Source organism: Lepisosteus oculatus, chromosome 2, assembly GCF_040954835.1.
Source record: "Lepisosteus oculatus isolate fLepOcu1 chromosome 2, fLepOcu1.hap2, whole genome shotgun sequence".
In the NCBI taxonomy this organism is placed as follows: Eukaryota; Metazoa; Chordata; class Actinopteri; order Semionotiformes; family Lepisosteidae; genus Lepisosteus; species Lepisosteus oculatus.
This window is the reverse complement of record NC_090697.1, coordinates 48380788-48957503: the sequence shown is the minus strand read 5'-3', so window position 1 is coordinate 48957503 and position 576716 is coordinate 48380788. Positions and strand designations below refer to the sequence as shown.

Genomic DNA, 576716 nt, shown 5'->3' with positions numbered 1-576716 from the left:
GAGAGCAGAGTAATGAAGCCAATTTAAAGATGGGAATTATTAGGATGCCATGATTAGTAAAGGCCAATGGGAATTTTGGCCAGGACACCGGGGTTACACCCCTACTCTTTTTGAGAAATGCCCTGGGATTTTTAATGACCACAGAGAGTTAGGACCTCAGTTTTACGTCTCATCCGAAGGACGGCACCCGTTTACAGTATAGTGTCCCTGTCACTATACTGGGGCATTAGGACCTACATGGACCGCAGGGTGAGCGCCCCCTGCTGGCTCCACTAGCACCTCTTCCAGCAGCAACCTTAGTTTTTCCCAGGAGGTCTACTATCCAGGTATTGACCAGGCTCACACCTGCTTAGCTTCAGTGGGCTGCCAGTTGTGAGTTGCAGGTTATATAGAAGAACATGCTTCCATATTTACAGGCTGCACTTCACCATTCAGCGTGACAATGATCCGGTCATATTGTGTCACAGTCCGCGGTAATCAAAACAAACGCCAGCGTCAGATTGACACACCTCCCGGTAATCTCAATCAAGCACCTTCTAATTCCCGCAAACAACGGCGCTTAAATTAATTATCCTATTACAATCCTCAGTCACCACCACACCTCCCGGTTCCCATAATAGTTAAGAGCTCTTTTCCTTCATCACAATGCTCAGTATTGTGTTTCCCACTGGAGCACCATTCTTTGAAATTCCTCGCTTGCGGTCTATTTACTGTTCTCCGAATCTCTGGCTTCCCGACCCTCTCTTTGTTTTGACTAAGAATTTGGATTCAGCATAATGGGTAAGTACAATTGGATTTTTCTATGACTTGTGTCATACTCCTGATCGAATAACACATGGGGTCCTACTTAAATCTTGGCCGCCGATCGTTACATATGGCCAGTGCACCTATGGACACATTGGAAGTCCTTAAGAAAATAGATAGGCCAAGTCAAGGTCCAGATTACGAGAAATACGAGTGAAAATGCAATTTTACTCAATGAAGAAAGAAAATGAATCCAGAACACCTTAAGGATAGGCAAAAGCAAGTGGCTGGTGCGAAGTGCCTCTGTTGATGACATTTAAACGCAATGTAATCAATGAATGTACATTTCACTCAATGGACTGTGTGCAGGTACTTATGATCATTGGGTTGAACACAAAGTATTTTTGTTCTAATATGATCAAATATATGTATGGAGGTACCCCAAAATAAAATCTATAATATGCCATATTCTCACAGATATAAATACAAATTGCTTGAGTGTAAAGAAAAATAATTTGCTGTCCCAATATTTAAAGGGCACTGTAAATCATTGTTTGCATTGTGAATACCAGATATTGCTGAAAATTAAATAGAAAATCCACAGGTGAATAGCAAGGATTTATGAATTTTTAAATCTATATGTGGTTTAAAAAATGTAAGTGAAACTAGAGGTGTTTCCCAGAATTAATACAGGATAAGCCTTCTTTTAAAATCTTATATTAAAAGTCTTAGTGTTCTGATTTTGCTTATGTTAATTATCATAGAAACTAGAGCAGAGTGACTGCAACCTCCCTAAGAAGACTGGTTGGATTGAGTTTGGAGAAAAGGCAAACACAGGAAAGAAGATCCACCCAAAGGTACAGTCCCAATACATTTATCTATCTATCCACTTTTACTGCTTAGTGTGATATGAGGCTATGACAGCGTGCGTATATGGACCAGTCCTCCCAGGCCCTGCTGGGATTCAATCCCAGTTGCTCATGGGCTGTAAGCACAGCACCACTCCCTATCCCTAGATAGTAGCAGAGTTTCACAGTATCTACATTTCAGAGGGGTGATGTCACTTCTGTACCTCGTTCACTGCATTGAGTCCTGTTCCACATGCAGGACAATTTACAAATGCCCCTTATCCAAGAACACCCAGTGAAAACCCACGCTTTCACGATCAGCACAACAGGCACTGGAAGGAAACCCAGGACCCAAGAGCTGTGATTCCATAATGTTAACCACCAAGCTACAGTGCCACGCTCAACACCTTCATATTTAATCAAACTTCACTTAATTTAGTTACGCACAACAAATCTTAAACACCTGGCAGAATGTTTCCATTTTGTCTGTATGTGAAGGCAGATGCTGTTAATCAACCAGGTAACTCAGGTCCCAGTGCAACAGCAGCTCCTTTCCAAGCAAACGAAGGCTTTCAGAGGTGTCAGAGACAGACACACCACTCCTTCAATAGGCACTAATGCTTGTGTACGGCAGTGTGGAGATTCCAGCACGTCAATAACATGAAGTGCTCTGATAGGTTGGTGAGTCGGGGGCATATATCTACAGTCTCTTTGAGTCATTATCAGAACCCTGAATCTGAAAACAATTGGTAATTCCCAACTTTGAGTGTGTACATATAAAAAATAAAGTATTTTTGTCTTGTTTTTTTCAGAAGGAGACAGCTGTAGAGAAGAACAGAAAGGAATCCAGTAAACCACTCTGGAACCCATTTCACCAAACAGAGTCACTAAGCAATAGAAAAAAGACTGAGGACATACCAAGAGAAAACCTTAAGAGCATTGACAAAACAGACCCATCATCTTCCCTGGCATCTGCATCGGTTGATGTCATAGCAGAGGATGAAATTGCTGTTACACTGGAGAATAAGGATGAATACTTTGCTGAAGGTAATGTCTTTTTGTGAGTCATCGGTTTTCTACAGGTTCCCCAGCTTACATTAGTACCGTGAGGAATATTCTGAGCCATATTTCACACCAGGACTAGCTCAATGGTACTACAGAGCAATACTCAGAGTCAGGGCCCAAACCTTTGCACCATGCCTGCAGCTGTGTGAAAAATAGACAATCTGTGCTACAGAAATGTTTCTGTTTCATTTGTTCATTTTAATTTGTGGTGAAAATGAAACATTCTCTTTGTTGCCACATTTCGGAAACAAATGTCACTAACCATTAAAGCACACCAATATTTGTTTAGATATTTGTTTGGAGGACTGTTGCTGTAGTGTTTACTCTTTTGCATGACTGGCCAGAGGTAAAAATGCAAGAACATCAATGTTCTTTGAATGGCATGTTCCTCACATGATGTTCATATTCAATAAAGTAAAGTTCAAAGTTCAAAGTTCAAAGTTCATATTCTGTTTAGATGTACATCTTGACCCAATGATGCAATGGTAAAAGGTTATTAAAGCAGGAGGCTCATGTGACTACCTGTATCTGCTCTTTGATCAATTTACTGTCTTCTGGTTTCGCGAAGAGCATATCGTTTCTAATTTTTCACAAGCATTCTCTGTTTCTGTTGCAGTTTCTAACTTTGCTAATAGAGAACTCATTCACCTAGTGCCCCCAGAGTGTACTAGTAAAGAGGAACCCAGTCACAATCCATGCCAATCAGACTCTTCTGAGACACAAGGTCATGCTATCCTATGCAAGGAAACCAGTGTGGCTACAAAACCGCAAAGGTTTCAAGAACAAAGAGCGAGTCATTCAGACAACACCCCATTTGAACCAATCAACTGTCATGCAGAAATCAAGATGGAAAAGCTCCATCCACTCAATTTGGATAAAGGAGTTTCTCCAAGACTGCTGGTAGAGAACAAAGGACACAATAAGAGTCCGGCACTTCATCAGGATACAAGGTTTAAAGACTTGCTGCAGGCAATGGATCCAAAAGTCCCAGCTCTTGCCTGGCGTTGTCCGGAGAAAGAAGGCCGTCATTTTACAGCACTTGAGTCAGCACAGTTGTCCCCTTTGCCAAAGCTGCGCCATACTGCACTAAAAGACAACATCTCTAGGAGGATCACATGGGTCGGCACAACAAAGAACGGGACCGGCGGTTCTCCCCCATTTCTGGTAAACGGATCAAGGCCTCCTTCTTTTCCCTCCTCCCGTCAGCAAACCCTCATTGTTAAAAGCTTACGCCACTCGAAGGAGAGGGGCCGAAACGCAGTAAGCAACAGCGCGGCCAAGCGGAACTCCATTCAGATCAGACACACACATCGAGTAGCCGACTGGAATTTACCCGCGCTCTCGCCTGCTTTTCACTCCAAGTCGGACAAGAAATCGGAACTTCTGCGAATGGATTTTGGATGAAAGAGATGTTGAGGAGAGAACAATGCCTACATCTCTACTGAAGGATGTGTGGACTGATGGGGCCATTAAAGAAGATTGTGCATAGGTTCTTCCTGAGTTTCATGGGAAGGCACCTTAAGTAACAGCCTTGTTCTGGAGAATGCCACTTAGAATTAGGAAAGTTAGAATCCACAGATGAGCAGCTTTCAAGAACATTCCCTTTAATTTCTCAGACAAGACCACTTCCGGGTTGATTTGTTAGATGGGAAGCCCACTGGCTCTATAGTCTGTTTTACCATCAATGTGTGACAAGAGTATGTCAGTGGACATCTTAGGAAAATGGGACAAGGGTCAAACAACATTTGAGACCCAAAAAAACATTTTTTAAAAGTTAATTTAGCCTCATTTCCTCCTAAAATAATTATATTTTTTAAAAAACAAAATTAATGTTTTATGCTACTTCAGAGGCCTAGAACACTTCTCCTAGAGGACTCGGGGATCCTGGATTTCATTCTAACCCTGTATTTAGTTATTTAATTGAATCAATTATTGGCCTAGCAAAGTCTGACTAATGTGATCTATAGATATGGTTTGAAGACATGAAGGATCAGGGCTTCTCAGGACTATGACAAGATATCATTATTTTTTGCAGGTCTTTACCTGCAAATATATATCATTATAATGTACTTTAAAATAATTAAATCAATGCCAACATATTGATTCTATTGAGGATAAGTAAAACATAAAATCCCAGCATATAGGATGACAAGTTTGAAAATGAAACAGATTGTATTAAATCTTTTGGGTTATTTTATTGTGAAAAATACAGTATATTTGCACTTTTAATTAATTGAAACCTTTTTAACTATAATTTACAGTAACTCTAGTTATACTGTAACTGTATGGAATTTAACTATATACAGAAGGAGTGTGCCAAAGAGTACTTGTCCTAATGCTAAAAATCCTAGTCCTAAAAATAAATTAGGATTAAAATGTTGTCTATTCTAAAACAAATCTTAAAAAAACTATTACATCTGTGCTTTGCATTTATTTGTTACAAATATTGTTTGAAAACGGCATTCTTAAGGTCCTTTTTATATTATAATAGATGCTTTCTGTTTTGCATTTGAAATGATTAATGTATTTACCAGTAAAGATTGTGACATTTTTGTTCTTGTGGTATTCTTTTTAATAGTCTACCATTAATAGTCTAATAGTCTTGGCCATTAAAAACGTTACCTGTCCCTGTACTACCTCCTTACCACCACACCCCTCACCTGAATCAGAAGACAAAAATGTGACAGGGTTTCATTCCATTTTTTTAAATGTAATCTTTCAATTGTTGGAGACTAGAGACAGATTACTGCTAATTAACTACTACAGGAAGAGTAGTATGGACTTTTGTGTGTTATTCTTTATCACACTCATAATACCTTTGTCTAAAATGACAGAACACATATTGTACCCACTAATATATTGTTAAAGTAATCTTAATTTACTTTTTATTTTAATACTTTAAATGTATTTTCACTAATCACCAATATTCACACTCTTTCAATTTATTCACTATAATTATATTTATTCACCCTATTTTTAGTGAATGTATAGTGAATCAGTACAGCAACCTCTGACATACTGTAGTAAAGTTTTTAAACAAGCAGAATACCCTTTTACCAAAGAATCCCTGGTCAGATTCTCCTTTAATAGAGGCTTATTTTCATTAAACAGAAAAAAAACACATCCGTTAATAATTAATCTGAAAAGGAATCTTTGGTTAGGTTCTGAAATGCTCTTTAATAATTCATAGGCTGTTGTGATATTAGATATCCTATTCTATAGAGCTATCTCAGCTGTGTGAAATGGTGAAGAGAGATTGAAAGGATTGAACCTTCTCTGCCACTCTCATGTTGCTTTTTTACAGGGAAACGAATTTTAAAAACCAAGTCCTCAATCATCGTCTCAGGCCTTTCAGTAGCTCAGTATTTTTCTACTTCTGCTTTGTTCTTTATCACTGATAAAAGGACTTTCAAAAGACCACTGACACACACTAATGATTTTCCTATTTTAATGCGTTCCTGTGGCCCTGTTTTCAATTCCTGGGGTGCTATCTGAGAGGAGTTTGTATGTTGTCCCCATGTTCATGTGGGTTTCCTCTGGGAGCTCTGGTTCCCAAAGACATAGTTAGGTTAATTGGCTTCTGGAAAAACTGGCCCTGGTGTGAGTGTGTGCATGTTTGTGTCTCCCTTTTGATAGGCAGGTGTCCCATCCAGGGTGTATCCTGCTTTGCACCCATTGCTTGCAAGATAGGCATTGGCTCCTTGAATGACCCTGAACTAGATTAAGAAAATGGATGGATGACAACTAAAAATGATTATGGAGCCTTAATGCATCAAAACAGGATCTTCCTAAAATTATTTTAAAAATCTTTCACTTTGAGTACAAAACAATAGAAAGAGATTCTTTAATGAAACAGTACAACATCACTTTAAGTCAGCTTAACCCCAAAACAAGTTATTATGAGCTTGCTGTTGGTCTGTCTATATATTAAAGGAAAATTGATGTGAGTTAATAGTCCCTTGGCTTTGTTCTTCAGAGATTTAAAACTGTATTTTTTTACCACGCTTTCAAGCCAGTATAGCAATAAATCTATCAACTGCAAAGGTGATGAACTGTTACTCTAATGAAGTACATTCTACATTGTGTTATTGTCAGAGATAAATGTTCACCATATTTAATTGCAATTCCTTTATTGAAAAATGTCCATAGAGAACAATATCTTTGATCCTTTTATTGTGCTTCAAAATTAGATACCAATGGTTACAGGAAGGAAAGCCACAATGAACATTGTTTTGATTTACAATTTCATAACTGCTTTTTTAAACTGATATTCTTTTCCCCATTATCACCTGACAAAAATAAAGTATTTTACAATATATTTGTATATATTAATACAAATTAAAAAAACACCATCAAAATGCGATTTTGTTTCAAAATGTATCTTTCTCCTTTAATTACTTGAATAATTCCTTTAATTGTTCATTCTTTTATATATTTAAATGTATTGCAATAGTGATTGTGATTCACCCTGGAATTAAAGGACTAACATTCTACATTATTTTGTTTGGTCATAAAAACCCCTTTTTCTAGCTATGTACACAGATAGCACAGTTCCCAGTTGACAAAAGGTTTAGCCATTTTAATATACCTAGAAAAATAATTCCAAAGTAAAATAAAAAAAAACATTGTACGTGTTAGTTTAGATCAAGAAATGTCAGTTTGGATATCAGCATGATCTGGACATTATGTGGTGATGGGTATGACTTTCACCTTTGTAAGATAAAACACCATCATTAATAAAGGAGTTTTATAAGCCCTAACATGATAAAAGTAAATACATGACAGCATGGTTAGTTATTAGGCTTCCTATGTAGATAAATGTGGTATTCAACTTTTGCTGCTTTGTCTAATTGAGTCATAAACCATTACAAACACCATTTAAAGTACCACTGGCATTTCCTTGTGAATGTTTAACTGCAGTCCATTCAAGGGGGTTTGTTCTTACAATTTCCACAAGAAAAGCATAGAGACAGCTCGCCATGAGATTCCATATCAGGGACATTAAGCACTAGATGGATAGAAGGGTCAAACTAAGGCCTGTCTCAATTCCTTTGCTATTGTATGCATTGTAATTTAAAAAAAACCATTGAACTCCTAATGCAACAGGAAAGCATTCCAATGCAGTCTTCAAGTTAAGATTAAACATTTGTTCACTATAATACACTAGCTATTATATTAAATATATTCTGCAACTTGCAAAACTGATATACTGTAGTTCATTCATGTGAGTAGTGCTATTTGGAAAACGGTGTGCATGTTAAACAGCAATACACAAAGTAAGCATCACAAAGTAGACAGAACTCATCCTATGCAAAGTATAATTAAGTGCATTCACTGTGAACATGTCTTTTTGTTGGTTTTCCATATTAAATTTCTTAAAGTTGCTTAAGAACTGTTCTGCGGGACTAGAGAATTTTCTAGACAACAGGTTTTCTATCTAAAATCTTCTAACAAAAGTTTGTAAAGTTTGTAATCACATTGATTTCAAATCCTGCTTCATTCCTTCATTCCAAGGGATTGATTGTGGTACAAGAACAAATGTGCTAATTCAGCCTTATTCACAAGGACCATATATTCTAGTATTGACTGCGTACAGATAGGGAGTACCCTCATGACTTTTTCATTTCTGAAATGGCAGGAGGCATCATATAATGTAGCATAATGTCTGCTGAACAGGCTCCAAATGATCCAAAAACTCCCTTGTCTGAATTAATTTATAAGGGGTCCACTACCCTGGTAGAACTACCTGATTAGGTTCCTTAAGTTCACTCATTAATCTTCTGCCTCATCAGTGGGGTTCCAACAGTCAGGTGACTCAGAATCTGACATTTCAGGCTGCCTTAAAAGCAGGAATAGACAGTCCAAAGCAATAAAGTAAAGTGTGCTATCTTACAAATTGTAACTATAGCGTTTCAAAGTTATAACTAGATTCTAAAACTTGCCTTTACTTGCCTGAAGACTGAAAAAAACGTAGGAAACACAGGTACATTTTGGTGCCGATATGTTTTTGAAGGCACAATTCCAGAATTCCAAAATATTTTTTTTTTACCATAGACACTCACATTGTTTCCAAACACAAACAGATATCATCGATATTATAGTTGTTAAATATAGTTGCATAATTGCAATATATTTCCTTCATAAAGTTCTGCATTATTTATTTTGGAAACTATTAATTCTTAAAGCTCTTAATATTAAACCTAAAAATGTTAAAGACAACTACATTTACTTGAAAAGACTTGAAGCTGCCTGAAGTAGTCAGTGAGTTCTTCTGTAGTGAAATGTGAAAGTTTCCATTTTTAAACAGGAACAGGAACATTTTCAAGAACACCTGTGTGATACCCCCCAAATAAAAGTTTTAGTTCTGTCTTGTTTTAATAGTTATCTTCTATTGCTTTTCTTTAAAGCTCCACATGTTAAAATTGAGATTAGAGGTAAACCAGAACAAAAAATGAACCCCTTTGTTCCACTGGTGGAAAAATGAGGTGTTTATTGATTTGACAGGTGTGGTATACACAAAAACATGTTTGGAATTATGGTAAAAATTAACAATGAAACACTTTAAATTCAGTCCCAAGTAATGAAAGGAGAATGAAAAGGTATTTAACTAGACTAATACTTATTTTTATTTGGTGTCAATGAAATGTCATTTCCACATACCGTGAAGCAGATATGCTTAAAGAACTGATTTTTAATGGCATGACAACTTTGCTGGGCTCATTCACACACTGTAGTGTGGTCGGATCTGCTTTCACAGTTCTAGTTTAAACACAAGGGCTATAAATGTGTTTCAGACGTTTTTATGATCGTTTTAACCTGCTTTTAGAAAAAGTCACAAACTTTCATTTAAGATTAAAACAAACCATTACAGCAGATTAAGTTAACTTTGTGCTTGTACTTTAGGTGCATTTATTCTTTAAAAATTCAATGTAATACATATGTTTGTGTATCAATTAAAATATCTGCAGTGATTTACTGTATAGCTACAGTAAGTAAGAAGCAACGTTTTTCTAGCTAGAATATTTCACAAAAAATAATCTTTAAAACACAAACATGAGGAGACTCTTCTGCATTTGAATCTTTATTTTTGACAGGTAATAGACATCTTACACTTCTTGTTTTGGTCCTTCCAAACCCAAGTTTGGAAACCTTTTTCTCTCAATTTTCTGAACTCATGTCTACGCTGTGTTCTGTATAACAGGATTTTGCTGCTGAAGACTTTGAAAACTGTGCATTAATAATGAATCAGATAGACTGTTCATAGATTTTTAAGGTTAATTGTTAATTATTTAATTATTGTTAATTGTATTATTAAGGTTATTTTTTGTTTTATCAAGCATGTTAAAGGTCCTAGTCACAATCAAGTTCAAGTTCAAATTCAAGTTTATTGTCATTACACTCATATACATGGTATATGGTATAACGAAATGCTATTTAGCTAGCTCTCAGACATAAGTAGTACAAAGAGAAAAAGAAACACAGCAACAACAACAACAATACAATTGTGTAGCAAAAGAAAGACGGAGACAAAAGGCAGTGTGCAAAAAACAACAACAGACGATGTGCAAAAAAAAACAACAACAGGCAATGTGCAAAAAACAACAAAAGGCAATGTGCAAAACAACAAAAAGGTAACAGGTTATGCGCAAAAATATGCAGCAAAAGAATAAAATAAAGGGATAGAAATTATGGGGAGTGAGCTTTTGACATGTATGGTAGAGGTAGATTTTCAATGTGTGTTTGGGTTTTTGGTAAGAAAGAAAGGAAGAAGGCACTGTGAGGTTCAGATCGTAGGTGAGAGGTGAGGTGAGAGTGAGAGTGAGAGAGGCTGGGAATTTAACAGTTTGTGGCCATTCATTAGATATATTTTTTTCTCAGGGGCTCAATGTTCATACAGTATTTCTTCTGTTACATATTCTGCTATAGCAGTTCATTTGTTATTCTGTTGCAGTTTCCTTTAACTAGAAAGACTCATTTGTACTGTTAAAACTCAAATTTTTACTTCTTCAACTTTTACTGAGGTAGTGGCCTTAGCCCAGCTTGCCTCAGATAACTCTGAAAGTCTGCTATTTTTTATATGTTAGAGTTAGGAGTAGAACGGCAAAGCCATTTCTCAATGATAAGCAAAGCAAAATATAAAGTAGTATATAAACTGGCAGTTGCCAAATTGCTGATAACAATTATGTTATTTTACGTCATTATTTTTGATGTAATATCACTTACTGGAGTACCATGAAGTGTTAAGTTAAAAAACATCTGTCAGTTCTTATTAGCTCTATATTAACCTAAGGTTCTTCTAAACAACAGTTGACATGATTGTTAATCCCTTATCCTACACTATTTTACACAATAAAATAGTGTTTCAGGGATTAAGTATAAAACTGGATTTAAATTTATATATGCCTGTTACATAGAGAATCTACTGTATGATGGATTTATTTTCTCTGATCAGTGTTCAAGACCTAAATATAACAGTAACGCAAATTAACTCTGCTACCCTTTTCACTATAATCAATAATCCTATAATTAATACGGTTAGGAATTAAGGAGCAGGGGTGGCCATTTCCTCTTTATAGACAAATAGAGGACCTAGTCTCTACAGTTCCGACAGACGGTGAGAACAAGAGGTGTGCAGTTTCCTGTGACAGGGTAGTTTATACTGCCGCTATGCTGGAGTCTGGGTTGTTAACTGACCTGAGAGTGCTTCTATGATCATAGCATGACAAGGTGTCAGCTAGAGCTTGGTTGGGAGAGTCACAGCTGCTATTAGTTAGTGCCTTGACAGGAGACAGCTGGGATTCTCCCTACATAAGCACCCCAGTTCTGCTCAGAAGGGTGTTGTGCAAGCTGAGCAGGAGGAAATATGCCCACCAGGGCTCTGTGAGAGAGCCAGGAGAAGCAGCCTGCTTGCTGACAGCAGAGAAAGACCAAGCTGATGGAGGAATTCTGACTAGCCACTAGGAAGGCAGTTCATACACCTTGTGAAAAGTTGCCAGAATGAAGAAGAGCAGTTTCAGGTTTATTTATTGAGGTTTGTTTCAGGAGATATTTGTTGTTTTGTAGTGCCTCTTTTCTCAACTTCATATGCTTTCATGATGTGGAACGTATTAAAGAAGACCCCTACAATATACATTATCAATATGCTATGACTAGGAATGGGTGTTCACAGATACTGTTAAATCTGTAATTGTCAAGAACTTACCTAAAACATCAAATTAACATAATTCTAAGCGCAGTAACTAAAGGCCTCATTCCAACCTGCCTTTTTAGCCAAGAACTTGAAAACATGATTGATTGGAATAATAATATTTTGAAGAAGTCCTCATTGTTTTTTCACTGTACTTATAGCACAGATTACACAGAGTATGTTCTAGTGAAAGTGGCAAATTATGTCTTTATGACTGCATTTTCAATATATACTGTATGTATATATTATGTTGTAGGACTTGACCTGAGTTTATGCTTGACCTGGCCTGTTTACAGTATGTGGTATTTTGGAAATAACTAATGACAGAGATAACCTTAACATAAACAGCCATTGTGCCATGTGTGGAAATATTTTGTATTCTTGAAAGCCACCTGGTTCTCTTAAAAGTAGCCTTTTTCATAACAAATTAAAACTTGTCTCAAACCTTTGCTGGACTGGGCTGTGACTTCTTGCATCCTTTACAAGACCTAAGTGCTGTATCCGATGCTGTGGCTGTACTTAGAACTGTTCCGAACTGTATTACACCACATCTAATCAACAGACAATACATTGTTCTAAGAGGAAGGCTCTACTGTATATCAAAACCATAAAACTAAAAACTAAAGGTACCTTAATTCACTAACCCATAAGTACAGAACATGCAAATTCAGAAATAGGTCACTTGTAACCTATAATATGATAAGAACATTAATACAATGTCAGCAACCTGATAGTAAGTGTCCTTACTAATGATTCACTGAAGCCATTTAGTAATTTAGAGATACATCACTGCTAACAATAGTGTTTGTTATGCACTTATACTGTAATTCATCATTTGCACTTCCTAAAATAATTTTTAAATGGAATGCATATTTGCTGTGTCTTGTTTATATTACATTACATAATGGTTAGTAGTACTGCCTTACTGCTCTTTGGTACCAGGTCTGATTCTAGCTTGGTGAACCTTGTGTGGAGTTTGCATGTTCTCTCCTCATCTGTGTAAGTTTTCTCTGGGAATTCAGGTGTCTTTCTCAGAGACACAGTAGCTAGTAAGGCTGTGTTTGTACTATGCAATGCCTTGCTGTCCTATCCAGGGTGTAGTTTGGCTTTGTTCATTGGTAGTGTCAACACTATATTCAAGTATTTTAGCTAGGGTGGTGTTGTTTGACTGGTTGACAGCTTTTAGTCTAATGTTGAATAAATAATAAGAGCTCTTTGGCCTAGGTCAAACATAAATGTTGATCAATCACCTAATTAGGCATATATTTAAAGTGTGACTGAGGATAATTTAGACACTTGTCAATACTGATCTATTAGTTAATTTTCAAAAGAAAGTTCAAGCTACCTTCTTTTTTTTAGATAGATTTATCCAATACAGCTATACAGACAATCCGTAAGTATTGTCATTAGATGGCATGCTATGAAATCTGAGGTGCTTTGACGCAGCTCCAGTCACAACGGCATAAACAACCCTGACTCATGTTTCCCAGGGAAATAATAACTGTGGACTAATGCCTCTCATCAGGTTTCTAATGATATTCATTTATAATTAAGTGCTCCACTCTGGGAGAGCACAACAGGACAGCACAAAGGTTTCAGACCAGGCATGGGGTCACTTGCACACAAAACGCAGAGTGACAGGAGGAACAGTACACTGACACTGTTTAATTCATGTAGCCCCCGATTCACTGCCAGTTCAGAATCGACACCAGCTGATTTTGGAAAACCTTCCCAGATAACTTGCGCTTTTCAAAGCAGGAAGGTATCTACAAAAATCACAGTAAAATATCACAAAGTATAGCAATATTGCCTAATCTGGTTAAATCAATCACAATAACAATGGTGGCATAGTCTGGAACAGTATGTTTCTTTGTTCAATAGTTCTGTATTTCATACTGTGAATACTACTTGCCGTTGTGTATAATTTTATCAGAAATTATTAATTCAATACATCACAAGGAAAACATGAATGTTAAAATGAACCATGACATGGAACATTTATATCGTGCAGTGTTAATTATATTCGTTTTCATTTATTATTTCCAAATTGATAAATTTCAGTTTTTTTAGGGCTTCTGGGCCTCATCACCACAGTTATTATTTTGCACAACAGCATGGATATTTCTAATAGGAAATAAGCAAAACATATCCAGTACATGTTCTTGTTATTTTAGTTCCTTTGCAATGTAGGTGCACTTCTGTTTTCACTTCTGTTTTCCTGAAAAAAATGTTCTATAATTTTCAAAATTCTACTAAACATCCAAGTAAAGATGTAAGAAGGGAGATATATATTAGGCTACAAAATTATGAAGCTGTTTGAAAGTTAAACAAATGAATTTTTCCTTAAATTAATATGGGCACAAACTCTACACTTTACTGTTTAACTAAGCTATTGTAATCTGGTATGTAATATAAAGAAAAGTTTAAACATTCAGAATTTTCAGAATTAGAAAAGTCTATTATTTGCACTTAAAAATAACTTTAATAGGTATAAAGGTTTTATCCATCCATTTTTCAATAACTCGTTAGTCCAATACAGTGTTGCAATGAGCCAAAGACTAAACAGCAGGCAATGGGCAAAACACAAAGCACAGTATGCCTAGGGCGCCAATCTACCACAGGGTACACAATGAGTGTGGACAATTTAGAAATGCCACATAACTTAGACTGTAGATCTTTGTATTTTGGGAGGAAGCTAGAGGAAGCACCTGGAGAAAACCCATGGGGGCATAGGGAGAACATGCAAACTCCAGAAAGAAGGTTCCCTGGAAACATGGACTCAAGATCATTGAGGCAGAAGTGCTATCCTTTCCACAACACCACACCTGGAATATTACTGTCTATTTATTCAAAACCCAAATGAAATGTTGAAGCAGAAATATAAAAAAGTTTTGGGGGGCATATTTGCATAATTTGCTTCTTTCATGTTTCACATATTGTTATACTCAAGAGATTTATTTAGGATTTTAATATCTGTTATGCCAGGTGGATAGTGCACATTGGTGATGGTGGAGGGGAGTCCCTATTACCTGTAAAGCGCTTTGAGTGGAGTGTCAAGAAAAGCGCTATATAAGTGTAAGCAATTATTATGATTATAAATTATATTCTGCTATTTCATTCTTGGCTCACTTATGGGTGGCACATCTTCAGTCTACAAAGCTCTTGGCCAGTGATTTCTTAGTAACAAAATCTTCAGGATCCTAGGCTCTACATGTCATTAGTGTGAATTTGGTGGAATGCTGTAGTTAAGGTAAAATATATAATACTGTTTTCCATCCAATCTATTTTTACCATCAAAAGGCAAGACTGGCTGATTGACTGAAAACGTGCAGCTACAGTACAGCATATATATATAACAAGTTCTCCATTGTTATACGTTAACAAAGAGCGCCCTCTTCTGGAAGTGAGACGTTTAAACCGTTTATCCTAATGTTCCAATTTTTAAAGGAATAATGACTTGCTAACACCTAATCTTAAAATTATTAGGAGCACCTGTAGCTTTTATTTCTGCTAGGAACTAATAATACACAATTTGAATAAAGAAGTTACATTTAAAAATCTTACAAATAATTTTCGAGGCAATTAAAATGTCAATGCAATGCTGGTCTTAAGGAGCCCCGAGTAATTCACATATCTAAAGTGGTCGTCCCATCAAAGCAATATGGGTGAAAATAGTTTGCAATAAAAAGAAGCACATACAATTTTGATATAGGACATTCAGTAGGTGTCCTGAATTGCTGATGAATTCAGTCTCCTGGCTGGTTGTCTGCTTGTGATTACGGTAAGAGTTCGATGAGAGTTGGTTGATCAGCTGATGCACTGGAGGTATTGCAAAAATGCCAGTGATTAGACCATAGAGAATCTTCCACATACAGTATCTGCTCACCCAGATCACTTCTGAAGGCTGAGTAAAGGAAAAGGTCCCATTTGAGCAGCAGAAATATCAGGCCAACAACTCAAGGTGTGAAAGGTTTGTTAAAAAAAAAAAGTTTATGTTGATGTCTAAAGAAGCCTTTTTGTCTCTCAGAACACAGGAGAAAAAAAAAGTTTTTATATAGGTAGATGACAGCATACAATATACACTAAAAAGCAAAAATACCTAATATGGCATAAATCTATACCCAATTTTAAATCTTCTTGTCAGTTGCTAAGCAACAACCCCAAGAGGACCTTGAGGTGCCCTTTGATAGTTGTTTAGTTCAGATTCGCCTTACAGAGACAGCTCACGAGACAAACTGCTTGACACTTAATCTTAATTTAGCATATGTGCGAAGAAAGCAAGACAAACGTCTGCAAAAACAACCTATGTTTACTTCTGCTACTGCATAGATGATTTTATAAAAGCAATCTAATATTACTTTACTAACGCATAGATACATTTCCAATCCTTTAACTCCAAGAGGGGAAAGTCAGTCACCCACCCAGACTAGTCTTCACCAGTGACATGTCTGCTACCCTAACTGTGAGCCTCTGTACATCTTTAAGGCTGGAGGGCAAGTAACCACTGCAGCAGCCTTCTAGATAGGAATAATACCACCTCTTCCTTAGACAGCACCATGTCCACTCCAGTCTCTATGGTGTCTGTATGGAGGACAAATTACTTATCAAAGTCCAATACATCTAGCAATGGATCCCAACACAATGCCTTTTTTTGATTTGGCAATTTTTCATGCTTTATAGGACGTAGATTTCCAAGTTATATTGGTCAATGTTACTGCCCGCTACCTCCAAAATAAGAAATAAGCAGAGGTAGTATCCAATCAGCCTGAAAAAAAGATGCTCTTTATCTGCTTCTTCACCTAAGACAACTCTCTAATAGTAGTGACTAGACCAGACACCTCCAGATATACATCCTGTGTCCTTGGACCTATTATTACAGGATTCAACACTAACACTGCAGTCTTAAAACGGACTGATACAGGGTTCCACTAAGATATGTCTTGCATTCCATACTGAATATTATCTGAAACACTGAATCTAAGACAGTTTATCCATCATATGACAGAAGGTGGCAGGTACCCCATGTATCACAAATGGAATGCCATATGAAGCCATTACAAAGTCATATGTAGTCTGAAACTGGAGGTTTGTGATTTAACACTACAGGGCTGGATGCTTAATGACGCTGACGTTTAGTGCCTTTTTTACCACTGTTTGAATTTCCTCCCATGTAGCTTTTAGCATACAGAAGGCAGTGACATGAATCATCACACCAGAAGGGGCATTGATACATGGTTCCACTATGTGGGGTCTCAATAATTTGGTTAGGTAGTAAATAATTCCACAGTTTTATTCAACAGTAATTTTATATTAGTCAGTTGCTCCTCGTTTGTCTCTGGTCACCTTTTGCTTTGTTTCAGTGGCTGCAATATAACTCACTATTGTGCTGAAGGAGCAGTCTAGATACTCTAGATTGAGTTGTCCAGTCTGACCTGTTTTAGAAACTTCAAAACCCCTTAAGCAAACAGTCTGATTTCTATGATGGAGATCAGGAGCATCACCTGATCATCAAGTGTCAACTCTCATACCCAAGTATGCTGATGATATGAAATTTCTGGGCTTGCCGCTCCTCTTTGAGTGTTTGTTTTTAGCAATTCTACATTTTATATGGATAAAATACTCAGTGATATTATCTTCCTAACCATAAGTTTAGTCCCATAGCTCATGAGCTATACAGTATGTACAGGAGTAGGCTTAAGGATTTCTCCTGTACATACTCAGAGAAAATCCCATCAACCACCATGGACATTCCTGGACGTTTGATAGCCCCAGTCTCTGTCCCTTTTGTTGCACTTTCTTTTTGAGCTTTTAATACTTTAAAATCCCTTTAATCCATTCAACAAGGCCATCAATTTGGGTAAATGCAACAAAGTGCACATCGTTGTAAAGCACAAGAGTAGTGACCTCACTCATCAGATGGGACGTAATCAGTAATAATTTCTCCCAATATTTCCACCTGAGAGAAAATCATAGCAAAGAATGTATTGCACTGACATCTCCTCAGAGTACTTCATTGTGTCATCTGCTACACCTTGCATAAATTCATTTCCTTGCTGTGTCTTACCAATCCATTCCTCAAAGACCCTTGCCAATTCTCTCTAATGTGGTGCCAATAAGAGACCATAAAGGCATTGAGTTTGATAACTGTCAGTCCACACTGTTTAACAACATTGGTCTAGCTCTTTCCATATGCCTTGATAAAAGATCAATTGGAGTTGTCTCTGCTTAGACTTTTGAAAATGAAAATGGATGAACTGCATGACAGTACCACTTGTAACCTCTTCCCCCCGTGTTCCCCTTTTAACAAATCTGGGACAATAAATCATTTCTTACACAATATAGGATTATTGGGACCTTTAATCTGGTTCTCTACCAGTGTTACATTCATCTCCACTATGGTCTTCCTGATGTGCTGCTGACTTACTAGCTTAGTCTCTTCTGAAATCTGCCCCAGTGACCACTCTTTCCTAACAGCTGGGGAAAATCTACCACATCAGGGATGTCACTGTCAGTCTCAGTGGCATAACCCAAACCCACACAAAACCACACGGAGCAACTCAGCTTCAACCTACTTACCAGGCACCAGAAAGAAATCACCAGTTAATGGGGAAGGGGGCACAGTCCCAGGAAAGATGAAGGATTTAGGGAGTTAATCTGATGAGCACTCATGCAGTGGGATATGGTCCAGTACTGTATCTCCATACACAGATGTGATTCTTCAAGCCTCTGTATCAGGGGGTCAGATTGAAACAATGGGGCTACAATTACACTGGAGTCCACCACAGATGTCGTGACGAGATTCTCCTCTTTCCCTGCTTACCATATAAACCACACTCCATGGGTTTATTGACAATCACGCACCACTGCCTGGGTTAGAATAGTGAAGAATCAATCACATTTTCTACAGAAAAGTGTATTATACCCTTGTTTCAACAAGGAGTGAGGACAGTCTGGGAAGTTCAAGTTCAAGTTCAAGTTTATTGTCATTACACTCATATACATGGTATATGGTATAATGAAATGCTATTTAGCTAGCTCTCGGACATAAGTAGTACAAAGAGAAAAAAACAACAACAACAACAACAATACAATTGTGTAGCAAAAGAAAGACAGAGACAACAGGCAGTGTGCAAAAAACAACAACAGACGATGTGCAAAAAAAACAACAACAGGCAATGTGCAAAAAACAACAACAGGCAATGTGCAAAACAACAAAAGGGTAACAAGTTATGTGCAAAAATATGCATCAACAGAATAAAATAAAGGGATAGAAATTATGGGGAGTGAGCTTTTGACATGTATGGTAGAGGTAGATTTTCAATGTGTGTTTGGGTTTTTGGTAAGAAAGAAATGAAGAAGGCACTGTGAGGTTCAGATCATAGGTGAGAGGTGAGGTGAGAGTGAGAGTGAGAGAGGCTGGGAATTTAACAGTTTGATAGTGCGGGGTTAAAAACTGTCTCTGAGTCTGGTAGTCCGGGCCCGAATGCTCCGGTACCTTTTTCCAGATGGTAGCAGATCATAAAGTCTGTAGCTGGGGTGTGTGAGGTCTTTGATTATGCTTAGAGCTTTCCTCAAGCACCATCTGTCATAAATGTCCTGGATAGATGGGAGGGTAACCCCACTGATGGACTGGGCAGTTTTCACCGCCCGCTGTAGGGCTTTGCGGTCAGCAAATACTTACAAAGATTCCCATCTTTGTTCCAGTGTCTTCCAGTTCTTATGAATATTGTTTTTTCTTATGGGGTATCACTAGGTCTGAAAGTCAGACCATTTTTTCATGGCATGTAATCACAGATTCTTTGTATAAATTGCTTCCATTAACTTAGTACCAGCCATTTGATATTTGGCATGCACAGTCTTGTTGCACTTATCGAGATTTTGAGTTTAGTTAAATCTCCTAAATTGATTACACTGCTAAAGCAGTATTTTTTTTTTTACTATTTGCGTGATCTGGTTTTCTGATGAGTTTACTGACTGCACCACCATCTAAATTATTCATATAAATAAGGAACCGTCGAGGCCAAATAAAATTGACGAGGCGAATTTAAGGAGAGCTCTGTGACCCTTAAACTGTACTGAGCAGTAAGCCTTTGAGCTTTCGAAGCCTTCGCACATGCCTGGTTTCTTTATATTTTAATGCTATTTCGTAACTTTTGCATTGAATGGGACATGTCGCTTTAGTTGATGTTGTTATGTAACGGGATATGTTCCTTAGAGATAGTTTAGAAATAGCCTGCAGGTGTTAGCAGACTTCAAAACAATAACAGAAAAAGGACTAGATTTAAGAATGCATTAATAATGTTCAGAAAAATTCATTGGAATATGTAGGGCACATTTTCACAACACATTTTATATTTGAATTGTACAGCACCAAAAGATGACCTATTCCAAATCGTGACCTAGACGGAATCACATCCCCTCCGCTTTATTGTGCGATTTTACTCCAAGCCCCTTAATCCGCCGTCCTTTGTTCAGCCGGGATCAGGATCTACGCATGCGCTCTAAGGCGAGGCGAGGAGTGTCTGCTGGGAGGCAACATGGATGAGTTTCAGGCTGGAGAGGAGGTACAGCGCTTTTCAGACATGAAATGTGATCAGTGTTAAAAATAAGCTACAGTCATACTCGAAACAAGTAGACATTAGTATTAAGAACAGAAGTCCTTTGGTTGTTTTGAGTGCGGAGATTAAAGAAGGTTAACGGTTGCGTAGTAAACATCACCGTATATAATACGAGAAGCTGGCGAATAGAAGTCAACTTCAGCCTCGTATCTATTATTCTGGTTCAGGTATTATTAATAGTCATCTGAAGCCAGCTGAATGACTTTTGTTGGGGGGAGGGAAGCGTGATGATTTTATCAGATTTGGAGGTGGGTGGTCCCTTTATCCGGGGGAAATTATGTATTTTTGACATCCTCGCTTTTCTTTGGACCGATGAAGTTAAGATGAGACGTTAGTCTCCTCTGTAATATTTTTGAATGTCGGGAGATTCTTTTGACGTTCTTGATGGATTTCAACTGCAAAATCCGTGCTGTGTACAGTAGGCTGCGTATGTCATCGGTTTGACTGTTTTCGTTTATGAGCTATTAGAAAAGAGTGTTTTATTGGAAATTTAAAATGTGTTACAATTTTAAACGTTTTATTGATGTGATTTTTTCGAATTCGATTTTCCCCATGACGTATTTGTAGCCTTGCTTTTAACAAGATCTGCATTACAAATTTAATTTAATAAACTGAGACGTTTTTATACAGTTGTTTTAACGTGGTTAATGATTGTTGTTACTATATGGGCTGTTCAATGACAAAATCGATAAAAAACGCAGGTTTAGCAAAACACCAGGGAAGTGATTTTGATGTTGATGTTTAATAAAGTGAAAGTTTTCCCCAGAAATCGCACATTTAACCCCTAATTTACCATCAGTCACATGTGTTGTCTGCAGACATTGTTTTCTAGTTTCAGCTAGCTCTTAAGACCTTCATGCATTGATATTTATTATTTATTTACATTTATTTACATTTCTCTCAGTTATGCTAGGTCTTTGTGATTTGTTAAATGTTTGTTAAAAACGTAAATACCAGTTTGTGTTTTTGTTTCAAAGGGTGTCTGGTTAGTGTTCTTTCCACTTCAGATCTAAGTTACAGATTACACGAGTGTTATAAAAAATGTCAGCATCGTATTGTAGACCAAGCCCTACATTGACTGTATAAGCAACAACAATAATTATTTTTCCATCCATCCATCTTCTACTGACTCCTTCCATATTATGGTCATGGGGGAGCTGGAGCCTATCCCAGCAACCAATGGGCTCAAGGGAGGATACACCAGACATTTATACCTAGGGCCAGTTCTCCAGGAAATAACTAAACTATCACAATGTCTTTGGATTGTAAAACCTGGAGGAAACCAATATGAACATGAGGAGAACATACAAACTCCACCCAGATAGCAGTTCAGCTCTTGAATTGAACCCAGGTCCCCAGTGCTGTGAGGCAGCATTGTTTACAACTGTACCACCATGCTACCCAATGTCTACTTTTTTCCCATAAAAATAAAGTTGCCATATCACTGTTAAGTGACGTACCCTAACTGTATAAATGGGTTACTTAAGGTACTTATTGATTTATGTGAGGCTTATGTTCTAAAAGTATCACGGAGGGTGAAATTAAAGTTTTAAAATGTTTTTAAAAAGCCACAAATGCTGTGTGGCTTAGGTGTTGTTTAGGTCCACACTGCAGTGATGCTGCTTTACAGTATTTGTAATGTTATTGTTACCAGTGTATATCCTTAATGGAATTTTATATTATGATCATAGTTTGACTTCCTTTGTTTGTTTTTATAGATTGTCTTTGTCGTTGATGAAGTCAGCTCCATTATCAAGGAGGTGAGGGCTCTCCTTTCGAACATCCCATATTCTGTCGTGGTCCCTTCTCAGCTTTGCCTTGCAGTAAATGGTCAGGGGATGTTTTCTTTGCTAAATTAAACCTTACATAAAATGCATGTTGTGTGAATGCTGTACTTTCTCCTTCATTTCAAACTTCCCCTCTCTTAATCAGTTGTGATTTTCTAAAGATGCTAAAGCTGGAACTTCAAATTATTTGTGCCCCAGTCTGTCGAAGGCGTAATAGGAGGAAATGCCTATCAGCACAGCAGGGTCAACCAGTGGACGACGAATGTCGTGGAGCAGTGCCTGAGTCAGCTGACAAAGCTGGGCAAGCCTTTCAAGTATATTGGTAGGTCTGAGCAAAGGATCTTGTCTGCTCCTTGGTAACTGTGGATAACTCAGAACGTCTGATCTGATAAGCACTGGAAGGATTTATCCCTCCAGAAAGGGAAAGGTGATTAAGCAAACTAAGAATGATCAAGATCTGTCATGTCAGAATTTAGATTTTTATCTTTTTCTAAGAATTGATCATTTTTGTATCTATTTTTGCTTAAGGCTAGTATAGGAAACTGAATAGCTTGAATATTTCCCCTTTGATTAAAACCTTTATTAAATAATTGTCCTTAACTTTGACCAGCCATGATTTACAAAGCTATGGATCCCCATTTACTACTTACAATGTGTCTGTTTTGCTCAAGCAGTACACTTTATCTTATTGTGCTTTCAATTCCAAAGTCCTTTTATGAGCATTACTCTAAAGCATTTCATAATGGTCATTTAATCTTTTTGAGTTCTTTATCACTAGTTCCAAGAAAACCTCTAGTTTTTGTGTTTAGTGATAGTTGTGCCAGTGTTTGTTTGATATTTAGATATCCATTTATTTTCAGCACAAATGTAAAACCTAAAAAAGTTTTGAATACTCTTATCTACATCCGGGTGGAAAAAATGATAAGGATCACCCTGCTTCTTCCCATAGTGACTTGTATCATCATGCAGAAGAATGGGGCAGGCCTTCAGACTGCTAGTTCCTGCTTCTGGGATAACACCACTGATGGTATGTAGAGGACAGAGAGGCAGACACAGAGGGGACACTTTGATTTCCCTTTTTGTTTTGATCCTCTAGCAGAAAAGATTCTTGAACACCAAAAACAGACCAGGAAAATAGTGTCTTGACGTAAGAGGCCATTACTCAGGGAGAAGTAATGGGATTACTGTGATTTGTGAGAGGACTTTTATTCTTGACCACATACCTACTGTTTCAACCCAGCCTTATTTTTATATAGAAAAAATGAGAGCACTGAGTTTAATAATTTTGTGGGGGGGAGGATGGCTGTCATTGTTTAAATTTATAGTGTACATACAAAGGAAACGTGTTAATATGAGAAACGCCAAGTATATTGAAAGCAAGGACTTTCACACGGGTGTGTCTCAGGTGTAAATTAGGCAAGTAACATCCCAGGATGCTTAGGGTCTGGTATAAAAAGCTGGGCAGGTCTGGTCATCTACAAGAGACCAGGCTGCAAGAGACCTCAGTAACTGTGAAAGAGGGGCGATTGTTGAAGCTCATTTGGCAGGAGGTTCAGTAACCAACAAAGCTCTGCTTGTTGTTTCCTGTGTGGTGGTATTTAAGATAAAGGTAAGATGGAACTCGAAGGGAAACCAGCAGAGGAGATACTCCAGGCTTGTGAAATCCATGTTTTAATTCAAAGTGCAATTCTGACAGGCAAGCAGCTGCAGATCAGTTGAATACAAATTTAAAACTGGGAACAAACAGCCCGTTATATCAAAAAGAGTCTGTCCAGAACTCCACAGAGCAAGATACCATAGTGGGGTTGCAGTGCACAATCTGCACATCACACCTGGCAGTGTACGTCTGTGAGTCTAGTGGAGTAAAGAGCAAAGGCAGTGGACTGTTGAGCAGAGTGGAAATGGGCTACGTTCACATGAATTATGCTTTGCATTCTTGATAAACAGACAAGTGCAGGTGAGGCACCAACCTAAAATCCTCTACAGTCCTGAGTGCTTGATTCCAACACTGAGGGGTTCGAGCGGTTCTGTAATGGTGTGAGATGCATTTTCCTGGCATGCTTTGGGTGCACTCATTCCCTTAGAAGGCAGGGTAAATGTTAACCGCTACTTAATGGTATTGAGTGGTCATTGTCACTCCATGTCATTGCATTTCTCTCCTGCTGGGAGGGGTGTCTTCCAGAATGACACTGCCCCCATCCACAGAGCATGTGTGATCACCCAGTGGTTTGATGAGCTTGACTCTGATGTTACCCATGTGTCATAGCCTTTTCAGTCAGTTGATCTGACATATTGTGAAATGACAGCATTTTCCACTTCCATTAATCAGGTGCGAGTACACGCAATGCATAGTCTATAAGGGCTATACTGGCTTCAAGTGATGGCCTAACATCTTATTAAGTGATTTTGAAATTGGGTGTATTAAGCACTACAACTTTTAAAATCACTCCTAAACATATCTGCATTGTGGGGCATTACTGATGGGAGGGGTGAAGGAGATGAAAGGTGGGATTCAGATTACATATAAGCATCAAAATAAACTTGTCCTTCTATACATGGTTTAGAGAAATAAAGTATATGGACATTGGATATTAGGGAGGCACACTGGTTAGCATTGCTGTTATACAGCTCTGGGCCTCTGAGTTCAGTGTGCCCTGGTTATCAAGAGAGCTGTGCCTTTGTGTTGTTTGTATGCTGGAGGCTGGGCTAAATCAGTGCTCTGTAGTTAGCTTTCTGGGATGCCAGCACATTCTAATCTTAGAAGATGTAGTCGAACAGTCCATCAATAACAGGCAACAACCTGGGAGACCCAAAGTAGTGAGTGTTTTCCAAGGTTCCAAGGTTAACACGTCATAACCTCAGTATGATGGTCTGGACAAATGGGTCAAGTTACTACAGAACCCTTGATGATGACAATCTGCACATGAATCAGGTAGGACCTCGCTTGCTGCAGATTCCCTGGGTTCATCCTGACATGACATTCTTCCAGCAGGATAATGAATGTCCTCATGCTGCTCTTGGGCCAACGTTCCCATCACTGTACATCTACAGTATGGGAAGAGCTGGGGTGATGTGTGGCATAGGGAGATTAGTTAACACGCATATGCTTGTGCAGATTCTGTGAGAGAAATAGTACAGAATCCCCCAGGCTCAGAGCTATTTGAGTTTCAAAGTCAGCATGATGAATTTACCTGTGCCGGTTCTATAAAATGCCAGTGCAACTACTGCTACATCAAACAAGTAATTTACCTGATTACACTGTGAATTTGTTGCAGTTACAAATAATGTTTCTATGCTCATTGTATATTTGAAATAAAGGACAAAAAATACAAACGATATACAGAAGTCTCAATTTTAACACTCTTTGTTGAAGCATAGAGAATCCTAAGTGGGTAACAAATAAATAGCTGTGGTAGACTTTTACAGTTATGTTAAGATTTATAGTTGCAGATAGCTTACTCCTCTTTTGAGATATACAGTACATAGGTCTTATTTTAGAGGAAGAGGAAAAAACATTTACGATTATACCTTTTTCTTTTTACAGGGAGCTGTACCGTGAGATGGGAGAATAAAACCATGTATTGTATTGTCAGTGTCTTTGGGCTTGCTATATAAAATTCAACAGTACACACCAAATTACTGAAACAGTAAATACTAGTTTACTAGTTTTATAGATACTTTAACACTATTTGTACATTATTTCCATAGAAAATAACTTTTCATAGGTGTTTTAATCTAAATGTATGTCACTGTCTAAACTGTCCCATGTTTTGTGTGAACTGAATTTCTGAGCTGAAATGTTGTTTTGTGTATTAAATGGAATAGTATTCAGAAACCCCTGACGAAATGTGGTGGTAATTTTCTTTAAAGCATGGTTTGGTTTTCAATTCCCTATCTAGAAAAAATGTGTAGACCCTATTTGGGCAGAATTTAACACAAATTATTTTTGTTGCACTTATAAACGATATTTCAGTAGCATGAAAGAAGTCGCTTGTACTGTATGTTCATTTTAAAAAATGATTTAAAACCTCTACCATTTACTGCATATGGGTGAACACATATAGTATGCCTCTATATGATATTTTTGTCAGAACAAACATACTTCAAGTAAAGAAATTAATTCAGTATTCCTTTTATATTTTAGTTTAAATTATGTTCTGAATTGTTTTCATTTTTAATGTACTGTGTAAGTTTGGCAGATCTGCACTCTGATTTTTGTTTCCTAAACCAGTTTGTGTATACTTTAAGACTCTTTCCATGATATTTAGGTAACAAAGGTATTCATAGTTTTGTAGCATGCATACAATGTACTTACTGAAGTGAAGACAACTGACCTATCTCATGAAGTTTTCAAAGTAGTAAAGATACAATCTAAAAATTGCTTAATTTAACCCTTTTTTCTTCTATATTGTTATACTGTGACGTCAGATCTTTGGCAGATCCTGTTATCAAAATAGAGCTATATAAAATAGACTAAATGTGGAGGAATGGTGTTTTTAAAAAGTTTTTTTTAATGGATTTGTATCTTGAACAGAAGCATGGTTTATACTGTATTTACAGTGATTTGTTCCAAAGCTATCAATGGATTACAGACAGCTGTTCAAAACAATTCTACACTTGTCAGTGCCAATGAGGGCATCTTCCTTATTTGAATGTCCCCCCCCCCAAGAACAAAACATTTCCCAAAAAGAACACCTTTACCTACTTCTTAGAGGTATAATGCAGGTACACATTGAGTTAGCCTCCAGTCTTTTGTCTAAAATATATTACAGTGTTGCTACATTCAAACCACCAATATCTAACAAACGGCATACATTTTCAAAACAAAAGATTTTCATTAGCGTTTGTAGTTTTAAACATCAAGCGTTTGGCACCATCTTATTAGGAATTTATGGTAAAATATGATTACTTTATATTGTGTGGTAAGTTGAATGCAAGGCACAAATTAACATTTTAAGGAAGCAACCAATATATAACCTCCTCCATTTTTGTTGATTACAGTTAAGATCTGCTTCAAAGCCTAACAGATTAGATCCATGACATACATGGATGATACTCTCCTTTTTTATGTAGTGTAGAGTACCTGTTACAGATGCATATTGAGTAGAGATTAACAGTTTAAATAAAGATTTTAGGATTCATCTATATTATACAGTGCACAATTCAGACGTTTTTTGGAAATTAGTTGTACATTAAAGTAGCATCCTGTAATAAGTCACCATATTAGATCAAAGTAGACTTTATAGTAAAGTGTAATTTATCTTTTAAAGCATTTATGTCTTGTGGTGTTTGGAAGTTCCTGTATTTTACCCACAAAGGTTTACTCATTTTTACTTAATTAAATATGAAAAAAAAAACACAGAAAAATTAATTGAGGTCAAAGGTTACTAATGTGTAACATTGCAATTAATGTTCTTTTTAGATTTCCATTTTACCAGATTCCAATACACCACTTAAAGAGCTAACGCTACGTTTATAAAGTGCCTTAAAATATTTTTTAAATGGATGCAAGACACTGATGATCATTTTAAAAAAGCACTTAGCTTTTATTAAACCATATTAAATTTCGAGGTAAAGCTTTCATATTAATTTCTCCTTCTTATCCAAATTTGAAGTTATAAAGCGTCTTTAGTCTTTCTGAAAACTTCAGAATGCAAACTTAATGCATTTCATTTGACAATGGAAATAGGGGCCAATAGAAGGTAAACTAAAATTCCTTTTATTTTTATTAATACTGATTCTTCTATTTTAAAGACTCATTTCTTTGCATGAATGTGTCAGTGAGTCAAACTCATCTTGATCTCTCTACCGTTTCAGCATCAACTCCTCAACTGTATTTATACAGTAGCGCTGGGTTTTCTATATTAAAAAACAAATAACAGTAACAATCAAAGAATATGATGTAAGACAACAGAGTCAAAACCTCATTTACCATGTACAAAAAAAGTCATTATCATTAAAGAAAATACATTCTCTTATGAAGCAGAACAGTTGCACACCTTATTTTAATAGGTCACCTTGTAAAACTTTTATATACCTTGTAGACTTTAAACATTTAACTCAAAAACAAAGTGCAATACTAAAGCTGGATGGAATGATGATGCAAAAAAACATTGTAAACAGTTTCATGTATTGTACAAGAGCTCTCACCAACAGAACCCCTCTTAGAGCTGTGAAGGGACTGGCAGGCTGAAGCAAGCAGAAGTGGCACATTTCAAGAGACCACTAACCATTACAACAGGTTTCACAGACTAAATAAAATATCTCTCCACCCATTTACATACACATTTAAGCCAAAGCTGATTTTGTATTTTACATCTAAAACCATTTCATTCACTGTTCCGTTGGATTCTCACACATTCTGTCCTACTTTGTCAAACTATTCCTGCAACACAAGTAAAAGGTTTTCTATACAGAAAATAACTTGGGGGGTTGTTAAGTAGTGGAAAACACACATTACACCACTGGTGCTGGTTTCTTTTTGCCGTTCAAGTCAATGTTTGGTAGCAAAATCTTTTGACCAACGGTCTTCAGTGTGTGGCTGCGTAGTAAATTACATTCAATGGCACTTGACTCCTCAATTTAAATATGTCTATATACATTAGATTCAGTGAAACGTGCGGTATTTACACACTGAGGTGTTATTAGATCGCTACCAAAGTTTAACCCTTATTTAATTAAACGTCCTCGCTTCATGTCAGAGAAGGATGTAGCTCAGTCGCTGTCGGTGTCGTCTTGGTACTTGGCGCTGGCTTTAATGGCTCGCCCATTTTGGAGAGGCATTTCTTCATAGTCACTCCTTCCCAAAACAAAATGCAAGTGAATTACTTTTTTGGTCAGCTGCATTCTAATTAAAGTAGTATACCTCATTTCTTGATGCTGAGGCTACTAACTTGAGAAATTTGTAAACGTAAAAATATAAATAACTGCTGTATTTACCCATATATGACTTCATCATCAGAGTCATTCAGCATCGAAAAAGCAGGGTTATCCTTCAGCTGGGAATCTGCACAGAAGGGCATTCATTTTAAAATTGAGCACACCTTGTGTCTAACGTTTTAAATGCCTCTATTGTCTTTGACTTGTAAACAGTGTAAAACGAAGTTATCACAACTGAGTCAAAGAAATTCTAAAATGGTACATTTGTCATTTGCTACTAGGCCAGACACTGTAAAAGATACATTTGCATAAGGGTTGTAATAAAAGTATTGCAGAACTGTATAAAAAGGAACTAACTGGAATAAAAAACACTTGTTCTGATGCCCAAGCAGGCTGTCACTTACCGTACAGTGCATTTTTCGAAGGGGAGTAGACAAACGCTAACGTGTAAAGGTAGAAGTTGAGTAAGCCATAGAAGGATAAAAATTCAGCTGGTATTCATTATGTTAAGGAATGTTTTAACGCAATTAAAATATAATAAATTATGTCTTTGGGGATTGTGTGACTTCTGTTGTCAAGAATTGTGGATTTTATTTGCAAAGCAATATGTCTGTTTCTGCTTAGATAAGTCATCCTAATGTGAAATGTACTCCAGGTATCCATGTAGCCACACGGAAGTCTGAATATGTGTCAATACAAAAAGTAGTTTCTAGATCTAGATTGGCATTGTCAACCACACATGACATCTCTCACAAGTACAGGATGAGCAAAGAAGCAGGGAAGCACAAGCTGCTACTGCCGTTTCATGCCAAAGGATATAGTTTTGATAGTGTGTTGACAGCTCAGCAACAAAGTTATCTTGGAGAACCTTTGACCCAAACCTCAGGTAGAGTATCACGATGCTGAAAAAAAAAGAGAGAGCTTCCACAACTGAACATGTTCAGAAAAATACAGACCACTTATCCAGAAAAGCATCACACTCTAGAGATAAACACAACAGTTCTTTACACATATAAATACTGTTTTTACACTGTGATGATCATTAGCAGACCATAATAACTGGAGTTTGACTTACAGTAGTTAAATTATAATTCTGCCAGATGAATGTCTTTCGTACGAATGCACAAAATACAAAAAAAATGTGCTTTACTTCTTGTAGAACATGGACAAACAATAGGAGAAGCTGCCAGTGAAGGTAAGCAAATCATGTCTTCAAAAATCATAGCAAAATCAATGACAAAGACAACTTGAATTGCTCTTGATATAACTACAGTAAGTGAACAACCCCTTAATTTTAAAGGCTTTGGATAGGTAATATTTAGGAAAGGGCAATATCTGTACTTGTGTGTACAAGACTTACCTTATTATCAAAATGACAAATGTCAGTGCTGTCAAAAACTTCAGTCGAAGATCTAGACAAACATTAAGCACATGTTTCACTCAGAAATGCACACTGGGTTCTGTTAAACAGTTTAGGAAGTACATAAATGATGAAGAGTCATACCTACGTATGGCATGTTTTTCAATTCGGAACAGGCTCTCACAATCAAAAAGACCAGATACAAAATGTATAAGGCAGCCACAACCACAAAGAAAATCTTCATTCCCTACAATGAGAAAAAAAAAACATTTTTGTAAGTGTATTGTACATTAAATTATTTGTTATCCCATACTTTACTAAAATGAAACTGTGTAAATAGATTTTTAATTTGTAGTAGTGAAACTGAATTGATTTTCATTTCTACAATTTAAGGCAATTACAGTATACTTTAAAAAACACCCTGAAAGGTGTTCCTGGTAAGATACCATATAGATGATAAATATAATGCACAGGGATGTAGATACTGGCTTTGAACTGTACTGGTCTTGTAATCTATACCCATTCTTTTCAATTGGAAATAATTTAATTATACTCGATGTTTGATTAATCATCATCATCACTAAAACATTAAGGGGGAAGATACCTGCCTATTAATTCTATTCAGCAAATGACAGATATAATAATCTCCCATTTGATCACATCACAGATCACATCAAAAAGACTGCAAAGATTCATCTCTTCCAATATGCCTGAACTGCAAGACCACAACTGACAAATATCTGAAAACGATCAAATTACAAATAAGATTAATATAAATAATAAATAAGACCAACATTATCAGAGTTGACTGTAACAAAGTTCTAGAACATGGGAGCGTTTAACTCCAATAATTCATGAGCTTCTTGAAATATGAACATTAAGCCTGTATGTATATGGCTTTACAGCTAGACAAAATATAATTATTTATAATATATAAGACCTGTCTGAGTCCAACTCTACAGTAGCACAGCACACATTTTAATACTTAAGTATTAAATAGTTGTTTTCTATTTAAATTAGACAGGCTGCTTATTAAAAGTACTTCTTACTTACCTGGAAATTGCCTGTGTCTACTTTGTATTGGTAAGTTGGATCATGCAATTCATTTACTCTGTAAAACAAGTAAGAAGGGACATTATAGCTTTTGTATATTTCAGTTTTTAGTTGGATCTGGCACTGCAGCAAATAAATGTTTTTCAATCCTAAGTTATACGCTTTATTTTTATACATTACATAGCTAGTGATGTAAAAACAAGCAAATGTCCCAAATCTTCAATGATTTTATTAGGATGCAGGTTTTGTGTGACCTTTATGTTTATACATAAGCTGCATCCTAATATTTACTCCAGGCGACCTCAATAAAAGCCACTCCTGTTGAACACATTAAAAAGGGCAATTTACCACATTCCGGAGGGAAAACACAGTACAGGTGTAGTGCATTTGGCAGAAACAAATAACAAAGGCCCCTCTCTGGCTTATTAGGTTTTCTGGGTCTCAAAGCTGTAGTAAGGGGATTTCCCAAAAGGCTCACCCATGTGGAAATCTCTCCCTCAGAGCCCTTTAGTCCTATAATCCACACATTCCCAGTTCCTGCTTCAGCTAAAACACTAGGCAACTATGTGCAGGATTCCCCAGGCGATGGCACACAGGAGGCAGAATGCCGCTATCTTGGGTGGGCTTAAGTAGGCTGGAGCTCCTCAGCTTTCTGGACTTGCGGGGGAAACAATGAGAGATGTGCTGCTACTCCAGTCAGTTATTGCTCTTCTATAAGGCATGGTGGAAAAATTGAAAATTCCAGAGGCCTGCAGGTGGAAATGTCTGAGGAGTAAACTTCCAGCTCTGTGGTTCTGTGATATTAGCGTCTGAGTGTCGAGCTGATCAGGAATCAGCATTTCCATATGGGTCAAATGTGGGAGAATTTTTAAATAAGATCAGTAAGGAGCAACCATTACAAAAAATTCTCTCCAGAGACTTTGAGATGCTCTTTAATCCGTCTAGAGTCTTAAACCCTGAGAGCATGAGAAGTACAGTCAAATACACAGCTCTCAGACAAGTCTCAGGAAGGCAGTGCCGCACACTGATACATTGCTCTAAACCATTATAGGTTAAGATGCAGAATGTTAATAAAAGCAGAAACAATGTCCATAATTTACTGCAATCCACTATGTATAAACGTACATGAAACTGCACAGAAAATTTAGACTGCTTTTAAATACTGCTTTGCGAATACTACATAGTTTAAAACACAACCATTAAGTTAGCACCAACTTGTCACACTTAGAAAACTCTTGCAGATAACGTAGCATCCAGAAACAAGAGTAAGTTTAGGTGTGACTCACGTTTGCCATATTCCCAGTGTCACTGCAGACAACCACAGGAGGCCCACGATAAACAGCTTGGGCATATAGAATGTTAAACATTTTCTCTCTCCCTACAATAAAAAAAACACACAGAGATATAAGTATTACTACAAGATTTAGTTTTTTAAAGAAAGCTGTATTAAAGAAGTGTTCATTTCAACAGGAAATTAATTTTACAGCACATGTTCTCAATAAAAAAAACACAGGTCTCAGAAAAGACCATTGCTAGGTTTCAGCTAAAATATATTTTTAATCACATAGCAACAGTGCTCAGCAGTAGAATCCCTTAATATTATCACCAGCTTAACACCTGGAAAAATGTTTAACCAGTTTAGTTAGGCAAATATTTAAACATGCTGATCCAGCCCTACAGTCCTGGAGGGCTGGTGTTCCTGCAGATTTTCTATGTCTCTTTACAGGCACAGTACCCGAAGAGCTGATAGACACAAGTGGTACACTGGTCCGGTTAAGACACTAATGTGATTTAGTTAACTGAAGGGCTGCGTTGGAATGAGAATGTGCAGAGACACCAGCCCTGCAGCACCAGAGTTACATATTTGGATATATGATCAAATTTATATGGATTACTAGATACTGCAGAAGCTACAAAGGAAATTCAAGAAGACAGACAAAAATCAAGCCTGAGCAAAGCTGGCAGATGGCATCTAATGTGCACAGACTAAAGCAGAAATCAATGGGATACACTGAGTTTGAAGAAGCTGTTTATTAAGATGTTATGCTTGGAAGCAAGTGAGAAGATAAACAGAATGTTAGGATACATACATATAAGCTATGAATTGAAATCAACGGATGTTATGTTAAAATTGTACAATGCACTGATAAGGCCTCATTGACAATATTAAGAATATAATGTACACTTTTGTTCACTGTATTGAAGAAAAAAATCTTATTACTCAGGTATCAGTCCAGAAAAGAACAACCAGATATCCAGGAACCTGGTAGACGTATTCAAACTACTCAAAGGTATTGACAAAGTACACGGACCTCTTACAAAATTAACAGATTAACACCAAACATAGGAAACAAGTGTAAACTGTAGGGAATCGGTTTAAAACTGAGATTACGAGGCATTTTTTACATAATGGGTTGTGGGGGTCTGGAACAAGCTATTCAGCCATATTGTTGAAATTGGTAAACCTGGCTCTTTCAAGAAATAACTGGATCTTCACATCAATAAGCTGCAAACTAACAAAGCAGATAAGTTAAATACAATAGTTGCTAATTTGAAAACTGTCTTATGTTCTGAAAACAACACATGAACCCACAAGTAATAGAATTCAAAACTAGCGTAAGAACGTCTGTTTCAGGGAGAATATTCCACAGTCTTGAGGCTGTAGAACAGAAATCATGGAGCCTAGTTTTGAGTACTACTGGAAGTACAAACAACATATAGGTGTAAAGGTTTTTTTGGGGTCAATAGTCAAACAAGTTATAGAAACATTAACATTAAAAATTTTATTTTAAATTTGAAACTAATTAATTTACAGTGAGTGCTTGCAATAAAGTGTAAACAGAAGATACATGTTCTTGCATTTCAGTTTCATATCTGAATTCTTAAAAAGGAAGACAAAACATCTTGAAATACCAGCAAGCACTTACAATAATCAAGTCTGGGGAAGATACATATACAGTATGCATTAGATTCTCAACATCAGATTGAGAGAGATAAAACGGAAAGAGAAACAAAGTTTTAAAGTAGAAAAAAACACCCTTTCACAATACTGCAAAGATGAGCTTCAAATAATAGACTGGGATCAAATAAGACATCAAGACTCCTGACCTAAACATCAGACAGATTCCAGGACTTTCAAGAGTCTAGCTAAAGGTAATACAGTTGTGGTGCTGATAAGAAAAACCAAACAGCATAACTTTATTCTTATCCAAGATAAAATGAAAGAATAGAAGTCTTTGATGACTTAGAGTGAAATAGAGTGCTTGATTTTTCACAGTTGAAGTGGAAACAAACTTGTGCTATCAGCATGAAAGTGAATACTGCATAAATGCAGTACTGATGAAGAATCTGATCCAAAAGTAACATATTGACATGAAAAAGAAATGGACCAAGAACAAAGCCCTTTCAGATACTAGAAGAGACCAATTTGTCAACAAGGAACACCAACCAAGCACAGTAGTACCACCAGTCCCAACAACACTCTCCAATCTGTTCAGCAACATGTTATGATCAACAGTATTAAAGGCAGCACTGACATCCATCAAATATGAATAAAAAAAATCAGTGTTCAGAAAAATATTACTGACCTTAACAGGAGCTGTTTAAATGCAGTGTATTGATTTGGACCAGGATACTTTTTACTGACAGATAAATGATCTTGTAACTGAAAAGTAATATTCCGTTCAAAACCTAGGCCAAAAATGGTTAGGATTTTGTCCAATAATTATGGAGGGAGCTAAATTCTGCTTTTTTAACAACTAATTGCAGGTTTAGGGGCAGAGGATCTTAGTGATCCATTGGCAAAGTGTGTGAAAAATGGACAGAGAACTGCTAAATTTAAATAGGTTAGTGAGGTGATCATGCAGTGGGTTTCTTCTCAGCGACCATAACCTGCATATACAATGGGGAGTATGCATGGAAACTTGAAAATATACAGTACAATATCACAAGTATTCACACCCCATGGACAATATGGAATCATAATGTTTTTAATCGGGATTTTTTGCCATTGATTGGTGCGCTATAATGTCAAAGTGAAAACAAATATCTACAGATCCTCCTAAATTAATAATAAATATAAAACAGAAAATAACCCACATAAGTATTCACCACCTTTGCTATGACGCACCTAAATAGACTCTGGTGCAACCAATCGTCATTATAAGTCACATAATAAGTTGAATTATGCCGTTTTTAGTATGCTGTTTTGTTTAATGAAAAAGTTTCACATAGCATATCTCTGACACAGACACTGAAAGCATTTATGAAAATTATTTTAGCAAAATCCTCTTTAAAAGTTTATAAATAAAAATACAGCTTCGCAGTTACTATTTAGAAAAACAATTACACATGACTCTTATCTCCTAGATGGAAAATGAAAGACCGCATCAAAAGAGCTATGAATATGGATCTGTGCTCTCTGTTGTTATTTGGAAAAAATTACATTACAAGTAATTGGTGGTAGTGGAGGGGAGTCCCTATTACCTGTAAAGCGCTTTGAGTGGAGTGTCCAGAAAAGCGCTATGTAAGTGTGGGCAATTATTATTATTATTATTATTAAGTATGTTAATTCTTTAGTGCTCTTTTTTCAAAATGGACATGAAATGGGAATTCCCAACATAAATGATGATACTCTGGCTCAATCAACACCACACTTATACAGAAGGCCTTATGCAGCTAGAAAGGTTACATATTTAATGATTCTGTATGACTGGATTGGAATGGCATCAAACCACTGAAGTTCTTACTAAACTACAGTGTTTGAAAGAATAATATTTTTACATATATATACCAAAAAGGCATGAAAAGGCAACAAATGCTTATAGAACCAACAGTAATTGTTGCTTTTGAACTCCACTCAGTATATATACTGTACAATAATAGACAATACTATGAAACTACTTTACTATGCCACATCCAAAGTACTTGATTCGACTGAATCAATACTCTGGGCTAAGAGAGCTGACTTGAAACTTACAGTCACACATGAAGGAGTCAAGAAGCACCTTTAGCATAATCAAGCTATAAATGCTAATGTATTGTAACTAAAAATCAATGGGAATGCACCCATTGACAGCTATGTCCAAAGTAAAACGATATTCTGATATCCAAAAAAAAAACATCAGGCATTTCAAACATCACTTAATAGAGTGAAGACATGGAATTTTTTCCGAGCTTTACCTGAACCCGGATCCCATGGTAGACACACAGCCAGAAGAGCAGCAAGGCGCAGAGGAACAGGGACTGGAAAAGGTCATCCAGCATTCCTGGGAACCAGCTGTTAACCAGGAACGAGAGGGGGAAGAACGGATCTACAACAAAATGATCAGTCAAACACTGTTAAAAGGTTTAACATTTTCATTCAAGGGCTTGAGAATGTACACATTCTTTGCAGAACCAATTTTATTGTAGTCGACTTTATTAGTGGTTAAAAATATTCTGGAAGAACTTCACAACTCTGTGGAAATGCAATACGGTCACTTTAAACAAATACTGTTTACAAAACCCCAAAGATATACTGTGTTATAGTTAACTGAATAAAGAACGACTTCTGACCTTTTAAACAAAACACCCCCAAAATAAAACAATAATGAGCTGTGGCACAAGACGACCGTGGCTCACCGTTATAGAGCAGCAGCAGAGGCAGCAGGATGGACATCCACTTCTGCTCTATCCCCCAGTCTCTCATGGAGAACTTCCGCAAGGAGTGCGCAAACAAGCACTGAAACAGACAAGGATCCCACTAACCATGCAGCAGCACATCACTTTCAATAGCTGCCTAAGCAATTCAGTGTCACCCTGACCTGGAGTCTATTCAAGGAAATACTGGGCACAAGACAGGATACACCCTGGATGGGATGCGAGCCCATCACACAAACACGCACACACTCACGAGGGCCAAGTTTCCAGGAGCCAATCAGCATACCAGTACGTCTTTGCTGAACTGTGAAAGGAAATCAGAGCACCCAGAGGAAACCCACAAACATACAAACTCCACATAGGTAGCACCCCAGGTCCAGAATTGAACCAGGGACCAGCTATGCAAGGCACCAATGCTAATCACTGTTCCACTGTTGCGCCATTACAAATACATTTTTTAAACAACACATTTTAAACCTTATGTTGTCTCCTTTGTGACCACACATTACATACACAAAGCAATTAACACACTTAATAAATATTCAAGATCAAAGCTTGATTGAAAGACATGAATATACCCTGAAAGCTCTAGCTTTTAATCTTGTATAAATGTACTGAAGATGTACTCCACAAAAGCTGACCACAAACAATTTAACCTTGTTAAAGCCTTACAATAGATGAAAAATAGCACAATTCAAGCTAAGAAAGCAAAGTTTGAGTAGTGCACTTACTGTGACCATGAATGTCAAAACCACAAACACAAACCGAAACCAGATCTCAACCTGTGAAAATGATGAGTTGTACATCTTCCACTGTAAAAAAAAGCAGCTCAGATAAAGGTACGCACCAAATGTGTCAAACAATGAAACAGGTCCTGAGCAGTTACTGTGCTCAGGATAGATTAAATAGATAATCACTTAATTGAATGGGCCTGCATACCACGATAAAACAACAGCTGGCATACTTAAGTACATTTAACTAAAACATTTCTAGACGGCTCAAAACAATTCAGTATATAAACTTGAAACCAAATCCAATATAAAATTTATCCGTATAGAAAATGTCATGTTCCTGCACTGCAGAACATAATAAAGGGATAATAGATGATAAATACAATGTCACAATTAACAATAACAATTAACAATAATTGATCTAAATTGATTTATTATTTTTTCTTATAATAAACAGTTCCAATCATAGATGCAACCTCAACAAAGTTATTTATTCATTTACCCTTACAGTTGTCCACACTTCCAGTTCTAAGTATTAATATTTGTATCTTAAACTATTTAATTCACTAGAAGCCTTTACTACTTGCTAGAAGGAAACTAGGTTTTCTTGCAATAGAACACCTTAATGTTATTTAAAAAGAAGCATGCAACAGAAGTGCCTATTACTTGAACAATTTTAGTTCTTACCGTGAAGTTCACCTCCTTAATTTTGTATTTTAGGTCAGAGAGATTATGGAAACTGATGTTTATCTGGTACTGTGTGTAATTCAGATATCCAAGGTGTAGTACAATTATCTCATCGCATTTCTGTTGGGATTGAAGAAGACAACAACCGTTTGAAAAATACAGATCATAACATAAGACATCTCCTCAGTGAGAACTGATTCCTCTGAAATAAAAATACAATTTGATCTGTTTGTTTAAAAGCTTCAGTTCTCCATGACATTCTTTCAAGGTTCCATTCCTGGTCCTTGCAGGTTGATGTGTCTGCAGATTTGCATTCCAATGAGACTATTAACTACCTTTCTCAACACATCACTGCTTTAATTAGCCCAACTTAACTACATCCAGGTGTTGGTATAAAGTCTTCTCACACCAGTTGTCCAGTACCAGAACAGCAGACCCCTGGTCCCCCGGAGGTTTATTTATAAATATTATATATAATTAAAGACCATCTTAGGAAAAGTACCCCACTTACTTCCTGAATTTATTCAAATAAGAAAAGCGATAGGGCTTCCCCAACACTTCCCTACACCTTGAACACATCATCTCATACATATGCATGTATATAAAACAAAAACAATTATTTCCAATGCAACACTCTGACATTATTAACTGAAATAACAACCGTTCAAATCAGATAAATGTAATACTTACAGACCCACAACTGAGTAACCTGGAGCGGTGATGGACATTATTGGTAACGTTCCTCACGCTAGCATCATGCATGACGCCCTTGATTTCCACGTTCATATCAAACTTCTTAATAATGGTCTCATCTGTGAGAGAGCAAGCAAACGGCATTAACTTTCGAGGTCAAAGACACATCTGTGCAATGAAATCTTTTCAGCATTATTCAAGATCTTCGAGACTCTACCATTAAAAAAAACTTCATGTGGTAAAGTACATATGCTCAAAAAAAACAATCAGGATCAGATTTCTATGGGCTGAGATAAACATACCCAGAACAGTTAAAAACAATCTTTAGTATTTAGTTTAATAAAGTGTATTTCTGGCAATATAACAGCATATAATTATTGGCTAATTTAATTGCACAGCTTAAAAAAAAGGCAAATAAATTATAGGAGCTAAATAAAATCAATAGAACTTTAGCATAATGTTTGAAATATTCATAGACATAGTCATTATTTTAAATGTCTAATGATTCCATTATTAGAGGAGGTAATTCTAGTAACAAGTCTATTCCAGGGTAAATGACAACACATACAGGTGAAAACAAAAGGTGATGAAGTTTCAAGAGGCTGTAACAGGCATTTCTTTTAGCTTAATTTAAAAGAAACAAGCAGGCACTTGAAGTTTGGGACTGCTGCATGAAATGTCAGTAACCACTGCTTTATCGTGCTGTGCCTTCCGAGAGGTTGCAGTAAGCCTGTGTCCGCTAAGAGTGGCAAAGGCCTCTCACCATTAGTTTTGTCCAGCTGGAAGAGACATGTGAGCCACAGCTGCTGGTTATATGTGGACAAGGGGGGAGAACTCAAATGGAAAGGACTCGTCTGAAAGACAAAATTATTCACACTGTTTAAAACACCTGCGTACACATGAACACCTGGTGTAATTTTGCTGTCTTACAGATACACGATTTTGTTCAATTTGAAAAGGTCAAAGCATTAAAAAGCACTCTAAACATGAAGCTTTAAGAAATAAAAAAAGGTTCTACTGACAACTAAGAAACACTACACTTTTTTAGTTGTGAAAAATTATCCTATAACCTTCAAGTAAGTTGTGTGCAATCTTTCATATATACCTATTAAAACATTTTAAGAATTCTGCTTCATGTCAATAGTCATATTCATATAGAAGATGACAGATGGTACAGATGGTAGTTTATTACGTGTAGACAAACAGAAATGTCTGTATAGACCACAGGAAAAACCTATCAGGCATTATAGTGGAAGTGGTTATTGAAGTGCCTTATGAATCTAGAGAAAACAATTAACACCTGGCTAGTGTCAACATTTACAGTTATCAGGAGCTAAAGGAAATTAGGTGTCTGTTCTGATCAAAGGAATCGTGAGGTCTACCTTGGCTACTTAGATTCTGGGTAAATGATTAAGAGTCATCAACAGCTGGGGAACAGAGGATAAAAATTGGTTTATTTGGAGAAAGGACAGAAAAAGGAGAGGACACAGAGAGAGAAGACCAGACATAACAGAAGATAAGGGGCAGAGAGAGGGAAGGACAAGAGAGAAGAAAAGAGACAGTAGAAGCAGGAGATCCTTGTTTTGATAAGCCTTTAAGAACAGATTCAAGTATTTGAACCTTGTTAAGTGAGCCATTTTGTCGTTTTTAGGAAACTGATCGCCATTATAAAGAATACATAGGTTAAAAACTGCTTCTCCTGGTTTGTGAAGGAAATTAGGTTTCCCATTTACTCTGTAGCATCACCATTTATATATAGAGAGATTTAATTCTGTTTGGTGCAGAAGGCAGGTTCATCTCTATTTTTGGGCCTGTTAGGCACTATACAGGATTTGAATACTTGGCTACAGTCTGAGCCTTTTCTGGTTGGCTGGGACGTAGGCCTTTGAGACACCTTGTTTGTAAAAAGAGTAACTTGTATGTCATATGTTTATATTGTGTGTTGTTTAGTTTGTATTTTGTCATTATTAATAATAAACAAATTTGTTTAACCCAGTGTGTCTGAATTATTATTATTTTAACTAAACTGTGCCAGGGAACAAATACCTCAGGTACCTCTAATTATACCAACCACTCAAGTATATTCTTGACAAAATCTTTATCATTTTGGGGGTTATGAATATTTAATGTACTTATTGATTATTTGGCTCTGCCTTACTTTGATATTCACTATTTTCGTGACTACTATTTATAACATGTATAACTTTACCTGTAAAGAGCTGTTAGCTAACAACATCTTGGTACCACTATATGTTGATTCCTCAATGATCTTAGGTCCTGAAAAAAAAAGTCATTGAAGCAAAATTAAAAATTGTTTACATGATCAACACTACAGGAAATTTATTTTTTTGCCAGATTCTACCTCGGACTGGAATGAAAATCTGTTCTAGTACTGAAGACTAACCTTCTTTCTTGCAGCACTGTACAACAGTAAAGTCATATGAAACTAATGAATAATTTCATTATCCCACATAGACAACAACCAGCTCACCATCACCAGAGCTCCTGTAATAATAATATTGCTTTTATAATCACTTTCTGAAGCACCTCCAAGCTCTTTGCACAATGAAGGACATTCAATTTAGCCACAGTTAGTCACTGCAGCATCTGTCAGGACGATGCACAGCAGTTGTTATGCAGATCAGGTAGCAAAGTGAGAAACTGAATTAAGGGAGATGTTGTGCAAACCCAAAGAGGAAATTGGCCAGGACAATGGGTATAGTATAACCAAGTAGTCAGGACCTTGGATTAACGACTCCGAAGTACATGATCTAAAGGACAGCACATTGTCTCAGATCACCAAGGCAGTGGTGTGGTCCACCAATACCATTTAGTATCAATCTGGTTTTCCCTGTGTGGTCCACCAATACCATTTAGCATTAATTTTGGTTTTCCCTGCGGGGTCTCCCATCTCCTCATCACTCTTGCTGATCTTTTCAGATCAGAACCAACTGTCTGATGCTTAGCATGGCTGAAACACACACTGCTCCATCAATGATGATGCATGTGTATGTACACTGTATACGCATTGGCCTGACGGTGGATTTCAACTTGTTCCCAGTGTCAGGAAGAAATAAAGCATGCATTACAGTACTTGATACGAAGAAATGTCTATCTATATGTACTGTTATTCTAAAACAGTTCAATGGATTAACATTATAGAAGTTTATTTGGTCATAAAACTACATGTATATTAAGATCATTTTACAAAAAGGTTTGTTCCACTCCTGCACTACTCATTAATAGCACAAATCTCAGACTGTGAATAATATGTTCCTCCCAAGTATTGAGTCAGCAGTATAATTTAGATAAGGTGCTTGCTTTATCACATGGGTTTGATCCAACATCACAGTTTACCCCTGCCTTAGACTAACAAAGGTCAACAAGCACTGCCACACACAGCCTGCCTACCGCATACCTGAAAAAGCCCTTCACTTTGCTTTGCTTTAAATGACTCTTTCCATAACAGTGAGTCAGGAAAATGGTGCATCTTCATAGAAAGGGTACATAAATTATGAACACAATGTGATCTGGCAGCACTGCATAGTCAGTTGTGTTCCAAAGTGACCTTATTCTACCATAAATCTGCCACCTTTTCAAGCTTGTCTCCTGTGGGACAATTGGAAAAGCATTTTGCATGATCTAATTAGTGAGTCATTACACGCACGCAATGCAATCAGGACGTCCTCTAGTGAAGTTCTCCAAGACACACAATGGGGAGTGAAATCAGCTCTGCAGAAACTGAAACACATAACATCTAGGCTGCAAAAATACGGAGAGCAGTCCATTAATGATTCGTTCAATTTTGGAATCATTTCAGGAATATTTCTGTGGTGTGACTATTGTTTACAAGGGCGAACACACCAAATTCTGCTTTGGGCGCCCTGTGGTGAATTGTTTTAATTATCTCCAAAAGTAAAAACATTTTCTTAGCAACCAGACTTCGACTACCCTTGAGGTGTAACAGGATGAAATGTTATACAATTTCAGAGATACAAAGTGGAGTTTTGTTTCCATGACAAATTACACAGAGCTTTGTTTCTGCATATTTAAATGTACTTTTTTGAATACTTGTAAGACCTGTAGTTATGAGGCTAGATAGGTAGATGAGTAATTCAGGTGGCTGGCTGTGTCAGCATGCGTAGGCTGCAAAGGAACAAGTAATAGGTTTATTCCATGCTGAATCGAGAAGAAAGAAAACATAACGTTTAAGCCGTGGAGCTATGAGGCCAACATGAGCCACTGCACAGCAATTAATATACAGTAAAACGGACAAAGAATACATCTTAATTATTTGGTTAAACTTAAGAAAGATGGTCCTTTAAACTGTAAAACAAAAATCAGATCTGATGGGCAAAAAAGGTGTCCCACTTAGCTGTAAACATGTAACTGTAATCAAAACATCTCATGCAAGACACCTAATCGCCCAATCAGTGACATATGAAACTGACTGTAGTTATCGGCATTGAGAAATCCAAACAAGAGGAAAACTCGGACAACGTGGTTTTATTAAATCAACAACAGGTATAGTCTGACATCTGTCACCACATTTCAATTAGCTTCTCTTAGCAAATATCAAGTTACTTAATGTTGCCAGATCCTCTCATTTCCACATTCCCAGCAGAATTACACCTTGCTTACAATTTGTCAGAAAGAAATACGGTCTCCTTAACCTCAAGTCTTTGGATTTTCCTTTTGCGATTATTTTCAAACAAAAAGTGCAGACTCTCCCAAACAAGGCAAATGAATACCAGTTCTCATACAACACCTTTGCCAATGATTTGCGGTACATGGGTCACTCTCTAGCACTTGGAACGAATAGTTTTGACCACTGTAGCATATGATGTTTTCAATTAAGTAGCTTGCTGTCATATGAAATCAAAATAAAGCCATCTACTGGTAGTATTTTGTCTGAAGGACTAAATAGTCAGGTAGCCATTTCTGACTCTTTGAACCAATTAATGTACTGAAATAATCAAAACTCACTTGTGTTCAAAGTCACTACAAATAGATGATTTAAGGATAATTTATAAATCCTGCTGGGCTATGGACTGATATATAAAATTACAATCACTGTCACACTGAAAAGCAGGTGCAAGGGAAACAAAAATGTAAAAATCCTTTTAGTAATGAACTGCATTACTGTGTATTTTTATTGCCAAAAAGATAACTCTACATGCTTAGCACACGGGATGCAGATGTGACATGCTGCTTTGGTAAAGAGAAATACGTCTCAAACAGATTTAAGAGTAGCATGCATCATTTCTAAGTCAATAATAATAATAATAATAATAATAATAATAATAATAATAATAATAATAATAATAATCATAGTTGCTTACACTTATATAGTGCTTTTCTGGACACTCCACTCAAAGCGCTTTACAGGTAATGGGGACTCCCCTCCACCACCACCAATGTGCAGCATCCACCTGGATGATGCAACGCTAGTCATAGTGCGCCAGAACGCTTACCGCTCAATGAAACAAGTAAAGGTTAAAAGCTTGTGCTCACAGTCGAAGAAGGCTCCAAATGTGGCATTGTTTTTTCTTCCTTCTTCTCAGGGTGGAGTCAACTTTTACTTATTCCTTCACAGCCAGCACACACTGACACAGCTCCACCCTCAAATGTCTAAGTCAGTGGCTACCAGGTGTTTGTTTTGCTCGAGTTCTGATAAAGGATTTTTCCCTTCAAGGCCCAGCAGAGCAGGGAGGTTAAAGCACACCAGTCAAGCCCACTGAGTAACATTGGCAAAGAACAAGCGGACAGCAGCGCTCACTCATGGCCTACCTGCAATGCCGATGAAGACCGTGAGGCCGAAGCACAGGAAGAAAACGACGAACACCAGAACAAAGTGACGCTTGGAGAGCGTGTACAGCCGCATGGGAGCCAACCTGAAAAATAAAGAAGCAGGGGAACATGGACAGTTTGTTTGGGCTAAGACATACCACCAGACCGCCGCAGCTTAAGTTCAGAAAACAAAGACCTTTGGTGGTCTGAATTCACAGTGCAAACTAAACCAAGCAACAAAAGCAGCAAATATTGCTTGTCTTGTTTGAGGGAACACAAGCTTTCTGTATTCATTGCTATGTGGTGTAGCACAGTTATTTATCTTTTAATGATCCATTTTATAAATTATTTATTTAAATTAAAAATGACATTTTCAAGCTCAGGCTACTAGTACTTAGACATCTTTGGTTTATGTTTCGCAGTCGCAGACTCAAACGTTTGCTGTCACACTAGGGCTAGGTCCTGCCTACCCAGAATACACAACTTTCACTAAAATGAGAGAAAATGTAAGATATCCAAATTAATCATTCTTTAACAACACATTACCTTAGGAAACGTCTAAGCTTACAGACCCTCTGAAAATCGACAATCAAAATCTATCATTCTATCCATCTATCATCTATCATTTTTATGAAAACTGAAAAACAAAGCCAACAAACGAGGCCAGCTGGTCATTTCCGTGCTGTAAAATTAATTTTTCATTTCCTTACAATTTCTTTAGGTGTTTTTCTGCTGTTTTTTCCCCAGCTGCCTTTAAAGCAGCATGGTCTGTCCAAACTCTAATGAGCCACGATACTGTAAAGGCACAGTACCTTAATTAATGTATATTAAGTAGATTAATGGGCAGCACATGCTTAAAAACGATTACCACAAATGAAACTACAAATCTGTTTTTGCTTTTGGAAGTAGAAAACTGCTATGTGATGCTTTAGACAAATACCTGCATTAAAAAGCACCAAAACATTAGAAAGTCATACAATTACAGTCACTTCTGTGGGAAAGGCGAATCCTATAACCATAATACACAAGTGATCACCGAATAGTGGTCCGACTGCAGCGAGTCCACAAACTGAAATATTTTAGACATATGCGTTTGACAGATCACGTAGACAAAACACAGATTTTTCAAAGATTTAATTCTTTCGATTTAAATTATGTGGCTTGAGTACTCCAGATGTCATCACGTTAAGTAACTTCAAAAGTTGTTTATCATTTTCCAGAGGGCTAATAAAGAAAACTACTTCGACTCGTCCAAAAAACAAAACAAAAAACAAAACAAAACAAAACAAAACAAAAACGACGGACGGGTACTATAGTGAAAAAATAACCACGGGTTACTCACATTCTATTAAGTACATTTCCTTGCCGTTCCAGAGGACTCCTAATCGAAGATACCGATTAATCGATGACTGCCCGTGTTATTAGAAAACATTAAGTTCATACAGTTACACAAGCTGGCCTGCACACACAGAACTAAGAAGAGTGTTGTTTCTTAAACACAAATTCAGGTGCGTGTGGCACTCGGTCAAATAACACAACCCTTCTTTGTGTGAACTACTGCATAGCTGATATACCTGCCTGACGCACATCTTCTATTGCTTATAGTTCTGTTACAGTGTGTCAACGCACTCAAACGAAAACAAAGCAGAGCCAGACGGTACAAGCAAAAGCGCAGCAAAGCTCAAAACACACTTTCGCAGTTCTGATTCTCAAAATTCTCAAAGAAAAAGATCAACTTACAGGTCCATGTTTTCTTAGTGAAGCCAGGCTTGAAACCTGATTACTTACAACTCGCCCACAACACCGCCAGCTCACATCCGCATATCTCAGGCGGTGCATCAGAGCCCGACACTACGTCATTGCGCGGAGCGTGCACTCCCGTCACGTGAAGAGGGACGGGAAGAGAAGGAGGAGTAATGCAGGACCCATAGCATAGGGAACTTAAGGGGAACAGCGCTGCACTGCTAGTTACAGAGGTATTAGCAATGTAATGCAATGTAAAGTAGTTTTCTTTTGTCCCCTGGCAGTGAATAGCATTAAAACAAAAATCCGAAAAACTGCCTAATCTTAATACATAAATAAGGCCTGTACTGAGAATTTACATGTCTCAAACTTGCACGGATATTAAATAATTATTTATAGCATTTTACGAGCACTTAATTCTCTTTCACATCATTGCAGTTGTATTTTTAATTTTAGCTTAGCCACGGGATTTTTTTCGAGCACAACGCTCCCTCTAAATCGGGAATATTGTATTTCTAACAAAAATCCAAGGAACTGGAATGAAAAAAAAATATGGTTGGTGGCTGCATGAATAGATGTATAATGTTTCTTTTTTAACGTCTGTATTACTCTGTTCCTTCGATTTTGCATTGTTCTTTTTCACTTGGAAGAACTGTTGTTAAATGTTATAAATATGCAACCAACACATTATTATTATTTATTATGCCAACGCGTCAGCAGTCTTTTTTTAACCTTGTTTAAATGAAATTATAGTTCATTGGTTCCGTTGAGGAACAAATGAATTTGCCAAAACGAATGGATTGCCAAAAATATTTTGTTTTGCTATATATATATATTTCTGTATATAGGATACTGAAATCCACTGTAATTGTGTATGACTACAAAACATACAGCAGGCCCAGTGTGTAGCAAAATGGCTGCTTTGATGCTAGTGAAGATTAATCTATAATTATCTTTCCCCCTCTAGTCACCTAAAGGAGGTCTGTAATAATGGACGAATGTACTTAAATGTATTACCACATACTGTACATTCTATTTATATTTACCTGCACTGGACTTAAAATCACCATTTTCATAGACTCTAACCTGTATTGCTTATGATTACATACAGCATTTTAAATTATTGTAACGAATTGTGTCTTACTCAAGTCCACTTGTTTCATTCATTTTTCGAATTCTATTAATTTCTTGACCTTAAACAGACCTTATATATCTCTATAACCGAGTGGAGAAATCACAGCAAGGCGATAAAGGTTGACAGATAATCGCTATTAATGCACTGATTAATGTATATAGACTGCATAATGTCATTTCAATTAATACTTACATTAGATTTAATGAATTTGTTCGTATACTGATGAAAAAACTAACGCAATGTTGATTTGCAAAAACACTGAGAAAAACGTCAAAGTGCCCCACATTTAAGGGAGTAATAGCATCAGCTTACCTATAATATCGATCATCTCTGTATGGCGTGAGGTCTTCTTTTAATTCTTTATATGTCTCTTGTATCTTTTTGCAGAAATATTTTAGCTCGCTGTATAGAGGGTTTTCAAAGCTTGGGTAGTCGGAGTCCATCCTGTTCATATCCTGGTATTTGCTGAAAATGGCGATTTAAAACGTCCCTGTGTATTATAACACAAACCTTAAAACACTCGGTGTCAAATTTGTGTGATCTGTAATAAAATAAATGCTGCAGTACGCCTCCTCCCGTTTGTTTTCTTCTTAGAGCAAAGACCCGAATAAAACTGGGGGAGGCGTGGAAATTCTCCCCTCCACTTCCGCAGATGACACATGCTACCTCTTTCAGGACCACGGATAGTGGCAAGGCGAGTCAGTAACGTGCACAGCTCTGTTTGTAGGGCTTGCAGAGAGGAACGTTAATTTACAGATACATATTATGAGCATACAGAACGTCCAAAAAAATTCAAATTTTCAATAAACCGAAAAAAAACCATAATGAAGGAACATAACCTGAGCCTGTTCCAGAAACATACTGTATGATCATTTTTTTTAAAAAGGGAATATGTCCAACTCCGAGGTTGTATAAAATCATATTTGTAATGGAGCATTATTAATCTAAAACACATCCGAAGAAAACCCCACCCATCACCTTGTTATAGTAAATCCAGAGCTTTATGATAACGTACCTTCGAAAATGTATTCAATGAAATAGACCTTTATACAAGATGTAGAATTCATCCGTTTTTAACAAATTAAATTAATAATCTGATTAATATGGGGTCCCAGCTTTATAAGGAGGGAGGATAATAATAGTAATATAGTTTAATCTCTTTGTATAAAGGTGATTATCAGTGCAATATATACATTTTATTTTCATATATACATAATTCTTTGACAATTCATGTTTTTCTGCAAAATAAACGAGTAATCAGGCCGGATATGCTTTTACGGTATGCATTTTATTATGTGAAACACAATGTATTCTCCATTAACTTTTATGTTCAACCTTGTGTAGTAAATTTGTTTAGTACCTTAGGTAAAATGGCCTAGATTATTGATTAGCAAATAATCTATGATAACTAGTGTTATTTTCCTGTGTTGATGTACTGTTTAATTGTTTATTATTATAAAAATGCATCATATATCTCTCATTACTACATAAATAGTAATGTCTTCAATGTGTTACCATTATAGCACAGTCTTTTTAAAAACCAGTGTTTGAAGTCTGAACACAGTGAACATTGTTTCTTAAATCCTTAATAAAAATAGTCTTCTGTAAAACCTGAAGTGACTCAACCCATATAAATACAGTATGTATTTTTAATTTAAAGATGATGCAGATGTAGGATTTTTCAGTAGACTGGTGAAACTACCAGATGGTCAACATTGGATTCTTGACCTCTGTGGAGTTATTTTTTATACGTCTCCAAATTTTTACAAAATTATGATATTCACTAATTGCCCAAGCATGCGGTCATGCACAAAAGCAATGTCCTCAATAGAAGCGATGTCCAGAGTACCATTTGCCTTCATGAGAAAAGCAGGGGAATTGTCCGAAGGCATTAACGCTACAAGAACATGAGAAATGTTACAAATGAAAGGAAAGTTGCTAGTTACTAGATGCTCACTGAAGTTTCATCCAGTTGTTATTTTTTGAAAGAAGCAAGATTACCGCCTTCAAAATCACAGATGTATAGCTTCCAGATCTCCCACAACCTTTTGTGCAAAAAGGGTTTTCAGTTTTTAATGTACAAAGTGTACACTCATGTCCTCTGGTTCAGTTTTAAATGTTGTGCATTGAAATGTCAGCTGGGTTGACTGTCAATGCCACTGAGGAATTGTAATACTTTGTGCAATGGAGACTGTAATCTTTTCTCTTCAAGACTAAAAAGTTCCAACTCTTTTAGTCGGTCACTGTAGGATATTCCTTAAAGTCTACAAGATTATCTAGTTGCCCTTCTCTAGGCTGAATTCAAAGCAGCAATCCATAATGTGTTTACCAAATTTACACAGAATATTCTCAATGAATCATTATAAATGGTGAAGTTTCTCAAAAACTGCCCAGATCAGGCTATCCCTCCAACTGGGCAAGGGAAAAACTACTGTGTAGGGATGCTACTGCGAAGACTACATTGACAGAGTTCAGTAGTTGAGAACGCAGAAAATGTCCACAGCTCAACCGTATTCACTCTGCAAAAAGAACTTACTTGTAGATTAATGGGCTTCTGGGAAAATTGACCTGGGCGTGAATGTGTGTGTGTCTGTGTCAGTCTGTGTCTGGCAATGGACTGGCATCTCTTCCAGATTGTGTCCTCCCTTGCACCTACTGTTTACTGGGATAGGCATGACTCAACAGTGACCCTGCATTGGATGAAGCAGTTAGAAAATGGATGGATATATAGTTTAAATTATCAGGACTGCCTTTTTATCGTAAGGTGAGCACTAGGAAATGAACAATTTTACTATAATCTACCATTGAATCTCATTATGTAGGAAACCAATTTCACAAAAACTGCTTTTTTTTTCAGTCTGCAAATTTTATTAAGCAACAGCTGGACAACTCACACAACTCCATTTTTTCTTCTAAGAAAAAAAATAATTAAAAATAACATCAGGGCAGTATGTTACTTCCATGTCAATACAGTACTTACAAAACCTGGCAAAAACCAGTTACAATAATTATACTTGTATCATTTAAGGTAACAGCTGTACAACCGGGGGAACAAAAAGAATGCAAAATTAAAGTAAGGAAACAAACCGGGCAGTTTAGTGTCCCAGTTTGTTAGAAATGGTGTTAAAAATTGAAAAACAGATCAAAAAGTCAGCACAAACCTTAACATTGTCGGCCCAATTTCAAACAGTGGCATCTTTCAAGTGCCTTATACAAGAAAAAAAAACATCTGGCTGAAGAAGACTACCATAATTCACCTGTCTGACTGGTTTTGGGAAACAATCCACAAACTAAACTGGATGACTTTTTAAGTCTGTTCAAAACTATGGTATGAAACAATGCATTTATAAAAATAACACAAACTCCTGCCAGTATATACTAAGGTGACTGCTTTCTTTTTGAGCAGAAGCAAACCCATGCTTTTTTTCCTCAGTTAACAAAGATCTTTTTTTTCATTTCTGACAGTGTTAGGAAAATACAAGTATAAAACTGTAAAACTATTTACACTAAGAAAAATAACTAAAAAGCCATGCCTTATCACCACGAACCTTGATTGCAGAAGTTCTGAAACCAAGTCAAACAAGAAAGTCCTCATTTTGGTTCAAGTATTTTTTGACAACCATATATATATAGTACATCAACCAAACCTGCACAAATAAGAAGCAAAATATTGTAATTTTCAATACAAACCACTGAATCAAACTCTAAATGATGGGTGAGCCTTTGTTGCTTGTTTTCAATGGTATTTAAACTATAACTGGTACTAAAGTATGCAAGATGTCATTTTTTCCATAAATATGGAATAATCTAGAACTAACGAAAGTGCTGTTTCTATTATTTTTTATAAACACTCACCTTAATAAGCAAGTATTGCCTCTAACTGGGGTTGTCATTCGTGCTGACAAGGCAAATGTGCATGTATATGTTAATATATACACGCATCTTTACAAATTAATTAAAACACAAAACTTGGAAACACTGATGAAATCTGTTGATTTCACAAATAACACCAACAGAATTTACTCTACAGACAAGTCCTGTGATACCACACAAACTACTATGCTCAATCACATTGTATTTACTAATTTCTTTCTTTTGCATTACAAGTTAGTCTTGCATAACACCCAACATCAACCCCTCACAATAAACTGGTCACATATTTCTTTGACACAGAAGAAACCCCCATCAAATCCAAAATGAATTGATTAAGTTTCAGAAATATTCTTGTATAAATAAACTGTATAGAAACAACCATAAGGATGGATAAAGTGTCTGCCCATTTTTCTTATTACCTGTCTAAAGGTACTGACAAAATGTAAATTGTGTGTGAAAAAAATTCCTTTAAAAATATTGCACAACTAAACTGTCAATGCCAGGCAATGAAAGCATAAATAAAAAGAACAGAATTAAAAACTATCCATATTCTTTTCTAGGAAAGAAAAGGTTACACTCAACCTGCAAGATCACACTGACTGATCCTTAGCCAATGTGACCTGTTATTTATTACAGCAAAGTAATTTAGCTCAGAATTACAGCAAAGTAACACAGCTCAGAGACATGTCTTACCTGAAGCAAAACCCTGAGCCCAGACAAATCAGATAAGATCATTGCTGATTCGACTAATGTCCGTCGATATTGTACGGCTCACCAATCCATCTCTGCACTGTAGGGTGAGCAAATCTGGAGAGCACTCACAAACGGCATTTTGACATCCATGAGCAAACATTGCTGGCAAAGCAGACTGTCCAAGGACAGAATCCTTCCACTGCAATACATTTACACAATGCACACCATGGCAGTAAAATAAATACAAACTCATGTGGGGGCTGTGGAAAGCCTCAGTTTTCATTGCGTTTCCAAACATGTCAACTACAAGGTAAATGATCCGAACGTGTGGGTGATTCTAATCATAAATGGAAGCAAATATTTTATAACCCCCTTCTAAAACAATATTTGTGCAGATGAGTATGTAGTTTATAGGTCTTGGAGGCACTGGAAATCTCTCCCTTATCAGGCTTTTCATTCCAATGCAATCTTTACTTCGACGTGTCATTTCCCCACAGTGTAATGAAGCCTGCAAAGAACTAAATAAAGCAATGTCTCCCGTTTTGTGAACCGGACTGAACAGTAGGAGGAAGCAGCTGACCATTCGTGAATTTATGGGCAGAGTTCAGGGTAAACACACTGTACAGTTCTTACACACATGGCTATACAACTATTTATAGCTCCCAGAGCTCTTTGTGCACATAATACAATTTCTGAAGTACAACTTTTTTTTTTAATGTAGCCAACACGATTCCTGCCTTTGGCAGGCAAAGAGGATTCTTCTCAGCTTCAATATTATACATTAGAAATAAATCTTTCCGCCCTCTTTGAATGACATAACTTAATGCAGCATTAATGACTGCATCTCAGACAATTTTAGCTAAGGTTATTGAATACAAAAGTCAGTTTGACTGATAACCCCTATTTATAAAAAGAAACCTTTGTAAACGTGAGTCTTGTCAACAAGAGTGCATTTCCATTCTTAATTTTGCCTCAAGTAGACAGACCATCTTACTACTATTCAATGTCACAGATTTTTCAGTTTGTGGAGGGAGAAAACAGGCAGCTGCATGTCTGGCACTAGATGTCTGCTCATATACGGAGCTGATCAAGCTTAACGTGCACTCTGGACTGCCAGGATAAATAATTGCAACTTACAACACTGTGCAGTTCATCCGGTTTCCTTCTACAAGTAAAGGATGAAATGCTCATGTGTGATCTAACGTGCACTTCTGAAAAGTGCCATTGCATTCTTCGGTTAAAACATTTATGTACGGTCAATTATGAAAGCATCTCTAGCCCCAAACACTGGTAATCCTTACAATGATTTACTGATATGTAACAAATGCTTACAGAATTAAAAAAAGATACGAAATGTCAAAAGTGAAACATACAAAAATACTTCCTGTACCTTGCTTACAGACCCCCTTGGTAAGAGTATGAGCACTTCACAGAAGTGACAGGAGCTGAAAACTTCACATGTGGAAACTAGTAATACTGTTAATCTCACAATTAAAACCCCCCCACCATAAGTGATGGCTCCTCCCGATCAGCATTTTAAAGGTGAATTGAAACTAACGCAATTGCACAACAAGTTATAACACAAAAGCAAAACAACATCTTAAGAACATAAGAAAGATTGTAAATGAGAGAAGGCCATTCAGGTCAATGTTAAATGTTAGGACAAATACTTTAGCCTCCTGATTCCCAAATGAAATACACTTTTGAAAATCTGTGTAAACAAGGTACTAAGACAGAGTAATGCTACATAAATATAAAGATCAATAATAACAATAAGAATATTAATATTTAAACAATATATACATTTAAATAGTTCGCATAAATTGTACTACAAGAACTTTAATGCACAGAACTATTGGGAGTCAATGAGTAATTTGTTAAAAGTTCCTCCTATCTAAATGCAAAAATTGACTTTAAAAATGCTAACTGCAGGCTATCACATATGTTTAACACTTTGCATCTTTCTTTTCAAGTACTTCTATGAACATCCAAACTAAAAACGTTAATGAATGAAATCCACTTTCATGTTCAAATTCAGAAAGTAAAAATCCTACAAACTGTTCAGTAGCCTTCCTCAATACTTAGCACTAAATTAGGCACTAACAAATTCAAATATTAATAGTGGAGCCAAAATACTTAAAGACTTAATATGACCTTTTTGTTCAAAATGCATAAGATTTATAATAAAGCCAAAAATCTATTCATTTCTTCTAAATACTTCAGATTTCTCTTTAGCTTCTTACAGATATTAATTTCAGTGCTCGGTAGTACCTGTAAGCTCTAGCGGATTAGCTATTACTTTTCCAGATATAGTTTTCAAGTATTTCTGTTGTGTTTAAAAACTGGACTGAAAAAAACCCACGTAACAATTTAAATAGGAAACAAAAACATGGATATAAGGCAGTCTGTAAAGAGGACAGTCTGTTTCTACTAGCTTTAGGAAGCTAGAGCAGTATATTAATTGCAGACCAACCACAGTAAGCTAAGCCCACATCCCCAGAGATGACACCTGGGTTGTTACCACCTTTCTGTGAGCCCTGGACTTGAAATACAGCTTTTGAACATGCCAGCAAATGGCATGGAAATCCTGCCGTCTTGGCTCATTCTGTTATAATGCACAATGAACTTGAACTGTTTCTGTTTGGCTCTTATCAGGACCTCAGAAGAGTGGCAGCGTTGCCTTGGCCGCTGGGTGCCAAGACTCTTCACTTGAGGCGCTGGGTGACGTTGGCCAGGGCCACAGCGAAGGCCTGCACTGCAGAGAACGGGTACTGAAAGTCCAGGATGTAAGCGTTGCCATCAATCCTACCAAACTGCATCACCTGGAAAAACAAAACAGTGACCAACAGTCACCTTCTTCATGAACACCTCTTCTCACTGCCACACGCGGCACAACGTTTAGAGAGAACTAGGCTGTTCCCTCCACTGAAGGATAACCAAAGCAATTCAGATAACACACTGGTTTCTGTAATGTCATGTTGCAGCAATCCATAAATTAAAAAAAAAAGAAATGAGGATAATTTGAGTAATATATGTATGCACGATTTACAAAAGCATTTATTACTAGCCTTTTCATGCTTTAAAAAAGAGGCAGACATATATGTTAAACAGATCAGTTCTTTTCATTTCCAGCTTTCTAAAACAAATGAAAAGGTTTAAAGACAGACCCATACCTGTCTTCCTTCCAGTTCAATCTGAAAGTTCTTTGCAGACTCCTGTGTGACTCGTCCTCCAAAGTCCAACTGATAGACCTGAGTAGCCTCGTTCCATAGAGGCTGCTTATTGGCCATAATATAGACAAAGTCCTCGCTGCCCAGACCACGGTCCTCCTTCTCATTGGCCTTGCGGCATTTGAACTCGTCAAGCTCGCTTGCAGTGCGAAGGTTTCGTTTGCTCTTCCAGCCCTTCTTGCTGCTCTGGCTCTGGTTCATGAGCTCATCCCCACTGATGAAAAGCTCTGGCTCGCTTTCTGAACTGTCTTGGAACTCATTGGTCTTGTTCAGCTTCTTAGCTTTGAGTTGCTCCTTCTGGCTCTTGGGCTTCTTCTTTTCTCGGCCAAGCCGAGGGCTGGAGATCAGAGAATTAAAGTCGCCGAGAGCCCTGCCTTCCTTCTTCACCTTGCCCTCTGTGATAGCTGGAACGTTGGCCTCCTCTGCCCGACTGTCTAACCTCTTGCGGCTCTTTTTGCTAAACTTGTCAGCACGCTGGGGAATGGGGCTTTCGTTCACTTCCTGGAAGGTTTCCCCTGCCTCGTCCATGGCCTCAGGGGAGGTCATGTGATTCTGAAGGTCAGCAGGAGGAGGGGGAGGAGAAAGAACTGGTTTCTCCACAACCAGGTGGGCTTTGGTGGGCAGGGTCCCTGAGGGGTTCTGCATAGGTGGACAAGGGCTGTAAGTGTTCCAAGGATGCAAGCCTATGGGGGGCAGCTGAAGGCCAGCACAGGAGCTAGTGCCTGGGTACATGGGTGGCAGTGGACAGCAGGCCAAGTTGGCCAGGTTAGCTGGATAACCAGGTGGAAGGACCATAGCAGACTCTTGCTGTGGGAAGGGGACAGGTGCCACAACTTCTTTAGGTGAACAGGGCTGTGGAGGAGGCGGCATGGCCTGAAGCTGGGGTCCACTGTAACCAGCTCCTGGAGGAAAGGGTAAGGCAATCTGGTAACCCGCCTGGAAAGTGGCATTTGGGCTGGTGGGAGATTTAGATGAGAGGACAAATGGCAGCCGAGACACATCTAAGTGCTGGGCTGGGTTAAGGATAAGAGGAGGAGGCTTGTGAGTCCCAGGAGGGGCTCCCAGTGGAGTCCGTTCCTGAGGGACCCAGATCTCTTCAGTGGCTGCAGGATCCCACTGATAGGGAGGCGGCCGCTTTACAGCCAGACCCACCTCACCAAGAGTCAGGTGCCGGAGAGATTTTTCCAGCTGGCACTGCTGGTTAAGGGCCTCATCCTCAGTGAAGGCAGAATTGATGTACTCTGTCCTGTCCCTGCAGTTGTCCGGAGGACTCAGCAAGTTGTAGGACGACTGGGAAGCCAGAGGTGAGGTGCTATTGGAGTGGACAATGACCGTGCTGTGTTGAGCAGCGCTGCCTGCTGCAAAATCTTGACGGACAATGCTCCCGCCCGTAATGCCATTGCTGTTACTGCTGCCGCTGCCCCCAGCGCCTGTAGTTCCAGCAGTGCTGTTGCTGTTATTACTGCACTGGCTGCAGGTGTACAGCGCGGTCGACACTCTCTGTTGGTAAGATGCAGCTAATGCGCTGTTAACTTTCGACTTGGTTGGGAGAGTCCTGTGGGAATCCATCATCTGGGAGACCTTGAGGACCGCCTCCCTGCTGTTGCGCCGCAGAGTGGCGTGAATGAGGCTGCTGTCTATGCGTTGGCCAGGATTCCTCCCCAAACTTGTCTGGTTGGCAGGGTCAGGGTAAGGGGGTGGGTCACCGCTAGGTATGGAGTAACGTGGAACCGTGAGCCGGTTGAGCGTGGCTGACGCACAGGGAAGCTGTACCTTTTTGCTCTCGGAGGAAGTGACTCTTAGGGTGGCAGAGCTGCCTGGGCCTTGCAGAGCATACATGTTCTGGTTGCAGACAATCCGGGTGCGCGGTCGACAGACCTCCTCGACGTTTCCACTACTGTCGAAGGTAGTAATTCGCTCATAGCCCAGTGGGGTCTGGTACTGAGGGGCTGGAGGGTAAAGCGAGAACTCGTTCTTCTTCAGGCAGAGGTCCACAGGGGGAGCAGCGGGGTTGTTGCTGTTGGCTGCAGAGGCTGCTGCCGCCGCCGCCGCCGCCGCCACTGCTGCGGCGGCCGCCGCCACTGTTCCTGGATATGGTGGAGGGGGGTTCATCTTACTGATCTGGATCTCCAGCGGGGCACTGAAGACCACCGCATCCCCATCCGCAAGCTGAGGGATTGACCGCAGCGGCTTGCCCTTCTGCAGGTGCTCGTGATCTCGGCTGATCTCTGACCCGTGTTCGCTCACTGTAGGGGGCAGCTGGTGCACTGGAATCTGGGGCGGATTGGAAGGTATGGGAGGCTGTGGCATCTGCATCTGTGGTGGCTGCTGCTGCTGATGATGGGAGGGAGGGGGTCCAACAAGGAGGCGTCCCATTTCCAACCCTCCAAAGATCACCTGGCCTGGATTAGTATACCTGCTGGACACTGGATACTGGCTAGTCATCATGCTTTCTTGGCCGTGATCTGAGACTCCCGCAACCGCCGCTGCCGCCGCTACATTTACTGCTGCTGCGGTGGGATTGGTCAGGACGTCAAGCTGCACGTTCTGATTGGCCAGCAAGGACTGAACCAGTCCAATGCTCTGAGTTGGGGACATGGCCTGAGCAGAGCTGTGAATTGGAGCAATGGGAATGTTGACCGTGCAAGGGGGGTTGTCATCGGGCACACCAGAAGGTCCAGTTACTGCAAAAGACAAGCAAAATAACAGGTTTTCAGAACACATTGTTTGATTTCACATAGGTCCTGGACAGATGCATCTGCATTCACACTGATGTAGGATGACAAGATGGACATGTTTGACTGCTACAAAATGTATGGGATGATGATACAACACAGGAATGCAAAATTCATGTCAATGAGCAGTTATGGCAGAATTAATTAACTGAAGAATACAGAATGTGCAAGAAAATGTGATTCAATATTAATAGCAAGCAGGGCTCCAAAGGAACTTTTCAGTTATAAATATCTCTACCCCAACACTACAGTTCAGTAACAAATGCAAACCTACACTGTGCCATCTGCTCAGTGCAGCAAGGATTCTCCTGGCACTGAGAGCAGGATGTTCTTTCAAATGTCTCTATCAGAAACTAAAAATATGTCTCTGCTTTTTTAGTGGGAGTGAATTATGATGTTACCACTTTTTAGTTTTTTAGCATTCAAGTTTAGACTGCTTTTTAATTTTATTGCTCTCAGCTCCCAATTTACAATACCACAGAGCTTTTGATATTTATTTAAATTTATTCAACAACACTTTTATTCTTATTAATACTTATTAAAAAATCGATTTAGCTGCAATTTCGAACCTCCCAACTGCATAAAATTGTTTTGTATTTCTCGAATACTATGATAATGGTGAAGCTAAGTGTATAACTGATAGACATTCATGATGGCTTAACATGATATATTGGAGGTGTGTACATGCGTTATGATATTTACACGTACAACGCTACATAATTGCCTTCTAATTAACCATGAACTCACTCTGTCACACGTTGCTAACGGTTTGCATATATATTCAGTCATTTTTTCACTCATAAGGTGTCTATAAAATGCATACCACAGACTGCAGCAAGACAAAATAAAGGGAAAATATTTATTTTGTACTGACGCAAGGTAATATACAAATACAACATCTACAGTAAAAACAAGCTGCAAATGTTGCACAGAAGTACCAGGTCTTCATCGGCTCATTACCACAATACAAAAGACTGAAAAGAAAAACTGTTGATTCTCTAAAGATGCTAACAGCAACGGATCCCGAGCATCAAGATTAGGGAACCGACACTTTGGCACATGAACAATGCTGTATCTGCCACTTATTATGCCACATATTTTTTTTCAACTATTTTTTTAATCATTTGTTTTCAGTTGGTTTCAAGAAACAGCTGGATGAAGCCCTGGTATCAATGATGTCTAGAAGAGCCAAATAGCTTCGTCTCACTTGTAATGATTCTTCCATTCTGCATCTGATTTCAAGTTATAAACAGTTCAGTGCCGCACCGATAGGCTTTTTCATGAAGTTACTGATCAAACATGCATTTCCGCCATGGTCTTAGAGTTTAACTTTAAAAGCAGCTAAAGCATGTATCATTTTATCAATAATGATGGTATAGTGTTTATATCTTGGGCCTACTGCACATTGGCTCCTTGTTATTTGAAATAATATATAAATAGCACCTACCTTCAGTTATTTGTTAAATAATATTCAAATGTTTTTTTCATGCATTCTAATTGATAATTATTAGTGTATTTTTGTGTACCTGGCAGATCATCTTCATCTTCACTGAACACATTGGGGTTGAATACAGGAAGGTTGATGTAGTCCATGGAAACTTTAACCACTTCTGGCAGGAAAACGGTCATCTGTCTGGGCTGGAGATGCAGCAAACTTGTCTTGTAAACAACTGGAAAGGTAATAAAAAAAATGTGTTGCTTTCACAGTATGCAAACATTTTACCCTCATGAAGATCCGCAATAAAAAAGTGACTGAAAGTAAAGTCAAGCAAGCAAACTGTTCTGAAGATCAGTAAGTAAAAGGCATACTTCTTCTGTTATACATTATTCCCTATGTAATGTATTCGCACACCTAAGACTATCACTATCTTGCCTCCTTGATATCCCTTACCTAGCCTGAAATTTAGAATTTTAAAAAATGTTTTCTGGACCTGTGACGGTTGCCTTCTACAATATTTTATTTTTCCTCACATTCTACAGAAGGGTTAATTTTTATAATTAAGTTGTTTTACAAAGTACCAAAAGAAGAGCAAAGCACTGTAAGAGCTGAAATGAAATTTTACCTGACCCAAGACTAGTTGGCAAAAAGGACGTGAGTCCTACGATTTTAAACTTCGTTCCCCAAATGTTCGAAGTGACCTGAGCAAGATAATTATGCTGTAAAAGCAAAGGGAAAAATCAGACTTGGAAGCAAATCATACTAAAAAAAATGCTTAGCAAACTGAAATTGTGTTTTTAATTGAAATTGAACTTTATTTATATAAATATATGAATTTTTAGATGCATATTAAGTCAAAAGATCAATATGAACTTGAATATAGGGTTCCACTCTATATTTAAAGCAGTTTCACACCTTCTGTTTAACAATTACAATGTTAATAACAATTCACAACTGGTAATGATAAATTAAAAATGTTCTTTTACAGGATTGTGTAAAATTATAAAAAAAGTGAAAGCATCAACAATTAATATAGTGGAGCATACCGAACCTAAATGAAACCTGCATAAAGGAATTATTAGTTCACAATTATGACACAGGTTCAGTCTGGAACACAGTTGTATAGAAAAAAAAAACATTCAACCTAAATACTTTTTACATATTTTTTAAAATAACCTCTAAGAGCTGAAGATATTATAACATTATTAAATGTTATTTTAACAATATTAAAAAAGAAGCATCTGAAGCAATAATGGTGCTAGCCCGGGAGCAGGCTGAGCCCTGAGGTCACAGGTTCGAGTGTGGATTGTGTTAATAGCCGACTGTGACTGTGATTCCCAAACAACTGGCTGAGTGCAGGCAATGGTGGGGTGGGATCAGCTGACCATGGCTCTCTGTGCTCTTAGTGATACAGAGTCCCCTGTGGCCTCCCAGGCACTGTAGGTGAGAGACGCATGTATTCTGCAGTCAGTGCTGGACCTGTGGGTCGAGGCTGCTCTGCTTTTGATGTGTCAAAAGACAGGCAGCTCTGAGGATGGCTGGATGGAGGAATCTGCCTGCAGCCCCTTATTCTCCCGTGTGCGTTCACAAGGTTTGTTGCTGACAGCTGAGATGTGAAAAACACACAGTTCTCTTTTCCAAAGATATCGTGGGTCTAACAAAAATAAGGGGCAATTCTACATTCCAAAAATGCCAAGAGCATTTAAAAATTAATCTCGAAATGGACTAGAAGAACTCATCACAAAGTAGGAATCTGAAGCTTCAGTAGTACTTGTGCTTTTTAAATGAAAACGCATAGAGAACAACCAATCATTTGGTCATACAAAATGACACAATACCTGAGTGATGTCTTCTAAAGGAAACTCTCTACGAGCCAGGCTGGGAGATCCAACAGAAGGTTTTCTGATTGGTAACCGTGGTGACCGGGATATCTCCTGTGCAGCCCGGGATAGTTTAGGAGATTTTCTAGCTTCAATATTAATCCTGTTGGTACAAAGCAAAGCTGAAGGCATTCTTCCAAGCAATAAACAATATTCAGTTTGTGTTTCCAAAGCATACTTGGGCACGTACTGAGTGTGCTACAATATTTACAGCTGGAAGACCAATAAACATTCAATTTAAGCAGGATCAGGATCTCCAAATTTCAGAATTGTCTATAATATATCTGAGAATACCTCATTTGAATGTAAGGCAAAGAACCACCCAAAATTGTTGTTATAATAATACTGTGCTAATATTTTAAGTTCACTTTTTAGGTAGAATATTGTTAGGAAATACAATAAATGAAAAAGAAATTCTGCACGCAGTGACTGGCTGAATGAGCTGCGTTTCTGTTGCTTTCTGCTCCCCGTTTTTGTTCACCAAAATGTCTTAACACCCAGCAGATCTACCCATGGGTAAGAGCAGTAAGAGGAAAAACAAAACAGTCTATATTGAGAAGAACTTTCAAAAACCAGAAAACTCAGCAGCAAATATGAGGTTAGCACTAAGACATCAAGAACTGACAGAAACACAGCTTTAAATTTTGTGCAGATGGTGACATGCAATATTGAAGTGTATTTATGTTATTCATATTATTTAATATGTATAATTGACATCTGAATACATGAGATGAATACATCTCTGGTATTTTATTGTCCCTAAGAAATCCAGACTTGAAAACCTGTTTATGTCAAGGTATCAGTTTTAGTTTTGTCTGCTTTTATTATGTTCTTGCTCTACTGTTTCTTGGTTTCATCACAGCTGATGAAATAAGCTGAATCTTTTTTTAGCCCAAGATTTCCTTACTGGAGGACGATTCAATCATTACACAACTCTTGTTCAATAAACTCAAGTCACTGTGTGAGGAAACTAGCTAAACTTATCAAACAAATGCATAACACAGGAAGAAAGATAACATTAAGAGGGACACCGCACCCCAAATATACAACAGATATACAAAATGAATAACTGAGGCATTTCTCTGTATTGTTCTCTGTGGGAAAGGAAGACAAACTTAACTGTTAATTTTTAAAGACAACACTCTCGCACAAGAGAGATTTTTTGGAAAAAAATATTAGTTGCGATGAGTCTAAAATAGGCAATTTTACAGTACCCACTCCATCTTATAATCTCTTTATCCAAAACAGGGTTTGGGGGGAGATGGAGCCCATACCGGTAAGGCAAATATATAGACCCCATATAAAGACCCCAGACACTGATCCCAGGGCCCCAGTACTGAAAGACAGCACTGCTAACCAGAGTGCCACCATGCCACCCACTCCAGTTCTTCATTCTGATGAACAGAATCGCATACCTTGGGAGTTTAGGTGATTTGCTGCCTCTCGAGATCTTTGGAGATTTCTTTCCCACCCAGTCATCACTCAGCTCAATGTCGCTCGAGTCAGAGCAGTTACAGCTGTCGATCACAGAGGAAATCAAGCTGTTTCCATAAACCTCATCTGAAAAGAAGCAGAGCGAAAATGTGGAGTGAACGTGGAGAATCCTGCAAGCTCAAGAAACATACAATCAGCATACACAGAAGGAACCCTAACATCATAACTGCAAGAACTTCACAAAGTTATTATAAGGGAAATTTTCAACCGTATTTTATTTTTTACTTGTGCTGAGTTTGCTGGGATTTCTCCCGTGAAAGCACAGGGTTTGCACTTTCAGGTTTTGATTATATACTGGATTTTAAAAATGTTTACATTTGAAATGCAACAAAATGTGACATTGCTGGAAGGGACTGAACCTATTTGCAAGACATTGTACAAACTGAGCATTGAGAGCAATACTACTTTCCAACTGAAATACATTTCCAAAGGTCAATGGAAGAAAAACCTCTTAGCAGGAACACTGTCATTTTATTGAACATACATATATAAATTCATTATGCTGAGTAGCACTTGACATCAACCAAGTTGATTAACAGGGGCTGTACTGTGAAAGGCAAAGGGCAACAAATAACTTGATAAATGCAAGACCATACAAGCTAATTACTGCAATTTCTGTTTGATTAAAACACTTTTTTACCACTAAAATAACTACGCCAGATCGCTGCGACTTGAAAGCAGTGTCAATAGTTAAAAGAAAATAACAGCTTTCAACCGCTGCCTTGCAAAGGGTTGCGGACTGCTACTGAGACCATTATGAGAAGAATGTGAGATTAGTAACTACCAGGCATTTCCAGCTACTGTGTTAGTATTCAATAATGTGGATTCATTAAACATCATGTATCTCTATATTGTTGACTATTGTTCCTCATGGCTGAATTCTTAGATGCTTTTCCATTTTGTCAGATTTCTGAAACTGATGAAAATGTTTCTGCTAACACTTCTGTTGGAAGAAACATCCGAGCCCACAATTTATCTGTGGTATACAGTTTCAACAGGTCAAATAAGTAGAATACAATAGTTCCAAGATGTTTTTTCAGGGTGAATGCTCAATGCAATTTGCCTTATAAAGGTATTTAAAATGAATCAAGGTATGTTCTTAATATTCTATACACTGTGCCTAAATTTGTGAACAATAATGCTCTGAGAGAAGTATTCCGCTGTAACAATTACATTTTAATGTTGTGCACACTACATTATTTAACAGAAACTACTTTTAACCTAATAAATTAATGATCATAAGTACTATGGATCACATATTAGTTAAAACATGTTACTGTTTTTACAATAACTGTATTCTTCACATTTAAGCTTGTGTTATGTAACTCTTTCCTCCCACTGGATTGTGGATAACCTGGTTTGAATCACAAAGAAGCTGAGCACTGGGGAACAGTAATAAAAACAGCAGCATGGATATGGACTTCACAATATCCAGTCAGTCCAATGATTGAAACAAAAAATATTGGACTATTCAAGTACAAAACCAGACTGAGCTTTCCACATTATGACAAAAACAAAAGGTAACCACATATTGTACAGCTATCAGATGTAGGTCATGTTCCTCACACAGGTACAGTACCTCCACCCTCTTCCAGTAAAGACCCATGCTATGGAATTACAAATGATGCATATATTCTCAGTAATTTTACTCACGACTTGAATACACACACTTTATGTTTTTAGGGGTGAAAAAGCTAAATGTCATCAAAACTGTGACGACAAATCAAGAGCCCCTGAGAAAATACTTGATAGAGGCACCTTTGGCAGCAATTACAGCTGCAAAAACTTCTGCAGGCCTTCTCACACACAGCTATTCCTGAGGGAGAGAGGGAGACTTGACTAGTCTACTGTAAAAAACAGAGGTAAAGGGAACAAACAGAAGTGGAAATGGATTTTCATTGACATTTCCACAAAAACACCAAGGTCTTTTACACCTCAATGCTGCTAGTTAGACATCTGACATTTTGCACTTTTTAAAGGTCCTGTATGTCATTTAAGATGAAGAAGTTACTACTGGAACAGAGAGGCTGAACATAAAGGCATAAATGTGCTAGACTGATGACAATAAAATCAGCCTCACTCACAGACAGGAAGCACATGTGCAAATGGCAAACAATTACTGCCCCGAGGTGCTGTTTTATACCCCCAAAAAATAACTTTTTCCATAACATATGCACACTTAGACAAAGACCAACAAGCTATTAGCCCACAACTCATATACCGAATTTGTATTCAGAAACTGGATTACAAAGAAGTAGGCTGGGGGCTGAGGATGGCAGGATATTAACAAAAAATATCACTAATTCGCTCATCATCAGCCCACTCAAGCAATTCCAGCAATACATTACTCATTATATCATGACATAAAACATATCTTGGATATTCTCCCCCTCATTTGTTCTAGATAAGCAAAACTTTTTAAACCCCCAAAGACAGCTTCTAGGAAAATAATCAAGTATGGCTTTTGGCGTTTTCATTTTAATGTAATTCGATAATGAATCACCCCTGTTATTTTCCATACATCATATTCTCAAACAAATATTTTACTCATCCAGAGCTCCTTAAAACTTCTCATGAACAGTCAAGTGGAAGCAAAGAACACCTCTGTTTGAAGTACAATGGTTTACATACCATTTAGCTCCAGAAAAAGAACTGTAACAGAAATGTAATTTACTCCTGCTAAAAAAAAAGAAAGCCGATTTATTCAGCTGCAAGGGAACTGCAGTATTGTATTACCTGCTTTGCCATCAGTTTTGGGATCCATGATGACAAACTCAGGCCGCAGCTTGCTGATGCGCCGTCCTTTCAGGATGGGTACTAGACCGCCGAGATACTCCAAGTACAGGGTGTAGCAGGGCCCACCGACTTCAGGATTGTCTTCAGTGCGCTTCATGGTGCAGTGGAGCCTCTCATTGCCAGGGGTTGGGTAGCTCACAAAATGGCGCATATTGTTGGGATCAGGGATGGGAGGCTGGAAAACACGAGAGAAAATGAGAGACCTTGTGGCCCGGTGTGGAACACTCAGCACAAAGAAATGTGATACAAGAAGACATGTATGCCAGTGACCATATCATCCTGCAACTCACAACTGGCAACCCACTGAAGCTCAGCAGGTGTGAGCCTGGCCAGTACCTGGATGGGAGACCTCCTGGGAAAAACTAAGGTTGCTGCTGGAAGAGGTGTTAGTGGGGCCAGCAGGGGGCACTCACCCTGTGGTCTGTGTGGGTCCTAATGCCCAGTGACGGGGACACTGTACTGTAAAAAGGCGCTGTCCTTTTCATGTCCAGAGACATGAAACTGAGGTCCTGACTCTCTGTGGTCACTAAAAATCCCAGAGCATTTCTCAAAAAGAGTAGGGGTGTAACCCCGGCGTCCTGGCCAAATTTTCCATTGGGCCTTACCAATCATGGCCTCCTAATAATCTCCATCTATGAATTGGCTTCATTACTCTGTTCTCCTCTCCATTGATAGCTGGTGTGTGGTGAGCGTTCTGGCGCACTATGGCTGCCGTCGCATCATCCAGGTGGATGCTGCACATTGGTGGTACCTTTTACCTGTAAAGCGCTTTGAGTGGAGTGTCCAGAAAAGCGCTATATAAGTGTAGGTAATTATTATTAATTAAGACAGGCTAGGCATACAATGCAATGTATGCAGGAGTAAATTCACACACTCCTTTTCAAAGGACAGATGCTTTCCTATGTGTGATTCTCACTTTGTTACAGACTGTGGGTTGGATGACGTGCTTTTTCTCTTTGACTAACAATACTGGAGTGCAGATGCATGTTAATCAGACTAACATTTCCTTCTGTTCTATTCAGCTTGTCAGTAGACACTTTCCTGGCCAATGCTAGTTGCCAATATAGTGAACTATACTGGACGATGGCCATTTCATTGGTATGTTGCAGTGGAGCACATTATAGTAGTGCAACAAAGCCAAAATTCAGATAAAAAAATTAAAACATAACTTTTTGCACTTGAAAACCTTAAAAAACATGAATAGAGAAGCCTTAAACTGTCAGTAACTTCCTCAATATAAACGTATTTTTGATGGTTGTCAAACGCACAAAAACAAGTACTTGGCATTAGAGCTTGTGGAAACATTGAATCCCCAATGAATAAACTGCCTTCTGTAATTATACATTTCTAAGTAAATTTTCCCCAAATAAAAACAGACTATAGTATTCTTTCAATCTCACATATCACATTTCCATTGATCAAAGCATTGCCTCTGTTGATTCCAGCATACCCCGTCTTACTTTTCCCTATTTATCTGGCTTGGAAACACCCCCCCCCACCCCCAGCCAAATCTATCTTTGCACAATGAGAGATACACAAGAACTAGAAACCTCTGATCACAGCACACAAAGACAGCACTCCTGAGAGCCAGTTATTTTTTTTAACCACTAACATTCACTTCGACCATGAAAAGCTGGATATCCCCCCTTGCACCACAGCATAGAAGAGGCCTGCAGCCGCAGAACCAAGCTGCTACCTTGATGGTTGGTATGAAGGCCGTGGTGAGGTAAGAGCAGAGGCGGGATGGCATAGTCAGCTTGCTGATGTCCTTCTCTTCCCGCAGCGCACTGGCAACGGCCTGCTGGCACATGAGCTGCAGGCTGGCGACCCGGTGCTCCACCCTGACCACGTATAGGGCCGGCCCGCAAGCCAGAAAGAGCCGCGAGTCCCGGTGCCCCCAGCATATAGTAGTGATCGGCCGCTGCAAAGAAATGACAAAGACGGCCGACGTTTATTCTCTGGCAAAATCGCCAACTTTTAAACTAAAAATCTAAAAGTCGACAATGTTTCCGACGCACATTCACTGCCATACTGATTTTTTTTCATTATCGAAGCTTGCTCAGGCAGGCCGTCAAGTCAGATTGTCAAGTGAAGTACAGATTCTGTTACAAGATGTATTTTTACAAAAATTGGTGAAAACTGCTATTTTAGGAATTAGTGCAACTGTGTGTATTAATTAACCTCCTGTTTCTTAAATTACGTCACCACAACACCTCTATCGTAGTCCCAATTTCTTCTTATTTAAACCTAGTAACAAAATAAATGCACTGACACTATAGAAACTTTTTACAAATTTCAAATTAAACACAAAATCGTGAACTTTGTGAAAGTACTGTAAGTCACCATGCTGCTGCAAACTCACATTCAAATTCCCACAAATTGCCATGTGATGTCACCCGTTCCTGCTCACTAGTCACTGTAATGCCTAATGTGATGGACAAGCGAATAAGTACAGGTTGTGCAGCAGATTTCACTGCAGAAATGTTCCAAGGTGACCTGCTTGCAGAGTTAACAAGTGAGTAGTATTTGTTGGCAGAACAGTCTTGAACTCGAGAGCAATATTTCTATTGGATCGAAAAAGGTGTATTCACAAGCCTGCTTGTTTACAATGTAATAAAACTGGATCACGTCACCGTCAGCGTTGCGTGTACCTGGAACTTTTGTCATGTAAATTGGAGGTTTACAAGTTGCTGTGTTCATTTTACTTTTATTGTGGTTTGAAATGCACTCATCAATGTTGATTCTTTCTACACCTGAAGTCTAAAAATAGCGTTGCAGTCCCCCTTTAATACAATCTTCTAGAATGAACAAAAGTTCGATAAACATTATCCAATATACCTCAAAGAATTATGAAAGATGAATTGGTACAGCTTAAGAAAACACTTAAATGTTATATATATATATCCATGTATTCATATAAATCAGTACAGAATAACAGTAATTATGTTGTGATTGTTAATGAATCCATAAGTATAGGAGCATTCTACACAACCGCACACAAAAAAAAAACTCACCCCTGTGTTTGGAAAATACGCAGTTGAACAGACTGGTCATTAACACTGTAAATTAACTCAAAATAAAACACTGTTCATTAGTGTTGCACTGTAGTAAACATGAAATAGATCAAGTGACAAATACCAGGAGTTTTTTTTAGTGTACAGATGAAAATATTCTGAATATAAGCTCCAGTACTATGACTCCAGTAATACATGTAATTGTTCACAAAAATTAAGACTCCCTGGTCATCTTGATATTGAAAGATCCAATGATTGATGTCAGTCTGTTAAGAGAATTGGGAACTAAAGTAATATCTGAGGTGGAAAGCTCACACAACTTACACTGTCACAACTGTGCATAGAGAGCTTTATGACGTTCATATGTAGGTGACACAGTAACATGACTGTGAGCTCTTGCCTCACAACCTTTGTGTCCTGGTCTGGTTCTGGAATTCTGGACTGGAGCGCTTCTTGTGAAGGGTTTTCCTGGGCTTTCATTGAGTGTGCTGGTTTCCTTACAATTTTCAAAAATATGTTGGACAAGCATTTTGGGGTTTCTAAACTGTCCCTCTGTGTGTGCATATAGGTGTGGATACAAATGCAGTAGACTGCCATCCTTACCAGGATGGACTGGTCTCACTGTGTGTGTCCTGTACTTCAGGACAGGCTCCAGGTTGCTGCAGTCCTTACCAGAAAAAAGGGACTTCTGATAATGGGTGCATTCAAATACACAAACAAACAACCCATGAGACCTTCCTCATTTTCAAAGTTCTATTCAGGTCTTATTACGTGACTAACACAATCCATTCTTCAATGGCAAACTACATGAAGAAAGAAAAACATTGTTCTGACTGGACTTCAATGACAACCAAACTCTTTTTCCGAATAATGTATTTCTTTATTATTCTATTGTCTGAACTGTCATTCCTTATCGTTGTCTATGTCTATTGTCATTATATCCCTGCCTGTGAAGGACTTTGTAAAGACAGCTTGAGCTCCTCAAATAAGAGTTCCTGTAATCTGGATGAGTACTGCCATAAGTGACAATGTACAGTCAGATCATGATGAATAAATTCACTCACGATAATTGTAGGAGGGCTTGACATATCACTACTTCTATTATTAGCATCTGCCTTGATGGTTGATGTTGGAAAGACACGAGACTCAGAATGAATGCAAACATTTACAGTATGATTGAATTGTGAACTGCCAAGTTTAGACTCGGCAAGCACTGGGATTCTAAATGTTTGAAGACTTTAGTTTTTTTAAGCAGCAAGTATTCACTTAAATTATTAATGCATTTCTTGCAGTAAATTTAAGGATATTTCTGGCTTTTATTTCTGCTTTTATATATATTCAATCAAAATCAGATGCTGAGTATTTCCAGGTTATTTTATAAAAATCTGTAAAGACAGCTGTGGAGTTAAAATAATACTGAGTACATATATTGTTTTTCATATCAAACCTGAAACTGATTACATTTCTGTGCTACATTGCTATTTTATGACCATTAAGGAATTTCAGGTTATGTGTTGGACTGACATGATTGGCTAAGCAGTGTTCCCCAGCAAACGTGTGAGTGTGTGTTGGTACATGAAAGGAACAAGCATATCATCTTCCCACATTACCTCAGATGGGATCACCAGAAATGTTACAATAGATTACAAGGTGCAGTGTGCACTAGATTTATTGGCCTTTTACACCTTTATGTGGCTTTTAGACATTTCATTTGACATAGCCTGCTCTGTATTTCCTTCTCTCTCACAAATTCATCTTAAGAATTAAAACTGAAAATTAAAAGTTTCAAAACACACCCACTAACTAAAATAGAGGTTAAAATCTAGCTTCTTCTTAATCTAATTAACATACAGTATTCCATACATAAAACATTGTGGCAAGCAACCCGAGTAGCCTTTGACTACACCGAGACTGCCACTAGAGGCCACCCTAGAGGGAGACTCAGAGGATTACATGTAATTAGCTCACCTGGTTTGTATCATTGTATAAGATAAGATCATTTTATTGGCCATATACAATTTCTTGTATTAGGAGTTGGTCTTTTTTGCATACCCAAACTTACTCTCAATGAGACACACAGACAGGGAGAGAAGCTTGGGGTCAGATCGCAGGGTCAGCCATTTATACGGCGCCCCTGGAGCAGTTGGGGTTAAGGGCCTTGCTCAGGGGCCCAACGGAATAGGATTCCTCTGCCGGCCGCGGGATTCGAACCGGCAACCTTCCAGCCACTGGTGTAGATCCTTAGCCATAGAGCCACCGCACCGCCCCTTTTATTGTGTTAGGAGCTCTTACATGGGTTTATTCAAGTTTTCTGTGTAAGGATATGCCTGGGTTGCAAAGGGAAGAAGAGAGATCTTGGTGGCATTAGAGTGGTGTAAGTGTAGCGGAGCTAGTGTGGCGACGTCGGCGCCCTCGCTGCACGTAGCACGGTCCTCCGCTGCCTGGGCTGGGGGAGGTCTCCATTAGCTCATGCGGTTGGTGCCCTGTTGCGTTAGACCGGAGACCCGGGTTCGCGCCCCATGTGTGGGAGACGAAACGGGCGGCAGGGGGGCATGACCCCGTGTGGAACCGTGACTATCACATAAGCTCATAGAACAGTAATTGACAGATTGTAGAAAGAGAACACAACGTTTCGGCCGTGGAGCCTTCTTCAGGTGTGAGAAGGCTCCACACACTCACACGTTTGCTGGGGAACACTGCTTAGCCAATCATGTCAGTCCAACACATAACCTGAAATTCCTTAATGGTCATAAAATAGCAATGTAGCACAGAAATGTAATCAGTTTCAGGTTTGATATGAAAAACAATATATGTACTCAGTATTATTTTAATATACACCTGAAGAAGGCTCCACGGCCGAAACGTTGTGTTCTCTTTCTTCTTTTTTTCAGCATGGAATAAACCTATTACTTGTTCCTTTGCAGCCTACGCATGCTGACGCAGCTACCCACCTGAACTATTGACAGATTGTGTTAAAATAGTTCTGAACAATAAGTGGCTTCTGTTAAGCTTGCAACTGACAACAGGAGACACAGAAAACAATTTTAGGGCCTCACACTTTTCCTGTTTCTTAAGAAAAAAAGAGACATCTCTCCCTGCTGCCAGTCAGAGTCTCAAGGCTGCGCTTGACCTGTATACTTGTCCTCCTGGGCAATCAGTGCCAGTGACTTCTCTCCCTGAAACCTCTCAGTGGGCAGTGAAGTGCAGTGACAATATCTCCCCTGCAGTACCACAGCTCTGACAGCCGTGTCGACAGGTTCAGGGAACATGTACCCTTTCTCTTGCCAGTGTTCGCTTCTGTCAGCCAGCCCGCAGAGCATGTATATCACCAATCAATTCTGTCTTATCAAAAATAGGACTAGGGCTCCAGACAGAAAATTATAAAAGTACAGAATCTGAACACAACTCAAGACAAGGCCATAAGTTACTAATTACTAGATCACAATATGTATTAACATTGATGCTTCTGTAACTCAAAAGTGAGACTGCAACTTTGAACTGAGTCCTCCTCCATACATTTTTCATAAGGGAAAATGCATCTGTAGTACTGCATTATTTACAGTACTTACAACGACGGCTGCCAAATCGTCTTCAGAGTGATGCTATGTGGCCAGTCAGGAAGATGAGCTTGTGCGTGTGAGACTTACCATGCAGTGTAGGGAAACACTGTAGTGAAAGCTCATGGTTTTATGGATTTGTGCCACTGGTCTAAAGGTACATTAACACTGCTATCAAAACTAATTAAAAGCACATTAGGTTTGTGTTTAATAGACTTTTTGTATTTACAACTATTTCAACCCAATCGTTTTTAGCCTTGCTCTTGAATATTTACGGAGAAGAAACTATCTGCCTTGTGTTGTTTCTCTCAGAATAATGTGAAGTCCAGCCTCTCTGATTACTACAGGCAGAGGGAGACTTAAGGATGTAAACTGATTTGCCGGGGTGATTACAAGAAAACAGACTCACCACCCCACTCACCTGGGCGGGGGTCTCCAGGGTGTAGATATGCTCTCCAGAGACATTGTAGAACTTGACCAGTGCGTTCCTCATGCTGGGCATACATCCTGGATCTGCAGGCATACCGTGCCTCTCAACCCCAGCCACAGCCAGGAGGTCACCCTGCGAGCACCACTGCACAACCACGTCTGAGAACACAGTACCAGTCTCAATAACCCAAGCAGTCAAGAAAGGACAAGACAAGTTTATACTATACAGTACTGTTACAGTTCTTGAGAGTGGCTACTGACGTGTCTTTAAGACTCTAGATACAATGGTTAACACCAGGATAAACATTTGAAGTTCTCGGAGCTTCAGAGCAAGAATAAGTAAACAGTGTTTACTTAGTTGTGCTGGGTGTGAGACCCACTTATCAAATGAATTGTCTGGTTTACCTTGGTTAATCAAGTATTGGGTAAATGATGAATGTCATCAACAGTCCAGAAACAGACAGAAGAAAGAAAAAGACAAGAGAACACGGAAAGAAGAGAGAGGAAAGCACCCAGTGGGAGAAGTGAGCCTGTGGGAAGTCACTGTCCAGCTCATCCATAAACACTAGATTCTAGTTAAGTATTTGAACTTTGTTAAGAGAGCTTGCCATTCTGTTGATTTTAGGAGACTTTGATTTCCTGTATAAAAAAACCCGAAGTTACAAACGGCCTCTTCGGGTCAGTGGGTTCATTTGTTGAAATGGGGAGATAAAATTCTCCTTAATTTTGTATTATCCAAGTGCACAGAGAGAAATTTAACTGTGGATCACATTCTGTTTGGTTTAGAAGGCAGATTTATCTCTCTTGTTGGCCTGTGTAGGTGTTGTATAGGATTTAAATATTTGGTAGCAGTCTAGGGTTTGTCTGATTGGTAAAGACATAGTTTGTAAACAGCTTTACTTGTATGTTATATGTTTAAGCTTTGTGTTGTTTAGTGTGTGTATTGTCATTCTAATTAATAGAATTAGAATATATAAAAAAGTAACAAAGAAAAAAGAAATAAAAAAACTAAAGCTTACTGCATACCGTGTTGCATTGATGGTTAGACCCTTAAAAATAAAATATAACAGAGGGATAAAGACCCACAGTACAGTAAGAGGCGTAAGGCAATTTGTAAACTCATCAAAGACCTATAGAAGAATTTTCTATATAGACAATAGTGTTCATACTCTAAAAACACCAAGACAATACCAAATGAAAATGATCACTATAGTCCTTCTGAGGTGCACATACCCTTCAGTCCTGAGTGGATCACAGCAGGTGAGAGGTCATCATAGTTATTCATTAAACTGATGTCCCCAGATGTGAAGCTGACGGTTAGCAAAGGTTTGATGTTCTGTACTGGAATTGGATAGACAGTTGGACCATCTAGGAAAATGAATGACCATTTAAAGATTTCAATAATTTGTCTTAAAGATATTCTGAAAGTTGAAAACTGTGTCACATCCTTCCCTAAGTTTTTCTCACAATGCTACACTACAACATTTACTCGAAAAGTCACAGTGACTTGTTTCAGTTCAACAAAATTCAGCAATTCATAAAGGCCATTCAGTGCTCAAGGATTTCAAAGCTATTTACGCATGTTCACCATATGTCACCAGAACGTCTTACCATCAAACACACCACATTTAATGATGCACCCAAAACAGATTTCTAAATTATCTTTAAGCAAAGAATTTGGACAACTACATACCCTTATCTTTGGCAGCTGTCTTTAGTGAATATTTTTTATGAGTGCACAGATCATACAGAATCTCTATAGTAGGTCCACTACACATTTCAAGTTACTCTTCATTCAAAGCACAGAACCCAAGTTTTCATATGTAGTCTTTGAAGAATATTCTTTAACACTAGTTTTACTTTAGAGAAAGCATGCACCTCTCTATGATTTATCAAAAATAATCACTTGGGAGTAGTATACATGCTTCATATATATACAGTATACACATACTTGAGCGCTACACTGAAATGATTCATCACTGATGAAACACCAAAAAGAGGTATAAGTTAATGTCTTAGTTCTGGAATGAAACAGTAATTACTATTATCAGGAGTGCAATTAAAAAAAAACATTTATGTTAAGCTACAGGCAAAGCAAGACAAAAAACTGTTATGTATATTAATGAAACCAAAGTATCACTATCATCGTTGTATGAAAAAAGCAGGAAATATAGAGAGATATCTGGATCACATATACAATGACAGAGTGCTTTCTTTAGGGAAAGGAAGAATACTGTGATGAATATTGTTTTTCTAAATTTGTATATGTATATATTTATATGACATCTTAGCCCATCAGCTAAACCTAGTTTTGTGTTACTGGAACAAGTATGGTCAATTTAACTTTACTGCACAATTCTTTGGTTCTGGAAAGTAAACATGCCAGTATACCCATCCACTTAATTACTTGTATGTGGCTGGACCTGTTCTGCTGAGGTAAAGAACAACTCCCCTGAGGAGTCAACAATACACTAATACCAATACTGATTAATCTGCATTCCAATAATATCAAAGAATAATATTTTACAATGGATTTCCTGCCTTAAAAAAATAAATTGACCAGATTGTGCCAGCTCAAAGTCAAATTTAGCCAGGATACCGCAGTTAATACCTCTGTTCTTACGAATGATAGGACCTATAATAATCAAGTAGTCATATTCTTTGCTTAACATTGTAAGAACATGAATTCCTAGAGCACTTCCTAGTCTACAAAAAACAATTACAGTTACACATCCCAGTACTAACCCAGCCCTGAACACAGAAAAACTACTCCTAATTGACCACCTGTACTAAAAAATAAAAACACACCGCTGGCTGTTCCAAACGGAGGAATATAATTAACACCATATTTTTTTAATCAAAGAGGGACCCTGATCACCTTAGTGACTTGGTGATGTTCCTACTTGCCACAATCCCATGAGCACTCTGTGACTACCCTCAGCCCACAGACCTCAGCTTTGTATGTAGAAATTCAGAAGAGCACATTTGACCCCAGATACACTGTCATAGCCTTTGTCCTTCCATACTCCATAGGTAATGAGGTGCACAAATATAGATAAAAGCATTAATACTGTACATATACAGTACATATCAAAACTTCTCGTCATACTCAAACAAGTAAATTGCAGACAAAAAGGCAGCTGCTTTAAATGAGCTTCATATAATAAAGTGAATATTAAGCAAATATCACAGATTTTGTTGTAAAGAATACTTACCAACTTCTTAATTGCTGTGTGTGTAATTTTAAGTAGCAGAATAGATCTAAGAAAAGAAAACCAAAATGTGTTCTATTTCCAGGTCTTTTGTGTGGGGAAATCAGTTGGCAATGAAAATCAAACGGCACAATAATATCCTGGTCTGCACTGCTGGAATACAGCATTAAATATCCAGCACAGTACACAACTGTGGGTTGTGACCACAAAACCAGTTGGAAAGGTTTCCTGAAGTTTCGGAAACTGGTTCTCTTGGCAAGACGCGTCCCAGTTAATGGGATTACCTTGTGGCGGGGCATAGTCGTCCGAGTCCGTGTCGCTCTCGCTGCTGTCCTCCACCAGGAAGCTGGGGTAGTTCCAGGACATGCTCACAATGCCCTCGGACTCATGGAGCAGCACGTGGGCCAGCATGCGCCCGTGGCAATCCATCACAATCACCTGTCCGTCCGCGGTGCCGAACAGCACCTGCAGGGGTCCACACGAGCCAGTGAGAACACAGTGTTTCCGGACCCTTCCGAGATGCTGGAATTGCTATTAAAACTCTAAGGGTGACTTACAGTGCGCGCTGGCCCAAATCCCAAATGGTTGTTTAACAGAGTATTTGCTCAGCTGGCCCTAATTATCTCTTCAATTCAATTAATTGAACTAGGAAGGTGTTAACTTGTTACACAGAGACATAGGACATTGGATGACAACGTTCATGAAATCAATTCAAGAAATACCAACTTGGTCAAATACAAATCTCAGTTAACATTCAAAAAAATAAAAAATTAAGAACATCTGAAAGGGGGCAAATACTTTCTCAAGAACAGTAAATTACCTCAAAAATATTTTGTAGCATACATTCGGATGTCAGAGAGTTCTGTGTAATGCTGGGCCTTGAGGCACAATCCAAAATGAAATAAATATTAAAATGCAGCAGCCACCACAAAAAAAGCTAATAATATAGAAATGACCCACAATTCTGAACATGTACACTATATATGGAAATTACATCAATGCAGGAATTTGAGAAAGCTCAAAATATCCCATTTACAATGACAGGCAGTTCAGACATTATATAAAATGCCACAGCATTTCCGCGATTGAACTGGAAAGAAAATAACTTGATATGTTTAGGAGGATCAGGTCACTTGTAGTTTAAATCTGCTTTAGTCACATCAAATCTGCCGCAATCTATCCCACTAACAATAAAGCAACAGTCTACAATGTGTTTTCACAAAATAAAAACAGAAAATATGGTGTGATACACAATACAAATGAATAGGGGAATCGTTAGCAATTTTTGCATTTATAATGTCTCCTTCAGCATTTTATAAAACAACAATACTTAATTTTAAGAACAATCTCACTATTTTGTATAACAGAGGTGATCACATAGACAGATTTTAAGAACTGGTATAAAGATCAGGAGGAAAATTAACATTCAGTATATTTTGTAGAGTAAAACATCTTTAAATTGACTCAGATGTTTGTTGTGCTCTCTGTGAGCAAATAGCAATACTTTTAAACATTCTGTGAGCAAATGCCAAAATAGTAGTTTCTGAAGCATAAAACAATGCCTTCAGCAATCCTGACATTCATGTTATGTTAGCCTGGACCACGCAAACTGACAAGATGTGACAGTCTTCTTTTGCATGACTCACTATAGACTTGCACCTCAAAGAGAGAAGAACTATTCAGAAATTAAGCTAGACCGACTTCAAATTCTTCCAGTAATAATGAGAGAAATAAAACTGTATTCTGATGCCCTTTGTGTCATGTGCTTTAAAGTGAAGTATAAGATAAGATCTTATCTTAATACACAATTCCTTGTATTAGGAATTTGTCTTTTCACACACCCCAACTTTCTCTCCATGAGACACACAGATACACAGACAGGGAGAGAGAAGCTTGGGGTTTAGAACGCAGGGTCAGCCATTTATACAGTGCCCCTGGAGCAGCTGGGGTTAAGGGCCTTGCTCAGGGGCCCAACGGAATAGGATTACTCTGCCGACCGTGGGATTCGAACCGGCAACCTTCCACCCACAGTGCCACCGCTCCGCCACATTTTTCAGAATTTTTTTCAGGATTTTTCAGAATTTTTCTTTTAATAATTTCTTTAGACGGTCTGCTGCAATTTCACTCCCCATTCCACGTACTTCATGGGTTTTCACTTTTTCCAAGATTTCAAAATTGATTTGAATAAGTAGATTAGAGTAATAATACATAATAAGTGAAGAGAAATGAGCAATTCTCACAGTGAGAATAGGTTTCAATATTTAAGTTCTTTAATAAGTCTACAGTGTAATATTAATTCTACCATAGAACCAACTGCTCAAGTGAGCAGTAATGAAGCTGGCTATCATAAAATAAACCAATACAGCACACAACCAATTTATTGAGGAGCTGTGGGTACAATTGCTCTGGATTATGTTCTTCGAAGACAAACATAATAATAAAATATGTCCGCTTATCATAATGCTAGATATATCATTCTTCCCATTGATTCTTTGTTTCCAGCTCTATTTCAGCGTTATACATGTGTCTTTAAAGCAGAATGTAATCAATATAAAACAAACAGAAACTAATTAAATTCATTAGAATGTTGTCTGCGTATTTCAGGGTGACAATTTATTCAGTCCTCCAGCATTAGTATTCAGACTAAGAGCTCCATAATGTCGTCGCTTTAATAAAGATAAAACTGAATTTCTCATTACAGGGTTAAATGAGCTGTAAACTAATTAACATAATATTTCTCACCAACACTAAACACCTGCTAAAACCTGTACTGTTAATGTATGAATGAACATCTCAATAAAAGGCTGTCAACAATCATGCTGGTGTAAATCTGATTATTAAAATAATCAAGACTTCTTTAAATGTTACACATTTAAGTTAAAGAGATGTAATTTCAGTATTCTTATGTAAGATCCATTTTGTTCATAAACATGTATGTAGCCTTTAAAGACATCTTGATTTAAAATCGCCCCTTATTTCCAATTTTGAAATAAATAAATATTTCAAATCTTTTTTAAGAAACTAGCTTCTAAGGTACTAAAGCAGCTGTTAACCTATGTATACGCCACTTTGTGTTTTAGCATAAAAATGTTACTCAGCATTTGGTCAAGTCCAAGTTCATGCCTTAGGAACGAACACTTCAAATTTTTTCTCCTCTTTTCTATTTGTGTGCTGGAATAATTAAAGTAAGGATAAGTAATAATTCATGTTTAGCTTTATTTTCTCTATAAGAATGGTTTTACACAGCACTTTAACCATCAGCGTTTAAACTAAAAAACTCCTTACTAACACAAACTGATCTGTTATGCCACTGCAATTTCATTCTTTCTTGAAAACTGAGACTCAAAACAGAGAACAACTCTACCTGTTGGTCATCTGGTGTCCATATGCCACAGGTTATCTGGCTCTCAAGATTAATCTCTGAGGACCAATGTCTTTGTCCGCTGACTGAGCCAACCAGCACAAAGCCATCCCTGTAGGAGATGAGGGCCTGGGTCCCATCATGGCTCCAGGTGAAGTCACTGACCTTTGAAGAAGAAAGAACATATCGCTCTTTAATTAAATAATTTTTAATTTAAAAAATCATTTCTTGTTTAAAATTCCAAGCAACCCACTCAGGTATATTAAGTCTGATACACAAAAAAATATATATTACAGGCATACTGTACATCCTATTCCTGGTTCTCTTTCAAGTACCAAGAGCAAAAAGCTAATTATTTAACTTACAAATTAAGTATTTAGTATTTAACTGCCATGCATGCTCACTCACAACTGAATGCCACATCATGTCCTATACCAAGATTATCATGCAGTCTTTATATGTTTTTACTTCATATCCAAATGAAATGAAAACACAAACATCATGTAAACTTAAATAATTTCTTAAAGAAAAAATATCTACTGTAAATCTACTGCAGGTACTATCCTGATGTTATGGCTTTCGAGCACATTTTTAGATCTTGCTTAAATGCTTATTTAATTCAGAGGTTTGTGGTAAATTCATAACTTTGACACAAAAATGCCTAGATGGTGGAAATTATCCACCAATTCTTTTCCACTGTTTAAATAAAAGCAGAAAAACAACAACAACAACCAAAAAACACATTTCAAATAGCCTATACAATACCTCAAACCTGGCCTGGACCTAAATAGGAAACATCTACCTTCCTATTCCCAACCTTTTCTTGTACAAATTCTGAAGTGTGCAGAGGCAGTTTCCACTGCAATTTCATTCTGCATCTTGTCACCTACAGTATGTGAACCTTTTCATTTGAGGTTTAGATACAGGAATGAAAAAGCCCTGAAATTGGCTGAGATAATGACTTGTTGATGTCTTTTGACTCTGGACCACTTAATATTCTTCTTTTTGTGTATTTAAGTGCTGCTTTTGACACAAGGCATCCTGCTGTGAAAATTGAGGATCACTGCGATATCCGTTCATTGATCTGGCTGTCAGGGTGTTCCACAGGGTACTGTGCTGGGATCCTTGCTCTTCGGTGTATACATGTAGCCGCTTGGTCAAGTTATTTGCCATTATACTCTTTGGGAATCACTGGTATTCTGATTTGGTACTCAAGCAAACTTGACTGCGATACTATCACTGAGGTTTCTGCCCTTTTTTTTGTGTCTTCCAAGGAAGACAGGAATGTAGAACAACATTTTTAAGATTAATTACTGTGAAAGATTCTTTTTCATATTCTTCTAACATCCACTTTTCACAGCTGGTTACTTCAGTGTTTTTGTTGTACTGCTGAAATAAAATCATCGATAGAAACCTGCTGTCATTTTTTACTTTTTTTTTTAACGTTAAGAACCCCACAAGAGTTCTGCACAGTTCAAACATGCTCCATACATTTGATCCTGAAATATTCATACATTATATAGTACTTTGCTTCATAAAGATTAAATTACTAGGACATTTTAATGTTTCCCTGTCTTCCAAATACTAAATAGCATACTGTAAATGTCCACAATTGTGTGGTTTGTATACTAAATGTACTCTGCATCATCACATAACTTCTGTCCCATTTAAATTGCACTGGCTCCCTGTGCAGTAGGTCTAGTTACACTTTGCCTGTTCAAGTATTAAGTAACAATGCTCTAGCTACAGATTATTTTAGAGATTTATTCATAAAACCTGTGGATTCAGGCCTTCCTTGTCTGCTGAAGACAAGCTATAATAGGCCACAGACTTATCACATGTGGTAGCACCTCTCAGGAGATTACAATTTCATTAGAGCCACTGCGACCTGCTACGATTTCTACAACCCTGTCCAAGTCCTATACTTTCAATACAGCTTGTAAAGTAAAATTAAATCTGGCTCTTACATATTACAGAGGAAACAAAAGAAAAAAGAAGCAGTAAATGCATGTACTGAAGGCAAATTACAGAAATATTGCTTTTTTTACCCGCTGTGCTTCTACAGTGCTCTAGTTACAAAGGACTTGATTTGTTGTGTTTGTCAGAATACAAGATGTAGGTCTAGACGTTCTAAAAAAACAACTTTCCATCCTGTCATCCAATATCTATTTTCAGAGGGCACATTAGAGAGAGCCTCCACACTACAACTCTCTGACTTTGACAAACAGTTTCATTACATTCAGAGCAACTTGACTCTGGTGTGCTACCTAAAGAAAACCAGTTAAAACTGAAAACATATTAAAGCAGAATTAATTTGGTCCACTTACAATATGAATTATATTCCTTTCTGAAAACATTTGAACAGCGGTGCAGTTATAAAAAAGCACATATTATGAGTACACAAACATTAGCATTCATATATTTAGATAGTGTACTGCAGCATGAAACATTTTTAATTGTTACTATTTTTGCATTACAGCACAGGGGGACTGAGATCGCGGTTACTGTGCATTTTGAAATACACTGGAGGCATTTAACTGACATTCTTGACTATAAAAAGAGAAGTACAGCTCTCCCACATTATTACCCTGCCATGTCTTCTAGGTATGTCTCTCGCCTTGTGACTTCTCTCAGAAAATATTCCAGTAGCGACTACGTGGAAAACAGCATTTTGGATTCTATTCTTAGCCTTTCCTGAAGATCACAGGCACAGAATTTCCAGGCCCCCAACTCCATTTTTAAAGATTCAAATTATTTTTTAATAGCTTATTCAAAAAAGTTAGATACATTAAAGGTTGCATTAACATATAATTATAAATTACCCGTTGTTTTCACAATTTCCTTAGCCTTTGTGGTATAGAAAATTTAAGCACCATCTAACCCTTAGAAGGGAGTTCTTTCAAACTTTTTTATACAGAATTTAGCACTGGTGTTTACGTAGATGCTATGGATTATTTCTTTCTTAAATCATCTAGCCATGTTGTAAAAATCTAGCAGGGAAATGAGGTTCTCTGCAAGCACAAGAAAGTTCCAGAAAAATGGAAACTACCCCATGGCCTCCACTACCTCCACCAGTGAGGAGAAGCCTGAATTAGAACTCTCTGACAAGAGTTTTTTTAAAGAATAAATGTCAATTCGCCACCAGTATAGGATTTTCAGTATGAAAACATCATCTAGTCACCATACTAGACACTAGCAGCTACTGGTTTTGGAATCTTTACTTGGCTGATGGACTAACTTTCCAATTTAAACCATTTTCCCTTCAAACATTTCTACATGGTGCCTCCACATAGCGGGGAAAAATCAAGGAACCAGCCCTGCCTCCTCACCTGGGCACCCCGATCGTTCACGAGCTCCACAGACCACCTGCCTTCGTACTGGATCCAGACGAATATTCCTCCATCCGCGTCGCATGTAGCCAGTTTCTGAAAGGGCTCGTTCCATCGCACCAGTACCACCTGAAAAGTGAGGGACATCACAGCTAAGCGAAGCCATTCAAGCATGGCAGCATCAGACTGAAACAAGATTGGACATACAAAACCATTCTGATTCAAAACTCAGCGACGTGCTCTGCCATAAAATTACAACGCACAGAAAATAACTGAAGCTAGGAAAACAATGTAAAACTTCAAACGGTGAAATGAAAACCTGTGGAAGTCTACCTACTGGAAAGAGCTGAACATTTGGCAAAACCCAAACCTGAAGGAGAACAAATCATGTCGAGTGTTTCTGTAATTACAAGACTCAAGTACTACACAGGTTCTTAAATGCGAGAGACTGCAGATTTATTTTTCATAAATCAAGGTGAAAGGATAATTTGCCACTTCCAATTTGACATTGTGCCTCAAGGGCGTATCCATGCGAGAGGCAGAACAGGGCCCATGTATTAGTTTCTCTGACAGTCCTATATATCCCAGCTCATGCAAGAGTTCGCGGCAAAATGAAACCTAGTAAAATTATCATAAATGTGTTTTCTTTAATCCTGTTAAAACTGCCAAGGAACAAATTGTTCTCTTTCGCTAGCATTGCCTACTACCTTGTAATAATGTGAACACGGCATTTAAGTGTTCTAAGTGCATGCTTCAGAAACTGAATATTCAGTAGCACTTTCCTGAAAGAGACATTAAGAGTTTCCACTCGAAGCATTCCTTAGTGGCTCATGCGTGACTGTGTGGAGCACAGAGTGATTCACTCAATTGGTAGCTTGGTGGGCCGAATTTCAATTTTACAAGCAAAATTGTGAATATGTTACCCAGAACAACCAATATGAAAAAAAAAATGCCATGTCAGGCATATTTGGAATTGTGTTTAACACATACGAGCTACGTAATCTGTATTTTTTACGGTCTAAACCAGACACGAACTCCAATGAAAGAACTCAGTCAATTAACTATGACAGCCTGGATGACAAGCTTGGTAAATGGGATGTGTAACTTGTTTGCAAATCTTTTGTGTGTAGAAGCACCACACAGAAAAACCTTTCAGAATTTAACAGGATTTTTTTTTCATAGAAATGAGAAACACTCATTCCACACTTTTTGACAACCCTGAAAGAATTAAATTCAACTACCTAATGATACTTTGAGGCCATCACATCATGTAAATTTGAAGCATTTCAATACAGCTGGTTAGAGAGGTATTTGTTAGTGTGAACTAAAGGAGCAATCAATCCTGGAAGGATTAATGGGGCCAATGAACCTTAGCAAGTCACTGGAAAAGTTTGTTTCTACAACCACAACCTTCTTTTGCCTTTCCCCAACACTGATACACAATTGCTCTCCTATAGTTTGACACCAATGGCAAGGAGTCATGATCAAACCTTAATGGCTACATTATAATGGCATCTTGAGAGCAGTGCTCATGAACTAAAAATTAAAGCTTCCGAGTGTGTAAAGAAACGTGAATAAGGTTACCTTGTAAGGTAAGTGTAATTTAGTTTTGGGAGGCAAACCCAGTTATAGTGAGGTACGGGTTCAGGGTTCCCACTCATTTTTACCAACAAAATTCCAAAACTTTTCCATGACTTTTCCATAACTTCTTTTCCTGCATAATTTACATCTCGAACGTCCTTGGTCTTCATTTTTCTGGAGCCATAGCTTATATTTTTCATGTGCTAACCAGAGGTTACTGAAAACACATTTACCCGGCATTTTACATGGGCGCCAGGCTAGCCTACAGCTCACTATAAAATTCCCCGAGATGGTCTGACGCGACACTATAATGTGTCATGTAGGCAACAGCAACACCGTAGCCTGTTTTTAAAAGTTTGCTAACTTATGAACAAAATGACATGATACAGCCATGATAATTTGGGGTCAATTAAAAAAAATGTCCATGACTTTTCCAAAACTTAATGGATTTTTTATCATTTTTGCTTTCAAAACTTTTCCAGCTCTGGAAAATGAAATTTCATTTTCCATAACTTTTCCAGGACTGCCATGAGCGTGGGAACCCTGTAGGTTCCACAATGCTCAAGTCTTCGCTCCCATTTTCCACATTAACAGAATTTGACTCAATTAAACCCAGTGTGGTGGACAGAGTGTAAAAAAGAATTTTCAGAAGATAAACACTGCAGAGCAATAATCGTGAGGATGGCTTAAAGAGGAGACATTTTCAGGACTGATGACGGGGAGGGCTGATAAGACTGTGCTCGGTTTCTGCAGGAAAGAGTCACCAAATGGGACAACATTTTGAGTACAGAGAAATTGAAAAAGAACTTTAGAAGACTGACTGAATATTGAACCACTTATGGCCTGGTATGATGCTTTAGGGAAAGACATTAAGTGTGTTACTGTGAAGAAACAGAATACGACATCAAAAAGCTCCAGAATTGTTGGTACAGCATTTTGTTAGGCATCCCGCAAGTTTCTTGCTCATGGAAAAACATCAATCATTTGTGGGTGCATTTACTGTACTTTAAAACACTATAAAACAAGCTAGTATTTTAAGAAATTGTATCATGAATAATGTTGTATGTAAGTTTGTTTCCTTTGGACATGTCCAGAAAAGCGCTATATAAGTGTAAGCAATTATTATTATTATATCAGCTCACAAAACACTGTAGCAGCTATATACATAAAGAAGGTTTGTGTTAAAATGCTTAATTTATCCAATACATAAGCAATTAGAAATTTTAAATGACTAAAAACAGCTGTTATGCATTATGACATTATTTTCATAAAATGTTATTGTTCAATCACCTGAGGTCCCTCTCCCCCCCACCAAATATGCATGTATACCACTGCAACTAAATTACATGATTGGAGACAACTGAAAATTTTTAGATTAAAACTGCCACAAATAGGGTCTGAGGCAGGTCTGAGAAAAAAAAAGAGTGAGAAAACAAAATAATACACTTAACCACAATAGGTCAAAGATATAGCTGAACTGTAGGTCTAATTTGAGGCATGCAACTTCTTTATCCGCTGTCACGGCTCTGGTGAAAGTGTAATAAATCAGAGGCAAACTAGGACAAACAAATATTTATTAACAATAACACAAACTAAAGGACATGAAATGTTACATCCATACAACATGAAACAAAGCTATTTACAGAGCACCGTTTCTTGGAGGCCTAGGTTCTTAAGACCCAGAAAGCTGAGAATGCTAACCCAGTACCTGAAACCCTACATTATGCCTCAACCGGCCAAGAAAATAAATATAGAAATAAATAAGATAAGATAAATACCTTGTCTCCTAAAAAATAAAGAATATATTCCAGTGCAAAATATCCCTAAAACCTGGATGCCCATAAATGAAAGGAAATCTACCTCCCTCTCTTCTACTCTGTCGTATCCTCTCATTTAATCTGCGCTGCCTGCGATGTGTTAAAAGACAAATGGCTTGAAGGAGAGCATATCGGAGGAGTCACACTCTTGTGTGAGGTTACAGAGTTCATAGTCATGAGGCGAGACGTGAAAAACACAACTGGCGATTCTTAAATCGTATAACAGAAAAAAATGCTGTTAAAAAAAAGCAAACGATTAAAATGAAACAGTGGAGTAAGCAGAATTTTTAAGTGGTGGAATGGTGGATTATATCACATGCAGGATATTAATTCTACTGTGGGCATCGGAAACCATTTTGGAAACAATTGTATCGTGAAGCAAAGTGGTCTGCCACTCCCTTGCATTATAATGGTATAACACTTTAATTCACTGCAACGGTCTCAAAACCACAATCTAAAAAATATAGGCTGTACATTTTGCTTTATAGGCAAAGGAAAACTGGCTTTATTATTCACGCTGCAGCCCACCATCAAATTGATGAAAAGGTCAGAAGATGATGATGTGGCCAGGATTTATAATAATGCCAAAAGACAACAGGAAAACACTACCTAAGACTGTTAGGCCAAACCAGTCTTTATGGATTTCATAAGCTTATGTTACATGCTCTTGCATTTAAAGAGTTCAGCTATGAATGGATGAATGTTTCTATCTTGTTGCTTAAACTTAGAAGGCATCCAGTTCAGAACAGGATTATGCATCATTTACAGAATGATTTAATTGGCTTTATTTTGCCCTCACAGATGAAGTCACCATAAATTGTGAAACATGTTGAGGTTGCAGTTATATAGTAAGTAATGAAATCTCTTTTAATATTTTTTAACTTGAGTTCTACCCTGCATTTTTTTTTTGCTATAGTGAATATAATGGATTACATAGCGCACTCTTCAGCCCTGTTCTGCCGCAGCCTTGATATGCTGCTGACAGAATAAGAAGATACCGTTTTAAACTAAAATGCGCAGCATTAGGTCTATATACAGTCCGTAGAATGAAAACGGCAAAGTGGTATGATGTCTTGCAAGCCCTGAAGAAGCTGACAGAGGTCCTTTCCACAGGTCTGTCTTGTGTTAATTTGCTTTAGGTAAAAGTCACCATCATGCTCATTAAGGTCCAGGCTGCTGCCATTGCAAATAAACCTGATGAAGTACTTGGATGTTCAACTAGCTCTGTGGGAGACAGCTCACAGATGAGTGGGCCACAGCACATGGGCCTGTCTTGTATTACTCATTTCTGCAGTCACAACCTTGAACAAATGGACTTCACCACACAAGCTGAGTAAGCATTTTATTTCCCACCCTTGCATATCAAAACGTCAACAAAATCCTCAATATTAATTTTGCTTTCACAAGGGAACAATGACATTCAATCTTCAAACCACTTTCCTTGTGATATGGGGTCCTATGGAGTGAGCAGCCAGAAAAGCACTTTTGTTACTCTTCATTCATTTATGTTTCCTGATTGTTCTTACTGCCTGCAGTTAGTCACGGGGTGATGTATTACATTATTAATGGGATTGTTGATAAGCATTTAAAATGCGTCAAACACAATACTTTTCTCTGTCTTCTTGTGACAATCTGGCAGTGCAGGTTGCAACAATGCTGCCAGGTCAGTGGATTGAATGAGAGGCATGCTGACGGAACAGAGAATTGTAACAAATAAGGTTTAGAAAATATTGCAGCACTGCCATTCACACTAGACAGACATCAAAAACTTGAGCCCAATAGCATCATCCACCTGGTGTCCCACAGGACAGAGGGGATGCTTTTCTCTCCAAATCCGCATTATCCTCCGGCCTTCTGCCTAATCCTGGAAAATTTAACGGAGGCAGGTCTGAGGACACTAGATTATTTTTAGACAGGGACAGGACTGATCGCAACAAACTTTACAGACCATGGATGGAAAACATGCTTTGATCCTGCCACATGCAATGTTGTATTAAGGAATAAAAAAAAATATCAGGCTGATGCTTTTATACAAACATTTTTTATACATTTCAACAGAGCTGTAAAAAGCTGGACATTATACTGGAGCAGTTTGAGTTGTTCAAAGATAAACCAGCAATGTTTCCACCCTGGATTTGCATACACATTTTTCTAATTATGTCTCCAAAACCGTAACAACTACAAATGTATCTTAAATATTGATCCTACCAGCAAGAGCATTTTAAAATCAGCTTGACCAGATATACAACATATTGACACAAAAGCACTGAAAACCACTGAAAATTGCAGCAGTCAAAACAGGTTTACATATAAAAAAACACTGTCTTAATGGCGACAGCTTGAACTACATAATCTACATAACTTGAACTACATAATCAAGTCTGAATTATTCCAGCTTCTAAAGTGGACGTACATCAAAGAGAGGCAACCAGCCAACAAATCAGCACTGCTAATCAAAGGACAAAATACCAAAAACTTTTTTTTTTTAAATGTACCTAAAGACAACCATCCTAAGGAAGATAAGAATAAAAAAATCATTAATATGACTACAATCAGGCTCTAACACGATACAGGAGGAAAGACGACTTGGACCATTCGGCACTACTTCATATCCAAATACTTCAGTTTTTGCTTTCCATTTTTTCCATTAGTAAAGAACTAGATTGCAGTGTGATCGATCTCTCTTGTTGCTTCTGGGGGGGTGTGAACAGAACTCAGACACTTTCTCGCCGTGAGTTCTTTCAGTTGCCAATGTGATGCCTATTGCAGACACCCCCGAGACCCCAACTGTGGATTACCTGACTGTCGGCTCCCTGTGGCGACAATCCCATCAACGGTGATCTTTAGTAGTATTAACTTAAGGACTCAAAAAATTGGGACAGAAAAAATCTGGAGGATTTGAAGAAAGCTAGGGCTGTATACCTTTACATTTCAATTGCTGCAGTAGAAAACAGGCCTGCAAGTTTATTCTGCACAACTTGGACATTTCTAAACCCCAAACCCGTTAAGTATAAATTGAACGTGACACTAGAACACAGTCTTAAATTTCTTTTTGATAAAACTGAGCCAGTTTTTAAGTGTAAGTTACAATCAGTATTTAAGTATTCTAATAACAGGTTGTTTTTCTTCCACTAAGCCTTATGTTTTCATTTTTAAATATCTTGAACAGTCATTACGATACCCCAGTGCAGGAAAGGGCTGCTTCTGACTTGTGGAAAATTCTGGTTACGTAAAGGCTTGTGGAAAAGGAACCTTTACGTACATTGAGGAACAAGTGTTTTAACAATTTTGGGTGCCGAGTTCAGCTTCAGGTGGTTCAGATACTTTCAGGTCCAGGTGCTGTTTATGTGAACTTGACAAATACCTTTGCTGACTCCAGCTGTAGCTTACAGTGCTGGGAAGGTGATTTACTTATCCCTCAATGAGATAACGTTGACAGCCCTGTCACGAGAATGCCGCAATAATTTCCACACCTTTCCAGGACCGTCACCATCACCATTTTTATCCCATTATCACCACGGCTCGGGAGGGGAATATTTTGTTTTGCTTTTCAAGGTTGGTAAAAACTTGTCAATAAAACATCAAGTCGTTATATATCATATATATCAATATCAAGGCATATATCAAGTCGTTATAGATGTTCAACACCCAGCTTTACACATTCAGGTAATTAACTAAGCATAAGGTAGCAATGGTAGCAGCACTATCACTCTTACTGATGCCATTAGTTTCTCTCCGATTAAATCTTCATTTCATGCAGACTGCTGGGAGCAGTAAATAAGATGACCCACAATAACTAACAGCGCTCATCTGTTTTAAGTCCAGCACAGCACAAGGTCACAGAGTTATGCAATGGTCAACATAACAAAAAAGCTTAATTAATTCAGTGAATTTGATAAAGAAGAATGTCATACAAATGGAAAAGTACACCACGTACTGTTACACAACATTAATATATGAAGCCTTGATAAATGTAACCTGTTTTGGTAACACTTTACTTGAACAAGGCTAAAATCACTGTCATAACTCCTTCATTAACAGCACACATGATAAAACAACATACAGGAAAACACAATTTAACACAAGCACCAGGGCCAGTGTTAGGGAGCTGTATCTGGATTCATTCTGAGCTTTCAATGCCTTAATGGGATCTTCCATCATTTTTACTTCTCTGTACCTGGAATTTGCTCTTAGCTTTAAGTTGAATGTAAGTCTCATTATGAAACCTTTATAAACAATTGCATGTCTGTAATGTAATTTGCAAAAAATGGTTCTAGAAAATTACATATGTGGTGTTGTATAGTGTTTCTGAAGGACTTTTACAGCCTCATTCAACTAAAGCATTACTTGTGTTTTTATACAATTTACCATCTGAAAACACCCTTTCTAAGAGGAGGGGACCTTCACTTTTTCCAGAGGGTAACAATTATTTAGACTTCTAAATCCAGACTTATACAATTATATGAAATTTCTTTTCTACTTTTTTTATATTCATGACACCTTACAACCTGGAAATTACCGATACTGAAAGGTGCCGGCATCAAGAACAGTCTTACTTTTTTGAATAATTGACATGGTATTGAACCTGGCTGGTCTGACAAATTTCAGTTTTCACAGGTGAGGGTTGCACTGTGTCAAATGTCATGACAGTAGCAGTATGTTTAAAGGGTAAGAGTCACTCAATTCTATCCAAACAGTGAAATTCACCTTTCTGCAGGACAGTAACCCAAGCTCACAGTCAAAGCTACAATGCATTGACTTAAGACCAGGAAGCTGAGTTTGACTGAGTAGCCAAAGCCAATTTGAATCCCATTGAAAATCTCTGGAGAGACTTGTAAACTGTTATCCATAAGTGAGCCACACACAACTTGAGAGAACTTAATCAAGTCTACCAAGAATAATAGGAAAAACTGCAGCAAGCTGTTGTGTAAACTTGGTAGAGACTAACCCAAAAAGACTTTGCTGCCAAAGGTGCTTCCACCAAATATTGAGTTCATGGGTCTGAATACTACCGAATACTGGAATTAACATATTTCTGTTTTTGTCTATTTATTTTTTTCTGATGTTTAGAGTAAATTCTTACCCTGAGGAGTCTTCAATTTAAGCACCCAGGTTTTGAATTAAAAACAAATGGGACACCATAGGCATGGTTTGAATGCATCTCCAAGATGCTGTCTTTGCAGACAGCAAAAATAAAACAAAAATAAAACAAATAAAAACTACATGCTAAAAAAGATACAACAGAATGAACACAATAAGGATACTGTAGAAAAACCCAGAATAAAGCACATTGAGTTGCTCATTGAGTACTCGCTTTAATAAAACTATTCTTCCGATAACAACCCTAAAGAAAGAATTAGATATCCTACAAACCGCAGCTCATAGCCCTTCACTTTGAGGTAAATAGCACAGGCCACATCAGCTTCTTTAAATTAATTGTTGTGCTTTTATTGCCAGCTTTATCTTCTGTCAAGAGAAACCTTCCCAAAATGAAATGGGAATAAAAAACTGCACTCCAGAAACACAAAAGCTCATTTCTGGTCTAAAGAATGTTCGGTTCACTGAACTTTTACTTATTAAGGACACTGTAAATGCTGGCTGCACCTATTCTGCCTCTGAGCCATAAAGCAAGAGACCACTGACAGCATTTATGGAGCAGTCTAAGAACTGATGTTTAAGAGGTAGTTTCATTTTGGCATGGCATCCATCAGCTCCTGAACTCAATTAGAGAAAATGGCTGAGCTGGACAGTCCAGCAGGCTCAAGATTTGCAGCCAGACACAGGGCAGCAGTTTTCATGGGACGGTAGGAACATGACTCTGGCCAAAGCGATTAAAAACATGATCTGGACAGTATACAGCTCTTCCCCAGAATGTCTGAACTGATCAAAGATCAGTGCAGTATACACTGGTATATTGGTATACAGACCAATCAAATCAAAGTGAAAGGTTTTATTTACAGCCATCTTAAATTGAAAAGCCATGCATGGTGCCTAGCAAAAAGTATTCACCCCCTTTCAAAGATGAACCATTTTGTTGAATTACAAATGATGCAGATACTTGCAAAGATGTGAATACTGCAACATTTTTAAAACATTTTCTTTGTAGTTTTTGAGGCCACTGCAATTCTTGCACCCCTAAATGAGTTAGATTTTGATTAAAAATGTTAACTTTAAAAAAGATGTGTAGACTTTAATTTTAATTCAACAAAATGGGGTGTCACTGAAAGAGGAGAATACTTATATAATTATTACTTATAATACTGTATATGACTCAGCTTTCATGCTAACAAATACAATTACAAGCTTTTGCAAGTCACCATAGTTTATCATTTCATTTCCTAACCTTTTGACTTTTTTTGAAGAAGCAGCACTACTTTGCATAAATGCATGACTGAAACTGTTCTCCATTTCAAACATGAGAGATGCCTAAGGCTTTGCACTGCTCAATGTTTCTCAATTCCTCACGGCTGCGGTCAAAACACACAGTGGGATCTTAAAGAGCACAGGCACTTAAGTCTGTGCCAGATAGTACTTGCCTCTTCCCAAATTCCGAACTCTTCAGTTCTGAACCCCTAGTTCCAAGCCAAGATTGACTCTGCTGAACTTCTGATTTTTGGAAAAAAAAACTCACAACTCACATTCACACAACTTTCACCCGGGCTCTTCCTTCTATCTTCTATCACGTCCGTGTCTCCCTCCCCCCCACTTCAGTGAAAATCCCAAAAAAACAAGTTCTCGGGAGCACCTTCATCACTGGCCCTACATTCTTCTGTACAGTCCTGTTGCTCTACAGAGGCTTTTCCAACACAGCTGCTAGCCAACCTGTATTACAGAACCTACCACTGCGGACCACATAAATCCCATGCACTATATACCCCCTCCCCCCCCCCACAAATTGTAAAAGATTAGCCATTCTTACCCTGGGACAACCTCCCAAACCACTCTTCTGACTGTACATTTGCATAAAACGTTCTTACATCGTTATCCTAGTGGTAACAGCCACTGCATTAGCCTTGAACTTCCTGAAGATGAACACCGCAGTTGAAACTGCTGGACCTCTGCTGGATTTATGAGACTTGTTGAGATCCTTTACCTCACATCTTTAGCTAGTGCTGTGATTTTGCCAATGAGGTTTTCTAGTCTTTCACTCTTGAGTTAGCATGAACAACACTGAACAGGTCAAGAAAACTTTCTCCCAGTGTTCACTTGTGTGGTAGCCTTACAAAAGCACTTCCAAAGTATCTGGGCTTTAAAGCACATTTATAAAGTTTTTTTGGTACCAAAACGAGAGACTGCAACATGAAAACTCTAAACAACAAACATTACAGTAGAAAAAGCTGATATGCAAACATTACAGCAAAAAAAGCATTAGTCAGCTGTAGTGGGGTCATCGGCCTTGACTGCAGAACCAGCAGATGTGCACAGTAAGTCAGCAGCGAACCCAGAGAGTACTGTACTAAGATAGCTAATTACTGCTTCAAAGCCCCAGGTGTACAGTATGAACATTTACAGTGGCGTAGTTAGAAAGTGTGCAGCATTCTGAAGCCCATGAATAAAGATCTGACTTTTCATCCCATGTTTTTCAGAGGGAAAAGTGCATGAAATCAATTTGTTAGGCCTATCAGACTGTTGGAAACGTTCCTTGTTTTCAGACTAAGTTGTTTTGTCTCATGTAATCCCTCCCTTCGTCATAACCCAGAGAACAGATGTAAACAGCCCTGCGCCCAGGGAATTGAAAAAGGGTACTGTGCTGTAGAAATGGGACTTCCATGTCCCCTGCTGTTAACAGAGGCATTCGGTCATATCTTGCTTTTTCTTTTTCATTGGTTTTTTTGTTAACTCGTTTTACAAATCTGCAGAAAACTATCTGCTCACTCGCAATACATTCCAAATAAAACGTAGCTCCGAGAATTCTGTTTATCAGAACATTTTGCAGCAACACTTTGACACATGGGGATAAATATCAAGCACATGAAATGTGTTAATTATCCAACTGACCTAAGCATTGAGAATAATAGATAATTATTGATATATATACTGTAGACACAACCACTCAAAAAGCAGAGAAAAAGAATGGGGATTTGCTGAGAGAAAATAATACAAGCCAGTGAAATTCTCAAGATTTCCTCACTGTTTTGACTGCAGCCGTGAGGAATGTTAGACTTTTAGAGTAATCATAATCAAAATGCCAAATGTATCCAATGTAATCGGGTCCAGCCCACCTGTCTATTTGTCCCTTGGGAGATTCTCTCCTAAATGTGCTAAATGTGCTAACGAATGGTTCATAATTGTTTCTATTCACAGGTGAAACTTACAATGAATATACTTATAGTGATTTTCAGGAACAAAAAACATTTTACATGGTTAACCAAAAAAAACACTTAAATCCATAAGATGAGATCAAATTTTGCAACTGCTGTAAAATTCTAACTGCTTTTCAGAAATTACAATTACTCTAATCAAGTATGACTAAACATAGTGGTAATGCACAACGTTAAAAGTAATTAATCAGAAATGGCGATTTATTTGTGCCACTCTGACAGGCAGATGTTTCACACCGTCGCATTTGCACTCCTAAAATGCAAATATTTCAGGACAGTGCAGATGTAAATGTCTGATCTGCTGTAAAGACCTTTAGAAAACTCGATTTTCATCAGGTAATGCTTTTACCACAGATCAGCATCACTCAAACAATTTCCTCTCCCTTGCTGCAGCCAGTCAGGAGATGCACTGGGAGAGCCAATGTGCAGCCAGTAATGCCTCAGAAAGACATGTCTGGAACACTCTGTCTCAGCTGTGATAGAGGCTTCTTTAGTTTTAATGTTTTCCCCATGTCCCAAGTATACCCAGGGGAAAGCTGCACTGTGTAGTCTGTATAACCAGAGATTTGTACTAACAGATTGTTTCTAATGGCGTTTACATAAACTCCATGTTCCTTTTTTATATCAAAACAGGATTTAAAAGGACTTCTCTGAACACCTCAATGTACCGTGTACATTCTCCGGCAAAAAGAAGTGTACATGTGGCTTTAAGTTCAAAGACACGTTGTGTGTTGATAAACTGGCTACAAAGCTTGTAAATAACAAGGGCAGAGGCATGTTTAGAAATCACGGATGAGTCAGTCAATCTCAATGAGCAGTGGGTACAATTATGTGCTCGTCAGCTGAGGCTGTATACAACTTTTACATAATTGCAGACTCTATAAGTAGAGATTCCTGAGTAGTGGATACACGACAACAGATTAAGGCTCTGTCATTTTGATGAGAAGAGTCCAATCCACAATGAAGAATCAAATCCCAAAGCACATTTGATTCCATTTAAGTAACATGTGCTTTAGATCAACAAATTTAAAATGTGAATTTATGGCACTGCAAGTGGACAGGTAAGTCGTGTGTATTTAATCTATTTAAACAACACACTGGAAGGTAAGTTGAAGGACTTCTCTTTTCAACATTTTAGCTCCTTCTAAAGTCCAATTCTGAAAATCCCTCAGGGAGCCAAGTAGCAAAATGTCTAAGTAGCTTTCCTTTGTAACAACCAACTGTACAGATACTGTACAACTATTTTAGTTAATCTCTTAAGGCACAAAAATAATGGTATCCTTGTAAGACAGTATAATGACATCCCTTGCTAATAAAATAATGAGTAAAAAGAGACTATCAGAGGTTTATAGAAAACCTCTGAAAGATACCTTAGATTCTAAGCAGACTACAAATGCGTCTCAAGTCTCAGAAAACCTTACTTTCCAGACTCCATAGGAATAAAGGAGAAAAAAATATATAAATATAAATAAGGTTTGGTGTTTCTGGGATCACTTCCTAGTCAGATACTCCAGCTGAAAAATTAAAGTTCACAGCCTCCTACACTTTAATTACCTTCTTTAGAAAAAGACAGTGATGGAATAATTGACTGTGCAGTTTTTCATGCACGAGTATGTGCTGCATACTGACATTCACATTAGAAGATGGCATTTATGCAGCAGCTGTATCAACAAATCTTCTTTCCCGGGCAGAAAAGCAATTCAGCTGTGTGAGCCCCGAACTGAAGCTGAATAGCTGCAGAAGCTATTAAATACACCAAGTACGAGCTTGAGCTTTGAGCATTAGAAAGAAGACACTCTTTTCACTTTTTATGAAGTGCCTAAAGCAACATGAGGTGAACGCGAGCACTGTCATTAATGTGAAAAAGCCCTCAACATTAGTAAAAGTGAAAGGTAATTTGCAATTTGTATAAGAAAAGCATGGGTGGAATGGTGTCGCAGTGGTTAGAATTGCTGTCTCATAGCCCTGGGGCCCTGGGTTTAATTCTGGACCTGAGATGCTATTTGTGTGGAGTTTGAAAGTTCTCTCCAGGTTAATGTGGGTTTCCTCCCACAGTCCAAAGACTTACTGGTAGGTTAATAGACTTCAGGGAAAAATGGCCCTAGTGTGTGTGTGTGTGCGCCCTGTGATGGAATAGCATCCCATCCAAAGTTTTCCCACCTCGTGCCTGTTGCCAAGGCAGGCTCTGGCTTCTTTGTAACCCTGAATTTGGAATTTTGGGAGGCCGCTAGAAAATGGATGGATAAGAAAAGCAGGATTGTGTTATTTTAAAGCTATCTATTTGATAGGGAGAGAGGAAGAAGGCAAAAAGTACGGGTCTTTCTCACAGGGCATTACTGACACCATCTGTTTTTCACTTCTCTGAAAAGCAAAATTTAAGAACATGATATATAGGCTTTCCAGTTTTAGTCTCCTCTTTAACATCAGCTCATCTTTACAAGTGATCGAAAGGGGAAAATAATAGGTATGTACTGGTATCATTTTCTCAAAAATCTTTATAAACCAAATATTTGTTCTAGGCTTACATTTTGATCTACCCTAGATCACACTCTAAAAATATATTAGACAGGTGAGAAAAACTCATCTTTTTACCATCACTTCTAAATACATTTCTATAGGGGCAAAGAAAGGTGTAGATCAACGCAGTATTAACTGTACTATGAAATTTAATGAAGTGTCGACTGCAAATCAATGTAATACACACAACATTGAGCATCTGTTATCTATTCGCATTTTATTAAAAGATGTTTCACAATTCTGTGTTTGCAAAGATAGCCAATCCATTTTGAACAAATCACAACAGATAGGTCTGTACAACTAAACCACATTGAAAGCTAACGTGGGATTAAAATGAAAACTTTAGGTTTCCTTAAATTATCTTTAATATCATTTGACGTGTTGTCATTTTATAGAAGTAGAAGGATTGAAGTAGTTACAACTTTCCTTGGGGATTCCAGTCTTAGTGGAACAAAAAATAAATTATGAGTATCGTTTTTTGGATGTGGGGCAGAGGAGTGGCACAGCAGCTACCAGGGTTACAGGTTTAATACCAGAATGGAGTGCCATCACTTTGGCATTTATCATGGGTTTTTTCTAAGTGCCCCTGTTTGCTCTCCCTCCCAACTGTCACTTATTGCTGCAATAAGCAGGTCTCCTGTGCAACTTTAAGAAACAAGATGAATAAATAAAGACTGTGCTTTCAGACTCGTATGTGGCTGAAGGGAAAACCGTGTTTAGTTACCTTCAGTACAAGGGATCACGAGAGCAGTGTACTAGAACGATAGCTCAAGACTAGAGCCCCCGCTATCTGCCTGTATCTTTACTCCCTGGGGCTGATCTTTGATTTTAGTTCATCCCTGACGGTGACCTGATAAGAGCCAGACTCATCTGCTCCTTCCATACAAAGTGAAAAAAAAAAAGAAAAAGCTAAAATCTAAGTTTCAGTTTACCCCTGTGATGTCTGAATTAGGCTAACTTATTAGGACTGAAAGTCCTCTTTGACATTAGTTTAGGCTCAGATATAAATGTCACGAATGATGATGTCATGAATACTATAACTGATAATTTGACAGAGATGGAGACACATGTATGTCTGATTGGGGTGTAGTAGTTGTATGGCGATTATTCAAAACGTCTGCATAGATGCATTGTTTTTTGGACAGGTAATTTTTTCCCCCACATTACTACAGATTTGGTGTAACTGATACATCCTTGTAAGCACTCCACAAGCATATCTATACCACACTATCACAAAATGAGATGTGCCAAAGTCGGCTTCAAGTTAAATTGGGGGAGTTTTCTTGATCTCAACTGTTGCTCTGTCTCCTTCTGTAGAATGCATTCAATAGCATCCAATTTTATCAGAGAAAGTGAATGATGTTTTGCTTTCTCCTGAAGAGCAATGAATAGAACTGTAACGGGAATAGAAGTGCCTATATCCCTTTCTGAGCTGAAGGAGGCCCCAATTCTAGTCCTCTTTTGCTTGACATGACACATAAGGTCACAGAGAAGAAGGCTCTTTTGGAGGGTGGACTGCATCCTAGAATTTTGAAATTCATATGGAAGGGAAGGTGACTGCACGATATATTCTCCAATCTAGTGTGAAGGTTTTGTAAGAAGCTTGGGCTTGCCAAATTTTCCATTTTATTTCAATGCCTCTAATCTCTCATCCATTGTCTGCCTTAACTGTTATACACCCATATCTCGGCGTGCACTTTTAAGAATCTCAAGATTTGTCTGTCATAGAGACTTCAAGATCAGATTTATACTGGCGCACCTCTCAGATACTGTATATTGCATTTTAGCACCATAATTACATAATGACCTAAGGTCTGACATTCAATGGCAACTCACAAATTCACAGATGGTACAGCTTGTCCATTCTCAATTTTAACCGAAACTTTCCACGTGTCTTTCATTCCGTTTCGGTAAAATGGAAAAATGGCTTGCAAAAAAGGAGTTTCACATTAGTTTAAAAAAAATCTATATTCAAAGGTCACCAAGAAATCAGTTTAACAGTGCTCCTGCAGCTACAGCTGACTATTTTTAAAACAAGTCCCTTCCAGCACTGCTTGAAAGCCTTGAATTATCGCTCTCCATTTCAGCTCAACCCTTCTCTTTCAGTATGAGAGCAATGCTACAATCTTTATCTCCTTCGCCTGTTTTTATTGATAAATTGATTCAGCACAGTACTCTTTAAGAGAAACATCGCCTTTTATATGAGAATAGCAAAAAGAGGTTTCCAAGATAAATCCCCCGCTATTTTAACTGGCACAGGGAACAGAGTTACATGTATATCCACTGCACATACATTTTGCTACTATTATATTATGTAATTGCATAATGCCATGCTTCAGTCTAAAGAAACGGAAAGAGTAAATGAAAAAAAAACAGAAAAGAAGAGAAAGCAGTTTCAAACTCATCCAAACAATCTTATTTATTTAATCCTGCCATGTGTATCATTTTAGTTTTGAACAGACCTGTTATGAAGGGACCTCATTAAAGTATTCAAAATCCTCAGTGGACTTCTTCAGAAAAACAGTAAAACACAACCCACAGGACCCAAGTGGGGAAAGCTCTCTGAACACCGAGACAAGGAGGCACGTCTTCACATGAAGGATTGTGGGAGTCTGGAACAAGCTGCTTAACCATGTTGCGGAGACTAAAATGTCATGGCCCGCTTTCACTGATGAACACTGATTTTTGTCAAACCCTTGAGTGAAGCTTTTCTGATTAACAATTACACTACAGTACATTTTTAATCATTATAACAGAAAATTGGACTAATGGACATTAGCAAGACTTCTGTTTGCTACCAATAAAATATCCTAGTTGGCAAATGATCATAAAAATAAAAGATTCAGAGAGTGAAAGCTTCCTCTATAACAGAGCCTCCATTATGTACAACAGTTTCATTTAACATGGTGATAATAATCCCACAACGGGATTTATCAAAACTGCACAGGAGCACAGTGCTCCTCCCCAGTGAATTAAGAACATAAGACAGTACAAATGAGAGGATGCCGCTCGGCCTATCTAGCTTGTTTCTGTACTTCTGCTACGCCACAAGGCTGGGCTTCCTGCTGCTGGGAATCCATCTCCCTCCATGCTCCAAGGCGATAATGTTCCCTTCTCTCACAGGCTGGCTGCCAAACAAACAGCATATTCCTTCCTCAAGCACCGTGGCACAAAAAAGATCAACAGAGCCACAAGACTTCCATTCAAACATTCCTCAGATCCGAATGAAAACTAAATAAAAACCCATCAGCCAGTAGTAGTTTCAAAATATTGCCCAAGTCAGCAAATGTTAAAAAACATGCCTTTCTGGCAAGACAGATTTGTCTAGTGTATTCTCTTTCTGAAAATAAGTCACAGTGAGCTTGAAAATTCTTTTGTGTCCCCCCCCAAAACCTAGTGTATAGTCTACAAGCTACACGATACCAAAAGACCTGAGGACATGTGCTGAGCCACACTGCAAAAGCAAAGTTGTTTTTATTTTTCTGTGCATTTACATACCCTTGTTAGTTTAAGACCACTGGGATTTTTTTAACTTTACAGAAGCAGATGTGTAGCAATATTACACATTTTGTTTTTTTTATTGGACTTTCAACAAAGTACAGTTATTTAATATAGACTACTATATGACATGGAAACAGTTAACAGGTTTATTCCATGCTGAAAAAAAGGGAGAAAGAAAACAACGTTTTGGCCGTGAAGCCTTCTTCAGGTGTGAGGGTTCACGGCCGAAACATTGTGTTGCTCACGCCTGAAGAAGGCTTCACGGCCAAAACGTTGTTTTCTTTCTCCCTTTTTTTCGGCATAGAATAAACCTATTACTTGTTCCTTTGCAGCCTACACATGCTGACGCAGCTACCCACCTGAACTACTATATGACATGTATTGATGCAACTCTAAAGATGACGTTCACAGCCTGGATTAATAAATGTTCTTACTTTAAGTCCACTTAAATGGTTACTACCCCACTAAGTGAAATTTGGTATACATATGCATTTTTAATAGTTCTGGTGGGTAGCTGCGTCAGCATGCATAGGTTGCAAAGGAACAAGTAATACGTTTATTCCATGCTGAAAAGTGAAGAAAGAAAACACAACGTTTCAGCTGTGGAGCCTTCTTCAGGTGTGGAAGAAGGCACCTGAAGAAGGCTCCATGGCCGAAATGTTGTGTTGTCTTTCTTCTCTTTTCAGAATGGAATAAACCTATTACTTGTTCCTTTACATTTGCAAGTGCTCCTCCACATAGTTAATCACTATGCTGTGTGATGGGGGCTATTCTTTCATTGGCCTGCCGATTGGATAAAAGGACATAAAGCCTCATCAGGGAGGCCTGAAAACTGGAGTGTCCCAGTTTTTGTCTTATTTTAATACCCATGGAAACACAAAAGCATATTGCCAAGTTGGTTTCTTTGCACCACAAGATTAATTTAAAATATGTGAAGACATAGCCCTTTCCAGAAAAGTGTTTCAGGATAAGCAAAACAAAAGCAGAACCAGCTATACAAGAGCTGGAAGTACATGGGTGCAAGCCACTATGTTTGTTTCCAGCAGCAGACTAATTTTCCTGTACAATGAAGGTAGTGATCGGTGAAAATAGTGACATGACTGATGCTTAAGGAAAAAGTATTTATAATGAGAGCAAACAAAACTTGACTATTAAACACACTCAATAAGAAGCAATCTGGCATTCTCTTATGCCTGGGGGAGCATACTGTATATAGCCCCACTGGGAAAAGATATCACTGAGGTATTATTACAGTAAGAGTCCAGGCTACATTTTTTAATATGATAAGCCAAGATATGTGGCATGCACCATTGTAGACTAAAGGCACCTCCTTAGAAGCTTTAATGTGAATAGGAGGATTAAGGATTTCACTCAGATTTAGGCATTCAATAAATAAAAATAAAATTCCCACTTCAACGGCTCAAATAAATACCTCAATCAGAATTTCCATCACAAATAAAGGTCCTGATTTTCCTCCTATGGAAATGAAGGAGGACATACTGTATTTTGTATTCTACATATATCAGGACTGTACAAATGAGTTATCTGTAATAGCCTGACAGAATTCATTAAGTTGCACACTTTTCAAACTGTCAAGATGTAAAATATGTGCCTACCTAAAAATTGATTTTGTATATCCTTGAGTAAAAGAAACATACATTTATTCTCATTTATTCAGTTGCATCCTTTGTTTGTATTGAAATAACTGATATGTCCCCGTTAACATGAAATGTTCAATTTCCACTATCACAAATATACTACCCTTTAGATCTTTTATGCTAAATTACAATTGTCAGTTTTAAACAAATGAAGGACAAAATGACTCTAATCAGAGAGCTCCACTGTAATGCCTAGCAAGTAAGGCCTAGCAATTGCGAACCTGCTAACAGAAAGGTGACACTGCAAACATGGAGACCATCTAAAATTAACTATCATACTGACACTCGAACAAAGTCAGAGGTCTAAAATGAGTAAATCAAGAGTCACAGGTCTTTTCTATTCCTTAAAGCCCAAGGGAAATACTTAACATTTACTTAACAGGCATTATCTAGTGTAGCTTACATACCATAAAAGAGTACAAGCAAAGCATCATCCAAAAGACAGTAAAAATGCAAGTAACAGGAAAACAGGAAACATGAAAGTGGGGCAGACATATGCTGGAAGTGCCATAGAGTGAAAACATCCCTTCAGTGGTGAGCAATGTGGAAGGAATCAAGGATCCAAGCTGGGAAAGAAAGCCACTGAACAGAGCGCAGCACCAATTGGCAGTCAACGTTCTTGAAAAAGTGAGAGAGCTCGGGGGCCGTCTAAAGCAAGAGTCTTGAAGGGAAGCAGAAAGTAGAAGATCATTTTAACACCGGAGAACCAGGAATTAGCATGAAAGTGCCCTAAAGATTAGGGACAGTCTGGTGGAGGAGCAGGGATGTCAGGAGGGGGTGCCGGGCAAGTTAGAACAATCTAGAAATGGTTGCATGCCAAAGGTGGGACAGGAGTAAGAGCGTGTCGTGAGACAAAGAGACTGGGAAAAGCAGGCAAGCAGTAGTATTCTGAAAAAACAGCGGCAGAAATGTCCAGAAAGAAATGGCAGGTCCAGCGGCCCAGAGTAGAAATGTGATGAAAATAACAGAGAGAGAGGTCTGAAATGAGACCAAGATTCTTGAAAGAGCAGAGGACGAAGGTAGTGGAGTCAAGAGGAACACAGACGCAGAGAGTGACAAATCCCACATAGTAACCAGTCGCCCAGCACTGGAAGACATGTATTCTTGACTTCAGAAGGGCCAGAGCAGTAACTGCACAAGAGAGCCCTGTTACATATAGCATAAACAGACACACTGCTGGTCCTCTTAAAGACAAAGTGGAATGCACAGTACAATAATCCAAGGTTTGTATGGCCACTTCACAAAAAAACATGTAGCACAGGAAGGAAACCGTTGGAACCTTATTGCCTATTTCCCAGTATACTCAAGTATTTGATCAGGGTTTTGGAGGGACATGGTTGGAGAGAGAAACCTGTACAGCTAGGAGTTGAAGATGTTAGTTCTTACGATAGTCGTGTTTCATAAGCAATTAAATGAACTGAACTATTTCACTCATTAGGCAAAAAGCATCGGTCTGAACTGTCCATTTATGTACCGCTCGGTGAAAATATTTGGATAAGAACATTGCCTTCACTCATGTTAAGATAGTGTTTTTAATTTTAGTTTGTCATTTTAATGCAACAAAATTGTAATTCAGGTATTCCAAACTTTTTCTCAGAATCCCTAGTTTTAGCACTGAAATATTTCTTTATTGAAGTACTTCCATTTCTGAAACTGAATATTTAGGTAACACTTAAGAATCCACATTACAACCCAAGTGATGTAATTAGTGGAGTTCCACTGGGGTCTGTAAAAGGACATTTGCTCTTCCTAATTTATATAAATTATATGGCACAGTTAGTAAAGTAGTCAGGTTTGCAGATGACCCCAGATTAGGAGGTAAGTAAAAAAAATGAAATTCAAAACCAATCCAAAAAAAATTCCAGACTAGGCAAACACCTAGAAAAACACAGTTATAGTAGACAGTAGGTTTTGCATGGATGTAGTAAAATGCTAGATATCGGAAAAACACCCTTTGCAAACAGTAAGATAAAAATATTAAACATTATAATAAACTTAAAACAGCTGTTAAATTTTGCACAATAATTTAAGCAAGTTTCCTAGCCAGGACCTCTTGCCAGAAGAATAACGGATTGGTCAGGTCACGCTATGACTTAAATAAGCAAGTTTCAGTGTCATTTTAGTGCACTGATTTGGTGCAGAGTATTCTACCATTTCTTTCCGCTCAGTTAATTTAATGTTCCAAAGCTCTGTTCAGCGTACTGCAAGATAAAAAAGCAGATAGACATGAAGGGGAAAAAAAAAGTTTCTGACGCAAGAAGTCTATCCATCTAATTACATTAAAGCTAATTAAAACAGACTAAAATAAAAGCATTGCACAGTAAAATGAATAGAAATGAGTGGGTATTTTAAATAACTCATTTGGCTTTCCTGACTGACAGTACAGCACTGCAGATTAGTAAAGTCCACTTGACCAAATTAGATATCTTTTAATTATCTTAAGTTGGCAAATTAAAATAGACAGGCAAGGCCTTTTGAGCATATGTACTGTTTTTGCTTTGCAAATGTCAGTTTTGAACACTTTAATCAAGCAGATTAGTCAATTACTTAGAGTGCTGACTAATTAATTACTTAAAATGCTAATAGCCAGAATTAATAGGCACAAAATCCATAATGGTGGTGTCAAAGGAAATTCAGAGATTGGAAAAGAAAATGAGCAGGTAACAAACTACAAAACCAGCAAACAAAAAACAGAGGAAATACTTGGACTACACAACTGATATCTAAAGGTACACAGCGTTTTTACAATACACAAACTGCATATTCTCTCAATATATTAAAGAAATGAATTCTTTCAAGTTAATAATCATTGGGTGGCAAGTAAATATTTTGATGAACTGCCTTTCCCTACAGGGTGACGTATACGTTACTCATTTGTTTTCAAATCCCTCTCAGGCTGAATCCTCTCAGAACACAGACACCGTGCCTGCGACAGACAGTTCCACAGGAGGACTGAGCACACGAACAGCAGGGCTTACTCTGATCCACGGGGGGTTTGGAAACAACGCGCCGAGAAGCAGGCATCACCCTGCCAGGCCCGAGCCCTCCTCCATCGTGAAAATAACGGCTTCATTATGAAGATTTCTACAGCACTTTCTTGAATTCTTTCTACGTTATACTGTAAAGGGTGGCTCTGGCTGAACTATTTAAGATGTAGAAAAGAAACGGAGGGCACAACAGACCTGTTAGAAGTACTCTGTTCTTACAGGTAGCTTATGCTGTTGTCTCACCATGAAAAACAGTGAAAATGATGCTAATTTGTGGCCAAATAAGTAGTTAAAACTGACGTTATGCTGATAATTCAAAGAAAGGAATAGAGGATAAAGAAACATGGTGGCAAACTGGCTAGCATTGCTGCCTCACAGCACTGGGGCCCTGGGTTCGATTCTGAACCTGGAGTTCTGTGGGTGTGGAGACTGTATGTTCTCCCCATGTTTGCATGGGTTTCCTCCAGGCTGCTCTGGTTTCCTTCCCTGGTCAAAAGAAGTAATGGCAGATTGACTGGCTTCTCAGACAGTTGGGTGAAGCAGTTAGGAAATGGATGGATTCAAGAAGCTCTTAAAAACACTATCCAAAAGTGTGGAAAGGGATAAAAAGTTAAGATTTATATAGTGCTATCTGGTTTTATTCAATTCTTCACCTCTGAGGAGCCCCACACTTCAACCCTGTTAAAGGTCTCTTTGGACTCTTTTTCTGTTAGAGTCCATTTCTTCTTGGATGATGGCAGGAACCCTGTCACCATTATACGACAGCTATGCATAAAAGCTGGTTAGTGACAACCCATCACGGGGAAACAAACCTGCTAAATTATCTCTCCAAACCGTTTCACTTTGCTGTGACCCCCAAAGCTTTCAGAAGCAAGGCCTTTCACATTACAATATGCAGAGCTGTAAGAGAGGGAATGCTAGCAGAACAACTCCAAGCCCAGCACTGAGCAGATGGAAACCCAGTGATCTCTGGCGGCCTGGCACGCCGAATCTCAGAGCAGAGCCGTGACAACTGCCTGGAGGCGCTCGTTTCGTGACTGCGGCTGAAAGTCAAAGAGGCCTCCCGAATAGGTCAGCAATGAGTCTCCTTTCGGCAGGTTTAAGCAGATACTCAAATTCAGTGGACCTGCAAGACACACTTGGAATGCCCCAGTAGCCTGACACTATGAGAAAGAGGGTTGAGGGGAGGAGTTTCCATATTATAGCTTTTGGATAACTTAGCCATTTAATATATTACACTACAAAAGGTCTTCTAGGATCTATTTACTCCCATGACAAAACACATCTTGGATAAAAATGTATACAATGAATACAAGCTACAAGACAGCAGACAATGGAACACAGTGCCACGGTATTTGGGCAGAATAATCCCCACAGAAAAGAAGCACCACTAAATATATATATGTGCCTCAAATCCAGGTCATTTGTCTGCTGTGCTTCCTTTCCTTAGAACCTCTATTTAACCATCTCACAACTTATTCTTTTGGGATATGAAGCAAATTTCTGATGTGACCCATTTGAAGTCACTGGATTGCAATTCAATGATACCAGACCAGATTTAGAAATATACAGAAATTCAATCTGTAACTCAAGCGGAAATAGTAAATCAATAGCTATATCCCCATTTTAAAAATAAGACAACTAAAAATATGATCTATGCTAAACAGAGTAGGATGTGCTGAATAAAGTTCTAAAAAGGCGATCTCATACATCTCTTCATCCAAAACAAAATGTAAAATTAAATATTTTTCTTGCTCTACAGCGTGAAATTGCAGAAATGCAGAAACTTCTGCTTTCTAGCTAGGAGGGCAAATGGAATTAAACTATATTTAATTTCGAGGACACAAATGAAATCTATATAGAAGAGCATTTAAAAGTGAGAACAGGATGCACTTCTTTAAACAAAGAGTTGTGGGAGTCTGGCACAAGAAACTCAGTCGTGGAGCAGAAGCCACGTCCTTCTTTCAAGAAATGGCCGGATGAGACACTTGAATTAGCTACTAACTACCAAACAACACAGATATGTCCAATAACTGCCCGTTTCTAACCTCATGCTATGTCTTCCAATGTTAAAATTCAGGTAATTTCCCATTACAAACTTTTCAGTTTGCATATATTACATTAATACTATTATATGTGAGATTATATTGTAGCGCCACACGGGGTGCTTTAGCATGGTCACGCAAAGCGGGCTGAGAACAGTGGGACTACGGTACTGTATATAGTAGGGCAGAGGCTGGGAGACAGCCTCTTCCCTTCGTGTGTGTGTGTGTTAGTGAAAGTGCAGCACTATAACCCCTGTCCTTGTGTGTGTACTTTTCCTGTTTCAAGTTCAAGTTAATGAATGTGTTCAAACCTATTCCCTGAGTCCCATGCCTGCTCCATTCCGCACTGAAACCCAAATTCATTACAATATTTTGCTATGAATCAAGGCCAAATATTTACACTAAATGCAGAAGAGATGTGCTTTCACCTTCTCATGTCTCCTTCACAATCACTGCAAAATATCCCTTTACATCTGAGTTGGCATTCCTGCACTGGCTGCCTGTGAATTTCAGAAGATTTTGTTGTTGATTTTTAAATGTATTTGTGGAACTGCCCCTTCCTATCTCAAAGGACTGTTCCAACTCCAGACTTCATCCCAGAGTTCCAGGTCAACCTCCCATGACTCTGCATTCCAAAGACTAATCTGTCTTCTGTGGGAGACTGTGCTTTTTGTTCTAATAATAACAGTGATAATTAACTATTATCCACCTGGATGATGCAACAGTAACCATAGTAGCCAATACGCTCACTTTACATCAGCTATCAGTGGGGAGGAGAACAAAGTGAAGAAGCCATTTCATAAATGGGGATTATAAGGAGGCCATGACTGGTAAAGGCTGATGGGAAATTTGGCCAGGAAATGTAATGACCAAAGAAAGTCAGGACCTTGGTCTCATCTGAAGGACGGCAACATTTTACAGTATAGTGTCTCAGTCACTGGGACATTAGGACCCACAAAGAGGACCCATTAGGACCCACAGTAGGGTGAGTGCTCCCTACTGACCCCTCTAAGACCTCTTCCAGCAGCAACCTTAGTTTTTCCCAGGAGGTCTCCCATCCAGGTACTGGCAAGGCTCACACCTGCTGAGCTTCACTGGGCTGCCAGTTGTGAGTTGTAAGGTGATATAGTTCTCTGTCTCTGCAATAACTTGCCCCATGAAATTAAGTTCTTGGGATGCATTTAAATCAAGAGTAAAAACAAATCTGTACAAGAAAGCCATTGGTGAAACCTGGTTATATCCTGCTGTAGTATTGACTTTGATTTTTTATTTCTTGTATTGTTCTGTATTTTATGTTGTCTGATTTTATCCTGTTCATGTTGTTACATATATTCAATTTTATTGTACTGCACTTTGTGATTAACCTATGAAAAGTGCACTACTGTATAATTAAAATTAATTGTATAATATATATATATACACATTTCCAATGTCAGTAGCTTCAGTACAGGTAGCAAGGGAGATATTCTGTCAAATTCAGGTAGAAGAAGTACCACTACTTTAAGACTGCAGTGTGTTTGGGGTGTGGGGAGGGTCCAATTGTCAATTCCCAAGTGATCTTTAAGTGCTTGTACTCCTTTTTTAAACTGCTTAGGTGTGACCAGAATTTATGCAACGTTCAGGTTGCAGCTGAGCTACTATCTACCCACTTTACCATCTAATTTAATAAGCCCACAAAAAGGCTTCATAATGAAAGTACTGAAAAATGAACGAAATAATTGCACGGCTAAAAGCTCTTGCAAAAGACAAATAAACCTGTGGGCCTTCAGATGAGTAAAATTGGTTTTGTAAGATGTCTCCTTTGCATTTTGACAAATGGCCAAATGCAAATATGCATTTATGTTGTTTTGGGTAGCATTGAAAAACAGTTGTTTCAGACTCAAGACTGTCAGCAAACAAAATATATGAATAAATAAGAAATATATAAATTGTTATAATCCCCATATGCAGGTAATTTGCCCTAGGGCTAAAACAGTACTATTGGCTGCTCACTTTTTTATTTATTTCTGGCTACAAAAGAGAATCCATGCAAAGAACAGAAACCAGTATTCTATCGTCCAATCAAACCAACAAGACCCCCTTTGGAACAACACACAGAATAGGTTTGCAATGCAAACAGCTCTCATCTTTCTACATGATCTGGCCAGTCCAACTGTTCCTGAAGTTGATAAGCAGATCTACAATTTTGTCTCAACCATAGTACTTGGAAAACCAGACTTCATCGTACCTCTTACCAAATCAAAGTATCTGGATTAATGTATTTTCCAAATGTGACTCTGCTGCATCAAACCAGGTGCTAACATTCAGTCATGGGCTATATCCCTATAATGTTTAGAGACCTAAAGAGCTTTCTGCCCTCCACTGAAAGCTCCGGATTCAAACATCTGGCTTCGTTTCATACCTGATCTTCCATTTCACAAACTATAACTTGGGGTAAGCATTTTTGTGGATTTTGCTTGACACTGCAATTTACCAGGGGAAATAAGCAGGCTTCACAATGATCAACGCCTATAGCCAGTAAGATCAGCTACATCAATGAAGTCTTTTTAACATGCTCTAGGGGAAGTCAGAACTGATCCCTTCCTACTGGTCATTGCTGTGTAATTTTACTTTTTATTTCCAATATATCTGGGTTACACACCAGTTTCACAATAAAAGTAAGAAAACGAGACACACTTAGCAGGTAAACTATTAAGTTTTTAAAGCTTGGCAACCATTTCTGATCTACTTTGGGTCACACTTCTACACCCTAGATAGACCTCAATCTCTCACTAATTGGCTAATCAGATGATAGTGAGGACTGGCCTTCTGTTTGTTTTTGCTTCCTAGAGATTGTTTAGTACAATTAATATGTTGCTATTGGTACTTTTGGTGTCTTCTGTGTCTCTTTCCTGGAGATGTCCTTCTTTTTGAGGGATGTTTTGGGAGGGCCATGAGAAGGGGATTATAAATTCTCTATTTTCTTTTGTTTAATACATTCCCCATCTACAGCGAAACAACCTACCAACAATTTACATATGAAGGTAATGTTACAGAACATGTAAACTATACAGCATGTACTTTTGTTGATGTAAAATGCAATAAAAATCATTGTAAAAAAATTTTTTTAAAAGGGTATTGCCACACCTTTGCCATTTTTGGCTACTTTTATTGTTGGATCTTGTCAACTAAGTAGCTTGTAAAAAGGGGGTTATTCCTATTCTATGATCTTTCTTGAATGCATTTTTTTTAATTAATGAGGCAGAGTTAATGACCTCTCACAAGAAACACACTTAAACAACACAGCAGCCTTTTTTATCAAGATCCCCATACTTTCCGTAGACACGCACAAAATAGGAAAGTGTTATTTTCACTTTTTAGCATCTTACAATATGGTTCTTTTAACAGATGACTAAACCAATCTGCATGCAGCATTTCAGAGTTCTGTTTTGGTTTTGAAACGGTTACGTGGCGATTCAGATGTCAGATGAGCAGCTAACCTCATAGATTTAATATCCTCAAAACTGGGATCAGTGGAGTGTTAGCTGTACAGCTACCATTTTCACACGTCTCAATGAACATTTTAAAACTTTAATTCCAATGAATCTGAGTATTTTCCACATGAACTCAGGTACACAGCTTAATTCTGTAGTTAAATAATTAGACCAGCTATTAGTTTCCAACCAGACTCTGGTGTGTTTTGTAGATACCTGTACATTTAAGGATGTAAATGTTTTGTAACCAATTTTTAAAAAAGCTTAAGAAAATAATCTACATTGTTTGACTACTAGGGTTGAAACAAAAACCAGAACACAATGGGCCTTTGAAAAATTAATTAAGTCCAGATTAAATTATTCATTATACATTTCTTTACATTAGTACGTTTAAGTGCCTTGGGGCAACCTTGTTTTGAAAGGCGCTATATGAAATCAAAACTGAGTTAAATAAATTGAATTGAGTTTACTAATGTGCACTAGTGTGATACAAATATAAAAGTAAAACCTGACATTTAAACTATCAACTTCAAAATTGGCCATTTCTATTATTAGGGCATATTGACAGGTGAAAACTTTTGTCAACTTTTCAAAACAAAAGTATAAGATACTGAATGCAATGAGAGACGTTTTCAGCAATTCGCCTAAAGGCAAGTGTTAGTTTTTTTTTATTCCCCTCCAGAAAAACAGGCAATGCACTACTGAACTGTAATCATCTGAAAATAACTGTACTTATTTCAAGGAGAAGGCAAAGCGTAGCACAATGCAACTGCCGAGTCTTACTGTAACTACACTCGGTAAATATCGGGTTGACTCACCTCGCTGTTGTGGCCTCTTAAATTGAAGTTAATTCTCTGCGGGGTGCTCCTGTCCCGCCTGCAGTGACTGGAGGTGAAGGTCACTCCAACCACACCTCTGCCGTTGCCTGTTGCGAGCCACCCTTCCTCGTAGTATCGCCTCCGGCACACCGGCTTCTCCTTCTCGCTCTTGGGCACCCGGCCCTTCCAGGACAGGCACAAGACGTTGGAGTCGCTGCAGAGGACGGGACCATGTTCCACTGCCGCAAACATCGCTCCTGGCGGGCAGCACCTCGGACAGGGATCGTGCTGGCGGGCGGCTTTTCGCTTCGGATGCCTCCTTCAGAGGAGCAGCGCTTGGACGACTGGCGACGATTCTTTAAGTGCTCTTGAAGAGGGGAGCTGCATCAATACTAAGCGAAGGGAGCCAATGCATAGTAAAAAGGTTAAATTCTTCCGAGAACGAAGGACAGAATTATCTGACAGGATTTGGATTTCAGCGAGGAAACCTAACTTTTTCGCAAAAGCACAGGTTTGTCTAAAGTAAGACCAACCTCGTGCCTTTTGCAACACGCACCCTTTTAAAAGTTCAAAAGCGCCTGAGTATCCTTTGAAGATTAAAACACAAAAAAATGCTTTATCTTAAAGGACATTCGACTACTAAAATTGCATAAATAAAAAGGCACGCAAACTATGGAGCTCCTTGTAGTGGATACTTGCAATTCCCGTATAGTTAATTTTTAACCACGGATCACAGACGTCCCCGTTTCAAGGAAATTCAACACTCAACAATTCTGCAGAGTCAAATATCTAGTATAAGACTAAACCAATGTTTTTAATTTAAATGAGCGAGCAAGTGTTCCGATTGTTTAAATCCCTCGTTTATAAGAAGTTTACAGCTGGTCTCCCTTGGCCACGCTAGATCCAGACAGCCCGCATCCACACTGCAGGTCGGGATGTGAGCGACTCGGGTCCAGCTTCACCTCTGCGGCGGCGCCGTTCCGGGATCTCAGCTTCAAGTTCGCTCGAAAACGTCAATGTGACACGGTCGATAAATTAAGCCAGCCAGATGTCAGCTCTGTACATCCTATACAGGAGAAGCTGGAAGGATCTTCACTTTCTCGACCTGACGTGTGCCATCATCCTGCTCTTCAAACTGTCCCCCAGATTTCCTTTCTCGCATCACAGGAAACAGCATCTCAACACTTCCAGCGCGCTATATAACCAAGTGCCGTTTAGTCTTCGCGAAAGCCAGGATAAGCTTCCAAAAAAAAAACAAGTTCGTTTAAACTTAAGCGATTTGGCGAGGTAAGAACAGCCTTCGGGTTCCACAATGATTTCGGCGTTTAAAGGAAACCGTATGTGGCCGAATTTGGGACAGGCATGTCACCTCTCCAGATAGCACGATTGCACCCCTGTGGAGCTGCGTGATCTACGCGTCTCCAATTCTCTATCAACTGGCCATCCGCAGGAGCGTCTCTTCTCCCGGCAACGTCATTGCGTCACCGCGCCAGCCGCCAATCAGAGTCGGGAATCCCCGGGAACAGCCAAGGGTCTCTATGACAAGAGAGGAGCGTAAGTTAAGGTCTCCGTGGACTGGAGCCAGAACAGCTTATGCCCAGCTGTTTTAAGCTTAATGAAGATACACTGACAAACGTCGACGTTGGAACAAATCTTCATACCATGCAATGCAATAATTTTAAGCATGTTTACATCTAGTCATATATTTTGTTTTGCATAGTGATATATCATATTTAAAACCTAAAACATAAACCACATCTGTCCAGCAATTTAGGTTTTTGTTTTGTTTCAGGTTTAACGATTTACATTTTCATATATTTCTTTTTTAACGCACCAAATTATTGGCAGCTCACAATGACAAAGTAAACACCCAATTTCAACATCTTGCCCATAAAGAATGCGAGTGGTTAAACACAATAATCAAAAGTAAAATAACACTGCACCCTTGAGAAAGAGCTATCAGGTAAGTCACGCTGTGCACTGGATCGTGTTTAACAAAACATAACACAAATTGAATACCACGCGTTCTGAGATAAATGCGGTTATGAAGTCTTTTCTCGTCCCCGAAAATAAATCCGCAACGAATGCTAGAGAAGACAGCAACAAAACCCCTTAAATTCAGAAAGTTCAAAAGGCTATAACATTGCAGTGCTCACGTGAAATAAAAAACACTAGTATCTTCTAGCAAACCATAAAGGTTTTCTGAGAGCAAAAGCAGGCAGACAGCACTCCTAAAAGACATATCCTGTAAATCTGATACATAACCTGTTATACACGGACATGTCGAATTTCACGCTAGACTCACAAACAGCAAAACTTAATTAATTTTCTTAATTTCATGAACCCATTGTATAACATTAAACCACAACGATTCAGTAATACAGAAACCCAGAACACACCTGTAATAAAGCCTGATTCGATAGCCCGCACAGCTCGTGTTCCAATTCATTCTACACCTTCGAAAAATGAAATCGACACTAATACTAACAATAAACATGCTAACAAAAAGTCGATTGAATTACATACATCAATAGTAGCTGCCACAGTCCATCATTTCGCACACAATGGGTATGTGAATTACAGACAGCCCCGATTTTCTATTTTCGCGTCATTACACGATATTTTGTAAATCATCAGAAAAGTCACGCTCATGTAAAATCTAAAATGACATAAATAATACTGCAGGCCAAATAAAATCGTGCAAACCTCACTTTTTTTGCAAATATTTCTGGGGATTTCTGTATGTAACAATCAACCTATCTTACCTCCTGTGTGTTGGTGCCACTCTGCTGGGCCCCACTCCAGTGTCACGTGATTGTCACATGACTCGGGTTGCCATCCCATCCCCCCCCAAGTCCTGTCTGCACCATCGAGGCTTCGAGCACACCGAAGCGCGGAGAGTGCATCTCAATTTGATCGAAGGCTCCCATCTTCTTTCAATGAAGTGTTTTAGAATTTTCTTCAGTTATTGTGATTCTTTTTTCATGTTGGCTTTTTTGCAAGTGATGTCGAAATTTTGTCGTACATACTACTGTTATGTAATATCTAAAATATTCGTTTGTTTAAATCAAAACTAAGAAGCAGGATTCTGTAGTTTATGACTATAAATACGCTAGTACTGTGTCTCTAAACTGTCCTAGAAGTGACATTTTGCACACCTACTGCTATTTCACAGTCTCGGCATTCCAAGTTGTTATATTAATTATTCTCATTATTTGTTATGGGAATCAATATTCAGATTTTTTTGCCTTTTATTGTAGTATCACCCATCCATTGTCTAACCACTTTATCCAATACATACAGTAGCAGTTGGGGAGCCTGAACCTGTCCTGGCAAGCAACAGGTGCAAGGCAGGATACATACTGGACAGGACCCCAGTCCATTGCAGGGAACACATGGACACAAACATACAACAGGGCCAATTTTCACATTCACTAATTAATAATAATTCCTTATACATATATAGTGCTTTTCTGAACACTCCACTCAAAGCGCTTTACAGGTAATGGGGACTCCCCTCCACCACCCCAAGTGTGCAGCCATAGTGCACCATAATGCTCACCACACACCAGCTATCAGTGGGGAGGAGAGCAGAGTGATGAAGCCAATTCATAGATGGGGATAATTGAGAGGCTGTGATTGGTAAAGGCCAATAGGAAATTTGGCAGGGACACCAGGGTACCACCCCTACTCTTTTCAAGAACAGCTCTGGGATTTCCACAGTTAGGACCGCAGTTTTACATAATCTGAAAGACAGCACCTTTTCACAGTATAGTGTCCCTGTCACTATACTGGGGCATTAGGACCCAAACAGACCACAGGGTGAGCACCCCCTGCTGGTCCCTCTAACACCTCTTCCTCTTCAACCTTAGTTTTTCCCAGGAGGTCTCCCATCCAGGTACTGGACAGGCTCACACCTAATTAGCTTCAGTGGGCTGCCAGCTGTGAGTTGCAGGGTGATATGGCTGCTGGTAAATTGACCTATCAGTATGTCTTTGGACTGTGGGGAGGAAACCAATGGAAACACAGTGAGAACATACAAACTCCATGTAGATAGCACCCCAGGAATTGAACCTAGGGCCCCAGCACTGTGAGATAGCAATGCTGACCACTACATCACAATAACAGTTAATGCAGAAAAGTCAGCATACAGCACATTTTCAAATATGCAAGATGTTCAACAACTTTCATAGATTTAGTGTAACTGTGGCCTTCTCAACTTTTCAATGTAAATTTTACTTTAAAATAAAAATGCAATTCTAGTTTTGTAATTCTATATTATTTGTAATACTTAATAGTCAGGGACACATTTTATCATGCAGTGAATAAGTATCAAAATCTAAGATTAAATGAGAGGTTAAAGTACTTTGTAATATCTTTTAAGGATATATATTATGACTACCAAACACCATTAAGAGATAATCAATTAAAAATTAAAGTGTTTCAGTTTTACTGCTCTGATATTAAGGTATGCTAGTGGTTCTATATTGTTCTAGAAAACCTCTTTTATATAGTACAACTATAACAAATGCCTTCAGCTTGCACATGCTGTGTATGCTCTGATAGGAGTTGTATGCAGGAAACCACATCAGATCCATCAAAATTGTTCATGGGAAAACATCTCCTGGTTCCATATGACACACAGTGCACCAGAGCACATGCACATGAGTTACAGCCCAACACAGCTACGGAAATAAAATAATGTCTAGCAAAAAAAAATCCCGAACTACAGGAGATGAATGTGTAGGTTTTATCCTATTTATGGAATCTAGTGAAGTATTTGTAAATATTTTCATATTAAAACGTAAACTACCTGAAAAAATATAACCTTTTCTAGAATGTTTAAATGTTTGTGGACCTAGTCAACATTTCTCCAGTTAATATAAAATAAACTTTTTTTTTTCACAAGAGCATCAAGTTTTCTTTTATCAGAACAGCAGATTACAATGATTCCCCAGCCATCCAGCTACTATAATGGTGGATGTTCATGATCAACTACTATAATCAGTATTTGTTAAATATAGTACCTAGGATATTTTCACCACAAGTGACAAAAGAAGAAATAAATATTATTCATGTTTTAGATATTGATTTCAAATGCATTTTCATGATCTCTCATACCATAATTTAAGCAACCCCACATCTGATTGCAGTAAATTCATTTTGAATCAACTACATAACACAAGAGTTGTCTTTAATGCACTGTTAAGAAAACAATTAACCACTGCCCCACAATATGTAGAAAAGTCAATACACTATTTCAAGCATGCAACATGTTGAATAACATTTGTAGATTCAGTGTAACTGGTTGTGGTCTTCTCAATTTTTCAATATATGAACTTTTTACTTTAAATTAAAAACTATAAATTCTAATCCCACAATTCTTTTTAGTTGGGCACACATTTTGGTATGTAGTAAATAAGAATGTGAATTCATTAAGAACCAACTAAATAATGCACAGTTGTCCTTTAATGCATTGCCAAGAAAACTGAAAGCCCTTGAACATCTAAATATTAACTGAACCCCAAAATATGTGGGACAATGCTTCCTCCATTACAGCAATCAAGGATTTTTCTTTATTCCTGAAACAAAATTTTACCATCCCCAAATATTTACAATTTCACTTTTACAATATCTGAGGTATACCTTTATAATTTGTATGAGTTGTACAATGAAAAAAAATACAAAAGTTCATATTATAATGTGGACACATTGTATACTGTAGAGCACACTTAATAAAACAAGGGTGTAAGTTGTTTGTGCTGAACATGGTCTTCCATTTACATCTCCATGTTGCTTTATTTCTGAGTAATAGGAAACGAGTTCTGGTCCATTAACTCTCCCACTCTCTCCTGTAGGATTTGAACTACTTCTGCTAAAATGAAGACGTGCGTGTCATCCAGGTCTTGAATGATGAATTTCTTCCCCAGAGCAGAAGTTTCATCCAAATACAGAAGAAACTGCTTCATGGCAGGATCACTACATTAAAACAAATACAAATACAAATACACATTTTAGAAAATGCAGGAATCTGACAACATACAGAGTGACTCTGTAAAAGTACTTGCTTTCTTTGAAGATTTTAGGTTACCTGTGTTTAGTTTTCTTCTCCTAAAATATTATAGATCAATAGTTGAAAACATTAGTAATATGATTTTACAATCTTGGACATTTTCTTATTATTGTACTGTATGTTTAAATTGTCACTACACACAAACAGCTTTTTAGCAGCTGCAGTTCACATGGAGCTCAGAATAGGAATGAGAAATGCCTGGATTTCATGAGTAAATTTCAAACAGTAAAAGTTGCCCAATGCACATTTAATGACAATTAGCCTATATCATTATTACACAATACTACAATTTGAAGCAAAATTATTGGAGACCCATTAACTGCAAATGCATCACCTCACTTAACCTCATTTCTTTTAAAAAATGGTTTTACTAAAAGCATTACAAATATTTATCCTACTACCTCATTAAATATCCTGAGCATAGCATCCTTAAGTTGAACACTAAAGTATCTTGAGAATGACTACAATCGATAAAATCCAAATTTTAGCCACAGAAATAAGATAAAAAGCAAAGTGTTTTAAACTCTTTAAAATTTATTTTACAAATAAGGAAGTAAAGGCACAGGGATATTTTTGAAATACAGGTAAGTTCTTTTGATGTACATACCATTCAACAAGAACTCCTTTCATAACATTCACCATTTTTCTACTTGTAGCTGTCCCACCTCAGAGACTCGTGATATGCACCTAGAGAAAGGTAAGTTGAAAACCAGGATAACTCTACAGTATCAATGATATGAAATAATGACCTCGTGTTCATTGTTCTGTACTGCCGTTATATATTACTGTGCTTTGTTGTACTGTCATGTTATCATTTACTATACTGTGAAGTACTGTGCACACTATGTGAAAATGTTGTCTTTTGTACTGTACTCGTCCCGAGAAAACCGAGCGAAAACGAATCCTAATGTACATATGGCGAATAAACTCCTCTCTCACACACACTTATGCATTTTAATGGTTATGCATGCATTCTTTTCGAAATTTATAACACATACAAACATGGTAATTGTTGTATCAGAGGAATTAATTATAAACAGCATTTAGATTAACTAACGCCATTAAAAACACCATCATTACTATTGAACAACCTATTTGTGTGGGTTTTACTACCAATACTAATGCACAGTATTAGACTGAAATACTTCTAGACATGCCAAAGAGCACAATGAGCTGCTGTATAGCTACGTGTAAAGGTTGTTAGTCAAGTTTCGTAAAAGCTTCACTGGAGCTGGATTATTTCTTTAATTATAATACAAAAATACACAGTCCTAAAGGCGTGCTAAGCAGAAATGCTAAACGATTTAGCTGTACTAAAGTTCCGTAAATAGTTTTTTTTTTTAATATCGAGAGGGTGAATAAGTGAAAACTCACCTCTGTAAAGCTACAAATCTCTAAATTTCAAAGCAGTGTACCCGTGCGTTTGCTAATATAACAGCAGCCGGTTACTTAAAAACAACCATGCGAAAAGCATTGTGGTACAGGATTTGTGGACGGAAAGCTAAACAGGACAAGATAGACTGCATTTAAAGGCGCAGTACACAACCCATTGAAATTGTCATGACCGTTTTGCCTGGTTTCGCGTAAGAAAAGGAACTTTGTTAAATTCTTCTGTTTCAAGAAGTAGTCTCAAGCTTTTATCTTCGAAAGGAATACTTAACGTTTCTCTTTTTAAAATTGTCTTTATCTCTCCACATTAACAATGCCATATGACATTGACATTCTCCGGATAAACCTCAGGTTCTTTAAGTACACCGTCGAGCCTTAAAAGACCTTAAAATTGGATTGCATCTTCTTTATTTACTATTTGAACTATGCTGCGATCTCTGAAAGTATTTTAACAACAAAGTTAAACCTTTGATTATTTGTTTCTATTTGTGATCGTGAGATTAATATGAATAAATAAAATGTTATTTTGGGTGCATGCATAACATGATATTCATTATATCAAAACATATCTAAAACATATTTTGTGTTCATCCAAGTGATCATAAGTATTGTCATATACACAATAAGCACTTTTTAGAATGTGAAAGTCAGTAGTTTTTTTTACATCTTAGAATGTGCCATCATTTGAGATGCGTACCTGCGGCCAAAGTAAATTCCTGGCTAACATTATCAAGTAATCTTTAACAACCAAGTAGTCAGGAAATTAGTTCAGTGTCTTATCTGGAGGGCAACATTACATACAGCTGTTTCCCTGGTCACCATGTTGGGGTGCGGCAGGTTTGGAAACTTTGGTACAGAGGATTGACATCTTATCCATTAACACCACTTACAGCAGCAAACTGTTTTCCTTGGAGACTGGCCATCCACTACAGATCATACCGTGGTGTGTAATCAATGGATCCACAGCATCCTAGTAGATTACTAGAGAGGATCTTTGGTGTGTTTTTGGTACACTGTAGAAGAGCAGTGTCCTTACAGATCTATACAAGTATACCAGTTTTCACAACACATGCTAACGAAGTCACAGTGGGTATTATTATTATTATTAATTATAATTCAAATCCTTACTTTAAGCATTAATATTATACACATTGATAATCTCACCCACAAAGTGTGTGGGGAGGGGTTGTTGGCCTTCTCTTGTTAAACAGCCTATATCTTTGTGTAAGGGGCTTGTTGTCTCATTTATTGGTGGATTTTCATAAAACAAAGTTTCAATTATATTATAAAATAACAGAGAGACATAGTCAATAGATCATTCAAAATTAATCTTATCTGCAAATACAGACAGGAAATGTTTACGGATGATGTTCACATAGTATATACTGTAATTGGAACGGCTTTCACAGGATTCCATGTAAGTAGGTACAAGGCAGACATTTAAAGAATAAGAATATTCTAAAGGAGAAAGCAACATTAAGAGACAAAGTATTAATAACCACACAGTTAATGTTAAAAGTTAATAACCACACAACTCCCAAAATGTAAATACAAATGCAAAAAATGTTTTAATAATATGGCATTCAAATATCATGTGATATTCTTTGAATATAAAGTGCAATGGAATTATACTTCTGAATATTTATTTGAGATCTGGTACCAGGGTTTGTAAACATGGGTTAAATATATTTCTTATCATTTATAATAATAATTTATTTAGTTTTTCCGCAATGCAAATTAATTTGCATTTCTGTGCAATGACATTTTAAGATTATTCATGAATAATCTATTTTACAACAGAAACAGTAAACTTAGTATCTTTTACAAATATTTAGTTCATGTAAAAGTAAAGACCTTCTATAATAAAAAATATACAGTATATATCACCTGAAGATTATAACTTTTATGTTCTTGTACACAGACCACTGCTCTATTTTTCCTGCTCAATGAAACAGTAAACTCTTGGTAATTTATGTATCCATGTCTGAGGCTTAATTAACACTGACATATACAGTATGCTATTAAAAATGCAAACACTACAAAACTCTTAGTTTCTTTTCCTTTGTTATCAAACTTTCATAACATGCAGTATGTTCTGTTGAATACTAATGTTATAGATCTGCTTTCAGTAACAAAATATTACGAAATCTTTATACATATGCAATATGGCAAAATAATGTCAGGTTTTTAAAAGCTGGATTTGAGTTTTAATTTTAGGATATGAACACTTGGGGAAGGTGCTTTCAATATATTGTCCGTATTGACAGTAATACGTTTTTATTAATTGTTAATGTGGCTTTCCAGTGCATCTCTGATGAACTGTAAACTGCGCTTGTAAAGGAAAGAATCCTTTTTCTGGGGTTTGCAGATATTTAGATGATCGACATCCACTTGAATGAGGTCGCCAATCCCCAGATCTGAAAAATTAATGGTAAACATGATTAAACGTTACATCAAAAATAATCAAGTGCTACGGTTTCCTGAACAAATGAAAAGAAATTCACAATATACAATCCCATGTGTTTTGGCTTGTGCTGCTTAATTTAAGTTATTATTAATTTCCCTTAATATACTGTATCTATTTTACCTCCCCGCAGGAGCCTAAGCACATACCTGCAGACTGCACTGGCACGACATGCATCTTCACCATAGGACCGATGCTGGTGGGTAGTGTTTCTGCAAAGCTTAGTATCTTGAACTTCCTTTCCTTGGCCATGCACAGAAAGCGTTCATTTAGTTCATTAAGTGCAGGGGAATCTGAAAAATGTGAAAAGATGTATTATGGATAGAAAAATGGTCATGTTTACTTAGAATTAAAATGGAATTGAAATTCCATTATCTTAGAATTAAAATATGCCACTGAGATGCTGTAAACATGGCTTTGACATATTAAAAGGTAATTTCCGTGTTTCTAACAACAGAAAGGTGTTCCCCTTTTAAAACATCAAACGTTTTCAACAGCTAGCAGTTGAGAGAATAACACATAAATCGTTACTATTAGTCTTAGGAAAAAAAACAACCAGGGCAGTGTTTGCATACATCATAACAAGAGGCATGCAGTATGTTTTATACTTCTTGGCACTGTGAAAATATTAAACCTAAAAAACTAACTTGACTAAATCCAATCATAAAACAAAGTGAATAAAAACTTTACCGAAAACTTTAAGTGATCTTACCTTTGGAGAGCTCCTTGACTTCTACCGAAGGAAACAGCAAATATTTGACAGTGACTGAATACTCAGCAATAGAGGTTCCATGATGAGGAACACTATAGAACATGATTCCTTGTGTATTTTTAATTAAGGACTGCATGTCAGGGTCCTTTAAGGCATCAAGGAGCATCTGTTTGACCAGCAAACCTGTGAATATAAGGAAAAACATCTAAGGTTGAAAGAGAAACTTCTAAATTCAAACTTGTAAAATCAAACAGATTCAGTTTGAACATGCCATCCATACAGTAAAGGGTAGGAGATGCCCAGTTCAAAATAAATGATTCTTTTTACTTTACTTCCTTATGTTCTATTCTTTGGAGGAGAGGTTAAGTGCAAGGCCTATCATAAGTGTCATTGCAGGAGTAGCATAATTCATCCTGTAGTCTCTGTAAGTTGCCTTGCACCTTGTCATGGAAGAGAAAAAGTCCCCAGAAACTGGAAATTCTTTGATTAAAAGCATACTGTATAAGATATAAAAACTGTAAAACAGACCTTAAGCTAAATTACATCTAGTGATGCACTTATCATAAGCTAAGAGGAAATAAATCCTAAGAAGTCCTATGACACCAGCAGGAAGGATTCTCAATACCACATGTTGCATGACTTATCAGTACTGTATGTGTGGGGTGATTGTTCATGATCTTAGGAGATGCTGGCCAGCCCAGTTGGACCCCTACACGACCTTGCATGAAGCAGACACCTAAGAGTTATGACACCTTTCCCTAGGATTCTTTCACACGACCTACGCGTGTTTGTAGCACTCACTACTTTTCAACTGAGAAGATAATTCTAACATGTCATGTTAGATGGTGTCTGGATGCAGATCTTATACAGTATAAAATTAAAAAATTGTGCCACATAGGCTTTGGATGCTACATATGTAGGTGAAAATTGGAGAACCTTTTTCTGGATTATATACTCAAGAAGGTGAGGATCTGGGGTAAAATTTGGAGAAATATAGTTGACATAATATCTTGTAGATATGCTGTAAAAGGAGAGATTTATCTGTTTGGTTGTATTTCTATGGAAAGCAAAGTGTTACCATTTGTTACCTAACTGATTTGACACAAAAACACAAAATTCTTGACCAGTCTTGACATTTTACTGGTCTCACATTTATTCTGATAGATGATAGCACTTGCCCCCATCATTCCAGCTGTTAAGCAGCACTTGCTGGCAAGGTCTCCAGCCTAAACTCTAACTGATCATGTCCAGGTCATATGAAATCATGCAATTGCCATTTATGTTGTTCAATTATGGATTCCAGATGAGCTCCAATTTGTTTTAGTATAGGAATGCAAATATCTTCTTAAGCAAATATTCTGACATATGATCAACTACATGGTACTGCAGAATTTTACTGATGCTACAGGTTACCAGACATGATGTTGTCAATTAACTGATTCACATATGAGGTGTTTAGTATATTTTGGTGAATTGACTGCAGCTGTTATGGATTTAGTAATCCACTATTAGCAGGAGTAAATATACATACATTCTACTGAATAAAAATGTATATTCCAATGAAAATAATGTTCATTAATTAAAACTTTATAAATTGTCTTGAGCACAAGAGATAAGCAGCTTTAAATCTCTTTAGTACAAAATCTAAAGTACAACTTATAAAATTACAGAGTGTCCGTGTCCTGCATTTTAGGAACCTCAGGGGCTTAACTTCCACAGACTTTCTGAATGTGTTGTAATGATGCAAAGATTAATTGGATTGTCTGACATCACTGATTCTCATCTTAAGACCCCCTGCTTCCTTCAGCTGAAAGCAGCAAAAGGCTCAAGACCACAGTCACTGAGTTTCCTCCATAAATACGACTATTTTAATTTTCATGAACTACTTGAACACAACCTGTTTACAATTCTAGATTGTAAAAATAATACACACACAAATCACAAAATCTTTCAAAAAAACTGAGGAGATTGATAGGTTTACAATTATGCTAGTGATTTTACAATCCCAATACTGATCAAGATAGCACTCTGTGCTTTTTGACAAGAAAACAGGTGAAAACTTAAATCACAGGGCTTTTACAATTCAATAACACAAAACAGTGCTAGATTATGAAAAGGATTCCACTTCTGAACTTTTCCAAACAATTTAAATCTTACCTCCCATACTATGTGCCACCCAGACAATAGGTCTATCCCCAACACCAGCAGCCTTTAACTTTCTGAGAAGTTCAAGACTTCTGTAAGCCAGAGACTTTCTGCAAAAAGTAAAATAATGCACTGATCAGTTAATTTAGTATTAGTTCCTTATAAGATAAGATCATGGAATAAACTTTTACTTGTTCCTTATACGATCACTTTATTGGCCATATACAATTTCTTGTATTAGGAATTTGTCTTTTCGCATACCCCAACTTGCTCTCCATGAGACACACAGATACACAGACAGGGAGAGAGAAGCTTGGGGTCAGAGCGCAGGGTCAGATATTTATATGGAACCTCTGGAGCAGTTGGGGTTAAGGGCCTTGCTCAGGGGCCCAGCGGAGTAGGAATCCTTTTGCCAGCCACGGGATACGAACCAGCAACCTTCCAGCCACAGGCGCAGATCCTTAGCCACAGAGCCACTGCAAAGCCTGTAGAATTACTGTACAGTAGTATTACTGTAATTCAAAGTTATGTTAATTATAACAACCTGGCTACCTACAATTACTGTAAGTCCAAATCAACATATTGGGTCAAGCACTAATCAAACTGGTCTGCAGAATAATTAATCAGCACAACAAGAGTTTGCTAATTATAAGACTTTATTCTCATAATGATAAACTGTTACAGCTTTGTATACTCTGAAACAGATATAAGAAGATGGTAAATCTTCTTGACAGACAATCCAAACAAGCATGAAAAGATATATATGTAAATTGTCAATGGGGCAGAAACTTCTAACGAAGGGACGTATGAATCAACTTTCTATTATATTGGAAACACTGAAGTGGATACAAAAATGAAGTGAAGATTTCTTGAAACATGGTTATGAAAAATGAAAGTGCTAAATTTGCACGATTATGCTGTGTGAGGATAATGTGTATGTGAATGTTTTATATAACTGATGGAAATATAAAGTATAATGAATTAAGAAAAGCATAGATAAAAACAGAGCTGTTGAATTTCATAAGAATTTGATGAAGTTTCATAATGGTGTTTGCATTGGGTGACCAATTAATTCCCCATCTAAGGGATTTCTCTTTATAGGGCAATGAGAAGGTTTCAGATTTTGAATTTGTACGTCTTCAATTACTGTAAATGTCTGCTGTAACCCCTATACTATTAGTACTGTAAGAGAGTTTAAATCTGAGATTGTCTTAGTTGCTCACTGTTTTTCTTCTGATTAAATTGTGCTACCATGTACAATTTTTATAATGAAAATTGTAATTCCTTCAAATAATCTGCGCACCTTTCTTTTTCAGCAGGACATGTTGCTCTCCAGTCACTTAGATGAGAGTCGTATTCCACTGACAGGACCCTGAGGTTTGGACAGTCAGCAGCCAGCCACGTCTAACATTTGAGGAAGAGACGGGGAACAGTAAGTCACCACTTACTTACTGTAATGGATGGCATGCTTCAGGGAAATGCCAGACAGGTGAAGCAAGAGTGCTTCATTAACAGCAATGAAGAAATGTACTGGAGAGGCAAGTGACAGACTAAAATGATCAAGTCTGTTCTTCTCAACCATCAGTTTGAATTAAGTATCTTAAATGTGTTTACTTGGCGTTTATATTCCAACTAAACAGCTGGAGGAGAATCCCTTTCTGAGAATGCTTTTGCCTTCAGCTGATTTATTTTAATAGAAAGCAATTATATAAACCTTCTAAATTGCTTTTTCTAGGTTTCCTTCAAGCCTTCAAACAATACACACCTCACTAAAAGGATGATTTGAGTGACTGACTTTTGAGAAGAAAATAAAAACAGTTCTGATTTAATAAATTCATATTGTTTCCTTTGATGGTGAAGAAAAAATGATCAAATTTAAGCACAACTAAATTAAATATTAGAGTGTTCACTGACATGAATGAGAATATAAAACCAGGGCTCTGTTTGCTTACCAGCAAGAATGGTTCTCATACAGTATAGTCTTAGCAGCTATGTTCTTATATAAGCTAAAGGGAAGAAGCACTTCAGCTCTAATCTAATTTCAGACTTCCTCCAGAGGGTCTAAAAGCACATGGATGGGACACTACTGAACATGCGCTGCTGATTCTCTAGAGCTGTGAAATCTTTTGTGGCACATTTCCATTCTTATAGTTTTAGACTTTTTTCTCATTTATTTCCCCCACAATTATTCTATTCTAGTCTGGTCTGGTATTGTTATGATCCAGAGACCAGAGTCTCTAGTTAATTCGTTACTGCATTTTGCTTTGATTTATTGGAAACTTTGCCTTGATGCAACTGATAGATCTTATATAAATAGACTAATATAATGATGATAATGATTTATGATTTTAAGTGGGTGTCCCCATGGTGAGCACTGCTGCCTCACCACTCTTGGGTCCCAAGGTCATTTCTGTACCTGGGACACATTCTGAGTGGAGTCTCAGGTTTTCTCTATGAGCTCCAGTCTTTGCCCCACAGTCCTAAAGACATGGTGCCCAAGTAAAACAGCATCTCTAAACAGCTCCCCTTATGTGTGAGTGTATGAGTGAATACGTACTGTATGCATGTGTCCCCTGCTATTAACTAGTTTCCTGTCCAGAGTGAAGTCTGACCAGTGGGACTGGGAAAGGCTATGGCTCACTGCAATCCGTAAAAGATATAGAGTCACTGAAAACAGATAATTAAGTCTAAGTTGTAGATGGATTACCCTCTTTTCATTTCAAATCACTGGTAGTAGCTTATAAGCAAACTCAAATTTAATTGTGATTTTGCAGGGGTTTGTTTTGCTAAATATTACCACCTTCCTCAGACTTCTCCCTAAAAAAAGCCTTTAAATCGCCGAGGAAGGTTACCTTTGGCCAGCATTCCGTGTAATCATCTTTCAAGCTCTCTGCTGCCACATCTCGTACAGGGACGTAGTCCTGCTGCCGCCACGTCTTAAAAGCTGCCCCCAACAGACCATGAATGAAGAGGACATCTGCTTTCATTGCCTGGCTGGAATGGGCAAGACACTTTGAGTGTGAAGCTCAGAAAGAGAAGCGGTGTCTTTCAGCACTGACGGACATTGAACCTCTAATGGTTGAAAGAGAGAGAGAACATTAATATCTGCAATATATCACAAAGGTTAAAGATGCATATTTTTTATATGTAGTTTATATTGGACTCTTTTATATGTAGTTACATATACAGTGGTGTGAAAAAGTGTTCCTGATTTCTTATTTTTTTGCATGTTTGTCACACTGAAATGTTTCAGATCATCAAACAAATTTAAATATTAGACAAAGATAACACAAGTAAACACAAAATGCAGTTTTTTAATGAAGGTTTTTATTATCGAGGGAAAACAAAATCCAAACCTACATGGCCCTGTGTGAAAAAGTGAAAAGGGGCAAACACTTTTTCACACCACAGTAAATGTTACTTTGATCAGTTTTTAAGTATAGTTTTCATGTTGCAAACTTCACTTTTTATGATCAAGATTATAACTATGTATTATGTTCCACTTATAAAAGCAAATTACTTGAAAAATTACTTAACGTAAGCCTGAAGAGCAACAAAGAGTACAGCTGTGAGCACCAAAATAAAGGAACTGAAATTCTCACTAAGACCCCAACAGGTGTGTACAAAGTTATTACAATCTCACCATGTAAATAGATTCAGACTAAGAAGAAAAGTTCAAGTAATCTCACCCTGTGCGACACTGTGGGTGTAAAATATACACACCATCCTTATACTTCTCCTGTACCACGTCCCTGTCCAGGTTAGCTAAGGCTCTGGCTGCATGAGAGGACTGCATGATATGTGAAGACTTCATTAATTCTGCCAGGACAGAAATCCAACCTGCATCACAGCATTAAAAAATAAAGAATGTTGGGTATTGATTTAGAATATCACAAAGTACTTTAGTAATCCTGTGAAGACTTTAAAAGAGCTTCTGTCATCTGTATTAGAGAATGCACTAAACATCTCATCCACCCAAATGAAACAAGTAAAAAAAAATCTTATCACAGGATGCCACCTTGTGTTCTCATAATAGTGGGTCAACTCATGACTACCGTGTGTAAAGCACCAAGGCTCCAGAGGAAAAGGACAGAAAACAAAGCATAACTTAATTTCTGTTGCTTCAATGCCATTCAAGAAGTCAATAATCAAAGTAACCATCTATAATCTCGGTAACAAATACTGAAGCCCAAGCAGTTGAATACAGGTAAAATACAGGTCTAAAGTCTTTCATTAAGACCTTGCAGACAGCTGTTACTCACCTGACTGAACTATATCTGAGTGCACATTTGTACATAGAGCTAAGTTGCCTATGATGCGGACGATGTTCCTCTGGATTTTCTGCGAATTTCTGCGGAACTGGTACACCCTCTGTAAGAGCTGGAGACCTCCATTTGCGACAATTTTTTCACAATGACTAGGAACCTGTGAACAGAAACAGCTTCTGTCACCATGAATGCATGAAGATTCCACATACCACCCCAACTACAGTACAATCATGAACTACAATCATAAAAAGGACCATCAGTGCACTTAACAATTTAGCCTTCTTCAAAATCAAAGGATGTTGAAACCGTAAATAATGCAGAACAACAAATAATATTACAAATCCATTTAGGTAGAAATGGTAATTTTCTTGCAAATATTCCAAGTGAATAATGTTTTGTTACACAATATTTTCTATTTTTAAAATGGTCTTACCACTTAATAAGCCATATACAAAAACTATTACTGTGAAATTGATGCACTGTTTTGTTATCTGCTTATTGAATACACACAAAACTGTCTTCATTGTCAGAGCCTTTTTATTTAATTTTTTAGATCATACTATACATGTAAAATGAGCTGAGAAAATGATCCTGATTCAACACAATCAGGTTGAGGCAACCTTTCTGATTTAAGTGCAGAACCAAGAACATAAATGGTAATAACAGACATGCAGGAGCTGTAAATAATTCATGCAACACTGAATTTTATAAAAGCCTGTAAAGTATTAGGTTTGAGTGCGGAGCTGCGTCACTATGCTGGCTTGAAAGGAACAAGTAGATTTTAATTCCAGGTTAAAGAGTAGAAAGAACAAAATGGTTTTGGCTATTGAAAGCTCAATGTGTTTTTTATTGCAATCTACTTTTCTGCCTGGGAAATACTTTTTAACTGTTTTGATAAGTATCCTCTGTGTCAGATCATAATATATAATATATATATATAATATTCTATCAATTGCTGGGACTTAATTTAGGTAACCTTTAAAAGTAAAAATGTTTCACTATTTTACAAAGTTTCTTAAATTTGATACAGCAACAAAAATGTACAGCTTTATTCTCTCATCACAGTAATGTCATTACAATGATGAAATGCAGGAGCTTTCCAAGGTTCTCTCATTATTATTTCTCATCTCATTATTTTTGCAACATTTGTTTTTCAGAGCATTAAGGGAACAACAGATGCTGACTGCCAGCAGCTGTCTCAGTTTGTCTTCAATGGAGTAACTCTAAAAGGGTCCAAATCTAAATAATCTTCATTTCACTATCACTTCATTTCACTATTCACTTCATTCTACTATCTACGCCCCAAAAGCGGGTTATCAGGATTAAGTCGTTCGGCAAAAAGTGCACATTTAGAGAACAGCTATAATAGAGACTTTCATGTAAGCCCTTCTTTCATTTCCCATTCTCTCTGAAATTGACAAATGTATTTATTTAGCATTAAAACACTATAGTAACAAAGACTTTAATTTATCCCTCTTTCTCTCTGGCCACTACCTCAACAGAATCTGTTACCTTAGAGTGCTGCACCAAAGCTTCCACGCAGCAAGATTCCACTTTCTCTGAAGGCACCGACGTTAAGCTCTGAGCGTAAGGTAGCCCGTTGCCTCCGAAGCACCAAAGCCCCCCCTTAAGACACAAAAGAACATGCTGCAACCTGTGATTTTAAATGTGCTGCCACACTAGGCAATGAAATTACACAGCCGAGCAGATGTGAACGAAATCTAATCAAAGAGGAACATTTCTTTCTACTAGGTTCTGATCTAGGCAAAACCAGAAAGAGAAGCTTCCATTTGAATATGTGATTATTGTTGATAACTTCTGTGGACAAATGTTCAATTAATAAGGCAACAATAAATTCATTTTTTTTAAATACTGTTGGCCTACTGTAATTACACATGAATGCAGTAAGATTACATATTACAGAATTATATTAATAAATAAGTATATGTGCACAGATTTGAAAATAATATTATAAACAACTGCTTGAATTAATTTTCTTGTGATATAAAGATATAAAGAATAAATAGATAAAACAAAATACATGATCAGTTAATAAGCATTACAACATTAGCAAAGCATGAAGCGAAGCAGCAAGGCAGGAAAATTAAGCCAAGCACACTAGTGGAACAAATACATGCACAGCTAGAGAGATGATGAAGATAACGTCATAGGAGTATGCAAGAAACCACAACAAACACAAAAATCAAAATCAATTCACTGTGAACTGTGAAAATAAAAGATGCCGACGGTGTTGTCACCTACTCTCTGGGCTGCCAGTGACTGACTGCTTTCCCTCAGTGCCAGAGAAGTGAGGTACTGCACGCACTGATCCACCTCAGACTGAGGTAGAGATGCCAGGAGCTGTCTTAGCTTGTCTTCTATGGAGTAACTCTAAAAGGATCCAAATCAAAACCAAGAAGTAATCTTCGTTTCATTACCTACAGCCCAAAAGCCAACTTCAGAACAGCTTGAGACACAAAAAACCACACACAAAACACCTGCAATAAAATAAAAAGTTATTCCTTTTAATATTTAAGATATCTGAAAGTTCTCCTTATTCTGCCATTCCACTTGCCTTCGGTTTTAAAGTGAGACTTGCACCATATTTAATTTCACTTTCAGTGAATTTTTCAATAAAGTTGTGCAAAAAATGGTCAAGATCAACTGCTAATATGGTGTAGGAGCAGCCAGGGCTCTCAACGTGTGGAATATCGTTTAAATCCCCTGGGGACTATTGTTGTACCCAGCGTGTTTTCCCCAGCTTGCTCCAGTAAAATGCCCCGCTTCTTCTTCTTCTTCTTTTTCACAGCCTTAGTCCCAGACTGTCCTGGGGTCAGCTGCTTTGGTTGCTCTTCTCCATTTGTCTCTGTCGAGCACATCTTCCTCACTCACTTCACATACCTCCATATCTTTTCTCACACAATCTATCCATCTCTTTCTAGGCCTGCCTCTTCCTCTGTTACCTTCCACCTCAAATTCCATTACCCTCTTTGTTACTTCCTCAACGTCCCTCCTCATGATATGTCCATACCACCGTAACCTCGCCTCTCGCATCTTCTCAACCACATCCACCACCCTACATCGTCTATTGATTTCTTCATTTCTGATCTTATCCTTCATTGAAATCTGCAGAATCCATCTCAACATCCTCATTTCAGTTCTTCTCATCAAGCTCTCTTCCCTCTTTCCAACTGCCAAGCATTCAGCTCCATATAGTAGTACAGGTCTAATCACAGTCTTGTACATTTTGCACTTTAACTTTCTGGGAATTTTCCTGTCACAGATTATTCCAGTTATTTCTCTCCACTTGTTCCATCCAGCTTTCACTCTTTGTTTTACTGCCTCCAGTGTTTCTCCTCCCTTTACCAGTTTTGATCCAAGGTATTTAAAGTCATCAACTTGTTTCAGTTTTCCTCCATTTGTCTCATTTGGTCATAGTATCTCTTCTTCTCTCCATTACCATTATTTCAGATTTTTCTGCATTCATTTTCAGTCCACCCTTTTCCAGACTCGTCTGCCATTTGAACACTTTCTCCTCTAGTTCTACTTCTGAGTCTGCCATCAGTGCCACATCATCAGCAAAGATGAGTTCCCAAGGCACTTCTGTTCTTACCTCCTCTGTCAGTGTGTCAATAATGTTTATGAAAAGGAAAGGACTTAGTGCTGATCCCGCTATGGGAACAATTTGAAAAAATGCAAGTTGCTTTGGATAAAAGTGTTAGCCAAACAAACAGGCCTGCCTAATTTCACTGCCCGTCAGACTTTGTTTTTAACCTAACATAAAAAAAGATGTCTGAAGTCACAAACCAAAAATATGATTGAGCTGCTCTTGCGCTCTTATTGTTACTTCAAACTCAAATAAGAAATCATTTGTGACAAAGATTTCAGTCTGCAAAACTGGGTCTGGATCCAGGCACACCTGTGAATACAGCCCGGAAGAGAAGCTACTGCATCTTATTCACTGTATAAGACATTTTTACCCTGTAGTGTTTTCATTCTATTCATTCCCAAAATTCACATTTTTTCTGTTACACTGGGGATAAGTTTGTTAGCCTTCTCTTCTATGTAACTGCAACCTGTAATTTATTTTCTTAAATTTAATCAATGCTGTTAAAGGTCCCTTTTTCCTACTACTTACACATAATTTAGTGTCTGCACTTGCCTGTCTTTTGTTCTACTGGTCTTTCTTCCTTTGCATCACTTTAAGGGTTATCTAATAATTTTAGGACTTAAATGTTTTAGGATAAATTTTGTTTTCCTACCATTTCATATTCTTTCTCTGTAATATTTACTTTAGTTTGGTTTCTTCAAATTAGATTCCTGCATTGCGTGCAGTTATCCAGGAAATTACCCTAGTTTTTACAGTACATTAGTTTTCACTGTATACAATGTATTAGCCCACACAACACGTTGACTATGGTGACAGCCAGATTCCATAAAGAAATCAAGATCTGATCCTGCTATTTTACTTTCTCTAGCTTTGCTACTTGGTACTCAGATTAAATGTAACGTTAGTCTCCACATGTGTGATAAATTTGTCATTTTTCCAACATATAAATGAAACATTCTCAATGATGCTCCTGAACCTGGACTCTCCTACCAGCTCAACATCCATATATAACACTGGGTCTGAAGCCATGGAAAAAAGTACTTTCAACTGCAAAGGAACAGAGCCAATGACACCAAAAAGGGACAGTATAATGCACCTAGTTTTTCCTTTAAAGCTTCTTAGTGAGTCCTCAAAACAAATGGGGTAATAATCTTTTAGAACATAGTATTAATGTTCTCTATAGTATTGCAAAAGACTTCTGATGTGGCATTAAAATTGAATACATTTTGCAATCGTACCATTAAAAATAAGCCTGTTCTGTCCATTTATTTTTTAGAACAACATGTACATACGGTGCATTGGAAAAGTACTCTGACCCTTGCAGAGTTTTTGCACATTGGTGGTTTAAAGCTTGCAGTCATGACACTTTAAAGTAGCAATTAATGTTTGTTATGTACAGTACTCAACCTATTTCACAGAGCATGTAAATACAGCAGATGTTTAATCCATCCATACATTTTCCAATCGCTTTATCCAACACAAGGCTGCAGGTCAGCCAGAGCCTATCCTGGTAAGCAACAGGAGCATGACAGGATACATCCTGGACAGAATGCCAGCTTGGATGTTAAATATGAAAGATCAATGGAAAAGCCACAATTGCTTAAATACTCAAACCACTTACTGTGAAAGTCCTAAATAAATGTAGGTAGACACAATTACCCCAATGAGACACAATTAGTTGAGTGCCTCATGTCTGTGTGCAATAATAATGGTTCTTATTATTTCACAATACAAATACCTGCTTCTGTGAGGATGTTTGGTCAAGTAGGAAATTCCAAGCAGAGACTCATGCACAACGGCTCATAGCTTTCACAGCAAGTAAAGGATAAAGTTATTGAAACTTACAGATCAGGAGAAAAATATCTGCGTCTCTGAATATCCCCGTGAGCACAGGAAGCAAGTGGGAGATGCATCTATCTTCCAAATTGACTACTGTGAGGCTACGGCTACAGTGTCTAATGGCCGAGATGGAAGAAAACGTACGACAGTCTGCAATATGCAGAACACTTAATAAAATTTTCCTGTATGGCAGGATGAAAAGAAAAAAATATTGTTAGAAATAAGCCATCTCAAAGCCTGTCTCGCAAACCAGTGGCAAAACGTCATACGGTCAGATGAGGTCAAACTGTAAACAACTGATCTGAATGACAACTAGTCAGGTTTATCGCAGACCCAGCACATCTCCCAGCCACTTAGCACTAATCTACAGTCGGCACTGAGATGGCAGCATCATGCTTTGGGCAGCCTTCCAGGGGATTAATGATCCAAAGCACTGGAGTGGTTTATGTCCTGAACTGAATCCTATTGGGTACCTCTGGAAAGACTTGAAAACTGCTGTCCGTAAGCAATCCCAAGCAGCTTGAAAGAGCGTCAGCAAACCTGCCAAGAGGAAAAGGCAAAATTGCACCAGACTAGTGTGCAAATTTATTTTTGATCATGAAAGAAGTTAAAATTTTGAACCAGGGTTAACATCTGGGATTGCAACAAAATGTTTAATGCATGTTCATGAACATAAAAAAGAAATTGGTTCTGATAAGGATATTACTGTCCAGTTGCAACTGAGGGAAATTTCCCTCCTGACCCGATCATGCCGGACATTATGTACAAATTATTTGAGATCATGGACAAGTCTTTCTATGACCAAAACTGAATCCTACCTCCACCTTCATACCCCAAACAAAACAGTGATGCAGAGAACAGAAACAGCCACTCCTGTTGTTATCCTTGTCTCACAACCTTGTCTCAGAGAAAGGTTCCCTCTGAGAACTGAGAGCTTTAAAACTTTGCTATCTTAGCACAATTTTTGGAAAAACATTTCCTTCTTGGGCACAGTGGCGCAGTGGATAGCACTACTGCCAAACAGCACTGGGGTCCCGCTTTCAATTCCCGGGCTGCTATCTGTGTGGAGCTTGTATGTTCTCCCTGTGTTGAAGAGGGTTTCCTAGAGGTGCTCTGGTTTCCTCCCACAGTCCATATACATACAGTACTGGTAGGTCCATTGGTCTCTGAGAAAAAACATCCCAGTTGTGAATGTGTGCATGTCTGTGTTTGTGTCTATGTACAGGATCTATCCTGAGATGGACTGGTGTCTCGTCCAGAGTCTACCCCGCCTTGTGCCTATTGCTTGCCATGTTAGACTCTAGCTCCCCTATGACTTGTACTGGATGATGTTATTAGAAAAGGAATGGATGGATTTCTTTCTTGTTAAATCAAATAAGTGTTGTATAAGATACAAAGGAGACAGGGTTTAGAAGAATGTTTTACACAATGACATCAGGGCCACTAACCTAAAAAAAATATCACAGTGTTTTAGTTGAATATTCAAAATCCAATTTCTAACGTCTACACGTGGATCTTCGTTCATTCAACCTTTCTAATTTTCTTATACTTTCTAATTTTCTTATTCTATTTCCAAGTTGATCCTCGTCATGTTTTCAAATAAAAAAAAACTATGTATACCCACATCATCAACAGCAGGAAGGAGAGGTGGGGGGAGAAAGAAGCGCAGGTCCACATCTTTTGTGCGAGCTAAACCGATTGCTGTTCGGTGATCACTGGCCTGGGCAACGGTTCTGTACTGGTAATCTGAAAGATACACAATATATATAAAATGACAATAGAGTTAAATAAGTCTAATGTTTGCCATGCTTGGGGAAGAACCCAGATGCAACTTACTAAAAGCACATTTAATCTATTGATAAGGTATTTTCAGAAATCAGGGAAACCGAAAATGTTTTTTTTTCCAAATGTTACCAATGGGATTATCATTTTGCTCTTTCAAATGAAATAACCCACCTGGCTGGCATAACCGGGGCTGCAGGAAAGTGTGTAAGAAAATCCAAAGCACCCTCATCTCAGGATTTAGAAGGCTCAGTACAGGCCCAGTCTGTTCAATGAGGAATCAACATTCTGAGCTTTAGAGCTCTTCTGACACTCTTTGAATATGGGTGTTTCCCCTTCCATTCCTGTTTAGTTCTTTTTCCCAAGGCCAGGCTGATGTTTAATGTGCTGACAAAGGCTGATTGTTCTGGTCCACCCTGGGGTTGCCTGTCATTCTGTGAGTGAATGAAAGTTCAGCTGGGACATTAATCAGAACCCCCCTGGAATTTTTTTGTATTGTTTCACCCTCCTGTGATTGCACACCCTTTTAAGAAAAGTTTAACGGGGTCTTAATGTTTGCAAAGATTTGGTGCAGAGAAGTGTCCCAAATAGCCATATTCGCATACAGTATGTAATGAGTCCATCCTTATACCATTGCATAGTGGACTAAAGTATAGTATATACAGTAGTATGGATGGTGAAAAGACATACATAATCTTCCCTTATATGATAAAATGTACATAAGTAGGTAATATATTTAATTAAAACACTGATCAACTAAAACAACAGGAATCACAAACTTATCATCATAAACTAACGGATCTTCCCCTGCATCCAGCAGATGTCTGTACTTCATCTCTCTTTAATGAGAAGGCAATAAAGCTGTCGGCAAGCCTGTAAAGCCTGTAACTCGACTCCAGCCTGCCATTCCCCAAGCTACTGCAGCAGAACTGGGAGTTTTCATTACAGAGATGTGGATTCTGGGTAGTAGGTACTCGGGCAGGGAGAAGCTCATTCGCTAGCTAGATTCGTCTCACAATCCTAGTCAGTTGCGCAGTTCATTTCAAAGCAAGCTGCCCGTAACCTGAGGCTCAGTTTCATCAACGCTCCGCTCAAGAGCCCGTCAGCCAGACAGAAGCACAGAAGAACTTTATATGCCAATGACACATTTGCAGACGTCGGGACACGGCTGTGCAATCCAAGGTAAAAAAACAGGAATACGACTGAGCGCATAGTGGGCTTCAAGTTATCCTGCAGCCCTTCCTGCGTACCATGCCAGTGCGAGTTCTCCGCCAGCTGCTGGACAGCCTGCAGGCGCTCGTCTCGATCAGCTGAGCGGGTTCTCTTCAGCAGCAGCCAGAGGGAGCACTCATGGGGGTCCACATCCAGCTTGCTCAGTTGTTCTTCCAATGCAAATAAGTCATTAAAAGACAGTGTTCAGTGCATTGATGCTTTCCCAAAAACCATATAGTATTTACATAACTGAATGCGAAAGAAAGAAAAGAGAAGGCCAGCTATTTTCACCAAAGTCTTTCAAGGGTTTTCAGCTAGCCTGGGTATTGAGTGGTTTGGCGCTTGAGATACAGATCTGGCTATAACCTGCTCAGCTGAGTAAAAGGCAGCTGCTGCATAACAAAGCCACTGAAGCAAAGGGGCTGCTTTTTATACAAAGTTGGTGAAGGAAGCAAAGTAAAACAAATGGGAGAGAGAGTTCATTTATACTTTACAGGGTGTGAGTCATTCTGGTATTCCTGTAAGAAACTCCATTAAAAATAGAATACTGCTATCAGCATATGTTTTGGAAAAGGGAAAATATTGAATAACTACTGTGTCACAGTAATGAAATTACAAATACTGTACCTTTGCACCTGTGTAGGCACAATATAAAATGTAATATGTATGGAGGGATAAATCTCCTCTGTAAAAATCACGCTATTTTAATAATGAATAAATTGGAGCACAACAGCAAGAGTTATAAAAAATGGTCAGAATGGCACAGGAAGAGTGGAGCAGGTGTTTCCTGACATTAATCTGATCCATTAATAGCAGGGTTGGACCTTTAAGAAACCTGTACAATAGCAGACCCTCAGAGCGGAAAATTGCATAGCCTAATTTTGTTAACTGTTCTGGTGCGTCTATGACAGACCAAAACTTCCTGACGACAGGAGCACTATGGGTAAGGCTATCGTAGTTTATTCAGATTCATAAGCACCGTAATATTGCTACTGTGAGGAAGTGCTGTGTTCCAATAGGAGGTTCCAGGTGCATTTTGTTTTCATTAAAAACAAACTTTTTAAAGAGTTATGACTTCCTGTAAAAAAACATGAGCACAAAACCCAGATATGAATAGTATTAAGCCAGCAATACCAATTTGTCTCTTCCCCAACAAAGTATGTTTCTATGACATACCTATGCACTTGTCTGACTTTTTTTACAAGATTAAAAGAGAGAGCTCTTGCTTTGTTCATAGTATTCAAGATAGGCACCTTTTGTCAGTTTCTGATTCAAGGTAAAATCTCAGATGAGAATTTTCAATGAGCTTTCCTATAGGAATAAGTGAAGAACAGCAATGTGCAATCTGAATACCTTCTGTTCAGTAATGTTGGAGAAGATTTCAAGCTTCCTAAAAACTCTATTTTATCAACATTTACAAGTAGGAATATGAGCATCTGCTCTTTTAAGACTTCTAAAAGAATGTCAAGACATTTAAATTTGTGACACTTTCACTCCTCACATGAAAGACCCTTTTCACAGTTTTAAGCTGTTTTGCACTTTTCAGGGAACATCTCAATTGTAACATCAGGGAAACTTTCTTACCATCCAAAGGCCTCTGAAGGATCTTTGTAGATGTTTCTAGCAATCTTCTTGCTGCTCTGTGCAGCTCCTTCCTCACCTTGTACGTGATGCCTGGGGACAAGGTCATGAATATGTGAACATACAATGACAAACAATGATTAAATTATTCAATATCCTATTCTGCTACATACAATATAAAAATAATTACCATATTTTTTATTTTGATTTTTTCAGAGTGTTTTTTACACATTAAACACTAAATGAAACCAAGACAAACACTCAAGCACTGAATAACATCACACTGCTTTAAAAAGAAACTGCTTACTCAGTACATCCTTGCCAACACTAAAGTGCACCATTTATAAGACAGCTCTTGTAATGTACATTGCATTACTGTACTGAATACTGTGGAAAAATAATGTTATATAAGACTTTTCCAAAGAGACTGGAAAAAGCTCTATTAAATAATGCAGAAACACAATGGGTAATGCATTAGATCCCTAGAAAGGTCTATAACTATACTGATACATCCAGAAATGTAATACTAAACTAAAAGATTAATTATTGCCTAAATAATTAGTGTATTTTTAATTCAGTGTACCAGAGTACAATGCATTTTCTGGTGTGTTGCCTCTTGTGTGGGCCAGAAAAACAGATTGTTACTTAGAGTCTAAGTCAGCTACTAAACAAGCAGTACTGAGGTAATGTTAAAGATAATGAAACATATTTTGTTCCTTTCAAGATTGTAGATTTTGATCTGAACGTGACACAAGCTGTCACTAGCTGGTTTCAACAGATACACCACTACTTGCATTATTCGTTTTTGCTTCCTTTTAGCCCTGTTCACAACAGAGCCATACTGAAAAGATAGAAACCTACCTATGTATCTATCAATATATACAGAAAGTATTATCCCTCCTGAGCAATTACAAATCTTGTAACAGCCACAATGTTTCAAACTCAAAGTAGCAAATATATTTTTATTAACAAAATATATGAAAAATGCAAAACAGGAATAACTTGTTTACTGAAATTCTCCACCCAACTGAGACAAATGAATCTCTAAAGGATTTTATTTTTTTATAATGCGTTTGAGGTTTGCCGATTTTGAGCACTAATGCACGTGGCTTTGTGCATCAGCGTATACATGGGTGTCACTAGTTTGCAAAAATGTTTTGTTTTTGCTTTCCTTCATAATATGGTTACAAGGAGATCTAAACATAATACAAGTACTGTAGCTTAAGGCTGTACTATTATACTCATGCAAGCCATGCAATCCTAAACAATAGGGTCTAATCTCTTTGCTATCCTCTACATTCATATACATCACACATCAGATATAACACACTTTTCCCAAACACAGGAAAAGATAGATACAGATATGAACATAAACTAAGACTTGTTTCCTATGGGAAGCCTGTGAAAAAATACTGGATGTCAAATTAAAAAAACCTAAGCTAGAAGGAACTTTTAGAAGCAGAGAAGAATTAAAATATACTTAACCAAACAGAAGAAAAGCACAGACAATAAAAAATATATCAGAACCCTCAGCCTTGCAGCAGAGAGTCAATCTTTTCACACTGCCTTTGCTTATCCTCACCAGTTAACATTCACATCTATGTTCTTGGGTTATATTCATATCCTTTCAGTGTCCATGCCTGCTTCAAATTAGTTCATATGATTTAAACTTTGGCTTGCAAGAAGATTTTGTTTTCCTATGGATTTTCTCATGGTTCACATAATACAATAAAATGGACCTGAATCTGGACCTGATATTTACCTATGACTTCTGGAGCTATCAGTCCTGGAAAGATTTTCAAGGAAATTACACTCATACTGCAACAATTTCTAAGTTTCCCTTTTGGTTTCATTAAGCTTTCTTTACGTTTTCTCTAACTTTTCTACTTTTCAAGTTCATATTCTAAAATAAACAGTCTATTAGCATGAAGAAGTAAGACTACAGATACATTTAAATAAATAGACTTTCTAGAAGAAGGACTGAAGATTGAAAGTAATGTCTGCTTTTTAAAATTTCCTGAAAAAGTAGCTCTCTGCCTGAACAGGTGCGTTCTACAGTGGCATGTGTTGATTAACTTCAACAACAAGAATAATGTCTCTGTGTGCCTCAATCATACTTTTTACCTTGAAAAACAACAGAAGTCAAATTGCATTCATTTAAGTTATCCACATGAATCATGTGTGGGTGGTTGTGTCTCAAGGGAAGGAAAGCTCCCTCTAATTTTCCTACCCTATGCTATCAGTCAGTCAAGGCCACAGTCGCAGTCTCCCCGCCAGGTCCGTCCTTCAGTGCAGATTTAGACCCAATCTTCTATTCATGCAGTCTTACTTACTAAGCAGTCTAACTACCAAAGGGGACACTTCAAGACAGCATGCCCGAGGGAACAGCTTAACTCAAAAAAGCAGACATATCCAGGACAGGAAAAGAAAACATACCAAAGGTCTCCTGCTCCTTGAAGGGGGCGGCGTTCAGATAGATATATGACTTAAGCTTCTCTTGAAGGACAGCTTGAGTATCGACAGTCACTGCTTTGTTCAAAGCTACAACCTCATATGTGATAAAAACACAGCCACTGGAAAGGAAGACGCAGCAGCTGTTAGCAGCACACACGGACATTTGGTAACGGCAACCAAAAATCGACCACACCCATTATATTCAAATCAATTCTGTTCCAAATTTCCTGGAGTTGGATTTTGAATAATGCCTGAGCCTGATTAAGCTTTGCTTGAGAAGTCATGCTATTGATGCTGGTGAATGGAAAATCACTTGCTTCCTCTCCTCCCATGTGCAAGGTGCAAGCCCAGTAAGAAACAGACCTTACCCTAAAATAACAGCCCCGGACAACTTCATCATTTTCCCTAAGATCAAAAAGAGAGATGCATTATTCACCTCCTCAGTATTAAAGTGTAAAACTAAATTTATCAATGTCTAAAACAGGTTTAAATGTTTTTTTCTTCAGATAAACCATGATCCGTCAAGCATCACACGCTTTATATTCTTTACTTGAATGCATACTGTAACTAAAATGTGCAGTAAAAAGATCGATTGGCCCAATCGAATTGCACTTGGAAAAAAGACACTGAAAATCAAGCTAAGAAGCACACAGTAAATATACTATGTAATGTAATTGCTGAATGATGGTGAAATAATATCATGCCAATGTCACTCAAAGGTATTTACTGTAGGTTTTAACTGTTTTATCAGTGTGTTCAATCTTCACTTATGTCAAAATAATAAAAGGATATACAGTAAATATATAATTATGTGTAAGTCATCACTTTCTTATCTACATAGTGTAATTTTCATCTTTATCCAAACTGTTGAATGAACTATTAAGTCTTAAACACTTAATCACAGCATTAGGTTCATGTACATGGTGTGGCTGAGAAGCAAGCAACACTGGATTCCACTTCAAAAAAAGAAATTCCACACCAAATGAATGCCAGCAGAGATGAGAAAATGGACAACCAAAAATGTAGACAAATTGAGAATGTGCATGTCTAGGTGTCGTTTAGTTCCGTTTCATCTTCTTCAGGGAATCATATTCTGTGTTACTTGCTCAGACAGTAAATTCATTTCCCAGGAGGGGGCCCTAGTAGTTTGGCCAGTGATTTTATTTGTTTCATTGGCAAAACCCATACGGTCCTGTAACAACATTTTTCCTCAATTAACATTGCTTATTTTGGGGAGGGAGATTCAAATCTATTTTTTTAAAACAATAAAGTACTTATATAAAACTATGTTTTCTATAAAACTACTGTTGCCAAACAATATAGAAAGGAGTTTTAACTGTGGTACGTCTAAACACAGTTACCTGCAATATAAGTAAGGGGTGAAATATAAAGCTTTATGGCACACCAAAAAAGACAACATAGCATTGGAGCCCTTTGATTCATAAGCTAGTACATACAGTAGTAGTATATTTTTCAGTCCCTAACAGTTCCCATGATTAGTCTTGACCAAGTGTATTTGCTTCACTACGCAAGCACGTCTCTTCGGACTGAGTGTGACAGACCTGTGAGTGAGAATAGAGGGTTGTTGTCTGCATACAGTATCAATCAATACAATCAATAGTAAACTCATTAATGGATACTTCTTTTGAAAATGTCATTCTTGCCTTTAAGACTATTGAATCCTTAGACACCAGTAAGGCATTCATGGGCAGTACAGGCAATGAGGGCTAGGATCTGATAATCTTGGGGCCTCCTGAGATACAAAAAATACCTTTTGGAATTCTTGATGCTAGACTGTATAAAGATGAATAAATAATATTAAAGGTTAGACAAGCTATTCATCAATAAGCACCTTATTCAGGAAGTAACCCTGCAGTAAGGCCTTTTCTTCATCTGAGGTCATGTGGCGTGGTAAGTATTTCACTGCCTTGCAGAAATAAAGGACACTGAGTGCAGGCAAAGGGTTGATTCTTGTACAGAAAAGAGTATATGGTACAAGTGTATATGGTATAAGTGGAATGAATACTCATGAAACATGTTAAGTAAGTGTAATTCATATTAGAAAGGGGAGATATAATAGACTACTTACAGATATCCTTCCACAGCCAAAGTCTCTTCACTCTGGGTGTAGAAGTGCTCATTTTCCGAGAACAAATCATACAGTAGGCTGAGACAGACATCCTCTGAATACACAATATGTATAAGTAACAAGTAACCTGAAATAAAACATTTAATACATTACTTAACATATTAGCATTTGAAAGAATTACAGTGTTCAGTGGCTGAAATGGGATAAAATAGCTAATATGCCATCTCTTCACAATGGGTACTTGTACTGAACTAATCTCAAATCAACATGGGATACTGCAAACATGTGACAAAAGGTACTGTAGTCAAACAAGACAAAACTGGAATTTTTTTGGTCTATCAGACAGAAACTCAACACAATGCAACTGCTGCCAAACATAATGGTTGCAGTATTATGTGATACAGGGATGTAAAAAAGAAAGTACACAGATTCTATGGTTTAAAGTAGTAAGACATATCTGACCTTCACCTACTGTAGTCATCACCAGGTCCTAAAAGTTGATAAATCTAACCTAATGAGACAAATGACACACTCACTTTTTACTTTGTCATCAATTATTTAACAAAAAAAATCAGCCAACATTCAGAAGCTTTGTGTGAAAACATAAGTGCACCCTCTCTGCTGCATTATCAGTTAAGAAGGCAATTAGAATCAGGTGCTGCTAAACAAGTGCACATGATTAGTTGATCAGCAGGAAGTGCTTCCAACCTGTATATGAAATCAGAAACTGCCAGTTTGGTCTGAAGCATTCAAAATTGTGGTAACACATCACACCTAGGTCAAAAGATATCTGTGACAGTCTCAGAGAAAGAATTGTTTTGCTGCTCAACAGTCAGGGAAGGGTTATAAAGCCATTTCCAAACAATGTGAAGTCCATCATTCCACACTGAGAAAGATAATTTATAAATGGAGAAAGTTCAAAATAGTTGCCAATCTACCCAAGAGTTCAAATTCACCCCAAAATCAGACTGTATGAAGCTCCTACTGTATGATGCGTCAAAGATCTCCGAGGCTACGTGCAGGGATATACAGGCCTCTGTCGATATGGTAAATAATAGAGTTCACAATTCTATCATTAGGAAAAGACTGGCTTTAGTGGAAGGATAGCCAGGAGAAAACCTTTCTTCAAAAAGAACACTGTTCCAAGACTTAGGTTAGCAAAACAGCACCTGAGTGAACCACAAGACGTCAGGAAAAACCAAAGTGGAGTTGTTTAGCTTGTTTAGTTGTGTCTCGTAAAATGACACATATGGCAAAACCCCAAAACTGCACATCACCACAAGAACCTCATACCAAATGTCAAGCATGGAGGTGGAGGGGTAATAATTTGGGCTGCTTTGCAGCTCAGGACATGGATGCCTCACAACCATTGAGTCCACCATAAATTCCTCTTTATACCAGTGCATTCAAGAGAAAAATTTGAGATCATCTGTTCAACAGCTAAGGTTTAGCCGAAAATGGATCATACAACAGGTCAATAATCCAAAACACACAAGTAAACCTATAACCTAATGTCTGAAAAAGAAAAGAATTAGGATTTTGGAATGGCCAAATCAATGTCCAGACCTCAACCGCATTGAGTTACTGTGGTGGGGCCTAAACAGAGCTGTGCATAAACAAATGGCCTCAAACATCGCCGAGCTGAAGCAGTTTTGTAAGGAGAAGTGGGCCAGAATTCCTCCCAGGTGAGGTTAGAGACTGGAAATGTTTACTTCAGGTTATTGCTGCTAAAGGGGATTCCACATATTACTGAATCACAGGGTGCACCACTGATTTTTGTGTAAAATTATTGTGCATTATCTGTCACTTGAGGTTAGATTTCTCTACTGGTAGGACTTGGTGAGGACTAGGGGAAGGTCAGATAAGTCTTAATATATAAACCCATAGAATCGTTAGAGGGCGTACTTTCGTTTTCACATCACTGTAGTTCTTCTTCTCATTAGAAGTGACTGGGAAGCTTGTTAAGACTGAGTGGAACAAACCGGCTTCGTACCTAAAACTGGGATGTAAATTCCCTCTTTAGCAGGATGGCCACATCTACAGTATACTGTAGTGGCTTAGAAATAAAAGTGAATGTCCCTGAGTGGCTCAGTCTAAGTCCTAACTTGGGTCCTGTTGAGAATCAGAGGAAAGGACTTGAAAACTGCTGTTGATAAGTGATGCCCACAGAGCTTTAAAGAGCTTAAGCAAATATAACAAGGAATAATTACACCAAATCTGTGTAAAATGCTGGAGAGATTTACCCAAAAAGATATGCACCTGTAACTGTTGCCACAGGTGCTTCTAACCAATATTGAGTTCACTAGTCTGAATACTTATGTAAAGAACAAAATTCATTTTTTTCCTCTATAGTTTTCATTGACATGTACTCTTGATTTGCCCTTAGAAGACTTCAGTTTGAGCATTCAGGTTTAAGCTTTAAAAAAGTCAGGATTAAGTCTAAAATTTGTGCATGCATAATTTTGTAATTTCACAAAAGGGGACCCCATAGAAAAGGTTTGAAAACATTTGCATGTTGCTGTTTTTATCACAAAAATGAAAAGCAAATAAGAACTATCAAGGCTGTATCTATGCTTGATGTGTTATATTACATGCTACACAGCTGTTGATACATTTCGCTACAGCAAACACAGTAGCTTATGAAAAATCAGATACCTAAAATTACTGGTGTGGTGAGGGGGGGAAGGCATGGCGCAGGGACAGAAAAAAAGCAGAAAAGTAAAAATAATGAGATCAGCTACGTGCAATACTTAATGTATGTTTGTGAATAAATGCCTACATTTAACTGGAATTCATTCAGTGAAAAACGAGACCAAAGGCAACGATAATGTATATAAACTGGGAACAGGTTGCTACAGTACTTGCTTAAAAAACGTTTTCGAGAGGCGTACCTCTACATCCAGTAGACTCAAATTCAAACAACTTCTGCATCTAGTGGTTTTTTTCACCGCGATTCTATTCTTATGCGAAAAGGGGAACTGAAAAAATAAAGCTCATAGCTCTCACATTGTGAATATGTACATTCTTTCTTTCTTGACCAATTTGGATTCCGGGATGTTACACAAAGTTTACATTTACAAAACCTGACAAATCTGTGTTTACACGCAGTACAGCTGCTGGATTAATGACACTTCTGGCGAGCCAAATACTCTGTGCAAACTTATGAAAAACTAATAATTGGAATTATCTTTGAATACTACTGATAACATTTTACACGTTTGCCCGTGCAAAAAAGAAGGCTAGCTATTTTAAAACGTCTTTACTGTATTTCATAACAGCTCAAATGCCCTGAAAGCAACGCCAGTTAACTTGTAACATTTGTAGCTTAAAGATAAATACGTGTCGTAACATAACTACTGGCAAACATCAAAGCTTACAACTGCAGCATTAATCATCTCAATAATCACTCCTCTAATTATTCGAGTTTGAATGTTCAGAAGCCTTTTTAATTTTTTTTGCAGCCAGCTTTAGCATTTCCACATCGCTTACCTCCTACTGCCTGTAATGTCCACTCTTCGCCAACGTTGGCGTCACGTGTCGCAGAAAATCTACGTCATCGCCTACCGTAAACCTTTATATTTTGAATTAATTTACCGTAAGTTTAGAAATATCAGCACAACTTTTGAGCAGTTGGTAGTTTTTTGTTTTAATTCCATGATGTGCTCAAGTAAATCCGACGTATGAGTGTTTATCACCTAAAATCTTTTTTTTTCCTTTTCTTTTTTTTTAATTAGTTGAAAATACGAATTATGTAATTTTTGGAAAAGAAAACCATGACACCAAACCTGCCTGTACCTAACTCTTAAAATAATAACCTGAAGCAGTGGTTCCCAGATGTGGGGTTGTGGAGTATTGGAGTGAAAGGTAGACCAATAGGTTGCTACTGGTCTACCAAAATCCTCTGGTCCTCAATTTCCAAACTAGTGCAGCAGTACAGTATGTTGATCATTATTACTGTGTTGAAAGAGGTTCTATTCTTTCAACGAAGCATTAAAAAGGAACCCTGATTACTCTGTCATTAAAGATCCCATGGCAGATTTTAAAAGAGTAGGTGTCCCTGTGTCCTGTCTGAGCTCAACTCTGGACTTACACAAGTTGACTTTCCAAAACTTCTCTTAAGTCAATTGGTAAATCCATCACTGCACAGCTACACTCCAGAAGGGAGTCCCAATCTGTGTGTAGTGCTCTGGGAATCTTTTGGATGAAAAGTGCAAAAAACACGTAAAAAATATATTTTTTAAATTGAACACCTATTAAGAACTGTTTAGTCAAAAATAAAGGAGCAAACTCTTAATAAATGTTGACAAGAAAATGTTTAAAACTATATCAGATGAAGTTATTGTAATAATATACTTATAGTAGAGGCTTTTTGAAACAAATGTCAGAACAAGCAAGTAGATCAAGTACATAGTGGTGGCTCTGTGGCTAAGGATCTGTGCCTGTGACTGGAAGGTTACTGGTTCACATCCTGCAGCTGGCAGAGGAATCCTACTCTGTTGGGCCCCTGAGCAAGGCCCTTAACCCCAACTGCTCCAGGGGTGCTGTACAATGACCCTGTGCTCTGACCCCAAGCTTCTCTCTGTGTCTGTGTCTCATGGAGAACAAGCTGGGGTATGTGAAAAGATGAATTCCTAATGTAAGGAATTGTATAGGGCTATAAAGCAACATTATTATTATTATTATTATTAGCAAATAAAGAGCAGCATTATCTTAATCCACTTTAGGCACCTACTGTATGTTTCTATAGAGAATTGAAACCTATGGATAGAAATGTAAAGATAATTTTTAGGTTAAAGGAGGCATGAAATCTCATCCCTTAAAGCAGTCTTGTTCTTCAAATTTCCCATTGGCATAGGCAATTGTATTCATAAATACAGATGGTATCTGGGATGTATAATTCATCCTTTTGATTTATAAGTAGCACATAACTATCATCCATCCACCCATTTTCTAACCACTACATCTTTAGAGTCGCAGAAGACCTGTTTGATTCCTAAGATGGTTCTGAATCAGTCATTGAGCGAGATACTGTAGGTTGCTTTGTTGCTGCTTTGTTGCTGTTTGAAAAAAGGGCTAATCTTGTTCAAACACCTGGATAAAACCTTGAAAGTTAGAATAGAAAAATATTAAATCAGTGCTCCCAACCATTATAACTTGTTAAAATCATAAAACTAAATTTGACTAAATATAGATGCTTTAGCAATGCTGTTGTGGTTTATCTAAGAGGCAGTCTGACAAAGAAAAGAAAATCTAGTGTAGGCTATGTTGGTGTAGATTCTGTAAAATAGTACATAATAACATGACATTGTAGTAAAATTTGTGTCAAAACTAGTTTACTGTACTGTATATAATAAAGTACTTTGGTGTTACTTATTACCTTTTATTATTTTGAGATTAATTTTTCCTGGCCAAATTTCCCATTGGACTTTACCAATCATGGCCTCCTAATAATCCCCGTCTATGAATTGGCTACATTACTCTGTTCTCCTCCCCATTAATAGCTGATGTGTGATGAGCGTTCTGCCGCACTATGGCTTCCATCGCATCATCCAGGTGGGGCTGCACATTGGTGGTGGTGGAGGGGATTCCCATTACCTGTAAAGTGCTTTGAGTGGAGTGTGCAGAAAAGCGCTATATAAGTGTAAGCAATTATTATTAATAATTATTAAAACAAAAATAGTGAAAGTGCACCAGCATTTCAAATGTGTGAATTTAAACTAAGAGGACAGAGTCTGATGTGGTTATTTAACATACATTTGGACCTTTTCATGGGCATGTTTATGCAATAGAGAAAGCACTGGGAATAACACTTGAACGTCACTCCAATATATCTAAAATATGAATCCATCCACAAATATCAAATTCCAGACACATCCCTTGTTAGAAACGTTCTTTTTTCCAAAGGCTTCTTGTGTGTATCTATTTAATCAGCTTGAAGCTTGGAGTGGGCTTTAATTTAATCTCGGCTTTATTCTTGGATCTCTTGCTTTTGAAACATCTCTACTTGGAACAATTAAGTTTTACTCCTTATCTTATTTTTAAAATAACCAATCTGAAAATGCAATCTCTTTACTGTAAAGCCAAATCAAATTCTACCCAAATTACACAGTGAGCAGATAATGGTTAGAATAATTTGTTAATTCATAAACTTCAATCTATCTAGAGTCATGTTACGGTAGTACAACTGCACCGTTTTGGAAAAGGTTGTTATGAAGTGAATCTACAACATTTCCATCTTCAAAGCAAGGGAATTTGCTGAGATGTAGGTGTCCCAGATTCAGTGAGCAAAGCAGTTGCAAAATTTACCTTTGTACACCTTAGTTAAATAGATTCTGGGTAAATGTCAATCAACAGTCCAGGAACAGGGAACAACAGGGAATAGAGATACAGATAGAGAGAGTGAAGAAGACAGGGTAAAGGAAGGAGAAAAACAAAGATATTGAAGGCAAGAGCTCCTTGTTCAGATCATCCTGAAAGACCAGATTGGAGCTAAGTATTTATTTTTAAGTGTCCCTGTTAAGAGAGCTTGTTATTTTGTTGTTGTTAGGAACTTTGTTTTCATGTGTAAAGAATCCCTTGGTTAAAAACAGCCTCCCCTGGTTATTGGGTGTATTTTTAGAATAGGGACATAGTTTCCCATTCATTTTGTGATATCTGAGTTTACAAAGAGAGATTGAACCGCAGATCATATTCTGTTTAGTTTAGAAGGCAGCTTATCTCTTTTTTGGACCTCTGTAGGTATTATTGAAGAGTCAAGTACTTGGTAGCAGTCTGGGGTTTTTCTGGGTGGTTAGGATGTTAGACCTCTGGGATGCCTCATTGGGAAGTTTATACATAGTGTAAAGTCTGTGTTTTACACAGAATATGCTTATAAACTTGTATATACGCCAGTGTGTAGTTTATCGATTGTATTATCATTATTAATAGACATGTGTTTTACCCAGTGGAACAAATAACTCATGCGCCTCTAACCATACCAAATGCTCGGGTATATTATTGGCAAAAAAATCATATATATACAATTTGGGGATTGAGATAATTTAATTTAAGTATTGATTAATCCACCTTTTCACTTCTTGATATTACTCTACTTTCATAGCCCACTATGTGTAACAATATACTGTTTTGAAGCCCAGTACCCAGTCTTTCTTTAATTCATTATGTGTGCAAAGTGAGGCAACATACAGTATAGCCCTTTGGTATACAAATCATTACAGAAAGTGTATTATTATGTATTCTTGAGAAAGAAGTAAAGTTCCATGCTAAATCACTGAAGCTGAGCAGTTGGATTGATTGCATTTTTGGAGCAATAAGATACAAGTAATGAAAAGAAAGGCAAAAATTGTCTCAGCTTATTGATACTTTACTGTGACTGGAAAAAATAAAAAATAGCAAATATACTGTACTTAATCTATAATTCACTCAAATTTGGGATTCACACTGCACTTTCATTGTGTTATCCAGGACTAATAAAGAATGTATGGATCCAGTGGCCTGCAAAGAGTTGCAAAGAGCTGCAAAGAGTCATCAGCTTTTTATTACAAAAATATTACAAAGACCTAAATACTTTCAATAATAAACCCACATATTTATCTCCTCCAAAAGACACACCCCAAGTACATAGCACTTGACCTTTAACAATGTGTTCCTGTACAATAAGATCTAGGACATACTTTCCGATGTAATTGAATACTTTCAGTCAATGTGACAGGTTGAATTAAGTTAAATAAAGTCTGCACTTCTGTTGGATGGAAACCAATCAAAACACTTTAATTCTAGAGATAACCTGTTTTTCTTTCATCACTGATATCCCATACATTTAAAATAAAAATAAAATATTAATATATTGAAACAGCTGAACACTGCCATTTTTTTCCCTTTAAGCTCAGATGCACACTTTCTGTGTTTTTCCACTGGAAATGGAACATTCTGAAATTTCTACAGATTATGAACTAATTCTTAGCTTTCTCAAAGAGTGCTGATTTTAAAGTTATTAATGGTCTGGCTGGAATCCAGATATGTTATGTGTGTTATGTCTAGGTTAAAAGGGTTTTTCAGATGTAGGGCCAACATTGATTGGCAGTAGGACCTTTGTTTTTGTGAAACGTGACATTACCTATTGAAACCTAGCAATATTGGGAAAGTGGTGTTCCAGAGTTGTTTTTTTTTGTCAGATTGATATTTCTGAACCCACAAAAAACCAAACAGCATTGTGCTGCCTGTTATAGTATCTCAATTCGGGGATGTTGAGCACATTCTGACTCTGAAGGGCATTAACAGAAGGAAGTGGACCAGAGTCAGGTCTGTTACAGCTTGTCGAAGAAAATAAGATGTCGTCACGAGACTAGAACCACCTCAGACAAAACATGCACACACAATACTCAAATCATATCCCGTAATCAAAACAAAAACCCTTGAACCAATCAAAGTGTCCAGCAGTTATTGACTTTTTCCTTACAAGCCCCAATTTTTAGACTGATGGATTGCTGTTTTTAAGCAGCTGTATCCAAGTGGAAAACCATAGTCACGGCTCTGTTTGCCACAGCGTCTCAAGTGCAAGTCTCTTGGAAGGCCCGTATCACACTCTCGTAAGCCGGCGGGGGGGTCTGAGTGGCGTGAAACCCGCGCAGACTGCTGCTGCACCAGAAGGAGTCTGGCCGGGCCGGGGTAGCAACATTTGAGCCGGAGCCAGAGCCCGCCGTGCTTCGCGGTAGCGTGGTCTGACTGCCCTCTTCGGCCTCACGCGCGATTTGGCTGCACTGCAACAGCGGGTGGAAAGTGGAGGCCCGGAAGCTGGGTTTGCGCCCCAGGGGGTCGGGCTGCTCCAGTGAGGCCTGCCGGTGAAAGGTGAAGGCCGCGCTGGCGAGGCTGTTGTTGCTGCGCCGGTCGTAGCTGCTGTTGCGGTAGAAGCCGGAGCGGCTGTGCGAGGGAGCGCGGGACTGCCGTGGGTTTCGTGTGGAGATGCTGGCTGAGGCCCTGCGCCTGGACATCCATGTCAGGAGGACCCACACCAAAGAGCCGATCAGCAGGCCCACCACCATCGACAGGCAGAAAGCCAATATCAAATTATCTGTGGACAGAAAAGCAGGAAACATCATTACTGGCAGAAACAGAGTCTCACTAGTATGGGTCTCATAAAACATAACATAACATGTAAAATACCACAAAATCTAATCTAATATTTTATCGGTATTGTCCCGCTTTTTTATTGCTTACCGCTTTCGTTCTTGCAACCCATTTTTTCCAGACCAAACTACTATTTATCTGAGAAGGTGCCTTGGAGCAAAGAAGTTGGAAGCTGAGTTGAAGATTCAAAACAATGTACAGTGTATTTTCTGAAGTACCCCTCTGTTTTGATTACACTGTGGATTTAACGTTTTTTACATTGATTCACTACCACCAATACAACATATTTTGCGATATAACAGTGGGAATGGTGCAGGTATGTACTACAGTTTAAGTATAACTGCCCAGGTGGTTAAAAAAGTGGTTACATTTTCTTGTTGAGAAGTTCCTGGACCATGTTAGGAGTAAAGACCTCTGACTCTGACCTGAGGTTATTACTCCTGACCTGACTTGTGGGAATTTTAAACAGGCACCTGCTGTTGTCTGAGACACCTCAGGAATAGCTGCGAGACCAGGATGACATTATGAGAAACCACCATTATCAGACCACAAGTAGAATGGTCACTCATAAAACCCCATTCAAAGTATTAAAGTAAGGTGAACATTGCTGGACTCAGACTATAAAACCCTCTGTAACACTGTTGCAATTTGGGGCACTGTGGGTAATACACCTTGTGTGTCTCCTTGGTGTTCTCTGGAACAAGCCATTTTTGTCACAAACTCATCTCAAACCTTGAATGCACTGCACTGAATGCCCCCGTCCTGATTTCTTATTTTTTTGCATGTTTGTCACACTGAAATGTTTCAGATCATCAAACAAATTGAAATATTAGACAAAGATAACACAAGTAAACACAAAATGCAGTTTTTAAATGAAGGTTTTTACTAAGGGAAAAAAAATCCAAACCTACATGGCCCTGTGTGAAAAAGTGATTGCCCCCCCTGTTAAAACATAAATCAACTGTGGTTTATCACATCTTTGGAAAGCTGAGTTCACATAAGGTCAGTGTTCATGACTCCACCATAAGAAAGAGACTGGGCAAAAATGGCCTGCATGGCAGAGTTCCAAGACGAAAACCACTGCTGAACAAAAAGAACATAAAGGTTTGTCTCAGTTTTGCCAGAAAACATCTTGATGATCCCCAAGACTTTTGGGAAAATACTCTGTGGACTGACGAGACAAAAGTTGAACTTTTTGGAAGGTGTGTGTCTCATTACATCTGGCATAAAAGTAACACAGCATTTCAGAAAAAGAACATCATACCAACAGTAAAATATGGTGCTGGTAGTGTGATGGTCTGGGGCTGTTTTGCTGCTTCAGGACCTGGAAGACTTGCTGTGGTAAATGGAACCATGAATTCTGCTGTCTACCAAAAAATCCTGAAGGAGAATGTCTGGCCATCTGTTCGTGACGTCAAGCTGAAGCGCACTTGGGTTCTGCAGCAGGACAATGATCCAAAACACACCAGCAAGTCCACCTCTGAAAGGCTTAAGAAAAACAAAATGAAGACTTTGGAGTGGCCTAGTCAAAGTCCTGACCTGAATCCGATTGAGATGTTGTGGCATGACCTTAAAAAAGCGGTTAAGGCTCGAATACCCTCCAATGTGGCTGAATTACAACAATTCTGCAAAGATGAGTGGGCCAAAATTCCTCCACAGCACTGTAAAAGACTCATTGCCAGTTATTCCTTAATAATAAAAACCTTCATTTAAAAACTGCATTTTGTGTTAACTTGTGTTATCTTTGTCTAATATTTCAATTTGTTTGATGATCTGAAACATTTCAGTGTGAAAAACATGCAAAAAAATAAGAAATCAGGAAGGGGGCAAACACTTTTTCACACCACTGTATAAAAGTCAAAGAAGTATCCTCAAAAAACTGTCTGTATATTACAAATAATTGTGAATGGGATATTTTTTATAAGTATTTTTCATTAAAAAAATTAGTAATGATGATTAAGCCACAAAATATGACTCTGGTCATGAGCATACTGGGAAATAGACTTATTGCTGTTTATAAGGCAACAAATCTTTATGGCTTCGACTCACACAATACAGGAAGGAACATAAAACTCTTCAACTGGACCGCAGCCCCACACCCAGGAGCACAGGACGTAAACAGGAGGTGCAGACAGACAAGAAAGACATGAGCTGGCACATACAGGTGGTGGACAAAAAATGGAATCCCTTGAGTAAATGAGGGACACCAAGTATATTGAAAGGCCTTCCACAAAGGTGTGACCTATGCTTTAACTTGTCAAAGAAACAAGCATAGAGTCATGTAATAAAATGGTGGACAGGCCTGGGTACCTACCATTATGGGCAGCATGATTGCAAGAGGAGACCTCAGTGACTCTGAAAGAGGGGTGATTATTGGGGCAGTTTGTAAAGAGCTTCAGCAACATAACACAGATTGTTGATTTTTCACAAGATCTAAACAAAACACAGGGGATGTCAGCATGGAAGGGGATAGGAGGGATAGGAGGGAGGTGCGCATTAAAGAATCATGATAAATGTGCATACATCTGAAGTTCAAGGAAAACAGGTGAGCACCTTCGGATTAACTGATTACACATTTTAAACTGGGGCACAAGCACCCAGTTCAATCAAAAAGGCTCCACCAAGTACTCTACATAGTCAGATACTATAGCTAGGCAGCAGTGCAAAAAGCAGTTGCGTAACGTGATAGGATCAGGTGAATCATTCTTCACCATGTACTTTCATGTACTTCATGTGATTTTATGTGACCTTTATGTTTTGCTTGTGTATTTTGTTCTTTTATGGGAGAATCCAAAGACAAATGTACACAGTAGTGGACAATAAAGTAACTATGTTCTCAACAAATGGGTAGATCCACATGTGATGAAAACCTAAAAAACTCTAAAGACCTGAACTCTCAACAGTCAAGGGTCCCGGTGGTTCTTTAATGTTATGGGGTACATTTTCCTGGCATGATTTGCATGCACTCATTTCCTTAGAAGGCAGCACCAATGCAAATGACTACTAAGTGGTGATGAACGACCATCTGCACTCCATATTGCAGCATTTCTTTCCTGTTGGGAGGGATGTCCTCCAAGATGACACTACCCCCATGCAAAGAGTATGTCATCACAACCATGTGACACTAATGTTATCAATATATCAAGGCCTTCTCAGTCACCAGGTCTGAACCCAAGTGAGCATTTATGTAGGCATTTATGGAATATTCTGGAATGATGACTGAGACATTTTGCATCTCCATCAGGCATCACCTCATCTTGCAGAATTCCAGGCTGGCTCTATTCCCCAGTACCTAGAGACTTCCCAAAGCCTTGCTAACTGACTTTAGATAGGTGTTTCCATTTATTTGTCCACTACCTTTACTTCAGTCACAATAATCGGAATTAAAGCAATAAGCTCCTTACGTAGTGGTTACCAGTCCCACAGGTTTTACATCACACCAGTTTACATGTTACAAGTAATAGGTTTATTCCATGCTGAAAAAAAGGGAGAAAGAAAACACAATGTTTTGGCCATGAAGCCTTCTTCAGATGTGGGAAAGACAAGGCAGTAAGCAAAGGTAATGTAGTGGGAGAACAAAAGCTGGGAGAGAGGAGGAGCGAGAGGCAGGAGCAGGGGACAGAAAGAAAGACCAATCAAGAGGTGTGAAGTCAGAATAGGTGTAGAGAGGTGTGAAATGAAACCTTCAATGAATAGAGAGAATTTAGAAGAAAATTAGTCTGTAGTTAAGCGAAAGGGGAAGGTGTGATCCTAGCTGCAGGATCATTTTGGTTTTTGTAGTCTTTCAGTTTACATGATGCTGACTTCATCCACTGCACTGAGTGCCCACAGGACATGCAGGCTCAGGCTGAGCTGCACCAAGTGGCATTAGCTATTGCACCACTGGCGATACAATACTGTAACAAGATTGGTCTGGGGCTGTGCAGGGCAACCTCCCAGAATCAGTCACCTACACGTAACAGCATAGAAGCAGCTCATTGCTGTCTGTTGGTAAGGTACAGTAGATAGTTTGTATGGGAGAAGTGCAGCACCATCATCTGTTTCACTGCACTCAGAATTGTCATGATGTGAAAAATCAAAAAGGCCTGTTGCTTAGCACACTGGGACTGAGGATTGTTCATAGTTGTTGTACATTGCTGCTCATTTGTAGGTACAGTAGTACATGATGTCCCTGTTCTATGTACAGCGACATCTACATGCAGTGTCTTTTGGATTATTGTGTTCTTGCATTTGACACCTGCTGAGGGGGTTCGGGACGCCAATGGAGTACTAATTCCCCTTTCATATGAGACTGACTAACTAGTAGTTCAGTGAAAGTCTATAGCTAAATGTGGTTGTATTTGTAGATTTTTCCATTGCTGGTGTGGTTGCCTGAGTTAAAGAGCTATTTTCTCATCTATTTTTTGGGAACTCCAGCCTTTAGGAACATGTGGTCTGATTGACTGATTTTTATGCAGATTTTGTCTGAAGATTCTAAATCGGAGAACAATTTACCTACTCAAAAGCTTAGTGCTTCAGGTATTCATACAATTAATTCTCACCAGATACAGCATGACTGGTAAAATTAATCCCCTCACATGTTCCTTGTAGGCGCACTGTCTTTCCATTGTCTTGTTTCAAACTTTATAATTATCAACCCCAATATCATAAATAATAATCATCAGTGAATTATTTATGATGTAGTTATTATCCATTTGTTAAAAATAGAACTTTGGCGCCAGCCTGCTCAGTACTTATTGGCCAATATTTAACTTACTCTTTTGGGCAAAGGTTCTAAAGTAGGTTGTTGCAGCTTAGTTACAAGCTTAGTTATTTTCCAATAAGAACTCTGAGCCATTTCATTCTGAGTTCAGATCAATGTAAGGTACAGAAACAGACTTTGATACTGTTAGTTAGTGATCTTTTTACCTTTTCTTCATTAGTAAGACCTCAGTTTTGCCTTTGCCTTTGATACTGTGGATCATACACCATCTTAATGAATAGAGTAAAGTGGGGCCACAAAAAATGCTTTCTTGTGATTTAAATCTTATTTAACTGATGAAAAAACGCTGGTCATTGTTTATTCTTAACAAAGCGGGTCACATCTAGCAGCCAGCAGGACTCTATTCGTAGTTTGAGATTCGTTTTAGTTTCTGTTTGTTATCATGTGTTCATCTTCATAGTTATAGCCTTTCTTTGTTGACAACATTTGCATGAGACTTGATTTACATATTTACATGCAACTTTCAATCAAAGACTATGCTTTGCTGTACTGCTTAGATGATGTTAAAAATGGATGCAATAAAATGCTAAAAGCTAAGTTTAAGTAGCTTAAACTAAACTTCCAGTCCAGAACAGAATTAATCAATGATATCTGTCATATATATATAACATATTTTATGCTATTTTACAAATGTCTCATTGGGTAATAAGCAAAATGCCAAATGAACCTAATGATTAGATAACTAATTCTTGTTTGTAACCTTTCTTATGATTTTATGTCAATGACAATTATCAGTTCAAAAGAAGACATTTAATTTGACAGTATGTAATAATATTAAGATTCACATATACAGTACAGTACAATAAACGGAAAAGAAGACAGGGCCCAAAGCAAATTAAGGTGCAAGATTCAGTCTGAAAAATAGGGAAACAGTGTCACACAAAGCATTCACTATTGCAGTGGAATAAATTCAGAATAGTCTACGACCTTTGACGACACGGTAAATAGAAACAGTAGAAATCCATGTAATAAAACATTGAATGTGTTGTTTCCTTCCCGTCTTTTTTCACTTTCCTGCTGAGGGTTTGTAGGCGTTTCCATTTGGCATCTTTTTTGATTGTCTGGGAGGAGGCCCTTTCGCTTTTCTGAAATATGGGATTTTGCAAAAATGATGGAACCCATGAGACAAACCATAAAATATGGAACTGTCCCAGGACAAATAGGATATAAGGTACATTTGATTCCAAATGCTCTCCGCAATTTGTTTTATTGCTCTTATTATCAGCTACGCCATCCTGTAATATCTAGATTATAAATATTCTTTCTCTCAATGGTTTTGTAAAATCTTTTATTAATGCCTAAATGTCTACATAAAAGACATTTCTCTCAGGCTTATTACTATAAAAAATAGCATTTTCACAGATTTTGTGTCCCCATACAAAAAACACCTTCAGAACTGTCTGAAACATTTTCCATGCACTGTATATAACTTCACTTTTTACTGCACATAGCACAGTACTATATACTATATTTTTCCATTTATCCTGCGACAAGAGCACACTGCTTGAAAAAATGCCTACAGTACTTAGACTTAGCATACACCCACAGATGTATTTAAGTGTATTATTATAACAGGAGTGCGACAGGAAGATTACATTCAATTTCTTTAAGTAAAAGAAACTTGCTCAGCATTGGCAAAGTAAATATTCTCATGATAAAAATTGAATTCTTTCTTAGTGGTAACTTCAACTACAGTATCTGAGGCAGGGTGTGTTATCAACATAGACAAGATGGCACTGTGTGGTACAACAGATCTAGTGGAAGATTTTGTCGAATACAAAGCACTGCATTGTACCTATTTATTCTCGAGATTGAGATTAACAAGACTTTTTTAAAAACATACATGAATAAATAAATATGAGTTGTTGGACAAAAATGAATGTTGTTAATTTTTACTTCTGCCAAACAGACTCTTAAGGAACCCAATTTACAAAAAAACAAAATGTAAGTAAACCTTCTTAGTTTTTGCTGAGAAATTCACAAACGCAAGGCTGAACAATTCAAAGGAACAAATAATTTAAAACATAACATGTTACAATTTTCAAAATCCTTATGATGAATTTTAGAACAATCCAATCTAAATTTTTATTAAATGTAATTGATTTTTTAATGAAAGTCTGTTATAACTAGTTATGTTGAATTCATTAATAGATTTTATATATTACTTATATTATAAAATGGGTTACTAAGGTTTCACAAATATTCTATATACTCTAAAATTTACAGTTTTAATGGAGTTTTTTATTGTCTCAGATCACAAAGGTTTTGCTCATAAAGAACACCGAAGAAACCGTACACTAACGAAGTTCTACGAAGATAACCAACAAGAACAATGATAATGATAATTCAAATAAAAATCTTACCTATGAAACGGGAATCTGTGTTTGCAAAGAGATTGAATTCAGTGTCATTTCCAGCCATAACACCCAGAAAAGTAAAAGGACAAAGAGAGGTGCAATTCACATGTAGACTAGCCTATTGCCTATTCATGTATTACTGAGCTCGACAACACAAAACCTTTCCACAAGACAGTCTGGTGTGTTTTTTGTTTGTGAAAAAGGAAGCCTCACTGTCACATTTCCTGCTTTTCTACTTAAAATTAGCAACCGCGGCCTTATCTGTGAGCAGCAGAATTCCTGACAAATGCAATAGTTTCCTTTCCCATCATTTCCTCAGGTTTAATGAACGTAGAACAATGCTGCCAGACTTTCGTCATTGGCAATGGCAAGGAGTCTCAATTTTCATCTGTGAAAAGATGACTGTTTCATGTCACTATCTTGATGACAGAATCCACACACTCCTTACAGAATGATGACTGAACTGCCAAATTAGTGCTGTGAAATGGGAAAGTTAGTTTCTCCAGTTATATTTATTTATAATATAATTAATTATATATATTTCACCAATAAAGACTGTATCTTAATGAACCTGCATTCCATGGCGTAGGACTTGCATGTGCGTAGAGAACACACAAATTGGTGGTGTGCAGTATATAGATACATACTGTATACTGTATCTATTTTAAGGAGGAACTTATTTAAAATGTTTTTATTTATGTTCTCTGTAAAGCTGAATACTGACTGACTTAAAGGAGCTGCTTTCATATTTTTTAATTTGACAACAAAATATGAACTTTTCTGTTCTTTATAGAATTCTTTATAGACTTGTGGGTGACAGGACTATAAAATAATCTCTACAGATCCTTAATTACTTTCTCAGAAATGAATGAATTCTTACTCTCTTTTCTGTCTTAGGTCTTAGATATAGACCATGTGTCTGTCAACACACTCTGACTAGAAGATAGCCTGATAAGGTGATTGATTGAACGCATATTTGCTCTAAATGATCAATCAGCCAATCAATCAATTCTAGGACCTGCTCTCCAGCTATAAAAACTTTATAACAGTCTGTTTTCAAGGAAACAAGGTGGATCATGAAGACATAGCATCAACAGTACAAAAATTACAATATTTCTGGTGTTCATTCCTTCTGTGAGTGTTTATTCCTTTAAACAAATTGCTATTGACTTCACCCCTGTGTGACAATTATGAGATGTAAGCCCACTTCAGTCTTATTTCAAGCACTTATGATGTTTTAGTCTTTAAACAAAATTATTATCTCATTTTCTTTTGCTTTGGCCAGTCCATTTGGGATACTCCTTTTGTGCCACTATTATCAATGTTGGTCTTAATGCATGTGAAAAATGAACTATTCAGCACTCAGATGAGATCATCTTTAAACATTGGACCTTTCATACATAATGGTAATAAAAAATAACAATACAACCCTCGATGCAGAATAATATGTAGGGTATAATTGTAACTAATATTCAGGGCAGATCATAGGTTGGAAAATAATTATGTTTTTACGTTATGAGCTGCTAAAGGAATTTCTGTTTAGTTTTCTCCCCTGTACTGGTGTGTGAGTATTCTAGTAATAATAAAAGCTTTGATAAGGCACGAAGTAGAAACTGTGACTCCCTTTCAGTACAGAAAATCAGGCACATTCTTTCCACTTGGAGGTGATGGGACTCCTAGGCTGGAACTTCCTTTGATTGTTGCTCCATAAAATCGCTCGCAAGAAAATCCCACCCAATCTGTCCATTTTGCATCGCAAAAGCAGGATTTCTGAAGTGCGCACGCCTGCTGCTGTGCCTGTTTTTCTTTTTTTTAAGGGTGTGCCACTTTTTGGAATTTATATTGTTGAGATGTGTAATTGCCAAAGGCCAAAGGTCTGGGACCCCACCTTGCCATTCACAATTGCAAATGAGCAGAGCATTTAAATGTTGCATTTTTATGATGCTTGTTTTTAATAACGAGGGTTTCATTTGGTTAATTAAAGATAGTTTTTTTCTTCAAAAGTTTGGATGTTAATGGAATTACAAAATGGCAAATGGATTCTGGTTTATTGTCATCCATTTTTTGCTCAAATCATTGAAGTCCCTTAGCAGACGTGATGCCAGAAATAACGTCTTATATATATTTTTTTCACTCTACCCACCATTAGACCAAGTCTAAACATAACTAATTAGTAAATCATCCCCTCAGTAAGACTGAAGATTTGTATTAAGATCGTATAAGAATTAAAATATTTTTTTTCAAAATCTTGAAAAATGTCTTTATGGGAGGTACTGTATAGTCAGGGACTACTAAATACAGGAAAGTTCCTCTAATTTCCAAGACAAATGCACATGAAAAGGAATATTAAGACAAAATAAACATAATATAAAGAGTGCATGTAAAGATGACTTCTGCAGTGTCAACATTCATTTGGCTTCCAGAAGACATTAAATAATTACCCCACATCCAACAGAGACAATTTCTCTTGACATTGTTACAACTAATCCTTGGTACTTGGATGAATCTACCTTCATTTCTTACCTTAACTTAATAACCTTAACTTTTTCCTGACTTCCATAAAGGATAAGAATCATGTTCCCACTGAATAATAATCCATCCATTTTCTAATCTCTTCATCCAATTCAGGGTGGAGAGGAAGCAGGAGCCCATCCCAGCAAGTGTTAGGAATATGCCCCTGTGCATAACAGGGATCTTGGCCGCCCGGGCTGAGGAAGGTGTTCTTTAGCTCAGCTGGCAAGACCCCTGTTGAGCAATACCAGAGACCTAGGTTTGTACCCATGTGGTGGAGGGACGAACTGAGGTAGGAGCAGCGAGGGCACAAGCCTGAGAACCTGAATCTGTTACACAAGCAGTAGACACGAGATGGAATACAAACTGGACTGGATTCCAGTTCATCACATGGCACTCACTTACCCAAACACACTCTCACAGCAGGCCCAGTTTTCCCAGAAGCCAATTAACCTACCAGTTTGTCTTTGGACTGTGGGAGGAAATGGAAGCACCCAGAGGAAACCCACATGAACATAATAATAATAATAATAATAATAATAATAACAACAAGAAGAAGGAGACGAATTTATAGGAAACCAGTACTTCATTTTTCTATCATTCTAAAACGGTAGAACAAGATGCAGCAGAATGTTTTGCTACAATTGAGCACTAGGTGGCAGTAACAACCCAAGATCGTACAAATTCAAAATAGAATGTCACGGGGAAATTGAGGAAAAGACACATTTTTACAGAGAGATTAATAAAAGGTAAAGGAGTTGACCAAAAACGCACTTCTCCATTCTTTTATGAAAACTGAAAAAAATGAATATGTTGAGCAATTCTTGGATAGAAGTGGAAGATTGCTTAATAAGTTGCTGGGGTGAATATTAATCAAGTAAGTTATATAAGCTTATGTTAAGTTTTTTAATTTATTTTTTCTCGTATTGTTTCATTAAATTTAATATGTTACGATTTGCCTTCTAGTCACTTAGCATGAAATACTCATAAAAGATCCTTTTAAATGTGTCACATATGCTTTTAAAAAGAAGTTCACAAGTATATTAAATACCTTTTAAGAATTTTAATTTTAATATAAAAAGACTTTGACGCCATCCAGGTTGGATGGTACAGAAATCCAGGCAGGTAAATGTATGTAAGAACAAAGCAAGAATATAATTACCATAAGTATTTAAACTTTCTTTGAGTCTGACGTGAGTTATGATGAAGATTTAGGTATGTGTCTAATCCCTCATCCAGACAAAGTGATGAAACAATAACAAGGTCAACAAAATGCTAGGATACACTGTGTAAAGTGTAAAATTGCAAAGTGTAAATTGTGTTATAATTCCACCGTGTAGAATACCATGTTCAGGATTTATTAGAATTAGTTCAAAATATGGCAAAATTACCTCAAAGCAATAATTTTAAAATAAGACATTTTAAAGAAATTGACAGTCATTAATTTTTAAATATGGTAGAAACTCCAGGGTTGTTACAAATATTTCAAGGCCAAAAATATATTGACAAAGTGAATCCAGGGGATTACTTTAGGACCAACAGTGAAATTGGGATCTGTGGATGTGAAAACTAAGGGTTTGGTCAAACTGCTTAGCTTTGTTGTTAAGTCAGGTGCCCTGGGATTTCCTTAAGGAACAATTAGACAAAAATTTTGAATTAATAAGCAGCTTGCAAGCAAGAAACTCAATGTACAGTACTAAGTGACTTCCTCAAGTGTGTAGCCTTTCTAATGTGATTATATCTGAGGGCAAGCAGAAAGAACATCATCAAGCCTTTTCAGCATTTCTGCACATGCTAAGTCACTGCCCACAACTTTTACAAATAATCCTACAGTATTGACAATGATATCTCCTACAAGTCAGTCACTCAAACAGATGACAACAAAGGCTGACTGGGAAGAGAACATCACTAAATGTTCAGAATGAGCTCATCTACTCTGCCAAGGTAAAGGTGGACTTGAAATATGCTGTATGGTAGTATACATTCTCTATGCTTACCACAGCCTTGTGAGAGAGGTACAGAAAAGTCTTGTGAGATAGGTGCAGAAATGCCCTTTCTATAGCAAGAGATTTTAATTTTGGCAATAATTCTGGATACCAGTCGCAGTGCAGGCATTTTCATTAGGGGCACATTCCATGCATTTCCATTGCAAGGCACATTGCATCACAAAGCACTGCAAGCCACAAGCCTGATCTTTCATAATGTGCCGCCAGTCACTCTAGCCAAGACACACAACTGCATTGCCTGCAAGCACAATGGAACTGATTATGCAGGGTAAGGGCAAGGCTAGACTTTGAGCGTTGTTTGTCTGAGTGGACAATGCCTGATCATTAGTAAAACCTCTGGAGGCCATTCAGAGCATTACAGCTGACCTAGAGGGCAGCTCTTACTGCAGTGTATAGCAGCACTGCAACCATAACATCACAAATATAGCTTATCCAAAGCATTTGAAAAGGGCCCCGACTAGCTCTTTTGGTAGAGCTTGAGACTCATAATCTCAGGGTAGTGGATTCATGTTCCATGTTGGGCGCCAGGTCCTCCATGTTGGAGGTTGGGCACGAGGCTACAGTAACAACCCTGTCCCATAAAAAAAACGAATGTTATGGAAACAGCAACAGGATGCTGCTGCCCTACGTGCCAGAAAGCATAACAAGCGAATATCCATACATCCCACAAAGTGTATTCATTTGATTTTTTTTAACGTGAAGTCCTCAGCACATTTATTTATTGAAACATCCTTCCAATGCAAAACACTGTGCTACCGTGTCGCCCGATTATCGTGCACCAAAACCAAATAACCATTTAATTAAAAAATGGTTGGATATATAAAGAACTGCTTCTGTCAGGGAAGCTCAAGGTCATGGTGAATTATTATTATTTTTATTGATGCAACTTCAAATACCAAATGAGTAACTATTAGTTACACAGTAACTAATCTTTTCAGTGGCTCTTAATTGAACATCACATTAACACATGAAAGGGCAGTTTAAATCAGCAGTTGATTCCAGGCACTAATTAATGTCTTTGGGCACAGAAAGCCAGTTCCCATATCACTCAATACACTCAGTTAGAAGATGGCATCAGTCATGGAAATAGAAGATTTGAGATGTAATTCCTACAGTCTCAATGATGGAAAACCCTAAGCTTCCTTTAAGCACCGACATTTGTCAGCGAAGGTTCACCTCAAGGACCAAGTTCATTAACTCTAAACCAGTATGACTAAAATTAATGTTTCATGTCTAGGAAAGAAGACCAACCTATGCATGCACTGTATTTGTACTGTATACAGTTTAAGATTAATATAATTGTGTGCTTTTTAACCAACAGAAAGTGCTGTACAATAGCACATTTATAAGTCACCTCTGTACAGTCCACCATATACATTCAGAGCTCAATGATTTACAATATGTTTTCTGAAAGTTATGGTGGCAAAGGTACACTTTAAAAAAAAACAGAGGAGAACATAAAGTAGTAGCCTACAGTGGGTACTGCGCGATGTGACATATTAAAAGTTAAAATGAAAATAAAAACATTACGAAAACTGGAATTGAAGTGCGAACAACAAAGCAAATCACAAGTAATCTGTAAGACACCCAAAGATTGTATATATTAAATAAACAAAGAAAATCTAATAAAGTAGCGTGACACATTTCCAATGGGACTCAAAAGGACAGAGTATTTTTTGCATTTAAATATATTAATAATTTATTATATACTGAGATAAGTTAAAGGCTGTATCCTTGCGAACACTGACAAGACACAAAGTGTGTCATGAAAAACTGAGCCAACCACATCCATCACACCAACATTATACGCAACACTTTTTTGGGGGGTGTGGGAGAGAGGGTGAGAAAGCTGTTTTAATTTTGGCTTCTTCCTAACAGCTTCTGCAACGTTAACAACATCCTTTCATTCTCTCACGCTGAATGGATGCAATGGCCAGTTCTTATCTTTAAAATGTATTATATTTAATAAATTTTACGGTATACGGCAAGTTCTTTTTTGTTAACTACTCCTCCCACTCATTAACAGTGTTAACTGACAATTTACAAGGTCGAGCTGCAAAAGTTAACTTTTAAACATTCGTAAATGATTTGCACTAACTATGAACATACTGTTATATTATTTTTTTTTCTTCACCATGCTGCACAATGTTTAATTCTGTTGATTGGCGTGAAGGTGCATTAAGAATTCAGCCTTCTGATTTACGCAGAATTGCTTTGAAGCATTCTCTCCCTAATTTACTACAGACTCGAAAAATCTACTCTTCTTCTTAAGAGTGACTTTTTACATATCCGCCCTTTCTAGTCGTCGTAGGAGGAGGGGGCCAGCGAAAGGGACGAATCCCGGCTCTACTCCCTCAGAAAAGCGAATCAAGACAGCAACGCATCACGCTGCGAGAGGTTTTCAGCGAATTTATAATAAAGCGACCCAAAGGAGAAATATTGATACAAAACAAAGCTTAGCTAAAAGAAAAACCGAAAACATATTATCCTTGATGTATCCAGTCTCCGATATCAGAGCAAAACACGCTAGGAGGTTTGATACAATTGACTGGCAACTGGATACATAGCAGTTTGGTTGTGTTTCTATTGGCAACTGTAGTAACCAAAGAAGCCTCCTCCAAGTTTACACGCTTCTCAGACTATAACCAAGAGGTTTGCACATTGGTAAGGCTTTCGAATCCTTCAATCTTTTATATCATAAACGCTTTTCTGTTTAGATTTATTACTTTATTACTCTTTCCAATAACCGTTGCGTTTAGTTAAAAAAACATTTTAATATACAAAACATTTTTTCACTTTGATACTGTACGTAAAGTACAAATTAATTTGCACATTAGTTTGGAATGTATTACGAAGGCTAAATGCTGTATTGTTGCAATTTAATTTGATAGTGCTTATTGGCATATGAAAGATTTCCCTGTAATGCACAATGAAGCCTATAAATCAAAACATATACATGTATTGATTACTCATTGGTTTTCATTTGGGTCTAAATTATGATTTAATTTGTCTTTGAGGCTGCTATACGAAAGTGGTTCAATTTTTAAATTGCATTTTTTGCATTGCATTATTTTTAGTTTGAAGGAGTAAGATAAAAAAAACTGCTTCCTGAATTAATTTAACACTTACAGTATTTGGTGATTTCGCAACATAGTAACATAGTAAGAACGATTTAATTCAAGTGAACTGTGGTACTTCTTGAAAATGTAATATTCGTGCACTAAACATAATCCTTTTTAATTTAGCTGATTTTGGTTATATTCCCTAGAAGAAAATTGAAATTGAAATGTGCTTCATTGAATGAAATGCTCACTATTTGTTCAATGAGAAAATGTTTTATTCATTATATAACATTCCTAAACATTTTTTTCAAATAATTACTGAATCGTTCCCATTACACTGCTTTTGATTTTTTTTTGTCCCTCTTTTCTCATGATGATATTATTCATAACCAAGTTTTTCTTGGTTATTTTCTGTTTTATTAGGGATGCGGTGTAGCTTTATCTCCAGTGCAACATATACTGTAATACAGTGCACAGATATTAATTCAGCTTTTACTGGGGGATGTTGTAGAGCAATAATCCCACTGAAAGTACAGCTACAGTATTTAGAAGAACAGTTATTTTGTAGTCAATGCATCCAATGAATTCATACATTCAATGCAGGTCAGATTCTGGTTAGCTGTACTGCTGTGGCTGGCCTGTCTTCCTTCCTGAGTTTTAAAAGCATGTGCATTGCCAATCATGGGGGATGAATGGATCCACCCCCTTTAGGTATTGCGCTAATTTCTGCAATGTTGCAGCATCCTCTTATATTTTAAACAGCAGAAATCCAAGAATTTAGAAAATGGCACTTCTACAGTAGTTTGTAATAATAAAATGTATGGGGTGGGAATGTTAAGCATCAATTTTCTGGTACAGCTACTGAAACAAAGTTATTCTCATTTTAAATGCTTGAACACAGGTTAATATAAAATGTATCTATATTAGTACCTGTCTTTCTGTTTGTTCCTCTCCTGTCTGGCACTCTTCTTTGTCTGTTTTATGTATCTATTCATTTATTATAATTGTAAATTGGAGAATACAAATGCTGTCCTAATGTTTGTGTCTTCGTGTGACACTGGTGCTGACAATGTCGCTGCTGCAGCAGAAGAATAGCTAATGAGATGATGAGCTTTGAGTTCCTTGTGTTAGGGCACCTTGCTGACTTACACTAACAGAAGACTCTGCCTCTTTCCTTTTCAGGCGGTAGCTGAAGTCAGTGGGAGGAAAAAAGGACATCTGCCATTGGCAGGGAAGCTCGAGCAGTATTGTCAAACCTGCCTTCCCATTGGCTGCTGCCTGACGGAGAATCAAGCCTTGCATTCTCGGAGCTAGAGAGACTCAGTGCGTGAGTGTGGTTCAGAGAGGCAGCTACAGGAAGGATGCCTTCTTCAGGGAAGTAGTGCAACCTCTTCATCCTGTCTGCATTAGCCTTTGGTATGGCATAGAACGTACACAGAGTCAAAGTCTTACGGTTCTGGAGAAGCACCATGGCCTCACCAAGACACTTTGGAAGGTCCCCAAAGGATATTGCAAATGTGATGCAAAAATTGCAAGGTAGGGCTTGAAGATAACCTAAATGTTCTTATTGGTTTCATTCATTCGAACGCTCGTTCTATTGCAGGCGACACATTACTTTTTGTGAGCGTGATAAATCGAAAATTTAATTTAAATGTATGTATCAGAATTAAAGGGGATAAGCATTTCAAAAAATAATTCTGCAGTGCAGTATCTAAGTTCACTTACTTTCTACACTTTTTGGAACTTTTTGTATTTCAGTGTACAGTGGTACCAACATATTGATTGTGGCAGCTGTAATAGCTGTTGTGAAGTGATTAGCTGATGGGTTTCAATATTCATCATATTTATTTTTCATATATGTAATGTAAATGAATCCTGTATTGCTGGAATTGTGTTTAAAGACACAAAAACTGAAGGTCAGCTGTTGGGTTAATTAATTAAACTCAATCAATTATTGTCATGTGGTGGATGTGACTTGGTATAATAATGGGCACTTCAGAATAATCTGTTGGAGGGAGTTTGAGCTGTTCATGAATGAAGTATCAATCATAATTAATCTTTATTCACATTCAGTATTTATTTTGAATTTTATACACCACTTCCCACTGTTCCAGCTCCCTGTATCGATGTGGTGCTGAAGCTTGTCAGGGGCTGTGTGAACAAGGTGCATTCTGTTCTTCTGCTCATTAGAAGCCCAGACAGGTATACAGAGGGTGGGTCCTAAAAATCACATAAAATTATCTAAAGCATTTCATTTCAGATTTCCTTTCATCATTTCATTCCAGAAGTTTATCCCAAACTGAGGTATGATCCCAGTATTAATGTACTGTAGTAATAAGTAACAGAATTATCATGGGTGGTATTGTACATCTTTTATAAGTAACATGACAAGCGTGTTCCTGTCATCACTCTTCTGGACAGAAAAAAGAGCAGTAATGTTTCAGAATTAGAATCGTTTGTTAAATTATCTATTGTATTCACAGTTAGCTAACCATTACAGAAATCATTTTTGATAAGAGTTTGAAGCTTGGTACAGTATAGTTTAACAATTTAGCATTTCTTTAAATTGTATACTTTAATTATTGCAGGGCCCTGTGCTTATATTGTCTTCTGAAGTTCAATTATTCAGATTTTCCTCTAAATAAGGCTTTTGCTTTCAACAATAAAAAGCCATCTAACGCTTTTAAATATTGGCTGCAGGCCTGCAGCTTTCATGTAATTAGAAAGTACTGTAGGTAATGTACTGTATGTTCCTGATGTTTTGCTGGAAGCACTGACGTAAAGTGAATGCACCTTTCAGTAATATATTAACATGCAGCAGGTTTTAATGATGTCTATGTTAACTGGGTGGCATAAGAAACAAAGACAGCTTTAAAGTCTTTGTAATATCCAAAATAGAATGACCTACACAGATTATCTCCTGTATTTCCTGCAAAGATTCTGCTGTTTTGCAAGTGTTGAAAATGACTTTAGTCATCCACACAAAAACAGTCTCAATGTTTGTTTCTGTCTTTTTAGGTGCAGTCTCAGGTTAATAGCAGTCTTCCTTTTATAAGGACAGCTCACAATGTGTTTGCAGGTTACAGACATTGTGAGGGACTGATAGGGCTGGAGCAGACAGTGGTATTGCTAATCCACTAAAAAGCTGAGCAAGGGCAGACTTGCATTCTGCCTAATCATTGCCAGTGTCTCTCTCACCTGGGTAATGAGATATGAGCTGTGTTTGCTCGGCTCTTCATGTTGCTATATTTGGAAAATACTAAAACAAAAAAATAGTTTTTTGCTTTCATTTAGATAGTCCTTAGGAATAGATGCATTTTGCTCAATTGCAATTCTCTTACAAAACCTTTTCGTTCTGTATATTTGTACCAACTGACTATACAAATGCATATACAGTAAGATGCAAGATGTACAAATGCATATACAGTATATATAAAAAAGATCTGAGTGCAATTTTTGTTGACGGAAACAAGACTTCCCTGAATGATTGGATTTTTTATTTTGTTGTTCCAAAACTGGATGAAATCCACTGTTCTGTGGTGGTGCAGTGGTTAGTATTTCTCCCTCACAGTGCCCCACCCTGGGTAAAATTCCTGCAGGTGCAACCTGCGTGGACATTTTCTGTCTCCTCATGTTTGAATGCGGTTCCTTTAGGGTGCTCCTGTTTCCTCCCACAGTCCAAAGACATGCTGGTAAGTGAATTGGCTTGTAGGAAAACTGGTCCTGGTATGAGGGTGTGTGTGTGTATGTGTGTGTGTGTGTGTGTGTTGTGTCTGTGTTTAGTCTGTGATGCCGTGGTGTCCTGTCCAGGGTGTATCTCGCCTTGTGCCCATTGCTTGCCAGGTTAGGTTCTATTGTCCCCTTCAACCTTGAATTGAATAAAACATTAAGAAAATGGAGGATGAATGAAAATGGCCAAATATGAATATCAGAAAAAGTATTTTAGCAATGTGTTGTGTGTTCTCTTAACTACTAAAGATTAGCAAAAAGTAGAAAATGTACCACAAATGCCCATGCCTTCTTACAAGTCCACATATTATTTTGCTGCTGTCCTGTCAAAGAAGGATGAATTTATGTGCCTTGCCAGAGTAACACTATTTGTAACAAATGTTTTCTTTTGCAGTCTGGGCCTTACCCGCTACTGCAGCAAAAAACTTTGGTTGGCAGTACAGTACAGGGTGTCACTGCAGATTGATAGTTTAGAGAGAGGCGCCGCCTGCTACTTGAGCTGAATACTTGATGCCAATGCTTTCCGCTGCTGTGCAGTGCCTGCTGAGGCACATGCCAGATTTGATTCAGAAGCGGAAGCCAAATTTGTTATTCAGAAGCATCAAAAATTTAAACATCCACTGGCTCAATAACGGGTCTCTGCTTTGAATGCATTCATGCAGCTTTTTTTATTCCCAATGACACTTCCTTTCAGTTCAGCGTGTGAAATGACAAAATAGCACTTATTGTAGTGAACCTTAGTGTGTCGGAAACATGACTCATTTTGGATGTTTGGGGTAGCAAGATTGCTTCCATGCTCTGGAAAAATTTGATTAGGAAAAAAAAAGTTAAATCAACTGATAATTTGTTTTTGTGTTACTGATTTGTTAAATTGACATTTTAAATATTTTTGTGCCATGAAAATTACAGACAGGAACCTCATTGAAAGAGTTCCTTTGACTGTTTATGCATGGTTTTTAATATTGCAGTATGTAGTTTTGTGTAGCCATGTTGTAGTGGTGTGCTTTGATAAGCTAGGCTTCAGTCCTTGCATGGTTACTAAGGAAGCCAAAAGCATTGCCTGCTGTGAGAGCTGTTTCTGCACATCTAAGGTTTAAAAGCTTCTCTTATTATTGACATTCTGTTTCTAAGAGACTGGCTTTAGCCTTTAGCCAATTGTTACTTAGAGTTAACCAATACAGCTGAATGCTGGTGGTTGGGCAATGTCTTTATTTATTTTGTTGATTATTAAATGTGGGTATAGATTATGTTATACACTGGCTATATTGCTGAATGTGTATTAAGCTATGTTTATTATCAGTACAACATGGTGTTTCAAATATTGCCAAGAACATTTACAAATGTAGGAAAGTAGTGTAGTTTTGGCAGTATCTTTGTTTAATAAACTCTGATCTTTTCCCTTTCTTCTAGAATATCACTAGGCCAAACAAGGTGGTTCAATGGTCTTGTAGTATTTGTTCTTAGTTTTCTTAAGTAATTACATACCCTTTAAGTTTCAGTGTTCAGATATCTTAAAATGACATAAGTCTGATTGAGATGTGGTTGTTGAGTAAAGCAAAAGAGTATTTTAAGAAAGAAGAGAGGGGCATTACAGCTTTTTGAGGTTGCAAAACCTTAAGTAACTCTTTACTGATCTTGGAAATGTTCCAAGTTCCCTTTTTTGCTGGAGACATGCTTCTGGTGCAATAAAAGTTATTAGTGATTTAGCTTCTGTGCGACAATGTGACCCAAACCAATGACACCTCTTCCTTTTCTCTTGAATTCCACTTCAAAAGAGCAGGTAGGCTATATTGCCTTTTACTGCCTTCTTTTGGTTCACGTTTGGTGGACTTCCTCAGAAAAAAACAAAACAATTTCATTAAGAAACATGAAGTGCAGTTCTCTGCTCATTGATCTTTTAAATTTCTGTGCCATTGTGCAGTCATAAAATATATGGTTTCTCAATAAAAATCGCATTAATATACTTTCTTCAGACAAACCAATAATTGGATTCTCTGTAGTAAAAAAGCAAAGGGGTGTTATAAATATATTAGTGCCCGTCCTTAGACGTTAGAAGTCTGCTCATCAAAATATAATCTATTTAACGTTAGTATCCATTTTTAAAAAGGAATCACGCTGATGAAATAACATTTGGTCTTTGCTTGTGAGATGTAAAGATGAGATTTCACTCTTTTAATAATCACATCAGCTCAACAAATATATAATATGTTGTACATCAGCTCAATAAATATATAATATATATGAAGTAGTGAGACCAAAAGAAAAAAAAGTAGACTGTGTAAAAAGTGCATAGTGTAGGTGTGTATTGAGGCCCTGCAGTTAGCTGTTGAGGATGTGTACTGCAGTGGGATAGAAGCTGTTCTTGGGTCTAGTGGTCCTTGCTGTAAGAGTGCAGTACCGCCTGCCAGAGGGTGGGGGGGAGAACAGTTTGTGGCTGGGGTGGCTGGAAACCTGAATGATGGATTGGGCTTTACTGCGACAGCGGATGGTGTGGATCACAACCTGTAATCCTCTGTGCCATTGCCACAACCTTTTGTAGTGCATCTCTGTCGTGCGTGGTAGTATTGCTGTGCCACACAGTGATGCCACTAGTGAGAACACTTGCTAACTCATTTATAACTTCAATAAACAATCAGATAACACTTTGGATGTAGCTTCTGAGACAGTATTTATCATTTTCTTTTATAATATTCCTCTTATATTCAGCTCCATCACTAATATTAACTTCTATACTCTAGTATCTGATCACAGCAAGCTTGAATCAGACATGGATTGTTGTTTATCTGTTCTAAAGTCTAAATTGTTTACCATGCTGTAAATTTGTTTTCTTGTTTCTCTTAGTGTAACCTCATTTCCATGGCAACTGGTGTATCTAAATATAGACCAAGGAAAGGAGACACCTTGAGCTTGAGTCGAAAGCTCACCCTCTGTTTCCTGGTGACTGAGGTTGTCGTGCTGTACTGGCCATGTTTACTCCAGCCAGAAAGCTTTGCTGCTTTAAATGATTTTAAATGGTTGTTAATATTTTAGTGGTAAACACAGCCTCAAAAATTAATTTACAATTAATTTAAATTAATTAAATACAATAAGATGTGGAATTGTATATGTAATGTAGTAATTGTAAATTGTGTATGTAAATGTGCGATTGTATATGTAAATGTTAATCATTCATTTCTGGATTTCCACTGATTTAAAAAATCCCCATCCGAATGTCATTGTAGTCTAAAGTATGTTACCATAGTTACCCATTTAAAAACAGAAACTTCCCCTTGTGGTGGTACAACAAGAACACAGTTCCTGTTTGCTGCATATTAAAAGCAAATGGGCTTATAGTGTTTTAAGGCTTTCTTTAAGGCTTTTGAGTCCTTTTCAGAAAGAAGAGTAGTCTCTGTTTTTCTTGGTTGAGCAGTAGCTCCTGTGTAAAGTATCTTGGGATTTCTTCAAGACATTCATGAGCATTCAACCAGTTCCTACTTTCAATCTAAACCCTGCATTTATTTGAAAGATGCTTTGTTCCAGTTTATTATTGATATTTCTAAATGTTTGTCTTGTAGAAAGAAGAAAATACACAATGAGGAGTGAAATCCTTTGAGATAAGTTTGCATCTGTGACTTGTTATTGTGGAAGACCAGGAGATGATGAAGTAATATGCTTGTTTAGTGGGGTGTGGTGGTGGAACATGATGGAACATAGGATTATTAAAAGAACTTTTGGTTGGTTTGGATATTTTTTGAAAACCCATCAATTTGACTGGAGTTGTATCTAATTTGTCAGTACCTGCTACTGCTTTTAGTTCTTAGTGCTTGGCAGTTTTTTTTTCTGTGATGTGTTACCATACAAAGTTAAAATTATTCCATGCTGGAAAAGAAGAAAGAAAACAGGTTTCGGCTGTGGAACCATCTCCGGGTGTCATACTACCAACTACCAACGCAACTACCCAGCTGAACTACTTCAAAGTTAAAATTGACATGTTTGTCTTTGAACTGTCTAATTGTCACATTTGAACTGTGGCATCTGGATACCATTGTTGTACTAAAAAGAATAGGAAAGAAGCTCTCTTTGTTTGTAAACAATGTAGTTGTATATCCCTAAGTGGGGCATTGCCAAGGAACTTTTGCATTCAGGTTTCCCCAACTAATTCTTTACCTTTGGCTAGAACTACAGAATGTTGAACTGTTATTGTAAACATCTGGCCTTCTTAAGTATACCAGAATTACAGTACATTGCAATATTGGTTTTTCTAAAGTAATATGTTGCACTATACATTGTTCTGAATATACTGTAACGCTTACGGCCGACAGGCACTGTGTAAGAGCCGGCGTACCAGAGCAGGTGACGTCACCGCCCTTCCCTGTGATAGCAGGACCACAGCTACTGGGCTGTAGAGAGATCTCTCTTTAGCTCACGGGGCTAGGTCGCTGCAGAGAGACGCGGAAGTCCCAGGTTCGAGCCTCAGTCGGGATGGGGCCGACCAGATGCGGCAAGGGCGCCCGCCTGAGCTCCCGTTGCGTTACAATACTTAAATAGAGATGTATATTTAAACATATATCTTCATAAGCTCTGAAAATCCTATCAGTTATATTTTTCCAAGCATAAAGCTGGTGGACAGAACACCAGTCCATTGCAGGGCAGATACACAGACACACACATTCATACCTGAGGCCAATGTTCCCAGAAGGTAAGTAATCCTGCAGTATGTTTTTGCACTGTGGGAGGAAACTCCCAGGAACACAGGGAAAACATATAAACTCCACACAGATAGCAACCCATGAGCAGAATTGATACCAGAGCCTCAGTGAGGCAGCAATACTAACCACTGCACCACTGTGCCACTACTTGGTACTTCAGACTACAGTAGGTTACATGTATGCCATTTGTTTTTGGAAATCTATAAACAACTTGTAAAAGAAATAAAAATCATCAAATAATGGCATAAAAAGTCCACCATTCAACAAAGTCCAGAAATTAAAATAGATCTGAATAAAGGTAAGTGGTAGTTAAAAAGGTTTAAGTTTTACCATTATTATTTACCATTACCCTTACCTTTCCTCAAAGGATTCAACCCAAACAGTAGCAAAACAGATTGCATACTTGAAATGTAACAATCGAAAAGGTTGTAACTTTGGTTCAGGAGATCATTTGGTTCAGCTGGTTGCTAGTAGTAATTACTGCTGCTACCCATAGTAGCATACCCATACTACTAGGTTAACATTATGTAGTCTTGCATGTTTATTTACATACGTAGTTGAGCAAACTAGTACTATAAGTAAGTAATAATGCCAAAATACACAGAAGTACTCAGGTTTCCTGTGATGTCGGGCTTCCTTTTTTCATAATTTGACATAGTGTACAGTGGCATATTACAAAAGGCTACTAGTGTGTAGCCAGTTGTGATGTCTTACTTCCTCTATTCCTTCCTCCATTTTAGAACGAGCAAAATGCTGCAAAGCACAGCTCCACCCCGTTTCTGCCTAGAAAGTTGAAATGTTATAATATCGTTGTCTTTATATTAGTAATGACAGCAGTGTGATCGTTGTATTCCTTGAACTCATCAGGTCTCAGAAGCTCCAAGAAAACCAGGTTACCGCTAAGGGCGATGTGGGTAGAACAATAGGTGGCATTCTTCCTTCCTGATCAGGTTTCCAACCCAATGTCCTAGTAGGCTGATTGGAGACACTGGCCAGGGATGAGATGTTAAACAGAGGTCCTGAGGTACATGGTCACTTGGACACTTTCGTAAGAATCCTGCTGTTCCAGCTAAATTCCATCTTGGGCTCCCACCTTCCAATCTAATTTCCCCATTACTTCAGTTGGTAAAGAATTTCTCAGCCTTATTCTTCTGTGTAGTGGGGCTGTGGTAGATATTGGTATGCTTTATGTAAAGCTCTTTTGGATAAAAAAACAAACAAATGCAATTAAATATTAAAATCATTATGTATTTAGATGTTTAATTATGTAATAATCTCATATTTAATGTAACTATACTGTATATTCATGAAAGGCTGAAAGAAGGTAGTAAAAGCAACACAAATGTTTACATGTGGTTGCTATTGCCTTGGCAACAAAATTAGGAAATGAGAAATATTAGAATCTTCTGAAGAACAGTTTTTCTGATATCATCAGCTGTAGTAGGCAGTACAGGGTTGCACATGTTTTTAGGGTGAGTGTACTTATTCCCAATGTTTTATGTCTAATAATGAATCTGCAGCCATTTTGCAAAATGAACAAATGTTTGGAAAAGCAAAGGAAGTTTTAATTACCCTATTAACCTGGCTTTACATCTACTGTACTTTAAATCTTAACCCTGAATATAATCTTAATCCTAAACTTTGGTTGTCTTGTCCTTAACCTTGGTTGTAACCTTAAGCAAAGTTCTTGCCAACCTAAATTTTAGACATTTACTCTAAATTTCCACCTACAATAATGTTTTTACTCTGCTTCCTGATGAATTGCTGTGGGTTACTTTTTAGCCTTTGAATGACAAAAAATTTGATTATAAAAGAAATGAGTGAAGATTAATGGAGCTGGCAAAGGTGTCTTAAATTCCAGATCTGATTCAATTGTTCCCTATACCACATAATTACTGTCTCATGTACAGTAATTGCTATATAGCCTATTATGAGAAATTGTTTGAAAAGGGATTGAAGAATGCAGAAGGTCCAGTTTAAGTAGCCTATAATCCTACAAACTACACTAGCTATTAGTTTCTTGCAACTTCACCTGACATTGTTCTCTCTTAGCGAAATATGTCACATAATCTTTTGTAGTTTTTAGTAATTTGGCCTCACATTATTATTACATGACATTTGGATCCAGTTTGGGATCCAACTGTAGATCTCACAATGGCCCACTTCTGAGTGAAAGACTGAGCGGGCTCCTTCCTCTTCACAACTTGCCCAGGTTCTTCTCTTGCACGTAGAATGGTTCCCACAATGCACACCACAGAATATGAATTTCAACATACTCTTAGGCGCACAGGCATTTTTCTCTTCATTAACCAAACACTGTCTTGTCCACACCATTTATGAGGTCTTCCAAATGCCTCTCAGGCCACTGCTGCTGTCAGGACAGAAAGCTCTTATGTCTCGATCTGTGGTGTTTAGACTGTTATTCTGTTCTGTGATGAGAAGCTGTGCTACCTTGCCATCCAGCCCATCAGTGCTCTACTTGCTAATATCACCTGTCAGCCCTGGCCTAGAATGCCACTACTGTTTCTCATTAACCAAACTCTGGTTTGGTTACCAAACTTACATTCTTGTTTTTGATGTCTTGCACATTAAAAACAAGACTTGTTGCACTGTGTCCATGCAGCCTGCCTGTCCAGAACCTGTGACACACTTCAGTACAACATTTGCTACATCTTCTAGACACCTCAAACTTTTCTGAATCCAATAAGCCTGTTAGCCAGCTCAATTCAGCTCTAGAAAGGCCCCTTGTCTGCAGAGACCTCACTTTATGTCCTTCCCAGCGGGAGCATAGATGTAGACAGAAGCTCTCTCAGCCAGCTTCTCTGTTATAATCCTCCGAATTACACTCACTCGGCCCAGCTGTGTCTAATTCTGCAGCTCTTATGCACTGCTCCTCCTTCTTTGCTCAAGACCACTCCAATAGTCCTGGTTTGAGCTGAGATGGTGGCTTTTTAAGGGAGCCCATCTCTAATTCCATCACCCCCGCATTACAGAATAAGGTAAATAAATAGCACTACTGTAAATCACAATAGTCCTGTATCATGGTGATTTTACATCCCACTGCATTTATAGGTCCTTTAATGAGCCATGGCTTGCGCTATCTAATTTAATGACTATTCTCTGTGGAAGAGTGCCATGACAGAACACTCTTTTGTTTCTTAAGCTGATGATATTAGAGCCATGTGAGTGGAACCAGTGGCGAGAATTCTGGGAATCGTGGAAGAGAATAAGAAAGCTTAAAAATGAGAGAAGGCCAGTCGATTGATTTTGCCTGTTAGGTAGTTAACAATTAATTGATTCAAGGCTCTCACCCAGACATTTCTTGAAAGAATCCTGAGTTTAAGCTTCAGCGATATGGCCAAGTAGCTTGCTCCGTACTCTCCACAAATGACCTCTGGCTTCAGTTTAACTGAGCATTCTGAAGAAGTCCACTAGGTTGAGAATTTTGAGTACAAGAAGCAGATCCCTTTGTCACCTTTTTGGTTCAAGACTAAAAGGTTCAGTTCTTCAGCATAGGATATTCCTTTAAGCCTGGGAATGTATCTGACTAATTCCAGAGCTGCAGTATCTGGTTTTATAATGTGATGACCAAAACTGATGCACAATAGTCTAAATGAGGTCTTACTAGTGCATTAGACAATTTTAATAAATCATGATAAAAACAATCAAAGCTTTTATTTTTGCCCTTCTAGAACTTATTTTCTTTATTATTGAGGTGCACCGCCCCATGTAGTAACACCATCCCTATATACAAGCATTTCAAATTCTAGCATGCAGTGGTACTCCATTTGCTTTTAATTTTTGTGTCTAACATTCTTTGAAGACTTTTGTTAGGTTTTGAGAGCCAGGGAAGATGTAAGATCCTCTGACCATTTGAAACACAGCAACATGTGTCCTCATATCATCATTTAGACAGCTTGGTATTGCACGTTTTTTCTCATTAAATTTTCCCTGAGGAAGTCAGTTTGCAATTAGATGTCTGCAGTACTAGTAATTAATCTTAACAAAACTCCAGGGTTTCTTAAGGCCTCCTTTCCTTTCTCCCTTTTCTTGTTCTTTCATTCTTTGTATTTCTAACCTCTCCATAAAAAGTATAAAAGCAATTATGAATGCCATACTCTATGTTCATGGGCATGTAGGAACATTGTTACATGCATTTGTATATTTGTAAATTCTTCTTCAAACAATTGGCCCAAATGTATTTTTGTTTTAAAGCAATAAAAAGCATAAAAAAATATTTAATTATAATCTTGCTCACAGCTTGATTGCCTTCACATGCCCAGACATGTTAGGGGGGGATTAGTGAGCTTGGTCGGGCAGATTAAAACCCAGCTTGGCCAATGACAACAGCATTTGTAGCCTTAAGAAGAAACCAAACAAAAAATCAGCTCAGTCAGAGATCAGACTTCAGTTATTTCAATGCTCTCGACTAAAGGCAACTTCTGCATTTCATGCTTCTCATGTATCCAGTACGTGTACATTACTAGCACATCTGCGCACCACTCATTTGCCTTACTGTTTGTGTGAACAAGAAACCACCAACCCCAGTATTCTGTTATAAAACTCATAAAACAATGATCAAGCGAAATAAAACTAGAAGAGCCTTACCACCAGGTGTCTGGCATTTGCAGTTAATTATGTGTGTCACTCCTGACCATGTCAGGCATGTGTTGGTATGTGTCCAGATCATTAAGTTCTTAAGATAAGTGACATTTTTGATAATCAATCACACAATTACTGCTAAACCAGAAGTTGAAATGCAACACTTACATTGTGTGGTAGTTTGACACATGAAATGTTTCATGACCTGCAGGTTTTTGTACATCTTGTGCAGACTGTATATAACAAATACATGCAGTTTAAAGAATATTTGAATTCCACAGGCACTTTCATACAGATGTACTCAATATAATGTCATACTACTTCAAATTCCTGCACCTGTACAGGCTTTTATATAAAAACCTTGAGCTCATAAAACAAAAAAATGCTTAGATTTGTGAGCCCCCCGAGTCTTTTTCCTCTCTCCTGAGGGATTAATGCAGATGAACAGTTTTTTTTCAGAGATTGTTGTCTTTCCCTCTGCACATGCCATGTTTAACTGCTCTTTCCTACAAGCAAAGAAAGAAGCAAGCATTGGAATGTGGGAGAAATGACCTCTGAATGGATTGTCTCTATTGCATCTGGATTAGGTTTTCTAAGCCTGAAACAGCTGGAAATCGCCTGCATAGTTGGCTTCTTGAAACAAAACCACCCAACTTGTAGTAACTTTGAATATAATAGCTACAGAAGTAGTCACAGGTATAATTAGGGCTCAGATAGCAATTCTGCTGTAGCTTAGACCTTGGCAAGCTGAGAATGTATTTTGCACATGCAGAGTGTTGTATAAACTGTCCAGAACTGTCATCTAAAAGACATCTGAGGCCCTACCCATGTTGTAATAGTGTCTCACAGCCTTTTAAGCACCTGAGACTAGAGCCTGGTATGCCAAAAATGATGAAGGAGTTTGGTCACTCTAACACTGTTATAAATGTGATAAGGTCCAAACACCTTTTTCTAGATAGCTTACTTGAGACACAAAAAATAAGAGCAAACGTGGGCAATAATTATATTATAGGAAGGATCAGCTGTGATGTTTTATTCCAGTGAATTCTGCTTCCTAATGTAAGAGAGAAAACAAAGAAAGAACATCACTAAAAGTCCGCGTCACCTCACAAAGAACAAAGTGTGCCATCTAGACTTCGGAGAACCTTGCTTATCTTGATCTGTGTATTTTTATGTCATTAAAATAAGACAGGAAGGTACATTTGTCTGGTGATTGCACTGTGAAAAAATAAACCAAACAAGCAGCTTTGGAGCACAGTTTGTTAAGTGTAATGTCTTCTGTTTAATTAAAACACTTTAAGTTGTTATTTGTTGATTATTTCATTTATTCATGATAGAAAAAAAACAAATGTGATATTTAGTAATTTTGCCTTGATGTTTAATACATTTTCTCCTTTGGAATAGTGAGTAATAATTCAGAATAATTATTTTCATTTCATTGAGTTTGAGTTAGTTATTTTGTGGAAATATCATTGCAAGGCTAGAGTGTAGGTACCTGGCCCATATTTGCACACTATGGTGACTGTAAGAGATACTTGTTTATGTCTGGTTGTCATGGCCGGTGTTGCATTACAAAGCTGCTCTCAGTTTCTTATTTCCTGATTGAGTCTTGTAGTCTTGGTTTCAATATGATTTTGTCACCTAGTGGCTTCCTCCGTGATCCAGCAGCATGGCTCTTCAGTGATCAAGGGTGTGAAGCCCGCTGGAGGCTGCAGTACACAGGGGTTCTTCTCTCAGGAAGTGGCAACAAACCACCAGACTCATCGCACACCAGTGTTTAGTCAGTTAGCTTTTAAATCTGATGGCGGTCTTTATTTTGTTGACTGCCACTAATGTCAAGATAAAATAAAAATATCATTGGCACACAGAGGTTAATGAGTACGTAAACTGAGGGGAATCATACATTATGTGACCTGTTAAAAGTGTAAATACATAAAAAGTCACTTTTGCACTAAATTGTTATCTGCCCCATCAGGAGATGGAATTAACATGTTCCGCTGTACGTTCAAATTCTTCAGACTTTTAAGAAAATTAGAGCAGAATTGCTGTGGCAAATCTAGTTGTAGAAACACGATGATGTACAACAGAAAGAATCCACCATGATGTGGAAATTCAAGAGGTTTTGTGCAGTTTTATTTCTATCTCTATTACACGCTTTTCTAGGACTATGAAATAGAATTATGTATGCAAACTGAAATCCCACAGATACTGTATGAGCTTTATTAGATCTTCAGCAGTCAATGAAGAACAGGAGAACGGTGCTGTCAGACTCAAGCCTTAGTTTTGCAGTCATCCAGTCATTTCTTTGATTTAATTACTGAGCTATTGGAAACTTTTCTTCTCTCTTTGTTTAGACCCGTGCGTGTTAATTGTGCAGTTTTTGTTTGCTACAATGCTTGCTCTTTCCTTTGTAATAAAACTTCGGCCTGCTGAGTGACTCATAGTGGCTGTAACTTTAAAAGTAACGCTTATCTGGCTCTGTGAATGAGTGGATAATCTTATCCCTGGCTTTAAGCCGATACTTCACAGTTTTCCTTTTGATGCTTAACAAACACTAGTACCACAGCTGCCTGCCTAAGTGGAACTACTAAGGGGTTTTAGATTACTTTTACTTAAAAAAGCCCTTTCCAAATACATATGTCAATTGAGTAAGATAAGTGCTGCTTGGGTAGACTAAATTCACATAAATGATTCTACACTAAAATGACAACATACAGATACGCGTAAGATACAAAAAATACATTGAACCTAATCAAAAGATTTAACTGTAATTTTTAATATGGATGGCATTCTTCTGTGTCCATAGAAGATTAATAATCAGAGTTTTTTTTTTCTACAAAAGGGTTTTCTGTGTAGTTACGTCATTGTGCACTATGTTTAAGCTAAATTGGATTTAACAACCTAGTGGTATGCTGTTGCCTGACAAAATGTTGCTTAGAAAATGTTTTTAAATGTTCTGGTCAGACAAATGCAAAGTTCTGTGTACATGTTTAGTTTTGCAGTGCTTTTTAAGGCAAGCTTGTGGTATGTGAATTATGTGTTCTTAAATGATTGAAATATCTGCTAGTGTCTTTTAAACCCTCATGCTGACAGAAGAATATATTCTTCCTATATCTGTGTGGAGTTTTACTGTGTGTTCTGATTTTCTCCCAAAGACATGCGGTTTATGTCTGAATGGCTACTCACCGCCCCCAAAGTTTTTCTCCACAAAGAAGGTGACTGGACTCCCCACGTCTGGTTATATAGTATAGTCTTGCTATTAGTACATAGTGTAACAGAGAGGCATTTTTGTCAAACAGAGGAGAAACTTTAAAAAATACTGTTGACTGTAGTTTACATAGAAAAGATCAAAGCTTACAGACAAAAATGTTTGTTAAATGAAGGTTGCATTTCATGTTCCATCTAGCGAACACTGCGTGTTACAGGACGTTTATTGATGTCTTTAGAAATATGAACATTTCAATGAGTCATTTACTTTCTCTGAAAAATAAATGTGGGTTTCAGGAAGCAATTTTTATAGCCCTCTACAATATTAATATGCCTGCACCCACATTAGTCTAGAAATCTTAATTTAACATGTACTATATGGATTCCTTAGCCTTAGGCAAACTTCGCACCTCATTTATCAGCAATGGCGAAATTAAGTTAAGATGGAGGTAGATTTTTGATGGATCCTGGTGGTACCATCAGTTTAAATTCACTGAACTATGTCATTGAGCTGAAATAATTAACAGCAGATTATTAAAAGAGTATTAAAAGCAAATATTAAAATATAGTTTATGTGTGGTCAATAGGTTAGAGCTTCATTCTAGTGACAGCTCCCACTATTGTTTTTTACTTGTTTAGGTAGAAAAAAAATGTTGTTTGTTTCTTTTTCATTTCTATCTGGAATTGAATGAAATACATAGCATTTCAGAATATCCATTGTGTATATGAATATCCACACAGTCTTTTTTATGATTATGATTTATTGGCACAAATTCAATTCCAGATGCTGAGTAATATTCTGTTCCTTATAATGACTTCTTGCATTTATACGATGTTTTTCATTTCACGGGATCCAAAAGCACTTTACATATACGAGGGGATACACTTCATCCACCGATGAAATGCAGCCTCCACTTGGTGACACATAGCAGCCATTATTTGTCAACAGCCCCAGTCCACAGTGGCTTAGGTGGAGAAGTGAGATCACAAATTGAATTAAGAAGGAACTTTAGGGGGGTCTCATTGTGCAATCCCACAGTTTGTTGGGGGTTTTGGGGTAACACCTCTACTCTTAAGAACAGAGCTTTGGGATCCTTAGTAACAGATAATAAAGACCTCAGTTTAATGTTCATCCAAGGTTCAACACTTAACACAACAGCGACCTTGGTTACCATACAAGATAATTGTTTAGGACGCTCTGGTCTGGAAGGGGGAGCACCACCTACTAGTCAACAAGCATAGCTTACAGCAGCAGCCAGGTTTTCCTTCGATAGCTCCCACGCAGGCACTGACAGGCCTTTGCTTAGCTTCTGAAGTGCATCCATATGCCGGAATGAATGAAGCTCTTGAAAAGCATAACGACAATGTGCATGTTAACACCATGCTTCACCTCTTTGTAACAGACATGTTTTGTGTTCATACCACATCCATTATCATGTCTGAAATAAGGTAGGCGAAATACTTCACGCTTTTTCCCAATTTAAAAGTAAAAACTCAGGCATGACCTTCCAAACCAATTGCACACGAGAATCATACTACAGTACCTCTGCAGTGCTGAGGAATGTTTTGCACTCCTGTTGTCTGGCTGAAGTAAGCTGGCAGAAGTCTACTAGGTGAGGCTGTCCTCTGCTGATTGTCTTTCACCAGGTCAGTCAAGGGCAAAATGTATTTGCCAGTGAATAAAAGAATGCGACTGAGTTACATTTTCATAAAGATAAAAAGATCAAAAAGCAAGCCAGTGCAGCTCAGAAATAGGTTAATTTCTACAATTCAATGGCCATTTAAAAATGAGCGGCAAGAACACTTCTCCAATCTGAAAACAAGGTTCTTAATTGTACAATGTGGATGAATTTTTAAAGAGTTGTTCAATGACAGCTTTTCAATATGGTCATCCTTGATTCCATTTCTACAGAGAAAATGATTAATTAGTTATTTATTTCTAAAGAAGCCAGTAGGCAGATGTTGTTGTAAAAGGGTGCAATATCACACAAGAAGAAATGGAAAATATGGCTGTTTGCGAACAGATCTATGATAGTGGTTCACAAGCTGTGGTAGAATGCTGTGGAATCAGATTTAAGGCTAAAACTGTCATCTCTAAAGTTATTTTAAATTGAATAAGCTACACAATATATACAGTAGTAAATTCATTTACACACATGCACAGCTATGCCTTGCAAGTATATGTGCTGATATCATGACTACATAATTCACATAATCTAAGGCGTGTACATTACAAATGTTAACTGAATGGAGATATTTTTCTCTGGATGTGGACATCCAGTATAATAACAAAGTCCAAATAACCCAGAGTACCATCTGGTGGGCCTGAAAATTGAAAATGGGTCCACACACTTGAAGAGGATAGCAACCACTGGTCTATGACAATAAGTAAAGCAATAAGTAAATAAATTAAAATTAAGAAGTAAATCTCGATTCAAGTGGCTGGTCACATGAATTGCTAGGGAAGCATGCAGTTCCGGGGAGGCAGTGATATTGGTGGGAAATCCATAATGACCGTGACAGCTTTGCTTCTTTTTTCATTGACCACTAAGGCCAGAAATATATGAGGGCTCACGTTCTGTCGCTGGTCTGTTTTCAGCTGAGTGCCTTTGTCAGTGTGCTTGTCATATGCTCTGGGAATCGATCATGAAAGAGACCATTCAAAACACAAATTCAAATAATTAAGCTGTCTTGCAGAGGAGAAAAAAATAATAAAAACAATAAACATTAAAGTGCTATAAGGGCTAGTGGCACAAACCTGGCAAAACAGCCCAGCAATTGCAAACTAGAAAGTTGTTCAAGTACCGTAAGTAGAAGATGGAGGACTCTGAAGATAAAAAACACACCACCATGTTGTGCAATATGGAGTGTGTTTTGAAGTTTTGATCTAAACTTCATCAGGAAATGCTAAAGTTAGATACAATGAATAATGATATTCATTGTGGCACAGACTATTTCCACTTACAAAAGACCTAAGCAGAACTGGTGTTAATTTACAGTGGTGTTAGCACCCCTGTACAGGACTGTTTCTTCTCTCTGAGAAGCAGGTGATACTTACTAGGCTTTTGTGTGTTAAAAGCAACTGGGTGCTGTTTTTTTGTCAAGGCATTTGACAGATGCGGAGAAGCCTACTTCTACAGATGATCAGAATAACAAAGAGGCAAACGTCTGGTTAGCTTAACATCTCAAACAAGAGCTTCATTTTGTATTTTTTTGGTTACCAGTTCTAAATGTTTGCTAATTTAAAATGGATTCTTTATGTTTTGTTATGTGTTCCACTTGTATTTAGTTAAATAATTATGCTACGCTGCTACTTAATAACAATATAAAAAAACACTCTTTCCAAAGTCATTTAATTGCTTAAGGAAAAGCAAGTATTACCTGAAGGAGCTTTTTCACAGTGTCAGCAGCACATGCTGGAGCTTTCAGAGATGGCTGACAAATCTCAGGCTTTAGTCATCTCACATTGTTATTACTGTCATCCTCCTCTTTCTACTGTTCTCAAGGATAACAATGTGAATGGAACTCACTGCGTGTATTAGACAATTTTACCCTCAGGGATTCCCCTCATGTTCTGTTGATTTAAAAAAAAGTTTTTCAATTTTTTAGAATTTTGAAGTGCCCCAGTAATGTTGCTCCTGATCATATACTGTAGTTGAAGCTGTTATTTTACCATGAAAAGAGAAGGCAACTGTTAAGATACTGTATGCATCTGTCTTAGATGCAGTGACTATACTACACTACAGTCTCAAATGTTATAAAGAATTCACAGATGATCATGATTCTTAATATCTTGGATATTACTTCAGAAGTAAAACTGATGTAGAAGCTGGATCCATAATTCAATGGAAGTGATGTGATCTTTTCCTTGTCACTTCCATTTCATGAATTAATTAAAGATATTTAATCAGTTAAGATGTATGGGACATACAGTACTGTAGATGTAAAAATGTGTAGAACCAGGAGTTGGTGACATCAGGTGTCACACAGTTATGAAAGTCGGTCACTCTACCAACTTTTTTCAGATGTTCTGCAATATTTATAATAGTTGTAATTACACATCAGAAACACAAAATACAGGGTTAAGTATTGTCATGTGCTTCTTCTGGTGCTGCCAAACCTTTTAGTTTTGTTTTTTAAATAGAGAATGTTTGTATTTCCAATTTTAAAAAAAAAGTGTAGTATAGGCATAATTTAACAGACTTTAAGACATTGTCGATGCACCTGCCTGGCTGTTTCAAAGGTTATTGGTGTGGCCATGGATTCAGGAGGCAGTGAAAATGGAGGCATATTCAGGTGGATGTGATACGTGAGGTCCTGACATGATTTTGTTCTGTGTTCCTTTCTTTACTCTCAAAGTACTACAATCCCTGGTGTCACCAGCCCATGTACCAGGGGACAATTGAGAGTGGAGAGGCAGCGCATGTAGAGTGAAAAGTGTGTGTCTGTTGGACTCTTCACCGCCATACTTGACTTCTTTTGACTGAGACAACTTACTACAATACATTTAATGGACACTTTACTTCCTCTTTAGGCAATTTTTTCAAATTGCGGATCTTCGTTCATTTACTGTATGCTAGGGAAGTAGCTGTGATCACACTTTTTTTTAAAAAAGTCTGGTATGTGCCACAGCTCATTTTGTAATCTGAGGACTCTGTACCACAGCAAACTACAGCTATCTATAGTTATAACATCGATAGCACAAGCAATCTATAGTTTGTGCAGTGCTAGCATTTTTATATTTGAAATAGTCATATACATTAACAGAGTAAATATACAACAACAGCTGTATAAATTGAATACAGAATATGTTTCCTTATATTTATGAAAATAAAATGTACAGGTATATTCATATTATCTTGGAAATTCTCTTTAAAAATCAGCACATTTTTAAATTTATTTTTGGAAGAAAGGGTTTTAGGAGTCTTTTTTCTAATATCAAAATACAGGGAAGTGCACATGTGGCGCTGGATCAAAAGCTTAGTGAGCCTGACCTAATTTTTTTGTTGATGGGAGAAGATGCTGAATGCTTCCTTATGAACTTATATAGTCTGTGTTTACGTCAGCAGTATCTTCAAAATAAAACAAAAAATGCTTTTCAAATAATTGCAATTATATAAGTCATTAATAGAAGAAAGTGGGTGAATAATTTGCAAAATTTTAAAGGTGGAATTCCAGTTTCTGCAGTACTTCACAAGATGCACAGTGTGTATATTTATGTGGGTTCAGGCTGTGTTGTCCGAGACAGTCTGGAGAAATTCAGATTTAGGAAAATTAGCAATATTTCCTGAAAGTGCTTCAGTTCCCAATTTGCTGCTAAATGTCTTTCAGTACAGAGGGATAACTAAACCTTATGCAGAATGTAACTTATATTTGTTTATTTTTATATTTTTACTGATTATTGTCTCATAAAACTAAAGATCTCAGAATTAATGTTTAACACATGCCAAATGCAGTATACGGGGACAGTAACAACAGAACTTGTGCCTCAATAAGTCCAAATTGCTGTTTTTGCTTTGCAGTATATGGGGACAGTAAGAACAGAACTTGTGCCTCCATAAGTCCAAACTGCTGTTTTTGCTTTGCAGTCAAGCTCTTTGTAATTGTGATCATGAGATTAATATGAATGGAAAGTACCATATAATATATGGTAAGTGTTATTTTGAGCGTAGTTCCAAGTATACATTTAGTCAGATTAGAAGAAAAACATACTTTGGGTTCAACCCAGTGCTGAAATAAAAATGCACATAGCATTGAGAATGAACATAAAATTAACACTGTTTCAGAAACTTATATACGGTGAACAGCTGCAGATCTACTGACCACTGCAGAAGAGAAGAAATGATTAACCAAGGAGAGAAAAAATCCCTGGAGCATAACTGCATAACTGGTTATTTGTATTAGCAAAATTTGTAATTACAATTTTTAATTTCTAGATAAGTGCATATGAATCCATCCATTCATCCATTTTTTCTAACCACTTTATTCAGGTCACCTCGGCAAGCAATGGGCTCATAGTGAGGTATACCTAGATGGGATGCCAGTCCATCACAGGACAGATAGACACAGACACAGACACACACACAGTCACCCCAGTGTCACTTTTCCCAGAAACCCATGTGACAATGGGGAACATAGAAAAACTCCATGCAGGGAACACTCCATGTCTAGAATTAGGTAAGATAAGATCACTTTATTGACCGTATACAATTTCTTGTATAAGGAAATTGTCTTTTCGCACACCCCAACTTACTCTCCATGAGACACACAGACAGGGAGAGAAGCTTGGGGTCAGAGCACAGGGTCAGCCATTTATATGGCGCCCCTGGAGCAGTTGGGGTTAAGGGCCTTGTTCAGGGGCCCAGCGGAGTAGGATTCCTCTGCCGGCCACAGGATACAAACCGGCAACCTTCCAGCCACAGGCGCAGATCCTTAGCCACAGAGCCAACGCCCCGCCCCCGGTTCTGTGAGGCAGCAATGCTGTGTGTATGAATCCCTTTCACTAAAACACTGTAAATTATAACTGAAATAAATTACCTATGGAGGTAATAATCAAAATGATTCATTTTCATACATTTAGTTATTTTTGTATTTGAACTGGTTCTACCATGGAGATCTGGTGGTATAACTTACTCAGTTATTGACTTATGCGGTGGACGTGCATGAAGAGAAAAGGAGAAGACAGGCAACAGGGGAGGAAGAGGACAGGAGAAGAGGGCTGAGATGGCCTGAATTTTCTGCTGAGCTGATTATAAAAGAATAATATACATATGCTACTGCTTGATCTAAGATTTTACTAGGCAAAACAAGTACTGACGTCTAGCTGGTGCTTTGTCTTGATAGGAAATGGTTACTTATGGCCACTCAACTGCTGAATTTGATGTAGGGATGAGAGGGAGGAATCGCCGCAAAATACTGCTTGTAGGCAGTGTAGTTGCTATAGCAATCATTAAAAAATGGTTTCTTGCAGGTTTTGTTGTAGGCCTTTTCTTCTTCTTCATTAATTAAGTTTGTGAAGGGGGGAGCCTTAATGAGGGTATAATAGGGATTTGGTATGTTGAAGTGGACGCATATGTCGTCTGGAAAAAGAAACGGTAAATGAACGTCTTTATTTATTTACAAGGTTTGTTATTGATACATGATAAATATAATTGGTAAATGTAGAAAATGTCTTGAAAGAAAAGTACATTGTAAACTTCGTAATAAATAAATTGCATCATGGAATTATGGAATCATGAAACTCTTTTTCATCTCGCCTATAATGAAATTAAAATTTACAGTATTTTTTAAATGAGTTAATGGACATGGATGATTGTAAACACCCTCTGCAGTGTTTGTAATTGTTTGCCGTGCCTATTAGTTTTATATGCCTAACCCATTTTTGTTAATTTATATTCTGCACCAAGAAACTTGACACAAAGGAATGCATAAAATCACATTATGTTGTTTTGTAGTAGGTATCTGTTTGATCATATTGATGAAAAGTGGACTACAACCTCTACAATATTCTTTTTTAATATTGTAGGTCTAATATTGTAGATCTGTTCATCGATTGTTAAAGTCAGTGTTATGTGAATCAGTCTTTTCTTTTTCTGTCCATTTGAATAAATTAACCACTAGATGTCACTGGTTTATCTGTGTCTCATTTTGAGCCAACTGTATGAGCTGCAGTATTAAATCTGCTGTGTAAGAATGTTCTCTGTCACAGATATTCACAGATATGTTGTAATGCTTTAAAATACAACCATCATATTTATAATCTGTATTATATATAAAACTGATGGCTTCTTCTAAGGTCATGAAAATTATGCCTAGCCAGTTACTGCCCCCGCTAGATTATTTGCAGATGTTCTTTGTTGAAATGCTAGTTTTGTGCTGTCTGTGGCTGTAGGCTAATTTGCAGACTGGAACTGTTGGGATTAACTCTCAGTGACTACAACATCTTTAAAGGATTTTGCCCCCAAACTACAGTCCTCCAGTTGCCAAAGGTATAATGTAATCAGTCTCTGAGTCAATTAGTTTTTTCATTGTGTCCCGCAGCTAAGCATATTAGAGAGTGGAGATAGAATTAAAAAAGCTAGTATTATAGATTTAAATAGAATTTTCTTCTTTTATTCCATTCCTTTGTCTTGGTTTTCTGTGAGTGACCAGGGGTTGTCAGTTCTTTCTATATGCAGGAGTGTTTATCATAGATTGAGTTGCTTTTATCAGTAAATAACGTCTTTCAGTTTTATTTTCTTTAAATAAAAAATATACCAGATTGTCATCATTACAAATTGGAATTTAAATGAGGTTCTGTGAAATTTACCAGATGGTCTAGATGTAAAATGTAAAACCCATGTTTACAGTATTTTGCACACATACTGTAACGTGAGATAGTTTCTTCTATATTTTCAGAAACCCAGCAAAAAATTGAATATTTGCATGGCTTCAGCATATTTCCAGCTGGTAATCAGAAAAGAAGTTGCAGTATATTTTAAAGGAGTTTAATTAGTTAAAAGGTCATTACAGGAAAAATAGTAAGGCCGGTTTAGAGACTTTAGTTCTGTTTTCAGCACCAAAGACAGCACCCAAGCACCTGAACCTAGACTGGAATTTCCTCTTTTGAAACCTTAAAATAGCAGCTCTGCATCTTCCATCAATCCATCTTCCAACTGCTTCTTCCAATTCAAAGGGAGCCAGAGCCTATCCTGGCAAGCAACAAGCCCAAAGCAGTGTAAACCCTGGACAGGACACCAGCCCATCACAGGGCACATACACTCACACTTAGTATGTCTTGGACTGTGGGAGGAAACCAGAGCACCTGGAGGAAATCCAGTTGAACACGGGGAGAATGTGCAAACTCCACACAGATAGCATCCCAGATCTAAAAAATGAATTCAGGGCCCCAGTGCTGAGAGGCAGCAATGCTAACCACTGTGTTCCTTGCCACCCACAGCTATAGATCTTCATCTACCTAAATATACTGAACATCAAAGGACTCTTATGACTCAACAGAATTCCAGCTATAGAACTCATGTACTCATGCTGATCCTGGCTTTTTTGAAAGTTGAGTATATGATAGTTATACTGTGTACACCCTGCTTGCTAGATTTGAGCCTAATCAAACATTTATGATCTGGGGTGACTTGTGGCATCTTGGGATCAGAATCCAGTGAACTGGTTTGTCTAGGCTGTACCTGAGGAATGAGACAAAATCACACAAGACTAAGTGCAAAGCACCATTTGATCAGCACCGTAACTGAGAAGTGTTAACCAGCATAATGAATTTTCCTACGCCATGGTTATTCAATAAAATATAACTGCATCTTATGCAAAAACTTTGCCATTTTATTGATAATAACTTTGAAATTTGTTGCAGTTTTAAGCAATATTTTTGCTAATGTTAAGTACTGTATCTGATTGCTAAAGTATAAAAAAACAACAACATGAGCAAATGTGTTTCTGTTCTGGTAAATCTTCCACTTCTATTTTTATTTCTTTACAGAGTCATTGAAGTATTAGAAGAATGACTCATAGCATAATTTTATATTTTAATAATAATGCTTTTCTAAAGCATTAGCTTAAATGTAGCTTGTGGTGGACTAAGAATAAAGCATGTCTGAAGATCACGAACTGTGATGTGCTGTGCACGATCGCGATAGATTCTAAAGAGATAGGTAAGGCAGTATTCAGGAACACAGCCGTTGCCAAGAATATTTCTTTGCTTCTTGTTGCCATTCCTTCAGCTTTAAGAATTGTAAAGTAAGGTGTGTCATGTTTACGAACCTACTAGTGTGTGTTTGGAACATATTCACCTCATTAGGAATGAAGTTAGATAAGTTAGTACATAATAAGATCATTAAAATATTAGTTTGACTGGTGTTGGGGATGGAACAAGCTGTCCAGCCATGATGTTGAAGTTACCCAGCTTCTTTCAAGACATGGCTGCATGAGATCCTGAGATCAAATATCTACTACCACCAAAATAGTCTAATTTTTCTAATTTTTAATCTATTTTTTTTATTTCTAAAATTTCTAAAAATTTCATCTAATTTTTAAATGCTTTGCAATCCTAAATGCATGAAACAAAGTCTTCTATGGCATCAGAAACCAAAAAGTATTTTCTTGCCCGTGGATGTCCATACAATTGTTTTATTATTATTTTGCACTGTGCAAAGGAAGAACTCCTTACTTAATGCAAACAATTAGATCTGTTTCTAAAAGTAAAACAGCTAAAATAATGACTGCCAGCCAGATTTTATTGTCAGCCTCATCCACTATCTTTATTTTTTTCCTTGTGGTACTAATAAAGTGTTATATTTGTGGTATCTGACTTTAATCCAATGAGGATGAGTCAAAATTGAAACTCAAAGCTGCAATGCAGACATTTCAATAGTAAATAACACCATCTATTTAAATAAAACATAATAGTCAAGTGAGGATGATGAGGATGATGATGATAATAATAATAACAATTATAATAATAATAATAATAATAGTAATAATAATAATAATAATAATAATAATACTTCCAATCGATAGGAATATGTTCTGTAAACTGTTTTGTCAGAGATTCCCTTTCAAGTCCCAGTGAGATTTATTAGGATTGTCAGTGTGGTGTCTTGGTGTCTTGGCACTCTCGCCATACTTTCCTTGGACAATCTTTCTCTTTATGGGAAATGAGTGCAGCTCTGCCTGTTTCTGCACAGGCTCAGTGTTGCTAATGTGGGCTTGATGAGTAATCCTTGATGAAAGGACTTTGTGATGGTATGTTGAGCTGGCATTAGGCTAGAGTTTAACAGGACTTTGCCTTTGTTTACAAAATTAATTTGTTTTATTTTTTTCTTAATAGTCAGGTTGTGAAGGTAAAGTAAATCTTTCCTTTATGTTACTAAGTCACTATGTAAATGTGCTGTAATTACAGAGATATGCAGTGTGGCATAGACAACATATTCACTTCAACTATGATGATGGTTTCACCTGTACTCATTGTATTGAAGAGACAGTAGGGATTCGAATTGTCTGTAAGAATGTAAGATTTTAATTATTTAAATGTCTTTCAGTCCCTAAAAGATATCAGATATGCTTTTATTTCAGTGCAATAGGTTAAAAAATTATGATTTTGTAAAGGTCATGCCCTGGTTAATTCTTAAAAATGTCACATTCTGAAAGAAAACCAATAAGTTTTAGACACTGCCGTGCATAGTCTGTAATCCTAATGCTGCATTTTTTATGAGTCATCAAAAACTTTACACAACTTTATGCAACAAAACTTTCCACTGAAAGATATGCAGCAGCTCAATCTTTTCAAGAAATTGTGTGACCAGTTTATAAAGGTCTTCCTTCTGAGATGTTGGCACTGTCACTGGGTGAAGTCAAACAGTTAGGAACAAGAGGACAATTCAGATTAAATGCGAGAGTATGTTGTAAGTGGGTGAGGACTGGCTAAATTGTGCCTGTTTTTGAAATAGACTGAAGAAGTCATTACAAGAAGCCTATTGTTTGTGACAGATCTGGGTCACAAATCTGAAGACTTTGTCTATGATAGTGGAATAGTGCCAGGATCATGAGTTTTCTAATCTGTCTTGTGAGAGACTCACTGAACAACACACTTGAATGTGCTTCCTTAAACTAATAATAAGATGCTTTAGAAATGACTTCTTCTCAGGAATCAGTGGTCCCTCTTCTTACTATTTATTCTGCATGAGTAAGAAAGATTATATAACAAATATATAAATATTACAATAAGGCAGGTATTTTTTTCTGCAAAGCTTTGGAACAGCTAACATGAGTTTATAAATTAAATACGTTTTTGTCCATTGGGTCAGAACATAATCTTTGAGAGTCAAAACCTGCACGACACATAGTGTGGGACAAATTTCCATGTTGTATTGTTAGGGAGAAAAAGGGCCTGTAGTCTAAACTGCTCAAAGGAAAAGGAGTTGTAGAGTTGTAGTTCAATTTGATCTGTTGGGTAGCCATGTTTGATTAGACAGAAGATGTCATATGAGGATCTCTGCAGTAGATGGATCTAAAGCAGACAGATGGCCAGTGTTCTAGAAGAGATAATTGATTCTGATATTAAGGATGTATGACAAAAATGAGTCAAGAAGACATTCAGGACATTTGTAAACACTATTGGTTTCATCTGGTGATTACAATATAGTATATCACTGTAGAAGAGGTATTTTGTTTCAAAGAATTAAAGTGAAGGTTACATAAACAATCAGTTGTCTATGTAGAAGAATTGTTTTAGTTTTTTTCCTTAATCCATGCTTCCAGATTAAGCCATAGTATGTAATAAATACAAAAAATCTGTGTTAGACTACTCATAAGCCCTTTTCTTTGTTGAATAATCCTCTCCACCCCTGCAGCTGGCCTAATGCATTGTTTAGCTTTTTACATTTCTTTCGTTATCAGTCTAAACAGTAAGTGATAGACTGAGCAGAAAATGTTTAAGGAACATCATTATATTCAATTCTTTTGTGCTTTTTCCAATTGCTGCAGCTTTTGCTTACAATGGATTTCACACTGAAAAAGCTGCCCATTCAGCATGTTACAGTCTATTGAAAGTGCAGATAAAAATCTCAATAAGAAGACAATCATAAAGTCAGGCATTCCATTTCTTTGTAATTATTTTTTCTGGCACATGAGGAAATGTTGCATAGATATAAAAAAACATTTTAAAAAGAAAGACAACTTTAAAAGAAAAATCATTTTTAATGAAAACAGGTTTAAATAAAGATAAATCTGGAGACATTGTGCTGCAGGCTACCTGTGAACCTACTGTATAGCAGATCTTTCTACTCTTTCATGTGCCTCTGGAACAATTTAGCAATAAGAGTTACCTGGGAATTCCGGTTCCCCCTTCTAATCCTGCCACAGCTCTGCTTGTGAATGTGAACGTGTGCTGCCTGTCTAGGGCTGCCCTCCCTCACAAAAACGGAATAATGCTTCCAGAGGTCTGACATCACAGATTCCCAAGTGCTGATTGGCAGGGCTTTGGGAAATAGATCATTTCAGCAGTTACGAGGGATGCTACCAGTCAGAGCAGCAGGGCTGTTCAGTGCAGCAGAACCGGTGCACCCTCGCAGGATGCAAAGAAGCAGAAAAAGAGTCCCTCAGAAGGCAAACAAACATCAATCTACATGAGCCCTTCAGAAGGCAGATCAACATCAGTCTGCGTGTAATTCTCTTTCTACTACTGAGGAAAGAGGGGGCACTGCTGCTGCAGCTCTCATTAGTGGTGCGGTGTTTTCAGTGGGAAATCGGGCTGACACGTTTGTTTTGCTTCCTGAAGAGGGGGAAAAAAAGGAGAACCCCCCCCCCCCACCAACAACACTTGTTTTTGTGGATGTCAGTTTTCACTCACACATGAAGGGCAAATCCAATCTGGAAGTATACAATACTCAAGATGGCACGCTATAAGGATATTCCGGGCAAAAAGGTGACATCTCTGAATCTGGTGACGGGATTTTTTCAGTATTTGCGTGGTAAGTAGGGCAGCATTCAGCAATAGAGCCTGAACCCCTTAGGGAATTCTGCTTGCACTGCAAATTGAGATTCCTGGGTAAACATGTGATTTATGTGTGTGCACCATATATATAGATATAACAGTGTAGAATGGACATGAAATGCTCAGTGGGCAGCTGTGATTTTTTAAAGACTTATTTACTGCAGTGTAAATGACAGTTCCATTTTCCTTTGCTACAGTCTGTTTTTTTGACAAATGTTGTTGGATGAATGCAAAGCTCAATTTGACTAATAGCTATAGAAATTCCTTTGGGTCAAAAAATGGCTACAGAACAGATCATTGGTGAAGTAGTTCCCTACCTTCAGTCCTCATTCGTGCAAGGACTCAGCTCAAAGTCACCTCTTGTGCATCACCAGTATGGTGTGATGTGAGCTGTGTGAACAGAAAAAAGGGGGTTTCATTTCAGGAGAAAACAGCGTTGCTTTGATAGTTCATTCACTGGAATAAATATTGATAGTTTTTAAAAAAGAAAATAATGAAATTGTCATTTTAATTAATCAAGCAATTCTATTCATGTATAAAGGCATACATAATGCATGAACATACTAGCCAGTATGCATTAGTCTATCAATGCAAACGAGCTTCAGAACAATCCATCAAACTGACGTATTTCACGGAAAAAAAAAGGAAATTAAATCTCTAATTTAATAAATGGAAAACGTAAATGTGCCAATTATATATGGTGTCATCGCTTTTTATTATTGGCAACAGACTAAAATACTTTATTCTGCATGGTTATTTACTGAACGTAGTGATACTGTATGTTTCATACTTGTAGTTCTTTGCAGAAATAGAGTCCGAACTTGTCACTTATGAAATTTCCAAGTCTGTGTATTTATGGGCAGGAGATATTACTGTTAAGAATAGATGTGGGATGTACGTCACTGTTTCCCAGGAGAAGCCATTTAAAACTGAATTATAGAAAATGAGGAGCCCTCTGTGATGCAGGTGTTTCAGTAAAAAAAGCAATACCACTGATGGTTCTGAAAAAGAGTGGTTAAGTTATTCCACAGTGTTGCATACAATCTTATTGACTAAAGAGATTAAAATTCAAAGCTTACAATAAAGTACTTAGTTATGTTTAACAGTGCAGGGTAGTAGTTACTTATGTCTCTATAGCTACAATAGTTTAATTAAATACCAATGCAGGTTTATTTCTTCAAAATCTGAGATGCATTTTCTGGAAGATAATCTTTAAGTGCTAAACAGTGGGAATCAACTTTGTTCCAGATATAAGAAGAGTGACCAACATGATAAAATATTTTGAACAAATAATGTAATGAATTGACACTCTTCCATAATCTTAAAAGAAATTAATTGGTATGACAGTTTTGTAACTGGTTTAAAAATGCATATAGTAATGGCCCAGATTCTAGAGTGAAATCTTTATTAAAATGCATCAACCTGCAATAGCTACATGGTATCATGGCAAATGTTTTAATCTGGGGTGAGTCATACACATTTCAAAACTGTGCCACAGTTCTTAATATCTTTTCAAAATCTAGAACCTTTTCCCCCATTTTACATTGTTTGAACTATACAAGTATTGGAAGCAGAAATGTATTAAAACATATTCTTTGTAGAAGATTTAGAAATTAAGGCTTTGATGAGGAACAAAGTCTAGATAATGCAATGAGATTAAAAGACCCCAGTAATGTCAGTTTTGAAGCTTTCCCCACCCATACGGATATCGCTGATATCTAACAGCAAAGTTATCTGGCATTAGTGGTCAATGGGCTATAGTGCCAAAGAAATGTACTGTAAATCATAATGCTTCATAATGGAGTCATTCTGAAATATATAAAATACTGTATAGCTTTATACTTTGTTTTTAGTTTGCAGAATATATTATTTAAATTTCTTAGTAAACACCTTTCTGTCTGGAGTCACTACTAGTTTATGCTATTTAAGGATATTTGCTTATTTATAAATCCTACAGAATTACAACTGATAGCATAACCACACATAGGATGTAAAAGCATACATTGGAAATTTACATTTAAGTATTAGTATGTAAATAATTGCTGTATCATTACTTTTTTGACCATTAAGGACTTTACTTTTTAAACACTATGACTTATTTCTTTGACTACTTGTTTCTACTCATCAAGCATGTTCAGAAAATACTTTTATTTTTTTTATCTTTATCAAGATTGCCTGCCTTCATTTGTCCTGGAAAAAGTCCCTTTCTTTGGGTTCTTCATCGTTTTGCCATTGTAAAGACTGAAACTAAAGCTATGGGACTCAGTTATTGAAAGAATTAGCACACTTCAAGCACCTTTATCAAAGTCTAGTCTAAACTGGGTAGAAAACAAAAATATACCAGTTTCTGACTATCATGTTCCTCAGTCTAATAGTTCATTGAGATCCTTAAACAGGTAATTACTGTACAGGAAGGTGAAAGGCAGGGAAAGTGTGTTGCTCTGTTCAAATGTCAAAATATTATGAGATTTTCACTGTGAAGAAATAATAATAAATCCAGGTTTGGAGTGTTCCAGTTTTTCAATTCCAGTTCCCTCTCTTAAACCCATTTCCGATTTCAATTCATTTTTTTACATTCACAGAATCTGGATCAGGGGTTGGTGTGAGACAGGGAATTGTTACTAAAATGATCCCAAACCACTTGTTCTAATTTCTTTTAAAAAACAAAGAACTACATTTGCGCAGTGATTCTTAGTTAAAAAATGTCTGTTCTAACCTAGAAGTTCAATGTAATGAAATATTTGCTGATCATATCTTTTTTTTTCTTTTTAGATGAACAGGAAGCAGTACAGAAAAGAACTTTCACCAAATGGATCAATTCCCATTTGGCAAAGGTAAAGACCATGCAGTGCTTTGCTTCATGTAAACACAATCAAAATCTTTCATCAACTCTGTACACTGGACTGGAACCGTATTTATTTTAATTTATGTTAATGATCTATCTTAATGCTGTTCGGCCAAGGCTAGCTCTGTTGGTAGAGCATGAGACTCATAATCTCAGGGTAGTGGGGTCGTGTCCGATGTCAGGCACCAGGTCCTCCATGTTGGAGGTTGGACACAAGGATAACAACACTGTCCCATAAAAAAAACAAGGTTATGGAAGCAGCAACAGGATGTTTCTGCCTCTACATGCCGGAAGGCATAATGGGTGAACATCCATCCAGCATCCATTAATGCTGTTCACAGAAAGCTTGCGATGTCCAGCTACTATACATTGGAAAGTTTAACTTTGCTAGTTGTAGATGTTCCTACTGGCTCTCATTCTGAGCCCCTCCAATATGCAAGTTACAGGAGAGATTCCCGTATCTTTATGTGAAGATACACAGGAATGATTGCCATGAGTAAGATATATCATCCTCAATATGACATGTTCATGAGCCCACCCAGACTGCTCCCAGGATCAATCAAACTGGAGTCTACTGACCACCTGGCACAGTAACAGTGACTTCTTTAAGATAGCTTGAAAGGTCTTGTAAGGAAAATAACATAAGAAAGTTTACACACGACAGGATGTCCCTCTTCCCACATAGTTTCCTTGGTTGCTAGTTGTTAATTTATCCAGGGAGCTCATCAAGCTGTTTCTGGAATGAAACCAGCTTTCACAACATGGCTGGGTAGCTTGTTCCAGGCTTCCACAACCTTTTGGTGGTAAAGAAGTGTCTTCTCTTTTTAGTTTTAAATACACTGCTCTGTAGTTATCACTAGTGTTCATGTTTCATTGTTCATTCTGAAGATGTCCATCGATAATGTTAATGACTTTGAGGATTTTAAATACTTAAATCAGGTTTTGTTCATTCAAGACTTAGAAGATTAATTGCTTTTAGAGTGTCAGAGTAGGACCTTCTTTTGAGTGAGAAAGGTCTTGTTTGAACTGATTCCAAAAGGAGCAATATCATTTTTTGATGCCATTCTTATTTTGAATTTTGTCTAGTTTTTTGCAGCTCCTGTAGTGTTTCCTAATCTTCCTATTAAGGTGTCATTTGCAATGTTACTAATTTACTAATCATTCCAGAATCTGTATCATTAGTCTAAAACAGTAGTCCTAATACAGATCTATGTGTTTATCAACTGATTGAGGATTGTCGTGTCCAGCTGTTTGGAAGATGAGCTGCATGAAGAAACCTCGGGAGCTTTACTTGCAGCTAGTACGGGAGCGCTTTTTTGAAATGGGAAAGCTGTTGCACTGGGGCAGTCCCATTCTCTCAACCTAAGAAGCCTGGGTCCAGTGGTAAGAGTAGTTGTCACTACTGGAGGTTGCAGTGGATGACCACAATGCCTTCACTTTCCACAGAGTGTTGCAACAGTATAGTGTCCCATCACTATACTGGGACAGTAGAACCCACACAGACCACAGGGTGAGCGCCCCCTTCTGGCCCCACTAACACCTCTTCCAGCAGCAACCTTATTTTTCCCCAGAGGTACTGACAAGGCTTAAACCTGCTTAGCTGCAGTGGGTTGCCAGTTGTGAACTGCAGGGTGATATGGCTGCTGGCAATTAACAGATTACATCACCCTAATTTGATAATTCTTCACTTATGTGTACTGTTTTCTACATATTCTAAGCCCAAGCACACACAGTACCTTGAAAGCCTGCCACTTGTAATGTAAGAATTATTTGTTTATAATGAACTTCATCTATTACCGTCTGAAAATCATAATTTACCATATCATATGCTCTTTTTATCTATTAGTGTTGTTGCTTGTTTTAAGACAAAATGAATAAACAACATTTTTCTAAATCCCTTTTGAATATCCCCTAGAATTCTATTTCAATACAGATGATCCAGATACAGGTAATGCGTTTAGTTCCAATGATCATTTACTGTTTATAACCTTATACATAATAGACATTAGACTTATTGGGCTATAGTTACTTGGTTTGACTTTGTCATCATTTTTATAGATTGGTCAATGGGTTATATTCCAGATGAATATTTTCATTTGTTTAAAAAAATGTATCTTTTCAATCATCTCTATTTTCTCAACTGAAATACAGTAGTGACAGTAGTAGGGGGACACCACAAAAAAGAACAGGTTTCAGGCTTCAAAAACAGAATGTCAGGAACAGGTGATTTTGTTACTCAGTGTTTATTGTGATGTGCTACAAAAACAAAAAGGAAAGTATCCACTTCCAAGATGTTCACTTATTGAAATGCAGCTTTGGAGTGTTTTACAGTCTATTTCATTCACAAAAGGAAGTTATCGTTGGAACTTACAGGAAATGAAAACATTGAGTGTTTGAAGGAAATCAACTGCTGACTTTAATGTTAGAGCATTAAAATCACAAACCTCTACTTCATGCCTTAACCATTTAATTGAAGAAATCAAGTAAGAAAAGCAAAAGTATTATTATAACATTCAGATCTACACTGTGAAGTTGTAAATATACTCATTGCTCAGCCTGTCATCTCAATTTTCATTTCCTCTCAGTGGTTTTTATGTTATTCTATAGTTTTGTACCAAAGACACCACTTAGCTGATTTTTTCCAATGTAATTTTCCCCAAATTTTCCAAATGCAGTCCCAGAGTAACAGTGTGCTACAGGACACACAATGTGCTCCACGCACGAGCCCATGCCCAGATCCCAGTTAGTGCCTTTGGAAGACTCAAGGAAACCAGAACACCCTACAGAAACCCTTGAGCACATGGCTTGGAGAACATGTGTCCTTCTGACAGAAGGTGCCCAGGAATAGAAATGAACCCAGGACCCAAGAGCTTTGAGGCAGTCGCTTAACCAAAATTCCACCTCCTGACTTAAGAACGTATAATTTCCAATGATGCTGTTTTCACACAATTAGAAACCCTTTTATTTTCAGCTTTTCAAAAAAACTGTTCTGAGCTAAGGTGGCATGGTGGTGCACCTTCTAGCTCTGAGGCCTTGGGTTCAATTCTCTGTGGACTTTGTATGTTCTCTTTGTATGGATGGGTTTCCTTTGGATTTTCTGGTTTCCTCCCACAGTCTAAAGACATACTGGTAGGTTACGTGGCTTTTGGGAAAACTGGCCCTGGTTTGTATGTCTGTGTGAGTCCTGTGATGGACTGGTGTCCCATCCAGAGCAAATCCTGCCTTGTGTCTGTTGCTTGCCAGGGTATGCGCTGACTCCCCTGTAGCAACCCTGTATTGGATAAAGCGGTTTGAAAATGGATGGTTTAAGCTACAGGTTTAACAGAAGATTCAGTCTGCATGTACTGATTCTTTTTGCTATGGAGTTTGCAGATACATGAATTGTAAATCATTGTAAATCACACATACAGTACATCATGCACAGAATATTTAGTCATGGTCAAAATTATAGGGAAACCTTCAGCATATTGAATGTTGGCTTATAATCAGTTACAACTAGCAAAAAAAAGTTTTTTATCCACTCCAAAACGAGTAATAATTAATATTTTTATGCTTTTATAATCACTTGTGATTATATTGCTAAGGAGATTATCCTTTTCTTTAACCATTCATTTGGTATGAGAATCATTTTGTGGTGCATAGATCAGCTCAAATAGTAGCTTCATACTACTGTAGCTGCAAGTAAAGCTCTTGGCCCTAAAAAAAGCAAATGAGGCTGAAAAAGAGCAAATCTGTGCAGATGGAGAACAGGAGGGGAAGGAACAATTCTCTGCGTGAACAGAGCTAAACAAGAGTATTGACGCACTGCTCAGAAAGCATGTTTGCAGGAATGGCTTTGAGAGAGATGCTGTACTCAAGACTTTTGGGAGCACCTTTTAATATTTGAGGTTTGTTGTACTGTATTAACTGAGATGTGCAAAAATATGACTATATATGACAGATGCAAGAGAGTTTTCCATGGGATTATAAGGAGCTAAGTCTGCAATAAATGGCCATTGTACACACAGTAAACACCATGTTAGGTATCTCAGTGTTAACATACTGTAAACATATCTAAATGCAAGACATGTCTGCAGTAATGAAAATGTAATAAAATGTTGAGATTTTTTAGGTCAGGGATGTTAAAAAGTGAATAAAAGGTTACTTATTTTGCTACCAGAATTTAAAGGTCTTTTTCTAATTTTTTCATAAAATTGTTCAGTAATTGTTTAGTTTGTTTAGCAGTCATGGAACACTTAATGTTGGTTTGGCTTGAATTAGGATTTTCCTCTTCAAGACAGCTAGAACATTAATTTACAGTATGTTGTTAGGCATCTGTTTTCCACTCTTCAAAGAAAGTTATTTTCTGAACGCCTTTTTAAAGTAGCAGTATAAATACCAAAAAGATATCATAGCAAAGAAAAATGTATTTTTCACAATTAAATATACTGCTAATATGTAGTGTATTTCTGTACTATACACTGTAGAAATGTGAACCACTATTTTTACACACAAAATAAATTCAGCTAATTGTCTGACTTGTCTAAGTACTTGTTTGCACCTGGACTTATTTAGATTAGGCACAGTAAAGAGTGTGCAAATACTGATCCCAACAAACAAAGTTTTTTTTTCCTTGTAGCTTTTGATAACATTTAACTTCTTTCACCCATGAACATGTTCAGTTTGAGCTTTTAAAGAATTGATTAATAGTATTCACTTTAAAAAATCTATGTACATCATTAGTACAGTAAATCACTAAAACAGAACATCATTAGAGGAATACTTTTGTTAGGTACTGTGTATACTGCATACATTTAATGCCCCCAACCTTATTAGTAAAATATTAGTCAGAATGCTGTTTTAAATTAATGATATTTAATACAGAGTTTTTCTTAAATTACTGTTTGGAAGAAAAATATACTAAAATGGAAATGCTATTTTCTTTATTCTTTCTCATGAATTCAGAATGCAAAACATCCATAAACTGCTAGTGACAAATTGTGCTTGGAATTAAATATCTAAAGGTAAGATCTCAACCCTCAACTGGTTGGTCCTATAAAGATGTTTGCTTTGTGAAGAAGGATCTAGTGCTTGCATTAGGCATTGCTTTATTTCCCAAGATCAAAGATGCATTGCACACGGGCCTTGTGACCAGTCTCATTACTTTGGATGCCAAATGGAGGAAAAGTGCAGCACTAAATGAAGTTCTTGTGCTTAAAAGCCTTTCTTGTTACTCGTTTCAGAATAAAATGAACTAAGTCAGCTCTACTTCTTTAGGCAACATCAAATAATTTACTTTGGAATTTCAAATATGTTGTTGTAATTACTGAGATCCTTTTGGCTTGGACTCAAGAGTAAAAATAGTTTAGCGTAACATCTAGTTAAGTGTGCTGGGAACTAGTGTTTTCACAGTTTCTAGTACTTGCTTCATATTCGTTGCATTACATTTCAGTATGTGCTCTGTGTACATGCCTCACATTTGCAACTGTATACCTGTCTGGGACATGGACATCTGGGACAGAGTGTTTTCTGTTTTCCTTATGCTTTGTTATTTCTTACAAAAAAGCATGCGGTCAAGGAATGTACTTTTTTTTAATCTTTTTATATTTGTATCTCCTTTTCCACTAAGAACAAACTGTACAAAATATTACACCCACCAAAAGTGTGACAAGTAGAAGCTTTCTGAAAACAATTTATTGAACACAATTTATTGTTTAGATATTTGTTTTGCTGTAGAATAATTCGATTACTGTTTATTAGAAGGTAATTATTCCCTTCTCTTCCTCAGCTAATTGCGCAACTGCTTATCATGCTATTTTTCAGACAATGTTAGTCAAAAGAAATTGATAATTTTGGTTTGTGATCAAAAATAAGGTCAAAATAAATAGTTTACTTTTCATGTTAATAATGATTAAAAGTTCTCCTCTTCTGTTAATCATTAATATTTAAGCCTTTTTTAATTATGTGGTGTTTATACATTGTTCTGTTTGTCTAGAAGGATCTAGATTTTTATAAAAAATATAAATAAATAATATTGCCTAATGTAACTAGAAACATTTTGCCTTGTTAGATTGGCAGTTTACATTTCTACAAATACGTATTGTTAGTATTTTATAATTTGAAACTTTTAGAGAGGCAGTGGAATTCCTCTATTATTTATTTTGATTGTAATGTACTTTTTAATCCACTATTGATTCAAAGTACTGCTTTGGTTTTAAAGAGATTAATTGTGGATCATTTTTGCAGTCATGGAGGTTAACAGTCTGATTATTTTTATTAGAGCCTGACAGCATTGATGGTGCAAGGCAGAAAATTCAATTGAAGGCAAACTCCGGAAGAAATAACTCTTGACATGATTGTAAATAGGCATAATAAACTAAATAGATATCACAGAATACTGTATATCAATTTTTTTCTAGTAAAACAGAGCCAATAATTTAATATAAACAGTTTAAATTTCTAATATATAATTAGAAATACAAAAAGCTCTTAGACAAAAAGCTTTTTACATTTAGTTTTAAATGTAAAGAAAAAATAATAATGTAGTACTGTACTTCTGGCCAGTAACCATAAGCATTGTTTATTTCAGTGGTTTTTGTTATTTTATAAAGATTAATAAAGGCTGCTTGTTGATAACAAAACTCACTCTAGATGTGAGTTCCAAGTCAAATTACTTTTTTACACAAGAGCGTTAGCCTTTGATCCTGAAAAGAATTTTAATCCTGCAATTCTGAGGGTAAGACATGAAGAGCTTGCAAAGAACTTGCCTTTCGTTACATCACTAACTCCACAAAGTGGCTGAGGACATGTGTTGGTAGAGGAGTGCTGGTCAGAAGTGAAACTGAGCTGTTTTTTCTTAACTGATCTACTGAAGGTTAAACTGAACTTCCCTGGTTCTTTATACAGTAGAAACTCAGAACTTCTTGAGAATAGGATGTTCTAATCCATTATTATAATCTTTATAAGGTCTCTGTGATTGTCAGATGAAGTTAAAGACTGTGCTATACTTATTATATATCTTAGGAGGACAATTGAAGGTAATTAATGACTGTAGCTGAGGTTTTATCTGACAGTTCCTCTCATTATCACATTGTCTCTAATGCAGGAATCTTTATTTATGGATTAATTGAATAGTTTATGGATGTTTGTCTCTTGTGCAACATCCTTCACAGGCAGCCTTTTTGTTCATAAAAATTTAACACCCTTTTACTTTTTAATAGGTATACTGTATTTATATATTTTTTAAATGATAAAGGAACCTACAGTACTATAAAGTATTTTACAGTATATAAAGTACTATACAGTATTTTGCAGTTTCATGTTGCAAACTCATGAATGTCAGATTTAAATTTAGTTATTTTACAGATTACAGATTGAAGAGGAGAGAATTGCTATTTTCTGTACAATTTCACAATTTACAGATTTCAATATGAATACAGTATTTTTCTCAGAATCAGAATTGCTAAGCGACAGTAAAGAATTAATGGGAGATGAAAGATTCATTAATTTAATTGTTGCGTTTTCAGCACATCTAGGGGATGAAAGGATTAATGGAGTTTCTGCTACAGATGCTAGTATAGTAAATCTTTTATAAATAGTCCACAAAAATTACTATTACTGATGATTTTTTTTTACATTATTTTGTTTAGTAGAGATTGGTGATAATATGCCAGATAATTTACACTGGCTGAATCGAGGCTGCAAAGGTTCATTTTGTTTTCTTTTCTGTCGTCAGTTGCTTGTATGTATCTTGGCTTCTGCTCTTTAGCAACAGAAACTGCAAAAGCAGATTATGTGTAGGTTCTCCTGAGATTCTTCACATGTGGCTTATTAATTACACAGCTCTTGTTGGGGTATTTCAGGCTATGTGTTTTACAATAATTGTTATCTGTAGGACAAACTTTTTGTTAAAAGAGTCTAATGCATTGCGATCCTGGAGCACTTGAGACCAGCTTAGAGATACGTTACTCTCAGAATAAAATTCAGCAATGATAGAAAATGTTGCTGTTTCAAATGCTGTACTCAGCAGTGGCAATCTGCTCCATTATAATTGTTTCCTGCCTCTTAGTTTGCAGGCTGTGCTTCAATTGATTTATTACCTTTATGCAGGGAGAACCTTCTTTAACCACGAATCTTCATTACATGTGGCCCAGAGAGTTATTGATCTGTAGGCAGGAAGTTTATACTGAATCATTAAATGTCCCAGGAACATGAACATGTTTAAGGGAACCTGTTATTAATTTTAGACGTGGAAAAAGAACGATGGTTTGCTTCAAATTCAAATTTCAGATTTGAATGGTAAACTGAATGGTATGAGAACAAATTGCTTTTGTTTGTGGGAACGTTTTTCCGATTATAATGGGCACAGAAGTATTCTTTGTGTCATATTTCATTTTACCAGCAAGTTATTCAATAAGTATGAAAAAGTGAATTTTCCAGTTGGCTTATCTTCTAGGGGAGGATCTAAAGTATATTTTCCAAATTAGCATTAGTTTGCACAGTTCCACAGAAGGGCTTAAATAGCACTTAGAACCCTGCCAGATATATCTGGATAGCAGTTTTAAACTGTTTTTCACATATTTGTTTCTTGGTGCCATGACAGATTTGTAAAAAGCTGTGGGAAAACTTAACATACTGTATTATTCCAAAGAGAGCATACTTGAAATACTACCTTTTATCAGGCGAGCATTGATGTGACATTTTTTGCAGGACACAAACTGAATTTGTCATGTTTTGTTTTCAAAATCACTTGAGGGAAGAAGCTGTCAAGTCTGACAGCCTTGTAGATTTTACAATAAAGGATTTAAAGATGAGAATCATTGAACCTGGAAGATGAGCGAATTGTTTCATTTTGATGTATGCTTGGATGAACAAATGATTTTCTAACATTCTTGAGATGATACAGTATGAACAATGTGCTCTTTTTTTGAATGTCCCTGGGCCTAAACATTTACATAGTTATTATCTACAGCTTTAAGTGCCCTCAATAGTACACATCGTAAGCCACTGACTCAATGGGACATTCTAGCCTCCAAAATGAGCAAATAAACAATAACTAAACTATTAATTCATTTTTTAAACCTTTAGGCTACTGGTGAATTGAGTGTTTTGGAAGTTTTATTTTTGTGTGTGTATTTAAATTTTTGTTGGGACATATGTAGCTGGTTTTAATCAATCAAAAAATTGAAGCTTCATCTGGATGTTGCTTTTTATACTTATTCATTATTTAGCTTCAATACTGTCTTATCAGGACTCCCCCTGTGTTCCTGATGCATGTCTTCTAGAGAAAAACAGAAATAAAACTTTAAAACCTTGTTAAAATTGTACTTTGCTTGAACCATAACTGTTGATTTTACAGTAATAGACAACTTCAGCTTATGAATTAAATCTCTTCTTCACAATGACTATAGCATTGTTTCTAATGTCATTGATTATGAAGAGCAAACTTAAACAAATAGTAAATGTTGAAAAATTGTTTGCAAACAAAACTTTAATGCCCTTTTTCTTCAAGTAAGACTTTTCTTTTTTTTTCTTCAACCTTTTTGGAATCCTAAAGCAATCATAAAATTCAATGTACAGCACAAGGTAGAAGGTTGTTCAGTTTATTCCAAGAATGTTGTACTGTATAGTAGTCGGTCAGATTTTAATTGTTAATAACATGGATTAAATATTCATTTAATTCTGACATCTGTGTTAACAGTTTCTCTCTGTGCTCTTTTAAATGCCTGGTTTACACAACTGCATGTATGGACATAAAGCCATCTTCAAAATCTGCAGTAGCTTTTCAGCACCAATTCAATGTACTCTTCAGCACCAACCAGTTGAGTTTACAGAGTGGCCGTGTAAAGGTTTAATGAGATTAAGAGTTCATTAAGTTAATTAAGTAAGTTTTAAGTATTGAAAAGGACACCAGTAGAAACAGGGGTCAGCTCAACAGGCCTTTTCATTTTCTTTCATCCACAGCGGAACCCACCAATGGTAGTGAATGACCTGTTTGAAGACATTAAAGATGGGGTGATGCTTCTTGCCCTGCTTGAGGTTCTGTCTGGGCAGAAACTAGTAAGTCCTCCTCACAGATGTCTGTGCTTGCAATTCGCTCAAACAAAGTGATCAAAGTTACTCGGCATTTTTGTTATGGGTTTCCATGCAGGTCTTCACTTGACTCCTGTCAGAGATGGGTGTGGTGTTGTACAGCACTGCTAAACCAAGAAAAAATGGAAAGTACGAATAAATAAGAATTTAATGTCTAATTATCTACTTTTTTCATGGTTTTTGTAATTATGGGTAACACTTCTGTGAATAAATACAGATATAAAGACAAGGTGTCACAGTTAGACAATCACAAAGTTATTTGTGATTTTTGTTGTTGAGATATCTTGATAATAAAACAATTACATTGGTCACTTAATATAATAATCTGTGTCTTCCTTCTGTTAGTTGCAGATTTAAAAATAACATCTCTCTGTGGATTATTATCAGGCTGGAAGCTTCATACAGTCTGCCCACAGGATGAATTGTTGCTATTAACAATTAGTTTTCTTTGTTATCTTTAGAGTCAGAAAAGAGTCTTCTGTATGTTTTTCCAGTGTTTTTATTGTCTTGTCTAATTCCTTTCTTTAGCACAAATGGTACTGTAGCTTTGTGAATTTGTGAACTCTGACCCAGCTTCTTTTAATATCTTGGGTGCAGTAATTTCAAAAGTTACTAATTGCTAATTAATTGTCATGAAAGGTGTTCCTTTTTACCTCAGCCATTAAAAATATGTGATTGTCAAATTTCAGCATGTCAATAGTTTAGCTGATTCAGCAAATAGAATTTCTCAGATTATGTCGTCATTTTGAATTTAACATGAATAGTTTTTCAGATGACACATTTCTATGTTCAGCTTTATAATGGAAAATTAAATAGGGTTACTGGAAATTGCATGAATTGTACTATATTGACTATAGTCAGAACATACCTATATGTATGGGTGTATACCTGTATATTTGTATGCTGTTCCTAAACTCACTGTTAGAATCTTTTCTGTAACATGTATGCTTTAAAAATGGCACTAATATAAAAAAGGCAAAAGCATCTTTACCATAGACTGCTATTTGCGATCTCTCGATGGCTCAGAGGTTTGAACACATAGCTAGCAGCATTCATGTTTTCTGTGGTGATACTTAGGGGTCCACCCTCAAACGAGTCCCATGTGACCAATCCTAGGTATAGAGAGAAATCAGAAACCCCATAGCCAACAGGGATCCTTAATGGCATCATAGCTCCTATCAGCACTGCTGGGAATTTATTGATCTTACTTTATTAAAGCACACTCCTCATTACACTGTCAATTTGATTTGTCTTTCTTTTCTTAGCCCTGCGAGCAAGGTCGGCAGCTGAAGAGAATCCACTGGGTTTCCAACATAGGCACTGCTCTCAAGTTCCTGGAGGGCAGGAGGGTAAGGCAGCTCCCTGTGTACTTTTCTCAGATGGAATGAGATCTTCTGAGAGTAGAGGAGCTAATTGTGTGGAACCCTGCATTGTAGTCTGTCCTCCTCTCTCACCAAATGCTCTTACTTACCCCTTTGTTCATCATATGATGCCTGTCTGGTAAAAGAAAGGTAGTTCAAAGCCTTGGCGAATGTGTTTTGAAACCACTGGCTTTGATCTGAAGCTAAATTAACTACAATATAGGTATGTTATCCGTCTGAGTGTTCACAGAAATTAGCAAAAATTAAATGTGTCCTTAGGAGGTATAGTTAACACAAATCCTCATACTGTATAACAGGGCTGTCTAATTCTGGTCCTGTACCTTTTTTGGCCTTTTTAAAGACGAAGCACCTGGAGAGCCAGGTAGTTGTCGACTCGTACCAATGATTTCAGTAACAAGGTAAATCAAGTTGTACTGAATCAAATAATGTTGAAATGAAAACAATCCAGACAATCCACTACTTCAGTGCCATGAGTGGATAGCTCTGTGATATATTGTCGACACTGATATTATGACACAATAACACTGTGCTCACAGCCTTGTCATTCATTCCTCTGTGAACCATCTGCTGAAATGAGAGAATTTGATGTTATAAATTTACAGCGGAATTAGTTTTGAATGAATGTAGATGGACTTAAGAGTACTGAAAGTGGGATTCTGTGGATTTAGTATTTGAAATGGAAATCATCAAAAGTTCTAAACCATCAAAAAGACAATAGATGAGCAGGCTTGGAATATTTGTTTTACGAAGCAGTGCTCTGAATGGTGTACATGATGAGTTGTTTTGACAGAGCTGGCTTGAACAGGGAAACTATTGAACTCACAGTGGTTGAGAGTTTATCTTTCCTGTGAGCACACAAGTGCAGGAAGACTTCTGTTCCCTTAGCATCTCATGAGTATTGCTTTAGCCAAACCCTGCAGGAACCATCCAAGTTTAATTTCACAGCCTTTGTAGCAAGCAAGCCTTCTAATTATAATCTTGTGTATAGTGGGTTTGTAATGCAGAAACTGATATTTTAAAACTAGAAAACATATTTAATAATCTTTATTTAATATTTATAAATATACATCACCAATATATACATAGCTTTCCCATAGTTTTTCAACTGTTTCAAAGTTTCACTGAAACACGAAGAAATAATATTTTCAATATATACAGTACATAGTTTTCCCTATCAGTTTAAAAGTTCTTCCAAAAAAAAGGTAATATTAACGTGAAGATAAATGAAAATGGAATATACAATGAAACAAAAAACTATACAATTAAATATATATGCAAGATACAATTAAAAATGCAACAAAAGTATTGAAATAATGATCTTTTATATTTGGAACTTAAGTCACATTCAATTGCATTTTATATAAAACTTCAAAGTTTCATTGAAACTTGAAGGAATAATATTTTCTAGTTTTCTTCAGCCTCACAGCTTTTAATGCCATCTGTGATATAGGGAAGCCTATTGAAACTCTTCAGCTTAGCTCTAATTTAGCAATTTAACCTTGCCTGTGATGTTTAGTCTCATTTAACCAGGGTCAGGAATGGTGAAGGTTTGTTATTGTTACTGTATGTGCATGTCAGTAATATTAACGAGCACTCCCAGAGAATGGAATGTTTTCCTTCACTCAGGGTTGGCAGATGACTAATACTAACTGCAATCTCTCTTTTGCCATGCCGACTAAAGTCTGTTTACAGAGGATCTCCGGTTAGTATCCTAGATCAACTACTCAACTGGTTATTTATATATTTATCAGCAGTTGCTTAATTATTACATCCATAAATATTTTTAAAAACAAATTTCTCCATGTTTCAATGTCATATTCCCTCATATTGAGGGCTTATTGTTCTCAGTAACATACTATATACTGTAAATCTTACCTTCATTTAATAATGAGAGCATCTCCATACTGTTAAGATGTTACAGCTCACAGTGAGATATCCATTGACTATATTTCATAAAGCATGCTTTGTACAGCTCTGAAACTAACACTCTGAATCTCTGGAATTACACAATCTCTAGACAGTGGTTCAAGCTGCCATCTCCTCAACTCTCCATATCCATATCTCTGATTTTGACCATAATGCAATTGCTGTGTTGAAGACTCTTTTCCCGCTTAGATGAAAACATGACTTTTATTAGTCAACTCTAAAACAAGTGATATAATTGAACTATGAAGACTGAAGTTAAACTTTCTTCTATGTTTCAGATCAAGCTGGTCAACATTAACGCAACTGACATTGTCGATGGAAGGCCATCCATTGTGCTTGGATTGATGTGGACCATCATTCTCTATTTCCAGGTAATGCGTAATCATTGTTGAGATAAAGGTCTTTTAAACTTGGAACATAATTTATTTTTGGTACTTTCTCCATTCTCACATGCAGTGGTTTTCCCAATTTAGATATTTCAAGTTTAAATGGTGTTGTGCCATTTGTTTTTTTATGCATTTCTAGATCAGCCTTATCAGTTTAGGTATTCTAAAACTGAGCTGTTGTTATGTGTAGCTCTGTTTTGGCTTTGCTGAGTTTTAAAAATACCTTGACCTTCTTCCTTATCTTTTATGGGGTACAAGGTATACAGGTGTTTGGGTGCTATGTGAGTCCAAGTCTGAAAGGATGGACAGGACACATTATATTCCTATAGCTGTAGCCACCTGTTCTAGTTCATGCAAAGCTGGGAAGTCTATTTTGTCATAACAGCATCTTTTCTGTCTTTCACAGATAGAGGAGCTGACCAGCAATTTGACCTTACTGCAGTCCCTGTCCAGTAGCACCTCATCAGTGGAAAGCCTGGCCAGCTCTGAGACTGCTAGCCCGCCCATGAAAAGGAAGGTTGTTACCAAATTCCAAGGCAATGCCAAGAAGGCCCTTTTGAAATGGGTGCAGTACACAGCAGCAAAGTAAGACTCAACTCAATGTTGGTTTTTGGTGGAAAAAAAATTAATAGGTGGATAACTTTTTAAAACTTGTAGTTTCTTGAAAGTTGTTAACAGAAATACATGAACTTCAAGGTGGTGTTTTTATTTTATATAGTTCATATTGTTTATATATGACACACGTTTATCTTGGTTTTAGTTGCAAATTGTGTGAGTAGATCACTTTATTAAAACTGTAAAAACTGATTTAGGCAAAATAATTTTAAAAAGTTATCAAAATGATTGATGTAACCTCCAAGTGGTTAAACACAATTTTCCTACTTATCATTAGCTTAAATACATGAACTATCTTATAATTAAGTAACTCATACTTGATTCCCATATTATTGCTTGAACAGAACAATTACCTGTTAAAGGGAGAAGTTCTGTCTTAACCTCTGTATTTTTATGCGTTTCAGGCCTATTAGTTCATTGTTTCTGATAAACTGACAATTATACTACACAGGATATACTGTACTGTACAGTATATCAAGTTAAATTCTAGAAAAAGTGAGGATCTCGACCAATGAGTTATTAGGGTATGTTCCCTCCTGCTCTGAACTCTGGGTCTGTACTTTGTATTTGAAGGCGTTTGGGAGTTGAAGTGAAGGACTTTGGGAGGAGCTGGCGCAGTGGAGCTGCCTTCTATTCGGTCATCTCTGCCATTCGCCCTGACCTGGTAGACATGGACAGAGTGAGGAGGAGAACCAACAGGGAGAATCTGGAGGAAGCCTTTGCCATCGCTGAGAATGAACTGGGTATCCCTCGCCTTCTTGATCCAGAAGGTATGTCCTAACGTCATGTTCAATGCAGTGGTCTTATTTGTAGTGGTGACAGGAAAATGGATTAGAGTGGGCTGCTTGTGGTTAAGGACACATGGAAAAGTAAAAATAAAGAAGAAAAAACACAAAGTTTGGGCTGGTGAGCCACTTTGAAGAGACCTCCTTCCATGTCTGTATTTCCTGTATGGCATTACTCTTTTCAAAGAGTCCCTCCCTAGAGTCCTTTTAAAAAAAAAACATTTTTGTTCTCACTCTCAAGAATCACTCCTAACATCAGGGCTATCTGGACTGTAAAACTGCCATTTTATAATTACTGTTACGTCCCAGTGTGTGGTCTGTGTGTTTTTGTTATAACAGTATGTCCCACACTGCTGACCTTTGATCGTTCTCCCTCCCCCATTCACTTCAGTCCTGTTTGTTTTTTTTTTTTGCTTTGCTTCATTTAGCTTTGGTTATCGCTTCGTTTTGCCTTTTCTTCGGCTTTGTTGGTTTGGTTTGTTTTGTTGTGCGTGTGTTTTTTTGTATAGCTTTGGCTTTGTTGTTTTGTTGGTTTCTGTTAGTTTCGTTGTACTTTCGTTTGTTTGTGTTTATCCTTGTTTTGCCATTCCCTTGCCCTAACGTGTTACATTACTTGTTCAACCTTTGTGTTCTTTTGTACCCTGTTCCTGTTGATTACTCTCATTTTCCCTTATTTGTATTCCTAGTTCACTTGTGTTTTTGTGTGAACTTTTGTGTATAAGGTTAGTTTAAGTGTGTAGAATGTACCCAACAACCTAGTTGATTTTGTATTAGTCACACTAGTTTAGTATGGGTGAGTGCAGTTTGTCTTGGGTTTTGGGTAGACAGTGGAGGTTAGCTAGGGTGTTGAAGACACTGAAGACCATGTGTTTTGGGTTTTCTTTTGTAGTCGGGTTAGCTTTCCCTCACTTTCCTAGCCAGCTCCATTTCGTTTGTTATTTTCTTTTCTTTGGCACCACTCTAGTCCCTTACACTGTGTGTTATCATGTCTTACCAGTCACTTATTCAACTTAAAATCATCACTTTTGCACCCACCTTTGTTATCACACTTCCTAGTCCCTCACCAGAACCCACCTGCTTCCAAAAGAATTATCCTAAATGTTACACCCCTTTACCCCTAGACACTGGGGGTTGTAACAATTACGTTTAAGACTGATATCTGTAAAGGCCCAGGTTGAGCTCAGGTTAAGGCCTGTGATTGCAGGTCGGAGCCCAGGTCATGTAACTATACAACTGTGACTGGGATTGCTCAAGCAGTGGCTCCTAATTGGATGAGCCGAGGATATGGTAGGATTAGTCTGCCAAAGCTGTCTAGATTATCAGAGACACAATAGGGCCTTTGGTCTTCCAGGCTCTTGCAGTTTTGCAGTGATGTTGGCGAAGGAAGTGCCAGGTCTCTAGTTGGTCCTGGAACCTCTGGTAAGGTGTTAAAAGTTGAACGGCTCAAAGGTGGTTGGCTCTCAGGAGAATACATGTCCTCATTCTTCCCTGTGTGCAGTTGCAGGCTTGTAGCTGTGAGTCAAGATGTGAAAAACATTCAACTAGCTATTCCATATTGGCTGGGTATGAAAAAAGGAATTGGTTATTATAAGCTCATATATAAAAGATGATTCCAAAGATTTTAGTCTTTAATGGTATATATAAGTTAAAGTGAGATATCCAATGGAAATATACTGAGAAGGCACTGTATTTTATTTTTAATGTGGCACAGATATTTTCCTATGTGTGTTCTGATTTCTACAGTATATGAGCTCATGATCCTTCCTCATGAGCTAGAAATGGTTTGTGCTTTGTAATCAACCCATTGATGATGCCAGAAATATAGAAATACAGCTGTGAGCAACAAATACTGCTTTAATGTTCTTTGCAGATGTTGATGTTGACAAGCCAGACGAGAAGTCCATCATGACATATGTTGCTCAGTTCTTAAAACACTACCCAGATCCCCACAACACTGAAACTGATGGGCAAGAGGAAGAGGTAATTTCTTTTACAGCTCTAATCTATTACTGTGCCAAAACAAGCAAAAAACTTGCAGCCAAAATGAAATGAAAGCTTAAAATATTCTTAAATGGGTTTATAGATATACGTTTAAGATGGTAGTTCAGTTAGACAACAACATACTGTACCAGACGTCCTTGGAGATTACAAAGCTTTACTTGACATCACAGTAATTGGTGAGAATTACTATAAAATCCCTGAATTCATATTATAAAGTATTACAAAGTAGAATAAAATGTAAACGTGACTTTGAACAATTCTTTACTTATTAATATGTTTTACTTAATGTACTTTGAAGCCCTTTAGTTATTTAGAAGAAAGATTTAGGATTTGACCAGAATTCCCTTCCGTGAACAGTGCATGGCATCATAAAAACAAGCTGATGGGATAGCTCAGCTGCAAGCACTTTTTGAATATTGTGAAATGGACTCGTTGCATGTTGAATTATTTTGTGCTAAAGCTTAATAATGTTTGTATATACACTTGGTAAAAATATGAAAGCATGGGAGAAACGTGCCGTCATTACATTTTCCACAACTCATTATCATTGACAATTCATCCATTTTGACTTAGTTTTCAGACCTTAAATGAAATGTATGTCCTTATCTTTTTCACCCAAGTAATATGAATTAATTAACCTTAAATTATAGGATATTAAAAAATGTTTTTGTTATAGAATAGACATTTGTATCTGTTTTTTATTTTTTGTTTTTAATATTAATATTGTATCTTAAATATGCACATGTATAGCAGTACTAATCATACACTAAACAACCAGGCACTACTTGTGTAGTAAATAATACACAGAAGATTATATATATTAGCACTGTATACATATTTCTAATTGAAATATTTATTTTGAAACACAATTACATTACAATATATAATGAGGGTGTGAATGGATGATGTATAATTATTTAAGTGTCTTATGCAATAAAATACATACTTCAGAATTTTTGCACCTAGAGTAACTTAACATATAAAACCACATTCAAAAGAGAGGAGGTCATTTAGTGCATCTATCCTGTTAGGTTGCTAGTTGCTAGTCATCCTTCTGTTTCTTGAAAGAAGCCAGGATCCCAATAAGGATGGATACCTTTCTTCAGACTGCCTCACCCTTACTGTAATAAAATTACCCCTGTTCTCAGTTATAAATGCACTAGCTGTACCCACAGACATTCACACTATATGGAGAATGCTAGCTAACATGCCACGTGCAGTATATTGTGCAGGTCGTTTTGCTCTATACAGCTGCTACTGTTTTATGTGAGTGACATACAGACCTTACATAATCACAGCTTCATCCAGTGCAGTTGGTTAAAAAAACAAAAAGGCTGAAATACCTTAAAACCAAAACAATTAAATAGTGTAGGATCACCCACTCTCTTCGCTTGTTTTGTTTACAACGTTAGAATGTTTGTCATCGGAGCGCGGCATCCCTCAGTGTGGTTTTCTGTAGCTCTGTAGCTGAATCCATTTTCCACCTGTTTCTCCCACCATTTGCCTTGAATCATCCACATTCTTTTTTTGTTTTGGCTGTACGTCATCTGTTTTTGTGCGCCGGTAGGAGCTTCTGCGTTCCATTCCAACTTTCGCACTCTCTATCCCCAAGCTTCAGGTAAGGCCTGAGCACTCCAGGGGTCCTGCGCTCTGTATACCCGGCCTGGCCTGCAGTGGTGTTGTGTGTCTGCAGTGGCCTTTTGTCGTTTTCCTCTCTGCATGTCTGTCTGTCCACTAACGGGCTGTCTATGTTGTGTTTGCACCTTTCTTTGTGTCTTGCTCTCCTTGCCAGTTTGGTCTTGGTCCACGACACATAGAGCAAATGCTAGAGGTATGTGGAACCGGAGGTAAACAACAACGAGGCGTTTAATGGCTCTTTCTTATTTATTCAGACTTTCCTTGCCTTCAGGCGACCTGATGTGAGGCCTTTAAACTGATGGCACAATATGAAAAACAAAAATTCCTTTCTTTTAGGTGAACTGTCGTTGGATCAAATAATACTGCTTGTCTGCGTCTACTAGTGATTTTCATTTTCCCTCAAAGTGCACTACAGCATTATATAGGATAGTTTGGGATTAGTTTTATTCATTAACCCGTACTTTGAATGAGAAAATCAGTAGCATTGTACCGTTGAGTCCTACGATACAGAGGATAGTATTGCTTTCACTATTTTGGGAGCAAAATAGCCAATAACAGGTACGACTCTTAAACCATTAGTTTTATCAATAACCAGTGTGTCATAGAATCAGGTGTTGTCCTCTCAGCAGAAATAAGCATTGGCGATTGAGGAAACAAGAAACTTGACACTAGCAGTGTTTTGCTATAAGTTGCAGTAGGTTGTGCCACTTACTGCTGTACAGTAGGTACACATGTTTTGTCAATATCGAATTTAACTTACTAGGCTTCACCTAGGTTAAACTAAAAGAATAAACTACACTACATATTTCCTCATACTGCCACTTAGGGCACAAAAAGAAAAACTTAAGTAAAAATTGTAAGAATTAATATTATTGTAACGTTTACAGTTTCTTCTCAGAACAAAGGACCAGTGGAGACGCGATTAATGAACCAAGCGATAACTTTATTCTTTATCAACCACATCAAAACCAAACACAGGATATACACACACATGAGAAAACAACAGGTACACATCTTTAGGGTGGTAATTACTAAACAACAAGCTATACACTGATAAGACTACACGGGACACTAGAACTACTTTGACATTATTTACACAGGTAGGGTCAGCCGCTGGTCATCGTGCTGACCCTCAGACTCTCCACGGCTACAACTCCCAGCCTGCCCAGCGGTACCATGAGCGCCTAGGGGCGCTTCCTCCTCACCACCAGGCGAGGGCGTTACACTGCCCCCCCTGAAGCGTCTGGCGTCCCGCCGAAGTCGAACACCCCCCTCAGGCTGTACTCGTACTCGGCTAAAGGTTGTGGAACCCTGCATGAGCAGCCGCTGCACCGCAGTGGCGGCTGGCGACCCACAGATGCCCCACTATCTGCCGGCTCTGGCCCCGGCTGCTCCTCTGGAGCCTCCCCACACGGCTCCTCCTCCCGGGCCCGGTAGGGGGCCAGGCAGTCTCGGTGCACGGCCACCACTCTCCCCGTGAAGTTTTTCACCCCGTGTTCGCAACCGGACATGGTAGCAGACCTCGCCCACCATCCTGAGGACCTCCGGGCGGCGGGCCGAAGACCAGGTCCACTGGGGTTCGCATTTCCCAGCCCAGCATGAGTGAGGCCGGGGTGGACAGCATTTGTGGATTCCTGGACCGCGGTCCTATACGCCCAGAGCGCAAGAGGGAGGTGGCGGTCCCAGTCCCGTTGGTGCCGGGACACCAGGGTGGCCAGCTGGGTGGCGAGCGTCCGATTAAACCGCTCCACCATCCTGTCGCTCTGGGGATGCAGCAGGGTGGTCCGCGTCTTAGTGATCCCCAGGCGCTGGCACACTCTGGCGAAGACCTGGGACTCGAAGTTACACCCCTGGTCACTGTGTAACTCCTCCGGCACCCCCAGCCTGGCAAACATCCCCTCCAGTAGTGCATCGGCCACTGTGGGGGCACTGGTCCGGGAGGGCATAAGCCTCTGGCCACTTCGTAAAATAGTCCATGGCCACCGGGACGTAGTGGTTCCCGGCCTCAGTGCGCGGAAATGGGCCCAAAACGTTCACCCCCACCCGCTCCATAGTAGCCCCCACCTGGTGTTGTTGGAGGGGGGCCCGAGAGCGCTCGGGGGGGCCCTTCTGTGCCACACACACCGCACACGTTCAGCAATAACGCTCCACGTCCCGGTGGCAAAGACCCCAATAAAAATGGCCTCGGAGACGCTGCAGGGTTTTTTTGTAGCCGAAGTGCCCTACGTCCGGCTGGCCGTGCACCGCTCGGAGCACAGCCCCGCGGAGCGACTGTGGCACCACCAGCTGCCACCGTACCTTGCCACTGGAGGGTACCCGCCACCCCTGGCACAGCACCCTGTCCTTTACCTCCAAGGCCTTCCACAGGGTGCAGAGGGCCTTGACGGACTTTGGGTGCAGGGCGAGCTCCTCTCGCGTAGGCAGCGCTCCTGCTGCCCTCCAGCGGAGCACCGGCTCCATGTCAGGATCAGCTGCCTGTCGCTGCGCCAGGTCTGACAGGCCCACCCCCAGCAGCCCCTCCAGGGCCATGGCTGCAGCACTCGCTTCCGTCACGGTACGGACGGCCCAATCATGCTGCTCCCGCCGGCCGCAGTAACAGCAGTCCGCGGCCTCACATGGGCGCCGCGAGAGAGCGTCGGTATTGAGATGGCGAGACCCCGCACGGTGTATGACAGTGAAGTCGTACTTCTGCAGGATCTCTATCTGCAGGAACGCATGGTTGGTCCTCATCCGGAACCGGGTCCCGAACAGGTACAGCCTGAAGTGGTGGACCCCCGTCGTCACCACCATCACCTCCAGCAGCTCGCGACGGGTCATGCAGTAGTTCCGTTCAGCCCTAGTCAAAGCCCGACTATAGTAGGCCACTACGCGCTCCCCATCTGGCCCCTCCTACGCCAACACTGCACCCACCCCCGAGTTACTCGCGTCGGTATCTAGGACATACGGTAACTGCAGATCAGGGTAGGCCAGCACAGGGGCCCCCACCAGAGCTGATCGAGACCCTCGCAGCTTCGCTGGTAGAGGTCCTTAGCGGCGCGCCTCGCTTCCACGCAACGCTCGGCCCCCGCCGCCGCCTTGTCTGGCCCCCCGGCTGACTCGGGGGCAGGATCCGGCACGCTCGCTCCCCGGCTCACAGGCCTAGTCTGCCCTGGTGGTCGCCACTGCCTCTTTTTCCCCTGGTTCCGGCAAGCCCGCGTCCCTCGGCCTTCGCCAGGCCTGCCCTCCACCAGGTGAAGTCGTTCCCCCTGCCACACCAACTCCTGCTGGCCCAAGTCCTGCAAAGTCCCCACTCGCTTCAGTGAGTCCAGCCAAAGGATGCAGTCCTTCTGGATGGGTGCGAGGTAGCAGGGGTGGCACAGCGTCGCTGAAACTAGACGGAAGGCGTATCCCCCGGACTGCAGCAAGCTGTCCCGTCACGGTCCTTAGCCACAGGCTGGAGGCCTCCCATCCTGGGGGGTTGGTGCCCTCGGTGTCGGGGAGGATGCCCGGCTGGAGTAGGGTTACCGATGAACCGGTGTCGAGCAGGACCAGGCAGGATTGGTCCTCGATTTGGCAGTGGAGGTACAGACCCTGGCTACAGCCGACTCACCCCACGGTGGCGTGAGGGGCACCGGTCTTCACAGCGCTCTCCGGAGCGGGAGTTGAGGTGTTCAAGGGCGGGCGGCCATCCCTGCGCTGAGCTGCCCCGTTCCCATTTCCTGACGCCAATCGAGGAGTGCGAGGTTCTGGTGCCCGGCAGTACCGGGCTCGGTGGCCCCGGGGAAAAGCTGGTTATCCTCGGTGGGCGAGGAACATGACATCAGTGGCAACCGGGCCCAGTTGCTCTCCTGGTCGGCGCCGCCACAGGGCCAATCTCTCCCGCATCAGGTCCGGCGCCTCCTCCGCACCGAAGCGCGCTGGAAAGCTGCTGCCAGCGCCGCTTATTCGCCTCGGTCCTCCTCCGGGACATCCAGGAGCACCTGGCAGGCTGCTCCTTCCAGCGCCACTGCCAGGTGGCCGGCCATCTCTGCCCGTCTCCAGCCATTCATCTGGGCCGCGAGCTGGAACTGTGCCTCATAGGTTTCCTAAGGCGCTTCCCCGTCGTAGCGACCGGGTCGCACCTGTGCCAATGGGTGTGGGAATCGCTGGTAGGCTCTGGCAGGGAGGGTATCTTCTCTCTGGGGCATCTGCTGGCTAGGAGTAGTGGCCAGTCGCCCCAATTCTTCCGGCAGGACCACTACTGAGTAGCCCTGGTAAGGGCTGTGGCCACCTGTCGCACCCAGGAGTTGCTCAGGCTCCGTATGTACGCTGCCGATGGGTTCTGTCTCTTTTAGAATCAGCCGGCGCTTGACAGAATAGGCTAATGTCTGCCATGATTTGTCCATCCTGCCTGCTTCTGACACCAATGTACAGTAGCGTTTACAGGTTCTTCTGTAGACGCGATTAAGAACCAAGTAATAGCTTTATTCTTTATCAACCATATCAAAATGAACCACAGGATATACACACACATGAGGAGACTGACGGAACACGTACACATCTTTAGGCTGGTAATTACTTAACAACAAGTTATACACTTATAAGACTACACAGGACACTAGAGCTACTATGACATTATTTACACAGGTAGGGTCAGCCGCTGGTCATCGTGCTGACCCTCAGACTCTCCCTGGCTACAACTCCCAGCCTGCCCAGCGGTACTATAAGCGCCTAGGGGCGCTTCCTCCTCACCACCAGGCGAGGGCGTTACATTATTATTGGACCCACTTCATTCACCATTGAACTACAGCATCCATCTGGGTGATGCATGCTAGTCGTTGTGTGACAACGGCACAATTACTCATCCGAAAATAATAATAACAATAAAAAAAAGAATAAAAGTTTTTAATGTGAAAAGATAAATCTTACAGCAATGCAGATAAAAAGAAAAGAAAACAGTGTGTCATTAGGAATAGTATCAGCATGCGTTTAGCAATCTAATCTCTCTCCTGTGCAGATGCTAAAGAATTTTTGTGGGATGTTCGTGTTTATGCTCTCTTTTTTGATGTGAAAGAATTCTCCTGTTGTACATTTCTGTTAATTCGTGCAGCATGCGATAAAAAGTAAAGGTTCATAGAAAGCAAACTAATAATAATAATAATAATTAATAATTGCTTACACTTATATAGCGCTTTTCTGGACACTCCACTCAAAGCGCTTTACAGGTAATGGGGACTCCCCTCCACCACCACCAATGTGTAGCATCCACCTGGATGATGCGACGGCAGCCATAGTGCGCCAGAACGCTCACCACACATCAGCTATCAGTGGGGAGGAGAGCAGAGTGATGTAGCCAATTCATAGAGGGGGATTATTAGGAGGCCATGATTGATAAGGGCCAATTGGAAATTTGGCCAGGACACCGGGGTTACACCCCTACTCTTTTCGAGAAGCGCCCTGGGATTTTTAATGACCACAGAGAGTCAGGACCTCGGTTTTACGTCTCATCCGAAGGACGGCGCCTGTTTACAGTATAGTGTCCCCATCACTATAGTGGGGCATTAGGACCCACATGGACCACAGGGTGAGCGCCCCCTGCTGGCCCCACTAACACCTCTTCCAGCAGCAACCTTAGTTTTTCCCAGGAGGTCTCCCATCCAGGTAAAACCAGGCTTTTTAGGTTTAGAGTTCTGAACTTGTCAAATGCGGGTTCACAACTCTAAATTTATTAGAGCACATTATTCTAGAGTAGAAGAGGTGAAAATTATGACCATGGTAAACCTGAAAGACAAAATTTCCATCACGTAAGTTAAAATAAGTAAGCATTGACACGTCCCAGGAGTCTCCAAGAGTCTGGTTTTAGAGTGCATGTTATAAATCCTCAAAGTGCTTTCTTTTTTTAGAAAGAACAAGGTTTATTCTTATCCAGAAAAAAAAGGTAAACGAAAACAGGCTGAAATTACATTATTAACAATGCACATGAAAAATATTCTCCTGAAATTGCTTTACATAACTTCAATAACCAAAGCAACAATAAGTAATAATAAAATGTCAGCGAGTAGCTGGTCAGTTTTCAACCATATTTATGTTGTGCGTGATTACAAACAGTATCATCACAATTTCAATCAATTTAAGCATTTACCATCTTCTAGGATGAATGCTGTCAGGGGGTATTTGTTATGTCCTGTTACGGTATGTATTGTATTTATTAAATGTGACAATCAGACTAGATCAGACAATCAGCCAGCAGCCATATCACTCTGCAACTCAAAACTGGCAACCCACTGAAGTTAAGCAGGTGTGAGCCTGGTCAGTACCTGGATGGGAGACCTCCTGGGAAAAACTAAGCTAAGGTTGCTGCTGGAAGAGGTGTTAGTGGGGCCAGCAAGGGGTGCTCACCCTGCGGTCCATGTGGGTCCTAATGCCCCAGTATAGTGATGGGGACACTATACTGTAAACAGGCACCATCCTTCGGATGAGACGTAAAACCGAGGTCCTGACTCTCCGTGGTCATTAAAAATCCCAGGGTGTTTCTCGAAAAGAGTAGGGGTGTTACCCCGGTGTCTTGGCCAAATTTCCCATTGGTCCTTACCAATCATGGCCTCCTAGTAATCCCCCTCTATGAATTGGCTTCATTACTCTGCTCTCCTCCCCACTGATAACTGATGTGTGGTGAGCGTTCTGGCGCACTATGGCTGCCGTCGCATCATTCAGGTGGAGGCTGCATATTGGTGGTGGTGGAGGGGAGTCCCCATTACCTGTAAAGCGCTTTGAGTTGAGTGTCCAAAAAAGCACTATATAAGTGTAAACAATTATTATTATTATTAGACTAGGAAAAAGGTGAGTCGTTGATTAAATCGAGTCCTGTTGGGGCTTCAGTGGCTGGGTTTCTTGGAGGCTGAATGAGGGCGCTATGTCTCACCCTTGCAGAAGGAGGACCGTCGGGTGCTGAGGGAGCTGAGGGTCTGGCTGGAGCAGTTCGAGAGAGACCTCGTCCGAGGCCAGGGGGTGGAGGGGAGCCTGCAGGACAAATACAAGGTGATGAGAGGGCAGGCAGTTTATATTGCCTTCATGAAATGCTATCCCCAGACAAGGATAGTTTTTTTTTGCTGGCACTCCACACAAAAATGTTTAAAACCTCAATAATGCAGTACTGACCTTGTTTACCAAATTACTTGGCATCAAATCAATGGCATATGCATTACTGTAATGCTGAGAATGGGTACAAAGCAGCTCACACATTTGTTGTTGCCATCCATCTTCAAACACACAGCGTTAGTCTGAAGGCAGCACATATGCCCGATTGTTTGCAAATAGAGCTCGGATCTATTCATGCGCGACACACGTGCAGATGGTCAGTGTGGGAGCTGCTGCAGCGCGGGTGGGCGTCGCGCTGTTGTTGTTGTCCCTTGCTTTCAAGGTGTCTCTTCCAGGCCCGCAGCACTTTCTAGATCCCGAGAGCTGCATCTGTATTAAAACAGCGGCTGGATACGTCTTCCCGGGTGCCTCTTAATGTATGCAAAACAACGCTGAAACAGCTGCGAAATGTAATTGCGTTTGTTTACATTCTCACTGACATTTAACTTCTGTAGCCCAGAAACGTGGTTAGTTTAAGCTTTCAGATTTATATGAAAAAGCATTCACCTTAAAAAAAAAACAGCAATTGCAGTGATTTGCAATTCAACCAAATGGGGGTTGAATTATTTTGCATGGCGCCACACACAGATATTTCTTTCGTGAATTGTGCTTTGTGAAAAGCTGCGAGTCACTGCTTCCACATGCCCTGAACTGAGAGCGAGGACAGCAGGCATGTCTATGGCTTGTGGATGGGCTGACGATCCAGTTTGTTTTTTCGCATTGCCTTGCAGTCATTTAAGAGTTTCCGGGTGCAATACGAGATGAAGAAGAAGCAGGTGGAGGGGGCACTTCAGCCGCTGCAGAGAGATGGCAAGCTGTCGTCAGAGCAGGCTGTGGTGAAGCAGGCTTGGGAAAGACTGTCATCCAGGGTGAGAGGGGCTTCTCTGCCTCGCCATACTCTGACAAGACTGCCATATGTAGGAGAAAACACTGGATATGAGTTGCTCACACCAACACTGCGTATGTGTTCAAATGTAAAAATACAGTACATGTCAACGATTATAGGTTTGTGAAACAGATCTTTTCTAGTGCTGGACAATTGGGTGGGGTTCAACTTATCACAGCATACTTGTGACAGCAGCAAAAGTTTTGCAAGTGATCCTTATTGCGTGAAGAAAGGGCGTAATCATTAAATTTCCTATGGTTTTTCTTCAGTGTTTGTTGGTAGGTGCACTGCATATTATATTTGGTTGATTTCACTGAGTGGTTTAGTTTCACGTCAAAACCAAAATGGTCATGTATTACTATTGATAAACTGCGTTTATTTGCTTACTGTATTCACAAGCAGTCGTGATTGTGATTTCTAAACAGGTTATTTTTTTCCTTAATGCATTGCTATTTTATTATGGTATGTTTCACTGCTAAGGGCACAGGTCACTTAACTGACACTGGTCTATATTTAAATGTTTTTAGAAACAAATCCCTGAATGAAAGCGTGATGTGAGGATTAACATATCCCCTCTGGGGTCTTTGTTTAGTCATATGGTAATAAGACTATTGTAATGCTGTTGTTTTGAATTTGTATATACTGTACGAGTGTATATACTGGAGAAATTTATAATACAACTCAATCCCCCTCCCTCCCCCTCCTTTCACTATGGTCAATAATTAGAATATAAGTATATTTTCATTTGCCAATCTCTCACTGTCTAATGGGTTGTGGATGTATTTATGAACAACCCACGAGTCATGCAGATAAGCCTGTTTCTTTGTTTGATGCTAATATTGTTTGACAGGCTGCTTTCATAAAGAGAGCCCCCCTTGAGTCCTTGTCTGTTATCCTCAATATCTGTTTGCTAGAAATAGATAAATAAGATGTAGGAAAAAATAATTAAATCAGATTTATGAAAGTATTAATGAAATGGAAATGGAAAATATTTCCATCAAATGGAAATTTACCTTTGCTTTATTTTAGTCTTGGAAGGCAAATTCATTCTCGTTATATTCTTGACTCTTACTTCTGAGTAAAATTAAATCCTTAGGAAAACAAAACCCACAAACATTCCTGAAATATCTTTCACAACAATTTATGTTCTGACAGCCGAAAATACCCCTGCTGCATTGGGCTTGCATTGCAAGTTGCGTTAGCCGGGAGAGGTCTTACACACAGTCGTCTGCTCTTCGTCTGCAGTTCAGAATTTACCCCTCTCAGAACGGGAACAATGACTGTTTTGTTAGTCAATAAGCTGTGTGCTCTTCAGTCCTTCTTTTAAGTTCTGCTGGTTGTCTGTAAACTGGGAATGTATCCAAGCCAATCATGTGTTGAGAAAAGCTTTGAAGAGCTCTAGGTAGCACTGTATCACAAGCACATTGGCTCAGGTTTTTTTTGCAACTTAATTTTTATTATTTTTGCTTTCCATTTGCAAGCCACCCAACAGAAAAAAGCTACAAAGATTTCTAAAGCATTCTTGTGTACATATACTTATAGATATCTTAGATGAAATTCTCACGTATGTACATTTTCACTAGAAATACAAATGATATCATTGATCACCATTCATTTCAATGATATTACAAACAAACCTATTGAGAAAAACAAAAAAACATACAAGATAAACAGATGAGGTTGATAATATTGCTGTGATGTACCGGAGTCTTAATGTTCCATAATTACTTTCATACAGTATTTCTATTAACTTGGGGGAAGAACTGTTTTGATACCTATGGTTACTATTGCTATTCTCCTTCGAGATTTAAGTTATACTAATCCATCCCATGGTCCCTCTACCTTGTTTATAAGTGGCTTCTATTTTTTCAGAGAAATTGTTTGGCTCAGGTTTTTAAAAAGAAGCGCAACTTCAAGCTGTTGCTCAGATAGTCTGGAGCGTTAATGTTGCCTTTCAAAGTGCCGGAGAGGATTCACACGCCAGGATTCAATTCTGCCCTGTCTCTTCCAGCTGCTGGAGTGGCATGTTCATCTGGACAAGTCTCTGCCTGGCTCCCTGGGCGTGATCGGCGCTTGGCTGCACAGAGCAGAGGTAGCCCTGCGAGAGGACATCGCCATCCAGCAGGCCCACGAGGAAACAGCCAATGTGATCCATAGGAAACTGGAACAGCACAAGGTACAGTTCATACTGTTCGCTTCTCAACACTTTCCATGAAACCAGATCAGCTCCTTGAAAATATTACTCCTTGCCTTAGTAATGGAATGAATAACAGAGCTTTATATACAATTTTACGACAACCTTGTTAACATTTACTGTTACAGTATATCAAGTGCTAGACCTTCTTTTTTGATTAAAACCCCAACAATGGAAACCTGAAAAAAAATTAACCTTTCCATTTCCCTGGTTTAGTTTTCTGTCATACAAAGAACAGTTGCTGTGTTTTTCATTAGAAATAACACAACATAGAAATTGTCTTTGAATATTGTCACTATTGCCACTAGAATGGATTGAGAAACATTCTGATCACATGCTAATCATGACAAGTTGATACTGATATGTAAAGTGGTTTACATGTATTTAGGGATGTTAAAAATTGATTTCAAGCACAAAATCGCTACAAATATATTACACATTTGACATTAGAAGTTTTCACCTGCGCTCATGTACTTATTGCCAGTCAGATGAATGCCAATGGCTACATAATACAAATGTGATAACATTAGCTGTGTCTGAAGAGATGCTTAGCTTCACCACATACCTTCTCAGAGGCAGCTCACCTGTCACTGGTCTCTTGTCTCCCTGTAAACAGGACATGCTGAACAGTCTAGAGGGACACAAGCTGACTTTCCAACAGATCCACCGAGATGGCTCTGTTAACGGAGTCCTCATCCCCATGGAGCAGCTTGAAGACATGGCAGAGAGGTTCGTCCTGCTTTGTTCATACTCCCGAGTTTACTCAGCACAAGTTTACTGATTATTACATCCGTCTTCCTCTTCTGTTGTCTCAGTCAAATCTTGTAAAATGTCTTGCATATACAGTACAAACTGAATACCTTGCATCGTATTTATTCTGAGGTTTAATGAAGAGGAAAAAAGAAAGAGACAAAACTGTTTTAGACAACACCTTATTTCTGAAAAGAAATTTTGCCTCACAAGTCAGTTTGTTTTTATTCTTCTTTTATTTTATTTACAGATTAAATTATGTGTCCACAACATCTCAAGCCCATCTAATCAAACTAGAATTCTGGGAAATGAAGTATCGCCTGCTGGCATTTTTAATGCTGGCAGAATCCAAGCTGAAGTCCTGGATCATCAAATATGGCAGAAAAGAATCAGTGGAGCTTCTTTTACAGAACTACGTTGTGAGTAGATGAAAAAATATCAGAATATTTTGCTCTAACCAGCTCTATGGCCAGCAGCCATATCACCCTGCAACTCACAGCTGGCACCCTGTTGAAGCTCAGCAGGTGTGAGCCTGGTCAGTACCTGGATGGGAGACCTCCTGGGAAAGCTAAACATGCTGCTGGAAGTGGTGTTAGGGGGCGCTCACCCTGCAGTCTTTGTGGGTCCTAATGCCCCAGTATAGTGACAGGGACACTGTACTGTAAAAAGGTGCCGTCCTTCGGGTGAGGTCCTGACTCTCTGTGCTCATTTAAAAATTGCAGGGTGTTTCTGAAAAAAAGAGTAGGGGTGTTACGCCAGCATCCAGGCCAAATTTCCCATTGACCTTTACCAATCATGGCCTCCTAATAATCTTTGTCTCTGAATTCTCTTCATCACTCTGCTCTCTCACCACTGATAGCTGATGTGTGGTGAGTGTACTGGTGCACTATGGTTGCTATTGCATCATCCAGGTGGAGGCTGTACATTGGTGGTGGTGGAGGGGAGTCCCCATTAACTGCAAACTCATGCCAGGGCTAGTTATCCCAGAAGATAATGAAACTATTTTTTTCGTACTCTGTTCAAACTCTGTCCAGAATTGAACCCAGGTTTGCAGAGCTCCTAGGCAACAGTACTAACCACTGTGCCACCATGCTGCCCAAAACAAATAACCCTCACGAGGAAATCTTTCCATTTTCATGTAATAATGTCAAAGTCTCATGTTTTTTGCTTTCCATCTTCACCCACCGCAAAACTGAAACGGGTTGGTTACCTTGCCAAGAAATGCTAAGTCAGATTAAAAAAAAAATGATTTATGTGATAAAGGAAGCAAGCCCCTTTAACACTCTGATTTGAAGACATATGCACGAATCTTTTAGAGAGACCTAGATTCTGTTTGTGGCACCTGCTTTTGTTTCCAGTGTCAAGCATGGCTTTTTTTTTATCTTGGAGTTTATTTCATGTAGTGTCCACATGGCTGGTGTTTTAAAGCTATTACAAGTGAGACATACTGTAACCTTACACATTTCAAAGAGCCGATATGTATATTAAAAGCTTGCATTTGAGTAATGTGATTAATTGAAATGTGCTTCTAATGAAATATTATTTTTTTCTTTCCTGTAGTCATTTATTGAAGGACATAAGTTCTTTGAACAATATGAGATGACCTACCAAACTCTGAAACAGACAGCTGAATTATATGTAAAATCAGATGGTTCAGGTAAGAATTAACAGCAATGCAGTTGTATATTTTGCATGAAACGTTCTAGTAGGTACTGTAGCTACATCAGCATGCGTAAGCTGCATAGAAAAAAAGTAAAGGTTCGTTCCATGCTGAAAAGAGAAGAAAAGAAACAATGTTTCAGCTGTGGAGCCTTCTTCAGGCCGAAGACCCCCGAAGATGGCTCTACAGCTGAAACATTGTGTACATTCTGCTTGTACTTATTTAACATACAGTATTTAAGTGTGATGAAGCTGTTTATACAATTAATTATGAAAATAATGAAAACATCATACATTGTGAAAAAGGTTGTATTGCTAAAAGCTATTTCTAAAGATGCAAAAACTAATCTTGAGATGAATGAATACAATTAATATTATGAATTAATTATGAGTGTAATTAATACAAATGTATTGCATTATCTGCTGAAGTCTACCTTTCTGGATAATGATCACTTAAGATAGTGATGATACTGTATACCACAAAGATATGTATTTGACTTAAATACATCAAGATAAGTAGACCAAGGAAAGAGTCTCTTATGCCATTAAATACTGGTAATATTTCAATGAACATTTATAGAATAGATAGAGGGACATAGAACAAGGGCATCTCAATAATCCAGGAAATTATAGACTGGTTATCTTTGTGTTTAACAAAACAATTGTTATACACAAGCAAATATTTAACGAACAGTGTGGCACACAGAACATTAGTCAAGAAAGATTACAGTAAACCATAATGTGATCTAGGTATTCTGATCTCCACATCATAAATAATAATATGCTGTGGATATGTCATAGAGAAGGACAACAAGACTGCTATGACTTCTTCAATCTTTGGAAACTTGTCTGTGGGTGAGACTTGAATGAGAGTTGCAAAAGTTTAAAGGGAACAAATAATATGGACTATTATCTATAGCTCTTAACTAAATTCACTCAGGAGAATAAAAAGGAAATGTTCATTACAGACATTAATTTTCCTAAATTTCATATGTTCGAATGATTAGCTCTGAAGTGCAGAATGGTCTATTCTCGTCAGAAATGTTTCTTGTGTTCCTGTGAAAATTACAGGTTTTAAATCTCTCCGACACTACTTAACTAAGGTAAAGAGATAAAATTACAGCATTTGTCTGAAAGGTTTTTATTCAGGTGCCAGTCAGGAGTTGGCATTCTTTCAGATAGGTAGTAAATGCAATTTTAAAGTAATTAGCTAAGGCTTTTTTGTGTTTGGACTTACATGCGAAAGATGTGAAATTGTACATTCTGAGAGGGTTATCCGTGTAATTAACTCCTTCTAACTATTCTTCAAAGTACTTATTAAACCCTTGGCAACAAAAATAATTACAGTGTTATTGCATCCATTTCAGTCACCCAGTAAGTGGGCTTTACACAGCATCCTTCTAACAGTTATTTTCTACATTGTTTTAAGTGCTGCCGAAGATGCTGATCTCTGTGTGTTATAATCTCAGTTTTAGGTGACTTAATTACAGTATACTGTATGTAGTTAATTTTTTTAAATTTATGAAATTCCAGTGTTAATTTCAAAGCAAATATTACCAGTTGTATCCGAAAGAACACCCACCACAGGATTTGGAGACTGGGCAGTTGTAATCTAAACAGTAACTGTTTTGCAGCCTTTTGAACTGTGGCAAACTGCACAGAGGGGTCTCTCATTTGTATTTAGGCCCACTGCAGTCTGAGCAGGCGTATGTCGTCACACATGTGAGCTCTCACTCTTTCTGCAGCTATGTGGAAATAACTTTCTGACCACGGTTGGAGGGCAGACCGGTGGTCTGAAACAATGAGAAGAACACAACTTTGTAGTTGCTACTGATTCTGCATTTGAATTTGCGACTTAAAAAAAAACAGTTAAATGATTTTCTTGCCTGAGACGTACTGTTAACCTTGTGATTGAGATTAAGTGATCAAAGTTGCTCTTCAGTTTGGAATTAAAGCCATTCTAACTATTATACCAATAGACAGAAATCTTAAGAACAGATAACATAATGAAACAAAAATAACACCCGGTACTAATCTTATGGACAAGAAAATTATGACTTGAAATGCACATGAGACCTTTTAATCTTGAGATTTCTAGTTCAAAGCTGGACTTCACAGGTCAGTTAGGGTGTTGTTACCCTCATGGTAACCATGATGGGTATTTAAAATAACTGGCAATTTCAACTTAAAAAAATAGAAGCTCCTCACCAGCATAACGCAAGTTAACTAACTGTTAGCTTCCTGTTCTAGGGTTTAGGATCAGTAGGAGAGGTAAGTGTAGCTACATAATTAACACCTGGCTGCAAAATGGGGCCACACTTACTCACTGTGATTGATTGACACCTTCAGTCTGGCAGGTTTGGTTGCATATTCCTCACCTGTTCCTCCACGCCGTCTCCAAGTCTGATCCCACTCATATCCGATTAAAGAATCTGTAGATTAAAACATGATAATTACAATAGAAAGTCACCAGATCAAATTTCTTTAAACTTGTGCATGAAAACCTTCATTTCTATTCTCCACGCATTGAACCAGAAATTTGCCCTTAGTCCAAGATTTGAAATTCTAGAGCACTTAAATCATACCTTTCCTTAACTTTGTGTTACTTCATGAAATAATTCAATGATACTAATTTCAGTCTTTGTACTAGGGTGAACAGATATTGAACACCAACCATTTTTTATTGGGACTGACATTTTCATTGACTGCACACGTCTATTTGTTGTTCAGGATCACTATAAAAGTGGTAATACAAATTCAACTTCAGAAACATTTTCTGCACCAAAATTTAATTGCCTAATTTTAGACTTTTGCACTTCCCCTCTACTAACTAATGTTTCCTTAAAATGCCTGCACTTTTAATGTGGACAGTTTACTTTAAGTGGAAAAATAAGGAGAATGATTTATGGAGGCTGCTTTGCTGTTGACCTGGAAACTATTAAATGAACAAGAAGAAAGGATGTTGATGGTTTTTCTTGGCGTTACCGATGACATGTCCTTTTCTAGCTGAAGAAGGGGAAGGGGTGAGTAAGTTCTTGAGCGACACAACGGCCCAGTGGAGGAACTTGTCTGTAGAGGTGCGAAGTGTGCGGAGCATGCTGGAGGAGGTGATCTCCAACTGGGAGAAGTACAGCAGCACAGTGGCAGGCTTGCAGGCCTGGCTGGAGGATGCGGAGAAAGTGCTGAACCAGCCTGAAAATGCCAAACGGGTAGGTCTGCATTCGACCTGTTTATTCCATCTCTCGAAATAAGAGAAAACCAGTTTAGATTTAAGCCTGAGCAGAGAATTCGGCAAGCCTTAGGAGTCTGATTTTCTGAAGACAAGAAAAATAGAAATTGTGATTATGCTATTGTTAGTATTTGATGTAACTGATAGAAACACAAATCTAAACTGTTATATGAAATTTGGAGTGTAAATTACCTGTTTTACTCTGACGATGCTTTGTCAACAGGAGTTGTTTTCTTTGTGTAGTCTACTACACGAATTTTCATTTTAAAACTTTTTTACTATTTTTCCCATTCGTAAATAACCTTGGGAGCCATTATCCTATTAATGTTTTCTTCCCTCCAAAAAGAAGGAAAGTCAAAAGTCATTATGAGCAGCCAGCCCCTTTCTTGTCCCAAGACAGCCTTCTGTGTGGTAGTGAGTGTGTTTCATTCTCTCTAATTCCACACTATTCCTGCCCTTAGGAGTTCTTCAGGAACTTGCCTCACTGGATCCAGCAGCACACGGCCATGAACGATGCAGGCAACTTTCTCATCGAAACCTGCGATGAAACAGTCTCCCGGGACCTGAAACAGCAGCTGCTGCTGCTTAATGGAAGATGGAGAGAGCTATTTGTTAAAGTCAAACAAGTAAGTCCTCTGCAGACAACAAAATTATTTCAATCGCTGAATCCATCATGAAACAAGCTCAATAACAGAGTTTCAGCACTGGTCTCTTTCAAAGCATCTTGTAAAAAGATTTACAACAGACAAAAAAAAATCATACAGCTAAGATATAGAGTGGATTCACTAAAATAGCTCATGTTTCAGTAGTTCAATTAATAAGTTGGACAGTTGCAAGTATGGGAAGACAGCTAGTAAAAAAACTCCTCAATACATAATTGTAATAATGTATTGATGTAATAATGTTTTCTTCAAAATTAATTTTGGGGTCAAAATGAATTTGGGGGACATTTCTGTAACACACAACCTTGAAAGTTATGGTTTTAGAACCATTGCTAATGAAGCAGTGTAGTTAACTGTTATCCTTCTAATTGTTTCCTCACACTATGGCAGTATGCAAGAGCTGATGAAGTGGACAAATTGAGGAAAGAATACCAGGATGGAATGTCTGCTCTGAAATCATTTGTCGACACTGCGAATGAAAAAATGACGGCCCCTGTCCAAGTGTCATTTTTGAATGTGAGGACTTTTGTGCAAGATATTGAGGTAAGAAAGTGTAAGAACGATTCCCAAGTAATGCCAGCTAAGTAAAAATCTCCATTGGAAGGTTGAATCCAGTTTTCCACAACTTATTGCTTAACACCCGGGCCCTGAATGGAATGGAATTGAGATTCCCCAAGCCAAAATGCACGCCAGATATAGGCATGCTTGAGATCAGTATTCTGACTGAGCTACTATGGCCTTTATGACTCTGTGGTTGAATGTGATGTGTTTGTTGGGCAGAGGCATGTCCAATCAATGAGCTCTCTGCTGTGAGCACTGTGTGAACAAGAATCACTGTCTCTGACCGTGTATGTTTCAGAGGAAAGCAGGCAAGATCCTTATCCCTCATGTGTTGGCACAAAGGCTGTTGACCTGAATGGGAAGGTGAATGAATGCAAATGTTTGTAATGATGGAGCATACAGTGTAAACAAAATAATGGGGAAGGACTTATTCCAGAAGAAATAGCTACAAGAGATTTATATTGAAAGGCAGATTGATTCTATACTTCAAAATGAGATAATACTGAAATATTTGACCATTTACAGCACATTATCAGGTTTACAATACACCTCCACCTCAAATGTTGATTTCAACATTTCCAATATTTTTTTGGAATTTCTCCTTTAAAATGGTTGACACCAACAGTTATCACTTAAAAATAGACCCTTAAACTTAAATTTCCTGTCAAGATGTATTGCCTTAATAATTTCCTTTCACATTTTTTCCCCCATAACCAAGAATAAAGCTAAAATGTTCTATCCAAGCTGGAAATCCACTATCGTTATCAGGAGAAACAATATACATTTTCAATTCAAACAGTGCAATTTAGCATTTTAAGTCATACCTTTCAGCAACAAACGTGTTAAAGGAGAAATGTTAAAAAAATATCGGAGAAATGTTTAAAGGGAAAGAGCCAAGTATCCTCTGCGTATTTCTACGCAGTATTTCTAGATTAGTCATCTACTGTTTCAGCAAGGAAAGAAAAATTGAACTATCGAGTTTATTTTTAATGGTTCAAAGTGGGAGCTGTCCGTCAGCCCTCCCTCCTCGCTGTGTGCTAAGCAGCCCCTCTCACTCCCTTTCACTGTGTCATCATGCAGGACGTGAAGCAGAAGGTGCCAGTCATGGAAGCCCAGTATAAAGCGGCTACCAGGAATGCTCAGCTGCTCACCAAGGACACTCCTGAGGAGGAGGCCAACCAGATGCTCGGAGCAATGGGAACGATCAAGGAGCAGCTAAGCAAGGTACCGGAGTCAGACCCCCACACAACTAGTGTGGCTGTAAGGGTGGGATCATAGAGTCCAGTGAGGCATGGTGTCACCTTCATTATTCATACTGACAAAGATCAGTAAATCTCAATAGGAAAAGTACTTGATAATATGGTACATTTGGAAAAATTACAGCTGCCCAATCCAACCTTAGTCTTGCTGCTATCTTTTTATTTCTGGGTACTTTTCCTTTGGCAGTTGAGATTTTTCCTCTCTTGTGTCTTCTCCTCTCCACCACTACCTTAGCTCTGGGATACTTCTATAAAGTTTTGTTCTTCAACATTACAGCTAATGCAGTTGAGATCTGATCCTTTATCATTTTAGATAAGTTAGTGGCATACCGCAGTGGTATCAGTTAACTTTTAGCAGTTGAACTTGAACTTGAACTTTATTGCCATATGTAACCGGTACTGGTACAATGGAATTCTTACTTACAGAAAGTCTCTCGATTGTAAAACAAGTGTAAAAACAAAACAAAGTGCAAACAGTGCATCAAGACAATGTGCAAACAATAGACAATGTGCAAGTAAACATGCAGGCAGTTTGAATGTAAACAATACAGACATGTAAACAATGACTGGAGACGTACAATAAATAAATTACAATGAGGTAGATGGTGATGGTGTGGGTGTGGTCCGAGGGGGATGGCTAAATGTGTTCGCCAGTCTCACTGCTTGTGGATAGAAGCTATTGAAGAATCTAGTGGTAAGTGTCCGTATGCTCTTTTGCAGCTGATCAACTGATAGTGCCCTTTAAATAGTTTAAAAAATGTATTCTTGAGAAAGATTGCGAGGTATTTTGATGGTAGTAAAGGCTCAGCAATTTACATGTACTGTGTTTAGTACTCTCCATCCCAAAACTCCCAAAGCACTTCACATACTGTAAAGGAGACCCACTTCTGAAGTGTGGCCCCCACACGGATGATACACAGCAGCCTGAAAAGACAGTCAGGAGTCTGTCTCAGAAGTTAAAAGAAGTTTTTATTTCACGTGCATGGGAACAAAACACACAGATGCGCAGTGTATTTTTCTCAAAGTAATAAACCTAGAACAGTCATTAAATATTTTTCTGTTATCTATCACACTTTCCTGTGCTTACAAGATTGGCTGTGTTCCAAAATCATACATCCTCCTATCTCCCTATTTGCTAAAGATAACTTATATTAATACAATTGGTCACTTAGATTCGTAACACGCATTCCTACTCAATGGTATAGGAATGGTATAAGGTATGGTAGCCCTTATGTCCACTCAAGTATTACCGTACGCTGTATCGAAGTACATAGGCTTAAAATATCTAATTTTATTAAAATAGAAAATATGACAACAGATCTCAAGCTTTCTGAAACCAAATACATAAATTACAGGTTTATGTAATTTACACAAAAAATGGTAAAAAAAAACATTTTTTAATTATTCAATTTAATTCAAATTTTTCTGTGCACACAACAAATTTCCATGGTCATTTGGTATACCACCTGGGGGCGCTCCACATACCACCAGTGGTACACATACTACAGTTTGACAACCACTGCTTTAAACCATTAAGGGAGGAAAAGAAAATGTAGTTGGGCCCAATTGTACAAGCCCAAGGTGGAATTTAACCAGGAAAGTGGGATTAACCTTGGGATCTTCACTGGCAAAGTAATTAGAACCTTTGTTTAACAACTCATCCTAAAGACATTACCTCCTACAGTGCAGTGTGCCCAGTACCATACTAGGGTAGTAGGCCATTGGCTTTGGAAATTCTGATCCAAAAAGGAGAGCAGAGCCTAGTGGTTGACAAACAAGTTTTCCTTGGACATTTCCCCATTTCACCACAGACCAAGCTGCATCTTATTTAGTGTTAGAACTGCAAAGTGATTATGGCTCATTGCTGCTAATGCAGAGACAGCTAAGTGTCTCCTTTTTCTTTGAATGGCAGATAAGAGAGCGATACTTGCCTTTGCTGCGTGAGTCACAGTCCTTGCTATCTCCTCTGGAGGAAACAGAGAAGCAGATAACCAGTTTCTATCAGTCTCTGGAGAAGGCCAGCCACATCACTGCTGGCAGAGACTCTGAAGCCTCTGGGGACTTCAAGCAGAAGTGTCAGGTGAGAAATAACGATCTGGTCACCATGGATACTAACAAGGTAGGGGATTACTGTGTAGACATTGTGTGTGCTTGTCTGATAAAAATGGTTTAACTCTTAATCCATATGACATAACACCCTGTTTTTATTTAAGGGGTTTCAATAGTCATAAAAATAAACCAAATCCCAACAGTAGAAAGGTTCTATTCAATTTACTAAATAAAACAAAAACAATATTTACTAAAAAGACAGGCTTTGACTCAAAACAACTCTGAACACACAGAAACTTACTTCCTTCTATCAAGCAGAACTCCACCATACTAATTAGTTCTGTCCCAAGGGCCAGGTTTAAATGCTCTAGGCCCCACCCAACTCCCTCTGATGGACAGGTAACTTTCCATTTATGTAGTGGTCAAGCATGGTATAACAGGTTTCAAAATGGTGGAATATACAAAAGGCAAACAGAGGACAATTGTGCATCCACACATAAAACATTCAAACACAACCACAACTAATAATAAGACAATCATCAGTGTTTTCATGATTCTATCCTTGCTTAATTATCCAGGTAAGTACTGTGTGTGTATATGAAAGAACTTGCAAAAAAAAAGAAGGCCTTGTGAAAAAAAACAGGGAAAACAAAATAGTATTTCTTTACAATCTGCCAATTTAGGCTTTTGTTATTCAGGGAAAGGTGTGTTTCTTTCTTTTTAAACTGCTGTTAACAAAACCGTGTGCTCAATAAATTGCAGAAGCTCTTCTGACATGTCCTGTGAAGAAATGGAGCTGGCACAGACAGTAGTTAACAAAAGTACAGTAGCTCCAAGATGCTCCAAGCATGTTTTTTTTTTTGCTAAAGCTTGCTAGCTATAAACGTTCATTAACTTAATTCATGGATTTGTATTAGTGGTCTCATTTCAGTGTTTAGATGATTGTATTGGGCACATTGTTTTAACAGAATAGCATATATGAAAAATGTTACTTTGCAAAGACAACAATAAGCTTTATGGATCATTTCTCTACATTGGAAAATGTTTGGTTTTTTATGGAGTGATGACTGAGTTGGGATTAGATTCTGAACAAAAAAGCCAGAAATATGTACATTTTTAGAAAAATATACATCCTCCAACTTGTGTACCCATGTGGTTAAATGCATTAAAATGTAGAAATTTAAATCTACAGAAATTAAGGCTTCAGTGAATTTCCTGTTTTCAGTGCTGCTGGGTTGACTATTGCCATTTGATATGATGTCTGAAAGTTGTTCCATGTACAGTATGTCTCTACAGGGCTGTCCGATGTGTCAGTCTACCTGTAGAGATTCCTGTAAATAGCTTCCAACCAAAACTATGGTTTTTTGAAATTTTTCTGGCCCATTACGTTGAGTAACTCCCCTTGTTGGGGAAAGTGTGCATACTTTGATCGTACATGTTTTATGGAATGTTCATTTGCATGCTGGTTTATTTCTTTGTTCATGGATTCCAGGAGTTACTTATTTGCCAACAAAACTGCAAGAAATCTTTAGCACTGATTGAGAAGAACAACCAAGCTATTCAGAGGACCCTGGCCAGCAGCAAGACCCTGCGGCAGTTCGATAAGGCTCTTCTTCAAAAGAGGGTAACTGAGCTGCAGGCCACTTCCCAGGTTAGCCACTTTACAGTTTCCAGCTTCGGCCACCTGATCTCTATCTCCGAGATCTTTTCAGGTGTAAAATGTCTCTTCTGAGAGCAGGATAGACTGAAACCTTTTTCCAAATACCAGATGTTTGATGATCAAGTTATTTTGTTTTCTCCAAACAGCAGCTTCTCATATTGACACAAGCTATACTCTACTGTTTCTGAAATGTTCCATAACATTTTTGTGCCCTGCTTTTGAAGAAGATCAGGATAAAAAAAAAAAATGATATGCATATGAGTCAGAATGTCATGTGTTAAGGCACACATTTTGCCGAAGAATGTCACATTGAAGAGGAACAATACATGAATGCAATTACACCACCTGCCTTTTTGAATGACCATACTTTCTTTATTGTCCCCATTTATAAATTTGGTATGTTCTTTGGTATTTTCTGATTTCCGCATCATACTGGAATCATGTCATCTAAATAAGCTGCTTATTCTAATAATCAACCCATTCTATGAATAAGAAACACACTTTCATGTTTTATAAATCTGTGGGTGATGCGTAATTCAAAATGAATAATTAAGAACATTGTCAAATATCATTGGTTTGCTCATACTTGCATTCTTAATAACAGTCTCATTTTTTACCATCCAGGAGCAGAGACTGTTTGTCCTATTTCTCATTTTTCATCAGTAAATCAAATTCCATGCATCCTTTATTATCATGGTTGGATAAGCTGTGTTTTTGCTCTTGAACACTTGCTTTTCTCCTTAGAATAGAGGTTACGTTTTTTAGAAGAGCCACAATTCCCCAAACACCTTCTTGCTGTAATTTCTCAGCATTCAGCTACTGTACCTCCTACAATAACTCTTATGCTGTATTGCACTTGTATTTTAAATGCCAAGCTAGCAATGTACAGTAAATGGCAAAGTGCACGTATTCGCTGTAAATATGGTACACATACTGTACCACCAACATACAGTAACTGGCAATTGTCATGTGTTTGTGCTGAGACAGGCCATTCTTTTTCCATCTGGCTCTGAAAATTAAAAGCTGTTTAATACTGTATCATCTACAGTCCAGATGATTTTAATTAGATGTATCCAGTTATTGGGTGTTTTATAAGAGTTCTTAAACTGCTGTGAACTAAATGCCACACTTAAATATTTAAGCAATTTTATTTTTGATGGTTTGAAAATGTTGTCTGAATATTCCTCTATATGCCTTTGTTCTATCCCTGTGAGATGTTGTAATGAGATTGTGTGTTTCCTGGGACAGCAGCATGAGTATTAATAGAACCAGTATAATGAGCTCTAATGATAATGTTACAGAGATGTGTGACCAATCAGCTCAGCTCTTCTTTTGTTCAGTCATCCTCCTCCCTGTTCACCCTCTGTTTATTACAAGTCCAAAAACATGGCCAGCAGCCATAAAGTACTGTAAGTCTGTTTGTGCACCTTTAATTCTTAATACAATAATATTTACATAATGGAGCAAGGGGAAGATCATCCTTATTCACTAAATGTGAATTGAAAAGTACACATCCCCACTTCTATGATATGGTATTTGATTTAAATTTGATATTTTGTATTAAGAGCACATTCATATACTGAGGAGTTTCATTGATTTGTAAAACAGATACACATCTAACACTGCACTGGACAGTTTCAGGGTCTTTTACAGTAGGTTATATCATAATGCATGTATTGGCAGATGCTTGTCAGCTTGCTGTGGTGTCTCAGTAGCAGCCTAGTAACTAGCAGTGACAAGTGACTGCTGGTCACTAGCAGAGTTCAGTAGCTAGTGGTGGTGTGCTGGGCCAGTTTCAGCAGCTTTGCTTGCCCTCTGTCTGTGTCAGGCCATGGTGAAGGAGGCTGGGGAGTGGAGGAGACACGCTGAAGCCAACAGTAGCCTGATGAAGAGATTTGAGGAGTCCAGGATTGAGCTGGAGAAGGTTCTCAAGATTGCTCAGTCATCTTTGACAGAAAGAGGAAATCCAGAAGAATTGCTCAAGAAACACACCGTAAGAAAAAAAACACATTTGTTTACCTTACAGAATACCTACATCATGTGTTTCTGTTAGTATTATTTAAGTTAATTGAGGTTTTAATTATTTTTTTTGTTTCATTATGCAGTTCTGAGTTAGAGGATGATTGGATGTATTTCTTTTAAACATGGAAGACATACTCAGCATTATAAAACTGTTCATGAATATAATCATTTTTTCAGTTGGTTGGGATAATGAAAATAAATTGAAGATATGATTATTGAAGATATGATTATTGTAATAGGATATGAAAGATGTAGTAGGCTTTCTTTTTTGATTAACAGCCACATGTTAATATTCCCATATCAATAAAAAATATATCAGGTGCTGATAAACCCATTTCTAATAACAGTGTATTTAGTATGCAAATATATTGAAATATAATATTATACTTCAATATAATATACTGTATATAATATGTGGTTAATATAATATTGAAATACTGTATAAACAGCTCTATGCTTTATGTATCTCTAGACAAAGGTGCAAATATTTATAGTTATTCCAGTAAACAGTGTAGAATACAGTAGTTATTAGAGATACTGTTATTACAGTACATCTAGATTTAAATTGGTAGTAAAATTACAATATGATTTATCTGTTTGAGACTGATTTACAGGTAGAAAGAATGAGAGAATCTTACCAAGTTGTTGTTATAATCATAGTCACAGTACACCCTGCTGCAGATACTGCCCCTGTAGATGAAATAAACAGACACCCACGCTTAAGCTTTTTAGGTGCTATAATAAATTCATATTGAATGCAAATGTACACCTGTTTATCCATATGGCACTACAATTTTTTTTTCTAATTCTAGCAAGCATTCCTCAGCTTGTGGAGACCATAGGTACTTAAAATCTCTTGCAATGTTCAAGAGTTACAATAAATAATTAAGCTACTAATACAGACCTTTCAGTGTCAGTAGGGAGTCTGAGGAAAGATGCGTCAGCTTCTGTCCTGTGTGCTGATATTAGCTGTTTAGATATTTCACTGTAGGGACTTAAATTTCTTTTTTGGGGTCTTTTTACAGGACTTCTTTGGGCAGCTTGACCAGAGGGTCTTGAATACATTCCTAAAGGCCTGTGATGAGCTCACTGATATTCTGCCAGAACAGGAACAGCAGAGCCTGCAGGAAACTGTGCGGAAACTTCACAAACAATGGAAGGTCAGACCAGTGTTCTCCTGTATAACATGAAAGCTCAGACTTTCCATTGTACCATGTAAAACTGTGTCAGTCTTGATTTGTTGAGTTTGCCAGCAACAACAGGGGTCACTAATACATTTAAAAAAAATACTTTAAAAGGTTGGCATACACCTGTATTACATTTTAATTTAATTTCCATCACTACTGCACACAGTGTGAATAAATAAACATACACCATACAGAAGAAATATCACTTAGCCAAAACAATATTAACCTAGAATCTTACTGTATATGGTATTTTGACACAACAGTAGTTTTGTTCTTTTACTGTAGGTTAATGTATAACACAGTGAGATTTCGATTAGTAGAGTTTAAAAAACAAAGAGTTTTCTACCTAGATGCAGAGATTTAATTAAGATTTAATTTCATGCCACCTCAGAACAAAAAAAATGTTCTTTGTTTAGCCAAGACAAGCTACTTCTTCGTACTGAGTTTTGTGGATTGCAACATGATTACAGCACATCACCAAAGTAGTTTATGTTATGATATTCTGTGATGGGTGTCATGCTATGCACTGACCAAGACCAAGATTTTACATCTGAATAAAATAAATTAATACTGAATTACACAAGGTTTTGCAATATTGTATGATAAATCAACTGGTTCCCAAATGTGATTTATTTCTAGATTCGTATATTATTTATTATATATTATATTACTTATCTTATATTATCTTATTATTTATCTTATATTACTTGATTGTATGTTATTAGTCCAGGCTGTTTTTTTCCTAAATTGCATTGCATGTGCAGAGAGTTAGTGTGATCGTGGGCTGTAGAATATTGTAAGATTGTTTAGCATGACTTTTTGTCTTAATTTTTACATTCTAAGCATATTTCATCTCCATTCACTGAATTGCTTGAGTTGAAAGACTTACTCTTTGCCAGCAACGAATACATCAAAAACAAAATCCAGCTTTCTGAAACAGCTTCAATTGCCACGTTCATTTCTCTCATCCGTTGTCTCTCATCTACAGGATCTGCAAGCCGAAGCACCCTATCATTTGCTGCATCTGAAGATTGAGGTGGAGAAGAGCCGTTTGCAGCTGTCTCTGGAGGAGTGTAGCTCTGAGCTGGCTCGGGAGAATAAAGCCCTCCCCACGGCCGGCAGCGAGAGGCTCATCCGGGAGCACAGGGTGAGGATGGGCACTAGATCACTGCTCTCGTTTCTAACATCCCTCCGCCTTGTGGGCATCATTTCATCTCTCTTGCCAAAGGCATTTTGAATCTGGAGAAGTCCAACTTTCATGGTTATTTCATGGAAAGAAATTACCACCCTTGTGCCTCTGAAACATCAATGTAACAGCTCAATTAATGATGCCCTTCCTGTGATAGTAAAAGCCCCTGTTTAATTGGCTGATGTCCATATATCCATACATTAGATCCTGGTTCTTTTTGGTTAATAATGGAGATCCTGAGGATTGTGTGTTAAGATTAATAACTGAGCCCTATACTAAGCATGACCCTTTTGATACAATTCCTGCAGTATAACCCAGTCCTGTTTGAATGCTAGCTCTCCCACAGATCCTCTTTTTTAAAGGACCCACAAGTTATTGCTGGAGTTCCCAGCAACCCCTGTGTCATCACTGTGAACACTGGACCCCTGTTGTTCAGGACATGTATTTTTTGGAACTCCTGTATCACTGTTAGATTTGCTGCGTCAATAATGATCTTGTCTCATCTGGTAACTAGACAGAACTTGTTCATTTTGTTAATGTATAAACATAAAATACACTAATATTCAAAACTTCAAGGAAGTGAATTTATTTTACTGTAACATAACTTTAAAAGATATATCTGTCGGAGACAGAGAATTTCTGATAGTTGCTATAAATGTTTATCGGTGACCCATAGCTTACAAGTGCAGGGTTTCACAGCAGAGGGGGTCTCGGCGAGACACTGAGAGAATTAGGTTGAACTTAATTAACGGTTGAACTGGATGTTTGACCCACTGGTGCTGTCTAGGCTTTCTTCAGGGAGAAGGGACCGCAGCAGTTGAGTGAGAAGAGACTCCAGCTGATCGAGGAGCTCTGCCAGAAGCTTCCGGAAGGGGACCCAGCCCGCAGTGCTGTAGGGTTCTCCAAGAGGGCCCACGCTGACCTCAAAACTCAGATCGACAGCACCCACCAGAAACTGCTTCAGCATCCAGACAAATGGAAGGAGTTCAACTCCAGGTGAGAGCATTGCTGTGCTCAATCTAATCCAGATCTTGACAGTTTACACACAGGCAACAACAACAAAACCCAACAGAAGCACTGATGTACCAAGTTTAAAGAACTTGCCTTATGCTTTTCTAAGTTGCTTCTCATTTTAAAAATCCTCTTTATTATACTCTGGCAAATATTTTGCTTCTAAATCTGAAGACTGTGCAATTTTCATTTTAAGGCCAAGTGAATCACTAGTTTAATATCTGAATGTGCTTCTTCACATAATGCCACTGTGATCACTATGCTGTTTCGTTTTGGTGTTCTTTTCCTTTCAGATTCTCAGAGCTCTCAGCCTGGCTTTCAGCAAAGGAAAGTCAACTGAGATTGCTGCGTAATAGAGCCAGTGACCCAAGCAAGTATGGGCAAGTGAAAACGACAATAGAGGTAATTCTTTTGCCAGGCTGATGGACTTTATTGAGTGTTACTGTATGTTGTTTCCGGTAATATAGGTCCTGGAAACTGATATTCCCTGTTAACACTGAAAAAGAATAATTTCTTTGTATTATTTTTATACACCCATATCTTTTATTTTACGAACATAGTTCGCTCCCAGCAACCCTTTAGAATAGAGAAAATTAATTAAAAGAAAAACCTGTTTCCATTACTTCTTATGGGGGAAAATTACAGTCTGTTCTGGGCCTCAAAATGTCATCCCTCCTTTAAGTTTTTCCACCAAAAAAGACAATAATAATTAACATTCATACTGCAGTTTGTCTTTTTTGTAATGAAAAATCCTGCTTACCTAGTTAGACATCATTAATCATGACATAAGTACTGTACTGTAACCAATTCATTTGCTTTTTGTGTAACTATGCACGCAAATTTCTTAACACTTTCTGGGTCCTTGATGAAGTCTAAACCACAAATATTCTTTTGAAAAGTTAGAGCGCACACAATAGCATACAATGCATGAAGCAAGATGTGGTGAACTCACACGTCTCTTGTATCACTCCGTCGGCTCAGTGCTGGCTCTCACCCATACCAGTTAGTGGAATGTGATGCGAACACTCAATATGAAATGAGTAGTATGACCCTCAATCTTCATTTGGCAGAGGTTTCGAAAAGCTTCTTCATAGTTTCGAAGTTGGCTTTTGTTATTTGAAATGTGGGTAACAATCCACATGCTTCACAGTATCAAATTTTCATAAAAGCAACATTCATAAAAAAAGGATTGGGGGTACTTAACTAGTATTAAGAATATAAATAAACAATATAATTTTATTGTCTGATTTGTATGGAAGTTCTTAGGCAGCATTACCATGTGTTTTGCATTCACCAGTACCATAAAATGTTAATTTGTTTTTTTTTTTGCTATTGTTAAGGACAAGTGAAATTATACAAATTCACAACAAAGGTCTAGGTAATATGTCTCTGTGAACATGTTACCTGCAAGTGCATTCTTTTAGGTACAGGAGGCCTTGAAACTGAACTATGAAGACATTTGCTTGAATTATATGATTCATATTAGAAGAGGGCAGTGAATCACTAAGAAACGTGTTAAATTTTAGCTCAAATAGAGTGATCCCAACGAATATGTGTGCTGTATAGGAGCTACGGCACGATGCCGAGGAACAGGAGAGCAATCTGAGCTGGCTGAAGTCACGTCTCGACACGCTGATTGAGGTCTGTATGGAGAGTGAGGCGAAGAGGCAGTCCGGAGCACTGACTAAGCTTTCCAATGACTTCAGGGCTCTCCTCACGTCACTCACCGAAGTGAGTAAATAGAACAGCTCTTCCTTTTTCACTTGCGTTTTCTGCAGTATAATTTCATGTTATGTTTTTATATCGCTCTAAAACAAAAAAACAAACAAAAAAACAGGCCCTTTAAAAATGTTTTGACTCATACATTGCTAAATAGACACTCAAAGATGTGCTTATACTTCTTTGTCATTCTTTGCTATTTTTGCTTTTATTTGTCCTTTACCAATATTATCTCTTGCTAAGACCCCAGTTTCGGGATTAAGTCCTGTATCAGTTACTTGCATGTAATGAGAACCATTTAAGTAAAAAAAACAGTGTCTTTGATTTTCAATTATACTTTACCTCGGAATGTCCCATTCAGACCAGTTTTTTCCTAAGTAGGAGTTAGCATGTACGTAAATGCTTTATGCTATCCATCCATTTTCTGACTACATTATCCAATTTAGAGTTGGAAGGGGACTGGAGTCCATCACTGGAGGAATGTCAGTCCATCACTGGGCACATGCAGACACGCACATACACACACACACACACACACCACACACACTCTCTAACCAGGGCCAATTTTTCTCAGAAGTCAATTAACCTGCCAGTATGTCTTTGGACTGTGGGAGAGCACTGGAGCACTGGAGAACATGGGGAGAACATACAGACTTCACACAGATAGTACCTCAGGTCTAGAATTGAACCCATCGACCTGGCTCTGTGAGGCAGCAATGCTAAACACTGCACTGCCGTGACACCCAAATGTTCAACCATGAAATCTTTCCCCATCAATGCTGCTTTATACTATGTGATCCTGAGTTTAATCCACCTTCATTTTTTGTGGCCATGACAAGGATTTTGGCAGCGTTCTGTGTTTGGTGACTACTGTCTCCTGTCCTGTGCTCCTTGCAGTCTGAGAAGGTGGTGTCTGCAGTGGGAGACTGCGTCCAGTTCAAACAGGAGGTTAAGAACGCTCTGGAGGAGCTTTTTCAAGGGCAGAAAGAGGCCCAGGCTGAAGCTTACAAAATTCTGGACTCAGACAATGTGAGGGAGGCACAGCAGCTGCTTCTCCTTCACCAGGTTAGTGATGCTGTTTCAGCTGATCTCACACTGCCAATGTTGGTGAATCTATTGCCCCCTGGTGGACCAAAACCTCATACTGTAAAGTCATCACAGTAGGAACTACTGTAGTAGGAACTTCAACCTGCAATACAGTGTGGCTGTCAGGATCAACAGTAGTACAGTTGCTCCCTTTTTGAATGACAGCATGTCATTTATTGCCACAGTCTGTACATTGTACCAGCTCATGGGGTGTTCTTGCACTTGCAGCAACAGCTAAAGAGGTTGCGGGCAAAAAAGAAGGATGTGCAACAGCAGATTGCCCGGGGACAGCAGCTGCAGACTGAGGAAGGTCTTGCCAGCTCCCTGCGGCCAGACTTGCAGGAGCTGGAGAGCACCCTGAAGAAAATGGAGCACACCATGGAGACACAGGAGCAGAGCCTGCAGGTGACCAGTGTCCCTTTTTGGTTGGTCATGTAATACCCTAATGGGCACTTTCCAGGCCTATCTGCCCTCTTTTACTATAAAAGCATCCAAGAATCCAGCGATAAAGACCAAAAGATGGCGGAGTAACCTCCTTTGTATCTCGAAAGTGTATCATAGATTGGTTTTCTTATCGCAATGAGACCATGTATACTGTAGGTCACACAGACTTCAGAAGAGGGCCTCAAATTTAATCCTGGAGTTTCAGGTTAAAGAATCCAAAAAATAAAAAATGTTGCAAAAGCAGGAAATTATGGAATAGGGGAAAGGATTTCAAAAAATTGAAAGTTCTAACAGTAACTTTAGGGAAAGCTGGAAAGCTGGCAATAGCATATTTGGGAATAAATATATATTCCACTGGTTTAACCCTTTTCTTTTCTTGTTTGTGTTTGTTTGGGATTGTTTTGTTCTCTGACACCAAGGCAACTCTGTGTGAGTGGCAGCAGTTTGAGGGGGAGCGTGAGGCGGTGGAGGAGTTTGTGAGCAGGGCCAGCTGCGCCCTTGAGCCAGGCCTCACCTTCAGCAGCCTGGAGAGCCTGTCATCCGAGCTGGAACAAACCCGGGTGAGAGGCGGGAGCCTGAAACGCATCCTGGTGACCGTACCGAAACCTAGATCACCTTGGTGTTTCGTCATATTCTCTTATACTGTATACTGTATTTTATACTTCCTGTCAAATCACTGTTTTGTCAGTTAGGTTCTCTGAAATGATGTTTTTAAGTGAGGTTTCAATTAGTCTGGCACAGAAAATAATCTGTGAATGCTGTAAAATCATCCATGGAAAACACAGATCTGTAGCAATTTCATATTAATGCAAAATATTTCTTGTAAGTTTCAAATCTTCCCATAGGTTCAGCATTATTTAAGAAGGATGAACTAGGGTGGTATCAAAAAAGCTTTTATCATCAAATAATGCTCTAGCATCGTTGGTTGAATACCATCTTGCAGAAAGGGAAACCTTTATAATGTCATGTCATGTCATTTGCCAAACCGCTTTATACCATACGGTGTCACGGGAAGCCGGAGCCTACCCGGCAAGCAACGAGCCCAAGGCAGGGTACAGCCTATACAGGGCGCTACTCCATCGCAGGGCAAGTGCAAGCCAATCATACATGTGGACTATTTGGAGGCCACGGTAAAGGCCGAGGGGGGAAATTTGACCCAGACACTGGGATAACTTCCTATTCTTATTGAGAAATACCCGTGGATCTTTAATGACCACTGAGAGTCAGGACCTCGGTTTAACGTCTCATCTGAAAGATGGCGCCCACTACAGTAGAGTGTCCCCCCCACTATACCAGAGTATTAGGACCCCCACAGACCGCAGGGTGGGCACCTCCCGCTGGTCCCACTAACACCACTCCAGCAGCAACTACAGGTTTTCCCAGGAGGTCTCCCATCCAAGTACTGACCAGCTCAACCCTGCTTAGCTTCAGTGGTAGCCAGTTGAGAGCTGCAGGTTGATATGGTTGCTGGCCATCTGCATATTGTACAAGGTGAAAATCTTTATTAGGAACTACTATAATAAATTGCTAACATGAAGTGTGGTCAATCTGTTATTGTTGTATGTTGTACAGTATACTATAATTTTTGGATGTATGGCTATGAATGTATTGTAAGAGCTATGGCTGAATACTGAAGCCCATGTCTTTGTACGCAAACAGGAGCTGTCCAGACAGAGTGAAGTACAGGCAGCAAAAGTGGAGACCCTGCTGAAGGGATCTAGTGAAATACAGCTGGGGCCCAAAAATCAGATCCGTCTCCAGGAGCAAGCCAGGGCCATCTATGAACAAGTTAGCAGAGTGGAGAGTGGCCTCAAGAAAGGGTAATTCATTTAAAGAGCACTATATTTATGAAATCCATTCCTCCCTTAGAGAAAAATACATAGTTTGTTTTTTTAAAATACATTTATCAAGAGTTGGAGCTCAGTGATTACGGGTTTGCACATGAGTCATGTTGCTAGCTGACAGTGGGGTTCCCCAGGGGGCAGAGCCACAACTGGGGAGTGGGGGGTGAGACCAGTCAGCCACGCCTCTCTTGGCTCTTAGTGGCACAGCCAACCCTGCAACCTCCCGGGTGGTTGCAGGTTTGAGGTGCTCTCAGTGTGGGACACATCTCTGCTATTCTGTGCTGTTGACTGTGACGTTAAAAGACTAGCATCTAACCAACACAGCCTTGATAGTAACCCAGTGCAAAAGTAGACATACTGTAAAGGAACAAGTAATAGGTTTATTCCATGCTGAAAAAAAGAAGAAAGAGAACACAACGTTTCGGCCGTGGAGCCTTCTTCAGCACACCTGAAGAGGGCTCCACGGCCGAAACGTTGTGTTCTCTTTTTTCTTTTTTTCAGCATGGAATAAACCTATTACTTGTTCCTTTGCAGCCTACGCATGCTAATGCAGCTACCCACCTGACATACTGTAAATATACATTTCTACCAAGAATAAAACTTACCTCTCATAACTTGGGTTGGCCTTATTTTTTATTTAAATAATTTTCTGTATTTATAGTATACTATGGCTACTACATTTTCCAATACACTTAACCTCATGTTAATAATTAATAAAATATGAATCATATTGATAGAAATGTGTTACCCTTAATAACATTGTTCAGAGTATTTTTCATTTATTAAAAGCAGCACATTTTTTCTTTAAATTAATTGCTCATGCTTTTGTGGGTTTCTTCTTTATTAAACTCCCACAATTGTTTTACAGTGTTTCACAACTGGAAACAATGAAAATGAAATGGGAGCAATTTGGCAATGATTTTGAGGCCTTTTCAGTGTGGATCACTGAAAAGGAGAAAGAGCTCGATACCATCAGTTCCTCCTCCCTTCTGCTTGAACAGCAGATCAGCAAAGTCAAGGTGAGCACAGAGCACGATGAACACGGATAACTATGTTTAATGACCAATTACCAAGCACATAATCGTGTTTCAGTCCTTTCTGTCAGTAATTTTATCAGATTTACTAGTCAGCAGTGAATAATTGAGTCTCCTGCAATCATTCAGGCTGTGAGACAGGAACTGGAGGAGAGGGCCACTGTCCTGCCCACGCTGGAGACTGAGTCTCAAGCTCTGAGCCAGTTTGTGTCTCAAGGCGAAGCTGCCCGTATCAAGGCCAGGCTGGCTCAGATCGGCAGATATTGGGAGGAGCTGAAAGAGCACACAGAGACCCTGGAGGCCATGCTGCAGGAGAGTGTTTCCCAGCAGCAGAGGTTTCACCACAGCCTCTCACAGGTACTGTACCCACTGAAAGAGGGGCCTGCTGAGATACACATGTCAAAGGGCAACTCAAGGGCAATGTTGCCTGGTACTGCCATTGCATAACGGAGTGCATGATGTCTGCTAATGAAACCTGGAAAACAGCTGAAAAGAATATAGTAGAAGTTATGAGCAAAGTGAAAGGTTAACACGAGTGTGTGTGTGGGGGGAAACTGTTCTTTTTACAAATAGTATTTTCTCACATCAAATCACTTTTATTAGCAGCTTATCGGATTCAAGGTCATGGTGCCTATCCCAGGAAATTCTGGGTGCAAGGCGGATACACCCTGAACAGAATGCCAGTCCATAGCGGGTCACACACATGTAAACTTGCACAGACTCCACCCACACCCACATGGAGAGAACATGCACTCTCCACACAGATGTGGAGTAGTACCCCAGTAGCACAGTAGCTATACGGTAGCACCCCAGGAATTGAACCCATGGGCCCAGCTCTGCTAGGCAAGAATGCTAGCCACTGTCCTACCTTAGCCCCTTTGATAGAATTTTATATTTTCTGTTTATAAGGTGAAGAGAGTATTTTGAATTGGATTTTTTTAAATGTCATAAGTTTTAATTTTAAGGTTACAATAAGGTTTCTTTTATGCCAGTTTGTCATTTCACCAGATCAGTTTGTGCTAATGCTTTTCCTGTTTTTTATTTCATTGATCCCCCTTAAGGTCCAACAAACCTTGAAAGACCACAAAACCAAACTGGATAGCCCAATCACATCTTGTTCATCATCAACAGAGACGTACAAAGTGCTCCAGGAGCACATGGTAATATATTTTAGCACGTTTTATTGCAGTATGTTCATTTTTGATACCTATAATGTTTTTCAAGGCTGAATTTACTTGCGGCCCAGAAAAGCTTCGATACCTGTATTTTCCATTAATGTGCTTATACAATGTGATTTGATTCTCTTTGTTCCAAATTCTTTTCATGTGAAAAATCGTCTGACTTCTAACATAAATCCTTACAAAAGAAACGCAAAGTAAGAGCCTTGACAGTTGTGCTTCACTGTTGCTGTCCATATTATGTCCAGTGTGGTCTAGTGTTTGGGGGGTGTAGAATGTAATGCCCCTGGGGGTGTTCTCCACAGGATGTGATCCAGGCTCTGGAGCAGCTCAAGGGCACTGTGGCATCACTGTTGGCTGGGGCCCGCAGGCTCAGTGACCGAGAGCAGGCAGAGCAGGAGGTGGAAGCCCTGCAGCAGCAGTATGAAGAGGGGCTTCAACAAGCCAAGGACAAGCAGACCCAGTTGGAAACCCTCTTGTCTCTGTGGCAAAAGTAAGGGAGTGGTGTTTCAACAGATGCATTTTTCTTATTCACCAACATTTTATTGAAGGGATGGCTGCTGAAGAGATCAGGTGTTTACTTCTTCAGGTTCACATACTGTATATTCAACATGCTGTGCACACCTGTTAGTAGTATGATGCAAGTGTTTTGAACAATTCTGAATGATTGTAAGGATTGCTATGAGCTTCTAACACAAATGCGTGGATTTGTAAAAGGAGATTGCATGCCAATATTTTTTCTGTGCATAAATGATGTCTTCATGCTTTTTTCACTTGACTTAACTATTATTTATTGATTTGGTGCTATAACTTTTAAAATTAGATCCCTGCAATGGAACATTACATCATACAGGAACACTGTGATCCTAGGGATGAATGTGCGTCTTTTTTTCCAGATGCATGTGTACAGATGATATTCTAGCAATATTCTAAGTGATATTTCTTAGAATATATTTATCAGTCCGAGAAAAAGCATTGGATCATAATAGACACAGTATCACAATAATCAGGGAGCTAGTGCTGTACATAGCCTGGTCAAAGAATGCCCATTTTATGTACTTTATTTCAGGTATGAAAAAGAAAGATCTAGCTTTCAGTCCTGGCTAGAGCGATGTGAAACAATTTCTAAAACTGATTCCCAGTATTTGTCAGCCGAAAAATCCAAACTTCAATCTGAACTACAAGCTTTGCAGGTAATTTTGAACTTTATTCTTCTTTAGCACTTTAATCAATAATCTTAGACCTATTTAGTCGCACAAGGTCATTTCCTTTAGTAAACGGATATTAATTTAAAATAACAGCAGGCTACAGTACATTATCTGTGTCCAGAGTCCCCTTCAAAATGGGAAATACTTTAACCTTTAGTTAAATATGCTCTGTTGCAGTGCATTCATGGGCATGTTGGAAATTCTTGAAAATGTTTAATTTAACTGTATATGTTCACTAACATTGCATTTACTACAATTCTTAGGAGTTACAGTCTGAGGTTTCATCCCATGAATTAATCTACAAGAGCATTAGGGGTCTGGCCTCGTCTCTACACCCCTCTGCAGCACAAAACAGAGTCAAAGAGTTGTCTGAGGAACTGGACCAGCTTGAGAAGAGTTGGTGCTGTCAGAAGGAGGCCATACCACTCAGGTACGTGGACAAGAATCTGGATTCTAGTTTTACCACAGAACGGAAATAGTGGCATATCTAGCATTTCCAGGGAAAAAATGCAGATTACAGAAGATGCCCCTCACAACGGCATCATACTGTGTTTTAGAATTTATATTTTTGTGAAGAAGCTGAAAGGCTTCTGTGATACCACACCTTGCATGATATGCAAATAGACCATTTTCCAAACCATATACAAATAATGATTTATTTAGAGTTTGGCTCTGATGTGACTGGTAACCATTGTGAAATATTAGACAAATGAGAACCTGGCAGTTAGAAGTAGACGCAAGTATGTTAGAGCTGAGAAAATTATAATGCTAGCATGTGCTACTGTATAATTACCAAGTATACTCTGCCAGTATGTCAGGTATCTGTTCCCTTCCAGGAAATGTTTTTAATATGCTCTGTAAATTGCTGAATTTTAACCTACAGACTATTTTCTCTCATAACATGTCCTTGTTTAAGATGCTGAATATACATTACCACATTTTGAAGGTGATAAAAGTTCCTGTGCATGTCACTGTTGCTTATTGTCAGGCAACTGTTTTGTATTTACTTCACTATTGAGCAGGGTATGTGAAATAAAATTTTTGGTTTCACAGGATGCAGATTCTTCACTCACACATGACTCAAATTGAGCAGTATGATGAGGCCTTGCTCCAGTTCTCTAACTGGATTGAACAGCTCCTCAGTGGACTCAAGGAAACCTCGGATGTGAAGGCAAACGATTTGAGGCCTGCACAGACTGAAAATAAGGTATACTACCTTGTGCTTTCCATATAAAATATCTGCCTTCTTTAATCTTTTAAGCTAAAATGCAACAAATGTTATTTTATATATTTTATTGCTTTCTGTATTTTTCAAGAGTATTTTCCCTGTATCTCGCAGGAAAAGTCAGCTGCAATTCAGAAACAAGCCTTTGAGAAAGAGGACCTTCAGCAACAGCTAGATAATCTGTGTGCCTCCTGTGACCCAGGGGAGCACCAGCTACTTCAGGGCAGGAAGGAAGATTGCTTCCAGCTCTTCAGAGAAGCCCAGCAGATCCTGGAGCGGAGACAAGAGTGCCTGGAGAAGCTAGAGGCTTTTCTGGACACCCACAGAGTAGCTGCCAACATGCTACAGAGTCTGAAGCAGACAGTGGAGAATGCCAGCAACTGGGACAAAGGCAAGACGGATTCACTACAGCAGGAGCTGAGGGACATCGTCCCCGATATCAACAAGCTGGAAAAGCTGGCCGTCAGTTTGGACGGTGGCCTCAGCAAGGCTCATTACCACCTGTGTGAGGGCTCATCAGAGCAGCGGACCTCCTGCAGAGCCCTGGCTGATGTCCTCATTGCCGAACTGGAGTTGGTGCAGAACCTCCTGGGAACAAAGCAGAGTGAGGCTGAAGCCTTGGAAACTCTCTGGAGTGCCTTCAGCGAACGCAAGGAGCAGCTGCTGAGGAGCATTGAGGACACTGAGGAAAAAGCTGACCATCAGGGGCTGAAAGAGCCCAGTCTCCTGGCTCTACAGCAAAGGTCTGAACCTCCAATCACCAGAAATAAACGAGCATAAAATGCAAGAAAAACCATAATAATTTCAAAGTACTTTTCTGCAGTGCAAAAGTTTGTACTACTTTCCTGCCATTTAGTTCCTTTTGAAAATCAAAACTACTTTTAAGCAAAAAAACACAACTTTTGCTTACCATACCTGTATTGTCTAAAGCTAAACTGGTATTCCCACACTTAAAATTACTTTCTGCAGATTAAGCACAAATTGTAGTCTGAAATGAAAATCATCCTATGACAATGTTTGTTTTTTAAGCAGTGGAAATATTTGCATATTTCATAGTTACAGATGAGCATATCAAACCAACTGATCTTCTACTTCTCTCTAGATACAGTACAGTAAGTTTACATTTTTCTTTTATTCTTGATCAGGTTGAGGTTTTTTAATGAATTGGAGGATGAGCTGAATTCCCACCATCATGAGGGCCAGTGGTTGAAAGATAAAGCGAAACAGCTGGCTCAGAAGGATTCTGGACTAGCTACTGAAGCACTCAAGGAAATTAGTCTGATAGAAGCAACATGGGAAGATACGAAGAGACTCATTAGTGACAAGTAAGTTTGCAACAGGATATGTATGATCCTGTCAGCACACAATCCTACATCGTAGTTTTCATACTGTTAAGATCATAAGTAATTTCTCCAGTTTTACTCAAAGGTATAGAACCAGACTTTGTTGGAAGAGACCTCACCCAAATCCAGTCCTGGAAGCAAAAGTACATTCTATGAATTGATAATAAAGGCTCCATTTTCCTAAACCTTATTAACTTGTAGTTTGATAATTCCAGATCTCAGAAGCTCAGCAAGGCTGGGCTTGGTCTGTATTTGGAATGGGAAACCAAGCTGCAGCTTAAAGTGGTGTTGGTAGACCAGTAGGTGGCGTTCGTCTTTCTGGACGAGAATTTCCAAAGCCAAAGACCACAATTTTCCATAGAGGGTGCCTTTTAGTATTTCATTTTAGATGTTAAAATGAAGTTCTGACTACTTGGTCACTAGAAAGCCCATGACACTACTGATGTGAGTATGGGTGTAAAATGCTATGTTTTGGGTTTAAATACCACTCTGTTCTTGCTCTGGTTGGGCTTGATACGCTCACTACATTTCTAATTTGGTTCAACTAGAAGTCATATTTCACTTCACTTAATCTGTGGTATAATGTAGCTGCTGACTGGTTATGGATGAAGTGGATCCCCTCCTAAGTGTGTGTAAACTGCTTTGAGATGCTTTGGGACAAAAGCTAAATGAATGCATGTAATTTAGATTTTGTCAGTAATTCATCTGAAGGTTAAGGAATTTGAGATTCGTTTTAATTTCAGAAGCAGCTGAATCAGTCATCCTAGTCAGACTTGGCCCTGAGTGGATTACTTTTTGTTTGAACATGAACATGAAGGCTCACCTTCCAAGGTTTTCTTGATGAAAGCCCGAAGGTGTCAGAAAGTAGATTGACGTCATAGGTACCTAAGCTGTTAAGTAGGACTTATATACAAAGCCTTGTGGATGTGTGGGAAGTACCCTTATTTATGAATTTATGGACCAATTCTTGTACAACATGGGTTTCCTATGATTTCATTTTTAATTGCTTTTATATCATTTTATATTAGCACTGAGTGACTGACCTTAATGTTGTCTGTAGTTCTGTATTCATCAGCATGGAAAGCTCTTTAGTCTTCATTCATGGACCAAAACATAGAGTTAATTTACTACAATATGACAGTTTTTTTATGTGACTGCATTTATTGTCCAGTTCATTAAAACATTTAAAAATAAAAAATACAGTACCACATAATGAGATATTTATGTATATAAAATGATATATAATATATTTTATAAATAGACATAATTGAAGCAGTTGGTGCTTCAAAGACAAGGCAAGTGAAAAATGTACAACCATTTGAGTGTTTTGTGATTTATTTTTTATCACCTGCAATGCAGTCAGGAGCAGTGTAATGTGCTGGTGGATCTCATGAGGGAATACCAAAGCATGAAGTCCTCCATCAACAAGATAGTGGAGAGAGCTGAAAATGTGTCCGACATCAAATCTGCACTGAAGGACCAGGAGGACATCAGGAGAGTTCTGTCGAAGGTTAGCTGACACCTTCCTGTTACAAAGACCTTGAAAATGAGGGGAAATGCATTGCTTTTATACGGACTTACAACACAAGCTCTGTTACCAACTTAAGAATTTCTTGTTTTTTTACATTTCTGTTCCTAAAAATAAGTTCTATAGGAAACTTTTAAACAGCATCAATCAGAAAAGGCAAGTGTAAATATATTGACGATTACAGTGAAAATCAGGTTAAAAGTCTGCTTAAGTTTTTGTTGTTGAATTACAATAAACAGCCTTCGAAGATGGACTGGTGTCCCAACTAGGGTTGAGTGTCCACCTTTGAAGGTGTTTTCAAGTGTATGATCAAGTCTTTTCCACCTGACATCTTCACTTGTCACTGCCACATCTCGCATGTTATGCCCTTTTATTTAATTTTTTTTATTGATTTTCCCTTCCTCTCAGGTCATCTCTGCAAATTAAAATCTGTCTTCCAGATTCATTTACTTGTGTGGTTATATAAGGGTCTGTAGGATATTACCAAAAGCAGTTTGCCATACAAATTGAACAGTCAAGAGCAAACCTTCTCTGTCGTCTTATGAACTACTGTATCCTGCAAAACAGTTCCAGACAAATGGATATACCCATCTCTCATTTTACCAGCACGAAGCTGCAAAGGCGGAGATGACTGGAAGCCAAGAGGAGCTGGATGAATTCACCTTGAAAGGAAAACATCTCTTGAATGAGCTGAAGAAGATCCCAGACTGTGACACTCTAGTTGTGAGGAAGGACATGGAAGCCATTGTGGATCAGTGGCTTGATGTGAGTGCATTATCACGAAACAAGCCTCACTCCCCCTGCCCAAGGAAAAGACGGCCTGTATCTTTATACCTGTCGTAATTTAAATCCTAAAGCTGAATATCTGACACTAACTAGGCATTGTACCACAAGTGTACCATTATCAAATAAGTATGAGCTTTTACTATTTAAGAGTTTTGCACTAAAACAGCTGGAAACCAACAGATTGGATTATAAAAATGTAACTCATTTTATATGCAACTCACTTGCTTAATACTAGTACATTGTTCGCTTACAGTACTGTATATGCAGTATATAATTATATATTTACTGTAAATATACAAGATAATAACCTTCAACAGCAGCCAGTGTAGCGAAGCTAGTGTGGTGACGTCGGTGCCCTCACTGAATGTAGCAGGGTCCTCACCTGCCTGGGCTGGGGGAGGTCTCCTTTAGCTCATGCGGTTGGTGCCCTGTTGCGTTCCGCCGGAGACCCAAGTTCGCTCCCCAGGTGTGGGGGATGGAACGGGTGGCGGGGGACACGACCCCGCGCGGAACCATCACTATCACACCAGCAATTGAACTGCTCAGGTGACTGGTGATAAGTAACTGCTTTGCTCATGTGCCTTCCTGTGAAGTAGTCTTGAGTCTTTTCCGCCTGCTTTGTTAAACAAAAAGGAAGAATAGGCCTGCAATTCAGTACAATTTGGTATTTTTAAGTTTAGGTGAACTGAATAAGGGAAAGTGCTCCCATCATCACTACTTCTGTAGAAGATCATGTACCACACCACTTGACAGTGATCTCATCATAAATCTCGTATACCATTTTGCTTTCCACAGGTGTCAGAGAGAATAGATGAAAACATCGAACGGCTCAGTTTGAGTGTGGCTCTGTGGGAGGAGGTGCTTGGTATTAATGAAGAGATTGAATCCTGGTCCAACAGCTCTGTCACTGAGCTCAGCAACCAAATGAGCAACCTCAGCAGCAGCCAGAGACTGGAGGAGCGGCTCATGGAGTTTCAGGTCAGGACTGCTGGTTTTATCCCAGTCTGCTCACTGGCTTTCCTGTTGTAGAAGAGCTGGCAATCCTGCTTATTCCCGCTTGAAAAATCCTTGCCAAAATTGTATTGATAACGCTTATTTGCTTTTAATGGTAGTTTTTTCTTTTTTCACTTACAGTACCAATACCCACAGTAGTTGCTAGTTGCAGTTAATAAAAATTATGAATCAAAACTCCTGTAACTGCCTAATTGTTTCAAGCTCTTCCAAAGACACTGTACATAAAAAATTCTGATCTTAATGAATGTGCTATTCCAGACCGAGGTTGAGAATAAGGAGCAGAAGCTGAAGACCTTGACTGTAAAAGTGTCTGAGCTGAAGCAACACATCAAGAGTGAAGAACCTCCCACAGAACTACAGGTAACTCCTGTCTGACATGTCTTTGACCTAATAAAACAGTTTGAGTCTTCTGTTTTAATATACTTTAATTTTGAAACATCTTACAATGATGGATACTAAGGAAACAAGTATCCAACCCTCTTCTACAGGTGGAATAAAGGTTAGAAATAAATTCTAATCTCCCACCCCCCAATTTACAAATAACATGCCCTGTGAAATTGTGCTGCCACGTAATGTTTATGATTTGCAATCAGTTGGGAGTGTCAAAGCTTTGGTATGATGATACATAGTAAACTTAAAATCATTTTTGAAATATGAGAATGACTTTATTCCAGTTTTCCAATGAGCCATTCCCTTTGGTATTCCACAGTGAATGTTCTTTCTAGGGGATCACTTGTATTTTTTCAAAAATCAGTTTGGTGCTTTATATTCCTGTTGGCATACAAGATGTTATGGCAAAGAACTCTAAAGAGCTGGGAAAAAAACAGAAAAAGTCTCCTCAAAGCCTAACTCTCAAAGCCTCTGAAGCTCACATCCATAAAGTGCCTTTTATAGAATAACTGCAACCAGCAAGCCATTCTTTTTTTGTTAATTTATAAAGGATAGAATGTCATTTAAAGGAAAACAACAGAACTCACTAGAATGCTAGTTTCACAAATGGTCCAGCTGCTTAGAAATGATATGCATTAAAAACTTTAGTCCCACATTCTGGAGCTACCACAGGTGGGTTACTTTAAAAACATGAAGAAAAAACAAATTCTAAATAATCTCCACATTACTGTTTTGTTTTATCGCTATGTTTTAGTTTCAGAATATTTTATTTTCTGTTTCTGTGAGAGACAAGCAAATTGTCATGTTTGCTAAATGCATCAAGGAGTGAGGAGCTGTGTTCAGTTTGAGATTTATCATACCTAGAATCTTAACCTTTGGAACTATACAGATGTGGATGTGCAAGACTTAAATTTCCTTCCAGTTGGTTTTAGAACTTTAGTGAGGGAGATGTGATGCAGTGGGTACTCCTGTGTCATCTCTTTCAGGTTCTTGAAGCTGATCTAAGGAAAAAGATTGGTCATGCCCAGGAGATATCTGAGCAAGCAAAGGGGACACTGAGAGACTTCAACTCACAGAAGCAGAGGCTGGAGGAATTCATTTCGCAAATGACAGACTGGCTGAGGAAAGTTGAACTGTCTCTGTCATCCACTCCACACAGCTCTGACCTCGAGGGCATTAGAAAAGTCAAGGTACAACATCTGACAATCTACAATAACAATCACGAAAGCAAACAAAATGTTTGTTTAAGTTATCATTACATATTTACACAATAAAAGCTGTCAGCCCACATCAGTTCTGATAGGAAAAATGAAGGTATAATCCAATGAGTATCTATCATGGTGAAACAAATGGATTTTTCTTGACTTTGTTTAGCTGTCAGAAACATTCAATTGTATGATTTTAGTATGATATGGGAACAATTCTCTTTTTCTCATTTCTCATTCTTTCATTCTTTTCATTGTGACATGAGTAGGAATTGGGTTGTATCAATTAAATTAAAGTGATGGCCATTGTGGCACATTAAAGGATCTTACCTTTCCCCCAGGATATCCAGAAAGAACTTCAGAACCAGCAAAGCAGTATCGACTCAACTCGGGAGAATCTCAACACTTTGTGCAGGAAGTATCCCTCCAGTGAACTGGAGAGGCTGGGATGTGCCCTAACTGAGCTCATCAAGAAATACGAGGCAGCAAATCAGCTCTCCACTAAGACTCTCTCCAGCCTGCAGGACAAACTCCAGCGGCACTTCAATGGTGAGAGTTCAGTATGCTGACAGGACTCTGAGGACCTCTAATTAAAAATTAATCTTCAAATCTTCCATAATAATCAATGTCTTTTAATCGAAAAATAAGTTGAATTAAATGTACTGATATGAAATTAGTATATATGGACATTATAAGTCCTACATTACATTACTCTATTCTATAGAGTTTTCATGGAGATTTGGTTTGCCTTTCAAATTAACATTTCTGATACTCCTGTTATTTTGTGCTCTTTTGTAAGGGTAGTAATGCTTATTTTGAGTCTGTTTCACCAAAAGCTTCACTCCTTACAAAATCCTTACCTCCTATTTCCTGTAGTTATCAAAATCTGGTTGCTTACCAGTCACAATTTTGCTGCTAGACTGGCTTCATGGCAATTAAGTATAGAATCAAATCCCCAGCCAGTGTGTACAGTTCAGTATGCTTTATAAACTGGGTTTTGTTTTATTTGTTTTCATTTTCTTATAGCAGTTTTGCTTTGCTAGAATGAAATTGTATTGCAGGTCTTAAGCACTGGTTCTTGAGAATTGAGGCATCTGTAGCTCTCACTGAACCAATTGCCAGTTTTTACTAATTTATTAAATTCAAAGACAATGAAAAATATCAAGAACACTCCCTATCCCTGTATTCCTATAAATGAATGATTACCTAACTAGAAAAAACTGTGATTCCTCAATGTATTAAACTCTTAAGATAAGTGTTCAGGAATAAAACCGCAAGATTCAGAGGAGCTTCAGAAGTGAAACTTGGTGCTGCTGCATACAATAACATATTTGTTATGCATTCGCTGCTGCTTGGCCTTATGCAAAATTCTACACTTCAGCAGATGTTGCTGAGTGCTTATTTATTTGTGCTGTCAGAGTAAAGCACTGCAGCCTGTCTGCTAGCCAGCCACTGGATAATCCGTGGCTTTATAGGACAAGCTGTTGAGATCTGTGGCACTAAACATCACTTCTGAATCTCTCTTGCTTCTGCGTAGATCTCGTTCGGGAGTTTCACGGTTGGCTTTCCAGTCTGAAGGCAGGTGTTAAAGACTGCTCTGACAGAGCTGGGGACAGGAATGTAATGGACAATAAGCTGCAGAAACTAAAGGTAAAACCTACATTATTATTATTACCTTGTTATGCATCAGAGCACACGTCTAGAAACCACAGCTGTAATAAAACACCATGTTAATCACATCCTTTGGAGGCCTAGTGAATAGAAAATTAGCACAGAGATTATTTTACTCTAGCAAAAATCCCCATTAGAAACCTTTGTGGAATAAAGTTAATGATTGAGTCAATTTAATCATATGATTTATATTGCAGTGCATTGCCCATTCTTTCTGCCTTTTGATTTAATTAATTTTAGTGATAAAACATACATAACAGTAAAAGATACATATTGTAGTTTAAAAAGCTGAGCGGATAATAGATAGTGATACTCTATGTAAACTGGTGTTTTGATTCTTATAGTGTTACTTGTGCTTTATCTCTTTCTGATTTTTGTATTTCCTCATTTAAGGTAGCCAGAGGTGGCAGTGATTCAGTCTGCATCTTGTCACTTGGTGCCTTTCCAGTCACAGGGCCCCTGTAAAGAAATGACTGCCGATGTCTTTCCTCTGTCCTGCAGGACGCTCTGAGCCGTGTTGGTGAAGGAGAGACGAAGCTGACCCTGGTGTGCGAGGAAGGGGAGAAGCTCCTGCTGCATTTGCCCAAAGCCAGCGCAGGACACGTCCAGCAGCAGCTGTCCTCCAGCCAGCAGGACTGGGACAGCTTTGTGGAGCAGTGCAGGCAGAACCAGCAGGCGCTTGAGGAGAGCACAGCTCAGCTCGCAGGGTGAGGCAGGCTATGCACACACTCTCTGAACCACCAGTGCAAGGGGGAGGTTGATACAGCTTCAAGTGCACAGGCTTGCTTTCATGGTCCTTTGTTACAACACGTAAAACTTTTTTCATCTAACCATGTCTTCTTCAAATTCCATGAAGTGGGACAGCAAGAGCCTATCTTATTATTATTATTATTGTTATTATTATTATTAATAATAATAATAATTCCTTACACTTATATAGCGGTTTTCTGGACACTCCACTCAAAGCACTTTAAATTGAGGTAATGGGGCTCCCCTCCACCACCACCACCACCAATGTGCAGCATCCAGCATCTTAGCAAACAACGGGTGAGAGGCGGAAAACACTCTGGACGTGTTGCCAGTCAGTTGCAGGGCACACTCTCACACCAGGATCAATTTTCCCAGTAGCTAGTTTACCTACCAGCATGTTTTTGGGCTGTACTGCCCCGTAAAACTTTATTTTGCAATTTATTCTTCATTGAACCTGACAAATCTATGATTTCAACAGGATAGCTCAGTAATCCTAAAACCATAAAGCTCAAAGAACAGGATGTAATGGCAAATTTTGTTCATTTTAGACATTTTTCATATTTTACTGATTCTAAAGCACTTTTGAAATACATGTACAGTATGACACTGATGTGCTTGTTAGAATCACTAGTGTGGAAATGTGATGTGGATTAAAGCTTCATATCAGATTAGCATTATAAACCATTCATTTTCTGCTGTTTGGCTTTTTTGTAGAAAGATTACCAGCGAAAGTTTGATTGTATATTCGGATTTGAATTGAATTGGTGGGTCTTTCTTGATTTAGATTCGAGAACCGGCTGAAGAAGCTGAGCACATGGCTGGAGAAGATGGAAGAGAGTCTCAGCTCCAAGATGCTGGGAGAGCTGAAGCAAAACATTCCTGAGAAGAAGGCCGAGCTGGAGAAGGTGGAAGAATTTAACAATAAGTTGCTCAAAGAGAGGTTTGTGTTCAGAGAACATACAGGGAATCCCTTTGCCGTCTTTTATCGTTCACTTTACTGAAACAAAATGGCATTTATTCAGGGAGTGGTTTATCTTGGATTTATGTTGGAAGTACGGTATAAATAAGTTAAAACTTATTTATTTTCAAGGACATCCTTGTAACATGTTTAAGAGTAATAGAGGGGTACAGATGGGGCAGTTGAAGGTGTTTGATTATAATTACGTTACAAGTGATTTCAGTAGGGTGTACATTACTTATGAAGGGTTTTGTGAATGTCCACAAACAGGACATTATTTTAACATCTAATCTTAATGACAGCGACTGCTAATGCAGAGTGTTCTTTGTCACCATAGTGATATTTGAGAGGCCAAAGATTCTCTGGTGTAGTAGAAAGAAGACTTATGAAAGCAGATGCCTAAAATTCCTCACCTCCTTCCTCTGAAGAGTTAGAATTCAAAAGTGCAGGAGAGAAAAACATGATTTTACTCACCTAATTGTCTTCTGTGCAGAGACTCCTTTGAGAGGCTGTGCCTGGAGTCTCAGGGCCTGAGTGAGTCTGGCCGTGGGGATGGAATGGAGGTTCGCATCACCACCCAGCTGCAGACAGACTACCAGAACCTGCTGAAAGGAGTAAAGGATCAGCTGCGCAGCTGCCAGGCAGTTTTGCAGGAACACCTGGCCTTTGAAGAGACCCTCCAGAACACCTGGACCTGGCTCAGAGGGGTACAGGACAGGCTGGCAGCTGTTAACACCTCCATTGGCAGTAAAGACACTCTGGAGAAGAGGCTCCTGCATGTACAGGTAAGAAGAGACTAAATACAGGAAACCTGGAGGCTATTAAATGAAGTGTTTTGTCAAATACAAATGTACATTGTTCTCCAAGTTCAGTATGGTATGAAAAATTACTAGCTGCTAGAAATAAATAATGCAAATCATATTACACAATACATGTTCATTTAAATTAAATGACATGCATCAGTAACAGAACCACCTTCTGCTGCAAATTTAAGTAAAATTAAATAATTGTGTGACAGGAAATTTAAAATCCTAGTGGAAAGTGTCTCTCATCATGTCCGTGTTGAAACATGCACCACTGTCTGACACATCAGTTTTGTCTCTTAAGCCATTTTGCTGAGGTAAAGCATTTTTTTCCCTTCAGTTCATTGAGCACAGGGTGTACTTTTGAAAACGGTTTGCTGTTGCCTCAAAATGAAGGTATTGCTTGTCCTTGAAGGAAATCCTGCTGATGAAGGGTGAAGGCGAGGTGAAGTTGAACATGGCCATTGGGAAAGGGGAACAGACAATGAAGAGCAGCAATGAAGAAGGGCAGGAAGTGATCCGCTCTCAGCTTCAGAGCCTGAAGGATGCATGGGCCAATGTCATCATGACCTCTATGAGCTGCCACAGGTAGTGCGCTCCTCCTGCCTTTTTAACCTCTTTAAAACCCTTTATATATGTGTTAACATTATATATTGAAGAAATAGTCTGTGGAAAGATCAGTCATAGTTATCTTCTTTGTTTTTTTATATTTAGTTTTTTATACCTCCCAGTTAAGAAAGTTGTGCTATTCACTGCGCCCTTTATGGTTACAGCACTCATACAATTGCAGGAGGGAGGAGAGCTGTGCACAATTTCCTTCAAACAATGCACTGTCAGGAGCTTTTCACAGCCCAAGCCTCATAGTGTCAGTGCCAGGCTTGATTAAGAAATGGAGTGTTGATTTGTGTATTCTCACTGACAATGCTGGCAGTTCACAGGCCTGGGGCTTGCCACTATAACTGATGTGGTGGATTTGTTCATTCCCTGGCTATCTGAAGCCCAACCAGTCCTGGCAGGCACTCAGCCAATGTGCCATGCCTTGTGGGGCCTGGGTTACCATCGACAATGTACAGTAGCCTCAAACACAGAACTTTCCACATTGCAGGGCTCAACCTGGTCTCTGTATGAACTGAATTTTGACTTCCAGTTTTTGTAATGTATAAGACAGTTATATTTTTCTGAATTATTATAATTCTATTTTAGGCCATATAAAATCCAACTTTGTATGTACAATGGGAATGTGTCCCATTCTTCACAATAGAATAAAGGCCAAAAGATCCATCCTAGAATTAACTAGGGACTGACATTGGGTATAAGCCTTAATTTGCTTTTTGATCTGTACATTAAGCAGTTGCATTACTTGCCAGAAGGTGGCATTGTTGATAAGTGTAAGTCATTCAGATGGTATACAGAAAACACATTACCTTTACTTCCAAATATAATTAATTAATCAAATCATTATCATGACTATCTTTTATTCTTTAATTTTTAATTGATAGAATATTTTATTAGCCATACAAATCTGAAATTAAACAACATATAAATACTCAGATTTTAGCTATGTACCCTGGACAAGTTATGGAAGTTTGAATAAAAATGTCAGAGAATTATATTCCTTATCTCATTTTCTGGATACAAAATGTATTCCAAGGCAATACTGAATGAAAGAAGGTGTCCTTGATGGTCAGCAGAATCATGGCTTGAGGTTTTAAGGTTTTTTTTTAAAACTGAGGCTAAATTGTATTTCTTTGGTGAGAAATGTGTTTAAAACAGCCTCATCATTTTTTGATCATCATAGTGTTTGAAAAATGAAGTGTTAGAAACCGAGCGCAGCAGGTTAGCATGTTGAAGAATTTGACACGGAAGGTGTTAAACATCCTGTGACTGGAGGTAAACAGAACGCACAGGTGCAGTGTTCTAATTGGGAGAGCTGTAGCTCTGAGGAATAGGGGCGTTTTAATTCAGATCTCTCTGGCAGGCTGGAAGAACACCGGTTCACAGAACCGGTGATGAATAACTCTAGTCATGCCGGCGCTGGCGCGGCTCCTCGCCTGCTGCTGACTCCTCTTTGTGTGGCGCGGCGCTTGTGCGTGTGCCTGCGCCCGCGCCCTCTCCCTCAGCCGCCTGGAGTGGACCGTGGCTCAATGGAGCAGCTTCCTGGAGAGTGAGAGCCAGCTGCAGCAGTGGATGGAGTCTGTGGAGCAGGAGGTGGGGGTCCCCCTGCCGCCGCAGCCCGGGCTCAAGGAGAAAGCTGCCCAGCTGGACCGCTTTCGCGCCATCCTGGCTGATGTGGAGGAGCACTCCGCTGCCCTGAGCCGCCTCGCTGAGAAGGCTGCGGAGCTGTGCGAGAAAACCGGCGATGCCTCCTTCAGGGAGGAAGCACAGGCAGAGCTGAAGACGCAGTTTGGGGACATCACAGCAGTCGTCAGGGTAATCCCCAGTGTTGAATTCATACTTTTTAAATCATTTTCTCAACAACTTAGCATGTTACCACTGCAGTGACATTTGTAACATTGTTTTAGCCTACAGTACTAGATGCTTTTACTTCTGTCTCTGTAGAGTTGTGTATGATTTGAGCAGCCTTTTGCTGGTTTCTTTAACAGCTTGTTTTTTTTTTTTTGGTGCTAATAAAAAGCTTAGCCTTGGAAAACTAGTTTTTCTATATTGCTTCCTGAACCTTAAACAGTAATCCATCAGTGAACAGTAAAACGTCTATCTAAGTACTAATCTTGTAAATGTTTTATTTCTACCTATGTTTTTTGTTTTATTCCCAGAAACAAAGTAATGATCATATCAAACAACCGAAGAAAGACATTTGTTGTATTTAATATTTATCATGATTGATTTATTTACTTGTTTCTTTTCTTTTTTTGTCACTCCGTGTTCTTCAAAAGGAATGTTTGTTTGTTTTTTCTAACAGTGCCCCATTGACCATGTTTTGCTTCGCCCTTCTGCCACACAGGGTAAAGTGAAAAACATGGAAGAAATTGTTGAAGAGCACGAGCTCTATATGGAAGCTGTGAGAGAATTCTCTGACTGGCTGCATTCAGCCAAGGAAGAGCTCCAGCGCTGGTCAGACATGTCTGGGGATTTTGCTTCATTACAGAAAAAACTAAACAGAGTTCGGGTAAGAAGAAACAAAAGTATCCCTCTCAGTTCATTTTATCAAGGAGCTTCTATACAGTGCTGGAGTTCCATTTCATTTTGCAATGGTGAGATCTGAGTGGCCTCCTGGTGATTTGCTCTCTTTTGAAGTGTTTCCTGTCCATTCAACAGAATGAGAAGACATTCTTGATGATTGAATGTTTGTACGATTCCAAGACCCTATGGCTCTTATTTCAGAAAAAGAAGTTCTTGACACAGCTTTCGTAGACTGTACCTGTACAGAATACTTGAGAAGTTAGAACAAATGGGACACTTTCCTCCAACATACAAAACTACATCTAATTTTGGACTAAATTCTCAATAAAGAAGTGAATTCATATTGAATATGAAGGATTTTCAATATAATTTATTCAGTCAGGTGGTAAAGATTTTTTACTCTACATAGTAATTATACTAATTGCAGTGTTCTTTTTATCATCCAATATTTTGCGGTATGTACTGTATTATGATATGGAATATATGCAGAGAGGTATAACATTATTGATAAAGACGTGCTGTTTGCCTTTGTGGTGTACTTTTTGACAGACTTTGAAAAAAAGTTACTGTTCCCAATAAGCCTTCTCATCTTTCCATTTCCACGTATTTGGCTTGCACAGTCCCAGATCGCAGCCCAGGGCCTTTTCCCATCACAGAGAGGAGAAGAAGAAAAAAAAATCCCCTCTCCCTGAACCCCGTTTGTTTAAGGCTGCAATGGCGCTAGTTACCGTAGCAACTTTCCATTGCAGGAACTGATTGATTCCAGGCCGAGTGGCAGAGGGAGGCTGAGCCGAGCGCAGCAGCGGGCTGCAGCGGCGAGGGAGCACACAGCTGGCAGCGGCTGCGAGCTGATAGACGGGGAGGAGGGGGCCCTGCTTTGTGCCTGGGAGCAGTGGGAGGGGAGCGCGCTGCAGACCCGCGAAAACCTGGAGAACGCCCTGAGTCAGATGGCCAGCTCCGAGCAGGAGTTCGCTGCCCAGGCTGCCCAGCTGGAGCAGGACTTGCAGGAGTTTGGGAATCATCTCAAGGACTGGAACCAAAAACTGAGCCAACTGGAGGGGAAAAACAGCAGTGAGGACGCGATACAGGGGTGGCAGATTGCTAAGGTAGGCGCAGCCCCTGGCACCAACTTTCAGTCGTTTTATTTACAGCATTTAAGCTGAAGAAGGTAAGGACCACCACAAACAAACCCCGCTGCAACCACGCCAAAACCACTTTCATTCTTCCCTAATTGTAAGCTGCCAACAACCGGTTGTTTACTTGAGGAGAACGTGCCTACGCCATTACCTTGTACTTTCAATTAAAAACAAAGCACATGCAGGACACTTTCATGGACGACGTCGTTGTAATTGTGCAGCAGTCCTAAACATTAAAAAAGGGTTTTATGATTTCATCCCTCTCTTCATCTAATTTCCATCTGTATATCCGGGGCTGTTTATACGCAGGGTAGTTTATGCAGCGTAATCTCCTGTGCAGCTGACTCTGGGAACAGCTGTATGCATGGTGACAGGGAGCAGTGGAGAGAATCAGAAGGGAAGAGGAAAGGCCTTTATATGGCAATCATTCTCCTTCAGTCTAAATTTGAGAGCCAGTTTTTTTCTTGGCAGTCATTTATGAAATTCAAAAATATTTCTGTGCTCAAATAGGTTTTTATTCCGCTGTTAAGGAAAAGAAGTTGCTGTCAGTGTCATTAAAAAGAGCTGTATTAAGCACATGTTCAGCATAACAGTTAATTATGTAGCGTTTCAACCCATTTCATGTCCTCCCATTTCATTTAAACCCTGATTCTCTGTGTGTGGTCGTTTATTTTAATAGGAAACACTGGACAGTCTGATGAAAGCAGAGCCCATGTCAGACAGCCTGAAGACTCAGTTAAATGATCTCTGTCGATTCTCTAGAGACCTCAGTTCACAGTCGGAGAAAGTGTCTGCATTGATTAAAGTGTACAACAGGTAAGATAATTTTCTCATCCGGAAGACAGTAGGGCCCGATGAAAAATGTTGACTGCAACTATACTCTTATAATCCAAATAATCCCATATGCAAATTTTATGACTTGTATGTTTTATTTACAGAACACTGTTTTGAAATATACAGCACATAACCTAAAAGTAAACATGCAGTGCAGGAAAGTGAGGTTGATATGATGGATTTAGCGTTCTTCATTCCATTGTCAAATTGCTGAATTACTGAGAATTATTGAACTTGGTGCTCTCTTACTGTTAAAATTATGCAGAATATTGTATAATTTTAAACATATGCCATTAACACAAGCAGACAACGTTTGGTGTAGAAACAGCAAAATGTATTGAAACAAATTGATTCACATTATTATTATTATTAACACCAACATCCATATTCAGCATCCATATAACTTATAAACATGCATGTGTTACAGTTAGAATAAAGTTTAGATTTCACTGTTTAAATGGATATTATGGACTTTCTCAAATTCCTGCTTTCACATTCTTTCACATATCACAATCTGACCGTGATAACTGCTATCTTTTAGTTATTTCACAGCATACAGCATATACAACACATCATTTGTATAATGTGTCTTCAGAACACTTAATGTTTCTTGACGTTTCTGTTCTAAATGGCACATGCGTTATCTCATCGACTCTATGATGCTTTTCCTCTCTTTCAGTCTCAGCCTCCAGGCCTCTAAGGAATGTCAGAACAAGGAGAAGCTGCTGGACCAGAGATTCCGCACTGCTTTTCGGGACTTCCAGCAGTGGCTGGTCAATGCCAAAATCAACACTGCGAAGTGCTTTGACGTCCCGCAGAATATTAACGAGGCATCCACAGGCTTGCTGAAGATACAGGTAAGCAAGATACAATGGAAGAGCAACATGTATAAACATTATTTTTACAAAATTATTCTGTGACAGTGACTAGTAATACCTCTGCAGTGATACAAGCAGTGAGTGTACAAGAGAAAGTCTTTCTGTGTTGTGTAGGTCTTTATACATTTTTCTGAGTGTTATTGCAATGTAATTAAAGAAGTAAGTCTAATATGCCACATGGCTATAACTTCAAATTGATGCATGCACATTTTACTCTTTAAAATAAATCTTTGTGTAGTATCTTTCTGGAACTGGCCATTCTGATAAAAGTCAGTCTTGTATAAAAATGGTGTTTATAGCAAAACATGAACCAGTAAGCTAATCTTTTGTTCCCAGGTCCTCATATTTAATATAATGAGTTCAATATTTGAATTATTTTTCTTTTGTTAAATTGTTTCTTTCTTCCAGTCTGTAAGAGAATTTATCATCCATACAGTTCAGTAGGTTTGTAAGGAGGATGCAGTGTGTCTCTATTATCGATTTTTGCATGTTCCTATGTAACTTATGAAGATAAAAAAGATTCTGTAATTTACCCTGCTAACAGCAATTCAAATCTTGATAGGTAACTTTATACAGAATATAATTTGTATGTGCTGTGCACTATTAATTCTTAAGTAGCCAGAGTAAAAAACATATTAACAATAGTTGTATGATAATGTGTTCTGTCACCACCAGGAATTCTTGAATGACAGAGAGCATGGCCAATCCAAGCTAAATGCTGTTATAATCAATGGAGAGCTACTGAGCAGGATTGTAACCAAAGATAAAGTAGACACCATTCAAGCCAAAGTGACCAGTGCCAGGGATGACTGGAAGACCCTGATGTCAAATCTGCACCAGAGAGAGACTGCATTGCAGGTCTGCAACTAGGTGTTTCCAAAACGTGCATTCTTTCAACTCTCTTCATCCAACTAAACTGCATTGCAGGTCACACTTCATATCAATGCAAATTTTAAGTAATGTAGAGAGTCATGTATAAAATTAAAGCTTGTATAATATAAAAACATTGCACATAGAAATAATTGCTTGAAATGCCATGAAAAAGCCAGATAATTAAATTTTAGAAAGGTGTATCAGTATCATCAAGTAAATATGTACAGTTACACACATCTATGAAATCTTCCAAAACGACTGATTCTTATTTTCAATAACAGTCCTACTGAGAATGAAAACAATGTAAATGATCTAAAAAATAGCAACAGAGACACTTTCTGTTTCATTTACTGATATGAAATAGGAATAAAGCCTGTTTTGTGAATTACTGAGAAAGGGCGGGAAGCCGTGAGTGTCCACCCAGCTGTGTTGTTCATTCCAGAGTCTTCAGTCGCAGATGAAAGATTTTGAGGCCAGTGCAGAGCCTCTCCAGCAGTGGCTGAATGGCACTGAAACTGCAGTGCAGGAGAGCAGCACCCGTCTACACGACCTGCCCACCAAGAAGCAGGAGCTCCACAAGCTGCAGGTACTGTGCTGCCCCTTTCCTCCCGAAGCTCGCTGGGGGAACTCGGCTTACCCCATCAATCTAACACCGCAGCCATTAGCTCCAAGAACCGCAAGCTTTATCAACAGCTTTCTGTTTGCCAGTTGACAGCAGTCTTCTGCAGCAAAATATTAATGAAAGAATTTACTGTATCCACTATTGTTCTCACATCACACATCCACAGATAAATAGCAGAGGGGTAAGGCAGAAGGAAATCCTGTAAAGTGAGCTATTCAGTTTCGTGTGTAGGCATTTTTTTAAGCAGTCTCTCAGAAATAGCAGCCTTTTCTGAAAAGCTCCAATCAGCAGAAATAGAGTCCATGGACTCTGTAAAATTATTTTATGTAAATATAAAACGTAAGGACACCTTAGGGTTAGGAATAACTCGTATTTTCAAGCAGTATGGGCATAGATACCAGTAGGTTATGAAATGTGAGAGCAGGATTATTAAACCACCTTCATAACAGTCACATTAAATTAAATGCCTCTTCACGCGCCTGTACTAGACCATGAGATGGCTGTTTCTTTTGTTCTTTTGTACTGAAAACAGGGACATTATCAAAGCCTTTCTGCCATGTTTCTGCTCCCTCACCTGCAGCACCTTGCTTGAAAGCTTTGCTTTGCGTTAACAGTATTAACAGTTTTCCTTCTGAGGCACGGTGCTGTCGGCATGTAAACTCTGGAGATGCCAGCACCTGTCAGATTAATGAATGTTAATTGGCTTGTTGCAGTGTGTGGCATGCTTCTGTGATAACCTGCTTGTGCTTTACAGTCCGTCCTTGAGGAAATAGCCTCTCAGGAATTTCAGCTGAACAGGCTGAAAGAAAAGGCACAGCTGCTGTGGGAAGGACAAGCCACCGGCAAAAGCTTTATGCACCGAGTCTCTCAGTTGTCAGCACAGTATCTAGCTTTAAGCAACTTGACCAAGGTAATACTTGCCTGCCTTACTGTACGTTTGGTCTTTATCATGAGGTTATGGTGATTTGTGAAGGCGTGCATGTGTAAAAATGTGGTCTGTAATGTGACATCCTTGCAGTTCTTTTTTTTTTTTTTGGCTTCCCCAGTGACCATCAGATTCTTACATTGAATTTAACTGTACTGTACAGCAGCCTCGTCCATATAGCTGCCCAAGGTGTCTAATTCTGACCTTCTCTCGATCGAGCTCACATGACACTAGAATGACACAAGTATGGCTGTAAGTTTCATTAGTTTAGTTTAATAATTTAATTTGGAATGTAGTCCATTGAACTCCACAAATTCACCACAGGGGAAACTCTGCATGGCTTGGGGTAAAAGAGGTTGAATTAAATAAAAATATCTTTTTTTTTTTCATATCCTGGCTGTAAAGTGTGTTAAAGCAGAAGTGCTTAGATTTACCAACTTCACTGACCATCTATCTCAGTTTCTTCGTGATAGTCACTCATTTTGGAAGGCCACAGTCCTCTAGGTTTGTTTTATTGGTAATGTGTAACCCTTAATGAGTAAAGACTTTGAAATTGTGGTAATACAAATTAATGAAATGATCCATTGGCTCAAATAGTAAAAAATAGAAATAGAAAAATAAGATGGAATGAAAACCAGGAAGCATCGTGGACTTTCAGGGGCGGGAATGATTATTAGTGATCTATTTAAAAACATACCCTAACTACTATATAGTAGGAATTATATAATTCCTGTACATTTTAAAAGCTTAAAAGCCATTTTAAAAGCTAGTTTTTCAAATTAAGTATAACAGATATTTAACAAAACATGTTGGTTATTATTAATTCTGTTTTTTTTAATTGACTAAAGAACCTTATTAGCATGTAAGCATTGTAATGGAACTGCTAAAAGATGACAGGAAGTAAATGAAAAGGTGAGTGGTTCCATGTCAAGAGCAGAGCTTCGCTTTTTGGCTTTGAGAGTCCAGTACATTTAAATGAATGCAAATGAATGCATTTTTAATGTAGTCCTAATAATGTTACTAACTCTTCAAGTGTAATTACCTTCATATTATATTAAGTGCATACTAGCAAAGGGATAGCTCTTGTTATTTAATGGCTAGATATTATACTTTTTTATGATGCCAGGGACACTGTTTCAACCAAATGAGGACTGCACATTGAACACAGCAATACCCTGGGTTTAAAAAATGCTGTCCTGTTATTTTGTAGGAGAAGGTCTCCCGAATTGACAGGATTGTCACCGAGCACCAGCTCTTCTCTCAGGGGCTGAAAGAGCTGCAGAACTGGGTGGCAGATGTCAATGAAATGCTGCAAATGTACTGCACCCCTACTGCAGACAAAAACGTTTTGGACAGCAGGATGGTCAAACTGGAGGTAGGGAGGGGTCTACAAAAAGGCACTCTTTAGACCTAAGAGTGTAACTGAATCCCTAAAGGGACGTAGATTCCGTAGGTAGCTGCAATGTGCAAATTCAAGTGGAAGGATTGCTTTCATGTCTTCATAAACTTCAAATATTTTGGTTTGTAAAAAAATCTGCCCTTCTTGTTCTAGTAAAGTAGTGTTTTGTTTCTCAATTTGTTTTTAGGGCTTTACAAATTACCATCCAGAGGTCAGACTTGCAGTATGCAAATGAGCGATGCGTATGCTTAATTACCAAAAAACGCTGTTATTCTGCTGAACGTTTGGGGTGTTTGATGTTGGCAGGCACTGCTGGCTGCTCGCCAGGAGAAGGAGATCCAGCTGAAGATGCTGATCACCAGAGGGGAGTCAGTGCAGAGGAACACCTCTCCAGAAGGGGTTCCAGTCGTCCGGAAGCAGATCCAGGATCTGAAGGACTCCTGGGACTCCCTTCTCTCAGCTTCCATTCAGTGCAAGAGGTGGTCATTTGCTACCTCTTCCTATTCCTTTGCTCCCTGTTCATTTTTTTATTTCATTCTTATTTGTTAAGAGGTGATCTGGCAGAACAACCAAATCAGGGGGAAAAAAAAAACAAGTTGTTTTGTTAGTCCTAAATTGCCACAAGATTATAGACTGAAGCTTGTGTATGTTTTATTGTGGAACTTCCTCTGTGAAGTGGTCAAAAAAATCACTATACGTACTGTACAAATGGGACAAGCTGAACACAATTCAACAGACAACAACAGTACACACAATACATTCGCTCAATGTGACCACCGTTTGTACCCAACACAGTGGTCATGTTCAAAAGAATGTGGGGCACAGCTGCTTAATCTTGTTCATTCTGTTGTCTGAAGGGATAATGGAGCCTCCTGAATGGGCACTAAATTTTTATACAGTTTTCACAATGAGGTTCTGTGGATAAAGCCGCTACCTTGAAAAATCCCAAACATTGTGGTATATAGTACAAATTGCCCTGTAATATACAGTACAGATATTAAAAGATACACTAAGTGTACTGTAGTTTCTAATAGATTTTAGGCCTTATAACCTTTATCAGATGTTGCAAAAGCATACAGTATGTATAATGGTGAAGAGTCTTTAAATTAGCTTTTATTTAGATATTTGACATGTCACTTTGAATAAAAGACATTTGCACTGTATATTTAATAATCACCACAAAGCCATACAGTAAGTCTAGATTAGCAGTTTGTCCTGAACGATAGTAATGACGTGTTTTTCAGAGCTTTGTGATGGTGCAAAGGTGTAGAACTTTTTAGTAGGAAAATCTTACAATGCACAGATACGTTTCAGAGGTAACGAGCCTGTTTGTGACTTCAGCCAGCTGGAAGGAGCCCTGTCCCAGTGGACGAGTTACCAGGACGACGTGCGGCAGTTTGTCAGTTGGATGGAGCGTGTGGAGGAGGGCCTGGGCAGCGCTGACAAGCAGTATTCTGAGATGAGGGACAAGACAGCCAATCTGGGCAAGGCCAAGGTGCCTGCTGTTTTCCTTCTGTTTTCCTTCCAGGGAGTTGTTTATAATGTCGCAGTCCAATCTGCTGCTCTTCATTTTTAAACCAATCGTCTGACTTATGACCTCCTGCTTACAACTGGTCATGTCATTTCTGTCACTGTCACACAATTAGGCAATTTATTAAAAACAACTTATGTTATTTTGATCATGTAAATTGCACAGGTTATTTCAAATTAATTTCTATTTACTTGTGCAGCTCACAGTTTCAAAATGAAGTCTTCTAGCATCATTGGGCATCTTTTAAGACTAAGCTAAACTTAGCCTGCTTTCATTTTCTGTTTGTTTTTCATAGTGTGTGTGTGTGTGATGCTCTTTTAAACGTAACATTAGCTGATTGTGTTCAAAACACCACTAACACTCTGCTAATTAGGAAACAAGGTGAGCTGTTTTTTATTTTACTTCACAACTACTTGTGTACAGTAGTGCACAATAATCACAACTGTGATTTTTAAATATACTTCTGGTTAATAGTGTTCAAAACCTCCATACCGATAGGGCTACAGTTTATTAACATTAAACAAAGACCTGGTTAAGTGGTAAAGGGACTTAGCACTTCAGCACTGTAAACTTAACACAGAAAATGAGGAACACGAGTTATTTTGAAACATGCTTGGTGAAAAAACATTAATAAAAATGCAAAACTGCGATTGGCTTAATGCCCCTTAATCTTCATAAGACACATTTGCCATTTTGTAGTTCAAGGGTCAAGCGAAAAATTTGTTTTTTTCCCCTCACTTCAGCTCGTGCATGAAGAAGTGCTGAGTCACAGCAGCCTCCTGGAGACCATTGCCATGAAGGGCTCCAGCATGGCTGAGCATTATGTAACCCAGCTTGAGATCCAGGACCTGCAGGAACGCTACAGCACTGTTAAGGACAAGGCCAAGGTAGCACACCAGTGGAGTACTGGCAAGCCTCTAGGTGTAGCTGGCATTCCTTAAAGTTTGTTAAGAAGGTTGCTAAATATAAAGAAAACTACAGGGAATTATGTGTTTCAGGGGTGGTCTTATTTCATATCTCTTTATGCCAGTGCTTGTTTAGAACCATTTATGATCTTTATACCTTGACAAAATTGCAAATCTCTCACAGTGGTTTAAAATAATATTGCCTAATAATAATGTCTCATTCCATAAGACTTTCAACTCTTTACGGTAATGAAGAAGGGAAAAAAATGGAAGAGCTCTGTTAAAAGGGTCACTATATCATTGTCTGCCATTGCTCTTCATCACATCTTCGTCGTGGCAAAAGGCTTTTATTCCATTTCTACTTCATCTGGGCACAGATGACAGATGGCTGCTATATACTCCTTTTAAAGTCACTCGAATGCTCTACCATCTGATATTACCATTTAGCACAAGAAACGATTTAGAATAACAGGCAGAGATGCACTTCAGTATTTCTATAAAAAGTACTATTTGTGGAGAAGTGTTTAGGATTTCATCAAGCTTCACGCGGACATTTACCGTTTTTATACCGCTTTGGAAAAAGTATGCATTCAGATCTTGCTCCTGTAGTATTATTGCTGTGTTTTACCGCGTGTTGCTGGTGTGCTGCAGGCAGCTGTGGCCAAGGCTGAGGAGCTGGTGCTGGCGCACCAGGAGTACCAGCGTGGCCTGCACATGTTTGAGGACTGGCTGGAGCAGGAGCAGGAGCGCCTGGGCCGCTACTCCCAGCTGGAGGGCGATGTGGACACTCTGGAGAACACCCTGCGGGAACTGCAGGTCAGGAAATGGACTGCAAGCGATTGAACCTCCTAGAGATTAGTGCTGTCCAGAACTTCTGCGGAGTTCTCTCGTATTATTTTCTTAATGAATATTGTATTATCTTGGATTGGCCAGTAGATCTTTTTTTTTTTTCTGGTGGTCATGGGCTATGTGTAGTTATGGCCCTAAGCCCCGTTGGTCTGTATTGTAGAAGCTGCAAGTGCGCTGCACTGAGGGCCAGGTCCTGCTGAACTCGGTACTGAGCAGTCGGGAGCAGGTGATCCCCTGGGGAGTCCCACAGATCGAAGACCGCGCCCTGGAGACAGCGCAGCAGGAGTGGCAGGTGTATCAAACCCAGCTTGGGGACAGCAGGGCCCAACTCAACAGCACACTTGCCAAGCTGAGGCAAATGGAGCAGAAGTTCCAGCACCTGGACGAGTGGCTGAAGGGCATGGAGAGCAAGGGCAATATGCGCAGCGATAGGCACTCGGACAAGGCCACCAAAGAAGCACAGCTGCAGCTGCTGAAGGTACGGACTTTCAGGAAGGGGCCATTTTCGGTATGCCTGCTTCTGCGTCTGCTCATCACTGTAGTACACCGGCTTAAATTTCTAGTTTTATGGTTGTTTCACCAGTAACATTCATTCATGCTTAAATATCTCATAAAGATCCCGCTGGCTGTTGGATGGTTATCCAGGTGGTTAGTGTTTGTGAAGTAGGGAGGTCTCACTGACCTGTGCACTTCTTGTCCAGAACTGGCATGAGGAGACACTGCTGTACAAAGACGAGGTGGAAGGGCTCAGCGCTCTGGCCCAGCAGGTTCTGGAGGAGACCCACATCAGCAGCAGAGTGAGCTCTCGAGCCACACAGCTCACTGCCCGCTACCAGGCAGTGCTGCTCCACCTGCAGGTCAGTGTATTCATATACAGTATCGGAGTGTCATTATACTGTGCTAAACAGACGCTTCGACCAATGCGGTTTGCAGATGGTATGTTCTCATGATTGGTTTTGCAATGATTTCTGTAGAAACAAAAGACTTACACAATTTGTAGATTGTGACACACTCTTCTTCCAAAGCAAATGTACTAGAATGCCCCGGTACAGTGTAGAAAGGTTCATTCATCGTGTTCAATGTCTATAGTCCTATACTGTTAAGGGGGATAATTATAAAAGATGGGACAAATCTGAACTAGGAAAGTACAGATCATTTTGTCAATTAGTTTTGTTGTCAATTTTGTGTTAGTTCTGTAAAGTTTGTTTTGTAAAAGTTCTGTAAACAATAGGTAAGCTAGAAAAATCCATTGCAGTTAACACGGACTTAGTGTTTAAATTATTGCAACAAGGATACTTGATAAATCTTATGAATACAAGCTTTATAAATCCTGTTGAATATACACACATGGATTGAAAACTAAGTAATTGGAAAAGACAAGCCAACATAAAGAACATACTGTAGATACAAGGTACAGGCCTGTTGAGAGTAGTGGTGTGTAATATGGGACTGTTGCTCTTTTAGATCTACAGTGCCCTCCAAATGTTTTGGAACAGTAAGATCTAAACAAGTCTTTTTGCTTTACAATCAAGAAGTTTGTATTTGTAATGATGAAATTAATATGGATGATAACTTCAAAATAATATACATTTGATTTAGGTTGAATCCATGCATACTGTACATGGGGAAAATATTAGAAAGTGGGGTCAGTTAAACTAATTTGGCTTAAAATATTAAATATAAATTAGTGTTTATAACTATCAGTTGTTTTTTTCCCCATCAGAAATTATGTTATTAAATTAAAGATTAGATTTTGCAGAACTTTTTGAATAAACTGTATTATATCAATGATTAGAATCTGTTATAGTTATGAAACTAAATACTGTACATTCACAAATTACTGGGATGAGTGACAGAACCAGAACAAACATCAAAGGACTTAAAAAACATATATTGACAAAATTGTAGATTAAGCTAACACTTGCCAAATTAAATTTTAAAAGGAACAAGTACAGTAGGTTAACAATTAGGAACAAGTAGGTGTCTTCCATGCTGAAAAGCATAAATAATAAAAATCCCAATGTTTTAGCAGTGGAGCCTTGAACCCTTGGAGAGGGCTCCATGAACAAGATACTGTTTTTTTTTCTTATTTCTACTTTTCAGCATGGAATATACCTCTACTTTGCAGCTCTCACTGTGATGCAACTCACCAGTCAATCCTAAAAAGAAATGTTATGTAGCAAAGTGATCCATGCTAGAAATGAAATTGTTATATATATACAAACAAATTGTGCATGTTACATTGAGAATTCTGAGCTGCTGGAAGCTACTCATGAAAAGCTGTTTGGTGTTAATGTACTGTAGATTGGTCAATGTCCTCATCAAAACAATATGGGGAAGCAATAAAATGTGTGGAATTTGAATCGAGGGAAGGTCAAGCTATACAATGCTTTGGTAAGACCTCACATGGACTGTTTTGTTCAAATTCTTTTGTTCACCATAACACAAAAAGAAGAGGTTCCTTTTAAAATTACTTCAGAAGAGGTTAAAAGCAACAAGAATGATGTCTGGTCTCAGGGGATTGTCATGTACAGACCCAACTAAACCTCTTTAATCCAGAACCAAGGAGAGAGAGAGGAGATTTCTTTCAAGCATAGTCTGCCGAGCAAACATAGGGCCACAGTTTCAGACTCTGAAGGAAAGAGGGACTGGCAGAGAAATGTATGGATTCCTTATCAAGATGGACAAAATAGCCTCCTTAACTAAAAATACAGTATGAACAGTTACTAAAACTTGGTATGAAATAGCTTTAGGTATTTCAATAAATATCTTCTAGAACCCATTTCTAGTACACTAGTTATTTTTAATAATATAATTCTGTAGAGCAGATAATTTATTTTATGGTATTAAAACACTCTTAGGAGCTATTTACCCACAATAAAAACATTTGACTGTATTTTTTGTTATATAAGCAAAATACAGTATATAACAAAGAAAGATCAATGAGAGAGTGGTTAACCTATGAACTAACCAGAACACTTGCTCTTACACTGAGAGTGTGAATGAAAGCAGCACCTTGGGGATAAGCAGAAGGCTTCTTTAGCACCTATAACAACACCTTGTCTATCACCTTGTCAAAATTGTAATTATCCTCTGTGAAATTTATCCTTTGTGTACATCTGCTATATGTCTCTTAATCATGTGTGGTTCACACTGATAAAAATTATATATATATAGCAATAGGTAATAATTGGTAAAACCTTTATTCATGCACGGAAAAGTCTTGTAAAGTAGCTAAATACATATTAGTGGTATTTGTATTTGCCTCAGCCCTGTTACATCGAGAAGACAATCTTTAGCAGACAGCTTTTCCAAACTATTGATCCAAAAAATAACTCCTCGATAACTAAGCCCCACATTTTGTCACATTTTGCTGAAGCATGTTCCAGGTGTGCTAAAATATATATTTTATTTAGAAAAATCGGCTTTTTTCCCTCCTTAAGCAAACTATTTCATTTTAGTTCAGGTGGGTAGCTCAGTTAGCATGCATAGGGTGCAAAGGAACAAGTAATAGGTTTATTCCAAGCTGTAAAGAGAAGAAAAAACAAAACCTTTTGGCCGAGGAGCCTTCTTCAGGTGTGAGAAGGTTCCATGGCCGAAACTTTACGTTTCCTTTCTTCTCTTGTCAGCATGGAATAAACCTATTACTTGTCCTATTTCATTTTAGTTAGCCTTAGGTACATATCATTTCATAGAAGCTTAATTTTGTGAAATTAGGTGGAGCTACAGATTAAAGAACTGTGATTCACAATTTGTTTTACGTTTTTAGGAGACAATAAAGCAGCTTGAAGAGGAAATCAGAAGTATTGAAGAGGCCAGGAATGTCTTCACCTCCTTCACAGACTGGCTCAGCAATGCGCAGAAGAACTTCAGGGCTGTGGCTGTTGGCATTAAAGTGGTTGACCGTGTTGCCATGGAGAGCAAGATGAAGAAACTTGAGGTACAAGTGATAGAAATGGCACTGTTAACAATCAGTCTTTCACTGAACGTGTGAACTGGAAATTAGTCGACGTGATGGATTTGTGTGAACAGTCTAGTCCGCCTGACTCAACTCTCTCTGTCTCTTCTAAGCATCTGAAATACATGTTTTTTAACATACTCCATTGTCTACAGCACCATTCACGTTTAAACCATATCAGTTAATTCACAAGAAAATAAAGAATAAAATCATTAATCAATATCAATAATTTACTGGTTTGTAGGCAGAACAGGTTCATAATATTTTACATTCTTTCCAGATCAGTCAAATATTTTAGAGTCATTGAATACTCTACATACTATTATACAGGAATCAAATAATTTGAATAAATTGATTTATTAACAATAATTTGAATACTGATAAATATATGTGAAATTAAGGGGAAATTATTTAATGTAAAATGTTTGTTTTAATTATCTTCCCAAGTTTCAGAGCACACCTTGTCACAAACCGTTTCACCATTTTCCTTTAAAACTGGTCAGGTAACATCCCAGGACTACAATATTTTGAACAAAATATTATTTGTGTGCAAACAAAGTCCATCCCTGGTTCATCATGAATCTTTCAGAAACCTTCAAAAATTGCTTGATCAACCAAATGCTGCCAAAACTCTGAATTGCTTCATTTCCTAAATCCATACAGTTATGGGATAGTAGCAAACATTCCAAAGTCTGTGAAGATGAAATTTGAAAAATGATGATCCAAAATAGTTATTTAACCTGCCTTTTCTGTGTTTGACAGTTAGTTGATCAGCACCAAACTTGAAAGGTGTTGTCCCTGGAACAATACAATTCATTTTCTGAAAATAAGAAAAAAACTGTACTGTATTTCCTATTTTGCCATTAAGCTTTTTCTCAGGACTGGGTCAAGGAATTTCTGTGAAACCAGACAACCTTAATCCCTTTCAAATTTACAGAGCAGTATCCTGTAGCCTGCCACAATACATTTGAAAAACTGAAATGACAATTTCCAGCCAATTATAATTGTTTGAATCTAATAATTAACAGATATAAAATAGAAACAGGTAACACATTGCTGCTTGCACTGTCTTATATACTATATTTGGTCTTTTCACTTCTGTTGCACTTTAGGCTTGGCTGATCACCATTGTATCAATTTATTGTACTGTATCTCGAAACCTACTGTAGCTACATGCTGTCCAATGCTGTAGAATTGATCCTTGAGAGGAAAAAATAAATATCTGAAAATCTTTGCTTTAGCAAGTGCAACATCAATACAATGCGCAGTAGATAACAGGATATTGATTGCTTCTCTAAGAAACAAGCCACAGAGGGCTCACACGTACTGTACAGTAGCTCTTTCAGCTGTTGTTGCTAGAGAAAAGATGAAAAACTTCAGTGTCAGGTACCTGGCTCCAGAGACAACTTAATTGCCGCTGACGCCTTGTTTTTGAGTCTTACAATTTCTGCAGAAGATCTTGAAAGCTTTGTTTTTTATTTAAAATTTCCAATGTTTGAAAATAAGCTAGAACTGAGCAACACTGTTTTCTGAGGTGCAGAAGATGATTAAATACCTGAAATATTAAAATTATTTTTTGATTTCTGAAATTTTTTTTAAGAGCTAGCTTTAACTAAACAACAGTGGTAGTAAGATTTAATTCTTCTGCTTTGTAATTAACAGTGAATTGATTTGTGAATTCTTGTTTCTCTTAAGAATTATTTTCATTTTAACTGTCATTAGTTATATTTGTCCAAAAAAGCCCAACCATTATGTGTTATAGATTTCACAATATGAAGAATAACTAGAACTAACATTACCACCTGATAACCACAATGAACCAAATGGTGTGTCCTCTCCTGAGCAAACAAAAAAAGTGTAAAAAGTATTAGCCCACTAGGAGATTTCATTTTGATTCCTTGAACAAGGGTGTTTTTAATGAATACAATCACAAGGATCACTAGTATTTGGGATCACAGGAGGCTCTACTCCCGCTTTGTTTTGACACTTGGCTGTTGCTGTTGAAAGGTGGGTGAATTTGTACAAAACCCCCAGCTAGGAGGGGGTGGCAGTTTCCATGGAAACTCCTTACCAGACTCATTTTAGAATTTCCTAATTGGCCTCTCCTTCCTTTCAGACACAATAGAACCTCAGAACCAAACAGTGCAGTGTCAATACCCTGACAGATTTCAAAAACAAGTACCTAAGAGCTAGTCTTTAATCTTATTGCTTTACCTTCATGAGCACCATTCAATGACTTTGTAATAATGGCCTATGTAATAAACCACAGAGTGAACACAGGGGCGTATGTTGTTTAAGGATGCAGAATGAAAAAGAATGGGGTTATATGAAATAATCAAATTCAATGACAGTTCCCATACACTTAAATTTGCAAGTGTCTCAGACTGCCTCAATCTTCAAAAACGTTGCACTGATCTCTGGAAATACCTTTATTAATTTGTGTAACAGATACTTTTTATACAGATTTCCAGCTCACACTCTGACATTTCCACATCTTGATTCATGATCAAATAATTTCTGGAACAGGCAGCAGGGTGTTAGCATTGCTTCTTCGCTGCGGCCCAGGGCTCACATCTTTGGGTGCTATCTATGTGGAGTTTGCATGTTCTCCCGGGGATTGCACAGGTTTCAGCCAGGTGCTCCAGCTTCCTTCCACGAGCTTAGCTTCTTCATCCGATTCTCGAAACTAAACTGAGAGAGACTCTCCAGCATTGACACAGGAGTTCTCTATTGAAATCTGACTACAATACTGCATACAACCAAATCTTCCACTGGTAACCTTTCCACAAAAAGGCCAAGCAGCTGGAAATGAATGGTTTACATTGGTAGTCTGGTGTGAAGCTCTAATTCACATCACGTCTCCTTACTAGTGCTTCTAACAAGGCATCAGTTTCATAGTTGTATTTAAACAGTGCTCTATAACTGGTTAAATCCATGAAAAATGACTAAACTGAGCAAAGTTTTCCACAAAGTTGCATTCCTTTGATCTGCGAGCTTTATAGTTTTGGGGATTCATTTCTTACCACTAGTTATCCAATGTCCATCCATCCTTTGGCACCAGTTCTCGAAAACAGATCTGTGTAGGCTAAGAATAGATTCCAGTAAACTTTCATGGAGTGGCGCAGTGGTTAGCATTACTGCCTTACAGTGCTGGGGCTCCGGGGTCACTTCCAGGCTGCTAACTGCATGGAGTTTGTATGTTCTACCTATGTTTGCTTGGGTTTCCTCCTGGAATACCGGTTTCCTACAGTCCAAAGACATACTGTACTGGTAGGTTAATTGGCTCCTGAGAAATAATTTACCCTGGTGTGACTGTGTGCTCACCTGTGTGTGTGCCCTGCTTTGAACTGGTATTCTGCCTTTGTGCCTGTTGTGTGCTAGGACAGGCTTCAAATCTTCCACCATCCTGTATTGGTTAACATGGTTCAAAAAATGGATGGATGGATTTATGAGAATTTAAAGAACTTTGGGTATTTTCAGGTAAAGGTTGAAAATAAATAATTTATTTGAAGAATATTGAAATGTGAATGGAGACTGTGGATAACCTGTGTGCTGTTCTGGGACAGTCTCTCCAGAGTGACATGGAGCTGGGGCACAGCTTCCTGAAGGCCACGCGGGAGAAGACGGAGAAAGCTGTGGCCTTCCTGGAGGAGTCGGAGGCTGGGCACCTGAGGGGGGAGGTAGACGCCCAGCTGTCACGTTTGGAGGGGCTTGTGGGAGCCCTGCGTGCAGAATACAGTACCCTAGAGAAGTGCATGCTCCTATCTAAGGAGTTCCTGGACAAGTACAAGGCCCAAACGCAGTGGGTAATGGAGACCCGATCTCTGCTGCACTCGTCTGTCGAGCCCAAAGCCGAGCTCTACGAGAAGAAGGCCCAGTTAGCAAAGTACAAGGTAAAGGTGAAATTGTATTTAGTGGTCTAATTAACAGAAAGTGTTAGTCAGTTCTCCTGCTAAAGTAGCAGCTGGTTTGTGTTCCGTGTTTTGTTACTCCTGCTCCCATAGCAAAGTCTGGATCACTTTTGCTTATCTAGCTGAAATCTATTTGGTATTCATGCTATCATTTTTATTTTCTTATGTGAACGATTATTAGGCAATACAAATAAAATACTACACTGCGCAGAATCTGACTTCTTTAAACAGCTTCTGAAAAAATTGATGAATTTTTTAGAACCAATCAAGACTGATTACGTCACTTCATGAATGAGGCGAGTTGAACAACAGCAGAATGAAAGAAGTAATTTAGATATTTTTAACTAGTTGGCATTTAGTCAGGTCCCATGTGTGTGTGCTGAAGAAGGAAGGGGCACATGACAATCTGAGCATTTTTATAAGGCTGGTACCCAAAAAACAGGGTAGAAATGACTAAAAACTAAAACCCCCTTCATTTTCCACCAGACTATCCTACAGACGGTCCTGTCCCACGAGTCCTCGGTGAGATCTGTGATTGAGAAAGGAGAAGCCCTTCTCGAAACTGTTCCCGATCCTTTTATCAGAGACAACATGGTGCGACTAAATGAGGATTTCCAGCAGCTGTGTACCGCAGCCAGGGTGAGCGAATGAGTGGTGTTCAGTTTACTGTACCTGAATGTTTATTTTACATGACTAAAACGTATTGAAAGAACTTCATGTTCTAGGGCGATTTAATTCCTGTTACATATTCTAAAGTATATAAATAGTATCTGCCATGATAGTATTAGTGTTAGACACCACAGAAGTACAATTAAAAAATTAAGTGACATAACCTAAATAGTAAGTTCTAGACTGATAGATCTGACATCTAACAGTTATGGAAAAGATACAGCAGCTATAACGTAAACTAGAAGATTATACTGTATGTATGTTACTGTAATAGGATTCTTGGAGATACAGTAGCAAAGATTTAAAAACGGTAGATTTTTTTAAAAATCCGTTAAGGAGTTTATTTAAAGCAATAGAGGACCAGATAATTCTATATAGACCATAAAAGTCTAATTGGATGTTTAGACTTTCAGAAGGCTATTACTCATAACAGACTAAATCTCAAATTGAAGATGATATGCATTTAAGAAAATACAAGTATTTACAGTAAATCAAGAACAGGGTTATGAATAGGGAATACATTTACCTGGTGAATACTTCAACTGGAGTGATGTAGTAGAGCACTGCAGGGATCCATTGTAGGGGTATTGCTCTATTATTATTATTAAATAATATTAATAATACTAAAGTGTTTCTTTTGACACAAACCCCACTCAGTCACTCAGTCCACACCATCCCTAATGTTGAGCATAGTATTGACAGTATTATGCTTCTATAATTATTTGGCAGAATGTTATTACAGGGGCTGGGTAGTTTGTTTAGATTGATGCTAATATAGATGGAGCAAAATACTAGCAAAGCTTAAAGGAAAACCCACTTCAGCCAAAATCTACACTCGACTCAGAATAAGAAGATGAATGTCCTTGAGTGGCCAGTCAAATTCCTGGCTTGAATCCTACTGAGAATCCCACTGCTGTCCATAAGTGATTCCCAACAAATTTGAGAGCACTTTAGCAAATCTGACGAAACCGTTCTGGTTTGCAAAGTTGGTAGAGATTTACTCAAAAAGACTTGTAGCTTTAATTGTTGCTTGAGGTGCAGTCAATATTACTCCAGTGAAAGGGCGTAAATATTATTATGATGATGATGATGATGATGATATTCTTGGCTCCTTGTGTGATCTCTGTTTATTTAAAAAATCAATAAATAGACATTTGAACAAAAATCTTGCTTTCTTTCTTAAACATATTTTTAAATGTTTCACACGTTGAAGTGGTAAATCTTTTTATTTCTTCAGGAGGGGAATTGTGCTATTGTTTTTAAAAGGTGCATTGCTGATAAATTAGGCGTAGATCATTTAGCAGAAGGTAGCCTGGTTTTCAGTGTGGCTGTGTTTTTGTGCTGTGCTGCAGACACACGTGCAGACTCTGGCTGGGCGAGTGAAGGAGCATGAAGCCTACAACACCGAGCTGCAGGAGGTGGAAAAATGGCTGCTGCAAATGTCCAGCAGGCTGGTGGCCTCAGACACCACGCAGAGCAGAAACCTGGAGATGGCAACCCAACAGCTGGCTAGACACAAGGTGAACACTGCAGGCGCTGCTGGTCAAATGGTCTCTAATGGGTTTTTTCTTCCAATCTGAAACATTAACACTACACTCACTTTCGCCATTTGCTTCTGTCATGCTGAAACATGTCAGGAGCAAATGGTGCTTAAAATGGGGCTTTATTTATGCTTGATTCATTTACTGCTGCTAAGGTTAATCATATAGACTACAAGGCCTCTCCAGATGTTATCATCCTATGCAAGAATTCTGTTCTTTTTATTTCACACTGTTACCAATGTGACGTATAAATAAATGTATGTTGAATTGCATTGTCTTCACAGTGATGTAGGTGTGACACTTCTGTGTGAATATGACTGTGTGTTAAAAATCAATTGATGCTATAGTGTAAAAAAAACACACTAATGTATCTGAAAATACATCGTAATCAGCATTGGCAGATTTTACTTAAGTTTACCATAGCTATGATTGTCGTCCGATTGTCCGCTGTGATGAAATAATAAAAAAGTCATTTTTGAAGCATAACCTTAGAAAATACAGGCCAAAGTGGATTATTAACAAATGAATCCAACTCTTATTGGTAATTCTTTTAGAACATGACAAAAGTAACCAAAGATGTAAAGAAATACGTCACATTAAAAAGGTGAACATTTTTTTTTACCAGGAGATTAATCTCTGAAAACAAGCCTTGCTGATTATCTATGATTATATTACTGTAAGATTGTGGTGTGTTACAACATTATCAAATACTGTAATACTTCAGAGATCCATGATGGAAAGTTTCCTTCAAAGTAGTGATTTCCTACGCATGTGTCTTTTCAGGCAATAATGGAGGAGATTGCTGGTTTTGAGGAATGTCTAACAAGTCTGAAGGAGAAGGGAGATAACCTTGTTGCCAGCTGCACGGAGCATCTTCAAGGAAAGATCAAACAGCCGATTCAAGCCCAGCAGCAGGGGACGAGAGACAGCTACTCTGCCATCTGCAGCACGGCCCAGCGTGTGAGTCCAGCTCTGCCAGCATGCCGCCCCAGGGAGCAGCTCCTTGTCAAGAACGATTGGCAGTCTGTCGCTGGGGTTTGAATCACGGAGCAGAAAGGCCAGAGGTGATGCTCTCTCGCTTTGTTTGCAGGTGTACCAGAGCCTTGACCGAGAGCTTCAGAAGCACGTCAGTCACCAGGACACGCTGCAGCAGGTCGAGATGTGGCTGTCCACTGTCCATGAAGAGCTACGGCTGCACTCCCAGCCCCCTTTCAGTCTGCAGGAATCACTGAAACAGGTACTCTGTTCAATACACAGCACGAAAGAACAAGATACTATGTTTAAACTCTACATTCCTCTCTTTCTTGACCTCCTGCTTTAAATATTTTATAGTGCACTTATGTTCACTTTCATACATTGCTGACAGCTTGCGAAACAGCAGTAGGGCATGTTTTGAAGTGTGGTGATTGTAATCACTCACTAATGAGTAAGATGCTTAACTGGGATAGACCAGCTGCACTGTTTGCTCACTTATGGGATTACACACATTGTAAATGGAGGATGAGAACTGTTTAAAGAAACCCAATTGGAGTTCTTACATGGTAGCTGAAAACAGTGTCTAAGTAATACCTAGAAAGAAAGAAAAACTGATCAGTGCTTACTGTATAACGATTGTTTTGTACAATGTTTATTCTGACCTATGTTTAAGAGAGCTTAGTAAACATCATAGCTAGAATCTGGGATTCTAACAACGTATGCATGAAGAGTAGTTAAACTGGTAAAAAAATTTGTGTTTCAGTGTTTTCAGTTCGAAAGTATCCAATAAACCGTTTAATGCATCTATGGAAAAAAAAAGATTAATTTTAAATCTTCACCCACTGCAGTCCTTTTGATCAGAATACAAAAGCTATATGAGCTGGAAGGTGTTCGATAATTCATCATGGTTTTGTATTTCTGCCTGTACAGATGAAACACTACAGAGCACTACAGGAACAGGCCAGCACTTATCTGGACCTTGTCTGCTCAGTGTGTGACCTGTCAGATGAAGCCGTGCAAAACGCTGCAAGAGAAATTCAAACCATAAAACAAATGGTAAGGAGGGACATTCAAGAAACAGGATACAAGAGCACAATATTAGCATAAAGTGGATTGTTTGAAGTGTACCCTGTTTACTGTACATTGTTGTTGTTTCAGATAGAGGAAAGGATGTTGAAAACTCAAGAACTGGCCCAAAGCTGGGAGGAAATCAAGCAGCAAAAGTCAGAGCTAATGAGCCATTTCCAGGATCTAGAGCAGCAGCTCCAGACCCTCAGCAGGAGACCCGCAGAACTTGAGATAAAGATTGCCCAGAACATGCTGGTTCAAGTGCAGGTAGGAAACTGTGGGATGGTTTCACAGAATTTCTTCCTTCTAGATATCATGAAAAACTCCGGACTTGTGAAAAGCTATACAGTATATACCAACTAGAAAGATGTACTGTAACTCCCTTTTCAAAACATACAGTGCACTTATGTTTTTGAGCTACAGTATTTGGGATTTGGAACTAAAAGAGTGCAGTAAGATAGGGGGTGTGAATAATTAAATATAAAGTAGAATATAAAAATGATCACAAGAAAATGAGCTTGTCTTGAGTGTATTTATTGCACTCTTTCTTACTGTCATGGATTGCAGATTGGTAATGTTTGGCGCATGTTTTTTTTTTTGTTCACTGGCACAATGAAGTAATAACATAATAGATAAGTGGCAAAGAAAAATATATACACAAAGAAGAATCTACACAAAAACACAACATCTACAATTTTTAAGTAAAAATATTGAAAGGAACCTCTTTTCCTATAAAATAGAAGATCCTACTCAGTGTCCAAATTAATATGAACCTTTTTCTATATTCCAATCAACACATCGCTAAACAAGATAGAGATTTACTAAATCAGATGGATACAACACATAGGAAATATTTCCATGACCTAGAAACTTAGAGTTGTTCAATTAAATGCTTAAATTACCTGGACATGTTCTGCTCTCTGGTCTGTCAGAAGAGGAGCCCTCTCACAGCTGTTTCTTCTAATGCGTTGCTCTTGCTTTTCTGTATGTATTCCCATGATCTTTTATCCTGTCATGGGTCCTAATGATCATAAGGCATACTATAGATAAAGTTTGCTTGTGAACTACAGGACACAAATGGCCATTATGTGCAAGTTCATTTAAAACAAAGGACTGTATACATTTTGTTACCCAAAGGGTTGTGGAAGTAAAGAACAAGCTACCCAGTCAAACTGTTGAAACCTTGGCTTCTTTTGGGAGAAGGCTGAATGAAATCCTTGGATCCATTAATATCCATGGAATATTGAATAGGCTAAATGGCTTAAGAACAGGCTAGATGAATTGAACGGTTTATCTCCTTTGTAACAGTTCTTATGTCCTACATTTCCTATGGCACACTACACTTAATGATTTATGAGCAATTGGCTAAGTCCTAGTTAAAAATTAATAAATACAGTTGCCTGGCCATCTGATTAGAATCCTTAGGGATAAGGTACAGAATAACAAATGTGGTGAAGAAGGTGATGTTGTTGGGCAAAAATTCAACATTTTGATGATCTGATGATATAGTTTTAACAATAGAAAAAGCACAAAATCTAGTAGAAAATCTAAACTGTTACACGCTACAGATCCACTCAAATTGATAATGAGATGCTAACTATCTGTAAGTTCAGACAATCATTTTGATGAAGTGTATTGAATGTCTATACGCCTAAAGCATCTGGTTAAAGGGGAGACTGTACAAAATTATACTTCTGTTTCTCACAGAAAGATGTTTTTAGCTCCGTGTTTAAACTGCTGCTTGTATTAAGGACTGTTTATTGCATAAATAGGAATTCAGCCAACATCTGCAGTCCAAGCAAGGGATCCTCACCAGAATGACAGAGAGTGTGAACAGGCTTACAGAGGGCCAGGAGTCACCAGAGCATACAGAGATTGGTCACCTGAGCAGCAACTGGCTGGAACTCTGTCATCAAGTGAACAAGCTACTCCATCAGCGACAGGAGGATCTACAGAAGACCAGGGACTACCATGACCAGATCAGTGCTGTTGAGGTGATCTTTGACATGGTGTCCAGAGAGTGGGACAACCTGGCCAGGTAACATTGAACATGTATACTTCTGATCCCTTTGCTGAACCATGGCACAATTAATTGTCCAGAAAATGGCACCACTGGTGCTATTTTCTCTAATGTTACCATTAGAAAGTTTTGAATTCCTTTTATCTTTTCAAGACTGTGAAGTAATTCATGTTTTAACAATGTTAGCTACTTAATTGTTTCTATTATGCTCGTTTTTGCTTACATCAGGACTGATGCTGAAAGCACAGCTGAACACTTAGAAGCACTGAAGAAACTTGCAGCTGTCCTTGAAAAGCAGAGGGGCACCCTTGATGACTTGAAAGAGCACAGGCAAAAAGTGATTCAACGCCTGAACTTAGATGATAAGGAGCTGGTAAAGGAGCAGATAGGACACTTTGAGCAGCGCTGGGCTCAGCTGGAGAGTCTGATTGAGAAGAAGATCCAAGATTCAGTGGTCACTTTGGAGGACATGAGCCAGGTGGAGTCTAGGCTGAAAGAGGCTCGGGAGTGGGCTGAGGAGCAACAGCCAGCCTTATCTGAAGCCATGAAAATGAGCCCCCCTCCAGACCTGGCTCAGAGCTTTCTGTTTGACCATCTCAGTATCTGCAGTGAGCTGGAATCCAAACAGCTGCTCCTTGGTCAGGCCATGACAGATGCAGACAGAGTAATGACTCACCTTGGACTGAATGAACGCCAGAGGCTTCAGCAACTGATCTCAGAAACCCAAACTGAGGTGGAGTCCCTGAGTGCAAAGGTTATCCAGCGGCGAAAGTACCTGAGCAAAGCTTTCACTGAAAGGACACAGTTCCTCCTGGCTGTAAACCAAGCCATCAGCTGGATTCAACAAAATGAGAAAAAGGCTGTAGCAGAAGAGCACATAGCTCTCTTGCCTGATGACCTGAGCAAGCAAGTTAGGACTTGCAGGAATGTTCAGAGAAGCTTAAAAGCCTACCAGAGTGAGCTTACATCCTTATGGTCTCAGGGAAGGGATCTGATGAAAGATGCCACTGAGGATGAAAAGGCTGAAATACTAACTAAGCTGCAGGAGTTGCAGAACATTTTTGAGACTGCTCTTCAAAAGTGTACTCAAAGGCTGCAGGAGCTGGAGAAAGTGCTGGTGTCCAGAAAATACTTCAGAGTGGATCTGGATAAAACTTGCCAGTGGTTGAAACAGGCCGACATTGTAACATTTCCTGAGATTAACCTCATGAATGAAGACACAGAACTGTATGTGCAACTCGACAAATACCAGAAAATATTAGAGCAGGCTACTGAATATGAAAATCTCCTTTTGATTGTTCAGAGGACAGGTCAGGAAATACTACCCACTCTTAATGAAGTGGACCACTGTTACTTAGATGAAAAGCTCAATGCTCTCCCGCAGCAATACAACAGCATTTTAGCTTTGGCTAAAGAAAAGAGAGAGAAAATTCAACAGGCCATTCTGGGGCGCAAGGAGTATGCTTCGTTTATCGAAGTCACAAGTAGGGCATTGAAAGAACTGGAGGAGCAATTTTATAATATAGGAAAACATCCCATTAGCCTTCAGCCTGGAGATATTGTGAATTTGCAGGATGAGTATAAAGCTCTCCTCAATGATCTGATGACCTTGGGCTCGGCTGTGAGTGAATTGAATCAGAAGAAAGAAGGCTTCCGCAGTACTGGTCAACCCTGGCTGCCAGAAGAAATATCTCGGCTTGTGAGCATGTACACCGGACTCAAAAGGCGGACTGAGCAGAAAGTGAGTTCTTTAGATGAAACCTTGGAAGCCTTCAAAGAACACGAAGCTATGGCCGTGCAACTGGACACACAGCTGAAGGCCATCAAAGAGGAGCTGGTCAAGGTTAATGGAGAGACTCATTTGGCTGAGGAAAAACTAAAAAACTATCACACCCTGGCCTTCAGTCTTCAAGACGCTAGTTCCCTCCTGAAGAGAATGGTAGAACAGCTGGAGAGCCTGTGTCCACAACTTGACCAAGCTGCCTATCACTCCTCCAGTCAGCAGGCCAATGCCTGGCGAGAGGAGCTGCAGTCCTTGCAGTCTGCCATCGGGGAGATGACAGGAGAGTGTGAGAGCAGGTTTGTGCAAAGCAAAGACTTCCAGACTGAGGTCAGACGAACAATGGACTGGCTCCATCAAGTCAGGGAGGAGATGGATGTTCCGGTCAGTCTGGTTGTAAAGGTGGAGAAGATCCAAGAGGAGATCCGAAAGCAGCAGATTATCCAGGAGGAGGTCCAGTCCAGGCTCCGGATTATGGCTGCCTTAAGCAGCAAAGAAAAGCAGAAATACAGTAGTGCCAATGAGCTTGTCCCAGCTGATGTGGATGCCAGTCTGGAGGAGCTGGCAAAGCTACAGACTGATGTTCAGCAAACCCTGGCCACCAAGCAGGCAAGACTAGATTTCTCTTACATTTTTTATAAATACAGTAATGTAATTTAACTCAAATAAGAAGAAATATATTTTTGAGAATTGTTAGATGGTAACAGTAATATTAGTAATAGTTGTTATTATCTACTGTTTTTATAGATTATTCCACCATATTTATAGAATAGTACTGTAGCACAGAATAAAATTCTACATCTTGTAAATCCAAAATAGGAGAAAATTATAATTTCATTATATATAAGTAACTGTATATACTAAGTCACAATATGTTCCTTAATAATATATTTTTCTTGTTTATTAAAAGTTTTTTACTTGTTTGTTTTGTTTTTAAGAACTCATTTTTTTTTGTTACACTAAATCCAGCAGGCAGTATAGTAAAGATCTGTTCAGTCTTTTTTTGTCAAATTCCATAAAGTCCATAAGGTTTTGAAACTTACCTCTGGTCTATTTTGAACTAATGTGTTGCCCTATTACCATAAAAGGTGTACCTAGACAGTTAACTAACCTTTTCCAGAATTATTAGCCTTAAAGATAAGATTCAGAATTTGTTTGACTTGCTAATCTTCTTGACCATTTTTTGTGGGTTAAAAGTACTTTCCCCTCCTTTGTTTCTTCGTTCTTTTCTATTTGTCCTGTTCCTCAGGGGTCCCTCGAGAAGGCCCTTGCCTGTTGTCAGAGCTGCAACTCCTCAGTGCAGTTTGTTAGTGACTGGCTGGAGGATGCCAGTGTTCTTCTACAGGAAGTCAGCTCTGGGCTCGATGTAGAGAACAGTGAGGACTCCATCAAGCAGCACAGTGAGTTCCTGGCCACAGAAAAGGACCTTCTTGGCCACCTCCAGGAGTTGGAGGCCTTACTGCCTCAGCTGGAAGGTTTTATTACTGCTGCAGCTAATGAGCAGCTGAGGCAGAGTGTGGCATCCTTACAGCAGAGAGGCGAGGAGGTCAGAAAACAACTGCACTGTCACCAGGATCTATTGCACAGGTACTGCCTGCCTCTTCTTAGCTTGTTTATCAGTTGTATTTTGGGCACGTGAAATAAGTTGCCTTTTAAATAGCTACAACATAAAAAAGCAAAACAATTCTTGCACTTAAATGAGTTGTATCCTACTGTAAAATGTCGCTTGCTTCATTGCCTTAATTAAATGTAATATTTTGGAGGGTGCTGGTTTGAGGAAATATTTATATTTCACCTACTGTATAGATTGCAAATATTTTTGTTTTTTGTTTTCATGTTTGGAAAGTTCAAGTTTTCGGTGTAAAGCTTGGAGTACTTGAGTTTCCCCAGTCTTATGCTACGAATTATCTGGCGCCACTGTGTTGCCAGATGCATGCCTATATTTCTCATTCCCAGTACATCATTTCTGTGTGTGGTGTATTCAGTGCTTTCCTGTGTAGTTCAAAAGGGTCTTTTGGTCTTTTCTGCATTTTAATTGTGGGTCCATAAATCTTCAGGAAAGATTTATTTCAGTGCAAACTCCAGCCAAAGAGGTTTTTTTATACAATATGGAAGACTATCTTAGTGTTGTGAAAATATACTTGGGTTGGCTTGGGTGAGATTATGAACAAAATGTTGGCATGTAGAATGCAGTGAAAGTTGTACAGCATAGTATGGGAAAGTGCTTCACTGGTACAGGTTTTGATAAAACATTTCTCTAACACCTCCTCTCTCTTTAGCTCTGCATCCCAGTGGCAAGCCTACCACACCGCAAGACAGACTGTCATTGAATTATTGAATGAGGCTGAGAAGAAACTTACTGAATTTTCTACAGCCAAGGCAGCCACAAGTGAAGAGGCTGAAGAAAAGCTCAAAAGTCACAAAGTAGGAGATCTAGCTTTCAGAATAACTTCTAGTCTTTTTATTCCACAATGCAAAACCAGTGACCAAGATAACTGTGGCATTCATTATCTGTTTGAGAGACTTTACAGAAACATTTACTCTAAAGTCAACTTAAATTACTTTAAATATTCTCTGAATAAGATCAGATCGCTTTATTGGCCATATACAATTTCTTGTACTAGGGATTTGTCTTTTCACATACCCCAACTTGCTTTCCATGAGACGGAGACAGGGATAGAGGCTTGGGGTCAGAGTGCAGGTTCAGCCATTTGTATAGCATCCCTGGAGCAGTTGGGGTTAAGGGCCTTGCTCAGGCGCCCAACGAAGTAAGATTCCTCTGCCAGCCGTGGGATACGAACCGGCAACCTTCCAGCCACAAGCGCAGATCCTTAGCCACAGGGCCATCGCAGTGCCCCCAGTACAGTGACCATTACATTAACAAATTCCATACTTATGCAATTAAGAATATTCTGTTTTTAAAAATCTAATTCTTATACATACTGCTGGCATTTTAAGCTTTATTAAGATTCTAAAACTGTACAAGGGTGGTGAATGTGTATACAAGGCAACATACAGGTCTTAAGCATTAATTGCTTTATATTTTGGCAAGTCTGCTTACATTGTGTCTTAAAACAATTGTAATTATGTTTTATGTTAGTCATTAACTACTAAATCTTCTACAAGAAAATAAATTCTGTCCTTTTCCTAAATTTGACCATAACCTTCTGTTAAGAAAACAGAAAATACCATGCTGGATAATCAATATTTAAAATATCTACATGTATAACCCCAATGCCATGAATATCACTGAGTAGTTAGTTTGTATAATAAGGGTATATATGATAGTTGTAGAAGCACCAGAGTTCTTTGTTTTCTGGCACAGTTCTGGTGAAAGAATAAGAAATCTGAGGCAATCTGAGGATAAACAAATGTTTACGGTATTAATTATGACTATAACTCAAACTAAACAACGCACAATACCACACACTATACAACATACAAATTACCCTATTTAGGAAAAGGTGTCTCGGAGGTGCCAACATTCTGACCAACCTGAAAAACCCATATATACCCATTTAATATCTTCCAGTTCAGTAAATGCATCCACTAACCAGAACATTTTGATTCCTTATAATGGGAATTATTCTGGGGATTCCTTATAAAGAAAATCAAGTTTCCCTAAAATAACAGAGGGCAAGCTCTCTTAAAGAAGTTTCAAACACTTAGCTAGAATCCGGTCTTTAAGTTTCATTTGACCAAGGTCCTCATGCCTGGCACACTCCTCCTCTTTCCATCTGTTTCTTCCTCTTTTTCTTTTTTTTTTTCTTCTCGTTTTGTATCTGTGTGTGTGTCCCGTGCTTCTGCCTACCTGTCTTTTATCCTGTGTCTCTGACTGATGGGGACTCTTAATGATTCATCAAGGAGTTGAGTAGGGTAAAGAACATTTATTGACTCTCAAACCACTTACACTGTTTCTAGATCCCCAAGATCAAATGTAAAAATACATTTTGAAAGGTAACATTTCCATTTGGCGAGCCAAAGGTCATGGTTTTTAGAGCGGGTTTGGCGTTTTGTCTTCCCAAGACCCTGGTCGCCATGGTGAGCGGGTTCCATGAGAAGATCACGGGCCTGGAGGAGCAGGCCTCCCGGCTGGAGCAGGTGGGCAACGACGCCAGCAAGGCTGCCATCAGCCGCTCCATGACCACGGTGTGGCAGCGCTGGACCCGGCTCCGCAGCGTGGCACGAGGCCAGGAGAGGGTCCTGGAGGACAGCGCTCAGGAATGGAGAAGCTTCCGGGATAAGGTTTTTATCACAGCCAACATGAGTTTCCTTTTCTTCAAGCGATATTTCTCAGCATGTCTGTCTACTTTAAATTGATACACCAACATTTGTCAGTACAGGACTGTACTATTACTGTTTTTTTTATTTTAAACTTTTTTAATTGCTCCATGTACAGTACTGGTGTAAGAAATCAACTCACTGGTGACAACAGTTCAATTACACAGGAATACGTTTCCTCTGAAAAAAACACAACCAGCAAATGTGGCTTGAAATAACTCATACTCTGATGCAATCAAAGGCTGCCTGCCAAACGCATTAGCTTGTTTTCCAGTTTTGTCAAGGCTCCCACACGTCTCATTGTTTTTCAGGATATAAGATCAGGAAGCAGGAACTGTTAGTGATCATTTGACAGTGAACGATATGAACATGATGCAATCCAAAGGCAAATAATGAAATCTTAGTCTTTTAAAAGGCTTTAACATTTAACATTGAGTCAAAAGGTGAACAATATGAAAAGATCATTCAATGTTGTTAATGTGCCGAATTCTCTTACCTTAAATAGAAGCCAGATTATATACTACAGCCATTCCCTTTTTTGTTCTCTGTTGCTTTTTATTTTTCTTTACCTCCCATGAGTTCTTTTACTGCGATTACAAGTCAGACCACTAGTGGATCCTTCTCTTTCAACCTCCTGGATAAATGGAAACCTCCGAACCCTGAAGGACTTTTTAGACATGACTAGCAGATGTTTTCGTTTTCCTGCATTTCCAGAATTTAGATATTAGCTATTTAGATCAAGACTGAATTTTATGGTGGCACAGTTTTGCAGTGGTTGTGTGTGTGGTCCTGGCCCTGGTGTGTGGGTCTGTGCACCTAAAAAGGATGGATAGGGTGAATTTTAGACTTGGAGAAAAATCCTTTCAGAATAGACTGTGCCCTGTAAGATGAACTCATCTTTTATGTAACAAAAATGTAACACAGCTGCAGTGTCCGCTGCTTTTCACAAATATTCCTCAGGCTGAATCTGTTTGAATGGCCTGAGGAAAGAGAGTTGACTGCTCATTTTTCACTGGGGTTGCTTTCTCCCCCAGGGAAGCTCACAGGAAGTGTGTGTGTGTGTTTGTGTGGTCATGTCGCAGATGGAGAAGGCAACCAGCATTGCGGAAGAGCTGCAGGCTCGTGTGCCGGACAGCTCTGTGGAGAAAGCCTCCAAAGCTGCCCTGCAGGGCCTCCTGGAGTACCACGACTCCTTCAGCCAGGAGGTGGAGCGTGAGCACTCGGCCCTCGCCCTGCTGCGCCAGTACGCCCTCAGCTTCCTTCGAGACGTGGCCGTCCCCGCGGCCCCGCAGGAAGAGCTGCCCAGCCTGCTGGAGATTAAAGTCATGCAGGACGGCTATGAAAGGTACGGCGGATACCATCCCTAGACATGAATAGACAGTAGACAGTACCACCTTGCAGCCACTTTCATCTAAAGCCACAATCCAAGCCCTAAGGCCCAGAAGAAACTGGTGGACTGTGCAAATTGATTTAAATCATTTTTAATAGATGGATATAAAGACGGATGCTATAGACTAGTAGTTTTCCACACTTTTGTAACTCAGCAAGGTGAAACCAATTAAACATTTGCCGAGTTATGCCTTTAAAAGAGATGCATTGTGTCAAAATGCAAAATTACCAGGTTTTTAAACAGAAACCTTTTGCTCTTCAGAAACTAAGCAAATAAGAAATTTAGCTCTACGTCCCCTGACAGAACTGCAGGGTCAGCTAGTTGATTCCCAGCATCTCCAGGGCACCAATTTAAGTGCGAAGCCGTTGCACATCTCCAGCACTGACGGCTGTGTCTGTGGCGTTTGCAGCCTGCTGCAGCAGGTGAGGAAGAGCAGGAAGGTTGTGCTGCAGGAGCTGAAGGAACGGGAGGAGGTGGAGAAGGAGCTGAACCTGGTGAAGACCTGGATGCAGGACGCGCGAGAGCTCCTGCTCAGCCCCTCGGGCGACGTGGATGCCCTCCTCCAGGAGCTGGAGGTGCTGTGAAGTTTGCTTTTTCTACTGCCGGTCAAAGAAATCAATCAATGAACACCTCAGAACTGTCAGCAGTTACTCAACAAGCTAAATCACCTACAGTAGAATAGTGTAAATTATTTAAATACAATTCAGTTTATTCAATACTACTAAAAGAAGTGCCAAACTAAACTTACTAACTGTACTCCTTGCCCTAATGCTGACAGTAGCTCATACTCTGTTGAAACCTATCTACAACCCTAGTCCTACCTCCAGCTGTAATCCTAACTCCCACCCTAACCAACAGCCAGTAAAGTTCTGCTTTCATTGCAGTGTTCTAGAAAAGTGAAATTGCGAGGTGCCCATAGCGAGGTTCCTTCTGTTCATGTGATGTAATTCTTTGCGTAGGTCCTGCATGGAGATGTAATTGCCCACCGTCAGAATGTGGAGAAGATAGCCGAACAGCAGCAGACGAAGTATCTAGATCTGTACACCATCCTCCCGTCGGAGATCTCCGTGCAGCTCGCTGAAGTGACGTTGGCCTTGGGAGCCACTGAGGATCAGGTAACTCTGCCCTCTATGCTTTGTCCCATCAGGGGCTAACGAGCCCCTGAACAGACACCTTGTATGTTTAAATGCAATCATTGCCCAAAGCTTTTACAAACTGTTAGCTTTGCAGCCTTTACAGCATTTGAAAATACTTTTCAAAACGCAGAATAGTTGAAGTTTATTTACAATATACAAAGTGCTTGCTTGTGTTAAGTTTGTGATTTCTTTATCAAATTAGGTCTTTCCCTTCAAAAGTTAATGTGGAGTAGCAGATCACTGATTTACAGTTTAATTTTCTTACTGCTGACAGTGTTGACTTAAGTGTAACTATGCTGTCTTCCCTTAGAAGAAAAAACTGCTGACTTTTCTACTTCAAAGTCCTTCATCACCAAAACCATCAAAAGATGCATGTCTTTTGACTTTACATGAGGGTGTTTTTATTTTGCTTCACATGAAGTGCCAACTTCCTTTTGTTTGTCCTGTAGAGGGCACTCCAATATTAAAGTTCAATTTAATAGCAAAAGACGACATTCAGCGTTTCCAACTGTTGATGCAAGTCAATGAGGATGAAATCGATTAAACTAAATGTAATTCTGTATTGTCTCAATGTTCAAGGTACAAGCCAAAGAGAGAGAAATACAGCAGACACGAGATATAAAGGAGGACTTCAGCTCAAGAATTCATGAGGTTTCAGAGAAGATGAAGACCATTTCTGTGAAACTTAAAGAAAAAGCAACAGATCTTGCTCAAGCTAAAGAGGAAACAAAGGTAAAGAAGCAATTGATCTGATGTGTGCGTGAATTTGTGGGAAGCTGTGGACATTTAATTATTTTAAAACCCAACACATTTGTCTTAAGTAAAATCCTCTTGAAATCTCATTGCAATATATTCTTAAAAAGAAAGAAAATGTCAAAATCACGAGCAGATCATGAGAAGCTTCACAAAATGTGAAATATGATATTTTTTTTGTCAATTTTAATTGCACTTACAGTATACTGTATGCAGATTGTTTTTACAAAACACTGTCCTTGATTTTTTTATATTGACTACTGTAGACACATCTAAGTAAAATAGCAAACTCTATAAATGTTGTATTAGTTAATGTTAATGAATTGATTGAGGAAGTGGAGTAAGTGAGGTTTGAATCAGTATGTGTAGCAGCCATTTATACACCACAAAGATCATGGAGTAGTCTATAGTGTTCACCTGGAAGGGGAGTGGGTGAGATTTAGGACCCTGGAGGGGATCTACAGTAACTACTAGTTAATGCATTCTAGTGGCACAATATAGGGGGACTAGTGGTTATGCCAATGTGAAGACAAAGAGCAGACTGGCTAGGCACTTGTGGTGGCAGCAGTTGTTATAACTGTTTGGTTTGTGTGAGATGCTGCCTGACAAAACACAAAGTGATCCAGTACCTGCTACAATATTAGTTTTACATCAAGTTGGGTGCTCTGAGACAGTATATAAATATATATATAATATAAATATATATTATATTTAATAATATATTATATACAGTATATAAATCCACAGGAGTCAGGTGCTTCAAGTTGGTGAAAAAGCAAGGAGCTGAAGGAGTCGGTTGTGTGTTGTGTGAGGGGCCTGTTTGTGCCTTGATTCCACGAGTAAAGGGTCTGGGGGTGTTACCAATGTCAAACCATACTGTAGTTAGCGAGAGGTAGGAACTGGTGTATCACTCAGTCTGGGATACCACAATCAAAGAGCTCAGTGATTAATTAAGTGTATTAAAAATACTTTTTGTTTCAGTGCCTTTGTGATGAGTTGGAGAGTTGTGGAATTAAACTCCTTGAGTTGGATGCGTCAGTGCAGGAGTTTGGGGAGCAAAATCCCCTTTTGGGAAAACAACTGAATGATGCCATAGGAAAACTCACTGAGATTCATCATCACACTCAAAGACTGGCAGATTACAAGACTGCTAAACTGAAGAAGGTAAGTTGAGCACTTTCCATATACTGTACCAGCAGGGGTCAGCTACATGATAACTTCAGAGAAAAATATTAATGTTAATACATCTTCCACATCAGGTTTGTGTAATGCAAAATGCATTACAAATGTCTAATTTAATTGACCTGTTCCATTGTAATTTCTGTTTTATTATTATTAGTAGTAGTATTTCTATTATTATTAGTGGTGATGTTAATAATAGGTTAGGGTGTAAATCGACCACATTTTTACTAAATGGCCAGCAATCAGCATGAACGAGACCAAACTAGTGAACCTTATTTTTAAAAAAACATTGTTACATTCTAACAAAAAAATGGTTGCACTGTGGTGAACTGCAGAAACGCAAACCATTATTCTTTGTGAATTTACTTAAAAACTAAATGTGTTGTACATGGATACTTTGTTTCATTCTTGAAGTGCAACATATTTTGCCGAGCCAGCCAGGAGAAGTACGTCATACAGAAAAGACTCCTACTTTCCTAAAGACCTCCTGCCTTTCACTGGAGAAATAAGTGCCTCCAATTTGAAATGATCTCAAGATGAGCTAACATCTATGAATGATCTGATAGAGAAATACCTCCAGTTGCAGCCCTAAGTGATAAAAAGTGATCAAACAACAATAGTGAGAGCAAAGGGGAGGAAATAAGTTTGCCCACTGTAGTGCCTGAAGTGACTCTCTGAAGAGAATTCAGAATCTGTGGACAGTTTGGGGAAGGATTAAATACAGTAATATTTCTGGAGTTACAATGAAATCAGTCTTGCTCTCTAGTCTCTGTCTTAATTTTAATTTTACGTGTTTTTAGATCCTCCAATAGAAATACAGTACATGGCCTGCCAAGTGTAAATCAGATCACTCATTACTAAGAAATGCTTTACTTTCATCGGTGCCATCTTTAATTAAGGCTGTCTGTTTTATTTAAACTCAGGATGTTCCACAGAATATTTACATTTGTTTTCTTCTGTTTTTGCTCTCTAGGCGGCCACACATTTAGATGAGTATAATGAAATGCTCGATTTTATCATGAAGTGGGCAGAGAAAGCAAAGACGCTGGTGAAAAGCAGCGTGGTCTGGAGTTCAGCTTCACACCTCCACGACCAGATAAGGACCTACCAGGTGAATGAAATTTGTGCAACAGCAGTAACAAAATGTGTTTTAACTAGATGCTTAGCTCATTTTCTGTGTAAGGAAGTCACCTCAACATGCTTCTGTGTAACATACAGCATGTTGCAGTCTTGTTCCAAGTACAGAGTATCCTAGATTTTACAGACTAAATCCAAATATCTGTAAAATAGTATCTGTATGAAACCAAAAGTCCGTTAAATAACAAGTAATATATTTTGAAGCACAATGCCACCCATATTTACGTGAAAAACTACAAATTTCGTTACATATTACATATCATGCATTAGATAATAATAAATAATAAATTACCTACCGTACCCTCTTTTAACAAGAAAAAAAACTGAACATTATATAGTTGCGATAGAATGATCTATATACTAAATATGCTACTTTCGCAGCACGACTGACGAAGTACATACATAGTGTACCGACATATCAACCAGACTATTTCGGGGAAGTACTGAAATACCGACATACAGTATCAACAGGAAAATAATAGGGAAGAACCGACATATGAACCGTTAAATCATTAAACCGTTTTGTCCATTAAATCCGAAATCCGTTAAATAGGGGTCCGTTACATCGAGGATTTACTGTAATTGAATTTTACCTCAGCTGTTCCCTCTGCTCCTCTCATGTGACTTTGTAACGAATGTCCTCCTGCACTCTGTTTGCCGATGTCAGTCTGTACTGCGCGAGTCCAGAGAGATCCACAGCGACCTGGAGGCCATGGCAGAGAAGGCCGAGTATCTGTCGGAAGTGCTGCACACGGAGGCCATGACCCTGCAGGTGTCTGAGCTGAGCCGGCAGGCCGAGGAGCTGCAGCAGGCCATCCGCACCCGCCTGCAGAACCTGCAGGACGCAGCCAAGGTACTGCGGCTTCCGGGCCGACCGGACCGACATGTGGTCCGTTCAGTGTGCTGGAGGAATCGGGCCCAATAAAACAGTGGTCCTCAAAATCCAATGGCGCCAAAGTCTTAGCAGAAGCTGGCCCTTCACAACCTTTGTCTAGTTCCTGAGCAGGGCCTCCAATTCAAAGGGGATCCAATTAAACAAGGTGTCTGTTTACCAAATGGTTGTAATAATCATTTTATAATAAGTACTTTTATAATATATTTTGTTCTAAAGCAACTAGCCTTATGCAGTGTTACCTGTTTTTTTTTAAATTCACTGAACAAAACTGGAGTGTTTCACAATACTGTACAAATATCAATGTTCTGAGAAACTAGAGAGCGTGTTAAAAAGAGGTTTAACTTGAGCATGCCCATAGATTATAAAGCATAATATTAAATTATTTCATCTAGCGCAGCAGTGTTTGCTTTGACTTCACTAATCTTGTATTGGGCTTGTAGAACAACATAATACTTCAGGTTTTTTAACCCTTATAGCCTGAAAGACACAGAGGGACACTGTAATCCATATTCAGAGAAATATAGTATTTACTAGAACTGGCTTAATTCTTTATGGAGCTTAATAGAAAATCCAATGTAATGTAAATTTGATAACCTTGGTAGTTTTCCTTCTTCCACATGGAAAGAAACAATGTTTTTGTAAAATTACAGAGGAAATATTGTATAGAAAGCTTAGATGATGAGAGTTTAGTCTGTTTGGGGTGTAGTTTTTTGCAGGATAAAAACAAGAATGCATAAATGATAAAAATATTACCAAAGTAAATGGAAATCATGTTTTAGTTTTTGTTCATCAAAGGTGAATAACATTCTAAAGATGTACTAGAAAATTATAAAACAGTAACACAATTTTAAAATTATTTCTGAACACATTGAACACATTTAGCTAAACTAAACTACAGTATGTTGTCAGTTACCTTTCCCTGTTGCAAACATCAAGCAATTTCATGAAAAGTGAATGGTGTAATTATTAGTGACCTACATTATAATTGGTATGATAAATGGTTAAGTATTACTTAGTTTCCTAGATTATTTCATAGTCTTTAGTTATTTTTGTGATTCCTTTGGTTCTTCATGATACATTTGTTTGCATTTGATTATGAATATTAATGGCCTAAAGGGAGAACTCTATAAAAAGGTAAGGTAGGCTTGTCACTCCCAAATTCAGTACCTCCTAAATAAAATATTCAATACTGGCACAAATTTTTGCAGAAATGGTGCAGAAAAGAGCAATACTGAATCATCTCTACCTGTTTATGAAACATTTCCACCATTGTAAACGGAAAATCTATTACTACACACAAGTTAACATGAAATTCTTTTGAGGAAGTATTCTACACCCATTTAAATGCACTTCATGTCCCTCAGGACATGGAGAGATTTGAGTGTGAAGTGAAAGCCCTGCATGCGGCACTGGAACAGACCCAAATCACCCTGACCTCACCTGAACTGGCCCGCTTGAGCCTGAAGGAGCAACTTGCCCAAAGACAGGTACTGTAAGAACATAATAACATAACAAGTTTTATGAGAGGAGGACTTCAGGTCTATATACTGTACATCATTACAGAGTATACACATCTACAGTATAAATGAACACACATGGATGAAATACAGCATCTAATGGAGAGACGCTGTATCCATACTTTGATTATTCTGAATTGTATAGAGTGTGGAGTTTTATTTTTTACCTGGCTTTGCAGCGCTTGCTGACTGAGATGGAGGGCTTCAAGCAGAAAGTCCATGCAGTGCAGGTGTGTCAGAGTGCCCTGCGGATCCCAGAGGAGGTGGTGACTAGCCTGCCTATCTGTCAGACCGCGCTGGGGCTGCAGCAGGAGGCCAGTCAGCTGCAGCACACTGCCATCCAGCAGTGTAACATTCTGCAGGTGAGAGTTCAAAAGGACCACACTTCTGTGTGCCAACTCTGCTGGGTTTATCATATCAACCAGCAGCCATATCACCCTGCAGCTCACAACTGACAACCCACTGAAGCTCAGCAGATGTGAGCCTGCTTAGTACCTGGGTGGGGAACCTCCTGGGAAAAACTAAGGTTGCTGCTGGAAGAGGTATTAGCGGGGGCACTAGGTCTGTGGTCTGTGTGGGTCCTAATGCCCCAGTATAGTGAAGGGGACATTACACCGTCCTTCAGATGAGATGTAAAACATAGGTCCTGACTCTCTGTGGTCATTAAAAATACCAGTGCATTTCTCGAAAAGAGTAGGAGTGGTACCCTGGTGTCCTGGCCAAATTTCCCCCTGTCCTTTACCAGTTATGGTCCCGTAATAGTCCTCATCTATGAATTGGCTTCATCACTCTGTTCTCTTCCACTCTGATTACTGTGAGCATTCTGGCACACAATGGCTGCCGTTGCATCATCCAGGTGGGGAGTGTCTAGAAAAGTGCGATATATGTGTAAGGAATTATTGTAATTATTATTATATTCACCAGTGTAGGAAGTGCATTGCTGTTTGGTTTTCACTGAGGGCTAAGGTCTTCATGAATAGGCCCTTAAAGTGAAGACGTGCACGGCTGTGTTAAGGAGGGGGAGTCTGTGTGTCTATGCAGGAGGCAGTGGTGCAGTATGAGCAGTATGAGCTGGAGGTGAAGCACCTGCAGTGCCTGATCGAGGAAGCTCACCGCGTCATCCAGGACAGGCCCGTCTCCACCAGCAACATCCAGGAGCTGCAGGCTCAGATCCTTCACCATGAGGTAAACCTGGAAACAGAAATCTGTCTAAAAAATGTGAGCTTCGAAAACCGTCTTGATAACATTCATGACATCATTCATGACATCGTCTAAAAATATAAATCAAGAAGATTTTACATAATGGGATTTACTTACTTGCCCTCTTGCTCTTAAATCGTTTCACTATTTATACACTGAAAAGTATTTTAAAATGCAGCCCACCAAATTTGCAAATTAAAGATTTAGAGATTATAAAGAAGAGATCTCAGGAGAGATTTGAGGGTAAAGCAGAGGTACAATGTGGAGAGAATTTTGAATATTTATTAAAAGATTCAAGTACAGTATGTATGTATTTCACAAGGATCATCTTTCAGAGTGCATTTTCAGATAAAGCAGTCAATATACTGTCATTTATGGGAATATATAATGTACATTAGTAAGCTAAAGCAATTTCACAAAGCAAAACATTAGAAGCACCTAAAAAGACCTTTACATATACTGTACTGACGATACAGTAGTTGAGCAACCAGAGACAACTGACCTTTCTTTATTCACATTCCCATGATTCATAGTGACTGCTTAATCTTAAAAAGAGCTAACTTGACCACACTGTTGAGCCTTAATAATGGAAACAGCTGTCCATGGCTAAAACTTCTAAGTCTATTTAGATGGTTCATTAATATATATGCAATGTTTAGACTAAAACAGTTTTACTGTAGAAAAGAAAACATGAACATCTTGTTTTTGTTCAAAAGTCCCAAATGAAATTTTTAATATCTCAGGAGTCTTAGTTTTACATATTTTGTTGGAGGTATAAGAGAACTGGAAATTGACAAAAAATAATAGGTACCAAATAGTAATTAAATATTAGGTGACATTTTAGTTTTGTACTAAGTCTTTTTACCATTGTAATTTACTTAATCAGAAAGCTTTCAATACAATTTCAAAATTAAGTATATTCTGGGGTTCAGCAAATACTCGTGTATCATATTATTTGTTGTCATGCATTTGTCATTTCTTGTAGCCCCTCTGCTGATGCAGTGTACTGTCTCTGAAGAGCTAGTTCTTGCATTTGATGTGAAACTGTTGAGAATATATTGCAGTAAGATGGGTCTTAGGTAGAGTTTAGGCTCTGTAGCTGAGCAGTGCATTTTTTACAGTTTCAGTCATCACATGACCTAATTACAAAGGCATTGGCCATCTGGGGATAGAGGGGAGTGGGGGGTTGGGCCTGCAGGACAGAGTCTAGCTCAGCTGAACTCGTACACAGGAGTGTCAGGGCTGCTATTTCCAGCTCTTTTGTTATGAAGAATCTTCTAGAGGAGGGCAGCAGACAAAACCAAGCTTCCTGCAGCTGGTCTGCCTCTGCTGCTCTGCTTTATGGTTGGACTGCCGCAGTGGAATTTCTGTTCCGCCTCTGTGCCGAACCTCACAGCCTAACATCCTGTCTGCAGTGGGAGTCTCGAGACACTGCTGCTGGTGCAGTTTGTGTCAGAGCTCTGTCTGCGATCTCATTGGTTTGACTGCGCTTTGATACAACGGCAAAGCTCGCGCTTTTTCATAAATAGAAAGATGAAATCCTACTCCTCCTAGTTTGTGCGGTACTGTGTCCTTGCTTTTTGATTTGTTTTGTTTTTTCCCCCCCTGCTTAGAGCTTCAGGCTGTCTTTTGTTTTTGGTGCTCTCTGCCGTCTCTGCACTGACGATCAAAATGTTTTCACAGGAGCTAGCCCAGAAGATTAAAGGTTACCAGGAGCAGATCGCCTCCCTGAATTCCAAATGCAAGATGCTGACAATGAAAGCCAAGCATGCCACAATGCTGCTGACTGTCACAGAGGTGGAAGGGCTGTCAGAAGGCCTTGATGAGCTGGATGCTGAGGTCCTCTCCAAACACCCTGCTACTCACCCCTCTGTGGTGATGGTAAGAGCCGTGGCCTGTGGCTGCCCTGGTAACCCAGTGCCTTTTTTTGTGTTTAACTGATGAACAGGCTTCACACGCTCTTAACTCTATACTCCTGCGACAGCCTGCTGCTCATCACCTGGGCTTGCCAGGAACTTCACGAATCAAACTGTAGTTTGCTGCCTGTTTTCATATCAGTTCTGCTTCAGTGAAGCTTAATGTAAAGTTACCTGCACTTTTCATTTTTGGTAAGAAAATGCTGTGTATATATGAATATATTTTTGCTGCGGCAGTAATTGAGCCCCCACTCGGAATGACGACAAATCTATGGTGTAATATGGTGGAGGAGCAAATTACAGCAAAAAGTGTCAGGGAAACACAATCCATTTCAGCGGGTGTTTCTGTTTCTCACAGAATTTTAGACCCTCAATGGAGGTGTAGCACTGTCATACTGATTTAATCACCTAAATCTTTTTTAAAGGCACAACTATTTATTTGACTGATGCTCTTATTCGGAGTGGCTTACAGTTGTCTCTACTGTATGTAAAGAACCAATAAGAGTGAAATACCTTACTTGAGACTATTTATGGGACTTGAAGATTGTTTCAGTCAGCATTTCAGGTTTTAAAATTAAAACATTTGGCCAGATTGGGTTTGATCTTCGACTTAAAACTGAATTTCTTGACTTCAGTGGAACATGGAGGCTAACATTCAATTTAATGTAAGTCTCTAAAACTTACAGACTTTGTGCCTTTTCATTCAATTACAATTTTCTTATATAAAGGTACCCTTCACTATTTCAATTAGACCAAACTCTTAAAATATTTTATAACGTTGTCCACAAACCAGGTTTTTATGTAGTGTTCTCCACATAATTTTGCTGTGACAGTCTAAATATCTTCATGAGGAAATTTAGACATTGTGCTTGGTGTCTTTTAATTTGTAATTTCATTTAAAAAAATTCTCATCTTGAAAATGCTTCAGAAAACATATACAATTGCCTATATTTTTCTGCTGTGCTTTTAATAAACACCGTCTTATTTGGTTATCTTTCTGATCTTTCTCTCCGTCTTCCCCTCTGGTGGTTGGTGTACTCACTCTCTCCTAACCTGCCCTCTTGTGTGTCAGATGACCGCTGGTCGCTGCCACACACTCCTCTCACCTGTCACAGAGGAGTCTGGGGAAGAGGGAACCAACAGTGAGATTTCCTCCCCACCTGCCTGTCGCTCCCCTTCACCTGTGGCTAACAATGATGCTTCCGTTAACCAGGTACCACCATCTGGGCTCTCGCTGCACATGTCCTGCAGGTTTCTGCATGGAAGTAGGCCTCAGGGTTAAATTTAAGCCATACTGTATGTTTTAGAATTCAAGCCTTATGACTTAATACTAATATAGCATGAGACTGGAAGACCTGGGTTTGTTTTTGTAATTGAGGAAGCACAAGACTCCAAATTAAACATGACTTTCTGTCTTTGACAGGTTGAACAGCTGTCAGATTTTCATATTTTTATTTTTCTATTAGTGGAATTACAAAAGTAGCTTTAGCAACTCCCGGAAGCTAGAAGGAAAGGATTAAGATCTGGCACAGTAGTTGTATTACTGCAGTAATATAACAGAAATTGTAAGAAGATACGCTTCTTTTTATTCTAATTTACATAGGTATTCAGAGGGATACACAATTTTAATTTATGTAAGATTTCAAAAATTAGTAATTGTGCAGCCAGGATCTGAAGATGTGTTCCATGCAAAACCCTGCTAAAGCAACATGTTTTAACAAAGATAATGAGAAAAATGCTTCAAACTAGTACTTACAGGTTTTTCACTCTTAGGACAACCCCTATAAACATATTCTTGCTCTTTGCAGGTGATTTTTGTTTTCAAAACCATTCTTTATTCATAATATACTTTAAACATTTCAACTTCTAACACTTAAAGGTATTTCAAAAATCATACATCAAACAAAATTAAAACTTAACCTTCATCTTCGTAAGCATCATCAGCGTATAGCATCTTCTTTTTATGCTGTGTGCAGGCCTAACTGTCTACTGAGGTAATGTGGAAAAAAATGGGATGCTTGTTCATTCTTTTAAGGATACTTTCTCTTTGAAATAAAGTTAATAATAATGCAACAATAACAAAATAACACTGAATTTGTGCAAATAAAACTGTGCTGCCTTTGACTCTAATGCAGAGAGTTCTAAGACCGTTTTGAGGCATATTAATCTTACAGTGCCTTCATAAATACACAATCCTGAAATCTCTCAGGGATTAAAGCAAACTGTCAGAAAAATCTGCTGTATGTCATAATTGCCACAAATGTTCACTTTGCTATTTTTATTTTTAGTGCATTTTGGTCCAAAGCAGTGTGAGCTATTACAGTATATATATATAGTAAATGAAATTGATGTACTTTGACCATTGATATATTCACTTTATGTTTTATTATTTATATAAAACTTGAGTAATCATAGAGCCAGCTTGAAGTGCGGGTCAGCGGCTGAACTGATGCTTAAAGTACAAAGGGTTTTAATTAATATTGTTAGTTTCTGTTCCAATCTTTCTAATCAAAGCTCTGGCATTGACTAGAATTTTTGTTCACCCTTTCATTGAGATGAGAGTACCTTGTCGAAATGATACCATCACTTCTTTCTAGAAACAGCAGGATGAAACCCTCCGATCAATTAGCTATCAAAAGCCAAACAAACTAGATGGGCCAGAGGGATACATTCATTAAGTTCCATGCACTCATCTGGAAAATGTACTGTATCTTGCTCTGTAACAGCCATTGAGCACTTCCACCTGTACATGTGATCTGTGTACATGAGTGTAGCTCAATTACAAACGCAAATATTTTCTGGTAGTTTTTTTAACTTAAACACACTGGAAAAGTCTTTTACTATGGAAGCGCATTGCTGCCACCAAGGAAAAACAAAATCCTAACCCTTATCTCGTAATTCAGAAAAATTCTCATAATTATTAATTATTCTCGCATACTTCATGTGCTCACGCGATAGCACAATTGTCGTATAATACCTATATCAAGTAGGTAGCTACGTCAGCATGCGTAGGCTGCAAAGGAACATGTTAAAGGTTTATTCCATGCTGCAAAGAGAAGAAAGGAAACACAAGATTTTGGCTCTGAAGGCTTCACAGTCGAAATGTTGTTACTTTTTTTCTCTTTATTTATTCTATGCTTTTTTCTCTATTTATTCCACGTTTATTCCATGCTGAATAAACTAATAAATTAAATGTTTATTCCATGCTAAAAAGCGAAAAAGTAACACAACATTTTGGCTGTGAAGCCCTCACAGCCAAAACGTTGTATTTCTATTCTTCTGTTTTCAGCATGGAATAAACCTTTAATTTATTCCTTTAATACTATAGCGCTTTTGGGTTCTCGTGCGTTTGCGCCCTCGCGGCTCCCGCCTCAGGTCACCCCTCCACCGCTGGGGCTCGGACCCAGGTCTCTGGTGTCACTCAACAGGGAACCAGCCAGCTGAGCTAAAGGGAGATCTCCCCCCAGCCCGGCGGTTGAGGTCCCTGCTACTCACAGGGAACAGCGGTGACATCACTGTGCTGGCAACCGGCTCGCACAACCTGTAATGTTGGCCGTATCTGTTACAATACTTAAATAGCTATGTGTGGACTTGCAGTTTTAAGTTTCCTTAGTGGCAGCAATGCGTTTCCGAATTGTACTTTTTAAACTGTTTCTAAAGATTTTATCTTTCTGAAAATAGTGATAAAAATGGATCAGGTGCACTTGAATTTACTTAAGATATCTACCACTTACCCTTCACAGACTTTTTGCCACAGATAAATTGATGTTTTGACTCTTGATATTTAAGATCTTGCTCTACATACTGTGTGATCTCAGCTGGTTGAAATACTTGAATAAATAACATTTAATCTTCAGCAGTGTGAGAATATCTTGGTTTTAGATACTACTAGCTATAAAACTAAATTTGAGAAAAATTTAAGCATCCACCTTGCTATGAGAAATTGGGTGAACAGAGCAGATACAATCACGTTCCATTGTCCTAATGTGCAAACTTAGAAACTTAGTGATTAGGCATGATTTACAGGCTGTGTTATATAAAAATTTAGATGAAATGCATAGAACGAAAGCCTCTCTTCTAGTTCATCTGAAAGTGCAGTGCTGTGCTTCATGCTTATAGGACATTACTTATTGTCAAGCATTATCTGCTAAACAGTTGCAGACAGCAGCTGGTAAGATTCAGCCCAGCAAAGTGCCTCCGCCGGAGCTGTACGAGGCAGGACTGGAGTCTGCTGCTGTTGCCAATCTGGACGACCTGCAGCGCTCATGGGAGACCCTGAAGAATGTGGTAAGTGACCTGAACAGACACCAGAGCCTGGCATTGAAGAGACAGAAACCTTGATGTGATCTCTGATATCATGGCTTTGGTCTAATTCTTTTATTCACATCTCTCTGAATTATTCCAAAGTAGCTTGCATCACTACTTTTTTGACAACTGCATGTAATTCAATTTCCTCACTACAGTACAAGACAAGACTACTACGGAGTTTTCTGAACATTTATAAATGATTTGGGGGAAAATAATCTGTACAGCATAACAGAAAATTAGTACAGTATGATTAACTTCGAGGTATTAGATTTCTCTTATTTAATGTATTACTCCTGTTCAGATATATTTAAAACCACAAATCACTTGACAAATGAAAAACACAGTTCAAGTTCCCAAATTCATAATTATAGAGACAAGTTGTCTCTAAATGGCCCCTGGCCCTGATCACAATAAAAGTCTTGTTTTTCTGCAGTTCTGTTAAAGTGAGCTTCCGACATCTTTTCATCTGACAGATTGAAAGGGTATTTGATTTTAGCTTTGCTGTTTTCAGATCAGTGAAAAGCAGAGGACTTTGTACGAAGCTCTCGAGCGACAGCAGAAGTACCAGGATTCACTTCAATCAATCTCTACCAAGATGGAATCTGTTGAAGTCAAGCTCAATGAAGCACTGAAGGATGACAAGACTCCAGAGAGCCAGATGGCTGCCCATCAGGTGATACATCAGTATTGTTTTCCTATTATATATGATATTGTTACACTAAAGTAATGAACTCTGTCAAACTTCAAATAGTCATACTTCATTCCAAAATCTTAAAACAGACTTGTCCTGCAGGATGATAAAGTACTGTAGACTAATTACTTGTGTTAGTGTACATGCTTTTCTCAGACTATGACAGAATGATCCCCATCTACAGATTATGGCAAAGTGATGTTTTCATTGAAAAGAAAGCATTTATCTGTAGCAAGGCTTCATGAGAATATGCAGTCTGTTTGGATGACGTCATTCCTCCAGGATGTCAAGAGTACACAAATATTCTCTGTAAAACAGCTAGTCATTTGTTGTAGAGAGTTGGACGGGTTTTTCAGATCTATAAATGAGGTAATTGGAGCATGATATGAAAATTCCAGGGGTTCAAAATCATTGTACTACGTAACACATAATCATACTTATGAGGAACAAGTAAAGGTTTATTCCATGCTGAAAAGACAAAAAAAGAAACACAACGATTCCGCTGTGGAGCCTTCTTCGGGTGTGGGTCCGGTAGGCTCCACAGTGGAAATGGGTCCACACTTGAAGACGGCTCTGCAAGGCTCCTGTATTCTCCTGTGTTTGTTCAGACAACTTTCAGATTGAGCTCATCTCTCTAGCAAGGTCCCGTAGTATGTAATATTCTATAAAATTCTCTTAATTTATGTACTGTAGTTAACTTTTTGGCATTTTGCAATATGGTTTAGGCATATAAGATTTCATACTGCAATTAAATAAAATCTGGTTTGTTTATCAATTTAAAAGTGTGTGCTAGCCTATACTTTTTGATTTTCAACCAGTTATCCATTTTTTATTGAATTGACTAAAGAACTTAATTCTCACTCACCCTGGGCCTTCTTTTAATCTCCTATATGTAATTAAGTGAAAATAAATTTAAAAAGCATTTCTAACATCTGCAGATAATGTCATCACGGAAACAGAAATGTATTCAAACATAATATAGGAAACATCATTAGTTCCGGTTTTGTTACTTTGGATTAAGTTATTTGTCTCTAATTCCTTTTATGGTTTTAAAGAAAGCCTCTTGTAAGGTCTTTTTGCACTACAAGAGTTTTACTAAAGAAACTATTTGAAAGAAGTGTTGGCATCGATCTTGTTTCACAATTTCTTGAAGAATTTAATAGGATAAGACTATTAAACATCCCAATGTTTCATAAATATCCATATCCATTAATGGATAAGTACATTCCCTATAAAATAAACCTACTATTTTATCATCCTATCCATTTTGCAAGGTACTAATAAACGTACAGTGTCATTAATACACAAAAATCTGTTATATACGGTTACCTGTATATATCAGTAGTTTTCAACAGTTTAATCTAGCTGAAATCCTCTCTGTTTTAAAACATTTTTTTCTTCTTTAACTGGCTTTATCATGCACAGGCCCTAATGGACGAGATCTTGATGCTCCAGGATGAGATCAATGAGTTGCAGACATGCTTTGCTGAGGAGCTGGTGGCTGACAATCTGGATACGGATACTGCTGACCAGCTGGCAATGCAGTCCACGCTGACCGTGCTGGCTGAGAGGATGGCCACCATCCGCATGAAGGCATCAGGAAAGCGTCAGCTTCTTGAGGTGATGTTTCATTCAAAATCTGGGATTAATTTGTGTTTTCGATTGATTCAGATTTTTGTTCCTGTCTATATTGTAAAATTCTCGTGTCTTTCATTGCCTCTTATCTCATTAACTTGTCAGAGCCCTCTTCAGAATAATGCATACAGGTGTCTCTGGCACTGCTGTGATTTATGCTGATATTACCAGGAATAAGCAGAATTCTGATAATGGCTGTTTTTTTTTCCACTTTGGCATTTTGGCATTGCTGTTTTACAGAGACAAATTCCACACTGGGTCAGAAAAAGAAGCGGTAGACATTTTTTTAAAGCAATTTTTAATGTCTCTCATGTTTTTAACAAGTCTACGCACCTCGTGTTTGTGTTTCTTTCTTTTAAAAAAAAAATATTCCAGAATTATCTGTTGAAACAATGTGAAAATAAGCACCAACTAAATAAGAAACGAACAGTAAAATAGGATACACTCAGGCATTGTTGAAGAGAAAAGTGAGGAACTCTCTTCATATGAACCTAGTATTTTACACAGTGACATCACTGACTGGGCAGCCCTTCTATCCTTGGAGCCCCTCGATGAGTTGACTCAGCATTGTGGCACACTTCTGAGGAAATGAGTCAAACATTCTGGAAGGGGCTGCACACTGTGGTCTCATAACTAGACATACTGCGAGCTTCCTTAGTCTTCTACCATGTTTTCAGTGTTTGGAAGATCAAAGAGAACACAGAGAACTGAAATCTTTCTGCCCATATATTTTAGCACAGAACCTCTCTGTGGTAAGGAAGCCTGAGTAATTTATCACAGTGTCTCTGACAAATGTAGTCTTGGGTAAATGATTTGAAATGAAAACTGTTTTGCTATTTTATAGCTACAGTAGCACTGAGTCACAAGGATAACCAGGTATGAAACACTTTGTACTCTGTATAAACCCTATCAAGTTTTGTTATCCTCCTCTTGGGTTACCTTGAGTTAAGGTCTTGTTGCCGTGCGGGGCAAGAGTGGTCTCCGTGCTCATGGAGTGTATTGGTGTGCAGGAACGGCTCAATGAGCAGCTGGAGGAGCAGAGACAGGAGCAGGCCCTGCAGCGGTACCACAGCGAGGCAGATGAGCTGGACCACTGGTTGCTCAGCACCCGGGCCTCTCTGACCACAGCTCTGCGGCCCAACCAGGAGACGATGGACATGGAGGAGCAGCTCACTGACTGCCAGGTAATACAGTGGGGTGGGGAACAGCTTTGGAATAGGATTCTAAATGCTGCTGTATCTTTTTTTATAGTTTTGTATCAGTTTCCCATTGAGACGTATTGATGAATCATTGAATCATCATGTAGACCCTAATTTTGATAGTCATTTAGAAGGCTGACATTTACAGCCTTCTAAATGACTATCAAAATTAGACAGAATTGTGCTGTCTGGAATATTGTAGTTCTTTTTTATTCAATTACTAATTGTGTCTTGAATAAAAAAAAATAGTGTCCACTGAACAAATAAGAGTAAGAAAGAGCTTAAAACAATGAATATAACAAAGGGGAAGTATGAGAGAAAGAGGGATAAAAGAAATTCCACAGCAAAATATTACCTTCAGTAAAGGATCTGGATTTTCAGATTGCATCCAGTTTGACCTAGTTCACTTCCACCTCTACTTCCCAGAGAGGCTTAAATAGGCAGAAATTTTGAAAACTCGCATGCACTTGTTGATGTGAAAACGTGATATTTTATATATTGGTATGATAACAGACATTTTAAAATGTATTTGAACATAAGACAAACAAACTAAAACAATAAGCAGAAACATCTTAAAATATTTTTAATATAATTTTCTTCCAAGTTTCCTGTGTATTCTGAAAGTCAGCAGTTGAAAAGCGATTCAGGGCTCCCTCTGATTTGACCCCTCTGGCTTTGTGATGGTCTCGCACAGCCTGCATTCCTTCTTACTGCCCAGCTTTGTACACCACCCAATAGTTGCCAAGGGAAATAACCTCTTTTGTTTTCAGATGAGCCGCTCACAGAGCTTGAGGAAATTTGACATTTGTCCCGCTTTGCTGGTCTCCTGACATCTGAAGCAAAGTCTTCACAAGAACAGATGATGCGGTGAATCCACACTGTAGGGAGTAAACAAAAATATTAGTTAAGATAAGCAAGCTCTTCAGGAGGCTGGACTGTTAAGCGGCTGTTGAGTCTTAAGAAGATTATGCGTATGTTTCCGAGTTCCTGTGGCCTATTCAGCACGAGTCGGGGTCGCTAGGGATAGCGACATGAGCTAATCAATGGATTGCTAGCCCTGGATGGTGGAAGGCAGGGGGGGAGGATAGACGAAGTGCATATCCAAGCAAAAGGCTGGTGCAGATCAGGGGAAAGACCGTGCTGGTTGCGTGCCTGTGAATGATCTGTTCGAGGCCATTATGCAGGGACGTCATGGTTCAGACTCTGAATGAATAAGGCAGTTGGATTTTTGTAGCAACACTTGTTGCTGAAACACAGCCCTGGCTGTCGGGCTTATCTTCACTTTTCTTTATTTTTATATCTGCATTTTGTTTTTTATTTCCCCATCTCGTATATCGTTTTTTGTTGTTGTTTTTTTTCAAAAGAAGGGAATACAATGGACTTCTTTTAAAAACGTACAATATAAGTCTGCTGGCATAGGATGCGAGGAGCCCAGTGTTTAGTGAGCTTGTCAGATGGGGCCGAGGTAGGCCCCAGACCGCCCTTCCGCTGAAGCTGACTTGAGTGACCGGGCGAGCAGCAGGTGGCGGTGGCTGGCGGGGGCATGTTTGAGTTTGCGTCTCTGTTCCTGCTGCTGCAGAACATGCTCCTGGAGATTGAGCAGAAGGTGCTGTCCCTGTCGGAGCTGTCGGTGCACAGCGAGAGCCTGCTGCTGGAGGGGAAAGCGCACACCCGGGATGAAGCCGAGCAGCTCGCCCTGAAGCTCCGCACGCTGAAGGCCAGCCTGCTGGAGCTGCAGAGGATGCTGCAGGACAAGCAGATCAACATCCAAGTAAGCCCTCCGTCTTCCCCCTTGCCCGTCCTTGGCAGTGCCCCCTTCAGCATAGTTAGAGACGCCCAGGCTCTCTCTTTCAGCCTTGGAGATTATTCCTGAATCTCCACACAGCACAGAAACCACAAACTGCGGTTGCAGTGGATAACGTCAGGAGATATTGTGTATCATTTTGCACATTTCTGTGGGCTGTGCTTTTCTGTATATTTGTAAAGATTGCAATAACAATTTGCAGAAGTGTAAGAGCTCCTTTTCTTCTGTTTGTGGACATGAGAGATGTTTTATTTGCATTTATATACATTGTATATGTTTTGGTTGGTTTCTTACATAACTTTATAACCTATTTGTTTGTTTCTCTGACTGGATCAAACTGAGTGAAATGTGGTGCTGTTTTGTTGTGAAGTTTTGTCCTTACTTTTTGCAAGCTCAACACGTTGTTAAGTAATTCCAGGCAGGCTTGTACATTTATGCAACACAGTGCACATTGTAATATGAATCCACTATTGAGTTCACCATATTGCCATGAGTGTTTTAAAAATGACTGATATATCATTTTAGGCTTACATGTTTAAAAGTTCCAGTCTCTGACGCTATGATAAATAATAGCAAAAACTAAAGCTGTCTTTTCCAAAACAGAAACAAATACAGTATATATACAAGATGCCTGCTGAATTTTGCTAGAATTTTACTTTGTTAAATTCATACTGAAAAACCTCTTGTTCTATAAACAGAAGTATAAGCTTTAGCACATCAAAAGATTAGGCACTGTTGGTAGAATCACTAAGAAGGATCATCTTTCTATTCTTATGAAAGTATTCCATTGTGACTGAACAATTGGAACACCTGTCTCGTACTGCAGTTGTACAGTGTCTGCAGCATAGAAGTATTCAGTATTCAACAACTAGAAACAAGTTAAACAGTAACTACTATGTAAGTAAATTATAAGTATCTAATACATAAACCAACAGAACATGGCATTTATTTTCTTTCAGCCACTGCTAGAGGAAAAGAGTTCATACACAACCATGCATGATTTACTTTGCAAGGGTTCTAATGTTGTTCTTATAGTACTGATTTATGATGGTGATTAATCACCGTATGTATTTGACAAAGTATCATGAATTCTTTTTACATCAATAAAGATGCTGTACTTCATCTATGCCAGTTAATTGTTATTTGTAAATGTAATTAGTGCTCATCTAGATACAGTAGGTGAAAGCTAATAACACTGTAGGTACTGTAGTTATGCTCATCATCTGTTTGCATTCCCCCTGTTTGTTCTCCAGGCCACTGTTGTATGGGAAGAGCTGAAAGCATCTCAGAGACTGCATGTAATGTCTGCTTCTTGGTTTTCACTTGTTATGATAGAAATCGTCTGCAGTTCTTTCTGCTTCCCTTCACGGGTGCTGTGCAAATGAATGTCTGTGATTGAACACAAAGGCCATCCTGGAGATGATCAGCTTGCTTTAGTTTAGGGAAGACACCTTACTAAATTACTAAAGTGTGCTCTTAAAGCTGTTAGCTCTTTAACACAGGAGACAGTGCATCTGTATGAAAATTATTTTTCTTGGATGAGTTAATAGTAAATAATTAGTTCCTATTAAATGCCTTACTTCACTTAATTTCATTAGAATTTTTTTTTTCTCAGTTCATTACTTGAAGTATAATCACTTTCAATATACTGGTGGTTAATGCTTCTGCATACAGTAGATGTCGGGTCCTGGGTTCAGTTCCAAACTAGACACCTATTGTGTGGAGTTTGCATGTTTGTATTCAATTTCTTCAGGTGCTTTTGATTTCTCCCACCTCCCAAAGACATGCTGGCTTGACTAACGGGTGTTTGTGTGTGCAGACATAGAGTACACATCCTGACCAGTTCTGTCCAGTGTGTGATCCTGCCTTGCTGCTCTGTCTTCCAGAGTAGGATCTGGGTCGACACCTACCATGAATAAGCTGTTTTCTAATAATGAATGGATGTATTTCTTATATTGTATTTCCTTGGTCGTATTACAGGTAGAGTATTGTCATTTATCTGTTAACTGAAACCTAGGATTTAAAGTTAATCCCTGTGATTCCAAACTCTACAACAGCTGGAACATCAGATGTTCTCTAACCCAAAGTTTTATATCCTATTCTATAATTAGATCACATTTCCAAGAATTTGCTCTCTTTGGTTGCTATACATGAAAACATAAACAGTCTGTGGCCTATTATAGGACCACTTCATAAAACACCTACTGCTCCTTCATTTCATGTATTAAAAAGCTTTTTATACTTCAAAGCAGGATTAAAAAATCTCATCATTGCCTCATAGTACTTCAGTTAGGTGGGCTAAATAGTTTTTCTGCAAAAAACTTTGTGTTATGAGAAAAGATATTATTTTCTTGTGCTTTCCAGTGTTGACAGTGATCATGAAATGGATGGCCTTTATTAGATTCTCCAATCAAATTGCTAATCTGAATTCTTCCTTTGTGAGATGCCCTATTCTGTAAATCCCGGGGTCTTTTTTCCTATGTGTCATACCAGACAAAATATGCATTTTATTCCTCAGACTGGCTGTTTCAATAAAAACGGTTATATTGGCAGCCATGCAGTGTAATTAGATACTAGTCTGCTATTTCCAAGCTAGACATCTCACATTCATCAGATTTGTGTTGCTGTCTGTGGAACAAAAAAGTGAATTTTTGAGAGAACTTATCTTGACGATTTGAAGGCAAATAAGAAAAAGAATGGCGCACGCTGGTTTGAGGAAGGAATGGTTTATTTTGTCACGACTTAGATGTGCTTTGTGGGAAAAAAAATGCTTTCCAGGCCCTCATCAGTTGTGCCTGTTCCCAGCAGGGCTCTCTGCAGGAGAAGGAGGACAGTGAGCCGGACTCTGCCCTGTCTCAAAGCCCCAGTGTCCAGGATTGGTTGATCCAGGCCAGGACCACTCGCTCCCAGCAGTACCAGGACAGCATCCAGCGGCAGAAGGTACATGCCCATGTTTGTGTGGTTTGGTTTTTATGTATTGATGATGTTTTCTGAAAGAGAAATCAGTATTAAAATGCTTGGTTTTTTTTAATTTCCAGTTAATTTGCAGGAAGATGTTTTTTAACTCTGAAATATCTGATCTTGAGCCAGTCATTAGAGACAGACCTGTATCTTTGCATATTAACATCACATGGCTCCACAGGTTCCTCAGGTTCCACCTCATGCAGGTGAACTGTTTCAGAATGCTCAGAAATCTGGTCATTTCATTGGCTGGGAAGAGTTTAATGATTTCTAATTAAATATATACATGTGTTTCAACTATCATACTTATAAGACACAGCAGAAAGGACTAATCATATCAGGTAAAGTGCAGTCATGTAATTTGTGTGAGATACATTTTGCAGAAAATTGGTATTACCCAAAAATGACACCAACAATGCATCTATAATTCAGGTTGATAATTCTTTGACAAATTTAGTTTAGTGAATAGGATAAAGTTTCAAGTAAATGAAAGGTATTGATCTAAACAGAAAAGAATTATGAATAAATTTCAGTTAACTTTTCAGTGAAACAGAGGCCAACTTAATCAGGAATGACAGACTTGGGGCTGTTACTTACCTTTAACTTATTCAGCAGGCGTACTCTTCGGTGCTTGTGCTTTTTATTATTGTTAGCTACTTTATACTGTATGCCATTGATCATTTTACATTGTTGGCATTAACTGCTTGAGGTTTTTTAGAAATATAGTGTATGTAACATTATCAGTAAACAGCCCAAAAAAGCTGATTAGTGACTGAAATCTAATACTCATTTAAAAAATGACAATAAAAAGAATATGAATCATTGGAGCTACACAGAATAAAATAGTTTCCTGTGGAAAATAATAAATTAGAATTAAGAAAATAATTTTGTGAAAAAAGTCACATGGCAATGTCAGGCTTGAGTGTATAACTGGGAGATTTTGACTCATGTTTTCTGACTCCAATGTTTAAGTACTGTACACTTTTAGAAAAGTGTTCTGATATCAGAATTACATCTTGAAAAACAAAAGCTTAAAGAAAAGCCAGCCAAGAGAAAGATCCTAAACCTATCAATAAACCCTGAGAGGGCGAGGTTAAGAACTCAAGTATTAAAATTACTTGGAAGCCAAGTCGCTTTTATGAAGAAAGGACCGTTTGTGTAATGCCTTGATTCCCATTGTGTTTCCTTGTTTAGGAGCTGGAGGAGCAGCTGGCGGAGCAGAAGAAGCTCCTCCAGTCGGTGGCGAGTCGCGGGGAGGAGCTGCTTACCCAGCAAGCCACTCCCAACGGAGTCAGGTAACCCGGGCTCCCATGAGCCAGTTAATGCTTGAGAACAGTTGCCTTCAGCTGCACAATGCCTTTCATCTCTAAGCATCCAAAAGAGCTTTATGTTTAACATTAGCTGTAGGAAGGGACCCAGCTCCACCCTGGGTGGCATACTGTACAGCTGCCAGTATGCACCAGGGGTCCCTGCACAGACATCATGTTGAAAAGTGAGAAGCTGCTTCACAACACAGAGTTAATAGTGTCAGGGGATCTTGCATGATGAGGCAGTAAAGGCCTCGGTCTAACATTTCCATCGGAAGATGAAGCCTCTAGTAGCAGTGCCCCGGGACTGTTGGTCCAGAGAGAAGAATGTCTCCTAGTGCTTCAGCATCACTACTTACAGCAGCATCCTGGTTTCCTCAGGGCCCTCCCGCTCCAGTACCAACCAGGGTCAGTCTGGCTTAAATTTTGAGATTTGATGAGGTTAGGTTACAAGGTGGTAATGCTGCTGTCAGTTACCCACAGTACCCTATCTCCTGTGAAACTGCGCTGATGTTCTCTTCTCTTTGCCTTGTGCAGTGACAAGCCTAACGTGATTGCCCAGGAGCTGGATTTGGAAGGAGAAAGGCTTGTCGCATTGGAGCAGATGAGACTGAAGTGGGAAAGTCTCAACAAAGAACTCAACACCAAACAGCAGCTTCTGCAGGACACACTAGAGCAAGACCATAGGCAGCCGGTACATTGCCATCTTATTTTCTTGTTGGGAAGACCAGACTCTGTATACTGTATACGGACACTGTAAACTGTTCGTACATAATGTATATTACATATACTGTACCTTTTTTATGGTAATATTCTTTTTTGTAAAATATTTTTTTAATATCTTACTGTTATCTATATGGACTTAAGATAGTTATATTTTTACTCTGTACAAAATGCCATAATAGCACTGTCATTTTCTAAAAGGTTTTGTTCATGTGCTTATTAAGGTTTTTATGTGCAAAACATGAGCAAATCATGTTTTAAAATACATTCTTCTTATTCAGATAACATAGTCAAAATGCATTGCTAATTAAAAGCTTTTGGAATGAGGCACTCAAAATGAATCACTTTTTCAAAGCCCAAGCAATATTATTTTGAAAAGTTTTAATTTCGGGATTAATGTAACTACACCCACAAAATCATTAATAATTAATCCACAGTTATCACTTAAAAAGAGAATCTCACACCACTCCTTGGTCAGGGTAAGAAGGGTAGCAGGTTTCCTAATGTTTAGAAAAAAACAATTGTCTTTTAAAGGTGATTATTATGGTATTTTATGCACAGCAAAATATAAATGTTAAAAGTACAAAGCCTATACAGTCCCTTACAAAACAATTCAGCTTGCTGCATACGTCCCACACACTTAGGTTGCAATGCTGTAAAATACAACTTTACCTTTACAATCTACTCCAGACTTGTAAAATTAAAAATGCTGATAGTATGTAAATAAAATAATTCTTTAAGAAAAATGAGACGATTTGGAATTTACACAGCAAGTAATGAACACCTTTGCTATGGCAAAGGTCTGTAAGTCTGAATCTGTAAGTTGCCTTAGAATTTCAAGCCACATTTCACATAGTGATATGACAAACCCACCATGAATAAGTTCTATGCTAAGTCCATTTTTATCCCACTTTTACCAACACTACAGTATATCAAGGGAGTGCATTGCTTTGTATCCCATGTTTCCAGTTTCAGCTTCTAATTTAGTTGTCATCTCAACAGGTCTATAGCAGGCCCAGCAGAGTTTCGTCTGCAGGCCCGCTATTCAAAGGAGACACACAGGTTCAGGACAAGTCATCAGTCAAGTCTCTGTTCGGTGGTTTCAGCCAAGCCTTTGAAGAAGTCTCCACTCAGGTACGGTGAGAGACCTTTTTTCCTTCTGTGCCTCCCTGTGTGTCTCAGTGCCATTTCTCAGTCTCAGTCGGGTTTTGTCCTGCAGATGGTGGGAATGGAGAAGCAGGGCTTACCTTTGGAGCAACAGCTCTACAGTGCGGCTTCTGCAACCTCATCCTGGGTGGACGGGGTTGAAAACAGCCTCTTTGCCGGCCCTGTGCTTTTAGCTGAAGACACTGAAACACAGCTCAGCAATCAGGAGGTAAGAAACAAGTTAGTTATTCCTGTATATGTTGATGCACCATGTTTATTAAGTAGCTTTACCTGAATGTTAAAAATGTTGATGCGGGCGATGACACCAGTATAATAACAGACACGTAATTATAGAAAGTCCCAATTTATTGCTCAACACAGGCTCTATATCGGTTACACAGTTTGGCACAGGTCTAGCCCCTGTGGAGCCCGGTACAGTACATAGCCTAATTGATTTTTCCCACCAATATTTGTATTATAGACAATATAATATCTACCAGAATTGCATCTGTACAGTTCTTTGCAAGTTCATTTATCTTATTCACTCTAGTATGATTTAAAGGCTGTAATTGTACTTTATAAAAGTAGAAAGAAAACAACTTGGCATAATTTCAAAACCTAAAATGTGCATTCTGTGTTGTGATCTGGCCAACGCAGGTGCTCGGCAAGGACATTAAAGAAGTGACAGAGGAGGTGGACAGGAATAAGGAGCTGTTCCAAGGAGCGGCGGGACTGTGTGAGGAGAACCGGGAGGTGATCGAGGACACACTCTGCTGCCTGCAGGAGCGTCTGGGCACATTGGACCTGGTGGTCAGCCAGAGGAGCGAGCACATGAAGGCTAGGCTGCAGGAGCTGACTGCCTTTCAGGCAAGACATCTCACCTGCACTCTTCATCAGGGGTCAGGGGGACCTTGCTGTCCCTGGAAATAACAGACCTTGAATATCCACACACTTCATCTTGATGATTGCTTTAAAACCAGTTTTAGTTCTTTTAAATTAAATTTGCATCTCATGAAAGATTTTGAAAACATTTGAAAAAGGTATTAGTTGTTGTCATATTAATTTAATCTGGGCAGTGTTAGACTTGCGGGTAAGGGACTCGTAAAGGGGAACTGCAACACTATTTTCATACTTGGGGGATAGAAAGAATCGGCATTGAGTGCATTTCAAACCACACTGAAAGTAAAATGGACACAGTACTTTCAATTCACATCACAAAATGGACAAAATTTCCAGCGATATGCAGCGCCATATTCTGCAATCTAGAACACAGCAACAAAACGTCCAGTGAGGTGAAGCAGCCTTATTGCATTTTAAACAAGCAGGTTTGTGAATACATCTATGTGAATCCAATAAAAATATTCCTCTCGACTTCAAGACAGTTTTGCCAACAAATACAACTTACCATGCATGTTACTCTGCATGGAAATCCTGTTAGGAACTTGTAAAATGTCTACTGTAGCCAGCAGCCATATCACCCTGCAACTCACAACTGACAACCCACTGAAGCTCAGCAGGTGTGAGCCTGGTCAGTACCTGGATGGGAGACCTCCTGGGAAAAACTAAGGTTTCTGCTGAAAGTGGTGTTAGTGGGACCAGTAGGGGGCGCTCACCCTGTGGGCTATGTGGGTCCTAATGCCCCATTACAGTTACAGGGACACTATACTGTAAAAAGGCACCATCCTATGGATGTGACATAAAACTGACGTCCTGACTCTATGTGGTCATTAAAAAATCCCAGGGCATTTCTAGAAAAGAATAGGGGTATAACCTCAGCGTCTTTGCCAAATTTCCCATTGGCCCTTACCAATCATGGCATCCTTTTAATTCCCATCTATAAATTGGCTTCATCACTTTGTTCTCCTCCCCACTGATGGTTGATGTGTGGTGAACGTTCTTGTGCACTATGACTGCGGTAGCATCTTCCAGGTGGATGCTGCACATTGGTTTTGGTGGTGGAGGGGAGTCACCATTACTTATAAAGCATTTTGAGCGTAGTGTCTAGAAGTGCTATACTGTATAAGCAATTATTATTATTATTATTATTAACAAATACAACTTACTGTACCTGTTACTCTGCATGCAAATCACGTTAGACACTTGTGAAATGTCGTATTTGCTCATACATCGCATTACATTAGTCATTACAGTAACTGTGGCCAGAATACAAGTCTACATGGTACTTTCAGAAAGTTCAGGATTTTGTGCTTGATTTGGAATTTGTAAAGTTTTCTATACCATCAATTAATTCATTTTGTTGCTGAGATTCAATAACTGGTCTGAGAAATTGGGACTACAGTTTCTCTTTAATCAGGTAGACAAGCAAACTGCAATTACACTTTGTTCTCATGATGATAATGGCTCTTGTTTTCATGTGTAATGAAGGACATCATTTCAATTCTTGTATCTGATCTAGACGGAGTTGAAGCTGCTCTTCACTGCCCTGAGTGAGAGTAAATACCAAATTCTCCAGAAGCTGGCAGATGCCCTAGACCGACCTGCTTCTAAACAAATGGAGGTACGCTGAAACATAATGATGACACAAAATTTGTTTCCATAAGGAAATCTGACTGTTGCAATAATGGTACTTTACTCTTCTACAGTATATGACTTTTCTATTTTATTTCCATTCAACAATGAGAAGACTCTTATATATAGGATTGTGCTATAATCATTATTAACAAGGCAGATACACCATAGAACCAGATATTTTTAGTGACAGAATAGAAAATGGGGAATAAAAGATGTCAAAGGGGAAGTTTTGTAAGTGCTTAATTAAACATCTAAATTAAAAAAGAAAACGAATTGTAATTCTGATGTCCTATTTTCCTGTAATACTAAACTTCTTTTTTAGTTTAAATATGCTTTTTCATTTTCCTCCAGGCTATTGCAGAAGCAGAGGAAGGTTTGAAAGAATTTGAACAAAGTATCACTGAGATCAAATCCAGAGGAGAAGAGTTACAAACTGACCAGGTTTCCACTCAAGAGCTTCTCAAGCTCCAGGTATTTCAGAATGTTATTGCTTCTTCCTTTGCCAAAAACTGGATCATTTTGTACCGTATCTATTCTGTCACGTATGTTAGAACTGTGTACTGTATATGTGTGGAATATTGTAATCAACAGTAGTAGTAACACCAGGGTCCATGTCAAATGGTCATTAAAGTGTGAGAGCACAGGTGAGAATTTGTCAGACATATTTTGATAAGTTAAGGGATGAGAAAATTGGGACTACTCAGAGCCATCTTGGGGCCTAAAGTTCTCTTGTCAGTGCTTTCTTTGTTCAGTTTAGAGCTGTCATGTGTGGTCTCATTAAATCTCCAAAAACAGTGCCTTTTAAGTAGAATAAAGCCGACTGCTATAGTGAGTGAGTAGGCAAGACCTGCATGTGCTTGTGTGTTGGTTGTAGGATGCCTATGAGGAGCTGGTGCTGACTGTGGGCTCACGCCGCAGCGGGCTGAACCAGAATCTAGCCCTGAAGGGCCAGTTTGAGCGGGCTCTCCAAGACCTGGCTGACCTGGTGGACACAGCTCAGGACAAGATGGCGGCTGACCAGAAAAAAATAGCCAGCTCTGTCGAGGAAGTCCAGAACCATCTGGACAAACACAAGGTACATTTTGCAAAGTAGCAAAGAAACAGATCTTAATGGGTTTTTTTTTTGTTGACGGAAATATTTCACATTCAGTCCATTTATCTAACTTGGAGTTTTTTTATTTCGAACTAAATTCTAAAACAGGTGGTGTGTCTATGAGAGTTATACTGGAAGCTACATTAGAATGGATAATTGAAGTAATCCCCTGAACAGCAAAATGACAATGTCTAATGGTTGGTCATTTCTGCAGGAGTTTTTCCAGGGATTGGAATCCCATATGATCCTGACACAGACATTCTTCAGGAAAATCAGCAGCTTTGCCTTGCCCAGGGAGTGTCAGTCCCTCAACGAGGTGCTGGCACAGGCTACAGGGGTGCTGAAACTCGCCCACAAGAGAGGGGTGGAGCTGGAGTATATCCTGGAGGTGAGGAGTTACTTAACAATATCTATGCTGTAGTATCTCATCATTATAAATGTATATTCTAGTGCTGCTGCTTCATAGCTCGCGGCTCCTTAATTTAGTTGTGGATGAGAGCCCCTACAGGATAAACTTTGCGTGTTCTCCCCATGTTATATGGGTATTCTCCAGGTGCTTTGGTTTCTTCTCACCTACTACCCCAAAAAGTATATTTGTGTCTGATTGTTTCAGGAAACATGCATAATTTTATCTAATTCTTTGAAGCAGCAAGTAAGATGTTCAGTTCTATAATTTTACTTTTAGCTAAATTGAGCTAAACTGCTTTGATTTGAGTTTGTTCAAATTCAGTGATGATGTTGACTTTTGAAAATAACGCCTTCAGCAGAACTGATTTCTTTCAAGAAATGCCTGGATGAGAGGCTTACATCCATAAATTATTAACTAAGAAACACGCTAGATGGGCCAAATAGCCTCTTCTCATCTGTAACCTTTCTTAAGTTCTTACGTTGTTAGCAGAAACAAAAGCAATTCAGTTTAACTGACCCTCAGACTTGAGAAGGAACTCCAGCCTGAAATTTCTGATGAACACTAAGACTCAATATTTTTATTATGTGGTTGGTCTCTGTGTCATAGACATGGACCCATCTGGAAGAAGACTACCAGTCCCTGTACCGACAGCTGGAGGCAGTGGAGTGCAGCATCCCCAGCGTGGGGCTGGTGGAAGAAACAGAGGAGAGACTCACAGAGAGGATTGCACTGTATCAGGTAGCACATCCCATGTCCACACCTCAAAGCCTGGTCTGCTTGGCCAGTGCTAGAGGAATGGCCAAAGGCCTGACCTTCTACTGGTTCCACCCCCCCAACCCCCCATACAAAATAAAACAGGTGCATCTTATTTTCCTTAATAAAGCAGTTACGCCATACTTACCTCAATCAGACAGGTAGAGCTTACTTTACCACACACTTTACATTGGTGGTTTAAAGATTGTACACTTGTACACTTGCTCCTCAAACCCACAAAATCAGTGTTCTCCACTTCTTGTACTGTATCTTAACTTTGGCAGAATTAATTTTTACACACTGTGGTTACATTGCTGCTTCGCAGGGCTGGGAACATGGGTTCAATTCCTGGAGTGCTATCTGTGTGCTGTTTGTACGTGCTCTCTGTGCTTGCATGGGTTACACTGGGCACTCTGGTTTCCTCCCACAGTCCAAAGACACACTGGTACAGTAGGTTAATTGGCTTCTGGGTGTCTGTGTCCTGTAAAGTGTGTATGAAGCCTTGCCCTGTTGCTTGCCAAGTTAGGCTCTGATTCCCCCCACAACCCTCTTTGGGTAAAGGGGTTAGAAAATAAATACATGGAATTCTTGAACAAAAATTTATTATTTTTTAAAATGATTATTTTTTACATATTAAGGAATTTGCAACAAGGTCATCCATGGCATCAAAGTGTCATTTTCTGTGTAGTATGTTGGGAGGAGAATTTGGGCATGAATCCTCCCCCCCCCCACCACTGTTAAACTTTGGAAGAGATACATTGATGTGATAGATACTGATGATTTTTTTTTCTGAGGAAGTGTTCAGGAATTAAATTTCTCTCATGATTTACCATGGGATATGACTTGGAGAGGGTCAATGTTTTGATGTCATGGATAACTAAATTAAATAATCTGTATACATATTTGTACTTGTATTGCGATAATTTATCATGTACCAAAATTATTAATCCTTTAGCACTAAAGAACAGCTTACCATATAATTAATGATGTGATGTGAAACAAATAAGGGAGTCTGAATTAAATATAACTCTCTAGAAACAAAATACAGATTTACACTAAGGTGAAGGTGAAAAAGAAGCAGATCGAAACAATTTCTAAAAAAATAGAGAATTTTTACAACCTTAACTTGAAAACATAACATTACAGTATATGCAGTATGTTTTCACATAGTGTTGAAACAATAATACAGTACATAAACATTATTTTACAGATTTTTACAGATTTACAGATTTTACAAACTGTTAAAAAATAAAATACTTTTAATGCACCCCTTAGTTTTTTTTCAAACGTGGACAATATTTGATAATTTAGTTAAAGCCGATTGTATACCTTTTCTAAACAAATATTGATGAAACTTCTACCTGATGATAACTATTGATGCGGGTGTTGCATACAATGTAGTAGTACAGTGAATTGTGATTCCTATAAAGAGCCATATACAGGTTAAACAGATCAATGACAGTCATTTTAAAATAAATGGTTTACTTTTGATATTAAAATAATGTTATTTAAAATGTGTTGATTTATATGTATTTACATAATTTCTTATGCACAGGTCATTATTAGACATGTACTGTATGGACAGATAACTTAATTTACTGTATTCCATGGTAATATTGTTTTGATTGTTTTCCATGAAGAGAAAACAGTTCTATTTGTCTATGCCTTTACTATCAAAAATAATCTTACAAGTGTTTTGTTTTTATTTTAACTACAACTTTGGAGGAAACATCCAACAGTAAAACGATTCCTCACTTTGGTACCATGAGATGATAGATGTGGAGACAATGGAGACATTAATCAGATGCAGTTTCATCACACTTTCTTCCTTGTTCCCCCTGGTCAGCGGCTGAAGACAAGTTTGACTGAGCACCAGCACCAGCTCTACCAGGTGCTGGATGATGGGAAGAGGCTTCTGATGTCCGTGTGCTGTCCTGATCTGGAGAGTCAGCTGACGCAGCTTGGAGAGCACTGGCTCAACAATACCACTAAAGTCAACAAGGAGCTGCACAGATTGGAAACAATCCTGAAGCACTGGACAAGGTGAGGTCTGGCTTGACTCAGTGCTGGAAATTGCGGAGGGATCAGCTTTTGAATTATTTTCATGGTCCTTGTTTAACTTTGATTTGCTGTCAGCACTTCCTCGAAGGTAGCACAGTGGTGCGTTGATTAGATTTGTTGCTTCCCTGTGCTGGGAACCAGCGTTCAGTTGCTGGGAACTATCTGTGTGGAGTTTGTATGTTCTCCTTATGTTCACCTCATGGGTTTCCTCCAGGTGGTCTAGTTTCTTCCTGCAGTCCAAGGACATATCCATAGGTTAATAGTCTTCTCAGAAAATTGGCCTTGGTGTGAGTGTGTGTGCTTATATCTGTGTCCCTGTGATGGATTGGTATCCCATCCAGGGTGTATTCCACCTTGCACCTGTTGCTTGCTGGGATAGGCTCTGGCCTCCCTATGACATGATTGGATAAAGCAGTTAGATAATGAATGGATGGACAGTTCATGTTTGCTAACGTATTATTTCTGTTTAAGTAGTTCAAGTAGGGAGCTGTGTCAGTATGCGTAGGCTGCAAAGGATCAAGTAAAATTTTATTCATGTAATGAAAAAGTCTTTACCAAATGTGATTGCTCACATATCATCACTTGTGTTTTGTATTGGTGCTCAGGTACCAGAATGAGTCAGCTGAACTGGGTCAGTGGCTCCGGTCAGCTCTGGACCGTTTGGAGTTCTGGGCGACTCAATCAGTTACAGTACCTCAAGAGCTAGAGACTGTTAGAGACCACCTTAATGCTTTCCTGGTAAGTCTTTTGTAAATCTGTTTTCTGATAGTTTTTTGGCATTGTGCTTTGTGGTACAAAAATGGGTCTGATTGAGGCAGACCCACACGATTCATTTCTCTTTTAGGTGACGTTTTGTTCTTCTAGCTGTTGTTAGTATTGTATTGTATTGCTGGCAGAGGAATCCTACTCCGTTGGGCTCCTGAGCAAGGCCCTTAACCTCAACTGCTCCAGGGGTGCCATACAATAGCAGACCCTGCACTCTGACCCCAGGCTCTCTCCCTATCTGTGTGTCTCTTAGAGAGCAAGCTGGGATATGCAAAAAGATAATTCCTAATGCAAGAAATTGTAAAGGGTTAATAAAGTGCTGTTGTTGTTATTATTATTATTATTATTATTATTATTATTATTAGTCCTGGAGTGAATCACTCTGTTAGCTTTTGTAGTTTTCTTTTCATTTGGTGGCAGAAGTATATATTAATCTTGACAGATTGTGACAATATTTGGCTGAGACCATGGTTGAAAATACCTGAAAAAAGAAGTGTTTTAGTATTGCAAAATTTTTTGGGGGGAAACAAATTCAAGCATTAGCATTCTTATTGCAGTCTTTGAACCAACAGCAGTACAAAATAATTACAACAGTACAGGGGTATGTTTTATACACTCCACCTTCCCTTTGAGCTAAACTAGTTCTGATGTGCATTGACAGAAAACACTCCATCCCCTGTTTTCTGAAGGTTTGTTGCTGTCATCACTGTCCTTATCCTCACCCATCTGTAATTCTGCATTTACGTGTTTTCTTCCCTTCCTGCTGCAGGAATTCTCCAAAGAAGTGGACGCCAAGTCGTCTCTGAAGTCATCGGTGCTGAGCACAGGGAACCAGCTGCAGCGGCTGAAGAAGGTGGATACAGCGGGCCTGCGCTCGGCCCTGGCTCAGGTTGACACACAGTGGGCCGAGCTGCTCACACGCATCCCTGTGGTGCAGGAGAAGCTCCATCAGGTATGGCTGAAACACACCCAACAGCCTCTTCATCTCAAGCAGACCACTAGGCTTGTCTTCGGATACTGTTCGCTTTTACATTGACAGGCTTTTAGGCTGCTTTACTCTTTTGACATAAGATTTTGACCACTTACTGTAGATATAGTTGTTTTTGCGTACATTTAAAAAATTAGGTTTATATTCTTTTTTTTAAAGTAAAAATAGCCTTATTAAATCAACAATATAGTTGAAGGTGTTACGAGGTGTTGGAAGTATTGCATTGTAAATTTGAGGATAAACACGTTGATAAAGTCTGTATCTGGACTGAGACAAGCTGTAATTGCAGGATACTTTCATGTTCAAACTAGTGTACAGCTAGAAAAATTGACTTTAGCTGTATTTTATAGCTGCAAATGGAGAAGCTGCCATCTCGCCATGCTATCACAGAACTGATGAGCTGGATCTCACAGATGGAGAAAGTGATTGAGGAAGATGAGGAGAAGATCAAAGGTGTAGTCGGATCAGAGGCCATTCAAGGGTACCTACAGATGTATAAGGTACTTTTCTTCTAAAACCAAGATATTTCAAGTGCTGAACAGAGTTTTGAGTTCCTGTTTCCACAGCCTATGTGCAAGATAAAACTGTATAAAGCAGTTTCTTTGGTCTATTTACTCTTTAGCTGTGTAATGGGTTTATGAGTTTAATTGATGCATGGGTAATGATTTTGCGGCACCAAAACCGTTCTGCTTCCATTATGAGGGAAAAAAAAACTTTTAGTAACTATTATTAGCAAATTAGACAAATTCACAGACTATTCCCATATTAGCCAATTTTCCAATTTTGGTAAAGCTGCATAAATAAATTCCTAAAGACTTAGGACTGAGTAAACACCTGGAAGATGGCATTTAATAAGCGCTATTACATAATGTACCCATTTTGCTGAGCATGAGCTTACATAGACCTTATGTAAGTAAGAAATAAAAAGGCCAATGGACTGTTAGGATATGCAGCATAAAATTTAAATCAAGAGACACTAAATGTTAAAATGGTACAAAACTGTGCACAGTTTTGGCCATTATAATGCAAAAAAGATACAGCTGAATATATACAGTAAATAGCAGCCTAGTTTCTTGAATCCCTGTATACATTCTTAGGCTCAAAGAAAAACCCCACAATGATGGGGACAATTGTATATACTGTATACTGTATATACATACAGTATATACTGTATATACATACAGTATACCGTAAGTCAACCTATTGGACTATTTCAAATTCAACAGTTAAACATGAACCAAAGGATAGAAATGGAAATTATCATTTAAAACTGAGACCAGGAGCAGTGTTTTACACAACAGGGAGTGGGAGTGGCTGTGTTATTGATGCCAATACCCTCATTTCTTTCAAGAAGCAACTGGATGAGATCCAGGATCGAATAACTGCTAAAAACCAACTTAAGTAAATTGACCAATCGATCTCCTTTCATTTGTAAATGTCAATTCGTCATTATGCTGCCTTTTTTTCTAGGGCTTTAAGATTGATATCAACTGCAAACAGCTGACTGTGGATTTTGTGAACCAGTCAGTCCTTCAGATAAGCCAGGATGTGGAGAGTAAGCGCAGTGATAAAACTGACTTTGCAGAGAGACTTGGAGTGATGAACAGGCGCTGGCAGATCCTCCAGGGCCTGATAACCGAGAAGGTAATCCATTCACGGCGTAATCAGTTTGGTTATCCCTTTTCCATTTTGCCCCCAAGCTTAAGATCCAAAATTTACATTTGTAATTGAAATTCACAGCAAGACATTTCACAAAACAGTGAAACAGTGCTATGGGATCTTGTTCTTTAATCAGATTTTAAACTTCGACATTGTAAACTAACTAAATGAACCCTTGAGCACTGGATTTGTACCAGCGGTCCTCAAACCTGCTGCCACTAACCCCGTGCCGAAAGAAGCTAATATGGCTCTTGACAATCTAAACAATTTTTGCCCCATCTCCAACTTACCATTTCTTGCAAAGATTCTAGAATGTGCTGTCATATTTCAGTTACATAACCACCTCATGACAAGTAACCTTTTCGAACCCCTCCAATCTGGGTTCCGTCAACTTCACAGCACAGAAACTGCCCTGGTCAAAGTCACTAATGATCTTCTAATAGCTTCCGATTCTGGTTCTCTGTTTATACTCATCCTTCTTGATCTCAGTGCTGCTTTTGACACTGTTGACCATGACATCTTTCTTTCTCGTCTTGAGACGTGCGTTTGGATTTTCTTACACTGCTCTCAAAAGGTTCAAGCCTTACCTCACTGATTACTGTCACTTTGTCTCTCTTAATGGCTATGGGTCTGACATTGTTCTTGTTAACTCAGGTGTTCCTCAGGGCTCAATACTGGGCCTCTTGCTCTTCAGCATTTACATGTTTCCACTTGGTCAGCTTTTAAGATCACATAGCCTCAGCTATCATTTCTACGCTGATGATATTCAAGTATACATCCATACCAAGCCTGACACTGGTGTGGCTTTCTCAATTCTGTCTAATTGCATCTCTGAAATAAAAACATGGATGACTCAAAGTTTTCATAACTGTGACAAGACTGAAGTCTTTCTTATTGGCACCCCCCATCAACTTTGTAAAGCCAATCCTGTAACCCTATCTGTAGATGGTTCTGTACTTGAGCTTCAGTCTAAATTGAAAAACCTTGGGGTGATATTTGATTCTGGCTTAACATTCAACCCACATGTTCAGCATATTGTCAAACCATCTTTTTTTCACCTCAGAAATATCATTAGACTACGCCCTATGCTATCACTAATTGTGGCTGAAAAGCTGATCAACACATTTGTGTTTTTCCGGAATTGACAACTGTAATGCTCTACTCACTGGGGTATCCAAATCTACATTGAACAAACTGCAGTATGTCCAAAATTCGGCAGCCAGAATCCAAAGGCAGCCAAAGTGTTCACATTGCTCCTATCCTGGAGTCTTTGCACTGGCTTCCTGTCAAATTCCGTGTAGACTTTAAATTCTCATGCTCACCTACTGTACAGTATAAGGCTCTGCATGGCTTTGCACCTCAGTACCTATCTGAACTATTACTGCCCAATTCCCCACCTCGCAACCTTTGCTCTTCTAATTCTGGTCTATTACCTGTCCCCCAAGTCCTTATACATTGTATGGGTGACAGGGCCTTCTCCTGTTATGCCCCCATGCCCTGGAATTCTCTCCCCAAGGATATCAGAGAGTCACCTTCTCTAAACTCCTTCAAGTCCAAACAAAAAACCTTCTTTAAAAGAGCCTTTACTTAACTGGTTTCATTCTTCGCCTACTGTATTTACCTACTGTAAGTTAAGGTCCATTTTACAAAGTAACACAATGTAAAACAAGTGGAGGAGGAGGATTTAGTTTAGTCACGTTTATTTCATATTCATTTCTTTAGTGAAAACACAACTTCAATTTGTAAAGATGTTTGTAATTTTATTACTACTTTTTACGTAATTTGGAAGATGTATATTGTATTTACTGTATTAATTTTTATAAATAAAACAACAAGATCCTCAGCTATGAATATATCACAAACTGTGGTTTACTTTAGGAAGGTTCTGTATTGTCCCTGTAATATTTCAGAGCTCTAGATTCTGAAGTGATAGTCATGATATTAGATTGTACTAAGGTAGGTTTTCAATTGCCCTGACTTTGTCAATAGATCCAGCTGCTGGAGGGCTTGCTGGAGTCATGGCTGGAGTACGAGAGCAGCGTGCAGAGCCTGAAGACCTGGTTTACTGCACAGGAGGAAAGACTGAAGAAGAAGCACAGGATTGAAGATGTGGCCTCTGTCCAAAATGCACTGAAAGACTGCCAGGTGAGCACAAATAGTGCATTTCACTCATTGACGCCTAAAAAACTCGAAACAAGAGTTATAAATGTATATTTATCATTTATGTTTGATCTACCGAGCACACCAGTGTAATTCCACAAATTATTTTATTTGCTTACTTTGAAGGGACTGGGTTGTCTCAATAAATTGGCATAATTTAAATTTAAAGAATTTGAAATTTAGTTTAATTTCCTGATTTCACCTTCTTACAGGTTAACTTATAATAAAGTTTCATCATTCTTAAGTGTTGAAGAGCACGGTACTTAGAAAGTTTACAGGTATTATTATGCATAGTCCACAGATGCTAGATATTCTACTTTAACTTTTTTCCCCACAATAGTAACATCAGTCATTTCTGTCTAAAAATTCTGAGCGATGCTTTTTTCAAATGACGATATTCTGGCAAATACCACATGTATAATCAATGATTAAAAGTAAGTTTTATGTAAATGGATTCAATTATTTTTATTTGTACTGTATGTTTTTCATAGAGACTAACCAAAAGTGAAAATGTGATTAGCTATCTGAAACTCTGCAGCAGTGGTCTTGCAATTTTGCTTGTTAATGCTGCTTCTATGCAGGAGCTTGAGGAGATGGTCAAGGAGAAGGAAAAGGATGTTGAGAAAGTGGAAGAACGTGGCTGCTCTCTGATACAGAACACAAAAGAAGAAGCCTGTAATGTTGTTATGGAAACACTGCAAGGGCTCAATCACAGCTGGGCTAATCTGGATCACCTGGTATGATGAAGGTTATTTATGAGTGTGTGTATTTGTGCTCTTATTGAATTGAATAATAGCATAAATGTTGACTCCATTACAAATAGTTGTCAAGTAACCTGCTCCTGGATTTTTATTCCAGTACTTGAGTAAAACAAAAAACATATTTCACATATTGTTTGATTCATATATCGATACTCTAGCTGATGCACGTTTTGTACAGAACCTTTACATCTCCAGGACTAAGAAGCGTGCTGGCAGGATGATTGCTGACTCCTCTCATCCTGGCCATCATACTTTTCAATGTCTCCCATCAGGGAAAAGATTTAGGTTAATTAGCACCAGGACCACAAGACACAAAAACAGCCTTTTTCCCCAGGCAGTGACTCTTATTAAGCACTCCTATTAATCACTCAACATTACTAAAATTTGTTTTATTAAAATTGAATATTGATTACTTAGTTTACAACTATGGCATTACGTACATTAATAATATTATCTGTATATGGATATTTATTATGGACAGTTTTTTATCATTTACAAATATGTATGGGGTTATCACATGTACAGTATGTAGAGTTCGGACACATTCTTGAAGTGCAATTGAAATGTATGTCGTGTTTTATCATGTTTTATGTGTCTATGTATATATGGTATGTCTGTATGTGTATAGTGTATGAGCAACTCACCAAGTAAAATTCCTTGTAAGTGAAAACTTACTTGGCCAATAAAGTGATCTATATTTCATAATGCAGCAGAGAAAGGTGAGAGTGTGAAGTGTGTTATTCTGATGTTCAGAGAAGGTTCAATCTGTTTGCCTTGCATTGCAGATTGGACAGCTGAAGATCAGTTTGAAGTCAGTGCTGGACCAGTGGAACTTGTACAAGAAAGCCTCAGAGGAGATCCATGGCTACCTGATGGAGGGGAGGTACTCTGTGTCTCGGTTTCGCCTTCTCACTGGCTCTCTGGAGGCCGTCAACGTTCAAGTGGAAAACCTCCAGGTAGAAAGAAAATCTAATTTGAGTTCCATTTTCTTTCCATCTCTATTTACAGATTTCAGTCTTCTCTTATTCTTAATTCTCAGCCTCATTCTTAGTAGTGTTTATTCTTTTTCTACTTTTCAGTGTTTAATTGGTCTTTACTTTACTTTATCAGAAATCTACTCTCATTCTGGGTTTAAAAAATACATTGTTTTGTAGGCCCTTCAACTTTAGTACAGTACAGTCTTAGGATGGTGTCTCCGTTTTCATGTTAACTACTATAAGTCCTTAGCTTATGCATGAATAATATAATGATATCTACCACAGCATTTGTTGTATTTAATATGATCCAAAACATTTTTTTTCCTTAATTATATTGTTCTAAATCTTCTAGACTCACGAATGTAACTTAGTGGCATTCATAATACGTTTTTGTGCATACTTCTTTAATGTGTTAGCTGTGGTATTCTCCAAGTTTGTGTTGAGCTTTGCTGTTGTGTCTCTGCCTCCACTAGAATCTTCAGGAGGAGCTGGAGAAGCAGGAGAGCAGCCTGAGGAAATTTGGCTCTGTCACACACCAGCTGCTGAAGGAGTGCCACCCATCTGTCGCAGACACTCTCAACAACTCTCTGAAGGATGTGAACATGAGGTAAACACAGAACTGAAGGCCACCTGCTTGTCAGGACACATGCTTTTAAAGTAGACTAGTACCAGGACACCAACTGTTTACACTTATTAAGCCTTCTTGAGTAGTTTGACCTTATAAGAATGGCAACTGGCATTTTTGTGCAGGCGTTTTTCACAAGTACCAGCCCCTTGGTGCTTTAGTGAAGAAACCAGAATATAACTTCTTATGTAGTCATGACCTGATTCATAAGTCCTCCTGTACACAGAAAATATAGATTTCAGACACTGTCTGAAAACTATAGTATAGGAACAGTTTACTATATATTTTAATAACCTGCAAAGGATTTACCAAACTGTCAGAAACACCTTAACATCTTGTTGAAGCCACTGTGCAACCTTTGTGGATATCCTGTCTAAATATGACTTCAATTAGTCAAGTATTTGTAGCCCTTTCTACACTTGTACCGTATGTGGCTGTTTTGTTTGTACAGCAAGTGGAAATATTAAATACACTGTATTGATGTACTGCAAATGAAAAAATGACAAATGCTCCAACTGTATCCTGTCAGATGGAACTGCCTGCTGGAGGAGATCGCAGAGCAGCTGAAGGCCAGCAGGGCCTTGCTGCAGCTGTGGCAGAGGTACAAGGAGGTGTACGGCCAGTGCTCTTCAGCTGTGCTGCGGCAGGAGGAGCACGCCAACGAGCTACTGAAAACGGCAACCAGCAAAGACATTGCTGATGAGGAGGTCTCCGCCTGGATTCAGGACTGCAGTGTAAGTTGAGTGGAGCACCAGTAAGAAGCTCAGCAGTTCAGCTCTGGGGGAATGTACTGTTCTTGTTGCAAGAGACAGAAGGAACAATCAGATCACCTAGTGCTTGGTACAGTAAAGCTTGCCATGGCTTTACTGTTTCAAGATGTTTTGCAGTCACCTCACTTAGTTTTCTGTACACACATCTTCCCTGGATTCCCAATCTTACTGTATGGCGGATACAGAAATAAATGCAGTATTCGCTTTGAGCAAGTAATTAGGTTATGTTTTGATATTTGTGGCCTTTAGTTTTGAAGCTATCTTTGGAAATCCAGTTTTGCTGAAGTGAATTCTTGACCATTTCAAACCATATTCTCTGCTAGACTGTGTTTCATATTTGGTCAGACTAATGCCTGCCACTTTATTTTAATGTGCTCAAACAACTGTAGCTGCTGTCTTTTGAAATGAAAGCTGTTGTTGTCTTTCAATGAAAGCTTTCATTCCTGTCCCACAGTACTTTCAAATCTACATCTCTGCACAAAGAACAGAGCTTCTGAGTCAGATGGTTTCTTGTTCAGTGGTGCAGTCCAGGATACGCTGGCAGCAAAGGATGTGCCTCAAACAATCCAGCCTTTTCATCTCTGCCCTTCTCCACTTATGCACTTGCTGTTCATTCTTATTGGCAATTTGTTTTCTCTGCAGAAAGTTGCATATTGGTCATATTATTTGTCACAGGCAATGAAATATAATAATAATATTAATAATAATAGGGTGATCATTACACAAAACATGTTGCTTTAGGCCTTGAAATGACATAAACTCAAATGTTCGCTATAATTATTTAGACATTTATCAAATGCAGCTAGCAGCACAATAACTCTAACCCCATATTGAATAATTACCATGATAACGTTAACCATTGAGCAATGGACAAAGTTATTAATGGAATCTATCTTAAACAGGACATTACGTCTCTATTCTCTATTAGAAGTGTAAATGAACCAGATCAGCTCATTTGTCACACTTTGGGATCAGAAATGGTGTCATACTCTAGAGTGCAGAGTACTATTGGTAAACATTTCATGTGTAGTTTAATGTAAATATTTGACGTATCATTAATAGAATGGAGGTAGGTATTACAGTATACGGGGTAAACTGGGCAAGTGTAAGGTTTGAAACTGTCTGCCTAAAGAATGGTGAAAAAAATCAGTGTGTTGGAAAAATGTCTCGTAATTGAGAAATACAGTAGTTTTCTATCACTCTGCAGTAGCTGGAGTACACCATATCTAACCTTCCTTTGCCTTGTGTAAGCGGTAACGGCCTGCTCTGCTTGCTCCTGTGGCAGGATGTGCTACATGCTCAGAAATCAGTCCAGGACTCCCTGCTGCTCCTCCACGAGCTGGGAGAGAGGCTGAAGCAGCAGGTGGACTCCTCAGCTGTGGCCGCTATTCATTCTGACCACCTCTCCCTGTCACAACGCCTGGATGTGGTAGAGCACGCCCTCTCCAGGCAACAGGGGGTACTGCAGGTAAGACTGGCAATACAGATACAGCAAAGCAGTTTCCTGTAGCTGAAATAGACCCATTAAAAGGTTGGTTTGGAAATATTCTTCTTGTGCCACAAAGGAACTGCAGGGAGTGATCTTTTGCATACTGCTTTGCTTAATTAAACATTTTTGCTGTTACTCAAGGAAGTAGAATTTTACTAAATAAAAATGCAGATGCTATAAGCGGAGTGGCATGGTGGTGCAGTGGTTAGCATTGCTGCCTTGCAGCACTAGGTTCCTGGGTTCTATTCTGGACCTGGGGAGCTGTCTGTGTGGAGATTATATGCTCCTCTGGGTTCTTGTGGGTTTCCTCCCACAGTCTAAAGACATACTGGTAGGTTAATTGGCTTATGGAAAAATTGCCCCTAGTATGAGTGTGTGTTTGTGTGTGTGTGTGTCCTGTGATGGACTAGGGTCTGTCCAGGGTGCATCCTGCCTTGCGCCTGTTGTTTGCTGGGATAGGCTCTGACTCCCCCTGTGAGCTTGTGTTGAATGGTGTGTTTAGAAAATGGAAGAATGAACTCCCTAAGCTGATACTTCACTCACAAGATAAATCAAAATTCAGTTTTAAAAAATGGTCAAATCCTGTTGAGCTCTGGTTGAGTTCACTATTTTTATAATACGGTGCTGTTTTCTTAATATATTGACCATAGCAAAGACTTAAGAACAAATGTGCTTAGTTGTACTACTTTGAAAATTGCACATTCTCCACACAAAATTTGAATTAGTAGTACCAGGGTTCCGAAAATATTTGTCATTTCTGATAATTCATAAAGAAAAAATGTCTAACAGTCCACAGGTTACAGTAACTGTCATATTTTGAATTCTTCCTTCTGTTCGTCAAAAAATAACAGAATATCAAATCGAGAAGAAACTACTGTTATTGTAATAATACTACATCTAATCATCAATAATACTTGATTGTGTACTTAAAAGGGTTGGGGAAATGTCTAGAATGGAGTGCTAGAATGCTTTTGGCATTTTTCCAGGCTGGCGTTCAGGACTATGAGAGTTTCAGCAGCCAGCTGGCCAACCTGGAGGGCTGGATCCTAGAGGCTGAGGAAATTCTGAAAGGACAGGATCCCAGCCGCTCTTCTGACCTCTGCTTAATTCAGAACAGGATGGAGGAGCTCAAGGTAAAGGGCTGCACCGGACTGCTGAGTTGGATGGATTTCAAGTATCTTGAAACAAATCCTAAAAATACACATGTACTCTATAAAGTAACACTGTAAATATATACTTAATACAAAATTTTATCAGGTATATCAGGAAACAAATAAGAAACTGACGTGTGTATATATATATTGTTGGTTGGTTGTTGGTGCAAGCATGATATCAGTTTTTTAATTATCAGGAATTATCTCATGTGCTGGAAAGCAGCACTTGTGTTTCAAAATATCCCCAGATATTAACTGAGCTAGACATGCCAGAAGAAGGTAAATTGGTTGATAAGGGCATGACCTCACCACAAATTGTATCCACTGACTGTATAAACAGGTGTTGACATTGGATAAAAGGAGCACACCTGTATGTTGACCCAAAAACATTAATGAAGGAAAACTACTGATACAGTACGAGAGGGAGGTTATATGAAAGGTGCTCAAAAGGGCTTATATGAAAGAGGAACAGCTGAAATCAGAACAACACATTTCTGGCTCTGAATAGACTCTCTTTCATAGTTTTAATTTTTTAATGAACATTTACAATATTTCAATTTGTTACTTTCTTCATCTCACCTTTGTTCTAAGTTAGTGAGAGAGAATATCAGTAACCATAGAAAGAGATTAAGATAACTTATTTGTTGAAAGATGTACAGTTTTAGGTCTCCAAAGGCCTGCTATTAAATAGGCACCCCTGCCACAGATAATACAGATATGATAAAACACAGATAAAAAGTGGAGCAGACTTTTGGCTATTTGGGATAATCAGGTCACTAACTTTGTTTTTATGTTTTGGTTGTGTGCATTGAAAATTGCTTGAAATGCAGATTTGTATAATTATAACTGGCAGTAGATTTAATCTCTCCTAGAAAGATGAACAAATTCTTTAAAAGAAAACAATTCTTTCTACAATGTACTGTACTGCATGTGATAACACTGCTCTCTAATACTGCCCCTGTGAAAAGAAACAATGTCTGATAAAGTTTATGAGGCTCAAGGAGTAGCCGCATTGAATATTTTAGATTGTGTTATAGTTTAATGAGGATGCGTTAAGTATGATTCTGTGACTGACCAAGGCCGTTCGGTGTCATTCAGAGGCAGATGCTGAAGTTTAGCAGCATGGCTCCTGACCTGGAGCGTCTGAATGAGCTGGGTTACAGGCTGCCCCTTAATGACAAGGAGATCAAACGCATGCAGAACCTGAACAGAACCTGGTCAATGACTTCAGCCCAGACCACTGAAAGATTCAGGTATGCAGTGCATTGAGAAATATTCAAATACTTAAGAGTTCAAGAGAACTACTGTGCTGTATATACGATGGAAAATGCTTATTTTAGCCTAGTTAAAGTGAAATGAATCATAGAGAGCTACAACACTTTAGTGAAATACGAGAAATCTTTGCCAATACTTTAATTTTGTAAGGTATTATGCGATGTAAAAAATAACTTAATTGTTATTTATTCTGTTGGGCTCAGCCTTTGCTGACTTTTTCTTGAATGTTTCTTGAATTCAGCAAAGGCCGAGCCCAACAGTTGGCAGAGCTCCTACTAAAAGTCAGAATAAACATGGATCTTTTTTTGAGTACCTATAGAATATTATCTATATACCATATACTAATGTTATTGTTCCTTGGAAATAAGGAAAACCATTTTTTAACCTGTGGAGCTGTAATTTGTGCTTCTCTCCCTGAAGCAAACTGCAAGCTTTCCTGCTGCAGCACCAGACTTTCTTGGAGAAATGTGAGACCTGGATGGAGTTCCTGGTGCAGACTGAGGAGAAGCTGGCTGTAGACATCTCTGGAAATTACCAGAGCCTGCTAGAGCAACAGAGGGCACACGAGGTGAGAGAGCCGTGTTGTCACGGCTGGGAAATCACAGGAGCCAAAGACTCCTGTCTCCACAGTGTAGATGTTCTGCTGGACACAGTATTTTTACAGTGCTTGAAACCAGTGCTTATATTAAAAAATGTCCACAGTAATCAAAAATAGGGAGGCATGATGTTCTGTTTTTGCAAGGGACACAGCAATTTTTCTGACGATCAGGTTAAGAATTTTAGCACTGTTTTGAGACAAAAATTGAACCGTACTGAAATTGAACCGTTCAATTCCAATGAACTGTACAAACAAAAAGTGCTTTAAAGTTCAATACAATTGAACATTGAGGATTGCAGTTATGTTTTTACCATGTACTTCTTAGCCACACAATTATAGTGTGCTTTACTGGTACTGATATTGCGATAAAGTTGGTCTATATTATCTTTCTGGCTGATTGAGAGTTTGTGTTTGTGATGCACAGCTGTTCCAGGCAGAGATGTTTAGCCGCCAGCAGATCCTGCACTCCATTATCGGTGACGGACAGAGGCTCCTGGAACAGGGACAGGTGGACGACAGGTACACATGAGGCTGCAGCTGATGGGGAATTTGAAATCAAAAAGCAAAAGAGCTGCTCTGCTTATAAACAAGAAACAAGAAATACCCTCGTGACACGCCAACCTCTAATCCAGCGAGTTGTGAGCCCTGAGTACATGGAACGCCGAGATTTGTGCTAGGAGAATTGATGTAACCAAAATTAAACCTTTATGTACAACAAAGCTCTATCTAAATTAACCAACAATCAACCTTAAATCCTTTTACGTACTAAACTACTCTAAAATAAGCCCATTTGCGATTGTGGCTGTCAGCCCTCCACCAGCACCAGTTAAGTAATTAATCAACTAATGCACCACATGTGAACCTACAGTATTTACACAAAACCTTTTGTAGCAGGTCAGCTGAGACTGCTTCCTACATTGGTAGTAGTTCTTCCTTATCTTATTTACTCTACCTTATTTCTACCTTATTGCTACAGCCCTGTATATATATATATATTTTTTTACATAAGACACTTCCCTGAAAGTGATAAATTACAAATAGCATTTGAAAATGAGAAATGTTAGAATTATGAAACATCTTACTTCTGTTTTAAACAGACTGTGTGTTCTTCTGCATTAAGACCGCAGTATTTGTCATTTCTATTGCTTAAATGCTCTGCAATGGGTCTCTGTTGTTGGCGTGGGGGCTCACCATCTCTCATTCTGACACCATCCCCCCAGGGACGAGTTCAACTTGAAGCTGGCGCTGCTCAGTAACCAGTGGCAGGGAGTGATCCGCCGGGCCCAGCAAAGGAGGGGCATTATTGACAGCCTGGTCCGGCAGTGGCAGCGCTACAGGGAGATGGCGGAGAAGCTGCGGAAGTGGCTGGTTGAAGTGTCCCAGCAGGCCGAGAGCCGGCAGGAGGGAACAGCAGTGCCTCTGCAGCAGGCCAGAGCCATGCTGGACCAAGTTCAGGTACACAGTGCCACAGTGATGCAAAGACACGGGCAAAAATATGAAGCAATCTGTTGTTAAAGAAATACAAAAATCCTTTTTACCAGCTTGGCTTTTTTAATCCTTCCTTTGTTTTAAATTTGAACTTGAACATACCATGTATACAGTCGTGGTTGAGTGCCGTCAAGTCGGTATTGACTCATGGCAACCCTATGGACAGTTCCATCGTCACTATCCATAGTTTTCATGGCAAGATACAGAAGTAGATTGCCAGGCCTTTCTTGCACACAGATACCACTAACACTGCCCCCCCATACTGCTGCTGCCCAGTATGGGTTATTAGAAACCCTTGCGCCCGACATGGGACACAACCCTACTACCCCAAGATTGAGTCTCATGCTCTACCAACAGGGCTAGTTGAGTTCCCATAGCTTGACATGCAGGCAAGCAGGCTGAGTGGGGGCCCCGGGTTCGATAACCAGCACAGACTAGAGGGGGGGGATATCCTCAGAAGGGTCTTCCTCCTGCTGATGACGCTTCCCTTGCAGCTGAAGGAAAAGGTGCTCCAGCGCCAGCAGGGGAGCTACATCTTGACAGTGGAGGCCGGACGGCAGCTCCTCCTGTCTGCAGACAGCAAGGCCGAGGCTGCACTGCACACGGAGCTCACTGAGATTCAAGAGCGCTGGAAGATGGCCAACATCCGCCTGGATGAGCAGAAGAGGGAACTGGCCACACTGCTCAAGGTAACTCTACTCAGTAGAAAGCTCTTCGGCACGCAGAGGCTTTCTTCTGAATGTACCCAGCTGATGTGGTTTATGAATAATCATATTAATGAATGTTATTTGAGGGGAATGGGTCCACTTATTGACAGAAATTGTTTTCTTTGAATACATCCTGCATTTATGGAATACTACAGTGTAGCAGGTCCAGGATAGGTTCTTTCTAATGAACTGCTTTCAAATGGGAATACTACTGTTGAAATATGTTGTACATACAGTAAGGAGGAGAATTAATGGTCAATGGCAATAATGGCTATGATATTAAAATCCAATCGGCTGAGTAGTGATGCTGTTCTGTAATGTGTGTCTTTGCATCTGTACTGTTTGTCTTCAACAACAATTTCTGCACAGTTCTCTCAGTGATTTATTTGTTTTTCTTTTCTGTGCTTTTGTTGAGTGAGTCAGTCTCTTAACATGGGGAAATTTATGAGTCATTTGTTTATCAAGCACTAAATCTGGCTTCTAAATCACAAGGAGAAGAAAGGAGGTGCCATTTGCACAAAGACCTGAAAAACCTAGAGTGTCCAAAGTAGTGCCGGCAAAGAGCCAGGATGCGCTGTTGCTCTTGGGGGCCACATACTTTTAAAACTGAAGGAGACTAACGTGTCAAAACAGGGGCACGCTAAAGCAATCTGCCATTTTTAAAAAGAACTGTATACCAATGTCCTGAACAGATTGGTTGTTTTTTGGTTTTGGATACATGAAAATTGTTTTATTTCATAAAACTCTATGACAGATAGGAATGACAAATGACTAGACCATAATGACTAAAATGGTGTGCAAAACTACCTAACTGAAATAAAGTTGCAGTTGCCTCTGCAAATCCCCCAATGATGTTTATTGTACAAAGGCATGGCATACTGGCATGACAAAGTTGTTAATATCATTACAAGAATCTATTGTACATGCCAAATGTATTTCTACTAAATGATGTATAAGTTGCATATTGTATGTCATTCCGGTTGCACAGTCAATGCCCCCCCACCTCACCCCACACATACAATGTTAAAGGTGAGATTTCTGTTCTCCACCTACTTGCCTTCCACTCTGATGCTCTGGAATAAGAACATCTTGTGACCTTGTGTTACAAGATACCATTTATTATAGGAGGCAAGAATTTAACAACTTTAAATATACAGCTTTCCACCTTTCAGCTTCTGCACCACCTCACAGAGTTACACATCTCAGTCAAGGCGATGTTAAACTGCTAGAAATAGAAAAAGATCAAGCATGCAGCACTAAAAGCAAGCTCACACTGGCTGCAACTAATGGTGGATGTGTCAGGCGTAGCTATGGAATGCTGTTAAAAATAACAGTTGGTCAGGGACTAAACAAAATTATACAAGAGTGGAGTGTCTGGCTGTGAAAAAAACAACAGTTCTTGCAAAAACTGTGATTAATGTAACCATATCCTCCAAGAAACAGTCTACTGTGAAGATGGCTTCAATTTAGCTCTGTGTGCATTATACCCTAGAAGCAAACTCCAAAGAGCACTGTATTATGCTGCTGGATCCCTGCTTAAGTATTTATTGCTTGATCCTGCATTTTCTGTCTCAGCAACCTTTAAGGACAGCAGAGGCAGCACTGGATATCCGCAGCACTGCCTCACCCATAAGGAGCTAGTTGTCTGGGAAACTAACAGCTCAGAATGCCGCTGCAGGATTTCCAGTTTGCTCCTTTCTGAGCCGGTGGTTTGTTCCCTTGTCGCGGTCTGACTGGACGTGTCTGTGCTGCTGTGTTTTCAGGACTGGGAGAGGTGTGAGAAAGGGATCGGGGGCTCCCTGGAGAAGCTCCGAGCCTTCAAGAAGAAACTCTCCCAGCCTCTGCCTGACCACCACGATGAGCTGCACACGGAACAGATCCGCTGCAAGGTAACCCTGGCCTGAGCTCACAGAGCTTTCAGATCAGCTTTTCACACAGGAAAACACTGGTGTCCCATAGACTTACTGGAGTACTGTAAGTAAACCAGCTTATTGGTATATCATAGTATTACAAGGACACTCCTGTTCTGTGTACTATATATTTTGTATTATATACAATACACAGATGAATATTTTAATAATAGTGTATGTAGAGCAGTGCGGTATTGTTATCACTATGTTTCTTTTCTCTTGCCATATTAAACTAATCAAGGAATGATATTTATGGCATAACATTTTGCTTCAGAAATCTAATTGTAAAGCAACCCGCAGAACTCACTCTGATAGTTATGTACTGAATAAAAAAACCTGTAAAAAATCAATGGAGATTAATATTATCTACATTAAACTATTTAGAAATGTTATTACTGTATGACACCGTGTCCTTACACTGTCACATGTACTAATTTTTTATATAGATTTGCTGGTGTTAGCATGCAGTTTAAATAGCTACAATATGTAGTGTAGACCTATATTGAAACAAGTTTCTGGTTTTTAGGTTTTATCAGCACTAAAAATAAGCAAATGTCTCCAAACTGGAAATGATCTTCCATCATAATCTAAAACTATACAGTATGTCTTTCAGTACTGTCTATTTTTTAAGAAAAATCTAATCAGGCTTCTAAATCTACCCAGAATAAATACAAAAATAACTTCATGGGATGATTTTAAGACAAGAGCTTTCTTGTTACACAGGTTGCCCAGGGGAAAATTATATAATAGTCATGTAGAAATGGCAAATAGAAATAGCAAAATACAGATAGAGGGATTGTAGTCAACTTCCAACACTGCTGCAGAAACTGAAGGCTTTGCTAAAACTTTCTGTCAAAAATAAGCCTGGCAGCAGCAAACCTTTACTGGTTCACATCAGCTTTTCTTCCTTTTGGATTTGAACGGCAACCGAGTTGAAGATTCCTGCTTCATCGTTTTGTTACCATGATTGGTTTTGCATCAGACTTGTAAACCACTGTGTGGATTTTCATTAACAAAAAAAAGTTAAATCCTCTATTAGTTCCTCTGCTTGCATTGTGGAAGGCACTGAAATAGACAAGGTTTTCTAAGAAATTAGCCCCCATTCTGCATACACAGCATGTCTGGTTATAGTATTTCACTGTACTTTAGCACCAGTCTGTTGCTGACTCTGTGTTCCCCTTGTCTTCCCTGTGTCCAGGAGTTAGAGAACACCTTTGACGGGTGGACCGAGGACCTTGCTCACCTGTGTCTGCTGAAAGAGTCCCTGTCAAGCTACATCAGTGCCGATGACCTGTCAGTGCTGCAGGAGCGGATTGAGTTGCTGCACCGGCAGTGGGAGGAGCTGTGCCACCAGGTACTGTACCTCTGGGGCAGGGCTGTCGTCAGTGACGCATATGTCAACTCCACTACAGCTGTTCTGCATACTATTGTACAAAAAAGGCTTTCAAAACTTATAAGTAATAATTTTTAAAAATCACAGAGTCAAGATTACTTTAGGGTGGCACAGTGGTATAGTAGTTAGCATTGCTACCTCGTGGTGCTGGGGCCCTGGGTTCAGCTTCTGGGGTGCTATGTTCTCACCATGTTCACTTGGGTTACATCCCACAATCCAAAGACATTCTGGTAGGTTATCTGGCTTCTGGGAAAATTGGCCCTGGTGTGAGTTGACGTATGTTTTTATCTGTGTGAGCACTGCAATGGTTCGGCGTCCCATCCTGGGTGTGTTCTATGTTGTGTTGATTCCTTGCCGATAGGCACTCCCACAACTCTGTACGGGGTAAAGCAGTTAGGAAATGGATATATGGCAGATTACTTTAATCTTTTTGCTGTGTCTAGATCAGACACAAATTTCTAATCCTGCTTTATCTGGGGTGCCACTTTGAAAGTTACCATCTTTCCATGCACAAACAACGTGCAGACTGTAGTACTAGAGCGTTGCCACTAGAGTTTTAGTGTTCACAGTGCCTTACGAGTAGAGGAAGGGAAGAAGGAGTACTTTCTTTTACAATTTAAAGATGATAAATGTTATGGGAAAATATTTTGAATTAAGTACAATTTGGGGATTATGGTTAAACTGAGCTTTGTTATAAAAGATACAAGGCCTACGGCTAAAGGGGGGCTGGTTGAATTCGATTTGAAACAAACTTAAAAAAAAAACATTAACAGGTTGAAGCACAATTAGGCCAGTTACCTTTCTGGATAAGTCGCATACTGTATATATTGTGTGTATATATATAGTATATATAAGCTGAAAAGGGTGCTTTGCAAAGACATCAGGCAGTGCGCCCTGATCCATCCAGGGTTTATTTTGATACGTAGGTATGTAGAGCAGGGAAAAAGAAAGAAAACTTTATGCAAAAAGATAAGACTTTATGAAGGTTTTAGAAACTCGGCTCTTTCAGTTTGCTGCTTCCGGTGTGATATGAGTGATCAAGCCACAGGAAGTTAGCAGCTGCTTTAGTTAAATTAGAAAAAAAAAGACATGGTGGAGAGGAATCAGAGCAAAAGGTAAGATTTGACTTTTTTATTCCGTAATACTGATGAAAGTACATTATAGGAAGATAAAACTGCAGTAAATCTGCATGTCAAACACCCTTTTTTTCTTAGATTTAAAAAACATAAGATGATAACCTAAATATTCATTTATAGCAGCTCAGCTTCATTATAATACTCATGTATGCACCTCACATGAAGGTGTCTTCTTCATCAAAATTTAGTATACTGTATGTGTATTGTTTCACATGATAATGACTTTGCCCAGGTAGTTTTTCATAGCTAATTTTCAAGAGGCTGTGAGGAGCTCTTTGGTGCCATAACATGTTCTTAGGAGCCAGTATTTAATAGTACTGAAAGCAATCTTAGCTTTTTAGCTCCTTCTAAGACTGAAAGCGTACCATCTTTTAGTCTCTGTTTAATTTATGCGTGTGATTTATTGTAATTGTATATTCCTCCATTAAATAGGTAATTTGGTATCATGTTTAATCATATTATGAAGGGAGATTATTCATTTTTGCTTCAGTTTGCCTTTGAATCAGTCACTACTTAAATAACAATTTAAGTATTTCTTGTTAAACTGAATGCGAGTGCCACAGTCAGAATGATGCTCATAAGTCAGATAATAGTCATAAGAAGCTGAATGTTTTTAGCTTATTACCCCAAATTTTAGTAAATCTTTATTTGTATTACATTAGAAGGATTGCTTGTGAGACTGTTTCTTGCTGATTTAATCCAATTCATACTCAGCTTGGATGACTGATATGAGCTGTTAGCCGACACCTTTTATTACTCACCTTTTTTCTCATAGATCTCTTTACGCTGAAAAGAGCAAAATACAGTACAAAACTATGGTTTATGATCAAGTCACAGGAAGTATGCCTTTATTAAAATGTAAATCTTGTTAGCCCTTCTAAATGTATTACAGCCGAACAGAACCTGTCGTGACGTTTTGCAACAGGCTGCTGTAACAAAGCGTCGTCTGAATATTCTTTTGATATTCTTGCCTGCGTCAGCTATTAAAGAGAGGCAGGGGTTATCAACAAAATTATTTTTAAGTGAACTCTCAGTTCACGTTTTAATCTTTTTCCCAAGCACCGTTAAAAACTAGAGGCACTGCTGTAGCATATGAATGGATGACACTGCTGTACAGTACAAACACTGAATAATGCACAGTGTCTGTAGCTAGATGTGAGAATTCAATATTTAAAGCTGTGTGTCACGCATTACCAAGCTGTAAAGTGTATATCTTTTTTTAGTTATTTAGCATCATACCAGAAAAGGGGAAAAAAAAAACAACTGATTATACAGTTTATACAGAGCAGTGCTTTTCCTGTCTCATCTCATGGTGAGTGCAGTCAAAACCTGTGGCCAGGCCACTGAGGCCTTGTCGGTGCTGTTGCGTGCGATCTGATGCAGCTCCGTCTCCTCTCCCGCAGCTCGCGCTACGCCGGCAGCAGGTGAGTGACAAGCTGAACGAGTGGGCAGTGTTCAACGAGAAGAACAAGGAGCTGTGCGAGTGGCTAACGCAGATGGAGAGCAAAGTCTCTCAAAATGGAGACATCAGCATCGAGGAGATGATTGAAAAACTCAGAAAGGTAAACAATTATCAAGCTTATATGCATTAGACACACACTGTTGGGAGTTTAGATACCCTAGGTACCTAAGTGTTAGTAATATTGATTGTCTGGCCTGTATTTGTGTTGGTCAGCCCATAACTTGGTTAGATATCAGAAATCTTCCCTACAGTTTCTCCTCTTGGGCTGAGTGATGTATATTGTTCTTTGTCAGGGAATTGTTGAAAGAGTTGTTTTAAAACTTTAAAATATGGAGCAGCTGTGGCATGAAGTAAATCTGGTAGTGAATGGGTCATGATTAGAAATCCACAGAGGACAGTTGGTCATTATCTGTTTGTCAGATTGCCCTGTTCAGCCTTTTCAATTTCAAAACTTTTATTTCAGCCATAAGTTAGGATTTATTGTTCAAAACTGTTTTTAAAATAATACCATAATTATCTCCGAATACATTTCTCGTATTGTGAAATGCTTGTCATATTGAATTGAAAGATTCTTCTATTGCCTGTTACAATACTTCATCATAGCAGAGGATCTCAGGCATCACCTCTTGCAGTGACTTCTGGGCTGATCTGGGTTTTAACTGATCTCTGGCCAGCTCTTTCCAAGCTTTGCTTTCTGTTTTTTGCAGGACTACCAGGAGGAAATCTCTGTAGCCCAAGAAAACAAGACCCAGCTTCATCTGATGGGTGAGCGGCTTGCCAAGGCCAGTCATGAGAGCAAAGCATCAGAGATCGAGTACAAGCTCAGCAAAGTCAATGAACGCTGGCAGCACCTTCTGGACCTCATTGGAGCAAGGTGAGAATCTGAGCTTTTCAAACTTAATGTTGTGCACACCCCACCAGTGCTCATGAGAGTCTGCTTAGGTTAATCCAGAATTAATTAGTATCAGGTCACAAATGTTAAGCATTGACAGTGTTTGTGGACAATGCTGTTTGTGGACTACAGTTCAGCATTACCAACCATGTGGTGTGGCAACACCTCTTCTCGAGAAAGAAAGGCACTGCAGAGAATGGTCAATATAGTCCATAAGATCATCGGCTGTGGTCTCACATAGATTAAACAGCTCTATGCAGACCGCTGCCATAGTAGAATTCTGGCCATCACAGAGGACAGTCACCACCCCGGGCATGAGCTCTTCACCCCACTGCCCTCAGGCAAGAGATACAAGAGAATACGGACACTTACCACTAGATTCTTCAGTAACTTATATCCACAAGCAGTGCGATTGGCGAACACATTTATCCATCCCCCTCGGACCACACCTACACCCTCTACCTCATTATGATTTCTTATTTATTGCACATCTCCAGTCATTGTTTACACGTCTGCATTGTTTACATTCAAACTGTTTACTTGTTTACTTGTATATTGTCTACTGTTTGTTTGTATATTGTCGTGATGCACTTTCTGCACTTTGTGTTTTTACACTTGTTTTAACAATCGAGATACTTTAAGTAAGAATTCCATTGTACCAGTAATACAATAAAGTTCAAGTTCAAGTGTTGGAAGATGAGAATGGTGGACGTTAAATCTGCTATACTCACTTGCTACAGTTCTGCTGTACCTATAGTGAGGTCTTGCTATTGTGGATACCAGCGGTTTGTTAGAGAAGGAAATTGTTCATTTTCTCGAGCCATGTCATTTAGACTTGCAGTCATTTTGTGGTTTAAATAATTTAAGGACACTGATCAGTACTTTCAGTTTGCTATTTGGTTTTGTGTTTTTTTATGGCCATTTCAAGTACTAATTACTGTTGTAACAGTAGAACAAGGCTGATAGAGACTCCTTGTTCACACTGCCTGTAAAGGCCTGGTCATCCAGTGCTACCATTTGGAATAAATAACACATTAATTAATTGATTGATTGAGAAAACACTCCACTGTATCCACTAAGAAAGCATCTTCAAAATGGATAATACAATTTGACAAAATAAAACAATAATAAAATACACACAAGGATTCACTAAGTCAGGAGTATGTTTTATGGACTGAGCTCTTGCAAATGCTCCTGTTCATTTTTCTTCTTCTGTTTGCAGCTGTTTAGGGAAAGATAGTATATAATCAAGAATTTTCTTGACAAAGATGGTTGGTTTACATTTAACTTTTGGTTCAGTAATAGGTGACATTATAGCCTAAAGGAAGCTTTTGTGTTATGTTTCAACTCTCCAAACAGTTGCCATTACTAGTGGTGTCTTTTGTTTACACTGGTCAAAAAATGCACATTATAAACTTGAATCTAAAGTGAATCAAAAAGGCTTTTGTTCATCTGAAAATGCAGGTCAAAATGCACAGTTGGTCCAGCACTTGCTATTCTGTGCTGTTCAGTGCTCTGATAGTGAGAAAGTAATTACATTTTTACTGTTCTGTGCTTTTGTAAAGAACAAAATACATTGCAACACTACAATACCATCAGATTGCGACCAACTCTCAGACATTAAATAAAGACTGTAAATAAAGATGAGTGTAATTTCCAGAAACAAAACTCAGTATAAATAGAGCTGCTATGTGTCAAGGGTACATTATGTCCAAGTAGTGCAGTATGCCAAATACAATGAAAACTGCATGTCCATGTAGCCTGTATGTCCATGATGTCTATAACTCCTGGGGAAAACTAAGGTTGCTGCTGGAAGAGGTGTTAGTGGGACCAGCAGGGGGTGCTCACCCTGTGGTCCATGTGGGTCCTAATGCCCCAGGATAGTGACGGGGACACTATACTGTAAACAGGCACCGTCCTTCGGATGAGACGTAAAACCGAGGTCCTGACTCTCTGTGGTCATTAAAAATCCCAGGGCGTTTCTCGAAAAGAGTAGGGGTGTAACCCTGGCATCCTGGCCAAATTCCCCATTGGCCCTTACCAATCATGGCCTCCTAATAATCCTATCTATGAATTGGCTTCATTACTCTGCTCTCCTCCCCACTGATAGCTGATGTGTGGTGAGCGTTCTGGCCCACTATGGCTGCTGTCGCATCATCCAGGTGGATGCTGCACATTGGTGGTGGTGGAGGGGAGTTCCCATTACCTGTAAAGCGCTTTGAGTGGAGTGTCCAGAAAAGCGCTATATAAGTGTAAGCAATTACTATTATTATTATTATTATTATTATTATTATTATTATTATTATTACTATTATTATTATTATATCAAAAGGAAGATACTATACTTTGTTAGATCCATTAAAAATGTGTTTGTTTGAGTACAACAATGGGATTTTATTGCACACTGGCTAATTTTATCCTGTTCTCTCGTGTTGGGACACCAATATGTTCCAGTACTGCTGATAATTCTTACTTCATAGTCCTGTGGAGAACTGGATCCCTGCAGTGAGGTTTTGTGTCAGTTTGGGAGTGTAATGATGACTGTAGAGGCTTAACCATTTCCCCCCTCCTACTGTATGTGGGTGAGGGGGGTTGGGTGGAAGTGATCTCAGTAAGACAGCTGCAGCCACCTTGTTTTTTTTCTTGTTTTTTTTTGTCTGCTGAAACCTCAAAGGAATTCCCACGGCCATAGAACAGGAGTCCACAGCCTTAAAATCTCAGTGCAGTTTAAGTTCTGTTTTTCTGCGATTCTGAGACCATTTAGGAGCTTGGGACTCTAGTGTCTACCTTCTGTGCCGACAGCCGGAGCTTTATCTCATCAGCCTCTGCGTTCTGGCATTCCTGCTCAGCCAGCTCGCCAGCACATGCTGATGAATGTAAGTTTTATTTAGCAACACAAACGCTTGTCACTCTCAGGCGCTCTCTGGTAACATTTGTTTTAGAGTGTGGGTCACAAGTCGCTCTGACAGCTGCCCCTGCCTTGCCTTTCTCCGCAAAGTTCGCTTGTTTGCAAAAAGGAGGCAGTCAGCCCAAAACCTTTCTTTGAGATTACAGAAACGTAAAGTTCAACTCCATGGTGGTGGACTTCAGAACACATAAAATGGCAGGATGCCGTAACGAAGATTCGGATCTTCCAGACTGTGACTGTGATGTGACCAGGCAGGCTAAGATTTTTTTTGGGGGGGTTTATTTTCACTCAGGGCAGGCTCAATTGTGTAGGATTCTAGCTATCTTTCTGTATCACTTTGGCCATGAGTTTTGTGGGAAATGGGCTGTTATTTCCCTCTCTCACTTTTTTCATGGATTATTTTTGTATTAGTATTATTTTTATTATGGAAGTTCTGAAAGTTTTAAACCTATTAAAAATTCTTAATAGGTTTTATTCTGACTTTACACAATCTAATTAGAATATGCTATTTTATTGTGCCCTATTTGATGTCTTTTTAGATATTCTATTATGCTATTGCAAGCTATTTAGTATGCATAAGTTTGAAAAACAAAACTGTAAAACAAAACAGTTTAATTGGTTTAAAGTATGATAGACAACTGTGACATTGAAATGACTTTTACTTCACTTTTAAATAAAGATAGCAACATTACTTCTCAACCATGAACTGCAGTATCTTTTTACAGACTTTCTGACTTAGTAAAGACTTGCTAAAAAAAGCCTCACTCAGTCTCACTCAGAGAATTTAATTAGAAATCTTTAGCAGACACACGTGAGATGTGTATGCAAACATTCCTAAATATGCATCTACTGTATGTAGATACAGTACAGTATATGTAAACAACTCTTCACATTGTTCCAATGTCATAGGTAGCTTTGGGGTTATTTCTTAATAAGGGAATGTAATTTTATGGTATTTTCTATTTATTCTTGTATCCAATCAATAAAAATAAAAATATATATAAAAATTACAAAAGAGGCATTTTCTAGAGACAGAAACTTACAGTATACACATATTAGAACAAAGGCTACAGTATCTCCCTCTGTCATCATTTTTGATTAAAGTTAAACTGAATTCCACTGAATACTGAATTCTAGAAAATATTTCTCTTGCCACTGTTATACAGATACACCCACGTTAATGTTAATGCAACTACTGAATGGAAGACCTTTAAACTAACATAACACCAAAGCCGTCTTTGATTTTAACTTTTTTTAGCTTATGGAAAACACAACAAGCACAAGGAATGCTTTAGAATAACAGCTACTGTACATTCCCTAGCACTAGGTTTATACCATAATAGTTTTACTATTACCTCTGAGTAATTACAACATTAAAACATTGTTTTCCAACATTACTACTTTATAATTAAAGTTATGGGCCCAATTCTGGAATTATTATTTGTTGCTCCATACAGTATCTCTGTTGTATTACTAGATTGAGTATTTAGATTAAAGAATTTTTGATGTTGTTAAGCTGAATTATTTAAATAGTGAAGTTTAATGTAGCTACTAGAATGAAAGTAGAATGCACCTTTTATATCTGTTGTCAATTATGTTTCTGATAATACCAGGATAGGTATTAATACTTATAGGTCTAATAGGTGTTTTCAGGTTAAAATATAGGGTTTGAGATGGGAGGCTTTTCTCCTGTGAATGTTGCATTTTGGGGGTGACTAGAAGAACCCAGAGCACACAGATGTGAAAGCGGTGAATACAGAACATATTGTGGCTTTCAATAAATTATTTTCTTTCTTTCAAAGATGGTATATTAAGCAAATACTGAATAATAAAATAATGGTTGAATGTTCCTATATTTAACTATTTTCTAACAATTATACTGCCCTAAATGCAAACTTTTAAGGGTGTTTAAGAGTGTTTGTATTCAAATATTCCTTTTCATTGTTTTAGTTTTTTAAATAGAATCTCAACACTTGTAACATCAGTGCTAGCCACTGGCTTTTTATTAAGACATCCAATTAAATTCCAGTCTCAGTGAAAGAACACTTATTGACAATTGACTCTGACATCATAGAATTTCATAGCAGGTATCAAAGCCAAGGATGCCAAAGGTAAAACCCCCAGAAAAACATCATAACCATCACTATCTAAATCATCCTCAAGAGCCATAGCACATTTTATAGATATTGATGCCATTCTACCATCCATATTTGAGAAGTGAAAAAAAGTTTTTTTTCTATTAAGTAAATGATTTGTTTGGTTGAATTAAACAAACCAAAACCCTAAGACCAAATGACTTGTATGTAGAGCTGAAAGAAACTTTTTTTCTTGCTGGAATGGTGGTATTATTGTCGCCTCACCCAACCAATTAGGTGAACCTAACGGAATAAAATCTAATGAAAGCTTTTTTTTCCCCTTGGAATCTCAAATAGCTTTAATTGCGACACCTAATCTGTGCACATTTAAGAAACTGTAATTAGGAACGAGCAGCAGTGAAATAATCTGTCTTTCATGATCTTAACAATCTGTGAAAACCATGTGACAACTTAATGGGAGTGGAGAGCCCTGATCTTTTAATAATCAGTGAAATCACAATGATATTGAGTCCCCAAAACTTGCGGACAGTCGCTGATCAACCTTGAAGCTGTTGTGAGGACTGTCACCCAGAGTTACATGAAGGTGGGTTTACAGGAAGCAGGGAGGTTGAAAGTAACTAAAAGTAATCTAAAATAATATTTTGATTGGTGGTCATGGTCATTGGTATACTGTGCATGTTCAAAGCTAAATTCAGGAAACCGATTTCAAAGTAATTAAAAGGGGGGAACAATTCTGATGCTTTAAGATCTTTGTTGGTCCTCTGGTGCCACAGGGTGAAGAAGCTGAGGGAGACTCTGGTCGCTGTTCAGCAGCTGGATAAGAACATGAGCAGCCTGAGGTCCTGGCTGTCCCACATCGAGACGGAGCTCGCCAAGCCCATTGTCTACGAGACCTGCAACTCCCAGGAAATTCAGAAGAAGCTCTCTCAACAGCAGGTGAGACCTGGCCTTCTGATGCGTGTGGCTTCTGCAGTGCACTAAAAGAAATGCATAAATGCTAGTATGCAGGGAACAAAATGTGTTTTTCCAAAATGTGAAATGTAGACCTAAATAATTTAGTCCACAATCAACTAACCAAACCGGACTCTGACACCACAGGGCTTTGACCTTTTTTAGCATCATCTGAATGGGAAAATTCTCTTTGGCCTTTGTGTTGCATAATATTTCAAAGCTTGATTCATTTGTCTTTGTGTAAAAAGACTTGCTTTAACCCTGAGGTTTCTGCTGTCCTGCTGTGCTAGAGGATCTCTTCCAGTCTGCCTATTATCGAGACAGGAGCATGGCACATACCCTAGCTGGAGCTGACAACCTGAGATAATTAAGACTTTTTACACATTTTGTTGTACTAAACTGTTTAATTTAATAATATAATTAACCCTTTGGAACTTAGAATAAAATATATTTACAGATATGTCTGGGGGTTTTGTGGCAGAATTAGAAGATAATAACATCTCACTGAAAATGCTTTATTAAACATACCCTATTTGTCCACTGTTCCACAGTTTGTGGAGTATTTTGATTACTTATAAAGCAACTACTTCAAGAGTCTGTTACATACTATAAGATAATTCTACACTAGGGAATCTGCGGGAATCATGTCACCTCATACTTCCCCGGCACCCACAAATTTTAAAACATGAGTTTAAAACATGGCCCCTAATATGCTGGTTAATGACATTGTAGCTTGAAAACTACTGTAAAACTATATGAATTGTTGTATGTAGCTGATTATCTTATGGGAAGCAATCTAATCATACATACAGTAAAAAGTCACAGAAACATCTGTATAATGAAGTAAATAAGGACTCATTTTCAACTTTAGCCTCTTATTATTGCTTTTAGAACATAATGAACAACACAGAAGAAGTCAAGTAAGATGATTGTAAATGTGCCTTGTGTGACTTTTCAAATTGCAAAGGCTCTCTGCATCAAGTCGCTCTGCAGAGTGAGTTTCATAAAATTAATAAAACTTCAAGCACAGCTTTTTAACAGATTTATAGCCTTATTTTTCATGTGTGGTGCTGTAATTCTTGGTTTCCACAATCTGTTGAACATTAGGTGCACTGTTTTAACTTAATTGAGTCTTATTGTGACTTCAAAGTTAATGCATACACATGTTTGGAGCTGATGATACAAATCACATTATGACGTACAATATGTGAAAACATTGCTGTGTCACAGAGCTGAGCATGCCAGACTATTTTTGTACTAACTATTTTTGTCTTCTGTTCCCAAACAGAAGAGCTACTTGGAAATAACACTGGACAAGTCATTTTCATTTGTAGTAACCCTGTTAAAGTACATTTTAGAGCCCTATGATAATGGCTTTTTTTTGCATTGCAGGACTATCTGGATAGTTGTATGTTGATGTAGTTTAGGTTGCTAGATAAAAGTTGTGGAAACTGACCATGGTGTTGTGAATGCTTGCAAAATTCAAATTAATATGAGAGAAAGATGAAATCCTCCCCTCAGGGACTTCATTATTATAAAAAAACTAGATGGAATTTATCTGCAAACTCAACTCCCAGAACAAGAAGTGATTCTATCAGCATTGTGAAAGGTGTTTCCCTTCTTACGCCACCTTGCTTAATCACCCTGTTTCCTTTGTAGTAACCAACAAAGTTTCAAAAATACATTGGGTTTTACTTATATTTTGTCTTCAAGACATGGTAAGCTATCCACAATGCCATAAAAATGTTTATAACAACTTCTATTTATCGTGTAAAATGGTAGCGATACGTCATTAAGAATGGTTAATTGATTAGTAATGAATCAGCAATTATATAAGCATTAATGGCAGTTAAATCACACAAAGATGGTTGCCACTGCAGTGCTGTAACACTTGAGCAGCTCAGACAGCTCCATATGCCTTATGTGTGCATTTTTATTTGTCCAGGATCTCCAGAGAGATATTGAGAAGCACAGCACCGGCGTGGCGTCGGTGCTGAACCTGTGTGAAGTGTTGCTGCATGACTGCGATGCCTGCGCCACCGAGACCGAGTGCGACTCCATCCAGCAGGCCACCCGCAACCTGGACCGCCGATGGAGAAACATCTGCGCCATGTCCATGGAGCGGAGACTCAAGTAAGTCACAGGCAACAGAGCAGGAGCTCTTAGGACAAAATATGGATTCTTTTATCTTGGGTATTGACTTAAAGGTGTGAAGCTGTTTTGGGCAGCGCCATGAAATCCATGATGAAGATTCATGGCAATGTTCATCAACGTGTGTCCTCTGGTTTCACAAAGGGGTGTGGGAGACTGGGGAGAGGCTGCCCAGCAGTGCTATTGAAACTGACAGCTGGGTGTCTTTCAAGAATGAGATCCTTGGAGCAGTTAGTTCTTAAAAACATAACAGCATGGATGGGCTGAATAGCTTCTGTCATTTGTAAAAGTGCTTATGTTTTCGTGAAAAAAACATGGTAAGACATATAGCCTACTTTTGTGCTAAATGAAGATGCATGTAAGACAGGGGTTACACCAGTTTTCTCACACTGGAAAGTTGGAATGGATCCAGGGTTTTCTTGTACAGCACTAGCTATAGGGCCCTGAAAACTGTTTAACTGTTTTTTGGGGAGCGAGGGATATTGAAATATCTAAGCGAATGCATAGGAGAAATATTAATTCTGTGTGCTGCATTTTCATTCTGAGCAAAAGCCATTCCCAATAGAGGAATACAGTATATCCAGTTTTGTAAATATATTTTTGTGTTTCTTTGTGGTTAGTACAGGCTGTTTGTAGGGTCTGTGAACCCCTGTGAAGTCTCTTCTTGCAACATCTTCTGTGCGTCTTACAAGTTTTTCAAAAACATTCATTTTTCATGCTGTGAAACTCAAAGCTACAGAATATTTTGCACCACCCGAGGCACATTCTAAAACTGTTTTCTTCTACCAATTTATATAGGCGGTCGCTTTGGTATTTCACTTCATTTTTTTATATTTCTATTTTCAACTTAGGATCGAAGAGACCTGGAGGCTGTGGCAGAAGTTCCTGGATGACTTCTCGCGTTTTGAAGACTGGTTGAAAACATCAGAGAGAACAGCTGCCTTCCCCAACTCATCTGGAGTGCTTTACACAGTGGCCAAAGAGGAGCTCAAGAAGTTTGAGGTACAACTGCACGGAGCCCAGCCAGAATGTGAAGCCTTCTGATCGGGTTACTAAGACCAGTTGGTGCTAGTTTGTACTGCATACCAGAGACTGACATGACAACAAACAGACTCTTCAGCTCACTTTTGCAGATGGGCGTCAGTTTGCTGGGTGATTAGGGCTGCTCTCAAAGATGACTCTGTCTGTGAAAGAAGGCATTTGTAACTTGGGTTATATGACTTCCTGCTGTATTTTATGAATGTGATTCCCTACAAAACTGGCAATGTAGTTTTGATCCCACAAAGTCACTGATTAGAAAGGTACTTTTTTAAGAGCAAAATGCACAAAGGGTCTCAGCTTTAAACTATAAAGACTCCTCCATAAAGAATGGATATTTCAAGTTCCTAAATTAACTTCTTGAAACATACAGTACGTCTTGTGGCATGTTTCCTAGTATACTAAATGTCTCCACTTATCAGCTTATATGGCTGTTCAAGCTTCTCAGGAAAGAAACATATCCATCTTTAGCTTCTCATTCCTTAGACATTGCTGTAAATAAACAGCTATTGCAGCTGTTTTTTGGCAGCCTCAATAACACATTAATCAGCTCTCACTATTGTTCCAAGACTGACTAGAAGCATAATTTTAATTAAGTACCCCAAATCCCTTAAAGGCCTGCATTGTATGAAGCAAAAGTCATAGGTCAAACTTTTGGAAGTAAAATTCCACCACGTATCGGTTGATTGCAATTGAGCACTGAAAATATCAAACTTTCATAACTTATCAGTTGAAAGTCCTTCTCACATCATTCTCAGAGTCAACATGAGTGAATGTATTGTGAGACTGGAGAATCATTACAGCATATGCATGATACTGTAGTTGAACCACTTTCAATAACCAAGATGGTTTTTCAAGTACAATTTCACAGGTAAGAGAATTTGTCAAAGTAAGTTTGACAATACTTGCTTAGTGAACAAAGAAAGATCTTGGTTTAATTTCTGCACATCTAAAATGTTCATCATTGCTCAATAGTTACTTAGTAACTCTATTAAAAAACGAACAAGGAACAATGCAATGTAAAAGATGCATTAACAGCACGGTTACTTGAATACTGCGTGCTTAACGTGCTTACCAGACACAACTGCAATACAGTTCTGTATAACATTTTTTTAGGTTTAGGTAATTGAGTGCTTATTGAGCTTAGCAACGTTTTTCTGACTGCCAGTCTTTAAAATTTCTTCCTTTTTTCGGAAAATTACATAAATTATTTAAAACCAGTGCTTTTGTGAGAAGAAAATGCAGTAATTTCCAGGCACATAATAGATAGTGGTTCATGTTGAACCATTATTAATGGTTGCATTTTAAAACGGTTATTTCAGTTCTAGGCAGTGTTTTTTTCTGAAAAACAAAATGGACTGCACATGGTGACAACACCTGTGGCAAATGCAGGCCACAGCCTGGTCAGGTCCTGGCCTTTCACACTCCTGCCGTGACTCAGTGTGCTCCCCTGTGTCGGGCCCTGCAGGCGTTCCAGCGCCAAGTCCACGAGAGCCTGACCCAGCTGGAGCTCATCAACAAGCAGTACCGGCGGCTGGCGCGGGAGAACCGCACGGACTCGTCTTGCCACCTCAAGGAGATGGTCCACAACGGCAACCAGAGATGGGACAACCTGCAGAAGAGAGTGTCCTCCATCCTGCGTAGACTGAAGGTGCGTTAGCTGCCATCCGTGCTATTAACATGTACCTTAACACGTTGATGGATGAAAACTACAAACTACAAATGCCAGCCATCTCATTTCTGCAGGACTCCAGTGAGCTTATGTACTACTAATTACCCTTTGCCATTTGCCAATTCCCTTTTGCCAGTGTTATTTTTTTATTTAACTTCCTTATAAGTTACTTCAGGGTAAAATAAAAATAATTATAGTAGATATATCAAAATCATTACATACTGATACATTTTTGGCAAATTGGGATCTGTTTTTCCACTGCAAAATGTGGGTAAAATCAGTATGTATGGAGGTTGAATTTTGTCGCCTTTGGAGACGATGACTAGGATGTACAGTAGAAGGATTAACATGTTTGCATGTGTCTGTGTGATTTGAAGCACTTTATCTGTTTTACAGCACTTTATCAGTCAGAGAGAAGAGTTTGAGACAGCCAGAGATAGTATCCTGGTGTGGCTGACAGAAATGGACCTGCAGCTGACCAACATTGAACACTTTTCTGAGTGCGATGTGCAAGCGAAGATAAAGCAGCTCAAGGTGGGAGAACAGTTTCAAAAAAATAACCTACTGTACACACTGCTGTTCAAAAGGTTGGAAACATCAGGAGATTTTTCTTTAAACTTATTTTCAACTTTTGTAGTAAACTGCAGATAATGTATTTGGAAAGTTATACAACTTTATTTTATATAGTGTTTTGAAAGGTGGCTTCTGAGAGCGCTAGATAAAATGATGAGAACAATAAAATAATACACAAGATATGTACAATGAGAGGAGACAGTAGATGGAGATGCTAAATACAGGTAGGAGCAGAGGGGTAAATAACAGAACCAGTTAAATAAAAGCCCTTCAATAGAAGAAGGTTTTGAATCTAGATTTGAAAGAATCTAAGGAAGTTGACTCTCTAATGGCCTTAGGGATAGAGTTCCAGAGCTTTGGGGCATAACAGGAGAAGACCCTATCACCTATAGAGTGTAGACGGGCTTGGGGGGATAGACAGGAGACCAGACAGGAGCGAATGTTATGAGGTGGGGAGTAGGATGATGGTAGCTCACTGAGGTGCCAAGCCATGCAGAGCCTTAAACGTGAGCATGAGGATTTTGATGTCGATATGAAACCTCACAGGAGACCAGTACAAGGACTCCAGGATAGGAGTAATGTGATCACTTGCACTAGACCTGGTTAGGATTCTGGATGCTGATTTTTGGAGCTTGTTCAATGTAGATTTAGAAATCCCAGCGAGTAGAGTGTTACAGTAATCATTTCAGGAGAAGACAAAGGTGTTGATCAGCTTTTCAGCAACAGTTAGCAGTAACATAGGATGTAGTCTGGTGATGAAATAATGATGTTTTGACAATATGTTGCACATTTGGGTTGAATGTTTAGAGGTTTAGATTAAGGAAATTCTGAGTCATCCATGTTTTTAAGTCAGAGGTGCAATTAGAGAGAATGGAGACAGCCACATTAGTATCAGGTTTGGTAGGTCTGAGTATCATCAGCTTAGAAGTGGTAGTTGATGCCATGTGATCTTAAAAGCTTATCAAGTGGAAATATGTAAATGCTAAAAAGTAGGGGGCCCAGTATCGAGCCCTGAGGAACACCAGACTTAAGTCCAATTTCAGACCTAAATCCTCCAAGAGACAATGTTATCAGAGAGGTAAGACTTGAACCATTTAAGAGCAGTGTCCGAAACTCTCAACAGTCTCAAGACGAGAAAGATATCATGGCTAACAGTGTTAAAAGCAGCACTGAGATCAAGAAGGATGAGTATAGAAAGAGAACCAGAATCAGAAGCTATTAGAAGATCGTTAGTGACTTTGACCAGGGCGGTTTCTGTGCTGTGAAGTTGACGGAACCCAGATTGGAGGGGTTCGAAAAGGTTATTTGCCATGAGGTGGTTATGTAACTGAAGTGTGACAGCACGTTCTAGAATTTTTGCAAGAAAGGGTGAGTTGGAGATGGGGTGAAAATTGTTTAGATTGTCCAGAGCAATGTTTGGCTTTTTTGGCACGGAGGTAATGGCAGTAGTTTGATGACCATTGGCACAACACCAGTGCTCAAGGATTCATTTATTATTAGAAGTGAAACAGGCTGAAAAGTGAAATAAAGTGGTGGGAATGGGATCTAATAGACAGGTGGTGGATTTCATATATCCGAAACCAGTTTACTAATCGGTGCAGAGTCAAGATAAGAGAAGTCGGAGAGAAGGGAGCTAGTCAAGTTTGGCGAGTAGGAAGGAGTAGTGAAAGTGACATTTCTTGTGGAATGTTGGATGTTGTCGATCTTGGAACTAAAGAAATCTAAAAATGTGTTGCAAAGTTGCAATGAGACAGCTAATGTGGTGGTGCAGTTTGGCTTTAGCAGTCTGTTGATGGTGGAGAAAAGTTGTCTAGGGTTGTTATGGTTATTTTCAATGATGTGAGAGAAGTAGCTGGATCTAGCAGACTCTATTATATCCTTATATTCAGACAAGTAATGTTTCCAATCCTGATAATATATGTTTAGGCCAGAAAGACGACACCTACAGTACATTCACGTTTCTGGGAAACTGCCTTCATTGATCACAGATGGTCAATATACCAGGGGGCAGAGCAAGAAAAGAGATAATTCAAGTTTTTTGAGGAGTGAAGGTGTCGAGGGCAGATAAAAGAGTCCTATAAAGCAAGTGTATTTTGTCCTCTAGAGGATCAAAGGTAGAGAAACAAGATAAGGAGGGTAGAACAGAATTCGTGAACCTAGGCTGATCAACTGATTGCCATTTGTGAAAAGTTATGGAGCATGAGGGGGAAATGTTAGAAAGAGGTAATTCCAGATTAAAGAGAATAGCTAAGTGGTCAGAGAGGCCTAGTTTGAGGGAAGAGAAGTGAAAAACAAAAGAGTCATTTGCAATTATTAAATCAAGGGTGTGTCCTTTGTCATGTGTTGGGCTAAGAACAAACTGGGTTAGATCAAAGCATCCCAACAGAGTTAGAAAATCCTTAGTTAAACTGGAAGACTGTGAGTCAATATGTACTGTATATTAAAGTCACCTAGAATAAGGATCCTCTTAATACTGAGGCATGAAAATGAAAGTAAATCGGCAAACTCGCCTAAAAAGGCTTCATTAGGTTTGGCATCTAAAGTGTGGCATCTGGGGGTCAGAGGTCTGTGAACAGGCTCTGAGTTTGAGACATTAGTCCAGGCTCTGAGAATGGAATGTGAAAACATTCCACAAGAAAGCATGTACCACAAATGTTAATCAGACTAAAAGATTTAGCTGTGCCATGTCTGTTTGACATTGTCACCGCACATAATGTCACTGCACTGCGCTACAAAAATGGGTGGTCTATAGACCATGGCAATGATGGTAGAGTGGGGAACATATAAAACAAGACATTTAAAAGAAGAGGGAAGAGGTAAAGTAACAGAAAAAGAAGATTATAAATAACAATAATGTCCCAACCACTGCCTGGGAGATGAGGGAGGTCAAACAACCCATACCCCGGAGGGACTAGCTGGTTGAACAGGAGACCATTTTGTCTGTACCAGGTTTCGGTTTAGCACAGAAAGTCACGTTTTTTTCTGTGATAAAGTCACATGTGAGAAAAGCCTTTTTGTTTACGGAGTGGGTGTTTAATAATGCTGATCTCGCCAGTCTTGGGGAGCCAGGGGGCAGCGGAGTGGGTTCCAGGCACGGTAGAGAGGGCACATTTTTTAGGTCGATGCCAATCCAGGTTGGTCTTGCAGCCTTGTGCCGAGAGGCAGGGATGGTGACCCCGTAGGTGGACGAAGGAAAGAAATGGCATCCTGTGCTGCAGTGAATGTAATGCATTGGTCGCAGGATCCCAATATTATGGCAGTAATCATAAGCAGTTTATGAGACAGGAATCGGTTATCTTCTTATTGATGCAAAGATATGTGTCAATCTAGGGATACAATGGAAAAGAATCAACAACATTGTTCTCTCCCTTGGCTTTTAGTAATACCTTTTAGTAATGCCAATTGGGATTTTTATATTTTTAAATGTTGAGTATAGAGATATTGGAGTAATAAATTTACCTGTGCCATGTCTGTTCTACATTGTCACTGCACCCCCTACAAAAATAATTTTCTTATTTCCCTCATACTAACTTTATGTCCTTGTAACTATGCAGTAAGTGTCAGGTTTCTTTGATGCTCAGTATCAGTTCAGCTGTGTATGGAAGTGTGGAAGATGGAAGTGTGTGATATTAGATTTCACATGGTTATATAGTATGATCCTGTCATTTCCTCTACTCACTTCTGTCTAACCTAATCTGTTGTTTCCTTTTTTAATTGCCTATCACTCTTGCTATCTCTGTCTCTCAGCAGTTCTAACTTCCACTTCACAATGGTTTAGAAGTTTTCATAAATCTGATCTGAGACATCCCAAATGTGAAAGAACACAAATTTTGTTTTGCACCCTATTTCCATTTAGGGGAAATAACTTTGAATTTGTGGCACAAAGCTTTTCTTATGGTTAAAGGCCAACCAGTGACAGCACACTTATCTTCTTTTAGAATAGACCCCTAAATAAACATTAGGTATAGGTCATTTAACCACATGGATAAATCTGAACATTTCACAGACACTGTCAGCAACTGCATGTCTATACAATAAGAAAAGTAATATTTTATGAATCTGCACCTAAAAGGAAATGTATTTCAAGTATACCATACAGTTAGAAGATTTGCATGTAAACTGAAGTGTTTCATACTGTTCATAGGGTAGTAATGGTGTTGTTGCTTTCTGAACACACTTCACGATAACGGCTAAATAAACATGAAATGTTATTTCTTCCCTACAGTGTGCTATGACAGTGAAATGACTCAGGCTCTTTAGATAATAGTGGAAAATTAAGCTAATTATTTTAAATGTCAGATTCAGCACTTCCAAAATTTAGATGCTATGCTACAATCTCACAGGAGACATGCTGTGGATTAATGCTACAATGAAAGCTTTGCACATGACATTTTCAAAAGTAAAGACTTCTTGTGTTCTGAATATTCATTCCAAGCTGTTTTTTAGAATTAAATACCCTCATTGTTTGAAATTTCCCTTTATCTCCGTATTATCATAATGGTATGACTTAATTGATGTCTTAAATTTTGTCTTCTTTAACAATTATTTGACATGTTTTTTGGGTCTGGATTTATAGTTTTGCGAGATTTACATCTTTAAACATTAATTCGTTTAAAGTTAATTTCAATTTCTCTTCTAAAATGTAAAAGTTTAGGTTTAAATCCATATTTTCTTTTTAGAAACCCAACAGTTTTTTAACCTGTGCATTTGACTAATTTGTTTCATGTGTTGATGTGATATGCTATCAGATGTGTTGCTACAGTATTCATGCACAAAAGACTTTAAAATTAAGGATGTTAAATGTAAGGTTCCAAATAACACAGTAATGGTCAATTGATTTAAGCAAAACTAATAGAAGAAAAAAATACATGCTATGTCTTTGACAAACAGCAAAGAAAATTGTGTGTCCTTTGGTTAAAAATCTTTTCAATAAGAAGTGCTTTTTACTCGATTGCTATTATTATTTTTAATTTTGCTATTATTCTTAATTGCGTTCATTTTTTCTACCACTTATCAAGGACTTCCAGCAGGAGATCACCCTCAACACTGGCAAGATTGAGCAAATCTTCCACCAGGGGGAGGCTCTCATTGAGAAGAGCGAGCCACTGGATGCTGCCGTCATTGAGGAGGAGCTGGAGGAGCTGCACAGATACTGTCAGGAAGTGTTTGGCCGGGTTGACCGCTACTACAGGAAGCTCATCCGCCTTCCGGTAAACAACAGCCTGCAGAGCCATCAAGTTGCACATAATGGATTCGGGACGCAATGTTTAAAACTGCTAGACTTTCTAGTTTTACTCGGAGAGCAGACATGGACTTGTTTAACATTTCTTTCAAAAACCAATTTAATTAAAAAATACTGCTTTTTGGATTTATTGAGTCTCATAACTCATATCCTGCAACCACCCCCATTTCCAACCCAGGAGGTCCACAATTGGGGTTTTAGCTCAAATCATTCATTTTAATCTTGATAATCCCATCTATGTAATAATGAAGGTTAAGGATCAACAAAGAGATCAACCCTGCCGGTGGCCCTGACGGAGTTTGCTCACTCTGTTCCTCAGCTGACCGATGATGAGCACGACGTGTCCGACAGGGAGCTCGACCTGGAGGAGGCGCTAGAACTCTCCAGCCTGCCCTGGAGCGACCGGGCAGGGGACAGTCTGCTGTCGCCACAACCCTCCTCCGGCCATTCTGCCTCCCTGGTTCCCCCGCTGCGGACCGAGCGCTCGGGCCGGGACACCCCCGCCAGCGTGGACTCCATCCCCCTGGAGTGGGACCACGACTACGACCTGAGCCGCGGCTTGGAGACCATGACCAGGGCCCTGGCGCCCGAGCAGGACGATGATTCCCAGGACGCGGATGAGCACGGCAAGGAGTTCCACCTCCAAGGAGCTTCTGCCGTCACAGGTCGGTCAGGCCACACGCCCTCATTTGTTTCTGTCTCTTTTTTTTCCTCTGCAGAGCCTGAGCCTGACATCCGATATAGTACTATAATGACAAGCGTGACCATTATTAGCTTTTTTCCCCCACTTATTCTGCTATACGCTATACAGTATGTCAGTATCTGATTTTGTGTATTTGATCAGTTTGAGTATACTTCCTCCATTGGGCTTGTCCATTTTTAATTTTCAGGCCTACAGAAATGCAGCATAGTAGCTCATCTTTCTAGTAATTTCCCCCCTAAAATTTGATAACGTTTTTTGGGGGGAGAAATCTACCAGCCAAAATGTGACTCCTTAAAGTTGCCTGGAAATGTGCTGCCGCTAGAACATCTCATATCCTTGGGACTGGGATTGTGACTCAAACAGCCTTTCATGTCGTATACATTTTTAAAAGGATGCTTGTCTTGTGTGTCCTTTGAAGGCCCGGTTTAACATAAAAAAACACCACGAATTGTGGTATTAACAGAATTGGATTCTCCATCTTCATTTCTTCAATGAAGGAGATCCATTTAGGGTTTCAAATGTTGCTTGTATGTCTTTTTTTCCAGATGTAGTGATTCCTGAGAGCCCAGAGGCCTATGTAAAACTGACCGAAAATACACTGAGGTCAACCTCTGGTAGGCAATACTTGCTGAAGCATGCCATGCCCCAGCTTATAAGGGAAATTAATATCCCTTCAGGCCTGATCTAACCTTCACTTATTCACTGAAAAGGCTAAACATCTCACTTTGAACTTACAGTTTGGAAGTTTTATTTGTCATAATCATTTAGACATAGAAAACATTCAGGCAAAGTTTCTAACCAATCATTTTTTTAACAGATTTTTATTTATTTTTTACATTTTAGCATATGTAATCTTTTGTGTTTTATCGTTTTGTAAAAACAGGAAAAGTCTTATGTTCATATTGTCTTTTCCTGTTTAAATCATTGGGCTTTCATCTCATTTTGTGACAGCCAGGGATTTTCCCACTAATCCCCTGCATGCATGTTTTCAATTTCTTGCAGGAAAAGAGAAACAATACAATTTATTTGATTTGCCTTTTATATTACATGATGCATGACAACCTCTTTAACTCTTTACATGGAGGGAAAGCCACTATCAGTTTTCAGAATGAGGAGAAAAAGAACGCACTCAATATATATTTTTATCCATGAAATGTGCTGATATTTACGTATCTAATCAATATCTATATGAATCTCTTTGCATGTCTATTTTCTACCGTTGTGTCTTGTGTTGTTTGTGTTGCATGCTATACTGTATGACATGTTTATTTAAACCTTGGTAGGTGACTAGAAGATTCTTTCCATGTGTAACAAACTTGTAGTTAGACTGTGCTTGATGTGACAGGTCATTCACTTTTGTGTTATTAAATTTATAGCTCTTCTTCCTCATGGGGGCTTGTAAATCTCCAGGTTCAATGTCTTTCTCTTGTTTCATGTGCTCTGAACCCTAGAGCAAGAAAAATAAATAGATGAAAATTTTTCAATGTAAAAAACACATTTTGGGCATCTTACTCCCTCATACACAGCTACTGCAGTTATAACTGAGTAACTGAGTCAGTAATTGAGTCTGTAAGACTAGAGGTGTATCCCTTGTGTCCTGGTTAATTTCCACTTGCACAGTTCGGCCTCCCTGAATTCCCTCTTTAAATCAACTGGTAAAGAAATTTCTTACCTCTCCACTTGCTCTGCTGCGGTAAAACTGCTGGGGCAGAATGACCAGGGGGCTGCACTTCAGTGGTGGATGAAATGGGTCCCCTTTGTATGTGTGAAGCATCATTGAATCTCTTATGGATGAAAGGCACCGTACAGATGGACACTCACCATCAATTGTTATTAATTACTGCCTACATTTCAAAACATATCGCCATGTTCATTATTTGTGTGGAAAAATGATGTCATCCTTAATAACCAAAACATTCCCCTCAGGTGAGGCGGGATCCCTAGAAACACACATCAGGCAGCTGGACAAGGCCCTGGACACCAGTCGCTTCCACCTGCAGCAGACGGAGAACATCATCCGCAGCAGAACTCCTACCGGCCCGGAGCTGGACTCTACATACATGGGATACGTGAGTCCAGCACTGACCCTTTCTCTCAGTTTTTATTTATTTTTTATTCAGCAATAACAGGAACAATTTCTAGACATTACTTTCTTTTAGTTTTTCAGAATATTCTTTTGGGTGTTTTTTTTAAATAACTGTTGCAAGCACGTGGATAGAATACTCAACTCCTGCTCAAACTAAAAGTGTGAATAAATAACTTGTCAGGCGCCACATGTACTTGGAATACAACGTGGAGCACATCTCCTCTCCTTGTATTTCATTGCATCAGTGTGGGGTTTGTCATCCTGTGTGCTGAGTAAGAGCACAGGCTGAAAAATCTAGGCTGGTTTATTCTCCATCAGCACTGGGTTTCCTTTCCTCCTGGCGTGCACACAGTCTCTCCGGGCACACTTGTTAAGTTTCATATGAAGGCCAAAGTCACCCATGCCAGAACCTGACCCCCCCTGTATGTAGCCAATACTACATCAGCATACCGTGCAATGCAAACTTCCGACCTGTGGTATAACTCAGTTTAACTCCTCTTCCAGATGAGGCTGTTGAGCGAGTGCCGGGGTAGCATTGACACGGTGAAGCGGGTTGGATCTGTCCTGAAAGAGGAAGAGGACAAGCTGTCAGGGCTTATTAATCTCAACAGCACAGAAACGCAGACCTCAGGTGAGGAAACGCCGCTCACCAGCTACAGGACCTACAGAAACACTGCCAGTCCTCACCACTTCCACAGAAATGTTATTGATGAAAAGAGGTTTTTTGAAAGTCAGTGTAATAAGAAAATAAAGTGTAAATTTGTTGTTGTTTTTTTACAGAATTCTAGAATAATATAAATGATTTCAGAATTTAAACAGCGAAATAGCGTTAAGACAATGTTAGTTCACTTTGGTGTTAAACCTTAGAGAGACTGACTTTAAAAGCAGACCTTTAGAGTAAATCCCAACACAGGCCTCAGTCCTCATTGCCTTATATTAAGAGCTACTCCCTGATCTCAGGTGTGATTGAGCGCTGGGAGCTGATTCAGGCCCAGGCTCTCAGCAAAGAGCTGCGAATGAAGCAGAATCTCCAGCAGTGGCAGCAGTTCAACTCTGACCTGAACAGCATCTGGGACTGGCTGGGGGAGACAGAGGAACAGCTGGAGCAGCTGCGGCAGCTGGACCTCAGCACAGACATCCAAACCATCGAGCTCCGCATCAAGAAGCTCAAGGTGAGTTCAAGTTTCAGAAAGTACAGATTTCCACAACCATCGAGCTCTGCGTCAAGAAGCTCAAGGTGAGTTCAAGTTTCAGAAAGTACAGATTTCCACAACCATCGAGCTCTGCGTCAAGAAGCTCGAGGCGAGTTCAAGGTTCAGAAAAGCACAGACATCCAAACCATTGAGCTCTGCGTCAAGAAGCTCGAGGCGAGTTCAAGTTTCAGAAAAGCACAGATATCCGCAACCATCGAGCTCCGCATCAAGAAGCTCACAGTGAGTTCATTCTTCAGGAAGCACAGACATCCACACCACTGATTTACATATCAAGAAGATCAAGCTGAGTTTAGTCTTCAGGAAATTAGTAGCCCTGCATTTAGGAGATTTGTACAGGTGCTTACATCAGGTTAATTTGAGTTTATAGGTATAGTTTGCAGATGTGATTATGAAAGAGGTGCTCTTCAATTCCATGTGTTCTATTTTTTTTTTAAAGCACCACAAAGACCCTAAACTCAGCACAGTCGTACTATCCCCGGGGGAAGATTTAAACAAAAATGACTTTCATGGTTGTACACACAATTTTTCCATTTTAACTTTGGAGACTTAAACTCCACCAAACATTTAATTTGCTCTCTTGAGAAAAATGTGGACAGACCCTTTTTTCTGGAGAAAAAAGGAGGGCTGGAAAGAAATAGGAGTGGCATGCAAAGGACTCCAAAGCATTGATCTGAAGATTCTTAAAAATCTATACACAAACTCCTGGATTTACTGGTCCCGTTCAAATTATGTTACTTTCCTGCAGTCCTAAAAGCGCTGTCGTGCATTTAGCTCTCCACTGTGTGGTCATTCCTGCACATTTCCACACCCTCCTTTTTCACTCGGGGAGCAGTGGGATCAGTGGTCTCAGGTAGAGACTCAATAACCTGGGATCTGTGTCTGTGCAGGAGCTCCAGAAGGCCATGGACAACCGCAAAGCCATCGTGCTGTCCATCAACCTGTGCAGCTCGGAGTTTGTGCAGTCGGAGACAGAGGAAGCGCAGGAGCTGCGGGCGCGGCTGAGCCAGATGAACAAGCGCTGGGACCACATTGGCACAGCCATCGAGGACTGGCGCGGCTCGCTGCAGGATGCTCTCATGCAGTGCCATGTGCGTCATTCACTGTCCCTTCTACAGCACCTCAGAATCTGTTAATTATTCTCAATGGGTTGTATAATTAGGCTCAGCAGGATCTGTTTTTTTGCTCCATACAAAATACTGTAATAGAAAAACACTCCTTTAAAGGGTTTGTGTTAATTTGCTAAATTTATCTTGATGAACTACTCAAAACAACTCAATAATAAGCAAGTTAAAAGGTGTGTTTTTCACAACTGAAAACTAATATCTCAGCTGCCATGCATTAAGACTTGATATTTATTGTTCACAACATTCAAGTGTTTGATAAACCTTTTTTTTTTTTCAAAGACCGGAATAAGGCATCTCTCCTCCTGAGATTAAATTAAGGGGATCTGGGCAGGTTTAAGTTTGTGATCAATACATGAAAAACACATATGCACATACAAATTTAACAAGAACAGATAATCTTGTGTATTCATTCCTTTAACTGTAAGTAATAACACATAAGTGACTTAAATGAGCTAGAGATGTGTCATTTTTGAGACATTGTGCAAATGTACAGTTTAAAACTGTTCTTTAATTGTTAGCATTACATGTTCAGTTTTGGCTCAGATTTGGTTCAATTCTGATTATTAGACACATGAGGATGTGCTATTTTTCTTCTTATAGTTTTCCGCAGTTTTATAAACCTTATAATTAGACTGGAACTTTCTACTTTTGGAGATTATTTTTGTTCATTTTTAGGGCAAGTGTCTAATGCCTGTCAATGCCTTATTTAAAACCATGTCAAAAGCCTAAAATAAATTGCATAAGCGGAAGTAGAAGCTCAGTGCCAAAAGGCTTTTAAAATGATCCTGCAAATGTCTCTTACTCTCCATGGCTTTTAATAGGCTTCTCTCAAGGAGCACTTCCACGGCATTCTGCTGTTGAACAGCCTTTCTCAGCAACCCACCAGAAGGGTGCTTTATTAGAAGAAAAAACACTCCGTTCCCTCATATAATATATATATATGCACAGTCTTAAAATAAATTGTGCGAGTTCTCTGATTAAACAAAATGGTGTTTACCATGACCTGACTTAAACATAATTGCTAAGATATTAAAATGCTTTGTTTAAACTTAGATATATGTGTTAATTTCTACATAACACACTGGAATACTGAAATCCACTTCACTTGATATTATTGTGCCATTCTATTACCAAAATATTTCAATAAAATAAATGAATAGATATATACAGTAGTTTTCGTGGCCCCAAAGTGATATACTGTTTTTTATTGTGTACTTTTTTGTGTGTTTATATTACTGCAAACCCAGTTATCAGTAACTCCAACCTATGAGTAGTCTTAATTTAAAGCAGGATCTTTAACTGTTATTTTTATAAATCTATATTATAAGGTCTATATAAGGTCTCTGTCCTCATTTTGCAGGATTTCCATGAAATGAGCCATGGACTCCTGCTATGGCTGGAGAACATTGACAGAAGAAGAAACGAAATCGTTCCCCTTGATTCTACCCTGGATACAGACACTCTCCAGGACCACCACAAAACTCTTATGGTAAAACTCTCAAAACTCTCGTCTTCTGTTGTTCCTTGCTGCAGTTGATGTGAAACCTCGGAGCTCTGTTACATATTCCCCATTTTTCTTATGAGCACTGAACATTAAAACTGTGATTCAGAAAGTTAGTCATTCGAAGGACTAAAATGTCCTCATTTTATGTGGGAATCAGAGTAATCAGAGTGCCAAGATAATCTTCACCCACATACATGCAAAAATAGCATCTTAGTTTTTTTTAAGAAGATGACATGTTTTGTGTTGGTTCCTTTTTCCCATAGATTTCCAGTAGTCTCCAGGCTACTAGCTCTTGCCCTTTTCTAATTGTCAATGTGTTGGTAAAATGGATACCTTTTGACCACCAGCAAATTCGGCGGGAGCTGCTGGAGTCCCAGCTGAAGGTGGCCTCGCTGCAGGACATGTCCAGCCAGCTGCTGGTTAACGCCCAGGGGACCGACTGCCTGGAGGCCAAGGAGAAGGTGCACGTCATTGGGAACCGCCTCAAGCTGCTACTCCAGGCAGTCACAAGAGACATTAGGGAGCTGGAGAAGATTCTGGACATCACAAGCAGCCAGCAAGTGAGTCTTGTTCCCAAAATGTCCCCACGTACATATCGTAAATCCACATTTCCAGTGTTTTGGGGGAGATTTTGACAAAACTGTTTATAATTGGCACATTAATATGTCGTTAGTAATAAATTACCTGGATGATGTGACAACAGCCACAGTGCACCTGTACACTCACCACACATCAGCTATCAGTAAGGGAGGAGAACAGAGTGATGAAGTCAATTCATAGATGGGGATTATTAGGAGACCATGATTTGTAAAGGGGAAATTTGGCCAGGATGTCAGGGTAGCACCCTTTACTATTTTCGAGAAATGCCCTGGGATTTTTCATGACCATTGAGAGTCAGGACTTTGGTCTTACGTCTCATCCGACGGATGACTCCTTTTTATAGTATAGTGTATCTGTCACTATACTGGGGCATAAGGACCCACACAGAACGCAGGACAAGTGCCCCCTACTAGCCCCACTAACTCCTCTTCCAGCAGCAACCTTAGCTTTCTCAGGAGGTCTCTCATCCAGGTACTGGCCAGGCTAACATCTGCTTATCTTCAGTGGACTGCCAGTTGTGAGCTGCAGGGTGAAATAGCTGCTAGCATTCCAGACGAAGCACTAGATTAACACAAGGCAGTTCATACAGTATGGGGGATATGTTGACTTGCCTCCCATCATGTTTTGTACCTTATCTCATCTTCAATTATATTTGCCTACTGCAGGACCTGTCATCTTGGTCTTCAGCTGATGAACTAGATACCTCTGGGTCTCTGAGTCCTGTCTCAGGAAGGAGCACCCCGAGTCGACGTCGATCGGTAACGTATAGTCCTGACATTCTCTCGTGTCTCCGTGCGGAGGGAGTGTTAAATTTCAAGCAGTAGCACATCACCAGGCCCTGAATGCCAGAGTAAGGCCAAAGTGACCCTGCCACACACAGATGCCTTTAGTTCCTACCCTGTTCTACACCTTACCTTCCCCATCTCCCTCCTTGCATGGTATCTTTCCTAGAGCTAAATTGTCCTAGTACCTCAGATTTTATTACTCCCTTTTTTCGAGTTCTGTTACCTGATTTGATTCAATTTTTCTTAGTTTCCAAATATATTGTTTTAATTACCTTATTAATACATCTGTAAATGCTATTACACTTTGGTCTCTTTTAAATTGATTTTGCTACATCCCCTAGTCTGCTTTAGATCCTTGTAGCGAAACACACAAGGAACACTGGCTTTTCAGTTAGACTGCTCAAATGTACAGCCATAGAAGCTACAGCAAGAAACTGGAATAGGTTTTAGAAGCTCAAGTTTGTTTTGTTCACGAAGAAAGTAGTTAGAAATGAATTTGATTGTAAAATGTTTCCTAAAATAATGAAAAATGCACACATGTAAGGAAAGGTGAAGTAAGGGTGTGGTATATATAGTCAGATTTGAAAAACTAAGCCAAGTTTTCTAAATCACAAGACAAATTCTGGAATGTAACTAGTTGTTTTGAAGAGGTTATATGTTTCTTAAATTTTAGAAAATGTTAAATTGAAAGGAGTATCTACAACCCAAATTCCTTAAAACAGATGTAATCAAATCTCTATTGCCTTTTTTTGCTTTATTTACAGGAATTGATAAGTAGGATATTATTTTGGCTGGCAAATTAGAGGACAGTAATAAAGTATTTAAAATAATTAGCAATTATTATTGCATTAGAAGCATAATGGTTAAATCTGTAGTATGAACCTAAGAAATGTATGTAATGTACAGTAAGTACCAGTACTATTTCCCAGTGCAAATATAGTCACTGGCTTGAATCCAAAACTGTTATAATAATTCATTAAGTCAGATGTTTTGTCTCAAACCTATATATAATCTTTTTATATATATAATCCAAGTTGCTCAAGTACTTTTTCATATTCTGCAGCTCATTAGTGAATGATTTATAAATACGGTACATCTTAAAACTGAAGTTTGGAGATAGCCTGGTCAGGCACAGATTAAGTTTTGTTTATATGATATCATCATCCACCCTGGACAGTTTTCATATCGATTAATCATTCACAATTGAGCTACAAAGTGTGAGAAAGGTGATAACACCAGGATCTCTTAAGTTTTAAACACCAAAATATGTAGCATTAGGATCCAAAGTCCAATATCACTAATTCCTTTATTCAGATTTGCTCCTGGGTTTTTGAGTACATTGTGTATTGTGGTGTGACAATATGAGATAATATATTCCCACTTCCAAAGTCTGTTTTGCCTTTGGAGATTTTACAATTAACACATTTGTGTTACTGTTTCCTCTGTAAATATAAGAAATCAGATTTGTTTGCATTGATACATTAATGACAATGTAACTTAAGTAAAGCAGCATGGTTAACCAGATTTATAGGAATGTAAAACCTTAATAACCAAATATGCAGTGTGTTTGCTCTGTAGTGATCGCCAGGAGATCTGCTAAAATTTCTATATCCTCTGTTTCTGGAAACACATCAGTAACCTGATGATAGTACAGCTCTATTAGACTCACCACACTCAGTCAACTCTAAATCTTACTACACATCTACAACCATAACCAATGAGAGCTAAAAATAATTTGACATTTTTTAAATAATTCTTAATTTTAGAATATTTTCAAAAGACAAATTTTATTTATTCTTGTACACACTGTAAAGTCAAAGCCAGGCTGGAGAATGAGCAATTTCCTTCATATACAAAATGACACTAAGGACCAATGTGCATTTAAAGCATGACAGATTAGTAGCATAATATGCCTTGTGCTGGAGTACACTGTATTTCATAGAAAAGAATGTAGATTGAAAAGCCAGTTTCCTTGTTTTCATGGGTTATCTGTCACCTTCATCTGATTATGTTGCTGCTCTTTTTTGATTTCTTTCATCAGTAGCTTGTCTTTATTTGCCTGGACTGAACATTCTCTTTCTTTACCCCCTGTTCATTGCAAACAGCCACGGGGCAAATGTAGTCTCTCACAGCCTGGACCCTCTGTCAGCAGTCCACACAGCAGGTACCTTATTCTCCTGGTTTCTAGAACTCCGAGAAGATGGTGGAATTCAGACATGATCCGTTTTAGGCTCGCAATGTTACCATATCTGGGATGTTGCCTCATCATCATCCTAAAACTGCATTTGATTAAGAAAGCCGCATTATGTAACACACACGCTTTGTGATTTCTAGATGTCAATATGATGTTAGAATATTAACTTAATGTGAATAAGTTCTCCATTTACTTGGATGAGAAGACGCAAAAATGTATAATGTGACCCCCACAAAAATTGAATCTCTGAAGCCAGAATTGTGTAAAACATCTCAGTTGTGTGTAACAACTATTAAGGCTCATGGAAATGGATTCCAACACCTTCTATAATTCTAGACGCTACATAGAGGTTAGGTCAAAGGTGAGTGGGTATCTCCTAAATATGGGTATTCCCCTCCCTTTTTTGACAATAGGCTTTCTCCTTTGCTTCCATAGTCCTTGGCTGCTTGGTATAACTGTTAAAATGCTGCTTCAAGTGCTTGTCTCTGTCCATGCCTTTCCCTCTTCCCCATATGAAGTCAGTCTTTCTACAGTGCTTCTTTAATCCACTAGGTGGCAGAAGTATGGTTCTAATGATACTTTTCTTCAACCACATTTTTCTCCCCCTAGTAGCCAAGCCAGCAGCGACTGCAATGAACAATGCAAAAATCTTGTGTGTATTCCATCTTCTCTTCTCTTACTAACAATGCACCATTCTTCTTTTCAAAATCTGCTACCGTATATCTCGGTCTGAGATCTCCATTTTTGAGCAAGTGTCTGGGTTTACATTGGTCACTGTCCGACACCCAACTGAAGGGCAGAATTTCACCCCAGAATTTAAGAACAGACAACATGGGTGTAATGGTAATGCAGTGGTATAGTAAAATCCAGAGGGGCACAAAAAGACTAAGAAACCAAGTGTTGGAATCTCGCTCAAACTAGGACACTGACAAGACATTTAAGGGCCAAAATCAGAATCAGGAATGTGCACAGCATGGCCACTAACCTGTAAATACAGATTCATTCAGATGCATCTATTCACTACAGCTGAAATCTGTGTTAGAGGGCCATGTCTCGTCTGCACTTTCTCAAACACTTCTTGGGAGCTGAGATAGCACATAGAGCATTCATTTTAATTTATTTCCTCTTCTCCTGTGAATTTTCAGATACCACGTTAATGAGCTAACCTGGAAGAATCTTGTCTAAAATCACTTCAGGATTTTAGATTTGCAAAACCTCCCCTGCTCATAAAGTAATACGTAGGGGGAAACATTATTAATGATGTATTTTTCCAACGCTCATTGCTGTGGAGGCTTATAACCTGTCAGCATATGACCTTAGCCTTTATTGATGTTTTTAAATGTTATCTTCCAGAAATAAATAATCCTTGCTTTATTCTTAATAAAAATGTCTGCAAGAAATATGTTTGATTTTTTTAACCTTTAACCTACCTCAGACTGGAAGCCATCCCAGGCTACTTGATTTCTTTTAGTTTATTAAAACTTCACATAATAATCCAAATCAGGACTGTTCCTTGCTGTATAATAAAGTAATTATACAACAAGGAACAGTCCTGATTTGGATTATTATGTGAAGTTTTAAGCAACTAAAAGAAATCAAGTAGGTTACCGTTTTAAAGTTTTAAGATTAAGATCATAAAATTATCATCTTTGGTAAAATGTGCAAGTTAAATGTGTATTATTTCTCATTATGTAAAAATATAAAATGTCTGAAATTGTACTGACCACACCAGTCTTACAAAACAGTACACAGCAAACATTTTTTTTATATTTGTAAAGATAATTTAAAGTTTGTGCAGTTAGAAATGCGCAGCACATTAGAAAGTCAGCACGTTAATGAATGTGTTATTATTTACAGCCTATGGGCGCACGCTCATATCCTCCATTTGTCGTTAAGATAGTTCTGTATACATTGTTTTTTTGCCGAGACTAATAGTGAGAACACTAACAGCACTCCCCTTCACTTTCAACGGCTGTGCTAATGCCAGGCATGCCTTTTCTTTCTTTTATTGCTGCACTCAACAGTGGTACTAAGTCTCCTATGGGCCTTTCAGGATGCCTGGGCCCCTGCTAGCAAACTTGCTGCTTGCATTTGCACTCAGTGTCTGATGCAGGCTGCACAGCTCTCAAGGCCTGCTGGCTTTTTATTTATATACCAGGACTTGATGAAAGTCAGTATTATGTGCTTTCTTCTGACAACCGTTGAATACAGATTCACTTAAACTGAATGGAAACATTATTTAAAGATACAGTCCCAGAGGTTTGTGGTAATCTTGTTTTTAAGGTAAATGCATTTGTTTCTTCCCATCCAATATGTTACTAGGTCTTTTGGTATTTCTTACAGATTTTATCATAATTATTTTTTCTACTTGCCATGCTTTGTTTGATCTTGCATTGGAACAGCAAGCACTGTTGGAAGAGGGAGAGGAGGTTTGGTATTATAAAATGCCTTCGGCAGAAAAGACAAAGGTGCAGATTAACCTTCTAATAGGCCTCCAACTGTCTTTTTGTTCCCAGTAGTTTTGTGTGTTTTGTCTGTAAATTAATTGTTTATGCTAAGATTCAGCAATTATATAAAATATAAAAAGAATATATACAGTAAAACAAGGTGGCTGTGTAAAGTGTGGTAGAATACGTTGGTGGGGGAGATTACAAGGGATTTTAAATGGCCATTTTAAAACAATAGTATACAGTATGTTCCTAAATTTATTTTTCCCCTTAATTGCTTGGTCTGTGCTTTAGCAATGCAAGACTTTCTATTTGTATGAATGTTTCTCTTTTCCAACTTCCTCCTTGTCATCCACTTGGAGACAAGAAGTTGGATTTCTAAGCATGTAGTGGCAGCCAAATCTTTATATTTATTCACATTATTTATGGGGGCAAACAGGAGGTATATATCGATGTACCTGCTCCTGTTGGTGTGTTGTCAAACAGAGTTTAAGAAGTTTACCAGTTCTGAGAGCACTGGAGTTGCTTGGATCTGGTGCGTACTGTAAATTGAGCTGCACAACAGTAGATGGTATGTGAATCCTCACTGAGTAGAAAATTAAAATCTAGTGAAGAAATAGAAATCTCCATGGAGACCAGAGCTACAGCTGCGTTCATTTAGATCGGAGTCTGACCAGTGAAAACAGCAGCCTGTGTGCTAAAGTACATGTTGTACACCAAGTAGAGAATAGGAAAGGACACACAAGCCCAGCAACTGCCACAGTGACTATTCAGAATACCGAAAGCACTTTCTACAGGGCTGAAATACTTTTCATTTAATTTCTTTATCAGGAACTCCTTGATACAAGAGATTCTTTTAGGTCAATAAAAAAAGAAGCTATTGAATTCACAGCATTGGTTTTTACAAATTATTTAAAAATAAGAAGAAAACATCTGCATTTCAAATACAATATATATACTGTAGCTATTAGGATTTTTCCCCCCCTCCCACCAAAGCCTGTTCATATTGGCATTTTCTTTCAGTGCAATCCAGCAGAAAACATCACAAGTCCTTAATTGAGTTTAAAATTGGGCTGTCACCATACTGCCTTCTGACGGTGTTCTTTTTTTTTTGTAGACTTTCTGAAGAAAATAGTGCATGCTGTCAGACATAATGCCTCATGCATTAGCAGGATAGAATGGAGTAGGATCCAGTGGTGTAGCCGGAACTTTATATTTGGAGTGACAGAGTGGCGGCAGGGACCCCTGTGAGGGTGGCATTTTTAAATTAGATTATTTGCCTTCTAAAATGAGATGTACTCCTAAAAGTACATTGTTCTCTGCACCAGTTACACTGGTAACCACTGTTCTACACTGCGGGAGAGGCGGAACTCACATGCAAGCTAAAATCTCGAGCAGCTTTCACTGAGCTGAATGGGACCAGTCTACAACAATCAGCCACGGATTTGCCAACACCCACCATTTAGAATGGAGGAACCATGCACACCCTTAAAAAACATTTAAGACGCATCGTAATTGTTTAGGGGCTTCTTTGTTGGTAAATTTCAGACAATATGGGATTTTAGGCAACAGCTAAAATGGGCAGCTGGGATGGTAAAGCCATATTTATGACTGGGCACTGCCACCACATGCCACCCCTCTGGTGATGTATCTGGTAGGATCTTGCTATGTTGGAGGCTTAGAAACACTGCCTCTTTTCTCTGTCAAACAATGTGGCTGTGTAAAGAGGGGTAGATATTTTGGTGGAGAGATTACATGGGGTTCATTGTATACACTATGTTCCTAAATTTACTTTTCCCCTAAATTGCTTGGTCTGTGCTTTGTAAACACGTTCTAGTTGTATGAATATATTTCTCTTTTCCAGTTTCCTCCTTGTTTTTGTTCAAATAACTGACTGTTTCAATGTGATGCAATGGCTATTAAACACTATTCTAGTGTCACATTTTGATAAAAGTGTATATTCATTTATTAAGAAGATATATTTTGGAGTACATGTTTGTGATAAGGTGGTTCAAAGGTCTGGGAGTCTAGCATGCTGAGAGTGACGTTAATCTTTTCACTTCAGACTCACATTGTGGGAGATTTCTGGGTCTCCACTGCTAGATTTCTCTGTTTCCTGTGAAGTAGGTACTTCCTCTCCATCAGCAAATTTTTAGAAGAGTGTGTTTGTAAAATTAAGAATAGTGCTAGCTTTCTTACAAAAGCTGCATACTGTAAATGTAAGAACATTTTAGTTCTTACATACTGTGTGTACTCAATATATTTGCACACACGGAAGTCAAAGTAAATGCACAAAACGTAGGAGCACAAATCCAGATTTCACAGCTCACATAGAAGTGTCTTAACCACATTTTATTGATCTTGAAAAAGTAGGATGTGCCTATATAGCTATAGGAAATTTTCCTAAACCTGTAAGTGATTGTGAATTAGAAGTAAAGTAATAAAGCCCTATGGTTTCACTACTGCAAACCAAGAAAAGCTTAAATAGCCCATTCCTGTCATTAGCGTTTCCTAAATTCTGGAGGTACAGAAATAACATATTTCTGTTGCATCAGAGTGCAGCATTCTTTCGTTAGAAAGGTTTTTAAAAAGTAAGAAAAGCATATCTGATTTCAAAGGAGCCTACTTAGTGAGAAAGCAATTAAAGAACACTATGTGTCCCTCGTGTTCCTGGTTTTGCCTCATTAACTCTTGGACCCTGGCTTTCATGGGCAATCTAAGAAACAGTGTTATTGAACTTTCACACAGTACACTGCGATGCTGTTAAGTGTGCCGTATCCTTTCAGCAGCGGTTTAATGAACCCAGTTAAAAACAAAATAGGTAACATGAAGGAACTAAACCACTTTGCTTAGTCCAACAATAAAAGTTATTTTGGCAGTCACAAGACGGTACAGGATTTCAGAACCCAGGACAGTTTTTTAGCAGAAAAAAAGGTGACTTTTTGGCAGTTAAACTAACAAAGGGAGGATGTTCCAAAACAATGAGGGTATTTTTATCTTTTGATTTTACCCTGCTGTGGTTTAAAGGCACCATGTCTTTTTTCGGATTAAGCAATAACAATTTGCTTTGTTTTTAAGTATCTGATTTTCACGATGTAAAGACTGTGAAGTCTGTTATGGTACAGTACATCTTGGGGGAAATCTGGCATGATTTTTCTAGACTTTTATTGTGGATAGTAGGAAACTAGCACAGTTTTACAACACTGTTTCAACTATCTACTATAAAAATGTTTATATTAATAATTTATAAAGAAATTTAAATAGACAAGAAGTCTATTATAGAAAAAAGTTTAAATAGACAGGGGGAAATACTCAACAGGAAATATTTGTAAGGTGTGTGCCATGGAGAAGCACTACAAAATTATGGTTTCCTACATACAGGAATAGTGCATAATGAAACGTTTTACCAGAAAGAATTCCTTTGTTGTTTCCATGCAAGATCAAGGTTTGCTATGGTTGAAATTACGATTGGATTTCCAATTTATATTTAAACCATGGTCATATTGTCCCACTGTGCACAGCAAAGTGCAGCTTGTATTTGAGATGGTTCCTAGTATACAGGTGGCTCTGTTGTTTCTGCGACTCAGTCTACATTAAAGGGGTCTTCCACTAAGCTGCTCTCAAGCGCTGGCTTTCTGCAAAATGCTAAACTAGCGAGTTTTGGAAAGCCATCATTAGGAGGGTGGATTCCCAAATATCCATGTTTTATATATTGTACCATTGTGCATTCCGTGCTGTTTCACCTGCGTGAAACACTGCAAGTGTGGTCAGTACAATTCAGGAGCTAATGACTGAAACCTATACAGCAGTCAACATGATGAGCCTTCATTACAGACTTAGCACAAGCACAAGAAAAGAAATGGAAGAAATAGAAAAGAAGAAAAGCACAGGGTTTAGGAAGTCTTCTGCTGCGGGAACAGCTCGTACAGAACTTGGGGAATGAGCCCAGGATGAATCTGAAGAACGGGCTCTTGTCTTGTTTCTCACTGTCCGCCCAGGTCTCACAGAAGAGGTGGGTTAGGTTCTTCCCGTTCTGAGGCGCCACGCTCTCAGTCCTTCTTCCTGCGCGTCCTGAGGGCCGCCCTGCCGCTGCAGCTCCTCCTGCTCCTCCTGATCGGCTTGGCCTGCCTGGTGCCCATGACGGAGGAAGACTACAGCTGCACCCTCTCCAATAACTTCGCCAGGTCCTTCCATCCCATGTTGAGATACACCAATGGGCCTCCTCCAATATGAACCCACGTGTGAAAAAGACTGAAGGAGTTTTTTTTATTACTTTACCGTTAAATAGTATCATTGTCATCTTTTTTTTTATATTATCATTTTTATCGAGACACCTGTGTTGGTAGTCCGGGTTGTTTGTGCTGTGTCCCAGACAGGTAAATACAGCTGCTATTTTTGTTACTCAAGTCGGCATTGATCTTTGGATGTAGCATAAGACACAGAAAGAAAAGAATGAGCCTAAATCCTCTTGGACCTGAAAGACAAATATTTAATAATGTTTGACTGTACCCAATAATACATGGGTCGATTTCAAAATCTAGAATAATAATGTGGCCACTCTGTGTAAGGTACAGCTCTAGTTTTGCTGCATGGTCCAGGTGTGTTTTAAACCTTTATAAGTCAAAAACAGTATTGTTATTTCAGTGTTTTAAGTAGAACAAAACGCCTGTGACCTCACCAAAAAAAGCTGAATGATTTGTAAAATAACATTTTAAATAGCTTATATGGCAATTATTTTTTTACATTTATTTTTTTGGCATGCTGTTATAATCTTTGCTTCTGAAAATCCAGTCAAAGATAGTCAAGTGAAGAGTATGTAAATGTGAAAGGCACTTTTTAAATATGATGATAACTGGATGTAAGAAATAAGATCCCCGGGGTGTTTAGTGAGATGATGTAAAGCAAATTAAATAATGAATAAGGGTATTTATGTATGTACAGTTTGCTAAAGCTGACTTTTTTTAAAAGAAATTCTTTTGCTTTTAATACACATACAATATGAAATACTTTTTGGTGGTGTTTATTTATTTTGGAGTGCTATTGCTAAAAATTGTCAGGTAGACATGTGAGGAACACTTTCTATACATTTATTTACATAAAAGGCAAGATTTGTGAATACACCCAACCTTATATAGGTTGACTGCATTGAGAAGACTTCTTTTTTTAATGTCTGAAAAAAATACCAAGCCTTCCTATATAAAATGAAAACACCATTGTTCTGCCAGTATGAATTAACAGTAGGGTAGAATGGTAGAGCCTAGTGTATACTGAAAACAAACGTTCATAGTGTGTTTTTAATATTTCCAATTACTACGGAGAAGGTAGTGTACACAATGCAACTGTAATGAATAATTTATAATTCAGGAAAATTATCCCAAATCATGTGATGTATTTAATGTCATACTTTAAAAGGATGATGTTGAATGTATGGTATGCCTGTGACATCAGAATCCTCAGGATGAGACAGGGTTATTGCGTTGTTTTCCCAAAAAAACAATACCACCAAGTTTTCATGGGCAGCCATGTTTTTTTATACTTTCTGTGTGTATCTTCACTAACCCTCAAAAACTGTAAATCTGGACTAATATAAGTCAAACACTTGAAGTCATTTCTTTATGCATTTTCTGTTTCCTTTACGACTGTTAAAATACAAGTATTTTATAAATTGCCATTACCAATTTATAAAAATAAATCCATATGAGGATCTCAGAGCTCCTAGATGTGTCAGTGAATGTAAATGGGCTTGTCTTTAAATGAATGTACAGAAAAAGTATAGTTCTGTGTTTTTATTGTGTATGACATTTGCCACAAGAAGGCACAGAAATAACCTTCTCTTTTATTCCCTGACATAAAAACTTATTTCTTGTGAACCATAAGCATAGTTTTTGCATTTGGCTGATATAAAAATATTTATCATGACTGATGTCTAACTCTGATGTTCCCCTATAATTTGTTGAAGAATTTAATACAGTGCTAGGGCAGAGGAATTTCATATGTTATGGCTGCAAAAGAGCTATAAATTTTCAGGATCTGTTTGAAGATCTTTCTCTGTTTCTGCCTTTGGGATGGTCTTCATGACAAATGACATTAAGATTTCTGTTTTCTGTAAATAAGCACATTTCTAACATCTTTCAAACTCCTTTATTTTTACTCACAGTAGTGCATCATTTTGAAGCATTTTAAAATACCCATACAGTATTTGCCTTTAAATTTAAGGTAGTACAGTGTTTGTTTACAAAGGTTCAAAAGATCTGCGTTTCCCCACACACCGCGCATGAAGCAAAATAAGATGCTATTTTTCACAACAGAATGCAATGAGCAGTTAAAAAGCACACATGGCAGTTTTTGCAATTACAAGACTTTTTTTCGATCTGTATTATCAACAGGTAGTGAATTGCAGTAGGTAGGAAAACACTGTAATAGAAACAGGTAGGTCTTTTTTTAAAAACATGGAGCCAGAAATGCTTGAGTAACATTATTAAGGACACTTAAGCCACTAGTTATTAAGTACTGTTTAACTATGGCATTTCAGATTTGTAACGGCACCAAATAAGGCTTCTGACAGCAGAAAGATTTTTTTTTGCTAGATAGTTTACCCATCCATTATCAGAAAGCTGCTTCTCCTGGAGGGAACAAACTAGAGCCTATCCCAGAAGCATAAGGGCACTGGAATGGGACACAAGTCCAACACACAGCTGCAGAGAAAGGGGGATTTTAAATAGCCAATCAAATGTACCCATCATGCCTGTGGGTGGTGGAAGATGGGAGATAACTGGAGCACTCAGAGGAACTTGGAGAGAACATGCAAGAAGCCCCCCCCCCCCCATTTCAGAATTGAGCACAGGACGCAGGAGCTTTGAGGCAGCCAACACCACCACACCTGGAAACACTTCCATGTTTTCAAAATATTATGTAAAAAATAATTGAACTAGCTTGATGAACAGACAAAAAAATGGATGCACTAAATAGTGTTACAAAGTTACAGTAAGCATTTCATATTGTAAGAAATTAGAACTTAAAAAGGATAAGATGATTCCACTTTACAGACTGCCTTCTGGAAATAGCTACTAACATTACTTCTGTAGCACAAATTTCAGCAAGGGGAAGCATACTGTACTAATTATCAGTTATTACATGTACAGTTCCCATCTACAGTACCTACATTATTTTATTTAGGCTACAGAACTTTGCTTTAATCGCTGTGTTAATTATAAAAGTAGATCTGAGGAGAGCAGAGCGCACCAGTGCATTCTTGACTGAATTCATATTCTTAGGATGTAAACTGTTCTCCAGCTTTTTGGGAATACAGAATTGTTTTCACAGTTTGTATCGGATATTTTTCTTGAAATACTCATGGGAAAAAGTCACACTACCAAATAAACTTGTTTCAAAGCCAAAAAAAGGGACATAAAAAGGTTTAGAAAATATGAGCTCTGATGAAGTTATGGGTGAAAGTCAATACATCCTACAGCTATTTCGAGTTATGAACATAATGCACTACCTACAAAGGATCGTGTTTACAACAAGATTGCTAAAGGCACCATAAACAAGCAAACAGGTAAGTAAACACTTGGAACATTTACAAGAGAGAAGCCTGGCATTTCACATAAGAGTTTGTTTTTATGCAATGAATGCCTTTCATCAACAGTCTTCTGTTTTTAGCTGAGAGCAGGTTAAGAAGGAATTGTCTTTTCACTTAATAACCTATCTTAGCCATACATTTATAAGGCCTCGTCAAGATCTCCTTCCTTTTAACATTATTTCTTGTCACCTTAAGAATATTGAGATGAAGAGGCTCTGATTCATTTTATATCCTCAGATATCATGAAGCGGGAAGCGAACTTAAGCTGAGCTTCACTGTGCCATGGTGTTGTTTCCCCACAAGAACTTAAACTAGAACAAAAAACCCTTTCACCCTTGATGTGAGAAAAATGAAAATCAACATTTGCAGAAGGTATAAAATCCTCTCCTTGGGCACTTTTTTCTGTTCAGAAGCGGGTCTGTATAATACATTTATTGGAGTCCATAACAGACATTCAGGAGCAGGGTTAGATCCTAATTTTGCACACTTCTGCTCACCTATGGATATGCAGTATGTCTCTCATTCAGGTGAGATATACATAGGTGTTATGGAAGTGTGCGAGCCTCACAGCTAGGACAATCACACCAAAATGCTCTGTACACATTTGGTCCCTCTTTCACATTCATTAGGATCTAACCAACCTATAGAATATTTTTTATTTACAGCAGATAAACACGGACTTTCATCACAGGTTTGTGAAACAAGACAAGAAGAATTAGACTGTATGGTTCCCAGAAAAATCCCCTTTTTTGCAACAGTAGCTTCAATTTGTATTTTTCAGTATTCATGGTAGGACATGACTTGGTGGGTGAAAATTTCATTCAGTATATCTATACACATATATGCATAAGGAAAGGAATTATATAATTACAATTATCCAGCCCACAAAAATATGGATTGTCTGGCTATCTACAGTACCTTAATGCCCATGCTATCTTTGTCTCTTGTATCAGGCAGAAACACAAGAACTAGCTGACTAACACAGACATACAGATTTGTGTTTAGTGTTTAGATTACTGTATCTCCATGTTCAGACTCCTGATTCATTTTTGGCTTCTAATTGTATACATTCTGTACATTCAATGGCCAAAATATTAGGAACTCTCAGTTAATTTTAAACAACCCTTTGGTGGGCAAGCACCATGTTGTTTTTTCAGTGGTTTGGCCAGAACAATCCCCTAATCTCAATCCAATTGAAAACTAGTGAGCCAGTGGAATGTGCATTTCAATCACATTCACCACTTCTTTCATTACAACCAAAACTTAATACAAACCTGCTAGAAAGTACAGTAAATAATGGCTTCACACACTTCACAACCATGTGCAATAGACAGAATTGAATACATTAGAATTCAAGCTGTTCTTACCTCCCTTACAGGCCAAAAGTGTTAGTCATTTAGTGTTCCTAAAATTTTGGCCCATGAGTATGCACTAAAACAGTGTGAATCTGACACATGTCTAAAAATCTGTTAGTAAGAGGCTGATCCTGTGCTTCCAAGGAGCTTTTCATGAACATTTAAAGCATGTTGATGTATTTCCAGGCACTTTCATACTGAATTTTGGCAATTTGTAAATTTGTTAATTTGAAATGGGGAGCGATTCCTCAGCTCCCAGTTGCCACTTACCAGGTCTGCCCTAATGGTATATTTCTGATGAGCAGAAAACATAAATAAGGTGCTTTTAAAATCTGTCTGCTCCTTTTATCATATCTTAGTGCTCGTGCACTTTAGTGCATATTCAAAGTATTGAATTTAGTCTAAGTACTGTTGATTACATCACTTAACAATATACATTCTATATACTGCACGTTTCAATATGGCCTTGCAATTTACAAAACAAGACAAAACCTTACAATGGAATATGATTTTGTGCTCTTCTCTTTCCAGCCTAGGATTGCATACTTTCAAAACCTACACTACTTCTTTTGTTAATGCTAACATTTTTCCATTTAAAATCCTGTCTTGACAAAAGAATGTAATGAGCCCATAGCTAAGCCTTTTAAAAAAAACAGTATAAAGCAAAAACTCACAGAAGTAGCCTTTGGTATTTATGACAGATGTTTGAAAACATAAAGCAGTTAGTGTCTTTGTCTGGGAGGTTTGCTTAATTTAAGCCTGTGATGGACTATGTTTGAAGTAACCAGCTGGATCATCAAGGATAAGGAAACTACAAACTTTAAATCATTCCCACTGTAAACAAAATGTTTCTTTTGTTTGTTTGTTTGTTTTGCAGTTTTGCATGTTGACAGATCATTTGAAGAAAACATTTTTGTGTTTAAAATAAACACAATATAAAAGCAATAAAAATCAATAGTGCAATGATATGACACTTTCTTACTTTCTTTGGTACATTCCTTATCCCTTTTAAAAAGTCACTTACTGTATTTACATGGCACTTGTGTTTCTTGAATAATGTCTCCCTAGCTGTATGAACAGGCAGTACCATGAATACAAATACGAAAAGTTACAAATGAGAGGGGGCTGTTTGGCCCATCGAGGTCATTTGATTGCTAGTAGCAACTGTAACTGATCCAAGGATCTCCTCCATCTGTTTCTTGAAAGAAGCCAGGGGTATCAACATTGATGGCATGGCTGGGTGCCTTGTTCCATATATGCACAAGCCTCTTTGTAAACAGTTCTCAGTTTGAAGATTCCAGGATAATTTTGTTATATGAAGCATACTGTATGAAACTGAAATTTAAATTTCCCATCTATATTTTAACTGTGAAATACAAGAACCATCTCTTTCTGTCAGACATTTATCAATACAAATTTTAAAACGATTCCTGAAAGTTTAAAAAAATGTGAAGACGAATTCTGTTTTCTGAATAACACTTCAAACACAGCTTGAGAAGGTCTGAATTTTTGTGAACGATGAAGTAGCTTGGCTTTGTTTTATTTAAATTGTGATGAACGCTGCCAATCCTTAGGCACTTTGAAGTAAAGTTATCTGAAATAAATTGCAATGACAAGCCATTATAATCCCATGACATAAAGTAAACTTATTTCAAAGAATAACTGTAAATCAGTCTCCTCCATCAAATGTTATAACAGAGTTATAACAGAAATTTGGGAAGAAGATTATCTTCCTAATCTCAGTTATCTTGCTAATCTCGAACACTTCTAGTTATCTATGTATATAAAACTTGCACCCTGTTTCCCTTAGCACTTGCTGCATCACAGATAGACGTGACTCATATTTGCCGATGCCAGGATCTTGCCATCATTGCATTCATCAAGAACTAGAGTCATTCTCACCTCTTCAACTTCAATGCTCCCCTCAAAAAAAGTGGCTCTGTACCCACTATACTGTCTGTATTTTTTCAGGGCTCCCAATGTCAGCAAGTCTCTAGAATCACCGAGCAGCACCCCCCTTCCCGTTCTCTTATCCTACTTTTGCTTGCTCCATTCAGTTCCCTCCCCTCTTCTTCCTCCATTTCTAGTCAAATATCCAACCCACTGTAACTACAACCCCGCATTATATATGTTGTTTTGTCCCCAGTCCCTGTTTTCTGTCCACTGCAGAACCTCCTAGTCATTGACTTGCACTTAAGGAGGCAGTCTGCACTGGATCTGGGCCACCTCGTCCACCAAACACTATCCCTAGCGCTTGGGCCTAGGCAGCTACAACAATGGATTCAGGCACCCCCCCTTTCAGCTGGTGTCCAAAAGGTCCACACCAGCCTTCAACTCCTCTCCCTCCCAAGGTTATAACCGCACTTGTTGTGGGTGCACGTCTGTGTCATACATGTTCTTTCATTCATTACATGTACCTATTCTTAGCTAAAATTCTGCTCGGTTCCAGCATAACTACATCCAAGCTGGCTTGCTCTTTGTTTAGCATTTCGAACAGTACAGTACATTGATGTTTTTAAAAATTCTTCTGGGGAGATGTAGGCGTTCCCTTAGCCAGGCAAGTTACTCCAAATGCACTCTCTCACTCTCTCTTTCGCATTTTGTAGGCTCTAACCAAACTACTGAAACTTCATTTTTGTTGTAGAAATTTTTGTACTGTGTGTAGATATCTGAACAGATCAGACCTGTTTTCGTAATCACAACAATATTGTTTTCTTGTAGGGAGGAGCATTTGTGCTCTGTGGATTAAGCCTTCATTAGTTGTAATTTTTTAGAAATTAAGAAAATAATACTTATTATTCATTAAGCAAAACATTTATCCATAGTGATTTACAGACAACAGGTGGTGAATTATGCATCAACAACTGCTGCTGCATAATCACTTTCAATAACACCCTGGTTTTGTATCTCTTCAGAAACACAGGTCCCAAGGTGGTATATTAAAGTGCTCAGGGCTGCATCCAGTGACTCTCGGACATAGCTCGAACTTAAATTACGAAGTTCCTAATAACACACAAGCCAGTTTTCCTTAACCATAGGATCACTGTAAAGCAACATACCAAGGTCTTCACTATTAGTTGTGTGGTTTCAACGAAAACACCTTTAGTTCTGTCAGGATCTCATGCATTTACCTCAGAACCCATTCCAGGTTATGTTTTGGTTGGCACTCATGGCCGCTCTTACATGTTGCAAAAAACCGAAGTCCACTGCAAGCAAACTGAATATGAATGGTATAAAACTGATGTCAAAACGAGTTTCAAAAGTCTATGTTTATACCTTATCCTATACAGCAAAACCAAAGGCATATCCTTTGAATCACTGTTTTCCAGCATAGATGAACCCTTTTAAATACTAACAGACCTGTTTGCTTGCAGGTTTCAATATACTCATGCTCTATACGTTTTTTTGTAAGCTAAGTATTAATGATGTCCAAATAACAGGGCGCACAACACTTCATCAGAATGCCCTGTTCTTCAAAAGCAAGATTATTTCAGAAATTTTTTTTTTTTAAAAAAACATAGGATCCTTGCCTGTGACTATATGGTTTTGATCACTGTGCTGAGACTCCAAGATAGCCAACCACGGAGACCAAGTGTGTGAGGGTGACGTCGACTAAGAAGAGGGGATGTCAGGGTGACCTCACCTTCTGATATCACGATAGGTAGTGTGGTGTTGGGGTCTTAAAATGTGGATTAAGTTTCTTCCGTGGCCATTTTAGGACTGCACATTCAGCCCAGAACTGACCGCAAAGGACATTGAAGTGGACACACTGTCTCCCTGTTCCGGGGCCAGCTCTGTCCTCCTGGGAGACCGAAGCCGATGGGCATCCAGCATCTCCAGCAGCAAGTCATACAGAGGGATCACATTCTTGCATTTCATGCTGTACAAGTGCTCCATGCCTTTGTTGCTGTTGAGACAAGCCAAGAATAGCAAACTTAGCGTGATATTTTATTCTCGTATTTAATTTCTGATGGTCCACCAGGGTTTTTCTTCCACTGCCACTTTGGTACCTCCAACCACTTCCTGTTTCTTACTTTTTGAAAGAAATTGCCATGATAACCAAAGCAAAGAGAAACAGAATGTAAGAAAACATATTCAATTCAGCTGGCTTGTACTAGTGTGGAGGCAAAATATATAAACAAAAGTAGCAATTCTGGACAAACAGATGGTATGTGGCCATCCCTATAATAGAAATGACTTTTAATGACTTTTTTATCAAAATCAATTTAAAACAAACAACATTGTCTTTTAAGTTCAAGATTATGGAACCTATTGCCTCTGGGTCTATTTTTACCATGTCTGGAGTTTCATTTGAGTGGAGTTTGGAAAATTCAGTTTCTAGATAAAAAGTCAATAAAAAACTCCCACAAGCATATGGATAAAGTGTGTGTGAACTTAAACCCTGCTTTAAAGAAAATAAATTTATAAATTTTACACAAAATGTTTTAATTTGAACCAGCTTCACGCATTGCACTTCGAAGCTGCTGTTTATTAACTTATTGATCCAATTTATAACGAATCCTATAGCTGACTTTTCATGGATTTAACTTAAGCACAGAAATGTGGCTAGCAAATTTTCCTTCATTAGTGACAGCAGCTTTGTGGCTCCACAGTCTATCTTAAATCTGATAGTTTTATGAATGTCTCTTTCCATGTGTTTTACCTCATGTGACGGATGTGGGAGAGAAGGAGGAGGAGCTGAGCCTGTCTCCTGGACTGCTCCGGCAGAGGTAGGCCTGATTTCGCGATGAAGTGGATGAGGGTGTCTGTGATTTTGTCCAAAATGAACTGAATAGTCACGGTGTCATTCAGTGTCTCCATGGAGCTGGAGAGAAGAGGAAAGGCACCTGAAAAAGAAAAGATGGCAGAGTATTATGTTTCTGATATGCTGGAAAACAATTGCTGAAAACAATGTACTGTACATCTAACAAGAACAAACAAAAGACATTCCTTTTTCTCTTTAACTTTCACAAATGGCGTAAAATGTGCAATATTTATTTTGTTTATTAGAATTATTCACTTTGATTCACTCTTAGAAATAAAACAAATATTATCAACAATCAATAAGTCTAATTATTCAATAGAATTAAAATATTCATGGAATTTGATCAAAGCAGGTTACCCCTTTCCTGTTTTTATGAATAATGTTGTTATGGTTTCAAAGGTGAGCACTCACCTCAAATCCCCTTATCCCCTTAAAGTTAGCTCTTTAAAGACCTTATTAAATTAAGTTGCTGCCATCTCGCATCTTATCTGATGCAGAATTGTAGCAATTGGAGTTTTACATTCATATAACTGATTTCAAGATGGATGTATCAATATTTTGCCATTTGCATTTACAGCCTATAGTTACCATATATGAATACTGAAGAAGTATTTTGAGCTCTCTTGAGCCCACATTTATACCTTTAGCAGGTTTTAAAGTTTACACTCCTTTTTCTATCCATATTCCTGCCTTTTCCACAGGATAATGCAATACACTAGCTATGCATTTCTTAGCTCTTTGCAAATAAGATGGTGGTGATGGATCAGAATTTAGGAATTTAATGTCTCTCAGATTGCATCTGTGTTCTCTAAGTTCTGATCAATTAGTTTATTGTCCTCATGACTATGGGGGTGGCTTAGTATAGTGACTAGGCCTCAACACTAAGAAATGACAGGCCCTGGTTTCCAGTTCCCACTGCAGGCCCTGCTGTTGTAATCTTAGGGAGGTACTTTGCCCCAGTTGCCCCAGTCCACCCAGCTGTATAAGAGGGACCAGCATTGCTGGGGGGATGCCTGTGATGGACTGGTGTCCCAAGAGTCATGCACCCACTAGTATGCTTAATGTGCAGAAACCAGGATGAGTTCTGTCATGATGAGCCACCTTGGTAATGGTGTAGCGGAGCTAGTTTGGGCATGGTGACGTCATCGCCCTCCCTGCGCGTAGCAGGGACCTCAGCCGCCTGAGTTGGGAGGTCTCCTTTAGCTCATTTGACGAGATCCCTTTTGCGTTATGCCGGAGACCCGGGATCATGCCCAGATGTTGCGAGACGAACCGGTGGGGTGGAGCAGCGAGGGCATGAGCCCATGTGGAACCGGGAAGGTCACAGTGGCACAAACTTTATTTTTACTGAATGGGTACAGTACAGACAGGGTCACAGCACTTGCTTTATTCACTCTCTTCAAACTTTAAATTACATGTGCTACACTTTAGGCCATGAACCTGAGAGGAGAGAAAAAGGTTCCTTAATGTACCCCATTACCTATCTGAACTGAATGTGAACAATCTGGATTGAAAGCAAAATGCCACAATATCTTCAATACGAATCATAAAATACTGTAGACCAAGCAGTAATTTTGCTGTATGGGTATATTGTATGGGCACAAGTTCATTTTATAATACTGACAAGGTGTCACCATGTATTTATTCTAACAGAAAACCTGTATTTTCAGTAGTCCATAGCCCTCTTTCACAAACTTCAGCCATTTTCTTTACAGATGATCTAAAAAAGATCTATCACATTTATGGCAAAACTATCTGTTACATTTGTGGACATGTAAATAAATGTCTACATGTCTACTTATCTTATATCAATTGACATATTTTCTTTTCGTTTTGCTTATTGTGATCCTGTTAATTTTCACCTGTTATGTGTGCTAGCAGAAGTTTTGACTCTGTTTTTGCCATTTTTTTCTTTGATCTTTTGCCTCACAAACGTGAATTTTAAACACTAATTGTCTGCTACAAGTACAATATTTGTGTCTGTCCATCTATCCATCTTCTGACTGCTTTATCCAATACAGAGTCACAGGAAAGTCAGAGCCTACCCTGACAACAGCAACAGTCCCTTGCAGGGCACACAGACACAAACATGCACACACTCACACCCGGGGCCAATTTTCCCAGAAGCCAATTAACATACCAGTATGTCTTTGGACTGTGGGAGAAAACGAAAGCACCCCGAGAAAAAACACCCGAAACCACACTTTTCACAGACAGCGCCCCAGGAATTGGGCCCAGGGCCCCAGGACTGGGGCAGCAGGTTAGAGATATAATGCTAACCATTGTGCCACCCTATTTCAGTTATGAATGCAGTTAATTTCTCTGTGATGTTCCTGTGGTGATGCTGTCGTATCAACTGAATATTTAGTCTTTGGAAGAAGGGTTAGAAAGTACAGTTCATCCATCCATCTTCACTCCACTTTTCCTGGTGAGGGTCATGGTTGCAGCAAGCCGAGTAGATCAGCCCAGACTTCCTTGTCCCCAGCAACAGATTCCAGCTCCTCCTGGGGGATCCCCAGGCGATCCCAGGCCAGCCGAGAGATATAATCCCTCCAGTGTGTCCTGGGTCTGCCACGGGGTCTCCGCCCAGTGGGACGTGCCCAGAACAGCTCCAGCGGAAGCCATCTGGGGGGCATCCTAATGAGATATCCAATTCTCTCTATCTGGAGGAGCAGCAACCCTACTCTGAGGCTCTGATTGCCGAGCTCCTCACCCTGTCACCCAGCCCAGCAGCCCTGCGGAGAAACCTCATTTCTGCCACTTGTATCTGAGGTCTCGTTCTTTCGGTCATTTCCCAGAGCTCATGACCACGTGAGGACAGAGACGTAGATCCACCCGTAAACCAAGAGCTTTGTCTTCAAACTCAGCTCCCGCTTCACCACCAAAGACTGGTGCATACCAGCAAAACAACTGATGCCACCCCGATCCCCTTGTCGATCTCACTCTTCCATCACTCGTGAACAAGATCCCGAGATACCTAAACTCCTCCACTAACTAAGGGCAGCTGCTCCCCCCCACCTAGAGAGAGCAATCCACTCTTTTCTGGGAGAGAACCATGACCTCAGTCTTGGAGGTGCAGATTCTCATCCCAGCCGCTTCACACTCGGCAGCGAGGTACAGCACATATTTTAAAATTTTGTAATGTAAGTCCTGTGCTTAAAAAATAAGTAGACCACAGAGATGCATTTCCACAAATATGATTTAGTAAAAAAGGTGAAACAAATGTTATACTATTGTCACAGATGTCGGAAAGGGCAAGCTGTGGAATGGTCAGGAGAGCAATAAAGACCCAATGCGTAGCAGCAAAACGGGTTAGCCCGGGCTCAGGAGGTCAGACAATGTCGGGATAGAAACATATGCCCTCAGGCCACGGATGTGGGGCGACCTGGTGTTAGGCGGGTCTCAAGACATCCAAACCCTCAATGCTGAGCCAGGAAGAAAGGGTGACTGTTACGACCCCAAGTATCTAGGGGAAAAGGGGTGTAACATTTAGGATAATTCTTTTGGAAGCAGGGGGGGGTTTGGTGAGGGACTAGGAAGTATGATAACAAGGGTAAGGATATAGAGTGGTGCCAAAGGAAAGAAAATAACAAACAAAATGGAGCTGGCTAGGACAGTGAGGGAAAGCTAATCTGACTACAAAAGAAAACCCGAAACACACGGTCTTCGGCGTCTTCAACACCCTAGCTAACCTGCACTGACTACCCAAAACCATACAAGACAAATGGCACTCACCCGTACTAAACTAGTGTACTAATACAAAATCAACTAAGTGTGTAAGTGTACCCAACAACCTAAACTAACCTTATATACAAAAGTTCACACAAAAACACAAGTGAACCAGGAAGACAAATAAGGGAAAACAAGAGTAATAAATAGGAGCAGGGTACAAAAAGAACACAAAAGTTGAACATGTAACACTGGGGCAAGGTAATGACAAAACAAGGATGAACACACAAACAAACGAAAGTACAAAGAAACTAACGTAAATCCAACAAAACAACAAAGCCGAAGCTATACGAAAATACACACACACAAAGCAAAACAAACCAAGAAGCGAAGCGAAGAGAAGCGAAGAGAAGCGAAGAGAAGCGAAGAGAAGCGAAGAGAAGCGAAGAGAAGCGAAGAGAAGCGAAGAGAAGCGAAGAGAAGCGAAGAGAAGCGAAAACCAAAACCAAATGGGACCGAAGTCAAACGAAAGGCCTCTCCTTGCTGAAAACCTCCAGGTTATATACTGAATAAGATGTGTTCTGATTGGCTGAGAGCTAATTGATGATGACATCATACTGAAACAGTGGAGTGATGGTGGGCCAATGGGGAAGGGAGAACAATCAAGGGTCAGCAGTGTGGAACATAGAAAAAAAATACACACAGAACACACACTGGGACGTAACAGTGACCCAGTAATATATAGCCCCACACAAAAACACACCAGAGGGAAAAGAAAGGCACAGAAAAACTAGGAACAGGACAGAGTAGAAGCGCCCTCTGGCTGTAGAGGGCTTGACAACTATTTTGAGAATTTTAGGAGCTTAAGCCCACACATATAATGTTTGAGTGATATAATGAATAGTGCTTCCATTATAATGACAGCTTAATAATAATTATCAACAGCTTTGTGTATTAACTATTAACACTGAGCTACTAAGCAGAAACAGCTCTTGGGAATAGTATTGAATACATAACAGTAAAGGGGAAAGAAACAGAAGCAATACAGTTCGTGGAAAAGGGAAATAGTGAAAATAATGTGGTATCTGGGTTTCAATGTACAACATATGAATGTCTTCAAATGTGATGTAAAAAAACTCACCAGAATTTAAAAGGATGATGGCCTTAAGACACACAAACTCCTCTGTCTTGAGATTCAAGGTGCGGAAACGACAGACAGTGGCTAAGAGCATATCAAAGATCTCCACCATCCCTTCGACACAGCTGCCCTCATTCCTGTGGAAGATACACAGAGGACCTTCACTCCACGCTGTGATAGTTTCACTGAGAGAAGTAATTGAAATTTAAATGCCTCTCCGTGACTGACTGTAGCTTTCCATTTGAGTGCCAGTTTACTTTTCTGACAATCCCCATCAGACTAAGTAATTACATTTGATCAAACTTCACCCTCTTCTTTATTGCTCTGATTTACTCAGAGAAAGAGAGTGCTTGATCTTCCAATGTTGACCATGAGTTCATTATCAAATATTCCTTTTTTCTTGATAAAATGTATGAAATAAGTATAAAGGGAGGTGGAAATATATAATTTTACTACATAGTTTTTGCAGTCAATGAGAAAATCTGATTTCTGCGTCAGACTATATTTCTGAAAAGCAAAACACGTTAAATAAAACCCCACAGCAGAATTCTGGCTGCTGAATGATTTCTTTTCTCACAGCTACAATTATTTGTGTCAGATTTCTATTTCCGTATCATTAATCTGGCACACATTCAGAGTGAAACATAGAAATAGAAAGAAGAAGAACCTCAATGATTTTGTCTAACAAAACAGTAATATGATTACTGAACTCAAAACAACAAGTTAATACAGTATAAAGAAAATAAAGGCATTGGGGGCCAACTATGATGAAAATGTGTCTTGCCAATGGCGTAGCCTTTTAAACCGCACTTTATAAGTTTCTAAGGTTCTTATCTGTTTTACAGGGCCACAAAAGCCCAGATAATCTCCAGGAATTTGGAGTGGATATTTCTGTACTGTGGGCTGTCACAGATTAAGTGGTTAGCAGCATTGATGAATTGGTTGTTTATATAAAAAGTGATTTAGCTCCTGGCTAAAAGAAAATGTTGGCAACAAAGGCAATATATGGTTTGATAACCAGAAGTAAAACCATTCTTCTTGGGAATTAAGCACATCTATCCATCTATCTATGGGACCAGTCTTGTAACCTGCATAAAGTACTATGGGCAAGGTGATAATACATAATGTAAATATAATAAATAATCCTTATACGTATAGAGCGCTTTTCTAGACACTCCACTCAAAGCGCTTTAAAGGTAATGGAGACTCTCCTCCACCACCACCAAGTGTAGCACATACCTGGATGATGCAACAGCAGTCATAATGTGCCAGTACACTCACCACACATCAGCTGTCAGTGGTGAGGAGAATAGAGTGATGAAGCCAATTTATAGATGGGGATTATTAGGGGACAATGGTTGGTAAAGGCCATGAAGAACTTTGGTTAGGGCACTGGGGTTATTACTGTTTTCATTAAATGTTCTGGGATTTTTCATAACCGCAGAGTCAGTACCGCAGTTTCATCTCATCCAAAAGACTGCACCTTTTTTAATCACTATAGTGGGGCAATAGAACCCACACAGACAGCAGGTGAGGCCTCACTAACACTTCTTCCAGCAGCAACCTTCCAGGAGGTCTCCCATTCAGGTACTGGCCAGGCTCACATCTTCAGTGGGTAGTCAGTTGTGAGTTGTAGGGTGATATAGCTGCTGGTAATTCAATGTGAACAAATGGGGTTTTCAAATAATATGGACAAAACAGGCAAGAGATATCTAGAAAGCTACCTGCAGAAACTTTGCAAAGCCTGGAATTCAATCTTACTAAACTGAAGAGAAACTGGACTACAATCTGAAAGAACCTTACTTGTGCCCTTAAACCAGTCTGAATGTATTGTGTAGTATATTAAGAATTGTACAGACAAGTTGTGTTATTTTTTTTCTTTTTGAAACAGAACAGCTAATACTAACACAAGTCCCATGTCTCTCTGATGCGTTTGCTTTGGCTCTTGAGTTGTTTACCATGATTTGTAACAGTGCTACTGACATGATGTGTGAAGGTAGAAGAAGCAGAGAAAGGCAGAAGGGCCCCTTGCTATGAAGTAAAAAAATATTAAGTACTTATTTATCAGTGGCAGGTGCTTGTTTAAATCCAGAGTATTGAAATTCAATCCAGAGTACACACAAACAATACTATGGATTTAATTTAACCTTGAACCTTTAAGTGTTTCATTCCTAAAAGCATTTTTAAAGTTAGACATTTCCAGAAGTCTTGTGCAGTATCTATCAGCTTCTTGGATATTGTTATTTAAAAAAATGTTTTTACCTCACTACTTCTGTTTATATATTAAAAGCAGACACCTTTCATCCAATACCACAAAAGATATTAAAGAGAAGTCATCCAGTTAGTCAATTAATAACAATTCTGAGAAATTGTAGCTAACTTAAAAAAAAATGAATGTCAAAGAGAAGGCCATGAAGTTCAAAATATAATGAAGTGAAATGTAGGTCACCCTGACAAACTGATTCATTATTAATTGGAAACATTGTTACATACTTAATCACATTTTTAACTTATCTGACTATCACTATGTATTTCTCTTTTTTGGTTGACCAGTTGTGCGTAGCCTTCTTGATAAATTAGTGAGCAAAAAGGTACTTGATATGCAATACATTTCACAATATGATAGAATTAATGAATTTTTCTACAGTTTGTGGTGTTCATTTGAGCTCGCCCCAGGTATTTTGTATTTAAAAATGCTGTTATATTTATTTTCTGTTTCCTGCTTAATTTATTGCAGTTTAAGATACTTAACACAATTCTTAATTAACTTATTTTTTATGAGATTTTTTTTTATTAAAGTGGCTGGCACTATTAGAAAAGCAGAAGGCATTCTTTTTTTCAAATTCACTCTTTAAGAGGAAATTAAACAGTTCAAGGAAGACTTCTAATGCCTCATCAACATTGAAAACAGACAAAGAAACAGACTGAGCAAGTGTAAATTGTCCTGCTTGGCACCTGGACGACGAGATTAGTATTTCAGGCTCACTGAACCAGCAACTCTTCATATGTCCTTGTGAAGAGCCAGCGGTATGGATCAGTATGTGGTGTTTAGTGAGATGAAAGGCATAGAAAGTACAGCCTGTACCTGAAAAACATGTATATTTCTGAGTGGTATGATTAATTCACTCATATTCTCGTCTTTTTTGGGGGAGAAAAAAAGAGCTCTTGGAAGCAAATAGAACATTTTCCACAGAAAGCTATTTTAATTAAATCTTCAGAGCACCTTTTGCAAGGGAGGGAGAGATTGCCAGTCTGAAAATGAAACAGGAGCAATTTTAAAAAATGTTTCCTAGAAGGCTACATATCAACTTACTGATACCAATGTTAAGACTGGGGTCATTATTTAGCAAAATAACACATTTTAATTATTTTTATGGAATGATAACCACAGTTTACAGGATTTTTGTTTTTACTGGAAAAATTGAATGCATTTACATTCACTAACCAGTTTCACATCATACACTATATATACTGTATTTACTTGGTATATAATATCTGAATTGAAAATAAGAAATATTCCATAATTCCATTCCACAGTTGTGTGGAAGATATGATTTTGTTTTAAAGTTATATAGAGATATGTCAATGGTATGTTGTACTGCCTGCAGAATTAGATTAATACATGAGAACACAGTACATATTTTGGTAACTATAATGAGATCAAGCGCCTCAGGTTTTTTTTTTTTTTAGTTTTAGACACAATAACAGGATGCCAGTTTGGCTAAGGAAGAAAGGAAAAGAGCTGGAGTGATGCTTATTTGAGGCCAATTACAGTTCAACAAATATCTTTTGACTTATTAGTGGGACTTTTTGTCTCACTTTTTTTAATCAAGCCTTGGGAGCCATATCTCAGAAGTTTTAGACAATGGTGAGACGGTGTTAGAATGATATAAGGCACTGGCAAAATCAAATCACCCCACTAGTGCCTGGTTTGGTCTCATCTCCTATTTTCTATCCAACAGTAGAGCTCAGGTGTTTATCCAGATACACAGTAGTTGGCCTTGTAACATTATGATATCAGAGGTCAGTATACTGAGATGTAAATGGCTATTCAGTTGTACATGTAGAACATAAGAACAAAAAATCAATTATCTTGTTGTTTGTTTGGGAAATGAATTATTAGTCCAAACAAAGATATTTATTTAATTGCACAAATGTATGAGCGCACCATTACTTTTTTATAAAGGGTTGTTTGCTTTACCTTATCATCCTGAAACTTCACAGTTTGATTAAAAGTACAAAAAACATGACAAGGATGTCTAAAAACGTCTTTGATATTTTTCTGTCATATTTTCATATTTCACAATTTGGAAATAACATTATTCTGTTGATTCCCTGTATTACTTCTTAGCAGCACTGTGCGGCAATCATTTAAGGACAAACAGTTAAATGCAGAATTGAGATTAAATAAAGGTAAGCCGTTTCTTTCCTGGCATCAGTCAAGGAACAGCAAATAAGGCATTGCAACAGCTGAGTAAAGAATACACTGCTGGAAATGATCAGGACTAGACTTGTGTAACAAAGAAGAAGTAGAGGCTGACAATGCACTGTCAGAACAGCTCTACGTACATCCAATCAATTCTCCAAGCCCTGTTTAAATAAACAAATAAATATATACAGACATACAAAAATGTTTCTGCGACTTCACACCCGAAGAAGGCTCCACAGCCAAAACATAGTGTTTCCTTTCTTCTCTTTTCAGCATGGAATAAACCTTTACTTGTTTCTTCTACTGCTGCATTGTTCACATTGTTAACTACTGGGCATTGAAAGTTCTTGTGATTACTTCTGGTTTTAAACAGTTTTCGATATTCATAGAGTCATTGCTCTGAAGGCTAAGTTTCATATGTTTTTATGATTTCATGAATGATAACCCAAATATTCAAAATTAGATCAATAATTAAGAAGCAGAACTATATTTCATGAAGAGAGTCTTTAATATACCTATATATTACTTCATGGGTTTCTGTTTCACAAATGGGATGTACAGTTAGAAATGTCATAATTCAAAGTAATCCTGGCTCCCAGAACAATGTAACTGAATTTGGTTTATAAACAGTTGAGTGGCTATACAGTATGCAACCTGTCCAGTGTCACAGACTGGAATGGCTTGTTCATCCACACATATAATGAGCAGGTGTATTCCCCCTCTGAGTTCTTGTCATCAAAATTGTCAAAATTGTCAAGACATGTTGCTAAGATATAAGTCTGAGATAAAATGGATTTTTTTACTTTTAGTAGAAAGGTTTTACCAACCTGTCCAGAATCAGGTCAGGAGCAAAAATGAGTTTCCCGGGAGACTCCATTGAGCGCCAGATGAGTCCAATCATTAACACCTCTAACCAGGAGCTCTCCAGCAGCTGCACTTGGTCATGAAGAGATAAATCCAGAAACCCTGGGGACAAAACAGGCAGAGCTCATAGAAATGATTTCATTCTCAAAGACAACGAATAAACTATAAATTTCTAAGACAAATTATGAAGATAAATTATAATACATAATTAATGTAAGGACAGTGCAATGTATTTCAAAGGCTTGAACGTACCTGTGTGATGGTGAAAAATGATTGAGATATTTTATTTTAATTCAGATAGAAAACTATTTATTTATGTTTACATTTAAACGTTTAGAAGACTGGATGACCACACACTTTTTCAAGGAGCTCTGATGATCACTCCAAATTTAATTGGAAACAGAAGTAGATTACAAACAAATAGCAAAAAAATCTGACTACAACACAGCAGCCGTATCACCCTGCAACTCACAACTGACAACCCACTGAAGCTAAGCAGGCGTAAGCCTGGTCAGTACCTGGATGGGAGACCTCCTGGGAAAAACTAAGGTTGCTGCTGGAAGAGGTGTTAGTGGGGCCAGTAGGGGGTGCTCACCCTGCGGTGTCCATGTGGTTCCTAATGCCCCAGTATAGTGACAGGGACACTATACTGTAAAAACAGGCGCCGTCCTTCAGATGAGACGTAAAACCGAGGTCCTGACTCTCTGTAGTCATTAAAAATCCCAGGGCGTTTCTCGAAAAGAGAAGGGGTGTAACCCCGGTGTCCTGGCCAAATTTCCCATTGGCCCTTACCAATCATGGCCTCCTGATAGTCCCCCTCTATGAATTGGCTTCATTACTCTGCTCTCCTCCCCACTGATAGCTGATGTGGGGTGAGTGTTCTGGCGCACTATGGCTGCCGTCGCATCATCCAGGTGGATGCTGCACATTGGTGGTGGTGGAGGGGAGTCCCCATTAAAGCAAAGTGCTTTGAGTGGAGTGTCCAGAAAAGCGCAATATAAGTGTAAGCTATTATTATTATTATAATTATTCTTACTTATGGGAGAAGAATGGAAGAGCACAGCAAAAGTGTTGTGAGGGTAAGGATTTTAGCTTTATACAATGAAAGGACCATACATTTCTCAACATAGCACCGTACAGTACAGCACTGTATAGAATGATACAAGGTAATGCTTGTTCACCACACACTTTTGCATTATGCTACAACTGGTATTGACATTTTTCCAGAATGTTTCAGAAATTTCAATCTAGACTTTCTGTCTATAAACTGAATGTTCCAGTTAAAAAATACAACTGTCGGGCACATCTAAATTTATGTGCCTTTTTACTGGCTAATGTATTGTGTCAGCCCACTGGTATTTCAAATCACTTGGTAGCTCCCCAAATTATCAAGAACTCCCTCTCACAATTCAGAACACCAAGCTTGTGTCATGTAGGAGGAAGCTCTGAAATGTGCTGGGGATTCATTACGTTTTTAAATTATTTTCTCCAGACCATGCATCAGGTTACCAAACTTATTACCCTTATAACTCTTTTGTCTTTTAACTAGAATGTGTTTTGAACACTGAAATATGGTGCACACAACAGTTTTTGCACTGTTTTTAGAAAAACAGTTTACTGTACATCCATTACAGTCTACTCCATTCTAATTATTAATATTCCTAAGGAAAAAAACATTATATTTTTCAGGTAGTATTAGTCAGCAATCGTACCACTACTACATATACATGTATACTGTATATATGCAGATAAATATATTTAAACCTCTCTGAATTGACTAAAATGTACCTTCCCACAGACAATTCCACCATATCTTATTATTGAGCCATGTCGTAAGATCTGTGGTAAACTATACAGTTCATAACAATTGCAACAAAATGGTAACATTCTGCCCTATAATGTCCAGTTTGTTATTAATTATTATTAATTTACTATACTGCCCCATTGATCCAGAGTGGCTTATACTTAATTAACAACAATGCTTTGGTTTTTCAATTCACTTTTTATCTTAATGTATCCTGTGCTTTATATATGGGAGACAAATTAGTCAAGCAAGCATCACATACAGTATGTGCCAGCAGCCCCACTGCACAGCAGATCAGGTGGAAAAGAGAGAAAATTACTTCACATATTGAATTAGGCAGACCAGACTGAACAAGACCAAAATATAAGTTAGTCATGACTCTGGGGTATCACACCTACTCTTATGAATAGTGCCATCTGATCTTTAATGACCAGTCACATTAACATCTCACTTCCTACAGTGCAGTTCAGAACCATACTGGGACATTGGATTGGAAATTCTAGTCCAGAGTAAACAGTGTCATCTTCTAGTCCACTAAAAACCATTTACAAGTTGATTTCCTTTGAGGTGTTTTATCCCACCCACTGACCAGACCCAACATTGATTCATTTATGAGATGTGACATTTTCGTTTGTACATATTTACACAAATGGGTATTTCAATGTACAGTAGCATGCTGAATGAAGAACTTTTCTCAAGGGTTCAGCATCCGTGCGCAACAAGAGATTTGAACCTACAATTTCTAGTTATGTGTCATTCCAAACCCTAGCCACTTCTCCACACTGTTCACTATCTTTTGCTTGTTTCTCATTCTACTCAAACTCACTTTTCTTACAGCATGGACCCGATCTCCAGCAGAGATTACAATATGATCCAAAGTGCTTCTATAAGATCTATAGTATCTGCAACACCAAAAACTGATCTGACTGTCTCAGAATTATATGATATTGGGTCATATTTGCTGCATGTCACCCACTGTAAATTCTGTGCTGAAGACTTGAGTTTTGGGCATGATGCATCCAATTGTTTATGTCAGTCTTTTTGTCTTTTTAATCTGACAAACAACAGGCTATTTGCTATACCTGGACTGATCCCTACAAACCTACTTCCTTTTTTGACAGTAGGACAAAAAGCACTGTCCTTTCTGCTAACATCACTTTGAAATTAATGTGTATGATTTTTTGGACAAGATGAAAATGTGAAATGCAGGAATTCGGTAGCTACACAAAGTTTTTTGAGAGGCATAGCCTGTATTGAGTTTTGCATCAAAGCTCATCCAGCACCTCTCCAGCATACGTATCTTTCAACAATGTAGTGCATGTCCTGATTGCACTGACCCACAACACAGGTGATGATTGATTAACAGCTGTTAAAAACACAATAATGTGAAATGAGTTTAAAAGTGAAGTGGATCAAATGATATGAATAAGTGATGAGGCAGAATAAATTCCTGCATGCTTGTTTTAGTTCCTCTGTTGTCTATTTATCATAATTTGCCTTCAAGTCAAATAACAAAGGATGACTGGACAAGATATTTTGCAAACACTTGGCATTGATGATTTAACAGTTTTCTCTATTTGTTCTATGTATTTTGAGTATGATGTGTTGGTAGACCAAACATGCATCACTTAAGGTCATATCCATATAGCAAAAAATACAAGCATAAAACTGATATTTCTACTAGCACCATTACTAGTGACATGGCTCCCAAAGCAAACATTCATGTCTTAAAAAATCCTGTTTTTAAAATATTCTTTCGTTTAATTTCTTAAAAATGTAAATACTATGTCTACACTGCATTGTTCCATGGAGGATTGAATAAAACATAAATTACAAAGATAAACTGATGCACAATGAAAACACTCGTGTTTTACTTCAGTCGCTAATTGGATACATAAGTAATGTTATGTACATTTTAAACGTTTAGCCGATATGGTTGTTGACAGTTTGAGCAGTATTGGTCTCTTGGGATAAAACATTGAGCTCCTGTCACGTGATTTTATAAAACCGCCAGGTGTTCAGTGATAGGTGGCTGAAATTAGTTCAATCTGCCTAAATGAGTTGATTAAGAATCTGCTTAAATTGCCATTCTAATTAATGCAAGAGCAACAAAAAATATGGCCATGTTCTGCTTTTGTAATGCACATCAGCTGGTTGCTATCGGAATGACTGAAAATGGCCTGTTTATGAGGGACATTACTAAGAGAGTGAGACGTTCTGCTTCAACAGACAGCATGCTAGTTCAGACAAACTAGGAAACAGCTCACTGAGGTAATCTTTCCAGCCCTGGTACAGGCAGACTATTTCAGTGCTATTTTATGTGTTTAGTTGATCTGCTTTCCTGTTTAGCCCTTAAGTTAACTTTCTGTCAATGAAAACAAGAAACTTTGTTTCTGCACTCAGTCCTGAGTTTCAAAGCATCCAATCTGAAGGTTGCCGTTTTCAACAGCTTCAATATACAGAACTTTAAGCAAATTATGTTAATCTTGCTTACTATTATTTTTTACTTAACCACTCTTAATATGTGATGAACAGACACAGGTGGGAAAGACACTGTTTTAGTAGAAGGTACAGTACATTCCAGGCAAGGGACCAGAATAAGCACAGTTTGGAAACTCAGAAACTTGTACAAATGTTTTGGTATTATTAGTTGATTGGAAATACCCTTTGACCTTTTAGGAATTAAAATCAAAATTTGAAATATGCCAGAAAGAGAAAAGTGAAATCCATTAGCCTGTGATTAAGAACTAGGCAGAGGACACAGGGGTCTCCCACTGACTCATAGTTGGGAACTCACCCCATCAGCCCAGGACTGTCACATCAATCTGATCCATATGCATTAAGTTCACTGCAGTGGCTACAGCATGAAAAATTCCAAGAAGGTTTGAACTGAACATTAGCAAAAAAAGCTATAGCTTTCCGTCTGAGTGCAAATGACCTGCATGCTCAGAAGCCCACTCAGAAGGAGCACACTGACAACTTCAGAGTGCAAGATGGAGGTAGAGAGAGTGGTGGAGTGTTTTAGTCACCAACAAATGCCATTTTGTCCCTGAGAGACCTAATAAAAGACAGTGTGGAGATCTCCAGCTGATGGCCACTCTTGACTGCTGCAGTGGTTAAGCCACCCAAGGCCAGACAACCAGGATATTGTGCTTCTCTAAACATTAGAATATGCATAACACATGAATTATATACTGTACATTACATGGCCTATGCTATGTCTGCTTTTTCAACTGTTGTTTAAGTAAAACACTTTAAGTGTCATGGTGGTTAAAATAAAATACAAAATACAGAGGTGCTATCTGTTGTAAAAATGAGAATCACAAAAAACATCAAATGAAAACTTGGTGTCTAGGAAGCAGTAATTAAGATTTCAAACAAGCATCAAAGTGCTTTAGTTTATATTTCCACAAATGAGCTCTCACTTCATTCACATTTACAGCTTAAAGCAAATTGTACCCTGTTGGGAAAAGCTTTAGGAAACAGAAGTCTGAGATTTTGTTTGTACATTTAAATTTTAAATGACGCTTCTATCTTTTAACCTTCTCCAGTGCTAATGAGCAGTAATCACCTTTTACAAACAACAGAAGACAATAAATTCTGTTTTTCAAAGCTTGCCAAATTGAGATGCACTCTTTGGTGCAGTTTAAGGACTAATTAAAATCTTCAAATTTAACTGCTTTTTGTACGTCACTCTCACCATTATGTATTCTGTGGTGTCAGTCATTAAACTACAGAAAAAAATAAACAAAATAGTCCCTTTCCTCAATTGAAAATATACTACTCACAAAAAGAATTAACAGGAATTTTAAAGTCCAGCACACTACAAAAATATTCAGTGCCTCAGAAAAATATTCACCCCCATCAATGATCTGATTTTTTGTTGAATGACAAATTATGTACTGTAAATACAGTACATTTTAAACTCAATAATTTTTTAGCAAAACTATCATGCTCAAACTGAACATTTTTATGAGGGAAAGAAGTTAAATGTAACACCTTTAAAGGCTTAAACAGCAATAAGAAAAAAAGGTTTGTAATGTTCTTTATAGTTTGCCAGTAGCTTAAATCCTGAATGTCAGTACCATTTGCAGGGGAGTATATCCAGCAGCCATATCACCCTGCAACTCACAGCTGGAAGCCCACTGAAGTTAAGCAGGTGTGAGCCTGGTCAGTACCTGGATGGGAGACCTCCTGGGAAAAACTAACTAAGGTTGCTGCTGGAAGAGGTGTAACCCTGGTGTCCTGGCCAACTTTCCCATTGGCCCTTACCAATCATGGCCTCCTAATAGTCCCCCTCTATGAATTGCCTTCATTACTCTGCTCTCCTCCCCACTGATAGCTGATGTGTGGTGAGTGTTCTGGCGCACTATGGCTGCCGTCGCATCATCCAGGTGGGGCTACACATTGGTGGTGGTGGAGGGGAGTCCCCATTACCTGTAAAGCGCTTTGAGTGGAGTGTCCAGAAAAGCACTATATAAGTGTCAGCAATTATTATTATTATTTATCTATTTATTACTGCGGCCATACTATGATAAGACTTAGACTAAATCTTGCATAAAAGCAACCAAATTAATATCCTGGATTAAACACATACATATATCAGTAAAAGAGTCATGGACACTCATGGAAGGATGTGAATTAACAGGCCGTAATTGATGACACAACTGAAACGATGTAAACTCTTCATTTGTGATTCCAAGTTTCAACTCTTGACTGATGGGAATATCAATCTTTCACGATGGGCACTGTTCCTGCTCATGCTATTTACTCATTTTTCCTGCTTTGGTAATGCTTAAAAGAAGGCACTATTCTTATAACTTTTAGAAGTATTTTAAAACACTAGTCTAAGTTAGAAGTTTTTTCTTGAACCCCTTTCCTTACAGCACTGTGGTTCCATGAAGTGTTGTGTTGAGGCCAAAAAGGAGCAGAAACGTCTCTATGGTGCACTTTGGCTTTTTAGCTGTTTTTGGCATCTTCTACATAAATCATCGTGTTGAAGAAAGGAAAGAATGTCTGAGTTTCTTATCATACGTGGTTAAAAATAAAACAGAGGAATCAACCCTAGAGTTCCCAAGACAAAAAAAGCCTTTATACCTCAATCAGATGGAGGCAGCAATTATTCAGCACGCACACAAATACTTCAGAAGTACACTGTCACATTTACACTGTGTCCTGATCCTTCTGTACTCATTATCTGCACCGTTGATTCTTTACCATCAGTCCCGGACCTCGACCTCAATTTAAAAGGCATATTTTAAACCTCAGAAGGAGACTTTTGTGCAGCATTGATGAAGTGATATATCCTTATTTGGTTATACCCTTTCATGAAAGCCCACACTAAGGTACTCTATCAGCCTCAAATTGTAAACAAACTAAATTGGTATGTGACAAAATAGATTACTACAAAATCGAAAATGTACAATATGAATAAGCTATTAGCCTTCTTATAACACTTCAGGCTTATATGGACTGCTCTGGAAAATGTATAGTTATATACTTTGTTTTTCATTTATAAACTTTGAAGAACTTAAATCAGTAAAGCCCTGTAATAGAGTAACAGTTTGTCAGATCGCAAATCATTGTTGCCTAGATTAATCTCTGGAATGGTTATGAACCATAAAATGGGAACACAACGTTATGTCTGTTTTCAAGTTAGTAAGCCAGTGTGGTTAATTTAGTGTTTCAAAACTTACATGCTTGATTGCAGCCTAAAGCAGTAAATTATTCTCTGAGTCAGTTGCTTTTAGTTTTGTCATTTACTTGGACTGATCTTAATCCTGCTGTGATGGTGAAGGGCTGTGGACCTGCTACTGGATTAGCAACAGTGAGTCAGTAATTCTTTCCTGTTCAGAGGTTAGTGACTTTTCAAATCACAGCCCCTCTAATACTTCTTGCTTTTTTGAAAAGGGGACTTGTTAATCATATACTCAAGAGAAGGCTATTCTTCTTTTAAAGTAAAAAAGAATTTTGTATACACAGTAAGCCCTGCACTTGTTCCCTTTGATTTGCACTTTGATTTTTTTTATCTCTTGCCACACAATAGCGCACATACTGTACTTGATTAGAAACCATATAAAGAGAGCACACAGCTAATAGTATCCTTACACTTATATAGCGCTTTTCTGGACACTCCACTCAAAGCTCTTTATAGGCAATGGGGACTCCCTTCCACTACCGCCAATGTGTAGTACCCACATTGATCCAGTACGCTCACCACACATCAACTATCAGTGTGGAGGAAAACAAAGTGATGATGCTAATTCATAGATGGGGATTATAAGGAGGCATTGATTGGTAAAGAACAAGGGAAACTTTGGCCAATATGCCAGGGTTAAAACCCCCAGTCTTGTCAAGGAATGCCCTGGGATTTTAATTACCTCGGAGAGTCACAACCTTGGTTTTATGGCTCATCTGAAGGGCGGTGCTTTTTTTTTTTACTTTGTCCTCATTGATACACTGGGACATTAGGACCTACACAGACCATAGGATGAGTGCTCCCTGCTGGGACCACCACTTACCTGGCAGGGGCGATACCATAATCACACAGGTGGTTTGCCCTGGGGGAGGCTCAGCCATTGCACACTGGCTGTGCTGACCCCTGCGAATTCCCCCAATGTGGGAATCTCGACTTTAAAATTTTCGTCTAGAGGAGGAATGCGTTCGCACTCTTCCCTGATTGGGGCGGTGCGATGGGTCTGTGGCTAAGGATCTGGCTGGAAGGTTGCTGGTTTGTATCCCATGGTCCACAGAGGACTCCTACTCCGTTGAGCCCCTGAGAAAGGCCCTTAACCCCATCTGCTCCAGGGGCACCGTATAAATGGCTGACCCTGCATTCTGATCCCCAGCTTTTCTCCCTGTCTGTGTGTCTCATGGAGAGCAAGATGAGGTATGGGAAAAGACAAATTCCTAATGCAAGAAATTGTATATGGCCAATAAAGTGATCTTATCTTATCTATCAGCTTTCCCACCAGGAGAGGGGTCACTAGTTGTGAGCTGCAGGGTGATATTGCTACTTCAAAAAAAAAGCAAGATTCTGGTGTGATGAAGGTAAAGTTAATTGTTCAGTATAATAGGAATATTTGTGGAAATGTTTGTGTTTGGTAAAGCATTGGTTTTGCTTTGACAGTTGCAGTGGCCTGTTTATTTTTGGCTCCTAGCTGTGGTCCAGTTATTTAAGGTAAACCTCAGTAAGTCCTGTATTTATATTTTGAATCTTAAATTTTACCTGACTGGTTCAAAGCCTAACACTTCCTTTGCTTAATCATATACCAAAGAGACAGAAAACAATACATTCCATAGATCTAATATCGAATTTGAAAATGTCATGGCCCAGTCTATTTAAATTTCTAGCCACTTGAGAGAGAAAGAGCTTGCTCTTACCCGGTACTTTTTTTGCCCATGCTATCATGTGCACTAGCTCCTTGTCAGCCAGGTTGGTGAGCAGGCTCATCATGGTGACTTCCGTGTATGGCCTTGTGTGCTCTTGCTTGGAGCACAGTGTCGGCGGCTCGGCGCTCATCAGGAAGTGCAGGACCTGGTCCACGGACAGGTTCAGGGCTGGGTTCTTTTTCCTGAGATCCGGGGCCTCCAGGGAAAGCAAAGTTCTCCTCTGAGGGGGGCTGCAGTCCCTGTAATCCTTCTCCTCCAGCTCCACTCCCTTGCGCTTCACTTTCTGTAGGTGTCTGCCCCTGCGGTCCTTCCGCACTCCTGCCGGGAACAGACGCTACAGTCAATAGTGACATTATTGTTACTTTTTTCCCCTGTTGCTGAAAAATTACAAACTTTAAATCCTGGTTTAACCCACATTGACTCTCTCCCTGTAACAGATTACCACACTTGTACCTGATGGGTTACAGTAGAAAGGAGGACAGAATAAGAATAAGCAAAACTAGCTGAGCAAGTAGGGGAATTTTGTCATTAGCGGGATGGGGTCATTCGTTTTCTTAATCCAAGCCTTAGAGAACCAGTGGAGGAAGGCTGATGTCCCTGCAAACTTTCAGGTCCTCAGACTCAATGTTTTGTTGCTGGTCATGGAAGAACTGACCAAGTCAAGCCCTTGGCCAAATCCAGCAGTGCGTGGGCTGTTGTGTGTTGCTGCTTGGACACAAGCAGTCTTGACACAGCCCAGACTCTAACCAGTGTCATCTAGGTTAGTGTAAGGTTAATTCCTTACACTTACATAGCACTTTTCTGCACACTCCACTCAAAGCGCTTAAAAGGTAATGGGGACTCCCTTCCTTCACCACCAATGTGCAGCCATAGTGCGCCAGTACACTCACCACACACCAGCTATCAGTGGGAAAGAGAACAGAGTGATAAAACCAATTCAAAGATGGGGATTATTAGGAGGCCATGATTTGGTAAAGGCCAATGGGAAATGTGGCCAGGACATCAGGGTAACACCCCTACTCTTTTCAAGAAACACCCTGGGATTTTTAATGACTGCAGAGAGTTAGGACCTCAGTTTTACGTCTAATCCAAAGGACAGCCCGTTTTTACAGGACACTAGGGTATTAGGACCCACACAGGCAGCAGGGTGAGTACCTCCTACTGGCCTCACTAATACCTGTTCCAGCAGCAACCTTAGTTTTTCCCATGATGTCTCCGGACCAGGTACTGGCCAAGCTCACACTTGCTTAGCTTAAGTGGGGTGCCAGTTGTGAGTTGCAGGGTGATATGGCTGCTGTATGTGTAGCGGAGCTAGTTTGGGCATGGTGACATCATCACCCTCCCTGCGCGTAGCAGGGACCTCAGCCACCTGGACTGAGGGAGGACTCCTTTAGCTCACTTGGCTGGTTCCCTGTTGAATTATGCCGGAGACCTGGGTTCACGCCCAGTTGTTGTGGGACAAACTGGCAGGGTGGAGCTGTGAGGGCATGAGCCTGTGCAGAACCAAGATGGTCACATGTGTAATATGTGATATTTCCTTAATATGTAAGGAAATATGGAAAGTAGTTTTACGCATCTTCATATGGTAGTAATACATATGTGTGTCATGATACAGAAGAGAACTGTCAATATCTGCTACCAGTACTGCCTCCCATTTGCCTCTCTGCAAGAGACTGGATAGCTCCCATATAACAGAACACTTACTGAGTCACGCTCTTAGTTAAAGAGTACATGACAAGCAATGAAAACTAAACCGTGAAGCTTAATAATGAATATAGAAGAACATGTACTGTAAGTGTCCACAGGAATCATCACCAATCGTCTCCTCTCAATATTCTAATATTTACAGGTTATTAATCATTTCTTTAAATAATACTTATTCTGCAATATTATTGATTACAATACTAATATTGCAATAATATGGGTTTTCATTACGTAAATGGTACATGTTGCGTGTAAGATTTGAGTTCCTTTAATGTTATTTATGAATTTGTAGAAAGTTCTTCTTGTTGTCTCCTTGTAGCGCATGGTGATGCCGGCAACATTTTAAAGGTTTGGTTCCAAATAAAGGAGCTGGAACCTAAGATGGAAGTAGTTATTATTAGTAGTAATAATAATTGGTAGTAGTTATTAGTCTTATTATGGTAGTACTAGGTTATGCTCTTTGTTTAAATAACAGTGAAGCAACAAAAACACTCAGACAAATGATGTCTGTTCAATATTTTTTTTTTATTTACTGAGATGGCCATCCCATGCCTGGAATGCTGAGAACTGTAATAAATACCTTGATCAAGAGCACATCAGCAGTATCTGCCATGATGACTTGAACCTATGTCTCTCTTGTAAGGTTTTCGGCTTGTTCGCCATGTTCCACAATAAGACCTTAGCAATGAGCAATCCTTTACCACTCCAGGCATGGCTGCACATGAGCCAGTAACGCCTGCTGCGTGGTCATAGTGTATCACAAGTTACCCTTTAATCCATTTCTCATTTTGATAATCATTTACCTTTCAGCAGAAGCAATGAAAACACTGAACGTTTAATGTGCACATTGTTTTCAAGGGTGACCCTTCACCCCCCCACCCCAAAAAACATCTGTACATTGAATAAATGGATGCAAAACAGTTAACGAGGTCCTTTGCCTAATTAGCTCGAATTGATTATTAGTTATTAAAAAACACTTAGAAGAACCGTGATTTTCGAAAAGTTGAAAAAGTGTACTTGTATACTGATGATTTTAAGAGCCAGCACCCTTAAAGGCAGCATCTTTGTGATGCAGATATCCCTCATCTATCTATCTATAGCATGTGGACTGTGACCATGTTAAATTATATCTTGATACATGTTCATGAATTGGTTACTTGCAATTTTTACAGAGGTCTGAAGAAAGTCTTTTTCCCGTCAGTGAGTTCTACTGATAAGTAGGGAGCATTATGCTTAGAAGCTGGATGTTATAACAGACGGTATTAACTATTTCCTCTGGTTTTGGCTTGGTGCCCAAAGCCAACTCAGTCAGAAAGGGAGCTGCAAATTGATCAGATACTGCACTTTCCTTTTTTTGACACCAGTGCTACATTGCAGAAATCGTATGGCCACAGTGTATTAATAATTGCATGCACTAAGTTCACAGAAAATAAATCAAAACTAATTTGAGACACATTCAATAATTAATGAGGAATCATTAAATAATAATCCACTATAGAACTACTCAATGTCTGAACAAAATTTTAAAAACAAATGCTACTACAAATTTACTGACACTGCAAGTGTTATCAATTCCAATTGGAAAGCATTTCTATAAATTAGTGGAATAAAAGAATAAATTCTTATTCTTATCTATTATGTATCTCATGTTGAATGAGGAAATGAATGAGGAAAATGAACAAGGAAATGAAGCTCTTGTAAACATACTTGAAGAAAATAGACCTAATTTTAAATGCTCCATGCACACAGAGATAGACGCATCAGACTATTTTAAACTAATTGATATGGATGATCAATTCTGCAAGCATATGGTAATTTGTCTAGTAATATGAGATTATATATACAATATTATATCATGCTAGGAAGGTGTAATGGGCTTTATTATCAAGTTTGGACATGTTGTTTCCTTGAAATCATTTCAACCTGATTCAGATTCCCTGAATATATAATAGCTCATAATCTGACAACTCTAAACCTTCTTTCAATTGATTTTGAAATATGAAATAAAATTGTAATTTACATAATGCGACACTGAAATAAAATATTGATACATTTTGTTTGCTAATTAAAATATTAATTAATGGCAAAAGAGAAAAAACGTTCTGCTACTTTTTTTTGTTTCCGTCAGTACTACATGTATTGCTTCAGAACTTTATGTTCTTTAGCTAAATGAGGAAATGTTTTCAGGTTGCTTAGCAACCAAAATCTCCCTGTGTTTGCTCTCAGTACATGATAAACTGAGAGTATTTTAGAGCTTTGTATTTTGTATTTATGTGTGTTGGGGAGTGGTATGTTTACTTATCAACATGGGGCCACAATTTGAGAAATTTGAGAAAGAAAGTACCTGGTCATGTTTTTAAAATAGAAAAGTGTTTTTTCACCCTGTATTGAGTTTTACTTTGGTGAAAAACAGCAAATAGCAATAAAATAGTCAATGGGTAGTCCTCACAAAGACAGAAAAACTAATATGTTTGTGAGTACACATGCATGTAATACATGATTAAAATGAAAATAAGGACTCAATCAATTAAACAGTGCTAACAAATGTTCCTTTAAATTTAACATTTCAAATGGGAAGGCTGGATAACACACATTACCAGTACTCTAGATTCCCATCACTGTTATTGGAAGAGCACTGTCTTCTGTTTTTTTACTCCAGATGAGTTCTTAATCTCAGGCTAATTGATTTCAGGTTCTATTTGGGACATATTAATACATTTGCTTTCAGAGCTTCAAATTTCAAATATGATTTGCAACTGGTATTGACCATGTACTCATTTTCGAGTTTCAGAACTCCCCTCAGTCAGGTGTAATTAGTAATAGGTCATAACACATTGACTGAACACAATCAAATTTCTAAAAGGCAAAATGAAAAACGTAATTCTGTATGAAGTGAAGAGTTTAGCAACGGAGTGTGTTGTATTACACTTTTACATGTGCCAGTAGAGAGGACAAATGAGCCATTTAAATAAGAAATTGAGAAAAGGTAAAATAGCTAAAGTAATGGCATCAATGACCTTCTGTCTCATCCTTGCACTCTTTAACTCCATTAAGCCTTCTTTCCTATGTCCTCTTTATGGTGTTGCAATTTTCCCTAATTAACTTATTGCCTTGACAAAATGCAGCAAAGAAAGGCTCTTTTAAAGAAAACCTTATTGTGAAAGAAAATTATCAGGTGATAGCCATTAATAGAATCTTTTTCTGAGGAGAAACTTTCTTTCCTCTTACATTTTCTTTTACCCTAGTGTTGAAAGCATTAAAAGAAATTCAAAGCAACGTTATTCTTTATCTAGCAATAAGTGTAGACATTTGAGTTTATTCTTAACTCTGCTTTTCAAAATGTAAAAATGCCATTTTAAATGTTATTAAAAACATAATATATTTAGGTACCTTTACAGTAAATACATATTATCCTCAATTCAAAAGATACAGTATACTGTACCGTCAGTTCAGTAACAATGGTGCAGAAAAATGTCAGTTCTGCATACTGTGTTTTTATACAATATTTAAACCTGAGCTCCATTCGTGGAAAAAAAGGAAACAGTAGTACTGCTAACATATTTAAAAGGTAGAAAACGAGAGTTACTCACTCCCCTGTGTTTTTAATCTCACATTCATGTTGTTTTAATCCAGATTTATAACACCACTATGCTACCTTTTTCTTATTGCTAATTGTTTGAAGATGTTGTCTACACTTTATAGGCTAGAATGGGGCAGGACACAGACATATTTTAAACTACTCCTATTACAAAATCAGTACGGAGCATTCTGATTTAAAAGGCTGTTTTTAATTGATTTTTTTTTTTTGGCATTCTTAGATTTATCTTTACCATGCGTTTTTATGCAGAAAGTGTTTTCGAACTAATTGTGCTCATATGTCTTTTATAACTTATTCCTCTAAACAATGGCTGACATTCATCAGCAAGAGAACATCACGTCTATGCCATTCTCACCATTTACATGAGAATTTTATAGAATAAAACTCCAGCCTTTGTGACAAGATCCCCTGAAGATGAGGTATTGTCATCTCCTGATTTGATTCGAACAGCCCATTATGTCTCTGCTGTTGTAACAGACTCCTGCCTTTGCTGTGAAATTTCCTCTCCTAATTGCAATCCAGACATCATCTCACTTAAACCGAATTAAAGGACACCATGACACAAGACACACAGCACAAGGAAATGATGTGGCTGAATGTGATAAATAATCTGTGCCGATTACCCCCAATCTGCCAGGTACGTACCACCTTTCATCATGCCCACTTCATAACATTTTCTCAGACGGCATGCCTGGCAGCTCTTCCTCCTGTTTTTATCAATGGTGCACTGGTTTGTTGCTGGGCACATATAGTCATTGTGACCTGTAAGTAAAGAATGGTCATTTAAAGAATTTAAGTACATTCACAAATCTGTAACTGTTATATGGATAAAGGTTCTTAAATACCACAGTTCTCTGGAAATGTTTTTTCTGGCAAAAAAACCGACATAAAAATCGTATCTAACAATGGAATGCATGTATTTGTGTCTCAAATCTGAGGTTTGAAGGAGGATACACAGTAAAAGTGTGAAATCAATGCTGTTGAAGAGGAGTACATATATTTGTGTGTTCTGGGATGACATAAATGTTGAAATGGCTGAATCCACACAGAAAACAGATTCATAAAGTGTTTTGAAACTTCTTTTGTCCTCCTTCAGTGTTAAAAAATACAATCCTAGTTTGTTTCTTGAATAACAAAATGAATGTGCTTTACATCATTTCAAATGGCACACTTCACAAAGTTCTCCTGTTCTAAGTTTTGCCCAATTTTTGTAATAACATAATATTATGTAATGTAAATAATGATTTAACATTTCCTTTGGCTCCGAAATTAAGTTTACATGCATTATAATATTTTCCCCATGATAGCAAACATTGTATAGGAACAAGTGTTAAACTACAAAAGTAGTTCTCAAGTATATTTTTAAGACAGTGTACACCAATGTTGCCATGGCGAATGTTAGACTGTTGTTATGTTGTTAATGCTATTGGAGTTATGGAATTTTATTGTGTGTAAAAAATAGAATGTTCAATACTTCTAGTTTATTTCACGTGACAAATATTCTCATGACTTGAATGACTAGTACAAACGCATCACAATATGTACAGTAGTTTGATTTTGAGATTGTAAGATCTTTGTTCAAGAATGTTCAAGAATGTTCTAGTCAGACTATGAAAATGGTGCATCACAGTGGACCACAGAGTCAAATAAAATCCAATCAACCTCATACCTGCTATTTAGAAAACTTTTTTTTTTCAGTTTGAGATCGAGATTTACTGGAGGTACCAATTTGCCGAAATATTCAGCTGCCTAAACCCAAAATGCGATGAAAAAAATCAGTCCTGCTGTAGGGAGAGCAGCATGATGAGAAAAGTTTCAGAGGGAGGGAAAACATGCTGTCTCCCGACAGCCAGTCTAGACACCCACTCTTAAATCTTGTAATGATGCATTATAAAAAAAAGTCGGTATAGTTGTGGAACTGCACAATGTCCTTTCTTGTCTTTCAGAAAGCCTGGACTGGCACATTTTTTGCACAAAACGTCCTGTTCTAATTGTCTGTTGCAAATTCTCTGGTGCTTCATCCAAATTGCCTTATTATATGATTCAGCAGACGCTTCTCAATGGGACTGGCACAGCACGCAGGGTCCAATAACCACTCCTCCCTGTGTCAAGGTCATTTAAAACCATATCCCTGAAATTACACCAATGGCTCCACAGCTGACAGTCTCATCCTAGCAAATTGACGATAACGTCAATAACAGGTTACGTAGACAGGCCCTTGGCAGCATTTCAGACAGTTGTTTGTATGACCTGTTTTACATAATATTCATCTGTTTAAATGTAATATTGCATGGATCATGTGAATAAAATCACTGCCCACCACTGGAATAGATGGGTTTTATGGTGTTAAGCTTGTGTCTCTTTACTGAAGCCCCCTGATACATTTAGTTAGAATTATACCTTTTACAAGTGTTACATTTTAAAATGCTGTCATTTTAGAATGTACCTGTTACATTTTAAAATAAATGTCTATAGGTTAGACACAGTTTGGCTATTTTCTTTTCAATGTATCACTTCTGTTTAATTTATCGATAATGTTTGTTTGCTGTTGTCTTTGGGCTTTGTCCCTTGTTTTATGGACAAGTATCACTGAAATCTCTGGAGCATACTCTGAATTTGTTTTCAAGTGTAGCTTTGTGAAGGGAAATCATTCAAAAAGAATGACCCCAATTATTAATATGAAAGCTAAAAGTTTTTATTTTCTCCCTCTGATGTTAGGCAGATAGACTGTCACAGAAAGAGACAGAGAAAAGCAGGAGTCCCCGGTTACTCAAAAGGGCGATACCTTGGATACTTCTTTTGAAGAAGGCCTTGCAGCCCTCACAGGACCACACTCCATAGTGGTAGCCAGAGGCATAGTCACTGCACACTGCACAGTAACGGGTTTCCTTGCTTGGCTCCAAGGCCCCAACAGAAGAGTTGCCTTTGTCCACAATAGAGAGCTGCTCCCTCACCGCCTGATGTCTGTTTCCCATGCCAGACCTGCAAAACACAACATCACAGACATTTCATTGTTTATGTCTTTATCAGCAATGATGTGCGTGGACATTAGCAGGGGCTTCAGTACGAAAGGCTGCAGTATCTGTTGCCAGGAGGAACTCCGTCAATTAAAAGCATTTGGAAAGACACATTCCTGATTTGTGAAGAGAAGAAAGTAAATCCCTGAGCAGCTGGAATAGACATACATAATGTATTCATTAGTAGATAAATTTATCTGCAACTGGTAACAGACATTTTGATAGGAACTAGTGTTTATTTTGTCTTTCACATTCCAAAAATTCACAGTGAATTGCTGTCCGTATTCATTAATCCACACGATTTGATAAATCTTTGAGCCCCACTGTTTTCCTGTTTTACTTGTTCTCTTGGATATAAACGTACATAAGAAAGTCCCTGAATGTTTGACATACGGTAGTATAAATGACAAATTTTAAAACAAATCACACAATCTTGTTTTGCTTAATGTACTTAATGAAATAGCGAAAGAAAGTGACTGAGAGATTTTTCGTTTTAATGTTAGATATCTGTTAGCTTTAAAATATGCACATATTTTTATTTAAAACGTTTTTACATTCTTTCACGATATGAACCTCATTAAAAAGATAGCCAACATTGCATTAAAATAGAGCATACAATTTATGTTTTTAGTTGTATTTTCCTGATTTCAAGGTCAGCAGCACTTCCACAAATCTCAGGAATGAAAGATTATGACTTTGTACTGAGATCCTGACCAAAACATACACTGGAAATTGTTATTTCAAAGTCTTGTTAGTTATCTCAGACGCCATATGAGAGGAATTACAAAACAAAATTAATTCGTACTACGTGCTGTAGCTTTTTCAGCAGGGAAAATGCTAACACTCTTTAAGTGCTTCTCAATTAAAATTGTGTAAATTTATACTTATGTTTCTTCATTCACCACAGCATTAGTTTTGAAAGAGGTCGTAGATACAGTATATTTTCCTAATAACAGCTAATATGTCCAAAGTTTTGAAACTGCACATATTATCCATAACAATTTAGTCAAGAAAGTTTAAGATGAGTGGGGATGGAACCCATCTAGATCCTAGAAGGTTTGTGTTGTTTGTGTGCTGGACAGAACTCCATTTTTCATTAAATGACTTTATTAAAAAAGCTATGAAAGAAGTTGAGCACTTGAGTAGAATGAAGCTTTCAATTACACACACAGTGACTCATCACATAGTATTCAGAACCTTGAAGCTTAAAGTATTCACTGCTGAATGGGGTGCTCGGCTTCATTCTAAAAAAGACAAGACCGTTCTGAAAGCCTAACAAATGAGAGGGTTTTAAATAAATTACAGCAATAAAGAGATTCCTAACTACAAAAGAGCATATGCTGAACATTAATGCTCCCTATTATATTTTTAATCTGTTTTACAGATTCATTTGTAAAGAGAGGGGACTTTTGTTGAAACATCAACAATAAATGTAATGGATCTCTTTCATAAAATGTTTTCATTATTATTCTACAAAGCTATATGTAGTAAAGAGAGTTATGTTGTAGGAAACAGAAGAGGAAAAGACTGCCTGCTAAATAAAGTTTTTCTCAGCTGTGGGGACTGTGATTACCACTTGGGTAAAAAAATTCATGTGAAATCCAAGTCTGAGGTTGTCACACAAAAAGAAAATCCATTAGTAAATGTATTACACAAAATGCATTAGTGATGCATTTTTCTTAAGAGCCAGCCTTAAAAACTAAAAGACTTAAAGGCTCTGTAAAATACCCAGTACAAATATCTAGTGAATTCTATATAAAATGCAACTGATCTTTGATGTGTAAAGATAGTCAAAGATATGAAAAGTGACAATTTACTTGCCGGATTAGTCTGCCTTTTACAGTAACTCGACACAAGTAACGCTATTGTGTAAAAGAGAAGGCAGTCAAGAAGCGTAATCCTCCCCTATGAAGTTAATACCTATGAAGTCATTACAACATTTCAGTATAGGTCTACTGACACACTATTGTAGACACCAGGGTTGCTGCTTGGGTTTAGCCAGTGTCTCCGTTTCCCTGCTAACCTCACACATTCTGCTCTGACTCCACTTGCAGCCCTGGCTAGAGAAAGATGTCTGTATTGGCAAGAAGGCCTTACCACTTTCGCACAGCTGGGCAAAAGCTGAGTGTGACAACGGAAATGGAGCACGTGCATAACAGAAGACCTTCAGTACAATGATGGCAACAAAAGAGATGCATTCCAGGCCACACCTGTAGACAGCCTGCAGTCAGAGACCTCAAAGTGCTTCTAAACTGATATGTACATGAGATCTCACCCTGTGTTATACTTGCAATTTTTCTTCCAAGCTCACAATAACTCACAATATTATGCAATTTGATTATTTGACATGCAGATAATCAAATTGGACTGACATGCAGTCAATAACTATTCTAACTTTCTGATCACCTCAAAAAATACAGAACGCAACAATGTTTTATAAAATCCTGATTATTACCTACAAAGGATATTTTACTAGCTTTACTAGCTTGCTGGATAACATGAAGGCCAGAAAACATTATCACTGCACCAGAAGGAAAACTTATGACATAGTACTTTAGTTACGATTGAATGTATGTTCTACTTTGTTGTTAAAATTGAATGCAAATTAGATGTGCATGGAATTTCAGTTAAAAGATTTAATAGTTTAATTATGTTTTTTTTCTCACAAAAATTTCAGAATGGGAAAATTTTAAAACAAAATCTGTGCTTTTTTTTAAAGATGAAAATGAAACTATGGCCTACAAAGTGGCTCAACATGTAAAGGTGCCCACCCAAGGGCAAGTAAAGGTCTGTGATCAGGGGTTCAAATGACTCACTGACTGCTAGTGACATAGCTGACTAGCTGACTGTGATCAGAATGGGTTTACTGCCAAAGGGAGTGTGGGATTAGTTGGCCAGAGTGCTTGTGGAACATAGCAACAACTGTGAGTGAGGGACGCACCTCTCCTCCAATCAGAGCTAAGCCTCCAGTACAGGGCTGTGGTGCTAGTGTCATGTCAAGAGATGATTGACTTTAAGGTGGGCAGAACAGATAAGCCTCATTCCCCCCTGTGGGCGGTAACAGGGTTCAGAGCTGTGAGCTGAGATGTGAAAAAAACGCAAATTAATTGGTTCAAACTTAAAAATGATTGCCAGTGCTTCCTGTTTATACAAAATTGATGTGGTGCCACAAACATGTTGACCTATGGAGCACAGTTCACCACCACATCACTATGCAGTGAGATTAAGATTTACAATATTTCTTGCCACTCTGAACTGTAATCCTCAGATAAGTATAATCACAGGAATTAAGTTAAATATTTAAAGTTCCATTATAATATTGTAGTTCTGCAATATTAAACTTAAGTAGAGCTTTACACACAACATACTTTTTTTGAAGTCACTGCATAGCATATCTGTACCTTTTGTAGGTTTTATAGTCAGAAATGGGTGAATTAAACCTTTCTGGAACACGAGACTGAAGAAGGGGCTAGTGGGGTCAAGGGGATTAAAGAATGGGGGGGACATCATTGGTGTTGTTTGTATGGTTCTCTTTTGATTGGTCTAATAGAAAACAAAAAGTCAATGACAAAAAAAAACGAAAGACTCCGCATCACACATAGAAATACATATACAAATGAACTGATATTTCAGACTTTTAAGAGCTACTGTGCCTTTAGGAGCAAGCAGTGAGGATGTGAAGAAAAATAATATAGCTCTTCTTTAAAAAGGGTAATAACAATGTAACCTTCCTACAATGAAATCTGCACTCAACAAAGAAATGATGCGTGCAAAACAACATCGATCACAAAACACAAAAAAGCTAAATCTTATAGGTCGGGCAGCGTTTTAATATAAAAGGCTGATATCTGTACCACAAGTATGGAAGAATTGAACAATTTTGTTCAATTGTGTTGTGACCAAGGCCACTGTGCCTTTAAACCAGGCAAGCAGGTCCTTTTTTTCCTTTCAGGCAAACTGTGTGCGAATATTTCTTTCCATGTTAAATTAATTAGAGTGGCTATTTGTCCACAGTTTGCCTTCTGGGAAAAAAAGGACATATCACTCTGCAAGCCAGCAGCCATATCACTCTGCAACTCACAACTGGCAACCCACTGAAGCTAAGCAGGTGTGAGCCTGGTCAGTACCTGGATGGGAGACCTCCTGGGAAGAGGTGTTAGTGGGGCCAGCAGGGGGCGCTCGCCCTGCGGTCCATGTGGGTCCTAATGCCCCAGTATAGTGACGGGGATACTATACTGTAAACAGCCGCCGTCCTTCGGATGAGATACAAAACCAAGGTCCTGATTCTCTGTGGTCATTAAAAAAATCCCAGGGCATTTCTCGAAAAGAGTAGGGGTGTAAACCCAGCGTCCTGGCCAAATTCCCATTGGCCCTTACCAATCATGGCCTCCTAATAATCCCCATCTCTGAATTGGCTTCATTACTCTGTTCTCCTCCCCACTGATAGCTGATGTGGGGTGAGTGTTCTGGCGCACTAGGGCTGCCGTCGCATCATCCAGGTGGATGATCCAACATCTTTTGTTAAATGCACAGTGGTGGTGGAGGGGAGTCCCCATTACCTGTAAAGCTCTTTGAGTGGAGTGTCCAGAAAAGCGCTATATAAGTGTAAGCAATTATTATTATTATTAATAAAACTAGGCCTTAGAATCTGAAGAGACCCTAACCCTAACCCTAACCGAAAGGCAGATCTCTTCAGATTCTAGACCACTTTCTTGTTTCATAATACTGTACAAATTGGAACTGAAATTCAGTACACGTCTAATAATGCTAAAGCATCCAACATCTTTTGTTGAATGTCTGATTATATAAACTATTGAAGCAGCTGTGAAGTATTCAAGTGATGCACACCACATGCTACCTTAAGTGGCATTGCTGAAAGTAAAATGAGCTGTGTTGTTTTTTGCAAACTATAGCTTTTATGTAGTTAGAAGTTCATGCAATTAGCAATCTTATAGATTACATTGTTTTTCGCCATATTTATTAGGAAAAAATGAAACCTTTACAGTAATGCTTAATGTGAAAGTGCTATTTATTTTAAAGCAAAAAACTCAGATAAAGAACATGCCTTGGGTTCCCTTACAGTCCTGTTACCAGAGTGATTTAATACCACAAATAATTATTGAGTCTTAGTGAGAAATTAGTGAACTATTTTAATATTTTCCTTTTTAGGTCACTAATACCAAATAAAATAAAGGTATCCATAAAAAGAGTACACTAAAACACTACTGCATCTAAACGTGATTGTGAGTGAGGTTCAGTGTTCTGATAATATCCAGGGAAAATTAGAGCACATGAGCAAAACTTATTCTTGATTTATCTTCCTGGCTGTATAATTGCACTGCACTAATCCTTGAACTTTAGAATGATGTAATCATACAAATTCCCTGGATTATATGAAACAATCCACAAGAAAGAGACAGACATCAGTGTGAAGCTTAAAAAAACAATTTGTCAAAGGAGCCAGTATTTCAAAATCTGTTTCATTATATGAGTGGGAAACTCCTTCACAGTGACCACAGCAAATCTCATCTGGGACTATTCGGCTAAAATAATAAATCTTCAAAAACTTATATTAGAAGGCAACAACAAATACAAAACGAACTCATGGTCATGTTTTTCTTCCCTTTATGAACTGAGACTGCTGCAGACACTGATAATTTGAATTCTTGGCTTTTAACTAGATGTTTGTTTTTTATCTCTTAGTTCTCTTGCCTGTTTCAAAACTACTTCTGTAATTTTTTGGCGCTCTTAACAAAATCCTCTCGAATCTCAGTGAAGAACTGGAGTATTACTCCTGTTGTAACCCGTCATGTTCCTACATGACAAATACTGACACTAGTTCCCAGACACCCTTGAGTCCCTTTCTGATTTTATTGACCCTTACAGCCAGAGAACAAATTACAGGAGTCGGCTCGAACGTGAAACACGACTCGACTGAACTAATCGTACTTTTCTTTAAAGTTGTCTGGAGCGCCCATTGAGGGTGGATCTGGTTGTTTGAAAGCATGAGCAGTTTGAGAATACAGAACAGGGGCAGCTGCGATCTGGAAGCTGAAAAACAAACCGAAGGCAGCTTACCTGAAAAGAGGGGTGGTGGCAGCTTCCCTCAGCCTGTAGCTGCCCTGGTCACTCTCCAGGTAGTAGGGCAATTGCTGGCTGTGGTGGTGGGGGTGATGGACAAAAGGGGAAAGCCGAGGGTTGGAAGGCACAAACACCAGGGGGCTCGTGGGCACGCTGCCCAGGGAATGCAGATTGGCATCGGAGGCAGAGCCATGAGTGTCCACAGGTGCCGAGTGGTAGCTCACGGTGGTGGGGTTGTAGATGGGGGTGGCAGCGGGGGCCGTGGTGAACTCATAGGTGCCATCCAGGTAGTTGACAGCTGTGCTGTTCCTGTTGTCCTCCAGGTACATCTCGCCCAAGGCTCTCTCTGGGGCCAGCTTGACAGGTGAGCTGCTGAATGCTTCCAGCTCTCTCGTTTCGATCTTGTGCAGCAGAACTAATCCGGGGGGCTTGGTGTAAGGCGGCCTAGCCATGATCAGAGCAAACAGATAATTAGCATGGTTTGTTTTCTTTTTTTCTTTTCCTCCCAGCTCCCACCTAGCACTTTCAGAAGAACGTGATCCTCCTCACTCTTTACAAGACGAAAGCAGAGTGCACAGCCGGAGCCTGCCAGAGATCATTTTTGTTTTCTTATATGTGTGCGTCTGAGAGAGAGAGTGAGCGTGTGTCTGTGTGAGTGTGAGCGCTCTCGTTGCTATGAAAAGATTTTCCTCCCCCTACACCCCAACCCCTCCGACACATTCACAAACCTTTTTATAGTTTTTAACTGGTAGGTGGAGTGAGCGAGGAAACCTGGAGTGAGATATTTCACAAAAAGAAGAAGAAAATAAATCAATTGTAACTTTTTACTCCATGTCAGCATAGATTCATATCAATGACACTGGCATAAGGCCAGTCAAGGCTGAATTACACTGGCATTGGTTTAAATGATCACTTCAGGCACACGTAATTTAGTGAGGTAAGTATTACATGAATATTTTACTAAATCATACAACAAGGACAATATGTGGAGCATAAATGGCCTGGATTCAACCTGGGATTCAAGGTGATTATGTTCCTTCTGGAGGCCACAAGTGAGTCTAGGAATCACTGTTTACGTTCAACACGAACTCCTGGAAGTCAAAACTCACTCCTCAGCTTAACCTGGTGCTGAGGAGTGAGTTTGCCACGCACTAATGACGCCATGGTAACAGCTTTTCACATCTGTGGTGGTCCAAGTGGTTACTGCTTCTGATTTTACAAATATTTTTAAAAGATTACAAATACAATTTACTGGGCAGAATATTAATCTACAAATCTGAAATTCACTTTGCAATTGTAAGACATCAATGGTCGCCACAGGAATAACAGTAAAGCAACAAAACATAAAAATTGTTGTAAAGTACAGAATATACTCTGAAATCCATGTGTTATTCAGGTTCATGAGTCTCAGAGGAAGGTACCTTCGTTAACAGGTGAATGAGGATTTGGTTCAGCACAACTAATGAGGTATTTTTTATCAGCACCAAGGGGTGCTCTCTTGAGCAAATACTAAATTATCTTTTTTCAGTTTGCTGTTAAAAGGAATTCCCACTTAATACTTTTAAATATTACCAGGACACTCCCAGGTAACTTTAATTTTGGTTCTCTAATTTTAGTAAACCATGACATCACTACTGTGGTCTTGAATGTGGCAGGTAAGACTTTCTTGTGTGCAAGCTCTTCTGCACTTTTTATCTCTCTTTTTGCATTTGTTGTTAATTGTTTCATCCTTGTTGAGATTCGGTTTTAGAAAATACATTTAAAAATGTGGTAATTCTATGAAATATACTGAGTATCAAAAATAACATCACTCAATTGCACATATTTGTAAATACAATTTAAAAATGTTAGATATTGATTTAGAGCAAGTGAGAAGTTACAAATGAATGGGTGCAATTTGACTCATTTGGTAGTTAGTAATTAATTAATGCAAGGATCTCATCCAGATATTTCTTGAAAGAAGTCTGGGGATGGACATCAGCAACATAGCTCGGTAGCTTGTTCCATACTCCCACAACCCTTAAGTATTTTTGGTATTTTTAACTAATTTATCAGTCATAACCAACTGCTATATTTTTGAACGACTTTGACTGTTACATAAACACCTAATTAAGCAATTAATCACCTCATTAGTGAGAGATGGGTAGGGAGATGAGATGATTTAACCTTGACTGTCAAGAAAAAGCAAGAAAGATAAACACAGAAACACAGAAATCAACTAATGTGGCTTGCTTTTTAAGAGAACATATTTTAATTATTTCTTGCACGTATACCAAAAAAAGAAAGTCATAAACATTTTAAAGAGGCTAGAATGGGTAAGAAGCCAATAAAATCCACAAGGAAGATATCAGAGAGGTTACAGAACCAAAAGGGAAAAACAAAACAAAGGATAAGTCAATTAAATATTTGAACATACAGTCAATGTAAGCAGTGTTGGAAAAAATACATGAGACAGATGCGACCAAATGAACAGGTAATTATGATGTAATTGGAACTGCAGATATGTGGCTTGCCAAAAATGATGGAGATAAAAGTGAACTTAGTGATTACATACAGCAGGAAAAACATGAGAGGCGTGTTGTACATGCGATTTGTATGACCTCATTTTACCTTTTGTAAAAAGTGTAGTTTCCGTATGTGTTTTTTTATTTCTTACTTTTTTTTTAGTTTGCTGTAAATGGAAAAGTTTTACCATAAGAAATGTTAAACAAATTGTAACGGGTGGAAGATTAAACAGACCCAGAGGAGTGTTTGGGTATTTAGATTCCCTGGTAGTTGCCTATGTGTGCTGTTTGGAAATGGCAAGAATTTGTTCAAACAGTGGATTCAAGTTCAGGAACTAAACCAAGAGGAATCTAGGGTCTCTAAATCTATGTGTCAGGCACATAAAAACATTCTAACAGGGTAGTGTTAAGACTATGCTATTGACCAGATGGTATATATATATAAAATTAATATATATAAATATATATATAAAAAATCCAGATGGTAAATATAATTCAACATTGTGTAATGAAATTAAGAATTTATTTGTAAATCAAGAACATTTTAATGGGAGACTTCAACTTTTCCCATGTAAATTGGAAAAATCTATATATGAGAAACTGAAATAATAGACTTAGTTAATGACTGCTTGATTACTCAGTTTGTAGGAGCACCGACGAGAGAAAACATTCATATTGATCTTGTGTTATCAAACAGAATGAGGTGAACAGAGGTGAGGAAACCATACCTAATGGCATTAGGAAATGAAAGGAAATTAACATTTGACATTTACTCTGAAATACAGAGTTTACAATTTCAGGAAAGAATGAGACACATCTTAGTATGTACTGTAAGAACAGGATGGGTATGGAATGGATAGTAACAGTTTGAACAGATTCCACCTGAAGCACAGAATAAATATACTGTAAGAGTATATTTCATCATAAACCAAGACACAAATGATTAAAAAACAAGATAATCTCTTTAAAAAAGGAATAAAATGAATTGAAAGCCCAGATATAAAAGGATATAAGAGCTGATGAGAGAGATGGAAAGAAACATTTTCAGTAAAAGGTTCTTTCAGTACTACACCAGCACAAAAACCAAAGGATTAAGTAAAATGTATCTGAGAAAATAATGGAACTTCTAGGCAATCAAAAGGAAATTATGTACTAAACGAGGAAGAAGTCAACATTCCTCGGGCAGCAGAAAGACAAAGTTCTTCATTAAGAAGAGTTAATATCAAAAATGCTCTAACCACTCAAGATTAATAACTCCAGCGGTACTCAAGGAAACAAGAGATGTTATCCCTATGCCATTATAAGCTTCTTCCAAAAGTCCTTTCAGAGAAAGTTAGTGATGTTAGACTGGAGAATTGGTAATGTAGTGCCCATTCAATAAAAAGAGTGTCAAAACTGAACCAACTAATTATAGACTAGTATGTCTGACTACTATTAAATGTAAGGTTATAGAAACAATTACTAGAACTAAACGAGAGGATAACTTCTATGAGAACAAGGTCTTAAAGGATAATCAAGATGGATTTAGAAAAGGCAGGTCTTGCTTAGCTTACATGTTAGAGTTCTTTAAACAAGAAAAAACAATAACTGATACACACTAACACACAGATTATACAAAACATTTTGTTAGAGTTTCAAAAGCTTTTGATTAACTTCTTTACAAAAGATAATTTTCAAAATACAAGTGGTAGGCATTGAGGAAAATGTGTGTGGTTGAACTGAGAATTTGTTAATAGAAAACAGAGACAAGGGACAAATGCTCAAACTGGGGTAATATAATCAGTGGAGTACCACAGGATCTGTACTACGAAAGCTATTCTCCCTTATTTATATCACTGGTGTAGATTCTCCTATAGTTATCAAACTAGTGAAGTTTGTATATAACTAAATATAGTAGTATTAAAAAATAGATAAATCAAAAGACTGGCAAACATTTCTGGCTGATGAGGTTGTTTATGATGATGAACTGTAAATAAAAAAATAACATATGAAGAATACTTAGGTGTTTATGTTGACAAATGACATGCTCAAGACAATTCGAGGAAGAAATAAAAAAGGAAAAATAGAATTTTAGGATAGTTAATTGCATCTAATCAAGGGATGTTATCTTAAAATCGCATAATACACTAGAAGTGAGAAAAGAGCAACTAAATTCATTCTTGGGCTTTAAAGTCTTGAACAGAGAGGACTATGGGAAGACCTGATACCAGTATTCAAAATCCTGAAATGTATTGGCAAATTCATCCCAGAAGAGTTCTTCATAAAAACAGAGAAATGTAAACCAGAGGACTCAAATGGAAAATGGAAACTGTGTGAGATTACTCTTATGATTGAAAAGAGGTAGCATTTTCTTACCCAAAGGGTTGTGGGTTTAGGGAACAAGCTACCCAGCCATGTGGTTGAAGTCGATACCCTGGTTTTTATCAAGAAATGACTTGAGATCCTTGGATCAATTTGCTAACTACCAAACAAACTAGAGTGGCACTTAAATGGCACACAATTATCCATGCTCAATGAGAGGAATGGGCTAGCATTTGCAACCTCATGAAGTACAACTCGTACTGGTTTCCAGTGGTGACCATGCATGCTCCTAACCTATGACTTTCACAGTAGACTTCCAGTTTATCATCCCTGTTGAACACAAATGTTAAACAGTATCATGAATTGGCCTGTATCATGACTCTTCAATAAAATTTCAATGTACTACATGCTATTATTTTGTGTTGTCATTTTCCTGTTAATATCTTTGCAAATGTGTTGCAGCTATAATTCATAAGTTTCATTTTAAACAAAGTATTTTACATGAAACTAGAACTTTTTTAAGATGTCACCTTGTTTATACAGGGAGTAGGTAATCTATGAACTTTATAATTATAATATAAAACTGTTTTTTAGTGTTACAATGTGTGAAAAGAAAATATAAATAGTAATTCATTTGGACTAGCAAACATTGTTGACCACTGATTTTTTGTCAGAGTTGAATGCTTTATGTATTATATCTATTATATCTATTATACCTATATACATTACATATAGAAAAACACTTTAATAATCCTTTTTAATTACTTTAACCCCATGATCATCCTTTATCCTTTTAGAATGATTTTTCAAATAATTAGCTTGAGAAACCTTAAAAAAAACTTAAATGACCACACAAAAAAACTTGTTTTGAAGATTTTTTTTTAAACTCCAGACTTCAAAACAACCCTTTCACTTTTATCTAAAGATTTGAGATTGAAATCACAAACGACTGAATAAAGCATTTTAATTTATGTTAATTGTAGCTTTCTACAATAAGAACAGAGACAGAAAATTGATGTTGATTTATTTCCTCATCTTTACACACCATGTGACCTGGCTCAGAGCCCAGCTGTCCTGTGTTTCAGAGGAAGGCAACTCTTCACATAGACTGACTAATGGCAGGGACACAGGCAAAAAGGATCTAGGTTCACTGCTGTCTGTGTTGACTCAGACTTTCAGATCAAACTTTATTCAAGAAACTATGTGCAGAGTTTAAAAACAGTAACCATAACTGACAGTTGAAAGTCTTTGTAACTGAAAGTCATTTTAAGATTAGTTTGAAAGCAAGGCATATTTTTATCTCTTTTTTTAAAATTCATTTGACCTGACCCATCACTCTGCCGCCTGGTATTTCATGTGAAGGGAACTTTGCTCCTACCTTGGTTAATAAATACAATTTTTATAATGTCTCTGGGGCATACCAAATACAATACATGGCACACCTTAGACTATGTAGCTAAAGATATTTAAAAAAAAAGATTTGAGTGTTTTAATTTCTGTACTTTAATAACCAAGATAAAACAATTGTGTCTGCCAAGATAATGGACAAAAATCAGTGAAAAAATAAAAAAGCAGCAAGGCCAAGTTAAGGTTTTCTCTGCACTGGAGACTTGCAATGATAAATATTATGAAGACTTTGCAATTGTCTGTAAATACACATCGTTCTACACTGTCTGATAAATACTAAAACGGACATTGAAGCTGTAGAAATAGTACAGGAATAAGAAAACCAGTTGACAATGACACCATCTGGCCCTAAAACATACAAAAGTAGAGATAATGCAAATACTTATAAAAGCTGAAATTGTAGTGATAAGTGCAAATGAACTTAATTAATAAAGCTAAAGCCTGGCGCTTGAAATTATTATATACAGTGCTGACAAATAACTAATTCTGTTTTTATTGCAATGGAATTTGCAATAAAAATACTGATTGGAAAAAGATGTGTAAGTATCATTTGTAATCAAGCAACAATTTTCGATTGTCTTTTCAAATGGGTCTGAATGCTTTGCAAGGCACTGTATATATGTACAATTCAGTTATGACATAAACTTAGTTATTGTACAGAGGAAGTCTCAGAATGGACCAAGCAATTGAATTGGAATTGAATCTTGTCACATAAAATCATCCCAAATATATTTCATGGGAAATAACGCAGGAATCCAGGAATTAAGCCAGTTGAAAGGTTTATTGAGTGGTTTAGTCACAGTGAACCTGACTTAACTAGCTTGGCTCTGGGCTGACCTTCTCCTCCTAGCCAGAGGACGAGGAGGCCGGGACCCCCATGCAGAGTGAGGAGTGACCAAGGGGCAGCTGCACAGGTGGGTGTGGTCTGCAATATGATGTATGTGAGGGAGCGAAGGGGATAAAGGATAGTATTTATAATGTTAAAGTGAGAAAGTGACATCATTATTGATTAGGAATTACTGACACCTGAGACTGATTGATCAACCTTTGTTATAAACTTCATGAAAAATATGTAGATGTATTTTATATAAATGTGATTTGTCTTTTGCATCTTTGGTCTTCTGGTGTTTTGTAATAAGAGTACCCAAGTATACATCCCAAAAATATTCTAACCTTTATCAGTTAAATTCTCCTTGCAAAAATGTATTGTATAATATTAACTTTATCAACATGACAGTTATATACAAAAATATATCATAAATGTGCTCCCTTTTGTGTCTATGTTTTTGAAGACAAAATGTTATCTGGAAATACCATAAATACTTCATACAAATTGTATCATTCATATGATGTAGAGTACTACACCGAAAGTGCTGCAGTTTTGTTTTTAAAAGTGTCCTTACAGAATATGTATAAAATGATCAGAATTAAATGATTAATTGTTGTCAACAGAGGGCATAACAAGCATTCAATGAGTTTGTGTTGGTTCATGATCCAGAGTTAATGGCATGTTGTTATAATAGGAGAAAACACTAATGGATACTTGGAGTAAATTGTTGATGTATGTAACATGCTGTATTGCAGCTCATGATTGTGTATAAGATGATTAAGGCTTTGGCACTTCCATGAAAGCAATTGTATTTAGTATTGATGGGCATACATATGCCTGGGGGTGTGGATTAAGCTCTGATCCAATAACACATTTAACACTTTCGTTTTTTACTTAGTATCTAATTAATCCAAAACTCTCAGTCAGTATCAGCTTCAGCAGTATGGCTATGTAGCTTCTTCCACACCTCAACAATTTTCAAAGTAGCAGGGCCTCTGGTCATCAATTTCCAGGGATGCCAAAAACTGCTACCCAAACATTGACATATCTAATGAAATCAGTCTCCTCCAGGGCTTGAACATGCCGAGGTTTCTATGGAAACACCCAGAGTTCAATGTAAGAGCCTACCAACCAGGCAGTGGGTGACAGCACATATACTTGTGTTTGGTTATTCTATGGCTAGGCTGCAAAACACTTGAGAGGTGCCAGTGGCAGCTTCTTAAAACTTTACTCTCTGATGTAAACCAGTTCCTCCAATTTTTCTTTAAGTTTGTGAACAGCAGCTCTTAAACGAGGCCCGCTGTAGAGGCCTTACACTCTCCTGGACAAAAGATGCCTTGGTGTTGCTTGACTGCTGAAAAACAACATGTGACGCGTTCCCCCACCTGCATACTTCTCAGCTTTGTGTTACCTGACTGTGAATCCTTGGGTGACAGGATGTGGGGAAGTACACAAACACAAAGCAGTAACCATAGTGGAGCCACCATATATTTACAGTGCTGTTATTAGGAAACATCAGGGTGGAGACCACACACCTATTCACATCAATGGGACTGCAGTGGAGAGGGTCAGCAGCTTTAAGTTCCTGGGAGTTAACATCTCAGAGGATTTAACCTGGACCCACCACACCAACACCGTGGTCAAGACAGCACGGCGGCGCCTGTTCTTTTTCCGCAGGCTAAAGAAATTCGGCATACCATCACATATCCAGGCCAACTTCTAAAGGTGCACTATTGAGAGCATCCTGAGTGGTTGCATCACTGCCTGGTATGGGAGCTGCTCCGCACGGGATCGCAAAGTATTGCAAAGGTTGGTGAAGTCAGCACAGCTTATCACCAGCTGTGAGCTACCAAGCATCCAGGAGATCTACTCAGCTAGATGTCTGAATAAGGCCAGGTCCATTCTCAAGGACCCCAGTCATCGCAGTCACAAACTGTTTTCCCTCCTACCGTCCGGTAAACGGTACCAAAGCATTCGGTCCAAGTCCAACAGACTACGGAACAGCTTCTACCTCCAGGCAATAAGACTGCTAAATAGCCAACCTGTAGCTCCTTAGCAAATCACCTGTAATGGCTACATGGACACACAATTCTCACTATATTCAGCATAACTGCACTACATGTATATATTCCATACACCATGGACACATAACAGCTCTACTCACATTGAGTTTTATTCAATTTCAAAAATGTAACCTCAATTTTGTGATTTTTGTGTTTTTGTGAATTTTTGTGATTTTTGTGATTCTTGTAATTTGTGTGAGCGAGCAGAAAAATACATTTCATTGCTAGCAACTACTGCTGCACGCCGTATTGTTGTGCATTTGATAAATAAACTTTGATTTGATTTTGATTTGATTATATATATTTTATACAGTAGCAAATGCAGAGAGTATGTGTATAGTTTCCACAGAATATTGTGATTCTCTATTTTCTCTATTTTAAGGTGGATTAGCAAGGTGGGGTTGAATTAAACCACTTAAATAGTCATTGGTGGTCAAACCTGTTACCAATAATTTATTCCTACATTTCTTTGAAATTCTAAATAGAAAACCTGGAAATATAGTTATAAAAGAAAACTGATAAATAAATGGATAAATAAATAAATGCCCATGCTTCAGCATTATATTGAACAAATTATTTTAATTTTGAGATACTGCACAAAGGCTGTTATTACTTAAACATTACAAAATACATTATTGTTTTCCAAACTAATCTTAGAATAAGATGTTCCTTTTTAAAGAAATGTGTGCTGCACTTTTTTTCTGTGAAGAAATGTACCTAGAGAATTAAAATGCTTAGGTTATTGTAGCCTTTAAAATATATTTTCTAAAATATGTATATGGGTACATAATTTAAAATTCAACAACATTGATGATGACGAGTCCACTTACAGGGATGAAGTTGTACAGCTGCTTAGGTGGTGTCATAGCAATAACCTGGACTTGAACATAAAGAAAACGAAAGAGCTAATAGTGGACTTTCGGAGACACAGGCCACACACTCACAGCCCACTCAGTATTGATGGAACGGAAGTGGAAACAGTCACCAGCTTTAGGTTTTTGTGAATTCACATCCCTAAAGATCTAACCTAAGACTGTGAACACTGACTCTATCATGAAGAAGGCTCAGCAGCGCCTTTATTTCTTGAGGTGCCTCAAGCAATGGGGGATGCCAATACATGTGTTGGTGAACTTCTACCGCTGCACTATCGAGAGCGTCCTCACCAACGGGATCACCTTGTGGTATGGCAACACCTCTTCGCGAGAAAGAAAGGCACTGCAGAGAATGGTCAATATGGCCCAGAAGATCATCGGCTGTGGTCTCACCGAGATTAAACAGCTCTATGAGGATCGCTGCCGTGGTAGAATTCTGGCCATCACAGAGGACAGTCACCACCCCGGGCATGAGCTCTTCACCCCACTGCCCTCAGGCAAGAGATATAAGAGCATACGGACACTTACCACTAGATTCTTCAATAGCTTCTATCCACAAGCAGTGAGACTGGCGAACACATTTAGCCATCCCCCTCGGACCACACCTACACCATCACCATCTACCTCATTGTAATTTATTTATTGTACGTCTCCAGTCATTGTTTACACGTCTGTATTGTTTACATTCAAATTGTCTGCATGTTTACTTGCACATTGTCTATTGTTTGTTTGTACATTGTCTTGATGCACTGTTTGCACTTTTGTTTTTTACACTTGTTTTACAATCGAGAGACTTTCTGTAAGTAAGAATTCCATTGCACCAGTACCGGTTACATATGGCAATAAAGTTCAAGTTCAAGTTCAGTTCTTTCAAATCTTAGTTTGAAAAATCCTTTAGCACACACATTAGAATCTAACTAATTACATCCCATAATAATAATTGCCATCAAATTAACCTGGAAAGTGCAGTTTAAAATATGTTTAATTAAATAAGCTATGATTGTTTAACACGACACTGACATTTCTTAGTTGTAAATGACAACATTGTTATGAAGTCAAAAACAAAAAAGAAAATTAACCAGTTGAAAGAGAAAGAAGAATATTCTAACTACCAAAATATTATACATGTGGTTTCAGTGATTGATTTTTATTTGAATCAGGAACTAATATGTTATCAATAAACTTTTTCTTGTGCGGAGAATATAAGCACATTGGAATGTGCAGTGAAAGTACAAAAGGTTTGATACAGGAAATAATGTAGGTTTGACCAGGTTTGACTCAGGAACAAAATTATTTTAAAAATTCTAAAAGTCCCTGGTGAGAGAAATTCTTTAAACATTTTGCTAAATCACCATACCTAAAATTAAATATCTATATAAATAAATTCGCTGCAAATTACCTTTACATTGGATTACTATACTATGATTCACTATGATTCACACTGCACCCATACTTGATATTATCAATTTAACAAAAGTAAATAATAAATGATTTCTCTGGTGGTTACATCATAATTAATAATGTAATGTAAATAATTACATTTCATTTGAATACATTTTGGCATAAAGAAATCTTAGAACTGGTTTGCATGATATAACACATAATACCCTCACAATACCCTCACTTTCTCCCTAAGTCCCAAAGCTAACTTTCAGGCTCAATTCAATCATAAAGGGCGACCATACCTTGGTGAGATTTTAGCGTTCTTCAAAACATGAAGTTGTCTGCTGGAAGTCTTCCGATCTTAAATCTTCCCAGTGCTTGTACTCAGACTGCACATTACTGTCCTTAAAAAAATATTCAATCCACAAAATCTATAAGTGGACAATGGTAAACATAAATAGATAGAAGTCTCTCTGAAAGTCAACAAAATCAGCAAAACACCATCTCAGAGCATGTCATAGTAACACTGTAAATAAATCAGGAGGTCAATGAGAGAACTGGCTGCCAGTTTGCGCAATTCATTGAGTTGAATTTGGCGCATTTTCACTCTCTACATTTCACTGTTGAACAACAGAATCACAGTTTTCCTCGTGTCCTGTAATTTAGGCCATTCAACACTTTTTGAAGAAGAATATTTTCCACTCGAATTCCTTCCCATTTCCCGAGTGCCATGTAATGAAGACATTCGAGTACTACAGAATTAATAAGGTAAGAAACCTTTTTTTGTGGAGTGAAGAGATTTGCTATTGCTAATTACCTTCAAATCGTTTGCTTAAAAATAATCTAATCCCAGTACCAGAGTTACTGTATTTTCTACTGTTATTATATTTTATTCTCAAACTGCAGATAATAACAACACCCTTTTTTACATGTTAGAATCCCCAAATAATTAAATATGATTCAATAGTTTTGCAAAACCTTGCATTTGAGAGGGCAGTTTTAATTTATAAATGGAAGCACCTTCCTGTCATTTTGGAAGTGAAGCACAACTGTACTTCCTGACAAATTCAAACCACATCACAAACTGTAAAGATTTTGATCAAAACCCTTTGTTCATTGGAAAACTTAAGCAGATCTTTTGTTGTCAGTTTTGTATCTCTTATGAGATGTGTATGTCTCAGCTGTTACTTTGAAAAATGTAATTACCGTTTGGAATTGCTTCAGGCTTGTTAATGAACATCAGTAAAAAATATGTGATGGTCATATACAGTATGAATTTTTATTTTAGACTGTCATGATGTTTATAAAGGAAGGTTTAATGTTTGTGATGTAAAGCCTATTAATGTGACGCATGTTTGTGAGCTTGTTTAAAGGACTGATGAGTCATCTTGTTTTTAGTGCTATCTCAAATAGGTGAGCAGCTGCCGGAGAATAAGGGGTGAATAAGGATACTCAAAACAGTACAGAATGTAAATATATTATATACCCTTTAGAACAATTAAAAACTATTATTATTATAAATATTATTCCTGATGTACTAATAAAATATATCAAACCTTCTGGCACTTCTGTGCTAACACATTTTATTTTATGCCATTCAATGGTATTACAGGGTAGAAAGCGCCCTCTGAAAGGCACTGATGCTCTTTAAGCTACTCAGAAACCAGGGAAACCAAGGCTGTCAAATTTGGTTGCTAAAAGGGAAAGATAATAGATACTGGTAGTATTTTGTTTCACAGATTAAACATATAGTACTGCGTGTACTTCTCTGCAATGTATTAAGTTTATTTTATTTACTTTACTTCACCTCTTAAAATCAAGGTCAGATGATCTTTATTCTATCTATTTAGTGTCTGACTCCAGAGACTAGGGACTAGGGCATACCTAACAGGACAGACATTTCAAGAAAGCCTCTATTAATAATCACAGCTTGTAGATTATACGGTTTCAACTTTTGTAATCACAGAAACGTTATAAATCGAAAAATGCTACCAAACCTGCAGAAAGGACAGAATTGACATGAGTCATGGATCAATCTGTCCTCTGGGCTCAAAAATAAGGAGGCAGGTACAAGAATAGGTTTTGGAATAAGCTACATCAATAATATTCTAAATAAGAGTCTGTAGGATGCTCTAAGAAATGGTTGGAACCGATTCTCAAATCAAGAAGCTACCAACCCCATCACACATCTTTTCTTGTGGTTTTATGAACTGAGAATTCCTGTGTAGGAATATACAGGGGGTTTTCCAAACGGGTAGGGTGCCAAATGGCTTCTATGGCTTCGTCTCATTCATGACTTTTTTTACCCTTCCCCTGCCCACAAAGCATAAGAGTAATAGACAGTACAAGTGCAATACATCACTGAGAGCGTGAGGAAAGCTAAACAACACCTGTTCCATGGGTCCTATTGAAGAGGTCAAGCTTTATCAAAATGGTAATCCCTCTAAAGATTCTTTCAAAGATCCAATTTGAAGTAACATCAGGAACCCTCGTCATGTTAGGTATAAAGAATTTTCTGAAAAATGGCCCTTGAATCAAGGTTAAAACATGAGAGTAGCGCAAAAAATAAAACAGAAAATCATACCAAGTACCAGGTCGCATAAAACTTCTTTAAAAAAAATTGTCTCGACAATGCAGACTCCCCATTTCCTTGAAGTCCATAGTTTTATATAGTACAAGGCCAGATTCTGACCTTGAAATTCTACATGACGATAAAAGAATTTTGCTGGACTCTTCCCAGAAAGACGTCCGGATATCAGGGAAGCAGGATGTACTTTTTCAGCTCAAATAAAGGAGAGAGATACAGTCTATAGTTATTAATTTAACATTGCCACTGCCTTCATTCAGTCTTCTGGCAAACATATTTTCTGGTAACCTTGGAAAACAGCAAAAACTATGTCTAAGGGTTTAGAAATACTGTAGATATAAAGCAAGTCCCATGTTTCTTGAATTCAAATATTTTATTGCCAAACTTAAGTGAATTATGAAACTAACAAACTGAAATAAACCTACTACAAATAGAATACCAGGGACCAGCCTTTCTCTGCAGTGTCTGTGTTAATTTTCACAGCAACTGAAGAAACAGTAATATAGAAAATTAACTGGGTACTGTAGTACTGTACTATTTGATTGTAAATTTTCATGAGTGTTGAAAACATATTTACCTTGTTACAAACCAGGTTATTTTTCATAGTACTTAAACTGTATTTCCCATAGTCTACAATACCAATTTAATTATACTGGCATGTGTTGCCACTTTGTACCCTAATATCTCCTAAGATATCAGAGGCTAGCCAAAACCTGGACCTAGACACTAGTGGGACGAGAGACCTCCAAGGAAATACTGGTTGCTGCTGCAGGAGGAACTGGTGAGACCATTAGGTTTCAGTCTTCTGTCTGGACCAGGTAGTGGCAGCTTTAAAGTTTAAGATTTTTAACTTTAAAATTGTCTAGTTTTAAGATATCTGCAAGGAAGCCTCCAGCACTTTTCACTACTGTCATTGTGAATCTTCATGTGTTCAGAACCCCTGGATCCACCTTACTTAATGGGTGGTCTGTCATGTCACAACAATATATGATATTGAAGCCACTTTCCAATCAAATTGGAAACTTACATGCAATCTTACAGTTAATACTTAACCAAGACCACTTTAACATGGACTGTTGTTGTGAATAGGTGCTGTGTGGGCACTACTGAAATTGCAGTACATAAAGAAATATTTATCTTAATTTTTTAGTATGTGGAATTGGAAGTAGCATTATAGTGTCTGGTAATGAGATCACTTGATTATTTCAATTCAGTCACACATTACTCACTGTGAAGGAAATATTTTACCAGGAGGTTCCTTTCAAAGGCAGATCACACACAAACACTATACTGTAGTTCTAGTCATGAATTTGGCCAAACAATTGGATTAGCAATTGTGATGCAAAATTCACACATGGTAAAGTAATAACAATCCCAGATCAAAAGAAAGGACTCCAAAAACTCCTTTTGCATTGGTAGTTCTGTGCCCCAAAAATGAACATATAAATATCTTGGAAATAGTCACTGAGGAATGAGAAAACAGTTCTGTGTTAGTTAAGATCATAGTTAGCCTTAGAGAAGGCATTTCAAACTCCAGGAGGGCCCGGTGTATTCTTGATTTTGTTTCAACCTTAGTAGACAATTAAACAACTAACCTAAATATTTTCTAAAATAGATATATATATAGGATTTTTCATAAATGTTGATTAAACAAGAAATCCATATCCTAAAAGTCCAGTTGCCTCCTAATCACCCGAGCCTGTTTAGAAGTAGAAGAATTATGCAGCTAATTAATAATAGATAGCTAGAACCTGATTTGCCAGTCTGTGCTGTTATTAGTATGAAATGGTTATAAAGTCTTGCAGTCACCTGAGCAGAATTAATGGTCTAATGTTTCTGTGAGTATTAAATTGACACTAAAATCACAAACTACACATATACAGTAGCATCAAAGACATATGAATGGCAGGACAAAGAAATACTGGCATACTGTGCATTATAAGGGATGCAGTTAATTGTCATACTTGTACTTGTGTAGGACCTGAGTACCAGATCTGGTAAATTGCTTAGAAAAAAAAAAATAAGGCTCCATTTTGCCCCTTCTTACAAATGTGAAAATATAGCATATCCAGACATATAGAAAATAAGCTGTATCACACCTATTGAACATCTTTGCCCATGTTTACAGATTCAACATGCCACAGCTACCAGCCAAAAACATGATTATCCTGATGTTCGGCAAAGGTATGTCATTTTTCAATCACGATACGATGTGTACAGTACCAAACAGTAATGAAGCAACACATAGTAAATGCTATTACTTTACATTTACTTGAACCCATATGTATATACTGTAGTGTTATTTGCTGCATTACATGGTTGCAAAGATATTGTTCATAGAGGTGACTGCAAGTATTCATAACTATCCTGTATTTCCGATAGCAAGAAAACACAACAGGCCATTCACAAGAACATGCTGTTGACGACAGTGGATTGGAAGGAAATAATTAAAATTTCCTTTTTTATTCCAGTTATGAATCAAAACTTTGCTAATTGAAAATGCCATGTTGCTCGTGGAATTTCTTGTAGATTGAAACCCAATCTGTTCTGAGCTCTGGCCTGCTGATGGAAACTGCAACTCTGACTATATTATACTGTACTGCTACTACGTGTTAAAAAAGCTGGGTTATCCAAAGGAGGTGTGTGGGAGAAGAATTTCACTGTGGTCTTCTGGTAGATCGCTCTGCTTGAGAAGGTGCAGTAAGGGCCTTGGGGCTGGCCGACAGCATTCGCCGGGCATGGTTATACCCAGCTGTGAAGTCCTGGCTGAATTGCTCCTGGGAGTGATGGTGGCACAGGGAGGGCCAGGGGTGCCCATGGATCAGCCCCTCCAGCCTCTTTATGATCTCGTAGTCAGGGAGCGCCAGGGTGTTGACATTTAAGCCAACCATCTGGGACACCACTTCACGGAAATCCAGCAGCTGACACCAAGAACCAAGTGGGGAAAAATACAACCATGTTGCTTAATGGCAAAGACTTTTGTATCACTTAAATGTCGAATAAACAATCATTATCATAGAAGAACCTCTCTGTTTGTTCAATTAGATAGCTATCACACAAAAGACATTTTTGTTTATGCCGTTGATTAATGTTCAGCACTTGAATCCTTCTGACATTTTGCTGCATTTACTGATCAAACAGTAGTAAAACAAATAGAAATTGGTAATTTTCAGTCATCTGCAATACCTACAGATAGGTGACAGTATAACATATGGAAATACAGTACAACCTGCCTTTTTGTAACTGTATTAATAAATATATGCATTGTGAGACTATACTTCACAAAGAAAATTGTATCACTTTATTTTTATTCAGTGCTAATTAACTACATAGAAAGAGATTCTATAAATACATAGTAATTCAAAATGGTTTTGTGTTCTTAAGAAATTATCGGTAAAATACTCTATACCTCCTGAACTAATAGGGGTTACAGTTTTCAGTATGTCCCCTGATATTTAGTTAGAAATGTTTCCAACACATTTCAAAGACTATATTCTTAAATATTTATAAAACAAAACTGACATTGGATTATTGCAATGGAATATGCTGTTATTGAATGAAACTGTCCATGCAGGATTAAATTCATATATCATGGTGGTAACATCTACAGATGTGTGCTATTGCAAATTAATTTGAAATAATGCAACCAATGAGCAGATTATTATGTGCTCATTAAAACTGACGATATTTAATCTAGCCTTATTGTAACAGTTAGTTAAATCCACAGTCAACACCTATGCGGAAATTCCACCCATTTTGAATGGACAGTAAAACTCTATAATTCAGATTGCCATGAATTCATTTTCCCCCTTCTCTAATAAGTAGTACTGAAAAAGAGGGAAATATGGAAAACAATCTATTTAAATATAGATGTAATATCTTTTAAGAATGAGTTTGACAGTTGTCTTCAGTGTTAGGTGGTATTTGACATTTTAAAACATGCGTAGAAAGAGATATATTGGTAAATGTCATCGAGGAAGCACTAGTCTCTCTTCATCTTTGGGGTCCCACTCTGTGTGTTTCATGGTGTTGATTTATTTGTGCTTTACCTGTCTCTCCCTCTTGGCAAGATCCTCCAGAGTGTGTTTGAGAGTCTTCAGCTCACTGGTGAGGCTCTCTAACAGGCTCTGGGCTCTCTGTTTCTCTTCTTTGGTGATATGTTCAGTGACGTCTAACTCAGATTTCATTGTGGTCAGCCTCTTCTCTGCCCGCAGTTTCACCTTCTCCAGCTTATCCAGGCTTTTGTTCAGCTCTTCAATTGTTTGATTCTGCTCCATGGTCTTAATCTTCAAAATTGAAAAAAAAAAAACAACAAAAACAAATATAATATCAGTCATTAAGAGATCATTTTCAATGACGTTCAAGGACATTCTGAAAATTTAAGAGAACACAATTTGGTTTTAATGTTGACATATTTATCCATACTAATTTGTCAAGCTATCAAAATCTTACTTCCATCACAACTGAGGCCGATGTAGGCCCTAACCAAAATTGTGTTTTTCCTAATATTACCTCTTATAAAATGATAAAGGTAACTCAAGACTAAAACTGACGGAGACATTTAAACTAGCCAAAAATGAGAATTTGAATTTAATGAATCATTACAGGGACAGCACAATGGCACAGTGGTTAGCATTGCTACCACACAACGCTGGAGCCCTGGAATCAAGTTTGGGTCTGGGGTGCTATCTGTGTGGAGTTTGCATGTTTTCCCCATGTTTGTTTGGGTTTCCTCTAGGTGGTCAAGTTTCCTCCCACAGTCCAAAGACATGCTGGTACAGTATGTGCAGATGGCTTTTGGGAAAACTGCCTCTGGTGTGAGTGTGTGTATGTTGGTGGCTATGTGTCTTGCAAAGGACCGGCATCCTATCCAGGGTGTATCCTGCCCTGCACGTCTAGATTCCAAGCTCCGGCTCCCCCGTGACCCTGAACTGAATAAAAAGTGATGGATGGAATGATTCATTATGCATGAAGCCAAGTGTAACTCTATGACAATTACAATTAGCTGTCGCAGCATCACTAGATTTAAGAAATGGAAGCTGTACATGAAATTCCGAGATTTCAAGGATTTACCCTCGAGTACACCCACATTTTGGGGCATGTTAAAGGGTAAAACAAAAAAGAATCAAAAATTTAAAATAACGATTAAACAGAATTAAAGCAATAAAGATGGAGATTAAAAATGCAGACAAAAGAGAAAAGAAAACACTAATTAAAAGCCTGACTAAACAGGTAAGCCTTTAATATAGATTTAAAAAAGCACTGTAATCAAGAAAAGAGAGAATGCAGGCAAAGTTTCTGAGTTAAAAGTAAGAGACTTTACAGATGGCAGATTTATTTGTGCATTAAAACACAGTCCAGGATCAATCAAGAACCTTCTTGAAGACTTCTCACAGTAGGGTCTAATCTGAGGCAAGTGTTTCCAAGTTATAGTGTGTTTAATACATAGGACGCATCTCCAGCCCTCCCGTCACGATCTGAAGAGTCTGTTTCTCCACCTCAGACAGGGAGAATCCACTGCCTCACGTTTCCTACCTTGAGCTCATTGGTATAAGACAGCTGTGCTTTGAGCTCGGTGTTAGAGAGGCGGGTGTAGTCCAGCTCCTTCTGCAGCCTCTCGACCTTCTTCTGTAGTTTCCGGACCGTGAGATTGGCCTCGTCTCGCTCCACCGCCACCGCCGTGCGGCTCCTCTTCTCCTCCTCCAGTTGGGCGACCTTCTTCCGCAGCAGCTCCATGTGCAGCTCCCTGCTTTCCAGCCGCTCCTTCTGGCCCTTTAGCTGAACAGGGAACAGAGCAGCAATGTCACAAAGCTGCAGCGCAAGGGACCGCCAGCAGAACATGCTGCTGTTGCCATTAGGGTGGAGTGGTGGCTCTGTGCCTAAGGATCTGCACCTGTGGCTGGAAGGTTGCTGGTTCAAGTTCGCAGCTGGCAGAGGATTCCTACTCTATTGGGCCCCTAAGGAAGGCCCTTAACCCCAACTGCTCCAGGGGTGCTGTACAATAGCTGACCCTGCGTTCTGACCCCAGGCTCTCTGCCTATCTGTGTCTCATGGAGAGCACGCTGGGGTATGTGAAAAGATTAATTCCTAATGCAAGAAATTGTATAGGGGTAATAAAGTGATGTTATGTTACATGGGAAGTAGTAGTATAAGACCTCCTACATAGGCCTGGGTACTGGTTTTGAAACTCTTTAACACTAAATTCCCATGTTTCTAGAATGACATCTGTGTCACTCATGATGCATTTCCCCAGCGCTCACACCCTGGAAGGTGCGATGGGGAGATATGCAGTTACTGTATATGCCAGGTATACCAGCAAAAATGGCATATAGGACTTTAAAATGAACTGTCAGAAACACAGCTGAGTACCTACTGTAGTTGATTAAGTGTAAACTGCTGTAGTGCAGCCCAGTAATACAGCTATGATCTTACCATTAGATGGATGTATGATGACTGTAATGGAATCTAGGTCTCATGCGCTAACTGCCATACTGTTTGATCTGTAGAAGTATGGTTGACTGGGTCTGAGTGAGACACAGGTTCCAGTTATTAAAACATCAGACTGAAGTGCTGATTGAACCTACCAAAAATGGTTTATAATCTGATTCCCAAACTACAGCACTTTCCTTATGCCTTTTTCATCAAGTTCAGTGTTTCAGAATTTAGATTCATAGTTATGTTTTTGCTACGTCCTATCTATATTAATTAAGTTGATTTTCCCTTAGAATTTTTAGACGGATATCTTTTTGTGGGTAGTAGTTTAATTCCGGCGAAAAGCCCAGAAATGCTTGTGTCAATTCACACAAACATTGACATGATTGAGTCACAGGAGATTAAAAAAGCAAAAGATGCCAGGAGTTTGAAAGTTGATTTAAATTCATCCATGCCTGGAAAATTTCCAACATGCTCTGATAATATGCTGAGCTTTTCTTTGATGAATGCTAAATCTAAATCTTTTGAAGTTAGTTTAATTAAGATCTGTCTGCAGCGAGAGAACCAGTCTGCGCCAATCCCTGCATTTAACATAACCTCAGTAATAAAGTCACAGTTCTGTGGAAGGATGCAGCTGCAGAATGTCGATGGTGAGTTGTAAGTGGGATTTGTAGTTGTAAGTAAGGGTACAGCCTGATTAACTACTCTATAACTACGACTCTGAAGCTATGAGCCACAACCTCTTCTTCTTCAGCAAATATGAATACACATCAATGGCAGCCCCTCCTCTACAACTCCCTTTTCTATCTTGAAACAGTTGTTGGAAAACAAATGTCCAATTGGATTTCCTGTACCTTCCTCTGTAAATTATGGACCAAAGTCTTATTTTCCAGTACAGCTGTTGCTTCCAGTTTGACAAGCTGCTCTGCCCGGGACAAGATGGCCTCCACTCTCATGTCGAAGCCCAGGTCTGTGGCTACTCTGTCCAGTTTCATCTTCTCGGAGAGCTCCTCCAGGAATCGCAAGTACTAGGAGGCAGGATTAACACAACCAAATGAGAAAATATCTTCCAATCCATTATTAGGAGCTAGTTATCCTAGTGAGTTATGTGGGAAGGCTTGCACAGAATCATAAGGCTTGCACAATGCAGGACCTGACAACTATCTACCTGGAGAGACACTTGGTACTTAAACTGAATTGCGAAATCTACTGAGTCAGGTTATAAAGCAATGCTCATGTACACACCACTCCTTGATTTAGGGAGAATGTTAAAATATTTTAAAGAGAGGGAAAAGTTAAGAAAGGACCACCAGGCATAAACATATACCAAGTGATATACATCTACTCAAAATTAATGTTACTATAGTGGAGGTTGAGACTTCTGTATCATGTGAGTAAAGAAAAGGAATAAAAAGGAATAAGAACAAGAGGCTTTGGCATAATCCAGATTTGAAAGATCAATGGAACTCTTTAATAGTGGCAGAATTTGAAAAGGGAATGAATCCATCTGTATCCTGGTTCCAAACACCATCTAGTGGCAAAAAAAAAGATAATCATGGCACTAGATGTAGTGAAGCTTCTTATATTGTAGATCATAGATGCAAAACTCCAGTCCTGGACAGCCTGAAGGTTTCTGCCTCTCTTTCGACGCTACCCACTAATTACCTACTTGAAAAAGTTGTTGCCTTTCCTTGTTCTTAAAAAGTTGAAGATATAAAGAGACCTTTAAATCTGCAGGAAAGTGGCCCTTGAGGACCAGAGCTGTGTTGTATGAGGTACTAGCGTTTGTACAGGCCTTTTTCCCTTAGCTCTACAATGTTTAGGGATGATATAGGACAGTGACAGTACATCGATTATGTCCATTACTTACAGTTTGTTTTTGTTGGCTCAATCCATCACGAACTACGTCTCCAGACACAAGCTCTCCCTCCAGCCCCTTCAGCCTGTCCCTCAGCTCTCCCAGCTGCTGCTCAGCCTGCCTGGCCCTCTGCAGAGCAGCCTCGTGGAGCTCCGTCTGCCTCGCCAACTGCTCCGTCACCCGCGACGCCTTTGCTTCCATCTCCACCAGTGCCTGGAACACAGGTGCCCAGTCACCTCCCTCCACCACACAAGCGTGGCAAGAAATATGTCCCAGGTCTCACTCTGCTATTGGTTACTTTCCAGACAGGCACTTTAAGGGCAACAACTGACACCAACAGCAGCAATATCACCCTGCAGCTCACAACTGGCAACCCACTGAAGTTCCACAGGTGTGAGCCTGGTCAGTAGCTGGATGAGAGATGACCTGGGAAATCTGAGGTTGGTGCTGGAAGAGGTGTAGGTGGGACCATTAGGGACCACTCACCCTGCAGTCTATGTGTGTCCTAACGCTGCAGTATAGTGAGGGGTACACTATACTGTAAAAAGACTAGTAAAACCGAGGTTCTGACTCTCTGTGGTCATTACAAGTCCTAGGGTGTTTCTCAAAAATAGTAGGGGTGTTACATTGGTGATATAGCCAAATTTCACCCTGGCCTTTACCAATCATGGCCTCCTAATAATCCCCAACTATAAATTGGATTCATTACTCTGTTCTCCTTCCTTACTGATAGCTGATGTGTGGTGTGCGTACTGGCGCACTATGGCTGCCGTCTCATCATCCAGGTGGGACTGCACATTGGTGGTGGCGGAGGGGAGTCCCCATTGCTTGTGAAGTGCTTTGAGTTGAGTGTTTAGAATAAAGCTCTATATAAGTATAAGAATTATTAACTCTTGTTTGAAAGAGTACTAAGTCCTGGTTAACAAGCACACACGTCAGTTTCTTTAGTTTCTATACCAAAGACAGAGAAAAACACATCAGAGAAATTCGAAAGAAGCCAGGAACCTGAAGATCCAAAGGACCTGCTGGGTGCTCTAAAAAGTTGGAGAAAAAAATCTTAAATCAATTAGGAACAATGTCCGCTGTCTCTACGACGCAACCTTTAAGGCCTGCTTAGCAGCTGCACCTCTTTCTTGTTCTCTTCGATGCTGCAGATCTCCCGGATCCTCTCTCGGATGGCCTCCTCCGTGGGGTGCACAGTCCCACTGCGGCCGCTCAGCAGAGTGGCCAGGTCCTCCCTGAAGGCCTGAAGCAGGCCCTGCGCAGACTTGGTTTCGCTCAGGCTGTTGCGGAGGTTGCCGTTCAGTTCCTGAGAGTGCTTCTTCAAGCTGCTCAGCTCCTGCTTCGAAGCCTCCCAGGCACTTCTGGTAGCCTCCAGCCTTTCCTGAAGGAGCTGATTTTCTCTCTCCAGACTCGTCTTCGCTTGGATAGTACTGTCTAGCTCCTGGTTAACATGCACAAAAGTCCAGGATTTTCATTACAAGTACTTAATTTCTTGAAAAAATGTGACTCTTAAAATAGGCCTTTGTTAAGCTAAAAAGGAACAAGTAATAGGTTTATACCAAGCTGAAAAGAGAAGAAAGAAAACACAACATTTCGACGGTGGAGCTTTCTTTGGGTGTGAGGTCACACCCGAAGAAGGCGCCATAACAAAAACTCTGTGTTTTATTTCTTCTGTTTTCAGCATGGAATTAATCTATTACTTGTTCCTTTGCAGCCTACGCATGCTGATGCAGCTACCCACCCGAACTACAGTTGTTAAGCTAAATTCAGACTCATTTGAAAGTCAAACACAGTATTATATAGAGAATCACATGATAATGATTTATCATGTATCATCTGCTTTTAGCTGCTTAATCCAAACCTAATATTACACAAATCTGTCAGTAACTTTGTCTGTTAAATAACATTATCTAATTTAAATTGATTTACATCGCTGCACAATGATTCTACAATGATGCACCACAATTTTATAGCTAAGTTATATACAGTACTGTAATAACTGAAATTCAAAATACAGCAAAATGCAAAGGACAGATTGAGTGATGCAGGGTACAAAGAGATAAAATGAGTAAACAAAAAGAAAAAAATAATAACAATCATGGCCTATGAATTCAGATTAGAAATGTGAAATTCTAAAAAGAATTATAGAACGATCATGATGTGCACAGAGAGAACCATAAGGATGCAAATGGTTGTGCAAATGGATCTGCTTTTTGTTGGACTTGTCAACAATCAAGAAATTGTGCTCTACCGGTCGGAGTGTGTCCAGGTCCCTTCTGCAGGAGACAGCAGCTCTCTGCTCTCGGCTGACCTCTGACACCAGCCTCATCACTGTTTCTCGGCTGGCCTTGGACTCCACTTCATGGGCGCTCACACACTCCTTGAGGCTTGCAATCTGGCACCTCTGCCTGTCATTGTCCTTATACAGCTCATCAACCTGAATACATAAGGACCTGTGAGTCTACTTCAGAGGGAAAGCCAAAGAAAATGGCTAAACTAAACTCTTTGCTAAGGTTGTAAGAAAAAAACTAATTTGAATATGCAATAGTCAACACAACCTTTGCTGCTGCAGCACTGCTGTGTTCTGGAGAACATGGATTTGTAACAAATCCACCTATCCATTATTTGTTTCACTTGGTAAGGGCTGCTACATACAGTACCAGAGCCTATCAACAGGACTGCAAGTACACAGTTGCTCTTCTCCTGGCTGGGACAACAGCCCACTGCTGGACAGTGGGGAAAGGAACCATTTAGACAGCAAGTCTTTAGAAGCAGGGAGGAAACCAGAGTTCTCAGTGAAATTCAACCTCAACATGCAAACTCCACACAGACGGGCGACAAAATCTGAAATCATATCTAAGAGGTATGAGGCACCAGTATTAAGCAGCTTGCCACTGGATCATGTCAAATACCAGGCTGTACAAATGGCTTGAGCTACTGAAACAAAGTTAAACTGAAATCTACTGTAAATAGAAACAGATTTTTGATCTTTGAAATAAATTGATGAACATAAGGACCAAATCACATACGAGTGGTGAGTTGTGTATTTACCAAGGAAACCATGACATCCTGTGGGTCCTCCTTCCCTGACCAGTCAATGTTCATTCTGCTGGCCAGCCTGGAGAGGAAGTCCTGGAGTTTCCTCTCACTGGAGGAGGCGTGATGCTTTGATTCATCCCATTCACTTATGTACATTCTGGTCACAGAGGTCACCAATCAGATTAATTGATCTTTGGTTTTGCTTATTTCTATCATAAAACTGAAATATCACAATAGAAGGATGGACAGATTTGTATGCATTTTAGGCTTGAAATAGCTAGTTCTGTCATGAAATTAAGAGATCCAGTGTTTGTTTTCACTCTGTATAATATGCATTTGCCTGCACTATTCATTAAAGGTTATCTTTGTTCAGTGAACGCTACTACTAAACCCATTAAAATGCAACACTGGGGAGTCTGCTAGTTCTGAGTGCTGCACTAAGTCTTAAACAAGATAGTCAACCTTACTGTAACTTGTCTTCCAGGTCCTGGACTTTCTGCTTCAGCTCATTGTTTTCCTTGATCAGTGCCTGGAAAGTAATCTCCAGACGTGTTTTGGACGAAGCCATCACCCCCGACTCCTGTTCCGTGGCCTGAACCTGCTCTCTCAGACTGCTGATCAGAGAGGCCTGTCTGGCATTGTTCTCCTTATACAAATCCAGCTCTCCCTTCAGCTCCTGAAGTGCCGCTTCTCTGGACGCCAGTCGAGATTTGATGTCTAAAAGCTGTCACAACCACAGTTTTTTTAACATTATTATTGCAAATCATTGTCTTCCTCTTTCAATAAAATGCCCCTTTTTGTGTGCCCCTTAGGTGACACAGTAGGCCTAGTGTCGGCTGGAGAACAGACTGCTCAGTGCTGTGAGTGTTCAACTGACATCAGATGTCACCGAAGTGTGCTAAACCAAGTATGCTCTGGTTAACCCTACTCTTCCAGTGAAGGTGAGGAGAGATAAATCATTTCCACCTCCTGATTCTCCATATAGCAATCATCAAGATCTAGTCTTGTTGTGTAAAAACAAATATATAGTATGTGACAACTACTGGCACACACATCACCACAATTCCAACACTGTCAGTGTGCAATGTAAGTGGTCTGTCTCGTTCTTTCAAACCCTCTATAGGATCATAGCTCTTTCATGCTGTGCCCCTCTTGGTCAAGGGTGCACTGAATCCCTCCTTCCAATATAATCTTACTTGGTTCTAATTGGTTCTATTCACTCAACTCACTAGATTTTATCACCAACTCTGTACACCCTGTCTTCATTAGTAACTAAGAACTGCACATGCTCATCACACTCAGTAGATTTTCCCATCAACTCTTCATTCTTTGTCTTCATTAATCACCAAGCACTGGAGTATTCAACCTGATTAACTCTGTGTCTCCGTTCTCAGTCTTTACTAGCACTAATCACTTTAACACAACCAGGCACTAGAGTATTCGAATAGGCTACGAATATGTCATTATGTCACTGAATTGTATTGTTCACTAAATCACTGCTTAAACTCAACTCTTTGTTCTTCCTCCTCACTGAACTGCAGGTCTTCTCTAACTCCTACTAACTCTTCTCTTCACTAATTAACCCAATCCTCCTGGGTCAGGGATACCTGTCTGTATTCATCTACTGTGCACCTGACGTAGCAGCAACCACATTGTTTTCTCTCTCATCTCACACTCTCAGACCTCCCATCTGTCTGTTGATGGTAAGGACCAGGGAATGCTCAGGACTCACCTGTTCTGTCTACACTCTCAGCTGTGGGGAGCATGTACACTGCTAACTTGCCAAGTGCCAACCTCTCCAGTCAGACCTGGTTCAGCTGGCCAACCCTGTTCCTGTGATACACTTCAACCCTATTGAGTCTAACTAACAAGCTACTGTATAGCCCATCTCTCCAGCACCTGCAACAGAAAAAGCTGTATTTTCTCAAACCTCTCTCGCTCAGTGGTTTCTACTCCCAATCCCATCCCACTCCCATCCCACTCCCATCCTACGCTGGAGCCTAAATATAAACTGAAACCCTTTACCTTCTGGGTGTTCTTAAAAGCCTTTTAAGTAGCCCAGAGGAGTGGCTCATTCCAAGCAGAGTTTATCCTGACAGCTCCATTCCCTCACGTGAAATTGCACTTCCTCTTAGTGCTAATTACTTATTCAAACCACCTCTGCCTCAATTTCCAATGAGCAAGCTGCCATCAGTGCTCAAGGCCACACCACTGGGCATTTTTCTGAGACAAGGTGATGGCTCTCTCATAAAGCCACCCACCTCTCACTGCTTCGCACGGTATTTACTTGGGTGTCACGTTTATCTATGAATCCGGTATAGTTGGTATACAACAGAGGGCCCCCCTCCGTCATCTTCAGGGCTAACAGCTTACCTCTGCACAAGGATTAATAATAACAGATGACAAAAGTAACCTCAGTCTGAGTGCCCTCGTGTTTGATCTGCAAGGCTGCGAGGTCACTGCGAGCAGCCTCAGCGGTCAGGCGGTAGTGGTTCAGGTGCTCCCTTGTGACGGACATGTCCAGGAGGGGGTCCGATCCTGCCTGCGCATAGGAGTCAAGAGTGCTACTTAAAGCAGCTCCCTTCACTTCACAGATGAAAGGTCTTTAGTCCTTTCACACCACACCACACCACACCTCTGCTTCAAATCAAGGCCCATGTAAAAATAATTCATGTGGAAAAAGGATCAATGGTGCAGGCACGAATCAACGATAGACCATTAACGAAATGTATTTAAAAATTACAACATTTGTAGGGGGATTTCAAAGTTTTGAACTTGAGTGAGATTTGCTACTAATCTGCTAAAAGTAATCATAGAAGTGTGAAGACACCACCCTAGGAATAGACAATATATAGGGGGTAAAAACAAATAATATAATTATTTTCACTTTGAGCACAGAATTCTTGGAGTCTCTGCAAAAAGTGGACTAAACTTTGAGAGATTATAAAATAATTTCAACATTTTCCTGTTAATTTCTGTTGTGGAAAAGCTTGTGGCCTGGCCATTTTAAGTGCATTCAAATAGACCTAGTAATATTGTTTAAAGGCCTGGAAATAAACAGTCTATTTTTCCTCCACATAACAGTAACTTAAAAAAAAAATTACAATGTTTTAGATGTTCCGTGATGGAAACAAATAACAAAGTAATGAGCCTTTTCAGGATTCTTGGCAAATGATGCTTTTACTCATGCAAACAAGATTAGAACATACTGGAACACACAGACTGTTTTCAAAGCAAATATTAATGCCACACAAGACATTTGTATTAGATCAATCCTTCCAAAGAGTTTAACATGATCATATTTTATAAATATGATGTACAAAAATGATAATAATATATAGTTTAGAATGGGGAGTGACGTTTGCATTTTAATATGGAATTAACCCCATTTTGTTCCTAACAATAGAAATAATCAAAGTATAATAGAGGCCATTTCTAGGCATTTTGAAAAGGAATTATGACAGTTGTTTGTTTGTTTTTTAACCCAAAGCTACAGAAAGAAGCCTTCTTTTAAGAGAGTGTTTATAATGAGCTATACTAACTTCTCACTTCAATTTGAAATGTTCTTTAGTATTCTTACCTTCTGGGAATCAGGTCTACTTGCATATCTGAGAAGAAAAACACAATAAAACTTTTAAAAATAAGGTCATCTAGATACATAAACAGTACAGAACAAAATGTCATTACAAAAATCAATGTAAAGATTTCAAATACTGATAATTTTATAAGCTGTGCAATTAGAGTCAAATACTTTATAATGCCATTAAACACTGAATCTTGTCTAAAGTTTCTATGAAATATGTAACTTAACTACATACATGGTTAATCTGAATGACCAAAAACCGCTATAGCTGATTATCTGTGGGCCACAAAATCAAGTATTTTAAAGCAGATTTTTGTATCTGCAGCAAATTCTGCACACAATGCGATCATTGCTTCATCATGTGGCACACAGGCAGATTGCAGCCAACAAAAAAGAACAATCTACTTTTGGGATGTTTTTAAACTATTACTCTGTTCGTTTACACTAGTGCCTCATATCTGACATCTGATAAAGGCAGAACCATCTGGTGTGGGACAATTTTAATTTTATAGGATTTAGGAGATCCTTAATAAAAACCCTCACTCAATGTGCAAGAAACACCATGGGTACAGAATTTCAAAATGTGAAAAAATTGAATGTATAAAGTTTGGACTCTCCTGAAATAATTGCATAATCTTAAGGGAACAGATAAGAATAGACTAAATTCTTAGGTGTGATGTATATTTGCAAATTTGTATTGTAAAATGGAGATTGTGTAATGTCATTTGGACTTGAAATGGTTTCACCTGTTCTCTAAATTAAAAAAAAATGCAAAAGCCATCAATTGTGTGGACACATGCACCCACATCTCCCTATTGAATTATGCCCACACATCCAGTCAAAACTCATTGCACATGCACCTAAATGTGGCCATTTTCTCATATCTGGCAATACATCAGGCATAGGCACTGCATTCCAACCATTTTCTGAAGCAACAAGGATAGAAGCATTGAAGATACTACCCCCAGCACATCTAATTATGAGAACTAGGGATTTCATATTTTATAGAGGAATAAAACACTTTCTTTTTCTTTATTACACTCTCCACTCTATATTTACTAGTTTTTCTAAGTTGTACTGTTTTGATGTTTACCATAATGCTATAAATCTGAATCACAGAAAAAGACTCTAATGTTTTATTGCTTTTAATTTACATCCTCTTTGCCATTACAAAGACACTGCTTTTCTGAGTTTCTTATGGTCAATACAAAGATTGTGATAATTCTGTCAAAGATCTACAGTATGTTATTACTATTGATTACATATCTAATGGAGCTACAGGACATTGTAGTACTTAATCCAATTTAATAAATTACCAAATGATATACCTGTCTGTTGTCAGAGTCAGGATTAGTTCTTCTTTTTCCTCCAGCTGTCTCTTTAAAGTGTTGAGTTGATCTTGAAGCTAGAGACAGATGAGAAAGTATTTTCGTTTAAATACTTTCTTTCAGCAATCAATGCCTACCAGGATGGTTGAGTTGTTAAGGTGTTGGACTTAAGATCCAATGGCTTAATGTCTGTGTGGGATGGAACCCCACTCCTGGTAGTATTTATATTAGGAATGTCCTACACTGACAGACTGAAGAAAATTAATCTTTTTTTTTTAATCTTGAACAGAGAAAACTGCGAGGGTACCTGATACAACATTCAAAATCCTCAAGAGCTTTGACAAAGTCAACTCAGTGGATTTTTTCAGAATGAACAGTGAAACATGAAATAGAGAGCACAAATGGAAACTACATGGAAGTGCATATAAAAGAGAGAACATAAAACCCTTCCTTACCCAAAGGGTTGTGGGAGTATGGAACAAATTACCCAGCCATTTTGTTGAAGCTGATACCGTAGCTTCTTTCAATAAACAACTGAATAAGATCTCTGGATCAATTAACTACTATCAAATGCTTAGTAGTAATTATCATTTTTAATAAGAAAGTTTAAATCAATTCATAAAAATTATGAACCTGTAAGAGAGCCTTAGAATACTCTTGTGCTTTATAAGGGGATTATTGCATAGTTAGACTATAGACAACTGTCAAATATATTATTAAAAAGAAAAGACATTGTGTGTTTGCAACTGTGATTACAGATTGATTTATGCACCAAGAACTAAAGTGGAAAGAAAAGGTAATAGACTACTGTCAATTCCTGTAATAAAAAGCAATAATTTCCTTACAGAAAAGATCCCTAAGTACTGTATCTGTATTCATGTTTAAGGTTAAACCTAAATGACACAAAACACTCATTTACTGAAGGTGGCGTAGTATTATTAATAGAACAATAACTCACCTGGCCTATAAGTCTGTTATTTGCAGTCGGGGAAAACGAGCGAAAAGCATCATTTCGATTGACATCGATCAACCTTGAACCCGAATCTGACCTGTTCATGTTTTTTAAGAAAATATTACTTTAGTAAAGACACGAGGAGCTGTTTTTCGTGGAATAGTGGCGTTGTTTTTAAAAGAGATCGTACTCCAGCAATCAACTGCGTGAGTTAGGTGAAGTTTCTAAGCAACATGCAAACATGAAAGAGGTGGTGCATTTCACAGAGGGAGGAGTGGAGCTCTTTTCTTCTCCTGAGTCAGGAATGGGGAAAATTCATTGATTTATATTACGTTATACTCCTTCAACGCTACTAGAATAGATGGCTTGTAGAGTTTACTTTATTACACCACGATGTGGAGTGCTGTTGGAAAAATCATATTTAGATGTTCAATTAAATAACTCAAATTTGCGGCGTGTTTTGCTTTGGAGTTACTGTACCTCATACATACATATGCATGCATTTATTTGATAAGAATACCAAATATTAGTTTTAGGCACTATATCAAACCACTGAACGTCAATTAATTTTAATAATTGTAGCGCATATATTACATGATAATTACAGTACGTGGTTTAAGTGTCTTTTCACGTTGAAATACAACTCCACACAAAGGTGTTCATGTGTAAAACAAACTATCCATTGTGGCTAATGTAAATTGTAATTCGGGACGTATCCATAGTATCTACAGTCGCAGACATATGCATTCCACCTACAAGGCGTTCTGCTCCTAAACACCCCTCCCGTTTTGGACTGCTCTGCTTTCCTACCACCTTGACATTCACCGCGTCTGTTTCCTCCTACATCTTGTTACGTCTTGTTACGGGAGACTGCAGTCGCACTCTCTATTACACCTTCTCTCTTTCCCCTAGAGACTAGCACGCCCACTGTGAAGTACAGGGCTGTAAAACTCCTTTTGTTGGATCTGAATCTGGTCTCCAGGTCTACTCAGAAAATACTACCAAAGGACTGATTACTCTTCCTCCTGCACCCCATCGACAACATCTCCCCCTCTAGCGCCCTTGCTAATGAGCCTCTTGCCTCCAACATCCCCCCAGTGAACCCCGTACTTCAACATCATCGTAGAGTCGACAGTTCCATGGCCACCCCCCAACATACACCCTCTGCACCTGCCATTAGCACCCCCCGTTCTCCACCAGCGTCCTCAAATGCGAGACCATCACTCATCACTAGGGAAAGAGCAGACTGGAGCTATTAAGAGGTCAAAGTAAGTTGGGTTTTCTTTTCTTTCTGATGTCTTCTGTTTGGTTTTAATCGGAGCCCATCACATCAATAAAGTCAGCCCACTTTCCTGGACTTTTGTGTTCTACTGTATCGGTGTTTTACAGATGCAGATCCTCAACAGCTATACTGAGTATATCCTCCAGCAAATAATCACCTTGGCAGTAGAAGGTGCCAAGCAGTTACTTATATTTTAGTAATTACTTTATTTACATCTACACTTGCATTGATGTTAATACTAAATCCTAATGGTCATTCAGGGTTACTAGATGAACTTAGAAGAAGTCTCTATTTTCCAGTTTAATTCAGAGGTCTGTGTTAAATGTCATTAAATGACTAACTTTCTAACTTGCTTTCGGGAGTCACAGCTTCCCAAGGGAATGCAGTAGTCCTCTGGTCACTGCTTAAATCGTGCCTTCCTTAATGAACTCCAGATTTTCTAGTACAGAAATAATCAAATATGGCAACTAGGGTTTTGTAAATACTGAGAATCGTGGGATGGAAAAAGCAGAATGCTGCTTAGATAAAAATTCACAGGATGCAGAGGGAACAATGAAATGAAACAGTTAATAGAACTAACGGAAGTTTTCTCTGGCTCAAAATTGTACACAGGAAATTCCCAGTTTCTGCCAAAACCTCAAATGCCTCAAAACCTCAAAAAAAAAGTAGTGTTTCAGAATTATCGATTACCTCCTAAGCTGTAGGCAATGAGTACTCATGCTCAATAAAAACAGCTTGCAAAGATTAAAGTGCTTTTATTATTGAGAAGAAAAATAGCTACAGTCCCATCACTGACAAGTCTGACATTACAAACAACAGATGTGGAGGTATTTGAACTCCAGTGAAACCTGCACAATTAAAGCTTACAAAATGCAAATGGAATATTAGAGATCTGTAAACATAAATGCATGCATCAGTACATGCAAAAACCTGCAGAAATAAAAGGATTAGTTCATTATTTGAAGTCTGTAAACAAAATATGATGACATTTGCAGGATATGTGAACTGCAAGGTTCAAGGTATACAGCTATGTAGAAAAATGATAGAAAACTTTCACAGTAGCTCTCTTTCAGATGGCCATAAGGCTTTCGTCCAAAATATGACATTTTGTCTGAAAAACCATTACAAAATCACATGGTTCATGTGCAGGAATTTCCTTCAGGTCTTTCATGTAAACGATACTATTTTACTATTCATGTTCTAAGTGCATTGTACATTGCAATTCTGTAGTCCACCCAGATGATGTAAGTAGCTGATAACAATCATCATATAGGATGCAAGAGTGGCATGAACTGAATATGAAGGTTAACTGCTGTTCTGACCCATTTTTCTTGCAGTGGAAGCTCAAAGTACCCACCATGCCTTATATTGCCAGTTTCTCACAACCTGATAAATTTGAACATGCATGAAATTGACGGTAACAATTAACAATGGAACCTTTCAGATTTTTTTCACAGCAATTACAGTTTAAAATTTAAATTTATAACCTATTTGTCCGATACAGTCAATCATTTTTGGATACTTGTGTGTGCCGTTACGGAAGGTGCAAGCAATTATTCAAATATGTCTAAGGCATTTGAACTAGCTGCACAAGGATGTACCGATTAAACAGAATAAATCATATGACCTTGTGCATTACTGATAGCATGTAAAACACTGATTAATTGCATGGTAAAAATAGTTTAAATTGTTATGGTTTCCAATGGCCATATTAATAATAATAATCATAATAATAATAATAATAATAATAATTGCTTACACTTAAATAGCGCTTTCTGGACACTCCAGATATTACATATCTGACTGTTTTTTTTTAAACTTTTATTTACCCTAAATAGAGGAATAAACAAATGAACCCATTATTTCATGCTTTCAATATTCTACCATTCTGAGCAACCAGCCATGAATGGAGTTACCCCCTGTGAGGCCCACAGAACTGAATAATAGCATATTTTCCACTAGTCATCCAATCTGTGTCTGCAGCAGTCAAGTTCTCCCCCTGGCCGGCTTGCAGACCAACCTGCACGTCAGCTTTTAAAGTTCTCAAGCTGCACAGAGGAGCAGGGTGAAATCCCCTTAATGCAGTTTCAAATGGGACATCATAGTCCCACTTCCTGTCGCCTGTTAGTTTCCTATAGTTCAAATCCCCTTTGAAAACGATTAGGTCAGCTCTCTGCAGTTCGGCATATAGCTCTGGAGCATCTGCAGCCATGTCACAGAATTCGTGAGGCAGAGTCCAGAAAGGATGATCTTGGTAAGACCAGATGCCTTCCTTCAAGTAGCCTTGCCACCGAGCACCACACACAGACATCCACAAATGACTGGCTGATAACATCTGCCTTAGTGTCCATTCAAAATCCTTCTTTGTTGTGTCAGAGACGAACCATGGCATATACTTCCCGTGGAAGTGGATATCAGTGGCAAGGCCGGAGGCCACAAGGAAGTCAGCTAAGACCAGATCAGTGATGAGCTCGAAGCCAGCATTGTCCAAGACGAAGTCAACTCTTCTAGATGATCCTGCAGGCCTTCTGGTTAGCTTGTTGTTCAGCAAGGTAGTCCAAATCTTGGTGGACTCATCAACTAGGATGAAAGGTTTCAGACTTTCTAGAGAATCAATCGGACTGGACTTCTGTGAATTCTCTTGCCCAGCTGAAATTGAGAGGTCACATCTGTTACCCCATAGGCACACCTACAAATCAAAAAACATAATGATAATCGTCAGATGAATATTCTTAAGGACGCAGTTCCGGTAGAACTCTCTAATGATTAAGTCATAACTACACATATTACAGTATACAAATAATATTCATCAACCTAATAAAATACTATTTAACTATTTTTTCAGATTGTGACAGGATAACGTCTTGTCTCCTAAAACTTCAGCATTATGACACTCACAATCTGTTAAATCTTATATGCTTTATTAAGCAAGTGTGATAATAGCAACCCAATATTACAATATTCAGGCTCTGAAATTTGTATTAGTAAATGAACGACCGTTTCATTAGATATTAACAATGCTGCACGGAACTCTAGACAAATTCTTTTTAAAGCCCAGTTGTATCAAGAGATTTAACAATTCCAACCTCACCAGAAATAATTATATTAAATTTAAACAGCATAATAAATAATTAAGAGGCAAATACTGTTCCTAAAACAATGCATTAGTTTTGCATTTAAGAACAAACCTACCTGTAGCAGTTTAATGAAGTGCTCTCTCAGCTGCTCCTCAGACAAATCTGTCAGGTCTTTATGCAGACCTTGGAGATATGTGCAGAGAATCAAACTAGCTTGTTGAGATTCAAAGAAGCTTTGAGTCTTTCCTTCCTCAAACACATCAAAATCACTAACTGGAGGACTGAAAAAAAAGTTATGTTAGTTTAGGTTAGCAACATCTGTTCACAAAAATGAAAATTGTCTACAATGATTTCAAAGTCTTAGAAAAAAGTTATTTTATAATTCCCACTGTTTAGGCAGCCTACATAACTTCTACTTATTCTGCTATATAGTCCAATTTTATGATAAATCCTCAAATTAATATGTTAATATTGACAAACATCCATTCGAATAGCAATAATGTGTATTTTGTATATGTACTGTATCTTGCTGTTTGGCCTTACCATAATAAAATGTTCTAAATAAATGCATTAATTTAAAACAATGAATCTGTTTCTTGGAATACAGATATATTTGGAAGACATTCTCTATTTTTAACAACATTTTAAGATGATTAGTACTTAAAAATATAATACAATATCAGCCTTATGGGTGGAAAAACTTAAATGCTTGATTTAAAACCTGAATAATTATATTAAAATAGCTATATATATAAGCCTGTTTCTGATACAAGTTAAATTACAAAGAAGCCATTACAACACCTATTCCTTTCTATGTATTATTTGCAAAAATTGAATAAATATGCACATTCTGTAGCAACACATAGCACACTTTGCTTAATGAATAGCCTAGGAAAACACTTAAAGGTGGGCAAATAAAAGTAATCCCCCAATGCAAAGATCTCAATGGATACTTAGATTAACTTTGGTTTTAATTTAAGTAATTTAGGCAAGCAGCCTTCATGTCCAATGTGTTTTATTCATCTGCCATTTTAGGCGCAAAGCAGGAATTTCAATCAATTTCATTTATCGAACCTTTAAGTAAAACTGCAAATTAACTGTAAGATTATAAACGATATTCATCTATACGTTATCAGTAACAGTAACACTTAAGTGTTGTGCTGTTCCCGAAGCATAATGTACAAAATCTGACTAGGCTACACACAACAGAAGTTTCCAATAAAATTCACTGACACTACAGGAAAGGGAAACATACTTAAGGCACCGTGCTTCCTGAATCCTCCGGTACATATAGCACTCTACATACAGCCAAGGGGACTTAAACCAACTTGGCGGCACATTGTCATCCAGCAACGACTGCTGTCTCTCCAGGTACTGGTTCCACATGTCCATGTCCACCAGTCCATCAGTCAGGGCTAGAATTGGCTTGTCCGTCTGCAGCTCATTTTTTAATTTGGACAGGAGGGAGATTGCCTTCTTTTCTGCCTCTAAACCCTCCTAAAACAGAAGTAATGGTGCATTAATAAATAAAAGTATTCCTCAACAACTTATCTGTTAAGAGCTTTCAAAATCCAGCACTAAACACAGTGCGAATTGCCATAATTATTGTTAACAAGATGACAAAAATCTGATGCCACAGTACAAAATGACCTTTACAGCTTTCACATCATTCTTAATCTTTTAGCGGATTAACACAATATTCAACTTCTATGGTGAATATTAGTAAATTAATGCAGGTGATCTATGGTGATCCATAGAGTAACTGTTCACTCATAAGTATAAAAAACATAATCCTGAATAAATAAACCCTACTGCAATCATAAGAATTGAAGGGTCTACTAACTCACCTCCCCATGCTCTTCAAAAAACTTGTTTTTATACCGATGTATGGTGTCAATAACCTTGGTCAGAATTTTTGGCAACCTGTCCTTTACTGTCAAATACGCGAACGATCTGTATTAAAAACAGATAAATACTTTTGCATGAATTAACTGGACTTCTAGATTAATAAAAAGGTAGTGTGATAAGCCACGTGAGAGTGGTATAGTATCACTGTTACTTTAATTGTTATAAAGATACCATGCAATTGTTATCAGAATAACATTAATGACAAATTCATAAACAAATCCAATCTGGATCCTTAACTACTGAAAACACTGAATCGAAATTCTTAAACTATGAACGTACTGCGATGTTTAATTATAGGAAGATCAGAAACAGCTTTAGCAATCCAATTTCCTTTCACGATGTAATATATGCAACAAATATTGTGTTATTGTACATAACTTTACTCCAAACAAGCCTCTCAAAGCTCATTAAAAAAAATAAAAAACAGACACTTGTAGCTACACATAACAACATAGATTACATAACATACTTTAAGGTACGGTGACGGTATTAAAATATCCACAATTAAACATAGATTTTTGTATCATATTATTTTAAAGATGTGCATATTCTCTGACACCAAAACTATATTGCAACAAACCCCGTATACTTGGCTGAAAGGCAATCTGGAAACGTTCTGAGCGTGGCTTGCGCTGCCATCTTTACAACCAGGAAGTGTCAGGTTGAAATTCAAATTCAACTTTATTTATCATGATCACTATTGAGCAACCCGAAGAAATACTGGACGAGTTATGTAGTCTTCTTAAAAACTGGGAATGCAGCTCCGAAAGTATCTCCTAAAACGTTGTGTCAGCCAATCTTTTATATTACTTTGGGGAATTAACAGGTATTTTTCCCAAACAATGAAGTATTTATGTTAACTGTAAGTTAATTGTAAAGGTAATTTAAAATGAGAGGTTTTGAAATGTATGAATGAGCTCTTCACGTTTTCGAAGGATAGCATAGACCATAGTTGCAGCTTGAAATGTACTAAGAATTGCGTAGTAATAGCATTTATTCTGTTTTAGAAGCACTGGAATTGTGTGTGATTCAAGGTCAGAGTGGCTGGATGAGGTAATTCTTCTGAGAAAATGTGAAGGGGCCTCTCGCAGTGCTTACTTACATATAAATAATATGCATTGCTTTTTGGATTAAAAATATGTATCAACAAATGTATAATCGTTTCTGATAACAAAAAACTATCATTAATGTCATGATCACTATGACCGTAACATTATTTAGCGTGAAATCGATGTTCATACTCAACTGTTTTCTTTCCTGTAAATCATGTAATTCATATTCAGATGAACTGATATTCGCTTGTTTTAAATATCGATCCCACTTGTTTTTGTTGACCGTGACGTTATTTCAATTTGATTCCCAGTTTATCACGTTACCTTGCGTTATGTGATTGCGATATGAAACAATGTAGACAGGCAGTGTTAGTAGCTACAGATATAACGTGAAGTATCCCGGAGAAATGAAAAGGTAACCCAGTGCTACAAGTTGTAGTACAACAGTTATATTTGATCTGTAACCACTGCACTTCGTTTTGTTAAAAGATATTGTGGTCAAGCACTATAGTACTACATTTCTATAGGTACTATAACACTAACATCAACAAGAACAGATCATCTAAGTGCTTCAATCAATTTCTTCCAGAATAGGTGGAGAAAAAGTTTGTGAACCATTTTACAATCATAGTCCTTTACAATGCTGCCTGATTTTTTTACGGACGGAATCGTACAATTCTTGTTCCCACGCTCTTCCCCTTCCGTGTAGGTAAACAATGGTTCTACGGCTCTCCGGAATTCTGCGGAGGCTCCAGCAGTTTCCTGAAAACAGGCATTTCAGTAGGTTCCTCTCGGCCAGCCGCACCGCAAATCTTTTCATTCGACGGCCGGAGAGTCGGCAAAGTCCCTTGAGCTTCAACAAGACACCCCTGAGTGAGGGAATTATTTTAAATTCTTTCAAGAAAAACAATAACCACAGTGGTTATTCCAGTATTTCCATTAACTGCAGTTTGCAATCAAGTAGTGCTTTTACTTATGGGAACCTCTTCGTTGGTGTTTCGAATACACGGGAAGCATTCCCTTTCCCCTTGGGAATGCAGAGGCGGATTCTGTCGACTACCGCCACCAGCCCTATAACAAAACAGGGAGGCCTGCCTGGAAAAAGGCCACCCAAGGGACCAAGGACCAAACAGCCATCCAGAACCAACCAGCCCCCACAGGAAGACAAGGTACCTGTCTCAGGCCCTGACATCTGACATTGACCTAGGCCTCAGAGAGGGAGGGAATTCAGTCCTCTGCAAAATGCATTGAATCCCAATTCATGAATGTTTGCAGTGCCATGTCAAAATACACTTTTTTTCTCTCAAAGTGCACTGATTTATTTCGTTTTCATTCAAGTACTCAACAATCACTCATAACTGTAATTGACTTTCTTATTTTGATTTCTGCACAGGGTGTGATGCAGTGCATTGCTTATGCAACAGCAGACCAGTATCACTTGCCGACATTGTGCCATGACCTGATATCCCATGGATATGCTGAAATTACAGACTTGCCGAGAGGTACGTTTTTAGAGCAATAGACATATTAGTCTTTTAGACCAAATTCCTGGAGAGACTGACAGTGCCTTGCTGTCAAAATTAATTGTACAACCATTTTGCTATTTTCCTCTATGTTTGGAGTGAAAGGTGTTCACATATTGAGTTAAAAATTGTGTTTTATGCAGATGAGATAATGTAAAAGATAAATATGTTTAATACATCATGCACAGTATCCACTGTATATTTCTTTTTTTAAAGAGCAAGGTTCAAACTGTGCTTCCCTCTGATTCACAATTTTTAAAGGCTTTTACTGTGCATGTTGCTTGATACTGCTGTTGACACCTGTTTTAAATTCAAAGGTCTCAGTATAATTCAGTTCTGACATTAGCTGTTGCTTGGACAGTCTTACTTGTTGTAACTGAAAGTGTTTTTTAACACAGGTTTTAAAAATACATTTAAATGTACATGTGATTTTTGTTTTAAATGTGTATCATCCTTGTTTTTGTCAACTCAGATACAATTCAGAATCGTTTGAAGGTTGTGTTCGTGTTACAAACATTCTTTTCCAATATCTGCTTCGTTTCATCAAAAAAGATAGAATGTTATAAAATCATAATGCTAAATCTGCCTGTCAACAAGTCATGTAAATTAAAGTGATTATTTTATATGGAGTTAAAATCAGGATCATCTTAAAATCTTAGCATTCTGATACAGGGGGTTGTGCAGTAGAAGTTGCATTGCAAGCACTGTATGTTTTCATTGTATAACATTTATAGGGAAAAAATTACAGGCTTGTTTCTTTAATGTTCATTTTGTTGTGTATGTTTCTATCTCATCTTTCTTAATATTTATCCTAGATGCTGCAAATGTCCTAGTCGTTGGTACAGAAATGGCTTCAAAACCAAATGACCAAGCAATGATCTTTTTCTTCAGGTAAGTAGAACTTTTGCAAACAGATTTTCAAGGAGACATGCTTTCCTTTGCAACAGAAATGTTGCCTGATACAACTGAGAGAGAACTCCCTGCTACATTCTCTGTGGTAATCTGCTTGCCTGATCAGATAGGTGCACCCTACCTTCACTGTCATTAATGAATAAATGGTCAAAGAAAGCCAGGTTACAATTATTCAATGCATTGGTAAGATCTTATTTAGAATATTGTGTACAGCTTTGGTTGCATTGTTGTTTTAGTTCAAAGAAGCAGTCATTTGTAAGGATGTTCCCCAGGACTGATATTGAAACTAAGACTTGAGGAAGCCAAGAAGATGTGCATTTAGGATTGAAATCATAAAGCATTTCTTTACTTCTTTCATGGGGGACTGGAACAAACTGCCCAGCTGTGTTAATGAAGCGGAATTTTTGTGTATTTTTTCTGGCACTCTTATGTTGTAATGAAGCCCTGCACTTCCATGGAATCCGTTGCTGACAATGAGTATATTTCTTCTGGCACAGGGAGGGCTCTGTCGTCTTCTGGAATGTGGAAGATAAGACGGTGTGTATGACGAGAAGCCTTGGAGACACCTGATTACTGATGCAATCGTTTTTGTTTATCAATTTTTTGTGAAGCTGATCAAAAGGCCACTAAAATATTGATAATTGTTGTTTACTTGATCCATTTTGTTCACTGGGATAATCAGTTTGGTTAAATCTGTTTTATTTTGAAAATGAATGGAACAATCCAGTCTACACAGAGGATAACATCATATTTTGTATAAAGACACTTGCATTTGTTTCTTATTAGAGAAACACTATTCCAGGTCTAAGAGCATACACCTTGAACATATGTCATTGAGTTTCATTTTTGTTCATAACAGTATAGAATTTGTTAAGTTGTCTTGTTTAACATTTGGTTTCATAACTTGCCTGCTTGGATTTGTAAGGCGCCACTGGATGTTTTGCAAGATTTTTAAGATTTAAATGTAATACTAAAGCAAAGTCAAACTATACATAGCTAAATTGTAAGTACTTCATTCTTGCTAGAATACTATGTAGAATACTCTTCGATTGTTTATTTTGGTAGAGTCATCAGGGGGTTTCGTTTTTACCCTCACATGTGACTCCTGAAAACAGTAGTTCTTGTTTCCTAGATGAAACATGTTATGAGAATCCTGGAGAATCATGAGATCCAGCCATACGAAGTAGCACTAGTTCACTGGGAGAATGAAGAGATCAACTACACAATTGGGGAGTAGGTTTGAATATCTTCTTCTAATTCAATTAGACAAAGTAAACAAGTCTTTTTCTTCTTTTTTTGATATCAGTGTGCTATGTATAACGTTCAAGCTATACAGTCTTTTTATTTAAAAAATAAACCTTCACACATAAGAAGTATTTCCTATGTGTTCTGTGAATTAATGTCTTCACTTTAGAATATAGAATACACTGTATCTTAGTGTGGAGTTCAGGATCAATACTATGGAAAAATACTTTGTCTTGTATTTCAGGTAATAACTTATTCTGAGATCCTGAGAACCACTATTATTGCACACAGAAAGTGGCCACTCACCTTACTGTGTGAGATGTCACAGCAAAGGGAACTTTTCAATTTTTGTTTCATATTAATTCTGTTCGCTGTTTTCTTTTTGTTTTGGTGCTTTGAATTGTGTGGAGTTGGTTGTGTATATAACTAATATTTATTGCTTCTTCAAAGTGTCACAAATGATAGTTGCAAATGATTGCAAACTACTTTACAGTAACAAAATATGACAACTGTGAATACTTTTGCAAGTCACTGTAATAAATGTGTCCTTTTGCATTCGGACTGTAAAAAATCTGGAAAAGTATGTAGAAAATACTAGTACATGTTTTTACTTTTGTTTCAAAAAGTATTTGAAATTTCAGCTGGTACTGCCTCTAGCACATAAGCCTGCTAAAATGTGAACAAAATACACAATAACCTGTATTTTGTTTTATTTGCTTTTCAGTGGTACCAAATTCTCATAAGGGACTTCTTTATTGGCTTTTGTAGCAATGCATCTTGCACGTTTTAGAAGAAAATCCTAAGCTGTTTGAAAAATTTTTGAGAAGTGGTTCATTAGGTGCCACTTCAGATAAATAATTATTTTACCTTTAATCTGTTTAGTCTTCATATAGACCTCTCTTATGAAGTACATGTTGCTCAGTTTTCCTTCTGAAACTGACTCAATCAGTGTTTGATATAAAAAATCCTTTAAGGTAAAAGCATTCTTTTTCATATCTTGTGCTGTATATCGCTGTCCTTGTTTTTTCAGAGGAAGCTCAAAGTTGCATCATGGGAATATCTTGCTAAACTCAGAGCTAGATCTTGAACAAGTAGTTTTGGAAAAGTTTGCATTTTCCAATGCACTCTCATTATCAGGTAAGATAAACTCATTTGTTTTTCCAGTACTGGAATCTTGATTTCTTATTGCCCTTCTTTGCATTTAAGTGCATTTTCAACTTTCTCTAGTTGAAGGACCATTCTTTTTAACCTAATTAATGTGCAGCAGATCAAACATCTTGCCTACCCAGAAAATAAGGATCAAAGTTCCTTATTTGCTTTGTACATTGTTGTCATGTGCCAGTGGTTCCCAGCCCTGGGGCTGCAGGAACACTGTGTCTTCTGTTTTTTGCTCCAGATACGTTCTTAATCACAGGCTAATGGATTTCAGGTTTCTTTTTGAAGCACACTTGTATACACTTTCGTTTCTTAAAAGGTTAAATGGGATTTGTAATTGGCATCAACCTTAACCAGTCTCTGATTTCAGAACTGCCCTCATTCAGGTCTACTTTCTGAAATGTAAGTTATTCTGCAGAAGGAGAAATCACTCATTGTGGGAGCGTCCGATACCAGGTCATTCATACCTGTGTCTGTTCATCCTCAAATGATCAACTACTAAGAACTGTTTAGTCAGAAATAATGGCAAGGTTGCAGGGAGGCTCTGTTAAGTTCTGTGGGCTGATGTTGTTGGAAATGGTACTCTTGAAGTTGAGTTAAATAAAAGACTAAACAAGCAAGCTGATAAGTTAGGTCATCAGTTAACACTGGAGATGCAGAGCTCAGCTGGAATGAAAATGGACAGACAGAGTGTTCCCACAGGACCAGAGTTGGGAAACACTGTTATGTACAAGAAAAAAGCAGGAATGACTCCCGTCGCTGGGACATCTCAAGAGCTGTCATGAACCACAGTGAACCACCTAAAACACATCATCCATTCATTTTCTAACCGTTTTATCCAGTACATGGTCGCAGAGCAGCTGGAGCATAATCTGGCAAGCAATGGGCGCAAGGCAGGGTACACCTGGCTGGGATGCCAGTCCATTGCAGGACATGCACTCAGTCACACCAGGGCCAGTTAACTTACCAGCAGTGGCACTGTGGCTAAGGATCTGCACCTGTGGCTGGAAGGTTGCCGGTTCAAATCCCGCGGCCGGCAGAGGAATCTTACTCCGTTGGGCCCTTAACCCCAGCTGCTCCACAGGTCCTATATAAATGGCTGAACCTGCGCTCTGACTCCAAGCTTCTCTCTCCCTGTCTGTGTGTCTCATGGAGAGCAAGCTGGGGTATGCGAAAAGACAAATTCCTAGTGCAAGAAATTGTATACGGCCAATAAAGTATGTGTTTGGACTGTGGAAAGAAAATGGAGATCTCAGAGAAAACCCACATGCAGATAGCCCCCCAAGATTTGCACTGCAAGCCCACAATGCTAACCACTGAACCACTGCACTACCCCTAAAACACATCACAATTGTTAAATTCAGATTTTTGCATGTTTTAAAGTTAATGTACTAAAAAAAACTACCACTTTATGATTTTCAAAAAATGGTTTCACGTTCGTATTCTGGATCACTAGAAGAGCTACAGAGTATAGATGTGCATGAATTCCTATTAATCTTACAGTATCTGTAATATCTATAATATGTATGATATGCAGTGCATTTTTCTAGATTAAGCCAAGTAATGTATACTCATGATGTTTTTGCAGCAGTATTTGACAAGTAATGTGTTTTATTTATCTAGTCCTCTAACAGGATGAAATAGATGCTGGTTTTTTTTTTAGGGAATTGGAATACGGCCTAATACGATTATCAAGTCTGATACTGTACATTAAACATCGTGAGCAAATCTCTGTTCTGTATTTTTCTTGGTGGCTTGATTATGCACACATCCTTCACACATCTTTTATAGATATTAAAGAAGTGATAGAACTTAAACTTACTGATTGTGTGTAGTTTGATTAACGCCACCTATTATTTAACACAGTTCAGTGTTTTTCTAGTACTATATATTAGGGGGTGAGTGCACAGAATTTCCACCTGGGGGCTCCATTTTCATCAGCTCAAGTCTGTTTTGCCTAATGGATTTGCTTGGAATTAGGCCTAACCCTAGGGGTGTTCAAATCTGTCGGTGTCCTTGGGTATCTCTTGTGGCTCAGTGGTACTGTTACCATGGAGATGCTAAGCCACTGTATCAGAGAAATACAGAAACAGCTGCCCTAGAGGACATGAAAATTGGAAATGCATTCTTTAGATTTTGGGTGCTCTTAGCTGCTGCTTTTGAAGGGCTTGAAAATATTACGTTTAAAGCTGTGATAGCTTAATAACAATTTGTGCCTTTTGATATTCAACTTTTTCCTTCTTGACAGTCACAGTTTTTGATTTGATTAAAGAAATAATCATACTAGAAAGTGGCCATTTAGCTATTAATCTTGAATACCAAAAATTGAGTTGAAGTGGAAGCTGTGAAGTAATTCTAAGAATGTATTATAAAGCATGCACAAACTATGAAAGTGAGCTCATCAGAATAATTATCCGATTTAAGTATCTGCTTGTGCCTATGTTTTTTTTCTGTGTTTGTTTCAAGTAACTTATGTGATTTTACTTGTCTGTTGTTTACTACAGTAAAGTTGGCAATCTGGGAGGTATCTCTGGATAACTTTGTGGAATCTATTCAGTCAATTCCAGAGGTAAGATGGTGAAAACCCACACACATAAGAACATTAAAAAAGATTAATAAACACGAGGAAGCCATTTGCCCCATGTAGCTCATGTGCTTGCTAGCAATGATAGATCCAGTGATCTCATCCAGAATGTGGATAATGTCATAAATTCCTACGGGGATACAAGCATTCAGTGTTCTTTATTATAATGCTGAATTAAGCAGAATAACATAGAAGTGGATTCATTAGCTCATGGCATTCTCAAATAGTAAAGGAATTAATTCTTAGACACTGTGATTCACTGTGACTCACTGTTTTGACTCTGTGATTTAGACAGTGCAGGTTTGATCCGAGGTCACTTCAAAAGTGACAGGTGGCATTCTCCCAGTGGCAGCACAGCCAGAGGTAGGGTGGGGATTATCTGGTCAGGGCTCTGTCATCTCTCTGCAATGCAGTGACCCCTATAACTTCCTGAGTACATGCAGGCTTGTGAGGTGATACCTTTGAAGACACTGCAGATCTTAAATTGTGTCTAAAGATGAACAGCTCAGTGGTTTGGAATGTCAGAGGAATTCATCTGCACATCCTGATTCTCACTCTCTTCCAATACCAAGTGGGATGTTACTGAGAGCTAAGGTGTAAAGATAAAATTGATGACTCTATGGATCATTATATCATATAAAAGAACTGGCAATTCTAAATTTAAGATTTGGGGGGCAGACAAAGCTGAAGCTATCCTTGTGCCAGCCTATCAGACTGAAAGAGCACCATGAAACACTACATATTGTCAGGTGTGTCTACTCCCAATTTGGTTTCCAGCTGGAGTCCTGGGAGGTCTGTCATGACTAAATTCACTTAACAAAGCTGGGTAGTACCCAGCACCCCTCCACAGTTAGCAATACATACCAGGGGCCTGATAATTTCTGAGTTGTCAGTTTAACCCATAATCTGGGAATGTGTTGGGAACCCCTTAATGTATGCAGTATTATAAAATAAAATATTCATGTTGTACTGCTTATTATCAACATTTTAACTGTAATAACTAGCACATTTTAACATAAAAATCACCACAGTCTATTCTTTAAATCTGCTTTGTGAACACAGTTTTTAAAATCGACACTTAAAAACATTCTGTCGTTCTAAAGAAAATGGGAATCAAGAAGTTTAAGGAGTTAAGTTAAGAAAAAGACTGGTGTTTATTTGGATACATCATTTTCATCTTCTAGATGCTGAATGGAAGGGAAATCATATTAAAAAATAAACAGAAAGCTGTGTTATGTAGTTAAAAGTATAGATCTTAAATCGAAAAAGTTTATGTTAGAAACATACGATACATTAGTAAGATTTTCTGTGTATATTTTGGTCATGGCAATACAATAAAAGATATTGCAGTTCTAGAATCATTCCAAAATTGAACAACCAAATACAGTCCTAGGTTTAAAGGAGTATCCTACAATTTTTTTTTAGACCATGGCTTTTTAATTTTAAACAAAGAATACTATGAGGCAACCAAATTCAAGTAGTCAAAATCCTTAAAGGCACAGAAAGATAAATACAGTGTTCCACTTTAGAATCATTGAAAAATTTACCTGAAGAGCATAAGGGCAAACAACAGTACAGTAAATTTAAAATTGAGAACAGAAGGTATTTTTTACACCGAAGGTTATAGAGGCCTAGAGTAAGCTACTAAGCCATGGTATTGAAGCTGATGCCCTGGCTTCTCCCCAAAAAAAGACAATGAGATGCTAGGATCAGTTATTTCCTAAATAACAAAATGAACTATTGTATATAGGCTGAGTGTCCCATTTCATTTGTAAACGTTTTTATTTCTGAAAGAAATCTTGCGTAACATTGAGCCTTGGGAGAAAAAAATTAAGAGTTTGCTGAATCCAGTTCTTTTGGTAATTTTTATTTGGTTTTGCTTTTTAAAAAAATATATTAACAAGCCAGTATGTTAATACAGCACTATTGCTTAGTGCCTATGATACTTTAGAGCCAGCACTACAGTGAAGGGATCCCAGTGAATCCAAAATGTTGCTTCAATTTTTTTTTCAGTTAGGCGAAAAATGATCACCATGGGAACCAGAACTGGTTGCTAGGTTCCAGCGCTCTCCTGCAGAGGTGGAAGGTTTCCCCAGCCGAGACGGGCTTCTGTAACCTAGGGCTAGACATTATTCCATGACTGTTACCCACTCCACTGAAGGAGGACAACTTCCCACACCAGCTTAAACAGTTTTATGTGTGGTTGGTGGTTCAAATCAAGAACATTGTGTTTCAAAAATATATACTGTATTTATGTGCAATTGGTTGTATATTGAACTAATTATCAAAGTTTTTTGGAACAAAACATTTGGATATACTAGTTCTAGAGGATCTAAATGTGTCTGATTTTTGTTGTAAGAGGCTTCTAGCTAGAAATTTGATTTTGTTTGACAGGACCTTAACACACAAATGACAGGCGAATAGTCTATCAAATACTGTATATTTGCTTGATTTTCAAACTCATGTTAGAGAGTCCCTCTTTTTGGTTCTAGGAAAAAAATAATTAATTTCTTTGTGATTCTCTATGGGTTTGACACCGTACAGCAGGTGAACTCAGGGGGAGAAACACATTCTAAATACAGGGACAATACTTTGTCTTGTTTCCGTTATAAATTTTGAAACATCAGTTTGTTTTGTTATACCCACCCATTCTGGGAGTTTTGCATGTTGTGGCTCCCAGCTACAAACCCTGCAGCCGCACACAGGGGAGAATGAGAAAGTATAGGCAGACTCCACAGACACACCAACCATTAAACCACTCGTCTTTTGATACATCATAGGCTCCACAACCCTGTACCGGGGGTTCAGTGCATCGACAACACTCTGTGCCTTCATGGGGGAGGCCACAGTTGTTGCTGTTTCGTCGAGAGACAAAGGAACTCTAACTGACAAATCCCACCCTGCTCTTGGTGGGTTCAGCTGAGTGTGTGCTGCTTCTGGGAAAATCTGGGTCAGAGTCAGCCTGTGGCGTGACCCAAGCTCAAACCTGCGATCTCAGAGCTCAACCTGCACTCAGGTCTTTTACTGGTTGGGCCACATGGGAGACCCTGCAGGGACAATTTGAATGAAATTAGGCATCAGGTCAGAGAAAGAATGCTGCTCTTCTGTCAGCCCATTTACTGCTTTTACATTTATTTGCATACCTTTGTATGACCACACCAATGTAAACCATTGAAATTCTAATGTAAATAGTAATTAAGTTGTTCTTTACATTGAGGATTGGTTTTAGGAACCATAGAAAAGGAAAGAAGACAGCAGCAGAATAAAACACAGGGTTTTAAATGGGATTGTTTTTATTCTTTTTTTTAAAGACACCAGCTCTCCAAAGTGAAATAGAAAATAAAGATGCAAAATCTGTCTCTAAATATTGTACTGCATTTGGTCTACAGCACACCTAATAAGAAAGAGTAGGTACCATGAGGTCAAGACAGTAATTGTGCAAATACATTTCACCAGCTACCACATCATTTTGTGAAACTTGGGATTTCTGCAACCCTTAAAGTGTCTGAGACAGCAGAGTGAAAGTATCGCAGCTCTCCACTGAAGTGCTCATTATTGCAGGTACTTGAATTCACTACTCTCGAGGTGAATTTCTGTGCAGTGATCTGCTCTGTTGCACTTCAGTGACCCCGTGGTATGCCTCGTTTTACAGGGGATGTCCAGACTTAACTCTGGCTCTTTTTACGCCCTTAAATGAAACTGCTGTCTTTTGACACACAAGGATTCAGACGGTGCAGTCAAGTATATCTGTTGCACTAATTTTAAATAACTGCAATTCAACTCGGTGCTTACAAAAAATATTTAAAAGTATTGTAACTTGTAACATCGACAGTGTCAAGAGCACCGTATCAAGTGATATTTAAAACTATATTTTTTTTATCACAGACCTCAGGTTTTCTGATAAAACTGTCTCACCGTGCTTGTTTTAACTGTCTCAAAAGAAATATGTCATTGCATATCTTTAGAACACGATAAAAGTTACAAATGATGGAAGGCCATTTGGTTCACTTGACCCATTTCCCACTTAGCAGCTTAGTGATCTAGAGATCTCTGCTGGCTGTTACTTAAAAGAAGCCCTGGTTTCGACTTCAACAACATGGCCAAGTAGCCTGTTCCACACTCCCACAACCTATTGCGTAAAATGCGCCCCCTGTTCGAATGCACTTTCACATGTTTCCACTTGTGTGCTCTGGCCCATGTCTTTCTGCTGCAGGGCAGTACATATATTCACAGTACACATGGTCAATTTCACTGTTTGTATTTGTATAAAAACAGATGTTGAAATCGGGAAAAAGGGTCAAACTTTCTCGGGCAGAAGTCATGCAAAAAATCGGAGAACTGTTTGCACTAAGGTAAAGCATTTTTATTGTCTTTAGATGACTGATGTTCGCTTGTGTTGCCAGTGTATTGTATACAATACAAGTGAAAAGTGTTATTTGTCCTCTTTTGCCATCTTTTATTTCTAAAATTGTTAGAATCCCTAATATACACACACATTTGCAATGAATATCTGAAATAAAAATTATTCTGTAGAGTTGACACCGGATTACAAAGTGACTTCAATTGACTGATTGGATGGACAGCCTTCTTAGAAACTAGACTAAATGCTTGAGAGATTACTCATCTTTTGAATAAATGGTTTCTATGTATTCCTTCCATTTATAATAAATACATCCACATGCCATTTTAAAGACTGTCATATCCTTCAGTTTTAAGTCACTCTGATTGAATGTTACAACCCACTTATGCTATTTTAAACTGCTTATTTGTGTAGCATTTCTATTCCTTTTATTGGAATAAGGAAATGCTCCTGTGAGTTCCCTTGGAAAGATTTGCAGTATGATAAAATCACAGTAGTGCAGTGATAATAACACCTGGAACCTTCAACAAAGAACATGGTGTAACCAAGGCTAAGCTGCAAATTCAGTGGGCAATGTGCCATGTTAAATATGTGTTAAATATATGGCCCCTTTTTTAGCTTTCTGATGCCATATCAAATTCAGCATGCTAAAAGATTGACAGAATTGTGAGTGAAGATACAGTATCCTTGAAATATGACGCAAAGTGCATTATCGTTGACTAAATTGGAAAAGGACAGTTTCAGACTATTAAGTACTATTCTGCACCATGTGGGTACAGGAATGCATCTATGTTTGGTATCATATTTTGTTTGTTTTGGTTTGTAGGCACCGTATTAACCTGAGCTCTGATCTGCTTATCACCCCTGATTTCTACTGGGACCGAGAAAACCTTGAACAGCTCTATGACAAGACTTGTCAGTTCCTTAGCATCAACCGCAGAGTCAAGGTAGTGGAATGTGTATCACGTGAAGGAATTCTTTAGAACTTTAGTTCTTTAGAACTGTGACTTTGGCTTTGAAACGCACAGGGTAAACAGAATGCTACTGATGAAAACATACTTGTGGCAGAGTTTTCATATGGCTCGTTAAATCCCTTCCTTGCATTTTTAAAAATAATTTAGACCACATTTAAAATTATATCATTTCAAGCACACTACCAGAACAGCATATCACTGTTCATCACTGTTGTCTTTATATATTCTATAAACTGTGTAATAACAATTCCTTACACTTATGTAGCACTTTTCTACTCAAAGACTCCTCACCACCACCACCAATTTGCAGCACCCACCTGGATGATGCGACAGCAGCCGTAGTGCACCAGTACACTCGCCACATATTAACTGTCAGTGGGGAGGAGAACACAGTGATGAATTCAATTCATAGATGGGAATTATTAGGAGGCCATGATTGGTAAAGGCCAATGGGAAATCTGGCCAGGGTGCCAGGGTAAAATCTACCCCCTACTCTTTTCAAGCAAAGCCCTGGGATTTTCAATGCCCACAGAGAGACAGCGCCTTTTTATAGTACAGTGTCCCCATCACCTAAGTGGGGCATTAGAACCCACACAGACTACATGGTAAGCACCACTTGCTGGCTCCATTAACACCTCTTCCAGCAGCAACCTTAGTTTTTTCCAGGTCTCTCATCCAGGTACTGACCAGGCTCACACCTGCTTATCTTCAATGTGTTCCAAGATGTGAGGTTCAGGGTGATATGGCTGGGGTTTCATGTCTTCTAATTAAGTTGTATATCACTTGGTGGCTCCATGGCTCCTTCCACAGTGTATGTCTAAGAATGCAGTGCACTAAAAATACAGTAGCAAGGATGAAATATGCAGGTCTGTGGCTGGTAACATTTGTATTAGATTAAGTAATTCTATGTTTGTTTTATTTGATATTTTTAAAGAAAAGGACAAGAAGGATAATTCTTGATAAGAAAGGTGCCAAACTCAAATGTGATTGGAATTCAGCAGCATTTTCCCCTGATTCCAGTTATGCTTGAAATCAAACATATGAATGTCTTATAAACCCACTTGAGAGAGGTTATTTTTACCCTAATGATGATGTGTTGTTGCAATAGTAATCCTGAACAGTACAAGAGCAACTGCAGGCTCAGACACTGGGTGTCTGTGCTTGGCTGAGGAGCCAGTAGTGTGACACTCCCATCTGTGGGATTATGACTTCACACCTTTTAGTCAGACCTTCCAGAAAGGTTTTTAGGTAAAATAGTGCAACTGCAACTTTCTTGAGGTTAATTGTGTGTTCTGGAGCTGCAGGTGCCCGCCTGTGTGTTCTGTGAGATGTTCCTGCTTTGGCATGGTCTTAGTGAACAAGTGTGGTCAACAGTGATGTCTCCGTGTCGCTTCCAGGTGATGAACGAGAAGCTGCAGCACTGCACTGAGCTGACTGATCTCATGAGGAACCACCTGAGTGAGAAACACGGCCTGCGTCTGGAGTGGATGATCGTAATTCTGATCACGATTGAGGTGAGAGTTGCCAAAATGGGTATTAACAAATGATTGTGAAACAATATGTGGGCACCGTGTTCTGCTTTGTGATCATAGCCATAACAAATAAAACATCGAAGCACATTATACTGTAGTTTTCACAGACAAATAACTGTGTTAACCTGTCATTTTTCATTTATAGTTTCATGCCTAAATATACAACTAACACTGTAGGTATCAGGTTTTTGTTCATTATCATCTGGCCTAGGAGCAATATTTCCTCACATTTTGCAGTTACCTCTGTTTGTCCTGAATCATGATTTCAGTGCATAGTTGTTTAGGGTTAGAATTCAGGTTTAACACAAATGTGATCTACAGCCTTGTGCAGCTGTACTTTAATGCTTCTACTTATTAAAAACACAACAAAATGAGTGTCATGATCCAGTGACAAGTTTTCTTATATAATTTCTTTCATTTGTTTTAGGTGATGTTTGAACTTGCCAGAGTGGTCTTCTGATTGGTAATGCTGTACTGTCACATGTTCTATACCTGAAATAAAATTATCAGTGTGAAATGATAGAAAGTAAACTGTGAACCAGTAAGATCGCATGGTTTTACATGTCAGTTACGTGTGCTTTACATTAAAGAGGAAAATTCTAAAAGTATGTCTTATTTAATTAATCTCTACAATTTTAGGCATTCTTGAAGGTTTTTCTTGAGAGATTTTAATGAACAAAGGAGACCTTAATTAGATCAAGCCACTACCTGTGCATTATGAAACTCAATCTTTTTCAAGATCATTACATTAAGAAAAACATTCATAACAATTTCAAAGTAATTGCCAGAAGGACAGTGTGTCAAAGAAATTCAGAATGTGTTGTTAACCTCCACTATGCCTAGATGATGATGATGATGATTATTGTTACACTTATGTAGCTTTTCTAGACACTCCACTTTACAGCTCTTTACAGGTAATTCCCCTCCACCACCAGGTACAGCCCCACCTTGATGATGCGACGCAGCCATAGTGCGCCAGAACGCTCACCACACATCAGCTATCAGTGGGGAGGAGAACAGAGTGATGAAGCGAATTCATAAATGGGAATTGTTAGGAGGCCATGATTTGTAAAGGCCAGGGGTCAATTTGGCCAGGACACCGGAGTTACATCCTTACTCTTTTTGAGAAACATCATGGGATTTTTTATGATTACAAAATGTCAGGATCTTGGTTTTTACCTCTCATCCGAAGGACGGCGCCTGTTTACAGTATAGTGTCCCCGTCCATACTATACTGGAGCATTAGGACCCACACAGACCACAGGGTAAACCCCCCGTCCGGGCCCCACTAACACCTCGTCCAGCAGCAACCTTAGTTTTTCCCAGAAGGTCTCCCATCCAGGTACTGACCAGGCACACACCTGCTGAGCTTCAGTGGGCTGCCAGTTGTAAGTTGCAAAGTGATACTGTATACCTGCTGCTAGGTAAAGAATGGGATCAATGTATCAGTTTGTGCCAGGAGTCTGGGAGCAGTCTTTAATGAAATGTCCATGGCCGTCTCGGCACAAATGAGGCAATACTCATGAACCCTGTAAAGAACCCTCTCGATTTGAAATTCCTTCCATGTTATTAATAAGTTTGGCTTTGTCTCCGTGCAAGAACTGATAAGCTGAGCACCACACACAAAACACATGGGATCTATTTAATATTATTATTGTTGTTGTTCACAAAGTGCGTTTACACAATCGCAAACCACTAATGTCAGATGATTAGTGCACCCTAATAAGGCAAACGTTTTTCTGGTGAAAGATGGGTTACATGGAGCCCTCATGAGGGGATCTGTTCTGTGCACCTGTGTGTAATGCCAGTAATTACATCTCAATTCTTTCAGCTTCACCTTTGTCTTCTGTTACCCCCATTAGAAACTAACCCTGTCCTGTCTCAGACACGCAGTTGCCCCATGTACTTTCAGTTGTTCACTACTGATGTGCATTTGCCCTTACATGAAACCTTCTAAACGTCTAAATCACATATTTTCATTTGCAGTCACTGGGGTTCGTTAACTACCTAATTTGTGCAGAAGCAGGAACAACTGCGCACATTATCTGCTAAGCAGAGCTAAAGCTGTCCTCCCATCTTTATATGCTGGTATTCAAACCCCACAGTGATGCATATGAGTGAAATATGCCAGGATATCCCCATGAAATCTGTGTAACAGCATGGATAACAGAAATAGCAGAATACAATTAAGTAGGTAAAAATAGCCATGGAAAATGTATATCACGGTAACATCAAGGTGGAGAAATGAAATATGTTTTTGCGAAGACTTTCAATTTCATTTCATACCTTTCTCTATTTTTTTGCCTTAATGGCTGTGGAGAAACTTCCACTACTTCCTGCTTCTTAATATATATTTGTTGATGTACCTTTTATACTTAAAGAGTGTTCAGCTGGTCTTGAATGTTCTATTTTCTCTTTGTTTTAATAAGCACTTTAATTCCATAACTCCTGTGGCCAATTTACCGGTCAGGTGACAGCCTCGCTAACACCACCTCTCAGTACAACAGCGCTCAGCCTTAATGAGATATGGAAGGAAGCTGGTGTGGAATGCTCCAGCAGCAACAGGGCACAGCACAGATTTTGGCAAATATCACATCATGATGCTGTAGCATCTCGGAAACTCGGTATGGGAATCATCAGCCATTTTTCTACCCTCTTGAGGCTGACTAATTCTGCAGGATAGTTACACTGTCGGGTCCAGGTTATAATGTTTGCTTTTGTCTTATCAAACAGCTGAGGACCCCTGGTCAATTCATGCTCTCCCCAGACACCTTCAGCACTTGGCCATCTGCCCCATGTGCTTTCAGCTATATGGACAGCTATATGCTGCTTTTGGAATCCCACCCATACTTTGCTAGTGACGTAGCCAATTTGGAAGCAGTGATGTCTAGACTATAGCTCTCGATGTGCACTTTGATTATGCATCCTTACTGGTTGAGCCACTGTCTTCCTCTCTTCTGTTGATGTTGGCACATAGCAGTAGACCAAGGGAAGACGATTGTGGTCAGAATGTGTTTTTTTTCTTAAATCCCCGCAAATCATTGGTCTGTTAAGTGATGAAGGAAATTCAGCGTTTTGGCTAATAGTACAGTAGCATCTAAAAGTAACATGTTCCTGGTGAGTGCTGGCAGAATGCAAGACAGCTTCCAGGGGTGGCTGTGGAGTTTGGATGAAGGGGAGATCAGTTAGTTTCATAGTAAAAAAACTACACTTGTCATCTATTGCTGTTGGTAGCCCACATGTCTACAAACAGCTCTGGAATCTTTGATGCACTCCTAAAGGTACTCCCTGACACTTACCTTTCTTCCTGATGAGATGATTGGGTCTTAATTTCTTCCAGCTAACAACCTCTTAATTAGGCTTAGATTGCACTTACATAGAATTTAAACTTTTTATATGTTGTAAATTGTCCTGGATAAGGGTGTAAGCAAATTATTAGTAATAACCTGGTGTTTTCCATTGATATTTGTTAAACAAATTGATTGCATTAGGCACAAAATGGAAATTCCTGTCCATTGTGGTTTTTGTATTTCACTATTTTCAATTTTGTGAAATTTTCGGCTTTATTAGTGGACATCACTGCCCTTGGTTTCTGCAGTCCTCTTTTTAGTTTGACTTAAGAAAAGGTGACTTGAAAGAGGTTAAGCAAAAGGGAGATTCTGATGTTTTTGGTGTTTGAATACAAAAGCAACTGTTGTTGAAGTTTAAAATTCTGTATAAAGCAACAATGCAAATGGCTTTACAGCATAAGAAGAATATAAGTTATAAATGAATCCTTATTTTCTTTATCTGTACCTTTCTGCAATGTATACTAATCTGCCTGATTTGATTTTCAAAATATGCGTTTCCTTTTAATAAGGTGTTCTACATTCTTTATCATTTCTAAACAGGGCCATAGCTTCGTATATCAAACCACTGTCCAGTGATGGTATTCATATTGATTAAGTCATTGCCCACTTCTCTACTGGATCTTCTGTGTAATGGAGCTGCTGGAATATAATGGCTGCTGTGCAACATCCAAATGGGTACTGCTCTTCAGGGTGGCTGAAGTGGGTCTCCTCTTATTTTTCAAGTGCTTAGGGATCGTTTGAGATGAAGAAGCACTATATAAATGGAAGGGATTGTTATTCACATTATGTGTCAAAGCAAAGTGGATTTACATTACTGTGGAGCAGGTATTGTAAAATATCAATGCACCACAGCCATTTTGTTCTTTGGTGCCAAGCTGCTGGCCTTCTGTATACAGAACTGGAAATTAACTCAGTAAATTAATTACAAATTAGTGCGTTTGGGAAAATGATGCTCTGCTGTCCAGCAAATTCTGTATTACAAACTGTGCATTTGTTCATCTTCTGCCCTAATCCATGTTTTTATTGTTTTCATTAATTGCATTGGGAATGCTGATGGGTTGTTTATGACATGTTAGATTTTCAGTAACTGGTTGGAAGGAAAAGACAAGGCAGAAGCGAAGTCTTCAAATCAAGATTTAATTAGAAGATTAATTTTTGCTATTTCCTGCTTACAAACCTGAAGGAGGCTTAACAACCAAAACATAGTGTTTTTTTCTTTCTGCTGTACAGTGTGGAATTAACCCTTACTTCTTGTTTTCCTGTTTTGAATGAGAATTTTTGTGTGTAAGCTTTTTGGGCGGAGCAGGGCCCCAGGGGAGTGAAAAGGTGGGGGCAGTGGAGTATCAAGTTCCACTGTTGATACAATGTGACAGAACCCTAAACCTGTGGCACTAAGAACAGTGCTGGGGTAGTGTGGCAAAAATAATGGAACTGGGGTTCCAGGCAGTGAACCGGCTGGAGTGAGAAATGGCAATGTATTATACCAGGACCACCATTGTGTTTGGACGACTGATTGCAAAGGGGAAAAAATGTTGCTGGTCAAGGTTTCTTCCATTCTTAGCTGTATTACAAAGTTGACTCAACCTCCCTAACACTCACTTATGTTTACTATTATTAAACAGCTTTAATCCACGATCTTATCCTCAGGAATGCTTTTCAATCTAAAGACAATAACCTGTAACATGAGAGTTGCAAGCACAAAATAGGTCGTTTTCATGTTTATTTTCCAGTAGTTTTGTATTTTACTGCAATTCTGTTAATACATCATCCGCAATGATCAACTATTATCTAGTGATTTTTTTATACCTTAGAATACACTTTCTGTGCAAAGGATAAATTATTCAACTTAAGAAAAAGTCACGTAATGGTATCCAAAATCATGAAACGTGCTTTATTAACTACACTTTATAGTAGATTATGCTACTGATGTAAATTAAGATATGATTCAGATGGAGAGGAAAAATCAAATTATAGAAGGGTTGCGCACCACTAGCACCGAAAATTACATGGATAGTGCAACAGTTTGCACGTTCCTATAACTGAATTGTGTATTCTTTAAAACGTAGTTACCGAAACCTGTTCTCAGTCCGATGTTGCCCATTTTTCCTAAATATTTCCTGGTAAAATGCATAATTTCATATTCATCCGAGTACACCAGCTGTCTGTACACAGTGATCGTATCGTGGAGCTATGACAGTTTCAGTACTGTGTTCAAGCTCATAAAAGAATACATTACCGCACCGCATCTAATAACGCCTCCTTCAGAACAAAACATGAAAGGATGGAATGAGTCTCCGATTAAACCTCTTAGATATTTAAGCGCTTGTCAATGAAAAGCTGTAGCAGCTCACGTGACACACTGGTAAAAAGTAAATTATGGTAACATAAATGAATTTCATTTTTATGTGTTTGTATAGTCTTATCATATATATGCACGTATATATTTATGATGCAAAGTTTTTTTTTAAGTATCTGGATTTCTATAACTAAACAGGGACAGCAGATCTTTCCAGGGTATTGTTGACCATAAAAAACAAGCTTTTTTAAAAAAAATACGAAGACTGTATAAATTTGTCTTTGCCATTTGGTTATTTATGTTAAAAATGCATCATTCTGTGTTTGCACAGACAAGGGGCAACGCGCAAGTTGTCAATTCTTTATCGTGGTGGCACTTTTTCAATACCGCTTTCGCAAGCACAGAACAATTAGCAAGATGTCCCGGGCAGTGGGCTTTACAAACTGCTCTTTTTTAAGTGCTTTGGAGACAGTCATGTGATTGTAACGTAACCCGACCGGAAAACACCGACCATCGCCGCCAATGCTGCGTTTTAGAGGAACAGAGCAGCTGCAAGCCCAACGGACAAGTCCCCGGTAACAAACAACAACAACACGACAAACTCCGCAGCTACAAAGGGAGCACAAAGGAAGGTAACGGCATTTTCCAATTCTCTGTCGTGCGAGGGTTTATACCGATCGATTTTTAAGACGATTTCGGTGCTTCAGTTACTTTTCAAGTTAAAAAAAGATTTCTCGGTGACCACCCCTTCCCCTTTTTTTTCCTTGTGTCCATTTCGTGAGGCTTCGTTCGCGTCTCGCTTCACATTGCAGTCAGACCTCTGCAAGAGCAGATGTGGGAGAGATCTGACCCTGCGTAGCTCGGTCGGCTCATTTTACGAGTTAAAACATTAAAATAATAGTCATCGAACCATGCGGTGCCCGGTCTGTGTCGGGGGGGGGGAGGGCAGGGGGGCGGCGAAAGCTTCTCGATAAGCGAAGGCGTTCGTGTTTAGTTTTGGGGGTTTATTTTTTGTTTGTGAGGAAAGCGCACTGCGGAAGTGGTTTGACTCTGCGGGAGATCTGTCCGGTCCACGTGTCCGCGTTATGGGCGGTGCTTAACCTACACACACAGCTCCCCAGCATGTTCACGCACTCGGGTTGCTTGTAGCTTGATTGCTGCTACTGCCAGCAGTGTTATTAATTTTTTGTGAATCATTTATAGTATTTTACTGATCCAGCCACTCAGGAGAGACTAGGACTTGTGAGTGGGTAACTTATCATAGGAGCAGCCAATCCCCAATAAGTGTGCCCTTAAAGAGAAGATACTGTTCGCGCACCTCGTGTGTGAGGACAATCGCGAAGCTGAAGCGCTCGCATCACAGAAATGCAGGTGAATAACAGTATTAAAACGTTTCCTCACAAAACTAATGATGTTATTATACTGGAATGCCCTCCGACGCCTGCTGCAGGCAGCCCTTCTGCGCGCTTCGCTTGCTGGTGTAATTTGAAAAAAAAAAATGGTTTAAAAAAAGATTGACGTGAAGTGAATCACTTGAGGTCTTGTGGTGACACTAAAAGCCGATACCTTCCGTCCTGTAAACAGACTAGGTTTTGACCACGTATACTGATTAAATATACTTTGAATAAAATCAAATAAAAAATATTTCTGTGGTCTTAAAGAGAAATGTAGTAACTCGCTACACATTTTAGTGTTTTCTCAAAGGTCGTTTTCGCGTAGCAAGGTAAAATAAGCTCAACAAAACGCAAGTGGAATCGATTTGTTGTTTATGTCTAGAAATGCGCATGCATGCGATTGTATTAAATTGTAGTATCTTTTTGCTAATGTTATGAAGAGTCCTGGAGACAAAAAAACTACTACAGTGTGATTCTAAACTGTAAATGCCGGTTTAGAACAGGACCGTTAAACCTCTTCTGAAAGAGGATGACCGATGTTTTTTTTGTAATTGAGGCTACATTTCTTTCTCCATGCAGGCAGTGTTAAGCGCGGTTACCTCATATCCCTTGCATTTGAGAAATCTAGTCAGAAAAAGGAGGATAAAGCAAATGAGAAAAAAAATAATTTAGACATATCTTATTCCTCAGCCCTTAGTAGATTGTTGTACTGCAGGCAAGGTCAGCTTCTTAATTTTTTTAAAGTACTTAAAAAGGGTTACACACAAAGGACCGCATTTGGCCAATTTTGCAGGTGTCATCATACAGATAAGAACTGGGCCAAAGAGGTTCATTGACGTGCACTTCAGCAAGCATTCGTTTGTGACTCATACAACACACAGAAACAACTTGTTAACATGACTGGCTCAGACCGAGCATTTCACTCTTGAGCTAATGCATCCAAGGAGCTCATTAGGTTGAAAGAATCAATGGTTTCAGCTTCTGTGTGGCTGGGCAGTCTGGTCCAGACAACAATCCATTTTTGCACAAAGAAGTGCTTCCGAATCTCGGGCCGGATGTTTGCTCAACATTTTTTTTCCCCAACTAGGTTTTTTAAAACAAAATTTTATACAAAACAGACAAGCTGTTGAAGTAACATGAAGCTAGAGCATGCAAAAGTACAAAGTCCTGGGAGGCACTGCTCTGTGTTGTTTCAGACATATCACAAAAGGGTACCAAATGGTATAAAGAATTGAAAATGCTTGCTGCAGCAATAAGAGAGAAGTTAGTTGAATGCTCTCTTTCAGTTTACAGCCTTTCCAAGTCATTCCTAGCATATATTTTTAATTGAATGCGAATTAAGTGGTTTCTTATGGTTTCAGACCTTTTTTGTATATATTATTTGGAATATGAAGATGTGAAAGCACAAAAAATGTTACATGTTTAATGCGTTCAATAGTTGTGTTGTGAAAATTGCTCAACTGATTTTGATTTATTGAACTACTGCTTTTTTGAAAGACTACCGCTATGACTCGGGGTACTTTCCCATTTCCCATGGTAAACACCATGCTAATATTCCATTATCATTTGGGGCGGCAGAAGATTAAAACACAGCCTGCTTACGAATGTACAGTAATTGTTGCCACTGGGTAGGCTGGGTGTAGGCTTCAAACCAAACCTTCATCTGTCTGATGGCAGAGCAGTTCGATTCCACCTTCTGGGCGGCTGAGCTGCCCTGTGTTCTGCTCTCTTGGGGATTCGCAAAGAATTTCCCACCAATTATTGAGTCGAGGGGTGAAGACATATGTGCTTAAAATAGGCCTGGTTGAGTTTTTAATTTTTCTCTGCAGCTGTTACTGACATTTCACTTCTTTTGCCCATAAAATAGTTTCATTTCAGCGGTTGTGTTTGTGCTCAAAAGTTTCACGTGGGAAAAAAAGGTGGATCCATCATTTGTCATTTCATTTCATTTGTAATTTCATAGGTGGGGATGAAGATGTTTGTTAGGCAGTGTATGTGCCAGATGCTTGTCTAATCAGAAAGGCAGTAAACAGTTAATTTTGGCCTTCCTGTTGTCTTTGATGGTTTTAGTTAGTTCAGTTTTAAACTGTTTTGTATTTAAGTGTCTTAACAAGCAGGAAACTGTTTTCTTCTTGGCTTTTTGCGTAGGTTGAAGAATGGAGCTGGCCAACCATGGTCTTATCCTTCTGCAGCAGCTGAACGCTCAGAGGGAGTTTGGTTTCCTGTGTGATTGCACTGTGGCTATTGGTGATGTTTTCTTTAAAGCCCACAAAGCTGTTCTTGCAGCCTTTTCCAACTACTTCAGAATGCTTTTCATTCACCAGGACAGGTAATATACATTTTTTTTAAAGTGTTGTTTTTTTTAAAACGTCTGATGAAGTAACGACTTACTCCTCTATTTGAATAGAAGTCAGTGAGGTTGAATGTCGCTTTAAAATGGTCAAGCAGCTATAACAACTTTTTAATGCATTACTTTAAAAGACAGAAGGGTTAATCGGCCCTCCTCTGTTTTGATGGAGCGCAACTCGTCACTGTTGAGCTGATCTGTTTTCCTGTGTTTTCAGTGACTGTGTACGACTGAAGCCAGCAGACATTCAGCCCGATATCTTCAGCTACCTCCTGAATCTGATGTACACAGGAAAGCTGGCCCCCCAGCTCATTGACCCAGTCCGACTCGAGCAGGGCGTGAAGTTTCTGCATGCTTATCCACTGTTACAAGAGGCCAGTCTGGCAGGCCAGGCAGCTTTTCCGCCTCCGGAGCAAGTCATTCCCCTGGCTACTTCCTTGTACGGCATTCAGATTTCAGATCAACAGACTGGCCTTCCCAGCAGGCTCTCAGCGCGGAGGCAGCTGTCCTCTCCATTTGATCCAGAGCAGCTCTCGGATAATAAACGTATTAATAGCGCGGCGGGCCCTGAATCCAAACAAGCCCCGTCCCTGTCTGAGCCCGAGGTCTCTACCAGAGGGAACCCCTCCACCATGGAGGAGCAGAGCTTGGAAGCACCAAGCGTCAGCGAACACCCAGCTGCCAACACCATCCTGCACGTCAAGCCCAGCATTATGAAGAGGAACTCCTCCTTCCGCAAGCAGTACTCCTGCCACATGTGCGGGAGCCGTTTCAACCAGAGGAGCAACCTGCGGGAGCACCTGCTCCTCCACAGTCAGGGGCTGCTGCCCACCCCGGCTGCCCTAGCGGAGGCCAGCGTCTCCCCGATGCTGAGCAACGCTCTGCCGGAGCCGGCCAAGGAGGTGGAGGACACCCCGCGAGGAAGTGACATCATCAGCGATGGCGAGCTGCCGCTGGCCACGGATTCCCCCAGGATGGAGGGGCCGCAGTCTCAGGCCGAGACCCCTCCACCGTCGGACATTGCCGACATCGACAACCTGGAGAGCATGGACCTGGAGCGCGAGGTGAAGAGGCGGAAGTACGAGTGCTCTACGTGCGGCCGCAAGTTCATCCAGAAGAGCCACTGGCGAGAGCACATGTACATTCACACCGGGAAGCCGTACAAGTGCAGCGCCTGCGGCAAGAGCTTCTGCAGGGCCAATCAGGCGGCCCGGCATGTGTGTCTCAACCAGAGCGCCGAGTCGTACACCATGGTGGACAGGCAGAGCATGGAACTGTGCTCCAGCGAAGATAGCAGCCAAATAGAGGCCCTCTTCCTCTCTTCCAGCAGACCGTACAAATGTAACGTGTGCGAAATGACATTTGCCAGCCCCAACGAGGTCATGAAGCATTTGTGCTTTGCTCAGAACGCCCAGATGTTCTCTGGGTTGGAAAACCAAGCGCTGCAGAGTGAAGAGCTTCCGAAAGACGAGGGCTCAGACTCCTCCAATCCTGGACATTTAGTTACATCAATCAAAGCTGAGGAAATTTTAGTTGAATAACGGACGTTTGTTTTTATATGAACAATACCTTTTTTTTCTTCCTAATGGTTTTTAAATTAATTATGGTCAGTAGTTAAGCTATAAAAAATGGGGGATAAGCCAGGGAGTTTAAAGTTCTGTCCAACCAGTAAATTGAACTTGGAAGATCCAGATCCTTATAACTGGTTGTTTTAGACATTGCAAAATTATAGTACATCTCCCGCAGTGGGATTCAACATAGCGCATCCTCATTACACAAGTGCATTGTGACAAATGAGCTATATTAATGTGCATCTCAGCCTTTTTATCATAATATTTAATCAATGAAACATGGTGCAACAGGCTATGAGTATGACAGGCACAAATAAAATGTTTATCCAAACAAGCACAATTACACAGTTATTCCTCAACTGCTTTTCAAATTTTGTTTCTGTTGTACACATGCGCAGGAAGGGACACCTGAAGCGTAGTGTTTGCAAAGTTTAATGCAGCCACCCATTAGCTTCTATGGACCTCTCTTTCATTGACATATTTTAATGACTAGCTTTGTCCTGTACATGTAACATACCAGGTTTAAAATACCGGCATCATCCGGTCAAATTCTTACTGAAAAACTAGTCTTCCTCACCACTTCCAGGTGAAACCTCCTGCAGTCCAACCATTATTCTTGCAGATCTTGTTAATATGGTTCACAAATCGATAATATGCAACCATTAAAGAGCAAGTACCTGTCTTAGTACTTCATCTTTTCTCCATGTCAGCACCGGAAGATCATGCTTTTGTAACACTCATAGCTAACTTTGTGCCAGAAACAAAGTAGGTTTTATGGATGCTTAAATATTTTACTTTCAGAAGCAGACTTTGTCCCTGTTACTATGTAGGCGTTAGACATATGTTATACATTTTTTTCATTAAAGAACTATATTCTCTTTACGGTTTTAATACAATGTCCTTCACACCATGTTAATCAGAAGGGAAAAAAAAGCGTACAGAAGCCAAGCAAGACTTAAGAATAGGTTGTGGTTTGAGAACCTTGAACTGGAAGAGTGGAGTGCATTCACCCTTCGCTGACAGCAGCTGAGGGGGTATGTCATGTAGGGCTTCAGAATATGGTCATAAAAAGTAACTCTAGAAGATTTTTTTTTAAAAGATGAATTTGTTTAGTGCAATGTTACATGTGTGAAATGGAAACTTGTGTTGTGATTCATGCTGTGGAGTCTCATGCGGTCCATTACAGATACTGTACCTTTAAGAAACCCTTTTAATACGGTTGTAGAATCACTGATATAAAACACAAGAGAGCGTGTAACTGGTTTGGATCTGGTCTTGATTTACCTCGTCCGGTTGGATTTATATGCTTTGTTTTTAGCATCTTGTTTGCCTTAGCCCCCTCCCCACCCCCATCACACAGAGCAATTTCAGTTTGCTAGATCTGTAGGACTTGAAAGAACGTGTTATCTGCCTTGCAATCTCCTTGCTCGCTCGCTCTAGAGCACACTACCACTGGGCACTGGAAATGTGGCTGCAGCTTGAGGCTAGGGAGGGTACGGGATGGTGAGAGCTCAAAAGTCTAACTTTCACAGCTTCCTGCCTGTAAGGAGCCAGTAAGTCGGTTGTGCATTTCAGATTTTTTTTCTGTCTCTTTGCGTTTTACAAGCTGAGTATATGCCAAGCGAATAATGTTAGTCAATTCAGTTACTTCTTACCCTCACTGTAAATAAAATAGGATTTGTAGACCGCCAGCCTGAATACCATGAGGAAGTGTGAAGCTCCCATAGTGCCTTGCTTTCCACATCCTGGTCTGTTCCATGGCAACAGGGTCTGCTGTAAGTGTTTTTAAAGTAGAACTGGTCCGTATATTATTGATTGTGCTTTGTTTTGGTATAGCTGTAGAAATGTCACGAGGTGTATTCTTTCTCAAAAAGTACTGAACAGAAAATCCTCTTCTTGTGTCCGTAGTGACTGGTGCTTTTCTTTCAGCAGCAAATGTGCACAAAACCTATTATGCTGTAACAATGATGAACTTCTTGCCAATTTGTTGACCATAAGTTTGAACCTCTTTTTAAAGCCCTTATTTTTGTGTAGTAAACCTTTCTAATTTTATATACAATGCTATATTTACATAAAGTTTTATATTGCAAAAATGTATATTGCTTAAAGTAGGAGAAACTGTTCTTAGTGTATTTGTACATATTCATGTTTTTATTATTTTTTATTTTTTTTTAATAAGAAAAGGTCTTGAGGCCGTTGTCATGATGAACAAATATTTGTATTACGTTTTCTGCTGGTATTCATTTTGTTTCCCTTTTTGAAGTGTTGTGCATGGTTCTGCTGTTTCTGCTAATGTAAATGTATTGCTCTCCCACCTGTTGCAACCAGGACAATATATTTTTTACTTTGAAGATTCCATGAAATTGCTGATTGCAAGAAAAAAAGTACAGTGAAATTAGATCAAGAAATCTGTAGGTAACTTTGTTTGGTAAAGGAGGAAAAGCCCTAAATGCTCATTTTCTTTGAATTTGATACAGATATATTTTGCTGTTCTGGTTAGGTTTCAAAATCGTATTCAAAGCAGAAGTAATAGCAGAATTACCTAATTACCTACCATAACACTAATATGGTATGAATCAGAACAGGGGAACAGGCAAAGGCAATGCAAGACATTCTTACAGTAACGGATGATTTTGTTCCCTCTAGTGGAATGCAGTGTAATGGCAATACAGAATCCATTTTCAGTTATTTAGTATTAACTTGAGGCATCATGGTAATAAGCTAAACCAGGAGTTGGCATTTCTAGTTCTAAAGATTTTCAATCCAGCACAACTCTCCACAATTTCATTAAACTGATTATTGGCGTAATTGGAGCAGTTTAACAGCTTTTCCCAGCTGCTGCTGATGAATCGCTTAAAATCTGTAGGAATACAGCGCTTGGGACTGAGTTTTGAAGTCATGCCATGAACAACAAAAAACTGGCATTCAGAGGTCGAAAATGGAACAACGCACTGACAAAAACACAGATTTATTAGCTGATGAAAGTGTATTGGAAGATGCTTAACTTTTTAGAAATAGGAATTTCTGTAGGTCTCTGGCTTACATGACGAAAATAATTGACAAACCTTATGTTGTGCTTTGATGTCAGATGTTACAGATTGGCCTGCTCCTTTTTTCATGTCCACAAGAAGCAGTTAATTTCTTTTAAACAAAGTGCCTTTCACTGGCTAAAATTAGAAGTGTTGTTTGATGTTACACAAATAGTGTGTACTGTAAAGGACGTTGTATAATTATTTGTGCTTTTCTTTCAGCAGTCTGCAAATTCATTGATTGATGTCTTGCAATATCTGTAATGTTTGCAACAACACATAACATCATGGTTTATGCTTCCAGTGATGGTGGTGGTGGTTTAATACACAGGTGTCGCCAGATGAAAGAAAACTCTTGACCACATAAATCCAAAGCAAATTGACGCAATTCGTACGACCTGTGTTCTCAGGAATTCATGGGCTCTCCTCCTGAAAGATTTGTGACATGATGAGCCTAAACTGAATTTTCACATACAAATCTAATAAAACATTTTGTGTAAAAAAGGCATGTTTTTCCTTTTCTCTTTCCATCACTGCCTTCAAATCTGTAGAGAGAAATATCGTGTGCACTGCATATAATTTCTGTTTATCTGTAGCAATAAAATTGTGCCTGGTTGCGATCTAGTATAAAGATGAGTAAGGAAAGTCGTGAATCAAAGACTTGATTCCGGCCCTTTCAGACTTCATACATTGTATTATGTGCATTATTGTGCTCCTCTTCTCCTAATGTACGGAGCCATGCTTGGTGTCCTTGGTACATTGTGGTTGGTATCTCATAGCTGTATGAATATTGCAGACCACATTTACAAAAACACTGCTGTTGTAAGAAATGTACATAGCCTCATATATTGAACATAGGTTAACGCTCTTGTATCTCAGTTTGGAGGTAACTATACACTTACCCTTTAATCCTACAATGTGTGCTGTATGTTTACAAGCACCTGGCCACACTGACAAATAGAATCCCTTTAAGGCGTGGCAGAATAATTAAAAGAAGAAGTGTTGGAGACTGGTTAAAAATGTCACTTAAGTCTTTTGTAGTGTTCTTTACTGAAATTGTATAGTGTTCAGAATCTGGAGCCAGACCCATAGTCAGGGTATGCAGGAAGCTTGAGGTACCAGGGAGCTTACTGGCCATTGTCTGAAGTCAGTGCGTAAGGAAATGAACGCCTCTGACAATTTGTTTGACACTCCCATGTAAATTTAAGAAATTACTCTGTAATGCATGTAATCAGAAAGGTAGATGCACATGTGTAATGGGAAGCATTACAAATGCAGTACAGTTCCTTCCTTTACTTATTGTGTTATTAATATCTCACTGTATAGGAATGGGAAGCCTTTTGTTACTATTCTGTATTTTTGTGCTTTACATAAATCAAGGTCTCCCGGTTTTGGTCTTGTTGATTGCTGTTTCTCAAGATGTGTTCCAATTACTTTTTTCGCTGTTACCTTATCAATCTAGTTGAACTACTAATTTTCTTAATGGTGGTCATTTTCTACAGGTTTTAAGTTCCGTCTTCAATTTAATAGTTATGCTGAAACCTCGAAACATTTTAAGAGCTCAAAAAAATATCAGGTTTACAAAGACTGTGGTTAGTTCGAAACTCCCACCATAATAGGAAAGCTGTGCACAGTTTTCTCTTATGCAATACTGATAGTTTTCGATTTATTCAAGGAACTTCCTTTTGACTGGAAGAATATTAAATATTAAGATCTTCCAGCTGCTGGTCTGCTACTCATACAATATTTTTATGCTGGTGCGTGCTATATAGTTTATATTCCCTCCAGCTCCGTGAAGTGTGTATTACTGAACCAATTCGTCTTTATTTACAATTAATATATATGTTTGAGATTGAGCTAAACAAAAACTGAGCACTGTATGTGTGCATAAATCAAATTATAATATTATATATATAACTATATTGAATATATTAATAGTATATTATTATAGTAATATTACTTGATAAACTGCAAAACTGCCTTAATATATTACCTGATTCATTGCAAATTTTCAACACTTTAGTTTTTTACCTCCAGGATTAACAGCATTTGGCAACACATTCTCTCCACACGTTACCACTAAATGTCATCCTTGCATGCCTATTTTTGATGGCTCTCCTCTTTCTAGTTTTTCTCAATTTGATACTGCATGACTTAGTAAAATAGTATCACATTCGAAATCCACTACTTGTTTATTAGATCCCATTCCTGCAATTTTATTTCAATCCTGTTTTACTGCCCTTTGTCATCTTGTCCTCAATACAAGTGAGTCCTTGTGCACTGGAGTGGTATCAACAGCCTTCAAAATGGCTATAGTTACCCCTGGGCCCAAAAAAACAAATATGGCTCTGGACAACCTAAACAAGTTTTGCCCTATATCCACCAACTTTTTCTTGCAAAACATTAAGAACATGCTGTTGGAATAGCACTGAAACTGCCTTTGTTAAAGTTACTAACGATAATCTTATGGTTCTCTATTCTTCTCCTTGACCTTGTTGCTTCTTTTGACAGTTTATCATGAGATCTTACTTTCTTGTCTTGAGACTGTCTTTGGAGTTTCTGACACAGCTCTTAAATTGTTCAGAAGCATTTTCATTTTGTATAAACTACCTTTGTTTCTAGCGATTGCCTTTTCTGAATATTCACTTGTATAATTCTAAAGAATTATTGTAATTGTGAAGATGGTAATTGCACTTGTTGGCTGCTGTGCAGTTATCAATGAACCCTTGATCTTCAGAGAAGTCCATTTTGCATGTATTTAAGTTTTAAAGTGGATCTCTATGGTGAGATCATATGCTGTGCTCATGACACATTTCATTCTGGATAGAATGAAATACCAATAAGACTGCTGTTATGTACACAGCCAAAATAAACAAAAGGCACAAAACAGGCCACAAAATATTTGTGAATAGTGAATATGCTTGATAGATAGTCATTTCCTCCAAAATCCTATTCAGGTTGTTAAAATAGGACTTTGCAATGGATTTGTAATTAGTGCAATAGCTTGCTTACAAAGCTAATGCAAAGTTTCAAATAATATTTCTGTGCATCTCATTGGCAGCACTTAACCAGAATAAATTTCACTGTAAGGACACAGTTCATGATGAACTGCAAATACTTGATTAATCATTCACAAGTCCAAATGATCAGCAATTCAGTGGTAAAATGAATACCCCTGTATTATGCCCCTGATCAAATTCTTATTAATGTGTGGCCACTATTTTAAAGCATTTTAGAATAATGTGGCTTTTTTGCATATTAGTCCCAGAATGCTAGAAAAAACTAGCAATGAGAGATTTCAACATTCTATGTCTATGTAAATGTTCAGTGACGCAAAATACTAATACTAATAAGTGTGGAATAAGAACATATTGTGTTTTGCTCAGTTAGACCACTTAGAATGAACAAAGCTCCATTCACTGCCAAAGGCATTTTTTAAAGCTAGCTTTATTTAAATGAAATTTAGACAAGAATTTGTAATCATATTATTAACAGCTTTTGGAACTATAAAAGGCAGAATTAAATTCATGCTACTGTTACAAGTTTCTTTTTCAGAAGTTGTTATTACAATATGATTTAAGGTACATAGGTATACAATTTGTACAAATGTTACGAAGTTCACATTCAGGTTGTGTTATAAAAAGCACAAGGAGACTAATGCATGTTACCAATCTCTGCAGCTGACAGAGGCTATCCAAACACGTTGTAAGCTCATGCCCAATTACTAACGCAGAGATGAGAGCTGCCCTCTTTTTTGTGTGCCATAGCAACATTTATTTTTTTACTTTCTTATTGTTACTCTTGGAATTGTGTCAAAAGAAATAACTGTCAAAGGTATCTTGCATAACTGGTTCTTCTTAATGGTTTGAGATTTAATATATAAACATATTTGGTAATATCACAGTGGCTCAGTGTTCTTCTGCACACAAAGTGTCGTCCAACACTTTCATTCCCACAGAGCTGTCGACACAAATCACACCTTACAAATCTGGCGTCATGTATACTTAAGTAGTACAATACAATGTGTACTGTCCATCTGGCATAATTGTAAATAAAGCTTAAAAAATGCTTAAAAATAACAGATTAAAATGATGGGTAAGGAAAGAGCCATAGTCAAATAATTTGCAATGATTCATACTCTTGTTCCTCCATCTCTTGTTTTTATACCACAGAAATTTAACAACCTATACCAGCTGTTACCAGGAGAGGGTACAATAGGACTACTTTTTTCTCTGTGGTGATGTGAAAGTGGAGTAAATGTTTAACTGCTTAAGAGATTTTTTAAACAACTTTAACACACAGCTCAGCAATAACATTCAATTTCCATACATAATTCTCATATTTTCTCAACCACAGTGATTGCCAGTGTGTAGTGTGGGAATAACGAGATCATATACACTACAGAAACCATCAGGGCTACATCTGCTCTCAGAAAAACACATTTTGGTCCTCTACACCTCGAACTCCAGTCTCTATTGAACAAATTAGCATTTGCATGTGTTGCATGTTTAGTCAGATATATTTGTACATGCTTTATAGTTGTTGGTAAGGAACTAGAGCTGTGTTTACAACAGGAAAATCAAGGCGATACAACTTTAAAAAGAATGTATATATATATATTTCCCCTCACATGAGCATAAGATTTAGATGCTTTTATCTTTTTTCATCTCTCAAAGACAGACATCAAAAAGCTTTTGGATTTTGCGATAGCTAGTTGAAGGTATTTTGCTCTGTTTCACAGTGGCAGGCAGTAACACTTTTAATTACTTATAGTCTATAGGAAACATTACAACATTAACAGCAGTAACTGAAATTGCAGTTGCAGCATAAACAATATACCCCACATTTCTTTTCTTTATCCCCGCTTCACATCTTAAATGTCTCAGTCACAATAAAATGTCAAGTCAAACACCTGTCAAGAAAGCAATGTTCAGAGACTTAACAGGATTTGAACCCATTCAAAACTAAACATTGGAAGCGTACCTGTACCATGCCATTGTAATCTCCCCAGTAGCCTGAAGTGACAGGACATTATAATGACAACTATTGTTCTGTGACCAAAACGTCATATAAATACAAAAAAGTGGCTGGAGGAAGCAGGACAGAGTGTGTGTGGGAGGGGGGAGTGAGTTTACATCTGATATAAATACAATATACAAGGACATACTCTCCAGTTCTGAGACACACAGGTTGAGTTCTTCCTAAAGGACAGTAAAAGGCCTCCCGGGACATAATACCGGTAGTGGAAGGTCATCAAGTCAGCACACAGACATCACATTAAGTACAAGCTCATCTGGGTAAAAGCATTGAAACTTGTTAGGTCAAAGCAGAGGAGAATTGTGGGTAAGCTCCTGGAGGCAGTCCAGGGTTGTCTTGGTGACAGGAACGATGCCACAGAAGAGTAGGTTGAGATGTCCTTCTGTCACTCGCTCTTGGTTCAGAGCGCACCCTTGTAATCGCAGGACACCTTAAGGTATTCTTTTCCCCATTTTCAATTTTGTCTTCTCGGAACAGATTCCTTTCTTTCTGTATGAGCCTGTGAAGAAAACAAATATATTCAGGAGGGAAGAATAAGTAAAAAGTGTTTGTTGTATTAAAGCTAAGCTCTTTACAAACCATTTGTTCACCATTTTTGGGACCATCAAAGTAATAAAAAAGTTTAGCAAAAAAAAACAAAAAAAAGGTTTATTTGGACGTATTTTTATGTTTAAATACATAAGTACCCAGTTATGAGTTTTGATTATCATAATACCAAATACGTATTTAGCAACATAAAGTAATGTATGTGCATCCATTTTTAATCTAGAAAAATGCTAGTTCATGAAAGCATGAAGATTTAATCTAAATTCAAGATGATGAAAGCATCCTTTTACTATGTCTAAAAACAGTTTTCTTGTCTTAAAAGTTTAAGAATTGGGAGGTGACATCTTTGGTTAATATTAAAAATCCTTTGCACTGGCAGGATGATGAGAATTCTTGGAAAATGAGACATAATGCTGAATCATTCTTCCATTCATGAAGCGGTACCTCGGTTTAATCTAGTGCACCACAGACCCTGCTTTCAAGCATTCTTATTACAGTGTCGAAAAGTACTTGCCCACTGAGGTGTGGCCAGCATAGAGGACGTTAGACAGTAAACTGCTGCTGTCTTCCAGGGCTGCTGCAGTGCTGCATTATTGCTCATTAAACATTCAGCTGGGTTCCTCCCTCTCTGTCTACAAGCTGGTGCCAGATTCAGATGTTAAGCTGGCCTTTGGTGGACTCCCCAGAGAAATAAGTATGAATTAAGATCCACACTCATCATTTAAGAAGTTTACAGTAACAGCACTCAAGATAGGAGATATACTAGGACTTTATGGTTGATACATTCTTCTATCATTCTTAAAAATACAATCTTCCATTTTTGGGAGTACATACTTTTCATTTTTAATTATACAAACATTGGCTTTAAATATTTTGTTCATGTAAGCCTAGTACAACAAAATAAACCCCAGTTCATCAATATACTGTACTGTTCTCAGCATACTGCACCTCCTGATGTCTTTTAACACCTGTTCTTTTAACTTGCTTGACAACACATTACATGGTGTTTCTGTAAATAATTTGTGGTGAATCTGTCAGCAAAAGCTCATCTGCCCCAGCACCGGCTCCTTTTCGGCTCTACTGCTCAAAGCGGGCGAAAACTACTGCATTCTTGCTTTGAAATCGAAGGGCTCTCGGCAACTCAGGTTTCGGACAAAAGCTTTTTCATTTCCCAGCCAACAAATCCTCCTCATAAAAGTCGAGTGATGTTTAAAAGCGATATGGGAAGATTTGCCTGATTGGCTGATGAAAGTAGGCCGACAATAACAACTGCCCAAGATGTCAGTTAGCTCATTTCTCAAACCCTACTGTCGAGACCAGCCTTTTGAAATGGCTTCTGTTTGAAAAACAGACTAGATGTTTTGATATATTTTTATTCATTCTTTTGTTTCAAAGAACTGCATTATGAATATGCAACATATCACAAAAATAAAAAAAACTCTGGAAGGCCAGGTGTCCAAACTCTTTGTATGTTGTTTTTGAAGGACATAAATACAAAGGTTTAGAAATGCAATCATACATATCTTCACGTACATGTTAATCAAAAGTTTAGGCCATGCTTCCGATCAGTTGCTAGGAATAAAAATAATACAAACCATAAAAAACTAAACTAAAAGTAGTAAATCTACATGAGCTATGCTACCTCATAGCTAATGTTGCTGAATAAACCAGCTGAATCAGATCACTTTTGATGTGGTTCCATGAACGTAATTTGGGCAATACCTGACTTTCAAATTAATTTTAAATGTTGGGTTCTGGCAGGGATTCTCTTCTCTGAATTTACAGCCAACTTTCTCTAAAATACATTTTTTAGATGACCCCTTATTTTTCTGAGGATTGAATTCAATATTTGCAGTTAAAAGCAAAAGTAAAATATCAGTGGGAGGAAGATTGCTTGAATGTGCTATATAAAGATAGCGTTTATGTTCACACAATAGAATACTTACTCCTTTCTCTTTTTTACAGCATTTTCAAATTAACTTCTAAGAAGAACATACCAGTTCATGAAGCTGCTGTATGCTCTGAAGACACCTGCTCTGTTTCCTTCTCAGCTTCCTGGGTTATTTCAGTTTCTAACTCCTCCTTTGGCTCATCCTGTTTGACTTCAGTCTTCTCACTCGTCTCTGCTTGGATCTGAACATCTTCTACAACATCCACTGTGCTCTGTTCACTCTCTGAAGACAGCATCTGATCTTGTACGACATCAGCCTTAGACACAGTCTCTCCATCTACCAGAACTGTTGACCGAGTCTCCTCTATAGCTTCTGTTGGGCTTTCTGTTACCTCCTTTGACACAGATTCTGTCTGAACACTTTCTAAAGTTGCCTTCTGACATATGTCATCTTCCCGTGCTGTCTCCAGGCTTTTTGCATCTTCTACTAAATCTTTCTGGGCCTGTAATTCTTCCTTGATTTCTGTCTGACATGACAAATCTTCAACTGCCGACACATCACATTGTAAGGTTTTTTGGCCCTGTGCATCTATACTTGCATCATGGCTTACACCACTTGTTGAATCCTTTTCAATTTGTTTATCCTTCACCACTGGTGGATCAATTTCTGTATCTTCTACCAGTTTCTCAGTTTTCACATCTGTTTTAGCAACATCCTGCTGCACGTCATCTTTCACTGGTAATTCTTCTGTTTTATTATCAACAGCCCCGGCTGTCTCAATTTGCACCTCTTCCACAATTTCTTTCTGGCTCTCTTCTGTTATGGCTTGATTCTGGATTGCCACAGCTTCCGTTTCATCTGTCTGGATTTGTGCATTTCCTGCCTGTTGTTTATAGCTTTCAGAGTCTACTACAGTTTCCTGTACATTTTCTGTTTCATTATCTATGCTCAGTTTGTCTTTCATTACTTGCTCTTGGCTTACTGTACTTTCTATTGGGCTCTGTAAATCCACTGCTTCTGCCGATTGGTTTTGAACATCAACAACTTCTGGTTTCTCTTGTAAGGCTTCTTTGTCTGTGTTCTCACTCTTTACATCAGGTTTTTTTTCTTGTTTTGGGATATCTTCCTTCATTTCTACCTGGCCTAGTGCATCTTTCACCATTGTTTCCTGACTTTGAACATCTGTGATGGATGTTTCATGTTGCACCTCTTCTGAAACTGGTTGCTGACTCTTTTCTTCTACTTTGTTGTCCTGACTAAAAGTAACATCCACCACTTCTTTCTGGCTTTTTGAAACCTTAGATACCTGTGTTTCAGTTTGGGCACCTTGTACATCTTCGTCAACTTCTTGTTGAGCCTTTCCATCTTCAAAGACTTTTTCTTGGGCTTCCTCTTCTCTCTTTACTTCCTCCTGCTTTTGTAAAATATCCTCACTTTCTGCCTTTCTCTGAGAATCTTCCTCCAGTAATGTCGGCATCTCAGCTTGCTCTTTCTCTTCCTGACACTCCGACTTCTCTGCAGTGCAGCTTTCTTTTTCCACAGACTTTGTCTGAATTGCTTCACATTCTGCATCTTCCTCTGTCTTGTGTTCTTTTACAACATCATTTTCTTCTTGACTACCATCTTCTAAGCACTCTACCTGCTCTGTCACTTCCTGGACAATCACTTCCTCTACTTCCTGTCTCATCACATTTCCTCCTTGGATCTCCACAACTTCTTCCTGCATTTTCACTTCTGTCTCCTGGCTTTTCATTTCTGCAATCTCCACTGTAATCTTTTCACTTTTAACTTCAGCATCAACATCCTGACACTTTTCTTCCAGCAGTGTGCTTTCTGTCTCTTTAGATTTTTGTATTTCTTCTGCACTACCAGCCGTCAAATGTTCTGTCTCTGGAATAGCTGATATCTGTAATTCCTCTGGCACTTCAACACCCTCTGATTTTTCATTGTCTTCCTCTGTTATTTCTTTTTTTGTAACGGCTGCTTGTTCAGCTGTTTCTGTTTTCTGTTCTCCTTCTCCATCTTTATCTTCAAATGCCTTTTCTCCAGAAATCTCTGAGTCTTCCTTAGCATTTGTTTCTGCTGTTGATTCAGAAACAAGTTCTGTTTCTGTTTCAACCAGAGTGTCTTCTGGTAATTTCTCATCTTCTGCTTCTGCTGGTGGTACTTCAGTTTCTTCACAAACAGAAATGATTTCAGCAGCAGGCTGTGGCTCAGATATTTTTTCCAATTCTGTGATATCACTGGTAGATGATGACTCTTCCGTAGTGATTTGCTCTTTTTCCTTGTGGTCTCTGGCAACAGCGATATCGCATTGAGATTCACTCACCTTCTCTGTAAGGTTTTCAACAACATTTTGGATAATCTGCTGCACAATCATCGTGCTCTGCTTTTCAATAACAATTGTTTCAATCACACGTTCATGCATTTCCACCTGCTCACATGTTACATCTCCTGTTTCTCCTTGCTTTTCACAAACACCTGTCTCATCTTCATTGTCAGATTTCTCAGGAACACTAAAAAGTTGAGCTCCTAGTTCTGACTTTTCATCCTTCTCCTCAGCAAGGCTGCCAGTAACAGCTCCAATTGCTGCCTCAACCAGTAGAGTTGCAGCCTCATCAATTGTATGCTGATCCTGAAACGGGGTTTCCTGCTGATCTTTAAATTTGACTGAACTCACTCTTTCTCTTAAAACTAAATCTTCTGTTTTCACCTCTGCTACTTCAGATTTTATGGTTTTGCATGGGGGTTTAAGAATACCAACAGTCTCCTTAACCACTGGAGCTTCAATAGCAGGTGCTGATACAGCAAATGGAGCCTCCTTTGTCTCTGAGCTCTCGGAAGTTAGTGCTTCAGGCATTGAGGCAACTACTTCCTGTGCTGCACATTGAATAACATTTTCTACTGGTACTTGAAGGTCTGCAAGGCCCTTAACCTCTTTGAATTCTTGCACTCTTTCTTCTTCTATAACTGATGTTTCAGTTACCTCTACAGACGAAGCGCAGATAAGCTCCTCCACTTTTTGAACTGCTGGAACTTCAGGTTCAACAGCAGGTGCTGATACAGCAAATGGAACCTCCTTCATCTCTGAGCTCTCAGAAGTTGGTGCTTCAGGTATTGAGGCAACTACTTCCTGTGCTGCACATTGAATGACGTCTTCTATTGGTACTTGAAGGTCTGCAAGGTCTTTAACCTCTTTGAATTCTTGCACTCTTTCTTCTTCTATAACTGATGTTTCAGTTACCTCTACAGACGAAGCGCAGATAAGTTCCTCTTCTTTTTGAACTGCTGGAACTTCAGGTTCAACAGCAGGTGCTGATACAGCAAATGGAACCTCCTTCATCTCTGAGCTCTCAGAAGTTGGTGCTTCAGGTATTGAGGCAACTACTTCCTGTGCTGCACATTGAATGACGTCTTCTATTGGTACTTGAAGGTCTGCAAGGTCTTTAACCTCTTTGAATTCTTGCACTCTTTCTTCTTCTATAACTGATGTTTCAGTTACCTCTACAGACGAAGCGCAGATTAGTTCCTCTTCTTTTTGAACTGCTGGAACTTCAGGTTCAACAGCAGGTGCTGATACAGCAAATGGAACCTCCTTCATCTCTGAGCTCTCAGAAGTTGGTGCTTCAGGTATTGAGGCAACTACTTCCTGTGCTGCACATTGAATGACGTCTTCTATTGGTACTTGAAGGTCTGCAAGGTCTTGAACCTCTTTGAATTCTTGCACTCTTTCTTCTTCTATAACTGATGTTTCAGTTACCTCTACAGACGAAGCACAGATAAGCTCCTCTACTTTTTGAACTGCTGGAACTTCAGGTTCAACAGCAGGTGCTGATACAGCAAATGAAGCCTCCTTCATCTCTGAGCTCTCAGAAGTTGGTGCTTCAGGTATTGAGGCAACTACTTCCTGTGCTGCACATTGAATGACTTCGTCTGCTGGTACTTCAAGGTCTGCAAGGTCTTTAACCTCTTTGAATTCTTGCAGTTTTTCTTCTACTGCAACCAATGTTTCAGTTACCTCTACAGGTGTAGTACAGATAAGCTCCTCGACTCTTTCTACTGCTGGACCTTCAGCAGGTTCAAGCTCGGGTGTAAGTTCTACTACCTCTTGATCCTCATGTTCACACTCATCTTGCTGTCCACTGACTGTGATTGGCTGAAGTGACTCTGGCTCTATAATTTCTTCTAATGTTCCTGCTTGTTCTCCACTTTCCTTTTCTGTTTCACTCTCCTTGGGAGCTTTGCATACTTCTTTCTGAAGTTCTGAATCTGTCTCTGTTTCCAAAGAGACCTTGCCTATCTCACCATCTTGTTGGGATGCTTTGTCTTCTTGGAGTTCTTTCTCTTCGACTCTCTCCCCTGTCTCAGCTTGTTGTTCCACTTCCTGATATTCAGTTTTGATGTCCTGTACTTCTGCATTACAAACCTCTTCCTCAACAGCCCCTGCTTCTTGAAACGTCTCTGTCTTTTCCTCAGCAACAACTTCCGTGGATATTGCTTCCATTACCAGAGTAATAACTTCAACTGTGGATTTTTGTAAATTTGTCTCCACTGCTTCTATTTCTTGAGTGGATAGGCCTGTGCATATTGCCACTGCTTCTGCTTCTTTTTGCATCACAATAGGATCTTCTTTTACAGCTGATGCCATCAAATGTGGGACAGTTACCACAACAGTTTCTTCTGGTTGCTCAGTAGTGTTAGTTACAGATAAGGCAATCGGCGTCAACTTTATGTTTTCTGCAACCTCTTGCAGAATTTTATCTGTTTGTTTCACTTCATAAACTCCAGGAACAGGAGTAGCGTCGCCAGACGTTCCTGGGGATTCGGTTAATCGGGAGACTGCTGAAACCATTTCTGTTGTCTCCTCGGCAAAGGACTCTTCAGGTGCTTGCTCGAGAGCTGTCACTGCCTCAGATGTCAACTCCATGATGTCTTGTGCTATTGTGTCATCTGGAGAAATGTGGTCTTCCACTTCAGTAGGAGATCTGGTTATAGTAGTCTCTTCTACTGCCACTTCTTCAGGGATATCACTAAGTGGCTGATGTTTACTTATGCTTTCTATTTGCTCCTGAATTATTTCTTCTGTGACTGTTGCAGAGATCCAGGACGGTGACCGTTCATCCATGTCAGGTATAGCTTTCTCCACAGATACTTGTATGTCTTGAATGTGTTGATCTGCAGAGGGTACTGTGTCTCCAGACTTTTCCAGCTCCGATAACTGTTGTGTTTCATGGGTGAATTCTAAAGGCTTGATCTCTACTGTCTGAGTCTCCTCTTGTTGCTCTGGCTTCACTTCAGCAGTTGCCTCTATCTTCACAGTAGCATCTATCTGTTCTGTATCATACTCTGACAGGGGGACTACAGCTGGTGTATCAGAGTCCTCCTCTGCTGATCCAACTGCTTTATCAGCCTCATCAGCTGGAGCCTGTTCTGGTTTTGCATCTGACCTCTTCTTTCTACGACCTGGAATTAATTTCTTTAAAGAAAATGTAGACTCCTCTTTTCCAGCTTCACTGTCAGAAGGTATTTGTTCAGTGGTAACTGCAGGAGATTCTTCGGGTTTGTCCTCTAGTTTGGCCTTCCTTCTTGGAGTGACAAGCCTTTTAAAGGATTCCCAGGTGGACACCCCCTCTCCGTCTGAGGGGCTCCCTGCCTGGTCTGGTGATGAAGCTAATTGTTCTTGGTCTGCCTCTTGAGAGCTTGCAATTGGAGACTCCACAGCTGCCTCTTTGTTTTTGGCAGATTCCTCTCCTAAATTCTGTGCTTCCTCTTCAATTTTAGGGGACTCGTCATCAGAGTCAGATGTCTTCCGAGCTCTCTTTTTGGATGATCCTACACAGATCAGAGCTTCCCAAGACACAGAAGTGTCAACTTTCTTTTTGGGCTCTTCAATACTGCGCTCCATTTTCTGTTCCTCTTCACTTGGTTTGGGTTCTTCTGGTTTCTCTGTTGATCCAGAGCTCTCCGTGGATGACATAGTTGCACTTTTAGGCTTTTCATTGGCATCGTCTTCTTTGTCACTTTCAGAAGGCCTTTTGACTCGTTTCTTTGGTGTCACAAGCTTTTTGAAGGAAGCCCAAGGTGTAATACCATCTCTCTTCCTCTCTCCATCAGAGGTAGCTCCATCTCCTTCAACGTCTGGCCCAGGGGTCTCTGCCTGGGCTTCCTCACCAATAAAACGTTCGGTAGATTCTTCAGGTGAGGAAGGTGAGCTATCACTTTTCTGTACCTCTGCAGATTCAGTTGATGACTGGATCTGTTCAATCACATTTTCACCAGATTCTGCCAATTTTGCCTCATTTTCTTTCTTTCCTTTCTGTTTCTTTCCAGAAAGTTTCTTTAAACCAGTCCCTGTGAACAGTTTTTTAAGGGGGCTACCTTGAACTTTAGCCTTTTCTTGTGAGGACAAAATCTCAGCTTCAGTGGTGACGGTCTCAGGCGTTTTAGCTGTGGGAGTGTCATCAGGACTAGGGTGCTCTGATTTCTGTTGCTCTTCAAGGGTATCTGGCACATGCTCTTCTGTAGTTTTTGATTCAGTGGTAGCTTCACTTTCTTGGGATTCTTCTTTCATAACCGGATGCTCTTCCACACTTTCAACTTCTTTTGTCACTTCAGTTGCCTCTTCTAGAACAGCATTTTGGAAATCTGATGGCTTCTCATCATCTTCTTGAGTTACCTTGGGTGCAACCTCAATTTCGACTTTGATCTCGTCCTCCTTTTGTTCTATTACAACAAGCGGTGCTGTCTCTGGCAGGGGACTGGTTTTGCTTTCCTCTTGCGCAAGAGGCTCTTCCTGCTGAGGTTCAGGGGCTGCCTCCTCAGGTCTATTCTCTTCCTCTTGTGCAGGAGCATCTTCTGTCTTTTCCTCTGATTCATGCTTTTCTTCCACAGTCACAAGAACCGCCTTTTCCTCAGCAGTCACTTCTTCTTCTTTGGTCTTTTTAAAGGGGGTCTTCTTTTTTAAACTGGAAAAGAGCCCCTGTGTAAAAAATCTCTTCAGAGGGGACTGAATCTCCTGGAGTGGGCTGGTTGGAGACTCTGCTGGTTTCTCCACCTCTTTCTCAGGTTTAACATCTTCACTTGGTTCAGTTTGTTGTGCTACCTTTTCGGTTGCATCCCCATTGACTTTTTCTGAAGGTGACTCTGTACCAGCAGGTTCATCAGCGGTTTTGGTAACTTCCTGCTCTTCTGGCACCTTTGCTTTAGCTTCTGTTTTGGATTCATCTCCTTTGGCATCCTCTGTGACATCCAAGCTTTTTTCTTCACCTTCCTCTTTCTTCACAGTCAGCAATTGCACAGGCTCCGTCTTTTCAGTCTTGTCTTTTTTCACAGTAAATTTGAAGCCCACAAACTTGAAAACCTTTTTAAATCCAACTTCACTGGCTTCATTTGCCTTTTCCTCTTTTGGTGTTTCCTCCTTTGGTGTAATATCATTTGCAGCTGGAGAATCCTGGTCTTCCTTCTCACCGTTCACCTGAGGTTCAGCTTCCTCTTGGAGGTCCTCCATCTTCTCAGGCTCTTCCTCTTTCTGAGACACAGCCGCAGAGTCACCCTGACCAACTGGAATAAAAAACAGGAAATGTATTTCAACAGGAGTCCATTTATTTGTATGTAAAAGTGTTAGGCTTGAGCCATCATGAGATTAATGGGGGTAAAATTTCTGGTTATTCCTATGTTTACATACAATTACAATTTTATAATAATTTAAGTAGGTAGCTGTGTCAGCATGCGTAGGGTGCAAAGGAACAAGTAAAGGTTTATTCCATGCTGAAAGGAGAAGATAAGCAACACAACATTTCTGCTGTGGAGCCTTCTTTGGGTGTGAAGACTTCACACCTGAAGAAGGCTCCACAGTTGAAACATTGTGTTTCTTTTCTTCTCTTTCCAGCATGAATAAAACATCCTGTTGTGATTGTGACTCAAAGTTGAATCATTTGCCAAGGAAGACATTTATTTTCAAAGAGTTGCATGTGTCTCAGGTGTATCAGCTTGTCCTGCCTTGTGTTAAAATATTCATGTTTTAAAGCAGTCAATAGTTTAACTGTGCCAAATCAGGAAGAGACATTTAGAAACAATGGCTGCATGTGTATTAACCAGAAGAATTCCCTTTACAATGCGAAGCCCAAACTATAGGTGATTTCAAACGATGAAGAGAAAATGTCTGGAATTCTCAGCATCTACTGTAGGGATGTAAATACACTGCACTCAGGCATTCTAACTTTATTCAGGTTCAGGTTCTGAATTTGTAGATATCCTAGATTTCCTGTAATGTCTTTTGCAGTTATTTTGATCACAGCACCAAAAATAGTTCCATTAATTGCCTAATGCAATATAACTTTACCATAATGCAATAAAATTGTATCTCTTGCATGGTACTAAACAGTACTGAGATCACTCAAATTTTCAGTGTCCATACTGACAGTAGAGAATTGCTTTCAAATATCCCATGCAATCTGTACAACCACATAAAATGTATAGTGGTAACTAAAAAAGTCTGTTTGTAAGGAAAAAAAAATATCTTTGTACTGTTGATAAACAAGAGAATTAAAAACATATTCTAACCCACAAAACACAGGTTCTCACAAAAAATTAAAAATGATCAAAGACCAATTTTATCTGAAACAATCATGCTCTGTGAATCCCTCTTAAAACCCAAAATGTACCCATTTCAACAGGAAGTACAAAATTAAAATCTCATCTTAACATAGTTACATACATTATTCTACTTTTATATTAAACTACTTGGAAAATAGCAATGGAAAATCTCAATTCATCACAGACTGCAAGAATATACCTTACAAAACCCCTGGGAGACATCATAAACATAAAGAACTGCTTTCTATCAAAGACCAGGAAAGCAAACAGAGTGCACTACATGGTACTTAAGGACATTAATAAAAAGTCACCCAGAGACTGGCCCACATCATTTACGATACAGTATGTTATAATGTATAATGTAATTCTGGAAAACGGTACCGGAGTGTTCGGGCCCAGACTACCAGACTCAGAGACAGTTTTTACCCCCACACTATCAAACTGTTAAATTCCCAGCCTCTCTCACTCTCATCTCACCTCACCTCTCACCTACGATCTGAACCTCACAGTGCCTTCTTCCTTTCTTTCTTTCTTACCAAAAACCCAAACACACATTGAAAATCTACCTGTATCATACATGTCAAAAGCTCACTCCCCATAATTTCTATCCCTTTATTTTATTCTGTTGATGCATATTTTTGCACATAACCTGTTACCTTTTTGTTGTTTTGCACAATGCCTGTTGTTTTTTTTGCACATCGTCTGTTGTTGTTTTTTGCACACTGCCTGTTGTCTCTGTCTTTCTTTTGCTACACAATTGTATTGTTGTTGTTGTTTTTTCTCTTTGTACTACTTATGTCTGAGAGCTAGCTATACCATATACCATGTATATGAGTGTAATGACAATAAACTTGAACTTGAACTTGAACTAAACAAATGGCAATGAACACATAGAAAGTGATGCAGTAAGCACTGCTTCACTAAGCTGTGGAACTTCCACTTCAGTAAAGACTAAGTTTTTTATAGCCTTAAATAATAATAATTGCTTACACTTATATAGCGCTTTTCTGGACACTCCACTCAAAGCGCTTTACAGGCAATAGGGACTCCCCTCCACCACCACCAATGTGCGGCATCCAACTGGATGATGCAACGGCAGCCATAGTGAGCCACACATCAGCTATCAGTGGGGAGGAGAGCAGAATGTAGCCAATTCATAGAGGGGGATTATTAGGAGGCCATGATTGGTAAGGGTCAATTGGAAATTTGCCCAGGACACCGGGGCTACACCCCTACTCTTTTCGAGAAGCGCCCTGGGATTTGTAATGACCACAGAGAGTCAGGACCTCGGTTTTACATCTCATCCGAAGGATGGCGCCTGTTTACAGTATAGTGTCCCTGTCACTATACTGAGGCATTAGGACCCACATGGACCACAGGGTGAGCGCCCCCTGCTGGCCGCACTAACACCTCTTCCAGCAGCAACCTTACGTTTTTCCCAGGAGGTCTCCCATTCAGGTACTGACCAGGCTCACACCTGCTGAGCTTCAGTGGGTTGCCAGTTGTGAGTTGCAGGGTGATATGGCTGCTGAAAATTTAAACCGTTTTATTATTAAAATTATTGTTGATTTTCCACCTAAGCAAAGATGAAAAACATATTCCTTGGTTGTAGAATAACTGTTGAAGCAAGCCAAAGGAGACAGACACAATAGCTCAGACGTCCAGGCCTGACAGTGTGTTTACAATTGTGGGTGGTGTTCTTGAAATTTTTAAGCGTTCTCAGGCTTCCCTGGTCACCACTGAGCCCCCTTTTCTCAAAGACCTTGCAGTAATGAAGAACTTGGACATCTGGAGCTGGTTGAGTTGTCTCATGGGATCCCCAAACTACCCTTGGTTTCGTTCCTCGAATTCCCAGCATTCTGAACCCATCAGCTGTCTCCAACACATCCACACTCCGCTAAGCCTTAAAATGAAAAGATTCTACCACAAATAATGTGCCAATTAGTTCGGTTTAGATGATCTAATCAATTATTTTGCTTTTAGAATGTTTTATGTTTAATGCTTTTATGCTTTAATTTTATTTTATGCCTTAATGCTTTTAGAATCTTACACGCAAAGAAGGATCCACAGTCGAAACATTGTTTCTTATTGTTTCAGCACGGAATAAACCTATTACTTTGTCCTTTGCAGCCTACGCATGCTGATGCAGCTACCCACCTGAATGTTTGCATACATTAGATTAGATTTTATTTATAAATATATCATATAATAACAATCATGTCTTCATTATAGTTTTAATCCCTCAATCTGTGAATACATCAGGCTTCACAAATTTGTGAATTATAATCTCAACATCCCATCATATACTGTACGTGCGTAAACATTTACAGCTCAAAATTAAGGAGACAGTAATTTGGGGGAATTACAGAACCAGTTTTCCCAGATGAAGTGTTCCCTGTACTTCACATCAGTTACTACAGTGAGCGGCATGAGAAGTAGTGTGAGGAAGTCTAGAGGCTTTTTTCTATTAAGTCAGTCAATGTGCTCCAAAGGACACTAAGACTTACAACACAAGATAACATTCAAAACATTCATTCTGATCCATCAACTAAATCTGTCCCATATTACATTTAACAACTGTAAAATGAGGTGCGTCTGGTACCCATAATTTCCTCGGCTGGGCTAACAACATAATGTCGCCTTGAATAAAACTGAAAGTCAACATTTCCTTTTAGAAGAGGCCAATAAATAACAAAAATTATGAGAGTAATTTCTTGGCTGAGGTCCACGGCTTTTATTGTGAAATTGGTTTATACCTTCCTGAAACACATAATATATGGAGCAAGACAGCAGTGCCTGACATTTACTTCAATTTTGTAACATGAACCTAGAAATTCACATGTACATGTACATGTATGGCTTTTCTGAACACTCCACTCAAAGTGCTTTACATTAATAAGGACTCCCCTCCACCACCACCAATGTGCAGCACCTACTTGGATGATGTGACAGCAGCCATAGTGTGCCAGAATGCTCATCACACATCAGCTATCAGCGGGGAAGAGAACAGAGTGATGAAGCCAATTCCTAGTTTGTGATAAGTAAGAGGCCATAATTGGTAAAGGCCAGGGGGAAATTTGGCCAAGATGCAGGGTTAACACCTCTACTCTTTTCGATTTGGGTATTTTTAATAATCACAGAGAGTCAGGACCTCGGTTTTACGTCTTATCTGAAGGACGACGCCTGGTCACTATACTGGGGTATTAGGAGCCACAGAGACCACAGGATGAGTGCCCTGTAATGGCTCCACTAGCATAACTTCCAGCAGCAACCTTAGTTTTTCCCAGGAGGTCTCCAATCAAGGTACTGACCAGGTTCACACCTGCTGAGCTTCCGTGGGTTGTCAGTTGTGAGCTGCAGGGTGATATGGCTGATGGTAAAATGTGATATATACTAGAGTCTGTAAATCAATGCATATCTCCTAATTTAAAGTTGTCATCTTTATTATAGGCCAGCAGTCAGGCTAGAGTTGCTACAGCTGATCTGAACCTGGTTAGTTGTGTTTCTTTTTCAGGCCTAGGATAGTTTTTGCAGTCATCTCAGAACAAACAATGTGAACAGCTGAAGGAATCAATGCTTGCTTCTACTTCATGCATAGGAAACACTGTAACAACAGGTGTAGACTTGATTTCCTTAAGCTGTGTCTGGCACTGGTTAAGTGACAGACGTTTACAAGCCTCACGGACTCAGTCGCCGTTAGAGAATGCAAAAACATGGAACCACAAAACCTCTCACATACTTGTCATTGTTAGGACAGTTGTCTCAACATTCAGAACAAAAGTTATCTCATTGTCTTGCAAATTACCTAAGAGGGTGCCAAAGTAAGAATATCTAATAAGGCCACTGCGTCTGTTTTGAATATACATAAAGTGATTATGTTTAAGCACATGAAAGCAGGCTTTTAATAGGCTAAACCTCAACAGCTAGTTCAAGTAGGTAGCTGTGTCAGCATGTGCAGGCTGCAAAGGAACAAGTAAAGGTTTATTCCAAGGTGAAAAGAAAAGAAAAGAAACACAATGTTTCGGCTCCACAAGGCTCCACAGCCGATGCTGTATTACATTTTCTCTAACAATCAAGACAGTACAGATAAACTAAAGATGTAATGAGATAAACTTTAAATAACTGCTATCATAATATGGTAGATTACGGTAGGTATTATGTATTATAAGTATATTTTAATACTCTAAAGATAAGAGTCCAGAGCAAATGTTTAGATTTTTAGTAAAGCAGACTATCGAGTAATTTAAAGACACAAAGCCTAAGAGAACTCAAAGTCTAGGAAACAATGGCCCAATAGGTTTAATAAATCAACTAAGAAAATATAAGGAGAAAGAAAGCACTTTATAAAATGACCGAAAAAAGTAGATCAATTTAAGAAATTAAGTATAATGAACTGCAAGCATCTAAAAAGGATCTTATGTAAGCCAAGAGAGATAGCAAAAACTAATACAGTGGAGGCTGAAATATATACAGTGAGTTACTTTCAGTTGCAATTAAACAAGGTGTCTCAGAGATAAACAAAAATAAGTTCTTTTACACAATGAAAGGGAAATGGTGGAAGAACTAAATGAGTATTTCACTCAGGCACTTACCAAGGAAGAAATTAACATCATTATAAAAAGGTTCTGTATTGAATTTGAATTTGCCTTATAAGAGGCAGAACTGTTACATGTACTTTTAAGATAAACACATTTTCAGGGGCTGATGATATAATACTAACTGTACTTAAGGAAATAGAGATGTTGTTCATAGACTGTTAGCAAAATCCTTCCAACAGTCACGCAAGACTGAGGTCATACCCTTTCAGTGGAACAGGACATATCCATAAAAAGTACAATGAAGAATCATGTAATTATCGCCTAATAAGTCATATTTAACTAGTTCTTTGAACAAACAATGGAGCATATTGTAGTAGTATAAATATTTTTCAGATGATATGATAAGGTTTTTTATAAAATTTTAATTCTCAAACTAAAGGTGGAGGATTTTTAAGGAAAAGCAATTATGTGGATTGAAAACTGGTTAACTGATACAAAAGAAACTGGAGATAAGTGGTAAATGCTCAACTGGGGTGATGTAATTAAGAGAGTACCACAGGAATCTGTATTAGTTCTGTTTAAAGACCACTGTTTATCCTGATTTAGATCAATGATATAGATTAGATTGTATAGTTAGAATACTAGTCAAATTTGCAGATAATATCAATATAAAAGCATTAGTAAACACTGAGGAAGTGGTAAAAGAATTTGAAGGAGATTTAAACAAAATTCAAGACTGGTCAAATACTTCACAGATTACATTTGATTAAGTGTAGTTTAATTACTTGTCACAAACAAATACAGAAACAACAAAAAACACAGAACTTGAAGAAGCTATGGATGCAAAAAATCTAGGTATTTATGTTGAAACATGATTTGTATCCTTTAAAACATCCTATGTTAGGAAGCAATAAAAAAGCAAACTAAATGTTAATAACATATGCTTAAAAGCACATAATCAATGGATGTTATGTTAAAACGTATGAATAAGAACCTATTATTGTTTTAGGCTTGGAACAGAGAAGACTATGAGGTGACACGATTCAAATATTCAGAATTCTCAAAGATATTGACAGCCGAACTAATGGACTTCTTCAAAAAGCAATGGTGAAGCACAAACCAGAGGACCTAAGCAGAAAAAAAGGACAAGTACATTCAAGCCTATATGTCTGATATAAGCCTGGGAAAAGAAGGCCCAATATACATAGCCTCAGCCTATGTGCCCTATTAGCCTGAGGAAAGGAAGTATATTTTTTTTACACAAGGGATTGCTGGGGTCAGGGTCACACTACCCAGCTATATTATTGATGCAAAATCATTGGCTTTTTCAAGAAACAACTGGATGAGAATCTCAGATCAAACAACCAAACCAGCTACAAACCAACCCCCTCTCTTTGGTAAACTTTCTTTGTTTCTTAGAAAAGTCAACGATTTTAGTTTTAAATTCTAATATGGATCAGTGTCTACATAATAGCCCTCTTTCTTCTCTCTATCTTGAGTCTCTGCTTTCCAGGAGAGACTCATTAAGAAGGCACAGGGGAGGAACGTGTAAATCCAGGATCAATCCTGAATTCCTCAGGAATAACTGTACAGCTATGACATAGCGTGGTGGGAGGGCGGACGAATACCTCTGAAATTTTTAGAAAGCCAAACACAGCTCTGCCACACTGTGAGGGGGACGGCCAGAGCACTTGCAATGACAGTCTAAGAGGAATTGTACACCTTAAACGTACATGCACTCTGAAAAGGTTGTACTAGTAAACATTGTCTGGTTTCACAGCTGATCAATTGAAAATGTGTAAAATATTTTTCAAGCAAAGCAGAATTTGGATGCCCTTGTAATTTTACCTTTCGATATTCAGCTGTATTCTGTTTTTTTAATCCTTCTTTAGTGATCAAGTGGGCTTTGTGATGTGAATTCATCATTCACAACTATGAAGGTCACTTTAATATTTTAAGTACATTTGTAGCAAGTGTATTTATTTTTATTTCCAGTAGTAATAATGAAATGAGGTGTTGTGGAAGGAAAGTAATGTACCTACAGTATTTATTAAATATTAACTATTGCAATGTGAACGTAGCTGCCTTCTTAAAGTATGTATCCAGCAGATGTCTCTATTTGAGTGTAAAAGACTTGCCTGAAATAATTCCATTGATAAAACCTATGGAATGCAGAAACTAGTGCTGGGTGAGATGAGCTTTAGTACCTTACTAATTGGCTTTATAAACACCCCCTACACCCGCCCTTAAGGTTTTCTTTCAGAAACAAATGTGTGATTACATGACGTATGATACCGTAGAATAAAAGTAATCAGAATTCAGAGCTCATATCAAAAGAAATACCTAAAGTCTATATGTTTCTCCAGAACATGCCTAATATCAGTTCAAAACGTTTCGTTTTTTCAGCCAATCTCATATATTTTTAAACAGGTAAAATACTGACCTGGAATACAAAAATGGAAAATCTTAGATGGATCTTAGCCTTTGCAATTTTGATTGTTTAATTAATGTACTTGTCATAAAAGCTTTAGAGAGACCTACAGCTGTTCAACTTAAAAGTAGAAATTTTAAAGATTCAAATCACAGAAGCAAATCAATTACATTTTAAAATATCTACAAAAATCTCAAACATCTATATCACTAGCAAAACAATATACTTGCATGAACTGCTCTTCAGCATTAATGTTTGGAATCCCGCAGACCACTTTAAACCACTGTATTAACCACACCCTAAAGACAGAGCCCAATAAAGTTCAGCATACTACCTTCATGCAGCATATCAGAGATGTACCACAGCAATTACAGAAGGGTCTGCAGCATTTCTCTGAAATTCTAAATTGCTACTGGTCTGAGAAAAAATTTAAAGTGTCCATGTCAACTATTCCATTTAAGATACAAAGTTGTTTCAGAACTTCCTAATACAAAACAAAATAATTCACAAAATTAAAGGAAATATTGAGAAGATTATATGAAGTCCAACAGAGGAAAAATAAATACTGGCTCAAAGAATTAAATTAAAATTCATACCTGTGAGTGTTATTGTCCCCAGCATTTGCAAGTTTTTGTCTTAAAATTTTCTGCACACACTCGCTCCAATGAAACAAAAAAAAAACACTCAGACCTGTTTTTTTTAAAAACCCAGATAGAGTAAAACACACGTGTTTGCTTCTTTATATCGGGTCCCCTTGCTATAAAGGTAGAAATGCAAACAGCTGTAGTGCTGTGTAAGAAATCCCCTCAAATTCTAAACTCTAGTTAACAGATCGCCTCCAAACTCCTCTACACTCTGAAGAGAAAAACAGACTGAAAGCGCATTTCAGCAGAAGTGCTACTGGACAGACATATCTGTATGGCAGCCCTACAGCTGTGCTTCTCAGTTTGGAATGAGAGCAAGCCTTCCTTTTCCCTTTCTCTCCCTCTCTGGGGCCTGTCCACTACAGGATGACAAAGCTTATCATGTGATAAATTTAGGGAACTTTCCCCCCACCCCCTTCTCTCCCATTGATTCAGCTCAGACCCCATGCAGCTTGGAACTGCTCGTCTGTGAGAGAGCTTTGGTAATAGTTTATTAAAGACAGATCTGTTAAGAGGGGTCCCAGGTCCCCTGTTCACTTAGACCAGAACTTCGGTTTGAGAAAATGTTAAGCTTTCTTAAAGAGGTTTTTTTCTGTGTTCCTGGGAAACAATGATATTTATTTTAAATCTGTCTTAAAACTCATATTTTATTATTTCAACACTGATTTCAGGTCTAAAAATTCCCACAGACATTTTAGGAGTGTGTGATTTCCTCAGTCAGGGTGTATGAAGTAAATGTCTGCATCTGTGGTGTTAATATTAGTATATAGTCTTACATAGTTTTCCTGGAGAATGGGCAAGAGCACTAATGGAAAATATACCTCTCAAAATGTTTAAAAAAACCTGCAGTCAAAGGGGTTTCTAGCGGGAATTATTGAGAAGGGAGATGAACCTATTTTAAGATGTTTATATCAACAGAGGACTTCTTCCATTAACAGAAATCTTTCAGCCAGAAAGAACATGGAAAATTTCAAGGTTTGATCAGCTGAAAGAAAAAAAACTAAATGTATGTTGGAAAGAAAAGTCACTAAATTCTGATTTAAAACTATGAAGACCGAAGGAAAGCTACACAAGCTTCAGGTCTGTGAAACTATGATGAGAGAAAATACAAATCTAATTATCTTCTACAAAGAGGTGTCAATTAGACATTTGACACCTATTCATTCTTTCCTACCATCTCTTTATGCTTTCAATTAGTCTAAACAGCCAGTTAACCCAGGTCTGTCTGGGGACTGCTGCCCTCAATCTTTATTTTACATAAGCAAAATAAATACTCATTGCAGAAAAAAATCAAATTGATGGAAATACTGTGTAACACCTTTTGTGTAACAAATCCTCAAAGACCTAAAACTGTGAGCATTCATAAAATATTGACAGTACATTTATTTTATGTAAAATAAGAAATTATTTTTTGTCAAAGGCTTTGATTGGCTTAACCTCTAAACACTATATTGTATACAGTACATGATTTTCTAAAAAGGGAATGCTTTTGGTGCTGGGAAAAGTACAATGTTTCAAAACACAAATTTTAGCAAACACAGGCTTTACATTTCAACTAATTTGTAAGGACACGCTTGTCTCATCATTGTTTACTGCCAGGGTTAAGTTCAAGTCTCATTAGACATGAGTTTCTTGATTTTTTTTACAAGGTGCTTTCCACAAACAGCTCTCTCTTGTCTTAATCACTTCCTCTTTACTGCCCTTTATTTTCATTCACAAAAACATCTTTTCTTCAGATGATTTCACACAGAAACGCCTCAAGTTTCAACCTCGTTCGCCTCCCAGTGGGAGCTTTCACAATTTCCCATTTCTTCAAAAGAAGAACGCAAGGGGGGAGGGGGATCAAATTTGATCAAGAAGCTCCACTCAGTTTCTGAAACGAAGGGGAGGTGGAAATTAACCTGAAAGACATACCGAAAAGATGACCAATCTGAAAGACAATACTAACAAGTTTATTCATGGCTATTTAGTCTGTGGGGCGAACAATGTTTTCAAAACCACCTGTTCTAAAATTTCTGTTGATATATATAATCATCCATGTTTTACTTGTGAGAGTGGAGTCTCATAAGTGAAAAAAAAAACACCTGCTTTCAAATTTAACTTTAAGTTCTCTTATTAATATTAATTTTAATATAATACATCATCAAATTATTATCATTAGTATAAACAGGAACAATCTTTTAAAAATATGTTAGGGATTGTTAAAGACAGATTTGGCATAGAGAGAAGGCCTAGAGATGTTGCACACTTAATACCTGACCTCCAGCTTCTGTTTTTAATGGGTTCCTTGGCATACGAATAGCAAAATAATACTTTCACAATTCTGTAAGCAGAGGATATAAAGAACATTTTTCCCACAAGAGATGACGCGAAGGCAGCAGTTTCACCTTACCTATTACAGCTTAAAAATATTTCTAAGGATATCAATTGAATGTATTTATTTTTTCACATTTGACAAAAGGGAGGATATATGTGGCTCTGCTGTGTATACTTATAATTAGAATTTATAGTAATAATGTTTTTGTTTTATTCTGTATAAAACAAAAAAGATAAAACCCATAACTTCATTCAAACCCCACTCCCAATTTATTCCGTATTAAGGAATCAGCTTCTATATAGGTGAACAGATACGAGTTGTTCATTTTCCATTTCACTACATAAAAATGTGTTTTCATTTTTATACTGTATAACACAGTACAATTAAAAAAACCAATTCTTAATCTTAAATGTTCTGGCCTTTATGTTTCACAAGGATATGCTTCAAAAGCAGTGCTTTCAAAAGAGCTTTCTGTTTTTGAAATATTTCATGTTTATTATGTTCTTATCCTGTGAGTGAAAAATCAAACGAATGTTGTTGACTTTTTCCTCAGGAGTGACTTTGTATTGGAATCTGAACTTCTTGCTGCCAATACTGAAAATGAGCTCTTTTATACAATCACCTCACTGCTGTCCAGGGTGTTGTTCTAACTTTCTAGATCTACGTGACACAGAAATGAGGCCTACAGACAATGCTGTCACAGGCACAGGAAAAAAGAAATCAGTGGAATACTAATCTAGGTGTGTCTTTTAACAACAGTATATTACATGACATCATTTCTCAAACACCACTTCATGTGTAATACAAATTCTTGGCCTGGGAAATGATGTGGAAATAATTGAAGGAAGGGGGGAAATGGGACCTTTGTACACACAGAAATGACAATCAAAAGACTAAAGGCGAGTATAGACACTAAATAATCCGCAGCAACACAGGAAGCTGCAGCCATTATTTGGATCAATAATTTTACTTCAATGTTCTAGTGTTGTGTAGAAATATATGGTGAAGCAACAGCAATGCCTCAGCCAGAGGAAGCACACATTTCTGTATTAAATGAATACAGAAGAAATAGAAGTATTTTAATTTCTTGAAGCCTGTGACAAGATGGTAACCTAATGGTATTCTATCAATTGTAGCAAAGGAAACAGTTATTTGACCACTGACACAACTCTTCAAGTAGTCACTGAAGATAGGGGTAGTAATATTGTTTTGCTAATGCAGTGTCCATCAATACAAAAGGTGACAAAACTGTTACATGTAAAGTCAAGGAAACAATCATTAAAAGTAAACCACAGGGCCACTGTGGTTTCAAATTAAAAATTGAAATTAAAACTTACAAATAAAAAAATAGGGATCAGTCATTTTCAAGATGGAGTTAGGAAATGTAGATTATGTTAAACGTTTCTAAGCAACAACAGACACACGCAGACACAATATAATATTTTTTTGTAGGTAGCTGTGTCAAAAATGTGTAGGCAGCGAAGGAACAGGAAAAGGTTTATTCCATGCTGAAAGGAATAAACTTTTCCTTTCAGCATGGAATAAACCTTTACCTGTTCATATAATATAAGAAGGCTTTTGATAATGTTCCTCATAAAAGATTATATTGGTTAACAATTGGGGATTATTAAGTGGTTGGTAGGGTTGGTAGAAAACAGGAGATAGTTAGGAGTGAAGGTTCCAATTGGGGTGATATAACAAATTGATATTTGTCCTAATTTATATCAGTGATTTAGATTCTTACATAGTAAACTTGTGAAGTTTGGAGATGATACCAAAATAGGAGGACTATAAAACACTGTAGAACGCACAAAGCAAATTCAGAAATATTTACAAAAAGACTGGGCTATGGTTGATTATGTTTAATGTTGACAAATGCAAAGTGCTATGTGCATCTAGCAAAAATTAACCCCACTTATATAATGGGAAACAATTAGCTTCAAAGTGCTATCTAAAGGAACAAGTTAAAGGTTTATTCCATGCCGAAAAGCAAAGAGAGGAAACACAATGTTTCGGCTGTGGAGCCTTCTTCGGGAGTCCACAGCCGAAACATTGTGTTTTCTTTCTTCTTTTTTTCAGCATGGAATAAACCTTTAACTTGTTCCCTGGAGCTTATGCATGCTGATGCAGCTGCTTACTTGGTTCTACCTAGATAAATGTAGTTTAAAGGATGAATGTGTATAAAATGAGAATAGGAGGCAGCACTTGACACAAATAGTTGTGGGGATCCGGAATAAACCATGGAACACACCACCAACCTTGTGAAATTTGATAAGTTTTCTTTTTTTCAAGAAACAGCCATGCGAACTACTAAAAAGCAGGATGGCCGAATGGCATCATGTTTGTCAACTTTCTTATGTAAAGAGAGAAAAGTCCAAGCTGGACAAGCAAAACCCCAGCAAATAGTGCAGGCAAATGGGCCAAACTGGATTTCAGCTAGGAAACACTTCATGCTCCTTCTGTCAAACAATTATTCAGGTATAACCAGAGGTTAAATTGTACATTTGGGATCCCACTCTCATTTCAAGAAAAACCCTATCTGTAAACACCCTACTGATTTATTTAAATTTCCCTTGTGTTACCTCTTTAGCATACCAGTAAGTCTCTCCCCTCTGACGTCTCCAATACTCCCGAAAATGTTGCCTCATCTAAATTTCATGGTGGTCTCCAAACACTCCTCTTTAAATACCTCTGATGACTTTCCATAACATTATTCTCCAGTGTAGGTTAAACAGAAGAGTATATGCAGAGGTTGTTTTTTTTTGGTAAGAACAAGCCAATCTTTTTGTCATGAAGTGCTCCTTTTCAGATGAGCCTTATTCTAGATCAATCTCATCATCAAATAAGATAAGAAGAATGAGTGACCTTATCAGTAATCGTATTCCACTAATGCTAAATGTGTGTTACAAATATGAAATATTGGAATTGTAACAAAGTAAAGACATCTGGGAAGAATTTCTCCTGTAATAAGAATTGGACAATAAATGTCATTGGCTCTAGACGGTCTAGGGGATAAATCTTAAATTCTAGCCCAGGGGTAGACAGACCTTCCCATCTATTCTTTTGGGAGTTTCTGACATAAGCAGCTGTTTAATTATAATCTAATTAATTATTTAGTTATTCAAACATCCTGCCCTGGAATGCCTGGACTGTGAGGTATTTTGACTAACCCTGTTCTAGCACACATCTATCCTGTCTACCAAACGAGAAGCTGTTACTGGAAAGGTCACTTAAAAGCCGACATTTGCTGTTTTCTCATGTCTTTACCTTGCTTATTTTTTAATTTGAAATTGTCAGGGACAACAGTGCATCGTGTAAAATATAGAACTGAAAAAATAGGGATTTTTTGCTAGATTCGTCTCATTAGATAGCATGAAGCACACTTTGGCCATAAAACAAAATTACTGAAGGCAGAAAAAATCTCTTCCAAAAGTAATGATGTAACATTCTGGCAAAAGAGCAGCTGTACTGCAGACCTGCATCAGGATTGAACCACTCCAGACCAGAAAGTGAACCATTCCCACCTCTTCTATCCGACCATTAAACTGTTTTAATTATCTGGGGACTTACATAGAATTGATCTGACCTTTTAGAAAACTACAAGACAGCTGGGAGGGAAATAGTTTGCTTTCTCCAGAAAATTAAATCAGGAATTATCTCATATATATGCCTATTTCCTCCAGTCACCCCACTTGGCTTAATTTTTTTAAAGGAATATTTGCTTTACAGCCAAGGCTGTCTGAAGACATGTAATAACATGTTAACTGTACTTAAAGCAGCATCTAATGGGTCAAGCAAAGATTTATCAAAGCAGAAAAGAAAAAAAACGTGATCATATTGCAAGAGAAAATAGGAATAACAGTATGTAACAATGCAGAGCTTTTTTATATAAAATGAACGAAAGGGTGATTTTATGTTCAAGTCATAATATACATATGTAAAAAAACATTTGTTTTATATTGAGGGAGTTTCCTTTGAAAAATTAATCTATTATCAGGCTCATTTTGGATGATTATTGATCAGCTATTTGAAGATAAACACCCCAATTGATTTTCCTTTTCCTAATTATTCCAGTGGCTCTTTGGCGCAGGAATGACAAACTGGACCTCACAGTCCAGAACCCAATAAGGTTTCTACGTTTCCCTAAATTGTATACAGCTCAAAGCTGGGGAAGAAGGGATAAACTGGTCCAGTTTAACCTTAAATATATTTAATTAACCCTTAATCCAAATGAAGAGCTTATTTGTGACAAAACAAGACATACAATTCAATTCAGTTTTATTTGTATAGCGCTTTTTACAATGGACATTGTCACAAGGCAGCTCTACAGATAACCGGGCCTAAACCCCCAGTGAGCAAGCCTAAGGCGACAGTGGCAAGGAAAAAGTCCCCAGACTAAAGTGGGAAGAAACCTTGAGAGGAACCAAGGCTCCAAAGGGGGGGGCTATCCTCCTCTGGCCGGCACCAGGTTAAATTAGAATGAACACACGAGAGTCGTCTGTACTCTAGTACATGGTGGGAAAAGCACAATGCTGTATGGTAATGCCCAACAGTGTCCCGAATGTTCAATTGGTTTCCTTCAGTTGGGATTTCTCTGGAAAGGGAAAATTGCCACACCTAACTCTTTCTGTCTTTTACTGATAGTAATGGATTATTGATTTATAAGGCTAATTTATATTTTGCCAACCTTGCCTCATGAAGACAGCTTGAGATAGCTTAAAAACATATACTATACATTCTATACCATCTCCAAGTCTATATTATATATAATATTTATTATAATTAATATAATAATATATGTATATATCTAATATAATATATTTATATATAAATATATAATATTTAGATATACATACCCTATCTAATTTCATACGTGCAGCAGATAAGTAAATATTGGAAAGTGTAGTTTGTTGCATTTTTAATGTTTCACAACATATTTCACATTATAGTGAGAGACATTAAAAAATGTCAAAAGGAGTCATAAGGCCAAGGAACAGGTCAGATTACTGTCTAAAAGAACTTCACTGTCTTGTCTCCAATCGTTTTACAGAATCTGTCAGAGGTATCTGGGACTGGAACACCTCCTGTGTTTGAACAAAGAGCTGAAAACAACAAGATCATCCTCCTTCATGCAGATAAGGTATCTGCAACTGGGGGAGGTGACAGCCTGTCTGCTTGTACCCTCTGACATGCTCCTCAAGATGAGGGTCTGGTGACCACTTACATGTACTGGAGATAAGGGAGAAACAGATTCACAATAAACATCTGACCACATAAGAAAGGGAATAATGGTGTTATTTAAAATATTCTGCATATAGATCCAAATTATTTTTTAAGTGTCCTGATTGTAAGGGAAAGCAGACCTGATTCAGCACATAGTTTTAGAGGTTTATATTCCCAACTTGTCTATACACAGAAGACATACCATAAACAACCTCCATACTGTAGCTTTCATCTCCTAAATACAACACAAAAATACCTGTCAAGGACAGTCCCACTGCCCATCAGGCCTACTTGTTACTTTACAAGGATACTGCTGTCACCTCTTATCTTACATAGCAAATCTTTCTTCTACTTTGAACTGATCTTGAACTGGAAAGTTGGTGGGAGCAAACGATGTTATATCAGAGACGACTTTTTCATCTAATTCCAGCTGTTAACTGGAATAAAGCCATTCATTACCTGACTGAATTGAGTTTGTAATCTGGGTTAACTCTTCCACACCTTTTCTAATATATTTCCGGGAATAATCCTTTAACTGAAAGGAGTAAATTGGCCAAAAAATTGATTCCAGGTGTTCCCTACATATGATATATATCTAAAGCTAAATAAATAAGGATGCCTGCTGCTAGAGGTGCTAGTGGGGCCAGTAGGTGGGCCAGTAGGGGGCGCTCACTCTGTGGTCGTGTGGGTCCTAATGATAGGGACACTATACTGTAAAAAGGTGCCGTCCTTCGGATGAGTCATTAAACCAAGGTCCCGACTCTCTGAGGTAATTAAAAATCCCAGAGTGTTTCTCGAAAAGAGTAGGGGTGTTACCCTGGCACCCTGGCCAAATTTCCACCTGGCCTTTACCCATCAAGGCCTCCTAATAATCCTCATCTATAAACTGGTTTCATCAATCTGTTCTCCTCCCCACACAGCTGGTGTGTGGTGAGCATACTGGCGCACTCTGACTGCCATCGCATCATCCAGGTGGATGATCCATGCTACACATTGGTGGTGGTGGAGGGGATTCCCCACAACCTGTTAAGTGCTTTCAAGTGGTATTTCCTAAACCTTCGTTTGCTGATGATGAACCAGTTTTACAAATTTCCCTAATTATGGGACAAAATGGACAGGTTATAGGACATTTTTTGCCAAAGAACAAAAACAAGGAATCTACTGTATATGTGCATTCCACATTGTACAGGTTTCACAATTCTTTCTACAGAATTTAAAGACTGTGATTAGACCTAAACCTTGATCTACTTACCAAGGTTTTTTTTTTGCATGTCAAAGGCAGCCTGGCATCCACAAAGCAAAAATGATTATAAATTACATAGTAACTGTTGGAAGTGTTAAGATTTTTAATTTAATCTAGGCCTAAACTGCAGAAAATAAAACACAATACTCTCTTTAAAATGGAGGCTTAAATAGCAGTAATTTTCTTGTGCTGCCTTCTGGGTGACTGCTTTGAAAAGAAACAGCTCTCACAATTTAAACTCAACTTCAGCCTAAGCAAGCAAGGATGTTTCAATGCAAGTTGAAAGCTGAACTACAGAGTGGTTATAGTAAATAAAAGTTTAGAAAAAAATAACATTAAAACAACCTCACAAGGAGCATTTTTATTGTCGCTTGACAAAACTGCAAGATAAACAGTGACACTCTTCCAATTAACGAAGTTACGGTTTGGCTGTATTCACTCTGGTCTTACTCATAAATTAGCTCGAGGCCGGAGCCAGATGTCGTCTGATCTAGAGGAGGCTCTACAGTAACTCACTGGACTGAAACTTCACATGTGTGTGTTAATGTGGTGGCCACAGATACTGTTTACAGAACATGGTTATTAAATCTTAAGAGCCTGGTAACAAAGGTAAATATTATCATTGTGAGGACTAACTTCAAATATTTAAAAAACTTGCAAGCATAAAGGAAAGAAACTCATTTGTCATGAAGAAGAACCCATTTGCTTGTAGAAATAAAGTAAGGTTCAGAAAACAGATATATAAAGATGATAAAATTGTTTTAAGAGAAATCAGAAATACTAACAAATATACAGTTAAGCTAAATCTATGATTTGGACTGGAAGAGTTTGTAATCAATATGTATAAACAAAATAGTACTTTAAAATTTTAATCTTATTTCTTGCTCTCTGTGTTAAGAAAACACAAAGTTCAGCAATTGTTTCACTTTGTGGATGTGTGCAACATTACATTATTAAAAAAAAGGATGCTTTTCGAAGCAACGTCCTGAACACTAAACATTAAATTCCATTTTGACAAACAAGTTAATTGCAATTAGAAATCTCAACTCACAGTATATCAACATAATTGACAATTTGTTAACCAAAAACAATCTGAACTAATTAAGGATTTGGACTGTTGGCCCCATTGAGGAATCAGTACATGTCAGATCTCAGTGGGGAACATTTCAGACCTGACAGAGCTCAGGATTTACAGCTCCCACCCTGACTTTTTAAAACAACTGTTTAAGATTAGAAGAGACAGTTGCAGCGCCTACAGAGCTCTGAATTACCTTCTGCAGGGCTCTTCTCATTTTGTCCATTGAGCTGCTCTGTCTGTCCATTGAGTTCCACTGTCTGGTCCTCTGTCTTTCCATTCAGACTGGAGAGCTGTCCATTTTTCTGTGAAATCTGAAAGAGACGTTTCTTTTAAAATCTGATAAGTATTTTGCCCAATATATAGTTTATGACACCTTACCCAAAAACAGACTTCTCAGTCTGTGTGGTCAGATGTTGAGACTGTACATATAGCCTGGGCCAATGGTTCTCAGCCCTGGTCCCAGGGGGCCATTGTCTCCGCTGGTTTTCAAGCAACTGAGCCAGTGCTAACTGATCCATATAGTATATATAAAAACTAATATGTATATAATATGGTCTGCATGCTTGCTCATGATTTCCTGCTGTACTCTAATTTATGTTATTTCCAACAACTTCAGCATGTAAACTTTGCGCAGTCTCTGTTATACTTGCTAATTAACAATTTTCTCTCTTAGCTTTGACTAAAAAGCTCTTAATGGGAGATCAATTTATGTTCAACAGATACAGGTGGGAATGAATGATCAGACATGCCCATAACAATGTAACCAACTACTGAAGTCTGAATATTAGTTACATTTCAGGCAACACACTTGAATGAGGACATTCTGACGTCCAGGAATTGGCACAGGGTTAATACCAGTTACAAAACCCATACAATGTCCAATTCAATGTTTTAAGGACTGAAAGGGGACTTAAAAATGGTGGAGAACATAAGGCTTTAGCAAAACCAAGAAAATAACAGGGACCAGGACTAGGACAAAATGTTTTAGAGAGTATGTTGCTCTGAATTAAGCATTTCTACAATCCTGTTGCTATTTGCTGTTGCACAAACTTTGTTTTAAGCAAAAACAATTTAAGGTGTGACGGGAACTTTAGAAACCCATAAAAACCATTCCAGCATGAAATTACCAGCATCTTCTGCTTTTGAATTAATAGAGCCATGCTTCAACGGTAAAAATATTTTGTCAAGCTTCATTTTACAAATCACAGTTGTAATAAATATTTTACAGTTACAACACACTGTTAAACAACAACTGAAAAACCTACTTCACTGAAGTGTTTGTGTAAAAAACACATAACACAGTTTTATACACAGATGAATTTGTGTATCTCGTTTACATTTTGTAAAAGCCATAATTCAATTATAAAACCAGGAAGGAAAGGATTAAGATGATTGTTTCCAAAAAAGGAAAATAACGTTGAGCTGCTTCTGAAGATATCCTTCATACCAAACCACAAATTTGCTTCTAGTAAATAAGCCAACCCTGTTCATACATCAGCCTGCAGTTCTGCAGACCCTGGCACCCTGAGCAAAACAGCCACCGCACAATTAGAAAGCAAAGGAAAGCTGTGAACGAAAAGGGCTTCTGAGAAATGATTTTGTTTTAATTCATGTTTTCATGAATCCAGCAATGGAATAGCTGCAGTGTCTGAGTTAAGAGCAAAATTATCCTACAAAATTGGTTCCACTTTACAATGGAAGAAAATAAACTAAACAAAATCAGGTCCAAGGCATAGTAAAGAATGCAGTAAGACATCACAGAGTATGTCTCAGTTATGAGCTGTGTGCGTTATTTTGGGGTGATGACATCAGTGCTGTGAGAAAGGACTTCAATGGCTGCGGTCAAAAGTGCTGTTTGATGTTACTTATGCAAAGACCTCAACAGCTGTCGGTAAGCAAATCATAGTGGGCCTGCTACATTTTGGAAACAGCAATGCTGAGGTGCTTACGGGGGATAAAATGTGGGGGAGGCTTTTTTTTTACCCACAATTTCTTTTTTTTTACTTTTACAAAGAAGACAATAGCAAGGGACAAAGGCACTACACATGGAAATAGATCCTCTCATTTCCATGTGTATCTCTCACGGTCTTTATCAAAGATTCTCGACTGCTTTACACTGCAGGCTTACTGTTAATTGAATGCAGGCTCCCCAGTGAGGTGCCAACTAGTAAACAAAACCACCCAATGTGGGAATTAATGCTAAATAAGCGATTACTTAGTTTTCAATAAGTGTTTCTTAAAATTGCCCTGCAAACAAAACCATCGGGGGCGATACCTTAGAGATAGATAGTGATCTAGCTGGTCTAGAGCTATTTAGGTCTTTTTAATACACTGTGAAATGTAAACTTATAACTAAAAATATAACGAATGCCTTTTAAAATACTTCTCTCGATTGCAGTTTATATTCTAGAAATGTTCTATAAGGAGCATTCATTTTTATGGTAAAGTTGTACAAAGAAATCTTTCTTCACTTCAGAAGAAATAAAGGCACACATTTGTCTATTTATATAATTAATCAAGGAGGTTAACTAAGAGTACAGCCATACACGTGATGTAACATGACATATAGTGCGATGAGGTATCCTGTCTGGCTATTACCCATGAAATATCAGCAAACCTTTCAAAATTCTCACAAATCTGAGGTAGAACATGTATATATTTTGTATTTGAAAAAATACATAAAGGACAAAAAAAAACTTGGTTAAAGGTAATTTAGCGAATCACATTTATCACAGGCTGACTGACACACAGGCTGAAAATGCAGAAGTTGCAGTTATATCAAGTGTCCTTGAACAGGAACATAACACAATCAGCATGTCTTCACATAAATTGAAAGATATCTCTCCGATTAAGTACTGAAAGGTCACAATAATAAACTATCATAAGCCAAACCACCAGTTAAGTATTTTGTGGTAGGACCCTAACCAGGCATCACAAATTTAATAGAATTTCCCTCTGGCCATTAACAATCACTATAGAAAAGACTTGCCTTTACCTTTAACTTTCCAGCTATTTAAAGTTTAAAGTTTTTAAAGTTTACTTTCCAACCATGCAGTGTAAATGCTCCACACTGACCAACTGAAATAGCAACCAAACCTAAACTAGTTTATGAAAACGCAAAATGCACTAAATCAAAGCTTCTGTGTGCTGTGAGAAAAAAGGGTCTCTGTAAGCACTTAAGCATCTTCAGAGAAAACACAAAAGAGAAAATTATGTAAAAGACTGGATGGGATTCTGGAATCAATTTGCTACTAAGAAACCAACTGAGCTACATGGACCAAATGGCCTCTTTCATTTGTAACTGTTCTCCTGTTTTTAAGCAAGAGAAACAAAAAAGACTTTTTAAAGACTTTCAAGAAAATATTTGAGCAACATTAGTCACCAGTTCAATAAAAAATATATCTGTCTAAGCAAACTTCAGAAGTTTCTCATTTTTAATATCTCACATGTATTTGAAGTCTCAATAGTAAAAAAAATCTTATCTGATTCTTGTGTCTACACAAAAATAGTCAGCAGCATTTACAGTATTTTCAAACTTTTTCTGTACAGGATTCCAAATAAAGTGCCAGACTGCCTTCTTTTTCCGTGGATTAAAGTTTACGTATCATATATATGAACATCATAATATAATCTATCTGGCTTTCTTTACACACCTTTGCCTTTAAGGAAAGGTTACTCTTGATTCTAAGATCAAACTGGTGAATTCTTGCTTCGTATCTACCTGAAATAAAGAGTTTTTTTCCTCCTGTCTTTTGAAAATTACAATGTCGCTGACAGCAGTACAATGTCTGCTTGTACTGTCATGGTCCTGGTAGATTGGATGGGATGAATAACACAGCTTTACAATGTGGTTTTAATTAAGCAAATGGATTGACCTAATTCCTGATGGTCAGGTCTTCTCCAAGAATCCCTGAAAAACTATGCTTTTAAAGCCTTTTCTTCAAAGAGCATCTTTGTCAGGGTCTTGGATCGGTGGAAAATAACACCTGCAAACAAGGCAGGAGAAACAGAAGGGCTTGAATCAGGTTTTACAGTCTCTCACTTTGCAAGAGTTCCAGCTCCCCTGAGTGTACCAACACAATCAGCACTCAGAGGGAAGCTGAGTTTTCTGTCTGCGGTGAGCTCAAATAGAGTCACAGCAGCAACAACTCGAATAGGATAGTACTGTGATCTTTTTGTGGTCATATTTTCTGTTTAATCTGATGACAGTTTTTTTACTATCTTCTTGAAGTAGGTAATAAAAGTAATTAAAGTGCACATAATTAAAGTACATTTTAAGACTGAATTATGTTGAAAAGGAGGTGTCCTTTAAACCCTCTGAAATGCTGTCTTCTTGCACTATTTCATGACTGTCATTCCCAGAATTCCTCACTCAGAATGCATGCCCGTTCCCAGAATTCCTCATACCAGAGCCAAATCCCCAAGACCCTGTACTTCCATCTCCATCTTATACTGATTTGTGATGACATCCCTTATAAATAGCCTAGACTGCATTCTTTAATATGAGTATTCTATTTTTAAACAATTTTTCAATGACAAATTCCATATCCTATTGAATATAGTTAATATACTTAATAAACAATATACCAGCTAATGTTATCAAACTCTAAAAACACTGCCAACTTATTGATTAGCGTAATAATGATTGACTGGACAAACTCTATTTTATGGGATTATTTTCTTCTGTGGTAACTCTTGAATTGTTTCTTTAAAAGAACATATGTTACTGCAGTTCACTGACTGAAACCGAACTATATAATAAATGCTGTGGGGATTCCAAAACTAATTTCTTGATCAAACCCCTTTTGCAGACAACATCTCTAATATAAGTTTTGAAAAGCAAGACTGGAAAAGGTTCAGTCATCTCTTGATTAGTTGGCTTCCTTTTTTGGCTTGTTTTCAGAGCACCTTAAGGGTAAATTGACATTAGAACCAGAAAATACAGGTGGCCTGGCATGCTTCTGCAAAATTCAGATAAAACTTACCTAGACCACTGGGAACCTAAGGAGAAAAAAAAACTGGTGCATTTATTTAATTGCACCAAACCTCTAGTTGTGCAATGGAAGTGATTTTGTGTTTTAGACGAAATGGCAAGCAAATATCTTAGTCTGATGGGAATGTAAAAAATGAAGAATAATGAAGCATACCATCTATTCCTCTCGCAGTTCATCTTGGGACATGTCTTGCAGATGTCTAAGCTTTGTATTTGGAAATTTGAATTTACTTTCAATGGAGTTACCTTACTAGATAAAAGATTAAATATAAATGTCTGGGCAAATGACTGAAAAGACATAAATACATCACTGACACATCACCAAAGGATGGGACAATTGTGTTTTAGAGATTAACACTCTAGCTGGCCAATCTACAGTTAAAACAGATCACAGTTTAAAGAATACAAAAAAATATTACTTTTCATAGCAAACGTTCTAGATGGGATTTTTACTTATCTTTTATCCTATCTTTTACAAAATGGCCAAATGGGATGCTTAGACCATTTACGTACAATAAATCAAATGGTCTAGATTGGTCAAATAGACTCTTCTAGTTTGTAATCTTTCTTGTGTTCCTAAAATTTTCTATCATTTATATTGTTTACATACCATCTTAAGACTGATCCTTAACTTCTTTTAAGAGCATTTCTCAGACAGGGAAAACAATTTTGACCGCAGGTTATTTATATATCTTTTAAACTTTCATGCTTGAGTCCACACAAAACATTTCCATTTTCTGACATTCTTCAAATACTCTGTTGATTCCTTCAGAGTAAAAAAGTCAAGCTATTTTGTTTGCCACTACCCAGCAGACATTTCAAAATGACTAAAAGCAATAATTAACAATTCTCCCCTGCATAAGAAGGTGTAAATAGAGACAAATGATCTTACTGTGAACTAATCATTTCTAAAGTTTTCTCAAGGAAAAAAATATTCCTTTTTATTCTGAAGTACACATTAGGTATATTAAATTAGTCTTCATAGTTTCTAATGGTGAAATATAGTGAAGTTAATGGTGGCTTGGAAATGCTATTTTTATGAATGCATTATATCAGTTTATGTTTTATTTCCATATGTCAGGCATATTCTCAATTATGTTGGATATGAAGTTATGATCACCTTACTATTTCGGAGGATAAACTTCAAACAGAGACCTCCTGGCTTTTTTATAGTTTTACTATAATATGCAACTCTAAATCATGAAACTAGCAATATTTCTTAATTTTTCACATGAATCACCTTCAGCACTTTCATCTTTATGGCATTCAGCCTATTGTTTGGATCCAACTCCTCGAGTTGGCTGTGTGGCTTACAGTTAGGTGTAACTCGAGGCTTGCCTTTAAAGTTTGCGTGGCGGTTTTATCACCCCAGTGAAGGCAACTGGAGAGCAGATTTTAACATGTCCAAAACAGCTGTTATTTACACTGTGCATGAAGCATGCTGGACACCAAGCCTTTGTAATCACAGCTCTCATCAAGCCAAACATCTTTGGTTACTTAAGGAGGCTATCACAATCACAAGACACAGCAATTTGGGCTGAAAGTTATTTCTGTTTACTGGCTTTTCTTTTGCTTTTTTCTGTAGTAAATGTTTCTTTAATGTAGGAATTTGAGTTTTCGACAGATATTAAATAACCATGTTTATACACACATCATTAGCAGACAGGCAAAATTGCTCTCTCCTTTATTCTATTGCATAGCTTCCTGATACTATGATATTACTATGATCTCAAGACCACGTGAAGCTCAAGCCTTTCACAACCACTAATTGATTTACACACAGCTACAGAATGAGTGGCATCTTACAGCTGTCACACAACATTACTCATTACCACTTCTCATCTGTTCACCACACGCTGCACAAATGAACTTGCTCAAGCACCTGACACCAGGCCATGCTGGGGGATCTCCCATACAGGAGCAATGATGCATAGGAAGGTGGAATACATTCTATTGATTTCCCTTAAAATTGTGATGACTGAGCTCAGGGCTTTCTAAAACAATGAGGACAGTTAGTAGCTTGCTTCAGTGCTCCACTTGTCTCCACCCCATATAGTGATGGGAAAAGCTAAAACAGAGAAGAATTTGTCTCCTGACATATTAATCTCACAACAGTATTACTGAACTGTAATGTTCTTGGTGAGAAATCTACAACCACAAACATCATTACTTGTTTGTCAGAGCACAAAAATGCTTTATCTATTACATTTTGTAACAGCAACAGGGCTTTTCATAAGAATTGTATTTAGAAGTTAGTTACCAGAACCATGAGCCACAAACGTCTACGATATACTGATTGTTGTGGCAATCATGTGAAGACTGGAACAGACATGCATTGTAGATGCAAAGAAACAGGAAAGGTTTATTCCATGCTGAAAGGAAAAGAAAAGAGACATGATGTTTCATCTGTGGAGACTTCTTCAGGTGTATTTAAATACTAATTTGCATTGCAGATGTTTAAATACTGGTTTTAAAACAGGATAGCTCTAGACTGCCACAAAAGTAGCTGTGCAGAACAATTTTGACACGTTTGAAAAAGACCTGCTGGTGACAACACCAAAGCTTATCTTTATACAGCAGGTACAAAACCTCTGATCTGAGAAACAATTGTAAAGTTCTCCTGCAGCAACACTTTTTCCTCTTGAAATCATAGAGTCTGAATCTCAAAAACATTCTAAAGTCTACCCAGTCAATGATGTATACCAAAAACCAATTTCCAGCATGTTTATAATTACAAAAATCTCAAGGCAGTGCCTGTAGACATACTGTAAAAATGTTGGCACATGAAAAGAAATAATTTCACTGAACGTTTGAGGCAGGAGATACACAAAGAGTGAGAGAGTAATTGATACTCCCCTTTCTGTGTGTCTATAACTAATCTCCTAACACTACACATATCTGCATATAAATTGAGCTGAGCTGAGTCAAGCTGAGAGTGGGCCTCATTAAAGTACGAGTTCCTGGGGAGCCAGTACTGTGCTTTCCACGAGTGTCTAAAACAGGATCAACTGGACTTTATACTCTTTATTCAAAATAGGTTCAATTATTTAAAAAGCAGTCAATGTTATGATATCAAAGCCTTCATCAGGACTAACATGTTTGCTTACTACAAACCCACTTAATGTAGTAATTCCCCAACCAAAAGAATTCCATGTCAGAGGGAGATACCTCTGTTTAAAATTGGTAGAACCATAATTGAATAAATCCATCTGATTATATAAATTACAGTAAAGACTTGTCAAAATAATAAAAAAACATTACAAATACAGTGTTAATTTAACATTTAACAATAACATTTCCGATAGCATATATTGTATGTACAGTACAAGGAAATCCATTTAATCTACTACAGTCAATCTGTGCCAGCAGGCCCACTACACATCAGATGTGATGAAAAAGTAACAAAATGGTTAATCAGTTGAATTGAGAGGGAACTTCAGGAAAGACAAGTGAAATCCAGAGAAGATTTTAGCAATGACACAAGGATAATAGCGATGTAAACTGATAATTGTGCATCATGGAACAGGGGTTATGAATACAACATGTTTATGAGGCCACCTTGTATTCCAGCAAGGCTGGCAAAACTGCACCATTTTCTCATTATGACCTACACTGACCTGTGCAGAACAGATCTTAAAACATTCAACTGCCCCCATGCAATGTTGTAACCCCTGGGGGATATGGGACATGTTTGAGAATTTGAATCGCTGTCTGTATAGAATCAGGAATGTAGCAACTGCAAATTTATGCATTCTGAGGGTGTACAGCTAATTCTGCTGAATTCATACCCATTAATCACTGTATTCGGAAACCTGAAACTGAGGGATTATTTCGCTCTGTAATAGGCTGTTCAGCTGTTTCTTGAATTTAAAAGCAACATCATTTATCTCTTCCTTCTTATTGGTTAGATATATAGAAAACACACTATCATCCCACCACCTATGAAGACCTGACTATCATATGTGTTCAATTATGTAATACATAACACCATTACAGACCAATATATCTTCTATTAGATGCAAAGTTATGGAATCAATAATTATAATAGAGAACCATCTGCTTAGAAATAAGATTCAAAGGGACATACAACATGGGTTTATGAAACATAGTAACCTCCACCCTCCCAGACTTACACCCAAGCAGTCACAGCTAGATTATTGTACAAGCTACCTTGTCATTACTAAATACTGAACAAGACATTATTTGGCCACAATGACTAGTTGTCAACCTAGACTAGATGCAAACGTGTGAGGCCAAAGTGTGAGAGATTTGCTTTCACTATATGAGACCTGAGAGATATGCGATTACGTACCATTGTGGCTGTTGGCTGGAAAACGAATCTGTGGTGTATTAAACAGTATTTCAATATGGATTCCCATGTACATTTTGTTTGTTTTCATGCATTTGTTAGGTCAGGCAGTGGCACGTTTTGGCAGGTGACTCACCTGTATACAACAGTAGGAAGCCCTAGCCTCTGTATGAGGCTCCTCCTGCTGATTACAGTACCATGTACCAGTGATCTTCAGATTAGTATAATTAACAGACTTGTCAGGTTTGCAGATGATATTAAACTAAGAAGATTAATGGGAACTGCTCATCATTTTAAAGTACAAAAGACATTTAAAAAGACTTGAAACAAAATTTAGTTTGGACCTTTGAGTACAAGATTAGGCAAACACCTAGGCAAAAAACATTAACTTAGAAAAAAAATACAAGTGTAAAATGGAAAACACAGAGTTTGAAGGGGCTACTTATTTGAATAACCTGAGTATTTATTAATATCCATAATTCTTTTAATTTATACATCTTCTGGAAGTTGTAGGAAAGTAATAAAAATGGAATAACAATATGTTGCAATGATGTTGAAATTGCACAGTGCATTAGCAGATTGTATATGGAATGCCATGTACAAATGTGGTCACACTTATGGCAAAACTATTCATTCATATACATTGTAAACATTCATTCAATATAATTATACTGCTGCTCTGGAATACGTCCAGAGAAGAGAGATTAGATACATTACTGAGCTGAAAGGAATGTCTATCTCTGACAGACTAAAAGAACTTTAGATGTCTTTTTAGACCTGAATAAGGAAAACTATGAGGAGACTTAATTCAAGTATTTAAAAATCAACCCCATGGACTTCTTCAGAATCAACAACGAAACATGACCAAAGGACATAAGGGAAAACCACAAAGAAGTGGTTTTAAAATTGAGAACAGAAGTTATCTCTTTCCATAATTGACTGTGCGAATAAGGAACAAGCTACACATTCATGTTATTAATAAACTGGATTAAGAAATGGCTGAATGAGATCAAAAATCAAATGATCTTATCTAGACAGGTCAAAAGGCCACCTCTCATTTGTAAATGTTATTTTATACCCTGCGTTATGGCAATAACACAATACTAGTAATACAGTAATATAAAAAGATACATTTATTACTTAGCCAGAGCAATTTTAAAACAATTTTACCATTTAATAGCTTTGGTATTCATGGTAGATCAAGAATGATTGAAAAATATGCTAACTTGTTTACCTATTTTAACATTTCACAGGATATTTTTTTCTTTACTTATTACAAAAGTCTTTCCTATGTAACAATTAAGAACTCTGTTCCATCCTCAAAACTACTGATCATAACAAAAAAACTTCAGATACAGAGGTAAGCTTGATAATATTGTTATGACATACCGGAGTCTTAATTTTACATAATTACTAGTAGTTTTGATTGTAATATGATCGAAATGAATGGAGATAAATTATATTATTTGTAACTCTAGTGAAAATGTACATACATGAGAATTTAATCTGAGATCCAGTATATGTACACAAGAATGTTCTAGAAATCTTTTTAACGTTGTTTTTGTTGGTGAGCTTGTGAAAAGAAAGAAACATGAAATGAAATTGCAAAAAAAAATTGTAAAAATGAAATTGCAAAAAATGATGTACTCTCATTTCAGGTAGACTTTAGAAATGCTATTCTTCTGTCATTTAGCAAACTGAAGAACCGACAATTCTATTAGCTCATTTAGAAGGTAAAGAACCTTCTGTGCTATTTATGCTCTCAAAAAAGCCTTCAGCACCAACTATGTCTGGACAGCAACCTTCCTTTGAGGTTAAAGAAATACCGCAATCATGGGCTATAACTTTCAGTTCTCTGACACCCTTGTGTTTTACAGTTTTTGTTAAAGCTGACCACTGATTTCTTTACTGGCACCTTCATTTAACTCAATGGGATTATCCAGAAATTTGTAACTGTAATGTGCAAAATGATTAAATCATTGTTTAACTAATATGCTAAAAATGAGTTAAACGTAAATAAAGGATCTGATTGAATCCTGATGAAACTGGGTCTTCCAAGGAAAATGGTTGAAAGCAGCAGTACTGTTGAGTGGGAATTGCTAATAGAGACATATACGTCGTATACAAGTCAATTTATTACACACCACTTTCCTGCTACTAGACATATCTAGCTGTCTAAAAGTGAGAGAAGATTAAAATTTTAATGAGCTCTGGAGAGTTTCTTCTGTGTTAAATCTAGCAATTTGTGATAAAGAATCATGGCAAGGGACAAGATTTGAGGTTTTGACTGTGAATTTGAAAATGTCCACAAGGTCCATATTACAACAGAGCATATCTAAGATTTATTTTATAAAAAGCATTTCAAGAAAAAAAGGATGTTTCTTTATCATAATGTATATATTGATACAAGGTCCTAAGATGAAAACATTCTATGCAGAATTCAATGCCTTTAACTATTCCTGTAAATTCCACAGGATTCCACTTCCACACAATGCCTCACTCCAGATTTAACCCAGCGCTTGCTTAGACTGGATTTTTTCAGTTTTCCGGAAACTTAAGTATAACCTTTTAAGAAAAGCAGTGCATTGCAAATGATTGCACCTGTCAGAATAGCTATTAAACAGGCACCAAATGTCTCTTCTCAACTTTTTTGTGCAATTATAACTGATTTAAATATTCATAACACTGATCCAGAAAGCAAAAGAGACCATTAACAGAGCTTTAACCATTGAAAACAGACATTAATCATTAGCTGTCTTGTTAACTAGCTTTTAAGACAGAAATATTTTAGTTTAACCAACAGGTCCATTTAGCTAATGAACACTGTCCCTGAGTTACCAAATGAATAAAGCCGCTGCTGACATTTAGACTTACCTTTTTTATTGTTATCTATTTTTAAACTAATATTAACAACTCCTATAAGAGTAATGTCATTTCAACTGTCTGCTCTTTTTTTAATTTAAATAATCTTTGCTTAATCTACACTAGCATTCTATAATTTAGAATTCAGTTGGGACCAAACCCTGTGTCATTCAACACACAGAGATTAAGCTGTTCTTAATCGAACAGGTTGTTTGCTTAATTCATCCCAATCTTTATAACTAGTTGGTCTATACAGTATATATACGAGCCCTATAAAAAAATTAGCTTGTCTTCAGTGTTTACATTGTTTTTAATTACATTTTATTAACCCAAATTTTATATTTACATTATAAGGGTTCTTATCTGAGAATCAATCCAGTTCAACTATTTACTGTCTGAATTGGACCAGTTTAATATATGTTTTCAGCTCTTTGAGTGCTGCTGATTTAGTGGAGACCTATAAAACCTATAGGTAAGCAGTGGAGTCAGGAACACTTGCTCTAGTGTAGAGGTGTCCAATCCTGGTCTTTGGAGGCCAGGGTGTCTACAGCTTTTCATTCCAACCCATCTCGTAATGAGTTAACCTGGGCTGGTTATTGACTTCACAGCTTCAGTGCTTTAAAGATGCCACGAATTGCACTCGGGCATGTAAGCGCTCCCACATTCCCACGAGCTCTTCTCTCCCTAAACGTTCACGCACTAATCTTCTCAGCACTATTTAAACCCTCACTAGTCTTCCTTTCCTTGCTCATGATTGAGGTTTCCTCCCTGAGCTGCATATTCATACACTTCCTGTCTTGCTTTACTTGTAATTAGACTCCGGGATTTTCGACTCAACGCTTCCCTTCGACAACATCTTCGCCTCCCGATTTGGTACTTATGATCTCCCAACTCCTTCCCGGATTTTGGACCCCAGCTCTTGTACTCAACCACATCTTCACCTCCCATCTCAACTCCTAACCTAACCTCGCATAGGATCCCAATCCACCGAAATCCGGTTCCCCGTGACAAAAGAGACGTTGAAAGCACACAGACACACAGGCCCTCGGGGACCAGAATTGGATACCCCTGCTCTTGCAGTTTTAAGAATTTCAAATCTGTCACCGGCCAAGTGACCAGGTTTGACTCAAAGAAAAGAAACTCCCACAAAGCACTCTTTAAATGCAAACAAAACTGGATTTATTGCCATCAAAATAGGGATAACAGGAAAAAACCTTCACAGGAGTACTCTCCACACCTTTCCTCCAAGGCACCCTCCTCCACACTGAGCTCTCCCAGTCCCTTTTATAGCCCCTCCTCTTCTAAGGACCATCCTCTTAAAGGGACTCGCTAAAATTTTCTTAACAGAGATAGGCAGATTGATCAAAATAAAGTGTTTAACCATCCCAAAATAAATTTTAACAGAGTCATGCAACTGTGATATATTCACTTAAACAAAACAACTAACCTTACATCGGTTATTTATAGATGGCTCACCAGTAACCTTTCCCTTTAAGATAATTTGTGTGATACTACAAACAGGAAAGGTGACTGGTGGCCATTTTGATCAACACAAAACAATACTCCAACGAGGAAAAACACTGGAGAAAAACACTGCAGTGATTTTTGGGAAACAACAAAAGGGTAAGTATCATTCACACTTTATTTGTATCACATACACTCTCTCAAACATACCAGAAGGGTAGAAGAAAGTATTGGAGTATTTCACATTCAGAAAGAAAAAATAACAAGCACTCTGTCACACTCACACTGGCCTTGGTCAAACACCACGGCAAATGTGGTACGCAAGGAGCAGAGGACATGGGTATTGACATGTGACAAGAACTGTGACCCTGCTCCAATCAAGAAGACAAATTTGCCAACTCCTTCAAAACTCTTCCCTGTGGGCTAGACAGCCACTCTGATTTAAATAACACATCTGTTATTTCTGATTGAAAAGGTTATGATACAACACTGAAACCATAGTTTTTAAATGGTATAATCTGCGGTTACCTCATTGGCACAACAGGTTACAGCTTATTTGTGCTATTATTCTACTAATTCTGAGAGTGTCAGTTTTTCATGAGTATGTTTTATTGTGGACATTAATTCCTAGCACATGTCTGTACTTAAAAGAAACTGCCAAAGACTTTCAAAATTTAAACATTGCCAGGAAGGATGAAAAAAAAACTAATTCTACTTAGGTTATTTAGCATTTTAAATCACTTTATTTCCAGATGTCTGTAAAGAAAATGGATGGATGTTTGCCCATTATGCCTTCTGGCATGTAGGGGCAGCAACATCCTGTTGCTGTTTCCATAACAATAGTTTTTTACAGGACAGTGTTGTTAGCCTTGTGCCAAACCTCCAACATAGAAGACCCAGCACCCGATATCAGGCATGTATCCTGAGATTATGAGTCTCATGCTCTACCAACAGAGCTAGTCAGGGCCTGAAAAGAACATCATGCTCATTAAACCAGTTCTTAAAAAACATAGAAAAGGTTATGTTTTTAGTAGCACACTACCAATTTGGTATTTTGTATACCAATCTTATAAATATATATAACCAACTGTCATCTTAATGAGTATGAACAACCATTGACAAAATGTTTCTATTGCAGAAAGGTACTACAGAAGAATAATTTTAGAATGGCAATTTGTTTCTCTCTGAAAGTGATATGCTAACATATTCATATCTGGGCTAAGTCAGTAAGATGTGTAGTTCAAAATACATCATGTCCTGATGAAAACTTTAAAATACAATCCAAATGGAGACACTACTGATAGCTGTTTTATTTCAAAAAATATACAGCTCCTTATAAAGGTGAATGTCGCTGTTTAATCATTCATTCATGGTCAAATTTCAGATCTTTAATCAATCAATTGCCAAGTTCTTTCCAATTTTGTCTCTTGGAACAACAGTCTTTGGATTTTTTTTCTACACAAAACAGGGCAAAAAGGAGACCCTCCTGTAAAAATGATTTACTGTAATTTAAACTCCAATCCAAATGATCGATGATTGGATTTCTCCCCTGATTCAAAAGCCGGGTGATTAATTGTTAGGTTTGCTGAGGAGTGCCGGACGGTGTAGGACCAGTCTTCTATTTTTTAGCTGCTTCAAAAACCATCCATATGTTTCCAACAGCAAAGCATGATGCTTCATTCACCGATTCAATTATCATGCCTCTCAGCTGTATCCTGGGCTTCAGGGATCAGTTAGTGTCCTTTGGTATGATTAACATTTCTTAACCTTATATATCATTTCAATACAATGATACCATGTTTAATTAAAAGTACACATATACCAGAAGACCATGATTATATAACTGAAGATACACATTCTTCTGCATTATTATCTAGAACTACCATGCTTTCTACAAAAACCTAACTGTCACTTTGCTTTATTACAGTATGTCATAAGACTGACATTTGTGCATCACAGTTTTCATATTGGGGGAGAACTTACAAACTCCACATAGATAGCACCCGAGGAATTAAACTCAGGACCTCACAGCACTGTATTGGATCAGTGGATTACAAATCAGATGGAAGTGTGGATGGAAAACACAAACAGTTCTTACTCAATTCAACAAGCAGCCAGTCCATAACAATACAACTGACATTTGCTTTAATATTTATTAACAACAGAACTTGGAAGAGAACTGGAAGATGCTAAAAACAACAATGACTACATAATGTAAAAAACATGCTTGTAATAAGCAACTTAAAAGTGCTTCGCTCTTACATTTCAGAGTATATTCAATAGCTAAAAAAAAAGAAAATCAAACTGAAAGCGAAAATCATAGGAAAAAGCAACTGCAGTGGTAAAATGGTAATAAAGTAATATTTGCATCATCACAGAATGGGATTTCACTTAGCAATATAATAGTGTGACATATTCTCTGTTAGGAAATCTTAAAAATATGCAAAAATTATTTAAATAATTCTGTCACGATAAGAATGATTTTCTAAAGAACTCCTCCACATTTGACCTCAATTTGTAAAATAAATAATTTCCCTTGTGTTGAGTGAGATAAATGGGAAATTCCATAAACAGTACCTTTGAGAGAATGTGTTAAAAATTCCTATCCTGCCCAACCTCCACAGCTATTCTCATTCATATTCTCTTGAGACTCTGTGCGCTTGGGGGCATTGGAAGAATGCCTAAGTATTTGGGCACTGTTCACAGCATATCGATATGCTTGACCGGAAAACCTCTGCAGGATGTGCTTTTCCACTTAGTTTCATATTATTCCAATTATGAGGGAAGATAAACATGTCATACAAGTGAAGCAAAACTATTTAATTAATTCGCCACTGTGGGACACACATTAGAATCCTTCCTATTACAGAGCTGCAGTGCTGCCCATTGCAAAACTCAGAACATGATACAATATGTTGTTGTTCTGTTCTGCTTATACTTGAAAAAATGTTTGAAAATGAGTCAAGTACCAGGAACCTGCTGTCAAGTGCTGGATTGTAGATCATGCTAAGAGTGACAGTTTTTGTTTGAAAGCTGCTTCTTCCCTCTGCCTAATGGAATGTCACAGAGCACCCCAAGGCAGGGCATCCCCATACTGAACAATCTGCTTATTGAACCATGTGGCACTGTCAGACCTAACTTGGCATGTTCCTTATTTGGTTTTCTAATTGCACTGTTTAAAGAAAAAGGTTAAAATGCATGGAATGATCTTTGCCACTTTAATACTGGTAGGCTTAAAACATTTTAAAAATCAGGTGGGATATATTGCCTTGACCCCACTGTCCCAAAAACAAGGCAATAGGTGCGGTCAGGGAAGGAAACCCCTGGTCTGCCAGCTTATTTTTAATGTTTCTAATAGAGATCAGTGCAAATCAAGGTTATGATTCTCTAAAAAAAACACCCTCTTCCCCATCCTGCTTTCCCTTCGCCTTTCATGAAAGGCTGTTCTTGTTTTGCTTCTCAGCAAATGGTCGCTGGATTGTAGATCACGCTGACAGTGAGCAATAGGTGTGGGAGGCAAGACAGGGAGGTCTCATTGACAACTGCACCAAAGTAGACTCTTCAAAGCAGAGGCATCTTGGCAGGATACAAACTGCAACCCACACAGAATACTGACCTCTAACCAGCACGCACACACACAAAAAACATTCGACAACATCTCTTGAATGTAGTAGTTTCATCTCTTAAACTAAAAAAAAAAAAACTTTTTTGAATGTGATCTGATGCTTTCTTGCAGTTCCTTCTTCAGGGCAGGAAACCTTGCCCAAATATAGAGGTGTCAGTGGATCAATTTACACAGCTGGTTGATGGAGGCTGTACTAACTTCAAGGTCTGTGCGCACATGGCCTGACTACAGTTTCTACTCAACAAGCACAAGATTGTATTGCCTCACGAGCAGCTTGGAACTGTTCCACCGTTGGATTAGTTACACTTTCTTATAATTCCCACCTGTTTCAGACTAAGCTCTCACTCAACAGCAACACGCTACTTTATGTCGCATGGTGTTAAATATGCAGAACCTCTTCATCATTTGCTTTTCTTTATGTTGACTTTAGGAAAGCTTGGTAAAGGGTTAACTTAAAACTCTCACAGAAGTCAACTTTAATTATATTGCCAGTCAAAATTCTTTTCTTTTTTGGTCATAGAGCACAGACTGACTTTGTTTACTTAAGGGCAGAGTATAGCATGTCTCCAAACGGAGCATGTCTGAGATCAGTCCAGTTTCAACCGCTCAGTTAACCAGAGAACCTTAGGCAGCAAGCAAACACATCTATCATTGCAGTTCTAATTCAATAATAGTACAGTGCAGGAAATGTTGGTTTTATTTACAAATATCTTTCCAAAGCAGATGAACTGTGCAATGGGGATATATCACTGAGTTGAGCATGTAAATGACTATAATTTAATTGGACCTTCAACATGAGTCTGCTGTATTGCACTGCTAATAGAGATGTAAATTACTAAAATTGCCAGGCATTTATACTAATAGGCATTTTCTATATTAAGATTAGCAGTAGAGAAGCATAGGTTGCTTGGTGCTTTTAACCTTGCTGGTAAAAACTGTAACTTGCAAAACATAAAATACTAATATGTGTTAAGTACAACATTATTGCTCTGTGGAGTTCTTATGTTTTCCTGTATTTGTGTGGTTTTTCTCCAGGTGCTCTGGCTTACTGGCCTGGTCTGGATTGGCTCTGGTGTGAGTGTGTTCATGTTTATATGTCTTTGTATCTGCCTGCCCTGTGAGGGACTGGTGTCCTGCCCATGGTGTAGCCTGTCTTGTGCAACGGCAGGATAGGCTCCAGTTCCAGCTCCTCCCCGACCTTGAGTTGGAAGAAGTGGTTATAAAATGGATGGATGGAACATGATTGTTTATTGGTTTTGTAATTTGCTAATAAACAGTTACCTCACTAAGTTAACAGATTCATGTTGTTTATCTTTGCCTCAAAACTCATATACTTGGAAGAGACATTCCAGATGTCCTAGTAAAACCGATCCTTCTTATTATGTTTTTATTTTTATTTTAACTGGCTAGTAAAATTAATTACAGCAAGCAAATAGAATACAGTACTTTTCTCTATAAAGCAGAATAAATTATACAGTAACAAAACTGGTTTGCATCTGACAGGGAAATTAAACAGTCTACAATTTGTTAAAGCTGAGATTTGGAGTAGAAATAACATGTTTGCACTAAAATTACCAGAGACCTCACCACAATAATTCACTGACTCTTAATAAGACACACTAACTGTTGAATTCCTCTTTCTAAACACTCCATGAACATTAAGAAGAAAATTAGGAACTTCACTAAACTGAACTTCTGTACATAGTGTGGATAGAATGTAATAAAATAAGAACTTGATTCTGGCTCCCTTGCTGGAGAGAAGCTTGTAAATTCACTGTGCACAATACTGATACTGTATTCCCTCAGAAATGTGATATGAATTATGATAATACGACTTGAGAAGCAACAAAATCTACAAACACAAAATTATTTTTTTTGAATATGTAACCTTTTTAAATATGTACCCTTGAATTATTTTTCCAGATAGTTTTGCAGTTGGGAATTGAATATTAATTACTTTGAGATGTACTCTGTTAGAGGATTGGTTCCTTAACTACCCTTAGTGACTCAAAAGGTAAAGGCTCTTGCAAAAGCACTGCATGAGCTCAATGATTCAGACATTGCTAGTTCGAATCAGGGTTATGCATGTCACTAGCCGAATATTCCCAGAATTCCCCAAGTGGTAGCATACAATTGGCTGAGCAGGCCGAGAGTAGGCGGGATCAGTGGGCAACGGCTCTTTCGGCTCCTGGAGAAACAGCCACCCCCTGGACTGCAGACCTGCAGTGCTGTGGGAAAGGAGGTACCTCTCCTCAAGTTTGCACTGACTAGTCTGTGATGTTTAAAAAAAAGAGAAATGGCTTCAAGTTGGGCAAAATCAGAAGAGCCCACAAAGACGTCCTCATTCTTACCACAAGTGAACAGAAACATGAATTTCAGTTCCAAATTGGGGGGAACACAACATGAAAAATAACTGGCAATTGTAAATTTGAAAACAAAAATGCTATCCAGAGTATATTCCTCTGCTTTATAGAAACCTGTAATGTATTCTCATTTCTTGCTTTAAGTAATTTTACAGTTCAATTAAAACAAAAACAAACACATAATTGAAATAATTAGTTTTACTAGGACATCAGAGAGCCTGCAAGTAGAATCGACATCAGCCTGCAAAAGAGACACTTTCCACTGACAACGCTACTAGCTCACAGCACTCGGGACACAGGCCAGTCTCAGGTGACAGTGTAACGCAGGAGACCCAGCATACCCTGACCCGGCTCTGGATATCCTGGTCACAGATGTGTCATAACACAATCCAGACTTGAGTTAACAATACGCGTACTACAGGGCCTCACAAGCAGTCCAAATGAGTCCCAAAGTTAAACTGCAAGAAGTTTAAATGTATCCAACCCACTGAAGATAGAATGTGCCTGGTCAAATTCCTGTCCCTGCAAAGTATTGGCAGACAGATTATTTATGTACTTAGCCCTCACATGTCTGAATCCCATGGTGTGGGAGACACACTGATATTTGAAAGGAAGGACAAGCTCAGTAGTTTGTGGGCACCTCCTCACACACCACTGACTATTTGACAGGAATGCTCCTTATCTGCTTTTCCAAAGTGTGGCTAGACCTTTAAACACTGCTTGCAAATATCTGCAGGGAGAAACTATTTTTAATAAAATTGCAATATTAAGCCTCACCTGCAGCTTATAATTATTCCAAATTATTCCTGTTGAATTCCAACTGGGGAACAAGACCTGATAGTACCTTTTATGGGTAGTAAAATTCCCCTTTAGGGTTAAGAAAAAGGGGAAACTGATTGGAAGATTTGCCTGGGACAGCCATTGTAGCTCTTACAAGAACACAATGATAAAGCTCTTTCAGCTGGTCTCTCCAATAACTACCCAGACAAACAATGACTCTCTACATCTTAAAAAGCCTGTAATGGTAATAAAGCTTTATTGAAAACCAGTTCTTTTCCAATTGCTTTGGCAGCATGGTTACAGGACATTACAATAGTCCCTACTAAGTACACAACCCAGAAATAATTCACTGCTGCAAATGAACAGCTCCTCTTTTATTGCCCGGAGACATGTTGGTCCTGCACTTTCATTTATTCAAATTTAATTAAAGCAGGCAGTGGTCATTGTTATCCCTGCTTGGCTCAGTAAGATGGAGATGAAACTACAGTTTCCCAAGGGCGCACAGTCTTTTTTTAGTAGTTGTTGTTGGGTTTATTTTTTTTTATTTTGTGGCTAAAGAAGGACAGGGGAGAGACAGAAGAATGAATGGAGACCCTTTTCCAAATAAACAGGTCCTTTATTTGCTGTGGAATGGCTGGCAGCTGATCAAAAGTGGAAATGAATAGGCAGTGATTATTTAAAACTCTCATACTCTTCCTGTTTCATAAAGGATGGGTCACAACTCTTAACAGTTCTCTTCAGTTAGTGTGCAGATAAGAATTTTTTTTTATATATAGAACAACGAACATTTGGCTTTATAACAAACCTTGAAAATAAAATTTACATTGAGGAAAAGACCCCATTAAGGGAGTAAACCAAGACGAAACTCAGAAATGATCCATTTATCCATCAAAATGTTATACAGTACAAAAGAAATTATCAATGATCCAAAACTTTTCACGATCTATACAGATATCACAGGGCTAAAACCACAGGGCATGCCAGTTTGGCTCACAGGGAAAGTGTGAAGTAAAGTACTGGCATGGTTTTCAAATAGCTTTCAGAAATGAAAGAAAACTTGCAACACCACTTACTTTCTGATTGAGCAAACATTTCTCCTGAAATTAAAATGAAACCACATAGCTTCCCACAAACCATTTTTGCCAAAACAAGTGATTATTGTCTTATCCCAAATAAATGAAAAGCTTGTGTCTTAAAGCATAAGTAACATCTGAAAAAGACACTAAATGCACATTCTTTGTTACATACTCTATACCTCTGTCACAGAGAGTATTCCTCTTTTATTTATTCATGCGTGTACTATATTCATTCAGGGACAAGAAGGCATTTTCGCATTTATCTTTTAAACGCAAAATTTACCTTCCTATTAACCAACTCAAGGGAGTAATTTCAGAAGCATTTAGCCCTTTTACCTGACCCAGTCTGTAAGGGTTAATGGAAGGGCTCAAGATCTCAAAGTGTATACATTAGTTTTCTTGTGCATCTTTCTTTAACCATATCAGGAATCACCAGACTTCAACACAAAAGCCTTGTTCTGTTGTTCTTTAGTGATGTATATACTGATTTTAAAAAATTAATTCACTTCATCATTTCAGACAATATCACACTTGGCAGAGAATAAAGGGAGCTGTATGTTTTTTTGCTATATGAAGAATATGGTGCCAATTAATGTTTCTATTATTGCTTACTTGTTCCTATGCAGGAGCACCTCAAAATTACAAATGTATGTGGTGCAACTGAGACAACTTCATACAGATCCTTTTGACAAAGGTGCAGTGAATCTCAGCCTACTAGTGGCTACCTTCTAGAGTTCTACCCATCTTAGCCAAAAGTAAAACACACATGATGATGGGGATGATGCAGATTACATTTTAGAACGATCCATCCATTTTCTACTTTTTCCAATACAGGGTTGCAGGGGAGCTGGAAACTATCCCAGCATGCATTGGGCACAAGGCAGGATAAACCCTGGACGGATTGCCATTCCATTGCAGAGCACACACAGACTCAAATGCACTTACACCAGGACCTGTTGTACAAAAGGCAATTAATCTACCTGTATGACGAGAATGACTGTAGGAGAAAACCAAAGAACTTGGCAAAAACCCATGCAATCACAGAAGAACATACAAAAGCCCTTTGTAGAACCAATCTGACAAATCTAGACACATTTTTCTATGTTTTTCCTTACTTTAATTTGTATTTGTAATTGCTAACTTGATGGTTTTACCTCTCACCCAATATACTTTCCAGCTGAAATCCAATACTGACTGGGCTGTTAGTCCTGCAGTGTTTCCAATTCCACTCAAGGATTTTCCCAAGACAGGACAGAGGTCAGACTACTATCGACAAGTGATATATATATACTCAGTCTGACTCCCTGTGTGAATGGATTGATTGAGTTTAGAGAAATACCAAAGCCAGCCTCCTGAATCCAAAAATATTTTTTTATTAAAACTATAAAAGGGAAATGGATTGTGTATTAATTTAATATTGTACTCAGTCAGAAAAAAAAAAGGCTCAGACTGAATAAAGGAAAAGTTTTATAATAAATTAATAGCATTAGCACAGAACAGGCTGAAGAGCTGCAAGTATTAGAAGCACTTAAGATAAACAAATTAAAATTGTTTAATATGCTTTTATTCCCCATGTGGCTGCAGAGACCACAACATACAAAAGATACATCAAACTAACAAGATACTTTCAAGAACAAAACTCAAACAATGTTTTGCTACACCTACAGGGAAGAAAAGCTTTCTGACAAATATAGAATGTGGGTTATACTAGAGATGGTTATGTACTGTAAATGGTTATCCTTTGTGATCTTCTAAATGAAACTGAAATCATTTTACATATCGAATACAACATTTTGACCAATGAAAGGTTTTTGGTACACTCTTGTAATTTTCTACAAAAATAACATCTTTCACACCTTGTTCCCTAAAGAGGAACCGCAATGCTATTTTTATTTTTTGTGCGTTAGAAAGAATCAGCATTGATGAGTGCATTTCAAACCACAATGAAAGTATAATGAACACAGTAACTTGTAAAACCCCCAATTTACACCACAAAATAGACAAATATGTTCAGTGCCATATTCTGCGATTCAGAATGAGGCAACAAAGCATTTGGTGAGGTGACACGGCCCTATTACAAGCAGGTTTGTGAATACATCTCTTTTAATGCAAAAGAGACATTGCTCTCAACTTCAAGATGGTTTTGCCAGCAAATACTGCTTACATATTAACTCTACATGCAGATCACTCTGGAAGATTTCTGTGGTGAAATGTCTGCTGCACAACCTGTACTTCGCTTGTACATTGCAGTACATTAGTCTTACACTGAATTCTTCATCGCATCTGTGAGAAGTTCGTGAGAACTTGAATGCCTGTTTGCAACAACATGGCAACTTACAATAATTTCACAAAGTTCACAAATTCAAAATTTGTCAAGTTTTTCTATAACTTCAATGAATTTATTTTGTTACTGAGATTTAATAACCAGTCTGAGAACTTGGGACTGCAGTTCCTCTTACCTACATTTGTGTATTTATTCCTTGTTGCTCTCCTGCCATTATAGATGTAAAATGTACTAGGGATCTGTCTTTGATCTTTTGTGCTATAGACTATGACTAGAAAAGCATCCTACACAGCTAGAAACAATTATCTGGTAACAATCACCCCACTTCCTTGATATTCTGTGAGAAAGTGGTTAGTTTATGTGCAGCTACTGCACTTTGCCATTGTGAAAAGTATCCATTTCCTAACCACTTTATCTAATTCAGGGTCACTGGGAAGCCAGAGCCTATTCCAGCAAGCAATGGGCACAAGAAGGGTAGACCTTGGACCAGATGCCAGTCCATCACAGAGAACATGAAATAAGAAACAACTATTCAGGCCAGTTTTCCCAGAAGCCTATAAACCTACCAGTGTCACGTCCACCAGTAGCCGTATTCTTTCCCATAAAAGACCTCTCGCTAAACAGACCATAGCTATGGGGAATTCCAGCAAGTGCCAGCGCACTGATCAATTATCCAATCATGACACCACACTAATGACCAAACCCTCCAGTTTCCGGGATATTTAAACCCTCATTACCCTCGGGTCTGTGCTCGGTCACTCTGTTCTCAGATTTGGACTGCTGGAGTGTTAACATTTCTACTTCTACTTTTTATCCCTCAATGATTTCATGAACTTAACTGCAAACTCACACAATCTGATTTGCAACAAATTATTTTGATCTTACACAATGTTAAGAAAATCTGAGATTTTTTGATTGCATTAACCCTAGCTCTTTCCTGTTCAATGTGGAACTGAATACAATTGCCTCTTTCTTCATTCTCTTTGTCTCTCTTTCGGGGCTGTTTCTATGGAGGAGCTTAGGAAAGACCCCTGTGGGGTCTTATTGCTCCATTGCCCGGGATTGTGAAGAACGTCACCTCAATTGGCTTTTTGTTTCCGCACTTCAGTTCAACTGTTGCAACTGGGCCTTTATTAACTAGAAGTTTTCAGACTTGCAGTGTGTGTATGGAGATCCCATCAACACACATCCCATCAATGAAGACTAGCTATTTCAGACCCATACATTTGTATCTGTAATTTCTTGAAATCTCAGTTTTGTAGTAACTGTACATGGACAGCTCTGAAAGATGGTACTAAAAAATCAGATGGGGTTAAATAACGTATCAATCTGACTTATCGCCATAGCACTACTCTCCTTCACCTAAGTGTTGCTTTTGACACTGTTGAGTATGACATCTTATTTTCGTGTCTTGAGACTGTGTTTGTAGGTTGACATTGCTCTTATATGGTTCAACTTTTACTTTACTGATGTGACAAGTGGAACACCCCTCCCACTGCACTCCCCACTCCGCGGCGCGTGGAAATGTGCAGCTACCACACCTGACGCTATTCAGGGCTGCGCTTTAAGATCCCAACACGCCTGCCGACGGCGTTCAAGCGGAGAACCGAATGTGTTCACAAGCTGGCTACAGAACCAATTGCTCTATCGACAAGAGGCTTTATCCTCCTCGTTCATCGAGGATTCTCTTGTATACCGGAGAACAGTCACCTCCAAAGACGACTACACACCAGCAAACCGCCCAGCACTCTGCCGTTGCTCAGGCAGCACCCTATTAGATCCAATCACACTGATTTCTGACACCTTGTCTCGGTTAGTGGTTTCATTTCTGATTTTGGGTTGGTTAAGTCTGGTGTTCCTCAAGGGCTCGATACTGGGCTCCATACTTTTCAAAATTTCGTGTTCTCATTAGGTCTGCTACTAAGAACGCATGGTCTACATGATCATTTCTATGCTGGTGATACTCAAGTCTATATCCATACTAAACCTGTCTGAAGTAGCTGGTTCTGCATTTCCTAATTGCATCTCTGGCATTTAATTTCAAAATTTCAAAATTTCCTTTGTTTAAACTGCAACAAGACTGACGTTATGCTTCTTGGCACCCCCCATCAATTATCTAAAGCCAATACAGTCACCCTGTCTGTATATGGCACTGTATATGAATTTCAATCTAACTTGAAGAATCTGCGGGTAATATTTGATCCAGGATTGACCTTTGACCCACATGTGCAAAATATTGTAGAAACATCATTCTCAAATCTCAGAGATATTGCCAGGCTACATCCTATGTTGTCCCTAAGCGTAGCAGAAAAGCCATTCAACACGTTTTTCTTTTCTAGCATTGTTTACTGCAATGATCGATTCACTGGGGTATCTAGGTCCACACTGACCAAACTTCAGTGTATCTAGAATTAGGTGTACAAAATCCTGACCAGGTTACATGTAAGCGATAACATTACTCCAGTCCTGGAGTCCTTGCTCTGGCTTTGTAACAGGCCTTATGTTGATTTTCAAATCCTTGTGCTCACCTTTGAGGCTCTACATGGCTTGGTATCTCAGTGCCTATCTGACATATTATATTCCTAATCCCCACCCTGAAATCTTCAAACATCTGACTCCCGTCTCCTGTTTATCCCCCAAGCTTGCTTACATTCTATGGGTGACAGGGACTTCTCTTATTATGCCTCAGATCTCTGGATTTCAATCCCCAAGGATATCAGAGTCACCTATCTTGAGCTTACTCAGATTTAGACACAGAACATTCTTTTCCAGAAAGGATTTTATTTAATTGGTGTCTGCTCCTCGCATCTTCTTCTTCATTTCTAATCCCTTGTGTTTCTTCATGATAATTCTGCTATCTCCTATGTTTGTCACTATTTTAACTGTATTTGCAATTCCTGTAAAGTGTTTTTAGAAGATACTCTAAAGAATTATACTCTAAGAATTACATGAAGTTGATGATGATGCTTATATTATTTATTTATTATTATTATTATTATTATTATTATTATTATTATTAATTCCCTGCTTGAAAAGAAAAAAAAAACATCAGAAGGCACATTTGTAGCTCAGTCCAAGAAACCAGGTAAAATCAGGGAAAAAAGGGACAAACTCAAAAGCACAACACGTTTGAGTGCCAGTGGTAGTTTTAAAATCCTCTGCTTGCCATGGAGGTGCTTATTTATTAATGAATAAATGCCAGTGACTCATCCAGTGATAATAGTGATAGGAGGGGAGTGAATCAGCACATATGCGCTTTACTGCTGCTTGACAGAGGAAAGACCTGAGTTTCCAGCCAGGACCATCCCTGTGAATTAGAATGGGCAGATCACAGACTGAACCCTAGGTGGCACCACTCATGTAGTGTGGCAGGAAGTCCATGTCAGCAGAACACAAGCTGTCAAGAAACAACAAGGTCGAGTAGGATAGCATAGCTCCTCAGTAAAAAACACCCCTGCTGTTAGTCTGTTGCCCACAAGCCTACATGGTGAATGGAAGTGTCTTCCTCCTCCAGCTGGTATCTTAGATGAGCTTCTATTATTCCAGAATCAGTCTGAAAAGAAGCTACTGGCCTGCCAGCTCGGTTTGCAGACACAAGTCTTTGTAACTTTAATGTCACTGAAAGGTCGCACTGCTAACTGCAGATGGCTAGCAAGTGGTAATTTGTGGTCCTTACTTTAAAAAGCTAATTGTAACAAATCACTTTGCTGCAAAGGAGTACCCTCTATTCAATGTAGAGTACAGAACCTGGAGAAGGAGATTTAATGTTAAAAACAAATTACAAACATATACATCATGTATTTTTAAAACAATGGCTTTTATTACCATTCTCTAATTTTCAAGTGAGATCTAAAATTTTAAGTTAAAATATTTCTCAATACATTTTCAGTTACACTTGCTTTACTAATTCACCTGCAAAGTGTTAGCCACATTTGTGAACCTAACAAAAATCAAAAAGATGACAGCTACGCCTAATCATCGAATAATTCAATTATTTTATATCCCAGACCTCTAAATGTGCATGCGATGGGCTGGAATATTAGGTGTGCCTTACAAATTGCTGTCACTGTATATTCAACCAACACAACAATCCTTATAGTTTTGTCATAAACATATCACAGCATGTTTATCATGCAAGATGAACATCACACCCAGGTGCAATCTGAATCATACAGTTGACGATCCCAACGAAATGAAGTGAACCAAGTAATGTTTCAGTTTTTCAAATGTGAGAAATTTATTTCACCAAAATCCCCAGTAGTCCTTTAAGGTTTTATTTTTGCTAAAGCTCTATATTACCAATTAGGTTTTGTGTTTCTTATTAACCAGGGGCAGAAAATACAGCCTGTTTATTGATTACTGCTCAGTGTATCATATAACCCCCATGGTGATTAGAAGTTTTCAGATTTTGCAAGCAATATGTCTTTGTACAACAATACTGTTGAAGCAGTGCAACAGTATGTACTAAGGGGCATTAGAAATGCTACAAATGAGTACTGGGGCCAACAGCATTTGGTGTATTTGTATTGCTTTTCAGTATTGTCGTGTATGTGTGATAAAATGAATTACTAAAAGAAATAAAAATAACGGAAGGCAAGGACTGTGTTGCAGGCTGCTTTTCTCATTTACTGGATTGATCGGAACTACTTTCTAGTTAGACATTACATACAATATAGCCACCAAGGAGGCATACGTTCACCAAAAAAAACAGTTCCAACAAGCAAATCCCCATACATTACAATTATATATTAGAATCAGGGTTCTACTACTGTCTCGCAGATTCCTTTAAGATGGTACGTTTGATCGATACAGCCTCTCATGAAGACGTCTATGTGAGCTTTAGGTCATGTAATTGGAGGTCCTATCTGTTTCCTTGTTCTAAAGTCTGTAAATAAGAATTTATTGTACAGCAATGTCTCAACATCTGCAAATTTTTGCATTTGCAAATTCACGATTCAGTCTGGCAGACGGGACCTTGGATGGAATAAGAGCAAAGCAGGATGAAACCAAAAGCGCACCTTTCAAAGCGGTGAAACAGACTAGGACTGTGAGATGAATCGAGCTAGTGAGCGAACCACATCCTGCCCGCTGCCCAAGTACCCACTACCCAACATCTGTATCTGAATGCCGTCTTGTTTTCACATTGTATCTAACACTCCTGGTTCTGTGTTAGTGGGGGGGGGGAAGACTTCACAAACTCACTGTCAGTTTTACTGCCCTTATCATTATAGTGGATGCAGAAGAAAGTAAGAGAGAGGATGGGTATCCCTCTCCATTTGTATTGAAGGAAAAGACAGGAAAAGGTGAGCCTTAAGGTAAAAGGTAGGAGGTCATGGGAACAGTCCAACTCTGGGGGTCCAGAATGTTACGGTAATGTGGTACATCCGTAAGTATCGTCTTTTGTTAAGTGAACTTCAATCAGTGACAAAGCGCCTTCCAAAATGTCGTCTAAGAGAAGCTGCTGGAAGGACTGCATCACAAATATAAAGAAGGCAATGGACAAGCTAAAACTCCAAACTGTCACTGTTTGCTGTCGAAGCCCAAGTAAAGAAGGCTGTGAATGAGTTTTTGGTTCCCTTCCGCAGAAAATGAGGTGATACGCAGTTTAGGCGTTGCTCACCATGATAGTGGAGAAGGATTTGCTCACATGGAAGAAAGCGATGTCTTCTTGATGGCAATGGGAAAGAACTGACCGAAGAAAACCATGAAAAACTAGTGAAGAGTGCAGAAGAAAGGCAAAACAGAAGATATCGAGGAACTGAACAAGCAAGCTGAGCCCTTGATAAATTCAGAAAAGTGTTGCAGTACGTGAAGCTTCTGAGTGACACCATTACCAAGTATGATCCTTAATTGAAAAGGAGCTTTAAAATAAGACAGCAGATTAACTGGGCAAGGCTGCCTTATCAGGAAATGTTTAGGGATCTACAAAGGAAGAAAAAATAGCTGCAAATTAATATGTTCTTAAAAAACCCACCCTCTTAGTCTCCACCAAAGAGACTAAGCCAGCTTCACAACTAGAACCCACTTCGCATCCCTAACTATTATGGTCATCATCTTGTTGTTGGTTTAGATGATTACTATAAGTTTTGATCACTGCATTTTTTTTAGTTAATCAAGTTAATTAATTATTTTAATTAAGCCAATGCATCAACCATCAAATGTTACAACTGTACAGTATTTATATTGCACGTTTCATCTCAAAGAATCTCAAAGTGCTTTTACTCCTAAGAGTGGACCCATTTCATTCACCACAGACCCTCACCCACCCTGGTGAGCCATTATGTACCAGCAGCTCCAATGCACAGCAGGTCAGCTGGAGAAGCAATAAAAGAAAAGTACTTCCTTGATGAAAAGGGGAACTTCAAGAATGCTAGATTATACCAGCCCAGAATGACATGTAGCTAGGACACTGAGATTAGTGCTTCAACTCTTTAAAACAGTATCATGAGATATTTAATCATCTAGTAGTCATGACCTTAGTTTAAAATCTCATCCAAAGAATGGCACCTTTTACGTCACAGTGCTCCTTGTTACCTTACTAGGACATTGGTATTGAAATTATGGCTAAAGGAAAAAATGCCACCTTCCTGGTCCAACTTGGTTTTCCATCAACCTGCTTTTCCTTGGAGGCCTCCCATCCCAGTTGCTGGCAATGCCCAGCTTTGCTTAGCTTCAGAACTCTGACAGGATCCAGCTACAAAGTGGTCACAATGCTGCCGAATCGGTGCAGCGTTTTTAATCATCCTTTGATAGGCTAGATCTAAAATATGCTACACCAGGTTTCCAAAGCAAGGCACAGTTGTTATTTTCAGTGCCATTTCAACCATTAGTATGAGTATCATTGAAGGAGCCACTTCCAGAGTTGTATAGCCAGAAACAGTCTGCAAAGGAAGTGCTACAGATTGAGAAAACATTTAAAAGTAAGTCTGCAGTCGGTTCCCTAGGGACCTACCCTACCTAAAATAAAAGCGCTTCACTAAGAAGGACATGGGAAGTCTGAGGAGCACGTATTCATTCAGCAGCCAGTGACCTACTTCTGAAAAGAGCATTTCTTAAATTCCTTTGTATCCCAGAGAGGATGTTTATCAGCCACATCTCAAGCAAAGTGCTCAACAGCTCCACTAACACTTTCAGTGCCACTCACACAGTCCAGATTGAGGTGCTACCCACTGTATATGTGTGGCATTTAAGGAGAACCTCCTCCCATTCTTGCCGATTTCTGAAATCTTCACCTTAGTTAGGTCTGTGAGCGTCTAACTGCAGCAAATATCATCTCAGGGTTCTTGCCGGCAAAGTTCAAAATGTTTCTAGCCTGAGCGAAGGCAAGGAGCTGGTGAGATTGTGTGCTTTTTAAAAACTGAATAAAACAAAACTCACATTTGGTAACAAAACAGTGTTAATAAGCAAAATATGGAAGGCTTTTAGAAATAATTAACCTCAAAATAAATAGGTAAAAAATCTCTGTATGTTTATTTTCCAGTTTCAAAAACAGAAAGCTAATTTTGCAAACAAAGCACATTGTAACATATAGAATTTAAACGTTACTTTTTACTGAAAAAATACAGTTATTGTGATTTTGTAAGGCATGTGAATCAAGTGCATTTTAAGTTAAGACAACTTCTCAGCACTGTTTAAATGTATACTGCCTGGGAAAAGTATGGTGTGACTTAATCGATGCATTTTTGGCATATTCACAGGACTTAACTGAGCTTAGAAAAGCGATGATTTGTATATGCAGGCTGATGATTAATTAATAATGCACAGTGCACAAAACACAGCTATAAAATATGCTATTTATCTAATATCTAAAGCTATTAAATATGAAGAGAAAAAACTAACAATAGACATCACCAGTGCCTGTAGAGAACAAAAGTAACTTTGCATATAAAATAATCACAGTCTGTAAGTTCAGTTGAACTAAAGTGACCACTTTAACATGACTACCTTTGAGAAGTAGAGTAGACTTAATTCCTTTAACAGACTTTAATAGACAAATAATGAATAAGACATTCGTGTATATACAGTAGCTAGGATTCAGCATATTTTAAAATGAGACCTTTCTAATTCAGCGTCTTAAATGCAAAACGTTTATTAAATGCAAAAATAGCAATGATACAGCAAAACAACAACAGTTTAACAAGGTAAATAAAATACAAGAAGCACAAATAAGATATACTTGAAAGGTAGGAAAATAAATCAAATTCTGCACAAACACACTGTGAAGCTTGTTTCTGTCAAAAGTATCTCTCCAACAAAGATACTCTCAGTGAAGTTTGTGTTTTGAAGGTGTCCAGACAAGGTAAAAGTTACCCACTACAGTTACAATTTATTTAGAATTTATGTGTAAGGGAATATTTTACAAGAAATGCAGTGAATATTTACAGTTACATTTACATTACATGAATTAATTACACACAATATATACATATCTGTATCTATAAAAAGTCCTCTTGTTAATTAAAAAAAGTAATCCATTACACAAGTAACTTGTTACTGTAATTGTTTAATTTTTAAATCAACTTTCCCTAACATTGATTGAGAACATAGAAATGAAAGACATAATAGAGTGCTCTGTGTTTTTATGACAACTCCAGTACAGATATTGTTTAATTGATGCAGCATATTGACAGCTGGCATCCACATCACTCTTTTAGCATGACATTTTTAATGTGGTCAAGTTTGTAGACTGGGCAGTTTAATGCTGTAACACAGGTTCCAAGCTGTAGTGAGTATGGAAGAATTTTGAAGTCTGTTTTCCAAACTTTTAGGGGTAGACAGAGACTGGGAATCTACCTATAAAATTGCCTTAAAATGCTCTTAATCTATTAATCTAATCCTGTCTGAATGTTTAATACTACGAATTTAATTGACTTTTGTGTTGATGTGTGTGTCTAAAAAAGCTGATGTGTGTGTCTAAAAAAGCATGTGAGAAAAAATTTGCTATTTAAATTTGGTCTAATAGAGGGATGAAGTCATCGAGAATGAGATCTGAAATTAAGTAGCTTGTAGCCTGGAATGTACGTTAACATAAGTTGTAACATAGTTGCATCTCTGTATTCTCTAACACAGTGAGAAAAAGTACAAGGAAATCTTCCAGAAAGGTGTTATAATTTTCAAGGACTGCAGTCTTAAGTTACCAGTAGGAATTGGGAATGACCTTTATGGCATGTAACGCAACAGATAATTAGATACAGCGAATGCAATGGAGCAAACATGAGAACATTCTCATTGCCAAACTTCAGGAGACATTCACGATGAGTTGGAATAGTTGCAGTAATGTGCACAATGAAACTGTTCTCTCTCATATAACGATGAGGGAGCACCACTGTATCTTACCACTGAAGACTAGAGAGTACTCCATTACGTTTTGGAGCTGATGCATTGATGCTCTGAACTTGCCAGCTCAGTACTGCATGAGGCTATCAGCAACTTCATTGTGCTGTAAATGGTAAACATAGGTATCTTAATAAATTAGCCCATAAACAAATAACTGTACAAGTTATACTGAAAAGGAAGCAAACATGAAACATCTGAACTTCAAAAAAATGAGAACTGATTGGTTAACTGTTTTTAGATGTGCTAAGGTAAAAATAGCTAAATACATTAAGATACCTGAGATAATGATAATGATAATGAGATACCTTTAAAACTATATTCTTTAATCTGCTCCTATTTCGTGGAGAGTAGAGGAACTACATGATCAAGATGTCAAACCCTTAATAAGGCCTTGTCTATCCAGTGGTATTTACTGGATCAAGCCACAGATACATTATTTTTTCACTGTCCCAAGTAACTCCAGAAGTCCCAGGAAAGCACTGTAAATTCATAAATTGAAGTTAAGTAAAGGGAGTTGTAGAGGGCATTTACTTATTCATTAAAAACCAAAAGGTACAGCATGAAAATACTGTTGATACACAACTACTTAGCAGGAATGGAGTGTGACAGCATTTTCCTATCGTTAATCATCGATGGAAAAACAGTCAAAACATCTCTATATATTAGAGAAGCTTGACATCAGACCACGACTGGTCACGTCCCAGTTGCACTACGTCAGCAGCCAGAACAAAACGGCAGCGTTCTCCTAATAAGTACTTAGAGGAAGTGAAGAGGACGATGCACAGAATCTCCACTCAGAGAATAGGACGTTTCTTTTGGTAATTACAAATAACTAACGCACCGCACTGCACAGAGTCCTATAAATATACTGTCTGCTACAAACCTTCTTAAGAATCCCATCGCAACTTGCGCTGCAGGACATTTTCTAAAGTAAATAATCATTTTCAGAAAATATTCCTCCTTACTTCTTAAGATACAAAGAAAAACCACTAACATTCTTCAGAAGGTCTTAAAACAACATCAGATTTGACTTACAGTTCAAACAAATTTGTATAAATATATAAAATAAAAATACAGAATACACAATAAAGATGAATGCGACGTTTATTATACAAAATTCTTATTTGAGCCAGAACAGCTCTGTATTCTCCGGCCACTGGATCCAAGGCATAGGACCATAAATCAAACAGGATACTAGTTCAGCGTTTTTATTACTGCGGAGGCGCAACTGCAGTCTCAGTATTTCATTACATAGCAGCGCACAACTGCACTTAAAACGCACTGTATAAAATAGCCTTTTCTCTCAAACCAACAGCAAAACTGAATCTGGAAGGAATACATACTGGGAAGTCAATGTATAAAAAGCCCAACCGTCTGAGAAATAAATGCGTTTGTCTAAACGTTTTAAGAGAGGCCAAGGGAAATAAAGTATAGGAAGCACTGGATTAAGACACTTTTCGGTTCAACTCCTCTACCAATTATTACTTCCCCAATTGGTGCCCCCTTATGTTTCCTTCAGGAAACATCGTTATTGTCACACGAATGCTGGCCTGCAAGATCAAAGTCCTGGAAGAAATCGGACTTTAGCGAGAAATCTGTTGCGACACATAGGATGCAACATTTTACCTTGGCTTCAGCACCCTGTCCCTCCTGGATTTCATTCACCTCCGCATTCTGCGGCTCACCAGCTGTAGCTTCTTGACTCTTGTCCGCATGCTCTGCAGAGGTGGCTGCTCCCATGGTGAAAACCAGACCCTTCTTCTTTTCTTGTCCGCCCGAGAACAATTAAGCACAGTGGCGACAACGACCAGATATCCAGCAACCCAATGCTAACTGCAAACCCCTCCTGGGTCGTCAGGCTCTCAAGTGATGCAATCAGGATCCCTGCAAACTCTTTTAGAAAACCGCCTCCCCTTCGCTATATCACATGCACAGGAGCGAGGCACGCCTTGCAGCATCAGATTAAAAAGAAAAAAAATGTCCTGGGAAGGTGGCTGGTACCCTTGCACTGAATACCGAGCAAACGCTCATAGTTCACTTCCCAACATCACCAGGCAAGGGAGGACCGAAAGCGTCCTTATTTGAAAACATTTAAATGGACCTGATCAAATATGAGCTCTGTCGCCTTAATAAACAAACTTCTTATTATTCCTTTTCCAAATCAAGATCCTGCAGCGGCAGGATTGGTAGAATAGTCTCCCCTGCAGCATTTAAACGTACAGACGTAAAGGGAGAAAACGCCACTGATAAATAATAATAATAAAAAAAACTCTTAATCTGTTTCGGAGGTGGAAGATCATGAAATGTAAAAAGGTCAAGCACACATTTACATGAACTCCCCTTCTACATCAGGCACTGCAGTGAAAAAATTCCTGTATCAGCACCGCGCTCATTGCGGGATATGAGCTCTACCACCTCTCTCGGACATCTTCAATTACATTTTGTGTAGATTGGCGTTTTTCCCCTCACTTAAAAACAACAGTAATAAATATTATTTTTAATTTAGTGGTGTATAATGTGGATACAATTTGAAAGCAGAACACTTAGAGGAAATACCGTAATTATTATTAATAATACTTGCATTATAATTAATATAACTTGCAAGACTTAAAAACGCAGTGTTTTATTTAAGAGTTTATTCAAGAGTTTTTTTTGATCATTTGAAGCAGACGACATCAAATTATCCAAATCTGCAGCTAAAGTTCAGTGTTCTAATTTTCTCGTTTATCTCCCTCTTTTAAATACAACAACACACTGTAGTCTGAATAAAGTGGTCATAATGGGGTGGCCAGAAAAACCGGACACTTTAATCCAGAACGGAATTTTTAAATTGTTCTGAAACTTTAAGTAGCCTAATCAACAAGTAGACTGAGCACAAGATTTTCGCATTATTATTAGCTGATTATCTCATCATGATATTAACAGTTTTATAACATTGGGAAACCGCATCTTTAAATTATTCGTCGCAAAAAATAAATTGTTTCCCATAGCCCTACTTTGCACAGACCCTCTGGATCACAACAAAGTAGTGGTGGCAAGACAACAAACATCTGATTACGTGTCATTATTTAAGTAAAAAATAGATTGTGATATTGTGAAATGTACAACAAATACGAATAAGTTTGCATAAAGTCGCTGGCTATACTTTTTTTTGTATTATTAATTTACTGTTGAGGTAAGATGAGTCGAGGCCAATTAGTAGTCTATTTGGCTCAGGTGTAGCAGATATTGCTTTTATGGTACCTGAGCAGCTTCAAACATCTCTTATTCATTGATCAGTTTATGATGGACAGGCACAGGTGGAAATGACACTGTATCAGATACTTATTTTTTTCCTTCAGCTGAGGTCAACTGGTTACATTGCAGGCAACACACATTAATAAAGGCAGTTCTGTTACTCAGACGTTGGTACAGGATTGATACCAATGATAAATCCCATTTGATCCTTTTAGAGTTTAAACAAGTTTACAAATATGCCCCAAATAGAAAACTGAAACCAATTAGCTTGTGATTAAGAACTCAGCTGGTGCTTAACACAAAAAGAACCTTCCCAATGACTCTACCACATATAGGAGATGCAGAAAAAAAGAGACTTAAACAACACACATACATGGAAGAAGTTCTGACAGAGTCTGGGTTACATACAGTGTTTACAAATGTCTGTGGTCATTTTCATAGAATTAGATGTACCACATCTTTATTTCACCATGCTACTGCATCTGACAATAAGATAAAAAGCAGATTTTGTCCTCTACTCTATGACGATAATGATCTCAAACTCATTTCCAGAAAAATGTCAAACAGAAACGATGCTCTGGAGTTCATCAGAAAATGGCTGTCTTGAAACAGAGATCTGGCTTCAGACCCAGAGCACATGTTCAACAGGAGCACTGGAGTACAGAATAAAATGTCTGAACTCCAAGTTCAAAGGTGTAATGTTAAAACATGAGGGTTAAAGAAAGTACATAAAAAAATGACAGCGAAGATGGCATCTCTCTTATGATACCTAAATTGGCCACACTATGTTATAGTATCAACATTCTTTGACACATATTTTTACTTGTAGGTGTTGTTTACATTCATCTGTGGTTCTTTGAACTACAGTACTTAATGTAATGTATATTGTTTTGTGCTCAAACTGAATAAACAACAAAGCTTGAACTCTTTCTTTTTTTGTAAATATGCACCAACAAAGTACAAACCTGTTAAGCCGCTACAATACTTAAGCTGATTTCTTTATTATTGAATTTTTTTACTTTTAAAGTAGATCAGAATGGTGTGTTACTACCACAATTACCAATTCTTATAAATCCTTTTAAGTCTTGGATATTTTGTGTAAGTTAACATAGCTGAGAGTTGTATTTTATATTAGAAGAAATCCCCTTTTCTGAAACAATTCCTTCAACAGTATGTTCTGCCACAGATCTATGATAGTTCATTCAAGAAGCCCAATTAATAAATCTGTCAATGAAATAATAATACAGCTAACAATGAGAAAGATGGGAAATTGAGACTTTTAGTGTCAACGATTAGGTATATGACTCAAATACCAGACAGCAGCTCATTCCTTGAGAAATTTCAATGATTGTGAAACGCTTTTCACAGAAGTTTCAGAACCAGTGTTAAGCAGAATATCTACGTCTTAAATTATCATGGACTCCTCTTCCAATATAAGGGTTTAGAAAAGATAAAGCAAAATGTTATGGAGAGTTGCACATGGCACATCACTTGACTGCAGGATTCCCCTCTGCAATCAAAGGTGTCATTGTTTCATCTATTCGATGCTACTGGTGAACAGCAAAACAGCTTGAAGAAATTGGATTTAGAATTTTTTTCATTTCTTGTCCCCTGTGTACCATCCTAACAAACATTCTATTATTTCAAAATCAGATTGATACATATTGTTAGGTGAAGAGACACATAATGTAGTACTGTAATTCCAATTACGGAACTGTCCAACAGTAAGTCAGAAAAGAGAAAAAACAGAGGATCCAGAATTAAATTATGAAAGAAATGAAAGTTCTGTACAAGCACATGACTGTTGCTTCATTCAGATTCTTTTACTGCGGAAAAGAAGTTAGTGGATCTGCTCTTACATAATTATCAATTACAATGAACAAAGTGGCTTCTCTGTGTTTTACCTCAATTCAGTGTCATGGGGCTTTAAATAAATTGTGGTGTAGGAAGAAATCGATTTCAATCTTTGTTCTCTGCTGCACAGGATCTTGGAATAAAATCTAAGGCAAATGAAAAGTTTTCATCTTTTTCTTCTAGAGACGAAATTCAACAGTTGAACTCTATCTCAATAGGCAATAGTGACCCCTGTTGAGAAAGGGCCAAGGAACATTTTTACCTTAATTAAGACAATAACTCCTTTAGATTAGTGCACTGGCAATCGGCTTCTGCTGGCTGGCTTCATCTAATGCAGAGGAATATTTGCTTACAAAACACATTTGAAGGACAGACACACAGTATCAACTGTCCACGCCATAACTGCACCCAGTGCTTTGAAAGCAAATAGAAATGTACAGATCAGGAGTATATAACATTAGAATGGTTTAACAAAAAAAATCGAACAAAAATGGTTACAGAAGAAAAATGATTCATTATTTGGGTAAAGAAGGTATTCATAACAAGAGTCAGGTGTACAACCTCTATCTTATTAACTATATTTCCCTTGGAGTTCTTGTCACCAGTATTCAATGTTGGAATTCCAGGTTCGGCCAACGCAGGAGAATCAGCATAAACATTTTAGAACTGACTGACAGTAATCTGCTCACTATACTGGCAAACACTTAAGCTGGAAAAAGAAATGGCTGACCCAGATTTTTATGTCATGAACTCTGAAGTGGTGCTCTGTCATACCATATACTCAGAAGAAATAGAGTTCCTTCAAAAAGCATTAATTTTGTGTGTCTATAGAAACAACAACAACAACAACAACAACAATAATAATAGTAATAATACTTTTTCTCATGTTTTGACTGTTTTACAGAAATATGTCACTGGAAAGAGAGTTTTATTTCTCGAACCAGGACTGCCAAAATCTCTCACTTATGGTTTCATGCTCTGTTAAAAGTATTGAAAAACCCTGTTCTGTGGTTATGTAAAATGAAAACATGTTTGTTTCTCATATGGTTTTACTTAAAAGTGTTAAATAGAAATTCAGGGTAATGGCTGTAGTCATTCTCTTGGCAGGCCGTGTCTTGTCATTATATTTGGTAAATATTATTTACTTAAAGTAAGATAAAGCTTCACTAAGATTTTGGGGATCTTCATAATGGCCAAGTATTCTTCAATGGTTTTATCTGTTTTCTTTGAAGAACACTGACACTGCTTTTACTCCTTCATAAAATCCTGCTTGAAGCAGGATATGGGGTGTGACAAAATAATTTATTATTTTGTCAATTTTCCTTGTCAGTGCTAAATTTACAAGTTAACAAGCTGATAAGTAATAGCTTCAATCCAGACAGCTTGGACCACAGTTTCACTGGTCTTAGTCTCAGCATTAACCTCCCTGAAATCACAAAAAGTATTGCTTATTTATACACTTTCAGGCCTTTAAAACAAGAGGCCAAGAGCTGGTGGGCACAGAGATGGAACAACACTCATTTTCCCTATAGATGCTCACTTCATGAAGCAGGTGAGACCACCTAGGATAGTGGTATGAAGAGATTATATTGCTTCTGTCTGTGTCCCAGGCAAACAAATCCTTGAAATTTGGTCAATAATCTGATACTGAAAGAAAACACACAGAAGCATTTTTCTTTACAATGGGAAACCTATGAATTGAACTAATTCTTACAGACCTCTTACAGACCTCTTAGATTAGGGAAGAGGAGCATCTAATAACAGAACAGAGGAAACTAAAGACAAAAGCTTGGTGTTAGAACTCCTCTCGCTGCTGATGTATCGTTACCTCCCAAAGTCTGTTGTGTTTCTAGCCCAACACCTCAGTAATCTTCCATTGCTCTATGCGTTGGACGCTAACATTATGACAAATTCACCACCTTCAGCATCTACAACTATTTATAGAGTCAGTAACAGAGCAGGAACTTACAAATAGGAATCAGGTGTTCCAGAAGGAAAAAAGCAAAATTATGTTGACTGTGTTGAGTGTGCTTACCTTTCAGTAAAGTTTAAAACAAGGAAGAAAGAGATTTGTTTCAAAACACACAAAACATTACAATAAGTATTTAATACTTCAGAGGACCAAATGTACAAACATCCCCCAGGTTTCAAACTTGTGTTATTTAAAGATTTACATAGTTTTTTCATGACAATTTAACCAGTATACGGTACGTTACACAAAGTATCCACTTCAGATTGTTTCATACGTGTTTTTTTTTATTGAAACTTTACAGCAAAGGTAAATTAAATGTTGAATGAATCTCTCGGGGCTCTTACTGTATACTAGGCAATGTTAAATGCAGGGGTGCACAACTCCAGTCCTAGAAGGCCAGAAGGTTAATAGTTTCTTTCCCCCTAAGCTCTCAATTTCATAATGGACTCATTATTTGCTTCAGTGGACAAGCTGAAGCCTTTCCTTGTTCTTGAGGAGCTGTAGATTTACAGAGGCCTGTAAAACCTGCTGGACAGCGGCCCTTAAGGACTGGAGACAGGCACTCATGGTGTAAAGTAAGCAGTGCATATGAGCCTTGATTGACTTTAGAATCTACCGCGAAGAAAAGACAGAGTTGAAGCTGGGATGGTTGATCAGGCCTTTGAATTTCTCTGGACTTGAGAGGTAGCATTACTCATAATGGGCTCATATAGCAGAATCCAGTGCCACTCTGATCCTACGTGAGGCCACAAGACTTCTAGCAGCAGAATTTCCACAATGTGGCATTGTCTTTTTCACTGAGTGGAGCAACTTTTGCAGGGTGTTTAAAAATAGACGATTTATGTGCCTTTGCGTGGGCACACATCACTTTTGCACATGCAAATTCACAAGTATGCATTTCGTGTGACTGCTGCTGTCACACATTTTGTCGTGTCTTACTCAGCAGAAATATTGTGCAAAGCGGAGGAGTGTTTCAACACCTTATACAGGTACAGGACATTGCATCTTCTCACCATATTGCCAAACAGGTTAATCAGTGCGTGTTGCACAAATAATAATTAGCAGAAAAAATACTGGAAGACAGCAGTTGTCTGTTGTCTGAACTACATTCCCACGTAGTACATGTTGGGCAATATTTAAAATTTAAACACCAGGAAGCAGAGGCTTCAGGATTGATCTTGCACCTGTTGCCGAGGGTAAACATCAGATCCTCTAGGCTGTGCCACACGAGAGGGAAAAGGGGAAAAGGAAAAACATGTCCAAACGACTGTGGAGCCTAAGGTGCTCTGGATTGTGAGGGCTTTTGGAATTATTAAAGACTTGTGTTTTTTTAAATTGGTAAGCAGTCTAGCTGGCTAGGGCATAGAGAGGAAGTTAAGGTAGAGCCCAAACATGAGCTCAGGCTTTGTCTCTCCTCCCACTTTAAAACATAAAAGAGCACTGTTTTATTTTCTTGGATTGAATTTTGTTTGTTTTACTGAGACCTGTTATAAGGCACATCGCCACCAGCTATACTATAATACTTATAAAGTACTTCAGTTCAGTATGTCATCTAGAGATGTAGTACTGGGTAATACAGAAAACATTAGTTGAATGCTGTCTTTAAAGAATTAATTTAAATGAGAACAAAACAGTATTTCATACATTATGTTTTTTTTTTATTTTACATCTTCTGAAATATTGTAACAAAAGAGATGTGGCAATTCATTTTTCCTGTCCCAGGTATATTTACCCTACCTTATTTTAAAAATGTAAATCAAATTAAAACTTTCTAAGTCCTACAGTATCCAATTGTAAGAACATTTTATTAATAGATACAAAACAAAACAAAAAAACACGTAAAAGCTTGTTATTGTGTGGACTGAGTCTTTCAGTCTGAGAAACTGATTGTCTTTTTGTTTAACTATCACTTTCACTACTGTGCACCTTGCAATAATATGTAATAACTTACTTAATTGCATTTTATTTTGAATTACAATTTGCCTGAGACACAAATTCGGTGTTTACCAAACTGATAATTTTTCGCTAATACTTTATTGACATACCCTCAGTGCAGTATTCACGATAAATAAGAAACCTCCAATTTGACCAACTTTGTACAGTATGTATAGCTGAAATTAAAAAGTACTTTTCGAGGAACTTGTTGAATCCATAAAAAAATCACATCAAACTCTTCTGGCTTACCCGACAATATACAAAAGTTGTACTGCTGTCTTTTGCAGACACCATCTCTTTTCATGCAACCTGAGGGACAAAACAGGAACAAATCCTCTTCCATATTTAGATTGGGTCTAATCCAAAATAAACATTGCATTATAATTAAACCCTCTTCTTCTAAAGGGACAAGAGGCCTAATTGTGTAGTGTGAGACTTTAACAACCCAGCCTCAAATGGCTGCCCACTTTGACTTTCATGCTGAAGCCCAGGAGCACTCAGCTGACTCAACCCTGCCATTATTAAAACACAAGTGGGTAAGAAAGCCATCAGCTTTAAGGAAAGGGACTTAAGCACACTTATTCATTCCTGACTAATTAGCAACAACTTGGTGAATAGTGGCATGTTTTTGACTGAATGAGCCAAGAATGTAGCTGCCCAAAGCATTTCTACAATTGTGAACTTTCCTGTGGAAATTCAGGTCAAGGCCACAGCTTGAGATCTCCATCAGGTCCTATAGAAGGCAACATTTTATTTATTATTCAGGAGGATCACAAAGAATCTGAGGTTAATTTAGATACATCTAAAATGTAAAGTAAACCTACAACAATATTGAGTCTACATAAGAGAAGTGGGATATTGGGGTTCAAATGTAACAGGAAATTGTATGTGTTTAACAAACTGCTTTGATGATCAAAACCACCCACTACTTCGTTTTTTTAATTAATGTTGAATATTTTAATGACACCCTCCAAAAAATGGAATTGTCTGTACTTTAATGTACTGTACCCTGAATCCCACTTTTCCTTTAATTATGTCTCTTTATAGATTTGCTGATAATAGAATAAATACGAAAAACATCACTATATGATGCATGGTTTTAGAAAAAAAAAAGAGGACAGATTGTGGATCTTAGCTATTTGCCAGACTTGAACTCCATTGAACACTTGTGGGATGAGCCAAAAAAGCATGTGTCATCTAGGGCTCAGTGACAAGGTGATCAGGCACAGACTTGAACTGGGTCTGAGCGGAGTGACTCAAAATCTCATAATACAGCTTTTGCAACCTGGCACAAACATCTACAGAAGACACATGACAGGAAGACACATTGCTTACCAGTGACTTGAACTGCATACAACCTGTTGATTACAAATTTTAATTAGTGTAATGCACAACCTACTTCATTTTGGTTCAATAAAATGTCTGCACAGACATAAAGATTATTTTCCTGAAAACATTTTGAATTTCTTGCAGTTTTAAGTTGGTCTGATTTGATATTCTGTATATTATGTTCCGATTCCTATAGACTATCACAAGGTCTGGGATGACATAAATGAGAAAAGACCCAATCAGAAGTACTTCTTGACATAACAGAAGTCTGTGCTATCATACATACCAAACCATTTGAGACTGCCGTAAAACAGATGTTCCCTTTAGTGACTAACATAAAACAGGTTAACTATACCCACTTACTGGTTTAGATTATACAAACACTTTCAATAACATTGGGAGACCTCCTGGGAAAAAACTAAGGTTGCTGCTGGAAGAGGTGTTAGTGGGGCCAGCAGGGGGCGCTCACCCTGTGGTCCATGTGGGTCCTAATGCCCCAGTATAGTGATGGGAACACTATACTGTAAACAGGCACCGTCCTTCGGATGAGACGTAAAACCGAGGTCCTGACTCTCTGTGGTCATTAAAAATCCCAGGGCGTTTCTCGTAAAGAGTAGGGGTGTACCCCGGTGTCCTGGCCAAATTTCCAATTGGCCCTTACTAATCATGGCCTCCTAATAATCCCCCTCTATGAATTGGCTACATTACTCTGCTCTCCTCCCCACTGATAGCTGATGTGTGGTGAGCGTTCTGGCGCACTATGGCTGCCGTCGCATCATCCAGGTGGATGCTGCACATTGGTGGTGGTGGAGGGGAGTCCCCATTACCTGTAAAGCGCTTTGAGTGGAGTGTCCAGAAAAGCGCTATATAAGTGTAAGCAATTATTATTATAATTATTATTATTTCAGGGGTCACTTGTAAGCTATGTTTTGGTACAGAAGTTCAATAC

General features: G+C 38.4%; 14 protein-coding genes and 1 non-coding gene across 42 annotated transcripts in view; 6 read left to right on the top strand and 9 right to left on the bottom strand.

Annotated features, from left to right (window-relative positions):
- The window catches only part of LOC102692733 (hormonally up-regulated neu tumor-associated kinase homolog A), a 23946-nt gene extending 18445 nt beyond the window's left edge, over positions 1-5501 (top strand). The window contains exons 8-10 of the mRNA XM_006625899.3: positions 1509-1601; positions 2405-2639; positions 3274-5501. Coding sequence (XP_006625962.2) covers positions 1509-1601; positions 2405-2639; positions 3274-4061 — 1116 coding nt within the window. The 3' untranslated portion in view covers positions 4062-5501. The remainder of the gene's footprint in view (positions 1-1508; positions 1602-2404; positions 2640-3273) is intronic.
- A 14808-nt stretch (positions 5502-20309) lies between these two features.
- Positions 20310-26096, top strand: dynlt1b (dynein light chain Tctex-type 1b). 2 transcript variants are annotated; one of them, XM_006625836.3, is made up of 5 exons: positions 20310-20408; positions 22181-22222; positions 22448-22571; positions 23199-23276; positions 25794-26096. In XM_006625836.3, the coding sequence occupies exons 1-5, from the start codon at positions 20382-20384 to the stop codon at positions 25862-25864; spliced, it is 342 nt and encodes a 113-aa protein (XP_006625899.1). In that variant the 5' UTR covers positions 20310-20381; the 3' UTR covers positions 25865-26096. The 2 variants fall into 2 exon arrangements, with proteins under 2 accessions (XP_006625899.1, XP_015203982.1); XM_015348496.2 differs by lacking the exon at positions 20310-20408 and adding an exon at positions 20449-20710.
- A 644-nt stretch (positions 26097-26740) lies between these two features.
- tmem181 (transmembrane protein 181) lies at positions 26741-48661 on the bottom strand. Of its 3 annotated transcripts, XM_015348479.2 has the most exons (18): positions 46823-47066; positions 46425-46463; positions 45083-45186; positions 41502-41569; positions 40056-40146; positions 39290-39411; positions 38600-38719; positions 37913-37993; positions 37164-37263; positions 36723-36853; positions 32828-32919; positions 31542-31599; positions 30633-30735; positions 30489-30540; positions 29948-30030; positions 29533-29622; positions 29189-29255; positions 26741-29048 (listed from the first exon to the last, which is right to left on the bottom strand). In XM_015348479.2, the coding sequence occupies exons 1-18, from the start codon at positions 46828-46830 to the stop codon at positions 28964-28966; spliced, it is 1494 nt and encodes a 497-aa protein (XP_015203965.1). In that variant the 5' UTR covers positions 46831-47066; the 3' UTR covers positions 26741-28963. The 3 variants fall into 3 exon arrangements, with proteins under 3 accessions (XP_015203965.1, XP_015203957.1, XP_015203975.1); XM_015348471.2 differs by lacking the exons at positions 46425-46463; positions 46823-47066 and adding an exon at positions 48273-48661; XM_015348489.2 differs by lacking the exon at positions 46425-46463 and having other exon boundaries at positions 46823-47061.
- A 2150-nt stretch (positions 48662-50811) lies between these two features.
- Positions 50812-114556, bottom strand: LOC102697598 (TUB like protein 4). 2 transcript variants are annotated; one of them, XM_015348508.2, is made up of 16 exons: positions 114485-114556; positions 112682-113255; positions 111720-112111; positions 83002-83130; positions 79676-79837; positions 76596-76776; positions 74333-74467; positions 73092-73258; positions 67796-68020; positions 66040-66274; positions 63225-63369; positions 61768-61912; positions 60555-60648; positions 60018-60161; positions 55700-58440; positions 50812-55348 (listed from the first exon to the last, which is right to left on the bottom strand). In XM_015348508.2, the coding sequence occupies exons 3-16, from the start codon at positions 111969-111971 to the stop codon at positions 55232-55234; spliced, it is 4872 nt and encodes a 1623-aa protein (XP_015203994.2). In that variant the 5' UTR covers positions 111972-112111; positions 112682-113255; positions 114485-114556; the 3' UTR covers positions 50812-55231. The 2 variants fall into 2 exon arrangements, with proteins under 2 accessions (XP_015203994.2, XP_015203992.2); XM_015348506.2 differs by having other exon boundaries at positions 111720-113255.
- A 2340-nt stretch (positions 114557-116896) lies between these two features.
- Positions 116897-119272, bottom strand: gtf2h5 (general transcription factor IIH, polypeptide 5). The gene is made up of 3 exons (XM_006625842.3): positions 119167-119272; positions 118400-118479; positions 116897-117698 (listed from the first exon to the last, which is right to left on the bottom strand). Exons 2-3 carry the CDS (start codon positions 118432-118434, stop codon positions 117518-117520), a joined length of 216 nt encoding a protein of 71 aa, XP_006625905.1. The 5' UTR covers positions 118435-118479; positions 119167-119272; the 3' UTR covers positions 116897-117517.
- A 1222-nt stretch (positions 119273-120494) lies between these two features.
- serac1 (serine active site containing 1) lies at positions 120495-146872 on the bottom strand. 5 transcript variants are annotated; one of them, XM_015348982.2, is made up of 17 exons: positions 146827-146872; positions 143338-143464; positions 141617-141653; positions 141231-141367; positions 138798-138887; positions 137252-137383; positions 135844-135965; positions 131033-131161; positions 130283-130396; positions 128765-128927; positions 128192-128342; positions 127355-127496; positions 125806-125906; positions 124515-124612; positions 122358-122540; positions 121795-121938; positions 120495-121598 (listed from the first exon to the last, which is right to left on the bottom strand). In XM_015348982.2, the coding sequence occupies exons 2-17, from the start codon at positions 143426-143428 to the stop codon at positions 121462-121464; spliced, it is 1971 nt and encodes a 656-aa protein (XP_015204468.1). In that variant the 5' UTR covers positions 143429-143464; positions 146827-146872; the 3' UTR covers positions 120495-121461. The 5 variants fall into 5 exon arrangements, with proteins under 5 accessions (XP_015204468.1, XP_015204475.1, XP_015204492.1 ...); XM_015348989.2 differs by lacking the exon at positions 146827-146872 and adding an exon at positions 146229-146326; XM_015349006.2 differs by lacking the exon at positions 130283-130396.
- Positions 146873-150852: 3980 nt separating this feature from the next.
- Positions 150853-159762, bottom strand: myct1a (myc target 1a). Of its 2 annotated transcripts, none has more exons than XM_015346980.2 (2): positions 159589-159762; positions 150853-152407 (listed from the first exon to the last, which is right to left on the bottom strand). In XM_015346980.2, exons 1-2 carry the CDS (start codon positions 159644-159646, stop codon positions 151887-151889), a joined length of 579 nt encoding a protein of 192 aa, XP_015202466.1. In that variant the 5' UTR covers positions 159647-159762; the 3' UTR covers positions 150853-151886. The 2 variants fall into 2 exon arrangements, with proteins under 2 accessions (XP_015202466.1, XP_015202458.1); XM_015346972.2 differs by lacking the exon at positions 159589-159762 and adding an exon at positions 154778-157099.
- A 6688-nt stretch (positions 159763-166450) lies between these two features.
- On the top strand, positions 166451-389680 carry LOC102698598 (nesprin-1). 16 transcript variants are annotated; one of them, XM_015347237.2, is made up of 148 exons: positions 166451-166763; positions 168344-168697; positions 199658-199719; positions 209673-209768; positions 211067-211150; positions 212865-212885; positions 213388-213480; positions 213902-214080; positions 214684-214880; positions 216766-216875; positions 225423-225530; positions 226361-226498; positions 228527-228691; positions 229326-229438; positions 229710-229878; positions 231020-231116; positions 233369-233389; positions 234125-234327; positions 234809-234973; positions 235400-235552; positions 236651-236794; positions 238742-238909; positions 240371-240529; positions 242367-242531; positions 243586-243720; positions 244736-244894; positions 245724-245932; positions 246241-246349; positions 247514-247678; positions 248564-248731; positions 248981-249157; positions 249616-249756; positions 250856-251016; positions 251909-252059; positions 252204-252431; positions 253136-253234; positions 253558-253745; positions 254322-254445; positions 254724-254890; positions 255514-255667; positions 255800-256428; positions 256831-257010; positions 258388-258538; positions 259163-259321; positions 260138-260320; positions 260615-260716; positions 261733-261936; positions 262293-262500; positions 263489-263601; positions 264124-264329; positions 265157-265312; positions 265824-266115; positions 266549-266721; positions 268254-268563; positions 269096-269260; positions 270024-270380; positions 271090-271226; positions 271924-272101; positions 272798-272980; positions 273438-273581; positions 274372-274527; positions 275753-275917; positions 276248-276420; positions 277283-277436; positions 278216-278359; positions 279029-279193; positions 279387-279704; positions 279928-280083; positions 282996-283166; positions 286751-287077; positions 287582-287734; positions 289117-289284; positions 290089-290265; positions 290396-290542; positions 291211-291336; positions 291439-291615; positions 293121-293386; positions 293597-295757; positions 296398-296735; positions 297428-297572; positions 299175-299393; positions 300512-300774; positions 301229-301394; positions 301779-301934; positions 302535-302687; positions 303690-303872; positions 304864-305001; positions 305695-305880; positions 307287-307409; positions 307619-307801; positions 308481-308624; positions 310323-310520; positions 311628-311768; positions 314711-314842; positions 315375-315536; positions 316980-317174; positions 318200-318373; positions 319968-320159; positions 321446-321490; positions 322998-323132; positions 324348-324448; positions 324998-325154; positions 326186-326317; positions 326403-326558; positions 326987-327196; positions 328746-328847; positions 329213-329332; positions 329736-329936; positions 330169-330342; positions 330970-331101; positions 332963-333159; positions 333783-333915; positions 334712-334894; positions 335281-335430; positions 336401-336574; positions 338579-338734; positions 339331-339486; positions 340296-340466; positions 340961-341094; positions 341642-341846; positions 343168-343350; positions 344358-344504; positions 345624-345778; positions 346221-346368; positions 346823-346917; positions 347619-347853; positions 348381-348575; positions 350357-350482; positions 351702-351857; positions 354436-354594; positions 355202-355368; positions 361164-361326; positions 363287-363474; positions 364344-364494; positions 365999-366181; positions 366599-366736; positions 371794-371985; positions 372337-372682; positions 373266-373334; positions 374647-374789; positions 375311-375437; positions 375767-375978; positions 376908-377108; positions 378505-378633; positions 378996-379208; positions 379914-380006; positions 382139-382197; positions 388673-389680. In XM_015347237.2, the coding sequence occupies exons 2-148, from the start codon at positions 168631-168633 to the stop codon at positions 388905-388907; spliced, it is 26469 nt and encodes an 8822-aa protein (XP_015202723.2). In that variant the 5' UTR covers positions 166451-166763; positions 168344-168630; the 3' UTR covers positions 388908-389680. The 16 variants fall into 16 exon arrangements, with proteins under 16 accessions (XP_015202723.2, XP_015202714.2, XP_015202705.2 ...); XM_015347228.2 differs by lacking the exons at positions 166451-166763; positions 168344-168697 and adding an exon at positions 196416-196862 and having other exon boundaries at positions 323001-323132; XM_015347219.2 differs by lacking the exons at positions 166451-166763; positions 168344-168697 and adding an exon at positions 196416-196862.
- Positions 389681-390800: 1120 nt separating this feature from the next.
- On the bottom strand, positions 390801-432797 carry esr1 (estrogen receptor 1). The gene is made up of 8 exons (XM_006625845.3): positions 432070-432797; positions 425760-425956; positions 423620-423736; positions 417664-417990; positions 408440-408578; positions 403187-403320; positions 398275-398458; positions 390801-397518 (listed from the first exon to the last, which is right to left on the bottom strand). Exons 1-8 carry the CDS (start codon positions 432522-432524, stop codon positions 397326-397328), a joined length of 1746 nt encoding a protein of 581 aa, XP_006625908.1. The 5' UTR covers positions 432525-432797; the 3' UTR covers positions 390801-397325.
- On the top strand, positions 416794-416956 carry LOC138226626 (U1 spliceosomal RNA). The gene has a single exon (XR_011184605.1). It is a non-coding gene; the product is annotated as a U1 spliceosomal RNA (small nuclear RNA).
- Positions 432798-446372: 13575 nt separating the features above from the next.
- Positions 446373-463432, bottom strand: ccdc170 (coiled-coil domain containing 170). Its single transcript, XM_006625901.3, has 13 exons — positions 463220-463432; positions 462262-462338; positions 460931-460958; positions 459764-459892; positions 457818-458074; positions 457363-457507; positions 456563-456748; positions 455435-455752; positions 454321-454521; positions 453305-453478; positions 451554-451796; positions 450068-450304; positions 446373-448939 (listed from the first exon to the last, which is right to left on the bottom strand). The coding sequence occupies exons 1-13, from the start codon at positions 463316-463318 to the stop codon at positions 448676-448678; spliced, it is 2358 nt and encodes a 785-aa protein (XP_006625964.3). The 5' UTR covers positions 463319-463432; the 3' UTR covers positions 446373-448675.
- Positions 463433-465234: 1802 nt separating this feature from the next.
- armt1 (acidic residue methyltransferase 1) lies at positions 465235-470135 on the bottom strand. The gene is made up of 5 exons (XM_015346859.2): positions 470061-470135; positions 469420-469525; positions 468828-469069; positions 467688-467853; positions 465235-467184 (listed from the first exon to the last, which is right to left on the bottom strand). The coding sequence occupies exons 1-5, from the start codon at positions 470117-470119 to the stop codon at positions 466408-466410; spliced, it is 1350 nt and encodes a 449-aa protein (XP_015202345.1). The 5' UTR covers positions 470120-470135; the 3' UTR covers positions 465235-466407.
- Positions 470136-470183: 48 nt separating this feature from the next.
- rmnd1 (required for meiotic nuclear division 1 homolog) lies at positions 470184-485422 on the top strand. 3 transcript variants are annotated; one of them, XM_015349210.2, is made up of 13 exons: positions 470184-470306; positions 470488-470533; positions 471242-471701; positions 471926-472034; positions 472871-472946; positions 473465-473504; positions 474100-474200; positions 475243-475349; positions 477872-477936; positions 482227-482303; positions 483138-483258; positions 484683-484799; positions 485245-485422. In XM_015349210.2, exons 3-13 carry the CDS (start codon positions 471249-471251, stop codon positions 485275-485277), a joined length of 1299 nt encoding a protein of 432 aa, XP_015204696.1. In that variant the 5' UTR covers positions 470184-470306; positions 470488-470533; positions 471242-471248; the 3' UTR covers positions 485278-485422. The 3 variants fall into 3 exon arrangements, with proteins under 3 accessions (XP_015204696.1, XP_006625909.2, XP_015204688.1); XM_006625846.3 differs by lacking the exon at positions 470488-470533; XM_015349202.2 differs by lacking the exon at positions 470488-470533 and having other exon boundaries at positions 470184-470342.
- A 3004-nt stretch (positions 485423-488426) lies between these two features.
- zbtb2b (zinc finger and BTB domain containing 2b) lies at positions 488427-500186 on the top strand. Its single transcript, XM_006625847.3, has 3 exons — positions 488427-491095; positions 494006-494186; positions 494422-500186. Exons 2-3 carry the CDS (start codon positions 494014-494016, stop codon positions 495743-495745), a joined length of 1497 nt encoding a protein of 498 aa, XP_006625910.1. The 5' UTR covers positions 488427-491095; positions 494006-494013; the 3' UTR covers positions 495746-500186.
- A 2047-nt stretch (positions 500187-502233) lies between these two features.
- akap12b (A kinase (PRKA) anchor protein 12b) lies at positions 502234-567356 on the bottom strand. Of its 2 annotated transcripts, XM_069178695.1 has the most exons (4): positions 567067-567356; positions 532542-532659; positions 506385-513839; positions 502234-504340 (listed from the first exon to the last, which is right to left on the bottom strand). In XM_069178695.1, the coding sequence occupies exons 1-3, from the start codon at positions 567178-567180 to the stop codon at positions 506389-506391; spliced, it is 7683 nt and encodes a 2560-aa protein (XP_069034796.1). In that variant the 5' UTR covers positions 567181-567356; the 3' UTR covers positions 502234-504340; positions 506385-506388. The 2 variants fall into 2 exon arrangements, with proteins under 2 accessions (XP_069034796.1, XP_069034798.1); XM_069178697.1 differs by lacking the exons at positions 532542-532659; positions 567067-567356 and adding an exon at positions 522440-522811.
- Between the last annotated feature and the right edge of the window lie 9360 nt (positions 567357-576716).

What these genes read in the sequence shown, in the direction of transcription:
- ccdc170 (XM_006625901.3), bottom strand. Translation starts at nt 463,318, where the DNA reads ATGAACAGGTCAGATTCGGGTTCAAGGTTGATCGATGTCAATCGAAAT. An exon ending in GTAGACCTGATTCCCAGAAG is followed by an intron (nt 459,893 to 460,930) that starts GTAAGAATACTA and finishes TCCTATGCGCAG; the next exon opens with GCAGGATCGGACCCCCTCCT. An exon ending in GACCTGGAAGACAAGTTACA is followed by an intron (nt 457,508 to 457,817) that starts GTAAGGTTGACT and finishes CTCTGTGACCAG; the next exon opens with AATGTACATAAGTGAATGGG.
- tmem181 (XM_015348471.2), bottom strand. Translation starts at nt 48,412, where the DNA reads ATGAACAGGATGGACTCCGACTACCCAAGCTTTGAAAACCCTCTATAC. An exon ending in TTAAGGAGGTGAACTTCACG is followed by an intron (nt 37,994 to 38,599) that starts GTAAGAACTAAA and finishes TTTTTTTTACAG; the next exon opens with TGGAAGATGTACAACTCATC. An exon ending in GTCAACACACTATCAAAACT is followed by an intron (nt 29,623 to 29,947) that starts ATATCCTTTGGC and finishes CATAATGAATAC; the next exon opens with CAGCTGAATTTTTATCCTTC.
- myct1a (XM_015346972.2), bottom strand. Translation starts at nt 154,868, where the DNA reads ATGTTGCTGAAGCTCTTTACAAACTGCCCCAATAATCACCCCTCTTTC. An exon ending in CAATCATGCTGCCCATAATG is followed by an intron (nt 152,408 to 154,777) that starts GTAGGTACCCAG and finishes TTCTGTCCACAG; the next exon opens with ATAATTTGATATTGGCTTTC.
- rmnd1 (XM_006625846.3), top strand. Translation starts at nt 471,249, where the DNA reads ATGGTTCTACGGCTCTCCGGAATTCTGCGGAGGCTCCAGCAGTTTCCT. An exon ending in CTATTCAGTCAATTCCAGAG is followed by an intron (nt 477,937 to 482,226) that starts GTAAGATGGTGA and finishes GTATAAAAACAG; the next exon opens with ATGTTGAAATCGGGAAAAAG. An exon ending in GGAGAACTGTTTGCACTAAG is followed by an intron (nt 482,304 to 483,137) that starts GTAAAGCATTTT and finishes TTTGGTTTGTAG; the next exon opens with GCACCGTATTAACCTGAGCT.
- armt1 (XM_015346859.2), bottom strand. Translation starts at nt 470,119, where the DNA reads ATGGCAGCGCAAGCCACGCTCAGAACGTTTCCAGATTGCCTTTCAGCC. An exon ending in TTTTTGAAGAGCATGGGGAG is followed by an intron (nt 469,070 to 469,419) that starts GTGAGTTAGTAG and finishes CTTCTGTTTTAG; the next exon opens with GAGGGTTTAGAGGCAGAAAA. An exon ending in CAGGAAGCACGGTGCCTTAA is followed by an intron (nt 467,854 to 468,827) that starts GTATGTTTCCCT and finishes CTTTTTTTTCAG; the next exon opens with TCCTCCAGTTAGTGATTTTG.
- esr1 (XM_006625845.3), bottom strand. Translation starts at nt 432,524, where the DNA reads ATGGCTAGGCCGCCTTACACCAAGCCCCCCGGATTAGTTCTGCTGCAC. An exon ending in CCTGACCTGATTCTGGACAG is followed by an intron (nt 403,321 to 408,439) that starts GTTGGTAAAACC and finishes TATCTTCCACAG; the next exon opens with GAATGAGGGCAGCTGTGTCG. An exon ending in CATCATCCTTTTAAATTCTG is followed by an intron (nt 398,459 to 403,186) that starts GTGAGTTTTTTT and finishes TTTCTTTTTCAG; the next exon opens with GTGCCTTTCCTCTTCTCTCC.
- LOC102697598 (XM_015348506.2), bottom strand. Translation starts at nt 111,971, where the DNA reads ATGTTTGCGGCAGTGGAACATGGTCCCGTCCTCTGCAGCGACTCCAAC. An exon ending in TAAGAGGCCACAACAGCGAG is followed by an intron (nt 83,131 to 111,719) that starts GTGAGTCAACCC and finishes CTCACTTTTCAG; the next exon opens with GTGGTACTGGTGCGATGGAA. An exon ending in GGACACCAGATGACCAACAG is followed by an intron (nt 76,777 to 79,675) that starts GTAGAGTTGTTC and finishes GGACCCCTGCAG; the next exon opens with GTGCTGTTCGGCACCGCGGA.
- gtf2h5 (XM_006625842.3), bottom strand. Translation starts at nt 118,434, where the DNA reads ATGGTGAATGTTATGAAAGGAGTTCTTGTTGAATG. An exon ending in AAAGGAGTTCTTGTTGAATG is followed by an intron (nt 117,699 to 118,399) that starts GTATGTACATCA and finishes GTTTTAATGTAG; the next exon opens with TGATCCTGCCATGAAGCAGT.
- zbtb2b (XM_006625847.3), top strand. Translation starts at nt 494,014, where the DNA reads ATGGAGCTGGCCAACCATGGTCTTATCCTTCTGCAGCAGCTGAACGCT. An exon ending in CTTTTCATTCACCAGGACAG is followed by an intron (nt 494,187 to 494,421) that starts GTAATATACATT and finishes CTGTGTTTTCAG; the next exon opens with TGACTGTGTACGACTGAAGC.
- akap12b (XM_069178695.1), bottom strand. Translation starts at nt 567,180, where the DNA reads ATGGGAGCAGCCACCTCTGCAGAGCATGCGGACAAGAGTCAAGAAGCT. An exon ending in GACAGGGTGCTGAAGCCAAG is followed by an intron (nt 532,660 to 567,066) that starts GTAAAATGTTGC and finishes CGTCTCTTTCAG; the next exon opens with ATTTCACAGAAAAATGGACA. An exon ending in TGAGAAGAGCCCTGCAGAAG is followed by an intron (nt 513,840 to 532,541) that starts GTAATTCAGAGC and finishes TTTTTATTCCAG; the next exon opens with TTGGTCAGGGTGACTCTGCG.
- dynlt1b (XM_006625836.3), top strand. Translation starts at nt 20,382, where the DNA reads ATGGATGAGTTTCAGGCTGGAGAGGAG. An exon ending in TCAGCTCCATTATCAAGGAG is followed by an intron (nt 22,223 to 22,447) that starts GTGAGGGCTCTC and finishes TTTGTGCCCCAG; the next exon opens with TCTGTCGAAGGCGTAATAGG. An exon ending in CTGGGATAACACCACTGATG is followed by an intron (nt 23,277 to 25,793) that starts GTATGTAGAGGA and finishes TTCTTTTTACAG; the next exon opens with GGAGCTGTACCGTGAGATGG.
- serac1 (XM_015348982.2), bottom strand. Translation starts at nt 143,428, where the DNA reads ATGTCTGTCTCAGCCTACTGTATGATTTGTTCTCGGAAAATGAGCACT. An exon ending in TCCGGGGCTGTTATTTTAGG is followed by an intron (nt 141,368 to 141,616) that starts GTAAGGTCTGTT and finishes CTTCCTTTCCAG; the next exon opens with TGGCTGTGTTTTTATCACAT. An exon ending in CCTTCAGAGGCCTTTGGATG is followed by an intron (nt 137,384 to 138,797) that starts GTAAGAAAGTTT and finishes TTGCATTGGAAG; the next exon opens with AACAACTGAGCAAGCTGGAT.
- LOC102698598 (XM_015347219.2), top strand. Translation starts at nt 196,784, where the DNA reads ATGGCACGCTATAAGGATATTCCGGGCAAAAAGGTGACATCTCTGAAT. An exon ending in TTCACCACAGCCTCTCACAG is followed by an intron (nt 252,432 to 253,135) that starts GTACTGTACCCA and finishes ATCCCCCTTAAG; the next exon opens with GTCCAACAAACCTTGAAAGA. An exon ending in GCAAGATGAAGAAACTTGAG is followed by an intron (nt 283,167 to 286,750) that starts GTACAAGTGATA and finishes GTTCTGGGACAG; the next exon opens with TCTCTCCAGAGTGACATGGA.